This window comes from Barbus barbus (genome assembly GCF_936440315.1).
Source record: "Barbus barbus genome assembly, chromosome: 32".
In the NCBI taxonomy this organism is placed as follows: Eukaryota; Metazoa; Chordata; class Actinopteri; order Cypriniformes; family Cyprinidae; genus Barbus; species Barbus barbus.
The window spans coordinates 20786794-21262976 of record NC_136760.1 but is presented as its reverse complement, the minus strand read 5'-3'; the positions used below and the strand labels follow the sequence as shown (position 1 = coordinate 21262976).

At 37.7% G+C, this 476183-nt stretch overlaps 2 protein-coding genes and 1 pseudogene across 5 annotated transcripts; 2 read left to right on the top strand and 1 right to left on the bottom strand.

Moving 5' to 3' along the window:
* Positions 1 to 24062: 24062 nt before the first annotated feature.
* On the bottom strand, positions 24063 to 459186 carry rbfox3a (RNA binding fox-1 homolog 3a; the record flags this gene model as incomplete). 3 transcript variants are annotated; one of them, XM_079388760.1, is made up of 17 exons in its annotated part: positions 459072 to 459186; positions 456979 to 457106; positions 352582 to 352688; positions 300323 to 300374; positions 224722 to 224799; positions 160344 to 160465; positions 68946 to 69218; positions 60584 to 60730; positions 54368 to 54421; positions 51676 to 51768; positions 50084 to 50144; positions 48585 to 48638; positions 41719 to 41851; positions 41212 to 41251; positions 38659 to 38723; positions 34977 to 35055; positions 32914 to 32958 (listed from the first exon to the last, which is right to left on the bottom strand). In XM_079388760.1, the coding sequence occupies exons 5-17, from the start codon at positions 224741 to 224743 to the stop codon at positions 32914 to 32916; spliced, it is 1188 nt and encodes a 395-aa protein (XP_079244886.1). In that variant the 5' UTR covers positions 224744 to 224799; positions 300323 to 300374; positions 352582 to 352688; positions 456979 to 457106; positions 459072 to 459186. The 3 variants fall into 3 exon arrangements, with proteins under 3 accessions (XP_079244887.1, XP_079244888.1, XP_079244886.1); XM_079388761.1 differs by lacking the exons at positions 32914 to 32958; positions 456979 to 457106; positions 459072 to 459186 and adding exons at positions 24063 to 24426; positions 413961 to 414293 and having other exon boundaries at positions 68970 to 69218; XM_079388762.1 differs by lacking the exons at positions 51676 to 51768; positions 456979 to 457106; positions 459072 to 459186 and adding an exon at positions 413961 to 414133 and having other exon boundaries at positions 32899 to 32958; positions 68970 to 69218.
* Positions 459187 to 462407: 3221 nt separating this feature from the next.
* Positions 462408 to 466846, top strand: LOC306852732 (ectonucleotide pyrophosphatase/phosphodiesterase family member 7-like; the record flags this gene model as incomplete). The annotated part of the gene is made up of 6 exons (XM_079389795.1): positions 462408 to 462654; positions 465049 to 465194; positions 465313 to 465945; positions 466047 to 466290; positions 466557 to 466680; positions 466786 to 466846. 6 exons carry the CDS (start codon positions 462408 to 462410, stop codon positions 466844 to 466846), a joined length of 1455 nt encoding a protein of 484 aa, XP_079245921.1.
* Positions 466847 to 468571: 1725 nt separating this feature from the next.
* On the top strand, positions 468572 to 471728 carry LOC306852731 (ectonucleotide pyrophosphatase/phosphodiesterase family member 7-like; annotated as a pseudogene). The gene is made up of 5 exons: positions 468572 to 468818; positions 470303 to 470368; positions 470429 to 470751; positions 470853 to 471070; positions 471632 to 471728. The product of its transcript is annotated as an ectonucleotide pyrophosphatase/phosphodiesterase family member 7-like (transcript).
* Positions 471729 to 476183: the final 4455 nt, after the last annotated feature.

Genomic DNA, 476183 nt, shown 5'->3' with positions numbered 1-476183 from the left:
ATGGGTAACAGAGTTTGGTAACCTATTATGCTACTCTGTCAGATTTAGTGACCCTGCTGTATCTCTGCAGCTGTTCACATTAAAGGATAAATTATAGGATAAAAAAAGAGGTAAGACATCACCAGAACGAATTCAGTTAACATTTTAACGCCATTCTGTGTGAAATAGACAGAGGTAACAGATTTCAGTTGTCAGATTTGGTGACCCTGCTTTTTCTCAGCAGCTGTTCACATCAGAGCAGAATGCAACACAGTGGAGCTTAGACATCACCAGAGTAAAATGAGTAACATAAAGCTACTCTGTGTGAAATACAGGGGGGTAACAGATATTGGTAACTTCTAATGCTACCATGTTGGATTTGGTGATCCTGCTATTTCTCTGGTCTGTTCAGATCTGAGCAAAGTGCTTTCTAGAGTACGAAAGAGAATATTAGACATCACCAAAGTGAATCTAGGGACCATTAAATATATTTTGTGTGAAACAGATGGGGGTAACAGATTTTAGTAACCTGTGATGCTGCATTGACAGATCCAGTGACCCTTCTGTATATCTACAGTTGTTTACAGCAGAGCAAATCCTTTCTAAGATATAAAACAGATGAGGTTAGAAATCATCTGAATGAATTCGGGTAAAATTAAAGCCATACTAACATTTTTTGGTAACATGCAGTCTCTCTTCAATTACTCTGCTCTCTCCTTTAACCAATACAGCTCATTTTTGCCATCTAGTGGTGTAGTTAAAAAGGTCTTCAAGGGATAGTTCACCCAAAACTGACAATGATGTCATCATTTACTCACTCAGTGTTAAATGATCTAAGCTGTTTGGTTACAGCTAACATTCTTTAAAATATATTCTTCTGTTTTCCACAGAAAAAGGTTTGGAATTACATACAAATGACATTTTTCATAAATTGTCATCTCCCTTTTCATATTTCTTTAATTTTGAACAGTCCTAAAAGAAATGTAAAACCTTTCTATATTATTGAATTAGTAAATAAAAAGACTTACTTTTCATATTTCTGATTTCTAGTTGTCTGTATGTGGATTGTAATAGGTCTACTTACCATACAATGACCAAAATATCAAATATATTTAATTCAGACAGCCATTTGTATTGACCTTTAAAACTTAACTTGATGGCATTCAAAAGTAAAACTAAAATGTCTGATTGGAAGAATAGAGAATATGACACAATGACACATGATACAGTTTTTTTAATGATACTTTCCTGGCCTTTTTGGAATTGTCAGCATAAATCACCATCCACTTTTCTTGTATATAATAAAGCATGAAAATCTTGCAGAAAATATGGGGGTGGGAATGACACTGGGCATGAGTAAACGATGACAAAATTTTCATTTTTGGGCAATACATTCCTAAACATTCAGCAACAGCAACTGCTAGCCTGTCTGCAAAAACAGTTTTGTAATTTTGTCTCCATCTTGTGATTAAACTTGATCATTGTTCTCCGTTTTCCACAGATTGATCTCCCTCCATGGATTTTGTAGTTCTCAGTATAAATGAGAGAGTAACTGAATCTCTAGAACTCACTCCCCTGGAAACCCTTTGTTTTTACTGTCAAACTTGCTGATGGTGATCGAGGCACTTTATGTAATTAATTACAGTATATACAACAGTTTGATTCTTTCTCTGCTACAACTTTGTGAGTAAATAAGTTTCCAGGATATTTTCAATTGCTGTCCGTATGGGAATTTATGTGGTCATTCAAAATGAATAGAATTAATTTGAGATAATGATCTGAATACGGTACAGAAAAATGACTGTATCAAGAGACAGCAGTCAACCAAGAAAGACTAACAGGAGATCATTTTAAATTCAATTTCCAATCTAACCAATAGCAGGGCTATTTTGTCTACAAAAACTACAGTTATCAGGTCCTAGTCTGATTGCAGCTATAAAATGCATCGACAGGCAATGGATTCAGAGTTTGTCCTGTCCATTAAAGAGCACTGGGGTAAAATGCTGATGATGTGTGCTTCTCTTGTGATGGCTCTTTATCTGGATGGGCCATCAGATGCTGCTGGGGAGTGTTTACTCAGCAGGCACACGCTCTTTCTGTGCACTCAACTGAACAACCCACTTTCTTTAGCTTTTAAAGCGCTTTTAAGGTGTCATCCGAGAGTGCTTTTCTTTTAAACCAGTTAAGCTTACACTAACTCAGTGTGTCACAAGTCACTGTGACAATGTGTGAGAGAAACTGCAACTGTATAGGAGAGTATGTGATCTGATGCTAGATTTACACCACCCTATTGAAAAATAAATATACTAAAATGTATTTAAAATAATTGCCAAATATTAATACATTTGCATATTTATGTACTTAATAAAAATACCCTGCAATTGTACTTTTAGTATACTAAACTGCTAAATTGGATCAACTTTTGCACTTTAATTGTGCAGAAGTAGTGCTAAAGTCCAACTAAAGATATACTGAAATATATTTGATTGTGCTAAAGTGGAACTATTGCAAGTATACTTTAGGTACACTTTAAATATCTGGAAAGACTAAGAAATGTGCATTGTGCACAAGCAGTACTCCAAATATAGTTGAATTATAATTTTTTAAATCAGTAAGTCTTAAGCGATATGTCAGTAAATATGTTAATAGATTTGAACTATACTTAGTATGAAATAAATGTATTTTAAATATATTCATTTTTTTTACTAGGGCAATTATTACTATTATTGACACGTCTTGTTTAATTTTTTCATATTTATCCTTTGTAAAGGGATAGTTAACTTTGCTGGTCCACTTTAACTTGCGAAGTGGTTTGTATTTTCTTCGCCATACTATAGAAGTCAGTGGGGACCAGCAACGGATTTTTTGCTGACTGCTATTGTGTAATTCTATTAGGTTACTCTAATTGCGCTGTTGTTGTTTTAATTTTAATTTACCCATTGGTAATATAACTTCATGTAAATATGAAGAAAATTGAGGCATGGCTTCCATTCAGAATTTTTATTTGTTTTATAGCATGTTTTAAAAATCTCATTTTGTTTTCAATATATGAATAAAATAAGGTCTGTGGTCAAAATTATTTGAAGACTTTTGCAAAAATTGCTTAAAGTACAATATACTTGACTAATTCAACAGTCAAGATGTTGTTCAACATCTTAGCAACTTATGGTGCAATTTATGTTGTACAACAATATATTGAAAGTCCTCTCAAGTAATGTGAAGCGCAGACATTATTTTATTCATAAATCGAAAACCGCTACTCTAAAAACCCATTAGAAATTCCCAAAGGAACCCTTGGTCAATTAATCTTTCCAAGTTGGCCAAAAATTTACATCATGACCGAACAGAAATATAAATCACTGAAATGTAAAATAAAAAATTGAGAGCGACAGAGACAGAATTTTTTTTTTTAAAAAGAGAATAGAAAAATAGATAAATGAAAAAGAGGACTGACAGAGAGGGGACAGAACGAGAGAAAGAAAAATTAACAGAACAAGGAAGAGTATCAGAGGAAAAAGACAGACAGTAAAGACAGAAGAGCTAGAGATGTAGAGAGATTGGTCATGAGATGTGGAGCAGTGATAGTGGAGAGCTCATGCTCATCCAGCACAATGCTCCAACAGATTTATGTTTGGCTCCTGGACTTGGCTCTGTACTAGTTTCTCAAATTAGATTTTCAGCGTAAGTCCTGGAGCTCTGCCACCGAACCACTTGCAGGAACGAGAAGAAAATATTACATAAGGAAGGGGAAAAAATGACAAGAATTTTGTCTACTTTTCTAATTCTGCCTTTTGCCGCCTTGATGAAGATATGCAAAATAATTTATAAAGCTTTTATCAGCAAGCCAAGACCACAGAAGGATAACTAAGCCATAAAAAAGGATTACGAAGCTCCAAGTAATTAACACAGGCTATGAGGAGAGCTCCGAGCCAAGCAAAATCCAAAATCAGAGAGAAATGCCCAGGAAAAGAAACGTGGTTTGGCTGGAGTGAGTATGAGATTCAGCAGCCAGATATCACTGGCTCGGACCGAGATTCTAAATCCACTGTGCATTTGTGGCCATGTGGCTCCTTATCTCTGTGCCTTGCCAGGTCATCATTGTAAATAAGAGTTGGTTCCTAATTAATTAGGCAGTTGGAATGGAGGTTAAATACTATAGATAAACTGAAAGGCAGATGTAGTGTCCACTGACTCTGTATTTGACATTTAGCAGATGCTTTTAACCAAAATGACTTACAGCACACATCGCAGGGAGAATCACTTGGCACAATCTGTGGTTGAAATGATAATTCTCCTTAAAATGGCAATCAAAAGTCATCATTTACATGTCGTTCCGATCCTGTATGACTTGCTTTCTTCTGTGGAACACAAAAGATTCATATTCATGCTGTGCTTTCCCATTAAAATGGAAGAGGAAGGTTTGTCAAGCTCCAAAAAGAACCAAAATCACCATAAAAGCTTAATAAACCATATGGCTCAAGCACTATATTCACAGTATACTGAAGTCATATGATAGCTGTCTGTGAGCAAGAGACCAGCATTAAAATCGTTATTCACAAAAAAATAATAAAAAAATAATAATAATCTTTGCTGTAGCTTATAAATTTCATTCATATTCAAGTACACTGGAGCAACTGGTTAAGAATATGTGGCTGCATGAATGACTTTATTCACAAACCATATCATATGGCAAAAACATTCAATTCAATCCAAACTGGCATATATAATATCCAGATTTGGTGCTCAAGAAACGTTGATATTATCAGTGTTGCTTAAAGTCTTTGTGGAAACCATGATTTTTTTTCAGGATACTTTGATGAATACAAAATTCACAATAATAGCAAAGGAAATCTGAATAGAATCTTTTGTAACATTATAAATGTATTTACAATCACTTTTGATCAATTTAACGTGTCCTTTCCAAATAAAAGTATCAATTTCTTTGAACAATAGTGTGTACATAGATGCTAATTATCAAAACACATGGAAAAACAGGTTCATTTGCAATTGTGATTGGGTGAAGTATCCTATTAACTATCTACACACTAAGAGCAAAAGTATATTCTGCTTGTTTTATTATTATTTTATAATCTGTACAATAATAAGTTCTTGCTGCAGTGAAAGCCAAAGTCAAAAGTCTGGATACACAAGAGAACTGTGTGTATAGACACACTCAATTTTCAATAATTGATGAAAAATATGTATCTTAAGGTAAAGCACACCCGTAAATCCCAAAGTTCTTCTCTTTTCAATTCCAAAGACACATAAACTAAAACTTTTGGAAAGCTTAAACAGTTTAAATGCATTTGATCCAAACTTTCAGAGTCAATACCCATTGGGTCCGCACTGATGCAAACTGTTTGCTCACTCAGAACTCAGAACTTGAATTTTTGCTCTGTTCTATGTATTTGTTTTTTTGTATGTGTTGTTGTGTTTGCTGATTTCCCTCCAGTCATCCGAGAACACCCAACTCCTAGTTCTTTCTCTGACACAGGGGTCTGCTTTTCTGTTAGTCCCCTATCCTCTTTGCGCTCTGCCTGACAGGCCGTGTTGTCTGTAACTGACCACTTTTGACCTCTGCACTTCATTGCCAAACTTGTTCTATGAAACTCTCCATCTCTCTCAGGCATTACCTCTGCCAGAGAGAGGGGGGAAGAGCATAAGAAAATAACAGGAGGAGAGAGAGCTAAAAGCTCAGTGCGAATGGTAGCAAAATGGTCCGGCTGTACCCCTTTTCCATCACTCTTCTCCAGCTATATAACAGTCATTACCCTTCCCAAGCCTCTCTTGGAGACAAGCTAAGCACTTTTCAGATTCAGAAGAGAGAGGACAATTTGTGCTCACTGTAGTGGCTCACCTGTCTATAGCTCGTCCTTCACTGGTGTGCTACCATCTGTTTTCAGAGGCGGGTGAGCGCCGTCAATTCCCAATTTGCACTGAGCAAATGCAACTGAGAGGACTTGAGCTTCCGTGAGAAGGTCTGTCGTCTCGTTGTGGTGTGCTATGATTCACCGTCCTGAGAAAGTTTAATGAAGTTAACAATTATGGGAAAAGGATCAAATGCAACCAACTTGCTTGGTATGTAAAATCTGTCTTTAGGGAGTGATTAAACTTATCTCACGCATTAATTGAAACCAGTGTACTGACGGTAATGAGTCTGTAGTGAATTGCATCACAAGTCTGATACTATCTCACTCCGGTGAGTAATACAATTTCCTGTCTGGATGGTTATAGAAGAAAATAGACACATAAATTAAGCTGTAAAGCATTGAAAACAGAGCAGCATGATTTGTCAACATAAGCAGTTTTCAAAACCCACTAACCATTTCTGATACCTTCTCATAAGCGTATTTGTGTGTTGCCACAGTAAAGCCAGAAGATGTCAGTCTTGTCTGCGTAAGTCATTGCAACCGCTGGCGCTTCACACTTTCAAACTGCTTGGAATCATGTCTTCAAATGTCTGCTTAATATTTCTCATCTCAGATACCTCATATGCACTTTTGTCCCCTGAGCTTTCCAGAAAGCCTGAAAAAGTCCATATCAATACATGGTCATGAGGTGAAATACACTGAAGCCCAGTTACGTGAACATATGCAGCAAACTATACCTTTGTTCTCAGTTTATTCTCAGCTCAATATCAAAAACAGTGAAGTCTCAGTGCTGTCAAACCCAGTTAGAATCAAACCCTCATGAAGATAGATGAGATGGTATTTGATCCTAGACCGTATGTGGTTCATACTCTGCCAATCTCAGGAGACACAATAAACATGAGCTTCCAGTGAAGGTATATCCTGTAGATTTGTGTGGGATTAATAGCAGTTGACAAGTGTGGAAGCTCCTCTTGCATGTCACACAATTATCTCAAATTCCTGTAATATGAAAAATGCATGCAATTTCAAACACAGTCGATACATAACTATGTGCGTTTAGTGAATCTAAATAAGATAAGTGACAGGTTCAATCAGGTGGAATTCCCCTCTGTATGTCTTCAGGTTTGGCTGAAACCCCTCGGGAAAGAGTGCTTATAAAAAAGGCCATGCAACTAATAGCATATTCTGTGTCTGAGGGCCACAAGCGATATCAATTTTTAATCTGAAGTAGACTTTGAATATGTTGAGGCATATTTATTAGTATATGCCAATATATAATAAATAATCCACCTCTGAAGCCTGCTGGTAACATTAATTTTTAATTGAGAATGTACCTAAATGTACTGCTGCATTTTAAAACAAATTCTTATGAGATTAATTTTTATATTGGGTTGTTAGACATTAAAGGCTGAACCCCTGTGTGCCTTTTTCCCAGGATGGGATGAGAAAAATCTCCACACTGCATAAGGACACCTAATGAAAATAGTCGACATCTCTGCTGTTAGCATGTGAAACGATCAAAGCTGCAGTTAAAATGCTTTCCTTCTGAGGGCTGTGCCATTTGTTTGTTTGTTAAGTGCAGAAATCTTTTACATGGCATGTAGGTGGTCAGGATGGGATGCTCTATTTATTTACTCTACCCACTGGTTTTTCATTTCAGTTAATCGGGTCTATTTGTAATGCTAATTTGTTTTTTCGAGAGGGACCTGACGGCTTTGTTGCTACTCATGGTGAGGCGCTTCTTGTGTCTCTGCCGACTGGACTGGGAGGGTAGAAGCAGGCGAGAAAGTAAATAAGGAGTGATTGCGGACAGAAGTGACCTTTGACCTCTCTTATGGTTGTACCCGGATACTGACTCTGAAAACCAAACGCAGAGATGCTTTCCTTCTTTTCAGCACAAACAAACATTAACAGCAGCTCCTCGGAGGGCACTTCTACAGAGAGAAAAGTTTTTCGGCCCTGGAAATAATTACGTTTGGCAAAGGAAAGAGCTCCTCCGGTTCCCTCAATCAGATTTTAACATTCCACAGCCCTGTTGCTGAAGTCAACAAATATTTACATTAAAAAACCATTAGAGGTCCCCTCTGTCTCTTGACAAGATCTCTCTGAGGTGCATTTGGCCAGTTTTTCTGCCCGCATGATTCCCTTTTAATTGTGGACGATTAGAGTCCGGGGACTTTGGGGAGCATGGGGCGACCGTCCTGCGACTGTAGGACCATTAAACCTTTATTGGACGCTTTTGTTCTATGGTCATGTCCATGTACGGAGGGACGGCTAGTACACAACGGGGAAGTGTTAAAGGGGGGCCTCCCTTTTTTAATGCACCTTTTATGGGTGTTCAAACAGCAGAATAGGCTCTTGTAATGTGCTTCCCACCCAGATGCCAGCGCTTTGTCCTGTCCCACCGGCCCCTCCCCACCTTACATACTTCATTAATTGGTCCACTATAGACATCACGTTGGCGCTCGTTTTCGTTCCTCTCAGTTGTGAAAAGTGACCCCCTCGTCTCAGAATTGGAGGCTCGTCCGCCCCTCTTTTTCTCTGTCCCGCAGCAGATGCTACTGTTCTGCCTTACTGGTGAAGGCTTCCAACTTAATTAACACTAAATAATGAAGTGGATAAACATGCCATGTGAGCACATGCGCTCAGCACTCAATCCTGTGCGGTGGCTCTGCACATTGCCTGACGCCCACGCTCTACAGGAAGATATCAATGACTGTACCAGTCCAATGAGTCACCAACCTGAAACCGTTCAAGCAATTTCATTAATTAACAAGAGAGTGACTGAGTCAGCGTGCTGAGTGGATTACTCAAGCCCCCGCTCTTTCAGACCAAACGACAGCTGGATTTTGAAAGTTTTGGCCGATGTGTGATATCTGCTGTTTGTGTGGCATGAAAAAATGCTTGATGAATATTTGTTTTGCATTCAGTCTAGCTCACAATATAACTGTCAGTCCCGTGTCTTGTTTCCCCCTCCTCTCGTGTCTTCTCTCCTGCGTCTCTGCTGGGGCCGTCCAGCTCTCCTGCGTCTCCGCTGGTCCTGTCCAGCTCAGCTCCTCAAGAGCGCCCCCAAGCGTCCGCGCTTCAAGAGCGCCCCCAAGTGTCCGCGCTTCAAGAGCACCCCCAAGCCGGCTCCTCGCACGTGCCCTCCTGCGTCTCCGCTGGTTCCGTCCAGCTCCGCGCTGCCAGAGTGCCCGACAGAGTCCGCGCTGCCAGAGCGCCCCACAAAGCCTCCTCCACAGTGGTTCCCAGGGGGGGACTTCCCCAAGAAAATTTTGGGGGGGTAATAGGGTCACGGCCTGTGTGGCCGGGCCAAGGGCCAAGGCCACAGAACCCCTCGGGCGGCCCGAAGAAGTAAGGCCGTGGCCTCCCGAGTCCCCGGACCCGCCATGGCCTCCCGTGTCTCCCGTCCCGCCATGGCTCCGGGAACGGGCCCCCACTCTGGAGGCCGGTAACCCTGGCCCCTGATCCCTGGAGGCCTCCGGAGCGCCCACCCCCCCTCCTCATTAGGTGATGGTTGGCGTGAGGACACGCCTTCCGGAGGGGGGCGTTATGTCAGTCCTGTGTCTTCTTTCCCCCTCCTCTCGTGTCCATATTTGGCCTTCCTGTTCCTGTCCTCGTTCCCTGTTCATTAGTTGATTAGTCCCTAGCCCTGTGTTTAATTGCCCCGCACCTGTTTCTGTTCTTCCTTGTTGATTTCCCAGTGTTCTTAAGCCCTGTGTCTCCCTGTCTTCCATGTCCTGTATTGTTCGTTCATCCCCCAAGCTCCATGTTCCGAGTGTTTGGAAGTTCAATAAAACTCCGTGTTTGGATATCTCCGTGTCTCCTCGCTCCTCTCTCCTAGTGCAATGTGACAATAACAGCTCAGGAGTTGTTTGTGTCTGTACAGTACGACTGCATTTGGGTGAATTTCATGGGTTACATTTCAAATATGTGACCCTGGACCACAAAACCAGTCATAGCACGGGTATTGGTAGCAATAGCCAAAAATACATTGCATGGGTCAAAATAATAGATTTTTTATTATGCCAAAAATGATTCGGATATTAAGTAAAGATCATGTTCTGTGAAGATATTTTGTTAGTTTCCTACCGTAAATATATCAAAACTAAATTTTTGATCAGTAATATGCATGGCTAAGAACTTAATTTGGACAACTTTAAAGGCTATTTAATATTTAGATTTTTTTTTTGCACCCTCAGATTCCAGAATTTCAAATAGTTGTATCTCAGCCAAATATTGTTCTATTCTAACAAAGTATACATCAATGGAAAGCTTATTTATTCAACTTTCAGATGTTGTATAAAAAATGGACCCTTATGACTGGTTTTGTGGTCCAGGGTCACATATACAATAGTATTAAGAAATGACACTTTTTGAAAATATATGTATATTTTTTAAATACAAATACCAAATTTAAAAATGCAAAAAAAGTATATGTTGAAAAATATGTCCATGACTGTAATTAAGAAAGTCATATTATTACGAATAATAAAGTGTTTAAACATAATGCTTTGCTGTGCTCCCCTTTAATTTATGCCAATTTAAATAAAGTGTATTATAGTAATAAGAAACACCATTGAGAATAATGGGAAATAAACAAACAAACAAATCTAAATGCATTATGCTAATGAGAAAATCCTAAATTATTTGTAATGTACAAAATATTTACAATCCTAATATAATTTGGCTTTATTTATGTATTTATTTATTTATTTTCCTCTTGATTTTGGGGTAAAATTTGACCTGGACATGTTTTTCAACCATGTAATTCACATACATATGTGATCCAATGCACCCCACTGCTGCCATGTTAAACCTCTATGCAAAAACGCCAGAAAATAAAAGCTCATTTAGAGGAAATTAATATATCCTCTGGTTCTGGCCTCTAATCACTCATGTATAAATGACTCTGTGCTGCAAGCCGAGCACGGGAATGAGCGGATGAGAAAAGGGGGTGGTAAACATCAAAGACGGAGGAGGGGTGGGGGTCTATCAGTGTGTCTTCTTCACCATCTCTCCCTGATGCCTTGTTGTGTGGGCCCGCAAAACACTCTGACAAACACTTCATCATTGCCCCCTTCCTCCCCTCATATGTTCACGTAAAAAAAGTAAAGATGAGCTGCTTTCATATGTCTGGTGCAGACACATGGGTGATTATGTGCTAATGTTCCTCATCCCTGTGCTTTTGTTTTTTCTTCTTTCCAGCAGGATGAATTATGAGCAAGGTTGGCTGTGACGGCATGGAGAATGCGGTCCACCAGGAGCCAGCATAATTCCGAGTCCGTTATCAAAACACACCGATGTGGGCCGAGACGTGTGGCTGCTCTGTTCTGCTGGGATGGACATGTCCTCCTCCCCTCCCAGTAGTCCTGCTTATGCCCGGCTAATTAATGTAGCCACACTCTCATTCCCCATCAAACAACCGGAGCAAGCTGATTCAGGGCTGCTCTGTGTGCTTAAAAGACAGAAATCTCGGTCAATGGTCTCGACCTTGGACAAACAGTCACATCTGTATGCACATTCAGTTGAAAGGGCACCAGGACGAGTTTCTTATCTTTACTTTAGAGGCATTTTATCTGAAGAGGCACTGTCTACTGCAGAGGAAAAGCTATAAAAATGCAGATATGACTAAATCAAAAATACAACAAAACAGTGGTGTGTACTGTATGTGTAAAAATTTTAATTATTCAAAAGTACCACTGATGAGGAGCTTCAAAAACATGGCATTAATTTGAGAAAGGTAAAAGCAAAATCAGGGGAGAGGATTCAGTGCATCCATATAACTATGCCTGAATTATTGTACTGTAAATCTGTTATGTCCAACCTTTCATGTCCAAAGTCAGTCTGTAAATTGGCCTTAATGGGTTAAACTGGTGAAAATGACTGGAATAATTAGAAAGAAATTCACCTACTCAGACATCACCACTTTTAGTCACATTCAAATCAAAATGAACTTACTTGAAATGATAATCTGTGAGTCAGAGCTTGTTTAAATGAATGACAGTCAAACAGTAGTTAGTAGTAACAAATAAAAGATTTTTCATTGTATTCTTGTAATTATTATTTGTGAAGCAATGTAACTTTGCATGAAAAAGTATGTTAATACAAGCACAATAAATATTATAGTATTGATGACTTCATAGTGAGTGTACAATAAACCATAATATGCCTCAAAAATCTGTTCACTATAAAAATTTCATAACACACAAAAACGCATTTATGTGGCATTTACACTACCATAAAAAAGGTTTGCTGTTGTTAAGATTATGTTTTTAATGCTCAACTAGATACATTTATTTTGCCAAAATATAAAAGTATCAATTTAATATATCCTTGCTGAATAAAAGCAGTAATTGGGCTTTGCTTAAACCATTTATGACCCTTATCCAAAAAAAACCAACACAGTTTAAGATGTTTAAATGGCCTTAAACATTCTCAAGGTATTAAGCATAAGGTAAAAATGTCCTGCTGAAAAAAAAAAAAAAACACAGCATGCTGGTTAGGTATGTTTTGAAGCATGACAGCTGTTTTGAGCTGGTTTAAGCTGGTCCTTAGTTGGTCAATGAGTTGGTTTAAGTTATGAGCTGGTCCTGAGCAGGAGCTACTCGCTTAGGACCAGCTTTGGACCAGCTTAAACCAGCTAAGGACCAACTAAGGGCCAGCTTAAACCAGCTGTTATGCTTCAAAACATACAAGCATATGCTGTTGGTGCTTCATTTGTCTCTAACCCAAAATCAGTGAAAACATCAAATGGAACTGGAGTGTGAATTTACATTTGACTAAAAAACCCAAACAAATGGTTTGCTTCCTCATTTCAGAAGTCCACCAACCACTGCCATCCACCTCTCCAGACCACTCAAGGCAGATGAAGCATTGAGCTGTGATTTCAACATATAAACTTGACACCGGTCATGATAAACTCCCATAATAAAGCTCGAGGAAGGGTATCACTGGGTTGCTCGTCACCATAGTTACAATATTCCAGCACAATTACAGCTCCCCCTGTGTCTCTCCCTCTATTTTATGTGATCTCTTTAAACAGCAGTAAGGAAGAGAAAAACCCTTCATGGACCTCCTGGCGTTTGAAAAAAAATCGAATGTTAGAAAGAAGGAGAGAACGAAAGGAGTAGAGAGAGAAAGGGTGCAGGGATAATTTTACATTAGATATTATTCTTTTTTTATTATCCATTTTATTCAGCGAACATCTAAATTTGTGCAATTAATGTCTTATTGTCTTTTCATCATTCACTTCAGATTCTGTTAAAAATGACTGGTACTTCATGGCCTGGGTAATGATGTTACTCTAACAGTCATGCCGACAAAGCGTTCTTCAACTGAACCCGAATTGAGAGGGTGAGCAAAAGAGAGGGAGAGAAAAAAAGGAAAGAATAAAAAGACAGAGGCCAGTACAGAGAGAATAACAGTAACGTAACCAACCCAGCCTTTCGTTATTATGATTGTAGGCTTCCATTTTAAACAGGCTGTGCTGTAAGCCAGGTGTAGCTAGATTGAGTGCGACTCAGACAGATGAGCTACCTTAAACAGGACTATTCCTCACAGCCAGGAGTAAACAAATCTAATACTTCCAGTTTCTGGCAATGAAAAGACAAATCCTTACTGCTGCAAGGGATAGTTCACCCAAAAATGAAAAGTCTGTCATCATTTAGCTACTCACATTCATGCCATCCCTATCCTGTTTGACTTTCTTTCTTCTACAAACACAAAAGCAGACTTTATGAATAATATGCATTTTTTCATGCTATTACAATCAACGTTGACTAAAGCTTAAAAAAAGGGTCTTCTGAAGTCATATGATACAGTAGGTTTGTGTGACTGAAATTTAAAGGAATAGTCCACCTTGGTTCCATTTATGTCCAATGTATTTTTGTATTTCTTCACACGATGCATGCCAATGGGAACCAAAACTGTATGGTTGCCAACATTTTTCAAAATATCTTCCAGAATTAAAAAAGTCATACCGATTTGTAACAACATAAGGGGAGTAAATTATGACGGTTCATAAGAGAAGTAGCAATGTCTGATCCAGTAATGAATCATTTTTTTAGAATCAAATCTTTTGAATGAATTGATTCAGAATGATTTGGATTGATTGGTTTCTTGTGTTCAACTCACCGATAACAGATCTGGTCACAGTGGTGAAGAGTGATTAACAGCATAAGTGACTGTATACAGTAGTCAACATTTGAAGTGGATCAAAAAATTTTGGTTTTAGGTTATATATATATATATATATATATATTAACATTTTCCATTCTATATTCCATTTATACATTATTTAGAGTGTCTAAAAAGGTTAACAAAATGTGATGATATATGTATGGTGCTTATATACAGTACACTTTGTTTATATAATGCATACAGAGTAGTATGCACTGATACACTGGGACTGTCTGAGGAGACCTTTTTGCTCGGTTCAACCCATTTCTCATTAAGCAGAGTGAATGTATCTAAGGGGAAGAATTCACATGAGGGTTAGAGTGAAATGAAAGCAGGCAATACTACTCCTCTGTCACTCTCTTTTTTCTGGTCTGTGCTGAAAGCAAGCAGTAGATCAGCAGTGTTGCTGTGGTTTATTTGCGGCGGGATTTGGAGACCTGTAGATAGAGCACACACGGGGGAGCAAGCGTGTGTTTGCTCTTGTGTCTGGAAATCTGTGTGTGTGTGTGTGTGTGTAATGCTGGACAATGCAGTTGTGATGGCAGATTAGTGAAGTCTGAGCCCAGAGGTGGGCAGACAAAAGCTGACCTGCGTTTAATAAGATCTTCCAGCAACAGAGCAAGTGCCGGGCAGAAAGTGTGTGTGTATCTGTGTTTGTGCTTGTTTGTTTGATGACTGAATGCTCCCTCTTGCTCTCGACGAGCCCTTAGTAAATATTTCCTCTCATTTGAGTCTGTAATCTCAGCCGTGTCTCCGAGTAGAGTCTACTTGCTCTCGTTCTCCTGATACACTCGCTCCATCTCTATTATTCCCCCTTGATATTTCTTTATTTCTGTGGTTTTGCTTTGACAGACCTCACTAGGCCTGCTGTTTCTTGGTTCTTGTCAAAGTACCAGGTAAAAGTGAGAAATGAAAATCGCATGAGGAAATTCTCAGATTCAACCGTAATGACAACAGCTCTGTAATGGTGGCGGTCCTAGAGGATATTTTGTACTGGTAATTGTTTTCTTTACCGCACTGAATATTTAATAATTCCAGCCAAAAATTAAAACTCTGTCTGTGTGACTGTAGCCTGTATGACTATCATTGCTGTGTTGGAACATTTACAGACAAATTTGATTTTAAGAATGAAGAAGTATAAAGTTGTGATGAGCAAACCATAATTTACACCTTAATCACGGATTATCTTCCCCTTCAGTGAGAGGAATTGATATGTATTAATTTAACTGATACTTAGAAAAGATAAAAACAACAGAAGCCTACAAATTTAATTATCTGTTAAAAGTTACTATGAGACAATAAAAAGTCCCGTCTACTTTCCGTTACAAAAGCAAATCAAGTACCCTCACCCTCGTGTTGCTCTAAAACAACATGACGCTTTAATGCAAAATTCAAGGTGACCCTTATGAAAATTAACCATGGTTTTACTACAAATAAAACTAAAAAAAATGTATTCCTTATCAAGCTAACATTTATTTTATCACTATTCTTGCTAAATTTCACCTTCATAAAATATCAAAGAAAATAACTTTTTATTTTCAAGAGGAATGTATATATATATTTGAATTCTTAAAAGAAGTCTAAAAATTCAATTACTTTTAAATACTCTTTGGTGGTGTAGTATACTATGCTTCAGTTCATTTCAAATTTTCATGTATTGTAACATTCTTAGAATATTTTGTTATTGTCTGTTTGATTGTAAATGTTGTATTCTTTGTGTCCACAATTGCCCCCATGTTGAGTATAGACTGTACTGTATATGAATATATCCTTAAAGTCCCTAAATGATACCATATTAATGAGATTTCTTTGATATTTTATAAATTAATATTTAGCAAAGAAGAGATAATTCTGTAAATGAATAGTGGTTCTTTTTCCTAAATCGCCAAAAGCCTTTCCAAACCATGTGATTTTTACAGGAAGTTCCTTTACCAATGGCGTCAGGATGGGGTTATGAGAGTTGAACCAGTCTGTCAGATAGGGAGGGGCGTCGGAAGATACTACTGCTCAATTTAAAATGAGAAATGGGTGAACACCTCGTCTGCTGGGTCTCATTATAACCCTGCCTTGTGACAGACACCACATTACCGCATCGAAAGAGACCCTTTAAAAAGGGGGGATTTATTTTGTGGAATGAATTACCAAGTATAATTAAAGCTTTAATCTCATTTTTCCCCTCAACAAAACAATTTTGTACGAACCCAGAGAAGCAATCCAAAATTAATTTACCGCACCAGTGATTAGTATTAATGCGTTGCCATTTTTTTCCCCTCTTCTGTCGCTTGGCTCTCTATTGTGCCAAGCTCAGACGAAAGGATATAGCCTGTTGTTACATGTGATATTCATGTGTAATTAACACAAGTCTTGCAGAGCACAGGGGGCAAGCTAGCATGTACTCTTAATAGCTTTCATCCTGGGAACGGCCGCTTTTGTCTTCCGCTGGCAGGGTTAGGGTAGTGTCTAAAACTTTGCTCGTCAAGCCTGTCAGTCATAATGTAAGGCCAGACCGAACCAACTCTTCCACCAGGCCATGAATGGCTGATTTCTACATAGGCAAAGGTGACAGCGGGTTTAGATGATTGGATGAAAAATTCCATGTGGAGCTGTTTTTTGTTTTTGCTTTTGCAGGAAGGAATGGAGAAATGTCAAGATGCTTGAACTGCCCCTCGGGTCTTTACTCTGCTATTTGATTGTAGCATTTTGCCATGTTTAAACTTGAATTTGTGAAGGTGTGTGTGCTCAAGTATGACTAGATTTTTTTTAATGGTACACTTTCCTTTCTTTCCTGCTCCATGAACCTATTGCCAAACCTGGATCATGCAGGTTTGCATTTCAAAGCAGCTAAAAGTTAGACATCTTTCTTTGAAAACAAATAAAAATACTGGCATTTGAAAGAGACAAAGAGCTTAAAAAAGCGTTGTGCCTCTTTCTATTGTTCTTCCAGAGCAATCTTCTTATTTGTTCTTTTTCCAAGAGGTTCCTCTGGTGACCTCCAGACGAGGTGTAAAGTCTTCTTTGATTGGACGAGACCTTCCATAGCCTGTGTAATGAGGGAATGACATAGTACTGAACCATGGGATCAATGCTGGAGGTGGAAAGCTGTTCGTTAGCGTAGGTATGTGAACATCTTTGTGCTGTTTTGTAGGGTGCGAGTGGGATCGATGGTGCGTTTGCTTTGTGTAGGTAAATGATCATTGTGGAGATGGACAGGACCACTTTGTCTTGTGGCCCTACGGGAACAAAAGACAAATTGGCCTAGAACTCCCATCATCCCCTTCACTCTCAATTCTACAACTTAACACTGGCAGTGATGCATACGGAGGAGCTACAGCAAATCGGGTCAAACATTTTCCAGCAATTCTTGTAGAAGGTCAAAGGATACTTTTAAATGGCATTTATTTCCAGTCAGTCATTGTTAATATTTGATTTGCTGTACCAACACTTTTAGTAGCAAATGTCTGAAAAAGGAGAGAAGGGACATAATAGAACTTAAAGACATAGCCTACCTGCTTGAGATTTGAACAAAAGGGGTCTAATTTCCCTTGTGAAAAAGAAGTGTGCTTAATTGCAGCAAAAGTGTACTTTTTGTGTACTTCAATTATTAAAAGTATACTTTTTAAAAAGTTGCACTTGCAGATAATATAATATAATGTAAATTGAAGGCCACTTAAGTGTACTTAAAGAGAGTACACTTTAATGACAATAGGTCTTAACATACTTAAGTGCACTTTTAAAAAATGCACTTTATAATAATGTCTTATTATCTATTACTTAAACATACATTTTACATAATTATGATTTTATTGTGTTTTAAATAAGTACACTTATTTTGAAGTATTTATCAATATATTAAAGCACATGTAAAATAAGTGATTTTAATTTCGACTTTAGTGTGTTCTTCAAAATTACATTTATGTATTTTAAATGTATTTAGACTATAATATATACTGTGCATTAATGCACTTGAAATGTATTTTTCTTCTAAACTTAAACTTTCTTATACAGTATAGTCCAATAAAACTTATTGTTGAAATTTTCATCACCAGCTCTTGCGCTATTAACTCTATGAAGTTTAATTTTCGACCTAACATTTGATACAGTGTCATTTATGAGAGTACTGTATTTGTATGTAATAGTACTGTACTTTACATCAGTGTACAGAATTATGTTGTTCTCACTTAAACACACATTAAATGCTTTGAATCTTTTCCATTTGCAAGTAATGTATTCCCACCTGTGCATTTACAGATCCCCTCTAATCATCATGTATTTTACAGGTAACAAAACAAAAGTAAACAAAAGTTTACATACACCTCGCAGAATAAACTGCTTCATCAGAGCAGAAATGGCCATTTTTAAATGATTCTATCCCTCTACCCTCTTACTGCTTAAATTATTAACATTTTGCAGATACTGCAAGGTGCATATAAACTTTGGACCGCAACTATGTCTATTGCTTTCACTCAATTTAACCATTTATAATGACTGGATATGTTTTATAACAATTGTTCTTCTTTCTTTCCTCAAGAAATTTTTTTCTGACTTTCCTGCCTCTTTGGAGCATTTCCGTTCACAGAGACCTTGGAGAGATGGTGTGCATCTTCATGACATTTGAAGTTTACTGCCGATAAAGAGCTTCTGGGACACTGACAAACACCACTTCCCAGCAAGTTCATTTGGAACTTTATTTATTTAGTCAAATTTGCATTCACTAATGCTGGAGTAAGATTTTAGAAGAAACCCTTCGGTCCTGTTTAATGTTGGTGCTAGTAAAGTTTTGAGAATTTATGGCCTGGTTTCACAGACAGGGCTTAGACCAAGCCAAGATTAGGCCATAGTTCAATTAGGACATTTAAGTCATTTTCATTAACATGCCTTAGAAAAAACATTACTAGTGTGCATCTTGAGACAAAGGCACTGATATTTCTAAAGATCAGTCAGTGCAAGTTTCTTTCAGTCGAAACAGCTCAGAATTACATTTTAGTCTGGGGCTGGTCTTAAACTGGACTCCACAAGATTAGTAATATCAGTAAATTTTGACCTTGTGGCCATTTTTAGGTCCCCAATGAGGAAACAGGCTTATACATCATACAGAATGATGTTTTCTATGATGGCGAGATTAGGTACTTTTGTACGTAAGTGATTTTGCATTGTTCTCCAGAATCATTGTAATAAGTGAGTTAAAGTGTTGCAGCTGTGTATATAGTGTTGGGTTTTTCTTGTGCATAAGCAACAAGCGTTTTTGTGTATTTGTTTTAGAGATAGTTTTGTCAATAAATGTAGTGGGATTTCATTTTGTGTTGATTGTAACTAAGTAATTAAGAGAGTTAAAAAAAAAAAAAAATTAAATAGCCTATACTAAATTTCAACTTCATTGCCAGAGATGTATGACATTGAAGTACATTGAAATTACATTTAAGTATATTTTAGTTCACATTAATTGCTTATTGAGAAGTACATATTTACCATATTTCAAAGTACATATAAAATATACTAAAGTCCCACTTAAGTGGTTCAAAAATATCACTCAAAAGTTATAACTAATATATTTGCAATCAATTACAAATAAAATGCATTTAGTTGGTCGAAAACATTACATTTAATTAATACTTAAGTGTATTGTTAACTGACATTAAAGTGTATTTTAGTTAACATTAATTGCTTGTTAGTACATTAGCAGTACACTTTAACACATATTTTAAAGACACTAGAAACAATTATGAAAGTACATATAAAGATATACTAAAAAGTACCACTTAAGTGGTTTAAAAAAATCACTCAAAAGTTCAACTTATTGCATTTAATATCACTAAGTTAATTATAATTACAATGCATTTAAACGTTGAAAATAACATTTAATTTGCACTTATGTGTGTTCTTTTAAAGTATATTATTTCTGCAATAAGTACACTTTATAAAAGTATACTTAAGTGCACTTCTTTTTCACAAGAGTTTGTTGTACATTATACCTGTTGTTCTGGTCCTTGAATTTGGTCACGTGCTTGTGTTTTCAGACTCAGCATGTGTGTTTGTAGTGTGACTTTTTCAATGCAATATTCTGAAATTTACATAATTGCACCAGTAGGTGGCACCAAATGACTGTCTATGAGTGAGTCATTTGAATCATACACTCATCTGATTCATTGAAACAATGATTCATTCAGGAACTAAACATTGTACCATCTTTATGAGCGAGTCATTAAATCTTGCATTGATCCTGATCCATTCAGAATCTTAATGAATGAGCCATCAACTTGCTTGTTTTTTTAAAACACTGAAATATAGTAAAAAAAAGGAACTTAATGAGTGCATAAGTCTGTCTCCCAATATGACAACTCTAAGTAAGGTATTCAGACAGCTTTATATTTAAATGTAAAGTATTATATTTAAATCAGCATAAGTTTATAAAATTAATTTTGTGCATCTTTGACTATAATCAATATCTGGATTTACGTGTGACTCTCTATAACTTATGAATGTTTTATGTTGCCTGCTAGTTCAATAATATTAGGCTTCTTTTGAAAAACATGCCATAGAGACTAAATACACATTATATGCTACTAAACCATCCTATATCTGATAAAACAAGATAACGTATGACTGAGCAAACAGATTTGAGTATTCCAGTGAGCTGTGTGATAAGCGTACAGTTTATATTCGACTATAATATAAACTATGTTCAGTGTACATGCAGAGTAAATACCCTCATAATTCAGATGCATCATAAATATGCCAAGCTCAGAGATTTGAGTCTCTGTTATTGAAGAAAGAAATATTTATTTATAACCATATTAATCATGATAGTAATAATAATAATCATAATAATATAATGATTTCATTAATAAACAGTACTGGTTGTTTGAAGCACATTGGATGCATACAGAAAGAAAACTGAAATTTAGAGTACAGATCCAGGACAGCAGAAGTTTCGTCATTTCATTTTAAATAGAATACTTTATATTGGTTTCGTTTTTTTCTTTATTTTTAAGTTTTTTCACGCTTATGTATTTGGAACAACTTCAAAATTTGAAAAAGAATGAAAGAAAATGACAACAAACAAAAGAAACCCCCAACTGATAGATTTGTTGTTGCGTAGAGCTTGTGTTGCACATGAAGAGAACCTTTAATATAATACATTTTATATTGAGATGACAGAGGAAGTAGCTTTTGTATATTTTCAGTAGAAAACAAAGGGGCTGGAAGCACACGCACATATATCCACGCACACCATACACACTACATGGAGGGTAACTATCACTGAGACAACTAACTTGACTTCCATTCAAACTCTTGTGCTTCGGGGATCTGGCAATGACGATGAGTAAAATCATGATGGCAGGAGTTCGTTTTTTCCTTTTTTGTGTTGGGAAAAGCAATTGCCGAGATAAGTTTGTCATTTCCATTGGCTTGACTGTGTTTGAATGAAGTTCAAGGGAACTGTGCAGACACAGGTGAGCTGCATAGCTGGTCTTACACCTGCCCTAATATCTAGAGCAGACGACCAGTGTAGATTTGAAGGACGTTTCGGATGGAGGAACAAGTGGCAGATACATGCGCTTGAGTTTCATCATAGTTCTGACAATAGACTATAAGCAGACTACAGTTTGCATTGGTTCTCTGCTTTGGGTCGAGGAAGACGGCGAATGACTTTGGTGCTCAGGTTAATGGGCTGAAACAGAGAAGAGGGAAGACAACAAGCCAAACAATACAGTGCAAAAGCTGACATATACCTCACAGCAGGGTCGAAAAAACCAGGACATGTAAACAAGTAATGTCTCGTACGGACTAAAGCAAAGAAATAAACTCAGAGGTCTCGGATCTCTGTAGAATTGACATCTTTTTGTTAGGTTGTTCAGTCACAATCTCTTCCAGAGCAGAATCCGCCACTCGTTTTTTAGAGTCCCTGAAACATCACGTTTTCACCGAAGTTCCCGTCGCTATCTGACCCAGCGAACTGTTTTCCACGATCCTTCGGGTAACAAAGTAGTACAGTCGCTGAGATAGGAGTCACCAGCTTTGTAGAAAATAAAGTTTTGTTCTGAGAGGAAAAATGCAGCAAGGAAGAGTAACATCATTACCTATGGAAGGGAACACATCAGTTCTGTCATGTAACACCTGAGTCCGAGGAAGCGCATGATTTTGCAAAGCTTGGGAATGCTGTCTGTTGAGGTGGGCTATCTGTTAAATGTACCATTCCTTCTCACTGAGCCAGAACACACACTGTAAAAAGCATGAAATCGTGCAGTTGTTATTTTCATAGACGTGTTTCTTCCTGATCTGACCCATTCGCTTTCACCGGTGTAGCCTAATGTAGTCAGGTTGATTCAGTCCTGTTAAATGTGAAAATGCTGACCTGAATAAAACCAGTAAATTTAGATGTTATCAAAAGAAGCACGTCTTTTTTTTTTTTTTACAGTGCATTCCTTTCCCAGGATAACATACTTCCATTTTAACAACATCGATTATAGAGTGACACCTCTTTTGAACGTGGGTCAACTGTTCACCATTTGCATAAAGAAAAAAACTAAACAAAACAAAGGAAAGTGGTTGTCGATAAAAATCAAAGAGCATAATTCTGCTCTGTCTCTTCCAGTCGTTTTATGTCTTTTCTGCCATTGTCCTGCAGGGTCATGATAATGTCCGTCGGCCAGCTGGAGTGCTCCTGTTATAAAAGAGAGGTGTCAGCTAGACCGTACAATATCTCCGTCGGGTCCGGCTTCAGAACGAAGACTCGGTTTACTGTGTCCACATTTACAAAGTACTGCTTAAAAAACAAAGACATGTACATAAAAAGTTGAATTACATTCAATAGCTGAACCAAAGATACAGACGAACGGAAAAAACGCCACACAAGTGAAAATCTCTCAGTACTTGCATAAATCGCAGCAGAAAAGAAACTTGGACCACCATCGAGAAACAAAAAAAGGTACAATCCTTTTTGAAGGGTCGCAAAGTCACAAATAGATATATCCATATATAAATGTTTTTCATACTGGTAATACAATAATACAACATTAGTAAATGGCTACAATCGACGTTTGACCACGCTGAGCAGCATGTAATTAGTACAACGTTTAAATATATAAGGATGTGTCACTGAAATGGAGCTCATTAGAAGTATAAAGGTAATCGATTTTTAATAAAACTTTGCTCGCAACCCTATGACTAAACTGGCATGTCGTTTTCCACCTCGCAGCGGGCAGGAACCCATTTTCAAGATGGATAGTGAAACTCCTGTGACAATACCGAGAAGACAGCTCCAATTTTCTTAATTTGTAGCCTCATGACACCACATACAAAAGTGTTTACTACACAGCACGGCCACCTCCACAACACTACAATGAAATGCTTTTTGGTAGCCCTGGGCTCTGGGGCCGCCGTGACCCAACACGACTCTATAAAGCCCCCTTCCGCCCGTAAACGCTCGCACACAAGAACGCACGCACGCAACACGCACACATCCCAGTAAAACCTGCCGGCGGGCCATTTTGTATTGTGCAACAAACAACAGCGGGATGACAGCGCGTTCCCTACTTCAGACCAACTGGGCTCTGGTGGTTTATTTACAGTGTCTTCTCGCGCCCCGTTCCATGCGACACCTGAATAGCGACCTGATGTACTGTAAGACTGAAATTTGGTGTCCCATGCAAGTTTGTCTGCCTACGTCTAGACGGGATGAATAACAGCTCCCTGTGTTCACGACTAAAGGCCTTTTCCTCCGAGGAAGTGATGCAGTTCAACCCATGACAAAGACCTACTGATGGAAGACCCAGCTGTGCCATATATTCAAAGGCTTTGGATGAAGAGGGGTCACATGGAATCGTGTCTGGTGGGTCTTCAGCCTCTCTGTCCAGCCTCCTTGACCCTCCTAGCGCAGGCCGGACAAGGAGGTCAGCGGTGGGAGGGATGTGTGTGTGTGTGGGGGGGAGGGGGGGACCCAACATGTACACCCCCCATCCCCCCCTCCTACAGCACTAATTCATCACTCTGTTGCTAGTTTTGTACTATTTTTTTCTTCGCTTTTTTTTTTGTAACATTTATACATACATATATATCGCTATATAGATATATACACTCATCTTTTTCATCTTTTTGAAACCATAAACTTAAAAAAGTTTAGAAAAATAAAAAGTTTTATGACGACCTCTCCTCTTCTCCTTCACCCCAAAAGGCTGTCCCAGGTGAAAGCTAAGCCCTCTTTTCATCCACAGCTTGGCTGCGTCAGTCTCGCGTCCCCACAGAGATATATAATTCCTTCTCCTGACAGCCTTGGTGTAAGGATTTCCTCAACTTCTTTTTGTATGTTTTTTTTTTTTCATTGACACTTTTCTTCTTTTATCCTTTTTGTTCCTTTTTAGCTGATGCTCTTCTCCATTGTCTTCTTTCTTTATATTTACTAGAAATGCAGAAGAAATAGAGAAAACATGAATTAATCTGCATTGTATGCTGCTGAGGTGCATGCAGACTGTCTTTAACATGCACATACAGTGGGGATCAAAAGTCTGAGACCATTAGTGAAATTGCTTGTGTTTTGCATTTTAATCATTTAATACATTTCCATTCAACATTTTAAGCATGGGAATTTGAAGACAACAATTCAACTGAATGATTCATATGAAACAGTGTTACTATTAATAATAACAATAATATTTAATAAAATATAATTTTTTAAAGTTTCCATTACAAATGTTCTATTTCAAATTATATCAGCATAATGAAATAATTATATCAGCATAATGAAATAATGTAAAAAAAAAATCATAATTTTTCTATTCCAAATTATATTATCATTGTAATAATTTGAAGGAAATCCTATAAAATAATACTAATACTAATAATACTAATTAATACTTACTAATATATAAATATATATATATATATATATACAGTGCCATCCAAAAGTATTGGAACAGTAAAGACAAATTTGTTCTGTTGCCTGTGGAGCCGTTTCAACACATACATGTTTTACCAAATAAAAAGAACAGCACTTTTAGAGTTCATCCCACTCATTGATGTGAGCATAAGTATTGGAACAGTTGCCTCACAGGTCTTTCTAAGTGATCAGCTGTGTCCTGTTGCATTAATTCTTCAGATATTAAAAGCAGAGAATGTGTCGTATCAGTTATATCCATTACTTCTGTATTCTGAATCTTGCATTCGATGATGACACACACAAACCAGGATGAAGATGAGGGAGCTGACTCTGAGAGAAAAGCAATCAATTTGGATGCTAAAAGAAAAGAGGAAATCAATTAGAGCTATAGCAAAAATAAAGGGCATGGAGAAATCAATAGTTTGGAAACCACCAGCGACACCAGCAACCAACAACTACCTGATCGGCTGAGAAAACAACGACAGACAAATCATAAAAGCTGTGAAAATGAACCCTAAAAGACGTGTCTGTAAAATCACCAACAACTTCCAGAAAGCTGGGGTGATGCTCTGACAATCTATTGTCCTCAGGAGACTTTGACAGAGTTACAGATGCTACACAGCAAGATGCAAACCTCTGACCAGCACCAAAAATAGAAAGGCAAAATTAGAGTTTGCAAAAAAGCATTATGCACATAAAAAGTGTTTATGGACCGATGAGACAAAGATTAACCTTTATCTAAGTGATGGGAAAGCAAAAATGTGGAGAAAAAAGGGAAACTGCAATGATCCCAAGCACTGTAAAGCATGGTGGAGGTGGTGTCATGGCATGGGCATGCATGGCTGTCTCTGGAACAGGCCCGCTCAGCTTTACTGATGACTTAATGTATGATGACAGTAGCAGAATGAATTTGGAAGGGTACAAAACAATCTTGCCGACCAATATTCAAGAAAATGCCACAGATTCATTGGGAAGTGCTTCATATTGCATCAGGACAGTGACCCAAAACACCCTGCCAGTTCAGTCAAGGAATTTATAAGGGCAAAGAAATGGAAAGTATTAGATTGCCCAAGTCAATCTCCAGATTTAAATCCGATTGAACATGAATTTCAGCAGCTGGAGAGGAGAGTAAAGGCAGAAACTCCCCAAAACAATCAACAATTGGAATTGGCAGCATTAAAGGCTGGGAAAAGTATTTCAAAGGATGAGACCAAGAGTCTGGTGATGTCTATGGGTCACAGACTCACTGCTGTGATTGTGCGCAAGGGATCTGCAACTAAATAATAGCTTTTAATCTTTTATATCTGCCTTCTGTTCAACTGTCCCAATACATATGTTCACATCAATGAGTGGGATGAACTCTAAAAGTGCTGATATTCTTAGCTGGTAAAACATGTGTGTGTTGAAACAGCTAATAATAAAATGTGACATTCTGTAGTTTTGTCTCATATTCATCTTTTAATCATATTTGCAAATGTATTGACTCCACAGCCAACAGAGCAATTTTGTCTTTACTGTTCCAATACTTTTGGAGGGCACTGTATAGATAGATAGAAACTTTACATTACAAATTATAAGCACATTCAGCTAAAATCAAATATAAATTCCTATGTGTGTAAAGACGTCACATGATCAGTGTCACAATAAATAATGCAGAATCTGAAATATTATTGATTTTACATCATAATTTACAATTTAATCATAAATGTTTGTTTTACTTTTTTTTCCCCCCTAAATCTTGAAACTTAGTTTCCAGGTTTAAATTAGATTCTGAATCCCAGATCTTCAATGTGATCTCAGACTTTTGGACTTGCATGATCTAAAAGAAACTAATTACACAATAAAAATGCAAATCATGCAGAAGGAAACTATATTCTGATTACATTATCTTCCATGCACCGGCTCAATATAAGAAACAATCCTTGGGTGTAACGCTAAACACACATTGTGGAATTATCCCCCAAATCCCGGATTAGAGTAACTGAAGTGAAATGGGGCTCAGCAGGGGGAGCTTCTGCTAAATATTTTGCATAATGAGTGAAGCGGATTGATCAGAGGCTCAGTGATATCGTTGTAGTCTGAGGAGGATGTTCAATACCAAGCTGAAAAGACGTTCACCGGACAGGAAGAGAAAAGCATAGAGAGAAGAGGAGGAGGAGATTCCGGGGTGTCCTGGGGGCTCTCATCCTGACAGAAGCTCTCTAATTCAGGGAGATGTGGTGCCGTGTGGAGGAGCCTCAGAAGAGGGAGCGGGCTGACTTTAATTTTAACATGGCTTTGTAGTTCTTCACCCATCCTTGGAGGAGCACACAGATGTGCTCCGGCATACTGATCACGCCCATGATGGGCCTCTGTTCTCTGCTTGGGGCATAATATCTCTGGAACAGATATGGGAGGCTCCTCAAGTTTTTGCTTGACAAACATGAACAGAAATCGACTGAGGGAGACGTAAAACTGTTGGTGGGCAGCCATGTCGATGGAAGCCAAACACGCTTGTAACATGATACATGCTAAGCCTCCTTTTCAACATCCAAGTGCTATCGACTATGTAATTCACAAAACTGACAGCTATTACAGGCAATAAAATAAAATACAGACAATAAAATATATATATAATTAAATAGCAAAACAGAAAAGACACATATAGTTATAATTTTCCTTTTATTTAGACACAAAAATTGCTAAGTATTACTTGTTTGTATTTTATGTACATAGCTTTAACTACTGAATCTTGAAGTCCAAAAACAAATGGTACCAGTTGGATTTTAACAGATGAGGCGATTCATATAAGATGAAAATTTCACAATGTAAGCCTACATGAAAATGACAGCAAGTACACATTTAATACTACAGGTTATACATATAAAAGATGACTGCGATATGTGCTCACATATATATATATTTATATATAGTATTATGTACAAAGAGTACAGTTTTTGCTTACATTTTTTTAAAAACATTTTTTAAAAATCCCCTGACAGAAGAAAATTGCACAATGAAACAGCACATGGAATAGACACAATTTTAAATGACAGAAAGTTAATTAGGTAACAGCAGATATAATATTAAATTGCATTATTGTCCGGTGTGACCCAGTTTGAGTCTATTATTGACACAATTCTATGCTAGTTAAGCCGTTGCATTAAGCACGTAAAATAAACAATTATATTACATTATTAACTTCTATGTAATGTTTCAATAAATAAATAAATGCAATACAAAATAGCTTTTTAGCTTATACTCCATTCTGACAGACCTCTCAGTAAATTAACATTTGTGCCATCAAATTGAGAGAGATGAAAATCTGCTGCTATGTGGACTGGCCTCTGGCCCAGGGTGCCATCTTACAAATCACTGCATTAACAGAGCTAATTAAACAGGCAATCTTTTAATGGCCCACTGCGGCGTCCATGCAAGACGGAGACTTCCATCTTGTCAATCTGCAAGCTCACACATCCGTTTAGATGACTGCAAACTGTCTCCTCAGCAATCATTTTGTGCTCAGCACGGTGTTTTCTCTCTCTGCCTAAATACTGGAATTAAATAAATGGGTGATTGAGTCCTAATATAGTCTCTTGATTAGTTTAATTGTCTGAAATAGAGATGGAAATGCCTTAGTCAGGAATATGGTAGTCTTTTGCATGAATTAACTCAATCAGATTCATTTACAATTCTGCATAGATATTTAACAAGAGGAAGAGTGGTTTATACGGTTTTAGGACTAACTAAACGTGTGGCTGGAAGCACCGAACATAATGCGTTTTTGATTTCAAAAAGCCTCATAAACGAGCACTCCTCAGAAAATGTTAATGCAACAATGTCAATTAAAATTGTGTCTCCCACATAGATGAAACTGAGGTCAGAGGGCAGCATAAATACCTTCCCGATGTATGGAAAAAGGACATATATTTAAATAGCTCAACAACACACAGCACAGAGTTAATGACTCACATCTGGACATAAGATGCTCTCTCCTCTCCTCATAAAAGGTATAAACTATTTTGTTTTAAAGCCTATTATATTCTATTATATAAAATGTCACCATGTAATATTCTTAAGGGTGTATAATAAGTTTACAAAAGAAAGGACTTTGTACTTTGTATGTTTAACACACAATGGCAATGTTTTCATATGCCACACCTGTCTTGTTTTTCATTTTTCAATTGATAAACACCAACAACACATTGTTCAAAGACAGACATGATAAAAATGTTAAGAAAAATAAGCTTGAATAGAGAAAATAAAATCACAATGTTATTTACAGTGCACGTTAATTCTTTTGAGCAACATTCGAGTATTCCATTTCCACAGAGGAGATTTTAGCTTTTGCATTTTGTTGTTTCAAACCTGTATAAGTTTCTTTCTTCTGCTGAACACATACGATATTTTGAAGAATGTTGGTAACCAAGCAGTCGCCGGTAGCCATTGACTTCCACAGCATTTTTTTCCCAATGTAAATCAATGGCTACTGGCAACTACTACCAACATTCTTCAAAATATCTTCTTTCGTGTTCAACAAGAAAGAAATTCAAACAGGTTTGGGACAACTTTTCATTATTTCTGGATGAACTATGCCTTTAAACTCTTGTTTGCTGTGGCACCTGCACAGTTTTAACCACTGTACAGCTCCCTAAACAATTTTTTTTTGCCTTTTTCTTAGAGCCGCATGCTGCACAGGGGAGTAAGGACACATTCGTTTAGGTGAAATATTATGTTGCGCTGTAGATTTCTCCCTACAAAGGTGGAAAAAAGCAATGCATCTAATCTATGTTTTACAATAGGCTGCTGTGATTTCACACTCACGGGAGAACGGTGTGTCTGGAGAGGCAGCCACAACAGCTATGGTAATAGACTGAGCAGAACTGCTCTGCCACGCGCCTGGCTGGCCTAGTGTATCTCCAAATGAGATCAGTGGTTATTGACTCAATGCTGTTATCTTTAATCTGTGGAGTAAATTACTTTGGATGCTGCCTCTCTACCCAGGTTTCTTTCCCCTTCTTCTATAACTCCACCCTTACAATTCCATTTGAGGGGTGCAGGCTGCTATTTACTGGGCCGTGTGTGTGTGTGTGTGTGTGTGTGAGAGACACGAGGACATGATCAACGCCCTGAGGAACCAGGAAACGAGGGAGGCCCTATTTCACTGGGAGGATTACTGCCACCCCCAACTCTTTCTTTCTCATTCTTCCTCTCTCTCGTCTCTAAAGGCCTGGCATGTCTTATCACAGGTTCTGTATAAAGTGTTGGGCCTCAGGGGAATGTCACCTTGGGGGAAAATCTCTCACCTCCATTGAAAAAAGAACGTTGAGGATCATTTGGGTGGGTCTTTATGAAAACAGTTATGATAGGTCAAGATTGAGAGCTTTTAAACCTCATTTTTTACATCTTCCAAAAAAGTCAAATACAGGTCAACATTTTTTTGGTTAATTAAAGTCTGGGTGAATATATTTGTATCATATTTATCAAAACTACAGCCATTCAAAATGTTTGAAATGTAATAATTAAATTCAAACGATTAATCACATCCAAAATAAAATGTTTTGTTTACATAATATCTGTATGTGTGCTGTGTATATTTATTACGTATATATAAATACACACACATGCATGTATATATTTCAGAAAAATATATGTTATGTTTATATATTAAATATATTTATTTATAATATAAATTATATGAATATAAATACAGACATGTAAATACATGTTAATGTTTTCCAAAAATATACTGTATGTGTGTGTATTTATATATACATAATAAATATACACACACATACATATATTATGTAAACAAAAACCTTTATTTTGGATGTGATTAATCGCAATTAATCATTTGACAGCACTAAATTAAATATAATAATATCACTGTTTTACTGTATTTTGATAAAAAAAAATGCTTGGTGCACATTAGAGACTTTAAAAAAAACAAACAAACACCTTACCAACCCCAAACTTTTGAACGTTTGAATATATATTTGTGTGAAAATATATTTACAGAAATGTATTATTAATGAATTATTTTCAGATTTTTGTCTCTTTCCTAATTGTTTCCCCGCACTATATCTTAAATCTTCCCACTCCTATTAGGAAGTCTTAGGCTGGCCTCCCCTCCACATACATTTTGGACTTGACCAATAATGTCCCGAAGATCTATGACCAGTTCACATACTCTCAGTGCTTAACACGTAACTCAACAGCAAATCAATACTGGAACATGTTGTTCAGAACATCAACGGTACTCTCAGTTTCCCAAGGGATGAGGGAGGTTTTTAAAATTTATTTTCAATTTATAAATACCTATAGTCTGTTACATATCTGTATCTTTGTTAGTTAAAATTGGATTAAAAGTTATTTTTGAGCAGACTGTGTCTTCCATATTAACATAAGCATGATGGAGATTTCAGCAATGAGAGGTAATTGCTCCCCTGTCATCTCTGTTGTTGCAGTGGGATTCTGGACATCTCATCAGCTAGAGGGTGCAATAGACCGTGTAGTGGGGAAGTGTTCTCTCTTTCCACATTACCGCATTATGTTTATTTACAGAATGCATTCTGAGCAGCAGAAGCAGCCTTGATTAAGTGTAGGCTCTTTATGTGACATCTAACAGATTAAAACGGAAGGAAACCTTGCTGGAGGCCTTCCTTCATGAATATTTGCTTTGATACAGGCAGACGTGTTTGTATACAGGTTTAGTTAAAAATAGGAAGTTTAAAGATACATTAACACAATATAATACCAGTACTATACTGTTTGATTATGTTATTGTTAGATATTTTATTGTTATTATTGCATGTAAAAAATAAAATTAGATTTGCGTATAAGGAAACTAACCAGATATGCTGATTTTATTGCTTTGTTAAAATGAAAAGCAAAAAGAAAACTTAAATTATTATCATTATTTCCAGTTTAATAGTAAAATAATAATAATAGATAATTTTTTATTTTATTTCTAAATATTATTATTTCTGCTTTAAAATATAATAGATTATTTTCTTTCTTTTTTCTTTTCTTTTTTAATTAAATTAATAATAATAATAATAATAATAATAATCATTTATTGTATTGAAAAAACCCATAAAATGCATCTTTAGTCCATCTGTGGAAATGGAATACTTTTAACTAAATATAAAAAAAAACACAAAAAACCCCATTGACATCTAACTTGACATCAATCTCCCCAAATGACATACAATTGCAATAATACAGACAATAAATGTTCATTGAGATATATAACAGTACGTCAATGTGAAAGAGGGTGTGAGTGACAGAGAATTATTCTTCATGAAGGGTCCATGTAGCTAACTATCAGTTTTAACACTGCTACAATATAGTATCGGTAAACAATCATAGACTCCATAAGAGAAAGCCAGAGCTTTGTAAAGAATGTTTATATCCATATTTCCCTTTGATATTTACTAGAGAAAAAAATTGTAAGGCTATATTAATAGTTTACAGATAGCGTACGCAAACCTTAGAGGTTTTTCTTTTCATATTTTAATGAATAGCAGTCATCGCCACTTCTAACAAGTGGGTGTTCAGTGGGGCCTTTAATGCAAAGACTGCAAAAATACGTATGCGAGTCTAGCGCTGCTGTTGTTTTGCTCAAGTTGCTCATTGCTGTGCCATTTAGTAAGGCAAATAAACTGACTTCCTGGCCCACTCCCTGTCCACATAAATCAGCTGAGCTCATGCCCATAAATCTACGGCGCGACTAAATGAGAAAACCCATTGGACAGCATCCACCCCCCCTCTCCCTCTGTCACTCAGCCCCTCCCCTACCGGACCACACATTTCAATACAAACAAAACAGATTCCAAATCAATAGCCAAGCAACAGAAATGCTGGATAACCACAGGTTGATAAGAAGAGCTTTAGCCCAAATGTGACTGTTCTGGGGAAGGTTCGCTTATGACCCGGAGGCGTTTTGCTCTATTGAACGTAGAGGCGGTTGGGTTGTTTGTTTGTGTTTGTTTTCTTTTGTTTGTTTGTTTGTTTGGATTGATTCTCTCTCTAGTAGGGTGTGAAGCGACTGTAACCTCCTCTGTAAAGGCTAGCCTGCAACATCAAAGATGAAAAAACAAAAAGGACCCAATCAGTGTTAAATAGATTCTTTGGGGTGAACAGTGGTTGAAATTTTCTTCCCTTTCGTCTCAAGTTTGGAAAGAAATTACGCTGTGAATTTCAGCTCGGATGGGTGTCAGAGTTCAGAGTTTCATGGATCAACCGGGTAACGACTAAAACAGCCCAGTGCGTTTCATCAGTTGCTCTGGATCGAACCTCTCCATCATGGCCGTCTGGCCCTCAGGTTGATCTGATTGGAGACATATAACACACACTACTTTCTCAGACCTCTCCTTAACCGGACTGCAGTAGTGCCCTCCTCTGCTCTTGTCAAATACAAATACTTTAAATGCTCTATGCGCTGTTCTCCTCAGCTCCGACCCTGTGCAAAATACACACGCCTTAAACATGGCATGAATTCTGTTCTAACAGAGAGCAAAGCAAACTAAGTTTTTTTTCGAACCCTCTGAGGGGCTCATTATTAAATACTTTTTACTTGTGATCTGCTGGGCAAATATGATTTAATGATATTCATTTCATTCTCAGCAGGCTCAGTGCAAGTACTGAGAGGAGTTCTGCTCATTTGAGTCGCAACCGGTTCGGTCCTGACATCGCTGAGAACTCTGAGTGCCCACTTCAGCCCCCCTGCGGCCCTCGTTCAACCGGAGGAGCGCTGAAGGATATTTGCTATGCCTTAACGTGGCAAATTGAAGTCTTGAGAAAGGGAGGAAAATTTGATAAAAAAAAGAAAGAAAAGGAGGCAAAAAAGCAACACAGGCCACAATTTTAATTAAGTAAATGAAGAGGAAAAAAATGGTCTTAATTAATGAAAGCTTTTAGCTAGCAGCTGCACCGGGGAATAGTACGGTTTTGAGAATCACACGGATGTCGACTTGGTAAATTCCAGTCATTTGTCTTAGGCAGAGTGTTTGTCCAATAAGCCTCATGGGCAGGGGGAGGTGGGTGCGATGGAATCTTTTTTTTTTCCCCGTCGTTCTTCCTCTATCTCTCGCCTTTTCTTTAATCTCCCTCGGCACGCTGCTGCATGCGCTTGATGGTCGTTAATCTTGAGAAAAGTCCCGACCAACAGCGGCAAAAAAACAAATCATAAAGAGTTTTCTCTTTTTGTGTTCAGATAGGAGTTTGAGAATTTTTCATCTTTGATGTTAGCTGCAAAAGCTAGCTAAAAACAAACATTAACGGGATGACGATCCCCACATTTGCTGATATGCAAAGGAAAGTGTCTCATTTGGAAGGTCTAATCAAGTGTCAGTACGCTGGATTACCCCAATGCATTTAATGAGATACAAAGTGCCCAGGATCCATCTTGACAAACTGTCACATACACATATATCAGCTGATGAGTCTCTGAATATATAAACATATATCTATAGTCCTGACAATAATAATGCAAATGTAAACAGGGTCCAAAATTAACACTTTCCAACTGCCAAATACAAGTATAAATCGGCTTTGGCGAATAAATAATACACTTCGCCAGTTGGCCAGTTGCAAAGGATGATTCCTAATGTAGCTAAAGAAAGCGATTAAAATAAAAAAGGTACTATCATCTACCAATAAATAGATAAATCAAAAATTGTTGTGGCTTGCAAAGTTGTTATATAAGTACAAAAAGAGCAATACAATCATATTGTATATATTTTTAATTATTATTTATTTATTTTAAAAATAATTACATATAATGTATGCATAAATAAAGCTAATTTATGGCTGGTCATTTTGGACCCTGAATATGATCATGCACAATATTAATACTTCAGCCACCCCAGCTAAATATTTTCAGCTCACAGCACATCCTTCAATCAGTTTTATAATATTTACAGTAATACTATTCATAATTCCATTACATTTAACAGAATGCACAGTGATATCTTTCAGCATTATTATGGTTACACTGGACTCTGCCTTGTACTGTATGTTGTTGGGGTGCTTGGGTCTGTGTAATGTTAGGGCATGGATGAATGTTTCATGCATCAGGTTTCTAGACTCACCATAGTGCCCACACTGTACGTGGCTGCAGGTCCAATCGTGTGGTGATAAGGGTCTGCTGTTGCATAGACTCTGCCATAGCTGCAGGGAAAGGAAGAAACGGAAAGGGCACTGAAGCTTCGAAAAGATGGTATGCTCCAGTGAACGCTGTTCATTTAACTAGACCCATTATCACTACACCCTCCCTCCCTCTCTCTTGCACTCTTTTTCTTTTTGTCTGATAAAAATGCAATCACTGGCTTGCCATAAATACATGGTATAAAGGTAAGAGTGTGTTAAAAGTGATAGGTGCTCTGTTATTGTTTTGAAGTAAAAGTATTTTATCTTATGAGCATGTGGTAAAGTTATATTGGTCAGAGAGGGAGAAGACAGAAAAAACACAGCAGAGTAGAAAAGAAAAGAAAACTGAAAACAGAAATGAAGAACCAACAGAAGCATTGCAGGCTCATTTCTTCCATGCAGTACACTTTTATGTCCCTAACATGCTGGATAAGTGCATTGAGTGCATGTTGCCATTTTATTTAATTTTCTTTCTAATCAAAATGTTGTGTAATTATTTTTTATATTCTCAACATCATTTTCTATGTACACTTTCCATATAATTCATTTTTTCATGTTATAATCCCTTTAAACTATCAAAAGCGACCAGGAAGTGACACAATTATGGTGGAAAAAGAAATAGCACACACACACACAAAACATTTTTTTGCAAAGGATTCGATCACTTATGTGATGGTTTATGTTATTCATTTATATTCTTATTTGAAATATGATTAGACAAATATGTATCATTAAAAATGTAAACATAAAAATACAAAAATATATGAATGAATTTAGTTTTCATGCTTGTGTAAGCAAGTAAATAATCAAGTTTAAATAGATAAATAAACACATTTTCTATAAATACTTCCTTAAATGACAACAAGCATAATACTTCCATTAAATGACATAGCAAATTCAAACTTTCAAAGTTACAAAGTTCTAAAAGTACTGCAGAACAGGAAGGACCCAGCAAGGAAAGAGATGTATGAATGCTTTGGAGTTTGTGTTGTTGTGCGTGTGCATTAAAAAAGCGAGTGAAGGAGGCAGAGAGTTTATGTTCACAGCTCTCTTTATCCTTTTCATGCTCCTTTGCCCTCTCTTGTTTACCCAGGCTGCACTGTAAAGAGGCAAAGGGCTGGTGGCGGCGGTGGCGTTCTCTGACTCTTTTCATTGGTACCGATTTGGAACTAATTCCTCCAAGATGGGCCTTACTTCCTTTATTTATTTATTAACCCCCAGCACTTCCCTTCTTCATTTGTTGACTTTCCCTACAAACACATGCTTGCAAATGAGGGCCTGTGGGGAGCAGATAAGGCAGTCCGAGCCGGGTGCCGAGGGCACAGACTGAGAGAGGAGAAAAGCGGAGAGAGGGGGGAAATCCTGGGCCCAGACATGCTATTACATATGGAAATACTATCGGATCTGACCAGGTTTTTGTCGTCCGAGATTATTACAACATCAAAGGTCAGGCCAGCTCAGAGGAGTGAGAGAGCCAAGCGGAGGGGATTTTAACTGCTTGTGACAGACAGTGCAGACGAGGCTGGCTGGGAATCTCCGTAACACTTCAGCCGGGCCGGGCTACTTAATCTGCAGCTTAACCGGGCAGCGGGAATGACCCACTCCAAAGTAAACCTGGATAGCTAGTTCCATTCAAAAAGAGTGATTTTTCTCCTTTAAAATGGATTCCATTTGATAATTAAGTGATAGTTCACCTAAAAATGAAAATACTGTCATCATTTACTCATCTGTGACTTTCTTTCTTTTGAGGAACACAAAGATTTTTACGGAGTTGTAAATAAAGATTTTTGGAGTATGTTTCACAACAAAATACTATTTAATTTTTTATATTTAAAAATGTCATGTTTAATTCAACGTGTTATTTGCCGTTTCTAAATTTGGTAACATTTTCTCAATGAAAATCACTTCTACACCATTTTTTTTTTCTGTGTGTGAAAAATGTTCACAACCAAACAGTTTTGGTGACTATTTACCTCCATTTTACGAACAAAAAATACATTTTTCAAAATATCTTCCTTTATGTTCCACAACAGAAAATTTATACTGGTTTGGAACAACATAAGACGAAACACAAAATCATTCACTTTTGTGTTAACTGTCCCTTTAAGCAATATTTTTTTAAAAGGAAAGCTATGCAAATAATTTTTTTCATCATTCTGCTGCTCCCATCCCATATGACTTTCATTCGTCTGGGGAACCCAAAATAAGTTATTTTGAAAAATGTCCCAGTGCTTGTTTTTGTTCATGGAAGTCAATGGAATCTAATGTTATTTTGAAATCCACTGACTTCAAGTAGGGCTCGCTGCAGTCCACAACATCCAGGGGGCGTGGTTGGATCCACATCTAGGGGGTGGAGATTGGTAGGTTTAGGGGTGGATATGGGGTGGGTTTAGGGATCAGGGGGTGGAGATGGGTAGGTTTAGGTATATGTAAGGTGGGAGGAGTTGGATCTGGATCCAACCATGCCCCCTGGATCTTGTAGGCTGCAGCGAGACGCTTCTCACTGACTTTGATTGTATGGACAAAAACGTTTGAAAAATTCTTCAAAATATCTTCTTTTGTGTTCCGCAGAAGAAAGTAAGTCGAGTGAGTAAATGATAAGGGAATTAATACTCTGTTAAGAGGTGAGTTCAGGAGTCTGTGTCATTTAAACACTTACTTTAAACCCCTCTGCCATGACATATCAAATTAGAGTGCGAAACGCACAGCTGGCTTATGTGAAAGCAAGGAGCTGAACGACAAGCGAATCAGAAAGAGCTAGAGAGAGAAAAGGAGAGTTGGAGGGAAAGAGGGGACGCGGGAAGGGGCTGAAATAAGTGCGGTGGAATGTCAGTCTTGTCACCTGCTCTGATGTGGATCTGTGCTTGGCTCTGATAAATCTTACATTATCTGGGCTCTTCAGGCTGGCAGGCAGGGCCGTGCCTTATCGGCACTGACACGCTCAATCTTGCCTAGATTAAACCAGTGCCTGGCCTGATCCAACCTGACAGGGTCCCCACAGGTCCTGGATAAATTACTGACAACCCTGCACCACCTTCGTCTTCACACACACATACACACTCAACCCTGTGGCCTGAAGTGAGTAAGCTAAGTGGTTACGGAAATTCAGGTTGAATTCAAGTTTAAAGGGCGAGAGTGTATCGAAGATAGGGAAGCAAAGTCTAAATGATCTAATTTAACCCAGTTTAATAAGAGAGCAGATCTGTAAACTCATGCCAATCTTTCAGAGCTGAGGAAAACACTTTTCAGAATGACTTCAGAACTCAAATGCAGTAATTTTTCTTTTCTTTTATTTCCAAGAATAAATAAATGGCTTTTATACTATCACTGTGTGGAAGCCAAAGCAAATACTTTGTCTATATTCATTTTTTTTAATTTCTGTATTTTTTTTTAATTGTCTCTGAAACTGGATAGCTAGTTCCATTCATATTCAAAAAGTGTTGGTTTTGATTAGATAATTAATAATTAGTTCACTCTGTGATATCTTATTGAAAATTCTCAAAAACTGTATTTAGATGCCTTCGGGTCCAAAATACATAGACCCAAATCACCAGTGTTGTTTTAATGGGGTCTTTAAGCATCAACCAAATAATAAAAGACAGACAGAAAGCAAAGGACTCTTACCTGTCACTGTAGGCTGCTGCAGCTGCTGCGGCTGGTTGGGCATATCTGTATGCTGCATAGCCACCCTGTCAATTACATAAGGACATCCGTCAAACACATGCCATTTTTACATGAAATTTTTAGAACCATCTGTCCACAATACAACTGGACTGTTCATACATTATCCCATCTCTTTGCAGATCCTATCAACGCCGTGAATCCCAAAAGCTCAGTTACAACCTTAAGAGTGCTGCTGAAAAGCCCTGTCAATGCTCACTAAAATCAACGCTGAGTGATTTAGGTGGTATTTAGTTTGCCAATACAGCTTTTTGTGAAGCCTTTTTGTTTAATGGGGAATTGTCAGATTGACTGCATTAGCTCTTCATATAGATCTCGGCACAGATGCCTAACAGCCTGAGTCCGAAAGCGAACCATCTGAGCGTCTTCACTTATCTACGCTGAGTGCAGCAATAGAGGTGCAACCAACGGCTTGTCTTTCCAGTGTGCATCAATCCCATCAATTGAAATGGCAGGGCTGGGCAACTATCGATCAGCATGGTAAGTGGCAATCTGGTATAAACAATTAAAATCAGTCAATGTTTGCTTACTGCGAATGAACCAAATGGAAGATTTGGCTGAAGCTATTGAAGGGGCCTTTTAATTAATGTGACCGGCCAATACAAGTCTCCTGGCTCCATGCCCAGGGGAGCGGTCTTGACACACACAACGTGCTCATCCGTGGATGGAGAACGGCACAAGACAACACTAAATATTGCTTGTATAAGCATTAGATGACATCTGACAACGCTATTAATTGCTCCATTCAAGCTAGCTATTAATAAGCGTGTTGTAAGCAGCATCAAATGACATTAGCTGAGACTGTTAGCCACAAGACCCGTCGTCTGTTAGTCTTCACGGGGTGACGTTTTGTGCTTACACTCCAAACATGCCAAGCTTTAAACAACGGGGAATGTATTTGCTGTGAGCGAGTATCTAAGTGGCTGGGGTGTTTATTGAAGTGTCTGTTTTAATGAAATGTAGCTCCGCTCTTTGTTATTTTTGCACGCTGACATCACTGGTACATTATGTGAATAATCGCGGTGCCAGAGCTCGTGCAGGACTGAGGCATCGCAGATACAGGACTGCACGCTGAATTATAGATGCTCTCATTTATTTTTCAGCTCGGGATTAATGTCCGATGCTACTCTGCTAAGATCAAATGTTTAGCTACTGGAGTCGAAGAAAAATCAGGTCACAGAAGATTGTGTACATGGATTCTGTAGAAGTTACAGCTTCCTAATTATGTCATTATTTACTCAGCTTTTTATTTACAAAGCATTTATTTGAAATGCATTGAAACATTGTAAGTGTATTTACAGACAATTTAATGCATCCTAGGTGAATAAAAGTGTTATTATTATTATTTTAAACTTTAGACTTTCAAACGGTAGTGAATATATTGAACATGAGTCTTAATGACTACATTAACAGTGCTCTTTTAGAGCTCGACAGCACCTGATCACTACAAACTGCCATTGTATGTGAAGAAAACATCAAGTTACATGGTGAAGACCGATTAAATATTCAACATACAGGTTTGGAATAACATTAATGTGAGTAATCTTTATTTGAACTATTCCTTTATAAGTTACCTAAACTTCAGGTTACTCGAAAAGTTGAAGGGGTGGTCCACAGAGAAGGATTCTGACTTTATTGGCAAGCAAACACTACGTGTGTTCGTCAAAATCCGTTCGACTATGAGATCTATCTGGGACTGTAGCCACGGACCTGGCTACGAGTTTGCAAACTTGGCGGCAAACATACTATTGTGCGTGCCAGGTAAAGGCATCGCAGTTACGTCCACGTTCATTTGTCTTGTTTTAGATCTAAATGTTGAATTAATTTCCATTTTTCATGCAGTGAAATAATCCTGGGAAGGGGAGGCACACTCTCTGATCACCTGACTGACTAATACGTTCTGACGGCCTGTCAAAACAATAGGGCCTGGGCACAATCTCTGGCTGTAGCGTGAGGCCTTTGGGCTGTATTTTAATGGAAGCTGAGGGAAAGGCGGATCAAACGCGTGCCATAAATGAAAACAAAAACACTGTAACGTCGACTTCATCAACTTGATCAGGCATGATTTTCCACCCACTTAGAGCAAAACCAAGCAGCGGTGGAGATAAAATGTGGAAGAATGAGATGTTAGGTGCGTAGGGGGGTTCGTTTTTGGTTCATTCCACACTGTACATGTTAGCATTATCCTAAAATCCACAGAGATCATCTACAGGCTTCAAAGGAAGCCAAGTTGGAAGTGGTAGAGCCATGTGCGATTTCATTGTGTCATGTAACGGTATGCACAAGGGACGCTAACAAGGCTTTTAGTACACCACAAACAGCCATCCTGGTGGATTTGCACATGGTGACTTGAGCTGACCCTTGGCCTTATGAAAGATTCAGCACCAGCTGCTCAGGTTAGGCTCAGCGAACGCGAGCAACGTGAGCAACGTGTTGGCTTCTTTTACAGAAACAGTGGAAAAAACATCAGAATGGGGAAAAACAGGGCATACTCACATAGATCTCAGCACCGTAGAAGCCATCTTGGTAGACCACACTGTAAAAACACAACAAGAAATAGCAAAACACAATACATCAGAGCCGAACATCCATGGAGTTTCTTCACGCTGTAAAGAAAAGAAAATTATGCAGCAATGCATTCATTCGGCAGACAAAACAATGCAGTCCAGACTGTGAGGAAGGGAAAAAAATTGAGCAGATTAGGAAAGATGGCCATTTTCTGTGCTTAGAGAAAAACAATGTTGCTTTATAATGGGCTTTGCTCTGTCTTGTCACTGGGGAAAACCGGTAGAGCTCGCCATTAGAATGTAACGCACTTTATAGCCATCAAGCGGTCATGTTGCAGGTTAAGGCGGTAGCACATATAATGCGAAAATGGCCCTTTGATAACAGCACTTTTAAGTGCTGAATTTTACCTAATAACGGCCTCAGGCTTGGATGGCAAAACAAAGTGAGCCATTTGCAGATACTGTATGTTTATGTTTTGGATGAAGAGTTACTCACGCTCCGTAAGCAGGAATGGGAGGAGGTGGAGGTACGGCGCGGAACGTGTTGTAGACGGCACGACCTCTGCCTCTCAAGTGGGCGCCCCTGTAAGCCACCGTCGCCCCTGTGGTGGGATAGGGTAAGCCTGCCACTGGAAGAAAAGGAGAGAAGAAAGAAGGTGACATAAGCTTTTGCTTCTAAGAGGCACACCTGTCACCGCCAATCGGCTTTCAGTCGGTAGTGTGACAACACACTGTCATCCTAAAATGTGATGCTTTAAAACAACTCCGACAGATGTCAAACGGTGCGTCATGTTGGCACAACACATCAAGCATGGCAGCATGATACAGCCAGTGATTCTCAACTGGGTTTGCTTCAGGACCCAGATTTGTGGCAACCTGATACAGTTAAAAGTGTGTTTATCCTACAAAAGTAAAAAAAAAAAAAAAAAAGGCATTCAAAATCAAAAGGTGATATTTATTAAAGGTCCACTATTGAATTCTGAGATTTATGATGATATGGTTGAAACATAAAATTGCACGTTACTTGTGGAGGAAGTGATAGCTAATACGACAAGCTGTTAATTAGTTTCTTGATATGGCAGATAATTGATAAACGATCAATATTGGTATTACATTAAAAATTATAATAAATGTATTAAAATAGTATGTTAAAAAATATATATAATACAAATATTAAAATAAATATATTAATTTAATAAAAAATATTAAACAAATAACAAATATGGTTTTCTGGGCTTACTGCCAACATTTGTGGCTGGAATATAAAATTGCAAGTTACTTGTGGATCAACTGATTCATTAATATTACAATTCTGGTTGATATTTATTTTCATGTTAATGACAGATAATTAAAAATGTCTATTAAAATAATATTAAACTAAATATTAAGTTAACATTTTAAATTCAATTAAAATAATAAATATTTTAAAAATAAATATATTACTAAAACTAAAATCTGCTACAGAAAAACTATGTAAATGCCATATTAGGGAACATTATAATGTACAGTATGAAAAATGGATATCCATGCTAAAGATTACATTTTTTTTTTAATTTTCAGAGTTTTAGTGATCATTACATGATGGCAAAGGTAATCTAAAAAAACCCACCTAAAACACTAATATCAACTTCTGTGCTATCAAGTGTGGTACAGATATATTGTGCATCTGACGCAATAATTGATTTATCATGAAGAATTAAATGAGAGCATAAACAACACAGGCCTAACAATATGCTAAATTCTTAAAAATAATCCACACCAAATGAGAAGCACCACATTGCACTAAACAAAAAATGTCCAGACTTTATTAACTGAATATTTAGCATTAATCTGAGTGCATGGAGAACGAAATGCTAAGGCATCCCTTGTCTGGGGAAGCCTCTCTATTGTGGTTATCTCTGAAAGCTAGAGCGTGGGGTGTGTGTGAGTGTGCCTGGCTGCTCTCCCGCTCTGGAGGGGTGTGTGCGAGGCAGGGGAGATGGTAGGTTGTTGTAGGTGAGACACAAGGTGCTGGCACGCGGGGCTGAGAGAGCAGATGGAGAGGATTGTTTAGAGATGCAATCACAGGCTGGCGTCATCCCTCATCTCTCTCCCCTCACACACTTCCCCAGTCTCACGCCACCACTGGGGCCAGACCCAGCCTGGAGGAGAGCAGGGACAACTCAGGGTCAAGAATGGGAGAGGTGGCAGAGTTGAGAGACAGATAGAGAGAATCAGGCTTTATGCATGTTAAGGAAACATACACGGATGTAAAAGTGAAACAGACAGAATGAAACTTGAAACAGTGTGTGTAACAATAAATAGGTGAAAACATGTCCAGGTCACATTTCACACAGTCTCGGCCACAGATGCCCACAGACTGCCCGCAATCCATTAGATGGATATTGCACATAAAAATGGAAAGCTCTTTCTCAATTTCACAAGCTCTAATCTGACAGGATGACTTTAAGTATAAATACACCTTTTTGGTAACACTTTACAATAAGGTTCCATTAGTTAATATTGGTTTATGTATTAACTAACATGAACGAATAATGAACAACACATTTATTACAGACTTTATTCATCTTTTTTAATGAAAATACAGTCATTCATTGTTAGTTCATGTTAATTCACAGTGCATTAACTAATGTTAACAAGCACAACTTTCAATTTTAATAATGCATTAGTAAATGTTGAAATGAATATTAACTAAGATTAATAAATGCTGTAGAAGGGTTGTTCATTCTTAGTTCCTGTTAACTAAAGTATTTAACTAACAAATGAACCTTATTGTAAAGTGTTAACTTTTTTTAACAGTCTACATTTCAGACATTTTACTCCAAAATCTAAAGAAAAAAAAAAATGATATCATATATTTTAATTTTTTGCTTTGTCATTTTTTCTCGCATCCATGTTTTACTTAATGAGTATGTTTACTTAATTTTTCATTTAATTCAGCATTACTTAATAGCAGTATAGGCGAGTACTATTTATTTTTTAATACTGTATTAATGAGATTTCTGGTATTATAAAGAATGCAAAAATCGTGAGTCTTGATTTAAATCTTAATGATCTTACACTTAAATACTGGTGCAAAATCTGAAAAACAGCACACAAATGTAAAGTAAACTGCACATCTCATATTGTGAAGGAGCTGGATGTTGGAAAACATTACTCTCTATTCAAATTCTGTTTATTGGAATTTTTTGAAGTGTGCAGTTTGCATTTATTTGCACATAATTTTTTGTGACATATGACCTGTGCATGTTCTTGACAGGTTTGAAAGTGTGAGATTCACCCAAATAATACGAGAGAATGACACATTAGAAAAACATATTTGCGAAAAAAAAACTACATAATAAACAAAATAGAACATCAGGAAAATGAGTAAAAAAAAAAAAGAAAGAAGTGAAATCAAGAACATGTTACACCCAAGCCTCTCTTTAACCTTCACTGAGTATGGCCCTGATGAGTCAATGACAGCGCCATAATTACCCATAGTACTGTGCAAGCAAAACACAGCCCAGCAGTGCAGCCCACAAAGCTCTCTTTCTCATTTATGTACCGATGACACTATCACTGTCTATCCTGCGTCTCAGATGAGCAGGACAGCCCTCTTCAGTTATTTCATGTCCCCAAACAAAACCTGTGCCTCCTCCTGATCATTACTGTACAGACATCAGCCAAGCAGCACTCAGTTAATAGTCAATATGTGTCAAAGGTACCACTTTTAATGAGGTCAGCTGGGTTTATTTTAAGCACATATATGTATGTCTATATATTTAGTACACAGCCTTGGTGTAACGACTTCTTCGATTCACATTCAGCAAACTTTTGGCTCTGGGGTTTGCAAGTGCTGGTATAATTTCCCTTTGACTCCGTTATCTCCTCTCAGACAAACAAACAAACAATAAAACCTTGTGTATACGACACACCAATCAGTAGTGGAGAGGTACGGCACAGCCCTTCATCAGAAGAAAAAGAAAGACAGATGGCTGAAGGTAAGGCGTTTGCTCTTTCGTTTTGATATAGCCCAGAGCCGTTGACATTTTAATTTGTCCCTTTTAAGCTATAGAATCAGTATTAATAGCAAACAGTGGTCATCTCTGATATATGCCAGGCCATGGTCAATTTATCCCGAATTCCAGTCATGGGCAATGCTCTTATATTTTCTTTGATTTTGTGTGTGTACATTATGTGTGCCATGACGTACATAAATGTAATCTCATAATGAGCTATGGGTCTGCACGCAGCACCGATTCAATAATAAGCCATAAAGTCTTTAGATAATCAGACCACCGATAAACCCATATCATGAGGAAAATTACACCGTTGCTAGATTAAAGGGAGTTTTTTCCTCCCTCAATACTTCTAATATTGTAATTAGACTGCTTAATTTCAATTATGGATCTATTTGAGTGGTTTTGTAATTGAAAAAGCACAAAATGCCCACAATGCTCCAGCTCTTTTAAAGAAGTGCTCACACATAGGTGCACCGTTAAGTGCTTCAATATAAGGCCCCAAATGTACTCTAAATAATTACGCAACAGAGATGTGACTGCTTGAATATACTTAATACTTGTATACTTCAAGTTGTTACGTTTTTGGAATCAATTTGGAAGTGAGCATCACTCTGATTCCCTCTACAAAATGCCAAAAGGTTTTTTCCATGGTCTTTTGAAGTACTGCAGAAAATAAGCCCTGGGAACATCCAAAGTTTATGATTCTCACATGCTTTGTTCATCAACATAATCTTTACAAATGAACGCAACTTTTCAGAATTTTGAAGCCTAAATACAATCTACAAGTAAATATATCTTTATTTCTGAGTTTCTGAGTTTGAGATAGAATAGTTTACAAGAGGCTGAGTATAAACACAAGGCTGTAAAAGTGGACTAGTGAGTATAGCTCTGCTGTTGAGCATGATGACATTTAATATCCTCAGAATTAGCAATCACATTCTTTAAGAAACATAAAAAACACTCATGGGGTATTACTTATGTATTTTATGTTGTGGGATAAAACATGAAAATATCTTGAGCTTGTGTCAACCATAGACTTAATTTAAGGGACACAATTAAAGGAATAATTCACCCCAAAATTAAATATAAGAAAGAAACTCATACAGGTTTGGAACGATATTAGGGTGAGAAAATTATGACAAAATTTTCATTTTTGGGTGAACTATGCCTTTAAACTGGATGTGTTGTCATTCTAATAGCTAGTTATAACGTTTTATACCTATGTATCTAATTAATGTAACTAATTAAATTGTTCAAATTGATTCCCAGAGCTCTGCCATGACAGTAGTAGACTGTATAAACGTAGAAGACGGCAGCTAGCTAATGCCCGCTATATCTCCTTCTTGTGGCAACACTGAGAAAGCAATGAGTATTTGTGTTAAAATAAAACTGTCTGGGTTCACATACTTGTGTACAGTATGTTTTGAGCCAATGATTTTTCTGGATCAGACACACATGGCCCGGAACCAAACATCCCGGAAAATATTTTATCATCTTTATTTAAAACATGAACGTTTCTGGCTGTCTACTTTGCATTTTAATCTTATTGGCTGCGTTTGTCTCAACATGCTGCCATGGACCGAATTCACTGGCTGAGAGAGCCGTCAACCAATCAATATTATGTTTTTCGCATCTAAATGCACGTGCTGCCCGTTCGAATTGAGCAAGTTAGGAAAAACGACCCTAAGATTATACAATGAAGTTTCCCATACATCTCTAATTTGGCTTTGGCTACCGAGTGCTAGTTAAGAGCCTGAGGGTGAGAGAGAGAGACTGAGGGAAGACGAGAGAAGGAAGATATTGAGATTTAAAGATAGAGTGAGTGAGCAAGAAAAGGGCAGATGGAAAACACCCCAGGCTCAGATGAAGAGAGAAATAGAATTAGCGATATATGTTGAGAGAAGGCTGAGAAATGCTAGAGGAGTGGAGAAATGAGAGCCAGGGAGGGAGTCTTACAGGGAAGAGAGAAGCCCGACTTCCCTGGAAGAGGTTAAAAGCAGGCAGTCGGCGGCCCTCATCAGTCATTCTCCTGAATGGGATTTGAGGACAATAAACCTGTAGCACCCGGACGAATGGAGACGGAGTGCGCTGTCAGCAGTGCACGATTTATGGTGCCCAATTCCGCTGATCTCCCGCACAGAAACTCGGACTGATAAACAGTGATTAATCACCTTTACATCCGATTTCAGCACCGCCCCCTTCCCCAACAAAGTACATTAAATGCAGTCATAATTATTTCACGTGAAAGCTTCCCTCTTTTTTGAACAGTGGGAGGGAAACGAGGGGCAACACGTGGGCGTCCGTTTCGGCCATTCCGGAAGGTTCCTTATTTAGTAAGCGAAATCTATATCTTATTTCCATTTTGTCGCTTCTCCGCCGGTCGCCCCCCAGGGAACAGAGGAGGCATATGGTGTCGTTTAGGTTTGGCGAACTTTAGAGGCATGTTAAGACGACTTGAAAAATTTGCATCTGATAAATCAAGCGACACTGGCTCCCCGAGCCAAGTCGCTGAAGTGCCAAACCAGGGTAAATCTGATTTGATGGGAAGTTTTGGGAAGGTGTATGTTCACATGGGAGGCATGGAGGTGTATTTGTTGCGATTAGAGAAGGAATCACATGCATGTTTCAGAGCATACTTAGGGGTCAAAGCATGCATAAACATTTTACACGCACAGGATTGCTTAGCATATTTGCATTTTTACGTGCGCTACATATGCATATCGCGCGCATTCGATTCGTGTAACGGCTGTGTTGGATTGTGCGTTTATGCATGCCAGAATCAAGGGAGGGAGGGAGGAAAGGGAGGGGGAAAAAGTCAGATAAAAATGATAAACGACTGGTTTCTGTCACCGATGGTTATTTAGAGTTTTGCTGTAAAGCTGTCCTGAAATGAACAGATTTTCGTCTAATGAGCAAAAAGGCAGGCCGTTAAAGAGCTGCTATGTGCTCAGCACTTCTTCCAAATGAAATACTGTAATACCATTTCCCCCTCATTAGGATGCAAAGGGCTCAAAGAACTCAGGGCAATAAAGAAATCAAAGACCGAGAGGGCAAACAACACCACAAAAAAGACAACAAGTCAGTCAAACAAAGACAGCTCCTAAACTGCGGTTCAGAAAATTGTCCGTACCACTGTTTCATCTCAGTGGGAAATGATGGCCTGGCTGATTAGCGTATTGTCAAATGCACCGTGCGAGATGGGAGAACTGGGCCGCGATTTAAAAATAATTTCTTAAGTGTCTCTCTGAAGCGCCTGTGTCTGAATTTGATCTAGAAATCAAAGCACATCTGACGAACAGTAAATCAAAGTAAGTATCCGAGCGGGGCCCTGTGACCACAACACTCAAATGCAGTTTACCTGCATAAAATTCAGGACCATAGACAGCTCCCACCACTGGATTCAGCTTCCAGCCTGTAGAGGAATACACAGGGGAAGAGAGAATTAGCTGCGAATGCTTATCGCCTTGACCTGTGGAGTGCTTGTTTCTCGATCTTTCGCCGATTAATTCAAGGGACTGGCGGGAATTTGAAAAGAAACTGTAGAGATTCAGAGGAAAGAACAAAAGAAAAGGGGGAGGAGGCAGAGGAGGAGATGTGATATGACGGGAAAATATTTAAGGCAACATTAATTTGAAGGAGTTAGGGGGCGGCAATATCAGGGCATTCGGAAGAGTGCGAGCAATATAGGATGCGAAAGGGAGAGGGAGAATGAGAGACAGAGAGCAAAGAGAGTAGTGAGTGCTGTCCGGTGTGCTGTCAGTGATAGATGGGGGCTGTAAAATAGCCTCCTCTCACTCCCCATTGGCTGTGACTGAAGTAGAGCTGGGGGGTCTACTACACTGCTGCTGATATATTTGATTCTTTTATTCCCCCTCTCTGTCTCTCTCTCCATTGCAGTCTGAGGGAATGAGCATCAGCGAAAGAGCTCAGGACCCCACCAAGACCCCTGCGCTGAATGAGCCACCTCTCTACCCTGATCCCTATCAGCTAAGCTCTCCCCCCGGAGCTCCCGAACAGCATAAGAAGAGCTGTAGAGGAAGAGATCACTCTTTACATTAAGCCCCTTTTTAGTGGGAAACAAAGTGGACATTACATCATTCGCATTATACTTGATGATAGCTTAAAATAGCAGCCCTAAAAAGAATTTGGAAACTTTAAACTGCATTAGATAACAAAATATCAAACCAAAAAGGATTTCCAATAAGGAACTAAAACATTTCACAAGGAGTTTTTTTTTTTATTATTTAAAAAATATTATACAAATAATAATGTTATATAATTATTTATAAATAAAATAATTCAGTTTTAAATGAGCAATTATAAAAAAATATAATTTTATATAATAACTTGTAAAAAAAAAAAAAAAAAAAGAAGAACGAATTGGGTTTTAAATTGTTAAAAAATGAGATACACTGTCCAAAATAAAAACAAACAAACAAACAAAAATAGTTATTAATAGTCATAGTTCATAGTTAAATATCAAAATGGGATTTATATTTTCAAGAGCCCACATTTATCAAACAAAACATTTAACAAATATGTTTTTTTCTTTTAAAGTACCAAATAAATAAATAAATAAAATAAAAATAGAATTTTATACAATTATTTATAAAACAATAAATAATTGTTGTAGTTTAAAATTTATTAAAAACATTATTATAATTTTATATAATTATTTATAAAAAATATATAGAATTGGGTTTTAAATAATTTTTTTTACATTAGAAATACTGTTAGGGTTAGGCTCTTTTTTTGTGCATATGTTGCTTGGTTTGATAGTGAAATTCATTCATTTTAAGTATAAAATTACATTTGGGGCCACTGAATGTTTTTACAGTGAAAAACAAAAGCTCTTACCGTTTATATATGGGTTGGCCACTTTTTTGTTTGTCATTACTCGTGCCGTTGCATTATTTACCTGTGAAGAAAAAGTAGATATAAGAAACAAAATCCAAAACAAAACACAAAGAATACAGGCACATATGCCACAGGCATGATTGTGACAAAAATCTGGTTCATGCTTCTCCGCAAAAAGTAAAAAAAACAACATTCACATGCTCTAATTATCAGTTGGAAAATTATGAGATGCTAAAAAATGAAAGCGATCCATCAAGCTCTGATCTTCTGTTTTCCTGCTGGATGTAGGATCTAATCCAGGCTGTTTGTAGAAGAGCTGGATGATGACATCTGGTTCAACATGTAATGAAACAGAGCAACTCTGGAAATGAAACCCAGAGTATATTGGAATTCCCTACTAGCCAAGCTTAGGGAGCTTCCTTGAGGCCTTCTCCGCAATTTAATCTGCTGCATTGTCTAGACAGTTCTACATATTCTCAGACACTACAACACTGAGGCGGCTTCATGAGCACTATATTTAACCTCAGGAAGGAGGAGTCATATTGTACAAGGTCTCCAGGTTACACATGACACCAGAAAATGAATGAAATCAGAACACTTATGGTGACTAGTTTATTTGCACTTGTACATGCACTGTAACTGAACCAGCCTGAAATAATCTCTGTATTTTTTGAGCTACATGAAACAGTTGATTTTATTATATCATTAACATATAATCTTCACAGAGCTCTCGGCCTTCAAGTAAATAGAAGCTGCACTTGCATGCCTGCTGCCTACACAGAAAATATTCACTCAGGGATGTTACCAAGATGGCCGTCGAGTGAACTGACTTGCCTTAAAGGGACTTTAGTAACACACAGCGAGGCCAAGCAGCTTGTTGGGAGGCACCAAAGGAATTTCAACATGGCCGCTGGCAACAGAAGCCATGTTAGTATTTCACCCTCATGTTAATTAGCGTTAATAGCTTTCCGTTCCACAGGGCCCATGGAGGTCATTTAGCTTGAAGAAACAACTGTCCTCGCCTCTCCCTTGATATATAGGTCTAGGTATTGTTTGTGCATTACATGAATTATCTTAATTGTCCTATAGAAAATCTTAATAGCCCTGTGGAGAAGAGGGGAAAAATGAGAAAAAGAGTCTGTGTCCTCAAGCAAGACATGTGAAAGAAGAAATAAACCTCGGCTGTTTGGGATAAACAAGTGGGATTTAAAGTTACGCTGACAGGCCTTTGATATCTCAAGATGAAAATAAAATGTATATTTTTAGAGATGGAGCATCGGTTAACACACACTGTAAGTGATGATAAAAAGTTCAAAAGCTTCTTTAAATACAGTTGCACATACACATCAAAGTAAAAAGAATCAAATCTGATGGCATGCACATCAAACACGCATACACAATAATTATCACATATGTCACAAGTAATATTTATCCACAAAACCATAGACACATGAAACATGCAGCATGCATTTGGGATGCAATGTGGTGAAATGAGACTGTGCAAGCATGTTCCATCAAACCGACAGCGCTTGTGTTCTCATGGGATGGGGATGGTGGGGTATTGATAGTTATTTATATAATTAAGAAAGCACCTCAATTTTGCGTCCCTCTACGATTGTACCATTTAATTTCTCCCGTGCGCGGTCTGCGTCTGCGCTTGTTTCAAAAGTTACAAAACCAAAACCCTGAGATGATGTGATCATAGAGGATTCCCAATAGAGGATGAAAAGGGTGGTTGAAGATATTTGAATGGGCAGCAAATAGAGTGAGCGTGAAAAGAAGAAAGAGGAAAGAAGAGAAAGAGGTCACAGTCAGCAGGGTTGCAACTTCTATCCATTAGTAAGAGGTGAAATTAGAACTTTAGGGTAGGGCTGCATGATAATGGTTAAACGGTTAATCACAGTTATTTTGGGAACAAAATATAATGATGATTTTTAATCACAATTATTATTGTTTTATTTTTGTTTTGTTTTGCTTGCAGATTTAGTCACAGCAAACAACTGCATGAAAGAAATCATACTGGTTGTATAACATTTATTTGAGATCACTAAATTCTAAATTACTTTTTCTGTAATGACAGAAAGCGCATTGTTGCCAGTTTTGGAAGATCAAGGCAACCACTGGTCGATTTCTGAAAAAAATAAATAATAATAATCTCTGATTGGCGGATTTAAACTCTTTAAATCTGGCAACCACAACCATGTATGCTTCTGAGGGTTTGTTACCAATGCAAAAAAAAAAACGCTAATGCCAAATTTAAATGAAATGTTTTCAGGATAAAAAAACAAAACAAAAAAACAGCAGGAGAGTATCACAGTGCTTAATAAACCGAGCAAAAGCAGAAATCATGATCACGATTAAAATACGATTTATCGTGCAGCCCTACTTTAGGGTGAGAACCACTGGAAAAGAGACCAAGCAATCTAAGATCATGATCAACAGTGACATATTCTGCATTTCTTAATATTGAAACATTTGGCATGCATGCATGTGTACATTAGTGCATCTCTCATCTGTCTTGCTAAGCATAAAACTCATTCTTTATAAATGACAGATGTTGCCCTTGTCATTAAATAATATAAACTAATGTAAGGAATGTTTCCAAGGCCATATAGGAGCTCAGAGGTTTAATGCACACAATCCTGCGCTCTAGCTAGGAAGCGCCTGCTCTGTCCCCGCACCCCCACCTCCGCTGTCAACTGTGAGTTATGGCCAACTGCAACCCAAACGCTACATCCGGAACAGCTATTAGGTATGCACAGCAAACAAGAGCGTGGAACAAGCCCTGGTCTTTTAGTTCATACACATTTTGCAAGTACGGCTTGGTAATTGCTTTGGGAGGCCTGTGAGTATGATATGCATACATGGACACTCCATTCCTTGTGTCTGGCATGAATAAAGACCAGCCCAGGAGTCCATGGCCCGCGAGGAAACAGAAAAATCAAAAAGGAACGGGCCGCAAAATTAATCCGTTTGACATTTTGTGCTACTGTGTTCAACACAGCGCATGTAGTTTTTCCCTTTTATCATGGATTTAATTAGCTTACACAGCTAGAAAGCTGAGCCACTATCTTAAAAATAACACTAACATACAGTACTTTTTCTGTTCCAATACCTATAGTGAACTGCCAACAGATCCAGTATAGTAAGGGATCATGGGTGCACACTAAAAGGCAGGCAACTTAACTATGATGGTTGCTAAAACATCTTGTTTTTGGACAAATTTCAATTCAGCATATAAATAGATTTTATATAAATATAAATAACAGATAAATATGTCAATACATAAATAAATGTAAAAATCTGCACATGTATATATACTATATATAAATGCATAAATAAATAAATATTTATTTTAATATACTGTATATACTATATTATATATAAATATTATACTATTTATATAGTCTATATATATATATATATATATATATATATATATATACATGTGTGTGTGTGTGTGTGTGTATATTTTCTAATTTATATATGTATATTTCCTATAATATAAACTACATATAATATTATAATACTGAAAAGAATCAGTAAAAGGTTCTTTAGTGAATTTAAATGTTGATTTCCCCAATAACTGTGTGTCAGTGTAATTTTACACATACTAACATATCAGTGTTAGCTTAGCAACATGCTAATGCCAAACTACTGGAATCCATTGTGAATCAAGCCTCCCTATGTAGGCAGCTCACTAGATTTTGAAACGGAGCCACTGCGTAGGAATTCAAAAGGCCAGCGAGAAACAGGTTATTTGTGAACGATCGACTGATCTTATAATGCGCGTTGCTTAGGTTGAGTACACTGTGACGGTTTGTTCCAGCAGATTCACCCCTGTGAATCATCTAGGAGGAGGTGAGAGAAGTTCTCCTCAGCAAAATGTCACCCTCCTTTGAGACCAGCAGCGCTGTATGGAAGAATGGCTATATATAACCCGTTTTTTTGCGCAAGACTGGAGACTTAAACAGCTGAATCTTATTACAGTGGGACAGCTCTAAGAACAGAATCACTGCGTGTTGGTCAGACGTTCACTTCTCTGAATTATATAACCGGGCAAGTTGACTCATACTCAGCTGAAACCGCTCAGCTGTCTCCCGGCATAGCTACCTTTCCAAAGCGTGTCTCGGCTCAGTGTGAGCGAGTGTGAGAGTGTGACGTTTGAGTCACTTTGCGGCTGCTGTGTAAGAGCTGTAATTATTCGGCTCATGAAGGGAAGAGGAGACCTGTGGGGAGGAAGAAGTATGAAGTGACAAAGAACTGCTCTTCTAGCTGACTTACCTTAGAGCCCCGCTCGTTAAAAATAATTTCCACATCCAAAATTTTCCCAAATTGCTGTGGAGAGAAAAGGAGATGGGAAGGAAAAAAGAAAAGAGGAGAGACAGGGGAGAAAGAAAGAAAGACAGAGAGGGAGAGAGAAGGAGTAATTAGAACTCATCTCTTCTGCAGTTTGTCAGGAAACTTGAGCACTTGATTGCACAGGGAGCTAAAATAGTAAACCCACCGCTTTCACTATGAACACACAAGACAATCCTTCACATATCTCCTTTGCCATGACAGAGAAATGATACTGATCATCAGTAATGGGTTACTTTAAAAGTAACGCATTACAACATTACTTCATATAAACACAACAAAAGCTAATTACAGTATATTCTACTATTAAGTTACTTTTACTACTTTTTCCCCACTGTTCTGACATCCCCACTGATTGAACCTATGTTTGAGTATACTGCATATTTTTTAATATAAAGTGAAACAGTATAGACATTATTCTGCAATTATGGATCTAAAAAATATTATACAACATTTAGTTTCAGGCTTTATTTTTGTAGTGGGGATTTTTCAGTGACAGGTGTTTTTGTGGCAGGTACTGGTAGCTTGTGACAAGTGACTGACTTCATGATTTAGTCAATGAATCATTCAGTCGTCCGATTCATCCAAAACTCTAATTCATTCAGGAGCAAAACAACTGACTGTTTCAATGAGTGAATCAATAAATCATTCATGTATTAGATTTCTGTGTCTGAAATTGCATACAGAGTAGGTACTTGTTCTGAACATGTTGAAAAAGTACTTTCTTTATATTATGAATTTTGTGTAGTATGACTGTAATCCAGACATAATACATTTGCCTATTATTAGTAAAGAAATGTGAATATTCAGATGCAACCACTCTCTTTAAGAGTGAGTCAATGTATACATCAAAGAGTCACTACTCACTAAAAAAACTCACTGAATTCTGAACTAGTAATATGTTTAGTATGTTGTTCTCAATTCAGCATGTCTTCATGAGTGAGTCCCTCGTTTGATAAAACAAGTGGCTGTTATGATGATTTTATGTGATTTTAATGTGATTTATGCAATTGTAACATTAAATCAGTTGAACCGTTCAAAAACACCGATTCACTCAGGAAAGAAATGTGACTCTTTTTCTAAGCGAGTAAATTAATCTCATTCGACTGATTCGACTGAATAAGACTGATTAATTCAGAAAATATTAAATTTGCATGACACAAAAACTACAAATACATTTTATATATTTCAAAAAGTAACTCAGATCCTGTTATGTAAATTTAATTGAGGGGCTGCCTAACCAATTGTACTACATGAAGGTCTCGGCTGGGTCGGGATTCTGGGAACAAGCAGGACATACTGCTGATGGGAGCAAACTTCAAAAGATCACAGCGGCACCCTGCTGTGTATGCACCAGTGCTCTTAATGACACGATATGGCTTGTTATTTTCTGTGGTGTTTTTGACTGATAAAAGCTGGCCGAAGACACGGGAGGGGTATTTCTGGCTTGACTTAACACCAAACGCCTGACTCAATTAAAAAAAGGATAATTGGATATAGAGCAGCCATCATCGCCAATGATAAACCATATATTTGTTTATTATCTCAGTGACAAATACCATCCTCGTAATTACCTGTCACTTTGGTTATTATTTTCCAGCTATTTGCGCTCCGTTCTGTGATTTTATCTGATTGTCATTCTCATCCCTCTGAAACGCCCAATCTCTCATTTTTATTCTCTAATTAGCATTAGCCATGAGGCACTGACCACACCCTCCGAGATACGGCTTTGTCTGGAAGCTTCTTTCAGACGTATATGGATTTGCAGCCTGGTTGCCCTTTGAGGAAAGAAGCTTAAACTTTCTTGGCCTTTGACTGAACGTTGCTTATACCTGCGGCCAAAAGGTGAACCCTGAAGAAACTGCGGCCTGATTAGAGGTGATAAACACCACCCTCACTGCACGAAACACACGTTAACCTCGCCTTATGCTAATCAGGATCCTGGTTAGGGAGCTCCACAATGAGACCTTGAATCAAGCAGGTTTATTTCAATAAATAAATAAACATGCCAGCGCATGCCAACCCAAGGTCACTGCTGCTCTAGCCGAAGGAGGAGACAGCTTCTTTAAGAAGTAATTTGGAACAGGCCTGAATAATTGGTTAGATGGAAGCAGGAGGCTCCAGGGTGCACTGCTATAAGTGTGCCAGTAAGCATGGCTGTTTATATGAAAGCGTAGGACAGCAATTAGAGCAACCGCACAAAGTGACATATGTGATAAAGGTTCTGTTTGCATTTCTCTCTTCCACTTTAGCGGCCGCTGGAGAGGAGTGACGGCCAGCCCGGAGCTCCCCGGAGGGTTAACGGTGCTTAAGCGTTCTATTTAACGCGGCCGGCTTTGGAGATCATTACGGACCGCGGCGGAATGAAAGCAAAACCTTAAGTTCCCCTAATGGGAGGGATGAAAGCAGGTTTTAATTGCTGTCTAAAATGGCTGTATTATTTCATTAAAACTAATTACCCTGTCAAGCAGGCCGCATCGGCTTCATTTCAGCACAACAGGGGAGAAATGGGCCTTCCAGGCACCTATAGCTCAGTGGGATTGATCGAGGGCCCGGGTCACTAACAAGGTTAAGAAGAGCCGCCTTTCATCCGCCCAGCCGTGGGGAGAACCCGAGGCGGACTGTATATGTGTGTTTGCGGTGAGGAGGAGGCTGAGTGCACTGCTCTGATCTCAAGCGGGGGAGAGGTGGGGGGGGGGGGGGGGGGGGGGGGTTGTGACACCTCGCAGTTAATTTCGGCCGGCTGTTGCTTGATCTACCACGCTTGTTTTTTTCCAGCCCAATTCAAATTCCACAGCCAAACCCAAACAGCTGCTACTTGACACGATTTCCTCCATTTGTTCAAATTAAGATGCTTTTTTTCCTCCCGCCAGAGCCGGAATCAAACGCAGGCATTTGCTTCTCAGCGTGAACCTGCTCACGACCGCAGACGATTCGCTCTAAACAAAGTCTGCGGACGCTAATGGTTTTAACCCACCCTAATGGGCTTATGGTATTGCTGAAATATTTCCCAGGGTATTCATCCTTGGGAAAACCAAACTAATCACAGCTAGTCACCATAGGCCCCATCATCCCCACTGCCTTGCAGCACAGAGCTTTAATAAGAGTGTAGGTCTACATGAAATTAGGATCAATGGGAGATCGCATTGCGAGACTGCTGGTGGTCCACACACTTGATAGGTTGGGAAAACGCTTTCACGAGAATTTGAGAATTGAAGCGAGTCAGCGTTGCTGTGAAAACGGAGGGAGAGTAGTTAAAAAAGCGAGTCAGTAGTGTGACATTAAGACGGTTTTGTTTGGAAATCAAGCAGGTATCATTATAAATCCATTACGAAACCATATGGGGCTTCTGCTCTTGTTTGAGATTCTAGGTAAACCTCTGCAGTCCTTTGGGTGATCAATATTTTAGAAGATTCAAACCTCTAAGGGAAATACCGAGGGGAATAACGGTCTATTAATTCAGAATAACAAGGTACCTGTTTTAATCTAACACTAACTTTCCCCAGAGCTGGGGGCCATTTTTATTGCTAGTATATACATATGCACTCAAGTGTAGGATCGCTCAAATCAGTGCAGGGGAGTATTATGGGAGGAGTCGTACAATTTTGCAGCCTCTGTGTGGAATCGTCATGGTGGTGCTTTAAAACCAATTTCATACAATAGCATTAAATCCACATAGTCATCTGTATAATTGCTTTGGATGTCTTTTTCTAATTATAAAATGAGGCTCAAATAAGGTTGGGTAATGGAGCTTTTTAATCGTCGCTCTTTGTTTGACTACGGCCCAAGCCAGTGTTCTCGAATGAGGAAAAAGACTCGTAAAATTGCAGTTCTCATAATCAGCTATTCCAAATTGAATTTCCATCTTGCTAAATTGAGAAATTAGAAGTGGTTTAGAAAGCTGTCTTGAATTAAAAGTGAGTGTGATCTGTGACTGTTTATCTTCAATAATCAAAAGAATTAACATTGAAAGATAGGTTTAATTGAACATTTACTTCTGTCTCGAGACTGTTGTTGACACAATGGGCTCACAATTAAATCTCAAACAGTTTGTGTTAATAAAGTTACGTTAAAACAGGTATCTTATATATATTTCCTCCTGCCACATTTGTTATATTTTTATATCATTTTATATCATATCTTTTTAATATCTACATTAGATATATATTTGATCATAAATACACTATTACTAATATACAATTTAAAAATACTATTTACTAATACTAATATTGTGCAATATTGTTATAAATTAAAATACCTTTTTTTCTAATTGAATGTGTCAATATTGTCATTTATTTCTGTCAAAAATATAAACAAATAAATACAATAAAATGAAATAAAATACTTTTTTTTGAAAATGATAAAAATGGGGAGAAGCCAAAGGTTTTGGGGTAGCCAGTAAACCCCTCGAGTAAGTGCTTAAGGAGTTTGAAACGGTCAGTAGATGGAAATCTTCTCCCCTTGTGCTTCAGTCACTGTTCTCAGACTTGCCTTTTCTCACATTTTTTGGGACTTTAGAGGTGCGCAGAGTTTGTCTATCCCATCCTCTCCCACTAGTCTATCTATGGCATGGGATAATTGCACCCCTGGGTCCCTGAGAGACTTCACAGCAAGTTGCAGCAGTCTCTTCAGACAAACATACACACACTTGGTCACACATGTTCCTGTTTTCACATCGGAGCTGTCAGCCAACACAAACCTAATGAGGATAAACTTCTAGTTTTTAACCACTGTGAGGAGCACTATTAACTACGTCTCCGCTGGTGGGACCTCTGTGTGGCTCTCTGCTCATCACATCACGCTGGGCAGAACGGGAGAGGAGCGGACAGCCTCTCTTAGAGAGAACAAAGAGCGTGAGGAACAGATGTTCTCAAGACTCAGCAGTCAGGCTGTACCCAGAGTCCTCCACCAGTTTAAGTGTTACTGTTTGCTATACAGTGCCCTTAGTAAACACAGACTCAGGTTTTTAACAAGCTGGGACCAGTAGCATTTTTTCTCCTCCTTACGTTGCCTGTAGCCTCCAGTAACAAGCTGCCAGTGTTTAACGCCGCTCCCTTGCTGGCTGCTGATAATTCAAAGGTATGCTGGAGTTTAACTGTACGAGTCCTCGAGTCTTAGAGAGACGGGCACAGATGTTTCTTCGGTTAAAGAAAGCTGCGAGTCGTTCATTAGTTTTGTTTTTTATTCTAGCCGAGAGTGCTTACATCTAAACACAGATTGAAGAGCAGTAGTTGTGGATAAAACACTAAATAATGACCAACCATTACCGAGCCTGATGCTGCTCTCAGTATAACAATACTTTTTTTGATTGAATACCCTTGTTTTTAAAAAACAAGTTTTACTGATCCCTTGTCACAAGCTACATATACAAACAAAAACTAATATAATGCAGTTAAGTACTCTGACTATACTCTGACTATGGATGTTTAGTGTCTACAATTTCTCTGGCTTCTGGTTCCTTAATAATATTGAAGTTTTTTTAGGAGCTTTAAATGACTTTTTAGAAATGACAAATGCCATGCAATAATTGGCTTTAGCTAATATATATATATTCAATACTACTGTCAAAGTACCTATTGTGTATCTTGAACTACACACAATCATATGAACAACAATTTAAGTTTTACAGTTAGCTGTAAGCTATATGTGTTTAATTCAATAAAAATAACTGATTCAATAGAGTCATTTATTCGGGAAGTAGACTACACTAGTTGAACTGTATGTTTTTTTTTAATTAGTTAAAAAATGGTTCATACAATTAATTTGCTCAGAAATCAAACTACACTGCTTGCACTGTATATTTTTGATTCACTACAATGGCTTATTCGTTTGCTCAGGAAATGGACTATATTGGTTCAAATTTGTGTTTTTCATTTGTTAACAAATTATCATAAAATGTATTTGTTTGGGAATCAGTCTACACTGGTCGCACTAGGTAACTCAATTAAAATTTTAAATTGACAGCCTTAGTTTAGTCCTTTATAGGAGAGAAAAAAAAACAGACTACAACTACAGAATCTAAACAGGTTTTGCACTGTTGAATATAAGATCAATGTCCTTGTCAGAGTTGAAACAGGATTGATAATCAGGCTTTCCTCTGAGATACAACCTGCTGCCAGCTGGCCAAAGCCTGAGACTCACCCCGAACATTTGCCGGAGGTCTGGGTCACGGAAGCGGAAGGGAATGTTGGAGACGTGTAACCGTTTGGGCTGTTGCTTCTCCGAAGAGTCTGAGGGCTGGAGCTGAAGCTGCTGAGAGCCGTCTGTCTGCGCCACATCGTCCGCTTGCTGAAAGACACACAAGCACAGCCCAGTTAGTTCCTACCTCAAATGCTGTCACGACCTGGAAAAGGTGCAGCGGGCAACGGTTACGGGGTGGTGAGGGGGTGGGTGAGCAGGGGAAAATCAGGGCACGCTGGTGGCATATTACAAATTCCCTCTACTCTGCCAACATTTGTATATAAACGTGAAGATTAAGGAAGCTGTCAGGAAGTGAGGATACAGATTTAAGGAAAAAAAAAACCTGTGACATGGGGAGACCAGAAAATGCATTTACTGAGCAGCCGCCTATAAAGACCTGAGGGAGAATGGGAGAGAGAGAGAGAAAGTAAGCGTAAAGATGGTGTGCTCATCTGTCCATCATGTGGAGGAAATGGTAGTGACACAGCTGTGCTCAACGATGGACTGCTGTCCGTGACACACATTCATCTTTCACCTCACAAGCCCTGACGCTACAGCCTTCATCCCATCTCACTATTTCTCTCGCTGTTCTCTGAGCTTCATAAGACCTCATCTCACCAGACTCCGACCAGATGCCCTGTCACGCATGGTGTGCAAAAACCACACTTCATGCAGTGATGCTCTGCTAGAAATCAACCAAGATATATTTATTTCTTTTTTTTACAGCCAATATGAATTATTAAACATTATTGTAAGTATCCAAGATGAGAACAATTTTTTAGCTGTTTTAATTTTTTGCTTTTTTGATAATAACAAATTACACCGTAACAAGAAAAAAACTAAATATGCAGTTGATTTAATATAAAAATATTATATTAATATTTAAGCTACAAATAATTTAAATAAATAAATATATTACAATATTATTGTGATAAAATAATATTTATTGATTATATTATTATTTATTTTTCATTTATAATAACGCTTTTTTGTTTTGCATTTTCTGAGCAGATTTTGGAAGAAAATCTGTGGTGCGGTTTGTACATACTACACTGAACATACTCAGAGCTGGAAAATAACCAAAATGTGATAAAATATACAAACACATTTATATTTAAGTAGAAAAGTGTGAATAATATCAGTGAAAATATCTGTTTATCTACACCTATGTACATTCAATCATATCAAATATTATGAAACAATACAGAAATAAATAAATCAATATCTATAAAGAAAAATATTATCTAACAAAATGCTCTTGTGGGAGGATCAGGTTAGTGCATAACTGAATTAATAATTAATCCAGACGTGATGCAATGGCTGGCAGATGCAGAAGACTCCTCTGCGTTTAAGAGTTTGTCTTGTTTTTCAGCTATTGTGTGCAGACATGTTCAGTGAAGGAAAAAGCATGGTGAGCGCAGCACCAGAGCGGCAGCCCTTCATGTACATAATGAATTAGAAGAACATGGGAGCACAGATGAAGAGATGATGTCAGCTAAACTTCTCCCGGCTTAGCAGGATCAATGAGAAAGAAGTGCTGAAGGCAGCTACATTTGGCTGGGCCCATAGACAGCTGTATACTAGAGCAGACTCACGCTGTAGAGAGAGAAAGAGAGAACCAGAAAGAAAGAAATAAAGAAAGAAAGAAATTTGCTGTGTGTTGCTAGGGTGTCTTGTGGGTTGCTAGGTGCTTGCCTTCTAGCCTAAAACAGTACAATCCACAGTCGCTATGATATTCTCATAGTTACAAATGGTTTCAGTGAAACACTATGGGGTATTTTGCCTGTTATCATCTGTAAGGTGAAAATTTATCTGAAAAATGTCAAGCGCATTAAAAGTAAAGCAAAAATAAAGTTGCATGATTTGAGGCATCATTCAGGTCCGCAGCACAAACAGTGAAGAACAAGTTAATAATAAAATGTAAATATTGTATGAACAATAGTAGTAGACTTAAATACTTAAAAAAGACTGGAAGTTCATGGAGTATAAACAGCCTGAAAGCTGACACGCTAGATAAAGTGAAATGGTTAAGTTTTTGGATCTTATTAAGCTTTCAAAAGCCAGAAAGGCCTAAAGCAGGCTGAAAGAATAGGCTTAAACTTTTCACGCATAAGAAATGAGCACTACAGTGAATTCTGAAGATTAAAAACTCAATCTGAAAATCAAAACTTTCTCACACATGCTTTCTGTGCATCCCTATTGAATTGATTTTTCAATCATTTTTGATAGTATTGAGATTTATCCATACATTCAAAGCGTGTTTTCTTGCATTTCAAGTACATAGTTAATTATAATAAGTGGGCTGGACAAATTCCCCCTCATTAGGCACAAAACACACAAGAGATATGAATCATAGAAGATGGCAATATATCATGTATTAGGTAATGAAGATATAATGAGTTATCTATCACTCCATCCCATTGCGCTCACACCCTGACAGAGAAAAATAGAGGAAAAAGGTGAAGTAAATGCAATTATGTAGATACAGCTAAGAACATAATACCAACTCAAATGCAAAAGATTTGGACCTGGAAGGCGTTCATTTTTTCACTCATTACAGAGAGAAGGTGAAAAATGGCATGATAAAATATCAGCTGAAATGAGATTTTAAAGTATAACTCGCTGAACAAAACCATTATTGCAGAGGACATATGTCTTTACAGGGGAAATTACACCAGTAACATGACAGAAGCGGCTTTACATTTCTATGGGTCTCAAAGATGCATCTTTTTTTGCAATTAACATAAAGATATAATAAACTAATATATTATCTAATATTTATTCAAGCACCTTACTGAAAGAAACATGTTCATTTTACAGCAGTACAGTACAGTAGCCACAGCATGAGGAGCTCTACCAAAGGTAATTTGTAGGGGAAACAAACATAAAGCCAAGAGTAAAAATATTGATGTTGTTTTGAAAAATGTCTCAGTGCTTATTTAGGCCAATGTTGTTTTAGAACCAATAGACTTTCACTGTATGGACAAAAAAATTTTAAATATTGTTTAAAATGGGTGCTTTAAAGAAAGAAAGTCATAGAGGTCTAAACTATGTATAAACAATGCTAAACATACACCCTTCACACGGTCAGTAATCAATAACCAGTCTTATTTGAGAACGCTGAAGGTAAGTTTGAACTCTCGCTACAGGTTATACAGTATAACAACGGCAAAACCTCTGAACCATTAAATGTTGAGGGTCACCAACTTCTGCTTTTTCCATCTGACAACTTCGTCATCTTCTCTAATGCACAGTCTCTCCCAATGGGCTCTCCGTGGTCTCTGTGAGAGGACACCGTGTTTACCAGCACATTGGCACTATCAATCATCACAGCGATGTAGACAGTCAAGCCCTGTTAAGATAAAGCACACGGGTCGGCTCTGGATCCACACAGCCTGTCGTCCTGCCCCTTGTGTATGCCGCCCGAGGTCGGCGAGCAGCGGAGGCCCGTAGCCCCTGCCTGATGGTGGTAGATGGAAAGCCAAGCAGATGGATGGGCAAGTGGAGGTGCAATTACCCCCTGGTGCCCCCGCTCCCTGGGCTGCACCTCTTCCCGCTCCCTCATCCTCATCCATCATGCCGGTGCCATCGGTCATTCACATGCTCTGTCTGCAGTCGCTCTGGAGAGAGCCACGCTATCTATCATGTCTAACAGGTGAGCGTTGCGAAGGCGCGGACTCGCCCATTACCGACCGGCGGAGCGTGGCCTCTGAGAGCCTCGAATTCCTCGCTCTGTCCAACGAAGTGCTGGAGAGAAGGATGAGGGCTTTGATTTGCTTACTTTATGGGAACACGTATTGACTAGGTCCTCTCAGATGTAAGTCATCATGTAGCGACGCGGCGCAGCGAGTAACAGACAGTGATAAAAATGAAGAGAAATCGTAGGGCTGCTTCGCATTCGTGTTGTGCGCTTTGCTTTAAAAGGAGACAATTGTTCCGCCATAACAAGCGCTTTGTAAAACACACGGTCCGGCTCTCTCGCTCTCGTCTAGAACGATATAATCTCTCTGGCTTTATTCGGAGCACTTCCCCTGCTCTTGAGCGTGGCGGCTTGGAGTGCTCTTCTCTGGAGGAGTTGACACCAGGCCAGGAGAATGAGAGCAGAGGTAAGCGTTCGAGACTCCGCACTCCAGGTTTGGATCTAATTATCTCATCGCCACTGCTAAGCAGCCATCTACAGGGGGTTCGTCTGCGCAATTTGCCTTTTAATTTGTGTTAATTGCATGTTAATTATATTGCAGCTAGCATGGACTGCATCTGTCTCTTTCAGAGACAAGGTTTCAGAGGGCTTTGCGCTCCCAAGTTCCACAGACGAGGTGAAAAGTAATTAAAAGTGTTCGGCATTCGAGGCGGAGGCAAACTCCCCGCTCGCTTGGGTTGCCAGGTCGTCCTCCGGAGGACGTTGCGAGATGTTTAGGAGGATTTGATGTCTCTCTTGTATGTGCAGACGGAATATGACCCTCTCTCCAGCACTCTGTTTACTAGGATGATAGTGGGGAGGAGCTAATCAACCTGCATGAGAGTACCAGAATGTGGATCCTGCCAAAAAAGCTAATAGTAAATCCATATGGAAGGATTTTATGGTCAGCTAAGAAAAGCTCCCCAAATTAACCTCAAGTAGGTATACTACTCCCTCTAAAGGTTTATGACAGCCAATTACCACAACTGAAGTCAGGAATGTTATATAACAGTGTTCCGTTTGCCAGGGTCTGGGATTAATTATGCCAAATTATTTACTGAATGACAAATGTGGACTATTCATTTCTCTGACATGCTCTGTCCAGCATATTTCAAGTAAACATGGATCAGATAAAGTTTAAATTGATTGTTCCTACATGCAACCTGAAAAGAAATGCTAACTGTATCTGTAGAGTATCTGCTGAAAATTTGAAAGAAAAAATATACAATGTATTTTTAGGGCTGTCAAAGTTAATGTTTCATTAAGATATTAATGAAATATGTTCAAGGTAATGATTTTAAGTACAATCAGCAACTTTGATATTATACTATAAAATAATTTTGAATTTTAAATTTGTTGACCCTTGGAATCGAGTTCAAAAACCCCTGCCCTAACACATGCAGTATATACTGGATCATCTCCTCTCACTTGTGTTTTCCTGCTAGCCTTCCCTAATGCTGGACTATACTCATTCCATACATTCGTTGCACTTCTTGTTTCCATTCCTGTTGTAGAAGAGCAACTTCCCTGCACTTCACATTCTGCAAGGAATGGAGCAGCCAAGCAGCACCAAGAAATAATTGCCTGAACATTATCATACACCACCACATTAGACCTCACATCCAAACCCCCTCCCCTACCGCAACGTCACAGGAGGCTCGTGTTTGCCCACATTCACGCATGCCCATGTTTTTATGTGCGGTTGGGTGGGGAATGACTCCTGCTAAATCGTTTCTATTGCCGCACTCATTCAGTGTTATCTGCAGATCACTTTCAAAGTGCTCAGCTCAGCACTTCCCCCTTCAGAATGCCCCTACAACCACATAATTGAAACTATCTGATTGGAAAGCTGCCAAGCAGGTAGATTACATCCGATTAGGGCCAAACCAGCGCTTCACTTAAAGGGATTAGCTTGAGCTGCTTTATATTTTTTTGTTCCTCTACACTTCTGCCATCCTCCCTTCCGATCCCATCATCCCTTCCTCACACCGAGATACGAATACAAACCGTCACCTGTCATCTAGAAAGAAGACACTGGCCTTTCCGTCTTGCGCAAAGCTCTAATTAATTAGACAAGGTAATCTGACTCACAACAGGTTTAACCAGTAAAGAATACAGAGGCTTAAAGAGCGCTTATACCTGCAATATTATTATCAATGGCACAGTAAAAACTACTCAGGGAAGGCAGCCAAGAATAAGTGCAGGAAATAATGGCATTGCCTTAATAACATAACATCACGCTCCTTTGAGCAGTACGGCTGTGTTTGAGCGAGTTGCAAATCACAGTTTAGACAATCCCACCCAAGGCAATATGACAGTCGTAGTGGAAAACTATTAGCACGTACCCTAAAGAGAAGTAATAATCTGTTACATTTATATAGCGCTTTTCTGGGTACTCAAAGCGCTTTGCATGAAAGGGGGGGAATCTCCTCATCCACCACCAATGTGCAGCATCCACCTGGATGATGCGACGGCAGCCATATTGCGCCAGAACGCCCACCACACACCAGCTTATTGGTGGAGAGAAGACAGAGTGATGCAGCCAATCATTGTATGGGGATGATTAGGAGGCCATGATGGCCAGAGGCCAATGGGGAAAATTGGCCAGGATGCCAGGGTTACACGGGATTTTTAATGACCACAGAGAGTCAGGACCTCGGTTTAACATCTCATCCGAAAGACGGTGCTTTTTACAGTATAGTGTCCCCCTCACTATACTGGGGCGTTAGGACCCACACAGACCACAGGGTGAGCACCCCCTGCTGGCCTTACTAACACCTCTTCCAGCAGCAACCTAGTTTTCCCAGGAGGTCTCCCACCAAGCTTGGGCTGCAGGGTGATATGGCTGCCAAGTAAGTAGTCTTTTATCGCAGAGCTACCGAGCATCTAGAGTCTGTGCTGTTGTGATCTGATATGTGATCTGATGTGATTACCGTCCACTCTCTGAGGTGTAGTGTTCCTTCTTTGCTAATGATCCTCCGTGGGGAGAGAGAAAAGAGGGAGAAAGGGAGAATTTCCCTGGTGGGTTAGGCCAGAGTGACAGTTTAAGTACATCCTCCAATCGAGCCGTGGATTAGCCCAGCCAGAGCTCAGGTGCCTTTACAGGGCCTGTCAGCATCGCTTCTCTGCGATCTGCTGAGCGTGGGATTATATCTACTTCCTTTAAACCATACCACCTCAGAGCTTTACGCATATCCCAATCAGAAAGAGAAAAAGATTACATTTTTCATCCGTCCTTTTTCTCCGCCTAAGGCCAAGAAGACCTTGTACTTCTTTTTGCACTGAAGAAAAGTTTTATGCTCTTTAATTTCTCTTTGCCACTCTTCTCTTATGACCTTTCTCTGGCTGTGTCTCATTTTACTCCCTAGTTCCCTATGACGTAAATTAGAAATTGTGAACACAAATTTGGGCTCCAGCAAGATCTTAATCCTCTTAAAAAAATGAGACACTCATGGTGTTATCAACAACATTAAATATCTTGATATATAACAAGATATTTAATGTTTCTTGCTATAGAAATACAGTAGTTTAGCTACAATAACGACAACAGTAACTGTTAGAAACTATATTTAGATGCTTTGCAGACAAAGTTGGAACACATTGGGCCAAACTGTCCAATATTTCCGACAACATTTCCGGTGCATACAGTGACTAAATGATGCTAAAACCTTGTATTTTACAAGGCCCATGTTATAGGGGTTTTGTAAAGGATGAGTGTCAAGCCCATCAATCAAATATGAGCATCAAATCAAATGTAAGAGAAAAATAAAATAAAATGAAATAAAATAAAAGAAAAATAACCTTTAGGGATTTATCTGTCCTTCTGCTTTTTTCCCTATTTTTCCTCCCAGTGTAAGTGAATGTGTTAATCAAAGGCCTACAGGAACCAAGAAAGGGTAGCGCAAACAGACAAGACACAACTTACCCATGGGACTGGGTCTAAGGACACTCTTTCCTCTCAAAGTTTCTTGTCATATGCTCAGATAAAGCACTTGGGCAGCACTCGTTAAGTGGTCCATTGAGACGTTTGTGATATTATTAGCCATGGTAAATGGCTCCATGGGGTTTAAGATATGAAGCCATGTGATAGCCATGGTTTAAAGCTTGATAAAATGGAGAGAGAAAGCAGAAGAACGCTTTAAATTGAGAAGGATGTTTTTTCTCTCAACATCTTTTATTTTGTCTCATGCTTTTATCTTTGCTTGCACTAGCTCTATAGTTCTTTCTCTTCTATTTCCTAGCCCCAATTTCTCTTTATCTCAGTCTGTCTGAATGCAGACATGTTAAAAATGGGATGTTAGCGTCTGACTCTGACAATAAAAAATGTAGCATGTAAAAAGTAACTAAAAATTAATAAAAACCTATTCGTGGGGTACAAAATGAACTTTTTGCCACCTCCCACTGGCAATTTACTTTGCATAAATAATTTTCTTAAAACTGTAACTTGCATTGTTTTCTTTTTGAAAAAATATATTTTTGTCTGAGTAGGATTATTTTTTTTGAAATAACACAGGTTTTTCCATGAACACCTTACACTAGACAATTACATTGTGATTTTGCTACTCGAATGACTCACATGGAATTCTAAGTAAAATAAAAATCAAATCAATTAAAAAATTATAAAATAAAATAAGTATTCCATGCCTGCATGCTGCTAGTGGCACTCACTGGTATGCTGCTAGTCCCTGTGAGGGAAGGTGTGCTGCTGTCAGTGCCAGGTGGCTCGCTGTGTGTCTGTGTGGGTGTGTAGATAGTGAGGGCTGCGGCGTGCTCAGGGACCGGACTGGGCCCTGTGTAGTCCTGCCCAGGGTGGGTGTATTCGCCAGGCAACCCGTTCTGAGGTGGAGGGGGAGGATACTGCGCTGGAGCGTACGGCTGAGCCATGGCTTCTGGGGGAGCAGGGGCCTCCTGGTTACCCTGGAATGAAAGAAGGAGAGAGATTTTATTAGTTTATTCTTACATATATCATACTAATCCTGATTTTCTGGCTCTTCAAGGCACAATGCCTGCAATGAGATGTGACATGAGCGATCATCACAAGAGCCCTGTATGCCTGAGTCGAGATAACACATGAGAGAAGAGAATGGGACCTAATTCCATGATAACGGCTGAACAACTTGCAGAGCAACTACTCCACCTGACAATCTGAACCTAAATCATACACCATGATAAGCCTCAGATATTAAAATTAATAGTGATTAAATCCAAGTGCTGATTTAGATCCCTGTTCTTGCTGGCAAAAGGAATATTCCCCGATACACTTTTCACCTGATATTCAAATGTATTAAGTGTTAAAAGAGGAAATATTGAAAAACCTTCAAATATTTTTTACACATAAACAGTTCATAGTAGCTACTGAACATCATTCAAACTTCAAAAATAATCAAACACCAGCATGATAACACCATAAATGTGACTCTGGACTACAAAACAGTCTTAAGTCGCTGGGCAATATTTGTATCAATAGCCAAAAATACATTGTATGGGTCAAAATGATCAATTTTTATTTATGCCAAAAAATCATTAGAATATTAAATAAAGATCATGTTCCATGAACATATTTAATGAATTTCCTACTGTAAATATATCAACACTTAATTTTTGATCAGTAATATGCATAGCAAAGGACTTTATTTAGACAACTTTAAAGGCGATTTTCTCAGTATTTCCCTCAGATTATAGATTTTCAAATAGTTGTATCTTGGCCAAATATTGTCCTATCTGTCCTAACAAACCATACATCAATGGAAAGCTTATTTATTCAGCTTTCAGAAAAATTAGAAAACTCATTTTGAAAAATTGACACTTATGACTGGTTTTGTGGTCCAGGGTCACAAATGTAGTCCAAATTACTTGTGCTCTGTGTTCAAAGTCTTCTAATGCCATACAACATATAATGAGAGGAACAAAGCAAAGTTTAGATTATTTGCTGATAATTCTGACCTCCAGAACTCCAGAGCTCCTCTGAATCAGTGAGTTGAACCTGAGAATTAGATCGGTAAACGACTCGTTCTTTTAAATGATTTGGACTGATTACGTTCTCAAGTTCAGCTCACTCAATAATCTTCAGAAGAAAAGTTTATCAAAGAATAACAACATTTATGTGTTGTCTATCTAAAAACTTACAGGACTTTTGGAGCTTAAAAATACGGAAAAAAATTATTCATCAAAATTCTCCTTTTGTGTTCAGTAGAAGAAAAAAGCATACAAATTTGCTACAAGATAAGGGTGAGTAAATGATTACAGAGTTGTAATATTTGGGTGTACTGTTCCTTCTGCGGCATGATTTTTCTTTGTCTTATCAAAGAAAAGCAGCAGCATCTGAGACGCATGGGGTCCCGGCTGCTGAATGGCTTTGTCTGGGCCCTATCATACCAGCTCTCAGAGAACATTAGAGGACTGCTTGATCATTACAAGGCAACAAACTTACTTTATAGAGCAGCGCTCGATAGATTTGCAGCCCGAGCGACAGGGTTCTAAATTGCTCTCTTGGCAAGCAGCATGTGCGAGATCAATTAACTGATAAATTTTTGATTATAACCTTTGATTTAAATTACAGGTTTCTAATACAAGCTGCTGTTTCCCCTTTTCACGGCCTCTCTCGTCTTTTCCCTCATATTCACCTCCCTCTGTTTCACTCATTCTGTCTCACTTACGTGCTTTCTCTCGCTCTCTGTCTCTGTGCTGGAATTAAATGAGTATCTACCCCCTCATTTGGGTCTCTGTGTGAAGAGGTGTCTTTCTTTCACTCTGTGTGTCAGCATGTAAATGAATGTGCTTTTTCTTTCTTCTCATCCATTTCTCTCAATTGAAGAGGATGCAAATGAGATTCTTTACTCTGTTGCTTTCCCGTTCGCTTTGAGTCACCGAAGAACACAATGTTTTCTAATCTTATCAGCGAACATTAGGATGTGGCAGCGCGTCATTTTTCTCTTTTCCTCTGACAGGTGTCATCATTTGTGCTAGTGGAGACTGTCTTAGTGATTGTTCTTGAAGTGCAGCTTAAAGGCCCAATGAGAAAAGCTGCTTGATTTCAGTATTCTGTCCGGAGTTGGCGTATTTCCTGTTCAGACAGGAAGTTTGGATGGGACAGAGGGGATTTTAACTTTTTCAGAAAGTTATTAGTATATAAAATAATATTCATATTTTTTATAAAATAATAGAATTTGATATAAAAGAGTAAATCATATAAAAAATCAACTGTAACAGACATAAAAGTCACAAAGAAAGTCTAATTTTCATTTTGTTTTGGTCTGCAAAACAATGTTTGTGCACATTAAAGTGTTTCATTGATACTACAGATATGTGTATTGTGAGATGATGAGAAGTATTCATTTGGACATAATGCAGGTGTGTTAGTGTGTTGATGTGCAAGGGCTGTGTGTGTGTATAATGACAGATGACCTGGCTAATCTCAACGGTAAAACACTGATGTGTGTGTGTGTGTTATGACAGATTAGGGCTACTCTCTGGGGCAGAGTGCTGTTGTCAGCACAGGTGCAACTGGGTCATCCGTACAAAGTGTATTGTGTGTTTTTCTGTAAATGTGTGTTTGTGTATTGTACATGTCTGAATCTTGTCCCCCGAGGGACTCATATCAACGTATTAATCTTATACAAATTTAGGACCTTGGAGTTTGACCCTGTCCTGAGAGCTCATGGCAAAAAGAGGCAATAACAGCTCCTTTAACCAACCTCTGGGTAATGGGATCTCTCTTGCCCTTACTGTGCCTGCTCCTTAATTAATCAAAATCTGATGAGCTTAAAAAAATAAAACATCAGGCACCCCTGGACACAAACGACTTCTTGTTTGGAATAATATTCAATAATATTCCTGAATCTGAAGTCAATATGAATTGAGAAAGAAAACAGAATGAAGAATGGCATTTTTATTTAATGAAGTAGAATTAAAAGTAATTGAAATTGAGAGAAAAAAAAGTCTAATTCTTTCTTTTAAAAAAAAATAAATATGTATAAAGGTTTATGTATAAAAATGTAAGAGTAAAAATATTAAATATTATATTAATATTAAAAACATTGAAATAACATGTTTATATAAAAGGATAACAAAATTATTAAAATAATGAAAAGATATTAGTGTAATCTAGTATTAAATTAATTTAGAAAAATTAAAATATTAAAAATGCTTATAAAAGAATGCTTCAAATTAATACAATTAAAAATATATATAAATCTGTGGTGCTTGAGAGCTGTTGGCTCTTGAGCATTCATGTTTCAGTACATCCTACGGTCATTTCCCAATCCCATTCTCTCAACTATCCTTTCTTTCTCAATTGTTCTATAATATGGGCTAAAAAGCCTATAAATAAAATTACAAAAAGAGAAAATCTCAGCAGAATTTGGTCTCCTCTGCCTTTTCAACCGCTGTCCATTACAAAAGGCCAATGAAGAGAAGGAAACACAGAGCCTTTCTTTCCCATTTCTGCTTGATTGTTATTAACCTTTTTTCACTGACTAAGCAGCATTAGGCAGCAGCAGCAGCAGCAGCTTTGGCTGGGGGGGGATGCATTTTAATAGAAGTGGGGAGAAATGCATTAATGTAAATGTAGTGGAAACAATGAGAGGCCCGGCCATTGACATGTTGGCAAACAAATGAGGCTGTCCTCTCAATTAGAGTCAATGCTCCATTATCCAAATGAAAAACGCACTCTTCCGTGGCCGAACGCACGACGGACAGGCGTGGAGGGGTAAGAAGGAGTGAGGAATAAGGAAGCCGGGATTTTATTACTTCTCAGTTCTTTCTATGTGTTTGCACTTTCTTACAAGTGTCTCGAAGTTCCAGAAGCTCAAACCGAGACGCTGACGCAACACGTGGTGTGCTAAGTATCGATGTACAGTTCCGTTTTGATGAAACATGTACAGTTTGATACACAAACACACAAGCCCATACATGCACCTTCAGTTACGTGGGGCGCCGAACTCAAGTTTTGACAAGTGCGGGTGTTCTATTGATTAGATGTGGAAGTTTGTCTCTCTCTGTCTATGTGTCCATCCATCTAACTCTGCATCTCTTGCTTTCATCCGACTCCTCAAGTTGCACCACCCAGGCTGTGTCTGACTCTCTCCAAGTTAGACAGAGGAAAAAGAGCGAGGCAGCCCATAGCCTGGGGTGGATATTGTAATTCACTAAAACATTAAGCAGTATTGATGCAGCCCCCCGTCTCAAAACACCAATGGGGGTGAGGTCTGTCCAGCAGCCTGAAACACAGTAGATAAGCCTGACAGGGAGGGGTCGTCTTCACTCTATCTTGGGATGTGGGCAGAAAGCAAGGTAGTGGTAGTGATGGGGGGGGGTCCGGGTGAGGTGCTCACACGCCCATAAAGTGTGCCGGAAATGGCTTTCGCTTGAAATCACCTTATTATTGCCGTGTGTGTTGACTTCACGCTATGAAATATTCAGCGAGCTAAATGGACGAGTAAGCCACATTTTCCAAAGATAAGATGAAGGATAGAGAGCAGCTTCCTTTGCATCTGGAGGGCTATGAGGTGGAAGAAACAGTCAGTAATCCAGCCTCGCATTTTCGACGTGTTTTTTCCGGCTCTTGCACCTGCAAACAACATAATGTGCTTTGTTTTCTCCGTTTTACACCTGTGCTGAAGGTGTTTGGTCTCTAAACCTGCCTGGTCTATGTTTTTTTTGTTGCTTCTATGTGCATTACGTTTTTGTTTTTTTTTTCTGGAAGGTTAAGCGAAAATGACCTAAGAGAGCTGACGCCCGATTAGCTCCCATTAGAGCCGCCTGCGGTCACAGAGAGCTTGAGTGATGACCTGAGCTTGTACCATACTCCACCACAGACGCCGAGAGGATGTGCGGTAAAACCAAACCTCTGGGACTGTCCGTCATCACAGCGGTCAGAGAGTGACCACTACATGATGTGAGGTTACGGAGAGATGAAAGAGACAGATGAGAGAGAAAAGTTGTGGTGAAATGTCTGAAGTCAGTTGAAAGAGTTCTTCAGAACTCGGGTGCTTGATTCAGTTGAGAAGCCTTTTAAATGCAGAAATTCCAATGTTAATTTACTTGAAATTACAAATGCAGAATTTAAGATAATCCAGTAACAGCCAAGTCTTGTATTTAATATTATGGTTTGTAATAATATATCTTATATTTAACTTGAAAAGGAAAGTTTGTCAAGATAAACTTTGAATGTTGCTGTGATAAGCTTGTTTGAAACATTTTAAAAGCCTTGAAGTTTGACGGTTATAAGGCAAGACAGATAGATAGATAGATAAATAGATTATAAAAATATAATATAATATTATAATTGGATATTTTTTAAACCTAGAAAAGGAGTCAAATAAAAGTTTAAACATAAAAAACAAACAGACAACAATATTAAAAAATGTTATTTAAAATAATTCTATAAATGATTAATTAATACTTTAATGACATTTTCTCAAATATACATTTATTTAACAATCATTTAATTCATAAATGTATATTTCTTGTTAAACTAAGTGTCCTAAAAAACAACATTATAAGACATGATTAAAATTAACATTTTAACATTTAATATTAATAAATCCATTAATTATAAAAAATAATAACATTAATTTCTCAATGTGTATTTTTTAAAGCTTGAACAGAAAAGTAAAAATAAATAAAGTTTAAATAGACAGAGAGACTGACAACTAGATATCTTATTTTCTTTTAAACTGAAACCAGACAGACATAGGCTAATCATTTTAAAATTCTTTGAATTTCAGTTTACGTTTCTATTTCTGTCAATTCAAAGTTCATTTACAATTGAAAGTTCATGAATTCAAACTGGGAAAGAGTCAATTCTTAAATTCTGATTTTGTCCAACTCTACTGTACATTACAGCAGCGCTGTAGAGCCTTCAGCACCACGGACAGCTCCCATTATGCACTGGGTGAGAGGGAACAGCTGTAACATCAGAGAGCTGACCTCTCTGTGTCTTATCACACATTTAATATTCCTACAGGAGTCCACACACTGAATAACACAAATTCTGTTCACATACCTCTCAGCCTCCATCATACAGTCAAACCCGACATGATTTAAAAATGGCCAGTGCCAAACCACACAGGAAATACATACAGGCTTGAAGCCAAAACAAACCGTTCATCCTTCATCTTACAGAGGCAGACTGCGAGACTGAACTGAGAATGACGCGGGGCCATGGAGCGGAGAAAAATCACTCGCTATGTGGTTTTGTTTTTGATAAACTTAAATCAGAAATTGATATTTAATACAGCCCTTCACTGCGGCAGCTTTTATTTAATCAGTGCCCTTTCCACATCGTTCTGTAGAATGAGACTCCGATAGCTTATAAATGTGGAAGACAGAAACGAGAGAGCGAGTGTGAGAGAGAACCGAAGAAGGAGAGAGAAAGATCTCCATCAATATGACTGAAGCCATGCCACACTAAAAACATCCCTCGATCCTTGTCGTCAAATTGCGCCCGTAAATGATTTCTGCGATGAGCTAAATGGTATTATCCACCCCCAACCCCTATTCCTCCACCCTCCGCCAGCCTCAGAGCCCCAGCCAATGCTCGCTAAATGAATTTATTTCCTTCCCAATGGAGAGAGTGAGTGGGACATCCTAGTCATTCAAGCCAGGATTTAACCCTTAGCCTTACCACCGGGACCACAAACAGCCACTCTACAGGTTGCAAGACGAATGGAGCCCAACATTGCCAATAACTCAAGACCTTTCATCAGTTTCAAAGGGAGGCCTTATGCAATTTTTGATCAACACTGTTGGCAAACGCTTGCGAAAGCGTGACACAAACACGGGAAGGAATAAAAATCCTCAGTGGAGCAGATCACGGATGCTCACAGCTCCGCTTGAAGTTTGAGATGTTTTGCGAGTGAGTTGGACAGGCGTGTAAGTGACTGTCACCGGACCAGAGAGGATAGAAGACGCCGTTACATCAAGAACTACACTAATCTGACCACAGAACAAAACAGGACATTTTCATATGAATCTATTGCCTCAAACACACACATTGTACACACATCAAAGTTACATATTTCGAAATTAATGGGAAAAAAGCCTGAAGGAAAGAATAATAATATCACGTCTGAGCATGTTTACGACAGGCAGTATAAAAGTAATATAACTGTGTGGAAAAAAGACATACAAATATTATAAAAAATATACAAAAGTATATATACAAAAGTATATATATATATATATATATATATATATATATATATATATATATATATATATATTATTATTATTTTTTAAATTATTATTATTATATGGCAATATAATAATTTATTCCTGTCACAGAAAGGTTGAATTTTCAGCAGCCATTGTGCCTGTATTTTCTAAAGTGCTCAAGAAAAATGTAATATTAATATAAATATTATTATCAAAACAGTTGTGCTTCTGCCCATTTTTGTGGAAAGCGTGATACATTTTTTTCAGGATTCTTTGACAAATAAAACATTTAAAAGAGCAGTATATGAAACAGAAAACATTCGAGTTAAATAAATATGTGCACGAGAGTAAAATGCAATTGATAAAATATATTCTATTTAAGGAAAAAGTATATTAAAATAAATTTATTAGAAAAACGTAATTACTTTTCTAAGGTTTATTTTCCTTATCTCATTGGCAATTTTTTTTTTTTTTTTTTTTAATTATTTCAAGTATTAATCTAACAAAACTGTATGAGATTTATGGTTAAAAACAACAACAACAACAACAACTTGCCAATGAGGTAAGAAATAAATACTGTATAAAATACAAATATTAAAATAATAACATTTTAATGTCATGTTTATTACTATTACAGCCACCTCTTTGGTGTATATTGATGCTTTGGCAATATTGTATGCAAAACAATCATCCCAATAAAGTACTTTGAAATTGAAACTGAAATTGAGTGAAGGGTGAATTTGGGCCGGCCGGGGCCAGCCGGTATCGATCTGCTCTCAGTGGAGAGCTTCCATAGCTGCAGGCCTCGTGCCACGCCTCCAGTCTGATTACTGAGAAGCACTCTGCTGGTGCAAATTGGATTGAAAAACTCCTCCCAAGCGTACTTAGGAAATCATTTCCAAGGCTAGGCTTCTGCTTGTATCGCGTCGGCCAAGCACAGGTCCTTCCTGGTGCCCCTGAGTGCTTTGGGCACAGACCTTGTGAGAGGCTGTGTTACCATTCGCGTGTTTGTTTGGGTATAGCTAGGATCCCCCCTCTTATTCGCAGACGTAATCTATTTTAATCTATGAGTCATAGGGTCCATTTCCCCCCTCCCAGCCATTACCCCAATGCATTCATTCTCCTTTTTACTACACAGTCACACACACACACACACCACTAGCACTCCTTACTGAGTGTGTGTGAACTCAAGCGTAAGAATGAGAGCTGCTGTGGTGTGTCTGTCTCTCCTAGTTGTAACACCGTGACACAAAGCAGGTTTGAAGGGTGAAATTTAGCACTGTGAGAGAGCAGTGGTCTCTGTGTGCGTGTTTTAAAATGGTGAGCACAGCCACGTAGGAATGCTATTGTTTTTTTCCAGATGATAAAATCCTCTGTGGTGACAGGAGTGTGAGATGTGTGAGTGATTTCCCATGCAAACGGCAGACGGGACTTGGGATCAACAGAAGCCCAAAGGTCTGCTGCATTCGAGAGAAGAGCAGGCACAGTGGAGAAGTAGCTGTTAAGTTTGGAGAGTGAGAATTGTTTCCTTATGTAACTGTATCTCTCTGAGATGTCTAACACTGACCTAATAATGTGTACCAGAGGAAAATGTTATTGCTAAAAAGATAATAAAACTAACTAAACTTTATTAAAACAACAAATCGAGAAAGAAAACTGTTTAAGATAACTTTTCTAACGTTTACTTATCTAATTGGCATGTAGTTTTTGTAAAGTTTCAAGTATTAATCTAACAAAATTTAAAGAGATTTATGGTTAAAACAATAACACTTCTGATATGTTTTCTAAAATACAGACAGACAGACAGACAGACAGACAGATAGCACATTAGATGAATAGAATTCTAAGATGGATTGATGGATACATGATTGATTGATGGGTGGGTGGGTGGATGGGTGTAGGTAGGTAGGTAGGTAGGTAGGTAGATAGATAGATAGATAGATAGATAGATAGATAGATAGATAGATAGATAGATAGATAGATAGATAGATAGATAGATAGATAGATAGATAGATAGATAGATAGATAGATAGATAGATAGATAGATTCAGTTATGTAAAACAGAAGCAACATCACAAATGACATAAAATGCCTTGTCGTGGTTGGTTAAGACAAAAATGATGAGGGACATTATAAGCAGAGAAACAACTCCCCGCACATGCATGTCCACAAAGCCGTACATAAACATACAGCACATTCTTATAGATTTCTCTCTGTAAAGCCCTGTGGTGATGTGCACAAGAGAACATCTTAGATATGCAGACATTCAACATTAAAGACAGCACTGCCTCTCTATATCCCAGTAGGTGAACAGTAAGGACGTAGCATTGCACCCGCAGGACCCGAGCACATGTCTCTAGGCCCCCTAAAGCTCCCAGTCAAAGACTAATACAGGGAAGGGGGGGGCACTTCAAAAGCATTAAACAACTATTTCTCATATATTCCTCCCTCGGAGCTAGTGTGGATGGTAATATATAAATAAGCTGCTTTTATATTCTTTGAACTCCAATAAAAGCAAAAAATCTGGGATATTAAATCAAAAGAAGTACATGATGGTTCTGTATTAACATCAGGTTTTCCCGTATGTTTTAAAAAAACAAGAACCACCCCATTTTGTCCAGATTGTGGGAGTTCTAATGAATAAAAGTGTAACATACACACATATGCTGCGATTAACAGGAAGCACATCTTCTTTTGCTATGGTTAATATTGATGGTTATCTCCAGACTTCAGATGCAGGGAGACACTGGGGGATGATTTTCCCAAAACACAGCAGACATTTAGTCAGTAAACAAAAATATCGGCAGTCTAGTAGGATCCATTTTAATTAGACAAATCACACCATTTTCATTGCTCTCTGCTTTCTCCTTTCCCATTTGCTCATTCAAAAATTCTTAAGCTTGCTCTAATCATAGACTCTCGGGGCCGATTGCTCCCTGTGCCCACTGCGCGGAATGAGAAACAAACTCATTTAAAAGACTCGAAAATTTGTTCTTCTCATCTCTAATAAAACAGAAAACACAAAAGCTGCCTAGTGCAAGTAAATAATACACTTTCAGGAATCCATGATAAAACCTGGAGAGAAGGAAACGAGAGAGTTCGGCTCAGGTTTAGTGATGACATCCTGCTGACGCTGGCTGTAACCTTCATGTTCTGTTTGGGGCCTCAGAGGCTTTCATTTTAATATCTCAAACTTAACATTGAACTATCAGGTTAATGACTTTGGCAAATCTTATTACAACTTGCAAAATTTTGACTTGATTTCAAAGGCCCTCTATGAAAAATAGATTTTTGAAGATATTACTCATGTTTGGGTTCTCAGAGAGAAGGATAAAAGGACAGTTCAAGTTGACGGTAGCCATTGACTTTCATAGTATGGAAAAAATACAATGTAAGTCGATAGCTAATGTCAGCTGTTTGGTTACCAGCATTCTTAAAAATATATTCTGTGTCCAGCAGAAGAAAGAAACTCATACAGGTAAATGTAAATAATGACCATTTTAATTTTTTGGGGGGTGAACTATCCCTTTATTAAGATCTGTCTACTTTTGATTAGGTCAAACACTCTAAATAAAATAAAATAAAAGGTGCTATGGCTTGTAATCATAGGGGAACCACTTTTGGTGCTTAACATGTTCTGTATATGGTAGCGGTGCTATATAGCCCCTCAGTCATGCCAAAGAACCGCTGAAGAACCACTGAATCACCAAGATTTGGTGCTATACAGCACCAAAAGAGGTTCCCCTATGATTACGAGCCAAAGAACCACTTTTAGTGCTACATAGCACCATTTTTTTTACCGAGCCAATCTAAAATTTACTATCATTATTCTATAAGTATCATTTGCGACACCAAACATAAAAACAACAGTCAATTTCAACAGAGCATGAAGGTTAAATTGGAACATGGACAAAAAGTGGAAAAAAGGGGGTAGTGCAGAAGAGAAATGAGAGCGTAAGGCTCATCAGCATGTCTGTATCTGTCATCTTGACATGCTTATAATTCCACTGTCACATTTGTTTTGCCCCATCAACATGGCTTCACATTATACACATATTTGAACGCAAACACATGCAAACATTTGGCTGAACTCTATGTCTAGTCTAGACGCAGCTTTGTCCATCTTTCTTTGTCTTTCTTCCTTCATCTGACCTACTATTCCCAGCCTCTACCTGAGCGGCTTCATGATACCGCTCTAATTCGTTTTGTCCCTTGACAACAGTTTTAATAACTTTTATTAATTAGGGCTGTCCTATGGCCTGTCAGCTGGAATATTATTTTATTCAGGGACCATTAGGCTGTCTGTTACCCCTGTGAGGTGTGTGTGTGTGAAAGAGAAGAAACTGCTTCAGTGAATGACATCAGCATACATCACTTCTGAAGTGACATTATTGCTCATACAGACCCAGACAAAATCTGCAGCCCTCATGCATTTTCTGTGCCCATTTTAGAGGAAAATCTGTTCAATTCTGCTTAAAAAAATCCCATACATGCATATAGGCTTATTTGCATGCACATAATCATAGTATGGCTCAAAATTAACGATGTGAATCGCATTTCAGGCATTATCCCTTAATGAAATTACATTCTCCCGCTGAAAATCCAGCATAGCTCTGTTCTAATCGTAACTTGCTGCAAGCTTGTGTTTGTTCCTCTGGCTGATTGAAATTTCTTACAGCGCTCATCGCTGCAGTGTTTGAGTAACTCTGTAATTGAACTGTAGAACAAGAGGCAAAAACATCGTCTGTACCGACGTGGGATTCAACATGATGCCGCGAGCCGTCTTCAGCTCACCTCGGCGATATCAGATGCCGTTCTGCCGTACAAGAAATCGCTCGCAATAAAGAAGCCAGATATTTGCAGGCATTATACTCCTGACGTGAAGTGGATCTGATGGACTCAGATCATGAGACGGAGTGTGCTACACCGCAGGGGATGAACTGTCCTAGAACACTAAATTGGTATCAATGGCAGGGCATGGAGTAATAAGAACTTCTGGCTTTGAAACTGTCTCAAAGTTCACATCATTCTGCCATCAGATGACTAAACTGTTGAAGTAAACAAGTCCAGTGTCTTCAAGACCAGTATTGCATGACCTGAAGGAAACAAACACTTTCAGAAATTTTCACCTAAACAGATTTTGAATGCAACTTCCAAAACATGGAATCTTTGATATGTTACTATAATTATTAAAAAAGGTTTTTCAACATGAAAGGCATACAGATTTTTCCTTCCAATATCCAGAAAATGTCTGTATTGTTATCTTCCAACAAAAATCTATAGTGATCAATTCCTGTCAAGATAGAAAAAAATTGATTCATGACCTGGGTCTCATTGCACACTATACTCAAACTGTCTGTTATACTGTATATTTATACATATACACACCGTTACATTTTTGGGGTCAGCAAGATTTATTTTATTTAATTTTTTAACCTACATTCCATTTATTTTAATCAAAAGTATAACTGTTTTACAAAGTAAAACTGTATCGTTAAAAATTACAGTTTAAAATAACATTATATTTTTAGAATCTTTTATAGAAAATTTGTGACCCTGGACCACAAAACCAGTCATAAGGGTCAATTTCAAAATTGAGATTTATACATCATCTGAAAGCTGAATAAATAAACTGATGTATGGTTTGTTAGGATAGGACAATATTAAGGCTGAGATACAACTATTTGAATCTGAGGGTGCAAAATATCAAAATACCGAGAAAATCACCTTTAAATTTGTCCAAAACAAGTTCTTAGCAATGCATATTACAATTTTGATATTACTATATCAAAAATTAAGTTTTGATATATTTATGGTAGGAATTTTACAAAATATATTCATAGAACATAATATTCACTTAATATCCTAATGATTTTTGCCATAAAAGAAAAATCAATAATTTTGACCCATATAATGTATTGTTGGCTATTGCTACAAATATACCCGTGCTACTTATGACTGATTTTGTGGTTATGATGACAAAGTTGAATTTCCAGTCTTCAGTGTCACATGATCCTTCAAAAATCATTTTAATATGCCAATTTGGTGCTCAAGAAACAGTTCTTATTATTATCAATGTTGAAAACAGATGCGCTGATTAATATCTATGTGGATACAGTGATACATTTATTTCCAGAATTCTTTAAATAATAGTAGGACCAACATTGGTTGGAAATTTTTGTTTGTAACATCATAAATGTCTTTACTAGTAATCATTTCTGATCAATTTAATACTTCCTTGCTGAATTAAAGAATAATAATAATAAAAAACTGTCCCCAAACCCCAGACTAATCCATCTTACAATTAAATAATTAACTATTATTATGATTATTGTTTTGTTTTTCCCTAAACACTTTGGTCACATCTTGCCAAATGTTATTAATGTTATAATTGCCTGTGAACATGAATTTTGCTTTCCCAGTGCTCTGGTTGGTCATGATGCACTTTTGAGTCTGATGAGTGTGTGTGTGTGTGTGTGTGTTACTGGTTCTTGTCTTGCCTGCATTGTGCTAAAGGACATGCAGAGGAATCTAATTTAACAGCTGACTGAGTAGCGATCAGCCAATGTTCCCTGGCGCACACACACACACACACACACTCCACAAACACTGACCAGAGGTTCTGGAAACCTGACCCTGAGAAAGAAAGCAGTAGACCCCTAGATCCAGACCAGAGACCACAGAGAGAGAGAGAACAAGAGAAAACCAGAGAGAAGAAACCAGAGAGCGAGCACTATATACAAAGAACCACAGATATTCTTGAAGCAGAGAGAGATGAAAAGCAGCAGAGGAAAGCTGAGAGATAGATAGGGAGAGATCAGCGTTTGAGAGTATTGAAGGGATGAAACGGGAGCGAGCGAAGCAGAGCTGCTTGTAATTCCGGGCAAGTCTTCACTCGGGCTGGTCGCAGCTCCCACTAGACCTGCTACATGATATTCACTAACCCCAGTAACAATGGCAAACATATGTAAATCAGACACAGTGCCGGATCCAATCAGGGCTCATCACAAAGCCACTGACACACTCTTCACAGACAGCAAAGGCCACAGTGCTCACCGTCTCACGGCTCCCCGTCTATCTGCTTGTCTCTGGTCCGTTTCTGCGCTACATCATGCGGCTTTGTTTGCACCCTTGATGTCTTACGCTCTCTTTTTCACTGACATTGTCACAGTCTCACAATTACATCTTTCCTTTCGGCCCTTCTTTTCTTTCCCTCTATTCATTCTCTCACTCTTTCCATCACGAAAGAGAAAACAAACACGAGCATCGCAGGACAGCTGAAGCTAATTAAATTGCTTATCGATTCTAAGTATAGAGATTTTTACTAAAGAGACTGCAACCAGTCAAAGCACATTTTCCGAATGTACATTAAAAATGTCTTTGTTATCTGTATTGCATTATTGCTCTTGTTTCAGAACGCAGAGGAAAGAGGCATAAGCTATCAATACTAATGATCCATGAATCTCATCTTCTTAATGAAAGCGGTGACTAACTAAATCCACCATTCGAAAACTTCCTCCAGCAAAACAATTGTACAGAAGTCGTGTGAACGAGAGCTGAATGGATGGACAGAGCAGTAACCGATGGATGGAATGATGGCTGTTTGAAAGAGAAGCATGACCGACAGTCTCGATTACCCACTCGTCTCTGTGAATGGAGAGAACAGAAGAGCTGGAGATCAATACATTGATAGGGATCTGTCAAACATGGCCGCTGCGCTGAACGGTGATGGTTAATAGTTATATGTATCTGATTAAAAAGCGTGCGTCCAGTTTATAGCTGGACAGGGAGCTGCTGATGAGGTGTAATTTGGAGGACGATCATCGATGCACTTATGCTGCTTATTAACCGCATTAACTTCAGCGCTCCTGAAAACACCCAAAGAAAGCTATAAGCTTGTCAGTATTGAGGAAGTCCCTGCTGAGAAGACCAGCTGAGACCAGCATGAATTTCCATTCTGGGCTAGGCTGGTTTGGAACACTGTTGAAAAACAAAGAGGGAATCAAAAGATGCAGACAAATGTGTCTCTCTTTATATTATAAAATTTTATAATATATTAAGATTTTATATATATATATATATATATATATATATATATATATATATATAATGAATAAATAAATAGATAAATACCATTAAAAAATTAAATAAAATATATTCTGACCAGCCATGTTGATCTTAAACACAAAGGTTGACGTACAGATTTCTGTCTGCTATTGAACTGAAGCTTGAAAACATGCTGTACAAACTCCCTGTTGTTTTGTCTAGGATATTAGCATAGTGAATCAATTTATTTGTTCCCTCAATAACTCTGCTAGGTGTAAAGTTTTCTCTGCATTACAGAGTGAGCCGATTCTTCCATATGTCTCTCTCATATTTGTCTCATCAGAGTTGTTTTCCTAGTATCATTTAGATATCTATGTGAAGTTTGTCTTCATTTTAACATCTGATGGCCCCTGTAGAGTTTGGTCATGTGAGACTGTAGGATGTGTGTGATGTTTGACCTAAAAAAATCTGTTGGAGTTTCTTCACACGTGTATTTCATGCTCTAAAGATGTTATGAAGAATGGAATTGGTGAATACTGCTTCTACCTCCCTCTCTCTCGAAATCTTTCTTCCCTCTCCAGCCTGTTTGTACCTCTCCCGCTCTTTCACCTTCCTCTTCTAGCTCACTCTCTCTGGCCCCCGGTCCTTATTAAAGGTGATTCCCGGGCATGGAGAGTCGCCGGCAGGGCCGTGGCTACCTCTTTAATGGAGACAAGCTGGTAAATCTTTCATGCTTTAAGACCGTTTCATTGTAAAAGGGAACTGGCTGCAGCGTGATAACAATGGTGCATTATTCATAGGGTTCCAGGGCTCTCAGATGGCCCAAAGCTGACTCTTTCCTCTACTACTGGAGGGATGGTATGAGAGAAAAATATGGAGAAGCAGTGACAGAGTGCCTGCAATCATTGGTACCTAAACCATCATTTCTTTTTCCAGTCAAAGTTATGTGTGACAACTGACAAGTATATCCATCGTTTTATTTGAATACTAGTGTTAAAATGTTGATGGCAAAGACAGCTGGCAAAGATAGCTCCACAAAAAACAGGCCTGAAACCTTTCTTTTTTTCAACAAATGCTCAGCAAAAGAAGGTGCTTAACCTTCAGAAAACGATGATCGCTAACCTCAAGAGTTAAATATTATATGAGTATATGAGCTGTTTCGACTCTTATTAATTTTCTATGAGGTTTTCAAATTTTGCAGGACTGAAACTATGAATTTTATGCAGCAATAAAGTTTAAATAAACAAAACCTTATATATAAAATTATATATACTCCCTCTCTCATTTGTTAAAAATGGCAAATTACTAAAAAATACATTTGTTAAATAGTAAATTGATATTTTATGATATTGCTGCATGATTAAAGGAGGGAAACAAATATTCAATGTGCTTAAAAAGAAGATACCTTTCAAGCTAAATTTAGTTTATCTTAATAATATTAACACATAATATGGGATTTGCACTTATAAAAAATGCATTTGTGGAATACGCCAGCAACACTGCTATATTTAATTGCATTTGTGTCATTTATGGTAGGGAGTTTTTGCTGTATCCACTTTAACTGAAGTGTATCAACACAGAAATTGAATTTGCAAATCATACCACGCTTAATATTATAAATATGCGTCACAACCAGCCCATCGGCACAAAACATCTGCCAAACTACCAGTGCGACTGTCACCACCACTTTTTAAAACAAAGTGACACCCAGGCTACACTGATAAAAAGAGAAGCCAAAAGAAAGTCGAAGCTAAACTAATCACCAACGTTGAGTGGAGGAGACTGGAGGTAAGGGGAGGAACGATTCACTCCAGTTTAAATGTTTTAACTGGATCAAGCGGCCAGGCACCTGGTCTCAATGTCTGGTTTGCACCAATCCATGCAGATCAATGGCTCAGTGAAGCTGAGAGCCTGGCTCAGGTAAGCGGGGTTCAAATGACAGGGTTTAAAAGTCCTTTGCCACCTCCCGATTTTTCCCCAGATTAGTTTATTACTAGCCTGATCTCGTTTTCCTTAAGGCAATCCAAATTCCCAACAGACAGCTGTGAAAAAAACCACTGAAGCGTTCAAAGACAGAAAGCACCTACAGTACATGCATATCTAAATCTATTATGTATACAGGCAGGTGGGTCTATGCACAATCCTGCACTTGGTCATACTGCATCTCTCTCTATGAAACACACACAAACACAACTACCACTACTACTTAATGCCTAATTTCTGCAAATATGGCAAATGGACAAGTACTATCAAAAAAAAAAAAAAAAGAAGAAGAAGAAGAAGAAGAAGAAGAAGAAGAAAATGGGTAGACTAACACCTTTATTAATTTCACTTTGTTCACCAAGAAATTATTTGCTCACACGTCATTTCAAACTTTTATGATTTTCCTTCATCAAGAGGATTTATTTATAATAATAATAATAATTATTATTATTATTTTCCATAAATGAAAATGAATGAGGTCTATACTATAACTACAACGTTTTGACTAACATATGAGCAAAAACATAGTCTTCAATATATCTTTGCATACAGATTTAAAACTTGTATGTGAGTAAACAATGACAAAATATGCAATTTTGAGTGAATCTGATCTCTTTAAAATAGTTATTTTAAGTCAATAAGATCATGTTTTTTTTTCCAAGTATTTATATTTTCTAAATTTGAAACAGTTTTGTGGTGAGTTTAAGGGTGCATTCACACTTGTAGTTTGGTTCTCCTGGTTTGTTTGGTCCGGACCTGGTCGGCTTAGTGTTCACACTTTTGATCTTTATTTTACTTTTCGGTATCATAAAGATACCGAATCTAAAGGCATAGTCATACGTTCACAACCTGATTGGTCATGTTAAATGATGTATATTTCATGACGGAACTTACCGAACACCCCAAACAATAGGTGTATTCAACTTAAAGTGGTGCAGTGCAGACCAATCAGTGTATGCCATCAAAGTACCCATTCACCGATGCTCTTCACATAATAACATCGAATACACCTAATGCCGTCTGCTGGACTAAGCGTGCTCATTGTTGCATGTATGTATAATTTTATTTTTACCACCTGCAAACTCACAAAGAGATCATAAAAGGCATTTTACCTCCTTGTTACTTAACGTTTGCCCTCTGCTTATTTTGCTTTGGATACACCACTTGTTCCGCATTGTCAAATCATATCACATATTTTCGCATCTTATCATTATATTACGGTGGCCGAGAGAGCTCAACGCGCTGCAACTTCAGAAAACACATGCAAATAGAAAAAGCACCAGAAAATCAAGAAAACATCTTCATCAATTTGACAGCAGGTGCTGCAAATGCCCACAACACAACCACATAAAGAATTTTATTTGCAGCGCGTTTCTTTGTTTGGTCGTGTTGCGAGCATTTGCAGCGCATGTACTGTAAAATTGACGAAGTTGTTTTCTTAATTTGCAGGTGTTTTTTCTATTTGCAGCACGTTGAGCTCTCTCGGCCACCGTATTATATCCTGTTTTTGGTTCGTTTAGAAATATTTGGTCCATGTTGTGTTCATATTTCATTCAAACTGCACCAGAGTTTGTTTGGAAGTGGATCGAGACTGCTAAAAAGATGGGTCTTGGTCCGCTTCCAAACAAACTCTGTTGTTCAACTCTTGTTTGGTGCACACCAGGGTTCGGAAGCAGCGTTCACACTTACTCAATTGAACTGCACTTACCGAGCAATCACACCAGATGCAGATGCACTAATGCAATAACGCTAATATAAGAAGTAGTCAAAACAAAAAAACAAAGTAAAACAAAACAAACAAACAAAACAGCACACAGACACAAACAACAACAATAAGACAATCTACAAAGATTCTGAATGAAAAGCACTTCAGTTACTAAAACCTCTGGTTATAAAAGAAAATAACAAAAGCTGACACACTTGTGTTGGACTTGCATCTTAAGTTCAGCATGAATCTTTCATAAGCACAAAAGGATGGGAAAGGGGAAAAAAGAAGTACACTTACAGTGTCTTTGATTTGGAAATGCAGTTTTCTTATTGATATTAAATTGAATGTGTTGTAGTCTGAGGTACAACAGTCTTATCAGAGTCGGCTGAGTTGAAAGGGTCTGGGCTTCCAGGGAAATCCGTGTTTTCTTTTCAAGCTGAGTATATAGATTACACTCACTGAGCCACGCTGCACAGGGGAGGATTGTATTTTTTTTCTCTCCTGATTGTGATTTCTGGAGAGCGCTTATCTGTTCACTACGAGAGGAGAGAGCCTAGCGCTGTCTGTTTCCCAGCATTCCCTGATCCAAGACCTTGCCAGCTCTTATCGATGCCGCTATCGAACAACCGCTACACTGCTCTAGGCACCTTCCTTACTCCGGGTAGGAGGGGGTGACGGGGGGATGGCAATGCCCTCGGAACCCAGAGATAACAAAGGAGGAGACAGAAAGAGCGACTAGAAGCCAAACACACGCTGTATGAGCACCCCTCTCCCACCTGTCCCGCGTCCATGCCGTGATGCAGATATGCAGGGACAGATCTCAGAAGCTCCATGGGGTTGAAGGTCAGCTTTTAATTGAGTGTGCAGAGGAGATGGAGAGCAGGGAGGCCGTCTATCATTCCCTCAGCCACTAATGGGAATTCAACAGAGGTCGGGACTGCTGACGTTGGCGCAATTGCACCAGAGAGTGTTTTTTTTTTTTTGTATTTTGTATTTTGAACACTAATATGGAGCATAGCACATGCCTTTAAAGGATGTCCCTATCTCCTTTGACCACAGCTGGTTAATAAGGAACCAAGCCTGTCGCTCCACTCGGGACGATTCATCATGTCAGATATATCCTTAAAGGTCAATCGCAGTCATGAAAGAGGAAAATATGCTTTGTTAAACTTTTTTCCCCCTTACAATTTTTCCCCGTTGTCTTTTTTTTGCTAACCTTATCATATAAACAGACGCCAGACTGACCCGCGTGGGGCTTTGGAGGCGGGCTTTCAAAAAATTATTGATGACTACAATTACGAAAGCCAACAAGTTTCATTTCATCAGAAACTTAGTGCGACAAACCTCACAAACAAGCCTTAGATTCATAAGTGCAGTCAGACGCACTGCACTTTTCTTGCGGAGGGCGAAAAAAAGAGAAGGTTTTGGATGTTCACAAAGTCTCATAATTAAGTCGGGATGTAACAAATTACAGATTTAAGCAGAGACTTGCCAAATATAAGCAGAGATGGAAATTCATCTTCCGCTATCTCATTACATCGTAAAAGTGATGAGAAGGTTACGGCTGCATTTGCATAGATGCTGGGAAGAGCCTCTTTCGCCGTCATTAGCTATTCCATCTTGTGCTAAATCTATAGCCGCTCTGAATTTTTTAACAGATAGAAACAAGTGCCGGCAGAGGAGCCAGCGGAGACTACATGAATTAAACCCAGCTTACATATGTTAACGCCGTCCGATGTCCTCGGAGAGACACTTTTCAAAGAGATTCTGAAGGATGCGTGGGGAAATCATGGCGATAAATAAGGAAAAGGGTAATTGCAAAGGTACAAAATGGAAAAGAACGAGGGAAGGGAGACGGCGAGGGGGAACGGCTGAGACAGACTCTAAACGCTAGCTGCTGTCAGTAGAAAGTGCAGCGCTTGTGGTTCGATCCAGCCTTCCTCTGCCACTAATGACTGTCAACATGGCAGAGGGGCTCTGAAGGAGGAGAAAATTACTGGCTGAAAAGCAATTGACTGATCCCCATCATTTCTCAGGGAAGCAGTGACCTGTGAATATTTCATTATGGGGAAAAGTCATGCGGTCCATACCAATGCCCGCAGTGGAGCGAGTGATGGGGGGGTGGGTGAAACACTGGCCCCATTTCCCCTTCCTCCTAAGCCCTGTCACCGGCAGGTAAGAAACAGCTCCGGAGCCTATAGCTGTAAACTAGCGCTTTTCCGCTATTTATAGCAATGGGACCAGCATCACATGAAAAGACTGCAGATCCAAGGACAGCGTCAGCAATAGGAGTTTACTGCGTTGCAACATCAGTGTGGCTTGCACAATGTTTTTGCGTGGCGGTAAACTCACCCCTGAACCGCGCCATACTGTCTCAGACTGACCTCAGAACGGCGTCACCTTTGAAACATTGACACAAGACAACAAAGTGTGGTTTAGTCTCAAATCCTTTATTAATAACCTTATTAAGCACGCCGTACAATGATAACTTGGCAAAGCATTACATCTCTGTACTTAGGAGCTACGCTAAAAGCTAATTAGCGCTAATTTGACCAGTTGTCCTCTGGTGGTATAAAAGTGCTGAAACAGGAAGAGCAGGGTGGAAAGAAGTGCACGCAGGCACAAATACCTCATTTTCAGACATTGCTAAATACATCGCTGCTGCCAGAGACTATCGATGAGCGGAGACAGATGGATTTGACGGCCCCTTCATAAGCAAAAGATCAACAAGATCAATGGGCCGTTTTGTACACGCCACAAGCTAAATACACAGCCACGCTTAACCTTCAAAAGTTCACACAAACTTCTGTGACAAACACAAGAACGGCTCAAGGAAACGAAAAAGTGCAAAGGTAAGCAAGCAGGATAAACCATACTGGACAAATATCTCCATAAACACACAAATATTTTCACATTTTTTATAGAATGGGATCATCTTTTTTTTCTCTAAACATTATTTTCTCTCAAAATCATAGTTTATGTTAAATGTATCTGATCATTTAGAATTCAAATAGCAGGCATTAATGTACATCTAAAAGTATGGATATCTATGATTAATATGAAAACATCACTATTTGGATTTTGAGAGAAAATCACTATAGAAAAAAAAAAGAAGTGAATTAGAGAAAGTATATCTCATATATCACTGTGAATTAAGCATTTTCTTTCCTTTCTACAAAGTTCTCATAAAATGTTTTCACATTCTCCAATTTAAAAAATGATCCATTTAAGTGTATCCTTAAAACTGAATCATTTCTAAATGGCATCAGGTTTGGCTTTACTCACTAAAGTTCACAAAATAGAAAAATTAATTTTTTCTTTTTATCATATGCCATAAAGCACCGTCCAGCAGCCGACTGAGAAATGATTTAGTGTTAAACATTCACTGAAGATATTTAATACATTACTTATATTGCATATAAAAATATATATACCATATATACTTCTCAGGAAAATGAAGAATTAATGGTTAATTAAAAAATGTCAGCAATTTTAATGGTACAAAAGGAGAAGGCACTAAATAAATCATGTCAGCCATTGAACAGACACAATTAATCCATGACAGCTCGAGAAATTATATTTTCAGTGTGATTGATGGCTCTGTTGAACTAATGTTGAATGAAAACTTATTACAACTGAAAAATCAGCATTAATAATGCACCAAATCTCAGCAGCTTTACTGTCCACTGAGCTTTTACAGCTTTAGCACAATTCTGCCCGCTAATAAGGACTCACCTGAAATTTATGGTGTCTTTTCACTATTGATTCGCTCTTAAATTGCATGCAAAACAGCAGTGTCAAGACTGATTAGTTTCTTTCTTTCTTTTACTTTCTTTCTTTCTCTCTCTTATGACAAAAAGCAAAGGACGGAGCGCAGGGGTTGGAGGTGGGAGAGCAATAGTGCTGACCCTATGGAAAAAGACATAAAAAGCGAAAAATAAACAAAAGCCAGCAGACAACTGACACACTGCCGATTCCAATCGAAGTGTTGGGAAATATTTGGCTGTTGATGCGTATGTGTGTGATGAAGTGTTTGACAACACACACACACACACAGCTGACTGGGCAGCTGATGAAAGAATCATTCATGTCATGTCAACTCTAAAACTGACAAGCCAATGCAGTTAAAATATGAAGCCAAAGACAGTCACCAGCTTTTATGTTTTGAAGGGTTTCGCATGTGAATCTCCAGACTTGCACCAATGTGACTCATTCTTTATCTTCAAATCAAAGTTATTTTTTTTTTGTTATATTATTTTAGCTGCTTAAATATTGATGAACCACTTCTAATTAACGTCTAGTTTTTCCTGCTTTCATTGTGCAGATTGCTGTATTCATCACAGGTTCAAATATGTTAGCGATCCACTGAAATCCTATAACCAATTGTTTTATGCTCGCAGCTAGCTGTTTGTTTTACCGATCTTACTTGTGTATGAATAGACTAAGATTTTTATCTCCGTTTTTATGTCCCTCGTGTATCATACAGGCACACACCATTAGATGCATGCATGTGCCTGTATGCACACACACAAAAACACACACACACATGCTCACTTTCCCTGTTCTTGTAAGATATACTTCTTAATCAGCAGGATATATGTGAGCAAATGAATGGCTGAGTGGGAGAAAATTCAGCTAGGGAAGTATCAATTATTCAAAAGAGAACATTTTGCACTTATTACTTAACTAAATCCAGCGGCTCCAATGACAGCTTACGGGAATGAATCATTTTGGTCCAAAGTCTCCTTGCAGACTGCACTCCTATATATTTTCTTGACCCCCGTGTATGCGGACAAACACGCACACACATCCACACCTGCCCGCGTCTCTTATTGTGCTGTCATATCTGAAGATTACCCACAGATGGAGCTGATGTGCCCCACCTCACATGGTCAGTAAAGGCTGCAGTGTGTTACGTAACGTCCCATATAAAGAACTGAGGCACACTCAGGTGTGTCCTGGCATGTGGTTCTTGCTAGTGCGCTTCAAAATTAAGCCTATTTAAAATAGCTCTGTTACAGAACATCCTTGCTGCTTATATTGGTTGCTGCCTTTTAATTGAAACACAACCAAATAAATGACCAATTTGGACACTGCATAGGCAGGAATCATAAAAAATAAAAATTGCATTCTGCATGTGAGCAACAGTGACAGGCAGCAATATGTTAAGCATGACTATACATAGAACACACAAATAATGGGTAGAATAGAATGTTTCAATTATTAATATTAAATAAATATGTAAATATTAATATTAAAATTATTGATAATTTATTAAAATATTAATATTAACTTATTTAATTGATCATTTCTAACATTATGTATTTATACACAGAACACACACATTGTGGGTATAGTAAATTTGTAATATAATTATTAATATCTAAAATATGTAGATATTATTATTATTAACAATACACATGATTAATTTTGATTGTTAATAATTGATTTTATTTATAAAGTTTTTTGTACATTTCATTTATAAATAATAATTCAATTGAAAATAATCATTTCAATTCAGTTTCAGATTTGAATGAGTTATAATGAACATTTCTCTCCAGCATCTTGGATTTACTTTTGGTAATGCATTCTGGGATTGTATTGTACATGAAATATGAGATGCTGCTTTAGAATAAAAACAAGTATATAAGAACACAGAATTATTGTAATGAACCGTTACTACAATTACGCTACAAAGCTTTTTGAACAGGCATTCAATTCCACCTATGATGCATTAAAATGAAGCAGCTCACTACATTTTGGAAAAGAGAAATTGAGTGAGTCATCTTTACAGTGGAATGCGCTTCCCTCCTCCCCTAGTAAGACCACCACAAGCTCTTCTTTCTACTTTTCTGCAATTACACTTCTGCTCCATCTTGTAAGGCTCTGCTTTACTGTTGAAACCCACTATTGCTGCACTGCTAATATTGTTGGGTGCCGTATGATAAATTGCTTGTGCTTTTCCTCATTTGTAAGGCGCTTTGGATAAAAGCGTCTGCTAAATGATTAAATGTAAATGTAATGTAAATGAGTGAAACTTCAATGCAAGAAGCCTTCAGACATCCAGTCTCTCATCCACAGCTTTGCTGGCCAAGCACCAGAGTCAGAAATAGATGCTCACTCCATACTGCGTGTTCACGGTGTACTTTGGAATTGCACAAAGCAGGAAAAGGTAACAGATTGTCCGAATGGCTTGTTGCCTGTACATAAAATCTATTTTTTCTCTCCCATGGCTCAGTCACAGCCGGACGAAGCCACCTCCCATTCTGCACGCTAAGGTAGATGCCACCCATAAAACAAATGAAAGAAAAAAAAAGCCTTCCTTTTGCCGTTTCCGCCTTTGTCACTTCTTCCCAATAATATTTGTCAGCCCTTAAGGTTCCTGAAGTGGAAAATGGACTTTATTTTTATGATGTGGCAAATTAAAAAACTTCTGAGCTCCAGCCCATTTCACAGGAGTCTCTGCAAGGTAACTGGCGTAACCATGGTGATGAGATGTTGCCCCCCTCTGCCGTGTCTCAGCCCACTAAAACCCAGCGTCTGTTGCCCATTCAGTCCAATTGCCTTCCAACAACATGATTGGGGGCGTTTCGCTAGGTATAAAATTGTCAGTGATTCGCATATAAACTGCAATCTCGAAGAATATTCCCGTAATTACATGATGCTGAAAAAGTAAAATAGTTTTGTCCTCCTTATTAAAATTCTGAACACAATTATGAAGACTTACAGGGTTCCAGACAACAGTGACCCCACTGATTTACTTCACACTCATACACTTTTAAAATGAATTTTAAAATGATCAATAAAATAATATTATATTGTAATATAATATCTAAATGTATTATATAATATATAAATATTTATATTATATTATACAGTACATTTTTAATTTTCTCTTTTTGTAGTATTTCATTTTTTATAGTATGTGCTGTTTTTTTTTTTAGATTTTTCTACTCACTTTTGAAATTACTGTAATTTTTTATTATAAATAATATCTAAATGTATTATATAATATATAAATATTTATATTATATTTATATAATATAATAAATGATAACTTTTTAAATATTTTTAATTTGAAATTTTTATTTTTTGGCAATTGTATATACTTTGCATTAAGTGTGTTTTTTAGATTTTCCACTTCACTTTTGACATTTTTAAATGGAACTCTTTGTAATAAATAAAATAATACTATATTATAACTTAATATATAATAATTAAATGTAATAAAAAATATATACATATTTAAAATATATTATATATTATTAAAATACTATCATAAAGTTTATTATATCAATTATTTTGGCAATTGTTGGCAATATAGTGTGTGTTTTGTATATAGATGTTTTTTTGTGCTCAACGTTTTCATAAAATTTTTAAATGCACACATCAATTTTGTTATATTCAACATACATGCAACTGTTCCATGTATGTTGCAGGCAACAAAACTGTTGTGTATGTTTGATCGCAAAAAAATCATCTTTGTTCTAAAAAAAATTAAGTCATACTTGTTTAGAACATCATAAGGGTAAACATAATATAAAAATAGAGTTAATTTTGGGTAATCTATTCCTTTAAAAAGCTAATCAAGATCTTACCAATATATTGCCAACCAAATTGGGCATCTCTAAGTGGCCAAAGTCCAAAATCTGCCCACAAACCTGCTGCTAACGTGACAAAAGGTGTTTCCTTTTTAAACTGATTGGGTGCCAAGCCCACACTGTGTCGCGATGAATCCGTTGCCCCCTCCAGTCCACTGGCATGCGGGCTGTCATTTCTTCCCAGCCTCCTCGGTGCCCAACTGGACCCTCTGGAACAGGAAAACAGCTTGGTCCCCCTTCCTGCCTCACAGCGGTCTACGTGGACCCGGTCCGGCAGGGTCGCAGTGGGGACCGGGGCCTCTTCCATATCTCTCTCTTCCCCTGGTTTCCGCTCTGACAGCTGTGGGTTTGTTACCAGGAGCCGATCCATAAACCACACACTCTCTACAGCCTTCCACCACTCCCATTAAATATATATGCTCCAAACCATTAGGCTGCCCGCCTGCCTTGCAGCACCCTGACAGGGCCAGTGCGCGCGTGCGCACACACACACACACACACACATATCTCTGCAAAAGCGAAGTAAGAAAGCAGCACAAGATTTGGCCATTTATTTTCGAACTGTATGATGCATCAGCCATAAAACTGATTAAAGCAACACCCTACACGGCCACGGTTGCGGTGACCCCGGGTGCGCTCCGTACACGCGCAGAGGCGAGAGAGTGACGTTGTGGACACGGGTGGGCTGGAGCTCCAGGCTACACTAAAGATGGCTGCACTACAAAGCCCACTCAGGAGATTACTCAGTGCACGGGGGTCAAAACTCAAAAAGCCTCTGAGGTATGCGTCACATTCAAAAGCCTACACTGCGAGCCAGATACTTTCTCCCTCCCTCGCTTTCTCTCTCTGGGGTGGGGGATGATCAATATGGCGCCTTGCTCCTTGAACAAATTAGAATATGCAATGGGCTGGATCCAGACGAGTTCCCCACAGCTCTATTAAAGAACGAGCGGCTTTTCACTGCACACGCCGCAGCCAAATAAAAACTGCAACTGTGTTGAATTAACAGAGGCATGAAGGGACTATATGAACGTAGAAAGAGCGAACTCGTGACCCCTAAAATGCCTTCTCATTTACGCCCAAACCCCCACCATCCTGCAAACCGTTACTTGTCCCTACAATTTTTTCTTTTTTTTTTACCAGTCACCCATTCAGAATCCACTATAATGACCACCAGCAAGACTCTGGTCTGGCTCAATAGGCAATATAAGAGAGAGTGTGCAGCTTCTATTGGCTTAAACGATGAAAACTATTGTGTTCAGAAAGAATCAATCAGGGCTTTTCAGAGTAATTCGATTCTATTCACAAAGGAGTAGGAAGCAATTTGAAAATGGAAATGCCACTTGACTTTCAAAGGAGGGGAGGAGGAGGAAAAATGAGGAGAGCCGGTAATGTAGCAGTATGCATAGCAAATAAAAAACAAAGCAAAAAAAATTCCTGAACATACAGAAACTCTATATGCACACTGTGTCTCACACACAAAATACATTGGTGCAATATAAAGTACATCAACAGGTCAGTAGTAGGTTGGTTTTGCCAACCTCCACTTCACTTCAAAAAAACTATTTTAAGGCAAATGTATGTTGTCTAATCACCTAGTTAAAATATCTAAAAATCCTTGAAACAAGATAAAGCAAATCCTAACATTTTGTGCAGTGACACTGCATATGACATTAAGATTTGCTTTCAGACAATGTATTCTTAAAACTAGTGAATTTTGTATTAGTGCATTTGTTTTAATTGTAAAGTTTGTGCAGCAAGACAAAAATATTTTTTGAAAGAATTATTTAACTCAGCAAATATTTATTACATTTATCAAAAGGGACATTAATTGACATTAAATTTTAATTATTTTTTTCTAGAATTTTCGAGAATGGATCATGCGACACTGAAGACTGGAATAATGGCTTCTGAAGATTCAACTTTGCCATCACAGGAATATATTACATTTTAAAATATATTAAAAACAAAACAAAACAATATTAACTAACTAAAACTAAATAATAAATCAAATCATTACGAAATAATTTTTTGAAATGTCCACTCTAAACCAGCCCTATCCGTCCAAACACCCAACCTCCTAAGACAGGCCAACCAATCTGACAACAGCAAACCTGAATATATAAAAGGCAGAGAGTGAGAAAGCATTTCCAAATTGGCTACATTTTCTTATTGACTCTTTTTGCTGTTTATGAATCCTAGGTCTGTCATCACACCGGTGTGATTATTCAAAGCACCATTTTATTTGCGATTTACACATTTTATTTGTGATATTCCAAAAATTAAAGAAAAAAGCAACTTTAATGTGGCCTTTAAAAAAGCTTGTCGATGATAAATGGATTGATAACAGGCTGCACGGTATGTGCTCCATCATCTCATTTCAATGGTCAAGAATGAGGAACTAATTAAGTGCTAACTACCTGCTAATTAGACCTCAATTAATCACATATTAGCGAGCTGTTGGAGGGAGAGAGGAAAACGTATGACTCTGCATTTACACTATGAAGCTTTGTCAAGATGTCTTTAAAAGAAAAAAGTCAGTTAAGAGGTTTAATCTACAATTCAGGCACAGCTAAACTCATTTCATAGTCTCATAGAACACGTCAGGTGATTGATCACGAATATTAGCCACAATTTGCTTTGATTTGCCTCAAAATGAGCTCCAGCGGGAAATGGTTGGTTACTCACAGGAGTTATAAACAGTTTGATCTTTAGGTCGTGAGCTCAATCAAACACAATGAGTGAAATTAGCGGTCTACGAGCATAAAATAAAAGGAGTTGATGGGTAGATAAGCAGCGGGGTCTCTAAGTTTGCGTATGTGTGTATATGTAGATGGGTCTCAGTGTCAGCTCCAAAGCAGATGGCGTATCTTCTCTTATGCGCCTCTGAGAGATGCGGTCAGTACAGTGTCAGACTGCAAACAGCTATCTGTGTGTGTGTGTCCTCCTAAAGGCCGTAGTCTATACCTAGAAGGGTCCCAAGCGCGTGAGACGTTGGACCCCAAGGGAGATAAGGTTTCTGCCTCAGACCAGGAGTGCTGGCAGGGCAGTTACAGAGCCCCTAGTGCTCCCCTGTCCTGTTGAATCATTGATGGATTGAGTCAGCATTCCCCACACACACACACATCCGCAAACTCACAGTGGTGTATAAACCCAATCTTTTCCTCACTTTGGAGTTGGCTTTTGTTAAAATTCAAGTACCATTCTGGGACTCATGGAAGACATTCTCCCCCAGGAAGGCGGTTGAACGAAATAAACACAAAGCAGCGACGTTCAGAAACCGTCGAGTTAAGATTGAGGCTTATTCTCTTCACTCCTCCCTCTATCTTTCTCTCTTCAGCAGGCTTCTGGAATCGCAGAGCAGCCGGTCAATAAACCCAGATGGTCAAGCCCCAGGATAGGGTGCAGCCTGGCCTGCCAGCACCACCCCCGCCCCACACACACACACACACACACATATACCAGATCATTCCATTGAGAAGGTGAGATCATCCTCAAAGAAGATCTCAAGGTCGGGTACGTGTGTTGTATGTTTACTTCATGTTTATCTTTGTTTGGGAGGGTGGTGTCGGGAGTATCCCAGCATGCCGCTCTCCAGGATTTGGGCATCCTGAAAACAAACACACACACACAGGTACAGAGACAAGGGACTCCACTGCTTCTTGACAAGCAGCCAACAAGCCCTCACGTCTTTCTATGTGAGGAAAGCGCAGACGGAGAATGATGAAGGGACTTAGTCGTCTTATTATAATCTCGATGCAAGAAAATGCCGCCAACATCTAAGATTCAACAATCTGTGGAGGGCAATTAAGGATCTCGGTGGAGGAAAAAAAAAATCTGACAAATACACTACATGGCCAAAATGAATGGGATTGGCTATGGTGATTAATTCCAGCGAAGGCTAAATTTAATGCTAGACATTCTACAGATTTGTGCACGTCCAAGTTTGTGATAACAGCCTGGGAAGGATTCTTTTATTTTCCAGCATCACAATACCCCTGTGCACTAAGCGAGGTCCATTAAGAAATTATTTACTACGTCTGGTGTGGAAGAACTCGACTGGCCTGAACAAACACAGACCTGAACCCAACTGAACGGCTTTGAGAGCCTGACTTTATTGATGTTCTAGTGGCAAAACTCTTTTTCTAATATTTAGTGGAAAATATTTCTAAAATAATGTTACTCCCTACACTTCTTAATAATGTATTGTAAATTAAATGTTCAACAAGTACATATACAGTAGATGGTGTGTTCATGCGCCATGCAAAAGTTTGGAGTTAGCAAGTTTTTTATCCTTTGGAAGAAATGAATGCATTGAATGAATGTATTTTTATGAACCTTTTAACTTTCTATTTATCAAAAAATCATGAACAAAGTTTCCACAAAAAATGTTTAGCAGCACAACTGTAATATTAGGAAATATCAGCATATTACAATGATTCTGGAGGGATCATATTAAATGTAATTATATTTCTCAATATTCATATTTTTACTGTATTTTTGATCAAATAAATGCAGTCTTTGCCAAGCATAAGAAATATTTGCCATTTTGTGCAGTGCAATGTTTTCACTTGCTGCATAAAAATAACTGTCTAATTTTATTTTAGCAATGCTTTTTTATAAGAAATATTATGTGTATATTTTCTAAAATGTTAATTTTTTCAAATCTTAACTTTTTACAAAAAACAGTAAAATTACAGATTCATAATTATTAATAACATAATTATATAATTTGTATGTACAATATTAATAAGACATACAGTTATAATGTAACTTCATAAGTCTATAAAATATTTTTTTGCTGCAAAATGATGCAAATATAATGCAAATGACTGCTATGTTGTTTTCCTGGTAACAAGTCAGCAGAATTAGCACCAAACATAAAGAAAAGATCACACATTTAAGTATTCAAAGCATAAAAAATGGGATGTTTAAGATCAATGAAAATAAAAAAAAGAAAAGAAAAGAAAACAAGCAAAGCAGTACAGGCCCAAACAGACAAGCGACTATTTATGTGTGAAACTGCCACATTGGCCAACCCTACTGAGCCCTGATTGTGTATTTGAGGATGAAACCATAGCTGCAGCTGTACTTGTAAAAACTGTCTCTTTTCTATGACAGAAAAAATAAATAAATAAATAAAAATCACACAGCCGCATTCACAGACTGTTGCACGTGTCCGCTCAGGGATGTACATAGACAGACACGTACACACGTGCATACACACACACACCGAGAAAGCCAGAGGGGCTACTGGTGTGAGTGGCTCAGCAGAGGCCAGGGCCGAGACTGAGGAATTAATTGAGGTAGTTTGTTTCACACCGGGGAGTCTATTAAATGCCATGTCACCGCAATGCCATGGGGAGTAACAGGCAAACAGTACCCAAAGTGTGCGGAAAGAAAGGCTGCAGAGAGCGAGAAGGAGAGAGAGATAAAGGCTCGGTGAAGTGGTGGCGCTCTGCTGTCTGCCGTCCCCTAATCAGCAGCCTTCAACTCCCCCAAACCCCCCTCGATTTCTGCCTCTCTCGCCATCGATCGCCCACACTGCCATTCCGGACCCCATTCAGAATACACGCTGGGGAGCCAAGGCTATCATGGCTCTCCATTGTCTTTTTATTGTCCTGCTGTTTTACATTAGGACTTGTCCTACCAGAGAGAGACGGTATCCCAGCATTCCTCAGCCTCTGGTGCCTGATTCGGGCCTGTAGCTGGAGTTGAGTGTCCGTGACAGCCTTATCACCTCCACTGCGCACGCACACACATTTCTGTCCGCTGGACACAATCCATTGGCCGCAGCGGCCCACAGTGCACTGCAGGGCCTGAAACACTTCAGCAGATCACCTTTAGAGACAGTAATTATCCACCTCTGGCTCTATACAAAGAACTGAACTAGAACAGAGAGGCTAAAAACTTTGCGTTTTACCCAAAAAAGGTCACACAACCAATACAAAATATGTAAGTTTGCATAATCGTCAATTTGTGACTGAACCGTGCAATGTGCTGTTGACAGATCAATATGTGACTCAGTTTTAAATAGATCCACCTATCCAGACACTGGGAAAAGAAAAAAATGGGTAAAATGGGTAAAAAGAGTCAAATTCTGCACATTTTTTAATCAATATTTTTTTTCTTCTTCTTTAGAGTGAATATACCTAACATCCTTAACCAAGAAAATAAAATGACAAAACTGCCTAGAAAAAGATACTTGCATGATAAATGCTTTAGGCAACTTTTAAGAGTTAAAAGGTTTTTTTTTGTATAGAACTAAAAACTGTTTACAAACAATCAGCTTTGCACAATTTTTTATCAGTATTTTTGTTAGAATATACCTTAATATCCTTAAACAAGAAAAATTGCATAGAATACTTGCAGAAGACACGTTTATATTTATACAAGACACAAAAATATTTTTAGTTCCGTTTTTTTAGTTCTCGCATTAAAATTCAATTAATCATACATGCATTATATTTAAATATTTCATTTTGTTTTAAGGTATATATGATACTAATAATTACTACTACTACTACTAATTATTATTTTAGAATATTTCTAAACTTTATCTAATTAGAAAATCAAACATAGTTTAGTGGCTTCAAATTAAACACTTGGTAGCAAGATAACAGGACATCCATCTTGTATTGAGTACTGTTGTATAATATGTTTCTAATAAAACCGGCCCTAAACAGCAAACTGTGGTTGGTCACTTTTTTTTGTCAATCAAATTGTCTGAGTGGGTGGTTTCTAGCTCGAATAAGTTACAATGAGGAGACTTTATGCCGAAAAGAATGTCAAAACACAGGGTGTGTGAGACTATGGTTGCGATATCAAGTCTTTGTATAAATATGAACCCGTTCCCCTCTAGACAGCACTCCAGACAGTGTGTACAGGTCATACGACCCCTGGGAGTCCCACACAAACTCTGGACTGCCTCCAGTTTACTGCCTGAGGACTTAGTATAGACCCCGAAACATTTCAGCAACTTTAGCCTAAAATACTGACTGGCAAGCTTTCTGTCCAATCAAATTAATTTCCTGTAAGATATGCCAAAGGTGACACTTTAGAAAATGGAAGTGGATATTGCAGGGGTACACGAGTAGGGAGGAAGATATAGAGAGGGAGAGAATAGCAACGAGTCTTGGAAGAATGAGCAAAAATTGCCTTGTGCACTTCATCTATATAAAAAGGCACCTATTTATGGACCTCTGCTCTTGTCGATTCAAAAGAAATAAAGCGTAATATACCGGGAGCAACTGATGAAGGAAGGGCATGACACAGAAAACAAACAGCCCTCTCATCTGGTCGGTCTACATTCCTGCTGATGTTTACGAACCTGCCTTACCATCCCTCTTTCCTTAAAGGAACAATTCAGCCCAATATTTTGTCATTATTTACTCACCCTTATGACATTTTGATGCAGCTCTTTTCAATGGAGTTATAATGACTGGATACTGGAGCTTACAAGCTTTAAAATGGATGCATCATAAAAGTGGTTCATATGATTTGGGCACTTTATTTCAAATTATGATAACTTTGTGTTAGAAAAGGATCAAAATTTAAATCATTATTCACTGATATTCAATGAGTTGATTACAAACTGAACTGTTCAACTCATGAAGATTATGAGTGCGATAAGTCTGTTTCTCACAAGTCCACAAATCATACGGAATAATTTATGGCGCTTTTGCATCATTTTTGAAGCTTAAAAGCTCCAGTCCTTATTCATTGCAATTGCACTGAAAAAAGCAACCAGTTTAACACAAGGGTCTGGAATGACATGAGGGTAAGTAAATTCATTTTTGGGCGAACTGTTCCTTTAAGTGTGTTTATGTTATGTTTCACTCTCTCACACAGTCTGTCTACGTCTCTATCTCCCTCTTTCTTTCGACTGTTTACCAACACACATTCTCATCCACTCATTAGTACGGCATCCTCTGCCTCAGTGCTGCCGTCTTACTCCTGGAACAAGTCACAGTGCATCCGCTGGGGAGTGAAAGACTGACAGAGCCTCACTCAAACAGCAGCGTTTCTTACAGAATTGCACCAACTCTACTGAAAGTGCAGACAGCACCGTGATGACTGCAGGTGACAAGCCAAGTGCGAGCTACGGCGAGGTACAAAAAAAAGAGATAACTCATGAATATCATAATGGGAACGAGCAGGCAAAACTGCTCAGTTTATTTGCTAGATGTAGAGTGACTGAAAAAGAAGAATTCTATAGGAACTTACAAAGAAGAAATAAATCTAAAGGCATATATATATATATATATATATATATGTGAATGCCCTGAAGATCCTGGTTGACAAAATAAACCTTCCACAAACTGTTTAGTATACTGTACTAGCGTATATTTTGTGTAATTACTGTAGATGTGGGTTATTTTTATACTACTAAATTCAAACACACTTTAAAATTGTTACTTAAAAATCTTAAAGGGATAGTTCACCCAAAAATAGGTCACAAGTCATTTCAAATCTGTATGTTGGAATTTTGGAAGATTCTTCATCTAGATTTTTACCAATAAAATATAAAATAGAACAAAATGAAATGAAATTAGTAGTATCCATGTGACCAGTGCACTATATTCACAGTCTTGAAGTTGTATGATTTGTATGTAAAAAAAAAAAGAAGAAAATATTTCCAATCTCATTCAAGTCCACATTCAGATTACTGAATGTGTCACATTTAGTGAAAAATTACACACAAATCACTTGTATGACTTTTTAAAATGTGAAATTGTGACCACTTTTATATTTACTTTCAACAGGAAAAAACAGCATATGAATTAATTTTTAATGATATGAGGGTGAGCAAATATTGTCAAAACTATCATTTTTTAAAATAAAGGATTCACGGTTAAAGTGCTATAAAATCATGCTCTTTTTTTAGCACTAACGCAGCTAATATTTTACTAAAATGTATGTTAAAAAGATAATCTTGTGAAAAATTATCACAAGATTTGACTATTACAAGCCAAAATAATATTGTCCTTTGCAAGTTTTACATAATTAATCTGTGTTTCGCTTGGGTCACACAGTCATGTGTCTTGGCGACAAGAACAGGAAGCGCAAACAACATGCGGCCAACCAGAGACTCGATAGAAACACAGAGAGAAAATCCACTCTGGCTCCTACTACGGCTTCACACGTTTGCACCTAGTTTAGCGCAAAATAAAATATTAATCCGTTAAGTAGTACAACATTTTGCGCTTGTAGCAGCGCATGAATATTTCAGACTATTATAAAAAAGGACAGAAACAGTAAGAGGGAGGGGTTTTGAACTGAAGGACAGGAGGAGAGCTCTGTGTGTGTGTGTGTGTGTGTGTGCATGTGTGTACAGAACTGTTTTATGATGTCGCAGAGTGCATGGGGAGAAGTGTGTGTCAGAGCTGGGGTTTGTACAGGTGTAAAGACAGCCATTAGAAAGCTGTGCAATTTTGTAATGGGATGAGGAGCAGATGTGACACACTTACTAAAAGCCTGACAGCCACACACACACACAATACCAGCGACCCCGCAGCATATGGATGTTTATTCTCCTTGCAAACACAATCAGGCTACAGGTTCCTGACGAAGAAACAGGAACCTAAAAATCGACATAAGTCTGCTAAACTTCATAAAGTGTCAACTCCAGAGCAGTGCTCATATGAAATGACCATGACACTATGTTCAGGACCTCCACACTTATTGGCTTTTTTTAATTCAACATTTATATGGTTTTCTCGCCGGTGGCACAATAATTGACCTCACCAAACAAAAACATTTATAAGCCTACTTTTTTTTCCAATTTTGCGAGCTCAAAACAATTCTTTCATTCTCGCTCACTGATCCAAAAGTGATTTGAAAAATCACGTGCCGCATTGGCCACTCCATGTATCCCGAGGCGGTCCAACTTCCCCGTCCTCTCTGACCATTAAAGCGCAAGCAATTAAAGCCTCTCCTCAGATAAAACCCACCTTTATTCCTCGGCCCTGCTTTCTCGGCCATAAACTACACTCATTTGGCGTCTGATTGTTGGTGGCAGCTGTTTGATGGGGTAAATAAAAATGCAGTAAATAATAGATGGCTCAGATCCTGTGTTTGTTTGGTGCCTGAGCGAAGCGGTGCAGCGCAAACGCAGGTTTAGACGTATATGCAGATATGCGCCGTGCCGACACGCATGCAAATATGCAACCTAATGCAAATGCGTCTCGGTCAATGTTATATCTTCTGACAGTGCAGTACGCTTTGTGGATTCAGATCAATTACTCTAGGTATTATTTCATCTTAAAAAGGGATTGTTTGGTTTGTGGCTTGTTTAAATGCAGAATGAATACGCTTGAATGGATCCTTCTGATCCAGACGGATACATAAACACTCGGATCTGCCATATATATAATGGTGAGATGCCCAATAAATTCCTTTTGTTAGCTTCAGTGCCTAATTGATTTGGACCCGTTTAGAAAGGACGATAAAAAAGGGGGGGGATTTGGTGTAAAATGGAATGGGGGGAGGCATCTGTTCCCCTGAAACTGTTCCCTGTCAGCCAAGCTCCATTACTGGGCCTATTCACCACAGTATTAACCCTGTGTCAATGGACCTGTCCAGCCGGCAGACCGCCCCCCGTCCCCCACCCTCGCCGCCCAGCTGGCCGGGACCAAGCCCCGCTTACCGTCCACCGCCGGCGTTTTTTTCAGCCTGATAAATGCTCATTTCCCACCGAGCGGACGTAATTCCTGATTCCCCTTTTGCTTAGTTAATTTACAGCCCTGTGAAGGCAATTTTCCTCCGCACCATATGAGGCGAGCTTCGCCTTCTCTCAATTACCGTAAATTGTCTGCGAGCGCAAGGGGCTGTGAGACATGAATCGAGAGGGCTGGAGGTGATTGGTTGGAAGGGGGTGGGTGAGAAGCTCATTTTCCCAGGGCAGGGTGGGGCGGGGCGGAATGGGACGTGCCGCGGGCTGGTCCGGCCAAGCATGGCCGGGGTGTTGTGGACTGTCACACGCACTGAGGTGAAGCTGATGGCTAATTTACAGATGGGCCCCCCAAACCCTCCGCGGATCGTGCCCCGTAGCCAAAGCCAGTGAATAGCTGACCTCTTTATAGTGTGTATGATATACGTTGCAGGTGCACGCGAGGTTATCTATTATGAATGAGACATGTATTGCTCGAAGCATTAGTAATGTATGAGCTGGGCTTTGGTGGAGCGCGGCTATGGGTCTTAGCAGCAGTCTCGGTCCCTGCCTTGCCTTGCCTATCTCACTCTCATACACTCACACAGTGCTTCTGATAGCAGCACTAACTCATGTTACAAGCCATAGCACCTGACAGCTCCTGCACATTCAGCACCGCCTGTCCGATTTGGATGCTGGGAGTTCTGCCTCAGGGGCCACACTCTACTCTCTCAGCTCTTCAGAGGAGAAAATAGAGGAGAGGAGGAGAGCTGCCTTGACCAGCCCCTCCCTCGCCAACTCTGCCTGTCTATATTTAATCTGTCTGTCTATGAGCACATCTGGATCCAAAGCCCCGCCTCCTCTCGTTGTTTCTGCCGGTGTCGTGCCGAATCCTACCACCCCTGTATAAATCGCACACATACTGAACCCCAAAATGTAGCAAGCCTGATAAAAAAAGCCTGTAGTTATGGAGCTATTTGTCTAACAGCCATTTGTTAAATTGCGTAAACAGTGTTGAAAAATATATTTTAATCACCTATTCATTTTTACATATATATTACATAAAATATAAAAAAATTATAAATTTGTCGGTGCCTACAGGCTAGTGGTTAGTGCACTGACATTTAGTGCAATTGCGCCTCTGGCCAACCTGGTTGCAAATTTTGACCCAGGGTTCTTTGCCGATCCCGCTCCCCCCTCTCCACCCAACACTTTCCAGTCAATTTCCACTGTCCACTGTATTTAAAGTAAATAAAATTAAAAACAATTATTTTTGTAAATATCAAATTTGAATAAAACATTTAATAAATTATTCCTAATTACAAAAAAAATAAAAAAAATATTTTCATATAAATTATTATAAAAATGAAAAATAATTTGTACAAAAATAAAATTTTAAATTGATGTGAAACATTAATATACATTATCATTTTATATAGCATGCTTTTTATTTGTAATCATTCTTAACATGTACACACACTGCATAATGGTAAAAGTAATACATTTATAATAACAAAAAGTTAGAATTTATTTTTAAAATAGAAATACAATTTTTTAGTAAAGTAATTTATAATATATACATATAAGTGACAATGATTAAGACAACTGACAACATATAAATGTTATTTTACCATTTTTAGTCAGATTACAACCTTGATTGCCCAAAACATGATCTGTCTCAGACTGCCAGCCTATGAAATATATGTATAAAATATACAGAATATACACATATAAAATAATGATAAAAAGTTATATGTTGTATTTTTTTATAATTTAAACTGGCATAATGGATAAGACAACTGACAACATATAATAGAAATTATATTTTTAAAATTTCAGCTTAAATAAAACTCAACTTGTTCTTGGGGGTGTTAGGACAGGTATGACAGTGAAACACTTGCACCTTTCTGGATTTCTCTCAGTGGCATTTATATCTCCAGTCTGTCTGTGTTCATCTGTTCACCTGGACAACACTAGGGAAAAGCACATTATATTCCACACCAGTAAGCCACAAAAACTGCCTGAAAAATGTCGCCCGCTTCCATAATTGATGAAGTTAGGCGGGCTCTCAAGACTTTGGCTCTGTAGACTTGCTACAGCTCGCTCTGTACCACCACCAAACTTTTGAGAGTGTGGTGGTCTTCAACCAGCAGTCTCTCTCGCTCCCCCTCTCTTCTCCATTCAGATGAATTAGTAAAACTTCCATTAATAATGCAGGCATGTTTGAGGCCACAAAAACCAGAGATAGCGAGTGACTGAACAAGCGAGCATGGCTAGAGAGAGCGAGGGGCACAAGGAGAAACTCTTCTTCTCTCAGATTTCATGTTATAAACGTGAGAGGAAATCTCATCATACATAATCTGTGTGGCGGCAGACCGCCGGAGAGGAGTGGTTAAAAAAGACGAGAAGGGGCTGCAGGATGGAATGATTATGACAGGAGGCATCACTCAGCAGCTGTTTAGAGGGTGGAAAAGGGGCCATAAATCAATTTCACACCGATTATGACACAATGCAGAACTGCGTGAGCTCCACGGAATTAGCTGTGCACACCGAGGATCATGTTGGGCTAAATTGATCCTTGTAAAAGAAAAAAAGGAGAAGAACTGGCACTACAGAGGGACAGAAAGAAAGACAGAGGGAGAGAGAGGAAGCCAGCTATGAGGCTTTAAAAGATGAGAGATTACAAGGAACTGGGTGGGAGGAACAAAAGTGGAGACAGATTAGTGGAGACAGAGAAAGAAAGATAGAGATAAAGAGGTGCGAGGAGGGAGACTGGCAGCGGGTTGCTTCTGGTCAATGTTATTGTTGTACTGACTATCCAACTGATGGCGAGCGAAACTCACATGCCACTGAGATGCAGGAAATCATATGAATCACAGTCTAGAATGTGACAAAAACTTTTTAAACCTACTGATACAATCGTATGCAAACAGACATGGATCAAATATCTGAGATCTTTTTTTCCCACTGAAAAGAACACTGGAAATAACCAATGTCTTTTGGGGATAAAAGATTCCAGTCAAGCAGAAGATGCTCTTTGGATCATTTTCACAACCTTGTGGCATTCTTGCAGTTCAAGTGCTGCTGTCATTTAAACAACAGCGGGACAAACCAAAGATGTTATCAAATTCATTTTTCAGTCATTAATTCATTTTTTTTAATTAAATCTTTCACTCAAGTTATGATCAAATAATTTGTAATGAAACTGAAAATATGCAAAACAAGCATTTTTCACTAGTGCTCTCAGACCCTATTGTACATGTAAACCAACAAAATAATGTCTTAAAGGGATAGCTCACCCTAAAATGAAAATTCTGTCATCATTTACTCACCCTCAAGTTTTTCCAAACCTGTATATATTTCTTTCAGCTGTTGAACACAAAGGAAGATATTTTGAAGAATTTTGGTAACCAAACAGTTGAAGGTAGTCAATGACTGTAATAGTATTTTTTACATACTAAAAACAAAATCAATGGCTACCAACCGTTTTGTTACCAACATTCTTCAAAAAATCTTCTTTTCAGTTCAACAGTTCAAAGGAATATATAATGATGAAATAATTTTCATTTTTGGGTGCATTATCCCTTTAAGAAAATGCAAAAGACTAAACCCAGAAGTTCTTAAAGTGCAAAGACATTAAAGAGTGAAAACCAAGGGCAGCTGCAAACATGTAAAGCATTCAACAGTCTGTAATTAGCATGCATGGCACATCTGGACATCAAATGGCAATTTGACTCATTTGATTCATTTTAATGTAGACACTTGACATGACGTGCTACCACTGCAAATTCTTCCACGTGCCCTCTATGCCAATAACCTTCCCCATCTTAACAGACAAGCATCTCCAACCAAAAAAAATAAATAAATAAAAATGCACAAAGAGATCTGTGCACGATGGGAAGCTCTTGTTGTAGAAGCACACAGAAAACCAGCTGTACTTTGAACATACTATATTAAAAAATGACATTCTGGCTTTAAAATTTGATTGAATTAGAATGGTGTAATCAGTAACTTATCTATGCATACTTGTGTTAAAGTAACTGATGAATTCAATTTAATTAATTCAACATTAGTTATTTGGTTTACCAAGGTGATATGGGTTTTTTGGTGGAGCACACTATGCGATTTATAAGGTTTTGCTTATTGAAAAGAAACAAGAAAAAAAGCCAATCCTTAAGCTCACTTTCCCTCCTTCAAAGTCAATCTATGAATTTTTTGGCCCATTTTGAACACTACAATGTTAAATCCATTAGGATGAGTGCTGAATTTGAATTTGCAGCAGGATTACAGTCAAAACCAACATGAAGCCCAACTAAATTTATTTGAACAGACAGAACTTTAAAGACTACGAAGGGATGGGATGTTCCTTCTCAGTATAAACAGAGGTCCTGTTGGGTGGAGACCATCTTTAACTGCTGATAACTTTCCAACACCACACGCTGTAAGAAACCCAGTGGATGTACTTGAAAGTGCATATCTGACGGTCATATGCATGATTCATTCATCTACACGATCTTTCTCAGCCGCCAGTGCAGTTTAGAGAATAATGCTCGCTGTGTGTCATAGTGTGTGAGTGGACTTCTGGTGAAGCCCACGGATCGTGATGATCAGAGGCGTGTGATCGGAGGCCAATCGGTCCGGTAATGATGCTGATGTATCATGCCAGTAAGTACAGGAGCACAAGCATCCCCTTAAGCAATTACGCTAGCATTAAATAATCATTACGCAACCTCATCAGGAAGCCGGCATATTCAATGTTGGGGGAGAGAGAGAGAGAGGAAGAGCTACGTGATTTTTTAGAGGAAAATGAAGTTCTGGACTGATGAATATTGAGCAGTATCAGGCCAGACAGGCACTTTGATAAGGCCATTTCTAATGAGGAATGGCCTGTTTTACACACATTTAAAGAAAGGGTTAGGCGAGAAACACACACGCACAGAATGAAAAAGTGTTTAGAGAGAATAAATGGCCTTACAGAAAATGGAGTTTCATCTTGCTGTTTAAACACTTGATTTAAATGTTTGAATCGAACCCAATTTTGATTTCACCCTACAAGGTCTCTTCACATTGCACTTTTGGCCACAAACTGCAGTATGCTTGCATCATCAATGCAAGTGCTAACGGCAACTGTTTACCCCTGTAGCTATGTAACGATTTACGCATAAGATGCAAAATTATTAATTCACTTTCACAAGACAGGATGAATTTCTACTGCACTATTGTGAACTGTAACGGAGCGAATCACAAACCAAGATCAGATTTCAAACAAACTTTTGGCACTTTAACATCAACCAAATGAACTGAACTTTCATGTTGAAACAACTAATTTATTGTAAACTTCAAAAAAATGAATAAAAAACTGTTTTTTAAAAATATGAATACAATACTGAGATAAAAATATAGCCACTGAAACTGCATCAAATACACAACCCAAACAGCATACCTATGAGAAAAAATAATGAACCGGTGGGTATATTTTCAGGCTCTTTTGTAATGTAATGTAATAAAATAAAATATTTTTGAGCATGTCCATAAATAATAAATCTGTGGGTTCATTTTTAATCTCTCTTATGCTATAAATGTGTTATGTTTAGACAACCTATTTCTTCATTGTCTTCCCTGAACTGTAGGTTAAATGAAAATAAAATATAAAATATGAACAGATATATTCAATAAAGCCCTAAAACCAAAACCCAACTCTCAGTAATGTGTTTTTGAGGTCCAAAGAGTGAATGTTAGTAGTCTGAACTATGTAAAGACAGCAAATCAAGATGTAAAACCCTGTATGACGGTTGTACTGGGCTACAAAGTGACTGGGGATGAAAATGACCTAATATTTTCAATGGAAGTGAATTAATGGATTTTCATTCTCTCCAAAGTGCTGCATGTGTAATTAAGGAGGACTGGCCAGCCGGGGGCTTCCGCGGTGCTTAGCAAACCGTGGCTGTCTCCGATTGTGACTATGCCGCAGCGCTGTACTGTGTGTGTGTACGTACATGGTTTTTAGCGTATAAGAATATGTTTATCTCAGAGTGTGCAGTGCGTGATGGAGTGTGACGCTGAGGTGCGTCGGGGTGTGCGAGGTACATCTCCCACACACAGCGTTACATTAATTCAACTGGTACAGATGAAGTAATATCTGGAGGGTAGTGTAATTAGTTCAAATTCAATTGGACTCAAATACTTTACATTATATACCCGCCAACAACACCAGGGATTGATAGCCATGGTTTCTTTTTCAATTTCCTTTTTTTCCTTCATTAATGGCTTGGAATTAATGGAATGACATGGTCGAGTCAGGCAATGCTAGAGGAGAGCATTACGGCACCAGAACTGTATCATGGTGTTATCGGAGGCTTGGCAAGCATTAGAACAATTTGTTTCTTGGTTTCATTTTTTTAGGCACTCACAGCATGTAATTCATCTACTGAGAGAATTCAACATTCATTTCCAAGTATGCAAAAAGTAACAAACAGGGTTATTAAAGTTAACTGAAAAAAAAAATAATAATTTAAAATAATAAAAATAAAATAAAACAAAAAAAAATAATGATAAAAAACATTAACTGAAAGAAAAGAAAATTTAAAAGACTTATTTAATTTTTTAGCTTTTATCTTAAGACAACATTTCTTATTTTCATTCAGATTATCTTGATGTACTAAAATAAATAAAACTGCAACTTAAGTTAAAAAAACAAACATTTAAATAGTTATTTTAAATAAAAATAACAAAAACAGAACAAAACTACTAAAACTTAAAAATTGCAATGAAAACAAACTAGATATAAAAAAATCTAATTCTAAATCTAATCTAATTTAAAATATTAGCAAAAATTATAATAGCATCTCTGTAATACTAAAAGAACACAAGGGAAGACAAAACTGACCCCCCCCCCCCCCCCCCCCCCCCAGCTGATTTTAATATGAATTAAATAATAATTAATTTGCCCTGTGATTTTCTACAAAGAGGTATTGAAACATGTTTTGGGAAGAAGATGTGTAAAGGCACATTCCCTGTTGACAGTCTCCTACATTACCCATAACCCCCTGGAATGTTCCTATCCGTAAAACCCCATATGAATCTATTTTTTTCAGACTCTGAACATTTAAGATACATATTAAAGATATACATTCTAATAACAATAGTGCAAATGATATGATTCTTTTTCTCCTTTTTTGTCAGTCCTGGCAGGACGATGTCTTACTTCTTATAACACACTTACATTCCGAACTGTGAAGACACTCAGCACAAACACACTCATATAAACTAATGCCCCAACCTCAATGCTGTTGTCTTATTGAAATATTTGTTCGCACGGCTCAGTGGCCTTTAATCTTCCAGGGATCCGATTTTATATTTGTCTTGGGTGGATTTACTCCCTAACTCTGCCTCTGTTTACCCAATGTAATTGACAAGCCACTTAGAGGAATGGGAAAAGCAAAGTGGGGCGGCATGCCCTGTGCATCAGCATGCCTCCTCCAGTCTGTCAATGTGAGACTGTATGTTTGTTTAGCATCTGCTATACTTGTCTAAAAACACTTGCCTGATACACAGGGGACATCAGTTCTCTCTCCCTCTCTCTGGTGGCTGTTGACCTGTGGCTGACACAATCAGCTTGTCACTGCATGTAATAATGGAAGGAGATATTCTGAACTTCCTGTTTCTGCTTTTAGAATTTGAAGGGCTCTGAATATGTTTGCCGGCCTTCATATGCAACAAATTACTTGACAGAAGTTGACAAGTTAATGAGAACATAAATGTCAAATTCGGTGAGTTAGTGTGACGGAAATGCAATACTGGAAACATTTTTCGCCACATTCTTTAATTAGGAAAAAACATGTTATTTTGAGTTTTTGGGCAAAATTTAATAAAAGTTCAGAATCAAACAGACGAAGCTATGAAGTGTAGCCCCAAAACATTTGGACACTTAAACCAATTTAATCACATTTACACATTTGATTTTTAGTTGATGTATGAAGTTTATTTTAAAATGTATAAAAACAACACAACATTATAATTAAATTAACACAACATATTCAAATATATTTATAAATAATTTGATAAATTCCATATTCATATTTTACAACAGCCACTTAACACATTTTTTTGGGACCACTGTATAAATACCTTTTGTTAATAACCAGCAAACAAAACGCGCTGTGTTTGTGCAGAAGCACAAATAAATAAAACAGAAGTTATTCTTTTTTCTATTGTAAAATGTACCGGTTATTTGTTGCCATCTGCCCCGTAGATGAAAGGTTAAAGTTACAAAGTGGGTCTGATGTTGCATGCAGGTTTTAGTGCTAACCTCGGAATGAGCTTTTGACATCTTGCAACAACAGTTCAATACCCATCCTGGGGAGCCTCCATTGCCCGTGTTTGACGGGGGAGCAGGCAAAAAGACAAGCCTTGGCACCTGGTGTCTGAAAACCCTGTGACTGCTCTCAGCTGGGGGGAGGAGTTCTGGCTGATGTAAAAGCTATCTTTGATCTGAATAAAAAGCTGAAGGCTCTGGAAGGGTGCACTTTGCCATTATTCATAGGAACTTCAAAGCCTTCGTAATTAAATTGGAAGAATACCTAACAAAGAAACAGCCACAACGGAAAACTAAAGAGAGAGAGTGAGAGTGAGAGAGTGGAAAAAAAGGAGAAGGAGAACAAATACTGGCGCCAAAGCGAAGCCATGTCGAGCGACGTCTGGAAAGATCCTGAGGGATGTTGGGAAGTGGTGCAACCCCGGAGCACAGATGGATCTGGAGGTGGATCTGAGCGGCGAATCACATTGTCTCTCTTCTCCGCCCTCTCCTGGAATGCCACAGACCTGCGTACAGCCCGTTACGAAGAGGCTGACTGCCGTCTACCTCTGTTTGTTCTACCAGACTGGTCTGTGGGAGCTGCACCCTGCTAGATACCCCCTCTATGCCCCTAAAATTACCTCCAATCCATCATCTATCCCACATATGACCTAATCGATAGGTGGGCTCCCGCTGCTGCCAATGTCAGGGATTTTTTTTCCCGCCGTCAGAAGTTCTGTGAAGGTAGGAGTGAGGTCGGAAAAGTGCCGGGGAAAGTGCTGAGTCGCCTGCAGCCCACAGACTTTATTCATCTTATCAAATTACAGCCACCTCAATAACCGTCTCGTGGGATTCGAGACTGAAGAACAAGATTTCTCAATATTTCCAGCCCTTGCTTGATTTCATTGTTTTTCTGATGAAGGGTGAACACAGAGTGTATGAATGTTGAAAGGTGCCAAAAGAGGATGCTGATTCACTAAAGCGGTCATCTACAACCGCAAGCAAATTTCATAAACGATAAACTCAAAATTCACATGCATATATGAAAAAAATGGATTGTTCATACAAAAATGAAAATTCTGTCACCATAAACTTCCAAACAATGTATACATTTATTTCAATTGTTGAACACAAAAGAAGACATTTTGAAGAATGTCGGTAACCAAACGGTAGCCATTGACTTGCATAGTATGCAAAAAATGGTACTATGGAAGTCAATGGCTACCGTCAACTGTTATGTTACTAACATTTTTTTAATATCTTCTTTTAAGTTCAGCAGAAGAGAGAAACTCATATAGGTTTGAAACAAGTGGATGATGAGTAAATTATGACAGAATTTTCATTTTTATCCCTTTAATAATAACAAAAACTACAGTTCTGGAAAAGCTATACTGTAACTTATGTTTATGGCACCAACTTAAAGAACATGGATTCAAAATGACACATACAATAGAAATGTGTTTGAAAAATTTAATTACACTATAAAAAAATTCTAAAACATTTCTAAGTTCTAAAACAAGATTATTGGATCATGTTTTATTTAAATAACATTTCAGTCTCTCTTCTTCAAGTTTTCATGTGTTATTAAATAATATTTATAACTTGAATAAGGCCAGTTAACTTAGAAACTATACCACATTTTTAGGACACTCAAGGATTTTTTATTTTTTTTTACATTATCACAGGAATCTACACAAACATTTTCACATTTGTATAACTATGTTTTTTGTTCTGTCACTCCATAGTTTGCCAGGATACAAATGGCACCAGAAAGACCTTCACCTGGTTTCGTACGCTTCTCTGAAGGCACTCCGAGCTGGGTCTCTCAAGTTCAGTGTGAACAGCTCGAGCGATTAGAGTAATTACTTATGACAGAACACGCGGAGCTGCTAGCATCCAAAGCATCCCTGTGCATGGACTGTTTTCATTACACCGCATCTCACTCACACACAATACTAGTGATCAACCTCAACAGCAATCATCTTAATTTCTAATTATCCCAATTAATGTATGCAAATGGGGTTAATTCAAACTTATTGAAACCGTTTCGAAAGCTGTGCAATCAGCGAGCAACTCCATCAATTAACATCAATATTTGTCTTGCTTTTATTATTTAATTTTCCCATGGTAATGGCCACAATTAGCAGTAATTAAGAGCTTCCGTATGCGAGAGGAACCAGGCTGTTGATTAGAAGCGTATTAAAAGGAGCCAAAGCCGAATCCCTCCCTTCCAGCTCCTCTCCCCTCAAGGGGGAAAAAATGGGCAAAGAGAGAAAAAAACAAACAAAATTGAATCAAGACTTTCAACATGAAGCTGATCTACAGCCTTGTGAGGAAAAAATACACACATACTGACAGCAAACATTTTTACAGTCTGTCGAGGGCATCAAAAGAAAAAAAAAAGAGGGCGATTAGTTTTAAATGTAAAGGCTATGTATCTCAATGCATACTGGGTAAAATGTTCTGTGACATATATACAAAATGGGAGTTTCAATCAATTTGCAGCAGTCACAAAGGAGGCGATATGTCATTAAATTTTCCGCTTTCTTTGTTTCGCAATGAAAGGCTCTGTTAATCAGAGGCATATGTTGGATTATTTATTGCAAGCATGATAATGTCATTATTGTGCATGCAGGGCCACAGGGACCGGCTCACTTTTTGCTGTGCGTGTGTAGAACAGCGCAGATAATGCATTCAGCAGAATTACACTAATACCAGCAAACATAAAAATCCGTCAAACAAAAATCTTAATCAATTCTGCTAGCTGGCCCTGTAGGTTAATATTACTGTGCCTAACAGCAGGTAGAGCCCTGAAATGAAAATATATTGCAATTAGACTACGATTGATTAATAGACGGCCCTATATTAAACTATGCTTGACTAAGCTATACATAATTCACCAGTCGTGTTACTGAGCTTTGCTTTAGTATTGGACTGAAAATGCTGCAGGGTTTATGTAGTGCTAATTGTTCAGCAGGAGAGCGTCTGCGCTAACAACACTGTATTACCCTTCGGAACGCTGGAAATGAACTCATTCATTTACAGACCACAAGAGTACAGGATAGCTAACTAAAACCTTGTTGTCAACATACGAAACAGGCAGCAATTAGGTTTAGCAATGTGAAAAACACATCACGTCGTTGAGGTCAAAGGCTACTGAACTTTAAATGTCAACAACAAATGTCCATCGCTAAGCTAATTCTACGCTATTGGTGTTGGAATGTTGTCGTGTTTGACAGCTGACTGATGCGGGTGGCGAACGCTGTACCGTCTAACTACGGTAACCTTCTGAATGTCAGGTTGAAGACCTCGTCGTACAGTCTACGATCCTTGTGTTGGAGGACCTCCTGCAGACACTACATGTACGAAGCGAGGCACACTAATTAAAAACACGTTTTCACGCTAACCTTTAAAACGCCAAACCCTGTTTTAATGGCCTTTAGATAACATGGTACCTGTGCTATCAGGGCTGCGCACCTATGTCGATCCTCACCTCACCTTTACATAGCTCTCTTTCAATTAGAGATAGCAAGAGTGAGAGTGAAAGTGGGGGGAGAGAGATGACTAGCGTCTCATTTTTATGTGAGCGGAGACTTGAGGGTAGCTGTCTATAGGCCCTTAATTTACGGTGGAGCAAAAGTGGCTAAGCAGATGGAGGCAGATACAGTGGGACACGAACTTCTCATACACACACACACACACACACACACACACACACACACACAGAAGCGTATGCAGCTTCTGTCGTAAATTATGCTGAGCAGTGGAGAATTTATGGGGCACAAATATCTCAGTACCAGCCTATCATTTCCTAAGCACTGTCAGTGTAATTCTTTCCTTGCCTGTCTAAACACACAGATAAAGCTGGTCTTGACTACAGCAGAAACTGAGAAGAGACAGATAGACATGGTTAGGGATGGGGAGGTGGCGGCGAGGGAAAAAAATAACCATGTGGAGAGCCAGAGGAAGTGTCATATGTTCGCTAGTGTGTTAAAGAGGGCGTTTAAATTCAAATATCACATATGCAGCTGTGACGCATTACTGTCGACGTGTTTGTTTAAAGGAATATTCCGGGTTCAGTACAAGGTAAGCTCAAACGACAGCACTTCTGGCATAACGTTGACTACCGCCAATTAATCCTACTCTTCTTTAGTGAGACACTTACAATGGAAATGAACAGAGTCCATCTGTAAACGTCAAAATACACAATACTTTTAATAGTACAGCAGCTACAAGAGGCAAACAATATGTTAGCAATTTCAACCATGTGATGAAAACTAATTTATAGCTTATATAATATATAACGAATACAAGTTTTAAAAGAAAATAAATAAATAATGTACACTATCTTTAAAATGTTTGGGGTTAGTAATTATCTTTATATCGTTATATTTATTTGATTAATAATTGTATTCAGCAACGATCATCAGATATTTATAATGGTACAAAGGAATTCTATTTCAAACAAATGCTGTTCTTTTGAATGTTCTATTCATTCAAATATCATTAATAATAATAATAATAATATAAAAAAGGAAATAAATAAAAAAATTAATCAAATTAAAATGTTTCTTAAGCACCAAATCAGCAAATTAGAATGCGACACTGACAACATAAGTAATGGCTGCTGAAAATTCAGAATTGCTATCAAAGGAATAAATTATATTTCATAATAAATTAAAAATATTTAATAATTATTACACTTTTGACTGTATTTTTGATCAGATAATGCAGCCGTGGTGAGAATAGAGCTGTAATCTTACCAACCCCAAACTTTTAAACAGTAATATAAGTTATAAAATGTATAATTTATAAAATTATAAGCTTTACATGTACATTTACAAAGACGGCCCCAATTCCATTGTAAATGCCTCGCAATAATCTTGATTATCAACATTATCCTACAAACTGAACCCAGTATAACCCAGAATGTGTATAAACATGCATAAAAAACTTTAGAAAGCAGATAAACAAGCAAACAAACAAACAAAAAAGTGAAAAAGCAACTTTTAAGTATTCTTCTCATACGTACCAAAGACTCCACTGAAGCCAAAGGGTCTGTACACCCAATAAAAAGAGTCTCGCACAACAAACTAGGTATAGGTGACAGAAAAGAGAATGTTTTGAACCAGTACAGCAAAGAAATAGCAAAGCAGATGAAGGGGCGGCATTATAAATTCAGCTCCAACTTTACAATGTGAGAGATATACTCTGAGAGAACCAGCGCAGAGATTTCGGGGCTTATAGAGGCTTAATGGGATAGGTGGTCAGGGCTGGCGTATGGCGTGTGCCCTTTTGCAACCCTCGAAGTCCTGGCCATGAGCAGCGTGCAAAGTACACATACTTCGATAAAACAGCATCCAATTTACCCAGCTAGTCTCCCCTCGCTCGCAAAGGAGCTGAAATACTTTGCGTGTCTGCTAAGGAAATGAAACTACCTCACACAGCTAATTAACTCGTCTTGGAGGAGCAACAGAGAGGAGACTCAAGTTGGATCGCCTCAAAAAGTCATTCGGTCAAGTTGATCTGGGGGAGGATGATCAGAACAGGCTATCTGAGTGAAGATAGTGATGTCTGAGCTGCATGAGTGAATAAAAGAAACATAAATAAAACATAAAAAGAGAATGAATGAGTGTGAATACACCACTAAAAAATGTAGTATTTCTAAACGCATTATAGCAATGCATAGCAAACACGTTAGACAATTTAACATATTAAAAATCTACATAAATTTGAAATACAAATTTCTGTGTAGATAATATTGTTTAATAATAGTCTACAATGTTTCATTAAACATTTAGTCATTTTTTTAAGCATTTTTACAGTCAACTTGCTAAATATGACACATAAATAATTTGCTGTATTTAATTTTATCTACACAATTTACAAGGTTAGTGGGCCACCCTGGTTGTCCTTTCTCTGACTGTACAGTTTGCATAAATAAAAGACATATAAATTATTTGTCATACATGCCTCCGCTGCACGGTCCATGCAGAGAATTTAGCCCTGAATAGGCAAATAACACCTACAGTATGTGGGCACAATTGATCTGTGCAGCATATCTGCACTGATACACAGATAACTAACTATACTTCAGCCTGAAGTCTTCTAACTAAGCATCACAGGGTCTTCAGAGATTTATTAAGATCCACCCAATGGATCTAGAAGACCCTGGAGGACTCAACCTTACCATCATTCTCACCTCTTGAGGATAACCGTGGTGCAGAGCCAGTGGCGGCCCAGCGTGCATTGCAGCAAAGCACAGAAACATCAATACCGATGCACACTCTCAACACTGGGGCTTGTGGGAAACATCACACCATCTGCAGAGATCTAATGCAGACACGCTCACACACATGCCACAGCTCTGATGTTTCTCTCTTAATTCCACTCAAAGCAGACACAGCGACATGATGTTTTTGATTAGGTGTAGTTTTAAGACCTCTACATATAAGACGAGTAATCAATCCTGAGGATTCAGTTCTTGAATTAAAACCTTTTTAAAAACAGCAATCATTAGTTGTATCACAATCACAATCAACAAAAAGTTTCAGTAACACTTTATTTTAAGGTGTCCTTGTAACATGTTACATGTACTAACTATTATAATAACAATAAATGCATAATTACATGCAAGTATCCCTAAACCAGACCCTAATCCCTAACCCTAACCCATATAGTAAGTATATAATATTACTCAGTACATAAATGTATAATTGCACTGTAACAAGGACACCTTAAAATAAAGAGTAACCAAAGTTTATTTTAAATGTCTATAAAAATGTGATAGAGTATATAAAGCGTTAAGTAAAATGGTTAATCATCAGCTCAGAAAACAAAGAAGCTTAGAGTAAAATGACTAATTTCTCTTGTGCGCCCAATTATGGAGGAAGATAAATATGGGGATGGCTAAATAGATGCCGATGCAGTGGCCTAATAAATAACAATACAATGCATCATTAACACTGTGGGCACAGTGAAGGAGAGGACTTTGGTGAATTAGCTGCATGAACTAAATAATGCAGTGCGAAATTTCAAAGAAACTTTTTTTGTTGATTGTGCTGATGCGATTAAAAAAGCCCAAGAAAATCATTACGCCTTTGATTAAATCACCAGCGCAGACCACAAATACTTTATAGAATTACTACCAAATTCACTTGAGTGCTGAAGTCATTGTGTTTTTGGAATCCGCAGGTTTTATTTCAGAAACTTGATGCCTGGAATTGATTAGCCTCATAACATGAATAATGTGATGATCCAAACAATGACATGAAAAATCTGTCTTTCTTTCCTAACTGTTCCAGAATCCATAACTAATGCACACTTCATTTTTATGCATACGAAATATATTCCTTCAATTTAAGATGCGCAAGATTGAAGGGATGACAAGACAGAGACAAATGTTGGCACATCGCTGGTATTGTAATCAATAATTTAGTGGAGCTGATAGAAACGATATTTTAATGAGATCCACAGCACTTCACATAGCACAGAAAACCTATGGAGAGCGTTTTCATTTAGTATTAATATGAAAATGCTATGTTCACTTTTCATCAATGCAGAGCAGCCCTTGTCTGGGGAAAACACTCCCTTTGTTGTGTAGAAGTTCAAATATGTGTGTGTTGCACCACTGCGCTACGATGCTGTCAGATCACATACCTATTTCCTACAATAACCTGATTTTAATCTCAAGAGTATTTAAACTTTGATTTGATTAGTAGTCGATGCTGATGAGATGTCCATTTCTCCGGTCAAGACTTTTTTTCGTATGCACAAATGAAGTCGTATTTCAAGCAGGACTCTAATGAGTGAAACTAATTTTGTACGAGGTGATATAAAAGGATTCCTTGAATTGAAAACAAAACACATTTCTTTTCAAGCACAACGACCAGCTCATTCATTTGATCTTATCAGATGTGTTTAAGAGTAGAAACAGCCTAACTACAATACCGTTAGCAAAACAATTACCTATTGATACGCAGTATTGATACAAGCGGCTACACAGATTCATCCTCATTGCGGCTGTCGTTAATTTCCACTAACTGTTTCTAGACAAACTAGAAAGAAAACGAGACTGTTTGAAGCTAACATCTGCTTTAGTGCAATGGACATCAGCTGATCTGTATTCCCAAGGGCTTCGCTTCCATTTCCAACCCATTATGTCATCGGCTATTGACAAGCGAGTGTATACTGAGTTACGCTCATAGCAAGAGTCTAAGTGAGTCCGGTATGTGCGCACACACGCGGTGAACGTGTGTTTCAAATATCTGATCATCGTTAGCAGGGGTTGGTGTCACTCAGCAGGATGTCTTCAGGGAGGAATGAGCTCCGACTATCTCTCCTGTGCAGCACAGAAAAAGAAACGGCTTCAACCACTCCCTATGTTTCTTTGACTCGCACTAGTCCACCCGTCCAATTATATCTCATTGTGGCTGAGCATTCATATCCCTCTCAATCCTCTCTCATTCATGGATTTAATTTTCCCACACCTTCCTCTTCCTCTCTTTAATGTTTCCATCCTTGTTATTCCATCTACGTCTTCTCTGGCTGTTTTCAAAGCTGGCTTTATTCCTCTCTATAGCTCTAGACATGCGAGAGACCACCTGCAGCAAAGCAGGTGAAGCTTTTGTGCTGACAAGTCAACATGTGAAATACACACGTTTTTTTTTCTTTTCCCCCTATACATGTGCGTGCGTGTGTATTTTGGAGTTATACTTGCAAAATGACTTCGACCACTGCTAGAAATGACTAAAAACTCACTGGAGAATAAGCTTCTAATATTCAGCTCCATGGCTCAGGAGAAAATCATACAATAGCGAGAATTGTTTAACTATCCTGAGCATGGGTAAAGATTTTCGGTCCTCTAGGGAAGGAGAGATGCTTGCACAAGCAGATTTACTGCTCCGTATTGACTCAAGACTTGAGAACCAGCCTCTGCCGCAATAAAAGGAGAGGGAGGGAATCTTATCCAGCCAAATTTAAATTAAATGTAGATAGAGGTCACGTTTGCTTAAAAAAAAGAGAAAAGAATGTGTAATGGAGAATATTTTTTTTTTCACATCTGTGAGGATCTTTTTTTTTTTTTAAATGCTCACTTGACATCACTGTCTGACAATCCTTTTTTATTTTCAATACCAGACTGTATCAAACAACAGTGGTTTGATATTTAAATGAGGTTACAGAACAAGCTACTGAACTAGAAACACATTCTGCCTCTGCAATTGTTTTGTTCTGCAACTCCACGAAGTGTGAGAAAACACACTGTTTGCTAAAAAAAATTACCTGCATCACAACTTGCATGACGCTACGATTTAAACTTTTGCTACTAAACGGAAAACAAAAGCAGTGTGTTAGGATCCCTAGTTAATTCCTAATCCAAAGAAAACAGACAGTAATGCAGCTAAACTGCATTTGCCAGCGCTAGTGCATGCAGTCAGCGCCAAAACACACACACACACACACACACACACACAGATGCATGACACACACATTAACTTCACAGACATGCTGTACAATATGTGAAAATCAAGAAAAGAAAAACAATTTGAGCTATCACAGCAGCGGTGAGCAATTGAAAAATATAATTTTATTAAATGTTTAACAATTATCTACATTGTTTTCACTTCAAAAAAGAATTGTGTTCTCACATGCTTGAAGACATTAAAATGCCTTTAAGTGAAATGTATGATATAAAAAGGAAGTGTGTCTAATTGCATACACATATTAAATTACAATTTTTGTAAAAATACATTACACTTTTGTGTAACTGTAAAATGAGTAAGTTTACTTTTTGTAAAACACATTTTCCTTTCACAATATTGTTTTTGAAGCACACAAAGCCATTTCCCTTAATTATTTTTTATTTTTTTGGGCATAGACTGCAGTCTAAGATGAGACACAGGTGAGGAATTCGACAAGAAAGAATGAAGACAAAAAAAGCGAAGAAACAAATCTCATTACAATTCACAATCTACAAGATGTGACGTGCCGTGTGTGGCTACCATTTCAGCAGGTGAATAAAAGCAAAGAAAGGCAAAAGGAATAACGAATGTGATCCTGTAGAATCCCCGAGGGTGTGATAACTCTTTCTGAATCTGTCTGTATTATTTGGAAGTGAGTCATACTAAATTTGATAGATGAGAACAAGTCTGCGTTTCATTCTTTTTTTTGAACTCTCACAGCGACTTCAGAAAAAAAAACAAAAAAAAACAAACTGAAATTGCTGTAACAAAATAACAATATTGAAACCGAAACAAACCCCTGCTAGCACCTCAAATGCAACGAGCCCAATATGACAGATATTTGAGAGACGTTTCTCACAGCTAATCAATTACGGGTGTACACAAAAACAAGCCCTGACATCTTGTCGATGACATCTGTTCAAAATCAAATGAGGAATTATGAGGACGCTCAAACGCGCAAGCATTTACAGGATGAATTCTTAAATACGCCTTATTTGTATGCACAGACACACATGTACACACACAGCGAACGGCACTGGGACAGCAGAGGCCCGGACAGCTGGTGTTGTGTGTGTGTTTGCCGGGACAGCGACTGTTAAGGTGATGAGTGAGGAGCGATTTGGTAGCAGCATGAGGCAGGTTATCTCTCAACAGCCTTATCATTCTTTATATCTGAGCAATAACACACCGTCTAGAGGAAAGCAGCAGCCTGCCATCGCACACGCCGCCCGTAGTAATGCAAACACGCGGCCAAAAACAATCACCGCAGCCCCTCACGTGCCACACAATTTCCAAGCACCTTCAGAAAAGTCAGCCAACCCCCATTTACTAGAACGGACTAATTCAGTGACATCTGTCTACATTCGGCCAGTGAGTAGCTCACAAAAATCAGAGACAGATTCACACAACTTCTGAAACAGAAAGCACTGAATGCAATTAAACAAGAAGAGCGTCAATACAACTGATATTAAATGACAGTCCTGGGTTTTTGAAAACCTTTCAACAAAATGGAGTGAATTCTTGAATTAAAAAACACAGTTTGAATGGAAGAAGTGATGTGTGATTGACTCTGGATACAAAAGGGGTGTTATATTTAAAAAAATTACACATATACATATATATATATATATATATACTAAAAATAAAAGAATATAAATAGACTCCTTTCATTAAAAAAATAAGTAAAGAAAAAAACATTTTAAAATAAGTTTTATAATTAAAACACCGCTAATTATGGAACTAACAAAAAAAGACACACTGTATACAATAAAAAAGGGCAATAAAACAGATACAAGCAAAAAAAAAAAGTTAGTGTAGTATATGGAATAACTATAGTATAAAAGCAAAACTGACAGTGCAAAAACTCACAGCATGAATGAAAATACGGGAACAGAGAAGGATGACCCCTGCCGAGGGTTTTGAGGGAGGAGGGAAATGAGGAGGAGGGGGTGAACACAATGCTAGCACGTGTCACCCGCAAGTAGCAGAAGAAGAAGAGGAGGAAGGAAGAGCAAGCGCAAGACGGAGGGATTGGGATTGCCTTACCTCGGGTAGGTAGAGGAACGCAGGGGGACACTGGAGAGAGTGTGTTAGCATCCCTGAGCCGGAGAGCAGAAGACAGCCTGTGTTGGCCATTGAGCACAGCATGTGGTAGCGGGACGTTTTGCGCATTAAGCTGGGAGATCCTCTCTCTCTATCTCTCCCTCTCTCTCTCTCTCTGAAACCCTCACTCTGCCTCTACTCCTTCTTCTTCTTTGTTTTGTGCAGAAGTCTTTTTGATTCTATCTGCTTCTCTTTTTTGCTGTTCTTTCTCTGGACTGTTTCTTTTCTCAGCTGTTCTGGAGGTGGGCTGAACGCGGGCGTGTGAGTCTTCTGAATGGTCCTGGGCCCTCTGTCATCAAGGCTCGGCTGCGCACTTTCACTAACACTCTTACACACGCACACACACATACGGAAGCCAATGTGAGCCCTCGGAGAGAGAAAAGGGGAGGTTCTGCTAGAGCGAGGGAGAGCAGGAGGAGGAGGAGGAAGGGAGGGATGCTGAGAGGGAGGAGGCAGGAGTTCCCGGGTGTATTCAAAGATCAAACAGACCCACTGTAGAAAATGAAGGGAATGTATAACGACATCACAACAGCTGATCTCGGCCATTAATTGCACATCTCCGCAGCCGCATACACCACTTTATGCTCGTGTAACGAAGGAGGCGACTCGCAAAACATTTGATTTGCTTTTGATTATCTTTTCATTAACTATTCACTCTAATCATCAGACTTCCTTTAAGGAATAAAGGAAACGACACCTGAATATTCGACTTGCATTTATTAAAAATTCTAAATAAAAAATTACTCAATAATTCTAGGTGATCAAGGGTGATGGCCACCAAAGCCATGGTCTTGTTCCAAGGCTGGGGAGAGTGAGACAGCCCTAGGCTGGACTGGGATATGTATTGGGTTCATTTAGGGTCTTTGGGGGGTTGATCTATTTCTCTTTGGATGCAGACACACCAGATGTGCCCCCATTATGGGGGAGCAAACCCCCACCTATGCACCGAACTACAGCCGCCAAACACAACCACACAACCCATCCAACAACATCCTTTGGTGGACCTTTATTGTTTTTAATAGGGTCTTTTCTTTTAGTTCAGAGGAAAATATATAGTGTTTAGGATGATGTACAATGGAGAAAAAAAAGAAGCTTTTTTTTTTTTTTTTGGCAAAGGGAGGAACAGATACGCATAGCTTCACTTTTGATTATTGTTTTGATTTTAACATGACCTTACATTGAATCCTGATTTATTGATCTCTCAGGTAAGAGTTATAATGTCTGGTTTGTACAGTAAGTCTGCTTTATGGTTTTCTCAGTAATTAAATTGTAAATTATAGTCTAAGTGTTGTAAATTTCAGCTGAAAGCGAAACTTTCGGGGCACAAATAACTGATTATGATTATGATTATGATAGAATCAATGTATTAAATTACCTAATGTTATTTAATATTACTAAAAATACTAACTCAACCCATTTTGTATGTAGTGTAAAATTATAACAAATAATAATAAAAAATTATAATTTCCAGAACTAAACATCAAATTTTTACTTGAATTACTTTTAGAATACATCATGCAAACTTTATCCCTTTCCACAAAAGAAACAATAACAATCCCACAAAGTAAATGTTTAATAAATTTATCAGTTCCCACAATTAGCTAAAATCTTTTTTTTCAGTCAAATAAAAGCTATTTGAGAGATTAATAGGATTTTTTTTTAATTACTTGAGAGTTGTTTGCTGACAAATCATCGTAGTCCGTAAACATTTTTTTTTCAACTAGATGTCAAATTTATTATTACTTTAATAATTTACTAAATTACAGGCCATCATGCCAACTTCACCCCTCTCCACAAAAGAAACCATTACAACTACACAAGATACATTTTTACAAAAAGGACAGTTCACATAATCTGCAACAATCTTTTTTTTAAATTAATAAATTATGAAGCACCCAAAACATTAGATGCTTTATTATTATAATTATAATTATATTAGTGCATTAATGGAATTACTGTAATACTGTAAGAAATTACTGTAGTCAGCAAATGACATTTCAACCTGTACAAATATCATTTTAGCAAGTGATCTATATCAAAATTGAACAGATATATCGGGGTTCAAAGTGAAAATGTATCTTAATACTGATGAAAAGTCTTAGATATTAAGCCTCTCACTAATGACTCCCACTCTGTTTTGTCATTTATGTAGCAAACGCAGGCTTCTTTTCCACAGAGCATGCTAGCATGGGTGAAATTGTGCATACTCTTGTGAATCAACCTCTAAACTCATTTTTATTGTTTAAATTAGATGTGATCACATAGTTTCACTAACGTTTTGCCAATTTAAGGTGCAGAAACGAATCTTTGCAGCTCCTTTTCATTCTGCTCTTTTGTCTTAGTGCACTGTCACTACCCTGTTAACAGAGCTAATAGAAACTGATGAGACATTAGCTGTAATGAGCTGAGTGAGCTAAAGAAACAAAGATGAGTTCACTAGACAGTCATTTTCACTAAAGCTAACTCTGAAAATAATACCAGTGGACAACCACAAACACTAATTAGTATTAAAGATCTCTATGTCCATTTCTAGTCCACACTCATAATGGTCAAGGGATGGAGAGATTACAGGATTCTAATACAATGAGAGAAACTGTCAGAAATAGATAAAGCCCAAATAAAACCTTCTTGACAGAAGCTAAACTGTTGCTCACCTTGTGACATTATGATTCTTTACATGCTGCATGTCTGAAAAATACATTACAATATTCGGCAACAAAGAACACACTGCTAAATTGATCTCCACACATGATGGATACACATACTCAAGAAAACTGAAGTAAAACCTGAATATGTTATAGCATGGATTTTTCACACTGCCATTTCTACAAGCTCCATTTGCAGCCATACAGACACTCAATCAGCGGGGACAACTGTAAGATCCCTGTTGGCACAGAAACATCAGTGCGGATGAACGTAATGACATAAGATTTCAGGCTGTATCAATCAAACCACACACCGCTACTTCAAAGCCATTCAGGTGCTGTGTCTACTCTAAAACACACCCCTCCACCAGTTACAACAAATCACTTGCAATCACAGAAAGTAGATTGTGGATGTGAGCCAGGATGGGTTATGCGTTCCGATTAACTTTTTCCTCTTATTTATGAATCCATACATCCCACAGGAAATAAAAACACACAAATGTCAACTCTTTAAAGGGATATTTCACCCCAAAATGAATTCTGTCATCATCTACTCACCCTCAAACCTACATATTCCAACAACATCGGACCCCATTGACTTGCATTGTATGGACAAAAAGGGAACACATTTCTAAATATCTTCTTTTGTGCCCCACAGAAAAAAATAGGCATAACCCTTTCATTTTTGCACAGTATCAAGGTCTCAATGTGCCACAATTCAAAAGTCTGCAACATAAACTTTCAAACATTCTCATCAAATTCATCCAAGTTCAAATGATCTGAGATGTGCTATCACATGTACTCTCATAGCTCGTCTTTTACTGTCTAACAACAAGTGTCTCATTTGCTTCTGATTTTATTTCTCTTCATAAAAAACATCTGAAACAAAGCTGATATTCAAATCAAACGTAACAGAGATTTTCTATAAGCCTCCTGAGATATAAAAGAGCAATGCCCAAGCAATAAAACCTCCCCCCCCGAGATGCGTTTTGCCGGATTTCCTCAGATAAAATCTTCATAATCAATTATTTAGCATACATATATGTCGATAAATGGCGTATGTTAGCCGTACCCTTGCAATTTTCATGTTCTCCTGTGCAAATGAGGACAGTGGTGTTTTATCATGTCTGTCATGTCATTTATCATCTCTGTAAAGATGCCTCTTCGAAGTTAACCGGGAAGTCTGAGATTTTTTTCCCACTTTTATTTTTTTTCCAACTCATCCTTATAAGAACTTAAATGCCCTGTGACATTGAGAACTTCAAAGCGGCACTGCTGTAACTTCAAAGATGGTTTGAACTCTTTTTTTCAGAGAACGTCTTGTTTATTGACACAATGCAAAAAGCCCAGCACGAAAGATGGGATTGGGGGGTTTGGGGCAGCATCGGGGCAAAAAGGTGGTACCAAGTACAGCGTCGAGGGATGGGGGGAATGAGAGTGGGAGGCGGAAGAGCATGTCTGATGCATTCAAAACACAAACGGTCATGAAAAGCTATCAAGTCCCAGCGAGCTCCGGACGCATGTGAAAGAAGCGAATGCAAAAAAGCCAGTGGTTATCTATTGGAAAGTGACTTTCACATGCGTCGTCCCTGGCTGGTAGAGGCGCCGTTTGAAATGGGGAATCAAAGGGGTTGAATCCTGACAGGGGGTTGCCACATTAGGCATTCTTCAACCCTCGTCCCCTAAGGTGCTTATCCTCTGCAAAGTGGAACAATAGCAAAGAAGAAAGTCAAATGTGTCTTCTCAATCTTAAGGTGATTGCACGGCTTACATTTCTGACAACATCTGACCAAACTAGGAATGAAACATTGCTGTCTGGTTTTAACGCTGATTATAGTGTGTCCACGTTCAAATGTGTAATCACCCATCAATAACACCCTTCTGACACAACAAATGTCCCCTATATCATCCCTGGAAGCCTTAAAAAAGTTTATATATACACTGTAAAAATCTGTAAAAATAGGACACACACACACACACAGTTATACATTACATAACATTTTATTTTATTTTTGATCATTTATATCACACACACAAACACATTTACATTTATTCATTTAGCTGATGCTTTTATCCAAAGCGACTTACAATTGCTATATATGTCAGAGGTCGCACGCCTCTGGAGCAACTAGGGGTTAAGTGTCTTGCTCAGGGACACATTGGTGTCTCACAGTGGATTCGAACCCGGGTCTCTCACACCAAAGGCATGTGTCTTATCCACTGCGCCAAACACACGTGCATAAGAAAAAAAAATAATAATAATTTTGAGGGAAATGCTCATAATGTAACAGAAAAGTTACCAGCAATTTTCTGCCAAGAAAAACAAAATCTATCCTTAAAAACATTTTAAAAATGCATTGGTTTAAAATGATTGTAAATGACAGGAAAGTTCCCCAAGGAATCACTCAATGACATGATGTAAAAGAACAGCTGAATCAGTTGTTTTAACAAGTTCACTGAAGTTAAAAGCAGTGATTCACAGAAATGAGTCAGACCTCCCATTACTAGTAAGAAACACAGAATCCTGTTCATTCATGTTTGTGTATCAAATAGAATTAGAGCTTGGTTTAAATCCAGCAGAACACCATGAATCAGCTTCAGTGTTTCACCATTTTTCCCTCTCTTACTTCATTGAGTTTCAATAGCAGCCAGTTCACATGGAGGTCATGACTCATGAGCATTTCATAAGGCAATGGCTGTCCAACCACATTACCTGCAACAGTCCAAACAAAGCTGAAAATCTTGCAGGGTGACGCACTAATCTGCCGTTTCACTGCAACATGAGAAAGCACCGCGTTTTGCACTGGGGGAAGTTTCATCATATACAACAAACCATTAAATAACTGTAGCTTATGACTACCTGAGGCTTGCTAGTCAAGAATGCTGGGTACTTATTGTCTCACATCTTGCTGAACAGCAGTGGGGGTCCACAATGAATAAACCTCTGGCATGATGATTGAGAGCATGTGCTTATTTTTTCATTTCACTGCACGAAATTGAATTTGACTTCACACTGAGCCATATTGCATTAGCTCAAAGGGTAACTTGTGATTACCCAGAGTACAATGGGTTTATTAGGGCATAATTGAAAATATAATTGTAAGTAAATTAGCTCACTATTGTGCAAGTGTATTTTGAAGCGATTAGAGCTTAGAGGGGCTGTGCGATGAGTCGAAATGAAGAAGCTAATTATTGATTTGGGAATCCAGGACGGCATTTGCCACTTCCGATGTGAACCTGGGAAGCAGGAAGAATGAAAAAAGGAGAAACTATTGTTTTGTTTATTTTTGTTTTGATAATTGGTTTTGTTTCTCTCTGTGAAGTAGCTAGAAGCATCATTAAATTAGACAGAATATTTACAGTAACACTTTACACTCAAAAAAATTATTCATTGGATGAACTCAATTTAATTGAGGGCAGGATTTCCGTCCAATAAATGTGTAGCCCCAACTCATAAAACACAAATTCAGCCCTGTGCAAAGCATGATGGGAAGGGGAAATCCACTTCCTAGTTACACAAGTAAAATCGTTTATGTTTTTTCAAAATGAAAATATTGAGTTGAGCCAAAACGCAACTGTTTCAACTCAGTTTAACACAATGCAATTGTATAAATGGGAAACCTAACATAATGGTGTTAAATGAAAATGATTTTTTTTTAATAAACTGAACAGTGTTGGAGAATCTTTTTTTTTTTGAGTGTACAATAAAGTCCTGTAAGGTTATACAAAAGCTAATATGAGATAACACTGAACAATACTTTAACAACAGTTATTAATCTTGGATAATGTTTGGGGCTGGTAATTTTTTATTGTCTCTTATGCTCACCAAGACTGCATTTATTTGATCAAGAAAAAAAAGGCAAGGAAATAGTTTTGCATTCTCTTTTAATATACTTAAAATGTGATGGCAAAGCTGAATTTGTAGCAGCTATTATTTGAGTATTTAGTGTCACATGTTTCATATTATCACAGTTGAAAATGGTTTTGCTGCTTAAAACATTTGTGGGGAACCATCATACAATTTTTTTTCCAGAATTTGTTGATGAATAGAACGGGTGGTGATGAATAGAACGGGTGGTGATGGCGCAGTGGATAAGACACATGTCTTTGGTGTGAGAGACCCGGGTTCGAATCCACTGTGAGACACCAATGTGTCCCTGAGCAAGACACTTAACCCCTAGTTGCTCCAGAGGCGTGCGACCTCTGACATATATAGCAATTGTAAGTCGCTTTGGATAAAAGAGTCAGCTAAATGAATAAATGTAAATGTAGAAAGTTCACAGGAAGAGCGTGTATTTGATTTTTTTTGTAATACTGATAAATTTTATGTATTTAATGAATAGTATTCATACAACAAAGTATTCACTTCTTGCTTTCATAAATAAATAAATAAATATATTAATGACCTCATCCTTCTGAATGTTGGTGTATAGAAAAACATTTTTATATCTTTGTAAAAATGAACTTGAACATATTATGATTAAAGAATGAAAAAATTATATATAAAGTAATTAAAAATGCTGTAAAAATTATTACATATTACAAAAAATATTTACTAATCGTACACAAATGGTAATGTTAACCTGTATTACTCTGTGAATGACAGGGTTTCATATTCAACCAACCACAGAAATCAGTTTTATTGTAATGCCACCTACTGTGTTATAGGAAAGGTTGAGCCTGAGAGAGTGTCTACATTTTTAAAACCATAGAATGACCATATAATGAGTGAGAGCATGTAACATGTCCCTCAGGCATTAATCTCAATGTAAAGGTGTGAGGTTTCCAGGATTAGGGGACAATAGAGCACCTGAGGGACAGGGCAGTATATGGGACAGCCGACCCAGGGTGACTTACTCTAATATCGCTGCATAATATCATTTCCCACAATGCTCTCTCTCACCCCCTCACCTGAAATATTGGTGTGGCTTGCTGTTGGCGATGGGGCTGCAAAATCCAACAGTAGTACCCATAAACAGAGTCCATGGCACATGGCACTATTTCTCATCTCTCTCTCTCTTTCCCTCTCTCTCTTCCACACTGCCTTACAGGCCCAGGGGCCTCCCGACCCTTTTAATGTTGAGCAAATCTGTTCAAAGTTCATCCATCATTCGGGCAGCGCACTGAGACAGCGCTCCATCGGCCTCCTCTGCTGCTCCATCATACTCTCCATCACATAGTCTTTTCTTTTCTCCTCGCCCTCCAAAAAAAAAAAAAAAAACTTCAGAGACTCTGCATGCCTTTGAGGTGAGGAGAGAGAACGGTGAACAGCACAGCCTATGTGTGTGTACAATATCTTAACACCAAGAGTCTAAAGCAACTACACCACCTCGGGATTCGTTCTGAAGGCGTACAGTAGAGTCTTCTGACGTCATGTAGAAATGCAATTCACCAAAGCAATCCGGCTTGTTCTGGTTTACTTCTTTCTGACGCCGAGGTACAATATATGCCTGATGAAATTTAAGCTCACCTCCACCGGAATTTGCATTTCTGTGGAACAAATGTGTGTGATTTATTGAGACTGTGGCGCACCGAGGGAAACTCGCTTGGCAGAAACGGTGTTTTACCATATATGCAACCTGAAAGTGGATGTTTCAATTGCAAGATCGCAGAGGGAAAAAACCCTGCTTTGGTTAAATTGTCAACACTTGTCAAGATGATTGCTAAGTGCACCCAAGAGCATTATGGTGTTTGAGTCATGCCTTACAGTTTTTACATTATACAATACAATTCTTAAATTATATTCACGTAGTATCTGACTTTAACAATGTTTTTTCCACCATGTTCAAAGTATAACACTCATCTTCTGCTCTCATAGAGTAAATAAAATGCATATTTGTTTCAAATATAATTTGTGAAAATAAAACGTCAAAATATGGGTGAAATAATAAATGTTGTCATTCAGTGTAACAGATCAATTTAAGCAAAATATGAGACAACATACTTATTCTGACCTGTAATTACTAAAATATATAAAAGAATAAGTGATCATAAGAAATTTTATTATATTTTGAATGATTAAAAACTTCTTGCCGACAATTGGGTAACACCCCTTTTCCTCTTTGACCCATATATATTAATGAAATGTTCACATTGTACAGTATTCTTATTGGTGCACATACTTGCCATTGCCATTTATTTATTTTAATTAAATTTAAATCTAATTTTTGATAGGAAAAAGTGTTAAAGCTTTAATCAAACATGCCTATAGGATTGGCTAAGTCAGAGGAACATGTACAGAGACATAAGGGTGAAAATAAGAGGTTAATTTGGAAATCACTATTATTATTTTTTATTGTAGACTCTTTGAGTCTCTGAGACCCCAGTCAATCTCAATAGACCATAAATGTTGAAGCAGATCTCCGAGGTTGTAAAAATTATGAAATTATGGAAACTAAGTGAAAAGGAAAGGGAACTGAACAGACAGAGGGTATCAGGTGGAAATGGAGAGAGAGAGAAAGATGGAGATGGAGTGAGAGAGGATGAGCGAGAGCGAGCACCCAGATGGAAACAACGCACCTTGGCCTGCCTGACACAGCCCTATTACCATAAACTTCATTTTTCTCCCTGAACACTCAGTAAATAAGAGCGGGAATAAGTGAACAAGCCCATCCGGCGTTTCGAGGAGAAAATGGGAAGAGAGGAGGAGGAGGAGAGGAGGAACGGGGGAGCTGCTGAAGGACTCCGACACAGAGGAGATGCCTCGTACAATCGAGCAGCTCTATAATATCAATCAAGCATGACGTGTAAATTTTCTTTCTCGTGCTCGTGTTGATTTATCCTTAGCTCCACAGGTAATTCAGCTCCCCTCCAGAGACCTCGCACACTCGTTCTGTTCATATACTTCTTTTAGCACCCCCTTTCTCAATTTACATATGAAAAAAACACAACATAAGTGTTAGGTTTCAATTGCTTCTCTCACTTTATTATGGTTTAAAAAAGCTACGTTTGAGGAAACAAGAAGAAAACAAAAGTTAGGTGTGTTATATTTAGATGTATTAACAAATGAAGTGATGTTGCATGTGAAGGAAAATAGATTTCATTGGTTCTCCAAACAGACAACTAAAAAAAACTACTTTATGACCACAAGGTTTTCACAGGTTAACGGTTGCATCAGCAATAGGCAAGCGGTAAATGTCAATCCTACTATCATGGTTATTGCTAACTTTCAAATATCAGAATCAGGTAGGACTAATGTGTGAAGACTGCATTAACCAAAAAAAATTTAAATGCTGATTCAAAAGCTGATTCACAGTTGATTCAACCATTAAAATTATGTGGTTCCAAATCTGTATGAATATAAAATAAAAAAATAAACTGAGTATTGTATTGTAGACATAAAAGGAGCTGTCAAGGTTCCCCCTCGGTAGTATTCACTTTCTGGGGCTCCACTCCCACGTCTGGCCCTTGGAATCGTCCCAACCTTCCCCCGTTACGGTGCTCCTGATTACAAGTGAAGCAATCTGATGGATCTGTGTGTAAAATAACTTGAGAACTTGAGATATGGTTTAATTCTTTTCACAAATGAATGATTTTGAGAAAGGTTTTGTGAACTTCATCAACTAATTCAGTGAAAAGATAAATTTTGTAATGAATACTTAATGGGGAGTTTGAGAAGATGTTAATTTTCAATGACTTGTGACTTAAATGTAGGTCCTTTCCTCACACAAATTACTGCATGACTTGTAATATGGTCAAGCATTCCTTCATTAATATACTATTAATGAATAAGTACAGATCAAATATTATTTAATGTTCAATTGTATAATAATCATGACTGAAATATAAAATCTACCGTATTGTCCTAAAAACTAACAAAATTCAATAAGCATCGCTCAAACATCTTACAAGAGCTGATCGAAAGATGTACCGCAAACGAAACAAATATGTGACCCTGGACCACAAAACCAGTCATAAATGTCAATTTTTCAAAAGTGAGATTTATACATAATCTGAAAGATGAATAAATAAGCTTTGATGTATGGTTTGTTATGATAGGACAATATTTGGCTGAGATGCAACTATTTGAAAATCTGGAATTTGAGGGAATCTGCAAAAAAAAATCTAAATATTAAGAAAATCGCCATTAAAGTTGTCCAAATGAAGTTCTTAGCAATGCATATTACTAATCAAAAATTAAGTTTTAATATATTTACGGTAGGAAATTTACAAAATATCTTCATGGCACATGATCTTTACTTAATATCCTCATGATTTCTGGCATAAAAGAAAAATGGGGTTTGACCCATTCAATGTATTTTTGGCTGTTGCTACAAATATACCCCAGCGACTTAAGACTGGTTTTGTGGTCCAGGGTCACATATCAGTTAAAAACACACATATTTAATAGACATCTGGGTGACGCATACGTTTTATCAGAGTATTACGGACTCGCTTGCATAGAAGTTAAATTACACCAGAACCTTGGCACTACAAACGTAGCGCCCCGCAGAGAGTCACGGTGAACCCTTAGAAGCGACGGTGGAGGCATTTAAGCGCCGCTGCAGTGGAACAGGTGCGGAGGACGAGACCTCTCTCACAGGAGTGCTAATACCCATTGGCACAGGCTGTGCAGAAGCGGGCGGCACAGTATGGCACCGTGCTCAGCCGCAGTGACGGGGAACAGCTGGTAATGTGGGGTGGGCACACAGAGGGTAGATGTGGGAGTTTTAGGGAGGTTGCAGAAGCCGCATTCTGGCCTCCTGCTACATCCGAGCGGGTTCTGAAGTCATCCGGACCAGTGCAGCTGTGTCACCAGCCAACGGCACATTCGGGCTGACAACAAACACCCCTCCCTCACTTATTCCCTCTCATGCAATCCAAAACCTCTCTGTTCATTCCACCACTTAGTCGCTACCCATACGATAATGTACCACAATAAACATTGTTTTGGCATAGTGCTGCGCTACTACCAACTTCACTTGTGCCACTACTGGCATTAAAAAACAAATTCAAATGGCAGACAAAACCTAAAACCTTCTACTGCTGAAGGTCCACTGAAGGATATCATTTTTGTATGGTTTTACAGAAGTAACAATAGCTGATGTAGCTTTATTTTTTTATTATTATTGTTTTTTGTTTTTGTTTTTTACAAGAGGGCAACTTCTGGCTCACTTAGGGCCCTATGCCATGACCAAAGGGGGGATTTGTTTTTTTAAACACATAGTACTTCCAAACATTTTCTTTTTTCCTACTTTCCTTTTCTTTCTCCTTTGCTGTCTTCTCTCTTTTCCATAATGTTTCCTTCTAATTTTTCTTCTTTTCTAGCTGCTTTCCTTCTCTTTTATTTTCCTTTCCTTTCCTGTCTTCCTTTTTCCTTGCTTATTTACTTTCCTTTTTCCTTAATACTTTCATGCCTTTTTATTTCTTTCCTTGGTGCATTCCTTTCTAACTTTCCTTCCCTTTACCATTTAATTTCATTCCTATTTTTTCCCTTTTCCCAGATATTTCCTTCCCCTTTTCCTCCTTTCTCTCTAGACTTAATTTTCTTTTCCCTGTTGCATTTCTTGCCTTTTCCATTCTTCCCTTCCTACATTCTATCCCTCTTTCCTTTCTTTCATTCCTTTTTCCAGAATGGTTCCTTCCTGTCTTCCTTTCTCCATGCTGCCTTCCTTTTTTCCTTCTTTCTTTCCAGCTGTCCTATCCCTTTCTTTCCTGCCTTCCTTCCTTTTTTCTGTCTTTCCCGTTGTTCATGCCTGGTTCAACTTTTCCTTTTCTTTCTCCCTGTAGAGAACTTGACAGCTAGCGATCACCATACATCTTATATGGAAAAGAGCCCCCCCCCCCCCCCCCAAAAAGTAAAAAGAGTGACAAGAAGGCGTGCACATGATTTTATTACTTTTTTCCTGTTTAAATCAACTGCACAGCAAAAATTACCCACTTATCAAATTGAGACATAGTGCACAATTTCTTTTAGCAATTTTTAAAATCCAGAATAATATTGCATTTAAAAAAAAATGGTGGAGCATGTCCTCTCAGTTGGAATTTAACACAAAATAGAAAACTAATTAATCTGGGGGCTGCACACATGTCTAGGTACAGATCGACAGAGTGTAGATCTATCGGAAGACTACCACAGGTGAAAAAAAAGAAAAAAAGAAAAGTCATTAAAACGTGTTTTGTGGTAATTGGTTGAGTGGGCCGGGAGCTAGAAATACTCGACACGTGAGGAATGGAGCATGCTGGTCATGTCCTATAGTGCGACATTGGTTAATAAAAAGACTCGTGTCACTGCAGGCTACCGGCGATGTGTGTTTCACCCTCCAAAGGTTTAGTGCACCAGCAATTTATCGGCCGTAAGGCAAAAGCCACTCAGTATTACCAGCCTCCCGCACCACCTCCCCAGCCTCCCTCTATCTAAATGAATGGCATGCAATCCATCGCCTCGGATCCATTCAATTTCAGAGGGTTTTCAAGCGCAAGTCATTTTCTGCACTTAATATCACGAATGAATGTTCCAGAGAGAGGAAGGAAGAGAGGGACGGGGGGAAAAAAAGGAGAAAATTTGGAATGTTATGTGAAGATTGACATGACAGATTAATCTTTGATGGTGACAGAACGTATCAAATTACCTCTAGCACACCTGGACACAAAAAAGGCAACGTTTATTGGTTTTGATAACGTCAGAGGTCCACCTCTAAAGACAATTTCACCAGGTTCATGCTAATCCTGCAGGTTTGGACTGGTTGAGCCCATAATACAAAGATACAATCTCCACACAAGCATAAAACTAAATTACTTCCAGCCAGATGATTATTAAAAACACACTGCCTCCCTTGGATCAGACTTTATCTCATCCGGCTAAAATAGACAGTTGTCATCTCGGGCAAATTATATGAAAATGAGGCAAGATAGCGACTGTTTGATCCGTCTTCCACAAGCTGTTAGAGCAGTAATTCCTGCCCCAAAAGAAGGCTTGTTTACCACACATTACAGGAATGAGGAATGAATGGCAAATTAGCTGAGTGAAAAATGAAAATAAGACATTAACAGTGTGAGGATTAGGCACGCCGTATACATATGTATGATTACAAATTAAAGGCTTTTCTACTCTCCCAGAGTCCCAAATGTAGTTATTTCAATGAAATGCATTATGAAATTGAATATTAGTCAGGCACACACACACACACACCAATGAACACATGCGCTAAAGTATCACTCCACGACCTCTTGGTGAAGTCCTCTCAGAGTCTTTGTGACGGCGCGAGGGGGACAGAGGGAGGTCTTAAAGGGCGACTTTAAACAGGGTCTTGTAGCTGCATTAGAATTCTAAGTATTTAAGTAGTGAGTATAAAGGAGGGTCCCGCGAGCCTGATCTCTCTAATCTACAAATGGCTGCTTGCTATTAAACTGCTAATTCTGGGGATTAAGGGATCCCTGAGAACACAATCCCCTTTCTCACTTTTTTGTGAGTTTGCTGAAGGTGTGGGTTTAAATATTAATGAGCTGGGAAAGGAAAGGTGGGGGAGCAGAAATTAGAGGTGTGGAATTTCACAGGGAAAAACGTGAATGCTGTTTTCCTCCCGTAACTCGCAGTTGTACCACTTGGACGTATGTGGATGAAGAGTCTGTTAATTAAAGTATCAAACAAAACCCTCACTCATATGTGTTTATGAGCGCAATTTAACAGACTAAACACAGAAAACCTAGCGCACACACGTGACGAGCAGAAACATGCCAACAAACGAACTGTGTTCACTGCACCGAGAGCGGTCCTGTCTCGCTGGCAGCTCAGAGAAGCAACAGCATGAAAATTTAAATAGCTAGAATGATGATGGGCTGAATTCTAACAGTTGCAGAGCACAGCAAAATGATTGCTGCTTCTTTCTACTTGTTTCTGGTCAGCTGCCCTACCCTGGGTTGCTGCGGTGGGTCCCTGAACGTACACTGAGGTCTGTCTGCCTCTCCCACACACGACGAAAAGGTCAGACGTGTTTCAGACTAGCGTCTTTAACTTGGGAACAAGTGCGCACTGATTTCCTGTCCTCTCGCTGCCAGTTCTAAACAATTGTATGATTTGAAATGGGAAAGAAAGAAAGAAAGAAAGAAAGAAAGAATCAAGGGTGGAAAGGAGGAAGTAAAAATGACTGAAGGAAGGATATGAAAATGAAAAATACACATTGTGTCATTCTGTCAATGAACTATTGAATAGTACCTCACAACACTGACAACAGCAAATGAAATAACACTGTTCTCGACACGGACAGCAATAAAAAAAAAACTAGATTTGCATTTCCTGAAGGAAATACCAGTGCTTGCAAAGCAGGAAAAGAATTGCGTTAAAGTTTTAGTCTTTGCTTCAGCTTAAATTAAATGCTACTTTGCTTTTATAACGACAGTCAGCAAGTGTCTTGTTTTATGTTGGCTGTGTTTGAGCAACCAACACACAACACTGTATCAACAGTGAAAGACGGTTAAAAAGAAAAACATTCCCAATTCAGTATGCAAATATACTTAAGACCAATCACAATTGAGCATGCAAATAATTTTATGAAGTTGCCGCTACTTAATTTTAACAAGTAAATACACTAAGTAAATTTAAAGTTTGCCAAAAAAAACATTTGGAATGATTTACAAAGCAAAGTTAAGCAGTTTGGGTGGAATCCATTGAAGAAAATTAATATGTATGGGTAGCTAAAATGTTTAAGGAATATTAATGCAGTTCTGCTTTGCAAGCACTGTTAACTGCATTATCTATATATCTATTTGTTTAAAGCGTGTTGTGCAGAAAAAACAGGCAATAAATCGCAAGAGAAATATTTATAAGACTGCATTATAAATCAACCGTGTGTTTGGTTGTGTGCCTAATAACAGAACAGTGGTAGTTTAAAATCACAAATCACACACCTTTGCTCAACTATAACAATTGTGGTGTTTGCAAAGCAATTTCTAATAAGGCAAAACAGCCATTTCCTTGATTGTCTATCACACAATGTCACAAGCTGCGATTCATTTAGAGCCGGCGCTCTTTGAGGTCCCATGATCAAAGGATGACCCCCATACAGAGCCTATTCATTAGGACGGCCTCTCCACCTTATCCTGTGTGCCAACACTGCTTCATGTTTTAATACTGAATTTCTATGCTGCTGGTTTTTCCTCATTACAAGTCCTATTATGAGGTATCTTTGCTTTGGAATCCAATTACTACACATGACATTAATTCCGACATAATTACCTGTGAGGTGCAAGCAGGGCACATTGAGGTGAAGTCGAACGAACGGGTGGCGAATGAGGGTTCGTGTCTAATAGGACAATCATTTGGACTAAATCTCATTATTGAATTAATGGAAGACTCTTGTTTTCAATCAAGCAAGAACAACAGGGTACGTGCTCTAATTCAATTAGATGTGCTTATGGGTGAAAAGATCCTCCTCTCAGGAGAGGCTGTGGCAGTGTGGATTCGCTGAATCAAAGGACTTGTTTGAGGGAAGTTACACGGTTTTAACGGCGCTTGGAGAATCCTTAAATCAAACAGTAAAAAAGTGTTTTTCCATTCACTTTTCACAGAAGGGAATGTGCATATGGCCACATCATTCTGTCAGAGACGTGGGGAGGACGGGAACACGGCAGACCGTTTCCATAAAACCAGCTGAGCAATCAATAGATCTAGTAAAGTACGTTCTGCTTGAAAGTTTTGGGCATTTACGAAAGTTCAAATTGATATGATGATGATGGATAGTGGAAGAGCAGGTTCTGGCTGATCAAAATGGGAATGTGTCTGTTTCATGCAATGGTTAAAAAGACAGATTTGACCGTTAGATCAGAAATGCTGCCAATCAGCAGTGATGTATAGTAAACGGTGACTACGATGTGAGGAAAAACACCTGTCTGTCTATTTAGGCTGTGTTATGACAGGCTGACATTTTCCTCATTTCAGAGATATGTGGGAAAAGAAGGGTTTATTATGTTTTTTTTAACCTTTTTTAAAATTGACTGCTCAATTTCATTTCTTCAGGCCTGAGAGATATTTAAAACAAGATTTTAAAATGAAACAATGCTTTCCTTTGCACCGAATCCAAAATATCACACAGCCTAGGTCAATGGTTTATTGTGTGGTCACTGGAAAAAATGGGGAAAAAAAAAAAATCATGATGTAAATATTTCATATTTTATGTCATTTAGTCAAGTTGAATGTGGTGTTGAATATATTTTGCCAAACAAATAAAACGACGACTCCCAGTGGACTCGAGATGCTAAGCACAATTTACAATCCAAATAAATCAACAAAAGTAAACGGTGGCTCTGCTAGCTTGTCACTGAGCAGTTGTGAATACTTAGAATTAAATTAAAAAGACAAATGTAAGACTGAAGGGTTCCTATGTTGAATTTGCATGTAATTACTCAAAACTACATTTTTTGAATCTAGAGTATTAAAAAAAAGAACAGCTTCTAGCCTAAACATATTTTATAGCTAGGTATATCAAGATCAGCAATATTTCATTAATTTCCATGTTTTCAAAGCCTGAAAACAAACAAACAAACAAACATAAAACTTCCTGATACTGCCTTACAGCTCTCATTACTAGTATTGCTCTGTAAAACCCACAAAGCGCTCACAGAGCGAGAACAAGATGGTAAGAAACTGATATCACTGAAAAATATCCTCTACCAACTTGTAACAATTAGTCGAAGCTGAGAAAAACTGCCAGAAAAAAGCTAGCATTGTGCATTCTCTTTGACCAGGCTTTTCTTTTTCAAGCCTCTAGCATCTCTCCTGTTGGTTCCCGCTCGCTTCCTGCTCCCAAAACCAAACAGTAGGACATTAAAAATGCTTTTAGACAAACATACCCAAATTGAAGGCCTGCAGATAGACCCCATTAGGCCAGTGGAGCAGCCAGCTGGAAAAAACAAAACCTCAGTTGGCCTTGCGAGACCTTCTGAGTGTGGTGAACTAGTGAGCTCAGTGGCAAGCACTAAAAGTGACATATAGTGGCCTTTCTATTTGCACTTGGCTAAATGACAGCGGAGGGTATTTTACACTGCATTGCGTGTTTCTCAGAATGAATCCAGACATTTGTAACCATAATTTAGTGACTGACCATCTAAAAGGCATTTTAGATGGAGCTGTTTTCCAACAGCACATATATTTTACACTAAACAGACACTGTTATCAGTAAAAGTTCTACTATTTCCTAAGAATTTACAACTGCACTACCATTCAAAAGTTTGGGGACTGTAAGATTTTTTAAATGTTTTTCATTTTCAGCAGCCATTACTTCAGTTTTCACTGTCACGTGATCCTTCAGAAATCATTCTAACACGCTGATTTGGTAAGCAAGAAACATTTCTTATTACTATCTTTGACGAAGAACAGTTTAAAAGAACAATCTATTTGCAATAAAAATCTCCCAGTTTAATCATGAAACACTTAATTACACAAAATCTTGCCAGACTGACATAGCATTGACAGACTTACATCACAGTGACCCACAGACTGTGTCTCCAAAGATCCATCAAATACATCTATTGAGTTGAATTGCATCGCACCAAAAGTGCTACAGAGTTCACTTGATCAAGAGACCATGATTGTTTTGGTGTGAATCCAAGAGCGACTGCCACTTAATGATAGTTGATATAGCCTACACAAACTGGACAAAGGGAGAAAACACACCAGGTCCTGCGCAATCATTAACAGAGGACGCCATCTCAACAGCGCTTCACTCTGCCCTCACCCACCTGGACAGTCAAAACACACATGTGAGAATGCTGTTCATGGACTTCAGTTCTGCATTTAATACAGTAATCCCCTCCAAGCTGATCTCCAAGCTCAGCCAGCTTGGAATCAGCACACCCATCTGTAATTGGATTCTAGATTTTCTGACTAACAGACCTCAGTCCGTCAAGTTAGATAACCTCTCCTCCTCCATCATCACCCTGAACACCGGCGTGCCACAGGGCTGCGTACTGAGCCCTCTCCTGTACTCCCTCTTCACCCATGACTGTGTTCCTGTTTATGGCTCCAACACCATAATCAAATTTGCAGATGACACCACGGTGGTAGGTCTGATCAAGGATGACGATGAATCAGCCTACAGGGATGAGGTGCAGCACCTGGCTGTATGGTGTGCCACCAATAATCTACAGCTAAACACCCAGAAGACAAAGGAGATCATTGTGGACTTCAGGCGGATTAGGAGTCATGCACACACACCCATCTACATCAACGGAGCTGAAGTGGAGCGTGTGTCGAGCTTCAAGTTCCTTGGCATCCACATCTCTGATGACCTCACCTGGTCCCATAACACCTCTACTCTGGTCAAAAAGGCACAGCAGCGCCTTTACTTCTTAAGGAGCCTTAAGAAAGTTCACCTGAATCCCAGGATCCTTGTGGAATTCTACCGCTGTACCATTGAGAGCATACTCACGAACTGCATCTCAGTATGGTACAGCAATTGCTCCGCATCTGACCGCAAAGCACTCCAGCGGGTGGTGAAAACCGCTCAACGGATCACCGGCACCCAGTTAACTTCCATTGAGAACATTTATTATAAGCGCTGTCTGGGCAGGGCAAGAAACATCATCAAGGATGCCTCTCACCCTAACCATGGACTTTTCACCCTCCTTCCATCCGGCAGGCGTTACAGGTGCCTACGCTCTCGCACCAGTAGGCTCAGGAAGAGCTTCTTCCCCGAAGCTGTGACACTTCTGAACGCCACACCACCAATCTAACCTGCACCTGCTTATTACTGCACTGGTCACAGTACTTTAAACACATGCATTTGCACTACTCATATTTTGCACAGACTGCACATTGTTCAAGTCATTACACTATAAACTGTTTAAAGTTGTTACTGTACAAGCACAGTAAACTATTTCTATAAAATATTGCACTACTGCTATTTTGCATAGAATACATTGTTCTATCAATACTTTGCACACTCATCCAGCTGTATTTATTTATTACCACTGTTCTCACGTTTCTGCTGTTCATAATGTGTATATATAATCTGTAATCTATATAATCTACATTGCTCTGTTCATAATGTACATACAATCCCTACATTGCATTCCTATTCTATATTCTGTATATACTCTGCTCAATACTGTATATAGCAATTCCACTGTATATTCTGTAAATCATATCTTCACTTACTCTGCACTTATATGTATATAAAACACTATATTCTTGCACTTCTGGTTAGATGCTAACTGCATTTCATTAGCTCTGTACTTGTACTCTGCATAAATGACAATAAAGTTGAATCTAATCTAATCTAATCTAATCTAATCTAAACATCACTGGAAACAGTTCTGTATTGTAAGAAAAATATAGGGTGGAAATTGTTGTTGATTTGATAGAGATGTGGGTGTTTCACTTTTTTATTTTTTTAAGATTCAAGATTTTTATTTGTCACATACACAATTATACAGGGTATAACCAGCAGTGAAATGTAGGACCTGCTGCTGTCAGTTTTTAGTTTTAGATAGTTTCCCCAAAAATGAAAATTGTCATAATTGATTAACCCTCCATATCTTCTTAAACTTGTATGAGTTTCTTTGTTTTGTTTATAACCAAAGAAGATATTCTGAAAAATGGTAGCCATTGAATGTAACCAAGAAAGGTGCCATTCTCTTTATGTGGACTAAATGATTGGAAAAGTTTGGCACAGGTAAGTGAAACATGCATGGATGAATTGTTCATAATAAGATAGATAACATGCATTTAGAAAATATATTAAATTATTTTAATTAAATATTTTAGAACTAAAATTACATTCGGACATCTTAAAAATAAATAAAATCAATTCAATTTTTAAATTAAAATGACAAAATTACATGCTTCAGGCAACTATAATGTGACTATAGAGAAATTACATTACTAAAAAAAAGATAAGCAGCCAGACTGTCACTTCAGAAGATTAGATAATTGCTATATTCATAGCTCTTTAATATACAATTCAGGTTCAGGTGAAATGTGCACATAACACATAACTTAAGTCCATGCACACTTGCACACAGGCTGTGAACTGAGACATGTCAAGCTGTGGGAGTCCTGGGAACAAAGGGGCAGAGAATAAAAGAGCCAACACACTTAAAACAGCACATCCCTTTCTGCATGACCTGTACACACCAGAGAGCAAAGACAGAGCGAGAATGTGAGTGAAAGATGGGAGGAAGGGTCACAGAGAGAAAAGCATGTGAGAACTGCCGGCGGGAGTTGAGGTTTTCTCTCGAGCATCGTCTTGTAAAATTCACAGGGAATTGATTGTGAATTTGGTGCTTGTGTTCTGAGTGGGCACAGGGTGTGAAAATGCTCTTATTTCTCCCATTCCCTTTGACACTGTCGCTTGATTTGCACCATAAATCCCCTCAGATGGGTCAATAACCTATAACGTTAATGTCAGTGTCCTGCCATTAGTTTTACAGTCTGTGTGCCCCCTCTGTATCTTAATGACCCATGGCTGGCAGAGCAACAGCTGTACCTGGCTCTGTACTAAAATCAACACCCCCCTTGAGCGCTATCCTGATTCGTCCCTCACCCTGAGATGTCCAGAAGTGTCATGCCACTCAAACTGAAGAGGAACGTACCCCTTTAAATGCTTCAGCTCTGTGGATTTTCAATGCAATGTAAAAAAGAAAAAATATCTATTAAATCTATTAAAGTTAAAGGGAAAATTCATAAAAAAGTCATTATTTACTTTCTTAAAATACCAGTGAAAAGTATTTTTTTTTAAATATGTTTTTGAAAGAAGAATATTTTTCTCTTATGCTTACCAAAGCTGCATTTATTTAATCAAACATACAGTAAAATACAATAAAACAGTAATATTTACATTATCCTTCAGAAAGGTTTGAAACCATTTTTGTGGAAACAATGTTTTATTATTTGTTGAGTATAAATTTCAAAAGAACAGCATTTATTTGAAATACAAATATTTTTCTAACATTCTAAATTCTTTTAATGCCAGTATAGATTTCTTTATTTAATCTCACTTACCCCAAACATTTAAATGGTTGTGCATCCTGGTTTCCACAAACTTATTAAGCAGCAAATTGTTTTCAACATTGCTAAAAAAAATGTTTCTTGAGCATCAATTAGAATTATTTCATAAAAATCATGTGACACTGAAAACTGGCATAATGGCTGCTGAAAATTATTATTTTTTCACAATAATAGAAGACTTCTTTCAAAATCATAAAAATATCTCAATTATTCCAAACATTTGATCAGTCGTGTACTTTCTTTTGCACACAAAATAATATATTTTGTAGAATCTTTCATTTTTTTTCCCCATACAATGAAAGTCAATGGGATCCAAAAACAATAATGGTTGCCACTGACTTTCATTGAATGAACAAAACTAATTTTTCAAAAGAAAATATGACATTTTCCAAAATATCTTCTTTTGTGTTGCACAGAAGAACAAACGCCATATACCGAAGGTTTAGAAATGACATAATGTGAGTAAATAATGACAGAATTTTCCTTTCTATGTGAACTATTCCTTAGTTTCACTATTTTTGTAGGTAAAAAAGAGATCAGATTCTCTTATTAAACAAACTACACCCTCATTATACTTCTTCCGCTAACATTTACTAGAGGATGTGCCCTCGGAAGACGCAACGGCCAACATCCCCCCTAATAAGTCAGCTGTCGGCGCGTGCTGATTCGGGAACTCTTTGAGTAATTATACTCATTGTTTTATGTTCATTTCACGGTCAGCCTCTCTCTCTCAGTGGCCGGAGGATGCAGAAGCCCTCCGCGTGACCCAGCTCCTCTGTTCCTGGCCTGACCACAGCGCTATCGATCCCTAGATCCGAAGCTCAGCATGCTGAGTCTGAAGCTGGCGGGATCTGCAGGGGGCCACTGATCTCCCGCACTTCACCTCTCATTCCCACAGACCATTAGAAAGGTACCGGGCATTAAACTGTGAAGGGGATAATGCCTTAAACGCACACCTTCAGAAAGAAAAAGAACAGAGGAAGTCGAAAGAGAGAGGAAGATAATGGAGCGTCCCTGTAATGACCTTTTTCTTGGGAAACCCTGTGTAAACACAGCTAATGTAATAGCAAAGGGTGATAAGCTTGAGCCACCATGTCCTCTTTGTGTTTCTCCTTCTCTTTCTCTCTACTATCTGCAGAACAGCATGATACTCTTTGGCGCGTGAATCCCTTTTGTAGTCAGGGGAGAAATCCCTCTCCTGCTCTGCTGTTTAATGGTCTTATCTGCAGTGAGGAGAAGATTAGGCCGTGACGGGCGTGTAAGAGACAGCGTGAGGCGATGGGATTACACATGACGGAGGGAGGAGCTGGGAGGAGCCGCAGGGACCCCAGTGCCGGTAGTGAGGCCCCCAGGGGCTCGTTGATGTGGATAGGAAGTTGCAGCTGATCTCGATCACCTGACCACTGCAATGCATATCTTACCATGATGCTACTGCTTTACAAATTCAATGACCGATAAAAGAGAAGCTAGAGAGAACTGTGGCAAGGCCAGAAAGCACCATGTACGTGGACCTATATTCTGTGTGTATTCTCATTGAATGAAGCATTTTACCACTTTTTTGGTCTATATGAGACAGTTCAGCGACACAGTTTAATGTGTAACTATAAAATGGAACTTTGATGAAAAAATATATCCATTTCAAAAACATATTGCTCTAAATTAATGCATTACAGTGTTTTTTAGTATTATTTATATACTATTATAGTATTTATTAACATTTTGAAAAAATGTTTAGTTATTTTTTTCAGTAACTTTAGTCATTTTATGCTTTTTTTGCTGTTTTGTTAATATATATTTTTTCAGTTTTAGTTTTAGTAATTTTAGTACTTCAAATTGAACTTATTTTATTTGAAGTTTTTCATCTAATTTTCATATTTTGTTCCCCTAATTGAGATAAAGCTAAAATAAATAAATTTTAATAGCTTTATTTTTTGTTAACAATAACAACACTGACTCATCAAATTAAATTCATGGGTTTAAATGAATAAAAATTTAATTTGAAATTAAAATAATTTTTAAAATGATTTATTCATTCATTTAAACAAAAATAACATTTTAAATATACTTTGTAATCACATTTAAAGGGTTAATTCTTTAACTTTTTTAACTTAATAATAATAATCAAATAATAATCAAATAATAAATAATAAAGTTAAATCCACAATACACTACTGATAAACAACTGTCCCCCTGTGACTCCCATTTATTGTATCGTTACTGTGATGGAAACTTCCACAAAAATGTTGCAAAAACCTGCAACACATTTTAATTGACCATAATCATATAAAAGTTTTCCTATTTGACATTTTCAAAGTATATACAAGGCAAATTGCATTGTACGCAAGTATGTGACCAATGAATATTTGTGTGGAAATTTATTTTTATTTTTTAACTATAGGTTATACTCCAGTAGTTTGATTGGGAAGACCAGTGTCACCCTGCCCCATATACCGTATAGTCTTGCCCCTGGGTGAAAGAAAGAAAGGAAGGACAGCAAGAAGTGAGATGAAGAAAGTGATGGAGTGAGAGAAGGATGAGGCGAGAGCGGATTGCATTGGATGCTGAGTTGTTGGCAACCGAGGTGACAATATTGCACTCGACTTAAAAACACAAACAGCCAAGGGGTCAACAATAATGACTTTACAGAAACCAAGACTTGCTCGGCATGCATTTGTAAATGTCACGGCTGAAAATAGCTGGTCTATGGAAAAAAGAAAAGAAAAGAACAAAGGATTAACAAAAAAAAACAAAATCGTGCTACTGTAGGTTACTCCAGTTAGAGCTACTGTCCTGGCTCCTACACTATAGACTGAATAAGACTTTTCTGGCTGTCAGACAGCTGCTGGATGAAATGAACACACAATAAATGTTACAGGACCCACAGTATGCAACTAGAGAACACAGATCAATTAAAGTGGTGACAAATTAGCGCATTTCATTTAGCAACATGACACCGTCGGCAGCCGCTCTCCACTCCGAATTACATGGCTGATTGACGCTGCTTCTGAAAGCCACCGCTTGAATACGCAACGCTCTAAAGCTAGCAACCATTGCTTTTACATGGTTAAAACTTTTTGTATCTACAAAAACATGTTTAAACTGGATATTTTGTTTAACTAAAGCACATTTTTGTATGCTTGTACTAGGGTTTAGCATTTGAAAACATGGAATCAGAGGAGAACTGTGACCATTCGAAAACAGACAACCAATTACTTTTGGCAGGAAAACGTTGGTGGTTTACTTGATTGGCTAAAATCACAGCATGTTTGCCCACGCTACAGATGTAAAATATCAGTACTTTGGAACCAAGTTACTATTATTATTATTATTTTTTTAATAATAATAATAATATTATATATATTTAAAGGATAACAGAAGCTAAACAGTATATACCTTGGTATCATGACCACCCATATAGAAAACAAACAAGTTGGTGATGTGAAACACACAATCCTGTAGCAATAGCACAGATCATTAAAAGTAAATGGCAAAGGTTGTTTTAGGCTAGGTCCAGCTTGGGGGGCATAAAAACAGGCCAATGTGCCATTTCAAACCAGGCATAAGCTCTATGCACTTCCATCTCGCATGCTCGCAGAAAAACAAGTCCCTTGCTCTGAGCTCTCAATTATTTATTATTGAACAGACAGAGCAGCACTTCTCCCCCGTCTTCCTCTGCTTTTTTCATTTCCATGCCACTGTAATATTATCATTAAATCCGTAATTGTTCAGCAAATTCACAGTCATGTCTTTACTGAAAGTATGAGAAAAACTTATCCACACACATTCACACTCTCTCACGGAGTCTGAGCTCAGAATTTGGAATAATATTTCTGGAAGCACACACACAAAGCAGCAAACACACACTAAGAGCTATCTCTCATCAGAAATAAGCGTCAGTCTGCCAGTGTGAGCTAATCAGTTACAGGATGTCTGACAGGGGTAAATTTTATCTCTCTTCTCACCCGGGCCATCAGAAAGTGAGCTCAGATTAGATTAAGCACATCTGCGAGTTTGATTCTGAGAGAACGGGCCCCTGTGGCCCCTGTGACACCGCCTGCACCGTCTGCGTGAGGGCGCGTGGCAGCCGCGGAGGCCCTCTGCCCCGCGCTGGGCCGAATGAGACTGGAGTGATGAAGGGGAATGATTAATGGGCAGTCGGCGCTATCAAAGAGCACAGCCAGCTCAAAAGATGAGAGATTGCTTTCTGACGATCATTAAATCCTGGTTGCCACATCTACGAGCGCACACTTTTCATCTGGTCCCTGACGGGGAGTGAGGCAGAGAGAACGGGACGCTGGGCGGGAAGCAGGTTTATGGTGGAGCAAGGTTTCTATAAGCTAAAAGCCCATTTTCAGCAGTTTGACATTGCCACTGTCGTCGTATTGTTCTTTCATCCCCTCACCTCCTCATTATTTTTTAGAGTTGCAAGTAAGAGGCCGTTCAGAATGAGGGTGTTGTGTTTGGAAGATATCGAAGTTGTTTTAACTGGACACAAGATGCTAAAAAAATAATGAGATGCTGAAATGATCAATGACATTATTCTAGCATGAAAAGAAAATATTTAAAACAACGGCAATGAACTTAAAGACTCAAAAAGAGCCCTGCAGAATCAAGGTATTAGGTTTTTAAAAAGTTAAAGTTATTTTTACTGGACAGAGCATCTCATGGTACTGAAAAAAAACAATGAGACACGTCAAAATGAGCAATGATGTCTGTCTAGCTAAAAAAAATTTTTTTAAAACAACTGCGATGAAGACTCAAAATGACAAAAATGTGCTAACAAACAACCAAAGATGCTAACAAACAACCAAACAAACAAACAAAAAAACTATATTTAAAAAAAAGAGACCTGGAAATTATCAATGATTTTGGAATGGCACATTTATACAGAAAAGCTATTTAAAAAAAGAGAGATGGACACAAAAATGGCCCCAAGATGGCCCCACAAAATTACAAAAAAAGACTCAATAAGAGCCATTACATTTTTGAACGAATAGTTGACAAAATGTTGTCATTATTTACTCACACGTATGTCATTCCAAACCTGAATGACTTTCTTTTATCTGTCAAACACAAAAGAAAACATTCTGAAAAAAACTCTTTGTTTGTCCTTACAATTAAATTAAATGTGTCCAGTGTTGTTTTGGACCCCACTGGCTTTCATTATCTGAACAAAATCAGTTCATCCTAATGTCTTCTTTTGTGTTCTTCATAACAATGAAGGCCATACAAGTATGGATCACCATGAGAGTAAGTAAATGATTATTTTTTGTAGATGAACTATTTCTTTAAAAATGTAACTTTTTAGATGGAACAAGATACTAAAAGCAATGAAACCTATAAGAATGGTCAAAGTTGTCTGTACATAGAAAATCCAGTAGATTGTCATGAAAAAGGCCCCTACAACTCTTTCCTCACTAAAAATGCTGCAAAAATGTACACAAGTTAAGTTTAAGTGACATATGCAACAAAGAAGTGCTGTGAAGGTCTATCAAACTACTTCAAAACATACAAATGGGGAAAACACCTAAATACCAAAGCATTTAAACTCCTCTATAGGGACTTAATAACACAGCGGTGAATGTACATCCACTTTTCGCAGTGTGAGTTTGAACACTCCCCATCAGTGAGCTGAGAAATTGCCAGAGCTATGCAGAATCAAGTCATACGATCCTCTGTCCTCAAAAAGAGCATCAATACTATCCATTCTGAACAGCCACGGCTGAATACTCATCTTCTCCAGAACCAGCACTGCGGAACAAGGCCCTTCGGAGTGGTGGAAAATTAAACACTGCTCCGACTGAAAGCAAATAATGCAAAGCAGTAACTGAGCGAGTGAAAATCTGTGTATGTATTTAGGAGGGAAAGATAAACTTAGAGGAAGTGTAGGAAAAAGAAAGAACAAGATAAAGGAGGAGGCAAGCTTATCGCATGCTACAAGCACACCGTCTTATCCCAGCAGGTCCAGGGTTGAGAAACAATGGCATAAAGGCCAACCTGATGGACGGCAGAGGCGTTACTCACCCAAAAGTACATCATCATTTCGGCCAGGGACAGGTGGGCACTCACAGATGGAAAACGGGCGAGGGGTGGGCGCAGAGCTGGCCGTGTGGGTTGGATTCGTGGTGCTTGAAAGTCCTTTGATCTTCCCAGATCAGTCCAGAAAGAAAATAAAACAAGTTGAAGCAACAACTGTTGACACACTATCCGTTTAAAAAAAGACGAAAAATCAGAAAAAGAAAAAAACGATCTAGTTGACAAGAAAAACAGGAAAAGGCAAAGGCGCTGCTGTCTCCACTCTTCAGTTTCCTTTCACTTTCCTGCTTCTTCCTACAACAACATAAGTGGCTTTCTTCACGTCACTCTGCACGTCTTCTGCCCTGTGTCGTTCTGTTCAGGGTCTTATTGGCGAGTGGGAGAGTTCTAGAGCAGGCACTCCAGGAGGTGTTTGGCAGCTGTTCCCAGCATTCCTTCAGTGAGGCTGTGTTCCTCCGCAGGGAGAGGAGTCCATTGACACTTCAGGCACTGATACAGCCACGGAGCAGCTCAGCATCCGAGCGCAGAGGGGAGGGGAGGGGAAGAGAGGAGCGTCTGCTCTCCTGGCTGCTGCTGCTGCGGCGGCTGCCGAGGGAAGCCGGCTAGTGGTGGGGATTGAGAAGACCGTAGGAGCAGTTCTTTCCTCTCGCTCGGTCTCGACGCTCAGCTGATGTTCATGAAAAGTCGTGCGACGCGATGACGAGGCAACAAAGACCCACCGGAGGGGACAAACGGGGGTAAAGTCGTAAGTAAACTAGCCAGGGCGAGTCGGCGTGCAACGTAATGCCTTTTGCTCTTACTTGTGTCCGTCTTTCCTTTCTTCCTTTTTTTCTCACCAATCTTTTTCTCAGTGATAGTGAGGGAGTGGAGGCTGGGGTTTAGGTGGGAGAGGGGCTTGCAGGATTCCGACTGTGCTTTCAGCCAATCAGGAGTTGGAGTGCGCCGGTGGAGAGCAGGGGGAATCGCTTGACAGGTTGCGTGCTATGAGAACAGGGCTGCTCTTTTTGGTTGCTTTTTTTCTGGTGCGTGTGAGAGCACAAGACTTGTTTGTGTGTATGTGTGTGTGGTTTGAGCATCTAAGTGCATGCGTACACAGCCATGCGCCTTTCGGGAGGGTTGATGGTGGGGGGTTACGCTGCCATTTAACATCTCAGCTGTCTCAGCAATTTCAAACCCACACTGCCAACAGGCAGCTACAGCGTTTTTAAATATTAACCTCTGTGCTGTTGCATGTTCATATGTGAATTTGAGAGAACGCTAATTCGGCTCTTGGTTTATTTTGATTAGAACAAAGCATTTCTGGAGTGACGCCGTCTGAGACAGTTCATATTTTTCATTGTGCTTTAGAACATTTGATCTGTGCAGTAAATCAATGCAAGAGTTCTGATAAGATCAGGGGTATTAGATCATTATGAATAAGTTTTTTATTTTAATATATACAGTTGTGCTCATAAATGCACATAACTCCCTCTGTAAAATTTACATAACCCTTGCAGAATTTGTAGAATTTAAAAAATACTACATGAGATCATTGCTTTTTTGTAGTACTGCCCTTAAGAAGCTGCATTAATGATAAAGAAGTATATTCTACAAGAATAAAATATTAATACAATTTACACACACACACACACAAAATCATGTTAAAAAGATACGCTTGGCAATATTACGATATTAAGAATAAAAGTGTGAAACTTTTAAACAGGATAATTCATGTAACTTCAGTTATTTTTAGTCTTGTTGAATATATGTAAATATCTGTTATGTTAAATAGTTGAATAAGGACAGAATTTAATGAAAGAAAATTGCAATTTTTTATGATCCCTTTTATTTTTTCTGCAAGGACAATGTAAACTTCTGAGCAGGACTGTAATCTAAAAACATGTGAACCTCAATCAGTTACTTTTTCTTACTGAGTTTCACAGTGAAGCAATAAAAGAATCTCAAGTTGCATTAAAGAAACTGTCTTATCAAATCCTGAAGTCTATTTCAAGTCAGTATCATAAATAAGTCAAAAAAAGAGGGGCCTGTGAAATGACTGATCTTTACTGTTCACTGTTTTTTAACAATATGAAGAGTGTTGAAGAAAAATGGCTGAAAGAGAAAAATAATTTAGGAGATTCAGATTTGAGCATCACAAAATGACAAAATCCTAAAAATGTCTTTAAGCTAATGTCATTAGCAAATGCAAATGAAAACTAAACAAATATTATTCACTTCGATTTGCAGTGTATTGCACAATATAGGGAGTCTAGGGCCAGTTGCACTTTTTACACAGTCGATAATGTTCATTGCAGGTTTATTTTCTATATAGACACATACAGTAAAGTCTCGACTATGAAAACGCTATTGAGTATTTAAAAAAAAAAATAGAGTTCACTGCTTTCACAGTGGAATCTGCCTTTAAACAGCCTGTTATTATATAAAAAAATTAAATACATTTTTACATATTTTAAAAATGTGCCAACTTTCCTTGAAAAGAAAAAAAAATTATAAAAAAAATTATGTTAGAATTATTAAATTAACACGTTTGTCAACTAAATGTTTGAAATCAATATACACAACTAATTGGACTTCTGAAAATAGTTACTGAAATTGAGCTGTGTGACAATTAGCCCCAGTCTCCCCTACTGTTGTTGTTCTTCTTATAATATTCCTGTCCACTCGCTATTCTGTTGTCTCTCTGCTTCTCTTTCTCTCTCAAATCCAAAACACTCTTTCTCTGTCTCCCCATTCCTTCTCCGGCACTATCTGCACTGTTTTTCCCCAGCATGCCGAGGGTGCTGCTTGTTCGGGTTAAGCACTCGGGAGGACGACTGGCCCTGGGGACGTCATTTTCCATTACAGAGACAAGAAACCTTTTCTCTCAGATGAAGAAGGAGGGAAAAAGTCAGAGCCCTGAATTGGTTATGCTCCTTGTCGTGTTCTCTTACTCCCCCGACTCGCGATTCGTTTAGTCAATATTTAATGCCGGTGTTGTTCAGTACACTCGTCTGTTGGCCCGATCCATAGGTTTGATCTCAATGTCTCGCCTGATCTTTTTCCAGGCTTATGGGCTTGCGCTGAGATGTGACACAGAGTCTAAAAATGTGGCACAAGCTTGTTAACGCTTACATACTTCGCTCAGATGCAGTGCAAAGAAAGAAAAGGACATATAGATGGAAGAATAAAGAAAAAAGCTTGATGCATTACATGCATTTAGCACAACTGCTCACTTTATCTGCACACAGTCACGCAAGCCTCACACTGTCTGCAGCAACTAATGCCCTCTACGCCCCACCTGAGTATAGATGTCAAGCGGCGTGAAGTGTAAAGGTGATATTTTTCTTCTTTAAGCAGGGCAGATGGGCAAGGTTTGGTCTGAGCAGGCCCAGGCTGAGCCGGTGGCCAAGCCATACTGTCTTAATTAGGAGCTGGCCGCTGCCTACGGCAGGTGAACACATCTGGGACGCCATATTGGCCGCAAGCGCAGCAGGTCTTGGAAATAGTGCAAGCCTTGGAATATTCGACAGGAGCAGAAAAGAGCGATTCCCCTTTTTTTAACCCCCATACTACAACCCAAAAATGAGCAGCAATACATCTACATGCCACACAGAGTCAAGCTTCCACACTGCGCGAGCCTGCCAGATATGAAAAGTCTCTGTCTTTGGAGGTTTGCGTTCATTTTGCATGCTGCCAAGGCCTGAGCAGCCCCAGAGTGCTATCAATTACACATATTCTGCTGAAAAGCTGAAATTCAGCTCTGAGCGCAGTCTGACAGGATTCAGCAGTATGTGCACATCTGTGCGACGGCTATTGGACGTTTACGTTTCCTTTGTCCCCTGTACCTGCCCTCCACTGCCTTTGTTTGAAAAGAAGATGACACAATCACAGCGTGTCGCACTTAAAGCACCTTATAATGAAGTCGAGTCCTCCCTTCTGTGCACACACACACACACATACACTCTATCTGGCATGTTCACCCCACTGAGCTATACCTTCCTCATCAGTGCATTACCCAACGTCATCATTTCTGCCTCCATAAACTCAATGGAGCTGCATGCTCCTCTCCTTCTCTCTCAACGCACTCCCTTCCAATTACCGCGCCCGTTCATTTATTCATTAACCCGGCAAGGAAAATCGAGGGAGACCTAATTCAAAAACAACCGCCCTCCATTTCTCTCCATCTGGTGGGGAGGCTCGATTCTCCAAACACGTTCAAGTGACTTAATCTGGTTAAGGTGCAGTTTAGCATCTGCAGCGGAGTTTGGTGGAGGGATTGAGGAACGGATCGCCGTGCCAGTCCATTTTCATTAAAAGCACATTCCATTGACCAAACCGGTACAGGAAGTGACATGCATGGAAGTATGGACTAATCAAAAAACAAGCGGATAAAAGGCAAGGCACCGTTGCGCTTGATCACAGAGGCATTGATTAATTTACTTAATTTGTCAAAAAGGAAAAGGAAAGGTTTGGAACTGAGGTAGAACTCATTTATAGTGATTTGAGTGCTAGTATGCTAGTGCACTTAAACGCTAAACGTGCTTTGGCTATTTGAAGTGTTGTATTTCCAAATGCCATTAGTAGAATTTCCTATCTCCAAAAGTGGAGAGTAAAATTAAAGTTTGGGAAAAGTAAAAGTTGGGAAACATAATTACTTTGAGCCTTCCGGCTACGGCAACCGACATTCAATCTAAATTAAGTAAATATTGTAAAGCCAAATTAGGCATTGGACTATAAATGATTTACTACTTAAATGCATTCAACAACAACAAAAAAGAAATCTTTTCTACTTGAGCTGCAAAAAGCCAGTGGAATTTAGAATGTTTTTTTCTTTCAGGAATGTCACTCATGGTGTTCTAACATAGTCTTATTCACAAGCAGAAAAGACAAATGGGACTTTACTGTAATAAGCAGTCCATTTCCAGCTTAAAACATCTTAAATCAGCCTAAGCTTATTTACTGGTCTTGCTGGACTAACTTTGCAGTTTCTTAGCTGGTCAGGCTGGGAGATCAAATGGCTATCCTGCTAAACACCGCTTGGCCAGGCTGAAAGGTTAACTAGACGAAAAAATGTTGGGTTAAATACAACCCAGCACTGGGTAAAATATGGACAAACCCAGCGACTGGGTTGTTTCTGACCCAGCGGTTGGGTTACTGCTCAGAAGGTTTACAATTAAAATTTATGGCTGGGATTGTCCATATTTAACCCAGCATTTTTTTAGGGTGCAGCAAACCAGCTGGTCCCAAGCCATTTACTAACAACTATCTTGAGCTGTGACATGAAGATAAGGTGGAAATGTGCAAATATCTCATTTTACACTTTAAAGGGCCATCCAGAAAAACCTACTACTGGTAAAAAATGTTTTTAATGAAATATAATGAAATGCTCAGGATTTATACGTTACTGGCAAAATAGTACATTTAGTAATTATACATGGCTACTTATAAATATCTCTCAAGGTTTTTGCCCACAGAATAGTGTATCAGCATCTACAAGTAAGGACTAGAAGGGCTGTGATAACTAGCAAACCCCTGACCCCTTAGTAAAGACAAACTGCGTCAAACACGTAACAAAGTCAAGCAGCATTCCTTTTCATGTGTTGGAAAAATTTGTGTGAAATGTGTGTGAGTTCGTTTTGCCATAAATTTAAGAAAACCATAAAAAATAATGATCATGTTGATATATGGACAAATCTCAACATCCCGACCAGAATCAAATGATGCTACATTCTCCCAGTAGACAGCAGTTGAACTACATCCCAATTCTGTGGCTAAAGTTTTCATCTGAAACACGTCTGTACGCTCAATTGGGAAAGCAGCGAAAAACAAGTTACCCCCAGAGATTTATACTTCTGATCCTCCAAATGCTTTTTTATCTTAATCGAGTATAAGGCAGTAAATTGCTCCAGCTCTGCCTCCTCCCTGTCTTTCCCTGCCTGTATGCTAATACTGTTTGACATATTTCGGAACAAGACGGAGCATCAATATTTATCAATTCATAATAAGACAGAGGCACTGACATGTGCTAAGATTACAGTTTAATTAAAACTTGAGTAGCCAACTAATATTCAGTTCTTAAACTGACACATCATATGCCAATGCATTATCTACTCATTTAGATCTTGCATCATTGAGAAAGAAGGCAGACTGGGAAATCAGGAAGGAGAACATGACATGCGGCTGCAAGATCATCCCTATTCCCTTTCTACTGCTGTTCTCTGCGTTTGGGCGTAGCTGTCAGAGCTGAAGCTAAAATAAACCTTGCCACACTGGTCTGTATAAAAAATGGATACCTCTGGTTCAAGTCCTGCCCAGCCAAAACACAACTGATGCCAAATTCCACCTGCCAGCAAGAGATCCTGAGGTGGCAAAGAAAGCACAGAGGCAGTGCCAACCATGCCACCAATCTGAAAAACACAAAGAAGGCATCCACTTACCAGTCTTGTGACAAGGGGCACCCCGAAATGCCAGAAGTGATCGTTCAGCAGCCCACTGTACACTACGTTTCCAAAGAGAGCAATGCTTCCTGTTTTACACAGCCCGTTACCTGGTTTGGTTTCTGCAGAAGGAGAAAACAAAAATAAATATTTGGAACAGGTTAAACAGCAATATACAATGACTAGAAACAAATAATAACAATAATAATAGAAACGAAGTTAGGAGAGAAGCAGAGCTAAATAAACAATTAAGGAAGAATGCAAAGAAAGGAGAAGAATGGAAAAAGGAAGGAAGGAGGGAAGGAAGAAGGAAAACAAAACAAGTAAGAAAAGGAGGAGGAAAAAGTGAAAAAAGAAAGAATTAAAAATGGAAAGCAAAAGTCAGAAGAATGGAAGGAGAATAAAGGAAGGAAGGAAGGAATGAAGGAAGAAGGAAGGGGAAAAAACGAAAAGAAGGATGGAAAAGGAGGTAAAGGAAGTAAAACACAAAATACATCAGTAATAAAGAAAGTAATAAAGGAAGAAAAAATATAGGAAGAAAGGAAGGAAGGAAAAACAAACAAAGAAAGGAAGAATGGACATGATACATGAAGGAAAAATGAATGAATGAATGAATGAATGAATGAATGAATGAATGAAGGAAGGAAGGAAGGAAGGAAGGAAGGACGGAAGGAAGGAAGGGAAAAAACAAAGTACAATATACAAAATACAACAGTAATAAATGAAGTAATAAAAGAAAAAAATAACAATATAGGAAGAAAGGAAGGAAAAACAAACAAAGAAAGGAAGAAAAAATACTGTAGGATAAGAAGGAACGGACATGGAAAAAGATGAAATGAAGAATGCAAAGAAAAAATAAGGATGGAAGGAGGGGGAAAAAGAAGAAAGGGAATGAGAGAAGAAAAGAAAAAAGGAATTTTTCTTTGATTCCACATGATTCCAAATGTAAGAGAAACAAATATTTCTGACAATCTGAATACGTCACATCCATAAACACCCATTCTGTCTGCTGTTTGGTGTGCATCAGTCTGTGTGTGAGTGGCATGGTGTGAGTAGAAGAGCTTGGCATGTGATCAACAGTGGGGTCAGCCCTGCTTACACAGCAAAGCAAACTAACAGCTGCATTCAACCTCCTTTGGGTAACACACACACACACACACAATGATCGGTACTCACAAGGACAAAAAGAAAACATGACTCTGACATCACACCACCACACACAAACCATATCCCAGCAGTTCAGCTTAAAAAAAATCCCCATTCCCCCAGTCTGAGAGCAGACTCAGATAAGAGCGTGCGAAGATTGCGATGTGTATTAAATTATTCCCTATAAATGCCAAGTACAGCAAAAATCTGCATTATGCCTCAAAACAATAGTGAAGCGCATATTGTGGAGCGCACCACAGCAAGCCATGCATTTATTATTGAAAAACAAAAAGTAAAAAGGCCCATTAAAATGTCACTTGTGCTCTTTGTGGCTGCGGCGACACATGAGTTTTAGTGTTATAAATGGGCCTTGCGTTATTGTTTATGGTGGCTGCTAGCCGCAGGCTACCCGGCGGTGACTGTAAAGTCCACGGATCACACACCACGAGCCTCCGATGCCGCTCCCTCCCTCTCTATACATCACCCCATGAATATTCATGCCACAGGGCCACGCTACAGCCAATCGATCATAACTATAACGCATTTATATCCATGATACATGTGGCTGATTTTTTTGGTGTCTAGGAATAAAAAGATATGGCCTAATTAGCAATAAAACAGCCGCTTTGCCGTAGATTTGGAGGCCGGACGGCGCTCCTGCTCTTTTCGGAGGTGATGTAATTCAGACCGCTGCGCGTTGCATCACAGGAATGTGTCGTAAGGTGAGACTCGAGGCGGGGAGAGATGGCTGTCATCGCGTTTGTCTGTTGGCACCAGTTGAAGCTCCTTTGGCATCCGTGGGCATGTTTCTCACCACGCCTCACCTGTGATTAATTATTGACGGTGAGATGAGGATGCGGTAAAGTAAAGCTGCACTGACATGCTACACTGCAGATACATTACAACAACCCCCCCAGGCTGCTTCACTATCTCCCTGTCTCTTTTTCTTCCTTTCCCCTGGTTTTCCCTCTTGCGCTGTCTTTAAAGCCCCCTTCTCACTCTCTCTCTCTCTTTGACAACCTTTCCTTACTCTCTCTATCTCACTCTGCCCTGCAGTTTGGCAAATTTGACAAGAGCTTTAAAAACTGAGCCAAATGTCAAAGTTGTCATAAACAGTGTGTGAGAGGGAGTATTTTTGGTTTGATAAGAAGGCAATAACAGTTTGATTTAAGGCAGAAAAGAGTGTCATCACATCTAAATCTGCCATCGGAATATCTCGGTCCAGGGTGTGTCGGAGCATCACTGCGCACTCATGCAGATGAATGGAGGAGTTTAGGTTGAAACTGAGACTGCATTATCTTGCATTTCTCTGCAAGGATGACAATAAATGCCATAAACGATCCCTGCCTGATCTGTGGGGAAGCACACAGCTTTGAATCTCAAGTGTGATGTGAGAGTGGAGGATTCTAGGGCCATGACAACATGATAATCAGAGAAGAAACATAAATAGAAATCTACACTAGATTTCTATAAAACAGTATAAAACAGCTCTATAAATGTGGAAATAAATCACTTGGCAAAGGTTTTAACTGAAAAACAAATGCTCATTATGAATTTCACACAAAAAAACCCCACACAAAATATAACAAATGAAACGCTTATTTTTCTCAGAACTGACTTTTCAAGTTTACACAGGTGTCACTGCAGAATAAACATGGGTACGTTATCATATTCCACAAACGTTTGGGTAAAACATTCTTACTAATTAATTGCAATCCTTATTTAAACAATCTCAATGTTGATTGCTAAAGTCCCAAGATTTTAGATGTTGTAAATAAAACAAAGATTTGTATAACATTTTACAAGAAAATAGTTTAATCTTCAGTCTTTCTACTGTCACATTTTTACTTGCCATTTCTTTGTAATTACAGTATTTGTAAAAATTTACTAGTGATTTCTTACTAAAACCTTTTTCTAAGTGCACACAGGTTTGCAAGGGAATTTAAAGCTTATTTTAATCTTTAGTCTTTTGGTTGTGTTGATCTGTTAAATCAACAGCACTGGAACTGCATAATTTGGGTCCTCTTGTTCATTTTGGAAAATGATATTTTAATGTACCAAATGAAAAGGTTCCATTTATAATTGACAGCAATAGCTGAAAGAGAAATGCTCATATTACCAAAATGGACATTAGAACTACAGTAAAATATATGCAAAATAACAGAAAATGAATCAAATAGTGAAAATCCACCATCATTTAACAGCCAGGATGTGTCCGAAAATCTATATATGTATTGTTTTAGAATTCGAAACAATGTTTTGCTTGAGAAGCGTGCTTGCAGTATCTTTCTCTAACACGGATGACACTTTGTTTGATATTTTGCTGCGTAATGCACTTACATTCATACATTTTTAAAAGTGGTCCAAGTGCCCAAATACTTTTAGGGGCCACTGTATAAAAATAACTACTCACAACACTGCAAAATATATCAAAATCTTGCACTTATTATTGCCAAGTGAGCAACAGGGATGACATAATGTCTGCCTTCTTCCGGCTGGAAGCTTCCTCCCACAAGCCCTGTGGCTCTGGCAGTGGCCATCCTGTCCTGGGCCTGTGCTTCCATTAGCCACACTGACCCGGATCTGTTCTGGCATCGCTCTGATACTAGACCGGTGGACTTGGCCCTTCCTCTCAGCGGGGCAGCTCTGTCAGGACCTCTGTCCAACCCAAACACACCAGCCACACCAGCCTGTCCATATGGCAGTCCCACCCTGCCTGTTTCTGGGCCAGAGCCTGATTCACAAGGGCTGGAGAAAAAGAAGTCCTCTTCTTCCAGAGCCCTCTCCAGGGCATCACAACGCCTCTCCAAACGATGTATTCATTACCCCTCCTGTACCCTGGGGATGCTCAAAAGGCTTGTTTCAGAGCGGGGAGTGTGGCTGTGTCTGTTTAAACACTGCTCCAGTCCTACTTAATCATGTGCAGTTGGAGGGGCAGTCCGTGCCGGCGCTCTGATTAATACAGCATGAAGCTGTGGCGGCAGACATAGCTGCAAGGGACGCAAGGCATTAATAACAGTATGCTGCCACTGTTTCTGCCGCTACCTCCACCTTCCTGAAGTCTAGAGAGACCATGAGTACAAACACACACAAATACCAACTCATAAGGTCTTGTGGAGCCTGGACGCTGTAAATATCATCATGGGAAAACGCTGGCCCAGAGATCCATCTCTGGTAATTGCATTAGAGCACGAAAATAGATTTATTTTTTAATTCATGCAATTTGTCAATCAGCCTAATCATGACTAATCATTATCATTTGTGGTTCATAGGTTCACAATAGTGGAATATCATGATCGTAATCATTGCTGCCATCATCATTATCACCAATACAGATGATTTTCGCAACTTACAATGTGGTCAAAATTGTGGCAAAAACAAAAAGTGTCAAAAAGTCTAATGGAAATGAAACAAACTATACTGTAAATTGACTTCCATAGCCACTTTTGGTATTGTGTTTTCATCGTTTTGTCTGGTAAAATAAGGTAAAGCAAGGGGCCAGGGCCCACTCTTTAAAATGATTAATATATATACTGAGGATGACAGTTATTGCAAAATTTTAAATATATTGTATATTGTAAAAAATTCAAATAATATTATATCAAAAAGCCTAATTTAATTAAAATGCAAAAAATATTCAATGAAAATGTAAACATATTTTTTTTGCCCCTCAATAACTATTGCTTTTATTAACATAGTAAATCATAACTTTATTATGATTAACTATGTAAATACACAAAATACACTAAATGAATTGTGGTTAAATAATTTAGCTATTTTGACACATTTCCAGTTATATACAGTATAGATAGATAGATAGATAGATAGATATACATTAACTGTATATTAAATATATTTAAATATATTTATGTACTCATGATTTAAAAAGGAATCCATGAAAAAAACATGAAAAATCAAATGAATGTCCCACGGCAGAGAGCTAATACAACGCTGGCAGTCTGGATGTACGTACATTGAGATTTTGACTTATCTGTATAAAACTCAGCAAAGGCGGGGGAGGAACTTTTTGCACTTGAGCGCGCTATTGACGAGAGCACTAAATAAATACAATGTCATCAGCCGAGCACTAAATATGCTGAGGTCTCCAACCTGAAATTAAAAATCAACCAGAAGGCAATATTGATGGAACAGGGGAAGCGATAAAATCGGCACAAAATGAGCTTTTGAAACTTTCTCCCTGCCATAGTTGGGAGATGATTGTTTGTGGTGGGTGCCGTTCTGCCGCATGATAAAAAATGACTCGCGCCCGCTGCTCGTTTCTTTGTTTCCGCCCTTTTGCTTTACGATTCTCCCATGTGCCGAGTTTCGCAATGGTACGGACCGGCATAATTTATTAAAATATGAGTAAATCAATGGTTGATGTCCTTATAGATTACTCTGAAATCATAAAAGAGCCTTGACAGGAAATGCAGAGTAATACAATTTAATTAAACTGCATATCCTCCCCCTGTGCAGCCGCCTGATTAAAGTGGCAGTCAAATAAAACAGCATTTAATTGGCATACAACACGAAAGCTGTTTGCATGTTTATTTAACATTGCGGCGTATTAATAAAAAATTAGAACCCTAATTGGCCTAACTTGTGCAGGCAGGAGCAAGCTCCTGGCTCCACTTCCCCCTACAGTTTAATGGACTGTGACTGAAAAATAATCCCAGGCTAGTTTAATATTTCTGCAGTCATACTTGATGAAAATCCCTGCTCCCATTGGCCAAGAGCCACACATTAAAAAGCAATCATGGATACCTGGGCCTGCTGGTGAGAATCCCCAGTGGAACGGACCACTTGGAGCGGCCTGGCAGAGAGAACCATCCCGGCAGGGGGAGGGCGAGGATCATTAGCGTTTTGCATATCTCCAGTGTGCCATTCTGCAGGTTCGTCCCCAGCCAGCTCCCCCCCAACACTTCAGAGCCCCATGTCATCCCACTGGCATGCTACCAGAGACAGCTGGAAAGCCCCCTCCCGTATGCTCTCTCTCTGTCTCTCTCTGCACTTGCTTCAAATTTGTGTGCACGGACCACCAAAATGAGTGCTGCTTTGATCGGTGACCAAACATCTCAAATGAACAGAGCAAGCATCCAGCCCAATGAGACTCTCGCTGTCCCTGCTACTGCATTTTTAGTTTTTATTTTGGAATTACAACAACAGCCTGGATATAGTTTTGATGGAGCAAAAGGAAAAAAATGTTTACATAAAATAAATAAATGATTAAAAAATATATTTAAATATATAAAAAAAATGGCTATATATAGACCTTTTATATATTTATAAGAAATGCAAAATTATTTAAATACACTATATAGAATTTTATTTTAATATGACTGAAATTGTACATCAGGTGATTATAATTGAATAAAAACATTGTAAGTTACTAATAACAGTATAACGCTTTCAGTTCCACGGTTATTCAAACAGCACACAAATTATATAAAAAAAGAGTTTTTTTAGTTCAGTAGTCAATAGTTCAGTTTTGAAGATGAACGAAGGTTTTACGGGTTTGGAATGACATGAGGCTGAGTAATTAATGACAGAATTTTCATTTTTGGGTGAACTATGCCTTTAAACACATATTCATGCCATATTCATGCCTCTGGCACATGATGAAGCGAGAATGCACAACACAAGCAAACAGACATATCCACGTAGCTGAAACGGATGGCTACAGAGAAAGAGAGACATATTTCTGACAGCCGTACTGTATCGCTCCCCAACAATCACTCAAAAGCATCAAAAAGCACCTTCCCAGACTTGATTCATTTATATTGTATAGCAAGAGCTGCAACTTGATTTAGAGGGAGAGAAACACCAAGAAAGAAATAAAGCTAGCTGCAATTGTAGTCTGTATGCTGCTGAGGACTCTTTCCTCAAGAAGACTGGAAATTTGCCGCTCGTTCTTGATCTGCTCTGTTTTGTCACCCACAGCTGCCAGAAGATTCCCAGGAGTCAAGAGTCACAGAGGCTTCGAGTTCAAACTCCCCTGTCAGTTTTCATTTACTGTCTGTATGTGTGTGTGTGAGAGAGAGAATTCTGAGGATGACAGTAACTGAGAAATGTTATAAGGTGATGAAAGCACATATTGAATCTAAATCGCTGCTGGCTGGATTAGGGATGTAAATAGTGAGTGACAATATAATCACAATGGTAACGATAAGCACTAAACTTAATTTTATTTTAAAGCACTCATTGTGCATTAAAATAAAATAACATTTGCAACACTCCTACAATATAGACATAAAATCCAAAATGGCCAATAAAGGCAAATAAAAAGCTTTTTATGCACGTTTAAACTATTCTTTTTTATTGATTTTAAACCATAGAATAGCATATAGTTTGCCTGGGTTTTTAGATGAAATGTTGCTGCTCTCTATTTTTAGTATGTAACAGATAAAAGTGGTTTCTTATTGCATTTTATAACTATTATTTTTCAATAACTGGTTTACTAGCTTGGCTTAACGACCCAGGTTGTACTATATCTTGAATTTATCAATATTCCCATTATCTAAATTGCATAAACAACAGAGGTGAGAATTTACTCAATTAATACATGAAAGAAACACTACGCCACCTTTTACATTCGTATTAGCCTACTATTCTATAAATACTACCATTTAAAAGTTTTTAACGAAGTCTCTTTTGCTCACCAAAGTTGAATTTATTTGATTAAAAAGTAAAAAGTAAAAATGGTAATACTGAGAAATATTATCATATATATTATCATTATATGTGACCCTGGACCACAAAACCAGTCATAAGTAGCACAGGTATATTTGTAGCAATAGACAACAATACAGTGTATGGGTCAAAATTATCAAGATATTAAGTAAAGATCATGTTCCATGAAGATATTTTGTTAATTGCCTACCGTAAATATATCAAAACTTAATTTTTGAATTGTAATATGCAAGATCTTCATTTGGACAACTTTAAAAGGTGATTTTCTTACTTATTTAATCTCATCGTATTTAAAAATAAAAATTACCCTTATGACTGGTTTTGTTATCCAGGGTCACATATGTTTAAAAAAAAAATAAAATAGTTGTAATATTTTTATACTGCTTAATATTTTTGTGGTTTTCCAGGATTCGTTTGATTGATTATTTCATAATTGCTGAATAAAAGAATCTATTTGTTTTATCTTAAAATAAAAACATCACTGACCCCAACATTTAAATAGTAGTGTAAATATCATATTTATCATAATTTATATTTAACATTTTATTCATTTATCATTGCCTTTCCCCCCACTCTCTGTGAACAGATCCGACCTGCGACCAGTTGAGAAATACTACTATACATTACAATGCATTGAATAAACACATGATAAACGCACACATATAAACAGCCACATTGGATGTCCTTAATAGAGGAAGTGCTTTTGAATGTGTGTGAGTGAATGTGGCTGTGTATGTGTGTGCTTGTGTGTAAGTCACAAATAGTGTGATCCCTTTGCTAGCCTCAGGATACCTTGTATTGGAAAATCCAGCACATGAGGTCTAATTGAGGAGCTTGGGGAGAGGGTCTATTAAAGATCAAAGCTGATTGATTGGGCCTGACCTGACAACCTGTGTTCTCCTGTGAACTGACCACATGGAGGCATTCCCTTAACAAGACCAGGGTAAGGCAGGACCAACACACACACACACACACACACACACACACACTGCACAAACATTCAAAGATAAAAAGAAGTGATCTTTAGATCTTTAATATGTCTGAAAATTGTGCCAGAGCTGGAGGCTTTGGCAAATTAAATGACTGTGACACATCCTGACTGGCACCACAAAGGGATTTCAATGTTACATCTCATCCCAGTTAAAAAAAATCACTACAATTCATGCAGGCTCAAAATCAGCCAATGACAGTGAATGCGTTTGATGTTTCAGGCCCAGAAAACTCACAAATGCACTTCTAAACAAATACATCAACATGATCTGCCAAAAAAAGCCATTCAAACCCATAAACAGTGGATAAATATAAACAACTTCTATATCTATCATCTATCTATCCATCCATTCATCCACCGTATCTATCTGTCATCCATCCACAATATCTATCTATCTATCTATCTATCTATCTATCTATCTATCTATCTATCTATCTATCTATCTATCTATCTATCTATCTATCTATCTATCCATCTTTTTTCCAACTGTAATCAAATTTAAATGTATATTCTGAATTTAATTCAAATTCCAACTATTTTTTTTCCACCTTAGTTCATATTCAGTTTAAATTCAGAAATTGAACTAGATTTTAAAAGGCATTCTCAATTCAGTTCTGAATGGTGCAACAGCCTTACTTCGACCCGCTGTTCTTCGTAAGTGTATTTTATTTAGCACAAGTGTCTAGACAAGGAACCCTGGAGGACCTTGATAATGCAATGCATTACTTGGTGCTACAACTGATTGACAGCTCTCAAGAAAGGGTGTAAGCTGGTTTCATTACATTATATAACAAGGACCAAACCGTTTGGAAGGGAAAGGTAGTGGGATATTTATGAGGAGGTACACAGGTCGCTGTAGCAAGTTTATAATTTATGCCCACCATCACTGAAAAAGGCTTGATGAGGTATTTATGAAGAGTCTAAAACACACCAGGTTGTCAAGGCTTCAGAAAGCCTAAAGTTCAAAGATCTGATCTTAACAATAAAAATCCCCAAAACAAATCAACCTATAAAACCAAATAAAAAGGGGTAATTGGGTATGGGGTTCTTGGAGCACAAAGAGTCTCCATGCACATTACATCATTATAGTCATTACACTTTAGGTGCTGGAAAAGCAGAGTGCCTCTGTTTTCTCCCAAGGCTGTCCTCCAGGCCAGCCCGCCGCTCGCCAAGCATCAATCAAACGCTGTGTCCTGGCATAGAACCGATCGATGGCCAACACAGCATCTCATTGATAGAAGACAGCTCCTGACTAAGATATAGCATAACTTTTCTGCTGCCTAGTCCAGCAATAATCTCCAAGGTCAATGGGAGGTGTTCAAGATGGCAGCGTTACACGGATCCTGGGGTTTGAAGCCACCGTGCGCACCAGGGAAATCATTAAATCCATAACGGGCTGCTCAAAAGCAGGGCCCCCTGACGGGAGCCATCTTATGCATGAAATTCTGATCTTGCCTGCCTGAGAGGCCAAACAAACCTGACCCGGGCAAGGCAGCTAATGGGAGATCTGAGACAGGCTCTTCCTTTAATTATAGGCATATAAGACTTTTTAATTTAAATACATTTTCTGAAACCATTTGACTGTAAAGTGAGGCAATCACTATAACATTCATGCATGCTACAACATGCTGCAACTGCTACTTTATTGGGGATTTACTTTATTGGCCGGCCCTAATGCCCACGTGCACATTGCAAACCGAGAGACAACTCCATTAAAATGCAGGCGTTAATTCCCTAAATTATAATTCCATGTCAGAATGGAATAAATATAAAAATAATGTCACTATTGTGAGATCTGTAATTCACAGTTATGAGATAAATGCATTTATGAGATGCAGTCATAAACCTTAAAAATGTATTCGCACTTGCGATATAAAGTCATAACTAAGAGAAATAAATGAGCATTTGTGAGTTTTAAAGTCACTTAGTGTAAAGTCAGAATTACGAGAACAAAATATGCACATGTGAGTTAGTCAAATTAATTAAAAATTAATAAACATTTGTGAGATTTAAAGTCACAGATGAGAAAAAATGCATTTGTGAGATATACAATTTGATTACAATTTTGAGAGATATATGATATATTTCTCATATATGATATATAAAGCCATTATTATGAGAAGTAAATGTACGTATATTTGTGAGATTTAAAGTCACAACAATGAAATAAATAAATACTTGTGAAATGTAAAGTCACAAAAACATATGTATTAGTGAAATATACTTACAATTATATTAAATAAATATGTATTTATACAGATGATATAAAGATAAATAAAAAAATATATATTTCTTGTATTTGTGACTACTGTATATCTCACAAATGCAAATTTATTTCTCATAATTGTGTCTTTTTTGTGAATTTATATCTCACAAATGCATGTGCATTAGGTCATTTAGGTCAGAAAAAGTGACAAGTTTGAAAAATAAAGTCACAAATATTATAAATATGCATTTGTGAAATATAAAAGTAAAATAAATATGATTTATTAAAATACCCGGACTGTTTCTAAATCAACTGGTGTATGGAGTATGTGGCCTGACACACAGCACATACACAGTGTGCAAATGGCCTCTGTGGCCTGTGGCATGAGAGGGGCTATGAGAGCTGGCCATTAGGGAAGAGCTATAGGTATGCACAGGGCTCAGGTAATTAAGTGCAAACGCAGGCAGGGAAAGCAGGCCTCCAGATTTATGTGGCGTAATACTGCTCACACTGCATTCCACCACCTCCTCGGCCCAATCTCATAAAGCATTAACTACCTGACCATTCAAACGCACTACATCATTCTCTTTTCAGCTCTTGTTTTTCCACCGCCTCACCCTTGTTCTCTCCCTCTCCCTCAGTCTTTCTCTTTCTGCCTGCTTGCTCTGCCAGCAGGTACCTCTCCTCCACTGGCATAATGTGCCACCTGCCTGTCTGACGATGCCAGGCCAAGACATCAGTAATAGGGAAAGGCCGGAATAACAAGTTTGTTTTCTCTTTCTTCTCTCCCTCGACTCTCATTTTTCACGACAACGCAGATTAAAGCCATTTCCTCTCAGGGTCGTGCAGAGGGGGGCGATCTTCGATCAGTCTCTCTCATCTTGGCGGGGGTTCATAAAACCCATTGGCCCCATATGTTTTGCTATATTGAATCACATGCAGTAGGTTTTGATGTAGAGCAGCACCCAGAAACACAACGTGTTTAAGTTACCATGACTGAGTTTGAAAACTCTCACAAACCCACCAATGAACGTACTTTAAAAGGATAGTTCACTCAAAAATGTAAATTCTGTCATTATTTACTCACCCTCATTTTTTTTGTTCCACGCTTGAATGCATTTCTTTCTTCCGTAAAACAGTAAAGGAGAAAATCTGAGCAACTTTGTTGGATAAAAGAAAAGTGTATGGGGACCAGGGGCTGTTAAGCTTCAAAAAGCATGAAAAGCGCTATAAAAATTTTCTTTATATTTAAAATCTTTTGAAAACACATGATAGTTTTGTGTTATGAACAAACCAAAATTTAGGCTGCTGGAACCAGATCAGTGAGTCGAACTTCAGTCTGAATCATTCAGAAAACGAATCACTGGCTGAGTCCAAAATTGCTACTTATTTTGAGAAGCAATTACTTTGAGGCTGCTAAAAAAAGAACATTCTATTTAGTATTAATGTTTGTGGGATGAATGTAATCTGGACATACTACATTTTCCCTGTTATCATTGTCATGTGACCTATCAGCGTCAATTGTGTTGCTTCACTGCCATTCACAAATCCTCTCCTGTGGCCTCATGGGATTGTAAAGTGTCCATTGGGTGCTTTTCACCTAATACTGTGAATTCTGACATACTTCTCTTCACATACTGTGTCCTGACAACTATAAAGTAGGGAAGGATGTGATGCTGGATGCAGTCATTCAGACCAGTTTTGTGATCTGGATTCAGTGAAAAGATTTCTGAATCATTCACGAACAGGACATCATATACTTCTCTCATGAACTCTCTGGAACATGCCTAGATGTTCTAGAAAGATTTTTGAAATTTAAAAAAATAAAATTTTGGTCTGTTCAACACACAAAAGCAATCATATGATTTTAGAAGACGTGAAATAAAGCACAGGAGTCATATTGACTACTTAAGAATCTTTTTTTCTCATTTAAGAAAGCAAAGAAAGAAAGAAAAGAAGAAAGTAACCAATGACAGAATTTTAAGGTGATTGTTCCTTTAAGAAGCCAACTGGAACTGAAATGGACAACATGCTCAGTGAAATCAATGTCATATTAAGGCAGTGTTAGATGTGGTATACAGAGACAATAAATATCTATGATAACAGAACGGCTCACAAGAGAGCTCTGACCTGCTGTAACGCCACAGTGCCGCAGAACAGGGGAGTTTGAGGAAACAAAGGGCTCTGGATAACAAAGTAGACAGGTAATCAATAATAACCTCTGATGCTCATAACTGGCTGGTTAGGAACTCTGTCTCCATTTCAGATACTATGCCATCACTTTGTAACAAGAAACAGATGCTTAGAGAGATAACAAGTCAGAGAAATACATCAAATAGAACGACCATGCTGATCTATACCTCATGATCTGCCCACAATGCCCGACCTTGGTCAGGGGAATTTATTAGGGGAATAGTCTGGGTGTGTTTTGCACAATATGTTCATATTATAAAATGTAATCAATAAACGTGACACAAAAACAAGAAGAATTCACTTTTCCGTGACGCGTCGCCCTTCGGCAAACAAATCACGCTTATCGTTTACATCCAGAAGATCGCTGTTGTGAATCTCATTCACGGACAGTAAATTGTCAGAACATTAAGGGATGATGGAACACCTGCCCTGAACTGCAGACCCTAAACATTACAGCTCAAGTCGATGCACTCAGCCGCTAATTGCATTATTAAGTGAGATAAGATCCTGTAGATTATTATTAATGGCCGCCCTGTGGGTTAGACTATCGTGAGTTTGGATTATCTATCTACGAGCTTCATAACATGACTACTCCGGCTTCAGCGCCGCCAAATAAACAGGGGGATTCTAATAGAGTTCCATCAGCAAGTATTAGAGTATTCATAACAACGCTGCTTATTGCACACAGCTGGTGTGCGTGCAGTCTGACATTAAACATAGACTGAAGAGAAGAAGCGCTCGCTCTGTATGCAGGCCCCAGTTCCTTAAAACAACCTTCCTTCTCTTCAATAGATGGTTAAAGGTATTGAGCGTGCATTCAGGAGGAAGTAATGCTCTCCTCACCTTTCTATATATTCTCATCACTGCACTAATTAATCAAGCAGGCTGTGATATACCACAAAGGGTCACAGTGTCTGCGTCCGAAACCGAAGCCTTCTGCCTTGCTGTCCAGGCGGTCAATGACTTCACAGGCATGTGAAGACATCAAATGATCTCCTTACATTTACACTACCGTTCAAAAGTTTGGGGTCTCTTATGCTTACCAAGGCTGTATTTATATGATCAAAAATACAGTAAAACTGTAAAATTGTATCACAAATTACAATAACTGTTTTCTGTTTAATATTGTAAAGTTTAACTTATTCCAAAGCTGAATTTACAACATCCACTCTTCCAGTCTTCAGTGTCACATGAGCCTTTAGAAATCATTCTGATATGTGACCCTGGACCACAAAACCAGTCACAAGTAGCACAGGTATATTTGTATCTATAGCCAAAAATACATTGTATGGGTCAAAATCATTAGGATATTAGGTAAAGATCATGTTCCATGAAGATATTATGTAAATTTCCTACTGTAAATATATCAAAACTTAATTTTTGATTGGTAATATGCATTGCTAAGAACTTCATTTGGACAACTTTAAAAGCGATTTTCTCAGTATTTTGATTTTTTTGCACCCTCAGATTCTAGATTTTCGAATAGTTGTATCTCAGCCAAATATTGTCCTACAGATCAATGGAAAGCTTATTCATACAGCTTTCAGATATCTTTTCAGAATCTCATGTATAAATCTCAATTTCAAAAAATTGACCCTTATGACTGGTTTCGTGGTCCAGGGTCACATATGCTGGTTTGCTACTCAAGAAACATCTTACAGACTCCAAACTTTTGAAAATTATTGTATGCATCTTACAGATGCCTTTTTTTCCTCCTAAACAAATTTGTTTCAGACAGGCTACCAATAAATCACAACAGCCGTATAATTGTTAATGTAGAATGTGCATTTCTCTGAACAAAAAAGGACAAAAAAAGCTAAATTCCTTCCCAAATAAAAATTATATATAATTCTCATCTAGAAATAGTGTTTAAAAATGAAAATACAAGATGGGAAAATACTTCAAATTCCAATGTATTTCTTTCCAAAATATAAATCATTTCAATGTGCATTTTTCAGAAGAATTGGGGATACAAGTTCAAAATGAATAAATAAATAAACAAACAAATAAATAATAAATTCTAAAAAAGTAAATTACCAAAATAATGTTTTTAACATGCATTTCATATTACAAATGGCATGACGACAAGTCAGAAAAAATGAAATGTTTAACCTTTAAAAATATTTAGTGATGTGTATTTCACAGCAGAAATAGTCACAGTGTGAAACAAAATATTTGAATTGTTTCCAAAATATTTACAGTAGTGACTACAATATGCGTTTCTCAGAACATGCTGATGTATTTTTTGTACTTTGTTTCCTCCCTCTATATGTCTGATGTCAGAAGCTGCAATTTGTGACTGTCAGGATTCCTGCTAGTTAGTACAGAAACATACGAGACTGTTCTCTATGCTTCATGTTGAGTACCACCTCCTCCAATGGCACTGAGCTGTTCATTAGCGCATCTGCTCTGAGCTAATGCTAGTGGGGATGGAATTGTTTGCTGGCACTAGGAACAGGTGAGGGCTAAAATTCATGCGTATACGCTTGCCCTGATGAAACCATATGGATTTTTTTGGGGTGCTTCATCTTTTTTAGTGGTCCCTTTGAAGAAAAACAAAAAAGAAAAACTCATTTGCAGAGTCATTTTTCAGCTCACACTGTGTGGCTTTTCAGATGTGGAACCTTTGGGAAGCACAAGCCTAAAGTTCCTGGAATCCATGAACAGAGAACAGTGTGACAGTCACAAATGAGTAAACAAAGCAGGCGTGATTTAGCCATTCATTACCCTGTAACCAGCTATTGTTGTTGCTTTGAGGAGGAGAGGAGGAGGATGGCCTCCACAGAGATTTTGGATTCAATTAAAAAACAACACCTGCTGAGGAAGCTCCACATCCAGCTTCTGACATCAGACATATAGAGAGAGGAAACAAAGTCAAGTGGCAAAGAAATACATCAGCGTATGGGCATATAACAGGTGGATATAACATTAAAAATAACAATATTAAATTTACTAAACAGAAAGTTCATGTAAAGACAATCATGAAGGTGTGATTTAGGACTAATATGGAGACTTTACAAATGATCCCCTTATGTTTTCAAAAGAAATTTAGTGCAAATATGTAAAGTAAGGAGCTGTTCATAAAGGAAACCAAGTGTCATGTCTGCACTAGTTAGTGTACATAAAGTTTCTCAAGACCCCATGCGATTTGTTCCATTCCGCTGCGCTGCATCTAGCTGTTTTTGATTCCAGTATTGCATCTTGTGTGAACAGCCCCTAAGAATGGGAAAATTCCACTAAAGAAAGTTAGTATTTTTGAGAAGTGCCTCTGGTCAAAATCAGAGGCCAAAAATGTGTTTCTTCACATGAGCAAAAGTAGTTCTCCAGATATATACATTTGTAAGAGAAGTCATCTCTCTCTTGCAGGAGCCGAGCGTATGAGTCATGTTTACAGAGCACCTTGGGTTTAGAGGAAGAAGGGAAAAATGTAGCTTACACTCAATAGTAATAATCATAATAATAAAAAAGGTGCAATGAGAACTCCTCGCAGCTAGAAGCCCATTCATTAGTGCTCCATAGACCCCCGCAGGAGCGATGGGACCATTTTCCTGCATTGCATTCGGATCGGAGAAGCTCAGCAAATTTGTCGTCATGACATAAGGACAACGTCCTTTGTGCTTCGTTTCTGGAAATGGATTTGGAGATGTGCACCGGGGCTCTGAGGCGCAACCCGCTGACAAATAAGCTAATTCTGCATGAGTGCGCAGACAGCAGCAGAAGAAATCAAGTGACTGGATAGAAATGACGAGAGAGAGGGGCGGGAGGAGCCTAGCTCTCCAAACTCTGAACAGTTCAATGGACCTTTTTTCCCCCACATTGCCCAGGGCGAGCATATCAGGCCTGACACCTGAAAACTTCACCTCTGCTGTTTTAAGTACACACCGACTGCATCTCGAGTCTCTGAGTGTGACACACATTCATCAAATAAATCCCTGAACTAATAAATGATTCAAACGATGAATAAGTAAACGATTGGCACTGATGGGATCAGGAGCGAGATGTTGTGTGCAGTGCACACTATGGTCATGAACAGCATCATCGATCGCTGCCTCGCATGTTACTGATGTATAATAGAGGGACTTCTCCATCGTGGCTTGTCCCTGCAGTCCAGGCCTGGATTAGAAACCAGATTACTCTGTCACACTGAAGACCAGCTCTCTGATCAGTGGTTTATTACACTAATTGATCACCATCAGTCCACACATCCCAGGCGTATAATGGCTGTCTCGAGTCACACTGGACTCGGCGCCTGGTCGCGAGGACTTTATTGATGTTGACCTAAATGTAGATGCTTTGAGAATCACCCTAGGAGCTAAAAATGCTCTGATGTGTAGGCAAGGTGGATCCTAAACAAACTATTTCCCAAAGTTCTGTATCAGAACGCAGGGTTTAAAAAGCTACATTGGTAGTGAGAGTTAAACAAAATTCAGAATTGAAAAATTGAATATAAATAGAATTGGATATTTCTTGTTCTAATTAAAAACAGAATTTAAGAGTTATGTGAATATCTACATTTGTTTTAAAATACATACCTAAACTTTTTTTTTTTTTGTATTTTACTATAAAAATTTTATTATTTTGAATCTATCCAATCATCTATATAAATTTATAATAAAAAATAATAATAATAATAATAATTTTTGGTTTTATTTTTTAATAAATACATTTTAAACAGAAATTGTAAATAAAAAATTAATAATTTTAATAATAAACTTTAAATAATTACTAACAGGCAGACAGAGAAAACAATTACAGCATCTGAATATAACAATTACATCAAAATTAAATAACTGTTATAAATATTGATTAGAATCTTTAAATAAAACTAGTTTACAGTAATATCTTCATTAATAATTTCTAATAATTAAAAAAATATATTTTGTCTTTGTCAGTCTGCCTGCCTGTTTGTTCATAAGGGCGATAAGGCTTTTACAGTTTCAAACAAAACAAAACAAAACAAAACAAAACAAAACAAAACAAAACAAAACAAAACAAAACAAAACAAAACAAAACAAAACAAAACAAAACAAAACACCTTTCAAACAAGGCTTTGTCAAGCCAATATTCAAAGTTTTGTCTGGTCAAACGTTGCTTTTCTGAGTTAAAAAAATTAGTTACATAAACTTATTTTTTTCTACCTCTTTAACTAGAATTCGGAAACTGAATTTTAACGGAATTTGAAGAATTCTCAATTCAATTCTGAAGAGTGCACAATCCTGGTGCTAGCAATGGTCTGTTCAAAGACAAGACTGTTTAATAAACGCAGCTCTGTGGTAATTTAGGGCTTTAGCTGTTTGTTTCATATTGATCTCTGTCTGCTTTTGCATTTTGTATATTAACACTTTAATCATAAATCACATGATATAAATGTGCGCCGCAGAGCACAACACCAAAGGTCAAATGATTAGCTTTGCATGCATGCATGCCTTTAATGATTTGAATAAACCTTTGTGTCCGCGTGTGCATCCTCAGCAGAAGCAGCAATGAAACAGAGAAAAGAAGGACTAAATTAATGACTGCTCTTCTGTTTGCTAGCCTGCGTGTGCCAGGCAGATGACTCAGCAAAAATGGGCTCTACCCATGCGAGCGTGCCGTAGAACCAGCTGCAGTTCATGCACAATACGCCAAGGATGCACTAACAGGATCTATTAAAACACAAACCCCCAAGGCAGGAGGGCGTCGATATTCGAAGGTAGGGAAAATATGGCGTCTTTACACTAAAATGTTGTTGACAAGGATGCGAAAGCGTGTTACACGCTCGATTTTCGCTAGTTGCTGTTCTAGCTCACAGATCAAACGTCTTTGAATGCATCGCTAGCTTTATACCCGACTGTGAAATTCTCATTCGGATTTATCAATATGCCGTACACACGGTCATCAAGGCCTCAGTCAAACAATTCTCCACGCTACTTCAGGTGGGTTTCTAAATGATTAATACTCCTTCTAAGGAGCACGTTACTTCATAGACCCTCTCTTCATGCTCTGACTGCATTGTGAATAATTTGTTCTTCTAAAGTGCGTTCCCAAGGTCTCACTTTGGGAAACTCCAGCCATTTATTTTCATTTGATCTCGAGCTTATGAGTAATTATGAAGTGCCATAGGGCACATTCTGCCTAGTCAGCAGAACCAAAAGCAAACATTAATTTACCATGCTTAGAGTCAAAGCATTACGAATACGAAGTCGAGTCTATGACTGCCACGGCAGGGAGGGGAAGGAGCGGAGATCATGTTAAACCAGTGACATTAGCAGAATGCAAAAGCGCTGCGACCAGCGCCTGCAAAGTCTGCTGCTAAAACATGGTGGAGAAATTATTTTGAGTGAGCACAAATAAAGCAGAAAAGTTTCTTTTCTCTCTTTGAGCAACTTTCCGAGCACAGTTCAAGAGGAGAAGAAATCCCTCCAGAACACGGAAACAAGAAAAGAGCCTGCCAATGGACAATCCGGTGGGAAAACGGGACATGCTGATCCGTGGGGAGCCTAAATACAGCGATGCTAAAGCCTGTGAAGGATTTAAATAATGCTACAGAGGTCCAGCGGGGGCATATATAGTATCGAAACACGTGCGACTGTCCAGAGAAGCTACTGCTGTCAAAATGTCTCTAGGGTACAAACAATAAATAGATAAATAGGACGAGATGGGGCAATTAAACATTTTACAATTCGCTTCAAGTGGTCAACTTGATCACAGGAGCCTGAGGGGGCCACAAATGCACACTCAAAGGATTATGGGTTTCTTTAAGAGACTGCAAAGGACGCCGAAAGCACCGTAGCTGCAGTATTGGCCAAGCCGTACTATCTTGGCTGACCTCTTATGAGAAAACGATGCGTTCTGCTGCAATGCTCTGCTTATTGAAATCATCTATGTTAAAATCACAGCCATCCAGCACATTAGCAGTGAAATTAATTGAAATAAGACAATTCAGCACATGCTGCTCAGTGGGCACTCCTATCTCTGCACTCCATTGCTTTCATTTGCAGCCCTCTCACTGGAGATAATGATCACATTTAGCCGCAGTGCCCCTAATAAGATGACAACCGTGGCCACTGCATGCTCCCACTGATGCTAAAAAGCAGGCCACAAAGTCATCTTTGGATGCAAATTACTTAACGTGCATTAATGAGGGGCTAAAAGTTTTGGTGATGTATTGCTCTCAAATCAATGATGAAGCGTGTGAGTTTTTAAAAAGCAAGAGGTCATCGTGTTCGGTTTTGGTTCATTCTGTATACTTGGATGGGTTAAGACACAGTACAAGCCAGAAATGACCCCTTTTCTCTGGAGTCTCAGGATTTGGGTTGTAGGGCACAGAAGAATGAGTAAAATTTATGCGTAATCTACGATGAGTAATTACTGAATAGGCTGATCATTTTTCAGAGGTGTGTGTGTGGGAGGTTAATTGCCTGCGGGAGAACTGAGGGAGGCTCTGGGTAGCTCTAGGAGACGAGGGTCAGTAAGACACACGGATGGGGAGAGAAGTCATGGGGTAGGCTGGGAAACTCCTCTGCTGGTTAGTAATTACTGAAGGGGTCAAGACCAGATGTGTACGCACACACACACTCATGCAAAAACACCTCACATACTACTGTACACACATACAATGGCAAAATAACAAATCCCTCACTCCCTCACCTTCAACTAGCTTCTACTGTTACCTGTTCACATGTGTTTCTTCACAAGCTTTGTGGACTCATAGAAAATAAACTCTAAAAACATTTTAACACTCTCATAATGAGTCTTATTTATTTAAGTGGTCTACTAAGTGGACATGCATGCATCTAGTTTTAATTTTTTATTTTTTCCCCCTGAAAGTCAGTGGTGGTCAGTAATGAAGTAGCTTTACTTCGTTACTGTACTTAAGTACGTTTTTCAAGTATCTGTACTTTACTGGAGTAGTTTTATTTTGAGTAACTTTTACTTTTACTTCACTACATTCCAAAGCATAAGATCGTACTTTTTACTTCACTACATTTCATAAAACACATCGTTACTCCTTAAAATATATCACGAACTCCAAGATGCCGAAGCGGTGTCTGATTCATGAACAAACTGATTATTTTCAATGAACCTGTGAAATCGGTTCGCAAATCACAACAAACGATTCATTCACGAATTGGAATGATCCGATTGCAGCTGTTCTTGAGTCGACAACTCACTGATTCAAACGATCCGTTTAGAGCGAGTCTCCAGTGAACTGAACTCACAAGTAAGAACCGGGAGATCTTGTGAGCCAAAAGTAAGTTACTAATGACGAATTTTAGGATTAATTATTGTAACTGAAAATCATATTTAGGTCAAAGCTGTTGTACAGGGTGATCTATTTAAGCCCACTGAAATGCTTGAATGCAAACAGATCAATGACAGTGTCTCTATGTTTTAGGTAAAAAAATGAAACATTAAAATAACACAGATTAAATAAAATAACTGATGCACGTTCATATTCCCCGCTGCTGTAACGTTAGCAGTTTTATTAAAATGCTACGCATCTAGCCCTATGTTTTATATTGTTTATCAACAGTATACATTTTTATGTTGTTTAGATCATCTAGCCGAGTAGACAGATATGAATGTTTATTCATAACCATACTGAAAATAAGTAAATATTGTTAGCTAATGCTAACTGTCTAGCTAGCAAGCTTGCTGGTGCCAAGTTGAGGAAATTTTTAGATATAAAGTCCAAATATTTTTATTCAACCACCTAGATAGATTACATCTGAGGGAACAGAACATGGCAACTACAGTAATTATCAGAGTAAGTGATGCCCTCTGGGGGCATTTGGCCAGGGGTGTTTTTACACCACAGACAAGGTTTGAGAAGAAAAAAAATCATTATGAAAATATAATTATATCTTCCTTTAAATGTTCTTCCTAACTTCAGGCCTTATTCTCGTGTCATATGTGACATTCTGCAAAACAACAAGATTTAAAAAAAAAAAAATTCTTAATGGTGAAAATTAGATTATCAGATCAGTTTTCTCTCAGGTTCATTACAATGTAAGCTTCACAGTGAACATCACTACATCACTTTCATCAACTTAGGCCATATCAACAACAAAATATATATCTTGACTCATATAGTGGTTATTTTGGGAAAATCACAGGTATTTTGAGCAGTAGGATTATAAAAATATGCGTTAATATAAAATTAAATCAAGTAGTCTATATAAAATTGCTAAATAAATCTATCAGTACTTTTTTACTTAAGTACATAAAAAATTGAGTACTTTTGTACTTTCACTTGAGTAAAATTGAAAAAGCAGTACTTTTACTTTTACTGGAGTAATATTTTATAATACGTATCTGTACTTTTACTCAAGTACTTGATTTGTTTACTTCGTCCACCACTGCTGAAAGTTATAAACATTTCCACTATTTTGAAAATTATGATGGAAATGATAGTGGTGAGAATTACATATACATATATATATATATATATATACCTATATATTACAACAAAAAGATATATCTATCTAAGATTCAAAGTCTGGGTCAGTTTAAAAAAGATAAATACAAGACTTCTGAAAAGTAGTAAATAAATAAACCTGCAAACATCATATATATGACTTACATATCTCTTATATTTGTATATTTCTTCTCAAGCATGCTGTTATCTAACATTGTTGTAAAACAGAATTTTCTCACAATAAATACTGCACTGGTTTATTTTACTCTTTGTTTAGATCAAAATTATATATACTGTGTGTGTGTGTGTGTGTATTAAATAAACAGCTATCGCTTTATTTTAGGGTCTCTTAACTAGTTGCTTATCAGCATGCATATTTCTAGAATATTAGCCATTTATTAGTACAAATTAAGCACATATTAATGCCTTATTCTACATCCCTAATCCTACCCAATACCTAAATTTAGGAATTTTACCCAAATTAGGAATTTATTGAGGGAAAAGTCGTAGTTCTAAAGTGTAACCAATAAAGATATTATTTATATTATTACATCCTACAGGTATATCTAAAATTCAAAGTCTGGGTCTGGGGTAGGTTTAAAAAAGATAAATACAAGACATCTGAAAAATATATAAATACATAATTATATAGTTCTAGTGTGATCTGTATATAATAAAAGTATGTGTTAAAAACCATATCTATACCGTTTCTATAGATATCTGAAAGCATGTCCACTTGGAACACTTGTACACTTGGAACAAAAAGTCTGAATTAATGCTCAATAAAATGGTCTGAAAACAAACTGAATGCCATAAAGCTCACACATGCCGTAACAAGTAGTTAACACAAGTACAGCATGTTCAGAACAGCCACAGTTTCTCAATCTTCCCATCTACCCTTTACCACTGGACTGAAGAAGGACTTTTTGTTTTTTGATCTGACAGCTCTGGACTTAGAGGTTCTCCACCACGTCAATCAAACCCTTCTCTTCGCCAGCACTTGGTAAACATACAGTCGCCCTGTGACGGTGAAAACTGTTGTTTGTTTTCCTTCTGTTTTCCCCTCCTTTCTTTTCCCTTTTCCCACTACTTCTCCGAACACAGTGGGAGTCGTGCCTAATGAGCCACCACCCAGCATCTCCTCCTCGCCGCACCAGCCATGCAACCCTTAATCTGTGACTTAACCTGCCCACTGAGCGGCACTGCTGGCAGGAGAAATTACAGCCCTGCGGTTTACCCAGACTGCACTGTACCCCTCTCACAACATTTAATTAATCCACTGGGGAGCCAGATCTTGCTAAATATAATCCCACCGTCGAACCCCGCCGTTCCCACTGCCCTTCTGACGTGCCACCGAAGAGATATGTGTCGATGAGAGCGCAATTAGATATGTATAAATATTGTCATTAACAAGATGACTGCTCAAGGTTGCACTGAAGAGAGTGGAAGGTGAAGCAGGTGAAAGGTACTTAAAAGAGGCGAGACGGGACGTGGCGTGCTTTTCCAAGCTCCTGCCTGTATCATTCCCCAAACTGTCTCCCCAGTTCCGCCACAGGAGCCGGATGAGTTCTTTTGTCAGGAGGGGCTTTAGTCACACAATGTTCTGTGATTTATCCATGATGGAAAACTCTGAAGAACAAATAGAGTCCTCTCAGTACGAAGACAAAAAGAGGACATTCTCACTCAATGGCCATTTCGGAGCCCAGGTGTCAGAGCTAAAACACTTCCAGCCTGATCAGTGTATCGCCAACCCAGAAACATCCCGTACGCCACCTGTGCCATTCAACCACCCGCGATAACTCAAACCTGCCTCGCTTTCGGACGCCCCACCTCCATCCACTGTGGGGTTATACTCATTTCCACTAAAAGCACTTTGGGGCAAATGTTCAATCAGACCCAAGATGATCTTAGCTGGAGAGGCAACAGGAAACAACGAATAAATAAAGGGCCTGCAGTAAAACCGTGAGCAGTGGAAGTGGACCCTGAAAGGATCAATCCTGGTAATTGCTGTGGTAGAAAATGAATCAGGGAGGAGGGGAGAGAAACAGTGAGAGGTAGAGAGAGATGTGGCCATATAAACACAGAGTGGTAAACATGTGCAAGAGGAGCTGTGGGAGCACGCTACGGCACGGTTACACACAAACAGACATGACCTGCAGCCTGAAAACATGCTGCACAGCCGCCGAAAAAACAAACAGCAGGTGGCCTACAAACCAGCTGCATTACAAGTAACTTTACACCTCGCTTATTCAGATAGAATCTAGAGGGCTTCCTATATGGATATAGGAAGTCAAAACGGAGAATTTCTGCACTTTTACTGATGTCGTACGGGCATTTGAAGAGTGCTGAAGAGGAAAGAAATGTGTATGTGAGGACGTGGGATTATGAGGCAATCTCTCGGCTCGGGTGTCAGCTCTCATTTGGAGCGGAAGTAGATGGTTGCTCCTGCTGCAGCACTTAGCATCACCTACAAAAGCCCTGAGGCTACAGCAGACAGCCTTCTTCTATAAGTGCAGTGTAAGAATGTATTTAGCTGTAGACAGGTAGGCGGGAAAAAGGGGTGGGAGGTGGAGAGGCGCACGGCTTGGGTTTCAAGCCCGATATATAGCATTACAGGAATTGTGGGTAAATAGTCCATAAAACATTGAACACAATTTTCCAATGAATTACAATTTCGGTATTACTTTTATAAACCATAAAGAAAAGGGCCTTAAAGAAATAGTTTAACCAAAAATGAAAATTATGTCATCATTTACATGCTCATGTTATTCTAAACCTGTATGACTTTCTTTCTTTTGAAAATGTAACTAAACATTTTTGGTTTCCATTGAGGGAAAAATACTTCTTCAAAATCAAAACATATTCCTTAATTTCCCCACAAGAAAGAAAGTCATAGAGGTTTGGAAAAACACGAAGGTAAGTAAGTGATGACACAACAATTTTTTTATTTGGTAAAATAATTTTTTGGGCTAAACTGACAACAATACTGCAGTCTGACTTACACATAAATACTATTTATTTTTTAACCAAATCTTAGTTAAGTTACATTGGACAGCACTTAGGAACCTCATAGACATAGTTAAAGCTTCAAGGTCAACAGCATATGCAAATAAATATTTCATATTTTGCAATTATGTCAACAAATGTAGAACTCTACATTTTTTCATTTTATGATGCAAATTAATTCTGATCAAAAAATATTCCATGGCATTTTGTTTTTCAATTGTTGCCATTTTTTTTAGAAATGATCACAAAACGGTTACCAGGGTGCAAACTAAATTTTTCAATGAAAAAGTCTGTCTGGTATATTTTAATTTTAATTTTAATAATAAATAACATTTTATAATAGAAAGGTCATCTACATTTACTCTCCTCACACTTACCATAGAAATCACCTCCAAGCCAAACATCTCAAGAAGAAGAGTGCACTTGCCATAGACAGACAGTGCCTTTTCAAACAACAGAAAGGACTCATAATATCAGTATGCCACCCACTAAAAGCATGAGTGTCGTTAAATCAATAATTCATTTACTTTAATGAGATAAGTACTATGGAAACTAATTGCATGCTGCCCCATTTAGTCAAGCCATTCAGGGGCCTTAATGCAAAACACATCTGCCTTATGTGTCTGCAAGACACACCAGGTTCAGATGGTTCCATCTTTGTCCAAAGTTGTGATGGCATGTCACATTTTCAGATCAACACTGCATTAGGTAAATCTCCCACATCTCTGGTCACTACATACACCAATACCTGCATATGATTCAATGGCATCTCCAAAAGAAAACCTTGAGTAAATGTGTTGATGTGTAATGTCTATGCAAATTTGGAGGTAGCCGCAACAGACTTTGTATCAGAGAAGAGGTCTTGATGTTCAAAAAAATGAGATTTATTTCACAGATGACCTCCTTTAACATGGGATCACTGTATAACTAGAAGAATGAAATTAGGTGTATACTGGATAATAATGTTTTCTGTGAAAACACTTGGCTTGATAAAAAAAAAAAAACTTTTAAATTGTTTAAACTTTTAACCAGGCATACAGTATGTTTGTTACAAGAATTGCTGTAAAATGATTTAATTGCATCTAAAGTGAATTACTAATAAACGAACACTACAATCGTGTTCCACCTGCTTGAGCTCTCAGATAGTTAGACATCAAATTAAACTGTCCAATCACAGCTGGTTTTTACCTGAAGGTACAAGTGATAATCTTGGCCGGAAGGACCAAACAATATTCAATGGAGGCATTATTGCCTAGAAATAATGCATGAATGTGATGCACATTGATTTAAAGTGCCACCAGTATGCCATGCACTGTACAAAACAGCCAATTAAGTTATCCAGCAGACCGCAATTATTTATCAGTGTTGAATTAGTCTGACGTTTGTGTATTTAAAAAGGGGACATGTCAAATAAGAGCACTGATTATCTGTTTCATTTTGTGTTGATCTTATTTAATCTAATTGAATCATCTAATTCTTTAATGGAAAACAGAACCAGTCACGGGTTGCTACATCAGGCTTTTTGTTTCCTTAAACTGTTGTGGAGCCTAAAAGGCAAATGAAAATTAGCACAGCTTAATGCAGTTAAGCGCTTTTCAAATTATACATTATATTATGAAATTCAAAAGAAGCAATTTATAGCAGAACATCCTTCCAGCAAACAGCTTCAACAGTTCTATACTGTATTTCTTTGAGTGAAGTTTTGCGACATTAGTTCCATTTTAATGTAACAATTTATAGAAAGTGTCATTATGAAGTTATAACCTTACAAAGTTTCATTTCATTATATAATGCTCAATACAATGCTTTTAATCTGTTAAGCATTACAGCCAATGATATTATACAGCCAATTTTAGAGGAGACCGGGGCTAGTTGTCACACAGGAAAGTAGAGTTTATCTTAGCAAATCTAAGGTTTTGAGCTTAAGTAAATTGGGGCAACCTGTCCTAAAGGGAATTTACAGTTTATTAACAAAAGAATACATTTATTATAGCCAATAAAATTACTATAAATTGTCACCAGAAGTTATATGTGTATTAACTACAGCAGGGCCAAACTACAAAGCAAACCAAAAGGTCATATTTTACACAGTTAAATTTAGTTAAAGTGTGCAATTTTTAGCCTGATGGCATATTTCTGAGAGACATGTGGCATATGTTTTTGTGGCGGCTCATGTATTCCTGAGGGTCACTGCGGGGATTCTTGTACTTGATCTCATACCTGTTGAACTAACACATTTTTTGAACAGGAAAGGATTTCATTACATTAGCATGCTGTGCTCTGACTAAATTTGTAAGTTTAATCAGCTTCAATTAAATTACAAGCCAAACATAGAAAGTGAGGAGCGCAGCAAACGTGTCTGTTGCCGTCTGCTTCCATCAGTGAAATCAAGGATGTTTTTAAGCAGGTCTTATTTTTTTAACCTGCACACATGTATTATAGCGCATACGCATGAATAATACATGCACTCACATGGACGTGCACTTGCACATTCACATACCCATGAGCATTGGAAAAACCTATGCGGATTTATCATCGTTTGCATGTATGGGGGAGATGAATAAAAAACCCGCATGCTGCCCTGATCAAGCCATGTATCGATTTCCCACAAACAAAAGATATCGTGAGGCCATGAATATGTAACACTAACAAACATATGCATACACATGTAATCAGAGAGAAATATTTCATTACTGATCACATCTGACTGTGCACAACCTTGAATTTTACTCTTTTTTTTCAAGCAAAAGAGACCGCATTTTACAACCTCTCGCCAGGGAGCGAAGTGTGCTATAAACGTCTGCTGTCTCCCAGAAACCTCCACCAGCATAAGCTGCAAACTCATAACTCCAGACATCCCCTGGGAGATGTTATTTTGGTATTACATGCCCAAGAGACAGTTGTAATATAATGATAGCATGTTATGAATGGCCTCTTAATAACATGCCTTGGTTAAAGAGATGAATGAAAATTTGCACTTAATCAGATGTGTAAATACACAAAAAACAAAAAACAAAAAAAACAATTGTAAATAGAAAGCCCCCCCCCCCCCCCCTTCTTTTCTTCAAAGCTGTTTGCATGGATATATGCCAAAGTAAGTATTTGACACTTAAAACTCATTTAAACATGCACTACCATTCAAAGGTTTGGGGGTTATTATGATTATTTTTTAAATAAATTATACTTTCAAGCCTTTAAATTGACAAAAAGTGACAGCAAAACATCATAATGTTCCAAAAGACTTCTGTTTAAAATAACTGCTGCTCCTTTGAGCTATCTATTCATGAAAAAAAATTATAATTCTGCAAAAAGATTAAGCAGCACAACTGTTTTGATAATAAAAAATATTCTTGAGCATTAAAGCAGCACATTAGAATGATTTCTGAAGGACCACGTGACAAGACTGCATTGCTGCTGTACATTTAATTTAGCTTTGCCATCACAAGAATAATATAATATACTGAATAGAAAATAGTTAAATTGTCACAACATTTATTAATATTACTGGTTTTGCTGATAAAATAAATGAGAAATAAATATTGGTAGTGTTTATATGCAAAACATATATAATAATAAATAAAACTAGTGCTGTCAAACGATTAATCACATCCAAAATACAAGTTGTTTTTTTTTACATAATATATGCGTGCATGCTGTGTATATTTATGTATATATAAATACAAACACATGCATGTATATATTTAAGAAAAATATATTATGTTTATATATGTTTATGTTTATATTAAGTATATTTATATACAATATTTTCAAAATATATACAGTGTGTGTGTGTATTTATATATACATAATAAATATACACAGTACACATACATATTTTATGTAAACAAAAATGTATTTATGTAAAAATATTTTGGATGCGATTAATCGCAATTAATCGTTTGACAGCACTAAATAAATTTTTTTTAAATAAAGCTTATATTTAAGGCCAGTGCTGTGTTGAATTGTTGGAGATTATAATACCTAGTCCTATCAAGCACGTATCTTTTTTTATCTTCAAAAAAAACTTTTTTTTTTTGCAGAAGCTAATCTTTGGGGCCCGCTGTATATGTAAGTGATTTGCAATCATCATAAGAAGTTTTGATGCAGTCAAACTTTTCTGAATCATCAATTTGATTTCATTGTAACTTTTTCCAAAACAAACAATAACAACTATGTTCATTATATGAACTTGGCGTTTAGAATCGATAAAATCCAACAACATGAAACCAAACAGATAAATGCATCAATGGTTGAGAATCTAATCAGGGGTTTGACAAAGTAGCATGTAATCCATTCCCAGATCTGTCTGTGCATCAATCCAACAGTCATTTATCAGCGAATAAGACACTCCGAGAGGAATCAATTGCCAACGATATGAGTGATACACATTTTCAAAACCTAATGCATCTCTTCATAGATTTGCCGATTTACAAAAATCTCCTCCATCAAAGCCGGGGTGGAGATGCAAGCGGAAAAGGTGGGCTGTTCGGGACCCCTGGACAGTGAGTGATGCATAACATCTCCTCTGCTACGAGAGGGACACTGAGCGACGGGTTGATAAAGAGGGGCGTTGTTGTCTAGATCAGCATATATATGCGCTCGAGTTTGTTATGCGTGTGTGTGTGCACATCTGTGCGCTCACACAAATTTATGTATGCTCCCCTTGCTGCTTGATAGAGATCTGCAGTTGAGGCCGTCTCCACCCGACCTCACCCCTCCAAACCCCCCCGCCCCTGGCACACGCGCTCCGGAGAGGAATGATTTAAAGGTGCTGAGATTTGTGGGTTCAACCCACGGCCAGACGAGCTGACACCTCCATAAATCAGAGCGGGTGGCCTGCCGCACACAGCCCACCTGCGAGCCGCCCCCCAGCCAGCCTGGCCTGAAATGCTGACGCCATACTACCTGCCCCTTGCTGGACACACGCATCTTGAACAGCCCTCATTAACTCCTGAGCCTCAGCTAAACCTCGAAAAACACACACGCAGATATAAACACCCACCCAAACAGGCTGGCGTTCCAGTCCAGGTGATTAGGAAACAGCAAACGTCACCAGACAAGCACTTGTTCTAATCCCAAGAGGGAATTCCTGTGATGTGGCAACCCAACATGTTATGCCCTGCAGCCAAACAAACTGCTTCTAATGCGCTGGTAAATATGGAATTGTTTCTTTTTATTTTTTTGATGCACAATACACCTCCTTGGCTTATAAACACATCAACAAAACATTCGTTTAGAAGTTGCCTCCACTGTTTTAGATGTAAATGAGACTAAAGCTGCATCCCCCAAAAGAGGTGACTTTGTTTAGTCAGCATCTCTATAAAACAACGCATTACCTTATCTAAAAGATGCTGATGAGTAAAATTTTCATGCTATTCTGGAAAAAATTTGCACTGAAACTAATCTGGTTAGATTTAATGTAACTAGTTATGACCGCCACAAGTTTGTGCCTAACTTTCTCAAGAACTTTCTTCTCACTGACCTTTTACCAAAGAGAAACAAAATGCTAAATAAAAAAGAAATGCGACAAGTTCCACAGCATCTCGATAATGTATTACCTTATCTAAAAGACACTGATGACTAAAATAAATAAATAAAACTAACCTGGTTAGATTTAATATAACATCTCACTGCAGAAGTACCTAACTTTCGAAATGAAAAGCAAAATAAAAAAGGAAGTTGAAATTCGAATAGAAATTACAGGAAGAAGAATTCAATGAACAGCGATTCAGAAATTCGACACAGGTTGCACATTGTGGGAAGTGAAGTGTTCTTCTTGGTTGGCAAAAGTTACGCAAAAGTTGATTATATATGATGAAATATATAAACTAAATACTAATTTCTACAGTATTTAAAGCATTTCCTCCATCCATCCATGCAAACTTCCATCCATCCATTTTACTTATCAACTTCAAAGCTTTTAACCTTTCTCCAAACAATTCCAACAAAACTTTACCAAGCCATCATTTAAATGTTGCCCATCCATCCATACTTTAAATCAGCTTCAAAGTTTTTCATCTTTTTCCCAAAATTTCAAACAGGACTTTTTCAAGCTAGCATTCAAATTTTGTCTTGACAAACTTAATTTGAATTTGATTTTTTTAATTGTTACATTACATTGAAACTAACCTGGCTAGATTTATTCTAACTAGATATCACTACACAAGTTTGTGCTTAACTTTCTCTAGAACGTTCTTCTCACTGACCTTTTACAAAGGAGAAACGAATGTAAAATAAAAAAAGAAACGAAAAATGCCACAAGTGCCACAACTGTCAACCTTGTGACTTTTAATCGGGCCAGGACTGTCAATGCGGCCCGCCCTCGACGGGGTCCGAGCTGGCCTCACCTGGTCCGGGACCAGGGGCCAACAAGGAACATGTTCTTAATTAAAACTGTATGGTTTTGGGGGCCTGAACTGTCACTCAGAGAGCATACCGTTACCTTTAGAGATGAGAGCTTGGGCCACACTGGAGGCATAAGGGAGGAGGAAAAGCCAGGACGGAAACCCGAAGAACCGAAGACAGAATGGCCGCTGCTAATAAAAATAAATGATCAGTGCTGCACAGTTACGAATCATCCTCCTGCAATCCGTGCACTTACCTCCACTTTGTCCTTGGACCACAAAGCCATAATTAAATATTAGTAAAACGTTATGATGTTCTTCTTTATTAGACGTTCCCCGCTAGTCCTTGGTGCCTGGGGGGGATCGAGACAAACTGCCTATCAACCCTGCAAAATAATGACTAACGCGTCATACCGCACTAGTAGAAGGATTGTCACTATTAAAGTGAATTATTTGTTCATTCGTCTCATTATATGGCTCGATTCAAATCATTCAGCGCCGTGCAGTGTGTGCGATTGTTCGTAATGAGATCCCTCTATGCTGAACGATAAGATCAGATTCCTCCGTAATGATAAAAGACACCTCTGTGTACCCACACTCGGACTTCTGAAAGTGCACACGAGGCTTTGGTGTGTAATAAGATCTCTGATCACCTGTACCGTGTTTGAGGTTGACGGCACTTAGACAAACCTCACATCAGAGGAGCTGTAAACCAGCGATTGATTGATTCCAAAGGTGAAACAGATGCTCTTATTGATGAGCCATTTAACTGGACTGAATGTGGAAGAGAGGGTCTCAAATGTGTTGAGTGAACCTTGGGGAGCGAGTTGCACTAGACACCTGGGACGCAGCGAGACACAAACATCCTTAACGATGTTCCTATCCGTTGGCATGTGGCTCACACCTGTGCAAACAGCAAACATGCTTACATAGGGACAAAATCAATTCCTTCAGGATTTTCACCGTTGTGCTGCAGGGAGTAGAATGAAAACTTTGATGTAAAGGAATATGTAATGGAAAAGAAACTTTCTGCAAAGAAACAACACATCTCAGTATACCAGAGTGGTGCAATCACAATCAAAGAATTGGTTCCAAAAATAAAAAGTCAGTTTGAATTGGAAAGGAATTCAAACTCTAGAGGAAACTGAAATGGAATTTGAATTGATCGATCTATTTAATTTGGTCTAACTATCATCTAATCATCCATCCATCTTTCTAATCAACTTCAAAGCTTTTCATCTCATTTAAAAAAAAACAACAACAATCTAATAAGACTTTCTCAAGCCAGCATTTAAATTTTATCCATCCATCCTTATAATCAAGCTTTTCAGCTTTTTTTTTCAAAAATTTCAAAATCGCAATTACTCCATCCTGTTTCCTATAAATTTAAATTAAATTCAAATTGAGGAACTTAATTTAGTTTTTTTTACAAAAAAAGCACCCAACCCTAGTTGTAGAATGCAAACCTCAAAGAACCACCGAGCTCACTTGCAAAAAGATGGTCCTTCATATTGATCTTCACCTAATTTTATCTAAATTAACCTATAGAACCACTCAAGGCAGCAAATTTTACGGTCAGTGCCAAAGGGTGGCCATATAATGCATATATATGACCGTGCACACATATGTACAATCTGGCTTTTCTCATTTCTTCTTGTTATTGCCAGCACAGAAGAAGGCCTCTGGGGTAACATATTATATAAACAAGAGGAGGGAAGTTTTCACTTCACCTCAACTTTGGGCAGCTGTTCCGTTCTTCCGTTGCAGCCCTGCAGCATTGCAGTTTCTCAAGCTTTCTTTAAAAAAAAAAAAAAAAAAATCAATCAGATGCGTCTCAATTAATCCGCCGAGTGGTGCATTGATTGTGCCTCTAAATTGGGTCAACAGGATTGTCTATTTAAAGGGCAGGACCCTTTAATCATCATTTTATGTCCAATAGACTCGCCAGAGCTGCAGTGGTCCTGATGGCCCACGCTAGAACAGATTCCTGTCCTATAAGGCAGATATATCCTCCTCTCTCTCCGACAGCAAACATCCATGCGGCCATAAAACCAGACATGCACACTATAGCAACTTCCCATGTGGCCTGTACAAGCACAGCACTGTTTTGATTAAGATGTGTGGGAATGCATGTTGTTATGCTAGCTACACCTGCAGACAAACTGTACACGCTGGATGGAGCTTTGTAGTGGCGTATACTCTGTCATGACTTATTTCTAGTCCCTCTACAGGGTCTGTGAATGGCAGAGGTATGCGGTATCCACATAAGAGTGTCTGCATGGCTTAGAATGTTCACACTACATCTATTTTGTTTGTTTGGACTAATACACTTTAGTTTTTCAAGTGATGAAATCAGATCAGTTTGTTGAGAAGATGTTGTCAATATTCAATAGATCTACATCTATAAAAGAACACAGAAAGTAGCTGTCAATGTCGTCAATCCTGACCACCAAGGTGAATTTATTTTTTTATTCCTACATTAGAGTTCCTACATTATATATATTTTTATACTGTATATTTGCTAAATTATACAGTACCTCATTATACTGATTATCTCAACAAAATACCTAAATAAAAAATAAGAGAGGGAAATATTGGGGCAAACAGAAAAAAAAAATCATTAAAATCTAAAAATTTTACCTCTAAATTTACCACTGCATCATACAGTACTATGTATGATGTTTATACGTAAAATATACATATGCATAAAAATAAAAAAATTAAAATTTGATTTCAAACTACACATGGATATGGCTGTAAACAGGTTTGTAAAAAACTGAATGTGTATTTTTTTTTTCTGTTCAGACTACAAAAAGCTAACAGATTTAAGTTGAATACAATGAAGAAAAAGATCAAGTGTTTCCAGTCCATGTGAGGTAAGTCATAATATCGCATATCTGATGGAGTCTCCAAATTATGCAAATTGGGGATCTTATAACAAAACAAAAAACATTGTCTTCTTTGCATTTTACAGTACATTGATTTTAATACAATTTCTATTAACGTGTTTAACAGCGTTGAGCATTGTAGCCAATCCCAGACATGTCTATCAAGTGCTGAATTCAATGACCAATTAGAAGTTAAGTTAGTCAGTGACGCATGCACTCATTACTGCTCAAAGTTTTTGTTCAGTAAGCTCAAAAACTGTGTTCTACATACTCGTAAATCCTTTCATTATAACTAAAAATGTTTCCATGTGAATACGAGATTCGCTGCGCAGTGTAGAAAACTTTATTGATCATAATGTGTTTCCACAAACGTGTAGAGCTCAGTTAGTGTACTCACACTGAAGTGATTGACAACTTCAGTGATTATAAACAGAGCACTCTTTGTTTGCCTTTTGCTTCTAACTCTTTCACAATCTGAATAAATTATTTATTTCTCATGCTACCAGCTACACAATGCAGATTCTGGAATGACAACTGCAATTAAATGCAGAATTGGATCTGAAACATGATGATTAACAGTAATAACCAAAAAATCTGATACTATATGTAAGAGCAGATCTGTACATTAAGGTATGTTCATACAGAATGCATTTTTCCATTCCACTACACTACTTTTCCAATGTTCTTCTACATTTTATTATGTAGCTATAATTTGAAATATTCTTCTTTGTTTTCATTTAGTAAAAAGAAGAATGTAGCCACTATGTCTAGATGATTTTTTATATATTTTTTGTATTTTGCCGTACAACAAATGTTCTTTGTAACAACAGCTGTTCTATCCAGATCATGTCTTTTTCAAGGAGGGTAAAATCAAAATTTGGAAAACTATCGAGAATAAATGTTTCCGCTGTATTGCCCAGCCCTACAACATACAATATGAATATAGTTTGGATCCTATTTGTAAAAGTCTGTCTGTCTGAACACAATCTTAGCGTTGCATACCTGATTACATTTTCCATGCACGGGATGCTTCTAAATGTAAAAACTCCATTGATACACTGTATATCAATGCTGCGGGCTACACAAGAGTGGTCGCTATTTCCATTCTCGTTCTCCCCCTCTCTCTCTAGTGTGATTTACTCCAGCTGTCTGAGGGGGCTCTGGAGGAAGCCTCCTTATGAAAGAGGATGACTGTCTTAAGAGTTGTGATGATGAATGTTGCCATGACGACGTGGAAGCACGTGAGACAGGAGTGCCGGTTGTTTATGGACGAGGCTGAGGTGCCATGGCAGCCATTGTAAATCCTCTAGCCGCTCACCTTAGGAGGGGAGAGAGAAAAGTGGGAAAGAGGAGAAGAATAGACCACTACTCTTTCTCCGAGCCGTGCAGGATGCCAGCATCTTATTGGATAGCGGCTAATATAAATTACTTTATGGCGTCTACTTCTAAAAGGGAAGAGAGCAGTGCATGATAACTTGATCCCGGTTACCTCATTTGTTTGGCGAGAGCTGCTCACTGTGCTCAGGCACCCGGACCATGCTGTTGGCACATCTGATCAAATGTAACCTTAGATTTCCGATAAGAGCCAGGTGCGTTAATAAGAAAGGCCACTGGAGAATCTAACCCAGCTCAACCTCTCAAGACTTCTGCGTCGCATCTCAGCCAAGTCTTAATTCCCACCTACAGAGAGGGGCTAAAAAAAGCAACAAGCCTCTATTAATGAATGTGTTTATTTATTTCCTTTAATAGATTTCGGGCCAAAGGCCCTCTGGGAGTGAGGAAAGCAGCATTTCAGCAGCTTTCAGATCCCCCTCCAAACGGGTGGAGAGGAAGAGGGAGGGACGTCAAATCAATAGTGCGCTGCACCAAGCGAAGCTACATGGTGGTTTCAGTGGGAGCCCCTCTGCTCTACTTCATCTTACAGAAAGAGAAGCAATAAGCCCCGGCTGAGAGGGCAAATCAGCATCGCTGCTAATCAATTAATGGCCCTCATTCATTAAGTGATGAGTCGATTAACGAGCATGTTATTCTTGAGGAGGCTGACACATAATCATGGGAAGGCTTCATTGCACTTTTGCTTTAAAGTGAAAAGCAGACAGATCGCTATTGTGATTATTGTCTGGTCAGGCCGTTGAGGAGAGCGGCGTACTGAATAGACAATGTCTGTCCTTTTTGACATTTCTCAATCACAATAACAAAAGGATGTCAGCAAGCGGGAGGTTTCAGTCGAGACGGTTCGCTCATCAGTTAAGGTCTTACATTACTATTGATCCTAAAACCAGAAAGTGCATGGTATCTTCTTCTACACACAAGTATGATACAATGCATACACAAGGTTTTTTATGCCGCATTATTGACCCTGAGCCCTGAAAAAAATTAGGGGTGTTAATTCAAAACTGATTCAGATTTTTAACATGATTAATGATTAATTACACGATATGCTAATGAATTAATGAATCACATGTACATATTTGTTTCTTGAAATGATTGAAAACATTCCATTATTTTGGCAGACAAAAGCAATGAAGAGACATTTTGAAACTTTCAAAATTTGACATTTATATAAGTATTTTTTTAAATTTATTTACATTTTATTACTTTAAATAAAACATAAATATATATTATTGCTGGGCAAAGATAAATCGCGATTAATCGCATCCAAAATAAAACTTTTTGTTCATACAATATGTATGTGTGTACTGTGTATATTTATTATGTATATATAAAGACACACACATACATACATATTTACATGTATATAATTATATTCATATAATTTATATTATATATAAATATATTTAATATATAAACAACATTTTTCTTAAATATATACATGTATGTGTGTGTATTTATATATACATAATAAATATACACAGTACACACACATATATTATATACACAAACATCACGATTAACCGCTGCCCAGCAGCACTAATATACAGTGCCCTCCAAAAGTATTGGAACAGTGAAGACAAAATTGCTCTGCTGGCTGTGGAGTCAAGAAATTTACAAATATGATTAAAAGATGAATATGAGACAAAACTACAGAAAGTCACATTTTATTATTGGGTGATTCAACACATACATGTTTTACCAGCTAAGAAGTTCAGCACTTTTAGAGTTTCATCCCTCTATCTGATGTGAGCATAAGTATTGGAACAGTTGCCTCACAGCTCTTTCTAAGAGATCAGCTGTGTCCTGTTGCATTAATTCTTCAGATATTAAAAGCAGGGAATGTGTCGTATCAGTTATATCCATTACTTCTGTATTCTGAATCTTGCATTCGATGATGACACACACAAACCAGGATGAAGATGAGGGAGCGGACTCTGAGAGAAAAGCAAGCAATTTGGATGCTAAAAGAAAACAGGAAGTCATTAAGAGCTCTAGCAAAAACAAAGGGCATGGAGTTTGGAAACCACCAGCAACCAACAACGACCTGATCGGCTGAGAAAACAACAGTTGATGACGTACAAATCATAAAAGCTGTGAAAATGAATCCTAAAAGACGTGTCTGTAAAATCACCAACAACTTCCAGAAAGCTGGGGTGATGCTCTGACAATCTACTGTCCTCAGGAGACTTTGACACAGAATTACAGATGCTACACAGCAAGATGCAAACTTCTGACCAGCACCAAAAAAGTGTACTGGGATTGAAAATGTGTACTGGGATTGAAGCGATGCGGCTTGGTAAACGTTTTTTTAATCGATTGACAGCACTAATATATATATATATATATATATATATATATATATATATATATATATATATATATATATATATATATATATATATATATATATATATATATGTATATATATATATTATACATATACATAGATACATACATATACATACACACACACTTACCTTTAAATGAAAATCACACCAACTGACAGCCCTAATAAAAATAAAAATAAAAAATAAAAAGTTCTACGCCATGAGATTCAGCCATAACTTTCAAGGAGATATGAAAATATCACTTTTATAATAGCAAGGCTTAGCTTACAGCAAGGCCGTTATGAATGAGGAGCTTAATACTTGGAGTAAGGTTCACAGAAAGATTAAAAAAACATGAGCAGAAAAAAAAATGCTCTCAATGGACAGTATCACATAATCATATAATCAAACCGTGACCTCTTACTGCTGGAATGTAATGAAAGAGTTTAATTAACATCTGAAATGAAGGAGAACAAGGGAAATGACTGAAGGGCTCTGTCAGTCATTCAGAAGAGAGGAAACGTCAGAGAACAGGAGCTGTTCATCAGACACGGACACAGAAAAGACCATTAAAGGTTCAGGAAGTCTTTGAACAAACCACTGTACATATGGCAGTGATGGCAGCTGTCATAGCTACACAATGATGTTGCTGTACTTCTTAATAACATTTGTAATACATAATAAAGTTAGGAGCAAGGCCTTGTATAGTGGGGTTTTAACAGCATGCGTGTGGTGTGGGTTCTGCTGTCAAATTCAAGCTCAAAAATATGAATCTAATTAGTGCAGCATGGCCTAAAACACAATATGGCCTCAAAAAATAAATTGAAAGTTTACAATAAGTATATATATATATGGCTTACGTCCCTCTAACCATGGTTTTAGGCATATTAAAAATGAAAAATGGATGAGAAAGGTTTCAGAGCAAGTGAGATCTAACTATGTCAAATCTAAAACCACACTCTGTTCATAAGGGGACAAAATACAATCACGCTCTGTGCTGAAATATTGAATTTCTTTAATTTAAATTCATTTTTAAGGCTTTGTCTTCAGCCTTTGACTCAGAATCAAAACCCTTAGGACTAGATAGCAATCTAATTAACCAAGATCAATATTTTACTGAAATCGCCTCTCGCTCTCATGGCTGTATCTCCTCAGCAGATCCATTCGGGATTTAAACAATGGGAGATTCGTTTCTCCACCCCGCTGCTCTTGAGGAGGCCCTCACACTGATTGGGATCACACCGAATCAGGTAGGCAGAGAACTCTATAGTGGCCCCCTGCCATTTAGCTTCTAGGATTCCAATGCACACATAATGGAGGGAAACAGGTCAATAGAACATTTTTGTTTCACAGTGGCCTTACATGGAACCAGAGCACTGCTTTCCATTCACTTCAACAGTATCTCACTGCAGTACAGAACAATCAGTTCTCTCTCATGAAAAAAGTTTCACAAATTAGTTTGTATCTTTTTTAATAGTGAGATAACTATTGTTAAATACTATACAAACAAATAGCTATTCATTAAGTTACTATTTAATTGTACATTTAATTGCCAATAATTAAATATGATTTCATTCATAGTTAAGATTCGTTCCCTCAAAATAAAAATTTTCTTCATGTACTCACCCTTAACCCCCCCCCCCCCCCCCCCCCAAAAAAAACTCTCCAAAACCTGTCCAAACCTGTCTTCCATTGAAAGCCAATGGATATGAACCAGATTTTTGAATCAGTGAATTCAAGAAATTAACTGGTCTGATTTATGAATGAACCAGCTCATTTATGAACAAACCAATTTGTTGAACTATATAAAGAAAACTTTGCCCATGGGGGGCAAAGTATTTAAAGGAATATATTAAAATAATGATGAAAATATAAATACTGCATTTCTTTTTATTTTCCCTCAGAAACTACTGTTTTTATTGAAACAGAAATCAGTCATTGTTAATCAACTTAATATATCAATACGACCAGTTTCTTCAAAAAAAATTTAAAAAAAAAACGTATGATACTTTTATGGTGCATTAGAAAAGTCTGAAAGCGTGTAATTGCATGGAAAAAGAGCAATATATATATATATATATATTTATTGCTCTTTATATATCTTTATATATATATATATATATATATATATATATATATATATATCAGTAAAACATTCAGTAAAATATTCATTTTTGGTTAACTATTTTTAAAGTTAATAATTAAATTAAAATGTAAATAAAATATTTATGGTGTATTGTGGTGTATATGTGGTGTGATTTACAGTCAAAATAAATAAATGATTAAATAAAAATAAAAAATACAAATAATTAATTAGCGAATCCAGCACAGAGCGCACAGGTAGACTGACTTAGTGAGTGAGTTGGTTTGCTGTAGAGGAGAGAGTTAAGCTGGGAAACGCAGTCAGCTGTCATGGGAGCCAGCGGTGCATTGGCGCTACCACAGACAGTCATGTGAGGAGTGATTGGCACAGTAACTCACAGGCCCCCGTACCCTCATTAGCTACAATGCTGCCGCGGCAGCGCTGATCAAAGCCATCCGCTGATAGGCTTGTTCGGAGCTGCCAGCCAACTGCACAAATGCTAATCCAAACCCAGGGAGGAGAGGAAACGCCATCTCTGTTCTGCGATGCCCTCACCCCACCATGCACCCCCATCTCTCTTCCTTTCATTCCCTCCATATTTCCACCCCCCGGTCACCACAGCCGCAGGGGACAGGGACACAGCAGAAAAGAGTGCAGCGCTGTGCGTACGAGGGTGTGAAAGATGGTGGAGAGAAGAGTTGAGAAGGGAGAGAACAACAAAAAGAGAGGAGCAAACCTGGCACTGGGCTGCAGAGAGTGGCTTAACGGGGGGACAAAGGCGCTGATTCAGACGGAACGGCTCAACTCACTGCATCGCAGAGAGACAAAAGGATCCCACAGCTACGCAATATATATACACTCCAGCAGTTGGCCTTTTCCACAAGTGACGAGGCAGATTAATTATGACCATCGCAGCTAGGGGTCAATTACCATAAATCATGCCTAGAATAACATCATCAGATTTCTGCTCTGTAATTGGCTTCGCCACTCCTGTGGCTCAACCCCATCATTTTTACACGGGAGAACAGGAAGTAAAACTGAGGAACAGATAATATTACAACTTGCAGGGGAAATTTGATGGCAAAGTTTGCTAAGGTTGTTCTTGAAGCCTTGGGAAGAAATTCACATTATAAAATCTCACAGATGTATCATCTGCTGTGAACCTGATGCATTTAAATTTTAAACCTCTACGGGGTTAAGTTGTCACTGCCAACACATTGCTTAAGGGCATAGGTCAGAGGTTCAAATGTAACTAGGACCAGTGGCAGAGCCACAAGCCGTTATATACTACAGGACTCTTTGAGCCCCATGCCGCCATTGAACCTCAGCCTGTAGCTCTGTTTTTGAGCCGCTTGTTAGTCCACTGCACTTTGAAATGGGCAGGAAAGAAAACCTCACATCTAAATCAACCACTCATACATAAAGCAACAGTTTGCAGGCTCTACCCCATTCTGGCTGCTTCCCAGAATGATAAATTGGCTGGCGATAGCACTCAAGCTATGGAGAATCCATCGAGGGGATCTGAAATTACAAAACTGAATTAAGGAATTCATCTTTCATAATTCTGCAGTGGTGTCCAGGAAATGATAAGGAAATGGGATGATATCCGCAAGGGATGGCAAAAATACTAGTACTGCGGTATCAAGTCGATACCTCAAAAAAAAAAAAAAAAACACATATTAGGCTGTTTCCTCAACTTTGGCCACAGCTTTCAAGGTCACATTAAAGGGAAGCCAATATTTATTGTGTGGAAGCCAATATTTAATAATGATTTGAAATGTAATGATTATAAATTTATATCTGTAACACATTACAACCACAATAAACAATTTATCCCCTAAAAACCTTTTAAATTAGCATACTTGTTTACTAAGAAGATAAAAGTCAGAGAACAGTGTCAGAAAGCAAAGTTAAAATAAATATCACTATTCAATATCAATATTTTTTTATCAATCAAGCTGTAATTGCCAAACTATGCCAAAAAAATTATTATTTAAATGTATTTATAGAATGCGGAGTCAGTCATTTTTAGGGCTGGGTACCGAGTTCGATACTTTTTAGGCACCGACCGAATTGCCTCGATACCACCGAGTATCGAAAAACGTCTTGTCGTTCGGTACCAAATTTCGATACCTAAGGGGTTAATCTCATCACCGTCAGTGAGCCAATAAGCCTGCAGCACTAGGTGTGTTTGACTAGAAACGGCGACATGCTGATTGATCAGTGTTTGACATCCACAAAAGCGTTTCGAAAGCGCACGGAGCAGTCAGCTCTTTAAATCGCGCGGTTTGTTTATTATACACAGACTGAAGCGCGCGTGACGCTCGCGGTCATTTCAGCGTCTGCCGCCTCTCTAAATGAGGACATAAACACATGAACAACATCTCCAGACCTGCACTGAGAGTCACTTCTTGATCATTTTACCGTTTGATTCGAGTAAAACTAGTGTCATATCATATACACACAGAACTGTAAAAGTATTACAGACAACCCGTCAAAATAAAAGTTCGGTTTATTAATATTGTTCAGCAGACAGCACTGCTAATACTAGGCTACTATTAAAATTATTAAAACTTTTTTTTTTTTTTGTAATGATCACGCAACAGTTATTCCATGTTTTAATTTTAATAGTAACCCCCCTTTGTTTGCCAAAATAAATAAACTTTGATTTTCAATAATTTAAAGAGAAATTAAATTATGTCTTCATTTGAAAACCAGATACAGAACACAGAATTTCTGAGGAAAAATAAAACATTTCATAAGGCTATTTTAAGAATAAATTTAAATAAACTAAGTTGTTTTTATGCATTCAAATAATTAGACATACTACACCAGAATTTAATAACAATAAAACATATGGTGAAAGAAAATAAAACACCCACTTTTGAAAGTGGATGAAGATTTAAAATTTCTTGAAGTCTTTAACAACCTAGAAATTATGATTCTATCTGAGTTTTGTGTTTTAAAATGAACACACCGTAAACGTAGCCTAACAGATGTGTAAACTGAAAACTATTTGAACTTTATTCAAATTATTTATTTATTTATTGTGTTGGATATATTTAGTTTGTTGTATAGTTTTTTGAGATAATGTAATCTTATTAAAACTGATTTCATAAAACTGGTATCGAAAAAAGTATCGTTCAGGAACCGGTAGTTCGAACTCAAGGTATCGGTATCGATATCGAAAATTTTTGAACGATACCCAGCCCTAGTCATTTTATTTAAAATATCTTTAAAATGACATTTCCACTATCTTCATTACCACCAGAAAATATTATTAAACAAAAATTTGTGATGTGGTGGAAACTGGACTGTGGTGGAAATGTGAGAAAACAAAAAACACACACACACACACATTCCTGATCTCATTACCTGTTACGTACCTGTGGGAACTTTTTCACAATACGCGTAATACATGCCAATAAGTACATATCACTGCAGTTTCCAACAGAAATTAACACTAGAGACGGTAAAACAGTGTGCACTTGTAATTGTTTTCGCACAGTTATGATTAGAGCTCCATATTTCGCTTTCCGGGCATAACAAGCTTGCTTGGTAGCTCAGCCGGCACCGAACTGGACTTAGGATGCGGAATCCTTAGCTACGAATCCCATGAAAAACATGACACAGTGAAAGAGCTGAAAGATTCAAGATTGTATGTTATTTTAAAACATCTCAGAGCATTAGAGCTATAGCGCCACGAATGTGTCATGAAACGTATATGGCACTATGTATTTTTCGTCTTGTGAAAAAGTTCCCACAGGTACGTTTTCGTCATTAGATCAGGCTGAGATACACACTTCTAGATACGCCCATCTATCTATCCATCCATCCATCCATCCATCCATCCATCTTTATCTATAATTTTTTTCCCCTATATTTTTCATATACAGTCCACAGAGCAGACAAAACTGTCCATAGTTGAAGAAACACTCTTTATTTTTTATTTTTTTTGCTGCGGTATCAAAATTAGTATGAATGAGAATCATAAAAAAGGTAAAGTCGTGACGTATTGTCAAGTATGGTGACCCATACTCGAAATTGGTGCTCTGCGTTTAACCCATCCAAGTGCACACACACAGCAGTGAGTAGTGAACAAATGCACACACACACACACACACACACAAACACCGTGAACACACACCCGGAGCAGTGGGCAGCCATGCTGCAGCGCCCGGGGAGCAGTTGGGGGTTCGGTGCCTTGCTCAAGGGCACCTCAGTCGTGGTATTGAGGGTGGAGAGAGCGCTGTACATTCACTCCCCCCACCTACAATCCCTGCCGGCCCGAGACTTGAACCCGCAACCTTTCGATTACGAGTCCGACTCTCTAACCATTAGGCCACGACTTCCCCTGAAATCATGAAATTTGACTGGTATTGCTATCGACTACTGAAATTTTGGTACCGTGAAAACCCCTAGTATCCACTAAACATGCCTCCTGGATTTCAAAGGCAAAGTGATATTGATCTTGCTAAATGTGATATTCTAGACCTGAAAGGCACAGATTTGAATATTTATAGCAGAAATGGATTTCAAGTACCACATTAGATCTATAGAGGCGACGGTAAGAGAGTTTACACAGCAATATCACAGGGGATCACTTATTGCTGAGGTCTTGATCCTGTCCAGAATCAGCAGACTCTAAAACATCGACTCAAAACGTGATTATAGGGTATAAAGTCAAATGAAAAGTGCTGGGGAATAAATCACCTTTGCGCTCCATTTTGCAAAAGAACACTTGATATTAAAAATCACATACGTGTGGTTCTCTCATTTCTTTTTTGGAGACAAAAAAGTCTAAACATTTTTGCTTTGCCACAAAATGCTTCATCACCCTTGATGAATACTATATTCAAAACTGCATTCATTTCTATTTAATCCAAACAATAACACAATGCTTCTGAAGCGTAAATAATGCTAGGTTTAATTATTTGCATTAGACCTTCAGTGGGGAAAAACTGCATTTGATCTATTCTGTAATCAGATATTACTGACAGCACATGATAGATACTTTCCTGATACTAGCAGGTCACTCCATCCCAGCAGATTCAGCATATTTAACCCTTAATTTAACCCATTACGAGCAAAAGCGATCCATGTTGTCCCCCATTATCATTAGGCAAAAAAAAAAAATGAATCCGACTTCTCTTCACCACAGGCTCCTCCGCAATTATCCATGATTTTAATAAGTTTTAATAAGTTTGCATAACAACCTGGAGAAAATGCGAATTAATTTGCATACTTCAGGTCTCTCTAATTATACGCTCATGATTAAAGGAGGAACTTAAGCAGAAGTGAAAAGGCAGAGCATGCTTAACAAAAGCAAACCCCCCTAACTTCTGAACTCTGGCTCTCCCAAGACAAAACTTTACAGTTCAGCACTCAACAATACGCTGGTGCTTTTACATAACGCTCCTTGTTGTTCCAGACAGCCGGAACAAAGCCGATAAAACAAGCGCTGTAGATTGCACACCTATCGCACCAAGAAAATCTCACGTGACGAGGACGGCCAACTTGATGGACGAATGGCACGTTCCTGTACGATAACTCCCATGCGACGGAGAGCCCAAAATAAGAGCGTGCCCCATGGTTCCCACCCTTTCGCATATTGCCTTCAGTGGGATCATACATTATGCATGCTATAGATGTACACTGCACCACTCTCTTTTGCCTTTCTCAACCTATTGTAAATACATACACACTAAATAATTAAGCAGACTAACAGGAGCGGGGCACGTCAGATGCTTGATCCGCTCTATGACAGTTTGGATGGGCCATAACAAACCCCGGTTCCTGGGGTCATAGGCCATCATTAAAAATGCAGGGGCTCCCATTTTCATCTCTGCACGGTAGGCGTGCTATATTGGTGTGCCATGTTGTCAATCACTTCTTGCAGGGGTTTGCGATGATGGCTGACTTACCTTAACCCTCTGAGGCACACCTAAAGGGGTCAAGCTGATGCGTGACTCCTCTTAGCTTGGTCTTCAGCATTTCTTCGAGCTTGATGGCCTGCGGAAACAGTCCATTCCTTTGAGCTTTGAGTGTGAGGTATAGCTTTGTGTCTGTGGTGGAGTGCAAAATCCATAAAGGCAATACCAATAGTTATCTCTAGACGTAATAACATACATGATGGCAATTGCACTCAGCGGTGAAGAGTATTTGTGAGCGTTGCATGTTCGAAACGGCTGTTAAGTAGACATACTCATTGCTGCCTTTTAGAACGTTTCACATTCCAGCATATAGAGACATTTCCATTTTCTAATGAGTCCCGTGTAGCGGTTCATTACATCAATAATTCAAACGGTGAAAGAATAATATGCCATCGTCTTTTGTTGAAAGATTAGAGGGAAACTTGCACTATATGGGCATGTGTGTAATTGTATTGCTTTAAACACAAAGAAAGAGCGAAGACTTGTTTGTACTGCTTGAGTAAGAAACTAGCAACCCTCAAAAAAGGCCTGATTTGTCCAATTTAGCAAAAAGAGACTGGCTAATTCTGTTTGGATCCTCAAATTGGTGGAAAAAATGTCCGACTCTAGGACTTAGAGGAGACCAATCAACGAACGAGACCGTGAAAAGTTAGAATCTCCTTGTGCACCTTCTCTTCTACTTGACAGTGAACCTAAGCGATCAAGGCATCAACAGCTGTCTCGTTTTCCTGGTTTTCCCCTCATTCTCAGTCATCTTACCCAGTAAGCTAATGCCTCCAGTTTGGACGACTGGAGTGAAAAAGCCAAAGCAATTAGAGCCACTGCTCTTGGGTGCCCAATAACTCATTAGGAGTGTAAATGGCCAGAAGCCCTGGGGACTCCCTGCTGAGTGCAATTTACAGCTAAAACAAGCACCGCATCTCCAGTCCGCACCATTAGGGCAGGCTGGCCATGTTAATACAATTTGTTTTGTTAAAGTTTGAAATTATGAAACTGCCATTTTAGTCCCTCTTCGAGCACCTCTGTGGCTTTAGCAAATTCATCAATTATGCTTGCAGAGGGCTCTGATCAGCCAGCTGCAACCAACAGGGATTTCATAATGGCTGCGTTATTGTTTGACATAAGGATAACAATAAGAACCTCGACGCAGGATGTCAGTGCCAGCCAAAAACAGAAGGGCAGATTTCTTTAAAGGAGAAGTTCACACAACAAGAAAATCATTAATCACGCTTATGTCATTCTAAACCTAAATTTAATAATGATCTTGGCTACTCCATTTCATATAATGGAAATCAAGGCTGTCAAGATCCAAAATGACAAATAAAAAAGAAACAGCATTCTAAAAATGCTCCATATGAATTGTGTACTATATTTCAAATGTTCTGAAGCCATATGATAGCTTTATACGGGGTGCAGACCAAAACTAAAGTCATTTATTCACTGAGACTGATATGTTGATAATTATTTACACGTCATGGACAATAAGCATTAAATGGCTGATATTAAAATTCTACACTACTGTCAGGAGCGGATCTACCGGGGTGTATCAGTATAGATGATTACTTAATGGTAAGGCAATATTTGTGAACACAACTGTGCATGTCCGACAATAAATCCCCAAAAACTAAGCACTAAGCATGTGTTGCCACCCCTCATAGACCACATGCCACCCCTTTCCCACCTCAAAAATTATTTTCTAGATCCGCCCCTGACTACTGTGTCTAAATATATTAAAAATACAACACTAAAAATAGAAATAAATTGTTTGAAATGCTACAGGTGAATTTAGGCATCATCACAACATTATAATAAATAATACAGTACAATATCTATATTTAATTTGAAATTAAACTGTTACCTTAATTTTGACTGTTAGATGATGGCAAAGGTAACTGAAATATAAAAATAAGGAAAATATTCACAGACAATTAAGGTTTCAATATCTAAACATATATACGTAAATATCCAATATTGACTGATACGCTAAATTAAAAATAGAAACCTCTAACATCATCCAGAATGTAATCAACATATAGTGCAAATGTCATTTTCTGTAAATAATGTTCTGTAAATTTTGATCTGTTCATCACACAGAGGTATTAAAAGACTTCAAATATACTGTACATGGGATATGGGAAAAAAATGACAGGGTATTCATTTTTTTATGCTTCTCAGAAGAAAATCATACAGAACAATGTGAAAGTGAGTAAATGTTGACATCCATTTCCAGGCAAACTATTCCTTTAAAGAGTAAGAGCAAGGGCATAAGAACACACATGCTCACGGTAGAGAGAGAAAGCACTTGCCATGTTATCTGCGCACAGCCATTACACCTCTGTAATCTCAGTCGGCAAGTAATCAATGACTTAACAACTCACCCTCAGCTCGTTTTAAGAGCCCGATCCCCCCCAATCTCCATCTTCTCTACTGCCCCTGAGACCCCCATCCCCTCCCCCAGGGTCCTCTCCACCTGCGATAAAATGTGCCTGTGTTCTGTTGAAACACCTCTCTATGTTACAATCACGCAGATTACAGTCTCACTCTGAGGTGATCAATGGCCTCCCAGGAGTGGGCGACCAGCTAAATGAACATGTGAAGCTTCCTTTTACAGACCTGGTCAATAGGCCTCCTTTCCACAATGGAGGCCTTTTCCTCAACCAGCACTGACAACAGCAACCGGCCCGTTGCCTTCCCTTCTGATGGTCAGGAAAGCTTTATTTTAAGGTTGGGCAACTGAGTGAGAAATGCTACATATATTTATCTGTTTATTTCACAATAAATTTACCCTTACCAGTCATTAAAATGTCAAAGTTATTTATATAATTTCATTCTTGAACTTGAACAACACAGGTCAGCAATGCCTGGCACAGACTTTGTCCCCATTTTTTACATTTTAGTTTTTTTATATTGGCATGCTACATTTTTATATTCGTATTGCAAAAGCATGTGCATAAATATGCAAACTAAAACAGTACAAAACAGCATACATAAATTAATAAAGGGAAAAAAAGTAGAAATGATACAGTAATTGATTAATAAGTGTATAAGAATGTCTAATAACAATGAAGTCACAGGTAAAGGGACAATGTAAATTAAATTAATAAAAAAAATACATGGAAAGAGTGGAGAGTAATAACAATAATAAAACATTCAATTAATTTCCATTTTAGTGAAATCACAAAATTATATTCAAATACAGTTACTAAAATACATCTTTAGTCAGAAAATATAATTTAAATTTATACACTACGATTCAAAAGCTTGGGGTATTTTTATTTATTTTTTGTATATATTTAAAAAAACAGTACAAACATTTCTATTTCGAATAAATGCTGTTCTATTGAACGTTCTACTCATCTAATCATGTGATACTAAAGACTGGAGTAATTCCTGCTGAAAATTCAGCTTTGTCATCACAGGAATACGTTACATTTTAAAAATTTATTGCAATTTAAAATAACTGTATTTATTTTTATTTCAGTTTTCAATTATAGTTTTACTGTATTTTGTACCAAATAAATGCATATTTTGAAAAACATTTCAAAAATCTTGCTGACCTCAACTTTTGAACAGTAAGTACAGTATATAAAAAATAACCTCGTCAGCTGAGCAAGATTCAAACTTGTGACCTCTTGCACTGCACCAGGATGCAAATACATACTGTTTTTTTTTTTTTTTTTAGAAGGGTAGACCATTCATGTTACAAACTGTATGAAACGGATGGACATGCAATGGCTAAAATGGCATTTTCCCCCCATGGAGCGGTCAGCCTGAAGGCGCGAATACAGTCCACATGCAGCCACTACCCATGAGTTCAAATGTCCTTATGGTGCCAAACTGTAAAGAGGACAATTCAGCAAATGTCAGATGGAGCCTACTGCCTCTATCAATCTCTTTTCTCTCACACACCCACACATACGCACACACCCCCTCCCTATCATCAGGACCCATCTCTCTTTCGCCTCTTCTCCTGAGCAATGGCCCAGCAAATTTCCTGGTTCACTTCACTGAAATGTGACAAATACCGTGTGACACGAAGGGAGTCCGAGCTCCTCAGTCTCCGAGTCTCGCTCGCAGTGCCATTGAGCAAGCAGGCCACCTCTCCGCTCATGGACACCTCTCAATATCTGCGCAAGGCCCTATAAACCCGCGTGTGAACACTTGGTGTCAGCAAACAGCAAAGCAACTAAGCGGAACTTCTGTAGCGAGTTAAAACATCTACCCATCAGTCAACTCTCACGGACAGGCAACAAACACAGGCGAGTGCACAGATCCCAAATTAAAGCACTCAGCGGTTATGAGCGAGTATAGATAATCAGCACAAAATCTTCCCATTCTGAATTGGCTTCATTTGAATTTTGGACATCTTCAGGGTATAAAATCTCGGTCTCATAATTAGTTGATTTAACCTTAAAGAAGGAGACTTTAAAAGTTCACAGTCTGATATGTCGGTCCAGTGCTTGCAGTGGAAAAGAAAAATGAGCTGTGATCCATTTTAATGTCCTACTCTGTAAAAGGTTTTAAAATGACCTCTGATCATTAACGACAATGAGAAACACGGAGCTCTGAGTAAAGGTGTGCACCACAGATAGGAATTAGCTCATTAAATATTTAATTTCCGAATTTCTCAAGTGACTTTTCTCCCCTTAAATCTTTAATGAAGATTAAACATTCCTTACAAAGACTAATCAACAGCCCTTAAGATAACAATCGCGGTGGAAAATAGGTGTAATTGGTCTATGGCTCTATCATAGTCTCTTTACTACGCGCACACACATGCAAGTGGACACACACACATAGCGCAAACAAATTGTCAGCAAATTGTACAGAAAGGCCGTGAATCATTTCGAATTTGTGAACCTATTTGAAATGGCAAGCGTAAGTGCATACTGAGGAAACTTTCTTCATTACCAAAGCATCACTATATTTGGTATTCTTAGCCGGGGTGCAGTTGGAAATTATTTGGAAGTACCAAACAGAAGGGAAAATCTGTCCGTTTTGAAAAGCACCGGGCATAAATGAAGGTGACGTGAGGAAATGGAAATTTGCTCATTTATTTGTGTCTTCTAGTGTGTGACAGACCATGTATGTTAATGTCCTCCTCAGTCTTCAATCAGACAGCAGATTGGGAAACTGATAAAATCTCAGTATTAGTGAAGAATATTGCAAAAGAGCAAGCCAGACCGAGATGCAAATGAAGAGAGAGAGAGAGAGAGAGAGAGAGAGAGAGAGAGAGAGAGACAGACACCGTATGATTTCAGAGTGAGGTAATGATAGTGCTGAACTGTTTTACACCTTGATTTTTGCAATTTTACAATGTCTCCATGCACTTATTATGACTTGTTAGCATTTAAACAGAGTTGCTCACATATGACAGATTGAATGTTTTTCTGTTCTCATGTATTTTGTGTGTATGAGCCTATGAGGAAGACTATTAACTGCTTAACCACACCATTTATTCATTTGGGGTTATATTTTCATTTCATTTACATTTAGTCATTTAGCAGACGCTTTTATCCAAAGCGACTTACAAATGAGGACAATGGAAATAGATGCAAATAGATGTATTATTGGTCAAAAATAGTGAGTCATATGAGCTGAAAATATTGAGCCAAAACATTATGACCACCTGCCTACTGTTCTATGCTGTTGGACCGACCCATCAAGACATTGACTCTGCAACACCCCTAAAGGTGGCCTTTCTGGCACCAAGATGTTACAGCAGAAGATCCTTCAAGTCCTTTAGGTTGCAAGGTGGAGCTGCTGTGGATCGAACATGTTGTTGGTCCACATGATTTGAGACCTGGGGAATTCGGAGGTCAGGGCAACACCTTGAACTCCTCATTATGTTCTTCAAAACATTCCAGAATAATGTGTGCCATGTAGGTGCATTATCCTGCTGAAAGAGGCCACTTCTACCATGGCAAACCACTGTCATGAAGGAGTGTATCTGGTGTGCAACAATCTTTAGGTAGGTTTCACATATCAAATTTACATCTACATGAATGGCTAGACCCAGTTTGTCCAAGCAGAACACTGCCCAGAGTACCACATTGCCTCCACTGGCTTGTTGTTGTCCCAAAGTGAATCCTGGTGCCATCGCTTCCCCAAGTAAACGGAGCACACATACACACTGCACCAACGTCCAGTTCCGGTGCTTGTGTGCCTATTGTAGGTGCTTTTGACAGTGGGCAGGGGTCATCATAGGTGCTCTGATTGGTCTGTGGCTACGTTGTGACACATTCCTCCCACAGTCATCATCAGCAGACCTTCTGTTGGCTCAGACCAGAAGGGATAGCCTTCATGGGATAGCCTTCATTGCCTTTGTGCATTGGGCGCCCAACACCCTGTCGCTGGTTTGTAGTTTGTCCCTCCTCGGACTGCTGTTGATAAATTCTCACCACTGCTGACTGGGAGCAACCCACAATCCTATTCCGATCCTGTTGCCTTGCCATAACAATTTGGCTTTTGTCAAAGTCACTCAGATCTATTAAACACATTCATAACAAGAACTGATCATTTGCTTACATCCACCTAGACTTTAGTATGTGGCCTTGCTCAGAGATGGTCAACTATATTCGCTTTGATTATTACTACAGTTATTATTATAAATTACTAATTTTGACCAACCAACCTTCTAACCTAAGATATTTCAAAATGCATATGCATTGTTTTCATGTTATGATTCATGCAGATTTCATATGCGCTTTCAAGGTTTGTGTCCATGTGTATAATTCAGTAAAGCAAATACCAAGTTTTGCAACTGTTAAATAAATAAATAAAAATTGTTCAGTGTGCTAAAAAAAATCTCCTGTCTCGCATGTCATGTTCAAATCATGCCAGCCAATGCTCATCACACGCGCAAACTCCTCATACAAGCGCACACACAAATATACACGCACACACATACTTGCAAGAGGCTCAGGGAAAGAGCTGACTTAACCATTTTTCTCCATTTCACAAAAGTAGCTGCGCTGGTGTCAACATGATGAATGGGGGAATGTGGAGAGAGGGTGCACACTTTCTGTAGGGTAGATGGCTCCTCCTCAGTGCCCGTGCCCAGCACAATATACAAATGAAGGCTGAGGAACAGCGCTATAATGAGTACTAACATGTGTTTTCACAACACAACATCAAAAGACTCTCGCATGTACAAATGTTTCGCAAACAGTCTCTGCTCCCAGACAATTCTCGCACTCTCCCGCTCGCGTCGTCTGCATTACATGCGTCGCTGCCTGCGCAGTCCCCAGATACATAAATAAGCTCCTCTGCTGCTTCTTGTGCCGACATGTGCGGAAATGGAAGGCGGGCTTTTAATTGTTTAGCGATGAAGTTATCACGGTGGCAACGATGCTGAGAGAATGAAGCGGGAGGACAAAATTAGAACCACTGACTCTAGCACTATCCAGGGCCATAAGCTGGCACACTGTAGTGTTTGGAGAGGACTCTCGCCCTCTTAGGAATCGGTTCCTTAGCCAACCATCCGGCTTGTTCCACTAATTTACTCATTTATATTTAGCTAAGGCTTCTTCTACAGAACAAACACACACAAAAAAAATTCACAGGAACAGTCCACCTGGAGCAACCTGAGGTTAGAGCTGGAGTGTGTGATTAAAAAAAAAATACTACTAATAAGCAATAACTAAAAAGAATTCATAGCATTATCAAAAACAAACAACAACAACAACAACAAAAATTGGTGATTGTTTGAGCAAACAGCTCAACCAATGGCATGAGTTTGGGGCTAGCTGTTTTCTGATCAATGGCAAATGGGGAAGTGTTTGGGAAACCTGTTTGTTTGAATACAGTATTTTTTTGCAGTTCAGTAGACTCACTAGACATCCTTTGTTGTGAAGAGAGACTTTTTGAACATCTGGTGGTTATAATTGTATAAACTTACTGAGAACAGTAAAATATGTTCAGCGATTTTATACGAAAGTGTTTGTGTTATTTGTAAAGTAAAAAGTGAAAAAGTTAAACACCAGTAAATACCATCAAAACAAATGAACTTTATGTTTGAAATTTGTAACAATTTCACATAAATATTTAACATAAAATTCTATTCAACTTTTATGAACCTAAATTACAAAACTGACTCAAGATCAATTATAACCATACATTTAAAGGTGGGGCCAATGTTGATTTTTGAAATCAAAACAACACGCCCTACCCCAAAAGCGTCTCGGCCCTATTTTGATAGCTCCGCCCCACACATACGTAGCAGCCTACGCAACTCAGGCAACAATTAGTTCTGTGAAACAAAGCAAAACCAATGTTACACCATGTCTACACCGGACGCAAGCGTCGCGAAAAAATACTACAGAAGTCATTATAATCAGTGATGCTGTCTACACTGGATGCTGCGCGGTTCGACAGACAAATCCCGACAGTAAACTGCTGCCGCGTTCTATTTAAAACGTGCTGATGAAAATTTCAAATGATTTTCAATGGTCGCTTTATTTCGTCCAGTGTAGGCAGACTTTAGCTGTTGTGGCGCACCACGTCCGGTGTAGACACAGTGTTACTAACCTATTGAGAAGAAACAAAGCAACCTCAGCGTCCGATCCCAGGCCTTCCGCTCTTTGAGTTCTCTCCAGCTCTAGAAAGCTGATCCGATATTTACAAGGGTCCTACTTCTTGCCTTGTTGTTCTGCAGTTTTCCTCTTTTGTTTTGTATCCACCATCTCTATCTTTCTGTTGCTCGGCTGTTCACTGAACGCTCTCTCTTCCATATCATGAGTAGACACGCCCCTTACTGCTGATTGACTACAAGTTTGTTTTTGTACTCGACCCCGACTCAGTTTTCTAAAGCGTTTTTGAAAAATTACATACCCCACCTTTAATACAGATTCTAAAGTTAGCTTAGGATCAGTCCCCACAACTACAGACATTGTAAAACGCTTCACAGCAGAATGACTAAGCCTTTGTTTGCACTGCACTAATTCAAAACAAAAGATTTATACAACACCCATTAGTAGTTTAAACCTACAATCTTTCCGTTTCCAGCTCTGATCTTCAAACAAGAGGTTACAACACCTTTAAGAAAGGTCTTTCCTGCCTTTTGTTCAAATCTCTCTCAAAAACCAGAGAACCTCAAAGCGATTCACATGGGTAACTTCATGCCATACGGGCGTTAAAAAGTAATGCTGGAAGCCCCACTACCAGAGTCCCTCTTCCCACTTTCCGCTTCTCTGCGAGAAAAAAGGGAATTTTACGACTCCATTTTTGCTGCGGCCATTAAACGGGTGAGAGGAGGATTAACGACCAGACCCAACATTTTACAGTGTTTGATTGAAACGATGCATGACACTCAGGGAATGTCGACTCGTAGACAAAGTAGAGAGAAAGAGATTTGAAAATGTCAGCAACTCAGCGGAGAAAAACTGTAAACGTATCCAGCTGCCCTGAAACTTTTGTGTCTAAAAAACCTCAGTGTGTCTTTTCCTTTCATCTGGATCAGTGCCGTGTGTTTACTTATGTGTTGCAGACTAAAGGCGTCTCCGGAGAGCCTATTGTTTGGGGTGTCTAAATCTTCTGAAGGCTGGAGAGCGTGGGAGAGAGGATAGATAAATGTTTGGTACCACCTGCTGGACAGTAGATGTCACTTTGGAGAAAAATGAAGTGAAAATGAACAACAGATTACAGTGCGGCTGCTCCTCATCTCTCTTGGACCAAGTAGGTGGAACTGGGTGTGTAAAAGCGGTTTGTAATTCTCCTTCTGGGACTCTTACAGTCTTAAAGCTTCCAGTCATATAATTTCAGGCTACTATGTACAACATTTGACAGTAAAAGTCGGATTAATGCAAAGCACATTACGGCAAAGAACTTTAAATGAAGCTTATAACCTAAACGGATTTGCAACTATGTAATGAATTAACGCTGAGTGAAAGATTTATGCAAATCAGCCATAATGCTATCAAACAACAGCAATATTACGTAAAAAAATAAAATAAAATGGCGCACCCAAATATGATCAATATGTATAAGACATAACTGCTGACGCAGACTGTACGCCAGTGTTACACTATCAATCAGCGGGGAACCATATCAATTTAAGCATTTAAAAGCAATGACATGAATCACCTCTATTCATTATATGATGTGCCCATGAATCGAAGATTCAAAAATTAATCTGGGCAGCAGAGCTGGGTGAGGTGGAAACATATGAGCTGAAATGCTCAAATCAATAACTGCATTATTCTTTTATAGCCTGAAGACAGTGATGCATACAAAGCCACGAATGGGCCGTTCTGATCATCCTAGTAGCTGATCAGAGGTTGAGAGGCTTTTTTTAGAGGACATGACTGCTTACAGTTTCACTTTACGTCATATAAACATTGAAAGATTGTGTTTAGCAGGCCAAAAATCCATTTGAACTTAGTTACGGAAGCAAATTTCAACAGGAATGAGAAAAACGAGCTGTTTCAGGAGATATTTTGCCTTAGTTTGGACATTACCAGCGCTTTGCCTGAAGTGGGCATCAAGAGCAATGTGTTTGGCAGAAAAAGCATTAGGTCCAATTCAGTAATGGAACATAATTCAGCTGCCACTAGGGTTAAAAATGACTTCCTGGCCGGTTAATACACCATTCCTCCTAACGTTCCCACTGAATTCTCATCATGTTCATTCCCTGCTTCCACTAGGCCTGCTTTTCAGCCATTTTAATTGTAATGAGCCCATTGTACGCTGTATTGGGCGAGATGAAGGGCTCATTATCCTCATAAACAACACCCCGTGCGTCCTTTGAGAGGCCTCAAATCAGTGTGATGAGTACCCTCACCCTCACCTCTCTCCAAACACTCAGGCACTGCGGGCTTAATAATGCAACACTGTGCGATTATCATTACGAGCTTTTTTTCTTTGTTAATTTTTGATGAGGAACTAGTGGAGAAACATCTCTAAGAGCTGAAAGAACATTAACCACAAGGAAACACATAGCTTTGACTAATCATATTAAAGTGGCAGGTTGGGAAAATAGAAATTGTTTAAGCCCAGCACAGCTCTGCAAATATAATACTTTTCAAAGAACTTTCCAAACAAGATTCATTTGCTTTAGAATTCAGGTTTACAAATGGGAGATGTACTTGCTCAACAACTTTTTTATTAATAGTATGAAACTGAATCTTAAAATTAGAGGATGAACCCTGTTTAGATGAGCAGTCCAGCCCCCAGAAAGAATTCATTCATCATGAATCAGAGTGAATCAAATGATTCACTGAAAAGGAGTCAAACGACTAAATCATTCATGAGTCGGACATTGCTATTTTTAACAATAGATTTTATGTGAACAACAAAAAGTTAAATTCAAGTCTGATCATCAAACAAAGTTTCAGAAGCCTTTTTTTGAGCTTTTTTAGGGCTTTTTTGTTATTTTGGAGCTTGACGACCATGGTCACCATTTACTTTCATGATATTAAAAAACATAAATATAATCCAGGATAGTCCTCAAATTCACATTTTGTCTTCCACATAAAAAATTGAAGTAAAGTAAATAATTAGTTAAGTAAATAATGAGAAGATATAAAAAATAGTTTGTAGGGGAATGGTTCCTTTAATATTAAATAAGCCTGACTCTACGCTGCTAATCAAATGATCACCGAATATAACACATCACACGTATCACAGCATGTCAACCACACCGCAATCATTTCTCGTTTGTATGACAGGGGATAGGACGCTATAGCTAAGATTAACTTCCTGCTTGCGCCTCCTCTGTGCAGCTGACAGAGAGACATCTTTCGATAATCGATGTCATGTCTCCATGCTTCAAAGAACCTCCAATCCTGTTCAAGAAGCATTTTGAAACATCAAAACTTTCGAATTAAAGGCGTGTCATTGCGATTCTGATTTGAGCCCTGTGATTTGGCCAGAGGGGCTCCTGATGAGAGCAGATACAAGCAGTCTCGGGTGTAATTATGATTAGAAAGCCCTCATTTGAAGAGCACTCATAAGGGTGAGCGCGAGAGAAAAGCCCCTTTATTACCAAAGTGTGGCTGATTTTGCCTTCAGTGGCATTCACAATAGCATGCTACAGCAAGGCAAACAAAACATTACTACCGACACAGCATGTAGATAGAGGACGCTACATTTAAAGGATAGTTCACTCATAAAAACGAAAGTTCTCTCATCATTTACTCACCCTTATGTCTTTCCAAACCTGTTTGACTTTTTTCCCTCAGCAGAAAAAGGGCTTGTGGCAAAAACGCTCCTGAAAGCAACTAAAATGCCCCTGAATAATTAAACTATGGGGGTAATTAATGTCCCCTTTGCTTTTTATCTGTAATCTAACATTTTATAATTTCATTATATCTAGACTGAAACACTTTAGACCAGTGGTTCTCTCAAATGACTAAATAAAATAAAATCACGATGAGCTAAAATTAAATGAGCTAAACAACTAAAAATCATGATTTTTATTATTATTATTTGTATTCACCCTCAACATTTTTATTTATTTATTTTGTTTTGTGTATACGAGGTAGTCTAATTTTAAAAGTGTGATTTCTAGATCTGGAAAAGTTTCAAATATTTCATTGGTTAGAAATATTGGTTACTGAGTAAAGAATATATATATATATATATATATATATATATATATATATATATATATATATATATATATATATATATATATATATATATATATATATATTAAAATCCATAAATAATAAATTCAATAAATACAATTTAATTTTTTTAAACATATTTAGTCTTTCGGTAGGTATAAAATGCCACTTAAAATATTGCCTCTTAATAATGTCTGACGTTGATGGTAAACATGTGAAGCACGATTTCCAGTAAATAACTTCAAATTCAGCCTGTTCCTTACACAAAGCCATCATATGATTTCAGATGACTTGGAATATAATCATTTTATTGTACATTGACAGCTATGGTCACCACCAAATTTCATTATTTGTAAGAAAGCATTTTGAACACTCTTCAAAACATCTCCTTTTGTGGTTGACTGAAGAAAGAAAGTCACAGGTTTGGAACAACACGAGGACAAGTAAATGATCGCAAAACTTTCCATTTTGGGTGAGCTGTCTCTTTAAAACCTGTTGCACAGTAACACTGCAAGACAGCATACTGTAATATATAAGTGGTGCATAAAAAGGGCAGATACTGAGTAAGCACTCTTTTGCATATTTCTCCTGGTTCTCAATATTTTACAGCATGAATTATAATATTCTGTTCTTTGAAGTCCCCAGTAAGGCTTTGCTTTGACTGTGAGTAATTCCAAATGTATATTTTCCTCACGGCACACTCGCACACACACCCCATCCGCCATGATTCAGGCCTAAAACAAACAGCTCAAACAGGCAGCAGTGGATACAGTGGATGCCACTATCCACCAAGGTAACTGAGTTAGGATTGAACGCATTCCCAGCAATTGGATTTCCATTGACAGATCCGTAGAAGCTGCAGACGTACAGAAACACAGCGGCGAGGCAGTCAGGTGCAATCTTTGCTCTTTCACCCTTTTGCTTTTTGAAAGCATCTGACCAGAAAGGGCTGATACCTGACTCAGTGCTCGAAAAAGGTAAGTCCGTTTGTGCCAGTCAAAATTGGACGTTTGTATTTGACCATCTGCGCCAAGTGATTTATTTGAGCCAAAGGAAACACGTGCACAAATTATGCTTTGCTAAGCGCTTTAAGGAACACTATTTTAGAGGGACGAGTGAGTCTTTGACCTTGAGGATCTTTGTTAGTCTTGGATCAGATGGTCAGTTTAATGCTGAGTTCAGGACGTTTACAGTTACAAAATACCAGTGCCAGACCCGAGCCAGGTCTATCATTTCATCTCATTACTCAGTTGTCACAAGGGATTTTTCGCTCTCACTGTCCATTCTCTTAATGGCATCAATGGCCCTTCACCTTGGGAACGCAGAATTCAAAATCTGGGGGAAAAAAAGAATGCACTGAAGTAAGGCCCCTTTCATTTGCCTATAAAAAATGTTTGATTACTAAAATTTATTTGTTATTTGCTTAAAAACAAATATTATTTTTTAAAGGTTTACTGAAAATTAGTTAATCTAATACATCAGATACTGCCATGTTTTGAGGTCTAATTTAACATGAAAAAAATAATAAAAATAATATATATATATTGCCTTTTTGCAAAATTACTTTGATAAACAAAGTCCTATATTTGGCAGAATATATTTGCACTTTAAAAACAGGCGTAATGACAGCAATTCATCAAACATTTACTCAGCGGAAATACTACTGAGAAATAAATGATTTTGGCAGGATGATAAACTCAGTCGTGAGAGAGATTTGTAGATAATCAGACAAAACGGGCAAAAATTGCATGAATAATTTGTCGAAGCGAGAGTGAGACAACTGCACTGTTACACAGCGTGCTCCAGGGGTTGGAGCGTCGTCGTCTGCCGAGACATGGCTGAATTTGACTAATGCCTCTCTCGCTGTGAACAATAGAGACGAATGTTACTTTAAATCCGAAATACTTAAATCCAGCTTTCGATGACTCCAGGCAAATATCATTAATCACGCGGGGCCCACCTCGCTCAGCACGCGCGTGCACGACCAGATGATGGCTTTCCCCGACTGAATCCATCACGTACATGTTGTGAGCGCGGGCTCTCGTACCGGCTGAGAGCCTCCACGTAGGGGCCCCGCTAAGTGAAAGAGTTACAACAGCTGTACCTGACGCTGGTCTGCGCTCTCAGAGCGGCCCGGCTCCCCACTTAGAATGTCATCCGGCTCGTTTTAAAAGAGCGTCACACCATGGAGCTCCTCGTTTGATGTATCGTTCCTCATCTTTACAATTTTGGGAATAACAGGTCTAACTTATCAATTTGGCACCTGAAATCCCACCGCTTACAGTTTTAGCACATCATGTGTGGAGGTGATGTCATCCTGTGACAGCACTTCCTCTTCTCATTACGGGAAATTTTTAGACAGGCCAATAAAAATGAGAAAGGGGGCCATTTTAAAATATCCCATTTGCCTGAAAGTGAATCAAGTTATCTCCATTATTTCAGCACCGAGGTGTGTGGTGACAACGCAGAGGCGGTAGAAGCACATTTCCGCCTCTCTCAGGAACTAAAGGCCACTATGAGTCCACCACAGGCCTCGGTCGTACATAATCGTTCTTAATGTCTAAACATAAATGTTTACTGTGGACGGCATTGTGATGTTTGGCAGAAAACGTGCCCATTTTGAAGACAACATGAGGGCAAAAAAAGGGAAAAATGCTATTGCTATTTGTGAGTAATATTTAATTAATGACTTTCATAAATAATGAATAGAGTGGATGTAATTGCAGATGTTTTTATGATGACAGGATTGGCTTCACTGGGCTTTTTTTTCCCTCCCTCTTTTCAATTACCGTCCAGAACAGGGGGAGGCAGAGAAATGGAGGGAAAGAGAGAGAGAGAGTGAGGAAGAGAAGAAGTGAGAGAGAGAGGCTGGTGGAGGCAGAATTAAAGAGGCTTTTTGTCGCGTTTAATATCAATTCATTCCATGGACTGCTGACACAGGCAGTCCAGAGAGCCCAGGATTTATGGCTCCCTCTAATGGGCATGCTCAGAATCAAAGGCCTGTCGTCAGCACTACTTAAACCACTCCTCTCTCACTCCCTCGCTCCGGCCCTCTCCTCTCCACTCCACTTTTAAAGACATACGCTCATTTACAGCTCTACAGCATCAGCTCTTAACTAGTTTGGTTCAGTAGCCAAATTTTCATTTGGACATCAAGTGGCGACCCAACACAGCAATTTATAGTTAATTCTCTTATCTAATATTGTCCACTTTTAAGGATAGCGATATGTCAAGCAACCTGTCCGTGTTGGCTTCTGTCTAATTTGGCGAGCTTCAACAGTGACAGATGACACCGTAGAATTTGATATCAACAATAAGCTGTTTCATTTTGCTATCCTTACAATGCAAAATGAGATGGTTACTTGCATTTATTTATTTATTTATTTGCATTTAGCATGGTTTTATTTCTGCATTTGAGAACCACAGCTGTGAAGGGACACACACACACCAAACTGATGTGACTAGTCATTTTGGTCTTATAAGGCAACTTTGCATTACTAGAAGAAAAAGTAAGATGAATAAAATGCACTTCAAATGAACTCAGATTCTGTTTAAGGGCACAAGGTAAATTAAGTCTAAATTAGGTCTCATTTACCAACTGTAGATACATTTAAACATTTGTGGGTAAAACTAGTATGCAAACATTTTCCAACAAAAATCAATCAATCAGTAAATCAGTCAATCAATAAATCAATCTATCTATCTATCTATCTATCTATCTATCTATCTATCTATCTATCTATCTATCTATCTATCTATCTATCTATCTACATTCACTTTTCATGGAAGAGCTTTATTAATATACATACATCAGTTTGAATGTGACGGAAAAATTGTGAATGTCTGCAGACATGTATGAAACTTGTATGTAAATATTAATGAATCTACCAGGTTTCTAGTAATGTAACTGATCCACAGAGGAAATACTCCAGACAGACGGAAAACAACAAGGACATTGAGACATACAGCGGATAAGGATGATATAGGAGAGAGAGAAAAAGCCTGTAAATGTAAATTGTGCAAAAATATGAAATCCATCCCATGAACTGAGGAGCCAGACTGAATTTCAATCCAACCTTTGCTTACAGCACCATTCACTCTTGAAAGAACATCTAACTCAAAACCAGGAAGATCATGCAGCTATATTTTGAGCGGTCAACAATGACAGTCCGACATTTGGTGCCCTAGGTGGGAGGAAATTAAAATAAAAAGAAAACAAGATTTTTTTTTTTTTTAAACAATAACAATGTGAGTGTAAGATGTGTTGGTGAAGTAGTACAAATTTTGTTCAGCATGAAACATTTTGTCCAAGTGTTTGGAGCAACATGAGAGTGAATAAATGATGGCAATATATTCAGTTTTAAAATAAGTAAATAAATTAAGAATATACACAAGAATACACCAACAAAAGTGACTGAAAGAAATAGTTCAGCCAAAAATTGTAATTTGCTGAAAATATACTCACACTTATGGCATCCAAAATGAGAATCCATCATTAAGATGTTTTAACATTAAACCATAATTTTTGTTCAAAATCCATAATAATGCTTCCTTCAATGAAAAATAGTCCACCCCCTGTTGTCCCCTAAATCAAAATCCACCAACAACTATTTTGGACTGTTTTTGCTTGTAAACAGTGTTTGATCTATGCATATTTTCACCGGAGAAAGCCATACTGTGGATAGGAGACTCCTATTTTAGCCTCAAAATAAATGACGTCTTGATGGATTTATTACAAACATGCCGGTTTTTGCTTTACCAAACATTAAATGATGAACTGGATTTGCGTGGATTACTTATTATGGATTACTGTATATGTATATATTGTATATGTGGTAACACTTTAGTATAAGGACCTATTTTCAGTATTAACTTTGCTTATTAGCATGCCTATTATTAACACATTTGTTAGTACTTATAAAGCTCATATTCTGCATCCCTAATCCTAAACGTAATTATATTACTAACTATTAATAAGCAGCAGATTAGGATTTTATTGAGGCAAAAGTTAATGGTTTGTTAATAGCAAGAATTGGACCTTAAAATAAAGTGTGAGCGTATCAGCTGTTTGGGCCTATTCACTGCAGGATCCTTAGGTGAGCAAGTGAAGTCATGCTAAATTTGTCCAAATCTGTTCCAATGAAGAAAATCACACCCAAACAACACAATTAGACAAACACTCACTCCATGACCTCCACAAACACACTAACCTGCCCAACTGGGGGTCTCCATGTACAGCTGTGGCTGAGCAGGTGGGGTCTCACTGCAACCACAGAGGTGTCTGATGCCTGCGGGAGAGAGAGACAGCAAGAAGTTTTGAGCCTGAGAATAAAAGCCACACAATTACACGCAAACAAAAACATTTAATTCCTAAAAAAGTGGTATTTTAAATTTTCATTTGAATTAAGAACGAAGCCCCGTCTACCATAACAAAGAAGGTGAGCTCCCAATTTAATTATAGATTGCTCTGGAATTCTTTGTTTTTGTGAATATGTTTGTGTTTGGACTTAAATTGTTTTTTTGTTCTTTTTTTTCATTTCATATGCCCTTGTTATGATAATGTGTGAGGGAATTGAGGAACAGCCAGAAGACCTGCAGGGTCCAGATAAGCTCAGAACCCCACCAGAACCTCCAAATCCTCCGCATGTACGGCAACCGTGCTTCATGCTACACTGCTGCTGAAGTGGATCTACTGTAACATTTGGAGCACATACACCAGCTTGTGTGTTTCCACACATACTGTAGTTACAGATAAATAAAGCAAAAAAGACACGGATACGTAAACACGTAAGCTGCAAGCCCACAAAGCATAAATTAACCACAAACCCTTTCATATCCCGTTAACCCTTTCCGACTGGAAACAGTTAAGCCTGATAGTTGGATAAGAAGGATAATCATTCTGTAGGTCTGACCTGGCGAGAAAATGGGCCTGGTGTCACTGCTAATTTAAAATCGACTGAACTAAGGCAGGTTTGGCTGTGTGTACGTGAAAGCAGGTGGCTTCAAATCACATTCTTATTTAGAGAAACATTGTGTTGAGTAAGAAATCACTTCACCCAGAGGAGTGTGAGGGAAGAAGAAGAAGAAAAAAGAAACGGGGAAAGATGATAATGCTGCAAGTTTTCTGTGGACACAGAAAAATATACAACCCAACAAACACTGGGCCCCAGAGAGTGAATGCAGCACTCGGGACAAAAGACCCTGTTAGAGCATTACCGTAATTACACGGCCGTAATGGCCTCTATTGCAGGCTATTCAGATTAAATATGCATAGTGCCCCATCCATATCCACTGGGCTTGATAAAAGGCTTGTTCCTATGTGTCATTTAATTGTTAGCATTAATCTAAAATATAGAGCTAATGTGTTTATTGAAAACAGCATTCTGCCACTCTGCAATTGAATGTCTTTCTGTCCTTCTTGCGTATCGTTCATTCTTTATCAACTCGCTCACAAATCATCCACATTTTTTCCCGTTACCTCTATTTGACACTTTTCCCGTCACCCTTTCTCCTTTTCTTAAAGTGACAGTCCATTCAAAAATTCTGTCTCACAGCCATATGATTTTCTTTCTTCAGTGGAACTCAAAAGCATGTACTCTGAAAATGTGCTGGTTGCACTTCTGCAGTTACAATAAATAAGGAATGAGTCTTTGAAGCTTTAATTAAAAACAGATGTAAAGTCCTGTAAAGTCTTATGAAGCTATAAGTGAGAGAAACTAATTTGTTATTTACTTAATTCAATCACTGAGTTGAACTCGAGAACCAATTTGTGGAAGAATAATTTAGTTTTTGTGAACCAAATCAAATGATTTATTTGAAAAGATCTGAAAAATCTCCACTTTTTAAGCATTTTAATGAATACATACTTATATTTTGGTATGTTTCTTCACAGAAAGCATGTTGTATGATTTCAGACGACCTGCAGAAAAAGGTACATGCATCACTTTTATGGTACTTCTATTGTGCTTTTCCAGCATTTTTGAAGCTTCAAAGAATTACTCACCATTTGTGACCCTGGACCACAAAACCAGTCTTAAGTGTCAATTTTTCGAGATGTATACATCATCTGAATAAATAAGTTTTCCATTGATGTATGGTTTGTTAGGATCGGACAATATTTGGCCGAGATACAACTATTTGAAAATCTGGAATCTGAGGGTGCAAAAAAATCAAAATATTGAGAAAATCGCCTTTAAAGATGTCCAAATTAAGTTCTTAGCAATGCATATTACTAATCAAAAATTAAGTTTTGATATATTTACGGTAAGAAATTTACAAAATATCTTCATGGAACATGATCTTTACTTAATATCCTAATGATTTTTGGCATAAAAGAAAAAACAAGAATTTTGATCCACACAATGAATTTTTGGCTGTTGCTACAAATATACCCCAGCGACTTAAGACTGGATTTGTGGTCCAGGGTCACACTTATTTTAATTGCATGCAAACGAAAACCGTGCTAAGAGTTTTCTTTAAGTAATGTCTAAGAAGAGATAACAGTGAATAAATGATAAAAGAATTTTCATTTAATTTTTGGATAAACTATTCTTTTAAAATGACATCTAACCCTTTTTCCTTCCACCTAAAGTCCATTCTCTCTGTGTCTGTCTATCTGATAGAGGTTGTAGTTGTCTGCGGGGAAGTATCTAATTTCATTCCGAGTGTTCCCCTCTGTGGTCAAGAGTAGAACTGAAACCTGGAGACGCAGGAAGCCTTCTGGGAAATACAGTTCACTACCGACTCGGTGAGAATTCATTTCTGAAGAATTTCGCTTCGCTTGCCTGAAAACAGGCTCACAGGGTGGCAATGAAAAACAGAGGTCTCTGCATGTCAACAAAACCCTGAGCGTATTTGTGTCCATCCACAGAACTCAACGTGTATAAACACAAATGTTCCTTTCCGAAACCTAGTGAGCTGCCTACGGAGGCAACATTTTAAGGTGAAGGCTGTTTCCAAAGGTACAGTATAAGCAATACTATAAGACACCTCATTTGAACCAAATACTAAAATAATATTGCATATATATACTTTGCAGATAAGACAATCCCAGAATTCAATGTAACAAACTCAATGGGGGCAAAACAAATCCATGACAGCAGACAGATTATCAATAATAAACACATATTTCGTTCAATACTGAAAATTAAACCAAATATTTTTACCCAGTATATTTGCATTGCGTTGTATTTATTGTAGGCTTGGGCTATCCCATGAGAAGATTTGTGAATGGCAGTGAGGAGAGACAACTGAGGCTGGTAGATCACATGACAATGACAACATGATGAATGTAGTACGTCCAGATTAAAGTCATACTACAGAACATACTTTTTTAATGGTTGTGAAGTAATTATTCAAAAGGAGTATGCACTCAGTGAAGCAGAGCATCCTAAATCATTCATTTATGAGGTTTAATCACAGTTACGATGCCACCTTAGAAGACAGCTGCCTGTGTAGGCAGCCTACTGGGTTTTTCTCTTTCCTGTACTTCAAATTCGACAAATTTCACCCAAAAATGAAACTGTGTTTGAAGCGGGATTGATAAAAGTAATTAAAATCAAGGGTGGAGGATGATAAATTTAGCTCATTTACAAGAATATACTACAGGTGTCTAACGCATTAGCGTTTGTTGATATGTAAGTGCATCCATTGCGGTCTGACTCTCAACCTTTTGAACAGATATTGATGGATCGCAAAGGATCTCACACAACAACACAGACAAACGCAGACACACACACATGAACAAAGCATGTGTATTGATTTCATCCGAACAGAGCTCATATCTCACAGCCCCATGTCTCCCTCCCACACTTACTCTCTCTCCCTGTAATGAATTACCAAGCACTGGCTCCAGTATTTTTGGGAACAAGGCCAACATAATTTGTTATTTCATCATAAGTAATTAAAAGCTGTTTCTTTTCCTGTTGTGTCGGAGCTGATTAATTATTTGGACGGTAAAAAGGCATAACACAGAACTGAAGAGTGCCATGGAAAAAAAACAACAATAAAACAACCATCACTCGGACTACATTGATGTCGCAAGCAAAAAGAAAATAGCATCCCACTAAAGTCTATTTGCCCAGCTATTTAGTTTCGTACACAGCAATAAATAAACCGTTGGCTGCTGTATGATGAGAACAGTGCAATAACAAATGTTACATCTCAACTATGAAAGGTCTGCGGTATGTAAGCAGATGAAAACAAGGCGTCTGACACGCGACAGGTGTACATACCATGACATGCATTTATTTCAATTGTTCACAAATCGAATGTGTATTTTTAGACAACATTTTGAGCCATATGATACAGCAAACATGATTTTAGAGGGGTGGTTGACTGTTTTTTTTTCTAGGCTTGATTGTGTTTATGGGGTGCAGTCTAACATGTGTTCATGCTTTGATTTTTAAAAAACACATTTTTTCACATAATTTACCTTTATTCTACACCGCTCTGTCCCTTCTCTGATAAACGCACTGATCATTTCCTGTTTTTATGAAGCCCCTCCCTCAGAAATACGCAATGGGCTGAGATTGGTCAGCTGGCCCAGTGTGTTGTGATTGGCTAAACCACCTCTAGTGCGTGTTTAAACGTCCCGCCCCTCAGCTCAGCGGCATGTGCTCCTGTTGTATTGTAAACAATGCATTGCTTATCAATTTCAGCCCGATTGAGAGACAGAGGATATTAGTACAGAGGATCACGCAGAACCTGTGCAAGCACGGCTCTTAATGGTATGTTTGTTTGTTGTTGTTTCATACTTTTATATATGTTGTTATTTGTGAATGCTACTGCTTCTGTTAGCTTTTAATATACAGTTTTATCCTAATTAAAGCTTGAATGAATCTGAATGAGAGAATTCCTGCGTGTTCCCGGGAGCGGGGTTTATCTGGGTTTGTTGCGTCAAGAACTCAGGAAGTAACTTGTTGTAGTCCCTACAAACCATTTTTGTAGACATTAAACTGCCATAATTTTAAAAGACGCCAAGTGTTAATATTATATAACTTACATTTTTACATGAAGAAAATTCCAGTTACTTTGTCCATATTTGTCCCGACAATGAAAGTAATTGCAAATGAAGTTAAACATATGTTGTGCAACTGCAAATGCACACAGAGCCAAATCACTGTTTTGAATAAAATTGTTGAGAAAATGATTCAATGACTCTTTTATAAAAACAGTGGTTTATTTTTTGGCTGTTGACACGTTCTCTGAGAAGCGGAAGCAATGAGACCTGTTTTCCGGGTTTGTTCTCGATGCCACTGGTGTAAAGATGTAGAGTTACTAAAAATGTGTCACTAATCATACATTATTAATAACCTAACCTAAAAAAGCCAAATTAGAGATTTCAAATTTTAGATTCTAACATTAAATGGACACATACTGTTGTAATAATAAAGGGGTCAAGGGTTTTGCTTGCTATCATGGTTGATGAGCAAAGATGGCACACTTCAAACGTCCAGGTTTTCTTGCGCCTGCCAAGCATGTGCCATTAAGATGAATGAGAATGCTAATGGATAAATGTATCCAGATATTATAGATTTGCTTACTTAGAATACTTGAAATTCCCAATGACGTTATTGGCACAAAGCATAATAAATAATAAAAATAAATAAAATATAATCATACCAATGGATTAAAATGCTGCTTTGGCAGTGAATGACTAATTAATAGCAGATTGTGAAAATAAATAAGATGAAATACAATACAAAACAGAAGAGAAATTTTAGTTCTTCAGCCAAAAGAGCTTTATGTTCCATTAGAGGCCATTCCATGTCAGAATCTGAGGCTGACTTGATTTAGCAATAGATGTTTTAAAGATCAGAAGACAGAATAATGCTTTCTATCAGTTCCTTGCATGCATTCGAAAGAAGAAGTGAAGGATGTGCTTCTACATCTTTTCAACATAGAATGAGAACAGGCTGTAAGGGGGGGAGAAAGAATGAAAAATGGCCAGGGCAGTGGCACGGCATAAAAGAACAATTTAACTTTGTAATGCTGTGCCTGAATCCTTTTGGATTCTACTTGGCTTTGTGAAGCAGATTAGTTGAGCAGCTTATACAGGCTTTGGTAAATAGAGTTGTAACTCCATTCATCCCCTATTCACAGAGTAAATATCCCCTTTCACACACACCAGAGCACAGTGGCACACACACTGACCTGGAAACACTTCTCAATTACAGACAAGCTGGAGCTCATCAACTCTTCCTACAGGGAGCCTGAATAGAGAGTCTGGACATAAATATTAAGCCTTGAACAGCCTGCTGTAATTTGATTTTCATACTGGGTCAATATATGAAAGCTGTGAGAGCTAATGTTCCTGTTCCGTATGGAGTTTCACCTTATATCGCTAGGCTGGGAATTTATGTGGCATGTATGTTTGCTTTTGCATGTGCTTGAGATTGCTGTCAGACTGTACTTTGAGTTTTTGTTGAAGGATTAGCTCATCTGAAAATGAAAAACCTGTTGTAATTTACTCGCCCTCATGCCACTGAAAATCTGAATGACTTTATTTCTTCTGTGAAACAGCAAGGGAAACCTGTACAGGCCATTTTTGTCCACATAATTAGTGCCCATGGCATTCAAGCTTACTAAATCACCATAAAAATGGTACGACTCACACACTTTATGTGAGGAAAAGAGTTGTTATTCAATTATATTATTCATCTTGAATTAACTTCCAAGCTTACTGAGTTGAGTTCAGTTCAGGAACTGAATTGGTTAGATTTGTGAATGAGTCACTCTAAGTGGTTCTGCGAACTCAAACAACTGATTCAAAATAATGATTCTTTCACAAAACAGACGTCATTACTTTTCTCATGAAGGGAAATCTATAGGGTTGGTATCAAGATTTTTAGTGAATAAAAATGATAAATAAGGTGTATGACTCATTTATGATTCTTTTATGGTGGTTTTAAATCATTTTGTAGCTTGAAAGACAAACATCATGAAAAAAGCATCCTGTACATCATACAGTATTGGAATAACATAAGGTTAACTAAATAATGAGGCTCATGCTCAATTTGCATTAGACTTTATAGGGTTTTTGAAACATTTTGAGGCATTTTAAAGCTTTAAAAAAATGCTTGCATGAAAAATTGCAAACAGCCCCACTATTTTAGGAAAGTCATATGAAGGAATGACATAAAATTAAGTTGGAATGACATAAGGGTAAGTAAATAATCACAGGATTTTAATATTTGTATGAGCTATCTCATTACATCTCTTTCTTTTGACCAACATTGAAACTAAAATATGAGTGACTACCACCCCAATGTTCTTCATCTCATATAGCTGTAGGTAAGCACTAAATACCAGCTTTATCCCTGGTGAGCGGCTGAGATATTTAAGAGCACGGAGCGGACTGCACTCTCACCAGAAACCCTGCTGAACCACATGTTGCAAATGTTAATGAGGATTCCCAAATGCCAGGCCACTCTGGGGACTCTGCCTTTAACCAACCCAGCAGATAAATAATACAATGCCCTGCTATAACTATACCGGACACATACAGTGAATGACGAAAAGGCCTCGGAAGAAGAGAAACAGCCAAAATGAAACACGTAGACTTAACTGACTAGCCGACGCAATTGAAATCCTCCTTATTCTGGCAAGCCGAAATCTTCAAATTGACCTTCCTAAAACGAACATGAAACAGAATTTGCTATGGCGCGTCATCGCCCTCCCTCATAACTGTGGGTTTGCTCGGTTTTGATATTGCATTTGTTTGGTAAAAAGATTGAATATACAGCTAATAGACATTTCTATTAAGACCTAGTGTTGTCATTCCACTGCAACATGCACCCAATTTATGTTGGACAGAGAGGATTCTGGGAAATGGAACACTAGGACGTCTGATGCAAATTGAACATGAGGGACATTGAATATTAAAACAGGCAAAGCAGCCCATTGACTGAAAGTGGGGGGAGAGATGGAAATTTAAATGAAATACGGCCCGCCGTAAAAGGGTGAAAATAAAGGACCAAAACAAAATCAACAACTAGTGAATAATTACCAACAACAGCTTGGTTTATTTCCAGTTTGAGCTGATTTACTAAAACATAAATATACAATAAAAAGTAACAAGGGTGTAAAGCATGTTGTTAAAATTTATCATTTTAAGCAAAGAGAGCGAGACGTTAGGCGGGATGAGGCCTCTGATCATGAAATGCTGTTGGTTTACCATCGACGGCTTTCTTCAGGATTAGGAAAACAACCTCTGCTTGCTTTATAGAGGCAGATGAAAACCAGGTTTTATGATAATTATTCCGAAGCTGTGTGGATTTAGTGAGTTGTTAAAGTGGAAATCGAGCCATCGTTGGAGGTAGTAAGACTGTCATCCTGTTTTCATTGGAATCCCACAATATATCATAATATTACAGAATGGCCGTAATTATGTTGTCGTTGCAAACGTACGTTCTCTTCCTGAACATGGTGACTGAACTTGACTTAGTGACTTTAGTGTCATTAGTGGAGAAGTGCCATTTCCAAATGTAGGTCCCACCTGTCAGTCCTGTGTCTTGTTTTCCTCTCCTCTCGTGTCTATATTTGGCCTTCCTGTTCCTGTCCTCGTTCCCTGTCATCAGTAGTCAATTAGTCCCTAGCCCTGTTTAATTTCTTCGCACCTGTTTCTGTTCTTCCTCTGTGATTTCCTTGTGTTCTTAAGCCCTGTGTTTCCCTTCCCCTGTGTCCGATATTATCGTCATCTCGACTCGTCATCTCCATGTCTCCTGTGATCCCAGTGTTATCAATAAAGTTCTGAAGTTTGTGAAGTTCCTCGCCTCCGCGTTTCCCTGCTCCAGAGTGGGCTCTGACACCACCAAAAGCTCTTCATTCCAGCTAGACTGATTTAAATTTTTGTGTAAAGCCCTAAAATAATCTATAATTTTACTTGCATTACAATCCCAAAACATTTGGGATTGTTTGGATTCAGGACTCCCTACAATACAGGCATTACAGGAATAGTTCACCCAAAAATGAAAATATGGTGGAAAATTTGGTTTTAAACTATGAGTTTGTTTCTTCATCAAAACAGATTTGGATAAATGTAGTATTACATCACTTGCTCACCAATGGATCCTTTGCAGTGAATGGGTGCCATCAGTCCAAACATCTGATTTAAAAAAAAAAAACAATAATCCACATGACTTCAGTCCATCAATTAACATCTTGTAAAGTGAAAAGCTTCTTGTTTGTAAGAAACAAATACGGCATTTTCATTTTAAACCTTCACTTCTGACCAAATTACAAGTCCATAATCCATAATAATGCTTCCACCAAAAAAGTCAATGCCCTGTTTTCCTCTCACATCAAAATCAACCAACATATTTGTTTAGAACTCTCTTGGACTGTTTTCGCTTGTAAACAATAATTGATCTGTGCATATTTCTCTCCTGATTCAGACGAGACAACTTTTTCACAGAAGAAAGTAGCATTATCTTCACTTCACAAGATATTAATTGATGGACTGAAGTCATTATGATTACTTGTAGATTATTGTTTTATTGTTATCATTTGGTGAGCAAGCGATGTATGTAATCTGTTTAAAAGAAACCACGTGTTGGATGGTCTGAGGGTGAGTAAATTTCCAGCTAAATTTCATTTTTGGGTGAACTATATCTTTTTATTTTTCCGATGATATTATAAGACAACATGCTTTTCTTTCTTAAAACTAAATGAGACTTCTTACTGTTAGAAACTATAGTTGTCAATAGAATAAAACAATCTTCAATTAATGTCATGTCTTTAGAAAGCATAAATAATATCAAATTCTGTTAATGTATTAAAATAATTCAAACATGTATTTTTTTAAATTGTTTAATATTAACATCTTTAAAGTTAATACATAATCTTTTTGTTTAAAATATAACAGCACTGTTACAACCAAGGCTTTTTTCCAAAAATGAATGTCTTTTGATTTCTGATGCCAACACCTCATTGGATTCACAGTTTCAAATTCAGATACTTGTGCCAATGCGAGTTAATTCATACTGGTGTTAAATGTGCGACAAATAACAAATAACTGGAACTGAAATGGCCTGCTTCATGTTTGTGTGCAATGAAGCTGAATGTTTGATGTCTTTGCAACCTTTGTTGACCTGACCTGACTGATTTGTACCAAGCCAAATGTGAGAACCACATAATGTAAAAGGTGATGTTATGGCAGCCATTACAGCCATTTCTATATAAGAAAGGTGTGGTGTAATCACACAACACAATGTACTGTACAAAGCACACCATTTGTACAGTAGTTCAAATTCCAGCAAAAGAAGACTGCATAAGTGTAAATAAAGGATGAATGAAAAGTAAAACTAAATAAGCCAGAGGTGCCTGTCACATTTTTGTGCGCTTCTGACTAGACAAATGAAAGAGAAGTTCCCGTGAGAGAACTGAGTATGTAATTCAACGCTTAATGTGTGTGTGCATGTGTGTGTCGGATGAACGAGAAAGATGCAAGAGGCGCGCATCCATTCTCAGAGGTGAACTCGATTTCACGGGTTAGTGAGAGACGGGTGGTGTATTCTGGGAGGTGGGTGTTCTGCCTCGGCTTTATTAAAGCGTTTCTGTTCTCGGTCCATTTAGAATCAGTGTTTGCTGTTGCAGATGACAGGCCTGAGCTCCTTTCACTCGCCACAGCTGCCGGAGGGGTCCGCACCTTTGTATTTACCACCTAAATATCCACTCAGATGCAAACTATCACATTATCAGCACTGTTTATAGGTGTATTTTAAGTTGGATAAACTGATTTACGCAATATATAGGTGTATTTTAAGTTGGATAAACTGATTTACGCAATAAAGCTCAATGTTTTACAGCTTTACACGAATTAACAGTTGCTAACAGAGCACAATCAGAAGCGCTAAACATGAACCCCTCTCACATACACCTACACACACAGTCATATATCAGACATTTATCACTGCTCACGTGTAGGATGACCACCCCCCAGGAGCTTTTAATATTTAATGTAAAGATTAATCAGCCCTCTCATTATTTTAATTGTTCTTCCTTTATCCAACCTGTCAGAGTTATAGATTACCCCCCGTAGACGCTACCAGCAGCTCCCTGGTCGGGGATTTATGGGTATTTTTGGATCAGTTAGCCTCTAGTCATATTTCACCATTTTCTGACGAGCCATTAAAATGTCCCAGGTAATTAAACAATGGGCATCAAGTTCAGGTCTCTCCTCTTTATCAGGCAAGAAGCATGCTGGGATAAAAACTCCCTTGCTAGCGATTAGCATGTTTAGTAAAAAAAAAAAAAAAAAAAGCTCACAAGTGAAGATGTATAGAATCAGTACAGGAGTAGCAGCTCTGAAGGGATGATACACGCTTGTTAGTGAGATGATAGAGCATCATGGGATATTGGGAAAAAATATTAATAAAAAAAATTATTTCAAAAATAATTTGAAATACATGTCTTTATATATATATATACATTCTCAGAGACTATAATTATTATTGTGGGAGTAAAAATTGGTCCCAAAAATGTTCTATGTGTGTTTATATATGTAACAGTCTGAATATATTTTAAGTGTCAGATGATCCTTCAGAAATCATTCTAATCAGGTTGGCACTGATAGCTTTGTGGGCAGTGCAACGACATGTAGCACTGTTATGCTTCCAAGTTCATGTCCCGGCTCGTGGACCTTTCAGAATCCCCCCCCCCCTCTCTCTCTCTCCAACTTCATTTCCGGTCACTATACTGTCCTATTGAAATAAAGGCATAAAATGACAAAAATAAATCTTAAAAAGGAATAATTCTAATCAGTATAACGTTTTTACTGTCACTTTTGATAAACTTGCTTCCTTGTTGATGAATTTCTTCCAAAACAAAACTGACTGACCCCAAATATTACATAAAATATATATTTTTCCCCAGAAAACTCAGTGGGCCCTGGCAGATCTGCCTTTCTCTTCGCACCTGACAGGGTTGCTGTAGGAGTCCGGCAGCTGCCCCGCGGTGATTGAGTGGGTACTCATGAAGAGAGAGTCGGAAGTGAAAAATGCCAGCCCTTCGGCCAAGAAAACACATACACACATAGAAGGGGTCAGGCCTTTCACAACCTCCGTTCATTTCATCGTTCTTGCCCGGCTGAAGCTTTTTGTGGGCAAGGTGGCTGGAGCAAGTTGCCGATTACATAATCCTGTTTTACAGGGGCTCCATCCATCACCCGGCTTTCATTTTCATTGGCGCTAAATTGCACGAGTGCTGGGAGTGGAAATGAATTTCAGCAGTCCAGCATATCTGTTTAGTTTGCAGAAAGCAAAAGCAATGTGGAGAATGGAGAGTGAGAGAGATGTGTTGAGCCAGTGAGAGAGAGGAAGAGAGAGAGGAAGGATAAAAGACCCTTTCCGAGTTCGGTCCGGCGAGGGTTTGATGGTGATGCATGGTTATGGACCATCTGCACTCAGAGGCGATAAATTTATGATTATGGTGAGAGAGCTAAAAGGCTGTCCATTACTGTAACATAGTGGCCTCAGTAGAGAGTCTCTCATCAGGCCCAGCTGAGAATCAGCAGTAAAACCGGACAAGGCATCTAATATTAAGCAAATTTACATGCCAACAGCAGGTGTCAGTCAATAGCCTGCTGACAGTTGTTCAGCTACTCAAGCTGTAGCGCTCACTCACTTTCTCCACTTTTACCTTTGGGTCCAAATAGGCTAGCGAACGTGTGGCGATAGGACAGAGAGCATGCTACGGCTGCGAGATGATTGGTGTGCACAAAAAAGGCTCATTTTGCTGACAATGGTGGAAAGACAATGAACAGAAATGCTTTCACACTTCGGATGGCTGTCGCGCTATTGATTCTTCCAGATGCCACCATCGTTCAAACACATTCGAGAAGGCCATGTGCGCATGCGACTGACGCAATTGTTTAACCCAAGGGCATCTGGGTAACCACATGACTTGACATTTCAGACAGTAGCGGCTCCTGAACGTAAATTTAGGTGCGGCAGATTCTGAGTTGTAGTGCTAGTTTATAATAAACTCAAAAGTTTATAGTCTTTCTAGAAACGTGAAAATAAGTGGGGCAGTCCAAAACTGCCCAAATGGCTCTCAATTAGAGTGTGCTGCAGTTCCACTTTTCACCACAGATTTAGATTGTAAAATTTGTGGGGCGCTGTTGAGTTCGGGAGGGCACCGGCACAACTGCCCCACTTAGGTCCAGTTTTACTAACAGCTTGCACCAATGCAAACCATCTTTTGGCATTAAAATAGTACTTTTAGGATTTACTAAAGACGCGCAGTGAAGAATTAGCACTGAAAAGGCGTGGACACAAGTTATTTTTGCGCCTGACTTTATTGAATATATACATTCTGACCTTATTTTTTATTTGCAACTACGTTAATGTATGCTGCACTTGGTATATTGTGCTGGGCGATATGTAAATGAGATGTTGCGTCTGTGTTCGTTAATTTGAACGTTGTTAATAATCACCCGCAGAAATTTCCACACCGATCGGCGCTGTTTTGGAATTGCGCTTTGCCCTGTTTAGTAAAACTGGACTTTAGTATCATTTTACGTGCCTGTCGAAGCTTGCAATGAATTTTAATATATCCTGCGCACTTTATGACTTAAAATTGTCAAGAAAATCTGAAAAATATTTGTTGCAGATTTACACATTTATGATTTCATAGGTGAACTTGAGTTTAAACTTACAGCAGAGTTCCGTGGATCTTTCTTGATCTACTCGCTGGGGTGAAAATTAGGACACCGTCTTCCCAGAACCGAGTTTTAAGTTGGAGAAGTACTCGGATGAACTTGAAAAAGTTGCGTTCTCGCTAATGCTGTCTGCAAGCCTACAGATCTGCTTCTAAAATAGTCTGAGATGAAACCAACACAAGAAAAACTAGTCAAACAAGTCGTCTGTTTCCCTTGAGATGGAAACATCCGGCATTGAACAAGCGAAAACCATATTTCCGTGGTCGCTCGCTGCTGATCTTCTCAAAAGCATCAAAAGAAACATGTCAGTTCAGTTCTGTAGCAAACAAATTTAACCTTGAGAGGAATCTAAGGCTGTCTTAAAGGGGGTTGTATAATAGGAGCTTTTGTTCAGTTTGAAGCTCTAAATTCGTGTCATTTGAAAATGTTGTTGGCACACTTACAATATTTTAGGGGTAATTTGTTTACAGAACTGAATGTGTGGTCTAAGCTAAATAATTAATGATTCTTTTCCTCTAGTAATTGGTTTTGCTCAACCGCCAAATAACAATCTAATGTGAGCTGCCTCTCAAAGCACAAGTCTAATTTCAGGCATTTGGTGCAAATCTGTCACAGTTATAAGCTTAACACATGCATTACAAACTCACTCGGGGACTGGCTACAATGCAGAGTAATTAATTTCACAATTAAAAGAACAGTGAAAAATCCATATGTTTCCACAATAGTCAAAATTTGAATCCATACACTTCTGACCCATTACAAACCTTGATTGTTTCCCCACTTTAGTGGGTGATGCTTACTTACTTTTCAAATGCTTTGCTAAGCGAAATCTAATCATTTTGAGATGCATTTAAAAGGGATTCTACAGCTGACGCCACTGCTTATTCTACCAAGCACAAACACACGGGTAGCTTGCAGTGTGAGGAAGCTACTTGCAGACTGTAGCTTGTCAAGCAACAAGCTACTTGTAATTTAAAGTTAAAAAGTAGTTGGCTACACTACAAGTTACTAACAAAGAGCAAAACATGTGTGTATCCCCACACACATTTGATGATTCTAATTTACTTAATTTATTCAAATAATGAATAAAAAAAAATCCCAATTAGGAAGACAACCTATCAATCAATACAAAAAGTCAATTATGTTATCTTCATTTTTATATTATGATATATTCATAATTATAAGAAATTTCCATTCCATATTTGATGCAATTGAGTCAATGGCACAGTGATTAACTAAATATTCCAATATAAAGGTGTAAAATGATGTTTAGGGAATTACTGAATCTTTTTTGAATCGGTTCATTTAAGAATCAACTGATTCACTAGCATCCACAAAACTACTAATGAATCGATTGACTGGAAAATGTCCACTATTTTGAAAGCAACTGAGATATTGGAACACTACTGAAAAATAGAGTTAAAGGGATAGTTCACCCACAAATGACAACAATTTACTCACCCCCACATTGTTCAAAGCCTGTATGAAGTTTAATCTGCGAAACACAAAAGTTATTTTCAAGAACATTGGTGTCCAAACAACACAAGTCCCCTTTGACATTCATTGAATGAACAAAGAAAAAAAAAAAAAAAAAAAAAAGACATTCAGTGAGACATCTTCAATTGTGTTTCACAGAAGACACAATGTCATACAGGTTTAGAATGATGGAAATGATGACAGAATCCTCTTTTTTGACCACAATAGTAAAAGGATTTAAAGAAATAAAATTAATTTCGAAAACCTATAAATCCCAATGGAAGTGATGTTCTTTACAAAACATCAATAACCTTCCCTAATTAAGATTTCAGGAGGTATTTTAAAATGTAAGGCGTTGGGAAAAACTACTACAGACAACCATGTCTAGCCTTTTCGGAAACCTTCAGAGACCAATCTCTTGATGGAATGAACTCAGAGTGGTCGGGAGGAGGCGCCGTTTGGGTTGGTTTCAGGTGATGTTAACTCTTTTCTGTTTGGTCTCAATGGCAGGAAGTGCTGAAGTCAGCAGAGGTCTTCTTGTTTGAGTGAGCCTTTCAGATAAATCAATAAAGCCGCTTTCATCCTCTTTCTGATCCATTTGTCCCCTTCGTTCTCCATGCTCTGCTGATATGGAGCTATAGGAGAGGGAGACAGAAAGACGTTTTTGCTAAGCTGAAAGGCAAAGGGTGGCCTGACAGCTGCAGTGCAGGATAACCAGTGTCCAATCGGCTCTTGGCAGGTGACGGCGTCCATCATGGCTGTAGGCATGAGCGGCCATGGTATTGATGCAGGACAGGTGAGGTATGCGCTGGTGATTTGAAGAGCGGGTGGGATCGACGGAGATGCCGGGCATGCTAAATGAAATACATCACATCAGTGCCTGCGCCTTAATTACACCTGTCAATCAAAAGAGCTCCTGCTTATCTGGAAACTGTCTCCTCATGCCTAAAAATAGTCTGTCTAGTTTGGAGGAGACAAGCCAGGTCCCAGCTCGCCTTTCTCACCCCACGTCAGATTATTTTGGGTCGGGGTGGTCATTTTATGAGACCTCAAACATTCCATGTGTCGAAACAGATTGGCCGGTGCTACTTTACTCAAAAGGTAATTGTCTTTTTATTTGGTTTCAATTTTGGGAGAAGTAGATTTGGTCACACTAATAATATTTCAGCTGACTAATGAAATATGCATCCAGAATTCAGCTTCAGACCATGTGGTGTATGGTAAGTGGCTCCTTTTACCTTATGTTGGTCCCGGAGGGATACAATGCAATGATTTAATACAGTAAAATACAAAGCAACAAAAAAATACAGTCATTTCCACAAACGCACCTTAAAACTGTTAACAGAAACATCTGTTAATCTTTAAAGCAACCAGAGTATAATTCATGTTCTATCAGTTTTAATTTAATTAATGCAAATTATATTACACTTTAATTTAGTTTAAAATGTGCATACTTTAATCTCATTTAGACAAATAGGAGTACAAATACAGCTTATTTCCAAAAAAATTAAGAAATATCAATATAACGCACCGATCCCTTATGAGTGACTCACAGTAACATTCTAACTGAATTGAGTCAAATAAAATTAGATGTGTGAAATAACTCAATGAATTTCTTTTGGGTTAACTACTAGCTAGCAATAGTGTATGCTAGTGCATTAGCATGCTAAATGTATTTTTTTTTTACTTTATGAAATGTATGAGACACAAGGAACGGTGAACAGAAAATGCAGCAAAAAGGAAAAAAAAAACCTTGCTTGGCAGAATTAACTAGTTTTATGTAATGCAACACAATAAATGTGTCCCAAATGATGCACTTATACACTATGTACTCAACCTGTAATGAACTTGTCAGACACAGCAGGTTAGTGAAAGAACAAAGGTGTTTAATAGTGAATCTGGAATCGGAAGAACTGAGGGGTTGGTATTCTTGAGATGAGTAGAAGTCAATGGAGTTACAGGAGACCCGTGAGCCGGGATAAACTCAGTCACTGTGTCTTTGACAGGGATGATGACAGCGGGAACCTCCAGCGTGCAGGGGAGTGCTCTGTGTGCCGTGATACGTGTCCAGTGAGTGGTAACCACAACAGTGTCCGTCGTCGAGCGTCCGGATCTGCGGATGGGGAAGATGAAGAGGAGCAGAACAAGAGGTAAGTTTCAACAGGTAAGTATCGTCAGGTAGTATACTCAGCTATGAGTCTTGAGAGCGTCGGTCCTTGTATGTTACAACAAGATCGGACACTGTTGTGATTGAGGAGAGTGCTTTTAAGTGTGTGGTGATTGTTCGCTGATGAGGTGCAGGTGCGGGTGATTAGAACTCTGGTGACGTGGATCGTGGCAATTGGTTGAGAGGAAAGCCTGGTCGTTCTCTGACAGTATCTCCCCCTCCCGGAAGGTGCGTCCCGCACCGTAACAGTAACATCGGGGAGGGGGGGCGGGCGTCCTGGAGGCTGGAGCAGGACCAGGATATGACAGGGAAGCCTCCAGGACGGATCAGGAGCCTTGGGATGCCATGGCAGGACTGGAGATTCGGGAGACCAGGGTGGATCCGGAGCCTTGGGAGGCCATGGCAGGACTGGAGATTCGGGAGACCATGGCGGATCCGGGGCCTTGGGAGGCCATGGCAGGACTGGAGATTCGGGAGGCCATGGCGGATCTGGAGCCTTGGGAGACCATGGCGGATCAGGAGCCTCGGGCGGCCTTGGCGGATCGGGGTCCTCGGGCGGCCTTGGCGGATCGGGGTCCTCGGGCGACCATGGCGGATCTGGATCCTCGGGCGGCCTTGGCGGATCGGGGTCCTCGGGCGGCCTTGGCGGATCGGGGTCCTCGGGCGGCCTTGGCGGATCGGGGTCCTTGGGCGGCCTTGGCGGATCGGGGTGCTCCGTGGCCTTGGCCCTTGGCCTGGCCACACAGACTGAGACTATATGGCCCCCCCCCAAAATTTCTTTGGGAAAGTTCCCCTCTGGGGGCCACATTGGAGGAGCGGACTCCTGGGGGCGCTCTGGAGGAGCGGACGCTTGGGGGCGCTCTGGAGGAGCGGACGCTTGGGGGCGCTCTGGAGGAGCGGACGCTTGGGGGCGCTCTGGAGGAGCGGACTCTTGGGGGCGCTCTGGAGGAGCGGACTCTTGGGGGCGCTCTGGAGGAGCGGGCACTTGAGGGCGCTCTGGAGGAACGGGCACTTGAGGGCGCTCTGGAGGAGCGGGCGCTTGAGGGCGCTCTGGAGGAGCGGGCACTAGAGGGCGCTCTGGAGGAGCGGGCACTGGGGGGCGCTCTGGAGGCGCGGAGCTGGACGGAACCAGCGGAGACGATGGAGAGCTGGACGGGACCAGCGTAGATGCAGGAGGGCGCTCTTGCAGCGCGGACTCCTGAGGGCGCTCTTGCAGCGCAGACACTTGAGGGCGCACGGGAGGCGCGAAGCTGGATAGAACCAGCGGAGACGAAGGAGCGCTGGACTGGACCAGCGGAGACGCTGGAGGGCGCTCTTGCGGCGCGGACTCTTGAGGGCGCTCTTGCGGCGCGGACTCTTGAGGGCGCTCTTGCGGCGCGGACTCTTGAGGGCGCTCTTGCGGCGCGGGGCTGGACGGGACCAGCGGGAACTCAGGTGGGCTGGACGGGACCAGCGGGAACTCAGGTGGGCTGGACGGGACCAGCGGGAACTCAGGTGGGCTGGACGGGACCAGCGGGAACTCAGGTGGGCTGGACGGGACCAGCGGGAACTCAGGTGGGCTGGACGGGACCAGCGGGAACTCAGGTGGGCTGGACGGGACCAGCGGGAACTCAGGTGGGCTGGACGGAACCAGCGGGAACTCAGGACGGCTGGACGGAACCAGCGGGAACTCAGGACGGCTGGACGGAACCAGCGGGAACTCAGGACGGCTCTCTTGCAGCACGGACTCTTGAGGGCGCTCTTGCAGCGCGGATTCAAAGGGGCGCTCTTGTAGCGCGGACATTAGAGGGCGCGCTTGCCGCGCAGACATTATAGGGCGCGCTTGCCGCGCGGACATTAGAGGACGCTCTTGCAGCGCGGACATTAGAGGGCGCACGGGAGGTGCGGGGCTGGACGGGACCATCATCGCCGTAAACGGCGCAACGTTCGTCGCCTGTTGCGGCGGTTTCCACGTCGCCGCGGGCGGAACATACTTCGCCGGGGATAAGGCTCCGGCTCGGGGTCGGAGACTCTCCAGACACCGGATGATGGCTTCTCTCCAAGTGAGGTCGGAGGTGTCTGGGAGCTCTCGCTGCTGGTGGTGCGTGAGCCCGAGCCGGAGCAGCATCTTGATGGTCTCATCCTCGAGTGAGCTGGCGAGGGCGAGAGGCGCAAATGCCATCAAATAGTGGATGGGGTCCTGGATGGCGTGAGCCAGCTCAAAAAATTGCGCGAGCTCGCCCATCTTCTGTGTCGGTCCGATCTTCTGTAATGAACTTGTCAGACACAGCAGGTTAGTGAAAGAACAAAGGTGTTTAATAGTGAATCTGGAATCGGAAGAACTGAGGGGTTGGTATTCTTGAGATGAGTAGAAGTCAATGGAGTTACAGGAGACCCGTGAGCCGGGATAAACTCAGTCACTGTGTCTTTGACAGGGATGATGACAGCGGGAACCTCCAGCGTGCAGGGGAGTGCTCTGTGTGCCGTGATACGTGTCCAGTGAGTGGTAACCACAACAGTGTCCGTCGTCGAGCGTCCGGATCTGCGGATGGGGAAGATGAAGAGGAGCAGAACAAGAGGTAAGTTTCAACAGGTAAGTATCGTCAGGTAGTATACTCAGCTATGAGTCTTGAGAGCGTCGGTCCTTGTATGTTACAACAAGATCGGACACTGTTGTGATTGAGGAGAGTGCTTTTAAGTGTGTGGTGATTGTTCGCTGATGAGGTGCAGGTGCGGGTGATTAGAACTCTGGTGACGTGGATCGTGGCAATTGGTTGAGAGGAAAGCCTGGTCGTTCTCTGACACAACCAAGCAGTGTATGAATTGTATAAGGTTATTTTGTCATTAATAATTGGAGTCTGATAGCCCCTCGCCCTTCACAATGTAATTAAAGCTGTGACAGTTGAGTGCATGAAGTGTCCAACATTCCACACTTATTTTCTTTTTGCTTATTTAAGTGCATCATCCAGGTATTTAAAGTGCACTTTTTTTTTTTGGAATTTTCAGTGTGAATGCACTACTCGCACTATTTATACTACAAAACAACATAGAATAGTGCACAAGTAATTTGGGATGCACCTAATGTATAAAAGGGTCCAACCAGTTCCATGCAAATGCATGCAGGGAACCAGAAATACACTGACTAGTTAATTCAACAAAAATGACTATAGTCCCAAAGTAAATGGATTAAGTAAACTTGCATTTTAGGAATTGACATAGATTAAAAGCAATGACATTTAGTGTAAATGTTCAAGAATTGTGTTGCATTGTTTATTTTAATTTATAGTAAATAGAACAAGTGAAACTAATTATTAGTTTTCAGTAAACTTTTGTTTGCATTGCCTTTGTGTTGTGCCACTCAGGGTCACTACAGAGGAACGACGATCATTCACGCCACCAAGATCTGAACTGACAGCTAACCAGGAAATATTCCCACAAGTTTCAAAAGTATCACACCAGCATGAAATAACTTCGAGAGAGAGAGTGCCAAATCAACACAAATGCAATGAGAAAACACTCTCGCAAACAATAAATACATGCTAGAAAAGGCTATTTTCCCTACCCATTAGAGATGCAGAATATTTCACTTCCCTCAGAGAGAAATATATACAAATATGGCACTGGGACATAAACAAAAGCAGCATTGAGTAGAACTCTTTACATGACTCCCCAGCTCTCTATCTCTTTAATAAATGAGTCCCTGTGATCGAAAGAAAAGGCAGAAAGCAGTATTATATAAAAATGCAACACAAGGATAACCGTGTTCGCAAATGAGGGAATTTGCTTTAAATGGAGGTAAATCAACCACGCTGCTCTTTTCAAGCTTTTTGCTGGGATATTGGCTGCTTGCTGACTCTCCCAACTTGATGCCAGAGGGGAGGAGAAATGTATGTTCAATTCTGCAGTCCGCGCATCGCTTGGCCGGGGGTGTTAACACTGTCAGGGCACATGAGGCTCCAGACTATCTGTTTCCCTATTCTGCTTCATTCTCATCAAATTGCTTGTTTTATTTATATCAAATGATACCTCGCTCCCTGCGCTCCCTCGCTCGGCTGATAACGCACCCTTCTCCGTCCCTCGCATTCGCCCCCATCCCCCGATACATCCCATGAAATGTATTGCTTGCTCATTGTAAATAAAACATAAAGCTTTCTCTGAGCTCCTCCCTTGAGCCACCTATATTTCTATTTTTGCAAAGAGCAGCAAACCTTATACAACGCTACTGCCACATCACTACGAGCAAAGACTAACTTTATATGTCTGAGATATTGAAAATTCGACTTTAAAAGCACTATTGTCCCTGATGTAGATATCACAAAATGCAGCATTGAAACAACTCTACGAGGCTCCTTTTATAAGCATATCAATCATATATTTCCTCGCTGTCTGCCGTAGACGGGCTCCTCTCTCTCTTGTTTTTTGCAGAGGGGTCCAAAAGTCTGAGAGCATTAATAATAAGACTTTTTGTATAGTACCAGAATAACGGTGAAATGTACAAATTAGTGAAAAGTATAAATTAGCAGGTTTATCTTGGTATGTGTCCAAGAATTTGTGTTGTATGAAGTTTGTGTAAAACATGAGATGAACACACACACACACACACTATAATTTCTGATATTAATCATCTTATATTTTCATGCATATGAATAAATAGTTTTATCGTAGTAGTATTACACAAACACACACACATAAAGTATGTATACACAAATATATAAAACAAATCAATAATATAATGCAAACATTCAGTGTTTTAACAGTAATGATATATTATTATTATTATTAATGTAATGTAATAAAAAAATCATTATATAAAATTTAAATACATTTTATTTCTTTGAGCATGTGAATAAAACTAAATCAATGACACCCCCAAACGTCACATATAGTTCCTTCTCCTTCATAAAGAGACTTACAAATGCATAGACACGAACACATGTTTGCCCGTTTCTGTGACAGCTTTCTGAACATGAAATCTATTAGAGAATCAAAGCCGAACTACAGCATCATGATCTCGTCGCACATATGTTATATCGCCATAACAATTCCGAGCGCAACACGGATAAATGCTCTTTTTGGCTGGCAGCTGGGGAATTTGAATAGTGTGTCTTTCCAATGCGTTTCATGAAGTGCTTAAACCCACCTCAGGGTTCTGAGACGCCTCTCATCTCCAGCTGTCGGCAGCGGAGGGGTAATGTTGATTGATGGAGGGAGGGAGGGCTAGACCGATGTGCGGTGCAGTCGGAAGGCAGAGGAACGAATGGCTAACGCTAAACTTGACTCACTCCGTCATAAAGCCCATATAATTGTATCATGGACATGACACTGTCGTAATCATCCATGGCAGTTTATGTCAGCTGGTGACAAATGACAACGATTTACCAATGGGGTTAAGCCACACAGAGGACAGACACGGTCAGGGGATTATGATTTAGCATGGGGGTTCAGCAATGCAATGAGGACCCATGATTCACCAGGGTAGGACAAAGCCAGAAAGAGGACATCTTTGATTCAGTATAGTTACAAGCCAATGAGTGAACATTACTCACCAATGGGCCCAGGTTGACATCAATGAGCTTGATAAAGCGATAAAATGATTTAGAACAACAATGAACTGGGTAATTATGTGCTCTAGCCTGCAGCACCAGACGTACTCTAGCATAACCTGACACGAATTTCTCTTTCCCTGTGCAACAGTCTGATGTCTGGTGTATCTCAAAGTATAAAATATGTCACTAAATGTCAGTCTCACTGGAACTGTTCTATTCTAATTCATCATGGCAAATATCAATCAATGCTATATGTATGGTTTTGGGGATGTGCGTATTTACACCCTAACCTTTGACTCCTGACGGCTCGCTGGTGAGTAGCCAGGAGGGAGTACTTCACTCCTCAAACTAATGAGCTATTGATTTGTGTGAGATAGCCTGGAGAAACTCGGGTGTGGAAGAGAGCTGAAGACCTGGTTTATGAGTGACTGAGCGTTGTATGAAATCATTCACACACTGCAAGGAAGACGGAAAAGGAAATCGCGAAGCCAAAGGATTACGTGACAACATTCTCAACCCATATAACCTACACCTTCCAAAATACAAAACAGTTCAGAAGGGAAGTTATATCAAATTTCAAGGTGTTTTTAAACATACAGTACATCCTCTTTTGATATGTTTTTCTTTTCTTTTTTTTAAATGAAGAAAATTAAGGTTTTCAGTTGGGATTTGAAATGCAGCAAAACAAAACAAAACAAAAAAAACATAACTTATGCAACATTTTGTCAGTTCAAAACAAAACAAAAACCACAAAACAAAGCAAATGACTTATGCAACATTGTGTCGGTTCAAAAACAAACAAACAAAATGAAACAGCACACAAAACAAAACAAATAAATTGTTGTTATGCAATGATTTGTCAGTTCAAAACAAAATGAAACAGCACACAAAACAAAACAGGTAACTTGTAATGCAACATTTTGTCAGTTCAAAACAAAACAAAAACACTTGTTGGCATCCATATTTTAAAAATCTATCACATTAATGTATGAAAACATGTTTATAGACAAGTCATACTGAAAATGTGTGATAAATGCATGTAATTCATAATTCAAAACTGCACATTTACAGCAGTTATATACATGAAAATTTGCAGTCTGCATTCTGTTTGCTCCCTTAATTCAAATTCCAGAATCTTTTATTGTCAGGCATTTTGCAAACATCAAAAGGCTAAAGGTAGGTTTGAGAAATCTGCATCGTGTTCGAAAGGCTCCCTCACTCAGCAAGTATTGTGTCTCTTTAATTCCTCTATGCTCCTCCATACATTATCCGGCATATTGCATGTCAGCAGCAGTGCACATAAAAGTTGATTTTTTTTTTTTTTTAGAGTTCGATGACCAGAAATGCAACAGAAGCAAAGTTCTTTGGAAAGGCAGGCACTTTTGTTGTTTTATGGTCCAATTTTACTATCTAATGTAATAAATGAGCACCTTAACTCCACTCACTATATAAATAGTGCATGTGTACGTGTTAATGTGTGAGGATGCGTATGGCTTTTAGCGGCTGCTATACAGTGAGCCAAAGCATTTGCTTGTTTGTGACCAAGTCTGTGTAGTTTCTTCCCCGGCTCTATCTCTCTATTTTCCCATCGCGTTGTGTTGTGGTGCATCGTGTTTTTTCCTTCCCATGAAAATTACTCAATGAACGTGCCAACGTCTGGAAGTTAATACCTGCTGAATTAATATTGTATGGTTTCATAACCACTATCCCTGCCTGTGGGTCAAAGCAAGGAACAGGAGAGCACCACATGATTTATTTGCTTGCAGTGTAATTTTGTGCAAACAGACATTATTGGTCTGAAAAACAAATGATTGTATGGTCAAAAAACGCTGTATAAAGTGGCACTGTTACCAGAGCCGCACTGCTCATTATAGGTGTCGGCATTCCCTAGGGTGTCTTTGCAGCCTTCTGTAAATTTGCATTGCAGTGATTTACCACAGTAAATACTGTGCATTTCTTTATGCATTTCTGTTCATATTTTCTTCATTGCAATTGTTGCATGTTCTGCACTCTTTCACTGCTGCCAGCATTTAGTTTTATAGCTAAAAAAGGATAAACAGATATTTGAGCCACTGCAGTAAGGATCTAAGGATCAATGTCATTTCAATTGAGTCATCTCAATGCGAGTGAATCAAAGATTTAAGTGAATCCTCTCTGCTCTTGTAAAGGAGACGGCTTATCTTGGTTTACAGTATCTATGTAAGATAAGCTACTTTTCATCATTCTTATATCCTGTTCATGTAACACACAAGTGCATGAATAAGTACAAGCAGATATATATATATATATATATAGTCACACTTTATATTGCAGTTAAGTCATAAAATAGCAATTCAAATTAAATATATACTGCTAATATACTGTAATGCTGTAAAAATGTTTACTGATTATAAAAGTACTTCTACATCGTGAAAAATAAAATCATATGATAAAAGAAAATAATAAAAGAAATAAAGTAAAATGCTTTTATTTGTTTGCAAGAACAGCCTAATTTTTACAGTGTAAACTCTATCCATGATCAAGATTTGTGTACCTTACACCATTACAATTAAAGACAAGCTAAAAGTGAGAAATCAGGTATGACAGCTAGGGTAAAATACTAGAATTATAGTAAATATTTTAATGAATCTATATGCATTAAGTACTAAAACGCAGATAACCAGTTAAACCTTAAACATTTGCTTTCTATCCATGATTGTATTATTAAATTACTAGCAATACAAAATGTGTATTTGAAAGCATGCATGTCCGAGCAAACAATAAAAGCAATAAAATGATTTGTTTGCTTTAGTTTAAGAGATAATTGCTCTGTGGTTTGATTTCCTCCTCTTCATTACATGTTAATAAAATGCAATAACAACACCTCCTTTCTGTGAGAAAAAACCCTCTATTGATCATCATCAAGGGTACGAACAATAAATTGAATAATACATTTTCAAAAGTGCTCTGTTTGAGAAGACCTAATGATTTGGATGAAAGAAACATCCCATTGGTTTCTTGTGCACTATAAACAATGTCAGAACCCATCAGATACATACACACTCAAATAACTGGAAATTAAATCTCCCCACCGAAGGTCTCTTTTATCTTTTCCTCTTCACCAGTTTTCTCTAATGTTAACATTATTCACCCAGTCTCACCTGACCCTGAGTGGCCAAGGGGAGTTGGAACATACGCCCTGGGTAGTTATCATTTCAAAGCCACATATATCCATATCCTCATTTCTGTATATATCAGCAGTGTAGGCCTCAATCCCTGAGAAGTAAAGTCGTCTCAAAGTTAAACCTGGCTCTTTGAAGTTCCACCAACAGAAGCCCAAGCCATGACAGCATTCAACGATGTCATTATTCAACCAACAGTGAGAAATCTATAGAATATGCATCCCAGCTTTTCCTTTCTTTCTTCCTTCCTCTTTATCCTTCTTCCTTTTGGGGAAAAAGGTTAATTTATTTATTATTTTTTTCTTATTATATTTTAGATTTAAAAATTATTTAGAAAGTGCCATACATGCAATTCTTAACTATGCCTTGTGTATAATACTACTACTACTAATAATAATTTCAATATTTTATATATATATATATATATATATATATATATAGAAAGAAATTATGATCTAATTTATAAAACCATTTTTTTTCCTTTTGTTATGGAAGTCATCAATTAATTGTAAAAGAAAAGAAATCATTTGGTTTAATAATAATAATAATAATAATAATAATAATAATAAACCAGTTAGATTACTTATTATTTTCTATTTTGGTTTATAAAAATATCACAAGAAAAAAAAACTAATAAATGGAGAAGTTTTCCTAATAATAACGTATTACTACTACTACTCATTATTATTATTATTATCAAATATATTTCTATTTTAATCATTTTTATAAGACAATAAAGAAACTAATTGGTTTGGTAAAAGGACAAGATTATAAGAGGCCTTCACTTAAAAACTTTTTAGATGATCAGCAGTTAAACCAAAGTAGGGGTATGGGAATTGAACCCTTGGCTGGCCCTAAATGATTCTTTAGGGGGTGTACAAAATTCCTCTGACTTGACTTTGCTTGGAGTTCTGCACCGCTGACATCACAAGCGCTCCTAGATCTACACTTTGTTATTTAAATGCTCTTTTTTATCTCACCTTTGGAAGTGGAAAGCACAAGAGGACCAGAGGAGAGGAGTTGGAAGGGTGCACCATGGCAGGCGTGTTCTGGAATGACCTTGGAAGTCACTCAGCAGCGAGTTAACCCCCGGTGATAGGGCCTTCACTGAAAAGTTGGCATGGCCGCTGCCCCTGGCACAGGCAGCGATCCGAGAGAGCCCAAGACTGGGCTTCGGTCCCACTGGAGCCCGATAACGATCAGATGGTAAGCTCCAGGCTGGCATTTATTTGGGATACAGTTAAGGAAAGTGATGGCCGCACAATCATTGACTGTGTCACTTGATAATAGCCTGAAGCAAACTGGTTTGGTAGACTCGCATTCCTCACAAGAGTGATTCATTTGTTCTGCTTACATGCGGTTTACTATCCGCTGTGTATCTCGCAGTCTCTCTCCCCTGGACATCCAATACTCGCCAAAAGATTTCCAATTTCACTTGGACAATGGCCTCAGAGGGCTGTAAAAGACCATTGATTTGGACCCTCCTGCAAATATTCTCCCTAAACAGTGAGAAGCATCTTTCAGGCCATTTTACATCTTAATGGATAAACCATTGAGCCCCGCTTGATTGTTTAACTAAGAAAGTATATCATCGAACCACAAGGACCATTTGTACAGGGGCCTTCTGGGATGCCGGGCACAAACAGTTGGACATTACAAAAGCGGATATAAATGCTCCAACATTTCTTCGTGGACCACTGCAACAGGATCTAGCCAGCAGCGGTGGTGGAGGAATAGTTAGAGAAGGACATCATTAGGGGTGGGATAACGAGAACCAAAAAAAAAAAAAAAAATGTGCATGTGAAGACACAAGCCGTTGACGTAAAGGTCAGGATGATACCCTTCATTTGGAAATCTGTGTTCACACTAATTAGCTTTGGCCGGGCCAATAAAGCAGCTATTCAACGGAACAGATAATAATGTCACCATCTGAAAACAAACAGCAACACTCCCCCCAAAGAGCAAGAAGCGGCGTGGAAGAAAGTGCCAGATTACTTTAAATTGTCACAAACCCTGTACATCTCAGCCATACCATTAAGGCAACCTTTTGGGAAATTATCTCTGACTGCCCAGGAGCAGCAGGACAAGTGGAATATCAGTTAAGGATGGGACACCTTGATTCTAGCTGTCTTAGTTAATATTGTTCTTTAGATGGACTTTTAATTGCCTTCTCCAAAGTCTTCCTCCTCAAGTCTTCACGTGGTGCGGCTGAATCCTCTCGGCTTCCTAGCAGGGTTCAAGCTCGAGGGATTCACGCTGCTCCTGTGAACAGGACCGGACAGGATTATTAGAAGGTAGAAGATTCGAGATTGGCCCTTAGCTTGTGTTGTAGCTATTTCAAGAGTGCTTTCTTCCACTGAACAGTACGCCATAAGGGACTATATGAAATCAGAAGCTGTTTTTTTGCACTCGCCGCAACAGAAATATTTCAAAGCAGGGTCTGCGAGGAGCTGCTTTGTGTGCCAGTGTTGTGGGGGCTGGATCTGGCCATATGTCAGAGCTCACTGCGAGAACAGCCTGGATCTGCTGGGGCTGGGACTCTCCGCTAGGCGATGTCTTCTCTTCCAGCTCTCTGCTCAACCCTGAGAGACCTGATGTCACCCTGTGCTGCCTGCTACACAGCAGTTGGTTGTGCCCAAACACACACGAGGGAACAAACACACAGTTCCACCCACACACCGAGTGACAACAAACACAGACTATGCAAACACTCCACATGGCCGAGGTCAAACTAGCTATTGTATCATCCAGATATTGTCTGAAGTAATTACAAGCATCTGGTTGAAGCAATTAAGTCCTTGGCTGTGGTCTTGACACCCTGTGTTTCTATAAAGCTAATAGGGGCGTTAGTAAAAAGCAGCACTAACAGTATATACTACATATACAGAGTCCACAATATTAAATCCGTACAGTGACCACAAATATAACTCCTCTTCTTCTTCTTTTTTAACTAGTATTAATTATTTTAATAAAGATTTTTTGGTACTTTTCACAAAACTTACTCCATTTAGCAGAAGAGCTGTTCATCAAACAGGATATTTGCACTGTAGTGTTGTATAATTGTTTGGGAGGAAAACATCAACTAAAGTAGGGGTTGATTTGACCGCCAGGGCACCATAAAGGGGTCAACATTTTAATGAAAAAAAGCCCCCTAAAATAAATGAATAAATAATACAAATAAAAACGTACTGTTTTGTGAAAAAATGCTTTATATTAATATAATTTCTCCATTTGTACATTCTTTAAAGAATCTTTTGAGGCAATATTCTCACTAAAATTGCTCTGAACCAATGTATATTTTGAAAAGTGCTATATATATGAATTGAATTGAAAAATCCTGGTTAACATTACTAACATTACTCAGATAGTGGGTAGAAAAAAAACTTTAACTTTAAACTTTAAACAAAGCAAATATTTTGGAGATATATTTATAATACTATTATATAACTTTTCTTTATTTTTAAATGAAAATATACGAGGCAAATATTTAATATTCCATTTTGTATATTATTTAAATTAAAAGATGGAAATATATAGCTGTGTTGGTAGTTTAGGAAGGGTGTCCTTGGCATTAAAACTCCTAAACTATATAGCGCATTAATTACCGCAAACAAGGAAAAATACAAAAACAAATTAGAAAAATACTAAACAATATTGCTTTATATACCTTGGAAATATTTACTGGCCTGCCCCCAGGTTCATTCAAACAAACAAACAAACAAATAAATGATTAAAAAAATTCAAATGAAAAAATAAAAATAAAATAAAATAAACTTGCCATAATAAAATTAAAATGTTGCCATTTGGCAGTAAATGTAGTTTATTCCACACACCTCCAAGACCACCCAGATGTGTGAAGGGTGATCATTTGTTTGAACACTTCATGTATTAAAAACTAAAATAACTGCCGTATAAATTGCTGGGATGGTCTTCTAATTCAAACATCTGGTTAGTTTTGAGGCCTGTGAGTAAAAAAAAGCACGCCATAAAAATAAACTCAGCCTGAAAAGGTGAGAAGCGCACATGCACAGATCAGCCTGAAATTGCACCATCACTCAAAGTTCAAGATTCTTTTCTAATATTGGTTGGATAAACCCTGTGGAGGTGAATTTTACTCCAAAACAGCATTTAGCATTAAGCTGCAGACCCAGTGATGAGTGACTCTGATAAACCCGTGAGCGTTTTCTTACGTTCACCCAAGAGAAGATGTAATAGGACAGTCTGCTAGTGAACCGAATATCACGGTTGAGATGCTCGAGCAATCATCCTCACCGGACTGTTTCCGCTCTCATTCGGGAATTCTCAGTCGCTATCCTCTTCGTCTGTTTTCCTATTAAACAAAGCTGTTTTCCTTCTCTGGTAACAAATTCTCCTGCATCCACCTCCTCCCCTTCTGTCAGAAGGCAGGGCTTAATGCTAGAGCTCCTTCCCACTGCGTTTCTGCACAATTAGCTCCACAGAAACTGGGGAACAGCAGCTGAGTTGGAGAACCAAGATGGATGATTGAAGTTGTGAAGGTGACGGGATGGCAAAAAAAGAGAAAAACAACATCAGCCATCAGCTCGCGAAGCCTGGGAGGAAGTAATAGTCCCTGTCAGCCATAAAACCCTTCCATAGAGGTGCAGGCCACAACTCCATAAGGCTCCACAATTTCTGCAGTTTCCTTCATAGATAGTCAGCTTAATTACCCAGCAGGCCATGCGTGTGGGGGCAAAGCCATTGTTAGAGACAGAATGACATATGCACTCAGCAGCAAAAATGCAGTTGGACAGATCAGAATCGTGAAGCGGGCTTTGAAATGTGCTGACTCCTCAAGACAACCCAGAGTTTTCATGCCCTTTGTAGAAGTGATAAAGGTCTGGAGGGGTGAAAATTAATGGGTTTTGTCCAAACGCTAGTTCAACAGGCCAATTAGTTAAATTAAGCTACAAATGTACAATATTACGAGCAGTAGACCAATCTACTTTTATCCATTCTCTAAAAAAGCGTTCTTGGGGCGCTGTCATCAAAAATAGATCATTTAAACAGAGCTGATATTTAATTTCCTCCGTGTGGCACTTCATTTTCACCCTTTTGTTTAATTCAAGAGATGGATTAGCATCTGTAACTTTGCAATGTGATATATCTTTTAAAAAGTCTTTTATAAGGGGAGTCTCTGAGAAGATAACTCAATCAAATCCTTAGTATAGAGTTACAATTGATATTTCATTCATTACAGTCTACATTTTTTCATTTAATCTCAATTAGCATTTTACAAGTTGAACGTTGTCCAATAAATCCACTTTTTCCTATATTATGCGATTTATATTCATTTTGTTTATTGATACCGCTGGTACGAACGCAGCGGTAAATAAACAGCATCTCAGCATTGCTAACTACACAATATTTCAAATGATTATGGGGACACCAGGGAACATTTTGGTTAATGTATGTATAATGTATATGCTATCACAGCCAAAAACAGTTGTTTCCTTTTCCTATATAGTATAACTTCACATGTATTGTGAATAACAAAATATGAAATAATGTTGTTTTAATCCAACTGTGACATCTCAGGCCCCGTGAATCTGTTAACACCTTCTTGCTTGTGTTTTATAATGATGATTTCAGCATAATACTGATCGTCCTTCCTGCCCTCTCTGACACGGTCGCTCCTTTTATCCCTCTTTTTTCTCTCTCTCCTCTTCTCTCAGCCCACCATTCTGCCCATGTGCCAGCAGTGTTTAATTGCCGTGTCATAATGAAATCTAGTTTGATGAAGAACAATTCAGGCTCGGGCACCGCCTAATCAAATTAACCAAGTCCTTTTTGATTTTCAATTATCTCGTTCAGCGGAACGTTTCCTCCCTGGCATGGATCGACTATGACTGGAACTTTACAAAGCTAGAACAATGCTGCCTAACTATCATGTCGGACAGTTGACATGTATCTCCCAAGATATCCCTTATTGACAGAGTGGAGTCGCTGTGTCTTTTTATAATCACTCCATCATAAGTCACCTAGGGTTTTCATCATTAAAGCATTTTAACTTTAAACCGTTGCTTCTGACCAAAGTACAAGCCCATAATCATGTCCATAATCATAATCCATAACAATGCTTATTGGTTTCACTTGTTAACAGTGCTTCATCTGTGCATTTTATTTAGTATCTCCTGATTCAGACAAGATTACTTTTCACTGGACAAATCAGTATTATGGATAGAGGACTAAAGGTTTGAAGTTAAAAAGGTCATAATAATGGATTTGTTTATTACAAACATGCAGCTTTTTAATAAGGAATTAATTGATGGACTGGTGTCATGTGGATTATTGTGATGTTTTTATCAGCTGTTTAGAGTCTCATAATGGCACCCATTCACTGCAGAGGATCTATTGGTGAGCAAATTATGTAATGCTAAATTAAAAAAAATATGTATTGGTGCAGAAACAATGTGAGGCCATGTTTTCAAAGCCAGGTGCCTAGTTTGCTCTGTACCTCGTAGGGTGATGCTACCTTAAATGGTTTATACATGGAAAGCTTTACTGAGTCCATCAAAGCCAACGTACCCTGCAGAGATGATACACACTGCTTGAGGGATTACATCAACTAGGCCCTACTTAAGGGTAGCCAATAGTTGGCCACAGTGAACTCCTGCCGAGAGCATGTCAGAGGCTGTAGAAAGCATCTCGACAAGTGCAGACAACTTGTTGCCCCTGGCACATATACTTCACTGACAGAAAAGGAAGGATGAGACGGAAGAAAGGTATGCTTCTCTAGACTTCAGAAAAACCTGCACCTGACCCTATTCCAGCAGCACCTATCTCTGCTGCTCCTGCGTCAGCCTTCTCCGGTCCAGTGATATTCAGTACTACAAAAGCCAGTAAGGCTCTCTGGGTTTGTGTTCACCATCTCTTTAATCTGACATACAATTATCTAAAACAAATTTAAGTGAGATTTAGAAATAATCAAGCAAATATTTAGTGACTTAGAACACCAATTTCTCTGAGAAAATGAAATCAAGTTAATAAAATTCAAACGTAATTCGCTCCATCAGATGCCATTTTTCTTCTTTTCTCCAACTATGAACCACACACACACAGGATTGTGGGAAATCATAAGTACTGAACAATTATTTGAAATCAGTCAGACAGCACTCAATGAATGGAGTTGGTACTACTGATATAATACAAAACATAAAAAACAACAAAAAACACAAAACAAAACATCAAACAACTGAAACTTTAAACTTTGAAGATCATTACAACAAACAGGCCTGTTATCATTTCCTCGGTAGCGGGAAAACAACAAAGGCAATCACATTGAGCAGTAATGTAGAGCAGCAAAAATCAATTAAGCAGCTTTTGAACCTGCAACCTTTCACATGTAAAGCAAGAAGCGTACTGTTACGTTTTTGTGGTTGTAGCAAGCGCACAAAGATGAAGGAGTAGTAGAAAGGAGTATTTATTGGGCATCAACACACATAGACCATTAAATAACATTAATCCAAGACAAAGACAAGGGGAGAACTGAGGACTTATAAAGGGACAAGAACAAAAGAGCAAACAAGATGATTAATACAAAACAGGTGAATGGAATAAACAATGATTAACTAAACTAGGACAGGAAATACCAAATAAGGACAATACAGAACTAAATGGAAACCGGCACGTGACACGTACCTCTAAACCACAACATCCCTCATGAAGCTGAAATCCTGAAATTGCCTCTGGTAAAGTGCCTGTGTGAATTGACGCTGCTTTAATTACCTCCATACTGATGAGACGTTCAATCATGTATTGTACATCCAATTGTTCAACTATCTCTCAGTGCACATCGTATTTCACCCTCAGCACTCCTACATCCTGCGGCCTTTTACTCTGGAGACTACTATTATTACAGCAGGGAAATTAGTCGAGAAAAATGATCCACATTTATAGAGAGTACACAAAATATCAAGAGGAAATGGATAATTATTTGCCATTTTTTAAGCAGTACTTTGTTTTATTCATTTTTTGTCCTCTGAAATAGAATATAATTTTAATCAACAAAAATAATGCTTTGGTAGACAACAATATGCAGAATTAGGAAAACGTGTCAAACTGTAACAGACTAAACAGAGATACATTTTAAACATGGATTAAACATATACAAGACTATCAATATCAACAAAGCAATGATGATAAAGCATTTAATAATAAGTCTACTTAAACTTAACATTTTTAAATTACTTTTCTTGTCATATACAGTGTTACTTTTTATTATTATTACTACATATACTGTTTTTATTAAAATTTTGAATTTGTTTATTTTTTCTATTTTTAGTTTTAGTTTTAGTTAAGATGTTGCCTTGCCAAATAGTTGAAATAAAATAAGTTTAAGTTTTTTTTTTTACATTTATATTTTATTTTATTACAATTATTAAATTGTATGCATAATTTGCCTTGTATTTGATTTTGTTATAATCTGAAGTTTAAAAAACAAACTCTCAACAAACATTTAAAAAAATAATTTTGTTGCAGAGATTAAAACAAAGTGCTCAAGCAAAGTACTGTTTCCAAACAAATACTATGCTCCAAAACACACTTCTCAAGAGAGAAATCACAAAATCACACTTGTCAAGAGAGTAGCTTTATAAACCCTTCAAGACTCTCATGTGGCTCAACACTAAATTTTTCCCGTGCATAAGGATGCTGGCACACTGCTACGCCATTTCATCAAACAACTCAAACAAGGGGACCGTAAGGCGATGGAATCTCATGAAATGAGATGGCGAGATGGTTTACAGTCTCTCTATAACTGTACGTGAATAAATCCACAAGTGTCTGCAGGGCAGGTCAGCAGTATGAGATGGGAATTCAGACTCCGCCTGCAAGTGCGAGTGTGTATGTGAGGCAAGGCCATGACAGACGTGCATTGGTGCATTTAGCCTGGCCCTGAGTTACACTATGTCATTGAGAGCTGTCATTAGCTCATGCAGAGCACAGCTGAAAGAGAGCGAGAGCCTGGGGGTACAGATTGAGAGTGTGCACCCCAGACTACACGTGTGTATGTGCAAAAGCCCGCGAAAAGTACAGCATATTAACACTCTTAATCTTCTTCTGCATGTCGGTAAGGGACTGTTTCACGGTTATTACTTCTGTTCTTTAGGGGAAGATCTGCTCGGTGATGAGATGTAACAGCTAAGGTAAAACATTAGCCTGTGATGCATGTTGGAAAATAGAGGATTGTGTGCGTGTGGGGGGGGGGGGGGGGGCTGCTATGACCTCCTGAATTTTTCAACCAGGATGGAAACGCCACCCCGCTATAAAGATCATGGTGCATTGAAAAAGCATATATGCACCACATACAGTATATCATCTCCCAGTAGACAAGATGCATTGTAAAGATACATTGATTTCATTACACCGCTGCACTGAACGATCCGCACCCATTTATATTCAATGCTGGAAGGTGGACATCAAAAATCTTATTACTTTTAGATTTTTTTTTTGTGGAAGGGAAGTACTGATACCCTCTATCCTGTCTGGATTGACAATGTTCGGTTCGCCCTTTTACGCACCAGGCAGCTGAGACGTCTTTGAAGATGTTGTTTTGCCGTTTGGTTGTACTTCACTTACCAAGTGAACACACTATGACATGCAACCAGCTGGCAAACCGTCTTAATCCGTGCTTTTGATGTTCTTCGTCAAACATGCTCTTGTCTCTTGAAAAAGCAATTTAATTGGAATAATGTTGTGGAGCTTTACCTTTATCAGCATATTCAAGTCACACGCACATTTTTTGCAGGGTGGTGCACCATTCAGAATTGAATTTTTAATTGAATCTGAATTCGAACTAGTTATACCATCAGGATGTAGAATTGCAATTCAAATTTCAAAGGAAGAAGAATTCAAATGATATGAAATTCAAAGAAGTTGAACTGTGATTTTTAACTAGGAAAACAAAAGACATGAAAAGGAACTTTGAATGTTGGATTTGACAAAGCAGAGCCTTTCTGAAACTTTTGTTGGTTGGTTGGATGGATTCTATTTCAATTCAACTTGAGAATCTTCAAATACAATTTTTTTTTGCACCACCTTTTTCTCCTCCTCAAACAGTTCCCGCATTTTCAAATGCCAGTGCTGTTTCACCACAAAGACGTGTGTAATTTTCTCAGGTGACCTCTAGTCCAATCCCATCCGGGATTTAGGAGAAGCATTCCGTCTTCTCCCTTTACATTGATCGGTGGTGACGGCCCCTTTGCGTACCATTATCTAGCCACAATAGAAACAGAGCGGACACAATCACACCTGCCAATCAATCCAGGGTAAATATTTGTGTTTCTCTCTGCCTCTCGACAGTTCTCCATGTGCAAGGTCTATGATCTTATTATGCTCGCGACCTTTCGATGATAATGGCAGCGTCTGTGGACGCACCACAGCTTGTACCGCGATCCGCCACGGTCTCTCATGCGTGCCTGTCAGAAAGACGCAGAACGAGTTATGGAAGACGACACAGGCTGCTTTGCTTGCCGCTCTACAGCCATGCCACAACACACAACATGAAAATAAGACAGGCCAAAGGAGGATCACAAAAAATGAGAAACAGAACCAGAGAGAGTAATATAATATACAATACACCACTGAAAGTTGAGTTTGGGGTAACTATTGCTTTTTTTTTTATTCAACAAGGATGAATAAAATTGATCAAATGTAACAGTAAAGACATTTATGCAACAAAAAGACTTAATGCAATTAATGCAACAAAAGACTTCTATACCAAATAAATGTTGTTCTTTTGAACTTTCTATTCATTAAAGAAAAGAGAAAAAAGAGAGTTTCCACAAAAATATTAGGTAACACTATAGGGACCAATATGGTTTGAAGCGAGAATTGGACCTTAAAAGAAAGTGTGACCAAATATTAAGCAGCACAACTGTTTTCAACATTGATAATAAGACCTGGGCACCAAATCAACATCTTAGAATGATTTCTGAAGGATCATGTAAGACTAAAGACTGAAAATAATGGTTGCTGCAAATTCCGCTTTGCCATCCATCACAATAAACTACAATGAATAAATTAAAGTTTATTTAAACAGAAAACAGCTATTTTAAATTTTATATTTTTTCAATGCTACCACTTTTACTGCATTTTTATCAAAATAAATAAATAAATAAATCACAGCCTTGGTACGCATGAGTATATTTCTCCAATATAAAAATATTTCTCCCAAACAAATCTTACTGACCCCAAATTTTTGAACGGTAGTATACACTAAAACGCCGTTAAAGATAGGGTCACCCGAAGACCCTCACATGGACTTCTAAGCTCATTATTCACACTATTTTTTCCAAACCTGTAAGGACTTTTGTTTTTCCACAAGAAAGGACAAAAGGAGACAATATAAAGACATTCAATTACAATGAACAATGCTTGAAGCTTTCAAGAACAAAAAGGACACAAAAGTACGATAAAATTATCAAAAAGCTGTGGCAAACAGTCCAAAATTCAAATTTGAAACAACATTTTTAGATGAACTAGCCCTTTAAAATTTGGAATACGGCCCAATCAATAAAAAGTTAACACTGTTTTTAGAGACTTAACAGGCTTCTGGATCCGACTGATAATCAAAGAATTATAGAAGTTATTAAAGACAAGACACAAGTGAGGTGACTGGCCGGACGCCATCTGATCGAGCCAGATAACGCTAGGTGAGCATTTGGCAGGACCGACGCTCCTCTATCCCTGCTTTCCGACAGATATTTCCATTCTTATTTCCGTGTCTATCTTTACAGGCTTTTCGCCACTATGAGTCAGCTGCACTTTGAAACCAAAAGCAGGAGAGCGGAAGAATAGAAAAGAACAACAGTGGGAAAAGAGCGGCCTGCAGTGTTTTATGTGAACACAAACTTGCCCAACAGCACATACAAGAACATCATCAATCAAAACACAAGACCCCCGCAGCCCAACACCAATATGAAAGCAATCAAATCTGATCACGGTAGCAGAAGAGATGAGAAAACGAACAGCGTAGTGTGTAATGTCACTGTAATGCTTTGCAAAAAACCAGGCCCGTGATCTCAACCAATATGGCATCTGTAAGCACCGAGAAACATTAGCGACACACTTCTGGTTCAATCCTACCCCCTGGAGGCATCTCGCAAGTCTCGCTCCAACTAGATGAGAAAAAGAGGCGCCCTCACCGATCTAAAAAAGCCTTTTAATTTCCACTCTCACCCTGCTCCTCATTAGGGACAACATGATTTGGAGTATATTGTATAATTAAGGTGTAACCCTGAAATTAACTGATCTGCTTTTCCTGTGGCGCTGATGAAAGTTTTAATTAAGTGTCAAACAGTTATTGAGGAACATTTGGGCACTCATACTGAGTGTGTTTATCTGATTCATTTGGCTGCACCGCTGCCATTTGGAGACGATTATGAAAGCACACACACATGCAGCTCGTTTCCCCCCCGACTTCTATTAAACCTCCTACAAAGATGAGTTTTTCTACTTTGAAGGTAATTCTACAAGAATACATGCATTATTTTTACCGGGTTCGAAGTGCTGCACAAGCAAGAAAGCAAACTGATAACATTAGCGCACAGCTTTTTGAACTTTTTACACCCTAAGACATCAGCGAAGGTACAATATCAGACTTGTGTTTCGAGAATAACCATGGCTGACACACCGGAGGGAAGCAAACAGGGCCTCCCATCTATTTTAAAACCCAAAGAGAGCCAGAAATTTGACACAAAGGGGATTAGCCAACAAAAGGCCTCATCGTGTTCTTCCTCGCTGTCATTCTCTCTGTTGTCTCCATCTCTCTTTCTCTTTCCATCCACAGCAGGAACCCAGAGCATCGCCTCATCAGAGAGACGCTAATGAGTTTAATTAATAATGGAAATAAATGCAGCCGCCACGGTAACTCTGGAGAGCTCTCGGCAGCTGCGGCACAGTTCATGCCGAGATAAGACACTGCTCCCGGAGACCTGGACTGGACACAGATGCACACAAGAGCCTAGATTTACTTTGTGATCACTTCATAATAATCAAGAGCATTTTTGGCACGAGGTCGCTATATTTCTCTCAGAGATTCATTTTGGAGTGAATCCCTGACTTTTCAAGTGTGTTTTCCTCAGAAAAGGAAGTAAACATTCTATGAAAGCAATGACATTTTGATGATTACAGGCTCCTCTGGACTGCAGCAGGTGCACTAATAACACACTTAATGACAGTCTGTCTTTACTCAAACAAGATGTCTGTTTTTTTTACACACATTTCTTAAGGTTTCATTGTCTCCTTGTGTTTGTAGCACGATCCTGAGTTATATCAGGAATATTTCTAAAAGAAGTTTTATGACAGCTTTCCACTTTCTGAGATGGTCAACTCGAGATTAACAGAGTTAGATATCTATCTACCTATTTATCTATTTAAGACAGATAAAATAATGATACATAGAATGATACTTATAAATACAGAATGGTAGATACAACGATAGAACTATAGAACGATAGATAGATAGAACAACAGACAGACAGACAGACAGACAGATAGATAGATAGATGATAGATAGATAGATAGATAGATAGATAGATAGATAGATAGATAGATAGATAGATAGATAGATAGATAGATAGATAGATAGATAAACCCTAAAATTTAAAAATGCACCTAAAAATAAGAATATGCATTTTATGTGGGAACCATAACATTCTAAAATTACAAAATGCAACATAGAAGATCTGCACACTGTTAAATGTCTATTTAAGTATTATGTAGGCATAGAACATGTATGCATAGACTGCCATATTATTGATTTTGTTCAAGAACAAATATAGACTGCTGGTGCCATCTGGTGGCTGGAGTGGAAAAACTAAATTTTGCCTTTCTGTCTTTGGTGGCACTAAATTGAGCACAAAGACTCAAACCATATACAATACAAGTTCCGTACTCAATTATAATAATATATTTAGGCTTTTTTATTTTATTTAAATTGTCATAAATAAATGAAATGTGAATTATTAAGGTACATTTTGTCAGGATCATATTTAAGAGTCTTGTTTGTTCTCTGTTCTTATAGAAAGAACAGACAGTCTCTTTGATATTTCATGTCAATTTGCCACCAAACTTGAACATTACCCAAACTAACCTCCCAGCATTAGGACAAATTAGGATCAAAGCATAACATCAAAGCCTCATCTGTCATTAGCGGCTGCTCTTCAGTGATCTATTTTTGCTGTCTATTTGCCGTCATCTGTTACTAACTGGCAACAGTAGCACCATTAATAAACACCACAAAGGCACTGCATTGCTAATGTCTCTTTATCTGAATCATGCTTTCAGCAAAGAATTAAACATGATATATGCACATACGGTATATTCATGAACTGACATATAATTTAAATGGTAAAACAAACATATATAATTGGGTCCAAATGTATTTTTAGTGTAATAATAGAACATAATATAATATATACTTCTGAACCATTCTAGAGATACATGAGCTATAGTAGCATTTAATAAAAGCACAAATGTTTTTCTTTTAAGTCGTAACACACCTCAGTGTCCACCGGATGTCTCTATCATAAAGGAAGTAAGCACACTCTCCCTGATGTGAGTCACTTATTGCAGTTTACAACATTTGTAAGCATGTGTCCATGCTGTTTTTTGGATTCCTGTGTCTCAGCGATCTACTAGTCAGACACAGAGTGAAGCAAATTCTAATTGAGTGTAACTCTAATTAAAATCAGGGCTCGGCTAATGCTATCAACTAATATTTGTACTCTATCAGCCAGCACACTGTGGATGATTTACTCAGCTTTATATAAACACAGCCAGCAAATTAGCTTCCAATCTAGATATCTTCATCTAGATCTTTCAATCCTGTCCTGCCCTGTCTATCTGAGAGGGGGGGGGGGGGGGGGGGGGTCTTTATACATGAGGGTGAAGAAAACTTCTACATACTTCATCTCAAGTAAGGGAACCAGACTTCTAAAGTTAATAAATTTTTAGTTCAACTGATAATATATCATTGAAATCTCTAATGTTGTTTTCTATAACCAGTTCAGCATCTGTCATAATACTATAATTTACATTTAGTCTTTAATACAGATTTACGAACTGTAAAAACTGCTCAGAGTAACTCACAACACCTTGGTTCTCCTCAAAGTAATGCTCATTAACTGGCAACGACATCAGCATATGTCTAAACCCATGCATGAGCACTGGCAGTAACTACTGAATGCAATAAATTTGCTATGAAATGCAAATAATAATAAAATTATATACTATATATATTGAAGTGTAGTGATGAAGTGACATGACGCAGAATTTGTGCTCTGCATTTAACCCATCCAGGTGCGCACACACACACACACACACACACACACACACGGACCAGTGGTGTGTGTACATATGTATAATGTACATATTGCATGAATCAAATGCAATACATTTGTGAAAAGTTTAATAATTAACTTAAATTTCAATTCTTTCATCATTCACTCAGCCTCGTGTCATTCTAAACCTGTATTTTTTTTTCTTCCCAAAATTGGAGAAAATTAGAATTTTTAAAGGTGCCATAGAATGGAAAATTAAATATACCTTGGCATAGTTGAATAATAAGAGTTCTGTACATGGAAATTACATACCGTGAGCCTGTAAACCTTGTGCATGTAAAAGAGGCGAATCCCAAAATAACACCGACTGTGACGTTAAAGTCGGAAACATTAATGTTTACACCTCCTACATTTGCATAACGTACACCAGGCCATGTTCTAGGCCAGCCAGACCTGCACAGCCGAATCGTTGATGCAGTGTTGCCAGATATTGCTATTAAAACAAACAAAAAACGATAAATAACTAAAAATAAATCAAAATGATTAACTGCAACGTCCTACTTTATTAACTTTCTAAAGTGTCAAATAGTGGAAAAGACAAGTCCAAAAACACTTTTAACAGCTGGATCTGGCAACACAGAGGCTGTGTCCGCGCCCTCACTTACAACTCTCTCTCAAGCTTCGTTCACTCCACCAGCCTCTCATGTTCATACCATGGACGCTAAACATTCTTGTAAAATCTCTCAAAATCTGTTTCTTTGTCTGATACAGGCTCAAACATATAAGGTTGGATGCCTAACCTCTCCATCGTTCACGCCGGACAGTAGAGATCTGTTTGCTGTTTGAACTACTGAAATGAGTCATGCTGTGAAACAGCCAATCAGAGCAGAGCAGAGCTCAACATTATTATTCATGACCCTTCCAAATAAGGTAATAACAGACCATTTAATTCTAGGGACAAATCCTAGGATTGTAAATGGACATGTAAAACCATTTCTGTAGAATTTTTGCCCTTACCTAAGCCACATACCTTCTATGTAGATATCAGAGAACAATTTCAAATATTGTATCATTCTATGCATTCTATGGCACCTTTAAATAAAGTTTGTTAGTACACAAAAAGAATGCACAACACAAAACTTTCAGAAAAGAAGTCCATAAAATAAATGCATGATATTACAAATGTTTGAATAATAGCTAGATAGATAAATTTAGTCATTCATTTATAACCTTCTCTGCCAATCAGCTGTTAACTTTTATAACTAAATCTTTGAGATGGTGAGTTGAAAACAAGAATTGAATTAGTCCAATTTGTGAACAAATCATCAGAATGGCTTTGTAAGCTAGTTCAAATGATATATTGAACAAATAAATTGAAAAAAATAGAGTGAATGTCAAGACTGTGTGAAAGGTCTGTTCCTCACATAAAACTCTAATATGACTTTAGAAGGCTTGGAATATAGTGCATGAATCATATGCTAACTTTTATGGTATTTTGTGGGACTTTTTAGTCATTTTGGAGCTTGATTTACAGCATTATAAAGTCCAGAATAGCCAGGATGCATTTCAGAATTTCTTCTTCTAAATTCCAACGAAGAAACAAACTCATGAATTTTGAAACCGCATGAGGGCGAGTAAATGATGACAGATCCCTTTAAGAGGAAATGATAAAGATGCTCTCAATTAATGCAGAATACAAATGAATTGAATATTCGTGCTTTGAAACCAATTGTTACTGTCTATCCCGTTCTCTTTAAGTATTTTGGTACACTCTTTTACTCCTCCTCTGCTCATAGTCACCATTCGTTAAAAAATTGTTCAACTCGCCTTTCTCTCTCTGTCTTTCTGCCTGCTCCTGTTGCTCTCTCCCGCTCTCTCTCACTCTCTGACTACTCAGTTGCACTGTCTAAAAGTAATTATACGTGTTTAATAACTTCGAGGGCTATAAAACCTCTTGTTAGAGGAGCAAGGAGGTCTAGTTTAATGATGACCATAAAAAAGGGAGAGAGAGAGAGACAGAGACAGAGAGAAAAAGAGAGAGGGCAGGAAGGAGGGGAGGCAGGGGTACAGGTGAGAAATTAAAAGTGTTCCACTCCCCTTTCTATTACCTCCTTTCAGTTGCCCCCGTGGTTAAAAATCCATCCGGGGAATTAGTCGTTGCTGTCTTGTCCCAGATTTATGGGTCAGAGGGTAAAAAGGGGGAAAGGAAGAAATGGATCAGGGTTTCTCATTCGTCTCCTTGTAAATACTGCCTTCATTTAGGGGGCTACAAAACACGCCACGGGCCCCCACTTAAGCACCCCATCCAACTGCTCCTGGCTCCCTTATCCCAAAGAGCCTTTGAAAAGAAGCCCTCTCTTGGGTTATTATTGCTTATTCTGTAGAGGACTACCGGAATAGAGGGGAATCAGCCGCAGACAACGATGGGGCTTTTGTCGGAGTTATTTAAGTGTGGGAAATCTCAGGCGGATGGGCTGGCAGCGTATAAACCCAGCAGCTGCGGGAGATGAAATAACAGAATGGATGTTAAGAGGGATGAGAGCTTGCTCAAAGCCAGCCGAGTCAGGCGCAGAACCTCGGGGCTGCCACACACTGGTGACCAGATTCCGTTTGGAACTAACGGTGATCCAGGGATGTTCTACTCTTGCACCGTAAACCGTATGGTCGCCAATCCTGCTATCGCATACGAGCGAAATCTGGCACAGATTTGACAGCATGTGTGTATGCAGATACGTCAAAGCAGGGTTCTGCGCCATTCAGAATTGAACTGAGAATGCCTTTTAAAACACAATTCAATTCCTGAGTTTGAACTGCGGTATCAAACAGGATGCAGAAATACAATTATACAAGTATATAAGGAAATATAAGAATACAAAACCAAACTGAAATTCTGAGAAATTAACAATAACTATTATGAAAATTATCATATGTACGTGGGTTATATATACAAATTGGAAAATCGAAAGTTTAAGATCAAACTTTAATACTTGGCTTGATGAAACCTTTTTGAATAAAAAAAAAGGTTTTGAACTTTAGATAGATAGATAGATAGATAGATAGATAGATAGATAGATAGATAGATAGATAGATAGATAGATAGATAGATAGATAGATAGATAGATAGATAGATAGATAGATAGATAGATAGATAGATAGATAGATAGATAGATGTGAATTTTGCATCACAGACTACACAACACAAATGGGGTGGTTAAATCACAACACTCCCGGTGACAAATGAAGCCACAGGTTTGTTTCCTGAAGTGACCCTGCTATAAAGGCTATTCTTGTGTCATAAACCTTGCCTGGGTTGGATGCGCCTTGCTGGCCGAGCGAAGGACATTCCTAGACCACTGGGATGGAAATTAGAACCGGGGCTGAGGTAAAGCACTGGCCCGGCCATATCCGCTGGCGCAGACCAAGCCTTAAGCCCTTCCGGCTCCAAGTCCATTGGCTGCTTGCCCGGCCCATGGAAAGGAAGTCTGACCAGGCCGCCCTTCCCGCATCAGCTTTGTAAACCAGCCTCCTTGTGCTGGCATGAGCTGTGGTACAGGGCCATATGTCCGCTAGCGCGAGAGTGTCTCCTTACATCTGCTCCTACCACAACCCCCTGCCAAGGGCCGGCCGACCTGGACCGCTCTCACTTTCTTCCTCACCAGTCTGCTTTCCGTTGCTTATTTCCATAAATATGCATTTTATCTGCTCGTGGCTTTTATAATCTAATCACCAAGCTGACAGAGAAACATAAAAATCCCTTTTAACCTACAAACAAACAAAGTAACACAGAAACGTATGTAAATGCACAAATGTTTTAGCATTAGCATGCATGAACACACACTAAAGCTCAGTGCAAGGCAAACACACAGAAGCTGCACATAAATCTACCCGCTAACACAATATAATGCTCAAAGAGGACAACAAAGCGCCATCTGAAAGGACCGAACAGGTCTCTCTCATTGGTTAAAACGATCGTGGTCAGCTCTGACAGGCCCTATCACTTTCACAGCCTAGTCAGAGATTTGCACTCCTGTGGGAAGCAAATGTGCTTTGATTATCTGTCACAGCTTCCATGTTTCTTCTTATCAGACGGATTACGCACAAACCCAAATGCCTTAATCCTTCATATCAAGACGGTGCCACAAAGGTAATGTGGCAAACCTAATCAAGACTTTATTAGGATAATATCATTAACACAAAAGGATAATTACATAGTCTTCTGTGCATAGATTGCAAAGGCCTTTGATATTCAGTCTCTTTAATTGAGAGTGTCTTAAGCTGGCTGCTTGATCCTTATTGGTGTTAATGCCCAGTCAGACTCCATTTGTTTCTTCATTATATGATGTTTCCAGTAAAGTCTGTCGAGCACAAAGAAGGGTAAAAAGCCATTGTCGAGTCTCGGCGGAGACGAGGGCTGGATTATCAAGTGCTAAAGTTACACAAGACGAAGTTTGGGATGCTGCAAGCAGTTGCAAAGCAAAACTGCTTGTGATAAATCATTTTTTTCTTTGTTCTCAGACATATCTGGCTCATATATTGATATTCTGACTGTACAAATGCAATCAAAAGTGGCCGCTGTGGTTGCTGTGGTATTTGTGATAAAAGTACCAAGGGACTTGTCGAGGTAGAGAGTCAAATATCAAGTAATCCATACACACAGATTCTAATGGCATCACAGTGGTGTAACATTTTCCTTTTATTGTTGATGCTCGACGGTGGGGGAAAGGAAATCTTACTTCAGCATCAATTTCTGCCAATTACATATGCAAACCCTTCATATTTTTCAGCCAAGTGGGTTTCGACTTTATTGGCAAAACATGTCATAATTGAGATAAATATCATAACTTGGTCATAACTTGCGAAAAAAACAACTAGACAAAAATGTCTGGATTTGGTCAGTCCATTAAATTATTAATTAATAAACAATAAATTAAACTGATAATGAATTACTGTTTAAAAATATATTATTATTAAAATGTGCAGAATCATTAGGTTATGATTTTAACAATGGCACTCTTGTGAATTACTGTTTAAAATTTATATAAGAAAATTATTTAAATTATTTAAAATTATGGTGCTTGTAATTTACTGTTAATAATAATAATAATAATAATTATAAGTATATTATATTAGGTTGAGATTAGGTTAACCATGGTCCTCTTGAGGGTTTTTGGATTCTTTTCTTGCATCTTATTTCATTTAGGGCACCGAGTGAGACAAAATTGCCACTGGCACACCCTTAAAAAACAGGTGCAAGGTGCCCCTGGGTGTAATGATCTAGAACACATTATCAAATAGAATATGCCATTAACTATCAGAGAGTTTTCAGACATCTCAATGAAAGCTCAACTTAGCCTTCTGCTTCCAATTATTTTCATCTACCCTCACACACACACACACGAGCTGTGAGTGGCTGCTCTCTAGATCAAAGACGTTTAACTCTGCACTCCCTGTCAGCCAAGGGTCAGCATTGTATCATCTTCCCTGGCTCAGCCACACAAAGGTTGTGCGGTGACTTCTATTTGATTTCTATTTGAAGAAAATATTAGATTTTCCAATCTGAGCTAAATCCCTCCCTTGGGCTCAGAGATAGGACAGGAACACCTTAAAGTTGGCCAGATAATCGGTCGCATAGCTAAAAGTTCTTAAGCACTTTTTCCTGACATCCACAAGCACATTGTGAGAGAAACTCAACCGGGTGGAAAAGTAGATTTCTGCCAAAGTCGTCACAGGATATAAGCGTTTCAGACCTCGATGGCGTTTTTTTTTCAGTTGCTCACTAATTTAAGACAATTCGAGATGATTAGATAATTTTCCCAGAAGGATCGGAGAAGGATGAAATACTCCAGTGGTTCATTATAAAGTCTGTCAGCATCTTTAATATAATCTGTCTACATTGTCTTTAGTGCATATCAGGTTGATCTCATTGTAGGTTGTGAAGTGTTTTTTTGTTTTGTCTGCCATGTCTTATATAATCTAGGTGAGCAAGAACTGCCACTGGTGGGCGCTCAAAAGGATACAGACACTAAACCACACAATGCCAACATACTGACAGCATTTAAAACAAAGGTTTTAGATGTGATTTTAGTGATGAACAAAGTGCTATTTAATAGTTTATTTATCAATAAAATGCAGATGAGACTAATAAAAGTGAATGTACACCCCCCCAAAAGGTACAAAGCTGTCACTGGGGTGGTACAAAAGCTAAAAGGTACATCTTTGTACCTTTTTTATATCTACGGTAAAATGTTGCACATTAGTAGAAATACATTGATATGGCAGTATAGCGGAGACTATTAAAAATATATTATAATTCTTTCAAGAGATTCATTAAAAAATGCTGCTTCATCCAGCAATGAAAACAAGTCTTTATTTGTTCAAAATGCTGATTCATCCAGACATAAGAAGTCTTTCAAGTCTGAATTATTCATTTAAACTGATTTTTTTTAAAATAATTCATTCACATTACTTTTAAACAGACTGCAGCATTTAAATTTGTCAGAACCTATTAAATTACATTAGTTATCTATTCATAATAATGGGAGACTCATGATCTCTATTTAAAAAAAATTGTGATTGTCAATTTATCCAGAATTATGGAGCTCTATTAGCACTTATAGGTACATATCAGTACTTTAAAATTACATATTACTATGTAACGTTTACATATGTGACCCTGGACCACAAAACCAGTCATAATGGTCAATTTTTCGAAATTGAGATTTATACATCACATGAAAGCTGTATAAATAAGCTTTCCATTGATGTCTGAGTTTTTGTCTGAGATTTTGTCTGAAAATCTGGAATCTGAGAAAATCGCTTTTAAACTTGTGAAGTTGAAATGAAGTTCTTAGCAATGAATATTACTAATCAAAAATTACGTTTTGATATATTTACAGTAGGAAATTTACAAAATATCTTCATGGAACATGATCTTTACTTAATATCCTAATGATTTTTGTAAAATATTAAATATAAAAAAAAAATCAATAATTTTTAAAAATCAATGTATTTTTGGCTATTGCTAAAAATATACCCCAGCGACTTATGACTGGTTTTGTGGTCCAGGGTCACATATTAGTACCATCTGAAGAGCTTCTGGCCCAATGACAGTTTGTACCGTATTTTCTGAGAGTGCATGTGCGCACATTGTTTTTATATTTTAGATACTGTCAATATGTTGATATTTTACAATGCAATGTCTGGCTAAATATACAAAAAGTGCTTTACCAGTAAGTGCTTTACTAAGAAAAACCTTTACGGATAAATGCTAATAAGATCAGATTAACATATACAGTCCATAAAGTCCAAATCCTCGGCTGTGACTGGATGGTTTTCACCTGCTGCTCACTTCAGAAGCGTGTGTGGTGTGTGTTTCTGCCAATTACCTATGGTAATTATCACAGCCGTGTCGGATCCATCTCAACGCCACACAAGCGAGCCGGAAATTTCTCCCCCAAATATTTGCGCAATTTTCATCTGATCTGGAATCATATGGGAATAAGGATTACTCTAGACCACTGTCTCCCACGCTTCTCTCCACCTCCACTCTTTGTTCTCCCCTCCACTGCGTTTGCACATACACCTCTGTCTTCCTAATGAGGCAGATTAGCCTGTTTTAGATCCTAGTCAGAAACACACTAATGGCTCCCTTCATTTCAACACAAAAAGCACAGAAAACAAGGCGAGCGTGCAAACACATGCCAACATGACCCGAGGTTCACCTCATTGTCAGGACGTACAATTTAACAAATACTTTTATGAAGCTACTCGCTGATAATGCATTCACGCAACATTTGGAGCTGTCAAATAGCGCAGGATCTACAGTAGATAAGTTTACTGCGGGATCACGGTGCTGATGTCATGCCTTTGTGCTTGTACGCCGCAGATGTAGGACAGAAATAATGAAGGGAAACCATTCTTAGGAGTGAATAAAAAAAAGCCTTTTGGGACACGATGAGAAGTGTACCCAAGGTACAGAGGTGGAAGGATGGGATCTTTTTCGAATTGCCAGCTAGGGGGGGAAAAAGAAAAATAGGAAGGAAGAGAGCAAGTGAGAATGTGAAAAATAGTCTGCCATTAATCATCATATGTAATGATGGCTTAATTATCTTCTAAACTCTCCTCTCCCCCCACCTCAAAAAATCTATTTGACAACAGGTGTAAATGAATTCTTCATTGTTTTAGAGAATAATTGGTGCAAGCTTGCTGGAGGAAGGCTCGAGACGTAATTAAATCCAAAAGCGAGCAGAATAAATGAAGTGGGGAGCTGGGGCGCGCACGCATGACAGATATTAATGTCCTCCAATGAAATGTGGTGATGCCAGTAATAACCCGTTCACAGCCACGAAGAGCTGCTATCCAGAGATGTTCAGTGGAAGAGATGCCTGCTGGGAGGTGGTCAAGTACAGACCTAGAAAACTGACAGAAATTATTTGAATTTTGTACATTTGAATTTGAGGTCTCAATATTTAGCATATTTGATCATTTTGAATTTGAAATAACAGGTTATACTACATTTGAGATGAAATTAGCCACAGTCAGCTTCGAATATTACAGATTTTAGGGGAAGAAATTCAGAACTTTAAAATTCTAAAATTCAAAGGTCAAGCATCCATGTTCCAAAGAACAAATTTGCATATCACATATGCATACAAATATTTGTTTTGTAAAATTTCAAATTTAAATGTACAAAATGAAATTTAAAACTGTCACAAATGTCACGTCTAGAACTTAAATGTACAAAATTCACATTTAAAACTACGAAATACAACAAAAATTCCATGTTCTTAAATGTCACATCTAAAATTCGAATGTACAAAATTAAATTCAAAACTATGAAGTCTAGAATTCAAATACCGCTATATAAAACAGCACAAAAACAATTCAGTTACATCAAATGTCACATCGAGACCTAAAATATACGAAATTATCACTCAAAACTATGAAAAATGCCACAAAAATTCCATGTTGTTGAATTAAAACGAACAAAATTCGATCCAAAATTATAAAAAGCCTATAATTTAAATGAACCGAAATTCATAAAACAGCATAAAAACAAGTGTTGCTAAATGCCACATCTAGAACTCCTTAGTCAAACAGGTCTGAACGGATAGAAAATCCAACATTTACACCTAACAAGTGATGATTCTAAGTGCCACAGTGCAGATGAGCACACTGCATTCTGGGACATCGATGATTCTAAGGTGTTCTAAGGTCAGCATCAGTAGTTTGCCAGGGTTTTAGAGTGATTTACTAGGCAATGTCGCAGGACCACAGGGCAAAATACAGGCCAAGCAATTTGCATAGTAGTAACACACTTGGCATTGCCCTAAAATGCTACTATGTGCCTAAAATACTCTGCCGTATTTTGCAATGCAGCCTGGCAAGACTGCTGGAATCATTGCACCATGTATCATCAGCTTCAGTGTCTCGACATTTGGCCGACAAGCGATAACAGTGTGTGCCACCAGACAAGCATGTTTGTGCTGTGTCTAATGTTGGCTGTTTGTGTTTGGATAAGGCCTGATTCAGAGATGGAGTTTACATGTCAAACACAATCCCAGTCTTAAGGGACCGAGACGGGCGTGGGCTTACTTCAAAGACGCGGAGCACAGGGCAGTGGTACGAGGGACCGACACATGAAACCCTGGCATTTTTCGTGCATCCCAATATAACATAAACACTCTAATGGTGTAATCAACACAGAGGAAACAACCTTGTTGGATATCCGAGGCCTTGATAATGAAATACATAAATGCAACATCTATTCTTTGGAATGCCTTGTTCTTTTCCACTTCTTCCTTCATTTTCCCTTTGATGTCAGTGCATGTTTTTTGGGGTTGAAAACAAAATGCAGGGTACCAAATGAATAATGGAAATGCAAAGGCCACCTTTTAATCTCAGCAGGCCTTCGGTGCTATTCTTCAAAGGCAAGACAAAGCCCCCCTCGCATGCACACACGCCGTCGCTGCCATCAGGCAATCATCCTTATATGAAGTGCAAAAGCATGCTGTAGATGGCCGAAGGTGTCACATCAGAGTGGTAAGTCAGATAATGACCTTGTAAACAGACACACATGCCTGATACAGTAGTCATTATCACTGACAAAGAAAAGATCAAAGAATCAAACACTGTGTTCAGACAATGCACTGTTGTTGTGTCTTTTTTGTCAAGTTTTTTATGCAAGAGTTTAAATACAATCGGAGTTACTAATTCAGAATATGGGGAGATTTCTCAGAGGTGGTATATTTTGAAGTTTTTGTACAGATTTTTGTAGACACATCCCTTAAAGCTATTGAACATTACCATCATTATTACCAGAGAAAAAAGTATACAGTGCTGGACATGTTAACTTTTTGTGACAACATGCTGTCATACTTCATGATAAGCTGTCTCAATGGAACCTGTCATTAAACACAATGCAAAAATGATTTTTCAAAGTTGTAAACAATTTGGAGCATGTTTTAGGGGGGGAAAATACTACTGCAATTCATTTCTTTTTCTTAAGAAATTTATTACAATTATATTTTACTTGAAGTTTGTATTTATTATTACTTATATTAATATAATTATAAATGTCAATACTTGTTAAATATAATTATACATGTCAATTAATTGTTAAATTTACTATATGTTTTGTATTATTTTAAGAGCAGCAAAACAATGTAAAAATGTGTGTGTGTGTGAATAGATACTTTAATTTATAGTATAGTTTAAGTAGATTTTAGAGAAGCACCAGTCTTCTCTAACGGCAAATTAAAGCTAATACCTGACCAGATATGGTTTGTGTGTGTGTGTGTGTGTGTGTGTGTGTGTGTGTGAAAGAGAAAGAGTGAGAGTGTGTGTGTGAGAGAGAAGCACAATCTGTTAAAATCACACTTATTAACAAATAAAGGATAATCCGTTCAAACTGAGAGAGCCAAATTACTGCATTCTGGCAATCATTCAGTTTACTAATTACAAGCGAGACAATCTCCTCTTCTCTCTCACCTGCTCTGTTTGCAAAAAATATTATGCTGGATGACAGAGGAAGATGACAGACAATTCAGCTGATAAGACAGCTAATTTGTGCAGGTGTTTGTTTAAAGTAATATTCAAACGTTTCTTAATCACGTCTCCGCTGTCTTTAGCCTGACTTTGATTCAGATCCACGGATTCAGATTCTGCAGGTCTTAGACAGGGGCCAACAATTCTCTGGTGAGACCTGTGACCTGTGTGATAAATCTGGGTGGCATCTACTGTGGAGAGGACACTTTGTTATTCAAGGCAGTTTGCAACCACTGAGGATGAGCTGTTGATCCAATTGTACTTTGAGAGGTTTTAGAATAATATTATTTTTACATTTATTTTTAACACACCGGGTTTTTTTTGGGGGGGGGGGGGGGGGTAACAAGAGTACATTTTATTTGAAACTCGTAATTACTATTACTAATAGTGATATCATAATAGCATTCATAATATCTTATTATACACCTTACAAGCAGCTGTATCTTCTCCTCAATACTTTAAAATACAACATATGTGTGTGGTGTTTATGTTAACATATTAAACTATTTAAATGTATATTATATATTATAGAACGGTCAAATCAACCGCACTAACAACAACACGTTCATACATACATATATATTCCACTATATTTAGTGACACATTACTCCCAAATATAGAAACTGAAAATGTTACATGCTTATAGAGTGCATACACATGCATGTTTTCTCATAACTAACGATATATCGCTCTACATGCTAACAAGATTTAATAATGAACACATATTTGGATGAGTGTTTTCAGCCACTGCACTTTCTGTCTTGCATTGATTTGTGGCCGGATGTCTTAATACAGGATATAAGCTCAGATGGTCATGTAATAAGAAATTCAAATTCGCTGCAAAGGCTGTATGGAGCTGCACAATCCAAGCCACAAAACTTTTACAATATATGAGAACATAAAAGCCCCCCTCTTACTCAATTGCCTGGGCAGTGGCACTGGAATAATATATGACTTTCATAACATGCAAATAAGTGTGAAACTGCAATATAATCATTTATGTAAATGACACAGAGCTCGGCTGTAGCTTCATTATTCCACACACCCTCTGATGAAAGGGTAAACGGGGGAAGAGAGGAATGGAAAAAGAGCGAGAAAAGTTCCTGTTTTCATGACAGGAGGGGGAAATCAATAGCATGAAGCTGTGCTAAAAAGAGAAAGCCTTTGATATTGTGTTAAAAATGAATTTCCTTTATCCTGCCTCAAAACTCAGGTCTACAGTAGCTTAAATGATTTATACATGAGGATTAAAGCGGAGAAACATCCCGGCTCTACACGGAAGGTTAGAGAAAAGATAGGCTTCAGATATAGTAAATTAACAAATTGAGAGAAGCAGTATTTGAGAGCTCTGAGTTCTCGTTATGCAGGTTTTCTCTCTAGAAGTGGCATCACTTTACTGCGGGTCAAATAGGAAGTTTGCCGTGGCATTGTCTATTTATTCATTTCATTTAAGTGGCAAGGATAAGTGGGACAAAGCTTTGATTAAAACCACCTGCTTGCATTTAAGCAGTTCATACAGGGATTTTGACCAGAACAACCTAACATCATTTGGATTTAATGCACTGCACTCACTTTGCCCTGAATGAGGAGATGTTTTGCAATCTCAAGCCTGACATCTCCAAATGTCTCACAAATGAACTTTAGATGGGTTCTGAGTAGAACTGAGTTGAACTTTGCCAATGAGGACAAAATGATTTATGAATAAAAAAAGTAATGGAATGGTATATTACCTTACAGAGACAAAATGTTAAAATAAATTAATAAACGCCAAATGGTCTCTTACTCTACTCTCAATCAATTAAAATACCCTGCTTCTTCCCTTGACTATAAATAATTATGCAATTACCAGCTGCCTTCTGTCAGTGAATGCTGTTCCTATTGCTAAAATGCAGAAGGTATAGTTATACTGGATACAAGCCTAATCTACGTCAAAAGAGCCAGAACCATAAATGAATTACCTGGATTTACTATACATGCATATGCTTCAGATCTCTGCTCATTTCATCACCTCATATGGGGTCGTTTTTTTTCTTCGTCAAAAATACATTGAGACATGCCTTTTAAAAGCATTACAAAATATGAAATATTATTACAATTTAAAATAACTTATTTATATTTGAATATATTTTAAATAGCAATTTATTCCAGTGTTAGCAATGCTAATTGGCAGAAGACATTACTCTAGTCTTCAGTGTAACATGATCCATCAGATATCATCGTAATATTTTGTCTAATATGCTCAAGAAACATTTCTTATTATTATTAATATTGAAAACCATTGTTTTTTTGTTTTTTTGTGGAAACCATCATACATTTTATTTCAGGATTCTTTAATAAATAGAAAGTTCAAAAGAACAGTATTTATTTGAAATTTAAATATTTTGTTAACATTAACTGTCTTGACTGTCACTTTTGATCTATTTAATGAGTCCTTGATGAATAAAAGTTGAAAATTAAAAGATTTTTTTTTCTTTTAAAAAGTTTTACTGACCCAAAACATTTGAAAAGTAGTGTAAACTCTCTGATATTTAAGTATAATATACAATACATCATTTGGATTATATATATATAGCACTGGTTCACCCTTCATAAATGTTCATCTTCAGTTTATTCATTTACAAAAAAAAGAAAAACAAAACCAAAAAAAAAAAAACACCGAAACCATAATTTGTATTCTAATTTAGCAGAGAATCCATTCATTTCACAAAATAGCTGCAATAATTAGAGACACATTATAGATTCCCACCTAGTGTTGCTAATTACAGCAAACCTTGATGAAATGGATTTGACAAAAACCACCAGCTGGGTTGGTTGGTTCATCAATAACCAAGACCCAGGCTTGCCACATCCGACGCACGCTGGTATTCATAACTGAGTGTCAGTTCCTTGTAAACCACTCCAGCTATTTACTCGTCTATTAGTGCAGAAATGTGTCCATATTTAAATTGGCTGGAATAATTCAAGAGGCACCGTCTGTTATCTCAAACCCAGATTTGAGTCTTTGTTGCTGTTGGAATCTGAGACACAATGAGGCCATCTTGTTGTCCTGTAGGGGCAGCTGGGAAAGCTTGACAAGCAAAGGGTATGCACCAGGAAAACAGCTGGCATGCCTCACTGCCCCAGGCCCAGACTGCCTGGTCAACCCACAGCAGAAAGCCCAGAAAACACCCACCTGTCCGGCCTCAGGCCAGACCTGCTAGACAGGCATGAGCCAGCCATCTGTGCATGAGGCCCCCTCAGAACCTGGATCCCCAGACCACCGCTGGCTCTCAACAGGATGGCCTCCTCACTCTGGCTTCTGGTGTCTAGTGACTGGATCAGAGACTCCAGAGCTGGAGAGAGCGAGGAAACACTCAGCACATGAAACTATTAGATAATGCTTAGTCCTCGCAGTGTCTCCAGACCAGCATCCACTGGGATGACCTCTCGCCAGCCTTAAACACAGAGAGGGAATTCACCAAGAATAACCATACAAATGCCAATTCATGTGCTGTACAATTATATATGCTACCGGTCAAAAGTTTGGAACAATTAATTTCTTTTTTTGACAAGGCTCCATTTATTTGATAAAAAATACAGTTCAAACAGTAGTACTGCGAAATATTACTACATTTTAAAATAAATATTTTCTATATTAATATATTTATTCCTGTGATGGCAAAGCAGAATTTTCAGCAGCCATTACGTTAGTCTTTAGTGTAACATGATCCTACAGAAATATGCTGATTTGGTGCTCAAGGAATATTTCTTAATATTTTAAATGTTGAAAATAGCTTTTGTTGCTTAATATTTCTGCAGATACTGTAATAGACTACTATTCACAAGTTTAGGGTAAGTAAAAAAAGGAAGTAATGAAATCCTTTATTCAACAATGACACTGTAAGTTGATCAAAAGTGACAGTAAAGACATTTATAATATTACTAAAAGATTTCAATAAAGCAGTAAAAACTGTTTCAATATTGTTGTATTGATGCAGGATTTGTCTCTAGAAGTGACATTTTCTATTTATTAATTTCCTTTAAGTGGCAAGGATAAGTGCTACAAAGCTTTGATTAAAACCACCTGCTTGCATTTAAGCAGTTCATACAGGGATTTTGACCAGAACAACCAAACCTCATTTGGATTGAATGCACTGCACTCACTTTGCCCTGAATGAGGAGATGTTTTGCAATCTCAAGCCTGACATCTCCAAATATTTCACAAATGAACTTTAAATACGAGTAGAATTGTTGAACTTTGCCAATGACGACAAAATGATTTATGGGAGACAAAAAATAGAGTAGTCTATCATGGTTTTGTGGAACCATGATAGACTACTATTCAAAAGTTTAGGGTAAGTAAGGGGGAAAATAAAAGCTTCCACAAAAATATTAAGTAGCAAAAAGAGTTTCATTATTGTTAATATTAAAAATCTTTATTAAAAACTGAGCATCAACAATAATTGGTAATAATTAAGCACCAAATCAGTATATTATAATGAAGACTAACAAAAAAAAGAGAGATTATTTTAGAAATTAAGGCCCAAAATATCCAGTGATATTTATTCAACAGATGACTAATGTGGGTCTTTTTGAGTGATTCATTAAATGGGTAAGCTTACTGCCTTCTGTTTGTGAATCGGACTACACTTCTTGTGCTGTATGCTCTTTAAAGAGTCATTTGTTCATGAACTGGCTCTTGGGGTCTGGTACACATCATTACTATATGTATGACAGTTAAAATGCTCGTCACTATAATTTGATCATCATTTGATGAATTATTACTGGCACATTATTAAGTTTTTTTTGTCATTAAGTTGTTTACAGGCCTGCTTTTCATAGGCTATAAAGAAGTGTGATGTTGGAACTCTAAGAAAAAAGACCAAACTATAATGAGTCCATAATGAGGCGTGTTTATGCTGAAAAGAATGACTCGATTTAAAAACTCGATGTTATTTCAGTGACTGGTTAAACTGAATTGCAAGTAGATACTGAATAAGATGCAGATTTTCCTGCTGAAATAAATGTTCAAGTTTTCCATCCCTCCTACCTCTTGAAAGCACTGCATTTGCACAAATGAATCGAAATGAAATTGAGAAGAAGATCTGCTAACAGAAAAGCATCATGCAAAGGTCATAGAGCAAGAGAAAGACATAGGAAAAGAGAAAAATGAGAGATCTGAAGAGTTTCTGTGCACGGCAATGCAGCGAGGCTAAATCCTGTAATGATGGTGTGAAGCTGTAACTTTGCAGGCCAGAGGAGCGAGTCTCAGCATGGAAAAGCAAACTAGCGCATTAACATGCACAATGCCCAAGGCTATGTCTTCTACTCTTTCATGCTTGTGAGGAGTAACCCTAGATGGCTTTGTCTTCATCCCTCCTTCTGTGTGGAAGGGAGGGTTCGCCTCTGGTCCTGTGGGCTGCGGGGAAGGGTCCACTGCAGTCCCCTAAATCCGACAACGGCCGGTAGATCACACCTCCGATCGACAGTGTGCATATGAAGTGGGGATTTCCTGGGAAAGCAGTGTGAACTGAGAGAGGTCTGAATGTTCTCTCATAGCGAGCTCTTAAGCAAATTGCCATGTGTATAGCCTTGCTCTGAATGCCAATGAAGGATTGCTACACAAATGTTTCAGACATAAAATATTGCCTATAATTTAGGGATGTACATTGTATCAACATTATATTGAATATCAGTCAATATTAAAAAATCAATAATTATCAATATCAGTTGATTTAGGATATTTAATTGTCCCTTATCTTGACATTTAAACAATATGGCAGTTAGTGGCACATATTGTATATGTATATATGTGTGTATATATATATATATATATATATATATGAATGTTATATGTTGTCCACATTCATTTGTACCATTTAAAATGATTACTGAAATGTTAACATTTTAATTGAATTAATGAATTATTAATTAAATATCAGTGCATTTCCACTACATTTATAAGCCTAAAATATATTGATACAAAACAAAAAACAGAAATGGGCAACATGTAACCTTGCTTTGATCGTTGTTACTGCTATAATCATTTTGAAACATTAACTAGTTGTCAATATGCCAGACACAAGACGGGTCTCTAAATTGAGGTGCGAAAAAGAAAAACACATGTTCAGTGGTTGAAGCGGATTGCAAAAGACTTGAAATACTTTCATACTTATTTTCTTTTGTTTTTTGCTGTTGTTTTCTGTTATTTACTTCTTTATCTTTTGTGGAATCAGCCATCATGTATCAGTTGTGTTTGGGTCTATGAAGTGAGGAGATTTGAATCCCATCACACCTTCATGCTCTCCTCGTCTCCAACCCCATCCCTCCTGGAGTCAGAGACACGGGGAGCAGAGCAGGAAGGAGAGTTCTGAGGAGCGTCTGAACATCAATGCAGAGCCACAGTAAAGAGGCAGAGCGGTTGAAGGTGTCTGGTAGTGTAGGTGTCTCTGTGTGTGAGGACGTGGGAGTGTGTGTAGGCTGGCTGCTGCTGAGAATCATGGGAAGACATGACGGAAAATAGGAGAGCACAAGGGAAGGTGCTTATCAGAGGAGCTGCAATGTCCTCCACACAGGACGAACACTCCCACTCATTTCAATGAGTCGTCTTCAGAGGGGTGTGTGCTTGTGAAAGTCTACAAAAAAAAAAAAAAAGAGTCCGGGGCGAATTTACACATTCAGTTTTACCAGACGTTGATATTGAACTATGTGGTATGTATTCAAAATGAAGTAAATGTCATTCTTTCAGTGCAAAAAATGCCTTCATGAATTGTAATTCAGGCAAGTTTTCTAGTAATTCATCAAATGATATAATAATTTACGATAATGATTTTTAAAAAACACAATTGGTCCTCAGCAATCCCAAATATGCACGTGGAGGCAAAAAGAAAACAACAACAAAACATAAGTTTAAAAAATGTTAAGACCATTATAAAAGATCACAAATGATGATGACATTGATCATTATAATAACTAATTATTATAATAAATAAATGCATAATAATAATAATCATCATCACCACAAATAATTGAATAAAGGGGTAAATCTGCAAAAACATATGCACAGAAAATAAAAAATAAAATGAAAAATTAATGAATGAATGCATAAATGAATAAATAGTCTTTTTAAAAAGTCTTTTAACATTGTCCTAGTCAACCCAACATCATTTGCCAGTCATCCCAAGTTGGGGTTGTTGGCAGAATTGCACAACATAACCTCAGTCATGAATTAAAATAAGAAAATGTAAGAACTGTTTTCTGACATTGAATGTTTTACCCAATATCCTGAAGCTGTCATTTGCATCTAGCTGGACTATTTTGCTGTTTGTTTCACTAGAAATATCCAAAAAGGAATGAAAACTGTGCCAACCAACTCAGGTCTCCCCCACAAACCTGGTACTGCCCCATTTATTTTCTTTTTAATTCACAGTTTTAATTTTACTTTCACAGTTTTCACTCACGTTGAAGACTATGCGTCTTGAGGAGGAATATATGAGCAACAGTTCTGTTCTAGTCACGTAATAAGAGCCACAGGTGGTTCGACCCGGCTACATGCTCAGTTGATAAAAGATGAAAAAGACAAGTCTCTCAGTTACATGAGCAAAACATTTCACAAATTTTGTAAGCTCGGCTGAAAGGGCACACAAGAAAGAATGGTTTCCAACATTCCCTGGCTACCTCATTAAGTCCTCCTCTGCCTCACTTTCCAGGCAATTTCACCATCGCCTCCACTCAACGCTACACCAAAAGGGGACGAGCCCTCCCTTTGAAGGGACCAGAAAGTGTTTCAAATACAAGCTGGTTTTATTCAAGTGAATCACTTTTAAAGGCAAATAACAGGGCACATAAATCTTGTCCAACTTTAATTTTGGCCCAAAACAGCCAGTTTTGTCTCCCATTGTAACGTACTTTTTGCTCACAGCTATGTTAGCTGGCTGGACACAGAAGGCCGGACATTACCAGTTGGCGCTAATCACGATTCCTGTTATAGCACTGTTAATCAAGTGTTTTATCTGCATTCAAAGTCAATTGCATCCAATTAGAGTCCGTTCCAGCCAGGCCCTGAACGCGAGCCATATTTACACATCACGGCTGAATTCATGACTCGTGTGGAATTGAGATTGGGTTTCCCCTCTTTCCTTCTACCAAGAAAGGGCAAATATAATTCCCTGCACAGCGCTGGCAGAAGCACCACCCTCTCTAAGCAACGCTTCACTATGCTAATGAGACTAAGCCAGGGATGCTAGTGTTGACGCTGCAGGATATGTTAGCAAACACTTAAACCTTCAAGTTAAAACACCACACTCAATCAAAAAGCCCATTTTAAATGTCAGTTGGGAAACAGAAGAGAGAAACAACAAAGTATTTCGAATTTCCTTTAACAGCGTAACATGCTCGGCCCAATCTCACAGGAGTTTCCATAAGGTCAGAACTTCAATGAATAATAGTTGAGCTCTTATATTGTTTGAAGGGAGATGAATATTACAGCACAGCCCTAAAGCCATAATCATGCATGTGCATGTATGAAGAGTCAATGTAATATTAAGAATGCATGAAAAGAAGTAAATAACTTGACTTGTAAAAAGATAGACCTAAATTGAGCTTGTCAGCTTCTATATTGTTTTAGAAAGATTTAATAATTAGCTTACTTCGGTTTCAAATAAGGGTTATGAAGTGACAAATGAATCAAATTACAGTACATGATGATTATATAATCAAATTAATTGCAATTAATCACAATATATCAATATTAAGAAAATGTATATAATATATAAGATATAAAATATATAAGAAAAGCTCCTAAAATTAAATAAGTTCATATATATTTTTTTTAACAATAAATACAGAAATCAATGGCCTGGAGCCAACAGCAAAAAAAAAAAAATATATATATATATATATATATATATATATATATATATATATATATAAACACATCTTGCATTTCTTAAAACATTGCAAATTATGATTTTTAAACTAATTAAATCACACTAAAACGTTTTAATACACAGCCCTATTTTACTTGTAGGTAAGCCGTAGCCTTCAAGTATAATATTGAAATAAACATAAATGATTATCTATTTACTAGTCTTTCATTAAAGCCTATGTAAAATGTAGGCAACTATCAGCACACTTGGAAAATTAACAAATAAATAATAAAAAAAACTCTCCTTATGTTATTTCACTCTGAATCTGCCCCTTTACCGTCCTTAAATAGCCAAAAGAAAGTTTGCTACATCAAGTCTCATGTGTCCCTGACAATAGGTGAAAGCATTAATGTTCTCTAGTGCAGCCTCTGCACCAAACACAACACCGCAAAACATCTACATCTATTGACAACCAGATGCTATTTTAATTGGTCCATTAAAAATTTGTCAGTCGAGCAAGATTTGAACTCGCGACCTGTCGCACAAAACATTCCGCTGAGCCACAACATCTCATATTCAGGTAAGGGGCTGAGCCCCCTAAGGCTGAAATCTTAGAATCGCCCGCGGCCATAAGCCATCAGAAGCGAGCCAGGGACCGAGTTTTAGTCTCGCGGAAGTTTCAGTCGAGTACCCAGCAGGAGATCTGCACCCACAGCGGGACTCTGAGCAAAATGTGAAATTTTAGACAGAATTACAGCTGCCTCCAACACTGTGTACAGAACAATTCAGCACAGCTCATCTGGGAGAGGAGCAATTATCCTACAGGGAAGGGCTCAATCTTTTTCCCAGCCTCCATTCACACCATGCCCTGAGGAAGTCCCGTAGCCTGCCTTCACACCAACACCTAGAGCCACCGGATCTCACTGGAAAGCAATGGGAGCTTTTGTTGTGGCAGATTCAGATTTGATGCACGCATCTCTTTTTAAGACGTGGTGTCAAATGATTTACTGGAGTCAGCTCAAAAGGGAAAATGAGTGCTCGCAAGTCTCTGGAGTATAACCAACTCCTGTTAAACTCCAGCAAACTTCACAAATATGATAAAGCCCACTCTTTAAATGGTGCGGCACCGTATCTCAGCACACCCTTAAAATAGAATACATGCTGTTGGCAAAAACAGCCATATGGAGAAGGAAAGAGAATGAAGGAGAGGTGAATGGGAGAGGACAGGAAACGTTTATCACTCAGAGGTTACGCTATCATAGTAATGGAGATTTTTCATTTAGGTTTCACTGAGGTGTCAACGTTGTCTCAGTTGTTTATAGTAAGCAAGCACACAGTATCAGATGCATCCTTGAAATCTTGGTACAATACATCTTAGTAGAGTTTGATACATTGTTAAGATCTTTTCTGAAACTCTTCTTTTTCCTAGGAGAAAAAAAAAAATAATCGGAGACACAGAAGACCTAAGTAACGTATTAATTTGCTCTTGCTGTTATCTAGGAGAAAATTTTTTTTTTTTCATTCCTGTGGAAGCAAAGAACGGTGCTGTTGCATAGCTCAGGAGATTTCATGAAGTTTAGTTATGTTTCTTTGAAGGGTAAACTTTGATAGATGTTTTTTCCTAAAATCTCTAAGGACTACAACAGACACAAATGAGAAATGCTGACATAGAATAAGAGTAAAGAACTATTACAATTAATGTGAATAATTTGGTTTTGAAAGAATTTGATAAATATTTGAGGTCAATTTGAGATCTTGGGAAGCTGGAGGCATTAAGAATGAAACTCTAAAAGTAGAATGAGATTACTTGGGTTTTTCATGGCTCAGGAGATTTTTTTTGAGGTCTCAGTTATGTTTCACAAACTTTTCTCACAGATGTTATATATGAGGAATTAAAATAGACACAAATGAGAAAAATTTCAACATACTCTGAAATCAGCGTGGGTCATTTAATCCTGGAAGAATTTCATAAAAAATGTTTGAGGTAATGGCCTTCTGAAACTACTGGAAACATACAGTGCGTGTCATTATAGCCTTTTTTTCTCAATTGCAAAATCCCAGATGCAGAAGATTTGAGAAAAAAATGCTCCATTTGCTCTCCATTTAATCTCATTACTGTCAAAGAGAAACAATTAAGAAGATCTCATCTGTGATTTTCCTTTCCTGTGGGAGGAGAGGAGAGGAGAGAAGGAAAGGTGAAGAGGAAATCTGAGAGATGAAGAGAGGACATGATAATGTAGTCATGCTGAGATGTGTTCCAGGAAAGCCAGCATAAGTCAAACTCCACCGAGCGACTCGGCAGCGACTTCAATTTCAAGTTGGTGTTGAAGGTCAGATATTGTAGTTCAAGCGATACAATGTGCAAAGATGGATGGACCTGCTGATAATACTTAACTAAGTAATCTCACAGTACAGTGAGAGCTTGTTTAAAGAGCTCAAAGCCTTGGAAACCCTTGGCTTAGCGAGGCCTCTTATTATAGACCATCGGCACGGGTGTCCCTCAAACATTAACTCCCGTTACTTATGCAGTCTGCAGAGTCTCTGACAAATATCCCACCAAAATGAAAGGATGTACTCCTACGGTGATGAAATGAGCGAGTAAAGACAAGGAGGGGGTGGCCGCTGCTGTAAGAGTAGTAGAAAACCCTTTGTTGTATAAGTGCCTCATTTAAAAGTTCCCCTATTTTAAAGCGAAAAAGACCTTCCCTTCATACTAAAAAAAAAAAAAAAAAAAAAAGAGTACGAAGTGAAGTGCAAGGCATGACACACACGGCTGAGCTGATTTACAAGTAACTCGCAGCTACGCTTGATGAAAAAACACGGCCCGTGAAATGACACAAAAGGTATGCCGCCGTCGAAACCCTCTTTCATGCAGCGAATAGAGAGAGAAAGAGAGCTGCCGTAGAGTGATCAGTGCCTCGCTGTGAATAGTCTACTGTCATCAGCCTGCCTGCGCGTAGGAAAAAGATCTGTCAGCTCTTATCAAACCACAATCACAAAGAGACGTTAAAATACAGCACTACTTTAGCTTTTTACACCACTCGGTGTTTCTCTACACAATCAAGCACATTTTGCACATCATACTTATATGGCCTTTATAGTAATGTGAAGAAATAGAACTGAATGAGTTGGGGTGTTTATTCACATAGCACACGCAAATTTCCCTGACTGCTTGATATAATGGAATATGAAGTATAACTCATTACTCATACTGTAAGAAATCATTTCTGGGCAGAGATTAAGGCTGGCATTGAAACAAGACAATCTCAATTTGAGGCTTTCGGTTATTTTATAAAAAAGACTTTCTTGTTTTAGTTCCTACCAGGCAATTTGGTTACATTTTGGCTAGCTAAACTGTTCAAAGTGGAAAACAATCAGTGCTAGTACTCTTGCTGCATATTCCTTGTATATTTATGCTAATATATAAATATACAGTATATATTAAAAGAACATGTAACTATTTACATATATAATCTACGGCAGTAAACATTTACTTAATTTACCACTAAAAATGTTATCTACATTTGTTAACATTTTTGTGACTTTCCTTAAAAGAATAACTGCATGCATTACGTATCTAGTGGATATGACAAAAAAACGCTGTCCTGATAATATAATACATAGAGTTTCTGTTGATTAAACTAGCCGTTTTCTTTGTATTTCTTTGTATTAATTTAAGGCAACCAGGTTACTTTAAGTTAAACCAACAATATTTTTATAGTGTACAAACAGTACACACACACACACACACACTGTCAGTCCTCTGTCGTGTGTGTCATGTGTTCCCGCCTCTTGTTTCCTTATTTGGTTTGTTTCCTGTCCTCGTCTAGTATGATCATTAGTTAATTCTTGTTCAGCCGTGTTTGTCTAATTATCTATGATTATCCTGTGTATTTATAGTCCTGTATATTCAGCTTGATTTGGTCTGGTCTACTCGTTACTCCCCGGTGTTCCTGTCTGTGTCTGCCTTGCCTTGTCTTGTCCTGCCTTGATGTCTGAAGTAAAGACTGTTATTTTGAAGTTACGTCCTCGTCTGCGTGATCCTCGTTCCTCCCCGCTGTGTGCACCGTGACACACACACAATGCGATTAAGTTATTTTGACAGCTGGATTGTGTATAGTAGTTCCACATTTGTTCATGATGCTGAATATTTTAAGAAACACTACGTTCATGCATTTAGTGGATGTTTTTATCCAAAAGTGAATAACTTATCAAGGTATACTGTACATTATCATCATTTCATGATCATTTTCATTTTTAATGCATGATCTATTGCTCACCAGTAATCAGTACAAATGTGATGTGATCTCAATGGACAATATGTAACAAATTGAATGTAAAAAAAAATGTGGGCTTGTGAGACTAACAGTCTTTGTCTAGTGAGAGCAACATGATCGAAGTGTTTTGAACAGAATAGTGCAGAATTGCATATTGGTGACTCCCGGCCAAAGTTTCCCGTTTAGTTCTTACCAACTAATTTGTTTTCATTTGTTTGACTTTAGACTGATGCCACATCTCTTTAAGCTCTTTAAAGTATAGCAACAGCACAAGTAACTGTGCCTAACAACTTGTCATACTGCACAGCATGCAACATATGAGACATATTGTGAACCCACTTGAATGCAATGAAGTCCAACCACCCTTCCTGAAGACATAAAACACATCAATCTCTCTACCGCTCAGCTGACTAATTTTTTCGTCCCACCACAAACTTCTAGTGCAGAATAGACTTTTGTCCCTGAAGCAACAACAAAAACTTTTCAGAAGATCACAACATCAAAAGCCCACACACTCTCTGACTAAGAAACGCCCAGGTATATTCTATCTAAGGGAATTGTTGCCAAAATCCTCTTCAGTTAAGAGACGGAGAGGACTGTTTCACATCAAAGGCAGCTGTGGAGTTATGTTTCTCCACTCTTTAATTCTGCAGGGCCAGACGCAAGTTTATTTGTACTTAGTTTCAGAAAAAAAAATAAAACATTTGATGCAATTGACATTGGATATCATTAAGAATTTCCTACAGAGGAAATTAGATGAGATTATAAAAGGTTTTATTAATAGCTGCAAGAGTACTGTTACCTAGTTACAACAGTAAACAGCTGCCAATAGATCTCACGTGGTAGTTGCATAGATGATGTAATTGCATGGCAGTTCAGACCCAAAAATAAAACAGGGGAAAGAACCAAACTCGAGTTTGGACCATGCAATCAGGCCTGGAGTGAAAACAGCCTTTAATAAAGGAAAGACAGCAGATCTCACCACTCTGTCGTATTATGGGAATAGTTCACACAAAAATGAAAATTTGGAGAAATTTAGCATCACTTGCTCACTAGATCCTCTGCAGTGAATGGGTGCCGTCAGCATGACAGTCCAGCTGATTAAAACATCACAATTACCCACAAGTAATCCACATGACTCCAGTCCATCAATTAATGTCTGGTGAAGTGAAAAGCTATGTATTTGTAAGAAACAAAAATTTATTATAAAAGCATTTTTTAACCGTCGCTTCCTCCAGTGATGTCCATCCCCCGTTGTCCTCTCACATCAAAAACCACTGACATATTTTAGAAATATTATGGGCTGTTTTCGCATGTAAACAGTGCTTGATCTGTAAATATTTCTCTCCTGATTGCAACAACACAACTTTTCATTGGATAAACCAACATTACGGACAGAGAAAATTGCATTTTGACTGGAAACAACGGTTTGAAGTTAGCAATCTATTAAGATGAATTTGTTTAATACAAACATGCAACATTTGCTTCACAAGATGTTAACCGATGGACTGAATTTTTGTGGATTACAGTGATTTTATTCTGACGGCACCCATTCACTTCAGAAGATCCATTGGTGAGCAAGTGATGTAATGTTAAATATATCCAAATCCGCTCCAATGAAGAAACAAACTGATCTACATCTTGGATGGCCTGAGGGTAAGTCAATTTTCATTCGATTTTCATTTTTGAGTGAACTATTCCTTTAAGAGTCACTGAGTGCCAGAGAAAGGTGCTCGCTACATAACAACAATAGCTGCTAAATCAGTTGAGTGAATATTTGCAAAAGAATTTGTGAGTGCATTTTGCCACATGCTCCAGCCTGTGATCTGTTCAGGTTTTGCCATGTGTCCTTGCTGTACAGAGCCATTCAGTGAAATAAGAGACAGTCACACTTCTTTTATGGTGGCTATTTTATAATAAAGTCATATGGTTGGACATTGTGATCCTTTCAAATTGGCCCATCTGGAGTGTCTCAGTGCCAGCCAGAGGTCATACTATTACATTTAGCCACTGGTTTTACTACATCTACTATTGCACTTCATCTGTCTGTGAGGGGTGAAAGATGTGATTCCTTCCTGAGAAATCTTTTCATTATCATGACATTTTTCCCCTCGGTTTAAATAAATGCATGAATATAACAGCGGAGCTACGGTTTTTAATAGGAATTCCACTTTCTACTCCTTTTATACCTGAAAAAGACCTTTCTATAGGGCACTATGCACCTCAGACAGACTTGTATATGGTTTGCATTAAATGCTGAAATTACATTATTCATATTGTTCTTTTGAAATGAATGTGTCATCAGTGGAAACAAACATATTCCACAAAACATATCACAGTATACAAACCTGTAAGTGATTACTTGATTACTTTATATTAGGTGACCTTAACTACTATGTACTTACATCAAAAAATAAGTGCAATGTACTTATTGTGGTCATACTGTATTGCAAAACCCTTTTGCTACTATTGTGGTGTGATATGGGTAAGGTTAGGGACAGGTTTGGTGGTATGGGTAGGTTTAAGGGTGGGTTAAGGTGTAAGGGATAGGTCAACAGTGTAATTATAAATGTACAGAAATGAATTACAGATGTAACTACATATAGGTATTTTTAAAAACATAACTGCAATGTAAAAACATGTATGTACATAATAAGTGCACTGTACCAAATTATTAATTTAAGTGTAAGTACATAGTAGTTAAGGACACCTAATATAAAGTGGGACCAAAAAAAAAATATATATATTTCTGATGCAGTCTTGGTGAGCATAGGAAACTTCTACCAAAAACATAAAAAAATAAAATAAAAAAAATGACTGAACCCAAATGCTTGAGGGCTAGAGTAAATGTTGTTTAAAATGTATTTTGAATAAATACACACACACACACAAACTGGTTTAGGTGAAGAATCGTCACCTGAAAAGCTTTTACAATCATAACAAAATACATCAGTGATCATTTGAAATGATTTTGGATGTTGCACCACTTATCAGCAATTCATTCTTTTGCCCTCATATAACTAAATACTACAACCCTTGTCCAGAAAACCTTTTTAAAAAGAGTTACGGAATGTCCCGATGACATTTATAACGGCCTCCGGGATGAAAAAGCGGAATTCCCTTTTCATGAGCCATATTATACACAAGCCTTGATCTTGAATTTGGTGTACTACACCTTTGCCTCACGCAAACACTGAAGCAGAGCGCCTACACACCCATAAGTAGTTACATATTTAAAGCGACCTCTGTTTCAAGGTTACAGCTTGGAAGGTAGAAAAAAGGGAAAAGAAAAAGCAATTTCACATTTAATATTTGGTCTGTTGTGCTTATGAGTTTGAAAATGTGTGTGTGTGATGTCTGTAGAAACATGCAACATCCCCTTTCGGAGACAGGAGCCCTCAGGGTCCTCAGACTGAGCGCACACATTGAGTTAAAAGACTTGAAGGTGGGGAGATTTCAAAGCCTCCCCTGCAGACATGCTCCAGCTTTGTGCATTTTAATGGTGAGATATTCAAATCTCCTAGTCTGCCATCCCTCACCCTCATTTCTCCAGCAGTCCATGCAGGGCGCTTCTGTCTGCAGCTAATGGGATGCCATGTACGCAAGGAGAGGGCTTATTTGGGGAGGTCTCTGCCTCCTTGAGGTTAAAGGACCTTGAAATTTGCTTTCTTTTCATTCTTTTTTTCTTAACTGAATGAACTTGGATAATTAAATGGAATAAAATACATTAAAATAACGTAATAATGGTAAGAGGAAAATTGGAGAGGTTCACTAGTCATTCCCCACAGCTGTGCAGGCTATTAACAGCAGTATCAAGGCGTTCTTGCATGAAACCTTGAAGCTGCTTGCAATAAGAGTTAACAACACTCCCACTGTAAGTCCCCTGCAATGTCTTTGGTAAACAAGGAAATTAAAAACATGCACATAAACCCCAGCATTATTAAATGATATTTCCTCACTGCCACTTGGTATATGAGCAGAACCACAGCAGACTCTGTGATTTGTTCGCCTAATATTGGAATTCACAGAAGTGTTAACTAAGTAAAAGTGCACTTGGGTGTTAATTTGTTTGGGGTGTCCAGACGCCCTAGTGATTTGAGGCCTTGAAGGCTTTATGGCTGTTTGTTAAAAACACCCGTGCAACCAAAATGAAAGTTTTGCTGCTTTTATTCTGCTTCTATTAGCTTTAAAGGGATATTGCACCCCACACCCCCACACCCCAGTTAAATAAATAAATAAATGCATTTCTGTTGCCGTTTACTTACTGTCATGTTGCTCTAAACCTGTATATTTTTTTCTTCTGCAAAACACAAAAAAAGTTGCTTTGTACACACAATGAAAGTCAGTGAGGACCAAAACAACATTGACTTCGACTATCTAGATAAAATACGTAACAGTGAGACATTTTTCTAAATATCTTCTTTTGTGTTCCACAGAAGAAAGAAAGGCATACAGCTTTGAAGCAACATGACAAAGAAAAGCGGATAACTCAATGTACTGGAGAAATGTTGTCCAATTCTAGGCTTTTTGTTTAAAGGACAATTTGAATACTGGGTTGAATTGAATACCCTTTATTATGCATTTTTGGGGACATTTGTATTAGAATCGAAGTTCAATCATAAATACATCAACACTGCACTCATCATGCCAATTCACTAGGACAAAGCCAAAGTTGTGGGCCTTCTTCACAACTGCTAAATGACAAATGAAGGGCTCCGGACGCTCCCTCTGGTATAATTAAGGGCCATTTGAAATGGGCTGGGGTATACATTGACCTTCTACTAAAGGGAGGGAAAAAAACAGGAGGTATAATCTAATAGTTGCAAATTGTTGATGCATATATTAAACATAATAGCATTGGCCCTTCGCCCTGCACTGTCTCCCATGTGGAAATGCCCTGACTGGGCTACAGATCAGTGGATGGACAGAGTTCACATCGCATCTGTTTGATCAAAGTTTCCTCACCAAAGATCTGGCATCGTAATCGCGTCTGGTCGGGCCACTGCAGACCACGCTTCGAAATCAAACCGAGCCATTGGGTTTCAGAGTCACGGAGGATAAGAGGAACACGTTCCATGCTGAAGGACATTGCTGCAAATTCTTTTGCATTACCATGATAAAGAGAAAGGCTTCCACTTGCTACCATTAGGGCAAGCAACAAATACATCATCCCGCTTCCTGTGTTCTACAGAGCAGGCGTGATGGCCTGGCCCTAAATTGACCCTCACTTCTCCCATATCAGAACATGCATAAATAACTGGGGCAGCAGAAATAAGGAACGCTATTAATCAACAGACATGGGGGCTCAGATTTGGAACGCCTTTAAATCCAATAGGAGATTCCTCTCAGATGTTTAAAGCCTAACGGTTTAATATCCCCGCCATCCCCAAGTGGGTAATTGTTTCACCGCCGCAGACAGAGAAAGTGTCGATCAAGTCTCGCTTGACCTTGTTTCTGTGTCTGTACTGACCTCCGGAAATGTAAAGCAAAGATCATATCACATAAAAAGCAATACTCCCACAAACGGGCCCCAAGCTGCAAATTGATTCTGCTGCCATGGAATTCACTCCCATCTCAGGGAAGCAGTGGAAGGGGGGAATTAGGAAGGGGTATCTTCCGCTGCATTCATCCTTTTGTTGCAGATATCTGTCCTGCGCGTCAGCTCACAGATTTTTATCGTTATAAAAAGGCACTCTGCATATGCTGGCAGAGTTTGTGCCGGTGACAGATAGCAGTGGGACAAATAAGCCGGTGAATCCAGCTTGCTGGCGTTTAACACACTCCCTCTGTCGCGGCGGTGATAGCGGGTTCAATTGTCTGCGGTAATGGGCCAAAGGGAGCGAGAGTCGCCGTTGCGACATTGCCCGGAGCGGGGCTACACGGATCATCTCGGGAGACTGCCGCCCCCTTTGTCCCGACGGGAAGCCGGTAGACAAGATGGTTATCCCCCGCGCACTGTCCGAAAGCCACCGTTGTCTATTAAATCCCCTAAATTGAATTTAAAAGAGTCTCAGATTGCGTTAGAAAGTCTGCAGATGTCCTTGCAATGGACCGGGGACCAGTGACCCATCGCCTAATTAAAATTCAAGCTGAAAAAGAGTGTACTTTGATCAAATCAAACTTTAATTAGCTCAGATAACCCCAAGCTACCTCCAAAACATTACCAACTGGAGGAATCGAGGACATTCTTCTGGAAAATTCATCATCCATGGGAGATACGCTGGAGTATGCACAAAGGAGAATATTTCGGCACAATTAGCATATTTTTTTTTTGGAACGAGCATTAATAAGGGCCATTCTACACACAAATCAGCATAAGGTGACTAACCTTTGGTACATTATCATTGTCCTCCCCTTTTGCACAGACCGATGTCAAAGGTCCTGCTAGCCATAGGTACCCGCAAAATCAAATTCCCCCAACCTTTTGGATCACTCGAGTCGGTGCTAAATAATTGATGTGGCCATTGAGACCGGTGGCGGTGGCAGTGATTTGATTTCGGAGCCAGTCTGAATGGGTTCAAGATCCTTACAGACACCCCGCGGAGGGCCAGTGAGAAATGTCAATCGCACCTCATCTACGGACAGAGGGTTCTCTGCTACACAGAGAGAGTGGCAATCTCCAGGCAATCTGCAGCAAGTTCACCATCCACATTTAATGAGACACACACACACACACACAGAGAGAGACACACACACACAGCCGGAGTGGTAGAACAAAGAGGCGCTCGGTTGTAGCTCTGACAAGTGTCAACTTCACTGCAACTGTGGCATGTAAGAGGATTTCCTTGATAATATGAAAGAAAACCGAGTAAATGACAAAACTCGGATATTATCGTCTAATTGACTGCCATGTTTGCGTTACATATTTGCATGTTTGTGAAGCCCAAGTCTGTGCAAATTGTTATGGTGGTTACTGATTTGATTTTGCAGCCATAACAACATAGAAATCCCAACCAGCCAAAACAAGAGCTGCGGCTTTTGGGAGTTCGTTACTAAAAGTGCGTGCCCTGTGTGCTGAAACACTTTAAAAAGTTTCATATGAGAAATACATTTGCAAAGAGCAAAAATTGTCCAGTTTAAATGTTTTTCATCGGCTGTAGTGCAAAAGGCCCAATCTAGTTTTTCTCTCATCACATATGTTGAGTGTGTCACACAAATTTATAAATCTAATGAAATGGAACAGACATGTTGTCTTGCAGATTTATTTCATGTTACTTTATGAAACTTCCATATGTTCTGCAGTGCATCTGACAAACTAGAATTGTCACGCTCGCACGGTTCATTTTTCGGCCGACGTGATGAGTAACGCCACCCTTGTAATTCTTTTCAGGTATTCAGTCAAATTCTGCACCAGCAGATGAGCCGTTCGCAAACACCTGGGATTTGAGCGTTCTGACTGGTGGAGGCTAACTTAATCATCTATAATTGGTGGAGTGGTTCTCATTTATAGTGACTGACAGCATCGATCTGTCTCAAAGGTAAGCCATCAGGCCTAATAAATAAAGGAAAAGAAACAAGTAGTCACATTCCAAATGAGCAGAAAAACAGCAACATGTCACAATGTAAAAACTAGATCCGCATCATATCTTATTGAGGAGCGAGTCTAATCCCCAGAAAGAGAGAGGCTAGATATCGATGTGCATGATATTAAATTTAAAAATCTTGGGACCTTAAATAATTTAAGTGTGAAAGATCACAGAGTATTTGATCTAGTCTCTGTATCAAAACTACATTACACAGGGCAAAAACTGTGACAGAGCCTCAAAAAGAGAACTTTACACTGTCTCGCAGCAGAAATGTCACAACATGAGGGTTTGCGAGATGCTGGAGGGGTGTTACTGGTGCATGGCCTCGCTCTCTAAAGATTTCAGCGAGGCATGTGCTCACACATATGGCAGAATATACATGGATAGGATATTATGTGTAGCCGTGAGAGAAAATCAAGCATTTGTTATGATCGCATTTTGTGAAAGCTATTGCAAGAAAATGTGCATCTATTGTCGAAGCTGTGGCCTGGAGGTTTGCATGCATTATGGTTGCACTGTATACAAAAAATAAATTTTATCAGTAGCCCGAGGCTGTTTATTTGTTGCCTGAGGTATCGATACGGAGGTAACAGAACCCACATCAAAGCCAAACTAAAAAATAAAAAAATAACAATGCATACATGCTGGGCTATATCATTCATGTGGGAGACTTGAGTCTGAATTCGCCTTGCAACATTTCCGGTTCTCTTTCTAGCATACAGTACATAAAGAGTTGGCCAATGGCAAGTATATATTTTTTCTTTATCAAGAAAAAAAAAACTCTATTAGAAAAGATAAATGGCGTCAAAATGCTGAAACACAACCAACTGTACATCTGGTTCATTTGACAAATAAAAAATTCAACCTCAGAGCCAAATGCTGATATTCGATTTGAAACAGCCCATGGTACTCAGCTAGGCTTCAGTGTGCTTTTTCCACACGAAAAGCTTGGATGCATTTTGTCTGATTCCACAGTGCTCAGAAAAGCTCTAGGCAAAATACATGACCGGAGTAGGTTACTAGTTTGTTTCACGATTAAACTTCTGCGATGCTATCACCGAGCCTTGGGGATCTTTTAGCGAAGGATGGCCTCCGGGAACAATGTTTGGTCTGTACAGATTAACCAGCGGAACCCCTCTCGTACAAATTCACCTTGAAAGCCCTGCGACTCTCGAGGAGAGTTTGAGGAGAATTCCACCTTTCCAGTGCTCTTGCTCGCTCTGTGTGATCAGGCCTAAGCTTTGGGCCAGAGTGTGTTCCTTCCCCTTCAATACACCACATCTCAACGGCCATCCAAGTCATGCGCGAGAGCCCGGCTCTGACTAACAAATTTGTTGAGGAGTAAGTAATGTTAGGTTTGCTGACATTGGCAAGCCTTGCCACATGCTCAGACTGCCAAGAAAAGCAAAAGATAAATTATAAGCCTCACACATATATCTTTGTTTTTCTCCTTTTTATTGTATGCATCGAATCAATAGCACTGTTTGAAGGTTTTTTATGATACAAGACACTTTCCTTTTTTTAAGGAATAACAGCAATCTGCTTGAGGTTAGATAGTCTTATACTTACTCAGCACTTTCAGTCAAACTTTCTTTTGTTGGGTTCTGTGATGTAAGGCGTTGTATCTGCTCCAGCAGCTCAATTTACAAAGAGGTTGCCTATGTTTGAAATAGTTAATGCAATAGCATTTATTATACTGGATTAATGATCATTTCTACATATACTAATGAATGTTTAAAATTCTAGTAGTATAAATTAATCAGTTAATATATTATGAATGAACCTGAGGAACAGTGGTAAATAAACTTAGAATAATAAATGCTATTAAGCAAATTAAAACTAATGTCAACCATTTAAACCACTTTGTAAAGCTTCCTTTGCAACCATAAACAAGTCCATGATTTTATAATGTTGCAAAGACAACTATATAAAAAGCCCTGCGTAAAGGATCTCCCCTCATTTCTTCATGCATATTTACACCAATCAGACACAGTGTTTCCTTTGCTTTCAGCCTGTGTCGCTGAATTAAGACCGTCTGCCATTAATTCACCACCCTGTCTGTTTATCACCTGCAGGCCTTGTCTAAAAAGTGCTGTCCTAAATTGCCAGTTAGCAGATAAAGGTATTTTGTCAGGGGGCAGGATTTGTCATTTCAAGGTATACTAAATTATAAAAATATTAAAGTATGTGAAAATTTCGAAAAGAAGAAAAAAAGAAGAAAAATTAGCCTGTGCATAAATGTGAACGCCTCAAGCTTTGCTCTGTAATAGAATCTTAGACTTTTCCTACATAAATTGAAGGATATAATTCAAATGAGCTTAAGCATTTTAAGGTCAAAGCAATATTAAATTCATGCAGCACTGACATAAATTGTCTGAGAAGAAAAAAGAAACTATAAAGCACTTTCTACCTGCATGCACTCAAATGCAAAGCAATATTACAGTATGTTTACACTCACACAGACCAAAGGGAATGTATGTGTCAACTTGCATAAAAAGATTCATGGCTTTTGATTAAACTAATTTGAGATTTAGCCTCTTTAAGTACCTTTTCATCCATGTTTAACAGCACAACTTTTATAGCCCCAGTCCAAAGATATGTCAATCTCTCAGAGCTCAACTCTCAAAACTCTGACATGAATTCTTGAATTCTGCTCTCTCCTTCTCTTTCTATCTCCATTTCTCCCTTTCTTTCCTCTCATGCATCACACATTTCGACTGTCCTCCTCCAAAACAGATAAGCGCAGAACGTGTAAAAAGCAAACCACGACCACGGAAATTCTCTACGCAGTGCCGATCAGTAAAATTAGCATGACAATACTCACTGTGGGGAGAAGGGGGCAGTCGGAGCGTGGCAAGTCACTCTGTCCGATGAACCTGCACGGGTGGAAGAGCAGGAGAGAGAGAGAGAAAGAGAGAACAGTCAGCTGTGAAAGCACAGTTAAGAGAAAGGGAGGGGTGACGAAGAGCCGGCACATAAACACAAGAAAAGAAACTGAAACACAGAGGAGAACAAGGATGAAGCTGAACGGTAGGAGAGAAATGGGGAGGCAGCAGAGGGAGGGAACATGTGATGAGAATAAAGGACACGTGGGAAGATGCTGTACTTTTAAAAGTTCGACACACGAATGGGAGAGTTTTCTTACTGTTATTCAGTCATGTGATACCACTGGGTGAACTAGATACCTTATTTAACTTTGCAAATAGTGCACGATTGTTTACTGTAGCAACAGCACCAAGCAAATAATGAGCTTCATTGTGCTTTCGCATGGCAATACAACGTGTTTTTGCAGTTTTAATGATTTTTTGGGAATGCATTAATAAAATCATTTACTTCGAAATTTAAATTGTGGCATTATTTACTCACCCTCATGCGGTTTCAAAACCAACAGGCTGTTGTACTTTTTGTGGAACTCAAGAAAATAATGAATCTCCAGATACACTGTTCACGGTGACCAAATGCCCAAAAAAAAACAAAAGCAGAAAGGGACTTTCAGGAGTCCACAATGCAACACTGTTCTATCTGCTTCTCAGATGTGTGTGCCTCTCTCTCCTTCTCTCCTCAAGTGACAAAAGCAAGACCCCATTCCTAATCTGACCCCAAAACAGCAACGAAATCCCCCCAGCCTTATCATCCTCTGCCTGGGCTCTGTTCTCGCTCTTCTTTCATAGCCTCTCTTTCTTTCTTTCATTCTCTCTCTCTCTCTCCGTCACTCTCCATTGCATCCTCTCTCCCCAGTATAACCTCTTCCTCTGTCTCCTTCTCTCTGTAAACGGCTTTCAGCCGAGCAGAGATTACCTAGACCATGCTCTTCAGAGTAGCTTCAAAAAGGGTGCTCTGGGCTGCCAGCCTGGATAACACCCCCCCTCCTCCTTCCGCCTGGGTGGAGGGGTGGGGGTCACAGAGAGAGTGGCTTGGAAAATGTTTGCAGAAGGAAAAAAATAATACAGCGGATGCTGAGGATGTCACACACTGGCTACGTTGACACAATATTTGGGATTGACGAGTATATTTACTAACAGGTGCGACTTCTGAATTGTCCTGTTCACACAACATCTATAAAAGCAGGTTGAATACATTATGTGAAGTCGAAGTAACACTTAATTAACTAAATGTTTTTACAATAAAATACTATAAAATAATAAAAAATTAAATAGTAAGACCAAGGTAAAATAAAATAAAGTTTTACAGTAGAATGCGGTCACTTGAATTAATGGTAAATTTTACTACATTTACTATCAGCATCCATATTTTCTCAGCATTGCATCCTCATTCCGCTTCTGCTTGCTATTTAAAACATGCTGAACTTTGCCAGCTTGCCAGTCTCACTTAGTTTTGATATGCACATGCTGAGGTGATGATTTGCTATTAGAAACAATCCCAAAACACTTTTATTCTCCTTTGACCCGCATTTACAGTTTGACACCTCAGTGCATTAACATGATGCATGCTTGATTTATCTGCTGTGAGATGCATCATATGAGATTTATAGAGAAAGGGCAAACTGTGAAATCGCTGTACCTATGCAACTGTGTGGAAAAACTGCTATGTGGTGTTTTCCTGCTATGATGAATGTTTCCAGTTCAACGTAATTGATGAAAAATATAATGAATTAAATGCCATGCCAATTACCATTAACAATAGAATATTACTATTAAAGGCATAGTTCATCCAAAATTGAAAGTTTTTTTTCTTCTGTTCAATGCACGTGAAAAAGAATGTTGGTAGCCATTGACTTCCACAGTATATTTTTTTCCTACTGTGGAAGTCAATGGCTACCAGCAACTGTTTGGTTAGCAACATTCTTTAAAATATTTCCTTTTTTGTTGTTAAGATAGGACAATAATTGGCTGAGATACAACTATTTGAAAATCTGTAATCTGAGCTTGCAAAAAATCTAAATATTGAAAAAATTGCCTTTAAAGTTGTCCAAATTAAGTTCTTAACAATGCATATTACTAAACAAAAATTAAGTTTTAATATATATATGGTAGGAAATTTGACCTTTAATTATGACTGGTTTTGTGGTCCATATATATGCACTAAATTAACACGTTACAAATTGACATCCCCTATAATATAATGGTTCATTCATTCACTACACTTTTTTTTGAGGCCAAAAGCACAGTTCAGAAATTCTAATCCCTTTGTATTCTTTGATGTGCATCCTTCCCTGTGTAAACCCAATGCCTTTTTCTCTGTCACCATGTCCAGCCTGTCTCTGTGTTATGTGAGACACACTCTCTGCCCTCTTGCTCCCCGAGAATGTCCAATTAGAGGAAGGTCGGATCCGGTAGCCATGTGTGAGGCAGTCACTTATTCTGTTACCGTTGGCTGATCCGTCACGCTCCTCTCCAGCTTTCTTTATTTTATTCTTCCTCCCAAAGGGCAGTGGCTAACTCTATCACCGGGACAAATGACCCATCAGTGGCACCAGGGCTCGCAAAATCGCTAGCCCGACGTCCCGGGGCTATTGTGTTTTCCAGTCGGGCTACCAAAATGTATCACTGTGCTGCCCGACGGGCTACCTTAAATATAGGGCTCCCACACAGTGTTCCCTCTAAGCTGAGCGTACGCGCGACCGCGCTCTTCTTCCACCACGGCCGCGCAGAAGAAATAATGTGCCTCGCACACACACAAATGAGTTGGGAAGCCATTTGATTAAATGCCGCCAGTAAAAGGGAAAGAATAGCAATGCTTGGGCAAACCGCTATAGAGCTGATGTCACAACAGAGTTCGAAGCGGTGAATGCGGTTTACAGGTTTCATAGAAAGAGAACGATATGCACCAAATGAGTCGCTGTAGAAACTGAATACTTCAATGGTTGCAGTGCGCTCAACACGAGAGACAACGCAAACGCAATGACATGTGAAATAAAACATCCTCATGTATTAAAGAAGAGTGGCTTGATTAAGTGCTGGAAATAGCAGAGGATGGGCAAAGAACGTAACACAACTCTGAAACACGTACAGTCACACACAAGAGTATTGTACAAACTACTTCATAATGATGTTTAGACAGCTATAGAAGAATTCATATGTTCACTTTTTTTTATATTTAACTTACAGATCTTAGCTTAAGTTTTGCTTCAGTTTGTATTCTATTCTATTCTATCAGTTTAAATAGTTTGTTTTGATAATATATTATGTTAGGGCTATATTATAAACCTGATAAATAATTGACCTTGTTTTTGAGTCTTTGACTTTGAGTCTCTTGCTCATCAGGCTTTATTCATTTAAAAAATACAGAAAAATCAGTGATATAGTGAAATATTATTGCAATTTCTAATATTGGTTTCCTATTTTAATACCTATACTTTAAAATAGCATTTATTCCTGTGATCAAAGCTGAATTTTCAGCATCATTTCTCCAGTCTTCAGTGTCCCATGATCCTTCAGAAATCATTCTAATATGTTGATTTATTATCAGTGTTGAAACTGTTGTGCTGCTTAATATTTTTTTTGGAACCTGTTACTTTTTTCTTTGATTCTTTGATTTAATAAGTTTAAAAGAACAGCATTTATTCAAAATAGACATATTTTCTAACAATAGAAGTCTTTACCATAAATTTTATCCATTTAACACATCCTTGCTGAATAAAGTTTATTTAACTTTCTTTAAACTTTTTTAAAGTATCTTTAAATAAGAAAGAAAAAAATTCTGACCCCAAACTTTTGAATAGTTTATATTGTAACACAAAATCTCTATTTTCACTAAACACTGTTCTTTTTAACTTTTTTTTTTTTTTATAAATATCACAGGTCCCAAAAAATACAGTATAAAAAATAAAATAAAATAAAAAAGCAGTACAACTGTTTCCAACATTGATTAAAAATCAGCATATTAGAATGATTTCTAAAGGATCATGTGACTCTGAAAATACTGCTTTGCTTCACAGGAATTAATTACATTTGAAAGCATATTAAAATAGAAACATTTATTTTAAATTGCTATAATATTTCACAATATTATTTTGTGAAATAATATTCAGTATTTTTTATCAAATAGATACAGCCTTGATGAGCATAAGAAACATCTTTAAACAACTTTATTGATCCAAACTTTTGAACTGCAGGGTATTGTACAGTAAAAATGTTTTCTCAGGTAACATAAAATGTACATCATTTCGTTACATCAAGGGTCAAATCAAATATAAATAGCACATTAAAGTTAAAAGTTACACACTTTTTTTGTGTGCGTGCTGTACAGGTCTGGTATAAAGAATGCTTTTGCTCAGGTGCCCGAAATGTCCGCCCAATAGAGAAAAGTTTTGCTCTGCAAGAAAAAAAATTAGAGGGAACATTGCTCCCACGGGTCCTTCAATTTGATACAACTAAATTGAAGAGTTTTTAAATACGTTAAATGGTATAAGAAATAATTTTTCAAATTGTCTTAAATAGATTTTTAAGAATTCTGCAGATACCTTGTAAATAGTAAAATAAAACTCTTTCCTTGATATTCGTTGACATTTGTGTATTGAAAATGTTTTTGATTGGCATTTATGGTCTTTATTTTATTTGGGATAGTTAAATCATTTTCGGGCTACCAAAAACTGAAGAGTACCTGCCCGAAGGGCTACCAGGGATCTAGAAATTTTGCGAGCCCTGGGCACCATTCATCAGCTGCCTTAGAATCACTCGCTCTGGCCGCAGTCCCACCCATCCACCCCCATGAAACAGAGCTGCCACTCCCACCGGCTTCCCTTACTGTTGCATGTGTGTTTGCGCGCACATAGATGTGAAAGCTAAAATGAGAGAACATGCCTTTGTGCGTGCAATGCCCGGCTAAACTGCATTATATATCTCTCCCACAAGCAAAATAAACACATACACACATGCCATCCAAAATAGAACCACCTCCTTTACCAAACATACATACATAAGCTTTTGTCAAAGCCCTTTGTCTGGTTTTATTTGCTTGTCAGTGTTGTTTTCTTGTTTTATCTTTCGGCAGCTATTCTGACTCCCCCACACCGTCCCAACACCTCCACCCGGGGCAAGAATCTTTACATAAGTGATGAGGAGGAGAGCAAATGAAATGACTGTAATTTGGTCAGGGATACCGTGTACGTCCTGCCTAATAGAGGGGGCCGTCTTTCCCATTGCTCTGAGACGAGCTAGGTGGGTGCGTTCTTATTAATTAAGACAGTCTCATTATCGCCCGTCCAGGCGCTCGACGAGTGAGGGAAATCGGAATTAAAAAGTCAAGCAAACTGCAAAAGGAAAAGACAGCTAAGACATGACAGATGGTTTTTCATCACGCAAGGCTTTATCGTGAAAAAAAAATAAAATCCAAATAAATAAATAATGAGCTTACGGAGAGCAGAACTAGCACATTTTCTCCCTCCTCTCCTTAATTCTGGGCAATTAAAATATATTTTTTTCCTTCAATAGCACAAAAAGCATATGGGAACATTACTCATTTGGTGCTGTTTTGCCAGTATAGTTTCCATGGCAACCTTGGAGCAAGAAACATGACTCTCTATGCTAGTAGATACAGAGTCACTGGCATAGCCTGTGGTACTCGAGACGTGAACTTTGACTCTTTCCGGCCTCGATTTAGCAGTGAATCTTGTTACGCCACAAAATATCAGACCTGTCTTTCCTGGGAATCATCTCATGAAATACGAAAACACAACACCACCGAAATGAAACATTTTTATTATTATTGAGAATAATCGTGAGCGCCAATTCTGCATAACCATCATGCATATTTAATTTTTAATATGAAACATCTTTCAATATCGCAGACGTACGGTCGTGTTCTGTTTGCGCCAAAGGCTGATGCTAGACTTTATACGTCTGTCAGAAAACATATAAGAGAATCATACTGAAGATACATTCACATGAAGTTCAACATCTACTGTTGTCAAAGTGATGTATTGATACAGAGGGATATATCGAACCGCAGCGCTGTAGTTGAGAATCATTTTTTCCCATTTGAGGGAAAAGATCATGTGCTGCTAGCAAAGGAGAGGCAGCGAGAGAAGAATCAGTGATATAAACATAAGGCAATGTTAAATTGACACATGCTGTTCAGCTCTTCTCTTTCTCCACAGAGGAGAGCTAGATGGGCTTACGGCCATGAAGACAACTCTTTTCTCATAGGCCTGAAACATTGGCATATTTTGTATCAGTATGTATTGTATCACAATGGTAGACCTTAAGCCAAAAACTCATAACCAAACACCAATGACTTGTATAGATACTACAAGGACAAAAGTGTTGGGACACCCCCTTCTTTAGAACAGAAAAAGCCACTAACAAAACTGCGGCAACAAAGATGGAAACATAATTCATGTATTTAAAAATTGTATTTCCATCTCTGTTGCAACAGTTTTGGATGTGTCTAAAATGACAGTACCCTTATGTACAAGTCATTGGTGTTTGGTGACGAGTTTTTGGCTCAAGGTCTGCATTTAAAGGATTAGTTCACTTTTAAAAAAACTTTTGCTGATAATTTACTCACCCCCATGCCATCCAAGATGTCCATGTCTTTCTTTCTTCAGTCGAAAAGAAATTAAGGTTTTTGATGAAAACATTTCTCCATAAAATGGACTTCATTGGGACCCAAACGGTTCAAGGTCCAAATGACAGTTTCAGTGCAGCTTCAAAGGGCTTTAAACGACATACCAGACGATGAATAAGGGTGTTATCTAGCGAAACGATCGGTCATTTCAAAAATAAATAAAAAAGTTTAAGTTTTATAAGCACAAATGCTCGCCTTGCTCTGTTCTGTGATGCGCGTTCGTGACGTCACGTAATACGCAATGACATGGAAAAGGTAACGGTTGACTTAGGCGGAAGTACCGAGTCAGTAGGTTTTTAATATTAAAACACCCAGGATACGCACACGAAATGGGCATTTTAAACGATAAACTGACACAAAGACATTTGAATATGTGTATATGGTCCTCCTTCCGCACATTTGTAAACACTGACTCGGTACTCAAGCTCTAGGAGTGGTTAAAAAAAAGGCCAATTCCTACTATGCCAAACCTGATTTGTTAAAATATCACCCTGACAAGATTAACAAATGGCTTTTGTGTTGCCTTACTACTCAGAAGTTTAAAAAAGTCACAAAAAGCCAATATGCAATGGAACTTTATTTTCCTTCTTATTGGAAATGTATTCACTTTTACTCCATTTGGCTCACTCTGGCATTAGGACAATCCACCCCTCCGGTTTTACCTTCGAAAACAACAGCTGAACAGAGAGAGAAAAGCAAAGAATATGCAAGCATTCACATTGGACCATAGGAAATAGTATGCACTTATCAGGCAGTGCCAGGCAGGATTAGAGGATGGTGTTGGGGGGTTCGAACCCTCTGGGCTGGCCTACACACATGGGGTCGGAAAGTTGGATCAATCCGCAAGGCTACGTGCCACCTTACGCCATTCATCCTTATTTAACAGCAAGCTTTGCATTTTAAGAGGATACACGCTGACCTCTACACCACAAACTGACATTTGGGGAAAACACATCGATGGCAAAGCATGTCAATTTATGGTTTTGTCCATGTGTCTACTCTACCCCCCCTCTCGATGGTCTGACATGCTAAAGCGGCGAGATGGATATGTGTTCATGAAAGATGATGCGGCTGGTTATGGATCATGCCTACAACACAAGGTCCCATGCGCTCGGGTCACTGGAGTTATCCAAAATCACATTTATATTCAGAAAACACTGCAGCATTTGTAAAAGCTGGTGAGGATACAGCAAAAGATCAAATCCAGAACATTTGCTTAGATGAGCTCTTTCAAACTCATTGTAACCTCACAGAGGACAATTAATTTAACTAAATTCCTCGTATCACCCGGTATTTCAATAAAGCGCAAGGTCACTCGTGTTTAGCCAGCCCGAGCTCTATTCATGACTTCCAAAGCTGCAGTGGAAGAGAATAAAAACACTATTTAAGGTTTTGATTCAAATTGAAAAGCGCTCACCTCCATAGCCAAAATCCAATCCAATTGCAATTGTGTTGGGTAAATAAGGATGGATTGTTTGTCTCTTAGGTGAGTGTGCGTTGAGGATCTTCTGTTTAAATGTAAAGTGACAGATGTCCCATTCCCGGTGCTAGAGGACTACGGCTCACTCTAATGAGCCAATGGAGAAAAGTCACAGTATGAAGAGCAGATTCCAAAGGTTGAGCTGAAGGACAAGGCACCTGCTGCTCAAACGCTCCGCCATATGATGCTGCTCTTCAATTCAATAAATCATATGTAGATGTAAATACCTGAATTACTATTCACTTTCAAAACATTCCCCCCCCCCAACTATTTAATATATCCACTAATAGTGTTCAAAAGTGGAGAGGACTCAGGACACTCACAGGAGAATTCTGTCATTTTTGCCATTTTTCTCAACCAACAAATGCCATTTTCATCACGTGTCAATTGGTGTTCTTTATTTGACAAAATTCTGTGGTGAAAATGACATGAACACATTTAATAAAATAAAATAATTAATTTTAAACATTATTACACTTGTTTATTTTATTTTAGAGTTTTAGAATGCAATAACTATTTTTAAGTTTCATTTTCAGGGACTGAATGTCTGGGTCTGAGACAAGGATAAAATAAAACAATTTAAAAAAGTAGCAAAAGCAAATTAAGTTTGCAGAAAGATCTTCATGTGACCCACATATAACAAATGGAAAAATATTTTTAACAAAAATCAAGCCTTGGGACATAAAAGCGCCCGTAGCTGAATAAAAGTGTATCTACAGAAATACTGCTGCACTAACAGCTCATTGCAAGGCCGAGTGATTCTGCTTTGCAAAAGTATCCACCATCTAACACAATACTGAAGTACATTCTTCAAGTTATCATTAGCACATAATTCTTGTTTTTGGGAGAAATCCAGGTATGACGGTTTCAGTTGGCCTGTCTGAGAAACTTTATCTCCACCTCAAGCTGCAATTATCATTACACCACCAAAATCGCTGCTCAATCCAGCTATTTTTTTTTCCCCATCTTGCGGCGAGGCTGCCTACTCTAAATCAATAAACTCCTGTATTTCTATGCAATATCTCATTTTTGCTAATGTGTAATCATATTTCATGTGCCTACAGAGACACAGCAACACATAAGAAATTCTGAACTCCACCATGCCATTAAACGCAGTGTCATATTAGGAAATAATTGCACTTCTTGTCATGCTCACAATGGCAGATTAATGGGCGGAACAATCAGGAATCATGGTCTTCCTACCTGTTATGCCTAACAAGCGAAACTTCTGGCACCTTAACAGCACACACTTGAACCTTTAACAGAGACGTGGGACTGAGGCAGGGTGGATAGAGAGGGCTAATGATCTGTCCCCATGTCAATATCTCTGGGTGCCAACCTGCCTCTCCTTGGGCAAGAGCCTGGACATCAAACCTACAGCTGACGCACCACTTTTCCTAGGAAGCCACTTCTGTGCCTCGCATCAATACATTGAACCTTTTTTTTTCCAAACTGTGGCCCTGCTGTCTGCATCTTGATGAAACGCTCCTCTGCTTATTTGAGCACCTTTCTGAAATCCATCAATTGCTTCATTTTACGGCAACTTCTTACAGAAACATTTTAGCAAAAAAGGAAAATTGTGTCATCATTTAATCTACGTTCGAAACACATGATTTTCTTTGTTGTGTGGAACACAAAAGAAGATATTTTGAAGAAAGTACTGGTTGTTTACTCGTATCGCTGAAATGAACTTGAGAAATGGATAGGTCTGAGCAAACAAATTAACTGGATTTATTGCTTCATTGAAAATATGACTCTAAAGAAAAAATTTATTAGAAATAACAATTTGAAATTTTAATAAGCAGTGACAAGTTGCGCAAATATCAAGATTTCCAATGAAAAATGGCAAACAAAGGCATGACAAAAACAAATACAAAAATGTCACATGGAAGTATTAATAATAATTATTTTTAAAATATATTTTCATTTGATATATCATTGATACAAAAACAAAAATAGTATATAAATTGTAAATAATAATTGTTAAAAAAAAAAAAAATAATCAATAAAATTAATGCAATGTTTGTTGTTATTAATTTATTAAACGTATTTAATTTATTATTAATTTGATCCATTTTATTGATACAAAAACAAAAATGGCATTAATAATGATAATAACTATAGTAAAATAATAATATAGGAGAAAATAGGATTTTAAAGGAGAAAAAGTTCAATGTTAACCTGCATGAAGAAACAATAGTGCTTTCAGAGGAATGAATGAATAAATTAATTATTATTAATTTTAAAGATAACATTAATTTGGTATGTTTTTATTTTATTTCTTATTCAATAATTTTTAATAATATATTTATTTTATTTTTAATAATAATAATAATAATAATAATAATAATAATAAGAGGAGGAGGAAAAAAAGACCAAAATATATCCAGCATGAGGTTGAGAAAGAATTTAAAAAATTTGGTGAGATAAATTTACTCCAAAAAAACTAAATTCTAGCAATGTGAGATGAACAAACATGGCCTTATTCAAGACAACCAGAGTTTATTAACAGATTTATAAAATAGATGGCTGCATTTTGTGCAAACCCATTTTTAGCATTTGCCAGACATTAAGAGCTGTCATTTTTTTTTCACTGCCAGGTGTCAAACTGCCTCCAAACATTTTGTTCTGTATCGTCTCCTGCCAGCAGCTGAGCAGTGGACACTCTGAATCCCTGGAGTCCAGAGGAGTCCCTGACTGTGACTAATTAAATGAGTTATGTGTCCGTGTGTCGGAGCGGCTCAGACAGCCAGCGCTGTCCACGCGCTTTAGAGGGGGAATCAGCCTCCCGTGCCCACAGGGTGTGCGCGCGGGCCATCGATCCTGCTACGCCATTAGATACAAAGATGTCAAGGTAGATTACTCTCATAGTGCTGCCGTTTGCAGGTCAAGTGTTTTGCTGGTCAACAATAATCAGAGAGACAGCAGGCGGCTAGATGATTGGGCTCTGTCTGGCTGATATATAACAGCGCTGCTGAAGCTTAGGTGATGGAACAGAAGAGTGAATTAGAATGGAGAGGCAGCCCGACCCCAGGCAGGTTAATGACATACGTGGTGCCAAAGAGCTAAATGATTTTGTGCTGAAAACGGGATTATGTCTCAGACATAAGACAGAACGGATGAGATGCAGGGCACAGCGCTCCAATGTAACTCACCAGCAAACAGGCTCTCTCTCTCTCTCTCTCTTCCTGTCTCTTGCTCTTTCTCTCTCTCGAAGCAGGAATCAGTCACTTATATTTTACTTTCCCCTCTGTAGGTCACAGCCTCCTTCATCACCCTGTCCAAATAATGCAACAATAACACAGTTCATTCATCTTCCAAACTGAGAAGAGTCACGACTCGCAGTTCAATTGGATTTTTGCTTCCTTCTCCTTCATTTGCACACTTTTAAATGACTATATGTGGACTTTCTTCAATATTTATATCTCAGGATTTTCCAAATATTTTTTGTCTTGGGTACAACCATCGCTCAATAGTGAGTACGGCTTAATAACAACAAACTAGAAAAGTGCTGCTTTTAAAGATACATCATTCATACGGACACCGCAATAAAATTAAATGTTCAAATATATAAAACAACACAATGACGTCCACAAAATGTGTGTTTGTATACATATCTAAATAAAATCATACACAATATCATTCAAAAAGATTTTTTTTAGGTTTTTGCTGAACATGGTTTTAGGTTTTATGCTCTCCAAGGCCACATTTATTAAAAAAAAAACATCAATATTGTAAAAATATTATTACAATTTAAAATAACTGTTTATAAAATAATTGCATTTTAATATATTTTATAATGTAATTTATTGCATTTTACCAGTAATCTTTCAGAAATCCTTCTAATATGCTGAACTGGTGCTCAAGAAATATTTTTTTATTGTCAATGATGAAAAAGTTGTTTCTTATATTGTGTTGCAAACTTCAGGATTTTTTGGATTTTTTTATTAATATAAAGTTCAAAATAACAGCATTTATTTGAAATATAAATCTTCTGTAATCTTCACTGTCACTTTTGAATGGCAAAATACATACACACATATACGTATAGTATCAAATATAAATCTGGACTTTATGGACTTTTTTTAAAGGTTATTAAAAATCTTTAAGTGATTTATTTTTACAAATAAACAAGAAAAAAAAAACAGTTTATTGTTCACTTGGTGCTTGCGATGGGCACAGAGAAAATTGTGGTTTAATCGCATATCCTTTTCCATCTTTGCATGTGTTATATCACAGGATGGTATAGCGCCGGACTGTTGTCTGGTAATTCCAGGATGACAACAATCTCATATCACCTGATTTAGTGTCTGAGGGCGAAAGCTGGGGAGGAGGATGAAAAAGTGATAAAGCATGTGAAACAGCAGGAATGAGAGGGCAGGTTGTGGACCGAGCTGAACGTGGGTGGCTATAAGTTCTCATTCTCTGACAACCTCTGGGACAAGCTTTTTATTTGGTGGCAGAAGCTGGGGGATGAAGAAGCGTGTGCGTGTGTGAGTGACGACACAGATGGGAGAGCACTGAAGGACATGTCAGGTGGCATGTAGAAACACGGAGCCCAAGTTAAAAAGCCTGAAAACATGAGCCATTGTTTTCATCAATGCCATTTGAAGTCCACCCACATAGCTAAGTCTCACTAATCTATCCAGTCTTGGTGAAATTAACGAATTTGGCAAAGAACGCCCGCATACAGATGGCCGTTTAGTGGTGTTTCGTTATTCTGTCGGATTCACGTGACAATATTTACAAACCCATTTCAAAGTACCATGAGAAGAAGAAGATGATGAAAGATCTCATAGCAGAGAGGGAACGTTTCACAAGAAACCTCATCGAAACCACAATTAGCTCACGGTGGACTGTAACAGTATACCGCTCATGTTTACATCACAGATATGGCCCATATGTCAGTTAGTATGCTAATCCATGACAAGGTCTCCCTTATTCAAAAATCTCAGCATGAGATCGTGAGTTCATATTGAACAGGCGATTAATAGCATCTCGCTCATGCCAGGCAGATCCTTCTGCTTGGCCTTCCTCCAGAGCGTGGGGGATTCAAACAAGCAGCATCTAAAGGACTGAATTCTGTTTCTGGCACAAGGCTACAGCTTCCCACTGCCTACTGGAAGTATCTGTCTCAGTAATAATTCTTTAATTTGGCATTTGACAGAAATGCCTCAAATATTTTTTAAGGAGGTTCATGAATTTAATGATGCAACTATGAAGAAAGACCTTGGTGGGTATTTAGACTTGTAAATCTGTATTTACAGAGCAGGTGGGATAAGGTTAGTTCCTGCATCCAAAGGTGTCTGGGTTGTGGACCTGTGCTAATTCTGTCCTACGGCATGTTAGCTTAAAGGAATTCTGCAGCCAAAAATGATTTTTTTTTGTCATCATTTACTCACACTCCTGTTGTTCCAAAAACCTGTATGCTATTATTTTCCCAGAGAAATCGTAGAGATTTTTGATGTTGTTTGTTATACAGATTTTTCCTTACAATGACAGTTCATAGAGTTCACAAAAAAGTTTCAATAATTATATTATATTTTATATATCTATATATCTATATCTATATCTATATATATATATATATCTATATATACACTGTTCATTTATGAGTGAAGTATTTTTTAACAAGCAAGGATTTATACCCCGAAGAGTACTGGCATGATTTCACGTGGCCACATGAGCATTTTGTAAATAAATAAATATGGCGAGAAAAGAGAAGAACACAAAGAAAAGAAGTTGAAAATGGATGAAAGAAACAGAACAGCTTAAGCCAAGCGAGAATCCCAGCAGGGAGTTGTTTTGATCTCATCTGGTCTAGAAATATTTCATGTCAGGTCACATAGTAATTAGAACGATTTTTTAACATTTTTGTGAGAGTCGATATTTTTATCAGCCACGCTCATTAAGCTTAATGCGTTGACTGTGAGACTGTGAGGAGATGAGACTGTTTCATTGAAAAATGAGGGAACAAATTACAGAGGATAATATTTCTGTGGCTGGGTATTACTGTGGCCATTATAGTAGAAAGTGCATTATTTAGAAAAGAGCAGTTGGCAGCGATGACAGAGAGAAAGAACAAATGATCCCTGTGCTTAAAGTCACACTGAGAGAGAGAGAGAACAAACACAAAACAACAAAAAGCCATTCACAGTTTTGGCTTGCTTTCCCTGACAGCTGCAATAGTGGGAATGCGAAACGACTGTGTCGGCTAACTTGTTTTATGTTCATAAAGTCCAGGCGGTTCTCCTGTTTCATTGTTTAAGAGGCACAGGACAGCAAAGGAGACTTGGCCTCCCCGAGTAAATAATGTTGTAATCGCAGGAAGGGTGCTCACTGATTTACAACTTATTGAATCTCGGAGAAAATCACTTTAACCGCTGGTGTTTTTTCTGCCGACTTGGTTTTCCCTGTTTTCCTATGGGTAATAGCATAATTTTATGTTAGAGCAAAGGTTTTGATATTCCAGTATCATCACTGAGCTGCTTCTAAGCAGAGCGGAAGAGAAAGGCAGTCGGAGAAGCTGACTGTGAGCATTATCGCTAATACATTAATGAGGGGTCATGTCAAATTTTCATAGCAGAATAGCTGGTGCGGGCCTCAATACGCCTCACAGCTGTGTATTATATCATTAGGTCAAATGAAAGGTGTGCCAGCATTATGACACACCATTCTGAAATCTCATTCAAGTCTAAAATCAGATTTACAAATGACACTGCATTACTGACGAACACCGTCGGTTCTCACGTCGTAATAATAAAACATATCATGCCATTTCAAATGTGGAATGGATAATGACTTCTGAGAGCTGTTGTGCATGTTAAATTTCAGTCTGTTCCTCAGAAAACTGTTGAATATGCTTCATAAGACTTGGATTAGTCGTATAAGTCATAAGTACTTAAATGGTTTTATTATATGGTTCTTGATGGATGTGGTCATTATGAAACATATCTTAACAAAAACTAGAAACATACAGCATCTTGAGATCCCTGTGCTGGACCCTGTCCAGCTAGTTTTAAATGCAAGAGCAGATTTTATGTAAACACCACCTAAGATATTAGTCCCACTGGGGTCAGTAGACCCTGAGATCAGACTAATTATTCAAGACTTCCTTGAAGACTTCCTTGTCACTTCAAACCTGCATGAAACACAAACACAAGATATGCTGAATAATGTCTGAACCTGTCCTTAAAATTTAGGTTAATAAGGTCCAAAACAAAACAAAAACAGACAAGAAACAAACCAAAACCAAACAAAATAATATAAAAAAATAATATAAAATATTGTTTACATGTTGCATTGGTGATTTTGTCAATTTTTTATCAGCCAGAACAAAACAAGCAAAAAAATAATGTCTCAAATTACAATGGAGGTTAATGAGGTTCAAATAAAAACAAAAACAAGATGAAAAAAAAATCAAGAAACAAAGCAAAACCAAACAAAAACATAAAATTAAATGTAAAATAAAATTTTGTGTTCCATAGAAAAATGTCATAAATGTTTGGAACGACACGAGGGTGAGTAAAAGACAGAATTGTCCTATTTGGGTGAACTGTCCCATTAAGACCCATTAGACAACTCACTCAGACAACCCATTATGCTACAATACTACAATATGATTCATACTAGAATGTTCGTTTTATGGAGAGCAGATTCTTCAAAAAATCTCCTTGTGCGTTCCACAAAATAGCAGATGCTTCTAAAATGACATAAAGGTGAGTACATAATGACATTATTTTCATTTTTCAGGTGAACATTTTCTATAACAGTACAGGCAGGAAGCAGAGATGGCATGCATGCGATGCAGAGGATTCTTGACTGAGCAGAGGCAGGATTGAAATGGGTGTTTGTTGGGTTTCCCACACTGGTGATTACTCATGGAGAAGCTCTTGTCAGAGGTAATGATCCTCACCCCGATGGCTGTGGTGGGAGTTGAGCAGCATGGGGCTCAGAGGCAGGAAAGCAGAGGCCAGTGGGAGTAAAACCCAGAGGGCCATGTGCGAATCAGCTTGGCTATTGTAGCACCCTCCATCTAATTCATCCTTCCTCTGTGGGAGAGAGACCTGTCAGGCGTGCAGGGTTGATGTTGCATTCTCCTTCTGTTAGCACCTCCTACTCGGCTTGCCTATGGAGCAGCGGCGATGCGTAAAGCTGGAGATTTCGGCATTTACACTGAGGAGCATTTGTGTGTGGATACAGAACAGTGGACAAGGTGGAGAGTGGGCAGCCTGGCAGGGAGTCATGAAAAAAAGGGTAGGTAGCAAAGGAAACATGGATGAGAGCAAGAGGAATCGAGGCTTGTATAGCGGCAGCAAAGTGGGTCAGGTTGGCTTAGTTTGATTACTGCAGTGGGTGGCTGGAGGCAGCCCTACAAAAGCAACTGTACCGCGCACGTCTCTTCCCTGGATTCTCATCCTTACACCCCCCCCCCCCCCCCCCCCCCCCCGAGGTGTAGCTAAAGAATCCGGTTATGTGGAGTGCTTCAAAGCCGGGCACACTGACGCACCCTCACCAGCTATAGAGCCTGACTGAAAGAAAGACTGCGTCACCTCTAAGCGGCTCACACTCAGATTCACCTGTGAACTTTGAACCCTGCTGACTCATAACACAAGCACTTATACAGTGGGTAAAAGAAGTATTGAACACGTCACCAACATTTCTAAAGGTGCTGTTGACATGTAATTGTCACCAGATGTCGGTAACATAGAAACACATACATACATACAAAGAAAACAAAACCAATAAGTTCAGAAATTAAGTTATGTGTAATAAAATGGAATGGCACGGGGAAAAGTATTGAACATATGAAAAAATGGAGGTGCAAAAAGGCATAGAAAGCCGATCAGTGATTAGAAAGCAATCCTGCCCCTTGTCAGTGGGAATAAATGTCAGTAAGCATGTTCAACACTTTTTCCTTGTGTCATTCCATTTTATTTCACATAATTTAACTTCTGAACTTATTTGTTTTATTTTCTTTGTATGTATGAATTACTTGGGTTGTTACCGACATCTGGTGAATGATCATTTCATGTCAACAGCACCTTTAGAAATATATTTACTGAGAAAAACGGTGACGTGTTCAATACTTATTTTACCCGCTGTATTTATGGACAATGTCAACAAAACTGATCATTATTCTCCACCAACAAATGGATGTTTTTAAAATTCTACACTACTTTGTGTAAAAAAAAACAATAAAAACTCAAATCGTTTTAAATGTTACAAGTGAATTTAGGCATCACAACATTATAATGTATAGTATAAAATATATATTTATTTTGAGATTTCAAATATCTAATATGGTCTGACACATAAAAAATAAATAAATAAATACATAAAAATCGGTATGTTATAGGACCAATATATTTTGCATCCCTAAACACAAGGATAATTAATCCATCAGTAACCAGGTGTTTTACCAAAAAAAAAACACATGGTAGTGTTGTTTGCCAGAGCATATGCCTTACCAGAGACAAAGAAAAATGACAGAGCCAAAGCGGGAATATTAGCGGGGGAACCACAGTGTAATCTGATTGCTGTGCCGCTGAAAGGAAGCACATTGTGATACAGCACTGACAAGAGCAGAGTCTAAACACAGTAAAGAGTATTGCCTTGAATTCAGCAGAAATGCCTTTCATTTTTAAAATCTTTTATTTCTTGGACTGGAAAAGCCTATTCATCTAAATGAACCCAGAAAAATTGTAAAATTCAGAACTCGAAGGAGACATCCACAGTCATTTCTGCCTAGAAAGCCTTGCTCTGCTTAGTAAACATTTGAGATTTCTTCACATGATGTTCATCACCACATCAACATCTAGTTTTGTGGTAAAAACCCAGCAGAAAGGTCCAGGTATCCATCTACTGCTCCATTCCACACTGTGGATTTTATTCCCAACTAGTTGAAAGTTGATAAAGAATTACACTGGCTTTGCTAAAAAAAAAAAAAAAAAAAGGTTTGGCTGGATTTAGGCAATGTTGGAAAGGGGTCACCGCTACAGAGGCTAGAGGTTCCCGGTTTCTCACTGAATGATTGGAGCGATTAGTACTGTAGGCAAGGTGGGTCGGTTGGCTTTTGAGGAATGACCATCTAACGCACCTATTGATGTGTCACAATGATTGAGTGCGAGAGAGGGAGGCCCATAATGGCTTCATCAGACTTCCCTGGTGCATGCCACAATCTCATTCCCCTGCAAACAGCTCAGGCTTCCCAATCACTCCGTAAAAACAGCCAAATTAAACAAAGTTGTCGGTCAACTTAACTTCAGCTTTTTATTCTCTCCCTCCCCGCTCTTCCATTATCCTCCTTCCTGTCTGTTGCTCTCTTGTTTCAACCCTTTTATACTTTTCTTTCAAGGCCACCCCACTCAGTCGACTCTTTCATGTCTTAACAAGCCAATTAAGGGGCTTGATTTAGTTCATGCTCTGCTTTTTTCCCCCTCTTCTTTCTTTTCCAGCGCTTGGCCCATTTTCAGCTCAGCTCCGCAAATTCAACATAGTAGCGCCTACCTTGACTTTTTTAATTTCATCAAGCTTGTCCACTGTCATCCTGCTGAGTGCAAACAGCCATGTGATTGTTGGAATCAATCTCATCCAATTGTGTTGCCAGTTGAAACTCAGGTAAAAAGAATTATGCCCATTGGTATTCAATGAATGGATCTGCACTGCAATTGAACAGTGCAAAAGCGGGATAACAAGCTGGAGCCAGAACTCCAACTCCAAATGAATAGCAATGGGGAACAGTTTACCGGTAGGTTACTAGCAGACATGTCAAAAGGAGAATCGGGACTCTTATGCTGGCAGTGCAATTTGGCTACATAGGAAAATTTCATGGATGACTTGCCCAGTAATATGACTTTGCAAAACTGTACCTTAACAGTGCAGTGAGACTATTTTTTTTTTACAATGCATTGTTTAACTAAGCGCATTGTGGGAATAAACATGCTCAAATAAAAAAAAAAATATATATATTTATGTATGTATAACCATACTATTCAACTACAACCAAATAATCTAATAACCAGTATGCAGTACAAACTCCATTCGTTGCATAATTCATTCAGACTCATGACTCACTTCCTGGACGCTTTATGACACAAAAATCCTTCTGAAAACAGTTGGTTTTGATCAAATATTAATCCTGACTAACACGTACTGTACGCACACACATCAGAACATCAAGGGATGAATTCACTAAACAGTTGTGCCACGTAATTCAATAATTCAGCACAAAAACCTGCATCTTATTAACTAAGCTGCTGCATTTCAGAAATAGTGCAATTCAGAAATAGCAGATCACATGCTCCTTCAGAAATCATCTAATCTGCTGATTTGGTGCTTAAGAAATCATTCTTATAATTATCAATGTTGAAAACAGCTTAATATTTTGAGTGGAAACCATTTTTCAGATGGAAGAAACTTTCAAATAGAAAGTTCAAAGGAACAGAACTGATTTGAAATGGAATATTTTGCAGCAATGTAACAGTCTTTAGTGTCACTTTTGGTAATGCATCCTTGCTGAATTTTTAAAAGTATTATATTCTTTAAAACAGAAGTGTTACTGACCCCAAACGTTTGAGCAGTAGCATAGACATATTTTTTATTGATCATGGCAGCAGTTACTCATCAAATGATAATCAAATAACAGAGAAAAGAGAGATACTGTAAGTGAGCATATATCCAGACTCGACGGCTTAGTTCATCTCTTAAATGTTGCCTTTCAGTTTAGCTCTGTATGAACACGGTTATTCATGCCTGAGCTGGTGCCAATTTGAAACAATCTATAATGATTTATGTTTTTTTAAAGCATAAATTCATAACGATGACTTCCATTAGCAGGTTTCAAGTCTATTTATGGTCTCTGCTCTTTGTCATTTGTAGCAGCTCGATTTAACATTGCGTAGTGCATTCACTGCCCATAATGAGCAATCAAAGATATACATATGGTCTGAATAATTCATATCAATATTTATTAGTCCCCTGTCAGAGCGTACAATTAACCAACTCATGATTTAGCATCAGTTCGAGTTCCACGAACCCTGCTGTGCGGCAAGCTAAAACTGTAATGAAGAGGGTTACGAGGCTGATCTTCCTATCAATGCTTTTCTATCGAGTGTTTGATAGGGAGGGAAAGGTATCGGAATCATTACTGGTTCATTAATTCATCACAATTCCATTTACTTTCAAGTCAGTGAGATGTAACTTGGCTCTTTCCATCTGACCTCAAACATACTCACAGATACAAAAATATCTGGAGCCAGAAAGTAAAAAAAGAGAACGAGAAGGGAATAATTGCTTCAACTTTCAACTCATTATCTCAGTATACACAATTAGGGAATGAAGCCGTAACTTAATTCATCTTCCTTTAAAGTGTACGCCTTCGAGAACAAGAGCAAGAGTTTTCCATGACAGATTTCTCTCCAATTACATGATATTATCAGAATGTTCTGGTCAGAGCTTTCCTATCTCCAATTAAAAGAATGTCTCGCTGCCCTGCGCAGTGATACATGACGCTAACCTTTTCCCAGCTCCATGCTAATTAGGGACAATTTTCCCTTCTACATTAACTAGCGCATACTTTACACTTCATACCAATCCAGCTGGATTCTCCATTTTTATCTTCCTCCATATTTAGCTCCAGGGTGTCCTTTTCCAGGATCTACCTGGATCCTGAATGCATTCTGTCACGCAGCAGCCTGAGGGTGAAGTTCTTTTTCTGCATGAGTCTGCAATTAGGTTACCTTGACCAATTTAATTTCCGCACAGGCCTAGAAGTCATGATCCATCTTGATGACTTTATTTATTTATTTTGTAACATTGCAATTTCAATTATCTAAATGATGAATCTAGACTGCAAGATCAAGGCCTTCTGGGTAAAACATAACCTACAGAAGGAAAAGTCACTCCTGTTAACTGCAGTATGTTGGCTGCTAATGTAAAAATCGCACAAATTAATCTTAAATATCCACTAAAAAGGTTGTGCAATGCTCAATTTTTTATGAATTTAGGGTCAAATAAATATGTATACAGCAAATGTTAAATTATATGTGTAGATCAAAAGCTTACATTTGAATTTGACATATTAATGAAAATATTAAATGTATTAAGATTGTTAAATGTAGAGCAGAATATTAATATTTGTTAATAAACAAAATGCATATTTGTATTATTTCTGACAGTGTTCTTAGCCAGCAGTAAGTGATTACATACACAAATTTGCTCCTCATGCAAACATTTTGCTCCTGTCCAGCTCTCAGACGCAACAAGTCACAGGAATCTGCACAGCCTCGGTTCTGAATCACAGCTAAGCCTCTCACTATAAACTGAACTGTCTCTGCTAAACTGCTCACTGAATATTATGCTTTATGTGCCCCCAATTAGTGAGTAAATCTGACAACTCACATTGCTGTTACCTGTAAGCATTAGTTCAGTTCATTGGTTCAACTCCATGAACCACAGGTTGAGAATAATTAGCATTTAGCTATAAATTTATCTTAAACTAACTAACCCTAATTAAACTATTTTTGTTAAATAGTAAGAGATATAAGATAATATAATATATAAAAATATATTATATATATGAGATATAAAATATCTAATATCTCATGTGTATAACTCAATATAACTCATATGTAATAATAAAATCAAATTACTAGTTCATGTTTATATATGAACAGATATATATGTATATATGTACACATGTATATGCATAGATAGATAGATAGATAGATAGATAGATAGATAGATAGATAGATAGATAGATAGATAGATAGATAGATAGATAGATAGATAGATATGGTGGTTTGAAATATTAATAATTAGCAACCTCATAATATATTACAAAATTTTACAGCATATGCATTCATTGATTTTTATAATTACTATAATATAAATATTTTCAATTATTATTTAGCTAAATCTGGAAAAATCTGTGTAGTTTTTATGCAGCATGTTTTATTTCACAGTTGGCGACACCCCGTACTGCAGGGGAAAGATCACAGAGGTCTGTGTCTCAGCTAATTAGTCCCTGTGCAACATGCACTATATAGAGAAGAAAAAGCAGATTGACAGAGAGAAATTTAGAGATCATGAAGGGTTGTGAGCCACTGGAGGGGGCATGACTATAATGAGATCCTCACATGGTGACAGGGCCACTGACTGGAAGAAACCATATGCAAATAGCTTCTTTTAGCTAAGTGCACCCTATGAAACGGAGCTTTACAACGTGATATTAGCTTGTGCTCAATCCGAAATGTAAGATTCCCCCAGGTACAAACAAACAACAAATAAACATCTGATGATCAAAACGGGAGAATCGCTCTTGCGGCACAGAAGAAATATGCTTTGACAATGACTAATGTTGACAAAATAGCTTTTAGCAGAGGCAATATGGAAATAGCTCAGTGTAGCGGCAGCGAACAGGAATGAGGTGGAGGGGGGGCAAGTGGTCAAACGTGACTCCACTCACAGTCTAATGGTGAAATATAGCTGGGTCAACCACCCCCATCTACTGTGGCCAATCTTCCATAACGCTACACCTTCTGAAGCCTGTTGAAGGAGGCCTGTTGCTCTTTTCAAAGCCTGGCTAGCTGCTTCACTCAAGCGGCAAATGTGAACGTCAAATCGGATTAGCAGGAACACTCCACCTGAACGTAAACCGCAGCCCTGTCGACTCCCATCACCTCTGTTGTCTTCCCGTGTGACAGCTATTCCACTGTGGTGTTTGTATGATTGGGTGGGAATTGTTTTAACCTTGTGGCCAGAGAGCCACTCCTACAGTTGGGATCGACACTCTTGTCATAACTCTTTACGTCAAGATTGGTTAAGGTTCGGTTCACCTATGATGTGAAAAAGCTCCACTGGGTTAAGTATACTTTCATAGTAGCCTACCAGTTTTAGGGCTATCAATCAGTTTTGTAAATGTTAACTAAAGCTAAAACTATTAAAAAATCATTTTCAGCAACTGGAATTAACTATAAATATTAGATGAACTTTAAACTTGAAATGAAAATGAAAATTTTTGCCTTGGAAGCTAACTGAAATATGCTTAAAATGAAGAATTAAAACTACTAAAACTGAAACTGAAATAAAAATAAAGCTAAACAGAAAATAAAATATTTAACAAAATGAAATATTGAAAAAAACAAATAATAAAACAATAACAAAAGCACACAAAAAAAAATCTTTTGGATTTTAATGAGAATACACCTACATTCTTATGCTCCAAAACTGATTAATATGTGAGCAAAGAGTTGCCGCAGTCTCTACGTGCCGTTACCAGAGCCAAGTAAGACACACTAAATCTTGTGTAAAAGGTCCATAAAACTTCAGAGACGAGAACTGAATCCAAATTTGAAATGTAATCACCCAGCGTGAACTACAGCAGAACACGGAGATCCAGAGTCTCCACAGGCACCCTCCAGGCACATGAAGAAAAGTGCTCACATTGTGATAGAATCTCGGTGTTCCTGGCAGGAAATGCCTCCTATGATGCCCCTAACTTCTGGCATCAAACTTTGGAGGGAAAAATATCTGATACCTAGCATTATTTATAACTGAGGTGGCATTCATAAAAAACATCAAACAGGCTCTCTATCAGAGCGGTTTAAGATAGGCAGCAGATCACAGATGTAATGCTAATGAGGCCATTTAATTCCATCCTAGACCACAATTAAGACCTGAAATAAATGTGTCATGAGGAAACATGTCATTCTTTCATTTATTCAACTCAACTCAAATCAATTCAGTTATTCATTCATAAAAACTCGTTTGCACATTTTTTTCCAATGGAATGACGGGTAATAAAAATTATTATAATTTTTGTATTATTATTATTTAATTGCCAAATATGATAATATAAGCCAAATATATGATAATATAAGCAAAAAGTACAATTACCAAATATACCATTTATTATTTATTTTGTGAAAATGATCTGCAAAAATAATATGGTTGCACCAAAATATGGTGTCATATCCACCTAGTGTTATTTCAGTTATGCACAATATATTGATATACTATAGTTTGTTAATATTTTGAATTAGATTATATTTTTATATATATTTTTTTGTTTTCACTTTAATTTTAGTTAAAGATTTAGAATTGTATTGTCTTATTATGTTGTGTGTATTTCTGTATAGCATTTATTAATTTTTATTTATTAGTTTATTATTTCATAGTTCATTTATTTGAGTTAACATTAATTTCAATTAACAATTTTTCATTTATGGATTTAGTTTTAGTAATGATAATAACCCTGTTTCCACCACAATTTTTAATACAATTATGTAAATAGAAATTATGTATAAATAAATAAAATAAATGTTAAAAAAAGTAAATGTAAAAAAAGAATATATTTATCATTTTGTTAATTTGGGGGAAAACACGCAAAATTAGAATTTGTATATACTGTATTAAATTATGTTATTGTGTTTAAGATACATATTTTAAGAAATATGTTCAAAATGTTATTCCCGTCACAATGATACTGTACTGTACTACTAACAAAATGAAAAAAAAAAAAATTGAATTGAATTCTATTCTGATGTATGTATATACACTGTTGGACATTATTAAGAGACTTCAAATAAACTGGTGAGGGTGTGAAAAGAGTGTTTCAATAGACTTTATTAAAAGTCCACAGGGCTAAAAGTGTCCATATAGTTGAAGAAACACCCTTAGACATTATTAAAACACAACAGTGGTTTTATCAGAGAGACAGGCAGGGCAGAGAACTGAGTAAAGACGGCACAGAACAGGTTGTTAATTACTTGCAAGCATCTCGGATCGGAGAAATTACAGGTCGGGAGCAGCCAACATGATTATTATCATCAAAACTCAAGGCACAGTTAAATTTCCCCTCCAGTAACGTAACCCGCACATGCACTCATTCCACCTCGATCAGAGCAAGCGGTTCTGCATGTTCCCCCGATACAGTAGGAATGGCTTATAAAGTCCTCGCTCTTTTCATCCGTTTTTTAAATTACTTCTTGTCAGAGAGGAAGCTTTACTAAATAGCTTTTACCTGATCGACAGCGCTCGGCTTGATCAAGCTACTCGGATAATTCTGTTCAAAGTAGTTTAAAAGTTAGTCTTGTGCTGGAGGGGAAGAGACAAGAGATGAGATGTGTAAGTGGGCACAAAAGCGATTGCGGTCTGTAACAGAGTGTGCCTGATCTCCTCACATAACACAAGGTACTGTATTACGCTCATCATGCCTACAGAGGGGCTGCCGAATCAAATCGAGCACGCCTATTGTGTAAACAGAGAGCTCTTTTTATATCTCCTCTGTCTCTCCACGATACCCTCATGTACTTCAGAATAGAAACCCTTATAGAAAAGTCACCCGTAAGCCAAGTTCTATTAAAGAACCGCTTGTTCTGAAGTGGAGATGAGAAAGTCGCCCTCAGCAATAAATCTGACGCTCTGCCTCATTCACCTACCGTTAGTTTTTGTTTCTGACAGTTATCGTCCATTAGTTTTCTGTTTGAACGGAGTACTTGCCAGATTCCTTTGGTTGCCATCTTTAAGTGATGCTACGTTGTGTTCACAGAGTTCGGGCTCTAATTAAATAACTGTAAATCAAGATCCATGCAGATTTTTTTTTTAAGAGGAGCACGGGAAAGATTACGCCTCCATCATAAAGATTAATCATGCATAACGCAGATCCTCAACTCAACTCTGTGGACAGAGATGGAAAGGGAGTGAAAAACAGCCTAACGCCCATCTCAGCCAACTGCACATAATCAATCCCACGCTAGATGTATCACATATGCATATAATGCAGTCTAATTCATATATTTTGAATTTTGCAGTATTTTGATATGTCTGAATTAGGCGTATTACACTGCAAAAACAGCAGAGTAAAATGACAAAATAAATAAAACACTTGTAACATAAGATCTGAATCAAAATAACAATTTGTTCAGGAATTGAGCATCTCAGCTCATGAATGTCCCAAGGAAAACAAGAGCGGATATCGGGATTTTCAGTATACAGTACCTGCTTAAAGGGATATTTCACCCAAAAATGAAAATTGCCATAATTTATTCCCATTTATTTAGTTCCAAATCTGTATGAGTTTCTTCTGTGGGATATAAAATAAGATATTTTGAAGAATGTTGGTAACTAAGCTTGTTTTATTTTTGTTTTGTTGTCCATACAATGAAAGTCAATGGTGTCCAGTGCATTTTAGACTGCAGCATTCTTCAAAATAATTGTTTTGTATTCTGCAGAAGAAAACAAGACATAAAGGTTTGTACCAATTTGAGGGTGAATAAATGATGACAGAATTTTTTTGTGTGTGTACTGCCCCTTCAAGGGCCAGTCCTATGATACTTTTATGATGCTTGTGTGTCATTTTCAAGCATTGCAGCCATTGTGCTCTTTTTTTTTTATTATTTTGTCTTTTGAACAATAACACAATAATAATAATAAAAGTTTTTTTTTGGGGGGGGGTCCATATAATAAAGGTCAATGGGGTCCATTGATGTATCAATTTGAGGGTGAATAAATGACAGAATTTTAATTTTTTTTGTGTGTACTGCCCCTTTAAGGGCCAGTCTTGTGATACTTTTATGATGCTTTTGTGTCATTTTCAAGCATTACAGCCATTGTGCTAATTTTTTTTATTAGTATGTCTTTGCAAAAAACACACAATAATAAAAGTTTTTTTTGGGGAGGGGGGGTGTCCATAGAATAAAAGTCGATGGGGTACATTGACAGCATGAGGGTGAGTAAATGATGATAGAATTATAAATCCTTTAAATCTTTGTAATACTGACTATATAAATTGTATATAAATTTGGTTTTTGACAGCTAACCCATTGGGAAAATGCTCCCTAAGGCCATTCTATTCCTGTGGATCTGTGAATCACATCCAACTGAATCTTTTCTTCTGCAGGTTATGAGTTGGCCTCCTTCTCTCTCTCTCCCTCTCTCTCTCTCTCCCTCTCTCTCAGGGCCTCTCAGAGAGGTCAACGCCTTACCCCTTCCCCGCAGCCTGCTCCCTAATTAATCACTCATTAGACTAATCATCATTGGTGCAGTACTTCACTAGTGGCTCTGGGAAGCCTTCCTGACGGCAGAGACAGCTTGGAAGAAGTAGGGGAGGAGAGAGTGAACACACTCCCATGGCCCGGCTCTATGCCATGCATGCTAAGCAGTTTTGTGAGCAATCACCAAGAGTAACAGTGAGGGGCCGCCGCTCCGAGTGGGGATACAACTTGAGATGTTTTTCTCCACTCTTGTGCGCTGGTGTTTTGTAGTGACATCAGAGCATTTATTCCTGAAGCATTTTGCCGCCTTCATCTTGTTTCTTAAGCATAAACTGGAGAAACTAAAATCTTCGAAACTCCAATATGCACAATGCATATTCAATGTTCCTTCTGCATGCATGCACGGCTGTGCAGTTCTGCTGTTGTTACCGTGTAGGAAGGAAGAAAAATTCGTGTAGGCTAAAAATGTGTGGAAAAAAGCATATGATTTGCTAAATGAATAGAAGGCATGTCAGCTGGAGAAAACAGATTAATTAAGAACAACAAATATTAAATAATTGTTATCCTGGCATGGTTAGTCTAAATATTTATAATACTGACCTACATTTTTATTTCTCTGTTTTTAGTTATTGTATAAAATGAACACCCACAAAGCGTGGGTTTACCAAAATGTGATAAATACCATGTAAAACAATGAACTTCTGCATTAGACGGTTTTAAAGTTCTAGTTACAGTTCATTAGAGTTTCTTTGGAAAGAATAGTCAGTGATTATCAGTGAAGTCTGATAAATCACAAGTAAAAATTAGAGGGAAGATGGTTCCGGAATAATAATAATAATAATAGGCTAATAAAGACTAATAAAGAATACATAATAAAGAGTGCAATATACAGTTTCTGTTTTAATTCTTACTAATAAGTATATAACACTGACAAAATGTTATATTTTGATACATATTTTAATATTTTTTAAATGTAATCTTTAACACTGCTCTGTTTAAAAGACACTTGCATTTTCAATAAAGAAATAAAGATTATGATGAGCTGTCAGTCCTAAAAATATTATTAATAATTAATAACATCCTCCCTCTAATTTTTACTTGTGATTATCAGATATTATGTAATCACTGACTATTCTTTCCAAAGAAACTCTAATGAACTGTAACTAAAACTTTAAAACCGTCTAATGCAGAAGTTCAGTTGTAATTACTAAGTATCAAGTCTCAAAATGTTATATTTTGTTATTATATAACAATTATTATAATATAATATAATATAATAGACTTCAATACACAATTATTGGTAGTAAACCTATTATACTGACTATATTTCCTTCCTGAATTCCAATCACACTGGATAAAGCATTGAAATCTTTTTTTTTTCTTTTTTTCATTTTGGCTAAGTCATGCGGAGGAGCGCAGGCCATGTAAAAGTCACCCCATCAGGGATGGTGGCTTTGAGAAGACTATTTGTCGCCTTCAGAAAGCCCCAAGGAAATAGAGTTTGGATTAAAAGGGTTTGCGTTTATAGAGTTTCAGTGTGGCTTCCTTAGTCTGATGGCTGGTCACCTTTACTGTCACCGTGAATCCTTAAAATTAATCTGCACTGTAAAGAATAAGATGCACATGCCCATATCTCTGCAATCGGTTACAATTAATCTTTGTTGTCATATCACCTTCCCAGTATCACAGCGGGGAGGAACTCTAGAGTGAAGAGCTGCTATAGCATGACTGGGAAACCATGTTAGCACCTTTTTTTGTTTTCCTGCTGCCATTCTTTGTTGTTCTCACACATACACAAACTGAGAAAGCACAGATGATGTATATAAGCAATATGATCTCTGACACACCTGCCTAGCTCTCCTCCTGACCAATGATTTCACAGTTTATCAAATGTTACCAGCTGAAACAAAAACCCAAAAAACAAAGAAACAGAAAGCCAATAACTTTTAAAGGTTAAAGCGAGGTTCTTGAGAGGTAGGGCAGCTCTGAATGGTGCTAAGCACTCGAGACTGAAAACAGAATGATCCCAGCTCGAATCTCTCTCAGCCAGGGTTTGCAAGGTCCTTAAAGTAAACCAAGATTAAATGTAAGCACTGGGATACTTGGAGAGAAAAAACAACAACTTTTTTTGTGAACCAAAAAAACGAAATTGAATAATATAACGTCCCCTTTGTAAGCAAGTGTGCTTGGGTAGGTGTGATATTGTACTGTATTGTGCCGGCTGCAAATTTATTATGAAAGCCTAAGAAGTGTCAGACGTGATTGAGTCTGAGCAGATACGTGAAGGCAGGAAAGTATCTTGCAGTAGTTGCTCATGTTTCATCTTTGTTCTGTGACTAAAACATCACTCTCTAAGCCTCCACCTTCTCAAAAGAAAAAGGCTGTCGATAAGCCTACTAAAACCAAGATGGGTTTTATAACAAATCATATCTTGTTAGTCTAGCAACTGTCAGTTCAGGTTTAAGTAATAAACAAGAAACAACTAGTCTAGAAATCTATAAAACCATTTCTACTATAACTATAATACAGTTATATACCTGCCCTTTATAGGATGCTTGCAAAATAAAGCACAAAATAACACTTTTTGGAGTCTGATAACAAGTCAACCTAAGTCCAAGCACTGTTAATCAAACACTGTGGATGCTGCTAGTTAACAAGAAATACACAGAGAATGAAGTGAACATTTTTGAACTGATTTCTTACTTGAAAGTGGCTTTTTTTGAATCTGTTTAATGAATAAAATATAAAAAGTGAGTTTACATAGAAAGAGAGTGCAAAAACAATCTGCTAATTAATAGACAGACAGACAGACAGATAGACGAACAGACGGACAGACAGACAGACAGACAGACAGACAGACGGACAGACAGACAGACAGACGGATAGATAGATAGATAGATAGATAGATAGATAGATAGATAGATAGATAGATAGATAGATAGATAGATAGATAGATAGATAGATAGGCAGAAAGAGACAGATAGATAGAACGATAGACAGACAGATAGATAGATAGATAGATAGATAGATAGATAGATAGATAGATAGATAGATAGATAGATAGATAGATAGATAGATAGATAGATAGATAGATAGATAGATAGATAGATAGATAGATAGATAGATAGATAGATAGATAGACGGACAGACAGACAGACAGATAGATAGACAGATAGACAGACAGACAGATAGATAGACAGAGACAGATAGATAGAACGACAGACAGACAGACAGACAGACAGACAGACAGATAGACAGATAGATAGATAGATAGATAGATAGATAGATAGATAGATAGATAGATAGATAGATAGATAGATAGATAGATAGATAGATAGATAGATAATAATTGCAAACATATACTGTACTGCAAAACCAGTATTATTCATGGCAACTGCAAACCGAATGCGGTATTATTATAATAATCAATTTTTGATTACATTTTTTGGTTTGTGTTAGGCCCTTGAAAATATAAAATAGATTTTTTCATAAGTCCTTGAAATAAGTCCTATTTACATGAACCCTGCTAAGAGCAACTTCCCCACTCTTTTCGATCAATTCAAGTGTCCAGATGGATCTAGTTAGGACTGCTCCACCGGTGCCAAACTTGAAGCAGTTTCTGCAGTATGTATCTGCTTCTGCACATCAAGGTGTAAATATGGTTATACAAAGAAAAAAAAAAATCATAGAGCCTACATGCACTGAACAATGGCCAAGTAAGACTAAACATTTTTAAAGTGTACAATTAATACTATTATTATATAAGATCAAACTCACTTTGTGATATTTCTTTAATCTTAAATTTTATAGCCATTAAAGCAGTTTACAATGGACTAAGAAGTACTGATGATGACAGAGAAAAGAAGTGTCATTAATGTTCAATTTAACATATATATTTTTTCTGCAATTATACATTTTAGGCTCAGTGAATAGCACATTTATGATTTTGTTCTCAAATAACAATAATTTCCCACTAATTTACATTGTTTTAATGACATATTGAGTAACATATGCTAAGGAAAATCTAATCTGCTCATAATTGCGTATTGTGTTTACAGAGTGTACAGATGTAGCGTAGTTTTAGGAGTTTATACAGTGTCTAATATAATGCGCATACGCTCGTTTGGAGTCTGTGTGGACTTTATATAAGAACTTGTCAAGGTGTATGGAGATTAGTGTGTGTGGGCTTGCCTGAATATTATATGCCCACTGTTCATAAAAAAATAAAACAACAACAACAGTGTTTTCAATCCTCAAAATCAAAGCGTTTGCACACAGATCCAGCCTTGATTATTCATTCTGAGCATATCAAGCAAAGCGCTCCATTCAGCTCTGTTCAAATCAGACACTATTCCCGACAGCGCAGTGCCCAATGATTTTTCAGCCCATGGATTTTTTGAATGCACAAAATGAACTTCCACTTTTTTTTTTCGGATAATAAGCTTGATATAGCATTATTGCAACATTAAAAAATAAATAAATAAAAACATTTATAGTTTTTACTTTTCAAATAAATATTTATAAATGTGTTTATACTGTGTATATATACACACATATATGTAGCCTATATCTATCTATCTATCTATCTATCTATCTATAGGGTACAGCGGGGCTAAAGGCGCCCCGGGGTAAAAGGCGCCTTGATATTATTTTCATCTAAACCACTAGATGGCACAAAAAGATGGCTTAGCACTTTCCAAAACATTCACTTTTCAAGATGCACGTGCAGATTTGTCTGATCTTTGACGCGATTGCGCGTAGCAGAGCAAAGTTGATTCTGTGCTTACTTCATCTAATATTTTGTTTTTAAAAATGTTGTAGATTTAAGTAGCAAATGAGAATCGCTAAAATTAATGTATATATTTTGAGACATAGGTCTTTATGATTTTCAGTTTTAAGATAATTAAAGCAACAGTTTTTAAATAATGAAAGAATATTTAAAAGTATGGTATTTGGGGTAAAAAACGCCCCTGCTGTTGGGGCTAAAGGCGCACAGTAATTAACATGATAATTAATAGATGGCTGACTTTTCCATTTGTTGACATGAAATGGTTAGATTCAGATGGTAAATATCATATATTATGTTGGGTGTCCATATTAGAGATAATCACCATGTTTAGAATTAAACCATCGTATTTAAAAACATGATATTAATCATATCATATAATAAAATAAAATATCATTTGTTGTTACTACTGTAAATATATATTCAGTTATTATTGGATATCCTTCAATGCTTTCAGAATCTTTACTTATTAAAATGATTTTGTTTCTGTAATTTAAAATACATTTTTTATATTAACATTTTAATTATTTTATTTTTCTAAGCAGAAAATGGTACAAACTTTGCTAAAGTGATAATTTTGAACAATTATTAACTCATTATTTAAAAAAAATCATTATTTTAGCTGAAGTATTTGTATTAATACGGTGTGCCTTTTAACCCATGCTGGTGGGCCTTTTACCCCATGTGTGGGGTAAAAGGCCCCTTTGCCGCTTTATACATTTATAAGATTTTTAAACAAAATAAACAACTTGAATGATTTATTTTCACACAAAATCTGTTGCTCCATTAATGTTCAATTCAACATATATATTTTTTCTGCAATTATACATTTTAGGCTCAGTGAATAGCACATTTTTTAAAGTAAAGACAAAATTGCTCTGTTGGCTGTGGAGTCAAGACATTTGCAAATATTATTAAAAGATGAATATGAGACAACTACACAATGTCACATTTTATTATTAGCCGATTCAACACATACATGTTTTACCAAATAAAAAGAACAGCACTTTTAGAGTTCATCCCACTCATTGATGTGAGCATATGTATTGGGACAGTTGAACATAAGGCAGATATAAAAGATTAAAAGCTATCATTTAGTTACAGATCCCTTGTACACAATCACAGCAGTGAGTCTGTGACCCATAGACATCACCAGACTCTTGGTCTCATCCTTTGAAATGCTTTTCCCAGCCTTTAATGCAGCCAATTCCAATTGTTGCTTGTTTTGGGGAGTTTCTGCCTTTACTCTCCTCTTCAGCTGGTGAAATTCATGTTCAATCGGATTTAAATCTGGAGATTGACTTGGGAAATCTAAGACTTTCCATTACTTTCTTATACATTCCTTGACTGAACTGGCAGGGTGTTTTGGGTCATTGTCCTGATGCAATATGAAGCACTTCCCAATGAATCTGGTGGCATTTTCTTGAATATTGGTAGGCAAGATGGTTTTGTACCCTTCCAAATTCATTCTGCTATTGTAATCATACATTAAGTCATCAGTAAAGATGAGAGGGCCTGTTCCAGAGACAGCCATACATGCCCATACCACGACACCACCTCCACCTCAAGTCAAGTCAAGTTGACAGTAAAGCTCAACTTGACTTGACTTGACCATGCTTTACAGATGAGGCTGTATGCTTGGGATCATTGCAGTTCCCTTTTTTCTCCACATTTTTGCTTTCCCATCACTTAGATAAAGGTTCATCTTTGTCTCATCGGTCCATAAACACAGTTCCAAAACTCTTCTGGCTCACCTTTGTGCTTTTTTGCAAACTCTAATCTTGCCTTTCTATTTTTGGTGCTGGTCAGAGGTTTGCATCTTGCTGTGTAGCATCTGTAATTCTGTGTCAAAGTCTCCTGAGGACAGTAAATTGTCAGAGCATCACGCCAGCTTTCTGGAAGCTGTTGGTGATTTTACAGACACGTCTTTTAGGGTTCATTTTCACAGCTTTTATGATTTGTCTGTCATGTTGTTTTCTCAGCCGATCAGGTAGTTGTTGGTTGCTGGTGGTTTTCAAACTCTTGATTTCTCCATGCCCTTTATTTTTGCTATAGCTCTAATTGACTTCCTCTTTTCTTTTAGCATCCAAATTGCTTGCTTTTCTCTCAGAGTCCGCTCCCTCATCTTCATCCTGGTTTGTGTGTGTCATCATCGAATGCAAGATTCAGAATACAGAAGTAATGGATATAACTGATACAACACATTCTCTGCTTTTAATATCTGAAGAATTAATACAACAGGACACAGCTGATCTCTTAGAAAGACCTGTGAGGCAACCGTTCCAATACTTATGCTCACATCAGATAGGGGATGAAACTTTAAAAGAGCTGAACTTCTTAGCTGGAAAAACATGTATGTGTTGAATCACCCAATAATAAAATGTGACATTCTGTAGTTTTGTCTCATATTCATCTATTAATCATATTTGTAAATGTCTTGACGCCACAGCCAACAGAGCAATTTTGTCTTTACTGTTCCAATACTTTGGAGGGCACTATATATATATATATATATATATATATATATATATATATATATATATATATATATATATATATATATATATACACACACACACACACACAGTACATTATTTAGTTTCATGTGACCCATTTTGACCCCATGCTCTAAAATCATTAATTAGACAATAGGCACTCAAACTTACCGTTATTTCTTAAACAGGAGAAAGACTGAGAGAGGGAGCGAGAGAGTTGGCTTTGAAGGGCTGAATCAGGTAAAAGGACTGATTGCCTTTATGATAGAGCTGAGAGCTGCACAGCTCTCCCTCTCGTTATCCATCTTTGATAATGAAAATCAAGCTATCAGGTGAAATTTTGCTGTAGATTAAATAGCAGGCTTCGGCCCTCTAATTGCACTTTGTAAGGTGCAATTACAACATGATTTGTGATTAAAACACACAAAAAAAGCTAAGATTCATCAGTAGTGGATGGCATGTCTTTACAAGGCTACGGCAAAGCTTGTTGAAAGAATGAAAGACTGAAATGTTCATTACAAATGATAAATGCTTAATGATCTCCATTTCAATGGAATAAAAACCTTGTTGGTGTAATTAAAACTGTTGATTGAAAAACCCTACACAAAGCAAAGAGCCATGATGTTTGCACATAAAGAATTTCCAGCACAACAATAGTGACAGAAAAATTATTTATATACAGATATTTATGAGTGTTTCTTTAAATGTACACACTGCCGACCTTGTGGACTTCCTTAATGCACACTTTTTACAGTTTCACTATATATTTTTTTTCATGCCTCCAAGGACAATTTTATCTTTTTTTTAATCTCTTTCATTGTCATTTGAAATGAAAACCACCATACACATTCTGTCATATTTTAAACATTTTGAAAATAAACGGACTAAATTTGTCTTGCTAAGGCTAATTTCATAGTATTTACCCAAAGAGCACCAAATTAAAAATATTTTCCTAGTTTTTTTTCATAATTTGCCCAAATTACAAATACAATGACTGAATTTGTCTTGCTAATGATAATTCCATAGCTAGAATTTATTCTAAATACACCCAAATAAATGACATTTTCCTGTACTTTGATTATAGATTGACAGGAAATGACAATAAAAATATTCTGTTCAAAAGTGATATTTACCTTTTCTTCACACATATTTTCTCACATTGCCTCTTCATTGACAAGGCTAAAGTATGTTAACTTTTGGGGAAAAAATTACATTTTAAAAATGGTACTCCTGGCAAAATTGTTGGTTGTGATTGAAAAGGATGTACTTGAATTGGCGTAAAATATTGAAAAGGGTTTATATAAAAACGTAGTTTAAAAACAGTTCATATTTTATGAAAGATTTCTATATAAAAATAAAATCAAATAAAATAAATAAATGGGGTGAAAAAAAATTAAGAAAAAAATCTATCCATAAAAAGGCATTTGAAAACTAATACAAATAAATGGAGGCATGATATGTTTCACTGTGACCTTCTTGTACCAAAAAAAAAACCCCAACAACTTTTCTACGCTGTTCTGTATTAATGCTAAATCAGATTAATGCTAAAGATCAGAGCAATCCACTTTACACTTGCCTACACATGCACCTACATTTATGCAATTACATTTATGTGCGGTCACATTACACTAAATAGAGTAATGTGTTTACTGGGTTCTTCTCCTAAAATTGCATTAAAATCACATTATTGATGCACATGTGGGTGATGTCATCGCTCCTACTGTAAATGCACATTTAAATGCACAAATGACTTTAATGCATAATGTGAAGATGTTTCTAATGCAAAATAAATGGCTACTTTACATAAGTGTCTTGGAGAGGGGAGGGAAAAAAAGAGAAAAGCACTGCAAGGCCTTCCACCAGATTGCCGCCCATCACTGTCTGTCAGCGCTGGCATAGAGCGGGATTATCACACCCAGATTACAGTGCAGTGAGTGGGAGTTTATTTAAAAAAGGAACTGGAGGCTGTAATCTCTCCCTGCCGCACAAATGCCCTAATAGGCATGTGTTGCGCTCTCTGTCAAACAACTGTTGGGTAAACAAAGAACAGCAGAGTGAGGGGGAAGCGAGGGAACGAACAAGCCACCGCTACACGACAACACACAACCGCACACGCACACGACGCCTCAGCGCTTCGCAGGGAGTCACATCAGTGAGAGCGATGGATGGAGAGGAGGAGAGAAGGAGAGGAAGAAAGAGAGCTTTTGTGTTTACATGGGCCTGGAGTGTGGAGATAAGATGGCTATCCCACAACACGTGTTGCCGAGACAATGCGATGCCCCTTCGTCATTGTTGCCGCTTGAAAACTTTGCGAGAGAGCAGGCGGTGAGTGAGAGCTTATAGCAGACAGAGTTGCCATTTCCAAGAGGTTTAATGCACTATATCGGCATAGAATTGAACCGCACATTAAAGAACAGCCAGGGTGCACTGCCAAGATATTTCCGGATTAGGTTTCATATTAAAAAGAGCTTTCTCTGCTCAAAACAGGCACTGTGCTTTACTCCTCAGCATTAGTTTAAAGCTGACACAATCTCACAAAAATAGCAACATTTCAGTGCAAAAGAAATACGTCTGATTTAATAGCACTTCAACAATATTAAACACGCAATTGTTGGCGGCGGAGAGAGGCAGACATGCACGGTGAGAGACTAAAGGCAGTTATTGGTTTTATAGCACTGGTTGTATGGAAAATATGGTGCAATAACTGTCCAAAATCCCACATGGAAAGATTCTTAATTTTGTCTGAGGTAAAATGGATGCTTCCAGCAGAGCCAAGATAACAGAAATGGAACACAAAAGGTGCAAAATATAATATGTACATGCGTATGCGTGATATTTTTTTGTATTTATTAGGACTTCAAACTTATGCATACTATTGAATAAAAAAAAAAAAAAGAATTTTAATCATGTCTCCTCTGATTCTATAATAATTATTTTTTTCCTACCATGCTTATCTGTAGACACTTGCTATTTTACTTACTTACTTTTGTCATTTAGCAGACGCTTTTGTCCAAAGCGACTTACAAATAAGAAAAAGTAACTAAAACTAAAAAGTTACAACTCTATAAATACTATCTACCCACATATTTAAGAAAATAAAGAAATTAAATAAAATTAACACATGCATATAACAACAACATTTCAATAATAAACATATCAATGAAAAAAATTTAATAAAAAGCTACTACTATCCCTTGCCGGTGTCCCTGCCCGGTGGAGTCGCACGGTAGAGTCGATGGTCTTTACACTCTTTGGTCTTCACACTAAGAGGGCTTCACACGACGACTGCCGCGACCGCTGCCGCGGTATAATAACCTTTATTATACCAATCCAACAAATGATCATTTCAGTTCAGCTGGACCCACTTTTTTTATTTTTTTTTATTTTTTGTATTTATACACATTAATATATATATATATATATATATATATATATATATATATATATATATATTTCAAAATTAAATACAAATTAAATAAAGCATACTGGATTAAGCCTTGCAAGAAAATACAATTTCATTCATTCCACTTCAAAATGTCATGCTTATGTCAAAGTTACTTGCCAATTCTTTTTACTAGCAATTTATGAGTGAAAACTGTTTCTTCACCATTTTTGTTCAGTGTAGGCAATGCAGAGAATGTTTTCAAGATTGTGTTTTTTATTTTAAAAAAGTGAAAAAGCAATATATTGTGTTGTAAAGTCATAACTACTTTTATGCTTTCATCTGCCACAATGTAATGTCTCAAATTCATCTTCATTTGCTGTATTTTTCACACCAAATATTCATCTATATGATTAATTGTTATTAAATGTATTAATTAATCAATCAGCATATCATTCAGTGGTTCAATTAAAATAACTTAAATTTAGTTGACAGTCATAGCTCATACATAGCCAGTAAACAAAGCCTACATGATTCACTTTCAACCAATTCCTTAATATAAGAACTTTATGGACAATCTGTTTATAATGAACTATTATCAACAATTGCTACCAATACAATATCCTTGTATGCATTAGACACAGTAGGTACACGGTTTTCTCACGTGTTATCATTCTTCATCTCAATGTCTACTTCTTTTGATAAATAATCAGATGAAATAGGCTTTGATACAGTTTTCTCCATTCTGTTAGTAATTTAATGCACATTTATGCTTACTTTGTTAGGCAGGTGTGTATTATGGATCCAGGTTCACAGGAGAGGATGGGATTGGATTTCTAATAAAGCTAATGGTGGCCTGGCGGCAGAATGACGGCCAGGTCTCTTCCTGGAATCTGCCGGGGGGCTGCTGCTGTATTTTAATGCCCAGATGAATTTGTTTCCCCCTGTCAGTTGTTTAGAAAACATCAGATAAATCAGGCCTGAAGATTGGTCCCCAGACCTGTGCAGAATCCCGATAGAGCGCGTTAACCACAAGCCAGAGGCCGGGCCAATTTTAGACGCATCTTGAATTTTAATACAGCCTAGGCTGATTCTCCTGACAGAGCAGTTCTCCATGCTCGGGATATATTAGATCTGATTGGTCAGCTGTCGGGATTGTCACTACCTTGATTACATTGTGGAGATGTAATGCTGGGTAACTGTGATGCCTTCCAGCTGCCTTTTGAGGAAAATCTATCGAATATATAGAGATTTCAGAGCATTAGGTGATGGCGGAGTGACATTTACATAAAGTGAAAACAAACAGAGAAAAGGTAAATGATGAAAGCTGAAGTTAATTTCCCAGGGTCTATATCTCTGGATAAATCTGATATTTGGCTCTTTTTTTAGAGGCCTCCAGGTTATTAAAATTTGTTACCAGGTTTCTGAAAGATATTGATGAAGTGGCACTTCGCCCAAAAATGAAAATTCTGTCAATTACTCACCTTCATCCAAACGTGTATGACTTATGACTTAAATACTGAAATGGTACTAGTCGTTTTTTTTCCCATCCAGTTATGAAGAATAGAGACTGGAGCTTTCAAGCTTCAGAAAAAGACACAAAAACACAATAAAAAGTGGACATAAAAGCTCAATATTATTCTCTTTGGCATGTTCATTAGAATTCATGAAGACAGCAATATCTGATTTGTGTGTGTGTGTGTGTGTAAGGGGGGGGGGGGGTCATTTTGTAAACAATCAATTGTACATTTATTTAAAAAATACAGTTTTTGCATCTCTTTTTAACTACTTGGCTCCAAAATAAAATAAAATAAAACTTTTTTTTCATGGAAAAAAGTCATCATTCAGAATTGGAACAACAGGAAGTTGTTCATAATAAATTATGACAGAATTTTCATTTTTTAATGAGCCATCTCTTTAAGTGGTCGACGGGGCCTTCAGGACTAAACTTGTTTCTGGATCTTCTCTAACTATGCCACTGTGCCAGATTCCTTGAAAGGTGTTAATTTACGTCTTGTCAAATTAGCCCTCTCACTTCAACAACAATTCTTAAGGGCTGATACGGATGAATTGACACTGGGATTGTGTACAGTCCCACAATTTCAGACAATGTGTATTTACGCCCTTGATACTCTGGACAAAAATGTCTCTCGTCCCTCCAGCGATTGTTCTGCACCAAGTCACTGAGACACCATTAACTCAATACATGACCTGTCTCTCAGGGTTAGTCCATCCCCTCAAAGCTCATCAGAAAGCCTGACTCTGCTCTAAACACACTGAGGCTAAAGGCCAGAACAAATCACAAACTTCTTTATAAACCTGATTGTGGCCAAACCAGCAAAGGCTTGCGATCAAGGCACCAGATCCATAGAACCTGCTGAGCATCGATACCGGAGAACATCGCATCGAGACATGTGGCTTGCAAGTGGCTAGCTGATATTAAAATGGAAAAGCCACACAAGGAAAGCCGAAGCTAAGTGTGTCTAATCAAGATGAATGAATCTGTTCCACAAAGCCTCCCAGCGGATGAGGCTGTACCCGTGCCCTCCATACTTCACTTATTAATTACCGTGAATTAATGGTTTTATCCACACCAAGTAAATAAAATATTGCCACCCGGCCACAAATCGAGTGCAGCTTTTATTAAATACTGTGAAAATGTCAGCTGGTTAAAGCCAAATTAAAGAGACAAACAGAGCAAACTCCATTGCAATCAAAAATAATCTTCATGTTACAAGATTAAATTGCCCACTGCATGTTCCGCAGAGGCTCAACATGTATTGTTCCGCTCTGACGTAATTCCTAGATGGTAATAATTTGTAACCAGAGCACTTTTGAGACCTTCTGTACCAGTCAAGACTGGTGGACGTTTTTAAAAAGTGGTTATTGATGGACATAAGCATGCTATTTTAGGCAAAGAGATTGGGACTTTGGTTATGGAAATTCTGGAAGAAAAAAAAATCCCCCGATCCTTTCCATCCAAACCTGCATTTCTGAAAGCACTGGAGCATTAACTAGTCAAGGACACCTTACCTAGTGGACTCAATTTCCTATGTCAATATTAGCACAAACAGTGTGAAACATGCCAACACAGAAGCTACATCCTCTTCCTTTTGGTACCAGCACAGTCAATCCATCTGTGTCATATTAGTGCTATAAATCATTCTTTTCAATCCTCATTTGTATGTCTTGGCTCAAGGTTATGAATTTCTGAAAGAATAATGTAAGTTAATTACATTTTTGAGTGGCAGCTGAAGAAATCCTTCACTCAAGCATGTTTACCGAGTTGGTAGACTCTCCATGGAGAGAAATGAAAATGAGCTCAAACAAAACCAAAGTCAATTTGAAGTTGCCCCAGCACTTTGAATTCATTTGCTAATTCGTCGTACGCAAAGCAAACTGTTAACGCACAGTACAAACAAAGCATTTTGCAAATGACATGAAGAATTCATTAGGTGTTTTGTAAGTCATTGTGGCCATTCATTGAACTGAGTTATGACAAGGTGACTTCTATTTTCAAGTTTACACCAGGAGTGTTTAGAAATGCTAACATGCTCTTTGCTTATGTCGCTACACCTTTTTAATTATTCCGTATCAGTTAGTGATGAATTATGTAATTAAGTAGCTATCTATGCTCACAGAAAATGTCCTCACACAAAATTTCTACCAGAATCACAACAAGTGTCTACACATAAATGTTCTCACACTTATTTTAATGTTAATGAATATGGATTATTCTAATTTAGCATAAAACAACAAAATATTTTTTCAACATTTCAATTTTGTACTCATGTGGTTCGAGTTTAAAATTTAGAAACATTTAGATACATTTTAATAAAAAATTTAAATAAGTACATTTTATTTTAAAATATGTTCACATCGTTGTTACCTAAACGCATATTTTTAGTGAATGACAGACAGCCAAATACTAACATTAAAAGCAGACTGCATATCCCATGTGCCAGCTTGGGATATTAATACCAATGGCTCATAGAGGTCACCTTTATTTGAGCAGTGTGAGAAATATAGACTTATTGAGAAGGGCTGGGTTGAAGATTAGAGTATTGATTTTGCACAGTGAAAATCGGGGCGAGTGAGACCTGTGAAAGGGAGCGTGTTTGAGAATGCAGCTCTTCACAGAGACGGGTGTGATACATATGACATGTTTTCCTCTTGAGTGAATATGACAGGGAACAACAGCCTGGTATCTGCCATGAGGAAAAGGTGAACACACTCACCTCCATATCTGCATGCGTAAGACACGAGAAGGACCATTTCAGTTTAAAAGAATAGCCATATTGTACTGAAAAACTAGAAAAAAAAATGATAAAAAGGATCATGTGAGCTCTAATGTTTTCCCATTGGTAGTCATCTAATTACTCATTTGTATTAAGTTGAACTCAGCTTAGTCCCATCATTAACAGTCAATATTGCTCATGCCGCCATATGAAAAATGCCAACTCTCATTAAAAATGAATGACTTTTGGTTGCATTGTCAGTGCAATTCACTTTGCTTGCATTTGCATAAATCTTTTAGTGAATCGGGCACTATGCAGAAAGTGTATGCAAATCGGCAGAATCTATTCAGTCTTAGTGAATTCCCTTCGGTGTACAGTATTGTTTGTGAAATATACCGCCAAAAACTTATCACAGAACTTTTGATGGACCAAAAAAGAAAGTAAAATAAATGACACTAGCTGAACGCTACAGGATTGATGTGCCTGGGTTTTCCAAAACTTCACTAGAAAGTAAGGAATTATTTACGTGTGAAACTTCTTGCTCGGATGTCTTTTATGTATTGACTTTGTGCACAGCTGAATGCATTTCATCTTGAACAGATCATCGATATTACAATCTTAGAAGAACTAGTGAGGGCAGTGCTCAAACTGAAAAGAATAATAAAAAACAAAACAAAACAAAATATAATACACATTTTTTTTAGCATTTTATTTAAATATGCTAATTTAAAATAAAAAACGAAATAACTCAAATCTCAGTTCTAAACCTGAACTGGTGGGTGTACAGCCCCACTTCTAGCACTGAGTGAAAGGGGAGGGGCTGAATTGACAAGCAAATGCAGAAAAGTGCTTTGCCGCTGAGAAGAAATACAATTAGTTGACATAAGCAAAAAGAAAAAAAGACCAATCAAAGTATAAACACAGTTGAGCCCCATCTTTTTTTACTCAGTCCTTTGAGGGCAACAGATAAGAGGTTGCAGCGACTTCTTCTAACAAAGTGTATCCTCTAACAAAGTTGCTCTGCAACTTTTAGAGCGCTTCAGTCAAGGTTTATAGCAAGATGATGATTGACCAGATTTAATATAGTGGTCAATGAAAAAATTGCAAAAGTAATTATTAAGTGTATTGAATAACTATATACTATATGCTCAGTTTTTCGACATCTGTCTATTTACTTCTGTAATTTGCACATTACAGTTTCAAAAGTTGAAATTAGGAACATTATGGCTATTTAACAGTCCCATATTTCACACTCCCACTCAGAGTCCTAAGAGACTAATAAATAATACATGCCCACAAAACCCGTGTGTCCTGTCCAAATGTACTCAGCAGCACCAGGTGACACAGCGTTCATAGGAAACCCCTGCAGTTTGGCCCTGCTCCTCATGTCAAATAAAGAGGGGACAACAACAATGTACCACCCCACATCTTGCCCTCTCCACCCTGCTTACTATCCCGTGCCAGCCAGCCTTTGTGCCAGGCCCCTGATGCCCACGGCAGATGGCAGAGTGGGCGGCAGGTACTAGCCTGGCACCGCAAACATCTGTTATCATTACCAAATGCTAATTGCCATCAATCAAGACAGCACCCAAGTGCATTTATATGCAAGGTTCATAAGCGGAGGTGTGTGCGGGAAGGGGGAAGGTAGACAAAGTGATGTCTAAATTTCCCTCGGAGCGATGGTAGGGGAGCACGCTGTGGTAAGAGGAAGCAGAAGGTAGTATTGAGGGTGGCAGGGTGCTCCCCTTGTTAATGTGTAGCCTATGAGCTGAGCTGCAAGGTGCCATTCTCCGCTATCAGTAGCTGCCCTGTCGTGCTCTAACATTTTCCCAAGAGCGGCTTCAAGGAACGAGGTGAAGCTCAGGAGATGCAAAGCATGGTGAAGGTCTGCAACTAGGAATAATACAAGGGCACAATCTGCAGTTTGACACAGCACAGAAGTTCAGAAATCCATTTTTACAAACCAAGCCAACAGAGAGGACATCAAACGTACTTGGGTTGCACCAAAAGTCTGGAGCCAGGGTCTTTAACAACGGATCCACCAAATATTGTTTGACCTAAAACTAATTTTTTTAAAGAAATGAAAATTTGTTAAACAAAAACATTATATTATATATTAATATTATCCACATTGATGTACCGTAGTGTAACTACTATACAATACTACATTGTGTAATCTCTCTTTCTCTCTCTCTCTGTATATTATATATATAAATATATATATATAAATAGAGAGAGAGAGAGAGAGAGAGAGAGAGCGAGCGAAATATTAATATATATGATTATATATAATCATATATTATTATGCAATTTTATTGTTGGATTAAATAAACATCTGTCAAATTTTCCCTGTCAAACATGCAATATCCAGATTGATGCATCATAAATGTAATCATAATATGATTATTAAATTCTTCAGTTGATGTATTGCAGATTTATTGTTGCATTGATGCATCATAACGTACAATTGTAATACACTGATTACAGAATTGAAAAATGATATATTTTATAGCATTAATTGATTTAAGCTGCTTAATGTTTGTCATTCTTTTTTTTTATTGATTTTGTCACATGATATGCAAATGTATTATACATATGTGTTAGTTTGCCTTCATTATGACATAAAAGTTATTTATTTATATAAGTCTGTAAGACTATAAATATGAAGCCTGATGTATTATTTTGCCATTATTCAACTACAGTGCAAAATGTCTCTTCTGTATTTTTGCATTTTATGTCTTTTGGGGCATAATTATACAACATTCTAAAATAATCAACCAGAATCAGATTAATCTGGATTATCAAGAGGCCGTTTTTAGATTAAAAGCACTTATCAGGTAAATAATTAAAAATCATTCAAAAGTTAAATAAATAAAATTTACCATTAACCATTTGTTCATGGTCAGAACAAATGGTTAATGTCTATAATTCTATAAATCTCTACATTCATTTTTTAAGTGAAATTAAAATGTTACACACATATACAAGTCTGTATAGCAGTACAGATACATGGTTTCCATGTAAGATGCAATGTAAACACAAATAATTAGAATATGTTTCATTTTTATACCTATGTATTAAAGCACACAGTTTCATACAGCAGGTAAAAAAGGCTTCCCATTCCGTCTTTCTATCCTTGGCCTGAAATAGGTTGAAAACTCACTGCTGTAGAGTAGAAGCTCCCTTGTTGCTTCTTTACCAGTAAACTGAGACACTGAAGACAGTCGGCATCCTGCATCCTGACCAGCAGGTGGGTGTGCGCTGACACTGGCAGCCCAGGCGCGGTGTGAGGGCCCGGACCCCTTGAGAGAAATGGTGGGCTGACTAAGCAGCGCTCTCTTGGATCCATCGGCCTGAGCCGGTGCCACCATGCCACCTGCGCCAAAGAGGAGCGCTGCGGCCGCCGTCTGCTCTAACAGTCCATTCGCAGCCACCCATATGGCTCGAGCATCAGGGGATCGCGATGCCAACGGGACGGAGGGTGAGGAGGTTCATTTATCCGCACATCACAGCTCTAGCAAATCACACACATGCGATTACATGCTTCATTGCCTTGTTTCCATATTTTCTGCATTTTATTGTAATCGGTACAAATTTTAACTTAAACCTTGAATTTACACAAAGCTTCAATGGACTAATAATGTGTATTTTTTTTGCTGTTTTTGCAAATGTTGACTTTGTCAGTCACAGCTGGCCTGTGTCATGGGCACATCTGTGTCCACTTAAATTGATCTCTGACGGGTCGCTTAAAAAGTGTCAGACCACACAATGCCCATTTTGCTGAGAAATTAATGCGACAACCATCGCCATAAACATGTAAGCCAATAAACACAGGCTCGATGGCTGTAAAAAGCCACATTAAAGGCTGCAAACGGCATTCTTGACTGAACATCTGTTAAGTGACATGAAACAACCTGATCCTGAAAAACACAGCAGGGACTGCATAAACTTACAATGGTTTAATTTCTCTCAATTAGATTCTCCCACAGAAAATTAAACAATCTCACTCCATTTCACAGCAGCATTAGGAAACCAGCTTGGAGCCAAGTTCACCAAAAGTATCAATTAGTGAAAACCAACGACACTCTATAGTGGTGCATTTAGTGCATTTTACATTGGACTTCAAGACGTGACCAAACACAGTACCAAAATAAATTCTTAAAATGTATTATCATAAATTGCAGAAGCTTAAAAATAAGATAAATTATTATAGATTCATTTGTCAGTATGCATTTAATTTAAATCTTTAGATTTTTATTTTTATTTTTACAATTTAAAGTTGTAAATAAAATGAATAACTACAATAATTAATTGTAAATAAAATTAAGTATTATGAATAAACATGAACAATAATATATTTATAAATTAACATTAAGCTTGATTAATAATGGTACTTAATTCATTAACCAAAATCTAATTTTCTTTTTTACCGGTCAGACACATAACCATACACAGTACAACATGCAGTGAACATCAATAAAAGTTTACATCAATCAAAAGTAGATTTATGTTAACTATTATAAAATAACAAACTGAACCTCATTTTAAAAGTATTTCATACAGCCATTACCCAATATACCCTTTCTGAACAGACCCGTGATCCTTTTATGGGTCACAATCCACCAGTTTAGAACCACAATGCCTATGCTATCTTTAGGAATACTGCAATTTATTACCACATATTCTCTTTTACAGTACATCTGTGATGGAATCTGACACTCTGGCAAAAAAAAAGATTTATTGATTGATTGTTATGATATGCTTTGATGTATTTTCTGCTAAACAACATGCATACTTTGCAGTTAAACCACTGACCTCATTTCTGATAGTAGCACCTTAGAAATGTGAGAGAGTGAACATGAATAAAGTTGTGAGATTGCAGATTAAAAATGCAACTTCAAAGCCTGTAGGTGCAATTTAATTTTTAATATGTTTACAGCCTACTGCAACAGCGCCAAATGTTGCAGCTTTAATTTTTTTATAATTATTTTTAGGGATGGGGGTGCGTGTTCATACATCCCTATTCCATTACATATGGAAGGCTGACAAATTTAGATACAGTATTTGCAATAATTTCAGAAGTTACAATATAAAAGATGTGTGTACAGTACATACGGTACATTAAAAAAAAAATCCTGTGATATTTAACCTAATAACATGTCCACACACTGTGGTAAAGACACAGACCTAGCTTAAAAACCTTATATAGAGCTATTGGCTCATCTTTTCCAAACCCCAGTCCCTAACAGAGGACGAATGTGGGCGAGGTATGCCAGTGCCTCAGCACGGCTGTGCTAACAAAATCACCTTTATCCACATAGACAGGTGACAGCGTCAGCAGTTGGGCTGCCAGTGGAACAGGCTGTGTCTGCAAGCCACGCTGTGCCAATGAGCCCAGAGCTATATGTAGGAATGTATGTCTGAGTGTGTGGAAACGTGTGCACATTTTCCACAGTTTAGAGGCATATGAGCATATTTATGAATTTTTAATCATACTAAAAGGCCGTATGCATTTGTTTTTACTGTTAGTGATTATAAGAGTGCACTTTCAAATCATAGTGAAAACTGATTGCATTTTTTAGGGATGCACAATATTACAGATCCTATAAGCAGATGTATATGTTCATGCTAATAACTTAAACAGCCAATTAAAAAAAATGTATACTATTTCATCTAGATAAATAAAAAATAAAACCTTAAAAACTAAACTCAATCAGTGTAAAAATGCAACAAGTAAATTTAGGTATCACAACATTATAATGTGCATTAAAAATAATCTTGAGATTTGCTAAGTCAATTATTAGAGAAGTAGTATTAGTGTTTAAAGATTAACTTTAAGGGAGCGTTAGACAAGAGCAAAGGTAATCTGATATGCTAAAAAAGGAGAAAACACAATTAATAAATAATAAACATCTGTATCTGTAAAATCTGTAATGTCAGCTGATAATACGATGATTATATCATACATTATATTATATCATATTATATCCATTATATCATGCATTCCTAATATGTCCTTTCTAAATACATTCCTGGTCTTATTGTAAAACATATTGATAATTAAATGATATATAAAATAAAATAAAATAAAAATGTTTATCCTAGTAACCTCAAATCTGGCTCTATACTCTGGCATTGCCCACCATTCAAAATCAAGTCCTACATTCCTACATGTTTTCCTCCTTGAATGCCTTTGTTTGACTCTAAATATGTCACATTACAAAAACAAAATGAGTTTTAAACAGCAATTCACATTGGCTTTAAAGTCTGATCTTAGCAAATTATGAGTGCAAGGCTGAGGAAAACTCCACCATATGGCCACAAGTGTGTCCACTTTAGCTCTACACCTACCCTTAACCACACATCTGGACAGCCTTCGCTTTTAATTGCCACTAATGTCTGAACGCGACATATGACAAGGAGGAATTAACCAAAGACAAGACGGCTGACCTGGGGTTATACAGAGGTACAGACATGAAAAAAGGAAAGCATTTCAAACTAAGGTGTGCAGGATGCTTATAAATGCCTTAAAATATGAACTATTAAATAAAACTAAACCTGTGTATTTGGAATCGGTGTAAGAGAACAAGAATGTAAGCAAACAAACACTACATAAACTTTCTACAGGTAGCAAACACAAGCTTGATGATAGAAGGACTTTGTAGCAAAGCGTTTTGAAGAGACGTACATTTCTGGAGCAGTATGCCCTGAAGGACCCTCAAGGAGCGACAGATAAAATACCGAAAGATCTAGTGAGTGAACAAACATATCTTTTCATGAGTTGTGTCAGTGTTTTCATGCACTAGATGGCATATTCAGCAAACAAATGATAACAGGCAAAACACAGCAAACTCACTTTGTGGGCTAGCAATCAAAGAGAGGCAATTTACAACGAGAAGATCGGCTGAGGCAAGAAGGATAAAAATTCTCAAGAACAAGTTGAGTTCAATCTCCACCGGCACAGGTATGTAATCTATGTTGTGAATGACAGGTCATACTCCCCCCAACAACAGAGCTGAGATTTACACCCATCCATCCACTTATCAAAAGTGTCATGCAGAAAAATAATCCTCTGACTAAAGAGTGATAGCACGCTTGTCCTTCGTCAAAAAAATAGAAAGTATTTAAGTAAAAAAAAGTACAGCTTTTAAAATAAATCTCCGCTAGGTTAATAAAGTTGTCACAGGCTGGATTTTATGAACTCAATGTCAATAAATAAAACATCACTCATGGGCATTTCACCCAATATGTTTATTTTATTACTCTTCTCAACAAACAGGGAGACAATATGTAGCAATCAAGCCTCAAGCAATCAAGCCTCTCGTCTGATTGGTCGATGCTGTTTTGAGACCCAACTATCCCTTAAATGCCACATTCCCATGGCTACCTCATCCAGAATGGCTTTGAGCTTGCTGAACTGCAGCGGTTCTGATGGATTTCACTTTAACAGCCTTTAGAAACAGGCTGACAGGTCTGAGAAAGATGAATAAATGTCATTCACTGAAACTCTTGCGTTGATGCATGGGGGCATGTGTCGTCGCTTGGCGAAGATGTATGAGAAATACACACTTAACTAAAACTCTTTCCCTAAATCATATGTAAGCTGGCATATGACTCATGTGATACATGCATGGACTGATAGAGAAAAAACTAATAGAATCAATGACTAACAGCTTGCCCTAACCACACAACGCCACAAAAGCTCTCTTTCATGTTAATCTCAGTTTTGTCCCAACCAGCTGTGAATGAGACATGGTTAGGATAAAATATGAGTCATACACGACAAGTGACAAGTTAAAGGACATTTTGACAGTCACTGCGCATAGTGGAATTTCCTTGGTTCTATATTTTGTTCCATATAACTGTATATTAGACATCAAATATTTTCTGATTGGCTGTTAGTGTGCACTTTTTTTTTGCTCTCAGTGTAATTGTGTGGTTAGGGCACAGTGCAATATTAATGTGACGTTTCTTATTATATTTTAAGATATCTGCTATCGAGAGATATTAGGAAAAAAAGTATCTATAACAGAGCCACTGAATAATGACTTAACGATTTAAAAAAAAAAATTTGTCTCAGATATGGACTAAGCTGTGTTATGACACTGTCAGATTGTTGATGAAATATTTAATTTGAAATAAAAATATGAACAAAAAAGAGAAAAAAAATACTTACCATTACATTAAAAGAACTGACAATAAATAATTGATAGTAAGATTAAAAAAAAATATGTATATACTTTTATTCATAAGGATACATTAAGGGCCAGATCGCAAATAAGCAGAGCCAATGCTCACCATGTGCCGGTGATCTACTAACGAGTTACGACACAGGCGCAAAATAGTTTAAGACATGCTTTTTTGGGGCGTTAAATAATGGTTCAAATACCAGTAATTTCTCAAATGCAAACATTAGTAAATCGCGTTACGTGATTCATTGTACTACTCTCCTCTAAGAAATATTGCGCCTGAAAGGGAAACTCCTACAAATGCATGTTCAATAAGGTCAGGTGCAAAAATAACTGTGTCCATGCCTTTTTAACACTAATTCTTCACTGCACGTCTTTAGTAAAACTAAATCCGGACAGTACTATTTTAATGCCAAAAGATGATTTGCATTGGCACAAGCTGTTAGTAAACCTGGGCCTAAATTGATTAAATTTTACAAAAACATTTCTAAGTACAAAAGATTTGTAGAAAATGTATTTTTGTTAAAGGTTTTCCACACTTTTCAAATAATGATCCAAAACCAATATATAGTAATCTGACACAACATTAAGGGGCAACACAGCTTATACCCACTGATACATCTAACCCCACACTCCCCTACAACTGACCGACCTCTTGGCAAGTCCATCACTCATATGCCGGTGCCCTTGGGAGTCTATCATGTTTTTCCCCTTTTCACTCTCATGGAGTTGCTGTGCCGTCCCTCATGCTGAGTTTGGGAAATGAGCCTCCCTATACCAATTTGTCCTGGCCTTCCAGCCCACTGTCCCTGATAGACCACCTGCCCTGGGCCTCTCATTGCACCCATGCAGGGGGTGGCCGTGCCCTCCATGGGCCCTAACCCCCAAACCCCTCTGCCTTAATGGCCACCGCGTTGCCCTATCGTGCCAGGCAGCCAAGCATGGCTCTGCTCCACCAGACGCCAACACTCTCTTGGAATGCTAATGACCTTCTCCATTCCCATCTTCCGTTCTACTCCAGACACGTAGCCAACCCTTCCCCCACAATCTGTTGTTTCCATCAAGCACGCATTCAAAGGATGACATTTTGTAATAAAAGGTTTGTATTACTGGAATGAGTCTACAATACACGTATTCAGGGTAATTATGAGATTCAGGCAAACATTTCGAGAGGGTCTTTTCACTGCGAGCGGCTTTTAGCTGGTCGTGCACTTGACTGTCGCACTGCGTGAGTTCAGTAGCTCAAGTGCACTTACAGACACTTCTCTCCACACCCCCCCACCCCGCATACTCGGGCTGAATGAGAAACTAGCGTCCCCTTGGGCACATTCATTCCTAGGGTGACTGGAGCAAGTGGAGATTGGAGGTCGTATTTACTTAAAATGAGAACAGATTTAGAATTGGAGGAGAGGAAAACAGGAATTGCAGCCAGTTCCTAACATACTCTATATCCTAATTAAAGTGGCTCTAGATATTATACAAAGAGGTTCTTAAACACTGAAGGTGTTTCTGCTATGTGATGAAAGCAGTCATCAAACCCAGTGTTGTCCACTGGACACCTGCTAGCAAGATCCCATAACAAAACGTTAGTCCCTATCCAAGAGTTTCCTAAAGCTTATAGAGAAACAACCAAATGCAACTGTGAAATACACTCTTCTTATGTGTGTTCGAATTAAATTATACTATAAAGGCATGTTTACAGCATCTGAAAATATGAAAAATTCGATCAGTTATTTAAGTTATTTATTTGCAATTATGTTTAGTGTGCTATTCAGCTGCTACTGATGTTTTACAAGGTGTAAAAAGTGGGGGAAAAAAGAGGAAACATGGTATATAAACATGGTAAATACCTCTGGAAAAAGGCAAGTACAACACTCAAATAGAATTAATTATATAAATAACAAAAAAAAATACTATGCAACATTCCCTCAACAGTTCTGTTCAAGATTATACTATGGAAATGAACTTGAGTTTTCTTGCTTGTGCTTACCAGATCAGAGAAGTCTTGTATTCTTCCGGGAAGTAGACTGGTTGTTCTCCACTGCTATCAGAGACTAGGCTTCAACTGGCAGCATTTCTTCTTGTCTGAACAGGATTCTGAGGAAAATAATGCAGAGATGAAAAAGAACTGTGAGATGCAGAGAATTACTAGATATGCACTGCTATCAAAAAGCACCATGACGCATGCCAAATACTGATGTTGTGTTGAGGCCATAATCAAAACATGAACTCATGTTAAACAGGAGGCATTTTGCGATGCTTTCTCTTCCTGTAACTGTAGTCAGAGCCGTGATAGAGCTTTAGAACCCACCAATGAACAACCCAAGATCATCACAAATCCAGCCATTGGATAATTACTGATAATAGCACAAAAGAAGAAATATTTTTAGAATTTAAAATAACTTTCTATTTTAATACATTTCAAAATGTCATTTGTGACCCTGGACCACAAAACCAGTCATAAGGGTCAATTTTTCAAAATTGAGATTTATACATCATCTGAAAGCTGAATAAATAAGCTTAAATATCCATTGATGTATGGTTTGTTAGGATAGGACAATATTTGGCCGAGATACAACTATTTGAAAATCTGGAATCTGAGGGTGCAAAAAAAAAAAAGATTAAGTTTTGATATATTTACGGTAGGAAATTTACAAAATATCTTCATGGAACATGATCTTTACTTAATGTCCTAATGATTTTTGGCATAAAAGAAAAATCAATCATTTTGACCCATACAATGTATTTTTGGCGATTGCTACAAATATACCCCAGCGACTTAAGTTTTGTGGCCCAGAGACACATTTATTCCTGTGATGCCAGAACTATGATAATCAGACATTATCCTTATCTGATTTGGCATTCAAGAAACATTTCATACTATTATCAATGTTGAAAACTGTTGTTCTGCTTCATATTTCTGTGGAAACTATAATACTTTTTTCAGGATTCTCAGATGAATACAAAGTTTAAAATAAACAGCATTTATTTGAAACAGAAATCTTTTGCAACATTATGAATCCCTTTCCTGTCACTTTTTAAAGCTATTATGAATTACAACAACACAAAAAAAGGAAAATTACTGACCCGAAACATTTAAATGAAGGTGTATAGTAATTTAATGATTAATATTAATGCAAGACATGTACAGGTATATATATATATATATATACATATATATATACATATATATATATATATATATATATATATATATATATGCACACACACACACACACACATAATATGTGATAATAATTCAATTTCTATGGTAAACACAAAGAGCCGTTGCCTACAACATGCCCATTAACAGAAAGAAAATGATTTTTGGTAGAACTTGTTTTCTTTCTCTTTAGATTCATTGCCAACTTGAATGATGTTAATTTTAAAAAGTGCATCATATTGATAAAAGTTTTTTTTAAACGTAATATTTTATTTAATAAATCAATAAAACTAGTCCTTAGATATACATTTTTGAAAATATATTGAACAAACTGGTTTATAACCACAGCATATTTAAATGTATATATATATATAAAACATTTGAAAACCAAAAAGTATTTGAGAATTGACTTGGACCCTTCTCGTGTCTGCATGTCACTGCACCAAACACAGTCCACCCTCTCTCTCCTCCTCTCTCTCTCTCTCTCTCTCTCTGACCACCATGCTGGAGGTCATCGATGATGCTGACGGAGAAAAATATGAGGGTTTTCAAACAGTGTGGCGGCCTGAGGCAGCAGGCAGGCTCAGGTCAGCCCTCTACCTTGCCCAAACAGAACTATTCATTTCATTGCCCTTGTACCAGCATGAATTCAGCACTGAACATTTGTTCTGTGTCTTTTTCGGAGTCTCTCACCTTTCTTTGTACCCCAGGTCTGCGGCGCATTTGAACTACATCTAACCGAGACTGTTCTCTCTCACCTTAACACACCTTTAACAGTCATTCTCCTGGGACGGTTATTGCTACAGTTGTACCGTCTGTACTCCAGTTCTTTCTCTTCCAGAGCTCAAGAAGAATAAAATTTCTCTTGTTAAGCATCTTGCACATCCTCCATTTTTAACAACACCGTACTACCTGAAAGATATTTTGTGGTTTTTAAATCCAAACTCATGTGACTGGCTTTCCAATTAACCAAGCTGATGCCGCTGTACCAGCTTGTGAATCTGACCAGTGACTGAACAATGCTTAATTTAATTCCATATCAACTGCATTTTTCTTTTCCTGCGAAAAGACAAAAGCAGCACCCTCAGCTGTAAACAGCTTCCGTTTCGCGCAAATCTGTCTTCTCAATCGCTTGATTAAGGTATCTGTTCTCCAAAGTGTTTCAAGAGCCAGCAGCTTTGGGGCAGACATTTTTGAAGCCCCTGGAAATACAATGCCAGCACTGAGAAAAGCTCCACTTTAGCTCCCTGTGTCCGCCCCTCGTCGCTTTTCTGGCAGCTCGCACAATCCCACTCCTCCAACATGCCTTCCAAAAATAAGGACAGACGATCTCAGGATTCTTTAATGAACTGTCAAGCGCCTCAGCTACAGGGTGTCCACAAAGATAGGTACCTCAGCAGAGCTCAAACTTACTGTACAGAATAGAGTAAAAGAGAAACCTGCAGAAAAAGGCTTTCACCTGAGTATTTCCAGCTCGGTGTTAGGTGTTCTCTGCTTTATGGCAAAGTAAGCAATCTGAAGTGTTGATTGCTGAAATATTCATTTGCTTGTGCTTTTATATAGTTGACCTTCACATTGTTTTGCACAATAGAAAATCTGAGGTGACACGATTCACACAACGTCCTCAAGGGCCCGCTTCACAACTGTCATTTTGTACAGGCCGTCCTCAATGACGTAGTTCTGTACGCGCAAGAAAAAAGGCCAGTGACCTATTTCAGTTTTTGACTGGACATTATTCAGCAATATTTATAAGGATTTAATCAAAATCACTTTTATTCACCAGAAGGCCTTTAGTGTACTGTAAAAAAAAAAAAAAATTCTAAGTTGTAAATAAAACAAGTAAAGAAAATACTACAAATAAGTAAAGAAAATACTATTTCAGTCTTTCTACTTCAAAATTTCACGTCTAATTCAACATGTTACTTGCTGTTTCTCTGTAATTATTTGTGAAATTTACTAGCAATGAATTTTTTTTTCTTTCCAGTCTGTTTTTTGAAAGTCTGTTCACTAGCAATTGGTGGTAAAGAATTTGGTTTTAGCCTAATTTAATTCTGCTGCTTTATTTTAAAATATAATGATAATAATAGTAGTAGTAGTAATAGTAATAATAGTAAGAAGAAGAAGAAGAAGAAGAAGAAGCTCAAAGACAATTGTACAATTACTATGTGATAGAATACCCACACAATAGCATAAAGAACAATATGCTGACTTGGCAGAAATCCTTGTTTGAGTCAAGTTATGTACAAAATAGCTTTTGAGCCAATCACCTGAGCTATAAAATACTAGGGCTGGGTAAAAAATATCGATTCTCCGATTTTAATCGATCTTCAGTTTAACGCAACGATATCGATTCGGGAAATCCCCGAATCGATTCTTAATGCGCGTGCTTCACGTAAGAGGATATGAATATTCACCTCTCGTCTTGAAGGTGTCACCATCTTTCGAATTGCTCCACTAAAAAAAACAACTGTGTGCACCCTATTATTAATGTAGATGTGTATTTCAGTAATAAACTTAAGTAGGAGAGTTTCAGTTACCAGCATTTATATCAAAATATGGATCCCATGTCTGCAAAACTAACATTTTAAATGAAATATTGATAGCTAATCGATATCGAATCGAAATCGAATCGAAACCATAAAAATAAGAATCGAATCGAATCGCAGAATTGGTCACAATACCCAGCCCTATAAAATACCATGTGACTAATCATTATGAAAACATAGGAAAATTATGTCCTGACATTGTTAATTGGCTTATGGCACAACAAGAATGTGCAAAGTATCAAACTCTTCACTATCCTTTTACGTCAACAGCAGCAGACAGACAAAAATATCAATAAACAACTATAAACTGCAAATATCAATAAACAACAATAAACTTTTAAAAGGCCTCAAAAAATGTGTCACTGGTAAAAACATCTTTTAACATATAATGAAATATTAGCAACAAAGTACTATACTTGCTTTAAAATAAGCAAGTATATAAAATACAATAAAATAATAGATCTGAATATAAGTCAGAATACACGGCTAATGGAAAGCAACATTTTCTTCTGCCGAATGATGCAGCATCATGCCGTGTGATCTGGTCACTTAGAGTTTCCAAGCATTGATGCACAACTCGTTTAACACCAAACTATAATAATTAGTGCACATACCCTAACAATCTTGTACCGTCTGGTTTTGATGGACATTACTTTCAAAAAACCTAACTTCAAAGAAAAAGAAACCGCAAAGAAATCCACACAAAAGATGTTGCCACACAAGAACGCAATGTACAATTACTTTGTGATACAATACCCACACATTAGCATAATAAAGAACAATATGCCAGCTTAGCACAACTCTAATGATAGACCACTGAAAATAGAGCCTCTCTCGGCTGAGGTACGAAGAAGGGAAACTGCATGTGAACTTGCAGGCAAACAGACAACCATTCACGAAGCACGATTCGATAAACTGGTGAAGAAAATTGTCATTATGTTAACCAGTCAATAGTCGCAGGTTATAACAAACCCAAACAACCATCTGTTGTCTAAGCAACACTGATTTGATTTGATCTGCTCTGATATTTTGCCATTTGAAAGTCTGCTATCACGGCAGAAGCAGCTCATCCAGAAAAGGATGTGAGGATTATACACATGTATGTTATTTGTGCTCTGCTGCATTTTCCGTGACAGCTCCCTGACATCAGCGCCCATGTGGATGTCTGCAAGCTAGTTTCTAGTGAAGGGGGCACAGTTTTTTATTTTTATTCCCAAAGCAGCCTTTGTGTCTGCAGCACCCTGACACAGCGTCTACACCGGACACGAGCGGTGCGTCACATCACGTCAAAACAAAACCGCTCCCATTGTAATCAATGACACTGTCTACACTGGAAGCATCCATTGCTGCAGGTCCCAATGCATTTTTGTTTCTATTCATACCAGACATTTTATTTTCCCTGTTTGTATGAAAAACAAATAATACATTGTTAATACAATTAATTTATTTATATAATATTAAATTATTAATTGTACCAGTCAAACATTTGAAATAATAATTTATGTTTGTGAAAGAAGTCTCTTATTATCACCAAGGCTGCATTTATTTGATTAGAAATAAAGTAGTCACACTGTGAAATATTATTATTACTATTTAAAATTGTATTAATAGTAAAATTTCTATTTAAATACTTTTTACAATTTATATTTATTCCTGTGATGGCAAAGCTGAATTCTCAGCAGTTATTACTCCAGTCTTCAGTGTCACATGATCCTTCATAAATTAATCATTAATAATGTCTTCACTGTCACTTTTAATAAATTTAATGCATCTTTGCTGAATAAAAGTATTTTTTATTATAAAATTGTTATTATTATAGTATTTGTATTAAAATTTAATTTTTTTAATAATTTTTAGTTTACAACAAAATATTACGCTTCAAAAATAAATACATAAATACATACATAAATAGATAAACAAACAAACATGAATAATAATACAAGATTTTTCTTGAGCACCAAATTGGCATATTAGAATGATTTCTGAAGGATCTGGTGACACTGAAAACTATGTGACGGCTGCTGAAAAAAGTCAGCTTTGCCTTAATATTAATAAATTACATTTTAAAATACTATATATATATTTCACCACCTAAAACCAAAAAATAACCAGACTGCACTCGACATTCATGTTTTGTTTCATTCTGTTTCAGAAGGGCAATCAGTTCTGTGCCAGTGCCCTCCGCCTCAGATTGACATGTTCTCCAGTGACTCCTACAGCCACAGCAAACTTTAACCCACTCTCCACTTCCTTCAATCGCAAACCCCCCACCACCATCCCTGGCACCACCTACTAGTGTGCTGCTGGAATCCAGTGAAGTGAGACCACTGTGAAAAATTCATTCCGCAGCTTCTAAAAAGTGCTTTGATTCCTAAACTAGGAGCGCTCGAAGTCCCGCTGTCCTCAAATAACCTACATCTACAAACCAATCTGCACTGAACAGCGATATGCTGAGATTGAGTTAATGACGGTTTCAAATCAATGGAGCCTGCTGATCTGTACAGACAAAAGGAATTAGAGAGGGATAGAAGTGGCTGATGATATATGTATTAAATTGTTTATATTCCTCCCAAAAAATAACGGTTTACAAGTACAGTAGCTGGCACTAGGGATGGGAATCATAAGGAACTTAATTATTATAGCTCCAATTTTTCCTTCTCAGTACTTTTAAGGAATAAATATTCAGAAAAATAAATGAAATTATAATGTCATAAAATTATATATTTTTGATAATACATGTACATTTAAAACATTTTTACAAACTGAGAGTTTACACAGACTTCAGTGACTTTTCTTTTTAAAGATGCTAACAATAAAAAAAATGCAGTAACACGATTTCATCCATTCAATCATTCTTTTAAAATATTACTGACAAAACTAATTATCTTAAAACATGATAAAAACAACATGTGAGCTGAATGTTTTTTTTTTTTTTTTTTTGCATTGTTACTGCAACATGAGAAGTTTTCTAATTTGTTGAAAAAAAACCCTTTGTCTTTGTTTGGTAATCTGAATTGCGCTGGTTGCACTGTATCTTTCTGTTTTACCAAAACGAACTATCACACAAGAGCCATTCGTTCAAAGAGTCCAACTACGATTTCCGCATTTGAATATGGAACCGTTTTATGTTCCCAACACTAGATGGCAGTCATTGTTGCAAACAGCTGGGTTACTCATCATATAAACATTGGTTTTCAGGCTCTAGATTGTTTTAGAACATTAGTCATGCATTACATAGGGATCCCAGCCTGATAGACTCTGTCTTTCTTTCTCATTAAACGAGTGGAGAAGATTCAATTAAGAATATGTCAAGGGGCCCGAGGTGCTTCTTATATATAGCTTAACTCCAGTTGGTAAACAACTCCTCGCCTGTTTTCCTGGTTTGGTTTAAACTCAAATCTCAGAGGACACGCTAAACTGCACCAACAGTGACTACACTGTGGAAAAAAACGCGTAGAAGCCAAGGGTCCCCAGAAACCCTCTTGTGCATGTATAAAGGATTTAAAGAGAATAAAATGCAGCTAATTAAAATAATGTTTCCGTGAGATGTTAATGAGGTTTTTGTTACACTTGGGTGGACGTCCTTACATGATGTAGTTCTAATCCCACTGAGTCAGTGCTCTTTGTCCTTGCATAGCTGGCAGCTATAATCCGCAAAAAACTCAGTCAAACATAATTACCGAGCAGTCACATCTGCACATTCGGAAAGTCACCGCATTACTCATCATCAACATCGGCCCTTTTATTCCAATCTTTGTCATAAAAAACACCTAACTGTGCACAGCATCTTCCCTCAGTTTGTGTCTCTCTCATGACTGCATTCTCATTGCCGACGTCTGGCTCATTTCAAATGAAGCATGTTGCGGTAATGAGCCCGTGATGATATCAGCCGTCATGTGTAACCACACATCAGAATGTCAGCAGCTCTGCTGCGGGCTGAAGGTGAGGGGAGCAATAACGACGTGTTTTCGTAAGGCTGCCGCCCACTCTCTGGCGCATTCGAGCCCCGTGCGCACAGGCCTCGAGGGAAAGCTCCAGACGAGGGCTACAGGATTGCGCTTTTTCCCCGGCAGATTGCTTGTTTGTGCTATTATGTTAACCGATGATGTTCAATGCACATGTGTGACCTGCTTTACGAGCTTGCTTAAAAAGTGTTGCACAAACAAAAAGTAAAGAGCATTTAATGCCACAGGTAAAGTAAACACATCCCAAACAAGGTGGTCAGTTTCTCAGGGGGGCATAGGAACACATGCCTCAATTAGGTCAAAACGAAGAGGTGTCTCCTCTCCGCGGGCCACTCGATCACAGCCGTAACGAGGTAGGTTAAAGAATACCGCCTACAGGCTTCTTTCTTCCCAGGCTTAAAGCTGCATGTGTGTGTGTGAATACAGTCTGTTCTATCAAGAATGCAAACAGTTTTTTTCCCCGTTACTGAGCCAATTACGGAGATAAAGTGGACTCTCAGGAACGCGAGTGCTCTCGTTTCTAACATCTTTAGCCCTGAATTCAACACGACGCACAGTGAACCTGACACAATGCACCTGATTTGTCAAAAACACAATTCAAAGGCAGTGTGGGAGACCAAAAGTACCTTATACAATCAGATCGACTCATTTTCGAATAGTTACACGAAGTACTGAGGTCCTATATTAGAAGGATACCATGTACGAACTTAAGAGGCAGAAGCTCTGCAGTGCTACTGTCTGAAATCATTTAGTTTTCAGTGACTCTAAAGGGTCTTATTTGCTTAATCCTTTAAAGACCAAGACAAAATGGCTTGGAATCTATGTCTAGTGTTGTATGAAGTTAAAAATTGTAAAAGGAAGGAAAGTGTGTTCAATATTAGAGAAATTATTTCAAATACTACGAAGTGACGCAGCAATAAATATGTTTTTGGAGTCTGGTCCAAAACGTGTTTATTTCTTATTTACACAATGATATTTGTAAGAAATATATATATATATTATTTATTTACTTATTTATTTATTAAATACTATATATTTCTTACAAATATTATTATGTGACTTGGATATATATATATATATATATATATATATATATATATATATATATATATATGTTTAAAATTACAAAAATTTATGTATATAACATTTATTATATACTGTATACCATTTTTTATTTATTTGTTTTCAAATTTATAAATACAATTTATAAATAAACACTGATTATTTTTGTTATGGCTATATAGATTTTCTACACTATTTGTCTAAATAAATTAAAAATACAACACTTAAAAAAACGAAATAAATAATTTTAAATCCTAAAAGTCAAAAATTAGAAATCACAGCATTACAACAAAGTATGAAAAATTTATATTCATTTAGAGCTTTACAGGGTTATTATACTTGCAATTATTATACGCTATTTACCTAAAACTCTCTCTTTCTCTCTATATATATATATATATATATATATATATTAGGGCTGTATACCTTGGAGAACCTGGCGATACGATACATACCTCGATACACAGGTCACGATTCGATACGTACCTCGATACAGAGCTGTCTCGATACGATTTGATACAATGTGACACGATTCAATACGATTCAATAAAAATACATGGGCCAGAGCCAATTAGTTAATGCTGAACACATTTACTCAACAAACAGAACTCTGCATTTTTCTTCAATTTATTGAAGACAAAAGTGCATTATAACAAAGTGCATTTTGCTTAAATATTTGCAACTTTAAGTGCTCTGATTAATTATACACAAATTGTATTAATCTGGAAATTACCACAAGTCAACATTTAACTTTCCAAGGGTACAGTCTGAGCTCACACAAGCACAAAATCTTCTTCTTATTATTCTTAACTTCTTATTAAATCTTCTTATAATTATTTTTTGTGACACCATGTACTGCCATAACATATTTCACTATGAAATCACTTAAATGCTACATCTTGCTTTAACATTTTCCATGAGTTTTTTTAAACTCGCGGGCGCCGCTGCGCCCCCTAATGGCTGGGCGGAGTATCGATACTAAGGGCTAGAATATCGATACTGTATCTTTTTTTATTAGATCGGTATGTATCTAAGAATCGATATTTTGAGCACACCCCTAATATATATATATATATAAACACACACACACACACACACATATATATATATATATATATATATATTTATTTATTTATTTCAGCTAGTTGGCAAGGCAACATTTCAATTACTGAAATATATATATATATATATATATATATATATATATATATATTTCAGCTATTGGCAAGGCAACATTTAATCATTTAGTTTAACTTGATGCACTAAAATAACTAAAACTGAAATAAAAAAATTAATTAAACTATACAGACATAAAATAATTAACATTCTCAATTAACATTCTCAATTACAAAAGTAATTTTCAGTAGCAAAATACAAATATCTTAATATCAGCCGATAACCGAAATTATACCAATACACTGGTCACACCTTTTTTCAAATAGGACAACAGGAAGATCTAGTCATCAAACAAATGTAAGAGGCTTCTAAGATGTCTATTTTCATCCTCACAAAGGCATGATCTGTGCTCACAAATGTTTCTTTGAGGCTAAAATCAGCTGAGATGTGCAGATCTATTCATGTAATGTTCTCAGCTGGATTTCCTATCGATGGGCTAAGTGTTGGCCCCAGCGGTGGCTACGCAGAAGAGTGTAGTGTGAGCATGCAGCGGTGTGGGGCAGTGGCAACACACACCCCGCCTATCTGGCTCCAGAGTGAGGCCATCAGCAGGGTCTCCGGTTTGATTGGCCATGGCACTTCCTGAGTGCCAGGCAGAGAAGAATGTGACAGTGCGAAGGGACGCACTCTGGGGAGGGGTGAGTGAGACAGAGCTACTAAATAAAGTCACAGGTCTCCGCACTGCCCAAACCACTGCATGAAAAAAAGACAAATGGTGTGTGTGCGCATCCTAAATTGACCCTATATTTCACAGATAAATGCAAAATGTGCCAAAAAATTAGAAACATTTAAACAAGTTCTGCAAAAAGCAAAGCACTGGTTTTACGATATAGTATACAAATTCTAATATATACTAATATATACTCAAACAAATACACACACAAACAAACATACATACATACATACATACATACATACAAATAATACATTTTTCAACAGTATTTACAAAATTTTTTGAATAAATGCTGTTCTTTTTAACTTTTTATTCATCAAAGAATCCTGAAAATCATCACAGGTTCCAAAAAAATATTAGGTAGCACAACTGTTTCCAACATTGATAATAAATCAGCATATTAGAATGATTTCTGATGGATCATGTGACACTGAAGACTGGAGTAGAGGCTGATTAAACTTCAGCTTTGCATCACAGGAATAAATATTTTAAAGTGGATAAAAATAGAAAAACATTATTTTAAATTGCATTATTTCACAATATTACTGTTTTTCTGTATTTTTGATCAAATAAATGTAGCCTCGACAAGCATAAGAAACGTCTTTTATAAATATACAAATTTAGGAATGTTAAATTGAACTGAAAACTGAAAAAATGGATGATAATAATAATTAACAATTATAATAATAAATCTGCTAGGTTTTTCATTCTGCAGGTACATGGCACTGAAATCAACCTAGTCTTTTCAATGGTTCTGCGCTACGCTATTAACAATGGCTCATGAATGAGACTATTTCAATGAAAGATTAAGCACTTTTACTGGAAATTGACCTTGAGTCTGGAAATCAAAGACTGCATCTTCAAAGACAATGCATTCAAAGGACGCTCGGCTGTGTGTATGTGCGTGTACGTGCAACATTCTATGCTCCAGGTTGGTGTGTGCAGGTGTGGAGAGAGCGGACAGTGGATCTGTTTGGTTTTGCACTGTTTATTATTGTCTTCAGCTCACTTGACTCTTGACAGAGACAGAGTGAGATGAGCAGAAAGGGGAGGGTCATTAATCATGGGGTGGAGGTTGAGTTCTGAGCCAGACTCGTCCATAGCATTGGTTTCTTGCCTCTTTTGTCTTATGCTCTGAATGAACGAGAGGGAACACGAGGGAACTCTGGATGATCATTCAACACGCTCTCATGCTTCTACTGATCACAGAGCACTCAGACGGAAAACAACACAAAGAACAAGAAACATAAGCCTCTCACAGATCTCTATGGCCCTGTTTACACCTGGTATTAACATCTCGAGTGATCCAATCACAAGCGGTCAGGTGAGATAGATTACACAGGCATCTCAAACGCTTCTCCAGTGACCATCTGTGTGAAATCTCATCAAACATCCATTTTTCTAAGCACATACATTGTTTTCTGTCAATCAATAGATGGCGAAGATAGAGATGTTTTGCTGAAGTGATTTTGTTATGTTGCAAGAGCAGATGATCATTCATGGTTGTTTGGAATGCATCATAATGCATTATTTTATTAAAAAACAAAATTATGAATTAACTATGAATAATACTATAATATTAATCAAAATTAAGCTTGATTAATCAAAGCTGTAAAAAATAGTTTTATTTGTTATCAACAAACATGAATTAACTCGAAACAACAGTATATTTATCAATTACCATTAGCATTAATAAAACTTGTAAAAATGTTACAATTTTATTTATTTATAACAAACATGTATTAAATATAAACAATAGTGTATTTATTAATGAACATTAACCTTGATTAATAAAAGCTGCATACAGTAAAGTTGCTCGCTCTTAGTTCATGATACCTAATGCACAAATAATGTTAACAAATTGTAAAGTGATGCCATCTGATCACAAGACACAGCAGACCCCATTTACTCCAGTATTTACTGTAGCAATCTGAGACGCATGTTAATACCAGGTGTAAACAAGAACACTGTTGTGCATGTTTCCACCAGTATTTCCACTCTTGAGATTGTGGAAGCATTACACAAGTGCGTAATACCTTAAAAACCAGTGAGAACATCATGCTCGCATCAGAGAAGGAAACACGGCTGTGTTGGATGCCAGTGGTACCCAGATGTGGGGCCTGCAGCTGCTGGCTAATTAACTCTTCTCCTCTGCACACCTGTATGGAGGAAAGTCTGTCCTGACAGCCACTGTTGGGCCTCGCTGGGTCTAAACATGCAATTGCACAGCAGATGTTGTCGCATTTCACACTTTGTTGAACAAATATTTCACAGCTTTGAAAAAAGACGTGGGACGGGTGGCCAACATCGGGCGGAGAATAACTGCTACCTGTAGCCTACTGTTCACACAGATGGCTGAAGTCATAATTTTAAAACCCACTCTTGTAATTCAAATCACACTTTGACAAGAAATATTACTGTAGATGTCAATGAGACATCTTTTAAGACGCATCTTTTAATTGTACGATTTAGAAATGCACATGGCCTACTTGCCATTTCTTGCAGATTAACGTTGTCTTCAAAAATCTTTAATGATGCCCTAATCAATTAATTTCTCAAAATAAACAGCAGAAACTGCCAGTGGTGGTAGGTTGCACATAGCTGAATGGTTTGTTTACTTCCAAGTTCTGTTTTCATGATGCAGATTTTTAATACTCAGGGAAAAAAAAAATAGCATACAGAAAGTATTTTAATTATGGCGCTTGGGGTGGGAGAGAATGACATGCATAATTTCTCATAATCTCCTGTGTTGTGTATAGAAATATGTATTTTTTTAATAAAAAAGTCAAGAAAGGAAAGAAATTACGCCGTTTTCCTATACAAATGGACTTTCCTTATTAACTCCTTTATCATTTTCCTCTATGAGGCGAGGATGTAGGGATTGTAATAATATCTAGTTTAATATATTCCGCTGAAAGATGGTGCTCAGGGGCCTGTGCAGGGAGCTCATTCTCTGCATGGGTGCTATTTAACAGGGCCAAACTCAGTATGTATGCTGTGGACCAATATGCCATCCTGTGTGTCAGCAGTTTGGAGTCTCACAGGGTTCCTGATTGTCAGAGAAAAAGAATGGAAGACACTGGCCTGGCAAAACCGAGGGGGGATTTATAAAATAAAAAAACCGAACAGTGTCCACTGATAGCACTGCTTATCAACATGCATTTTGTGGGTCACTTCTAAGTGCTATGCAGATGATGCAGCAGACTTGCACAATCTGCCGTACTTTACAGAGACAATATCGGTTCTCTAAAATGCCAAAAATGTGCTCGACTACATTGTGTTTCTGGATATGTACCCGTTTATAATGCTCTTCTCTGTCATTTGCGCATCATTTGATGAATTTCTGCTGTCATGATCAATAGAAAATGTACAGAAACATCCTTGCGCTATTACTGCCTGTGAAAAGGCATGTTAACTGTGTTGAGTTTTCTGAACGAGGTGCAATTTATAACAAGACTAATTTACATATAAAGGAGGCTCGTTAACATGAAAAAAATGAACATGACTTCATTTAAATACAGCGAGAGCTATTTAAGCACCTTGAAGGGATAGTTCATTCAAAAATTTTAATTCTGTCATCATTTATTCACCCTAATATCGTTCCAAACCTGTATGACTTACTTTATTCCATAGACATGGGTACAAATTTGAGCAGACTACAGTAATTGGAACAAAAATTGGAACAAAAATAAGATTAAACCCTATAATTTGGTGTGTTTATCACTCAAAGCTATCGTATGACTTAAGAGGACTTGAAATATATAGCTCATGATTTTTACTGGCCACTTTTATGGTACCTTTCCATCCTTTTTTGAAGCTTTAAACTTTGCTAGCATTCATTGTAACTGCAAGGAAAAGAGCAAAAAGAGCAATTCTTCAAAATCATTCTCTTTTGTTCCACAGAGGAACGTCATACAGGTTTGGAATGCATGAGGGTGAGGAAATGACAGAAGATTCATTATTAGATGAATTGTTAAGAGGCATGAAACATTACATTTTGCACCAACACAGAGTTCACAAAGTTCATGTGAATGGTACAGCACAGCAGGAGTTATTACGTCTTCCCACTGTTTTCCTGCATCAAAACCCAACTGACCTCATTTTCTGGACTCCTGCTGATTTGCACCAGGCTGCAGATGGTTATACGCGGGGAATATCTGTCGTGTTCTTTTACACAGAATCTTTTATTTCATTGACTGCAGCTTATAATATTGCTTATACGTGCAGAGCGTAACAATGGCAGGTGAAGCTGGGTCGACCGGGGGGAATGCCTGACTCAAACAGGCCGCGAGCAAAGAGAGCCAATGTCCACGACAATTTAGCTGATCATAATCTTTACAATGAGATTCCGCTGGATATCATGTCGTAAGACTACGGGGTAGGATAATGAAATTTAGAGAAATGTGCAGAGCTGGATACTTAGCTTAGAATGAGTTTATTGATTGTACAGGCTTTAAACTCAGTTGGGTTATTTAAGAGAAAGTATATGTAAGGGATAACGTACAGTCAGTCAGTTATTATCACAAAATTAACCCAGACAGGGTGATCAAGACCCCAACGTGAATTTGGAGGTCAATTGCAATAATGATAAGCTGACTGTAAACTTTATATGGCTCATTATATGGACTTACTAAAGTAAAAAGATATATATTACTTGAATTAATTGTATAAAAGTAAAAATATAAATGAAATTTATCACTTTTATCATTTATCATTTATCTCTATAATGTGAGAATTGTCTAATGTGAGAATTGTCTCATATATATATTACATTCAGTATAATTTATTTATTCATACAGTCAAACCAAAAATTATTCAGACACCAGATATAATTTTTTTATATTTTTTTTATAGACACTATAGTTCATTTATGTAAGTAAGGATGGCTAAATTAAGTAAATTGTGACACATTATACCCAAAAAATCTTCATACAGTGGACTACCATTAAAATGTATTAAAATTTGGGACCAAAAATAATTCAGATACTTTTTTACAGATGTTTTGCTTGTATTTGTTTCTTTAATTGCTAATGTGACCTTTTTACACCACAGACTGAACAAAATTAAGCATTGCTTAGTAATTGGTTGACCTAAATTGGTATTATCTAATTGTGTACTTTAACATCTGACAGCTATTCAACCTAATTCATTACATACCTTTCTATCAAAGTTTTCTATCAATCTGACATTATCAAGATGAATTTGTTCTGATACAGTTTTGAGTTCTTGTCATATTTTATTACCATTTTCTAAACTACAGCGAATAAACTGTGATAATGTGAGAAATGTTGAAGGTGTCTGAATAAATGTTGGTTTGACGTATGTATGCATGTATGTGTGTGTGTGTGTATATATATATATATATATATATATACAGTGGTGTGAAGAAGTGTTGGCCCCCTTCCTGATTTTTTTTATTTTTTTTTCATGTTTGTCACACTTTAATGTTTCAGATCATCAAACAAATTTAAATATTAATCGAAGATAACACAAGTAAACACAACATGTAGTTTTTAAATGAAGGGGTTTTTTTTATGAAGGGAAAACAAAGTCCAAACCCACATGGCCCTGTGTGAAAAAGTGCTTGAAACCATGAATTCAGCTGTCTACCAAAAAATCCTGAAGGACAATGTCCGGCCCTCTGTTCGTGACCTCAAGCTGAAGCGAACTTGGGTTCTGCAGCAGGACAATGATCCAAAACACACCAGCAAATCCACCTCTGAATGGCTGAAGAAAAACAAAATTAAGACTTTGGAGTGGCCTAGTCAAAGTCCTGACCTGAATCCTATTGAGATGATGTGGCATGACCTTAAAAAGGCGGTTCATGCTCGAAAACACTCCAATGTGGCTGAATTACAACAATTCTGCCAAGATGAGTGGACCAAAATTCCTCCACAGTGCTGTAACAGACTCATTGCAAGTTATCGCAAACGCTTGATTGCAGTTGTTGCTGCTAAGGGTGGCCCAACCAGTTATTAGGTTTAGGGGGCAGGCACTTTTTCACACAGGGCCATGTGGGTTTGGATTTTGTTTTCCCTTCATAATAAAAAACTTCATTCAAAAACTGCATGTTGTGTTTACTTGTGTTATCTTTGATTAATATTTCAATTTGTTTGATGATCTGAAACATTAATGTGTGACAAACATGCAAAAAAATAAAAAATCAGGAAGGGGCCAACACTTTTTCACACCACTGTATATATAAATTAATCGTTTAATAAGGCTTGACCCCAACTTTTTGCCGTCATCGCAGTGCGGAAGGAAATCATTGCCTGCTTCCCGATGTGCACACTATCCATCCTAAATTCTATGTGATATTAGTCATTTTCAATACTATTTAGGGCAGATAGTGTGTATAGTATGCATATTGGGATGCAGGGATTGTGTGATTATGAGGTGCCGGGCTTGATGAAAGTGAAGTGAACGCGGAGAGAGAGAGACAGAGAGAGAGAGAGATGCACAAGAGATATATGTATACTCATATGCGATAAGGGTACAGTGAACCAGTGTTGCCAGGCTCGCGGTTTCCCCGCACAATTGGGCTATTTTGAAAATACAGTCACGGGACAAATTACAGAGCCGTGGTTTGCGTTTTTTTGGGCTACTTTTATAATGTACCGCGGCCGCACAAAGTGTAGCCTATATACACATGATCGCAAAAGGAAGTTATTACAAACACTCGATGGTGGTTTAAAGTGAGTTTTGAGTAAAAGTGTACTATTAATCTCATAAATTGTCGTATGTAGCATGATGCTAATGTTAGCTCTAATGCAGCTGCAGAACGGGTCCAGTTCTTCTTCATAATGCATTTTATCATAATACTTCATGTAAGGATGCAAGAAAATGTTTTGTTGTATTTATTTAAAAATACTTTTGATAATAGTTGGGTAAATGTGTACTAGGATTGAAGCGATCTGAATTAAAACAAAATAATAATAAGGATTGTCTCTCATATCTATTGGAGATGTGAAAGGTTATGTTTCCTTAAACTAGTTTGTCATGCATTCCTTTATTTCAACACATGTACAGGTAAATTCTAGTATTTTAAATTAGCGATTAATCGTGATTAACCCGCGATTAACGCGACAAATTTTTTTAATCGATTGACAGCACTAATATATATATATATAATATATATATGAGATCATTATACGTTCATGACACTACATACAAATATTTTTTTAAATAAATAAATTAGATTAATATTAAAATGTATAAATAATACTTCATAATATATATGCACTGTCATGTGAGTATAATTTTATGACCTCATGTATATATCACAAGAAAGTGACAGTATTATAAATAAAATGTAGAATTTAGAATCTATACTGAATTTATGATACAAAAAGTTCAAAGAAAGCAGAGGATATATGGACTGAATTTTATACCCACACATGTCGGCATGCTGTCCGGACTAACCGAAGAAAGTTCAATCTGTAAACGTTGAAAAAATACCCAGCAAGCCCACAAAAAAAACATCTGCAGGATGTTGGTAATTTATTCTTCATTGATGAATGAGTCTGACAAACATTAGAATGTTTACATGTTCCTCCCTCACAAACACTTCATGCACTAAATAGCTCCGGCGAATCAACTTTTTTTTTTTGCAATTTCGGATGAAATTGCGCGCCTCTCACGCACCACTGCGATCTGTGGACATGGGTGACAAGGCCTGACGGAGGGGGGCCATCTCCTACACTTTCCTGACACTTATATAAATGAGCAAACACACTGAGAAAACTTGAGAAGGGAAAAACAAGTCATTTCCATGTATGAGACATCTCATTTTACAACTTCCTATCAGTGTCTGGCTGCCGAGATCTCTGCGCGTGTGGGCTGAAGTGCTTGTGTCAAAAAGAGGGATTGTATCATCTGTCCTCTGTCCTTCTCTCTTGTTCTCTGTTATTCATGCCATTCAAACGGCCCTCTCCTCCAGTGACTTGCTCAAGCTTGAAAGTGAAGGAAGGGAACCATGCAAGGCATGTTTTTACTTCTCGCCTTCCTGTCGTAAAGGGCTGAGAAGGGGACGATTAGTGTCTGCTGTCTCTCAGAAAGTTACAGCTTGTGTACCAGGAGACACAGGATGTTACCACTTGACAGATGAAAAGCGAGAAGAAAAGCTTTTTGGAAAAGGAGAGAGACAGGATGCATGACACAAAGTACATGAATATGTGACAAAGGTGCGCACAATCTGCCGGGACATTGTGCTGCTTGTACTTAAAATTCTAGCTTTTTGGGGAGCTTGATATGTATCGAATTACATATACTATATACGCTCAAGCATCTCATTCTAATTAACAAATTTGTCAGTTTCATCTACACACGTTATATTAAAAGTACATCAAATAAAGCCTACGTGCAGAACACTATGCTAAAAAACCTACACAAGGAAAACATTGCTGCTGAATCTACAGCACACAAAAAAATACAGCACAATCAGTGCAGTCCGATAACAAAACAAATGACTCTTATGAATCAGAAACATGCAGTAGAGTGCAAACAGTGTGGTCCAAGTGATTCCCAAACATCTAACACAGTGCAACAAATTAATTCCATAGATTTCCTGATAAATGATTCCTGATGAAGCAGATCTTTAAATGAATCAGAATTAAATCAAATGATTGAATCAAAACCATAAAACGCAGCCAATGTATACCTAAACAAATGACTCTTATGAGCCAATTCTTTTCAGTGAATAAAAAACATACAATGCAAACAGTTCCAGGTCAATCGGTCCAAGTGATTCCTTTAGCAAATAACACAGGTGAACCAGTTCTTTTGGGGAATCAAAAACATACAGCACCCAATGTGTCCCCACTCAATGATTCTTATAAACTGGTTCTTTTCACACCTGTGTTGTTTATTATTATAAGGCCAATTTGATATTATAGAATGTATTATTGATATATATAAAGCCTTAAGAAGACATAAAAATGGTAAAATGGTTAAAAGTGGGAAATAATCACTTTTTCTTTATCGTCATCAAAAACTATTGTAAATTGAATGGCTAAGGAACAACAAACATTAAGAGGATTCAGAACCTCAGTTACAAATTTCATTACAATTTTCATCCCCGATCCTACACTTAAAATATATATTTTTTCCCTTATCACATGTAAAAGACTTTGCCCTGTGTAAGCATATGATGACTCCATATATCAAATCATTACTCCACATTGGCTGGACATGATGTGCCAGCAGATGAGAGGCTTCAGCCCAAGGACTAAAACCAACACAGACCGGTCAAGCTCCCTCCAAGCCATCTTTCTTGCTCCTTCATTACAGAAAAAGCCAGGACTAATTGCCCGGACCCCATGCCATCTGATAATTACCCTCAGATGCTGCCTAACCCCCTTTAAGAAGAAAACGAGCTTGAGACATCAGTTACTCTTGCCTTGGAGGCATCTCACAACATTATGCCAACAGATGTCAGGCATGGCCACCACCAGGCCCCCGGGTGGCGACGACAGACCGCCGGCACAGTGGCACTCGTACCAAAGCGTTCATCTCTCGGGCATATCGAAACTAAAATTAGGGACAAATCACTGGTGGTCAGCATTGGTGGGAGTGGGTACATTAATAAACAAAAGAAACAAACAAACTGATGCAATGAAAACAGAAAAACACCTTGACTCCGGGCACACAGATGGTCTCTTTAAGGGTGTTCTATCTCACAGAGAGATCTCAAACAAAGTACCCAGCAGCCTAGTAAAAGCACTCCTGCACATCTGGTCTTGTTTGGTGGCCCACCCAGCTCTGGGCTCACCCGGAATTTCATTGAAATGAAATCAACTCACCGGGCCCATCTGTCACATTGTGCACTGTGCAAACTCAATGCACTGGAGGTATGTAAAGACAGGCGGTATCATTTTTTTTTTTTTTTTTTAAACAAGGTAATTACATCAGCAAGTATAATCTAAAACTGAGAAAAGGGCATTAAAGGGCACTTTAATCTAGGGCTCTAGACTGAGACTAAAATATTTGCATATGTAAAAATTTTATATGTGCACCAATAATTTCAAATCTAGCCACCACTGGTGCTTTCGTCAGATATCATCTAAAAATGCCTCTATGAACTGGTTCTTTTTAATGAATCAGTGATAACAATAATTAAAGGAACATTTAAACTAATATTGTCGTATAAATTAATATAATATTCTATTAAAAGCAGTAAATGGTATTTTAAATAGGCTTTATACTATTACAAAAAAATATTATTGGGTATCAATTAACAACTCTTCATGAGTACAGTAAGGTTGAATCAAAGGGAATGCATAGCATAAAACAGTAAAAAACAATATTGTGAAATATCACAATTTAAAATAACTCTTTTCTATTTTAATCTATTTTAAAATGTCATCTATTAATGTTATGGGAAGCTAACATTAGTTTCCAGTGTCACATGATTCTTCCAAAATCAATGTAATATGCTGATTTGGTGTTCAACAAACATTTCTGTGCTATTGTCAATGTTGAAAACAGTTGTTCTGCTTAAAATGTTTGCAGAAACTGAGATATTATTTACCAAAGAATTCTGAAAAAAAGTTCAAAAGAACAACATTTATTTGAAATAGAATATTTTGTAACAATGTAGAATTTTTTCTTGCCACCTTTTATCAATTTAATGTGTCCTTTCTGGATAAAATTATTAATTTATTCCAAAAGAAAATCAAGGCAGCCTTGTTCCTGCTATCATAAAGATCAGAAATATATGTAAGAACATTGCAATAGCTGACTGACACCATATTGTCTTGGCACAACAAGTTCCAGTGCATGCACTAAATGCATAACCAGTCAATAAGAAACCAAGAACTCTTATGTGCCTTAACTAATGCAATGTAATTCAGAACTTGCAAATGAAGTCAAAAGGCCAAGATCTGACCGTTATTTTTAATGGGATCTCGTCAGACCTATCTGCATTCATAAAAGTGTGAGCAGCTGATGGGAGCTGGCCAGGGAATATATGGCACACTCCTACTTTCGCCTCTCTCCTTCTTCCCCAGCTATTCAATAAACATCAGAAACACTGTAGAACAGAAGGATGCCCTAACACGGCCCAATACTGAGAGGTTTTGTTTCAGTAATGGAGGCGGTACAGGCGGGAGAGAAGAGAGAAAGATGCTCTAAGATCAGCATTCATGTCAGAAAGTGTTGAAGTGGAAAGAGGTGTCACGCCTTAAGCACTTGACCTTCATATGACCAAACTGAGAGATATAAAAACCAGAGACAGCTGACTGGGATCATTCGCTAGAGAAAAAAACTGCTTGATTTGGCCCAAATCAATTACCATAACTGATACCATAGAGAAAAGAAAGGTAAATACAAGGTTTTAGTTGATGATTCACTTGGTTCTGCTCAACGTATGTTATGGCTGCAGGCAGAGGGCAGCTCTTTAAAGGATTAGTTCTCTCAAAATTAAAAATCTGTCATCATTTACTCACCCTCATTTCATTCCAAACTCATATGACTGGGTTTATTCTCTGGAGCACAAAAGAAGAAATTATGAATAATGTCCTGGTCACTTTTTTGAAGCAATTACAACGATTGGAGATTGAAGTTTTCAAACTTCAAAAAGGATTAAATAGAACCGTACAAGTTTAAGAAAAAAATCATAAACATGGGTTATATACTCATCTATATACTATATACTCTCTCAAAATTTAGATTTATACATCATCTGAAAGCTGAATAAATAAGCTTCCCATTGATGTGTGTTTTGTTTTGTTAGGAGGACAATATTTGGCCGTAATACAACTATTTGAAAATGCGGAATCTGAGGGTGCAAAAAAATGTAAATACTGAGAAAATCGCCTTTAAAGTTGTCCAAATGAAGTACTTAGAAATGCATATTACTAATCAAAAATTAAGTTTTAATATATTTACGGTAAATTTACAAAATATCTTCATGGAACATAATCTTTACTTAATATCCTAATGATTTTTGGAATAAAAGAAAAATTGATAATTTTGACCCATGTATTTTTGGCTTTTTTTGGTATCACATATGCAATATTTCAACTCTTAAAAATAAAGGTTTTCACAGTAATCGAAAGAATTTTTTTCCACAAAAACTGGTCTGAATGTTTCATTCATGAATCAGACTGAACCATTCAACCCACTCAATGATCTCAACTCAATGATCTAGTCGTAGCAGTTTCTGAGTTAAGAACTAACTAGAAGGGTCGTGTTTCAAAGAAAAATTAATTAATCTAAAAAAAATGTATGGAGCACTGACTGCTCACACAGAAGTCACTTTCGGTTGGTGTGGCAAATTCGTGTGACCAACTTGAACATGAGCAAAATTTGCATGAGGAATTTTGATTGTGCAGATTCTTACTGGAATGACTGGATTTTGCTCAATTTTAACTGGATTTATAACATTTTGCCTACCAATGGTGAATGTGACCGCACCATGGTGGAAATAACTATACTCTATGTTCCTGGAGAGCTCTGTAAAACTCCATAAATGAGTCCAAAACTAAGCTTGGTTAGTTACACAGCTACATTAACACCCCATTGCCATTTGAGCTAGAGCCAAAAAACATTAAGGAGTGCAAGAAGAAACCTACTTCATCAAATTCAATTTCTGTTCTAACCAACCATCTCAGAAATGCATAGATACATACATGACCCCATAAAACAAGGCAAAACAGTAACCTGTGAAAATGTTAAGCAGTCCAAGATAACAGTTAACATACAGAACAAGAGTCTTTGTGCTTTTAAGCAAAGTGCATTTGCATGCAACTGCCATCAATGGGTCTGGTAATTAGCAGCAGTGATTAACCGGTCAGCAGTGGAGGCCCATGTGGAGGCAGGTTGATCAAGCCACCCCCCTGTTCCTGACCCTCCTGGAAGCTTCACTGCATTTTAAGCAGCAGGTAGTGATTAACACTGACACAATAGTGTGGGGCGGGAGCACCGCCCTGTTGACTTGCCAGCAACCCCTCAAGAAGAACATACTGCCTCCCTCGCTGCTACAGATATATGTGGTGCATTTTGTGCATGTAATATTCGCTTCTAACTAAGTTGTTAAATGTCATTTACAGTGATGAATAAAGCCTATTTTTTCTGTTTGCTGAGCAGAAACTGAAACAAGCAGCAAACTGTCTGATAAAGCTGTCTTGTCTGAATCCCCGTGCTATTTTTTCTTCTATTGTGTGACCATACACCCCCACAAATCTGCTCAACAAGCTCGCCCTGATGTTCTGAGCAAGGTTTGGTGAATGTTCAATGGAGCTTTGATTGCATTGAATCTAATGTCCCGTACAGATGTGCAGGCAGAGAAATGTGCTTGAAATTTATCACACATCTTTGGAAAAACAAAAGAGCGTAAAACCAGCATGGTCTTAGCTGGTCTAATTTGGTCCTGCTGGACTCTCAGCATTGTAGAGCTGGTGTACAACTGGTTTAGCATCCAAAACACCTGCAGAATAAGCAAACCTTTCATAAACTAGATTTAGCTGGTTTCATCACCCAAAAATGTCATTCCAAATCTGTATGGCTTACTTTCTTCTGTAGAACATGCAAGATATTCGTTCAACCATTCTTTAAACCATTTTTGTCCATTCAATTAAAGTTAATTGGGTCCAAAACAACACTGGACTCCAATGACTTTCTTTTTTTTTTCTAAGTTAAATTTTTTTTATTGATATGTGTAACAATATGTGTGTGTGTGTGTGTGTGTGCGTGTAGATAGAAATAACCGACCTAAAACCATTTTTAGGTGGTGAAAATACTAGTGTTTTTTATTTGATTCATTGATTTATTATTATTTTTATTTATTTATTTGAATGAGAGGAGTAAATGAGAAGAAAATTATTTTAAAAAACATATATATATATATATATATATATATATATATATATATATATATATATATATATTATATATATATTTAATTTTTGGGTGAACTGTCCCTTTTACTATCAAACTATCCATCCTGATTTTCAATTTTATACATAAAATCAACAAAATTCAAATTCTTTTTTCACTTAAATCTACTGTATAGCAAACCAATGGTTGAGGAAAATTTAAAGGTGTAAGCTTTTTTTTAGCAGGTATAGTAGTTTTAAACAGAAACTGGCATTTGGATGTTTTCTACAGTTTGTTCTCCTAGACGATCACAAAGCCCACCGTATCTGTGTGTCTGTACAGATTCACACCACGGCAGTCAGCCGCTCAATCTGCCTTGGAAACACACTACACAAACTGCCTCAGACTGCCTCAGTTAACGTTCAGGTGAAAGTAACTAGAAGTCAATTACATGACTATAAAAGGTAATAGGAGTGATTGCACCGCCACTGCTCAGATACTGCCTCTGTACGCCGCCACAGCTTCTCTCTCCCTTTGTCGATTTAAAGCACTGCTGTAACGAGAGTGATATGGCAATCAGGCAGCTTAAGCAGCCAGTCAGCTACGGAGAAGCATTTCGTCTGTGTTTGTGTCCAAGCTGCTGGGCTTGCTGGGATGATTACAAGGAGCCAAACGCCACTTGTTTTGGTTTGTTACGCTGGCATGTTTTGCAGCAACTCAATGCACAAACTAATCGAGCTGGTTGGTGAGAATATGGATCCTTTTTTATCTTCACAACTCTTGTTTTTTAAACCCTTTTCCATTTCACCCAATTCTGAAGAGGTTCTGGCAACACTCGCATGATAAGGGACAGTTTCTTTGAGCAATGCACATGAGATTTATTGGAACATTTTCAGAAGTGCACGACCTAAAATTGGGCGCCTAAAAGGAAACCCAGTGATGATATTTTGGCAGCACACCCAAAAACCACTTCGACATTAATGCAGCTTGCGAACTTTAAAAAAGCCATTTTAGAGTAAATTTCATGCCATATAAAATGACATAAAGCAATATCCATATTATGTAAATCAAGTCCAGTTGGTCATTTAAAATGAAAGGTGGTCATCTTTAACTTAATAGTGGGCCATTTAATTTAGTGCAGTAAAAAGGGCATCTATGAATGTGGGCTAGATAATAAATGATAGCTATCAAACTGTCATCACCCTTTCAATAGGCATGTAGAAGAACACTTTCCACAAAGTCTGCGCAGATACAGTTCCTCTTTCCTCCTGCCCAAATCTGCGGCACACTTATTGTCTTCCTGCCTTTTCCTCTCCTGTTCATGGTCTGATAGCATCGATTGGCTGGTCAGAGCCAGGAAATTCCAAAGAGACCAAAATAATTACAAGGCGATAAGGCTATCTACTGTAATTAACCACTCTCATCTGCCGGCATGGGCCAGGGTTCCTTTTAGGCAGGAAATAAATTATCCTTCAGAACTTGCCACCTCTGAAATATAGGAACAATTAAACTAGAATTAGTTCTGATCCATGGTCCCAGCAATCAAAAAAGGACATATTTCAACCATAGCATTATGGCACTATTACACCCTACTAATTGTCAACACTGTGTGCTATAATGAATTGTATCATAGATGGGAAGGGCAAGAGCACAATTACCTGCAATTCATTATATTATTTTTTTTTTACTTCATATTTACAAAACCAGCAAAATGGAAGCTACAGGAACATTTGCATGAAATTACGGGGGAGAAACAATAAATATATATTTTAAAAAATGAAAATAAAATAAATAATTAAATAATAGTAATAATAATAACAATAATAAACAAAACATTAAACAAAATAATTTCAAATATTAATATAAAAATAATATACAATCTATGTAATTATATAAATTATATTATAATAAATATTATATAAATATATATAATATGACATTACTGTTTTTCTAACAGTAGGAAAAACCTACATATATATAATATCAATTACAAATCAATAATAATAAACATTAAATAGAAATGTATTTAAAACATATGTATTTAAAATATGTAATTATATATATTATATGAGAATATATTCAATAATATATGACAATACTGTTTTTCTAACAGTAGGAAAAATGTGAAATTTAATTAAACATAATATATAACAAAATATATAAAATCAATTAAAAATTATTAATAATAACAACAACAATAATAATAATAATAATAATAATATACAAAAACATTAAATATAAAATAATTTAAATATGAACATATTACAAAAATATACAAAATATGTAATAGTATAAATTATATTATAAAATATAATATGACAATACTGTTTTTCTAACAGTAGGAAAAGAAATCTTTAAATATAATTAAATAAACCTACAAATATACAAAATCAATTAAAAATGAATAATAATATACAAAAACATTAAATCAAATTACTAAAATAATTATTAAAATCGTTTTTAAACAAATGTGTACAGCATGAACGGGAACAAGGCCTGTTGTTGTTTATTTATTTACCTCAATTACAGACAATTTTACACCGAATTATTACAGTGTTCGACTTCACATCCCCAGTGCATATTTTATCATTTTTTAAGAAACTTTCAATAGTCTTTTAGCTTTGAGCAAAGCTATCAGTATGCCTTTTCATTTTCCCCCATGTTGAAAACAAGTCAATGTTTGGGAGAGGAAGAATTTTAATAAGCATACGGTAACCCCGAAGGTAATTAGCTAGAGGATCAAGAGCAGCAAAAGCGGTTGATTCCTCGCCCATTTGAAGCAACGTTACAGCGTGTAAATGCATTAAAGACAAGTGCACAGCCAGCCAATAGGGAGAGGAGCTGCTCGCCGTACCCCATTTAAACCTGACGCCTTCAACAAGCATTTCTAATCCATTTGTCTATCTTGTTCCTTTATTTTTCTACAGGGACAACCTCTTTTTACTGGCCCGCCCTCTCCATCTTTTCGAATTCCTGAAAATCATAAATTCCCAAACTGTTTCTGTGCCTACAGAGGCAGTGTGGAGTGCTTGGCATGCCGAGTGTTATACTGCAGTAAACAACAAGAGAAATTCCTTTGAGCTATTTTGACATTTCACCATCAAGTAAAATGCAAATGGATGACCCTTGGGAAACAGTACTCTCTTTCCTAACAGGGTTCAGATGGTGAACAAGGGCACTATGGTGGGAGCGGCTCAACCAAACAGAATTTCAGCCATCAAGATTTGTGCAGATAACAATAACCCCTCACTAGAGTTTAAGATGTCAAAGCGAATAAATAAGATTGTGTCGATGTTTACACAGATGTACATGGCTGGTTGAGAATTTAGAGCAGAAGGGTGACAAAGCTTCAGCTGGTTGGTCTTTCAATATAAATGCAAGATAACACTTACATGCAGGGGTCTTTTAATATGGTGCAGCATAAACAAGGGCTGTTGTTCATGTACTTCAATTACAAACAATTATGCACCAAATTACAGTGTATGACTTCATATTTCTGGTAAGTATTTTACCATTTTTAAAGAAACTTTCAACTTTCCTATCAGGAAACAGGATTTCAGCAATGAAAGTTTGTACTACACAAGTTAGCATTTATATTAAAAGACATGATACATCAACACTTATGCATACATATTACATTTAAAGAAACTTGCATCTTTCCTAACAAGGTTTCAGATTATTTGATTAGAATTTTAGTTTTATAGAATTATAGTTTTTTATAAATATTTAGACTTTATATTTTTATTTAATTTAATTTTAGTTAGTTTCACTAGTTTTGCGTTTTTGTCATTTTAGTATGTCTATATGATCATGTATATAGTCATTTTTATTTTAGCTTTAATTATTTTAGTACATTAAGTTAAACAAAATAAAAATGAGAAACGCAAGCAAAATCAGTTGAAAAACATTGGGGCACTGGTTGGAGCATTCTGATTCCTGTTGTTCTTTCAACAAATGCATGACACATCAACACTTGTATGCATATATATGACAGGGATCTTTCATATTCCTGACCAAAAATAAGTGAACGTGAAATTGTGGGCACTGCCATCATCAGTGACGTTTGCTCAGCCCAAGACAAGGGGTCAGAATGCATCTTTGTGGACAGCATGACCAAGTACACACACTAGAGAAGCAGGGTGAGACTTAGAGGTACCTGACAGCTGGGTGGCAGCAGACAGACAACCTGAGCATGCTGGGAAAAGCTTTGGTAAAGGTCACACTATGCAAGGAGGGACAGCTTGCTTTTTGGGACTGGGAGAGATTGATCAGAGGGGCAGAGGAGCCGAGCCGTCATCCCGTTCCACTTGGCCACCCCTCCAGTAGCCCAGACAGAATATTTTTAGCTGCAGGGAGAGTGTGACAAGTTGTTAATATCTTGGAAGATGGGCGTATGACACTGGCTTCAGCAGTAAAGAGCCATGTAAAGGAGGTGAACATACGCTCTTGGCTCTGGTCAGCTTGCACGGGTCAATTGGGTCACATACACAGTCTGTGGTCTGCTGAGGAGGGCTATTTTAACACTATTAACATGGCCGATCACAGAGATCGTTCTGGTGATAGATCTTGCCAATTAGCACAATCAGACAAATTGACATCTAACGCAACCATTTGTGCTACAGACTTGAATGATACCTCAAATTATGTTGCTTGTTGAGGAGAGGTGCACTGCTACGTTTCAAAGCTAACAGACTTTAGCATGACAGATCATAAAACATAAACAAATGATAAAGGAACGATTCAAACAATATTTAGGAATCATAACATCACAGAGACTTCAGGATTTGATCTTTTGAACTGAGTCAATAAGCAAACGCCCAAAACACTGTAGCAATCCCATAGCACAATTAAAAAATAAAATAAAATAAGAAAATTAACAATATATGTTCAAACAAGATAGAACAAATGATGCATAGACGGGTAGAACAACCACACAACGCAGTCCACATATAAATGGATAAACAGATAAACGTCGGTAAATTGACAGAATGATCAATAGATAGGTAGACAGAAGAGCAATAGATTAAAAGCTAGATTAATAGATAAAATGATCAATGCATTGAATGACAGATAAATCAATCAATAGAATGTAGATAGAAAGACTGATAGAACAATTAACAGATGATGGATATAAAGATCAACAGAACATTTAACAGAGTGATAGAAAGAGACACAATGTTTAATAGTGACAGACAGACAGGCACTGCTGAGGCACTATTGAGCCTTCAGCTCGTCTGTATTGTTGGATCGACTATTTCTCATCTTTCTCTTGAAAATATCCCATAGATTCCATATGGGGTTTAGGTCAGGCATGTTGGCTGGTTAATCAAGCAAAGTAATATAATGGTCAGCAAACCACTTGGAAGTGGTTTTGGCACTGTTGGCAGGTGCTAAAGTCCTGCTGGAAAAGGAAATCAGCATCTCCATAAAGCTTGTCAGCAGATGGAAGCATAAAGTGCTCCAAAATCTCCTGGTAGACGGCTGCATTGACTTCCGTCACGACACCCCAAAACATCACTGACTTCACACTGGACTTCAAGCAGCTTGGATTCTGCACCTCTCCAGTCTTCCTCCTTGATTTCCAAATGAAATGCAAAATTTACTTTTATCTGAAAAGAGGACTTTGGACCACGGAACAACAGTCCAGATATTTTTCACCTTAGCCCAGGTAAGATGCTTCTGACGTTGTTTCGGTTTCAGAAGTGGCTTGGTATCCCTTTTCCTGAAGATGTCTGAGCGTGGTGACTCTTGATGCACTGACTCCAGCTTCAGTCCACTCCTTGTGAAGCTCTCCCAAGTGTTTGAATCAGCTGCTTGACAGTTTTCTCAAGCTTGTGGTCATCCCTGTTGCTTGTGCACCTTTTTTCCTACCCAATTTCTTCCTTCCAGTCAACTTTGTATTTAATATGCTTTGATACAGCACTCTGTGAACAGCCACACCTTTCAGTAATGACCCTCTGTGACTGTCTGATTGTCTTCTGGAGCACTGCCAAGTCAGCAGTCTTCCCCATTATTGTGGTTTCAAAGAACAAGAGATACCCGGAATTTATACTGTAGGTATGGTCATTTAATGAAACTCAAATATAAATATTCTAATATTTTTAGATACTGAATTTTTTACCTTCAATTCAGTAATCATCAGCTCTAATCATCATAAAACAAAACAAAAAAACGTTGGAAATGTTTTACTTTACATGTAATAAATCTAGAATATATGAAAGTTTCACTTTTTTAAATAAGTAAAAAAAAAAAAAAACCTTTTCACGATATTCAAATTTTTTGAGATGCACCTGTATAACGATAGCTAGAATGATAGAAAAATAGAAGGACAAATTATAACAATAGATAATCGATAATTACTAATTATTTTTTAACAAGTTCAAATAATTTATAAACTTACTTCTTGGATCATAAAATGGGTTTAAATTAGGGCTGTCAATCGATTAAAATTGTTAATCAAACTAATTACACTATGTGGCGATTAATTAATATAATTATCACATATTAATCGCACATCAAATTTGGCTGAGAAATTACCCACAAAAGACAATTTAAAGCCATTATTTTGTTACTTTGAAAAGTATGAAATAGATATTACCTATAGATATTACTTTTTTTTTTATTATTCCTTTTGTTTTCCCATTTTTCATTTTTGGGTAAAATATCCCTTTAATTAGTTTTTTTTATATATAGAATCCCCCCCCCCCCCCAGATTTTTTATAATATGTAAATATGAAATTATTTTATAATGAAATGTTACTATAAATGAGAAACTAAAACTGCTTGTAGGTGATAGTAAGTACTGTAATGAGTTATTCATTCATTCATCGATCCGTTTAAACGGCTGATTCATTTAGAAGTTAAGTAAATGTCTCTCTTTATTGAATGGGCCATTGAATCTTGTTTCACCCAATTCATTCAAAATGCGGATTCATTCAGAAATTGTATGTTTGGAGCATGGAGATGCACAACATTTCTGCCGTGGCTTTAATAGGTAATATTTGCTTTGGCAAAACTGAGCAAAAGCAGACAATGTTGTGCTAAACTATATACAATATTAAGTTCTTATTTACTGAACTGTTGTATAAAATCAGTATCACATTTGCACTCCTGCTATTCGGGACAAAACAGTACTTGTGTGATATTGCACTGGTTGCTTGTGTGTACTACGCGTTAAATCGATAGCCCTAGTTTAAATATATTTTTATGCAATATACATATGAAGCTATTTCTTTTCTCAAATGCCAAGCAGGGTAAATAAGAAAGAGAGAGCAAGAGAAGTAGCTCATCTAAAGTACATACATAGAATATTTGTGTAAGCAGCAATAAACAAGCATTGATTTGCTTCCTCCCTCAAACTATTTCTCTTACGGGACATTTTATACCCTCATAATATGTGTTCACGGACTGCCTCATAAACATCATCAGTTTAACACACCTTGATTACGGTTCAGTTTTCCTGCAAAAGAATCAGCTTTATTGCACATAAAAGCATATTATTGATTTTTCTTTTCTCCCCCAGCACTCTAGAACAAGACGTTGACGGAAGACTATGGAACATAACCTGCAGGAGCGCCCGTTTGATCAATGTTTCTAATTGGTAACAGGTCTAAATGGTTCCTTTAGATGAAAACAAAGTTTCAACAACTCCAAAGCACGGCTTCAAACATACAAGCCCAATTTAACTGTGAAGAAGTGTGATATAAAATTTTAAAACTGACTGAAAAAAGGTTGAAGAGCTAATAAAAAAAGTACAGGACTGGGGCTGTCCAAAATGCTCCTTAATGACAAAAAAAGCACCCTAAAAGTGGTCCAAATGACTTGTTCTCTATGTTAAGCCTTTTAAAGTCATATGATAGCTTTGTGTGAGACTGAACAGACTGAAATTGAAGTCGTTTTTCACAGATAACATCCCCACTAGTGAGTTAACCGCTGAGTTGAACCCGAGAATCAGTCCGATGTGTGAGGGAGTCATTTAGACACATTTTGTGGAATGGATCAACTGAATCATTAAAAAAAAAAAAAAAAAGATTTGTTCACAAAAGTGGAAAAATTATTACTCTCATAAACACGCAGGAACACACTAAAAAGAGTTAGGAAAGATGTCATAACGATTTAAATTTTGGTCTGTTTTTCACACAAAGCTATTTTTATTGTGGGTTTTTTTTTATTTTGGAGCTTGACAGCTACATTTCTCATTTTCTCAATCTTACTATATGAAAAAAAGAGGGCCGGATATTCTACAAAAATTGCACCTTTTATGGGTATGAAATGACACGAGGGCAAGTAAATAATGTCAGAATTTGGGTGAAGTACATACGTCTTTAATGGAAAAATGTAAGAAATACTGTATATATCCATGTTTGATATATGAGACATAAAATAAACCTGACATGTTTGTCAAAAAAAAGTTTGGAAATGGAACCCTTTATTTAACCTTTAGACAAAATATAACAGAAAATCTAAAAAAAGGTTTGCATATGTTTTATTTCATATTTGAAACATCAGGCTTTTTTGACCTGAAGAGGAAAAAAACGTGCCTTTCTTTTCAGAGGCCCAAAATTTGAAAAAAATATTCAATTTTGGTGCAGATGTTCTAATTTTATGTAAATCAAAGAGATTTTTATAACTGTATAACAGATTATAAATATAAATCAAATTAAAAATGCATATAAATATTAGGTGTCACTATAATATAATATAAACATTAGATTTAAATAAATAGCAGCACTGTGCATTAAAAACAAACTGAAATAAAAACAAATTACAAACTAATAAAAATGACAAAATAAAAAAACTAAAAAATTAAACTAAAAAAAAAAAGTAAATTAAAAATATCAATAAAAACTCCAGTAGTATAAGAATAACACTGGTGCTAGAAGGTTTTAAAATTTTGGTCTTGCCCATTTCTCTTATATGCCGTATTGTATCACAGTCTTCTCAAACTAAAGCAGGAGTGACTCAAGTTTCTCTCCTTCCAGGTTCTAATATACCCAATTATCTGCTTTACTTCAGATGAGCTGCTGTGTAAATACTCCAATGGGGGGAGCCCAAGCTCAGCGAGATATCTAGGCCCTGCCTGATCAATAAGGGCAGAGCCACACAACCTGCCACGAATGCACCTTGACAAGGCCACGTTCCCCAAGGTCTAGCCCAGCGGCACTGTGCAATTATAGCCGCATAACTCACAATGACAAACAGCTGCCCGGAATGCTAAGTGTAGACCACCCAGACCCTTCCGCATAACACATGCCACAGCAGACCTCAGGTAGAAGCCCTCTCACATGCAGAGATGAGCAGATAGGTGAAGATAGAGGATGACTGGAATTTAGATGGAGGAATTCATGTAGCATAAACCGTACAATAGGTCAACTCAAATCTAGCGCTGCTTCTGAGAATTAGCTGCACATTTTGACAGCTGTCATCGCAGATTTTGGGATAAAATGTTCCTTTCGAAGGCTGACAGAGGTCAGTTTAGCTTTGAGAAAAAAAATGATTGTGTATTCTCTGTTTGTTCCTGGTAATGTCGCATTCATTTCATGCCTGGCTGTGTTAAGCAACAGTGCTGCGCCGATGCTAAAGATTTTCACGTCCACTAAGATGGCCTCTAATTGTAGTATTTGTCATTTGACATCTTAAAGCAACCGAGACCAGATTTCTATCACAGGGAGCCGTTGCGCAGCTGGAGGGACGCACGTTTGATCTCAACACTTGGACATCTCGTCTTTCCTTGTTAATGACCCTGTTTTCCAAGTTGAATCTGCCAGTAATGCATTTTTTCCATAGTCATGGCTCATTTTTTTAGTGGCCAAGCATGAATATCATAAATAGATAGCATGCTGCTTTTACAAGTTGGAAATGTTTTTGGTGAGATTTTTAATTTCACAGGACATTAACTCTTATACAACAAAGGCTTGTGTAAATAGATTTAGGTTGTCGCTTATCGAAAAAATCATACATTTCATAAAATTCCCAGTTAAATTTGTTTATGCACGAAAGGGTGGCATTTTATCGCTAGAAGCTTGAATTCCATTGAGGCTTGAGTCTGTGCATGCAAATCACATCTTTGATGATCTATTTGCATTCTTTTATATGACTAATCATATAATAATTGACCAATCAATCGCTTTTGTACTTGCCGTTCATTCACTTGGCCTGGGAATGTCATCAAGTGCTACAAAAGGCCCTGAAGGAAAAATTAGATGTCACCACTAGTGCTCATTGCTTGTTTTAAGGAGAGCTTCCTGAAACCTTGTTTATCAGAGGGCTAACACTGATGGTGGTGATATTGACACAATGCAAGAGATAAGCCACTTCACATCCTTATTGATTGCTAGCCCTGACAATCATCTGGAGACAAACTCTTGAGCATCCACCCCTGACAACACTATTGTATGTTTGAACGCACACACACACAGACATCTCAAGCTTAATGTAAAATTGGACCCAAAAATTTAAATTCTGTAATTATTTACTCACCCTCATGTTGTTCCAAACTAACAAGAACTTCTTCCATGAACACAAAAAATGTCTAGCAAAAACGATCTTCACCATATAATGAAAGTGAATGGTGACCAAAGATACCATAAAAGTGGTCCATGCGGCATTTGCACTACATTGCAAGACATACAACAGATTTGTATGATGAACAAACCACAATTTAAGCCAGAAATGATGCCAAAAGCCATCTGTTCGTCTGTGACTTCTAACTGATCATGATGCGCCAAAATCAAATATTCACATGTAAAAATAATACAATTGAGATTTGAGGGTTATGGTGGAAAAGCAGTAAATAAATAAGTAGGAATAATAGGAAGCTTAAATCGTGTGAACCACTTTTATTGTGCTTTTGTCTTTTTGAAGCTTGAAAGCTCTCAGTATGTACAAGAATAGGCAGTTCATTATAAAAATGCATAATTTTGTGTTTCACAAAAGAAAGAAAGTCCAATGGAACTTGCATATTTAGAGATTGGCAGCATTCCTGTTGCTCAAACAGTAGAGCATAGGCCAAATGCATAAACAGACATGTTAAAAAGTAATGGCTACCATTCACTTTCATTGTACATAAGAGCAGAACAGCATGAACATGCTGAAAATCATCTCCTTTGGTGGTTTGTGGAAGTAAGAATGTCATGGGTTTGGAGTTTTTGAAATTTTTCCATTTATTAGTGAACTATTTCTTTATAAAATGCACTATAGCAATCATTCATGGGCTCATACCATAAACACTAGCAATGCTACTATACAGTATAATGTGGCCACAGGAAGAAGAAAAAAAATCCTTACCACAGTCTCAAATCCAAGCAGGTTTATTCAGCCTACTCTCACAGCCGTGAAAGGAAGCAAACGACTTGTGAGCAGCTACCAGCATATTAGCACTGAAACCAACAGCAATCTCTGTCAATTACAGTACCAATTCTCTCCCCATCTAAGCGCCTCCAAATTGGATAAAGGGGCAATCATCAGCTTAAAGGGTCCAAAACCTGCCCTTGGTATTCAAACGATGCCAAAGTTGTACATTTAATAATGACTGTCTCTCAATAATAAACAATAGACATGAATTTGAGATTTCTGGGATGCAAGTACGTTTGGGCAATTTCATTACGCCCCTCCTGTGCCGGTCGCTCTCTCCCTCCGATAGAAAAAATGAGCTCTCAGCAAGAATCACGCTGAATAAATGAAATACTTGTAACACTGTAACAAGCAGAATAAAGGGCCCAGAGCAATGTCATACTCTGACACGCACTCGTTTCTATATAAATGCCCATCCCGCAGAAATACACATGCAAACATGAGCCCCCACAGCGGTAGTTTTGACCTAAAACATCTCTGGCTGATTGATGGAGTCATATCATTTAATTTAGACATAACCGTCATCTCCACAGATTTGAAATGAACCATTTAATGACAAGAGAAACATCCAGTTAATAACTCTAGCGTCTACTGTGACAAGAATCAGAACTTAACATGCTTCTCACCGTTTACCACAGAACAAGGTCATGTGTGTTAAGGACTACATTGTCCACTGGATCTCCCCCTGAATTGTTATATTCATTATCTGTTTTACTGAGATCAAAAATGTGCAAGAATATGTTCCACTAAGATTATAGACCTGTAAGATGGACAAATAAAATAATATTTTGACATAAATTAGTGCAGTTAGATGGCATAAAAAAGTAAAACTGGTGTTTAGGCTTTCCTTGGCTGAATTCCTACTTTATGCGGCGCTACTCAAATGGAGCTAGCACAAAGTTAATTTAACTCTGCGATTTAAATGTTTCTGCGGATCATTAACAATGAACTCCATTTTCCTCTCAAGCACTGGTGGGTGAGCACTTGCCTTTGGCAACATTAACCTTTTCCAGAATTTTCCTTGGACTATATAAAGCGATATCTCAGCCTGTAAAGGCCCTGTTTAAAGAGATGAAGAGATAAGCAAGAAAGATTGCAGTAAAATTTGTTAGCTCAAAAATGTATTTTCGAAAAAAATAAACTAAAAAAGCATGCTTATGATAGCTTACACAAGTACACAAAAATCAACCAAAATGTTGTTTAAGCAAATTGTATAAATACTAATAAACAGCAAAAAAAATCAATAATAAAATCAATAATGACATTTACATATAATATTTATTATTATTTGAATATTTTATTATAAATAAAGGTATTAATATATACATTTACATTTAGCAGACGGTTTTATCCAAAGCGACTTACAAATGAGGACAATAGAAGCAATCAAAACCAACAAAAGAGTAACAACATGCAAGTGCTATGACAAGTCTCGGTTAGCCTAACGCAGTACATGTAGCAAGGTGTTTTTTTTTTTTTGTTTTTTTAAACATAGAATATAGAAAAAAAGAAACCTAGTTTTTGTTGTTGTTGTGTTTTTTTTAAAAGAAACAAGTAGATAGAATAGCAAAAGGAAAGCTAGTGTTAGTTTTTCAAGAAAAGCTAGCAGTTAGAGAATAAATATGCAATTGATAGAGGGTCAAGTGTGTGTGTGTGTGTGTGTGTGTGTGTGTTTTAAATAAAAAGATAGATAAAATAGAATTAGAATTAAGAGTGTTAAAGGTAGAGGAACAAATAAAGATGGAAGAGATGTGTTTTTAGCCGATTCAGCTGCTCGGATAGATTTGGGCAGGTCATTCCACCAGGTGGGAACAGTTAATGAAAAAGACCGTGAAAGTGATTTTGTGCCTCTTTGGGATGGCACAATAATGCGTCGTTCATTTGCAGAACGCTAGCTTCTAGAGGGCACATAGGTCTGAAGTACTGAATTTAGGTAAAGGGGTGCAGAGTCAGAGGTGGTTTTGGAGACAAACATTAATGCCTTGGATTTTATGCGAGCAGCTATTGGTAGCCAGTGCAAATTGATGAACAGAGGTGTGACATGCGTTCTTTTCGGCTCATTAAAGATTAAGTTGTGTTGCATGTTCTGAAAGAAAGGGCCTGATCTTCCTAATATTGTATAAAGCAAATCTGCAGGACCGGGCAGTTTTAGCAATGTGGTCTGAGAAATTCAGCTTATCATCAATCACAACTCCAAGATTTTTGGCTGTTTTTGAAGGAGTTATGGTTGATGAGCCTAACTGGAAGGTGAAATTGTGATGAAGTGATGGGTTTGCTGAAACTACAAGCAGTTCTGTCTTAGCTAAGTTGAGTTGAAGGTGATGGTCCTTCATCAAGCAAGAAATGTTTGTTAGACATGCTGAGTTGTGAGCAACTATCGTCGGATCATCAGGATGGAATGAAAACCCATGTTTCTGAATGACAAAACCTAGTGATGCCATGTAGACAGAGAAGAGAAGTGGTCCAAGAACTGAGTCCTGAGGCACCCCAGTAGCTAGATGTTGCAACTTGGATACCTCACCTCTCCAAGATACCTTGAAGGACCTAACTGAGAGGTAAGATTCAAAGCACTGGAGTGCGGTTCCTGAGATGCCCTTTCTCAATAGGGTTGACAGGAGGATCTGGTGGCTGACCATATCAAAAGCAGCGGACAGATCCAGCAAAATAAGCAATGAAGACTTGGATCAAGCGGACAAGTAGTAGGATGACTGGAAAGGATGAGTTTAGAGACTTCTATATATATATATATATCTCTTCACGCACACACAAACATACACACACTGTCTGTCTGTCTGTCTGTCTATCTATCTATCATGTGTATGTATATATTGTATGTATATATATATATATATATATATATATATATATATATATATATATATATATATATATATATATATATATATATATATATATATATACAGTGGTGTGAAAAAGTGTTGGTGATTTTTTTTTTTTTTTTTTGCATGTTTGTCGCACTTTAATGTGTCAGATCAAACAAATTTAAATATTAATCAAAGATAACACAAGTAAACACAACATGCAGTTTTTAAATGAAGGGTTTTTTTTATGAAAGGAAAACAAAATCCAAACCCACATGGCCCTGTGTGAAATATATACATACAAACACACACACACACACACACACACACACACACACACACACACACACACACAAATCATGTTTGTTAATCAATTAATCAATACTATTATATATTTAAAAATATATTACAAATTTAAAAAATATCTGAATAAAAAATATAATTATATATAATTTTATATGTATTTCTAAATCTAATTATATACAAAATATATAAATAAATATAATAAAAATAATATTTTAATGTATATTTTGATGCATTTAAAACATGCTGCTAAAAATAAAATAATTTTTTGTACTGGGCCAGCGAAAAATTTTGGTATGGCAAGTTCAAATCTGAACTAGCAGATAAAATTCTTACCGTTAAGACTTGTTAACATAAGTAAAAATAAAAAAATAAAAAATAAATCCAAAAAGTGTGCTTTCCAATAAGCCAAAAGAGCAAATGAATGACATAGCAAAAGATAAACAGGCGTGCTGTCTAACATCTTGTAATGCCATACTCTTTGCTCTCTGCTATTCAAGGGCAGGATAACTTTCATCGACAAAGCAGGCCACTCTCCTTTGGGTCACCCTGTTTTGGACAGATTTTCTGCATGTGCTTCGGAGCTTTTCCGAGGCCCACGCGGAGCTCCTGGGATGAGGGTCTGAATGGACATAATTGTGTTGCCCTTCCATTGCATTGCTTCGTTGTGGCTCCAGACGAACTGTTTGCCGGTCTCGGCTGGGGAGGTGAGCGCAGTTAAACAATGACCGGACTGCATGACTGACACATCAAAAACTTTTCAGCCTCCCTTCCCTCTCAGTCTAGCAGGCCGGTTCCGAGGGGACTTCCCCTAATCCCTGCCTCTCTGAATGGATGTTTAATCAAGGCCTGATTAGTGAGACGCTGCTGCTAGACGTCGCTGGAGCATTGTACCCTCTCGGCTCTCCTGAACAAGAGAAGCAAAAACAGATGAGAGGTGAGAGACGACCTTCTCCGCTGTTCCTCTTTGACTTTCACTTGAATTATTTATTTGTTTTCTTTTCTCCTCAACCATTCAGCTCATTAAGTCAGTTCACCTTTCTTGATTCCTGTTGTCTTGCGCCTTCATTCCTTTCATACATACACGCTAAGGGGAAATAAAGAGGAACATTTTTTCCTTTCTTCTCCCAAATTTTCTTTTTATTCCAGAATTTTACAAGGACTGTCCTCTGGCTCTTAGCGAATGAATTAAACATCATGGATGGCTTCGTCTATGCAGAGGGGATTTAATGCAAAGACTTTGTTTCCTCTGGTAGTGTGAGACAGCACGGAAAGGCTGACAAACAGGATGGGCGTCTGGATGGAGGAAACACAAAAGCAACTTCCACAATGCATCCCATGGCTCTCTTTCACAAGCACGCTACCTCTGTGGGAGTCATCAGAGATGGAGAAACATTATAGGTTCATATAACATTTATGAGTTTCTTTCATTGCTCTCATGAGTACTTTATTACTAGAAGCGTATTTGATAATTCAGCTTTAAAAAGGCGCATATCAAGGAAAACAGGATTTGCCTTGCTCATTTGATAAGAGTTTAAAAGAGACATCTGCTATGTAGACACATTCTAATTTTCCCAATGCAAACTTCCTCCCTTCCCAGTCCACAAAGACCATTTATGAAAACTAAACAACAAAAACGGAAATCATCACGGTTACGATCATGAGTTTATGAAAGTAATAGTTCACCCTAAAATTCCTTTTAATCTTTAAATTATTCAATCATCTTCATGTTGCTTCAAATCAGTCTGCTGTTATGTTTTCAGCACAAGTTTTTTGTCTTTTTTTGATCTTCATGTGTTTTGGTATTTATTTAACACACACAAACTATACAAAATAAAAAAAAAGGGCCCTCTGACAAAGATCATGCATGCTGTAGGACGTTGAACACTTGAATGCTTCAGTCAAGTGTACTCAGGTGAAATAACAGTGGTGTGCTAAAGAATAGCAACAGCTCTGCGATAAAGCTCACCGGTAGCCAGGGGCTACGAGAGCGGCCCCCTGTACGGCACCGATCACCAGAGGGGAATTCAAATCCTTTTCCCTCACAATCCAATTCTTCAAGGTTTGTCCCTTTATCTGCAGCAATTTACACAGGCTCAAGCCCTCTCCCCCTTGATGAATGAAATGCTTTCGAGAGGTGTCATCGACACAGAACCGAAGCTACGGCATCCCCTTCTGTTTCCTTTTTCTGAAATGTCCCGTTCCCTCTTTTGACCATTTTCTTCTAGTTTCATCTCAAGTCCAAAACTCAAAGTCAATCTGTATCCTTGAGCTTGTTTTATCAAGTTTTGGGACAATAATTGAATGCATTAATTATTAATTCCTTGAAAATAGTATTTGCAATAAATAATAAAAAGTATTGGCAAGTCACTGATTATTCTGAAGCAACGGAAAAATGACTTTGCACACACACACACTTAGGGCCAGTTGCATGACTATAGCCACTAAGACTGTGTCTTAACTAATTTAATCAACTAGCAGTTTTAAGTCAGAACACAGCTATGTTTGAATGGGTGTTCACAGAATAAAACGTAGAATTTGTCTGTAGAATTGTGTTATTATTGCATCTATTTAACTTGATCATGCCAACCAGCCAAACCTTGACCCCATGTCGTGTAGCAGTCTCGCGCTCAGTTTGGACAGACAAATTGCTTGTCGCTGGAAACTTGACGCCTGGTTAGGACACGATGTAAGAATAGTTTACTGTCACACATCAAGGAACAGAAAAATGGTGTGCAAACGTAACATTGTTTAAATTCAGCAGAAGTAGGGTTTCATCATTCTTTAAAAAAATGCTATTATGTCTTAAATATCCCTGAAAGGCACACTACTTGAATTAGAATATCCTAATTCACGGATAAACAACCCAATAGCCCTCGAGGAACCAGCAATACAAGTGCTAGATCTAAAACTCTTGATATTAACAAATGTAGACGCCTGAAGAAAAATAACCAAACCACCACTCATAGATACATCAATCATGCAGCAAATAAAGACACTTTAGTGTCTCACAAAGAGAAAAAGAAACTTGTTCTTTCTCAAAAGCTTGAGGCAGTGTGACCCGCAGTGGGAACGCAAACGGGTGGCAATGTCATTGGATGCAGCTCACCAATTGAATATATGGCCAAGAGACCAGAGAGGTGACTATGTCATGATGCATATGTTCAGCGTGAGTGCTGATGCTTACCTCTCCCGACTTCACATTTGTCTGACGGGGGGGAATTACTGCCTGTGTCAGGCAGTGAGAGAAAGAGAGAGGAGAAGAGAATGTAGCCGATTGTCTGTGTAGCAGTCCTCTGGGAACCCTCTCCCCACACCTGCTATCTCATTGGGCCAGGTGGGAGACGGAGCGAGAGAGACCCTGACAGCCCGACATGCTCAAGACAAAGTAGGGTGCATCCCTCTCCTCCACCCTTGGCCAAACCATGTGTGAATAACACACCACTCAATGACTTATTAAAACTTCTGGCTAAGAGCGAAGAAAAGACGACACTGTTATACATCAAAACTGTTTCAGAGGTTACTGATGGTCTTGAACATGCATTTACTTTTTATATTTAATTTTTTTACTTATTTCTGGTTGTTTTATTTATTTATTTTTATTTTTATTTGTTTGTTTTTAATGTGACTGTCGAGAGAGAACAGAAAATCATGCAAGCAAAAATAGAGGAAGAAATAATGTGAGCTGGACTCAAAGTCATGAAGCCCACACAAGCACCATGGCTCAACATCCCATTTCCTACATATTCGAGTAGTAATGAGTTCTAAATATATGCATGTTCTGTAAAATTATTCCAGTGAGCAGTGGTGGTCCGTGAGGGAATTTTCTGAGGAAACCAATATGTAAATAAATATTAATGAAACCAGTTCACAAAAGTAGGTTTTAATAACAGCTTTTTTGTCTGATAATTATACTCACATACTCAGAACATCCCTGATATTTAAAAAATGTACAATAGATTAATAATTGTATAATACTATATTCATATAATACTAGTAATATTAATAAAAGATTGTAATTATTAAACACACATATAAAGCAAAGTGACGTGTGGCCAAGTATGGTGTCCCATACTCAGAATTTGTGCTCTGCATTTAACTTATCCAAGTCCACACACACACCGTGAACACACACCCGGAGCAGTGGGCAGCCAATGCTGCGGCACCCGGGGATCAGTAGGGGGTTTGCTCAAGAGTCTCTCAAAAAAAAAAAAACAATAAAAGGATGGAAAAACAACAGCTAGACAAAAAGATCAAATACATAGAACAATAGAATTATAGAAAAATAGATAAAACAATAGAAAGAATGATGAATGAAATGATAGAACAACAAAGTACAATAAACAAAACGGTGGAACAACAGAAAGAATGACAGATAAAATGAGAGAATGAATGATAGAAAAACAACAGAGAAAGAACAATAGACAGGATGATAGATAGAACGTTAGAACAATAGAACGATACATAGAACGGCAGACAGACAGACAGACAGACAGACAGATAGAATAAATGATAGACAGACAGACAGACAGACAGACAGATAGACAGATAGATAGATAGATAGATAGATAGATAGATAGATAGATAGATAGATAGATAGATAGATAGATAGATAGATAGATAGATAGATAGATCTGTGCAATGAATAAAACTCACTACTGCACAAGAAAAAAAAAACATATATACATGCATTATACCGATCTTAGTGCCACACATCATAAATTATTGAAATAATAGCTAATTTCATCATTTTCACTGTTATGTTAATTCTACATAGTTTTGAGGAGGCTCAGCCTCCCTCGCCTACTCTGACGAGCGGCCACGGCCAGCGAGACTGAACTGGCAAATGGCCATAGTTTGATCTTTAAGCATAACATCGGGAACTCATGCATTTTTATGAACAGAGCCATTTCAGAAACCTCAGAGCATGTTTGTTTAACATTTGCATTATGAAGCTTGGAAATCTGCTGATTGAAAGTCCCATCCAAGCTAGCCGACGCCTTTTGATATTGTCATGTGACACGCAAACTGGATCAAGTCGCCCTCGAGGAAACGTTGCCCACAAACAAGGGCTGAATTTGAAACTTTTAGTGCAAATGTTACATTTTAGCATTAAGCTTCTTAACGCTTCGGAATCAATGAGCTGATTTTGAACCTATTACGAATGCAAAATTGAGTGAGGAAAACAAACATGGCTGAAGATTTACCTTTCGTCTGTCAAGAGACTTCTTAAACTCACTTGCTCGAGCGTAAGATTTTCCTTACCCGATCTTAAAGTGCGTTCCAAATCAGCAATAATTCTGTGAACATATTGCTGACATTAGCCTAAACGAGATTACAGAATGATTAGGGGGATCTGCTCCATTAAGACATGAGGGGGCTTAACAGAGCCAAACCCTTCATCGTGCAAATATTCTCTCGGCAGAGACAGGAGACGAGGGTTTATGAGGAGCACTCAGAGGACGTCTCCCTGTCTTCAACATTAACCCAAGCATTGCAGTGAATCGTACGAATATTGCCAATTAAGATACATTTTTAATCACTGTATTACTGACACTGTCCAAGCCGAGACATTTTATTAGCATCCACATTGGCATTTAACTTCCAGCTCTGAGGTTTTAATTGATTCCAATTTCAGTTCCCAAAATTTCAACAAACTTTCAAGAGAACGAGAGACACGCATTAGTACACGGCGCACATGCACACACGCACACGCAAGAACCAAACTCTAATTAAAATCTTCCAATTCAAGGACTCTTTTGATTGACCGTAATGCTTTAGTAATCTTGTCTCTGGGCCTTGACCTACTCTGTCGCTGTGCACGATTTATGGCACCCAATTACAATTTGTATTAAGCTTGCCAGGCGACTGGCCCCAGTGAGTGAAGGAAAGGCCTTCTGAACCTAATAGAATGTGGCTTTACCACCGATTCCACCACCTCTGAGCTCTATGGATCGACAGGGTAACAAACAAATATTTCACTGTGACTTCAGTGAAATAATAAGCTATGTTGTCTTGTTTATTAAAATAATGAGCACCTAAATTCTTTGCGGTCCAAATTGGCAAAAGTGCAACCTGATGACTTTTATTCACTCGAAAACTTGAGAATATAATTTAAAAGTATATTTTGTCTATTTAAGCTGTGTGGTTCTGTATACTGATCTGGGCCAGAGGGGCTCAAGGCAAAAAGGATGCTAGGTAGTTTGTGGCAAGCCATTGTCAATCAGTGTTAGTTCCAGAATGGGGCGGCCAGAGCACAGGGTACACCTTGCACCCGTTTCTGACACAGATCGCACTTGTCAGCCAGAGATAAGCGCATCCTCAACCTTCCTGTAATTGACTTGCAAAACCAGCAACCCCGCTGACCGCCACAAACAGCAAACTCGATACTCAGAACAGTGACAGGACTGCGGACTCAAAAAGGACTACAAATCTAAACTGTTTGGAAAATTACAATATGTTTCGATAGAGCAATAAACAATTAAATCGGAAAATTTCAAGGGGAAAGTTCAATCCTCATATTATGACTCAATTTAATCTTAAAAAGATTAAGTTGTCTTTTGGTTTTCAAAATGATAAAAGACTACAAGATTAAGGAAAATGCTTTTAAAAATCATTCAGAAGATAAAACATATATAAACATATTGTGTTATTTTTACACAGTAGCAGTCAAAAGTTTTCAATAATTAAGATTGTTTTATGTTTTTTTAAAAGAAGTTTCTTACGCTCACAAAGGATGCATTTATTTGACAGAAAATAGAGTAAAACAGTAATATCATGAAATATTTGTATAATTTAAAATTATCATTAATCATTTTAAAACGTCATTTATTCCTGTGATGGCAAACGCTGAATTTGCAGCAGCCATTACTGCAGTTTACAGTGTCACATGATCTTTCAGAAATCATTCTAATATGCTATGAGCTTTGCGTCACAAGAATAAATTACATTCTAAAAAAGAAAATATATATTCTTAATATTAACAATAAATATACATGACAATAAATATACAAGAATATAAATGAAATTATTCAGAAAACAGTTATTTTAAATTGTAAAATTTCATAAAACTATAAAATCAGAAATATTTCACAATGCTATTGCTTTTATTTTTTATGCAGCCTTGATGAGCATAAGAAACAAACAAAAAAAAAGGTTCAGCAAGGATATATTAAATTGATCAATAGTGACAGTAAATGGATTTTAAAATTATATTTCAAATAAATGCTGTTTTTTTTTCACTTTTTATTCATCTAAGAATCCTGGGAAAAAAAGTATCACGGTTTCCACAAAAACAGCAGGACAACTGTTTTCAAATCAGCCTATTAGAGTGATTTTTGAAGGATTATGTAACACTGAAGACTGGAATAATGGAAGCAGAAAATCTAGAAAATGAAGCTTTGCCATTAGAGGGGAAAAAAAGAAATTTTTAAAATATTTGGGAAAAAATTTGTTCTTTTAAAATGTTGTTTTTCAATTTCTATAGAATAGGAATAACATTAATTTTATATTAAAAACAAATAAATATTGCAGTTTCAAGAAAGACAAGCATGGTTCCCTTTAATTCATTCACTCATACCATCTGCATATTCTTGTCAATCTGCAAATGCCACAACACAAACCAGTAACATGACCTCACCACAGAATTCTGAGGTTTTACGATATTGCCGGCTTGCTCTTATGAAGACAAGCGAAGCAGGGTAGTGTTTGTGCTTGGAGGGAGAATTTTATTAGTTTGCCTTGTGCTTGATTTCCGTACCATTTCCAAGGTCCTGTTCGAGGTGGACCTCTTCACCGATTTTATAGTTTCTCTCTTTCTCTGGAATATCGAGCTGTGGCTCCATTATCGCGTTGCTGCTCTGTGCCGGTTGGCCTGCATTCGTCTCTTTAACTTTCTTACTGATATGCTGACCGCGGTGTGCACTGTGATATATAGTGCTCCATTTTTCGCTATAATCATTTCATGTCCCTCACTGAACTGTGATTGTAAACCAAGCCATGCACAAACACACACACACAAGAGTCAGGACCTGTGTTACTGTTGAACGTGTGTCTCAATCAACACTGTCATTGAACTGGATGTGACAACGGATGAAGTCCTCAGTGGCTTGACCTCTATTACGTCACTTATTCACAGCTGATGAGCTGTGATAACATCTGATATCGATTAGAGGGTTTTAAAAAAAAAAAACAATGAGTGAGAGAGACTGTGAGAGAATCTTTGCACCCTAAGCAGTTCAGATAGAATGATCAGGTTTGGGTGCCCTGCCCCTCATCCAGAACTCAAGACCAATTTCAGCGCGACCCGCCACACACACTTTTACACTAATTGTAAAGAGCTGTTCCAAATATAAATGCAAATCAGAGACTAAAAGCCATTAACGAACTGCTTTACATGATCTGAGCATCAAGCAGAAAGGTAGAAATGCAAGTGCGCAGTGTCCTCGTCTAGAATACAATCATTTTAAAACTTGCATAATCGCTCAGCATAAGTTAGGCAGAAAGGCTAAGTGTTAAACATTATTAAGGGAAAGATTAAATACTATAAAGGCAAACACATTTTTCATAATTTTTCTCCCTAAGGTTTCCACAGAATGGTTAGTATTTGACTCATATTTAACTCAATTCCCTACAGCCTCTATACACTGGAGTAATGTTGGAAATGTGCATTACTGTACGCTTATCATTTACCCTCTGCCCAATTAAGATAATGGGAGAAAAAAACTAAAGGGAGAAACCAAAGCACACTATCAAAGTAACTAAATAAACAAAGATGAACAGACTTGGAAAACGACGGCATCCAAATACAGGTGTGAGAGATAGAAGTGGCGCCATGGAATTCTCTCCCCCCAGCCCGCAGTGAGATTCCAGGAGGGTCCTGGCTGCCATTGATCACATCTTGGGCTCCACTTTGACATTTTTTCCAATCAATGCCAGAGAGGAGAAAAAAAGGGCACTCATCGATGACTGACATCAATGATGTACAACCACTGCGATCGGCCCGGCAGCACATGCCCGTCCCGTCCCAACAGTAAGGGACAGCCACTGTTGGCCAAGGACAAAAGGAGGACTCTGGCTTTGGAGATTGGCGGGGATTTGCAGTATAGCAGGTGCAGAATCTCCTTTCTTCCTGCTGGTACTGAGGCATAGGGCCGGTGGGGTGCTTCCTGCTCCCCACACGACGGGCCTGTCCCATAGCCAGCTACAGGCCAGGGCTGAACAGTGCCAGAGTACATCTCCAAAAAACACGCACACACACACAACGAGAGTCACGTGTTCTGCTTGACGACTTGCTTTCCATTTCAATAAAATAGCCGTCTGTAACGCCCAACACGACCTGATGTACACTACAAGTGTCTACATGCGGGTTTATAAGGAAGGTCAGATGGAATCATGTTATTTTCAAAGACAATCTATTCCACGGGTCAGAACAATGAAAGAAGAGTTCAGTGATGTATAAGACAGCTCTATCTGATGACAGCTCGAAGAACTGAGCAAAAAGAAACAGACAAGGCCCTGTCCTGATGAGGCAGAGGTAAAGCCTTTTCACTTGCGAGTAATTTGATTCAAATCAATTCAACTCAAACTTTCAATTCAAATTAGGTTAACACTGAAGGTTGCATTCAAATAAGTCTTTGTCCTGACTCGTGAAAGAGCGAAAGGGACACGATCAGAAGACCCTAGAGAACATTTTGGACTATAACTAACCAGCACATCAGATATTTCAAGTGAAAGGACCTTAGTCAGGGTGAATGCTGTATTTCATTAATAAACTGAATTTGAAAACTAGGCTGTGAAAGATATATACAGGTATACAAAAGGGATCCAAATTTTTTTTTCACAAATAAAGTTAAATACAGAAATAATTTGTTTAAATTGTGTTATTAAATTTGAATATTCAAAAAAATATATATGTAATATATAAAGTTATGTATGTATACTGTTTAAAACCTTGAGGTCAGTACATGTTTTTAAATATAACTTAAAAAAATGTAAAAATAAATTTACATTTTTATTCAGCAAAGATGCATTAAACTGATCAAAAGTTACAGTAAAATTACTGTTCTTTTGAACTTTTTATTTATCAAATAATCCCGAAAATGTATTATGGTTTCCACATTGATATTAGTAAAAAATGTTTCTTGGGCACCAAATTACCCTAACAGAATGATTTCTGAAGGATCATGTGACACTGAAGACTGGAGTAATGGCTGCTGAAAAATTGCTTTGCCATCACAATAATAAATGATATGTTCAAATATATTAAAATAGAAAACTTTTTAAAGTTAATATTTTTTGTAACTTTTTTATTATAATAATATTAGAATATTATACAATTATACTAACAAGCAACAGAGTTATTTATATCTATTCATAATTCTTAAAATGTTATAGGAAAAATACAACAAACAAAATTGTTCTGAAGACAGAAAAGTTGGCAAATTGCATTTTACTGTATTTTTTATCAAATAAATGCAGCCTTGGTGAGCATTAGTATTAAAAATCTAACCAATATAGAATTATTTATTTATTAAAAATGTTTAGTTGAATTATAAACGCAAATAAATTAATATATTAAAAAACATACGATATTGCCATCTTGTTCGTATAAAGACAAGCGAAGTAGGGTAATGTCAAATCCAGGGATTTTAAGACTGATATAGAGTGTAGTGATTGTGCGACAGCGGTTGTGATTTATGGATTTTCAGCTTGGAGCCGTAGTGAATAAAGGTCTTCTGTTTAGCATTGCGCTCAGGGTTGCCCTGTAATTATCTGTCCGTGGATTGTATTATCCTGATTCTTCAAGTCCTGTAAAGGTGGTCAGCAAGTTGCTCTGAAACAAAACAAAGCGTCCTCATTAACTTTACTTCGCATGCAGTGACACTGTTTTAGTTTGAATTTAAACCATGTTGACGCTTGCAAATGTCACACTCAAACAAGCATGACCGCAGAGCAAAAACTACTTGATAATGTATTGTCACCGGAGTCTGCAAATGCATACTTAAAACTCTTTACTTAAAAGTAAACAGCATGCACACTAAAGCAGCAGAAACTCTCTCTGCATACACAAGAGCAAGGCAGGCAGGTTATCTCAGCAAAAAAAAAAATAGCGTTCTGGTTTTCTCTGGACTGGAAGGAACACTTGAAAAGAAAGCCCCTGCGGAGAAGGACTCAACAGAGACCGTACGATGATTTGTATTCAAACCTGAAGACCTCATGCTGTAACTTCATGGAAACACTGGCCCGAATGTGAAGGATGTCCTCGCGTTGTCAGCACGCCTTGCCTCGTGCGTTTTTATCTTCTATCCGTTCGAGGGCTTAAGGAGACTGGAACGTGACAAAATGCGAAGAGAAGTTTTTGTTGCTTTCTGTCTGTGTGTAGTTTGTTTGATGATTAACCAGCAGGCTAACTGACATAGAGGAGGTAGCTGGCCCCTGGTGGGAGCCGCTCCAAGGCTTTCCAAAGTCCTGAAAGCTTCACTCCTACATGCTTTCTTTATTTAGTTCCTGCAAACATGGCTGCTACAGAACGACAGAAGCCGTTTTAGACACATGAGAAGTTTTCCCTAGCTGTGCTTTTTACACTCTACAAAAGATACGGTGACCTCTGCATAAATGTGGCCGTGATTACATGTGCACTAAAATGATACTATTTCATGTGGCCGAGATGAGATGCTGATGAATTCAACACTTCCAGTATCTGACCACATCTATCTGTACAGCAATCCACAGGCACCATTTGACCATCACACATTACCCTGCACTGAAACACTCGCTCTTGCTTTCTCCTTATTATGAACACTTTTATATTATCCTCATATTATATTAATATACAATTTATATAATATAATATATCTTCATCACCCCTTAACCCTACATCATAATAATAATAAAAAAATTTGGAGATTGATTCCAATGATTTTTATAATCTAATAATATAATATAATATAATACACTATATATAACCTTCAGCATCCCTCGACCCTACATAATAATAATAATAATAATAGTAATAATAATAATAATAATAATAGTAATACAGTGATCATTTTAGTATTATTTAAATAGATTTTTGTAATAGAATAGAATAGAATAATATATTCTTCAGCATCACTTGACTCTACATAAGACAAGAGGTTTATAGATTAGAATATAATAGATGTGGTGAACATGGATATTATAGATAATATCTATTTGTAATAGAACAGATAAATATTTCATACATATTTAAAATACTGAAATGTATTATTTATTCATGACAAAGTTTTTATATGCCTTTTTTATTTAATTTTATATTTATTTTATGTTATTATGATTATTATTTTTATGACAATTATTAGTCGTAGTATTTCATTAGTATTAACATGCGATTGAGACTATAGCGCACAGTAACAAAACCTGTCTTCTGTTAATTTTCTCTTTAAAGTCAACTACTGTCATGGCACAGCAATATATTAAAAGATAATCTTGCTGAACAATTTAGCTAGAGTCAACATGTTTATAGCTAGCTATCTGAACAATACCATATCCTGTTTAGTGGCACAAACACTAGATGGTAACTCCATCTTTCCCTTGAGTACTGAGGTTTGTTACCACCAGAACGACGCAAAGACGCACGTTAAGCAAGTACAGCATTTGCGTACTTACGTAAGGTATATTTCTGGCCTAAGGGTTAATACATGCTACCAAATATCTCTCTTTCTCTCCCTGTCTCTCTCTCTCTCCAGGGATAGTGAGCGGCCGGTTGGACCGGAGCTGTCAGCTCTCTCTCCTGTAACAAGTGTGCCTGACGCAGAGAAGTTGGCAGAGGCAATGGATGTAAGCGCACTGAGGGTTTATGGGAGATGACAGCTCCTGCTAAATAAAAGCACACGTGCAGAGATAGTATACGGGGAGAGCGGGCACAAGGGCCTTGCTGCTCGACACAGCCTCTAGCCAGCCAGGGCAGAACCTCGGCTAACTATCACCATCCCTATTGTGACTAGTGCTATCACTATATCAACAATACAGTTCAAGACTGGTAATGAACTCTAAGCTCCCGCCACTGATGCAACTACTGCTAACAATGCTGCAGTTGCTACCTGCCACAGCTATAGGAAAAGGTACGGCTAAAAATATCCAGGTGAAAATACCAGGAGGTCTGTGAAGAAATTGCTTTTAATTTGTGCTTGTAATTGATTCACAAAATAGGCTTCGTCACGAATGTCTGTTTAAATTAATATTATATATATATATATATATATATATATATATATATATATATATATATATATAATAATAACATAGTATATATATATATATAGTATTTTATATTATTATTTATTTATTGACACACACACACACACACACATATTCAATACTGACTGAAGCATATACATACTATATGTCGCAGTCCTACTCCACCCGCTCCGAATGGGACTCGAACCGCGGTCTCCGGTGTGGGAGGCAGGCGCTCTAATGAGGAGGCTAAAGGCCACAGGCTCTGGCATCAGTCGGTTTAACTTGTACAGCATTTACCCGCTGGCCTCTGCTACATACATATACATATACATATACATATATATACATATACATATACATATACATATATATACATATATATATACATATACATATACATACATATATATATACATATACATATACATACATATATATATATATATATATATATATATAGTAATTTCAGGCAATATCAAATCAGTGTTATTTTTGTTTTATTGACATTTTGAATTCCTTTTTATTTTTTTACATTTTTTTACATTTAGATTAATATTTAGCAATTTTATGTGTGCTTATATGTGTATATATATATATATATATATATATATATATATATATATATATATTTCAGATGATTTTTGTTTTTGTTTTCATTTACTTGTAATTTCCCACTAGTAATTTCAGTGCTTAAATATTCATCTAATATTTATATTTTATTTTCAGCATTATTTCAATTAATATTAAAAATATTTAATTAATATGAATATGAATTCATGCATATTAATTGGGTAAACCTTACTTGGTAACCTTCCGAGAGCATATAGTCAAAGTAACTGTGCACCTTGCATCTTATTGAAAAGGGCTTCTAAACAAAGTTGTTTATTTAGATCTCTAAAATTTAGTGCAAAAAGCTGTGCTAAGATTTACTGCAGGGTTTAAATCTTTAAATCTGTCTTTTAAAGGTGTCTGTCTGCTGAAAGTTCAAATTATTTTTTTCTTGCTCCTGATTTCAGTGCAATCAAAAGGATGCATGTTATGATTTGTTTATGTTGCAATGCTTTTAGACAATAAATCAATATGAACACACACACACACACATTTTGCACATATACAAAGTGTACATTTGCTTAGTGTTTGTTTCACTGTTGTGTTCATTCAGCTTGTCTGTATGTGTTAAGTCAATGCGGCTGTTAGTGAGAATTTTTGTTGAGGACACCATTCTTTGTCTCTCTCTCTCTCTCTCTCTCTCTCTCTCTCTCTCTCTCTCAGTGAACACACACACTGGCCATTTTTCACCTCTCATGGATGTATAATGCTCCGAACAGTAAGTGCGAGTCTCCGGAGCGTTTAAGGCAAGACCTGGCTGCCATGCGGGGAAGGGACGGTCCAGTGGAGTATGGGATCTGCCTGCAAATGCACTGGCCGCTGTCAGTCGACTGCTCCTCATGCTGGGGCGGGTCAAACTCTGCACTCACTAACAACCTGACCATCTGTCATCCCTTGTGTTAAGCCACACTTACAGCTCACAGGTGTGACTGGACAAATTGAACACACCGTTATATCTCTATTGATAAAAAGGATACGGCTGATTATGTCCAAAGTCCCTTTAAAAGGGATAGTACACCAAAAAAAAATGTATATTGCCATCGTTTACTCCCTCTAATGTTGTTTCAAAATTTATATTTGTTCATCTGTGTAACAAAAGAAGATGCAATGTCCCAAAACAGGATTTCTTTTCGGTAACACTTTAGTTTAGGGAACAATTCTCACTATTAACTAGTACTAGTTGCTTATTAGCATGCCTATTATTAACATATTGGTTGTTTATTAGTACGTATATAAAGCACATATTCTGCATGACCATATTCTACATCCCTAATCCTAAACTTAACAACTACCTTACTATTAATAAGCAGCAAATTAGTATCTAATTAAGGCAAAACTCGTATTTGATGGTTTGTTAATAGCAAAAAATTTACCTTAAAAAAAAGTGTGACCTTTTTTATCCTTCATACATTGGAAGTCAACGGCCACCAAAATGGTTTGTTCAAAATATGTTCTTCAAATTATCTTAAATGAAAGCTGCCATATAGTGTTAAATGAAAGCTGCTATATAGCGGTGTCTGCAATCAACGCAGGATATACTGTAATTAAAGCTTGAAAAGTAGAGGGCACAAAATTATACTGAAATATAAATACAGGTGAAGTTGAGTTCTTTGTAATAATTGTCAAAAAGACTCACAAATCAGTCTCAAACTCAGACGTTATCATTTTGAACCTGTCTAACAACTTTAAAGAACCAAACTGGGCTGAGTTTTCCAAAACCACTGGCAACCTAGTCTCACAAAGCTTAGCCTAAACTAATTTAATGATTTGTAGTATCTGACTCAATCACTAAACCATTACTTTCAATCAAGAGCCACTCAAAACGAACAGAGAACTGCAACTGTACTAAAAGAAGTGTTGTTCTCACTTATTCAATCCCATTCAAACTCTCTGCGCGTCTGACACCTTCATACAAGTGTAAATTGATAAAACACAGGATATTGTAGAGAGAAGTATGAGATTGTGCAAAGATCTAAAGGATAATTGTGCCGTTAGGCCATCAGCCTTCCGTGTTTCCTTTCCCTGCCACCTATGCCAGCTCTTTTACCAACTAATACCAGTTCACCCATTTTCTCCTCTCTCACCTCAGGACAGCCCCCCCCACCCCCGCCCTCGCCCCCGCCCCCATTCAATCTCCCTATCTTCCCGCCGCAGCCCTCTGAAATACCCGCCACGGCCGCACAGCAGATCATGCCAGCGCAAAAGCCGTAGCCCCGTCCTTATTACAGAGGCTTCCACAGCGCTCTAATCACTGCCACCAGACCCGGCACAGAGAGAGAGAGAAAGAGAGAGCAAGCATTCGCTAATGGCCAGGGTCTGTGTGTTCGCAACGGCTGCTGTGTTAACTAGCTTTTCTGCCTGTTTGGTGGATTCGGGCGATGCAGGAGTGTCTCTCCAGGGGCCAGAGGCGACCGTATACCTCCCTTGACACACAATGATAACCAATGCTCTCGCAGGACCAGTGCTGCCCTGCACACACACATACACACGCACACAAAATCCAACATCAAACGGACTGTGGATAAAGCTAGTCTTTCCCCCAGCCAGTCTGCTTTTTTATTTCCCCCCTCTGTGAAGGAGAGGAAATTGTTGGCTAAGTTGTCTTTTGTCAGGGCGTTTCAGAGGCACAGTCCAAACACTGGTCCCTCATTTCGCAGCTCCGGTATACCGTTTAGGATGCAGTTTGTGCATTCAGTGGAAAAGTTATAACCCCTAAGCAGGTGTTGCTGTGACGTTTTCCTTCCTTATGATACTGTATACTGTATTCGCCCCCATTCCGGCATTGTGAGGGTGTTTTTTTTTCAGTCGGGAGTCTCACGGATAGCACTAGCATTATCCAGTCTAGGACCACACAATCTCTGTGAGTCTGACTATCAAAGCCATTCCTTGGAGGGCATGGATTCGACTGCTATGGTCTTGGCAGTCACATATGGAAATGTTGCCTAGCTGAATACTGAGGGATTACACTAGAGCTGTCATCAACACACGTCACCAAAGGTTGTTGCTGCTGTTAGATGCATTTTTAAAGCTTTCCTTTGAGCCTGGCTCCCTTTAAATTTTCACAATTTGGTGGGAAAACAATGACTGATAATCTTGTAGACGACAACATCAGGCCAGCTGAAATTTTTAAAAACAAATGTGGAATGCATAGTTTGGTCTGTTAAAGCTACAGTGTTAATCTAGTTCATTGAGTACCTTTTTTTTGTAAAGAACTCTCGTGCTTACCAAAGCTGCATTTATTTCGTCAAAAAATCTTTAATATTCTGAAATATTATTACAGTTTAAAATAACTCTATTCTAAATTAATACACTTTAAACTGTAATTTATTCCTGTAGTGCCAAACCTGAATTTTCAGCAGCCATTCCCTCCACATTATCCTACAGAATTCATTATAATATGCTGATTTGGTGCTCAAGACACATTTCTTATTATTATCAATGCTGAAAACAGCTGTGCTGCTTAATATTTTTTATGGAAACCTTGACATTTTTGATTCAGGATACTTTGATAAATCATTAAAAAAATAAAAAAACAGCAGATATATAATGTCATATGTGATCCGTGCATGCAGCCCTGCAGAATAAAAGCATTTCTTGAAAAAAGCTAAACTGCCTCATCATTGCAGCTAATACATACATATAAAAATATAAATCTATTTGCAAAAATTTAAATATGTTTTCAAATATTTGTAACAGGTGCTCAATGGTGTGAATGTTGTGAGTGACAGCACTTCCGGTGGCTTGCTAAACAGACAGATGATCAAACAGAAGGCCTTTAATGCAGCTCCATCCAAAAATATGAGCATCATGACAAAATATGACAAGAAGATGAGTCACTGTTTCCGGACCCACCGATCCCTCTGAACTTCAAACACATAAATCTTGTTTCCTATCTAAACTATGTTTTAGGAGAAAAAAATCAAATAAAATGAAGCAATTCTCAGCTGACTGTAAGCATAGTGTCTGTTGTACACAGACAGCCAATGGACGTCTGTCATGGAACCTTCAACAAGTTTACCAAGCAAAACTCACAGTCTGTTATTATAAATTGAAAACAGTTTATTTTTTTCAAACAAAACTTTAAATAAATACATATTTGAAAAATATTATACCATCTGTAATAATATAATATAATATAATATAATATAATATAATATAATACACTTTGGCACGTTTATTTAGCAAAACATATTCCTTAAGGGGGGTTTTAGACCCAGTGCACCTCATTTTTAAAACCCTGTGATAAACACAAGGCAAACAAATGTTGGTACGCTGTCTTCATGTACTCTAACCTAACTAAAGGAGAGAGTGAGAGTAAGCTGGTGTGCACGGGTGGGTTGTAGCGGTAGTAGATCTGAGTGTGACAGATTTATCTCCCCTCGCTCAGGCTGGATGAGAAGGGCTCATAAATAAAGAGGGAGACGGGAGAGAAAGCTCTCCATTGAACATAAACAAGTAGGTCCTTTACTCCTGCATCAGTCACTTGCCGGGCGACTTTGACAGCGAGGGGTCCAAGGTGAGGTCAGGGTGGTTCCCTTTAACCCTGGACTAACGCCGCCCAACCGCACTCAGCCAACACATCATTAGGTTCAGATTATGAACGAATATGGCTATGGCTCCAATTTGTCAATATGTGAATTCGATGACGACAGGTAATCCTTATGTGCATTTTCACACTACTTGGGTGATTTATGCATTGTGTTGAAAGGAAGAGCTATGTTTGTCCTTCAGCATTCTCACTTATATAAGGTGCTGATATTATATACCATTAATATATATAAGTGTGAATGTACATATATGTTTTTGTGACTTCTATACTGAATGGTAGTGAAGGCAGACAGGAAAATAAAGGGGGAAAAAGAGGGTGTGCAATCAAGACAGTCTGGACTTAAACCTACATTCCCATGGGAACACTATAGACTTTTTACCACCTGTTTATCACCATACAGCAGAAGACAGGTTATAGAAAAGACTGAATAAATTGGATATGACAGATTAAATCCTGGTCATATGCACACAAAAATTGCAAACGGAAAGCACACAGAAAATGCCCACACATAAAGGAAAAAAGCTGCTTTGTGATACCATATTGAGGGTGTTTATTGAACAGGTTGAAAAAAAAACATTAATTTTCTCTACAGGGAAATAGATTTTTTGCAATAATATACAAATCTTTCAAGGAAGACAACTGTGAGCGCTGAGGATGTTAAGCGATGGTAAATACTTCAGAAGAAGTACATGTCAATATTTGAACAAACTTCTAATATATTGTACTTTTGTGCTTATGAGTTTAAGTCAATAGTTTTATATCGTACCATCACTTCTGATTTGATTACATCATTTGTAATGCTTTATGGAATATAGCTTAGTGCCTCATAAAAAAAGAGATGCAGTCTTATAGCTTTGTATTTGTCTGATTTTCCAAAACTTTTATCTTGGAATCAAATCATGTAATGTTGTGATTCATTTAGAGCTGGTTGTTGTGGTTTCAAGGTTTAAAACTCTTTCCTGAATTACTCCATACTGAAGAATTGCTTAAATCCCTGTGGAGAAAATAAATGAATATACTTTTGGAACCCACGCAGCTGTAAAAAATAAATAAATATATATATATATTGCTTGCCATGATTTTTCAATGAGCATTCTGTTCAATTCAGATTTTTTCCCCCACTGAGACTATTTGTGGACCCCAGACAGACATACGCCATTCTAGAGAATAAATGGTCATATATATATATAATATATATGCCAAATATATAAGGACTGCCAGTCCAGGCCCCCAATGTGATAAAATGGACTCGATTTGGTACCATTTATGACATTCTTTGTTAGTATAAAACTATTGAATTTTTTTTTAGATGGTCATAACTGCTATAATATCACTATTAATTGCATCTAAATGATTTACCTGTCAAGCACTTCTTTTCACTGCTTTTCACTGCAGAGCTGTAAGAGCAATTTGAAAAGTGAAGACCATACATTAAGTTATAGGTCCCTGAAAAGCGATACAGTTTCTTACTTTATGTCCTTTACACATTGGCTTTTGAATTGACAAAGAAGCCTCATACTTGCAATATAAACTTTGACAATGATGATTGTTTTTCTAGCTGTGCGGTGGCTTTTTATAGAACTCAGGAAGAGTTCACCTAAAAGCAATCGCAAGCATTTATTACACAGATGCTAAATTCTATGTAGCTCATTCTGACAGGAGCATTCAACATAAAATCCTTCAACAAAACAGCCAGAGTCTCACGCTGGGATGGAGTTAAGTAACATGCCAATTTTACGTTGAAATCAAGAAGCTTGGTAAATAGCAAATTTCATGTTAGTGCTACGCTCTTTGCTAACATATGGATGAATGAAATCTGCATTCACAAGCTGTGAACCTTTCTGACCATGCGGTTCACACATCTCATACCATTTTTCATTTGACATGCACCTCAGCAGGAAATTGTCATCATATCGAGAAACGGCACAGTAGTCAAGCCTAATGGTGAAATCACACAAGCGCATACACACTGGAGAGTTGCTCGATTAACTGCCAGAAGATGTTGGTTTCTATTAGATTGTCATAGTAGTTGTGCAGTAGTAGTAAAGTACTTTACTGCAATATCAGGACATAAAAATAAGAATGGACCACTGGCAAGACAGTTTCAGGACAGTTAAGATAGCTCCTCCTCAGTGTTTACTCTCTTATTTTCCAATCATTTGTTAATCGTGTACTTGTTAACAATCCGGTTAATTTACCAGAATTACTAAAAGGACTTCAATGCTTTGCACTATTCCAGTAAAAACTGTTTATTGCAGCTATTGTTGCAATTACAAATTATGTATTTTCTAAAAAATTATTAATGTAATTTATTTGTGGAAAGAATATGCTCAATAAAACTTATAGTTTTCTTATATATTGCAAATATAGGAAACGTTAAATTATTGCAAATTACAAACCTAATTTTCTAAAAACAAGCTTTTTTGGAAGATATATATATGTTTGTCCTATATATTGCTGTAAATGTTGAAAGTAAAAATCTACTTGCAAGCAAAGCAAAGCAAATTCCCTCTGTATGTACATGTGAAATGGATTTCTTGGTGGCTTTGATCTCTCATATGTGTAAGACAATAGACATCACAGCAAATATCCAGGCAGTGCAAAAACAGCAGGAAATAGAAATGTAAAGAATAAACACTCTACACAACAGACAATCAACACTAAATAAGATTAGAATGTGTGCCTTTAAAAAATTACTTTGAAGTCTGTGTGTACAACCCTGTGTAGACTATAAAATTATGTGCAGGATTACAGAAACGGCTTTAACATTGACTATGAATATACAATAAGCTAAACTATTCAAGTGCAAAGTTCAGGTGTGGAGAAATGCAATGCAACTAGCTATTACCAATACAGCTCAGTATGTAAACTCCCAATAAGAAACTATTCTTCAGTCTGTCCTATGATGTCACATACAGAACAGCAGCGATACATTTACAGTTCTACATTCCATTTTATATTTTAAAAACCATCTACAAATAAAATAACATGCTATCATATCATATACAGTATATATGCACTCTAAATATATTGGTTAGCATATGCCTACCATTCACTATTTTCCAATGGAAAAAATATAGAAAATAAAAATAAAATCAAGCTCATATGTACTCCTACAACAACAACAAAAAAAACTCCTAAAAGGCTTCATTTTGTTTCCAGGCTGTTCACAGGCTAAGGGTAACATTGTGTTCTCGCTTTAGTTGTCAGCTATGCTACACTGCTTGAGCAAACCGTCACAAGCAAGTCGAATGTGACACGCTATTCTCTGTCTCACTGTCTGTATCTCATTCTCTCTCACTCTCTGACCGGTCATCCGAAGAGGAGGCAAACCTCACACTTTCTTCTCATCCAGCACTTAACAACACACAAAACAAAACAAAAAAATCTACACTGCAACAGACAGTAAAGGCTAATGCGTGTCACTGCACACCCAAATGATAAAACAAAGAATGCATAGTTACACAAAAGGAATTATATAATAAAACACAATCTATTATTTTAAATTAATTTCTATATTTACCTGTTAAATCCAGACAAATGTGTGAGGGATACTTAAAAAGACAAAAGATACAAGACATACTTTTCAAAAGGTACAAAAAAGAATCTAAAGTATTCCAAGTAAACAACAGCACCATTTCATATACACACTGTCCATCTGATTTAAAATGAAGATACGGATGACACTCTTTAAGATGATGTCTTTTCATTTTTGACTCCCTGTCTCCTCGTATAAAAGCAAGAATCTGAGGTACACGGTGAAAGATAGGTGCCCCGTTTTAGGAATAAATAAAGAGCGAGGTGTACTTTTGAATAACGCATGTGAGAAAACGCAGTTCTGGACGCGTTAAGTGCCACTTAAATTCACAAAGCTCCGCGATTGCTGGAGGATATTTGTTTCATCAAAATGAAACCAATCATTCAGAGCGAATCTAAACAACCAATCTGATGTCAAGCGCACAGAATAAAGACTTTTAGCAAAGGTTAAAAAGCAGCGGCTGAAAATACACCTGTTTTATTCAAATATAACAATTAAAGAGTTTGTATGCTGTTTGCATGTAGGAGTGAGTGTGTGCCGGTGTGGAAGTGAAAGTAAGAGACTAGCGTACTCACAGTTTGAGCTGTCAGGTCACTCAGGTCTGGTGCTGTATCACAGGCTCATCTTTTCACTGTTTATCCCACCACAGGACAGACAGAAAGAGAGAGAGAGAGAGAGAGAGAGAGAGAGAGAGAGAGAGAGAGAGAGAGAGAGAGATGATGGGGGGGTATTTCCTTTTCTCCAGCTCTGTTCACACAAGTACAACTGAAAAGAGAGGGAGGGGAAAAAAAGAGAGAGAGAGAGAGAAAGTAGGATGGTTTTCGATGCGATCTGGTTGGCGGTCCTGCTACAAAGCGAGCGTCAGATTCAGTAGTGTTGCTTCTTTGGCGTGCCGCGCGTGTCTTCACACATAGCCGAGAGCCCCGGTGCGGTCAACCACACGCGTCTGTGGTGTGTGTTTACGTTCACACAAGCGGTGGGGGTGTGTGTGTGTGTGTGTGTTGGGGAGGGAGCTTGGGCTTTCACTCACTGGCTGCGCCTTACACTGTAAGAACACATCAGAGATGGGGGGGAGAGAGAGAGAGAGATGAGGGTGGGAGGGACGTTTGGGGAGGAAGAAGGAGGAGGAGAGACAAAACGCGGAGGTGGAGAGGATGCACTGACAGTTTCACGCAAGCCCTTCTTGGAAGGCTCCGACCGCTAACGCAGGCTGACAGGTACTGAACGATAGAGACGAGAGGCAGCTATAGCCCTCTATTCTTTTCCGCCATCGCTCTCTCAATCTCTAATCCGCACTAAATTTATACCATTTCTCTGACACAATCTATACAGACTCATGCACATTCAGCAATCACATATTTTGCCTGATTGCATTTTAAATTTGATGATTACCAAATACACTTGATGTTTGATTTACCCCATGCAATTTCCACATTTGAATTGGCCTGGAAATCTAGGTTTAAAAACAATATAAAACCCAAATAAGGTTCATAAAAGAGTTTCAGCATTCTATTCTGGGAGATGTCTTTAACTGATTAAGGATATAAAGTGTGAAACTCAATGGCAGCCCTGTGGGCCCCTGAGCACTCACTGCTGTCAGGGTAGACTACACTCCACTGATTTCAATTAAAAGCTAAATTAGCCATTTGAACTCTGATCTTAGCACTGTGATGTAATTCCTGACTTGCTATCAGAGAACGCGTCCCATCAATTACACCTGGTACTACTTCACCCCGTCATTAATGCTTCAGCTTTAACGGCATCAGTAAAATCAATGCAGCTGTTGTTGCTGTGGTAATTGTTGCCAGCCTCTTGCTGGCCATCATATCACCAACAAACCCCAGTATGTCGCATAATTAAACATAGTTATAAATTTTCATGTTGCCACTAGTTATAGACTGATATATAGGCTACAAATTAATAATATAATTTAATATAGTATAATATAATATAATATAATATAATAAGGGCTGGGCGACATATCGAACACGATGATATGATTAGCGGTAAATCTCCATCACCTACTTTCAAATGGAGCGGCATTTAATACACAGTCGTAGATCACTGATAAGCAGATGAATTGCCTTCGATAATGAACGCGATATTGTGTAGCTTGTCAGTGAACTACGACTCTGTTGCTGCGTCCCAGTTCCCATACTATCCGTCCTAAATAGTATTCGAAAATAGAATTAGTATGTCCCAAATCATAGTATGTTTAAAAAAGTATGCCAAAGATTCCCGGATGGTCTACTACTTCTGGCTAGAATTCGAAGTGCAGATCGATGCACACTCTAACGGCTAATATTGCCCACAACACAACTACAAACACACATAAAAAGTGTTAAAAAAACTACAAACATGGCGGATATGCGCGACCGACGGATGGGTAGAGAAAGGGATTTGAGTGATAAATATATTGAGTGATAAATCAATATCTAACCCGATGAAGAAATATTTATGTAATGTTATCCACGTTATATTTCATCTGCAGCAACACTATGAAATTTCATAATGATACGTTTGGTCATTAACTTTGGAATGATATTAGCAAATGTCTTGACTCCACAGCCAGAGCAATTTTGTCTTTACTGTTCCAATACTTTTGGAGAGGACTGTATATATATATATATATGTATGTATGTATGTATGTTAAAAACGAACCGTACGGTTCTTCTCACTCGGTTCGGCACGCGCTAGGACCGCGGTTCAACTTAAATCTGACAACGTATCTGCAATATGGTTTGTTATAAATAACACGTAAAAAACAGGGTTCGGCTAATGTATGCTTCTGTTGAAGGATGCGCATTCTGGCTTCCCAGTACATTACAACAACAGTGATGACGAAATGAAAAAAATGCCCATGAAAAAAGGTTGGGAACCACTGAGCTAGAGGATGCGAGCTCGCGCACACAGTGAGAAGATGTGTGCGTGCGCTAATCAGAAGCGTGCAAACCCGTGCCTCAGAACGCGCACAAATATTAAGCTCTCTCTGAAGTATTGTGTTTGAATGGACAAATTCACACAAAATATATGTCAAAATGCCGTCTTGGTAAGCATCCTATAGAGCAGACATAGCCAGCTGAAAGTGCAGTATCAGTGCATTCTCTTAAAGTGACAGCACTTTCTTAATATTAATCAAACAGCAACAACAAAGAAATCACTCACTGCTCTTGATTGGATCGCTTTTGTAACTTTAATAAAGATTAATCTTTAATTTATATGTTTATATAACATATATATATATATATATATATATGTGTGTGTGTGTGTGTGTGTATACACATTTTTTTAAGTCTCTTTCACAGAGGCTGCATTTATTTGATCAGAAATATGGAAGAAACAGTAATATTAACATTTTAAATATTTATTTTCTCTTTTGATTAATTTAATGCATTTAAAATTAATCCTACTGAACCCTAACTTATAATAGATAATAATATATCCACTTTAAAATATTTAGAAATATCTATATCATCAATTTATTAAAAAACAGCCCATGCATGACATGGGGGGCTGTTTGAAAACAGTCAAGATTTTAAGTCATTAACAAAAATGAATTGCATTTTATTAGAACAAATTTGTTTTATTCAGCTCTTACTGAGCAGCTCACACAGATTTTCAGAACAGCTAAAAGTTTTATATAAACAAAATACGTTTTTAAGTACAGCAACGGTTTTACTATATAGCATACATTTCCATAAAAAATAAACAGCACCAGATACAAGAAAGCATCTGAACGGACCTTAAATTCTTCTTTTTTTTTTAAATAAAAAAACTGGAAAACACAGGAGCAGTCAGGCTCACATACACACAATACAGCCCCAGCATTTTTACTCATCCACAGTGTGGATTCCCAGCAGTCACTAATCATATCCTGTTAAAGCTGTGGGCCTGAAATGGATCCCAAAACAGCGGCCTGCTCAACGTGCCACTAAACTGGGATTTCCCCACTCACGGCTGCCCTTCTCTCAGCCCCATCACCGGCACTCAGCACCTCCATTAACAGGTTCACGCAGGTGCCCTCAGCTTCCACCGCACCGCTACACAAAGAATAACAATAGCCGACATTATAGAGAGAATAATGGCATTAATAGCAGACTGCAGCCTCTCTCTTTGCTAATTGGCTTGTCTGCTAGCAGCCTCCACTCCAAGGGTCATGGGATTTTGTGGGTGGCATCTGTAAATAGCTAATCAGCTCCCCAGGCGCTCGCTACACTTCAGAAAGTATTTATTTTGAATTCGTAATAATAACGGGAGGAGTACTGTCGGGGAGGGGGCTGGGGAGGGGGGGGCGTGCGCGGGGGGGTTGTTGGATAACGACGTATGGCTAAGATAACTGCCAGAGACAACAGAGGCGAAAAATAAATAGTGAAGCGCCGATTGTTATTCCTGCGCAGCCAACAGAAGCTTTTTGAAGTGCAGACTCGCCTTTATCTTGTCACACTGGAAGAAGAAAAAAAAAAAAATACATTGCCAGCCCAGACGCAATAAAGATGTCTTTGACGCTTTTGGAGAATGACTAACAAGATTTGAGGTGTGAGGGGGGTGAAGTGGGGTAAACTAACATGGCTGCTGAAAACGTAAGGGAATGCAGTGATGAGGTATGCAGAAGTGACAGTTACGGTTCCTGATAATGTCAAGCTGCCGATACAAGAGGAAGAGACCACTTTCAGCTGAGCTGACGTTGTGAGGGGCAAAATCAGAAAGAGATGTAATGACTGTTTATATTGGTTCTTAGTAAGGGTTCAAAGTCAACAGCATTTGACATATGGTGTAAGACAATGTTGATAACCACCAGAGTAATTATAGCAAACTAAAACCATAAAAAATAATAAAAAGGTTAACTATAATAAAATAAACCTAGGCTTATTTTATTTCAGCTAGTTTCCAAAGCAACAATTCTCCTTTTCATTTAGTTCAACCTGATTTTGTAAAATAACAAACTGAGAGAAAAAGTAATAACAATACAGACATATTAAAAAACAAAAAACAATAAATGTAAAAATGTACATGTTTTTCAATATATGTTATACTTATCTATATAAAAAAAAATATATGTCAAAAAGTCCTAGAAAAATGATATGGATTACCACAAAATTTTATTTTGTTCCTACTTTTCTTGAATAAGAAAATACACAAATCTGAGATAGAGTGAGGAACTTATGAAAAAGTGAATGGTGCCAATTTGTAAACATTAAAATCCACATAATTTGAAGTATATAGCCACGATGTGCTAACATGATTTTAGTGTGGGAAAAAAACACTTTTTTAATCTTTTAAGTCTAAAGTTTAATTCAATTTTATAATTTTGTTGCAATGACAATGCAACACAATCAACTATATAAATAAAATGAACAATTTAATAGTTCAAATAAAACAAGTATTAGCAAGAATAATTTAAAAGTGATGTTATTATATAATAGTTATTAATAATATCATATATTATTTATTATATAAGCTTTACATTTCTGTATTTAAATGTTCCAAAAACTGGCCCCAAATACTATTAATTGAGCTTAATTTGTATTAAACCCACATTATTTCTTTAACATCTTTCTGGAAATGTAAATACTGTTATGCCTGAAAATCCTCCTAAAAATTCAGAATCCAGTTGTCATGAGGTTAGACCAATTTTTAGACTCCTAGGGCTGCTGTCTTTCTCTGTTCCATCCTCACTTTTGACATGTATGTGTGTGTGTGTGTGTGTGTGTGTGTGTGTGTGTGTGTGTGTGTGTGCGTGTGTGAGAGAGAGAGAGAGCGAGACAGAGAGAGAGAGAGAAAGAGAGAGTGTGTGTGTGTGTGTGTGTGTGTGTGCGAGAGAGAGAGAGAGAAAGAGAGAGTGTGTGTGTGTGTGTGTGTGTGTGTGTGTGCGTGTGTGAGAGAGAGAGAGAGCGAGACAGAGAGAGAGAGAGAAAGAGAGAGTGTGTGTGTGTGTGTGTGTGTGTGTGTGTGTGCGTGTGTGAGAGAGAGAGAGAGCGAGACAGAGAGAGAGAGAGAAAGAGAGAGAGTGTGTGTGTGTGTGTGTGTGTGTGTGTGCGTGCGTGTGTGAGAGAGAGAGAGAGAGAGAGAGAGAGCGAGACAGAGAGAGAGAGAGAAAGAGAGAGAGAGTGTGTGTGTGTGTGTGTGTGCGTGCGTGTGTGAGAGAGAGAGAGAGAGCGAGACAGAGAGAGAGAGAGAAAGAGAGAGAGAGTGTGTGTGTGTGTGTGTGTGCGTGTGTGAGAGAGAGAGAGAGAGCGAGACAGAGAGAGAGAGAGAAAGAGAGAGTGTGTGTGTGTGTGTGTGTGTGTGTGTGCGTGTGTGTGAGAGAGAGAGAGCGAGACAGAGAGAAAGAGAGAAAGAGAGAGAGTGTGTGTGTGTGTGTGTGTGTGTGTGTGTGTGTGTGTGTGCGACTCACAACCAGTCACCTCCTCAAACTGATCGCTCTACGGCTCTATGCTTCCCTGAACACCACCACATTATACTGCTACAACGCTCTCACAATCACTGCAATTAAGCCTGGGCGAATCACACCATGCCTCTGTAGCTCAGAGCTCCAGCACACAGACAGTTCAGTGGCCAATGACATTATACATGACAGAGAGTGGTTAAAACATTGTACAAAACATTATCACTTCTCTGTAAAAGTCTTGTGATGTTATGATGTTAGCTTTAAGTGATATACTGATGTAGGTTCTGCTCAATTCCCAATTATCTTGCCAATACAAAAAACTGGAAATTGAAGAAACAAAGATATAAGACCACGTGCCTCATTCACTAAACACGCATACATACCTTCTACAATCTAAATTTCTATTCCTGAATTGAGGTAGTTTATACTTAAATTATTCTAAATCTGCAAAAAACAAACACTTTTTTTTTTAATATTTATATTAAATAATAAATCTGAAACCACAACACATAATTACAGTGGCCTTAGAACAAATAAACAAATATACAAACAAATTGTTTTAATATGTAATACCAACAATAATAATTTATCATAATTTATTTTATTTTTTACTGAATTTGTTTTGATTTTTACTTTACTTGAAGATCTTGCTGTGAAACCAGTGGAAAATTTATGTGCACAAAAATGTGCAACTTCTGCATAATTATTATTTACTGACGCCTAATATAAGTATAGAGCTACAAATTTATTATGCAGTTTCATTTTTGTAAGTGTAAATGATTCAGTTCATGAAATCTTTGACTGCACGCTTATCTGAGCCACTGGAGACACTTTTGAAATTCAAGGAGACACACGTGATTTGCGAGCTGCAGAAGATTTCTCCATTTGCTTTTAACTGAATCTCATTGTTAGGATAAACAACTGCCATGTTACGAGTTACCACAAGAATCGCATCAGCACTTCAAAAACATGTCAAGTAACTAATCTCTGAACATTTTCAACATTCTGATTCTCAAATATGTTTTTCTTACAGGCAATCTATAATATTAATGGCAGAAAACAGAGCTAAAACATCCTTTATCCTTTGAGGCTAACAGAAAAACAGCAATAGAAAATAATTTAGAGGCAGAGGTTGGGTTTTCCTCGGCACACATTTGTTACAGAAGTGTTGCTGCTGCGCTTCCACAAACTAAATCTCAGTTACACCAATTACACAGCGCACCACAAAAGACACTCCGTGACTCCATTGAAATTTGAGCAATCTCTATTGTAAATGCCCTCTGTGCAATGTGCATTTTCCCTGTTCTGCTTAATAATCTTTAACTGGCTTCGCACTAAATCAGCAGCGGTGTGTGTTTGCACGTGTGCTGCTGCATGACTGTCTGAGCGTCCTGTCCCGTGACCCAGAGGCAGTGTGCAGCGAGAGGTCCTCTCGCCCTGATGCAGAGAGAGATGCTCCAGCGTGGAGGCCCTGATAATATCAGGATAACAAGAGCTAATTAAATTTGGTGTGATCGCTGGAGAGTGAATTATTTATTGAGAGAGCCCGAAATGCTATTTAACTCACAGCAGCTCGGATTTACTTCTCGCTTCGAGTCCGGCCCATCTCTGAGCTTCTCTACAAAAGGTGCATGGTGATCTGCACAAAATAAATCATTAATAAAGCATGGAAACTCTTCTCCAGCTGTTAATTATCTTCCCAAGAACCGAAAGCGCTTTTGGGAAGAGAACGGTTTCTGGCATAAAAACATGTTTTAATGTCACTGCCCCCATTTGTCAGGTCACCGCATAGTCATGTGTCTAATTAATGTAGATAATTTGAGATAAACAAGTTGTAATTAATCAGTGACACTAGGTTGCGAGCATGTAAATTAGTATAATTGTTTCCACATCAAATCAAATTAAAGCATCAGCTCTGCGCTACACGGATACTTCAGAACCATTATTTACCTATAATATTTATGTCAGGCAATATGGGGACATTTCACCTCACATTGGTATGAGCAGGTAATGTTCTCGCCCCAAAGATTAAGACCATCAATCTGTCAAGGACAATGAAAGCCTTTATTACTTCCTTAATTGTATTCAAAGGATAATTTCATCGATGACCTGTGCAGCTTATTGATGAAGCAGGGTAATCTAAATCCCTATAAGCACACTGCAGGTGCATTGATGAAAAAGTTGGCCTTGGTGGGGGCGAAGGAAAACTCCTCTCTCCCCGCATTATCACAGTACGCAGCTCTAATGAATACAAAGTGAACAGCACATCAGCTAGGATAAGAGCTCTTCTGTCCAGATTAATGAAATCTATTTTACACAAAGGCTCGTTAGGATTTTCAAAAAAAAAGAGGAGTGGAGAGCTCTTATTGGAGTTGGTGTGAGATGAAGATGTTTCGGTGTTAAGAAAATGTGGCAATATGTTGCTCTTTTTTGTGTTGTCACAGACAAGGTCAAAACTGACTTTTTAAATTTTAAATTGTATTTATTTGTAAATTCATGCCATATTAGTATGAAAGGTTACATGCATGGCAAACTTAAAAATAATAAGATTTAAATAATTCAATGAATTGTATTCAATAATTTAACATTAATTTTTACAACAAAAAAACAATAAATAAATAGGTAAATAAAAATAATTATATAAAATCAATTTTATATTATTTTGTTTAAAAAAAAACGTCCATTGATGCCATTTCTGTGAAAAAAAACATTTCCTAGTATCATGTAAGGTCTGTGCAATAAATGTTTTACAGTAAAGTAAGTCACAAAGACTTACAGCACCTGCTTTTCCCAGGTGGCACACAGGAAATATCATTCTAATAGTCTTGTGGCATTGGTGCAGGCCTTACCCATCCATTGTGCAGTTAAATAATCACTACATCATAGTCTTAGCTCATACAAAACAACAAAGCATTTCTAAGACATTCAACCTTCAGCCTGCAATTTATTTACAGTATAAGTGCTGTTTTCCTGAAATACTTTTTGCTAGATGAATGTAGCCTAGACAGGGCTTTGGGGGTAGAATCTGCTATCTTAATTTGACATGGATGGATGTTTTCTTTTTACTTCTGAGAATTACTCAGAACCATTTACCATTTAGATGGTAAGCAGTGTATTTTACCATTTTAAAGTCTGCATAGATTCACTAGAATCACAATAATAAGTGCATGAGTTGCACTGATACTGATTCATTAAATATCATCAAGTTATTTGAAGTATTAATTAAGGCTCTCAGATTTCAGAAGTCACAGAACACAAGTCAAGAGGAAGAAATCAAGTCACACCATTAGTACATAATAATTGTCAAATTAACTAAAAGCCCTCTTTATGAATGTATAATCAAACAATTCTGAGATGACATTAAAGCCCTAATGAATTTTTTTTTAAAGTGTGCCAGTCGAAAGCCCTTCATACATGTGTAAAAAAGAAAAAAAGACTTTAATAATGTCTGATGCCAGCTTTTACTAAGGTATGTGGTAATATGAACATCTTTAACAAATATTTTGCTATAGTTATACTCAAACATGTTCATTTATTAAATCTACATTTATCATTTATTATTAAAAAATGCTTTTTCATAAAATTATCTGAATGAATTCTAACAATACAGTTCAGTCCGGAGCTGAATCACTGTTAAAAAATACATTTCTCCATCAATACAGCCATCAATACATGTGGAACAATCAGAAATGACTGGAAATGACTTGTTTAACATCTTTAAACAAATCAAATGAAGATAAATATGAAGAAATATTTTCTGGGGTAACTTGCAAAAGATAGTCACTATTGTTTGTTTTATTTTATATTTTCCCAAATACACTCTTAAAAGAAAAATACATTGTTAAAAAATGACTGTTTATTAAATGTAGAAATTGCTGGAGGTTTATAAATCTGTTGATTGCACTACTGACGTACATCCTGATGAACAATATATTGTGTAACAGGTAAAAGATGGTCAGCTACAATTTAAATTCTGGAAACAACAACTTATTTACAGTAAGAAACTTAATCAAAAATCAAGAGTATTGTGAACATGGTGTAGTTGTATAAGTGTAGTAAAGTGTAAGGTATAATGTATTGTTTAAGGGTGTGTAATGTATAATGTGTTTTGTTCCTGCATGGATGAAGTGTATGTTGTTGTTTAAATGATGTTGATTGTTGTAGACATTGATAGTATCATGCAAGAAAAATTTCAGACCCGTCTGACAATAAAGTGCTATAATCATATCTTATATCATCATATATCATACAGATTCCGAAAAAGCATTTATTTATGGCAAACGTACACATTTTAATACTAAAGACATTTCCCCTTTGCCTCTCCACCACATCTAAACCACTCTGAAGAGGTTTGAGATGACTAAGTTTAGCAAGGTTGGGGAGTTAATGCAGAACTGAACCTTCATGTGGAAAGTCTGTGGGCAATCAGTAGACAGAACATTTGACGTGAAAGGCATTAAGATTCAGTGCAATTTGCATAATGCCTTTAGGTCCACCATAGACATTAATTACATTGATAATGCATTCATTTTTCACTTTGCATACCACTCCAGTCGTTAAGCACTTCCCTATCTTACTCAAAGGTCAGTTTTAATCACCGACTATGCTAAAACAGATGTTTTATTACAACCCCTCATTATGCTTTGTTCAAATTAGGGTATATGATCACTGAGAACTCATTCGGCTCTGCCCGGCCCATCTCATAACCTTGACTGAAGTATGTTCTCACCTGTCAACCGGGAATGTCTCAGCTTTTTTTTTTAGTATGTACTAGAATAGTAGCATGTAGGAGTGTTTAGCATAAAGCTCTGCAGTAAGCAAGCTTCGGTTTATCAAATGTTTCATTTTCTCACACACGCATTATGTAATAACTGAGCCGCTTTCACAAACAAGTGTGCAATTACAAAAACTGAAATTGAACTAAACTTAAATAAATTAAAAGTCCACTACAGTCTCTTAGCTTAATGAAAAGAACAACATGTGTGCTAAATATTATTTTACCTTCGGCAAATTTAGCGTTCGGTTTCTCACGTCGCAAGGAATCGTTGCGGTACACAACAGGATTACTGAGTGCGACAACTTCTGTCTAACTACATCAAAAGTACGAATGTGCTAAAAGTGCTTTCTTATAATGTCTATTTCACATGAGGATGGTGTGACAAAGAGAGTCGGTCCAAAATTGCACCACCAGTCATTTTCATTAACAACCTCGTTTTAATTAAACATTGATTACCTGCTAATTAGTCTAATGATTGTCCCCAGATGAGGGAGACCAGGTACAGAAAGTGACAGAGGAGAAAAATGAAGGATCTGAAGCAAATGAAAATTGTATTTGAGATCCCTGAGGGCTCACTGTTTTGTGATTATTTTTGCTTTTATAAATGAGGCCTTCACCATGCATTTCTCTAATTTATGTTTGTCTGATGGCTCCCATATGACTGATGCATAGAAGATTAAGTATGTGCACATTTTCATCAAATTTGGGAAATTTCCTGCCACTGGAAAGCAATAAATAAATTCGAAAAAAGCCTGTGTCTGGCACACATGCAAATTAATCTCCATTGTGATAACAGAGAAATGTGGTAGTTGGGGCAAAGCTACTTCGCAGCCCGTAATAGCTCTGCATCGAAAATCCCACAGTAGAAATCTCGAAACCAGACCTCTGGATTTATCGGGTACATCCTCCATCTCCTCAGCACAATCACGCTTCTTCATCACTCCAGGCGACGGTTTACATCATGGTGTGCACATGGCAATAACAGCGTGAGAGAAGGTGAAAACCCCAGCCGATCCTCATTTCTCATTCTGTCTCGTTCACCTTTACCTATTTATCAGCAAACTGACAATAACGCTTTCAAAGTTGCGTAAATAGCGAGAGAAACTCTGCGGCGTGTGTCCCTATAAGAGCAGCCTAAACCGTGGCTTGCGTCTGCTGTTGTGCGCGGTGTGGGATTCGCTCATAAATAAAATAAATAAATAAGCCGGTGGATGAATAAATAAATGTTTTTGCGAAAGCCCCGTGATGAATAATGAATGTGTCATTCTTCGCTCCATTATTCTTGTTTGCTTTGATACAGGCTTTCTTGTTTCTCAGTCACAAGAATATTTCATCGCATCAAATACCCCTCCAGTGCTGACTGTCAACATTAATGCACAAGTGTATGATTTAAATGTTTTATACTGCCTTTGTTCTCCACCATGGTTGATTCATTAGATAACCCACAACTGCCAGACCTTAAAGACGCAGTTCAAATGAAAAGCAGAACTGCAGACAGAAGAAACGGTGGCTTGATTACAGCAAACTGAGCTACTGATATTGACAGGGCTGATCTGGAAAGCGAAGGGGAAACAGTATAAAATCTTCACCAATATTATACGGATTGTTTACCTACAAAAAAAACTGTCATACTAATTTGCACACCATCGTGCGGTTTCGAATCTGTATGACTTATTTTATTCTATGGAACGCAAAAAGGGACATTTTTCTTGGCATGCTGACCACTTTTGTACATGCATTGAAAATGCAATTGCCTTTCTACGTGAGAAAAAGACTGAAATTTAAAATGTTATTCACTGAAAATCTTGACATCAGCCCTATTTCTGCTAAGGACATTCATGAGTTCATAAGTAGTTCATTAGAGAAGTAAAGATATCTGATTCATGAATGAATGATTCTTTTCAATGTATCAATGAAGACATAAGTTCATAAGGAGTAATTCACAAATTAGACAAAGCCAGCTCTCAAGTTCAACCCACTGACTTAAAGATTCGGTCACAATAGTTAAAAACTCTCCCGAAGAGAAAGAAAAGACTTCTGATACAAATAATTTAATATGGATCTGGAATGCCAAGGGGAAACATCATAAAATCATTGGAATAGTTCACCTAAAAAGCTAAATTCTCATAATTTGCTCACCCTAACACCGTTTCAAATCTGTATGACTTATTTTTTTGTGTGTAATGCAAAAAGAGACATTTTGATTAACATGCTGGTCACTTTTGTGCATGCAATTACCATGAAAGTGGCCTGAAGCTTCTTAGCTTCAAAATGGATGCAAATGCCATAACATAGGCTTCCTATGAGAAAAAGACTGACTTTTAAATTGTTATTCATGAGTTCAGAAGTAGTTAATTCATCAGCAGCTGATTAGAGAAGAAGTCTGAACAAATCATTTGAGTCATATCTTTTCAATTAATTACTTAAGGTAGTTCAGAATAATTCATTCACAAATTAGACAAAACTAATTCTCAAGTTCAGTCCACTAATTAAAAGATTCAGTCACAATGGTTAAAAATTCTCCTGAAAAGGAAGACCATCGATGAAGAAGGAAATACATTTCTGACACAAAACTATCATATGGCTTCAGAATACTTTAAGGTATTAATATTTGTAACAATCAATATAGTGTGGATGAAGTATGGTGCTTTTACCTAATTTTCCTTCACTGTTATTGCGTGAAAGAGTGAACAGTTTAATCCTATAGACATTTCTGTACATACAAAAACAACTGACAAAGTTAAAGTTATACATTAATAAGAAGGGTCTCTCCAAACTGAACGATTCACATAATCACAGTGTGTTTCTACTTGTGAAAATCAGTGGCTATCAATAACCATTAAACTGGATTTAAGAAAATGAATTTAGGTACAACATTCTAAGTTGAACCACTGTGTCCCCCACTGACCCATTAGTTGACATAATGAGACGCCAGCTGATATTAGCAAGGAGCTGCATGTCTGATGGTCGGAAAAATGCGACTCCTGGTTGATGGGAAAAGCTTTTCTCTTCTGAACTAATGCCTTGCCTGGATCAGAGGTGATTATGAGTTCAGTGGTGCAAACAGCAGTATCAAGATGGCCAATGGAAAGATCGATCTCCGTTTTTATGGAGTTAATTCAATATGGACTATTTAAAGCGACGGGGCGGAGGGAGAAATGAGATTGTATTTGCTGGGTATGGATTTTTGCCATGTGAAAGCTTCGGGTGCAAAAGGGGGGATGGTTTACAAGTCTTGACACTGTTTAAAAGATCTTCACACGTAGAAGGGTAATCACTGTAAATTACTTTTCATTGATTAGTCAATATTTTCAAAGATCATGTTGCTCTCATCCTATTTAACCTATTACTGGTGGAGAAAAGAAGCTTGCGCCATGTTCATTTCATAGTCACTTATCCAAGTCCGAGGGGAGCGCATGCCAAGTGCATACGACATTGAAAACACACGTCTTTCTAAACACTGGAGACCTCAGAATGATATTCTAACACACTGGTTTTGTTTAAGGACATAGAATTTATAATGGACCTCAAGTCACAATCCAAAATTGCACCAAAATTACAAATATTAAATATTTGAAAAATATAAACCAAAATCATACAAATTAAAGTTATACTGAAATCTAAAATTTAAATGTTTCAATTTAAAACTGAAAAGGTACACACAAACATAAATTCACCCATCATTTACTTGCTGTCATGTAATTTCAAAAGAAACCCACAGTCAATGGGGCCTCACTGTACAGACATTTTTCAAAATATCTTTTGTGTTCTGCAGAGGAAAAAGTCATAACATTTTGGAACAACATAAGGGTGATGACAAATGATGACAGAATTTTAATTTTTGGGTGAACTCATTTTAAAAATGGACAACAAGCAGCAAGCCAGAACAGAACCAAAAATGTTTCTCATACTTAGTACAAAAAAAAAGTTTTATTTTAACTTTTATTTAGCTATAAGCGTTTTTGTTTCATTAATTGTCTTCACAATTTTTTTATTTATTTACATAACGAAGTTATGATTTTCTATACAAAAATATAAAAGTTTAATTAGTAAAATTTTGTCCTTTTTTTACTTTTTACTTTTATTATTACAAAAAAATATAAAATTATTATTAATTTAAGCTGAATGGAAAACAAAGCAACAGTAATGAAAATTCAACCATTATTTTTTCAAGGGGTCAACTGCCTTTGTTTTTTTTTTTTTTTTTTTGTGCTGTTCTCTGAGGTCCACTTATAATGTTATCAAGATTTTTATATAATTTAGATAAGTAATAAGATATTTTCTGTCCTATTTTTAACCCCCCTCATCAGAACGCTCTGATGCGTGGCATATTGTAGACTCGGAAGTAAACGCCCACTGCTATGATTGGCTAATAGTTGTGTATGTTTGACAGCGTACATTCCTCATAGATGGACGCTGCTGTGATTTAGGTCAAAAATGCATTAATACTCAGTACATCTCAAATGATCTGTAATAACAGACAAAGCAATACTGATCACGTAATGAAAACAGTTACTCTCACTTGTGTTGTGACATTACTATCAGATTGAATATAGTCAGCACAGCGTCGTCTTTTAGTTTCAATGTTATTGAAAATGCTCCGCCGTATTGTGCTTGTGTTTGTAAATGAATCCGCAGTAAAATAAAGTGAACAAAGGACCAAGTTCTTACTGATGCGGTCTGGATATTCATTAAAAATAATGTTCATTCACTCTTTCCTAACGTTGGGATCAGAAGGAAGGCAATGCAAACAATTCCTCACCCTTGGCACTGCACGGGGTCTTGTTGTCTTCAGAAACATCTTTATCGTTAGATAAAGACCTGCATGTTCACCTCTCTCGTAAACACGGTCTTATCCACACAATTACATCATAGAGTAGAACATTCCAAAAGCTGTCGTTTTGGCAGACTGGCTTCATTATAAGCTGTTTTTAGACTAACGAGAATGTTTCGAGTTCTGAAACTTACAGGATGTTTTTACAGTACAATTACCACTTCTATGTCAAAAGAGCATGGGAATTTTGGTTTCTCAATTTATGACCCCTTTGAATCTAAAATTGAAACAACATAAAATAAAAATTGTCAATGGGGTCCAATGTTGTTTTGCAAAGTCAAGTTTAAGTTCAAAAACATGAGCACATTTTCCAAAGTATCTTTTGCATTCCTCAGAGGAAAGTATGTCATACATGTTTGTAACAACATTAGGGTAAATAAATGATGTCAGACTGTTAATTTTTTGGGTGAACTATCCCTTTAAAAGTCAAAACCAGAGCTGCAACCATTTGACAAGCCCTGATCTAACATACATTATGATATATCTAGAGCTCTCATGTTAGCTACATTACTTGAACGACTTGGAACCGTGTCCCTGGAATGTCATACAGCAAGTGACAGATTCAGTGCACAGCAACCTCTCCCCATGCCACGGAGGGTCACATGCTCTCTCTGCCCCATCATAAACAGGCAAGATGATTGATAAACACAGCCGAATGCTGCCAGCGGTCTACTGTGCACCGTGTTCCACTGTAAGAGACATTTGTATTCATATTATATAGATTACTACTCTGAAGTCCTTTAAATACAAGAAGAAACCCCTGGAAAATTTCTTAACCTTCCAGGTTAGTCTCTGACCCGTATCGATTCAAATCGACTACATAAAAGTAAATATGAATCACTTGGCCAAGCGGTGAACCCTTTTTTGCACCAAGGCGGTGCTTTTGGTTTGTGGCTATTTATCTTAATGAGTGCAGTTACTCTGTGAAGGGAACTCATGTGTAGGCTTGCAGTCATAGAGATACAGCGAATCCATCACTGTCAGAAAGACGGGACCCTTCCGACAGACGGACAGTCTTTGAATGATGTCGGGCCAGTGGGAAGAGGCCGGGAGCGCTAGAAGCCCAAAGCTTGTTAACAACAGAGAGCAAGCACTGGCCAGACCTTCTCTACCAGACCTTTCGCCCCATACCGTCTCGCTACAGCTCTGGCTAAAACGTGTCACACTGGCTGTTGTCATGTGAGCAGATCTGCCTCTTCATCATAGTGATGTCATGCTGTTCCATTAACTAATAGCTTTGCTCTGGATGGCAGGTCTCTCAGAACGAGGTGCCAAGCTTCATGAGACCATTTATGGCATCTTGCCATGGTGATGCAACGTTAACGAAGACTATAATGGTGCTCGAACCCTCCCGCATGAGCAGAACTTAAAAACAAAAAGTTTTATTCACAGATTAAAGTTTTAAAGCAAAGACAAACTAATTTTTGCAAAAAGAGCCTCGTCTATCAAAACGAGTTCCTACCAACCTCACTTGCTTATTTAAAAAATTGTTTTTTGATTATAATGTCAGATGATAACAGCACAAAACTAATATATTATTCACGGGAATCCATGGCTGTTAGAAATACCAGTGGATTCAAAGTTATTCAGACACGGAAAGCTGCTGTGGTTTTCTCTCTGTGGAACTTTTTAATAGTTTGAAGAATCCATGGGCTGGAAAAAAAAACAAAATCAGAAAACAATAAATAATTAAATAAACTGATAAACAAAAAATAAACAACAGCTGTCTGAAATAAGCTACTATGAGGAAGGCCGTTTGATAAAAGAGCAGTCTGTGCTTTCCACTTTCAAGTGTGTAATATTAGGAAACAGTATTTTTTTGTATGAAAAACCAATTGAATTTAGAGAAAGGGTTTTTTAATACCTAGTAATATTTGTGAATAATTTAAAAAGACATTTTAGGGTAGTTTAACAACGTTTAGCAATACTACAGAAACCTAAGGAATCCTTAGGGAAACAAAGCTCAAAACGCAATTAAAAACAAATGTAAGTTATATTACAGTATTCAATTTCAAAGCAGACTTAAAGAAGACCAAAAAGCAAATGCCTAGCATTTGGTGAACAGAAAAAAGTCATCAACTTTGTTTCACAGCTGTAGAAAAGAGAATCAATCACAGGTGCCAGGATCATTTCAACCTGAGCTCTTTTTCACGCTGAACAAATGTCTCTTGAGTACACACATGAAGGATGCTTAAAAGTCCAAAGTGAAGCTCATTTATTTGCAGATCAGACATGGAAACAGAATTATAGATGTCCGTTTATATAAACTGACCCTTTTCTGTGTCAAAGAAGTGAAGGATGGACTGATATGGATATCAATAATGTGACAGAAACAGTTTTGCTTGTTACACTGACAGCCAAGAAAGCCAGTCCGTTCATGTAGCCAAGCTATCTTTTGTGATAACCTTCACAAGCCAGAACAGAATTAAAGGTGCACTGGATTTCTTCCTAATTAAAAAAGTTTTACACTCAAATGAGATGACTGCATTCATTTCAGTGGCCTAAAAAGCTATTTTATTCTACATAGAGCAGATCATTTTCGCCACCGTGCTGATATCATATGATTGGCCATACCTTGCATATTTGAATATTACTAATGAAATAGTACTACTATGCGTGTCACATTTAAAATGTAGTGGGACAAACATGCTTTTTGTGATGTCACAAAATGACAAAGGCTTAGCTTATGAATAATCACAATACAAATAATACAAAATAATTTAACGATTTTCTGACTGTTTTAATACATAAATAGGTTATGTGTATTAGTGATCAGGTCTGTAGTAGCACATTTGCTCATTTCCAGTTCAAAACGGATGCATAAACAACATTATGTAGGGCTGCATTTTTCTTCTGAATTTATAAAATATTTACTTTTTATTCGGAATTCTTGCTGAATTCTTAGCTGTATGCAGGATTTATTACATCTCGTTTCCTGATTTATCAATCACATACATTAACAAGCACTACATTAAAAAAAACCTGGTAAAATCTTAAGAAGCTGCTTTCAGATGATAAAACAGTGAAAGTGCTCATGCTAATATTAATTTCAAATTTCCAAAATTATGTTAAAATTTTACAACAACAAAACTTTATTATATCACAAAACAACAAAATTCATTATTCAAGAACCAAATTCACAAGCAATATAGTAATTATTCATGTCTGATTTATACTTCCCATCAAGCAAAATATTGCAATGGAGGTCGCTAAACTCCAACATAAATGTCTGTCTCTGTTTTCAGATCATCAGCTTTTTCTCGCAGTGCAGAGAGAGCGTGTGCACATGGTTGCAAGATTAAAAAAACTTGGCAGAATATGCATCCATTTATTCTAAAAGCTCTGATTGGGGGATTTAAACACTTGACATCTGGCAACTCCAAGAATGAAAGCTTGTAGAGGCTTGTTACCAATGCAAAACAACAAAAATGTCAAAAAAAAAAAAACAAAGTTTTCAAAATACATAGCCAGCAGACAACTACACGTAATTAACCAACAGAAGCAAATTGAATAAATCATGCAGCCCTAAGAATTTAATAAGAAATGTCCAAAAACAAATTAACTTAAGTTGCCATTTTTTGATGTTGCATATTCTCATTATACAGTGATTTGAGGGAGCAATTATTCTCACTGACCAATTTAAGTGCTCAAATGAACTTATTTTAGCATGTTTATTTAATTTCATAGCATCATTCCTGTCAGTTCAAGGAATTTCTTAGTCAAATGTAATAATTTTCTAGAATAAATTCATGAATCAGCAATTGAACATAACACACACTTCCTTTGAATTAGATGCATCTAACACTACAAGCTATTTCAGCAGATTTAAATTCTAAATAACTTTTATATTACTACTTCTAGTACTACAGCCAGATTCCATGCACAAACAGAAACCACCAATAACTTTGTTGGGACTGAATACAAGAATGTACACAGGCGATATGGAAGAAAAGGAACAAAAAGACAAACAAGCAACTCCTGTGTAATACAGCAACAGCAAATACCACTTGGACGAAAAAAAGCCAGCAAAAGCCCTGCATGCTTCTTTAAACACTTTAAAACAATGGCTGAAAAATCGAGATATTGAAGAAAGAAGAAAACATCTAATGCAGAGTTTAACCTTAACACAATGTATTATTATAGTAAAAAGGACAGTAAAATAGGCTTATATCCCGTTTCCCTCAGCACTCGGGCCAATCAGTTAGTGCTTAAGATGGGAACAGTTCGAGGCACCTGATTAATCTTTCCCTTCCTTTTCGAAAAACGAGTGACCCTGCAAGGTCACTGGACAAATGTGTCTGAAACAGAGCTGGGACTCCCATTGGAGGTCTCGAACACTTTTCAAATTGGAGTCCGGCACTGCGTTGACACACTGCTTCATCCAAATGACGCCTAGAATGTCTATTATTGGTGGCCTGGCCGTTAAATGAGCAGAAGGTGGATGACCTCTGTGATCTAATAAGCTGGTGTCACAGTTAAAAAGTCTAGTGTGGCCCAGCTCAGGGACAGACGCTTCCCTGAAGGACAGTTACACAGTAATTTGATGCATCGTCTGCCTCTGGTCCTGGTCAATCAACCAGACTGGAGATGCAGTTGGAGATATCCTGTAGAGGATTGAGCCTCAAAAATCAAAAAACGATCTCTTGCAGACCGATACGAGCAAGAGAGCTTTGAAGCAGGTTCTTTTACTCGATTGACCTGGTAAAATAACGCAACCAAGACTACATATGGCACCTCTTGGACTGGACTGCATTTGTATGCTTAACTTTCTTCTGAAGTAATCAACACAACAATTTATATGCATTTTCTTGTTTCTTTGATAAGAAAGCATCTGCTATAGAAGCAAATGTAAACAAAGGCCTGTTTTTCCCCAAAGTTATTCCGATCAGTTTTATATCTGACACACAACATTTTGATTCACATGCAACAAAGGCAAGAACTCTGTGTACAGAATTGCGTGTTTGCACAACCCTGTCCTCTATTTACCCAGACAAAAAGCTGATGTTTTAAAGTGATATCAACAGAGCACTCTCTTTTGTTGTCATCAAGAAAAATGATACCTCCATGTGAGAATTCCACCGAGGCGTATTCATATCTCGCAGAGCTAGCGTTACTGCACGATAAACGTTTATTAGTAACTTCGGATGATGACTTCTAAACTCCTTGAAGACTTTTTTTTCCCTTTTTGTCAAAATGGAAGAACATAGTTCCTGTTGACATGCCTCCCAGCTTTAAATATACATATATACTTTTCAATTTAAAAGGAAAACTGTGCAACAGGTTTGGAAACTACCAGGTAAAGAGACAAGGATTCTTGAGGGAAGAAACTATGATCTCTGCATAATTTGGGAGACAAAGAGAGAATGCATCTTACCCAATATTATACTTGCAATAATTTAAATGAATTGTATTGCATTGTATCACAGCATGTACAAAAACATCAGACTGAAATTTGCTGTAAAGCAATCCACTTTGTATATTAACAAAATGAAAAGACACTCAAGTTACTAGCAAATACCCACATAAATTAGAGCTTGGAAGATATCAATAAACATATCCCACTTCTGATTCATAAGCTCTCAATTAAATTCAACTGCCCCAACATTAATGTAATTAAAATGTCAAGTAAAACTAAACTTTTTCTGACTACTCATGCCACATGTGAAGCAAAGTTCAATAAAATAAAAAACCATAGGTTTCATATCCATCCATATGGTGTAAACTAAATATTTTTCAGTGTTATCTGTAATGGCTGACTAAATGCACATCTGTCCCCCAGTGCTCAAACAATACCTAAACCAGGTTCTTTGTTCGCATTTCTCTTTACATATCATTTAACACTGCATGACTTTCACTATGACTAAAGACATTGCATGATGCCAGTTTCATGATGCACAGTGCCACATTCACCCTTAGGACAGAAAGGAAAGAAGTTAAGTATGAAGGGCAGAGCGTGAGGGGACGCAGTGCGGCTGGGGGTTGTGGAATCTACTGATTAAAAAGAAGGGGAAAAAAACTGACTTTGGCTGGAGGTCACTTTTAGATCGCCCCAAGCAATTGTTCCAAAAGCTGTGTTTTTTTCCTCTAAAAACACCCTTGAGATGAGCACAGGAAAGGTTAGGGTGTTAAAACGGCCAGTATTAATGGCAACTCGACTAAACTAAAACAGATTCTCAGGGTTACAACCTCCCTCAGTGGTCGTGGAGTGGAATGCTTGAGTAAAATGTGTGACTTCGGCCCCCTGTCTCTTCAAACGCCACGTCTGTGGCTTCCTCAAGGTGAGTGTTGCCACAGTCTAACAAAAATACACTCATCACTAACCATTTTATGTGATTTTCGGGGACCTGTCACATTCCTCTGCAACTTTTCCTTTCTCTCTTTGTTTCCCTCAATACTCTCTTTGTCCTTTTTGAGTCGTAAATTGTTTTTCGGTGAATTGCTTCTCCTTGGGCTTGTCATTGTGCTTTTCATTAAAGGAAAGTTGTTGGAAAGTTTCTGTTGAAGGACACTCATGGTGTCTGATGTTGTTTTGAGCTTGTATGGATAGTTGTAGAAGTGCATTTCCACAGGGAGCTGAAATAAAAACAATTTCTTTCCCCTTCGTGTTTCAGCAGCCTGAATTCTCTAGAATAACACACAAGACTGTACCCGCAGATGATCTGCATGTCAACTTGATTACATTTTAAGCAAATTGTTTTCATTATATAGTTATTAACCAATCACACATATCAAGATTGCTGAAAAAGTTCAAATAAAAATGACATTATTTTGGCAGATCTCACGCTAGAATAGTTTAACTTTTTAACATTTTTGTGATCCCAGTTTTACTTCAATGCGCTCCTATTAAACCCACCAACTCTAATTCTAATATGGATTATAACTATAGATTATAAATACAGATAATGTTGGCTCTTCACTATACCGTAATATCCAATAATATATAAATAAAAGTAGCAAAATCCCAAATACTTACTCTTTTGTTCACAGTCTTTGCTGTATTTATTACATTATTATTATTTATAGTAAAGGCCTTAAATTAAAAAAAAAATCACTTTACTGTTATTGCCATCACTTAGTATGAATGCAGGCCCCTTAATCGAATACTGAATGCAGTCAGTTTTCAATATCAAATTTTGTCTTATCACCCGCTGACTTTCAATGTACTCATTTACCACATAATAACAGCTTCTCAATGATACAGAGAGAGAAATGATGGTTAGTTTATGATAGAAGCTATTGACTCCACTTGTTATTCAGCTTAATTCATACAATTATGATCACATCGCAACCCAAAATGAGCATTATTATAATGTTGCATTAGAAGTCTCTATTGTCAAAGAAATCTGCAAACACATAAACCCCCTTTGAAGTGTGCAATTTCAGAGCCACAACTTGGCACCAAACAGAATTGCAAAAATGCTGATCTAATTCCAAGCAGGTTTTCAAACTTGTTTTACCCTCTTTAGACAATCAGCCAATGGATAATGGCTTATAGTTTTCTCTGCACATTAATCTTAAAATGTGTCATTAAGTGAAAATCATTGTTAAAAACCATAAGCATTTAAAACTATAAATATCAAGTCTAACTCTATCACTCAGTCCAAGTCTCACCAAACCTGATTCTGCTTGACGTGCCATAGGTCTTCATAGATTAAATTAAGACTTTAGTGTGCTTTTTATGATACAGTCGTGCTACCAGATCATGCAACAAACAAAACCGCACATAAGAACTTCACGAGTGAGCTCTTAGACAAATATAAAAGCTCTTATCCTTCTGAACAAAGGGACTAATGGGACCGAGCAAGAAGAAACAGCAAGATTAGCCTTGTGACCTTCTTTTCTTCCATTCTGTTCTTAAAAAAAAAAAACAAGCCTGCTAACATCCTGCCATCAACAACCATTTTTACTGCAGCTCAACATCAACACGGCCTCAGAATCGGGACGTGGCCATGTGCGAGATCTCACTGTCCATTTTAATATTCCGAGCAGAGTGAGAAACAGACAGAAAATCAATAGCTTCATTTTTTTCAATATTAAAGAATAGGGGGAAAGGGGCAGAGCTCCAACCTTTTGCTATAAAAATCCAAGATTGGCCATTTGCCATTTGATCCAAGATGGGACTGAAGACAACCCCCTGGGGCAGAATTATTTGATTAAATGTTGTTTGTTCTACTTTGCTCTGGGAACACTTGAAGAACTGGCACAAATACTGTGGTTCTTTCATTCTGCATTTTATGCATGTTTATATACAAACCCGATTCCAAAAAAGTTGGGACACTGTACAAATTGTGAATAAAAACAGAATGCAATGATGTGGAAGTTTCAAATTTCAATATTTTATTCAGAATACAACATAGATGACATATCAAATGTTTAAACTGAGAAAATGTATCATTTTAAGGGAAAAATACGTTTATTTTAAATTTCATGGCATCAACACATCTCAAAAAAGTTGGGACAAGGCCATGTTTACCACTGTGTGGCATCCCCTCTTCTATTTATAACAGTCTGCAAACGTCTGGGGACTGAGGAGACAAGTTGCTCAAGTTTAGGAATAGGAATGTTGTCCCATTCTTGTCTAATACAGGCTTCTAGTTGCTCAACTGTCTTAGGTCTTTGTCGCATCTTCCTCTTTATGATGCGCCAAATGTTTTCTATGGGTGAAAGATCTGGACTGCAGGCTGGCCATTTCAGTACCCGGATCCTCCTTCTACGCAGCCATGATGTTGTAATTGATGCAGTATGTGATCTGGCATTGTCATGTTGGAAAATGCAAGGTCTTCCCTGAAAGAGACAACGTCTGTATGGGAGCATATGTTGTTCTAGAACTTGGATATACCTTTCAGCATTGATGGTGCCTTTCCAGATGTGTAAGCTGCCCATGCCACACGCACTCATGCAACCCCATACCATCAGAGATGCAGGCTTCTGAACTGAGCGCTGATAACAACTTGGGTTGTCCTTGTCCTCTTTAGTCCGGATGACATGGCGTCCTAGTTTTCCAAAATGAACTTCAAATTTTGATTCGTCTGACCACAGAACAGTTTTCCACTTTGCCACAGTCCATTTTAAATAAGCCTTGGCCCAGAGAAAACACCTGCGCTTCTGGATCATGTTTAGATATGGCTTCTTTTTTGACCTATAGAGTTTTAGCCGGCAACGGCGAATGACACGGTGGATTGTGTTCACCAACAATGTTTTCTGGAAGTTGTGTTGTGATTTCTATTACAGTAGCATTCCTGTATGTGATGCAGTGCCGTCTAAGGGCCCGAAGATCACGGGCATCCAGTATGGTTTTCCGGCCTTAACCCTTACGCACAGAGATTGTTCCAGATTCTCTGAATCTTTGGATGATATTATGCACTGTAGATGATGATAACTTCAAACTCTTTGCAATTTTTCTCTGAGAAACTCCTTTCTGATATTGCTCCACTATTTTTCGTCGCAGCATTGGGGGAATTGGTGATCCTCTTGCCATCTTGACTTCTGAGAGACACTGCCACTCTGAGAGGCTCTTTTTATACCCAATCATGTCACCAATTGACCTAATAAGTTGCAAATTGGTCCTCCCGCTGTTCCTTATATGTACATTTAACTTTTCCGGCCTCTTATTGCTACCTGTCCCACCTTTTTTGGATTGTGTAGCTCTCATGAAATCCAAAATGAGCCAATATTTGGCATGACATTTCAAAATGTCTCACTTTCAACATTTGATATGTTATCTATATTCTATTGTGAATAAAATATAGGTTTATGAGATTTGTAAATTATTGCATTCCTTTTTTATTCGTAATTTGTACAGTGTCCCAACTTTTTTGGAATCGGGTTTGTAAATACACAGACAAAAATTTTTTATTTACCTGGTCTATCTTTCTGACAAACAACTTATAGCTGATGTTATGCAGATAAGAATAAACAAAGTCATAGTTAATTTAACTACATAATTAGGAATATAAAACAAATAGCTGACTCAAGATGCTGATGGCTGAGTTACATTGGAAAAGTTTATAAAAAGCATATAAACACAACTGTGACCGCACAACTCTATTGTGTCAAGTAGTGGTGTTGCTTGGCAGCCTACAATTACGTATAAACTAAATTCCCTTGTGTATTTTTTTTTCTAGCTGTTATTAAATGTGACTATTCATTTAACATTTTACCATATAGTTGTTACTGCTATTTAATAAAACATAAGAATCTAAGAACATGCCTTAACTAAGGCAAAACCATTGCAGTGCATAGCATTTTGTGTTTTACATTGTTTTCTCTACTCCTACAGCCCATGCAAAACCTCATGACTGAATATGGCATCGTGCCCTTTTTCAATAGTGAAGAAAATATATTATTCATCACACATGGATGAAAGTAATTTGAAGAATTGTAACAGAGAGTGAAATGTCAGTCCAGTTCATAACTGTCCGAATAGCCTTGAAGACAACCTGGATGGAAGACAATTTATTGTATTGTAGTGTTACTGTATACTCTACTTCTGAGATGTCCCTGAATAAAAAAAAAACAGACTCAATGGGGTGGTTGGTCTCCTTGCTATTCTTGATCCATGAAATTTTCATCATGAGCAACTTTCAAGTTTCTTCCATAAAAGTAATCCAGCACAGCCAAAGTAGAGAGCAAACATAACCTCACATCCATCTGTCCGTGCCTGGCATCAGGATCACGAATCTCACCGAGAGCCTATATTTGTTTTTCAGACATCAGAGCACTTGAAGTACAAAACTACAGAGCTGAGAGGGGGTTCTCTGAAATCTAGGCAATAGACTGAATGCTTGGGGTAACATGCCAGTCTAACCAATGTTATCTCCCATTTTTACAAGGGGCAAAATCCATCAAGAGAAAAGTTGCTGTCTGCAGCTGAACTAAGTTACTAAAGGAAAAAAAGACAAACAAGAAAAGACTAGTTAAATTTTTTTTAAATAAATAAATGAATCAATCAATGAATCAGTCAGGACTTTGTGCAGTACAAAAAAAACTTATAATGTATATATATATATATATATATATATATATATATATATATATATATATATATATATATGTATATATTGTGGCGGGAAGAGCAAACGACAGACACAGTGGATGTGGCGTCAGGCCTCCGAGAGGCTTTTATTGAACAGAAATAATAAAATAAAGTGTCCAAAGGGGATAAAGTGTCCAAAATAAACAGGGGATCTGGTGACCTCGTCGTGCTGCGGGGTTTGTGAAGGAGGGGCAGTGTTCTGTAAGGAAGGGTTCAGGTAAGAGGCGGAGTCCGGCGGCCGCACGCGCTCCCCTCTGAGGTCCGGGGCGTGAGGGGCGGTGGCTTCTCCAGCGGCTTCGTTTACCTCTTGGCCCACGGCGCTCGACGGGACTGGTCGGCCTGGCATCCTGGCCTGACGGCCGTATCACGGGGTCGGTTTCGTCCAGACCGCGGGTCTGGCGGCTCACGTCTCTGGCAGCACGGAAGTCCCTCCACGCTCCCTTTCTGGATCCCTTCCTGGACACCAGCGTGCATGCACGGGGAAGAGACTGGTCTCTCGAGGAGAGGCGCGCTCGGCATTTAAACAGCGACGGCGATGAGGCTCTATTCGGTTAAGGTGCACCTCATCACACGCCGCCAGCCCTGGCTGTTTCAGCGCCCCTCCTCTCTCACACACCCACTCCCGTCGGGAGCCTGGTGAAGGGCGGCGAATAAGGGACGGGGTGGTGATGATAGTAAGGGGGAGGCAGTCCACTCGTCACATTATATATATATATGCTATTTATATATTTTTTTAGGCTATATATAGGCTATTTATATAATTTATTTATATTTTTATATAGGCTATTTATATTTTATCGGCTGATATTTGGCATTTTTCAAATATCGGCATCGGCCGATAAGTTTTTCTGTTTGGCCGATATGTTCGAGACTTTTATTTTGATGGTGCTGAGAACGGCAGCGCCTGAGCTCATAGCACTCACATTCTTCCTTGCTTCATTCTTCATTGTTTGCTGTCATCGTTTAACAGTTGTTCAATACAGAAAGAAGTATGTCTAATAATCAGATGGAACTGCTAAACAAATGAATTAAAATGTATACAAAAAGTATTATAAAGATTGCTTTGATATTATTAGTAAAAGGAAAACATTATAATACTTTCTCATTTACCCTCAGCATTCAGCAAATATGCATTTATGTCATTTAAACAAATCTTTGAATGTCTAATTCAGTGGTTCCCAACCCTGGTCCTGGAGGCACCCCAACACTGCACGTTTTGCGTGTCTCCTTAATCAAACACACCTGATTCAGGTCATCAGCTCATGAGCTCAGTAGAGACTCCAAGACCTGAAATTATTGTGTCAGAGAAAGTCAAGTCAAGTCAAGTCACCTTTATTTATATAGTGCTTTTAACAATGTAAATTGTGTCAAAGCAACTGCACAATATCAAAAAAAAAAAAAGGAAATAGTGTGTCAATAGTGTAAAATAAAAAAAATAAAAAAGGAGGGTAACACTTTAGAATACTGTTTCTTACTTACTGCATAACTAATAAGGAATTACTGAAGAACTAACAGGTAATGATTAATTAACACTTAGCGCACTACTGTTAACTACTATGGAAGATGTGTTAACTAATCAGTATGTAATACAATTTTATGATTGTGTTAAGTAACAGTTAGCTAAACAATAACTAATGTATTCTGTCACACCTCCTGAAGAACTACTATTAATTATCTACTAGTTAAGGTTCAATAAAAATAATTATGAAGTAACTACTAATGAACAGTCATACACAATTACATTGAGCTGTGACCCTTTCATATAAATGTTATTAGCAGTAGTAGTAGTATGAAAATGCAATATTAATAAATGCAATAAATTCTACAGAGGTTTTGCCTGTATAGTGAATTGTTTTGAGTTTGTTTTGTAAGAAATCAGCATCCGATAGGAACCCCACCACCTCCAGTGCCATTATTTTATTACATATTTTATATACAGTACTGTATGTGTGCCTCCTCAGCATATACCATATTACTATTAATTCAATTTCTGTATGTAAGGCAAGAAGTGAGGGAGAGTGAAAATACAGGTAACCCATTAGTAATTAATAAAGGATTATTAGATAATTCCGCAAGAATTACTTAGAACCTGAAACAGTATTCTAAAGTGAAAACATAGGGAGCCCATTAGTAATTAATAAATAATTATCAAATAATTATGCAGGACTTATTTTGAACCTGCAAGAGTAGGCCTATTCTAAAGTGAAAATATAGCGAAAACTTTAGTAATTAATAAATAATTATTAGATAATTCTTCAAGAATTACTTAGAACCTGAAACAGTATTCTAAAGTGAAAACATAGGGAGCCCATTAGTAATTAATAAATAATTATCAAATAATTATGCAGGACTTATTTTGAACCTGCAAGAGTAGGCCTATTCTAAAGTGAAATTATAGCGAAACCTTTAGTAATTAATAAGGAATTAATTACTTATACGGGAGCTGGGCTCAGGGAAACTGCCGTTAACTAGGCATTAACACAACACAAAAACTACCTAAGACTAAAAAACAAATATGACCCAACAGCTTCATCCCAGTGTTTCAGAAAATAAATAAATTGATTAATTAACAAACCACCATTTTACAGAGTGTACTGTATCTGTAGTAAGTTGGATAGTTATGGCAAGACAGTTGAGTTGCGGTTCCTTTCCGAAGCAGATTTCCTACAGAACAAGGAAATTATTTACCATACAGGCAAAAACATAAGGGGTGAGAACCAGAAAGGCTTAAGTGACATTTCACTAACTTTACAGGAGGGCCAAAACAAACACTTACCATAGGTTGATCTGACTTTGTGCACTGATTTCAATTGTTTATAATAAAATTTGTATACTCATGGATGACAGTATACTTTTGCCGGTATATATATAAAAAATATATCCATTTCACCCAAAATGTCACTTACGCCCTTCTGGTTCTCACCCCTCGTTATGTACAATTATAGTAATGAGTCCTTTTGGGTGTGCAGCAAACAAAATGCATATTTCATTTCCATTATAAGCTAATAATAGTAGTAGTGGACTGTAACAAAGTTGGTACTATAGTGTCCTTTTACTAAAGTAATTTTAAAAATTAATAGGCCTACTTATAATTTTACTGGAGTAATATTTTATTGGGTATCTGTACTTTTGCTCAAGTACTTGATTTGTTTATTATAGTGACTATTTGCGTATAATTGTTCATTAGTAGTTACTTCATAATTATTTTTATTGAACCTTAACTAGTAGATAATTAATAGTAGTTCTTCAGGAGGTGTGACAGAATACATTAGTTATTGTTTAGCTAACTGTTACTTAACACAATCATAAAATTGTATTACATACTGATTAGTTAACACATCTTCCATAGTAGTTAACAGTAGTGCGCTAAGTGTTAATTAATCATTACCTGTTAGTTCTTCAGTAATTCCTTATTAGTTATGCAGTAAGTAAGAAACAGTATTCTAAAGTGTTACCAAAAGAAGTAGGAAAAGGTGCAGTGTTGGGGTACCTCCAGGACCAGGGTTGGGAACATACAAATACATACAAATAATTATTTACCCACTATCATATTCATGTAATTTTCACTGTGTGGTGTATGTAAAATGAGTGTTACCTTGGCTTTAGTTGAAAAAAAAAAACATGATTCCCAATGCACACAAACTTCCCAGATTGAGTGCATTGTTTACTTCCTTTTTATTTATATATTTCTTAATATTTCTTTATTTGTGAAAAATACTGTAATAGAATCAAGAAGTGAAGTAGCCAAGTAGCCTATAAAAAGGTTTTGTACACATTTATTTTTAAAATTAATTTTCAGTTTTTCTATATTAATTCAAATAAATAAAAATTATAATTATAAATATAAAATATAAATAATAAAAAATTATACGTTAAAATTAAATTTTCAATCTTAGTTTGGTCTCAGACTTATGCATTTAAAAGTTCAACTAAACAACCTTTTGTATTGTTTTTTTGATGCAAAATAATGGCAAGGACACATCTCCCCACTTGAGAGACAGACTTCGCATCGAAATTGGTTTTGGATTGCTTAGTAAACACCTGAGTGAAGCCTCATACCGAATCTATAAAAAAAATACTGACAACCAACACATACGACAGAAAGGTTTTTGGTAATTGGGTATCAGGTTGAGAGCGAATGTATTCAGACTCCACTAAACCTGAATTCACACCAGTCTAGGAACCATGTCAAGACCCCACTGTCTCCATCCCACTCGATATGTCCAGACAACATTCTCCAGCATCTACCTCCCATTGATTCATTCCTACTCTTATCTGTTTTCAGTTTAAATTGCATCCCAAGAGCACCTCCCCTCCAGTCAGCTGCTCTCCTCCTCTCACCGCTGTGGAGATACCAGCTAGCTTGGTGTTGCATAGCTCAATTCAACCACCCTAATTCTCGCTGCCGTAAACGTCAGGGTTATTATTTCTCCCATGCCTGATTCATCTACACCTCCTTTGGCACACAACAACAAAACAAGATTCCTTCAAGTGGGCCGGATCTTATTCAGAAATCAATACGAGAATATTGCTGAGAAGCAGTGCTTCAGTTTGCAGTGAACTGAGCAACAGGTACAACTTAATGACATATTTACTGTAAAATATTAGCACTGAACCATCAGCTCTGTAACGACTGATTAGATGTAATCCAGACGCAGTCAAGGAAAATGTGAATGCATAGATGTCTTTAATAGGAAATAGTGTGAACTATAATAGGAAAAGTATGTACTGGTAAACACGGAGTGATGATAAAGAAAGTACTCAGGGATGAACTGGAAAAAACAGCATGTAATTAATAAATAAATAATTAAACAAATGTATAAATAAAGTGAATACCAACAATGTTACTATATTACAAATAATTTAAAATTGCTTTCAAAATACGCATTAAATAATATTGATCCAATTACTTTTTTTTTTTTTGGTTATTAAAAATAAAAAATGAAACTTTTCATTTAGCAGAAAACCACTAATCAAATTCGGTAATTACCTTTGCGTAATTAAACTGTTTATGCTGTTCATGGTGTCATGTTTTCAGGTGATAAACCAGTTGTAGTAAACGTTTTTTTGGCAATGAGCCACCTCTCAATATTTTGGGACTGTTGTTAGTTAGCAAAATGAAATAAATTGCATATTCAGACTGTCCCACAAGACAACTGTTCCACCAGGAAAGGTCCCAGTGCTCTTTACAGTCAGTCCAGCCCTGTTTTTACTGCTTCATTAAAGGATAGTTCATTGCTAATATTCATTTCACTCTCTCTGCAGGGTGCAAAAGCTGTGAATTTTTACACAGACAAATGTGCTTAGACCCTCCCTGTGGAGAAAATCTTCCTTTTCTGACCTGCACAAGGCAGAACGTTTCACAAAAAAAGAAAAAAAAGAAAAAAGAAATAAGAAAATTCATTAATTCTTAAGACCACCATTATCTCTATTCCGGTAGTTGGTTTAAACATTCGACCGGATTCAGTCGCTGACCAATTTAAAAAACGCTCACTTGTGATTTCTCCGCTTTGAGTCCTCGAGTCTTATTCCCCCATTGCCCGTCTGTGAATTAGACTGACACTCCAGCCTGGCTGCAGCAAGCAGGCCATAAACCCTGCCAGTCTAGAGTGTGTAAAATAATAATGGCAGTGTTGCAAAACCCAAGCTGTGATAATAACAAGCTCTAATGGGGTGCTCTTATCGACATCGATTTCCAATAATAGAGATCATATAAAAAGTAGGTAATTACACTGTGCAAGCAGAGGGCGTCCTGTGCAAATATCATTATTATCAAATTGGAATGGAATGCCGGAGCGGAACATGCACCCATTAGGTCGGAGTGGCCCTGGGGAAATGCGGAAGAGAGGAGACACAAAGAAGAGAGATCCCCGTCCACAACCTCCAGCGCCCTCCACCCTTGGAGTCATTCATACCCTTGGTGAGAGCCATTCCATCGACTGAAGCTGTGCCGTGGGCTAAATAAGTAAGGAGCTCTATTATGTCAGAGGTGTGTTTTTGAAAATGAGATCTACACAGCAAATACTACATCCTCATGACCAAACACAGAGCAGCCATATAAAACAAGTGAGGGTGATATGATATATACAGTACAGTATCTGCAAAAAGTTACACAATGAAATTTAAATCGACATCTCATTTGTGCAATTTGTGAACATGTTGCAATTAGTTTTGAAGACAAGAACTTAGCAAATGAGCGATTTCAAATGAACAATTTTCTTTTTTAGATTACCATCAACACTTACAATCCTTTAAAAAAGCTAATAAAAAGCTAATAATTTCTTCCCACTATTAAACCTTAACACTTATAAAAATTCAACATGAATATATACCTATATTTTTAAGCATTTAAAACTACTACATTTTCCAGAATAAAAATGGTGTTATTATTATAATCTGAAATGTAGGCTGCGACTCATATTCCAAAGTGACTTGCAATTAATGCAATTAACATCAAGAATGCAAAACACGCACAAAGAGCACACATTTGGATTCATGCCAAATGTGAGAGGTATGCAAGCCCAAGTTTATTTGTATAGTATATTTCCCACACGCCAGTAGCTTCAGTTCCAAATAAATTTGTCATAATATTGTGCAGTCCTAATTTAAACATGAATGACATTTGAGAGCTGCAATATTATCAGTATAAAATTATTTAAACATCTTTTCCTCACACTAGGCTGTCATACAGCTTTAAAAGACTTATTTTTAACTTCACGTTTTTGTTCATTTTTGGAGCTTGACAGCCCTTGATCACTATTATATTTGTACAGAAAGAAAATGCATTTTGCTAAACACAGCCAAAAGACGACCAATGGGGTTTGAAATGACAAAGGTGAACAAATAATGACAGAATTTTCATTTTAGGGTCAGCTATTCCTTTAACCCTAAACCACACCAGCATCCATGCATTCACGTCAATGCATGCACGCCAGTAGGTGTCAGCATAAAGTCAAAGACCACTAGGGCAAGTCAACAAAATGCCGCCTTTCTCTACCCTGTTTCCATACATCTAGGGAACTTAATCTTATGAATTTAAACTGGGGCAACAGCCACATGGAATTCCAATAGTGACCAGATCCGCCGCAGACGCACTGACACGATAATGACTGAGAGCATTTTTCACCGACCTTATCTGGATTGCATTTGCATTACCACCTGGTCCTTTTCCTATGCATTAAAACATGAGAATAATTAGAGTGTGTATGATAATCAATTCACGTCATGTTTCACCCTGAGCCATAAACATGCATCGAAGAGGACGTGACCTCGACTGCAGGTACGACGAGAAGGCCTTTTCCTCGCTACCTTTTTTGCATTGTTGATCAACCCCCACCTCGCTCACATTCAATCAAAGTCACCACACCATTATTCATTACAAGTATTTGTTTTATGAAATCTCAGCCCAGGGGTGTGTTGTTTGTCCCCTTCCGCACACACATAAGCACATACACCCCTCCCACCTCTGGTAAAATTGTGCTTGTAAATGAAATCAGGCTTAACCATGCGTTGGCTTTTCATCAATCTCTGTGTGATGGCTGCTCGCCCTTGATTCATGGCTTCCACCCTCTCCAGCTCCTCCCTGTGTGTGCAGATATGAGTAATGACCCTCCATACCCGGCTCCCCGTCGAGCTGTCGACCAAAGGGACAACCACAGGAACCGAGGATCACCCCTATCCATTACCCTCTATAAACACATTCATAATCACACACGTACATGTATACACAACGTTTGGCTCCTCCCTCCTTCCTCAAAAGTCCCGATCCTGCAACATTCCCTTCGAATGATTTCTATCCAGCCACCTGAGAAGTAAAAAAGGAGCTGGAGGGTGTTTGTGTGTGCACGCGTGCGCTCAGCCCTCCCAGATACCCACGACATCTCTATCTGGCCGGTCCGACACGCCATTAGCATAAACAAGCACCTGTGTCTGTGTCTACCTGTCAGGGCCCTGTCAGCACGGGTCTGCAGAGAAGAGCACGGTGCATTAACCCGGCCAACTTATCTCCAACACTGTCCACAAAGGAGGATTACAGTGCAGGAATTGCTTTTGGGAGTGCTGTCACTCACCCGCTGATTAGAGACCCGCTCCGCTCCTCTATCGCCTTGCAAACAACAGGGAATCCCGACGGCCCTGGCACCATCGTTTCTAATCAGAAGCATCACATTCCTAACGTTAATTGGACGCTGTCCTTATCCTAAATCCGGAGAACTTGATGTGACCTGTTTGGACCACCTCTTCATTAACAGCGTTCGCATATTGCAGCGATATGGCGCGATTCACAAACTCTACAGCTACGAAAGGTTAATCTATCGCGAAGAAGTTGAGGTCAAATTGAACCGGCACAGAAGCTGCACAGAACCGCCTGCTTAATTAAGCCTGGAACATAACGCTGATGGCTATATTTTTCTTCTGTCAGAAAAACATATTACGGCCAACAGAGGACTGACAGAAAGCAAGCAAACCTTTAAATTAGGCTTTAATTAGCTCTGTGTAAAAACGCAGACTGAGACCAGGCAATATGTAACTGATGACAGTTATCTGACGCTCTCACACACAGAGACAATGCCTAATTAGCCAAAACCTATGTAGCCTTTTCAAGAGTCAAACAATCATTTACTCATGTACAAGATCTGCAAGTACATTCTTGCTGCAAGTACAATGTGCAATAGCTGAATGCAGAATGGAGAGATGAAGACAGTACAATGATTTGGTGCAGTTAAGACAGCAAAATAAACATGCTTATCACATATATTTTGCTGAGGGCATGAAAAATTTTTTTTGCTTTTAGATAGATTAGAATAGATATTATGGTGCAAATGCTTCTGTTACTTGATAATACGATTAATAAATATAACATTTAGCCCAGTGTTAATGTGGTCAATCTCCATTCTGCAGATATTTATACTGTACATTTATAACATTGTAAATTTTTCTATCCGGTTAAGTTTGGCATAACGCACCCACAGATCCCACAAGCAAACAACAAATTTACATTCATGGTATGCTGTTGTACTACCAAAAAATACAGATTTTATCTGCATACTAAAATGTTAGTTTTTCAAATAGCGACTCTTCTTTCATGAATCGTTAAAATATTGGTGTCTGAAACTCCATGAGCCTGTAGATGGTAGTGTACACCATGTGATATTAAAAGCTTTGCTTAAAGTTATCATGATGAAATGGTGAAAAAAAAGTAGGTTGAGACTTGATTTTGTCTTTTGGAAATTGACCGAATCGTCAATTTTAATTTAAAAAACTATAAGACTTCAAAGGCGTTATAAATGAATAGTGCTCATAAATGACTGTTGAGACAGTATTCTCACTTGAAACAGAACTGAAATTTGATCACAACTCAAGTGGATTAAGATATGTACAGTCTGTGTCCGAAATCAAAACCAACTGACAACCACTACTTTTGACAGGCTTTGTTGACTATATCAATGCAATCTTTTGAATTATTGTGTTTTTTCCCATTACATTACAATAACTACTTGTAAATGTACAATACATACAACATAAAAACCCAAATGAAAAAATAAGGAAATTTATAGAATTTAACAGTGCAGTTTACACATTGAGTTAACAAAAACATTCATACACAGCCAAATAGTCTACGAGTTTCTCAATTTGCCAAAAAAAACAGCTTTTACGCCTATCAATTCCCAGACCTCTGGCCTCCCAGCGAATCAAACTGATGGGTCTAACTCACTCAGCATCATCTGGACAAAATGAAAAAATACCTCTAGCCACTCGACCCTTCATCTGGCTTATAATTACATCAGTTGCTATAGTAATGACTTAAGCATCAGCATGATGTACATAAGACACAAGAGAGTAACTGTCAGCGTGAAAAGTAAGTACTCTGCTGATGTCCATTCATGGCATCTCGTCATCAGTGCATCAGACAACATATGCGTCAGAGGCAGGGATGGACTGGCCATAGGGACTCTCCGTGGTGGGCCAGTTGACTTGTGAGCCAGCTGTTGAAAACCAAATTTAGACACAAAGCAAATACGCAAAGATTTAAAAGGGAGAACATGTCTAGCATTACAAGACTGGACCTTTAATGTCCAGATAAAACGCAAGTAGCACAGATCTTTTCCTTCATATTGTGACATACATCCAAGTGTAACAGATAATCAAAGAAAAAAGAAAAAATGTAGGGCAGGGACTTGAGTCAATGCATGTTGATTGGACTTTGAAATGTGGACATTATACTCAAAAACAGAAGCAGATAAAACAGAGCTAGCAGTGGTTTTAAGCGGACTAAATGATTTGAGAAGTCCTGCATACGTCATCTGAGAGAAGTCTGTCATTTTTTTTTTTAGAAGATATTACTTTTTTTTTCAGAAGATATGACTTTTTTTTTTAAAATGACACACATGCAGTTTACCTATCCTGCTATTTAAAAAGTTGAGAACCACTGGTTTATATTTTATGTAGCTATAACTATAGTACAGAGTGTCTAAAAGTACTAATATGTCCCATTTAGAACTAGATAAGAGACAAAGGCATACATTTGAGGTTATTGTCCCAGTGATTAGTGATGGGAAGTTCGGATCATTTTACCGACTCGGACCTTTGAGTCTCGTTCAGCAAAATGAACAAATCTTTTTTCGAGTCATTTCGTTCATTTTAGCAAAATATAATTCAAATGTTATCTGTTACTTTCCAAACACATCTACTACTTATGCAAACGTTTATCACACTACAAACAATACAAAACTATGCTATAAGAAACAGAAAATATTACTTAATTGTTTACCTGGGTCTTTAGTCTATGATTAGCCCACCACCTCTTATCTGACAAGTGTTCGGGTTTGACTTGTTCGTTCATCACGTGACAGCCTCATACGCTTAACCAATGCAGCGTGAGCCGGAAAGAGAATTGATTAGTTCTTGATCGAGTCTCGGGTTTGAGTCGTTCGTTCTTTTGTCACGTGACGTGACAGTTTTGGACAGAGAAATTAGTTAATTTACAACCTTACTTACAAACGGGTGCATAGTCATTATTATTATTATTATTATTAGAATTATTAGTATTATTATTTACTCTTACAGTTATGTGATGCTTTTCTGGTCTCAAATTATTGCTTTTAATTTCTGTCACATGGTTCTTTTCCATAACACCATATGGTAAAAAAAGATAATAATGAGTTGGTTAACCTCTTCTTGCACTACACATATATCTGCACAGTTTTGTTTTATTTAACTGGTTTGCACTCCCATCTATTCTGCCACTTTATCTCTTTTTTTATTTTTCTACAAATGTCCTCATTTGTATATCTGTATAGTTGTATGTACATATGTTTAAACTGTATTTATCTGTATTTGAACGTCTACTGTCAGTGTCTTAAATGTTAACTGTATGCACCAAGGGTCTGAGAGTAACGCAATTTCAGTTCTCTGTATGTACTGTACATGTGGAAGAATTGACAATAAAGCAGACTTGACTTGTTATGCTTTGTTTTTATTTTTATTTTTTAGTCTAATCTTCATAAAATACAATACCTTGTTGTATTTATGTCTTTTGAGTTAACCCTTTAGATTGGACTATAGTGTTACTTACTATACTTTTGTAACATATGACACTTTAGACATTAACACTCTGTACACACTCCTGAATTGTTTTTTATTGTTTATTTTTGTGCCAGAAAAAGCTATAGCAAAGAAGATAACTATTCCAAAATGAATTTAAACTATTTAAATAAAAAATACAAGAAAATTAAAATATACTAAAGCCACAGAGCCTTAAAAAACTCAAACAAAATACTGCCCAACAAGCTAGGCTTTTTTTAAATAATAAATAAAATAAATAAGATTTAAAATAAATAACACTTTTGTGCCAAAAAAAGCTTTCTAGCTAAGAGAATAACTAATCCCAAATGAATTTAAACAATGAAAAAAAATGAAAAAAAAAATTGATTTATTTATATATATATATATAAATAAATCAATATTAGCACAACAAGCTAGGCCTTTTTTAAATAAATAAAAAATAAATAAGCTTTAAAATAACACTGTGGCTATATTTTAGAACATGCTTTAAGGCATGTTTGCATTCAAAAAAATGAACAGACCATTTTTATTTCTAGGAAAATGCTTATTACACATATTTTGATAATTTTATGATAATTCTTAAATATGATCCAACATACAAAAAATACAGTTTTACTTTATGGTAGCCTATTTGATATGTACTGATCCGGCAAGTGGTCACGTGACAAAAGAACGAACGACTCAAACCCGAGACTCGATCAAGAACTAATCAATTCTCTTTCCGGCTCAGGCTGCATTGGTTAAGCGTATGGGGCTGTCACGTGATGAACGAACGACTCAAACCCGAGACTCGATCAAGAACTAATCAATTCTCTTTCCGGCTCAGGCTGCATTGGTTAAGCGTATGGGGCTGTCACGTGATGAACGAACAACTCAAACCCGAGAATGCTGTGCAATGCGCATGCGCGACTAAACGAATCACTCCCGGAGACGACTCGTTCTTCCCGAGTCACATTAAAGATTCGTTCAAAATGAACGAATCGTTCAAGAACGACCCATCACTACCAGTGATGAGCTGTCATACACCTTTCCAAAAATCAAATTCAAGTATTTTTAGCCATTCAAACCAGAAGCACAGGAACAGTGCAGAGAGAACATTATACATTTTATCAGCTTGGTTCATAAATATTAATTAGGTGACAATGGCATTCGGCAAACTGATTTGCTGACAGGCAGGTTAAGTGAGCACGAGCCATAGCAGGATTACTGCTTGCGTATTCATTCAGTCAAGTCTGGTGTTACCAATTGTATTTCTTCTTCCCACTGTTGCCAATCTAAACAAAACTATCAAAATAAAATAATTATTTTCTAAAAAGTAGGAGGACAAATTCCTCAGAGCGTTATTATGCAACCTGTGGTTCAGACTTCGAATTACTTAACGTGTTTGCATCAGATCTTTTGTTCTTACTAACTGCCTGAACAAAATCCATCAACACCATGGCTATACTCTACCTGAATCATATGTTCCTGTTCTCACTTTGTCTTCCACCCTGGTCAATAACAATACAGAGTCTATCCATTGTAATTTTCAAACTCTTCTCTCACCTCCCAACAGCTCAGCACAATATCCAGCAAATTTTTCTAATTGCCTGAAGTCCCTCTTCTTTAACCACTTATGACAAGAACCTGCCCTATTCCAGGGACCTGTAAACAGAAGTGTGGTTTCCTGACAAGAACATGGCCCTGTGACCCGAAGAGACCAACCTCACAGTTAATGAGCCTCACGAAATCTCAGCATTACAGTGTGGGCTTCTCATTACCAGCATGCAGCCAATAAAGCTGTGAGGTACATTAATATTGTAGAAAAAAAAATACATGAAATGCAGTATGTGTAACTGAAATCAATTCTGGGCCCTAATTTATTGCGAATTGTGCAATAGCACAGAGTTTATAAAATTGATCCGTTGTAGCATTATTACTTGCTTTGAGTTGTAATGTCCCACAGTCCAACTTTTCCCCATTTTGTTCGGCATTTAAATGACCACATAACTCAAACTTCTCTACTCGATCTTGTTAATGTGAGGGATAATCAGTATAGTTGGGTTATTTGTGTGTTTTATGTGTAAGCCCACGGCAGAAACACAAAGAAGATGCAGCCACATTAATGTAGATCTGATTTGCCTTGATCTGTAAAGTACATTTAAATGAGTTTTTTCTTCTTTTTTTTACAAACTGTGTGGGAATGGGCTGTGGTTGGATGCCCTCTCAGCAGCTGGCTGCTTTGAAAAGAACGACTTTTTAAATTACCCATATATCACTGTCAGCACACAAGGGGCCGCTTTTCCAGTGGCCTGCCAGCAGTCAGTGGAGGGCGCTAAGGTGGCACGGCAATCTCAGACCCTGCCCCCATGCCTCACTGCACCAGTCCAGGTATAAACACACACACACACGCATACACGCACGCACACAAAGCAATAGATTACAGAGGCACACAATTTACTCACACACCAAGTACACAATGTTCCCTGCTGAGAAAAAGAAAAAAAAAAAAAACTCTCTATAAGAACGGATTAAACAAAGCAGTTGATCACAGAACCTTCTAGGAAATGACGATGGACTTTTTGGCTTGATAGATGAGTGTGGCTACAAATATTTTTTTTATTATTTATATTATATAACATTTAGTTTATTATTTTAGTAGTCTTATATTATTAATTACAATGTCATTAGTCTTTTCTAAGGCAAATCTATGTTTGTTTTATTTGGTTATATATCAACAAGTAAACAACATCAACATCATTAAAAATTAACATTAACATTTCTTAGGCATCACAATAACTTTATACAGTATTTATTTATATAACATTTTGATTTAATATGAAATAGAAATGCTAAGAAAAAAATTGCAGGTAAAAACTTTCTGAATAAAATATTTTTTTTAAATTAAACTGTTGGTCAATTCCTTTTATCTTATGAATTTATATATGCATTTATGTACTGTTCTATTTATTTATTGAAGCCTATTTATTTAAGTTTATTTATTGATTGCCTGACTGGGGATTTATTGACATATCAATATCCAAGGCTTTATTTCTTTTATTTTTTATGGTAAAAATAAACAACATCTAAATAATACAAAAACAAATAATAAAATTCATACTGCATTAATGTAACTATAAAATCTTTCAATTTAATTTTTGATCCCAGGTGCAACCTTTTTTTTTAAATCTACAATATTAATGAAATTTCTATATTGTTCTGGATATGTAAATCATAGCATTACATATAGCTCAGAAACACACAAAACTGCATGCATTTAGCCTTAACTAAATGCGCAACAGTACGATTGGATCTATCAACATGCATCCCATTGACTAAAAAATCCAGTTAAAATCAGTCTCAAACCTCTGGGTCCAGAAAAATGTTTGTCCTCCCCTGACCTAAAGCTGAACTAAACTCCAAACAAAGTCGGATTAACGTTCATTTTTCCATCTTTAAACACAGTTTCTTGAGAAAGAGTTCAACCTGAGTGGCAGGTAATTAGCCAGCTGCGGCTTTGGTGGAGTTTGAAAAGCCGATGACAGCTTATGTCCCCGTGATAAACAGCGAGAACGGGAGGCAGGAGAGGAAGCCAGCCATACTGCACTCATCTGTTATACTCACAATTAACGCACTTAATTAATGAGAGAGATCTCAGTATTAGATCCGTATGTGACTGCTGCTGTGTAACAACATTTGCTGTTAAAACTAATTAAGCAATAAGAGTTGAATGCAAAGTGGTGTGGCTCAGAACGCATTTGTCACAAATGAGCGAGACGCAGGGCTGCGATAATGTCTCACAGCTGCCTCGCCAGCCATACGCCCTCAGTGATACGAGCGCAAATGACCAAAAACGACAGGAAAACAAACCTGCTACGATAAAGCGTACAACATTATCCATTATATTTTACTATCACTCGTCCATCCCACCACCAATTTGTCGCTGATGAGTCACTATAAGACAAGATGACACATCTCTGCAGGCAGCCTCTCTTCTCGCTTGATTACAAACCCCGGTTGACTGATACAACCACTTAACAACTTGTTTTCATAGGTTTCGCACAATTCACACTTCCTCCGCACATTCATTTCCCCCAGCGTTATATAGTGAATGCTATCAAGTGGCTATCAGCGAGTGCAACTTTAACGACGTACTGTAAAACAGTGTCTTCAGTCGGTGGTATTTAACAAGCGTTAACCCCCACCCCTTTACCCTTTCAATTCGGGTTCGCCTTCTTCATTAGTTTGGACTGAGTCTTCACCGAGGTAAACCCATAAAAAAGAAGAACTATTAAAAGGCTCAGAACAAGTGTTACAAGGTGCCTTTCAAACTTGTAATATGATAGATGAGGATGCTTGACACAGGCCGCAGTCTAGTATTTGAGGGCTTAGGATGGGTTATTTGAAGTGCCCGGTGCAGGCTTAAGACTAAACCTAACCAGAGCTTTACCCAGGCTTAGTCCTAATCCTGCTAGCACGGTGCCACATGGAGACCTCCACCCCCTTTGCCAACTACCAGACACGCCGCCTGTTCAGACCAAATAAACGTTGCGAATATAAACCATATGCTCGATGAGCACGTACAAAATGAAGTTTGCTGTGACTTTGACGCTCAGAGTGGGCCAAAACAGACCAATCATCCAATTCAAAAGCGTGAATTTACTGGAGTGGTGTGTTGTGGTATTGACTTTCAAATTTTTCTCCAACTTAGCAGCAACTGAGCAATTCATTGTACAGTGTTACTTAAAGTTGAGATGATTATTGAAACTGAAAAAAAATGTAGGGGAGGATGGATTTTACAAAATTGAGGAACAAATCGGGATTTATAAAGACAAAAGCTGAAATGTAATGCATACGGCAACTAAAAAGCATGCGTTCAAACATTTTGCACTCATATAAATAACTAAAATAAATCTGACATTGTTTATTAAAACGTGAAAATTAACAGAGAATCATTTCCAATATGCATTAAAGGTATAGTATTTCCAAAAAAGAAAATTTGCTGAAAATGTACTCACCCTCAGGTCATCCAAGATGTAGATGAGTTTGTTTAATCATCAGAACAGATTTGGAGAAATTCAGCATTGCATCTCACCAATGGATCCTCTGCAGTAAATGGGTGCCATCAGAATGAAGGTCCAAACACCTAATAAAAAAAGAGCAGCTTTAGTGGTCATAACTTTGTGAGAGAAATAATGCAGGCACTGGACTAAGATGAAACTTCGCAGTGCGCATCCGTGGACTATCTGCTTTGAAAAGCTATGCCTTCGATTGTGTGTGTTTGTTAGTGTACGCATTAAAAACCAAATTATACTTTGGGCTTAAATGACTGGAAAAGTCCTGCACACATCACCAGAGAGAAGTCTTTCGTTTTCACTGGAAGATCTAGTTATGACATTTTGATCAAAATAAACTACAAGGTCAAAAAATGAAACATGCATAATAAATCATTCACAATATGATCTATAACATGCATTTGGAAAATAGATAGGGTGAATTTTCATTCCACATCGACTTTAAAAGCTTCATAAGCACAGAATGAAAAACTAGCACTCACTCTGCCTCTAATACACATGCCTTTCGCTTTCTGTTCATGTATGTAGGTGAATGTAAATGAGAAAAGTGAGCCCTGATGATAGTAATAGCTTATCTTCCAAGAGATTAGGTGTTCACCTTGAACTTGTCCCAAGGCCAAAAGCAAACCCCATCTGAGCAACTAGCTGTCAGATGATTTGATTGACTTCAATAAGGTCGCATCGTAAAACACTACTGACCAGCCTCCAAGATAAAACACTCTCCGAGTGATATACGAATAGACGTCATTAGCATCGATATGCGATTCTACCATTTCTTATTTCATAAAAGGTCAAAAAGGGCAGTGATTTTAAACTATGTACTGAAGGATGCGGATAGAGTGCGGCTCTAAACACCAACACCACTGTGATTGACTTAAACAGGTAATATTGACTTGTTAACTGTAGACTCAATCTTGCCAGTCCATTTTTGAGTCTCAAACTAAAAAAAAAAATCTCCAGATAACGTTTGGGCACATATGGTTAATCCAGTCTTGACCGCCAAACAAATTTGAAGACCAGAATAATCTAAAAATTGATAGTTACCAATAATCTAAACAAGCGCACACAATGGTTGACATGATTGAATGTCATCATAACTGCTATGAAACAAATGCCTGTATTACTGGCCATCACGTTCAAATGCTTAAGTTAGGTTGTAATCACTGCTTTACCACCAGTTGTTTCCAATATTCATCATAATACATTACCATTCTCTCAAACAGCTAACATCTGACTTGTCTTTAACCTAGCAAGCAGGTGGGGGGGGCTCATAAACTGCATTATGAAATGAGATGAGTTTTGAGGTCATGAACGTGTGTCACATGGGGGTCGTAATATAAAACAAGCACATGCGTTTCAGTTATTGAAAGCCTGGGTCAAGACCATGAAATTACCAATAACACAAGCACATGGACACTAAGAGGTCGTGCGTGCCATGTTCAAAACATCTAAACTACATTTCTGAGGTCTTTTTTTAACAAATCTGTATAAAATCTATTGAATTTCTCTCACAAAAAGGACCCCAATGGGATTTCCAGAAAAAATAAAAGAGAATATTTATTTATATGTTTATTAGCCTGATTCATAACGCCACTCCCCCATTATGTTTATTTTTGTTGTCAGTAATATGGCATAATTTTCATTATAATACAATGTAAAAAAAATTCATTATAAATTCATGGGGTCTTTAAAAATGCAAAGAGAGCAGGGTTTAAACTAGCATTGCAAAGTGTGTTAAAATGATATATTCCTATATAAATTATATATTCCTTCAGGCCTGAGCAGGCACAAGACAAGAACAATTTCAGCTTTTAAGCTGGGCTTGGGTTGTAACTTCAAAACCATAAAGAAACACCATTTTATATCAATAAGATAAATACAGTGGCTTATATTTTAGCCAATTTACAGTACAAGAGATGCCAAAAAGGCTCAAACGGACACTACGCCACCAACAAACACATAACGCGATAATGCTAAAGCCTTTAAAATTCAACAAACCCATTTTAGGTGGAATAGAAGAATAAAACAAAACTCACAGTAAACACTTATGAAAAAATATTTGAAGTGAAATCAGCATTCATTTACTGTTTAATTCATCCGGCGGCAATTATACTTCTACATGTTTACCTTAAAAAATGTAGTGGGTTACGCAGGAATGCGTAGCTTGGAAGACCACACCCACATTTACAAATGAAACAACTGATTGGATGATTAAACTGACAATCTAAAGGAGTGGAGCTCATCCGCAATGTCAAGGACTAAATTCTGATTGGATAAAATTCTCCTTAGGAAACAATAGAAAGAATTTTGATAAAAATTAATGGAAAATGAATGACCCTCCTTACCCAGGCTATTAAGTTTCCAAGTGTTCTGTTAAAATCATGACACAAGTTTAAACTAAATTAAAACAAGCTATTATTTTTTATTTATTTTGCTTTTGTTTTCTCAAAGTGTTTGTGTAGTTAATGCATTGTTCCTTTTTAAATACATAAAATTTAGCAGATTTAACAATTTATAATTGTAAAATTTTTAGGCTAGTAATTTTAAGACTTTCCTATTAACCTAATACCAGATATATTAATGAGAAAACTGTCCAGTAGTAAGACCTTAAAAAGACGTGCACAAACCTTACAGAAATCAGAATATTCCATAGGAATTCTACAGTAATTCTTCTCTATATCCCACATGACAAGCAAGTGGACAAACATACAGGCCACATGTAGAAAGCATCCTGACCTGGCTGTAGGATTTTTATTCTGTCCTGTTGGTTCCATCATGATTTCAGCACACAGAACTACAGACAGGATTCCTGCAGGTAACCAGGACAGAAACTAAAAGGTGTCTGGCACCATCAAGTGGCTGTAATAGGAGACTCAACTACCAGTCATTTTAAGTGAAGGTAATCATTTGAATATACAGTATATGAATCATTAACCACATTTTGTAAGGCTTTTGATGTCTTCCCAGAGGTCCAGACGTTTCTACCACAGCTATCACAGAGATTTCTTTAACGACTGCCCAAAAAGTTCCTGCCATGGCTCCAACAAGAGCCAGTCTAGTCCCAGCGTTCCTTGAAAGCTGTGGAGGTGTGGAGGTGAGAGACAGGCACAGACAACGGGGGGGGGGGGGGGGGGGGGGAGTAAAGAAATAACAAACATTTGAACAAACATGTGAACATTTTACAATATAGGTATACGTCATATAGCCTTTAATTTATTATTATAAGCTGTGAACTATAAATTAATTGTAAAACTATATGAAAAAAGGGCAGAGTAATTGCCTGTGCCCTATAACTTCTGATAAGACTGTCAGATAGTGCAAGATAACACAGACATGCAATCCATCCCATAAACCTCAATGATAATGTGAACTTAAGTCTGCATGGCAAAGCACCTAGACAAAAGAACAAGTCCAAGATCAGAGAGCTGAGAAATTTATAACATTCAGACAAAAAGCAAGGCTGTTTCTGTGTAAAACAGAAGTAGGTGAATACATATATCATGTTATTGGCACTATGTGTTTTGCTGCTAATGTTCCCCGAGACTCTTTCTGCTCCAGTCAGAGATCACTGCACAACAGGCAAAAAGAAACTACTGCTCAGGTGGGACTACGACTGAGATGTGAACACCCCAAACCTGGACAAAATGGCTGAGGAAGGAGTCAAGGTGGCATATATCACTCCCCCTTACCTGACAATCACCGGTCCTACACACTTCACCCTGTTATCTGGTAAGGAGAAAAAGATAAGTCTTATGCCAAATACTAATACATGCCTCAGCCTCTTCATATCAAGGTAAACTGTTAAATAACATCTATTTGCATCCAAAAGTGAAGATATTTATGATTATAATATTATTAAACTTATAAAAAGAATTACCCGATATTGTCATGGAAATGTGTTTAATATAAAATAATATTATGGAAATGTGTGTACTTTACTATGAAATAAAAAAAAGAGTATACAGTATTTAAAAACATATATATAAATAAATAGTATATTTGTATAAAAATTTATATTTTGATAGAAATGTCGCATTTATTACGAAATTGCAATATTATATAAAAAATAATAATTTCTAGCAAAATGGGTGGTTTAATATGAAATTACAATATTGTATGTATTATAAAATAATTAATTAATAGTAGTATTTTACTAAAATTAGATTTTAATGAAAGGTCTTTAGTGTGAAATTAATTTCAGAATTTTTTATTATAGTTTTTTGTTTTTGAACATAATGGAAGCCAGTGAAATATACTCATGGATGATCAAATTATGTCAAAAAAAGGGCCTCAGACAGAGGTAAACACCATAGAGTGGCCAAGTTAAGGTCTTGACTTCAACTACAATTGAAATGCTTCGAAATGGCCTCAAAAGTGCAATTCACACCAGAGTTGTATAAAGAAGAACAGTACAAAATTACTCTCAATTCTTGTGCAAGTCTGAGCCACATAGAGGAGAACATGAACATGAAACTACCACTCAAATGCATTACCATAAAGTACTCATGATACAGACATTCCTTTGGACCACAATTTCAAACGTGCATCATTACAGAATATTGTGTGGTTACAAACAACAGGAATACATTTTGTCATCAGTTACCATGCATAACATAACCTCGTGGTTAAAGAACTAGACTGCAGGATTCCATGCCAAAAGGTCCAGCAGAAATGTTCAAGCTGTTTAGTGTTGGTCCAGCTGGTGAAGCTGGTTATCCATTGTGCTATAATTGTGCTAGGCAAGAAGACTGGTCAGAATAAAACACAGCAAATTGTGGTGGTCATTTCAGTAGGGATGATTCCTAAGTTGGTTAAGAGCAGAAATTAGTCAACAACTCAAGGGCCACAGTACTGTTCACACTTTAAAGTTTTTGCAAATAAACAGCCCTTATGCAGCTTCCATTCTATACTGTAGCTCACCTTTTGAAGCACTGTCTGATTGATAAAGTCCAAATGCTTAGTTTTTCAATCCCAATTGCACAAGCAATAGATAAATAACTCATTTCGTCTATACTGGTTAGATAGTTATCTTTGCCTTGACACAATACAGTCTTGATATAAAACATTGTGTTTCATTATATAAGCAGTGAGCTGTAAATCAGAGAAACGTTGTTCAGAAAAGAGCTATATAATTGCTTTTGTCCCATAACTTCTGATAAGCCACTAGATAAGATACCAAAAGATAGCATAAGCATGTAATTCGTCTCATAAACATAAATAATGTGAACTTTAGTGTGGAGAAAGTTTGGCAAAAAAACACAGAGACAAAAGGATCAGTCAAAAGATGAGGCTGTTAGATCAGGAACAACCATCAGACCAGCCAAAGAAAAGCAAGATCCAGTTACATCAACAGTAGTAGTGGAATACCCGTCATGTTACTGGCACTGAGTGTTTTGCTGCTTATATTTCCTGCGACTCTTTCTGCTCCAGTCAGAGATCGCTGTACCACAGGCAAAAACAAACTACTACTAATCAGCTTTGATGGGTTCAGATGGGACTACGACCGAGATGTGGACACCCCAAACCTGGACAAAATGGCTGAGGAAGGAGTCAAGGCAGCATATGTCACTCCACCTTTCCTGACCATCACTAGTCCGACACACTTCACCCTGTTATCTGGTAAGGAGAAAAAGCAATACATTTCTAATTTAAAGTAAATAGATACAAAATCCAAGTTAATAGTGTCAATATCTATGGTGAATTAGCTCTTAATGAAACCACTGAATATATACCTGTATATGTAAACTTGCTAACATTTGGCATAAATATTATATTTGGCATGTAAATATTTTTAAGGATTTATTTATTTTTACTTCTATAAAATAAAAATAAAAATCACAAAAATGTATATTTATTTATGCATCTTTTTAATTAAAGAAATAATTAAAAAAATTATGCAGACTAAATGATGTCTGCTCTGACCCACCTTAGTCCCTAGTAATCAGCAGAGGTGGGTAGAGTACCCAAAAACTGTACTCAAGTAAAAGTAAAAGTACTTGAAGAAATATTTACTCAGTAAAAGTAAAAGTCTGAATAGTTACTTGAGTAAGAGTAAAAAAGTATCAGATAAAAAAACTACTCAAGTAGTTAGTTACTAGTTACTTTGGATCATATACTGAATATGGTCTATTTTTATTTATATATATAGATATTTAGATATACATTTATATATATACACGCACACACACACTGCCGTTCAAAATACTTTTAATGGTTTTTTTTATGTAATTTATTTCAGTGATCAAATCAGAATTTTTATCAGCCTGATTTATTATCAATGCTGTTCTTTTTTAGCTTTCTATTCATAAAAGAATCCTGAACAAAATGTCACAGGTTCCAAAAAATATTAAGCAGCAAAACTGTTCCCTGTTGAAAAAACAGCATGCTGGTAAGGTATGTTTTGAAGCATGGGATGCTGGTTTGAGCTGATTTAAGCTGGTCCTTAGCTGGTTTAAACGGGTCATGTGCTGGTCCTAAGCTGGTCAGACCAGCTTAAGACCAGTACATGACCAGCTAAGGACCAGCTTAAACCAGCAAAGGACCGAAATAAACCAGCATCCCAGCTTCAAAACCAGCATATGCTGGGGTTTTTTCAACAACGCTGGTAATAAATACATTTATTTGAATGATTTATGAAGGATCATATGACTCTGAAAACTGGAGTAACAGCTGATAAGAATTCTGATTTGCATCACTGAATTAAATTAAATTTAAAATTATAGTAATTATGTATTAGCCTATATTTGTATGACACGAAGAAGAGTGAAAACTCCTCACATGACCGATACCGAACATCTGAAACAAAAGCACATTGATGGATCTTCTTCCTGTTCTGCAAAATGTAAACAAATGTAGCCTATGTTTCTGCAAGCGTAAATATGGTGAAAATATCAATATTAATTGTGTCTAGGCAAAGGCATTCCACCTGGAACAGGTCGCATGCTGCTACGCAGAGCTAACGTGGGTTTGGCGGGTACTCATTTCATATACTCTGTGACAGCTTATTTAATGAATAAATTATACATTGCATTTAATGTGTAAGGTACATGTACAACAAACTGGTAATGTCATAGTGGTATCGTGTACTGTAATCGAATCTATACCTGTGGAACCGACAGAACACACAGTGTTAATCTAATAAAGATCTTCATAGCTAGCAAACCATAGCCTTTGCTGATTTGCTTTCAACTCACTGTAGATCCAAAGCATTGTCTTCAATGCTCTTGATGTTCTTAAACTTTCTGTTATCTGAGTGAGAACCGCTTCAGATGACTCAGCGCGTGCGGCCTCGGGTTCGAGCCTCCTTCGCGGACAGCAAGCCAAGTTTGTTTACCATTATCTGGCAGGGCTGAATGGGCAGGCGAACTCGTGAAATATACTCTAAAAGTATTAGTTACCCAAAAAATTTACTCAAGTAAATGTAACTCGTTACTACCCACCTCTGGTAATCAGTTGAAACTGCTGTGGAAATGCATTTATGCCACCTCTGAGCAGCATTAAACAATGTGTAAAGACTTTTAAATGCCACTTTAGAAATGTTTCTGTGCCACATTTGTGGTGTGAATTTGGCATAAGTAAAGTTCTGAGAAAAGGTCTAGCATTGATTGTTTGCAAATGCCACTTGCTTTTATATAATGCAATGAAATTTACAAAATTTTTAAGTACAGCTGTAAAATATTTTGGGGACCACTGTGTATATTAAGACACAAAGAGAGTAAAAACAATGGATTTTTTGTTAATGGACAGTTTTATGATTACGATATTCTTTTAAGAGTTCATATACTGTAGCTTAAACAGACAAGCATCTAGCTACCACTGCTAATGTCGGGTTTGATTCCTAAAGAACGCACAAACAGATAAAACATATACAGTATAACATGAATGCAATGAAAGATGTGTTGGATATATGTAACTGCCTAATGTACGAACACAAAGGTAATCTTGTGGAGAAGTCTCAGCAGAACACAAAACTCATAAAATTCGTTGCACTAAAAAATATGTATTGTTCCCCAGGAAGGTACATTGAGAACCATGGTGTGATTCATAACAATTGGTTCAATACAACTACACAAGAGAAGAAACAGTACTACATGACACAGTTTGTGGATGAATACTGGGATAATGGCAGTCTACCCATTTGGATCACCGCTCAAAGACAGGTCTCAAAAAGCTTGACACAAAAGATTTAGTATATTTAGTATACTACAGTATATCACTTCCTAATACACATTTGCTTTAAATGGGATATAACTGACTTGTAAATTTGTCCTTTCTTAGGGTAAAAAAACAGGATCCTTACATTTCCCTGGTACTGCGGCCCCTTACCAGAACGAATCAATCCAAGTAAAGGAGGTGGAACCGTGGTTTTATGACTACACCAATGAGACGGCTTGGAGGGAGAATGTGGACAAGGTCATGAAGGAATGGTTTATAGATCAAGACTTAGATTTTGTCACTATGTATTTTGGTGACCCAGATTCTACTGGCCACAAGTACGGGCCTGACTCTCCTGAGCGTCGCGAGGCGGTCAAGAAAGTGGACCGCACTGTGGGCTACATACGGGAAACTGCTGAGAAACACGGACTCAGTGACCACCTGAATATCATCATCACAGCTGACCATGGCATGAGCACCGTGTTCAAAGGAGAGGATGTAAAAGAGATAATACTTACTGACATTCCTGGATTCTCTTTGAAAGATCTGAAATTCCACATGGTGGACTATGGACCTTCTGGGCTGCTGTTGCCCAAAGAAGGGATGCTTGACAAGGTTTATGAAGCCTTGAAAGGAGGACATCCAAACCTTCACGTTTACAAGAAAGAAGACATGCCTGCCCGACTGCATTACTCCAAACATCCACGCATCCTGCCCATCGTTCTCTTCGCAGACCCAGGATATGTCATCAATGGGGTGAGGATTCAGTAAATACCTATAATGGACACAATAAACATACGTGGAAAACATTGTGCTATTATATGTAATTATTTCATATGTTCTAAATACTCTTCCAGTTCTACGTATTCCAGACAAATAAAGGGGAACACGGCTATGACAATGAGGTCATGGACATGAAGCCTTTCTTCAGGGCAGTAGGACCCGATTTCCACAGAAACTTATTTGTTGGACCATTTGAGACAGTTAATGTTTACCCTCTAATGTGCCACTTACTGGGGATAAAGCCAGAAATTAATGACGGGTCACTGGATAACACCCGACACATGCTGATATCTGATGGGGAGTCGTGTGATTCTGGAGGTAAATCCAAATGAAAGCTTTTCACCCGTTTCTAAATCTGATACTAGAAAACAAAATGGCTAGTTGACAGGTAAATATTTAAACATCAGTCTAACATTTTGTCCCATTAAGTCTATAAAACATAATAGCTGTGTTGCACATATAAGTAAAGTTTGAGTTCAAGTAAAGTTTGAGTCTCTTCAGACCATAAATTACATAACGTTCAGGTCAATCAATAAAACTAATTTAGTTCACAATACTTCGTTTTCTCTCTCTCTCACACACAGATGTTCGCGAGTCGAGTCTTCAGAACGTGTTTAATGGTCTTGCTGCTGTTGCTGGATTTTTATTGATTGTGTTTGTGGTTGTTGCATCCTACAAAGGATATAAAAGATGCAAAATTACTCCAAAGTACGGCACAGAGCTACATTAAGACTTGTTACTTTTTCTTTTTGGGACAGTTTTTGTCTGGTTTGTGAAGATCTGATGCATTTTTTTATCTTTACTCTCCAACAGAGCAAAAGACATCGGAGATGAACATGAGATGAAAGCCGACTCCAAGCAAACATCGTTCTAAGAGGGACAACAGATTTTTTCTTAAAAGGTTAAATGACAAATATTTTTAACTGCAGAATTTCTATAACTTTTAAGAAAGTCTATAATATTGTTCAGACCTCTAACATCATAAAAATGAGGTGGATCATTATTTATACTAATAGATATCTTTATCTCCAATGGAAAAGTATAAGATAAGACTCTTACTATGTCCAAATGTTTTACTGTATGTACATTTGTTTTCAATAGTCACATAATACATCACCATACCCTCAGCTAGCATCTGACTGAACTAAGTAGTTGATGGTGGGAGAGTGCATCATAAAATGCATTATGAAATGAAATGTGTTTTGGGGTCATGAATGTGTATCACATGAATGCAGCCATATTAGCATGTGTGCTTCAGTTATTGAAAGCCTGGGTCAAGATCTTGAAATTACCAATACTAATAATGCAAGTTGATGAAAAGCATGTATTTGTGTGTGTGTGTGTAATAACTGAATATTTAAATGGGATTGTGGATTTTAAGGATTAAAGAGCTTGGAGATATTTGAATATCTTGGAGACCTATAAGTTTAAAACTAAAAGATATGTCCAGTATTTTTGTGTTTCTTATAGGCCTATAAAATAATATAATGATAGGGAACTGTTGTATTCTCTTTTCTTTATCTTGGTATGAACATAATGGAAGCCAGTGAAATATACTCATGCATCATTGATGAGCAAATTATGAAGAAGTGAAAGGCCTTAAACAGAAGAAAACACCATGGAGTTCCCCATTCATAGCCCTGTCCTTTTAACTATGATTGAAATGCTTCACAGTGGCCTCAAAAGAGAAATTCACACCAGAGATGTATAAAGTAGTAGTGCAAAAATGCCAGTCTGAACCACAATTTAGAGGATTACACTAAATTAGATTAGGAACATGAAACTACCCCTCAAATGCATTACTTAACTCATAACACAGACATTCCATTGGGCCACATATTTACAATTTTAAATGTGCATCATTTCGAAATCAAATAAACTGAAGAATATGCATAAATATTGTGTGGTTGCAAACAATGGAAATACCTTTTGCCATCATAAGGTAACATAACCTGGTGCCTAAACAACTAGACTGCAGGATTCCATGCCGAAAAGACCAGCAGGAATGTCCAAGCTGTTGCTCCAGCTGGTGAAGATGATTCCCAAGTTGGTTAAGACAAGGGCCAACTCAAGGGCCACAGTACTGTTCACACTTAGAAAGTTTTTGCAAATAAACAGCCCTTATGCAGCTTACATTCTATACTGTGGCTCACCATTTGAAGCACTGTCTGATTGATAAAGTCCAAATGCTTAGGTCTTTTGCCATTTCAATTGCAAAAGTGTAGATATATAACCCACTTAGGCAATGAGTCTAATGACTGGTTAGACGTTTATCTTTACCTTCACACAATACAGCCTAGATAGAAAACACCATGTTTCATTATATAAGCAGTGAGCTGTAAATCAGAGAAACGCTGTTCAAAAAAGAGTTGTATAATTATTTGTCCCATAACTTCTGATAAGCCACTACCAAAAGATAGCATAAGCATGTAATTCACCTCATAAACATCAGAAATGTGAACTTTAGTGTGCAGAAAGTGATGGCAAAAACAGACAAAAGGATCAGTCAAAAGATGAGGCTGTTAGATCAGGAACAACCATCAGACCCGCCAAAGAAAAGCAAGATTGTTACATCAACAGTAGTAGTGGAATACCTGTCATGTTACTGGCACTGAGTGTTTTGCTGCTTATATTTCCTGCCACTCTTTCTGCTCCAGTCAGAGATCGCTGTACCACAGGCAAAAACAAACTACTACTGATCGGCTTTGATGGGTTCAGATGGGACTATGACCGAGATGTGGACACCCCAAACCTGGACAAAATGGCTGAGGAAGGAGTCAAGGCAGCATATGTCACTCCACCTTTCCTGACCATCACTAGTCCTACACACTTCACCCTGTTATCTGGTAAGGAGAAAAAGACAATTAGAAAAAGACAATTAAAAGATAATATACAGTGACACTGCAAAATGCAAGTTTTAGATACATGTTACCTTCTCATAGTGTAAATATTTATGATGAATTAGTTCTTAATCAGACCACTGAATATAGACCTGTAGCCTATATATATATACTTGCTAACATTTGGCATGAATATATGTAAGCAAAAACATATAGAAGCAAATTATTTTGAATAATTTATTGATTTTTATTTTTATGAAAATCACTAAAAATGCCTAAATATGTCTTTATGGAGCCAAGATAAAATTGCTCTTTGTTCACGCAAAATTCAGTGTAAAGGAATAAAAATGTATGCATTATGTCTGCTCTGAGTCTGACCCACCTTAGTCACTAGTAATCACAGTATACAGTTAAAATTGCTGTGGAAATGCATTTATGCTACCGCTGAGCAGCATTAAATATTGTGTACACTTAAATAGCACTTCAGAAGTGCTGCTGTGCCACATTTATAGTGTAAATTTGGCATAAGTAAAGTTCACACGATCACAATATACTTTGAGTGTTCATTTACTGTAGCCCAAACAGATGAGCATAATGCTAGCAATGCTAATGTCATGGATTTGATTCTTAAGGAATACACAAACTGATAAAACATTTACCATGAATGCAATGAAATGCATTGGATATATGTAACTGCCAATTTATGAACTAGTGCTGTCAAAAGCAGCGCGCAGGGGCGGAGCTAGGGTTGGTAACCCCACTCACAACTGCTGCTTCTGTCTCTTTTTTCTTGACAGGAATTGTCTTTATTTATACGCAGAACGTCTTTATGGTCACATCAAACTGGAAACTTTTCAGACGCACTCTCAAACTTCGCCTCAGCGCCAGGCCACAGAAAAGGTACAGGTGACAAGGAGCTTCAGTAGTACAACAGTGAACTGCAATCAGATGAGATGTTGTCAGGCGTATGTCATTAAAAAGATTTTCTTGTCCTGTCAGCCATTATACTGTGCTTGTAGCATGCTTGAAGCCTGCCAGAAAAAGTAAAGAGTTGCGAGAAAATACAATGCCTCTCAGGTCCACATCATGTTCAGCAGTGGCAGCTCTTAAAGCAGCCAAAATAACCTAGCTGCTGCGATGTCTGTTAATCAAAGAACAGAGGATAAAAAGAGGAAATCAAACCAAACAATTTCATAGAGACATCAGTTATATTGGTATCAGTGATACTCTATTAAACAAATATTAAAAATATACTGTCTTTATGTTGTTTCTACGTTAATGTGAAATTATTGCAATAGTCAAGCTTTAATGTTAGGTGGGATTAATCTCAATTAATTTCAGAGAAAATGTGCGATTAAATAGTTTTTTTTATTTTTATCGATTGACAGCACTAGTATGAACCAAAATGTAATCTTCAGGAGAAGCCTCAGCAGAACAAAAACTTATAAAATTAGTGACAATGAAAAATAGACCCATGTATTCTTCCCCAGGAAGGTACATTGAGAACCATGGTGTGATTCATAATAATTGGTTCAATTATTACCGCTCAAAGACAGGTACATCTCAAAACATTACAGCTTGACACAAATAAGAATAAAAATAATATATTACATCATAAATATACATGTACATCATCACAGCTGACATGCGTGGCATGCGCACCGTGTTCAAAGGAGAGGATGTAAAAGAGATAATACTTACTGACATCCCTGGATTCTCTTTAAAAGATCTGAAATTCCACATGGTGGACTATGGACCTTCTGGGCTGCTGTTGCCCAAAGAAGGGATGCTTGACAAGGTTTATGAAGCCTTGAAAGGAGGGCATCCAAACCTTCACGTTTATAAGAAAGAAGACATGCCTGCCCGACTGCATTACTCCAAACATCCACGCATCCTGCCCATCGTTCTCTTCGCAGACCCAGGATATGTCATCAATGGGGTGAGCATGAAGTAAACACCTAATGGATGCAGTAAATATACATGGAAAACATTATGCTATAGCCTATGTGATCATTTCATATGTTCTAAATGCTCTTCCAGTTCTACGTATTCCAGACCTACAAGGGGCAACACGGCTATGACAATGAGGACATGGATATGAAGCCTTTCTTCGGGGCAGTAGGACCAGATAATTGAGACCGTTAATGTTTACCCTCTAATGTGCCACTTACTGGGGATAAAGCCAGAAATCAATGACGGGTCACTGGATAACACCCGACACATGCTGATATCCAATAGAGAGTCATATGATTCTGGAGGTGAATTTGGAGGAATCTAAATAAAAGTGCTTACAAAAATCTTACAAATCGGACCAAATAATTCAAATACTTATTATATTGTATATATTTGTATATGTATATTGTATACTTATTTAATATCTTAGAGGTCTGAGATAAGACTTATTTTGATTATTTTAAGAGGTAAAAATGATCATACTTTAGAAAATATGAGATTTAAATTTCAGACAATAGCAATAATCTGCTATATAATGCTATATTATACTGCTATATAATGTCAAACTCATCTCTGCTTTGCTGTTAGCTATCTTTAAAGTTAAACTTATGATAGTCATAAGATCTGGTATTTTGATAAGGTATCTTGATAAACCTTCATGTAAATGACACTATTCAAACAAATAATACCATCAAATTGTAACACTCTGCCAGCAAACCTGCAAGGAAAGTATTGCAACTCTTTTACCCTGTCCTTCACCATATGACCCCATGAACCAATAACACATGATGAAACAGCACTATTATCATCTTATCACTAATTACATAAGTTAAAAGGTCAATCAATTAACTTTGTTTTTCTTGTAGATGTTCCCAAGTCTTCATAACGTGTTTGTTGGTCTTGCTGCTGTGGCTGGATTTTTTACTGCTTGTGTTTATGGTTGTTACATCCTACAATGTATAAAAGACAGAAAGCGAATATGAGAACAACAGAGTTCCATTATTGTTTTTTCAGCACATTACCTCTCTATAAAAATCAGATGTATTACTTTACCTTCACTCTCCAACAGAGCGAAAATCATAGATGATGAGGACCAGATAAAAGTTGATTACATGCAAACATCGTTCTAAGAGAGGCATTCGCTTATTCTTGAACTGCTTGCCATTTAATACTACAGTGGGATCCAAAAATCTGAGACCACATTGAGACATTTAGGGCCTTTTTTCCATTTAAAACTTGGTGTAAGGTTTTAGGAAATTGGAAGGATGGATGGATAAATAAATACATATTTTAAAATATTTAAGTATTCACATCAAGGCAGCTCAAGTACACGTGTCAATGAAAGAAAAGAGGAACATACTGTGCAATACTAAGATATTTAGAAATGTATATTCAATGTACATTTTTCAATGAACCCCTCATTCATATTGTTATGCTGATGAAATAATTTGTAATTCAAATATTATATTAAATTAGAAATGCTGAAAATATAGTTTGTAATTTTAAAAAGTTGTTTTAAATTATAGATGTTTATAAAATAATTTGTAATAAAAATGTTATTTTAAATTGTTTGAAAGCAAACTGCAAAATAGAATCATTTTGACTGGTTGTCTCAGACTCTCCACTGCTTTATGTTGATTAATATGCAGCATATTTTATACAGTATACTGATGCCATCTAGTGGAAATAGTGAGTATTTTCAAATTCAAAACTATTGTGACTGTACTGCATGTGAATCAACTGCATTCAAGTAAATACTAACTGTGAACGATGAAAATCACACATTATTTACTCAATTCTTGAGCTTTTAATTTCTTCCAATCCCCTTGCATGCACACACACATTCAATTTAAACTACACATAATAGGCTGCACAATACCAGTCAGTTCTATGGAAAAACATAAAGCAGAAAAAGAGCTTATGAGGACTAAATGACTGACAGAAGTTATCATTACACAAAGCTGCAGATTCAATGATTTATGGTGAAATCCCATCCAGTCATGTGGAATTTTCCCAAAATAAGTTTAAGTAAACAGCTCATGACAAAGAGGCACTCAGAGCAGGCTGGTATGCATAAACAGTTTGAACAGTGTGCTGCAGTGTAGCCCCCTCCAAACACATTCACACATACACACGCACGTACACACACTCAGTCACCCGCCAGAGCAGAGCCAGTCTGGAAATGTGGAGTCTCCCCCTGGCACGCGCACCAGACTCCCATCCATCTTCCAGTGCAATAACATTTCTCTGTCTCTCTGTCTCTGTCTATTGCTCTACTACTGTTGCAGGACACACACTCTTCTCCTGTCTGCAGAGATCATCCTTTATGCTGTTGGATGCAAGGCGCTTTTAAAGTAACATAGTCTTGAATGCAGACATTTAGCACACTACAATCCATGAGATGTCTCTCAGCGGACATATTAAACCTAAGCATATTACAAGTTAAACTCAGTTGACAATACTTGTGGCAGAATGTTGAAAACCACAAAAATTATTTTAGACTTGTCCCTCCTTTTCTTTCAAAAAAGCAAAAATCTGGGTTACAGTAAGGCGCTTACAATAGAAGTGAATAGGGCCAAATTTAAACTTAATACAAACGTAATATATTTCAAAAGTATCAAAGTGTAAACAATGTGCATGTCAGTGTTCTTTTGGTGCTTGTATAATTTATTAATATTTTGAATAATTTCTTTTTTTTCTTGTGTCCATATAGTTTTCATTATTATTATTATTAATGAACTAATTTCTTTAAATGAGGCCCTGGCAACTAGTTGAAATAAAATATGTTTTTTATATATATTTTTTTGTTTCAATTAACATTCATTTTCAAGTACAGCAACATTTTTTATGGTTTTAGTTTTAATAGAATAATTAATGCAAGGTCTTTAATAAATTACAAGCTGCTTTTAAAGCTTTCAAAATTTGGCCCAAAAGCTTCCTTTGTAAGCATCTCACCATTAAATAATTAACTGCATTTATAAAGAAATTAATCAAAATTTTGTGGTAATTAATATTATGCCACAAATGCTTTCAGTCGGGCTTATACGGATTATGTAATATTCCCTTTTGTCAATACAGACATATATTCTTTTAAACTTTACTCAGTTTTGGATCTGTCAGTAGCGACAGATAGGAGACGAGTGTCTGTGAACTACTGTGAGTCTGTGAGTCTAAAAACTGCTGTGCTTCCTCTTGAGACTTTGTTATGACTGTCATTTTGACCAGTCATAGTGTAAACACTTGGGAATTTCCCTCTGAAGACCTACATAGCACTTTTATTCTATCACAACATGTCAGCTCCTAACCGGGCCACTCTAATATTCTCTGCTCTCATCCATTATTAGCTGTGAGAGCACATGTCAAACAGCCACATTCTTCTGAGTGGATTTTCTCCTCCTACGCTCATGTCTGCGACGCTCAGCGCTCAGAAGAACGGTTGGGCCGGGAAACAAGCATGTTTACATCTGAGGCTTAACAAACGTGCTGAGCTGAAGGGAATGCAGAGCGGAGTATCAAGAGGATCATGTGGACTATTTTTCCAGGGCTATTTCAGGTTCATAGTGTATTGCTTTTTTTGAGCGCCACCTTTACTCCTCTCAACAGGCAACATACCGAAATAGTCGTCTTATATTCATTTGAACAGTCATATAAATCGGAATTCAAATGTAGAGCCTTTTTATTGTGGTCTAATAAAACTCTAAGTGGATGAGGTTTCAAACCATTTAAACTATACTGACCAAAATGATAAACGCAACACTTTTGTTTTTGCCCCATTTTTCATGAGCTGAACTCAAAGACCTAAGACTTTTTCTATTTACACTAAAGGCCTATTTCTCTCAAATATTGTTCACAAATCTGTCTAAATCTGTGTTAGTGAGCACTTCTCCTTTGCCGAGATAATCCATCCACCTCACAGGTGTGGCATAGGTGTGCCTTAGGCTGGCCACAATAAAAGGCCACTCTAAAATGTGCAGTTTTACTGTATCAAGGGGGTCCGGGGGGGGGGTCCGAAAACCAGTCAGTATCTGGTGTGACCGCCATTTGCCTCACGCAGTGCAACACATCTCCTTCGCATAGAGTTGATCAGGTTGTTGATTGTGGCCTGTGGAATGTTGGTCCACTCCTCTTCAATGGCTGTACGAAGTTGCTGGATATTGGCAGGAACTGGAACACGCTGTCGTATACACCGATCCAGAGCATCCCAAACATGCTCAATGGGTGACATGTCCGGTGAGTATGCTGGCCATGCAAGAACTGGGATGTTTTCAGCTTCCTGTAATTGTGTAAAGATCCTTGCAACATGGGGCCATGCATTATCGTGCTGCAACATGAGGTGATGATCGTGGATGAATCAGGATCTCAGGATCTCGCTCAGGATCTCTCCGGGTATCTCTGTGCATTCAAAATGCCATCAATAAAATGCACCTGTGTTCGTTGTCCATAACATACGCCTGCCCATACCATAACCCCACCGCCACCATGGGCCACTCGATCCACAACGTTAACATCAGCAAACCGCTCACCCACACGATGCCATACACGCTGTCTGCCATCTGCCCTGTACAGTGAAAATCGGGATTCATCCGTGAAGAGAACACCTCTCCAAAGTACCAGACGCCATCGAATGTGAGCATTTGCCCACTCAAGTCGGTTACGACGACGAACTGCAGTCAGGTGAAGACCCCGATGAGGACAACGAGCATGCAGATGAGCTTCCCTGAGACGGTTTCTGACAGTTTTTGCAGAAATTCTTTGGTTATGCAAACCGATTGCAGCAGCTGTTCGGGTGGCTGGTCTCAGACGATCTTGGAGGTGAAGATGCTGGATGTGGAGGTCCTGGGCTGTTGTGGTTACACGTGGTCTGCGGTTGTGAGGCCAGATGGATGTACTGCCAAATTCCCTGAAACGCCTTTGGAGACGGCTTATGGTAGAGAAATGAACATTCAATTCATGGGCAACAGCTCTGGTGGACATTCCTGCAGTCAGCATGCCAACTGCACGCTCCCTCAAAATTTGCGACATCTGTGGCATTGTGCTGTGTGATAAAACTGCACACTTTAGAGTGGCCTTTTATTGTAGCCAGCCTATGGCACACTTGTGCAATAATCATGCTGTCTAATCAGCATCTTGATATGCCACACCTGTGAGTTGGATGGATTATCTCGGCAAAGGAGAATTGCTCACTCACACAGATTTAGACAGATTTGTGAACAATATTTGAGAGAAATAGGCCTTTTGTGTACATAGAAATAGTCTTAGGTCTTTGAGTTCAGCTCATGAAAAATGGGGACAAAAACAAAAGTGTTGCGTTTATAATTTTGGTCAGAGTATTTCACAAGGACCGGCCAAGATGCACTGGTGGTCTTGGTCAAATGCCATGTCTTCCCGCGGCCTTGTCTCGTGGGGGCGGACAAGAAC